The sequence below is a fragment of the Scardinius erythrophthalmus genome, assembly GCF_964197995.2.
Source record: "Scardinius erythrophthalmus genome assembly, chromosome: 8".
NCBI classification, from domain to species: Eukaryota; Metazoa; Chordata; class Actinopteri; order Cypriniformes; family Leuciscidae; genus Scardinius; species Scardinius erythrophthalmus.
The window spans coordinates 5350303-5861123 of record NC_138228.1 but is presented as its reverse complement, the minus strand read 5'-3'; the positions used below and the strand labels follow the sequence as shown (position 1 = coordinate 5861123).

Genomic DNA, 510821 nt, shown 5'->3' with positions numbered 1-510821 from the left:
ATAAATAAATAAAGGTTCTTTATTTGCATCCATGGTTCAGTGAAGAACCTTTAACCTCCATGGAACCTTTCCTTTAGACAGAAGGTTCTTTATAGACCCTAAAATGGTCTCTCTAGTCTATTGCATGATTGTGATAACCTTCTTTTTGGATGCTTTATTTTTAAGATTGTTTGGATCAACATAAAAATAAGTAAATAATGACAGAATTTTTATTTTGAGGTGAACTAATGTGATGTGTCGTACTATACACTATGCAATCTGATCCATATTCTCACTTTCCTTTTTTTTGTAATTTTAATACAAATGTGACCACAAAACCAGTCACATGGGTCAATTTTGTGAAACTGAGATTTATACATTATCTGAAAGCTGAATAAATAAGCTTTTTATTGATGCTATGGTTTGTTAGGATATGACAATATTTGGCTGAGGTACAACTATTTGAAAATCTGGAAACTGAGGGTGCAAAAATATTGAGTATAAATCGCCTTTAAAGTTGTACATTTATGTTGGCGATTGTGCTGTATTCACTCACAAAAATAAATATTTTATATATTTATGGTAGGAACTTTACAAAATATCTTCATGGAACATGATCTTTACTTAATATCCTAATTATTTTTGGCATAAAAGAAAATTCTATAATTTTGACCGATACGATATATTGGCTATTGCCACAAATACACCCGTGCGACTTATGACTGGCTTTGTGATCCAGGGTCACAAATGTCTTATTTAATCACAGCTGCAAATGATCAAATTAATCCACATAAACCTGTCATTCATGACCTTACTGGTTTTGGTTCCAGCCAATTAAATTAGTAGCATTATAAACATATTTGCGGCGATAAAGTATTTTCAGTGTCTGAAAATATCATTTTTCTCCTTATGCTAAGCAGATTTCATCTCTCTCTGTTTATTCACAGCACACTCGTTTGCTATCTAATGTATGCATATTGTATGCTCCCTCCTGGCAGTTTTGCTATCATTAGTTCACAATACACACTACCCACAGTAACAACATTTTTCAATCCAAAGTCTTTAGAGTAATATGATTACCCATCAGCCCATTGTTTTAGTCTGAGAAGCGTAGAAGAAAGTTATGGAATAAAAGAAAAAAGATGAGCCGAACATTAATGAAGAATAAAGAAGGATGTTTTTGCTGTATGATTAAATAACTTTCTGTCAGTTTAATCGCCTAAAACATTAACATTATATTTTTGCTATCATGTTAGCACTTATCTTTCTTTTATAAATGATGACAGAATTTTCATTTTTGGGTGAACTATCCCTTTAAGTCTCAATATTGCTTGAAACAATATTGCTTTATATTTTTGCCTCTGTTATGAACAGTTGTGATGTGGGCACTGTGGCCTTTCGCTTATCATTTTTGCTTTAATGGCTAACAATAGCAAAATGTCAATGGGGAAGCTTTGTTTTGTGTGCAGATGTAAAGTGATTACATGCTACTGATACAAACAATTGTGTGTAATCCATTTTCAATGCCACGACTGAGCTTTGTTTTGCATCTGAGACATCTCATTATTTCTCTATGTCTCTTATTTTGTTGCTGTATTCTGATATTAGAGGAGATGACTAATGATAATGATTGACAATGCTAATTCATTGCCACTTTAGGGTGATTTTGTGCATCCCTTTCAGTGTATTTCAGTTGCTAATGGGGAAAAAATGTGCAACGGTAGAAAGGAGCCTTACATCATGCTTATATTGTGTTTAGCTCTGACTCACACTAACTTACTTTTGGCAGCAATTGACCCCCATATATAATCACTCTGATGTGAGGGACCCCCATATATAATCACTCTGATGACACGGACCCCCATATATAATCACTCTGATGACACGGACCCCCAAATATAATCACTCTGATGTGAGGGACCCCCATATATAATCACTCTGATGACACGGACCCCCAAATATAATCACTCTGATGTGAGGGACCCCCATATATAATCACTCTGATGACACGGACCCCCATATATAATCACTCTGATGTGAGGGACCCCCATATATAATCACTCTGATGACACGGACCCCCATATATAATCACTCTGATGACACGGACCCCCATATATAATCACTCTGATGACACGGACCCCCATATATAATCACTCTGATGACACGGACCCCCATATATAATCACTCTGATGACACAGACCCCCATATATAATCACTCTGATGACACAGACCCCCATATATAATCACTCTGATGACACGGACCCCCATATATAATCACTCTGATGACACGGACCCCCATATATAATCACTCTGATGACACAGACCCCCATACTGTATATAATCACTCTGATGACACGGACCCCCATATATAATCACTCTGATGACACGGACCCCCATATATAATCACTCTGATGTGAGGGACCCCCATATATAATCACTCTGATGATGTGAGGGACCCCCATATATAATCACTCTGATGACACAGACCCCCATATATAATCACTCTGATGACACGGACCCCCATATATAATCACTCTGATGATGTGAGGGACCCCCATATATAATCACTCTGATGACACAGACCCCCATATATAATCACTCTGATGACACAGACCCCCATATATAATCACTCTGATGTGAGGGACCCATATAATCACTCTGATGTGAGGGACCCCCATATATAATCACTCTGATGACACAGACCCCCATATATAATCACTCTGATGTGAGGGACCCATATAATCACTCTGATGATGTGAGGGACCCCCATATATAATCACTCTGATGACACAGACCCCCATATATAATCACTCTGATGACACGGACCCCCATATATAATCACTCTGATGATGTGAGGGACCCCCATATATAATCACTCTGATGACACAGACCCCCATATATAATCACTCTGATGACACAGACCCCCATATATAATCACTCTGATGTGAGGGACCCATATAATCACTCTGATGTGAGGGACCCCCATATATAATCACTCTGATGACACGGACCCCCATATATAATCACTCTGATGACACGGACCCCCATATATAATCACTCTGATGACACAGACCCCCATATATAATCACTCTGATGACACAGACCCCCATATATAATCACTCTGATGACACAGACCCCCATATATAATCACTCTGATGTGAGGGACCCCCATATATAATCACTCTGATGTGAGGGACCCATATAATCACTCTGATGTGAGGGACCCCATATATAATCACTCTGATGTGAGGGACCCCCATATATAATCACTCTGATGTGAGGAACCCCCATATATAATCACTCTGATGTGAGGGACCCCCATATATAATCACTCTGATGTGAGGGACCCCATATATAATCACTCTGATGTGAGGGACCCCCATATATAATCACTCTGATGTGAGGGACCCCCATATATAATCACTCTGATGCCACGGACCCCCATATATAATCACTCTGATGTGAGGGACCCCCATATATAATCACTCTGATGCCACGGACCCCCATATATAATCACTCTGATGCCACGGACCCCCATATATAATCACTCTGATGCCACGGACCCCCATATATAATCACTCTGATGTGAGGAGGAGGAACCCCCGTCCTAATATTTAAAAGGCAGCTATACATTTTTATGTGTAAAAACCCAATTTATATTGAGAAAAATAAATATTATAAATGTGTAAAATATTATTTGGAAAATATTTATTTTTATTATTTGTTTTTATCCATTTTCATATATACCTCATTTTATAATTCATTTTAATCAATTTTTACATTTACATTTATGCATTTGGCAGACGCTTTTATCCAAAGCGACTTACATTGCATTTCAAGAGACACATTTACATTCTTATCAGTTCTTGCTTATTCCCTGGGAATCGAACCCATGACCTTGGCGTTGCAAGCGTCAGCGCTCTACTATTGAGCTATTTTTGTTATTCTAATATTTATTTATTTTATTCACTTTATTAAAATCAGATTTTTTAAATAACTTATTTATTTTTAATATTTCATATATTTTAATAAATAAAAAATTCCTGTGACCCCAGTTTGAAAACTCTAGTTTAGCATATGATGCCCTGTCAGCAACTGTATCATGCCTAGTGCTTTAAAATCTGTTCCGATTTTAAAAGTCACGTAGTGTATTCAAGCCTTGAGCTGATGTTCAGTTGTGTCTACATTATTTACGTCTCAAAAGAAGAACCCAGACAAAGGTTAAGGCTCTGCCATCAGAATCAAGTACAACAGCCTGCATGCAAAACAGCCACTTTCCCTGGGTGATTTAATCAAGCCTCTTAATAAAAGGAATTCAAAATTTATGCATTAGTGCTGGCACAGTCTAAATGAAAATGAGGGTTGACAAGGGGGCGGAGGAAGCTCGGCGCAGGGCTTGTGGAGAATATTCCTGGAGACTGATTAGAGAAGCTGTGATAGCTAATGGTATTCATTGGCACAAAAATGAAGCCCTTGGTGAGTCACGTCTCTTCTTGTCCCACATCTGACTCTCCAGACTCTTTACGAAACTGGCAAAAATATTTTGTTCAGAGCAGGCTGGTTCACATGGGGATCACTCCTTCTGATCGCCGTGTTGATGTACGTTCAGTGGTGCCAAGAATCGCGCATGCCCGCTGTAGGAGGGAACAGACAGGCAAGGCACTCTGGGATTTCATCTAGCAGCAGCTGTGCTGATGATGAACGTGTCACTACTGTCGAGGTCCCTCTGTGTTTCAGAGCTTACAGATGTGTCAGCTCTTAGAAGATGCTCATTACTGCAACAAACCACAATACTGATCACCAGAGTACACAAATAACAATCAAGTACGTGTTTTTAATAACTACCAGGTAAAAAAAAATCAAAAAGTTCATTAATTCGCAACATGAATGAGAACATTCGTGAGATCATATATGAACTAGTTATTTGAGGTCAGTAATGACTTCACTAATCAGTGAATGACCTCACCAGAATCCACTTTGATCAAATCATCAGTGACCTGTGATCTCATTGAATACCTCAACGGTGCCTCAGTGTTTAGTTAGTTACCTCATCAATGAACTCTCTGCTGATTCCAGTGATTAGATCAATATTGAACACATCAATCAATCACAACTAATTTCTGAAAAATATATATAATTTGTATAATATATTGCGTCTTTAGATGCGAGGCCGACTGTGGTGAGATTAGGTTTCCGTGTGGAGAGAAAGCAGCATGTTAATGATATCCTTGAACACGCTCAATTGGTTTATTCAAGGGCTGTAGTCAAAGAAGCGTTCGTCAGGAAGCAAAGTCTTGAGGATGAGAGGAGGAGACCAGGAAAAGACCCAAGGGCATAGTTTACACACAATGAGGTTGGAGGAGTGGAAACAATTATGTCAATATAACGCACAGTAAGCAACTCTGGACATAAGCCTCTAAGGACAGAGATAAACCCTCCTGTTAAGATTAAATTACCATTGAATGGTAAAACAATTCATTTTATTATTCAATTAAATTCCTTCATAGCGTATACTGATCCTCTCTTAAAGCTGAAGTGTGCAACTAGAGTCACCCAAATGAATTTCAAAAATAATGATCGTTTTCAAACGGGTTTCCCTAATCACTCCCCTCATCTGTTACTGGTTGGAAAAACTCACCATTAGTTGCATCAGTTTGGCTGTTGAGCTGGTTGGGATGCTCAAACAAACATTTTTTTTAGTGCTACAGTATTTACAACCTACAAATGGCTTATTAAACTGGAATTGGAAAAAGTGTCTATATATATATATTAAAAAAACACAACACACTTTAGCTGTTAATAAAGCAATACATAAGGTAAAGTGAATGCATTTTCAAGGATAGAGTGTGCATGAAAAATAAACCAAAGTGGGTCAACTGAATTCACTAAAGAGAGACGTGATGCAAGAAAATGAATAACAGCTCATTCCTATATTTGGATGTGCTTACCGGGGCCTGCGAGTCACAGGAATTCAGAGCTCGGATTTACTTTCCATTGACTTAATGTTAACAACAGCAGACTCGCGTGGCTCTTTAAATCTTTTACCCCATGCGCACACAGATGTCTCTTCAATCTCAGCGTCACCTCTCATGTGTCTTTGGCTAAAGTTGCAGTGCTAACCCGAGGATTTGTAGGACGGGTCTCAAATGTCAAATTTTCTCTCAATGGATCACTTTTGATACTGAAGCAGAAATGTAGATTTAAGTAGGTTTGCAGATTTCAAGTAAAAAGTTACTACATTTATAAACAATTAGAATTGATTAAGATTTAGGGAAAACTGTGAGGTTATAAATATAGCAAACAAATAATCAAATTCATGCACCATAATGATTGTTTTGCTTTCGTTTAAATGACTGAGGCCTGTTCACACCGGGACGAATTTCGCGCGTAATATTCGCCGACGTTTAACGCCTCGTGACTAAACAAAGGGCGCCAATGTGAGTGTGCACACCGACGCGAAAAACGCCACGCGTAAAAACGCCTTGGGTTCGTTTTTTTGGTTTGACGCGCCGCGTCAAAAACTATCCGACCAATGAGATTGGCGCTTTTGCTCACGTGTCTGGAGCTTCTGAAGTTACAGTAAAACACAACTTGGGGCCGCTCAAACACAAAACGGTCTTGCCTAACACACATATGTAACGGCGAATAAGATATACACCAAGTAACGTCTAAACACTGCCGGGAAGAAATAAGACGAGGAAGATGCAAGGCAAGATGATTGTAGAGCTGCTGGTCTCGTTGGTGTCGGAACATAAAGAACTATATGACAAACGCGACAGCGACTACAAAAATCTTGATAAAAGAGAACTGTTATGGAGTGGTATTAAGCGCCATCTAATGTCAGGGAATGAATTTGCATGTTCACTCGGCTCATCGTCAGCGAAAATCGCTTGGGTGTGAACACAAAACGCGTTGAAAAACGCTGGCGAATAACGCGCGCCGATATTCGTCCCGGTGTATACGGCCCAGTTAGTTACCCATGGCTCTATGCGATTACATTAAAAAGGCATAAAGACCACAACAGCCTTCAAATCACTTTCCTGATTGCTCTTAAATTCATGTTTGTCGCATGACTGAACTCATTACTGAACCTGTAAACTGAAGCCACCCAGGCATCAACCAGATGACTATAGACCAATTAAATCTCTCAGGGTGTTTTTACAAGCTGAGCTCAACTAAGACAGCAGAGAAGAGGGCTCATTACTTTATTGGACTGAGCTCTTCCATTACAACCATATTAAAAGTGCAGTTTCCCAAAAGCAGTTTATTTTAAAAAGATTCTCATGTCTTTTAGCACCTGGTGTCCATCTATGAGAGGATGTGAGGATAGAGCTTCTGCCAAACTCGCTTTATTAAGCAATTTTTCCATTGAAATTTAACTAGGAATACACTTTTGGAGAGAGTGCACGTAGCTGGACTGCATCTGACAGCATGATGCATGCATGAGCCACCAGTCGATGTGTCTCTCCCTATGGATGTGATTAAGGAAACATTCTGTGCTCTGCTATAAAAGCTTCGTGACACAGGTGGGCTTGGAGGAAGATAGATTGTGACGATTCCCTTTTAATTCTCAGCAGAAGCAGTTGGTCATTAATTGAAATGTCAGCTTTTTATTGCTGTTGTGTTTTCTTTTATGGCTGCAGCGGCCACTTAATGTTTCCATTGAGAAAACTCCTTCATCAGCTGTCTTTCTCTCTCCTCTGTTTTTCATGACTGTCCTGTAGAAATGAGGGGAAAAGTGACAGGGAGCAGACAACATGAACTCTCACAACTGTCCCTTTGCCTCATCATTGAGTAATGATGTCTAAAATAAACCAAACTGATTGTGGCACTCTAGCGTGAACAGACACTAGTGAGAAGGAAGGAACCACAGAAGGGAAATGAGGTGTCCCAACTGTCTGACAGCACCTGTCAAGCTAGGCCCTGTTTGAGGACATTGCAAGGAATAGAAATGTAATAAAGACATTACAGCAACTGCTCCCGGGCCTTTATCTGTCACTCATTTATAGACCACCCGTTTACATCATATCACCTCTATAAACCCCTCAGAATTACAGTAGAATGCAATAAATCTGCTATGGCAATTAGTCTTTTTAACAGGAAAGGGCCATCTTTTATTCTTTCACATTCTTGTCTGTAATATGAAGTGTATGGCGAACAGGTCAACAGCCCATTTACTGGCTCACTATCTCATTTTCTCTCTTATCTTTTTCTTTTTCATTAATATTTGTGTGGAAATGTGCATTTCAAGCAGACAGTTTTTCAGTGGCAAGTCAATATCTCCATGAATAATTCAGCCAGACCAGTGCACTTTCTTGCACTCTATTTATTTAAAAATAACCTTCAATATAATGTACAATACAGCATTCAATATTGTTTCTGCTTATTACAATAAATTATACAAAATTCTTTGTCCGCTGTTGCCATCATTGTTGTGTTCTTTAATGTCAAGTGTGTAGCTCAGCAGTGGTGTAGGGGATAGGGAGTCCGAATCAAATGATTGTGTCTCATCCTGTCTACTGAAATACCTTCATCTGATCGATTTTTGAAGGAAGCATAGATCATTGTGAAAACACTTGAATTTGTTTTCAACCCGATATCATCTTTCCTTTCATAGAACAACCAGCTGGAAGATTACCAATCAGATTTTCTCAACCGAGACTGCCTTGCTGCCTTGGTTATGGAAGCTCTGCAGATTGCGAAAGCTGATTCCAAATTCTCATTCTTACAGATATATCTGCAGCTTTCGACACTGTTAATCATCAGATCCTTCTGTCCACCCTCTCATCAATAGGCATCACTGGAACTCCACTTTGCTGATTTGAATCTTACTTCGCATGTTGGTCTTTCAAAGTGGCTCCAAACCACATCAACTGGTGACGGGAGTTCCTCAGGGATCAGTTCTCGGACCTTTCCTCTTCTCCATATACGTTATACATCACTGGTTCCCATTATACAGGCATACAGTCCTGTCATTTCTATGATGATGACACACAGCTCTACTTTTCATTTCAACCAGATGATCCAACGGTAGCTGCACGGATCTCAGACTGCCTGGCGGACATCTCCCACGGATGAAGGAACGTCACCTACAGCTCAACCTAGAGAAGACAAAGCTTCTCATCTTTTCCTCACAATTTCACCATCCAGCTAGGTTCATCAACAATAATCCCATCAAGTTTGGCAAGGAATCTTGAGGTCATTTTTGATGACCAGCTGACCTTCACAAAATCACTTTCCAGAATGCTTTCGTTCACTGTTACTTGCTGGTGGAATGGTCTTTCCATCCCTATCCGGAACAACGAATCTGCTTAAAACGTATCTTTTCCGTCAGCACTTAACTGCATCATGCTTACCCTATGCTACCATTATTCCTTAATCTCTCCCTGTTCTAGTTTGTACTTTTCTAAATGATGTCTGAAACTTTGTATCACAAGCACTTCTCGTGTTTATTGCCTCTTGAATCATTTCATTCCTCATTTGTAAATCAGTTTGGATTAAAGCGTCTGCTAAATCAACAGATGTAAATGTATCCTTCACTGTCTATGATTTCCCACAATCCTGTGTTCCATTTCATGACAATTGAGCTAAAAAATAAAATAAATATGGAATCTGAAAGTAGTGGTTGATGGTCACTTTGTGTGTAAATGTACATTCTTTTTGCAAACTTTTCCCACTTTTGATGTCATTTCTAGCGAGAAACTACTATTGTAGTAATTAAATATTTGCTTACTAAAGCTCTCTCTATTTTGTTGTAGATCATTCAACCATTATGCTGCCTCAGAGGTCGGTCCGAAATTAGTTTCTTGCGGTGCCTTGATGTGCAAACGCTGCCTGCAACAAGTCAGATGCCCAAGGTTTCGGACACAGCCTACATAAGATCAAAGCTGGTTTCTGCTTCAGTGTGAAAAATAAAAACGTCATGAGGGTTAGTATTAATGATGAAAGAATTTAAGGGTGAACTATTGCTTTAAGGAGGCTTGCACCCCAATAATAAGCCTTATGCATTTTCTAAATTTCCAGAATGATTCAGATCAACTAAATGTCAATCTGCAGAGCTTAACCTGACTCCAGAGGGACTTGACAGAAAATCAAACCGCTTTCATTTGCGTCAGAGTGACTGTAAATCAATCATGACATAATTTTACTAACTGTGATTTAAGAAGCATATGTAGATACGCACAGTTACACATACGATACACACTCTGTGCCGTGTAAAGCTCATACCAGCGGACTGTAGAAGCACGTAAGGAATGATGACAGGGTCCACACTTTAATGGGCCCCTGTCCTCAGCCTGTTTTTCTAACTCATCTGGATCCCATTAAAGAGAGGCTGTCTGTCCGCTGCTGTCAGAGAGAAAGAGGGAGGAAAAATGAATGGAAGAAAGGGAAAAGTGTAGTGATAGGCTGAAAGAGAAAGGAGAGAGGGTGATAACGGAAAACAACAGACAAGAAAAGATCACCGGAGAACATGATTACAGACAGATTATTTAGGGAAAGAGGTCTTCCAGAAAGAGTCAAAGCGACAGAAAATCTTCTTATAATGGCTTTACACTGAATGAAAGACTAAAAATAAAGCTGTTCATAATGCTTCTGATCAGAAGGATCACACTGATGAAAGTGGACAGTCCTCCGCAGAGAGCGTCTGCCAGGCATTGGTTCTTCTTGGCTCAGTAACTCAGAACTCATGCCATGGCACCAGGGTGAGTGGAAATTTCTCCCAGCTCATCCAAATCTGCACACTCCCAACAAATCATTTCAAGATGGATGTTTCAGAGATTATAGATGGAATGAAGAGAGCAGGACAGTGAAAGAGAGATAGAAACAGAGCAGCATTTCACTGAATGCTCAGGACGTTTCAGTAGGGTTTCTGCTCTTATTGCCAGTTCTGAGTTTAAGAAGAACCTAATTCCCAATTAATAATTCCAACTCATTCATCTGATCTGCTTTTATTGTATTTTACCTTTAAACAACAGTTAGATCACATTTTTAAATTGGTTTGCCTGAGCTGTGTTCCAAGAGTATTAATATTACTTTAGAAGCCCATTTCCTCCAAAAAAAACATGCTTTGATAAATCATGATTATGGCATTATCTAAATTATGAGATATAAGATATAATTACAAGATAAAAAAGTCAGTCAAAATTATGAGATAAAAAGTAGCAGTCATGACTTAAAAATATGAGATAAAAATTCAATTGAAATTGAAAATTTGAGTTGACATTTCATAATTTTGACTTTTTTTATCTCATTTTATCTCACGATTATAACAGTCTAAATTATGAGATAAAAAGTAATACTTATAAGATTAACCTAAATAATTGACAAAGTCAAAACTTTTACAATCATTTCTTTAAATCACACAATTTTATATCATTTTTAAAATTATGAGAAAAACATTTGTAATTATGACAAAAGTCGAAACTTATTATTTTTACTATAAATCTCATAATTATAAGTCTAAATTATGAGATAAAAAGTTGTAATCCTGAATTAAAATTGAGATAAAAATTCATAATTATGACGGACTAAGTTCTGACTCCTCATAATTTGGACTTTTTCCTATCATAATTATGTCAAAATTATGAGATAAAAAGTAGCAGTCATGACTTAAAAATATGAGATAAAAATTCAATTGAAATTGAAAATTTGAGTTGACATTTCATAATTTTGACTTTTTTATCTCATTTTATCTCACGATTATAACAGTCTAAATTATGAGATAAAAAGTAATACTTATAAGATTAACCTAAATAATTGACAAAGTCAAAACTTTTACAATCATTTCTTTAAATCACACAATTTTATTTCATTTTTAAAATTATGAGAAAAACATTTGTAATTATGACAAAAGTCGAAACTTATTATTTTTACTATAAATCTCATAATTATAAGTCTAAATTATGAGATAAAAAGTTGTAATCCTGAATTAAAATTGAGATAAAAATTCATAATTATGACGGACTAAGTTCTGACTCCTCATAATTTTGACTTTTTCCTCTCATAATGATGTCTAAATTATGAGATAAAAAGTAATTATCACATACACATTAATAATGACAGAAGTCAAAACTTTTATAATTATGTCTTTAAATCTCAATTTTATTTTTCGTAATAATTTTACGAAATAATTTACTAATATTTTTTTTCATAATTATGTCTTTTTATAAAAAAAATATGACACTCATAATTATGAGATAAGTAAAAATAAGATAAAAAAATTGGATAAAAGTCATAATCATCTTTTAGCAGTGCTGCATAGCAACCCAGGTACAGAAAAAGGTGCAAGCTTTATGTCTCAGACCACAGACTTATTCTCTCTTATATCGTATGAAACTGTGTCATTGATTGTAGTAAATATGACCTCAGGGGACTTCAGTAATAATCCTACTGTAATATTAATGCTTTGTTCATCTTGTTGCTGCTAGTTAAGAGATTATTAACAAATCTACTCAAACGAATATGAACTCGTATTTATTTTATTTTTTTGATGAATAGCCATGTAATATAAAAAAAATATATTATGCTCCGTTAGTAAAAATATTTGAAATTAAATGATTAAATCTGGTTCCATAAAATAATTTTGCACGTTCTGAAATTCATTCCAGTCATCAGTGATGTAAATGTGACTGCAAAGGCCCCCGGCTCTTTTATAGCTCTCAGAGTGTACATGTGTCACAGATGAGTGACAGCTAAACTCAAGCCAGTTCTGGTTATGCGGGCTTCTCATGCACTGTTGCCAAGCCAACAGCTTTTATGGGTCAGGCTTAATTGGTGACCTAGACGTGCAAGACTGGATGAGTTGAGTGATGTCTCTATGTGTGTGTGTGTGTGTGTGTGTGTGTGTGTGTGTGTGTGTGTGTGTGTGTGTGTGTGAAAAAGAGTTTTTAATCCTTGCCCTGATTCTTACTGAACTCCAAGCGCTATACGCATCTCTCAGAAAGTGTGTGTCTGTTTGCACGTGTGTGTCTTCACAGTCTTCACGAACACAGTCCGGATATTCAACTCTTGCTCTTGTGTGGAAATGGGTTCTGAATGACAAATACAATTGAACAGCTTTTCCATGACTCTATGTTCTGGAAGTGTCATGTTTAATAATAAATACATTTAAAGCCTATGCCTTTGTTAAGATCCCACATCTTTCTGAGGCCTCATCTTTAGTTTATTTTGTAATGTATGGAGGTGTTTCTTAAACTGTTTGGATACTGGGATTTTTGTCTGTTTCACATTTGGACTAGTTTATACAATTTATCTATGTGTTGAGAATTTTCTTTTTTTCTGAAAGGCATTTTCACCCCATCTTAAAGGGGTCCTATTATGCACTTTTACAAAGTCTTTTTTTTTGGGGGGGGGGGGGGGGTTCATGTTTGATTGTTCAAAAATACATTATTTTTCACATATTTTACATTATTGCAGCACCTCTCTTCCCAGTCAGTCTCAAACACATTTAGTTCCTGTTTCGATGAAGCCCCTCATTCCGAAATACAAAATGCGCTCTGATTGGTTAGCTGGCCCAGTGTGTTGTGATTGGCGATTGGTGTTCCGGAAATGTCACGCCCCTTACCATAACCCCAAGTTTCATCTGCTCAGGTGTAAATATTAACAATGCCATCAAATTACCAGCCCAATTCAGACCCTGACAATATTTACTGTAGGAATAAGAGGATTGTGCAGAACCTTTGCAAGCATGGATTTTACAGGATGTTTCAGAGTGGTAAGTTCCTAAGGATCGGTGAGCAGTCTTATAAAAGCAACAGCCCCATAGCTAAACACTACATCAACACTGTAATGAACTAAAATAATCGCAATAAACAGCGTCTCTTCGACATGGCAACATCAACACACTACAAGGTTTTCTTCTTCGTCTTCTCTAGCGCAGCTCAACCTCACCCTCGTTTTTCGTATTCTGTGGGCGGGGATTATTTAAATGAGTGACATCGTGACTTCACAAGATCCGGAAGAGGTGCATCATAGTTCTTGAAAAGTGTTTTTCTGTTAAAGAGAATATCTCCCTTTGGTGTGTAACCTTGCAAATCTTTTTTTATGATCAAACAGCAACATTACACACTAACTAAAATTGAAAAAGTGAAAAACGCATAATAGGACCCCTTTAAATATTGTATAGTGTTTATTAGCATTCTGTGGTAGAAATGATAGTAGTGGAAATTACATTTTAAACATTTTTGGGATAAAATGTAACAAATAACATTTTTACATATTATTTGTATATTTACTCTTTGTTAATTGGAAATGACCAAAAAATATTTTGTTCACAAGTGACATTTTCATTACCTTGATGTCACAACTGAGGGACAGTTTTCATCTTTGAAGAATCAATATTAATCATAATTTATATAAATTTTCATATTTTAAGTTTGAAAATCGGAGTATGTGACATGGGTATAGAAGGAATTTTATAAGTAGCAAAAATAATCAGGAAAGCATGGTAAAACATTTCCATGTTTACTTTGAACTTTTATATATATTTATTTTGAACTTTATATATATGGAATGTAATATAATATAGATTTAAATCTGTTTGTTTTCAATCTTGGGTCATAAAAATACCCCAAGGTTGAAGCAGCACCCATGAATGAAGTTGTTTTTCTGCATGTTTAACTAATACTCCTCACTAATCGTCTTATTTTATCACACTTTTCTTATAGGTTGACATCCCTTCCTATTTAATTAAATATGAATTAAGCTTTTTAAGCCTTCCAGAGTGTGAATGTGTGTAAAAACAGCAAGACTTCAGCCTTTTAAATCCTCTCATTATTGTGCTCTCTGTGCAGATTTCCTATTCACAGTCACTCCGTAAGAAGTGAAAAGAGACAGAAAACCTTTTAATTAGAGGAGAGTCATGTGCAGGAAAGAAAGAGTTGGTCTGGAAGTCTATAGTAGAAAATAAGCAAACGCATTTTGCATGATTAAAGATTGTGAGGGGAAAAAATGAAATATTCTTCTCTTTTTAATTGGTCTCCTCTGTTTTTTTCCTGCATTAAAGCGGTTATCTTCCTCCTGCAGGTCGGCTGTGTGGTGTCTGAGAAATAGATTTCTATCAGAGCGGCTTTCGTAATTGTCACTGTCTAGAGTAACTTCTCCTGAGCAGAGCTGTGCTACCAGTCATTAATAATACTCAACGCTTGTCCTTGGGCATCTTGTCTTCCCCCACTCTCTTTTTCCTTTGCTCTTTTCCTTTTTCCTTCTTGCTTTTACCTTCTCCCCTTGGGAAATGTCAAAAGCAAAGAGAAATCATGTTTCTGCTCAAAAATGTCAGTACTGGCAGCCATATCTCAGTATGCAATCGCTCTGTGTGTATATGTGTGTGTGTGTGAGTGTGTTTACATGTCTCCTTGTCAAAATCTTTTCATCTCTACATGTTTGACAAAAGTAAATATGCCACATATAGCTTTTACGCATCCATCAGCATCAACAGCCCAATATTATTCAATGTTTTTTTTAACCTTTCAGTAACATATATACAGCATATATCAGTATATAGTATACAGTGTGCATACATATATTTAATATTAGTAATGTAAAAGCACGTATGTACACAAAACTGCCATATATATGATGAGCCAAAATATGACCAGTCACAGGTGAAGTGAATATTGTTGATCATCTCCTAAGAAGGCCATATTAAGGTCTGGACAGATTAGATGGTAAGTTCTCATAATCAGTGTGTTGGATGCAGGAATAAAGATCTGAGCGACTATGACTAGGAATAAATTGTTATGACAAGGCAACTGGGTCAGAGCGAGGCTTGTGTGTTGCTCTCGGTCAGCAGTGTTGAGAATTTACCGACAGTGTCTGAGGAGGGACAAACCACAAACCACCATCAGGGTGTTGGGCGGCCAAAGCTCATCGATGCACGAGGGCAACAAAGGCTATCCCTTCTGGTCCGAGCCAACAGAAGGTCTGTGGCACAAGTCACACAAAACTTTAATGATGGTTATGGGAGGAATGCGTCACATCACACAGTTCAGTTCATCACACTCTGCTGCGTTTGGCTGCGTAGTTGCAGACCAATCCGAGTGTCTATGATGGCCGATGTCCACCGCTGAATGCAATGGGCACATGAGCATCGGACCTGGACCTTGGAGAAGTGGAAGAAGGTCGCCTGGTCCAATGAGTCCCATTTTTTATTTATTTTTACATCATGTGAACGGCTGTGTACGTGTCTGCCGTTTACCTGGGGAAGTGACGGCATCAGGATCACTGTGGGACGACGACAAGCCACTGGAGGGAGTGTGAAGCTCTGAGCAAAGTTCTGCTGGGAAACCCTGAGTCCAGCCATTCATGTGGACGTAAATCGACACGTCCCACATACCTAAACATTGATGCAGAGCAGGAACACCCCTTCATGACAATGGTGTTCCCTGGTGGAAGTGGACTCTTTCAGCAGGATAAAGCACCCTGCCAACGTGCACACATTGTTCAGGAAGGGTTTGAGGAACATGATGAAGAGTTCAAGGTGTTTCCCTGGCTTCCAAATCTCCAATTAAGCATCTATGGGATGTACTGGACCAACTGGTTCGATCCACAGTGGCTCCACTTCACAACCTACAGGACTTGAAGGATCTGCTGCTAACGCCAGATACCACAGGACACCTTCAGGGTCTTGTAGAGTCCATCCATCAGTGAGTCGGCGCTGTTTTGGCAGAATGCTGAGGACCAACAGTATATTAGGCAGGTGGTCATAATGTTTTGGCACTCAGACCCTTTCACACAGAGATTCCGGAAAATACATGGATGAAGTGATCCGGGATTTGACCCGGTTTCGTTTGATTTTGGTTCATTCACACTGCCAGTGATTTTCCGGAATCAGTGAGTGCGTTCACACACAACCCGTAAAAATCCCGTAAAGACACGTGACATCGATGTGACTTTAATGTCTCAGCAGTGTCTTAAGTTTGCTTATGAGCTGCGATTTCTCTCTCAGAAATCTTTCACAAACCACGCTTGTGCATTTTGTTCTCTGATTCGATCATAAACTTGCGCATTACGTACCGTTTCACTAGCTGGCGAACGATCCCGGCTTCAGCGTCATCACTACAACACGGCATTATTACAGCTTTTGTTCACACAGCGCGAGTTCCGGGACTGAACACAGCAATGTTAATAAGTCCCCAACCCGGCATCGATGCCGGCATCAATCCCGGGTCGTGTTTGCATTCACACAGAAGGCATTCTGGCAATTTGCCGGGATCATCGCGCTGTGTGAAAGGGGCTAACCTAACCCTAAAGGCCCATACACACCGGGACGAATATCGGCGCGCGTTATTCGCCAGCGTTTTTCAACACGTTTTTTGTGTTCACACCCAAGCGATTTTCGCTGACGATGAGCCGAGTGAACATGCAAATTCATTCCCTGACATTAGATGGCGCTTAATACCACTCCATAACAGTTCTCTTTTATCAAGATTTTTGTAGTCGCTGTCGCGTTTGTCATATAGTTCTTTATGTTCCGACACCAACGAGACCAGCAGCTCTACAATCATCTTGCCTTGCATCTTCCTCGTCTTATTTCTTCCCGGCAGTGTTTAGACGCTACTCGGCATATATCTTCTTCGCCGTTACGTATGTGTGCTCGGCAAGACCGTTTTGTGTTTGAGCGCCCCCAAGTTGTGTTTTACTGTAACTTCAGAAGCTCCAGACACGTGAGCAAAAGCGCCAATCTCATTGGTCGGATAGTTTTTGACGCCAAAAAAACGAACCCGAGGCGTTTTTTAAAAAATTACGCTTTTACGCGTGGCGTTTTTCGCGTCGGTGTGCACACTCACATTGGCGCCCTTTGTTTAGTCACGAGGCGTTAAACGTCGGCGAATATCACGCGCGAAATTCGTCCCGGTGTGAACAGGCCTTAACACAGGCTGACAGGTCTTTACATGCAATCTGCTAGAAATCAATCACAACGCTGGTGTTTAGGGTTTGCTTTAAGCTGGTCCTCTGAAATCCTCCACCTCCCCCAGCTCCACTTGTCTAAACTCAAAAATAATATACAATATAATATAACACACACACATTCTTGTACATCTATCTTTATGAGGACATTCATTGACACAATGCAATCTCTAGCCGCTTACCATAACCTTACCCATCACAACTAAGTGTCTAACCCGAACCCTTACCCTAAAGCCACCCTTGACCTAATTATAACCTTATCCCTAAAACCGAGTCTTGACCCTCAAACAGGCCTTTAAAGGGCTCTCAGAAAGTGAGGACCGGCCAAAATGTCCTCACTTTACTCTCTTTGTCCTTACTCCAATGGTCTAAAACTCAAACTGGTCCTCACAAAGATAGTTGTACAAGTACACACACACACACACACACACACACACACACACACACACACACACACACACATTATTTTATGGCATCATTGATAAGAGCTAATATTTAATTCTGAGATAAATGTTTGTAAATGTTTGTATTTCATCATAAATATGCATGTCTTGCATGTGTTTGGTGAGATACACATGTTGCTGGTATGGAATTTTTGCTTCCTTTGTTATGAGAACGCTCTGCGTCAGGAGCCATATAGCCCCGCTCTGACTGTGAACTCTCTGTTGTCATGGCGACAAGTATAGCCCTTAAACACAAGCTTACAGTACTGCTGTATCTTTATGAGTATGGAAACCGTGACTGTAAATATTAATATGTTTTTCGTAGCTGATATCGTTTTATTTTGACCTGCACTTCAAGTATTTCAGTGTGTATGGATGCATGAAAGATGAATCGTGTGTGCATATTTTAAAGAGCTGGTTAACCCCTTTTATAATTCTCCAGTCTTCCAGAAACACCCACTCTAGTGAAGCCTTTGTCACTTTCAATGCGCTGTTGATATTCTGCGCATTGATTCGCTAGTGCACAATCCAGAACACATGATTACACTGAAACCTCTTTAACCTTTTCTGTTTCTGGGTTCTTTCTTTATCTGCTCACCGCAGAGCAGTTAAGAAACGTCTTGATATTTCACTCCAACAATCCTGAACAGATATCTAATGTTTCCAGGCACATTTCTGTCTAAACACTTGTACATTTTAGTCTTATCCCTTTGTGTCTCTGTTTTTTTCACTTCATCTTCGCCTGTTCTGCCGCTTTCTCCTCCTTCATTTAGTCCTCCCTCAATACTTAAAAGTGTGTCACATTATTTAATAGGATTGTACAAAAAATAGGCTCTTCCTCATTTGTAGCCCTTTTAAATGGACTCGTGAAAATGAATTGGAGAAGAAATTAATTTTTTTGTGGAGTTAGGCAGCGTGTCTTCACATTTTTATTAATTGCTATTTTAAGTGGACTTGATCATCTATAAATGTCATGAATTAAAGTGGTTACATTGTCATGTGATCATAAGATTTTCACATCAGACAGTAGAATCTGTCATTACTCAGTCCAAAAGGAAATATGTGCACAAAATCCATCAAATGTCTTTCTCCACTAGCGTAAATATTTTTTAAGTTGCTAGCCACCACCAGCGTTTTTGACCATTTTCACAAAAGTTTCATCCTACATTAATGGCGGAAGCACTTGAGCTGCACTGAACTCAAACCTTTGGCTATCATATTCTCCAGCATGATTTGTAATGATCCAAAAAAGCATTTTGAGCTTCAATGGGCGAAGAACGCCTAACTGCCTGAGCAAAAAGAAAAACAAATGAATCAAAATAAAACACGCCAGTCAACCATCAATTGTGTGTTCTCATTATTTCTATACTTGCCCCCTGTTGTCATTTGTACGTCAGAGTTATAAAACAGAGAAGAATGTACCGTGATTTGTTCCTGTTTTCAGGAACGAGAATCAGCAAGAGAGCGGGAAGTGCCTCAGTTATTAAGCAGGGCCCTGTGGCAGTACTGTCCGTTAGTGAAAGCTGTAATTAACAGTGTGTTTTCGTCGGTGTACACCGCTTAATAAGAGGAAGGATGTCTCAGCGGGAGCGTCAGATTAGAGGTGTGAGGTACAGATGCTCTCTTATAAAGCATTTAAAATGAGCTCCTGTCTTTTATAGAGATCTGTGGACTGCAATTCTCATATTAAAGGGTTAGTTCACCCAAAAATGAAAATTCTGTCAGTAATTACTCACCCTCTTGTTGTTCCAACCCCGTAAGACTTTCGTTCATCTTCGGAACACAAATTAAGATATTTTTGATGAAATCTGAGTGCTGGATCACTCCTCCACAGGCTTATGGACTCCTTAACTTGCTGGCCCAGAAAATGTATTAAAGACATTGTTAATATAGCCTAGTCCAAGTGACTCCAGTGGCTCAATCTTAAGTTTATGAAGAAACGAGAATACTTTTTGTGCGCAAAAACAAACAAAAATAACGACTTTATTCCACTTTTCATTTCCTTCTCTCTGGACCTCGAGTCTTTTTACGTAGTGTTTAAGCGTAGCGCGTCTGTGTTGCACGTCACCACGTATCACACACATGACCAGCATCGCCCAATAGTGAGCCTACGTGGTGACGTGCAACACAGACGCGCTACGCTTAAAGGGTAAGTTCGGTATTTTACACTTAAAGCCCTGTTTACAGATCGTTTCTGATGAAATAGAACAGTTAAGATTAAAATTTGGACACATGCTGCTGTCCCGAGAATTTTATGTTTCTTTCGCTTTCCCCAAAACCTCTAGAATGGGTGTATAGGTGCACTCGAACACTCCTTCCTAAAACACATTAAACTTTCGTTTACAAAGACGTGAAACTCACCGAGTGGTCAGGGGTGTTCACTGATATGCTCACACAAAAATCGCTGCAAAAGATGCTTTCCAACAGGTGTTTTACCATTCGTTGTAAAACTGTGGACCTATTTTTCCAAACGTCTCACACCCGTAGATTCTTCCGTTGAGAGCTTGAATAATAGACACTCCAGCCCAGTTGGTGGCGATAATGCACCTTCGCCAATTGCAAGCAAACCGCTGGCATTTCATTGAATACACAGAAGCAGAAGAAGAAGCGGCGGAGTAATACCATACCTCACACAGCACATTCAATACAAGTCAATGGAGTTGGACAAAAACTACGATAAAACCTGTTGGAAAGCATCTTTTGCAGCGATTTTTGTGTGAGCATATCAGTGAACACCCCTGACCACTCGGTGAGTTTCACGTCTTTGTAAACGAAAGTTTAAAGCGTTTTATTGTTCCAGTGCACCTATACACCCATTCTAGAGGTTTTGGGGAAAGCGAAATAAACCTAAAATTCTCGGGACATCAGCATGTGTCCAAATTTTTATCTTAACCGTTCTATTTCATCAGAAACGATCTGTAAACAGGGCTTTAAGTGTAAAATACCGAACTTGTCCTTTAAACACTACGTAAAAAGACTCGAGGTCCAGAGAGAAGGAAATGAAAAGTGGAATAAAGTCATTATTTTTGTTTGTTTTTGCGCACAAAAAGTATTCTCGTCGCTTTATAAACTTAAGATTGAGCCACTGGAGTCACTTGGACTATATTAACAATGTCTTTAATACATTTTCTGGGCCAGCAAGTTATAGTGTCCATAAGCCTGTGGAGGAGTGAGACAGCACTCAGATTTAATCAAAAATATTTTAATTTGTGTTCCGAAGATGAACGAAAGTCTTACGGGGTTGGAACAACATGAGGGTGAGTAATTACTGACAGAATTTTCATTTTTGGGTGAACTAACCCTTTAACTCCATGTATTAGCTGCTACACTGCCTACTTACTACATATAGGGAGCTGGATTCTAAGACAGCATCATTACTTTATATATATATAGTAACAGTCGCTGTTTGGAACTTTGGATTTAAATTGGCAAATGCAAAAAAGAGTCTATGATTGGATCATTATTGCAGTGATTATTATGTTTCTAGCATGTTATATGTTTGGCAACAGTTCTTCTAAGTGATGGAGTAGCTTTTCATTTCTTAAACAACCATGTAGGAAGACACATCATGGCCATATTCCAGGATGACAATGTCAAGATTCATCAGGCTCAAACTGTGAAAGAATGGTTGAGGAACATGAAGAATCATTTTCACATATGAATCGTCCAGAGCTTAAATTCATTACCCGCGTTTCCATTACCCTTCAAACTGCGCAAATTGAAATTGCGAATTGAAAATACGCCCAATTGAAACACGTCAATTTCGTAAAAACTCCCATTTATCACAAAAAAGTTTTTATGCTCGCATGAGGTGGTTTTTCAGGCAATTCGAAAAAGCAATATTTCGCTAAACTGCAATGGAAACAGTTTTTGCGCATTTCCAGGTCACCTGACGTAGATGACGCGGTGTGTTTGGACAGAATACGAGACAGAGTTCTTAAGAATTCATATAAGACAAAATAATTACAGCAATAATGTATTCTAGACCTCAAATAAATGGCGCAACCAAGACCTCGAAGCAGATAACACCCAGAAACACCTCATATGTGCTGCTCTCAGTATAATAAGGGTCGTTCCTTACCATTAATGCTTGGAAAACACACATACATCTCCTTTGATTAATAATAATGGCTAGTGCAGTGGATGGGATTAGTAGGCTACATAAACCTACCAACGTCCGTTGCAATGGTTTTTGGAATGATTTTAGTTTTAGTCGCATAACATCGGTTAATGGAAACGGCGTCATTTCGCAATAGTTTTTTGTCGACATTTAGAAAAAATCGCAAAAGTTTTGCGCAAATCTGTAATGGAAACGCTGCTACTGAAAGTCTTTGGGATGTGCTGGAGGAGACTTTACAGAGTGCTGGGTTCTTGCATTGTCAATACAAGATCTTGAGCAAAATTGATGCACCTTTTGATGGAAATAGCCTACAAATGCTGTTCTTTTGAACATTTATCGAAGAATATTTGGAACATTTATCAAAGAATCTTGAAAAAAAAAGGGTATGGAAGCCATTAAGCAGCACAACTGTTGAATATAATAAGAAATGTTTCTTCAAAACAGCATATTAGAATGATTTCTGAAGGATCTTGTGACTGAAGACTGGAGTAGGCTAATGATGCTGAATTTTATAATGTATTTTTTCTGTTGTTGAATGGTAAGAAAGAAAGGCAGCTTGCAAGCACAGGAATGAAATTACCCATGCACCTACTCATTTCAAAAGTCAATATATCTGTTGTCTTGCAGAATTATTTGTTCGGCTCCAAATTATTGATCGTTGTCTTTGCAATTTACCGTAAGCCTGAGTCGTCTCTGTAGATAAGCAGGAGTCTAGAGAGCTGAAATGTCTGTCTCTGTCTCTCAATAACACACTCACACACACAGGAGCTGCCATAATGAATCATATTACAGAAATTTCGCAATTTTATTTTGGCTCGGTGCATGACAAATGTTGTTTGGGCATTCCCCTTAGAGGCTGTTATTATTATAATGACTCGTATTAGTTTCAGCCTGAAACCCTTCAGGGCTTGAGCTGAAACACAGTCCAACAATACTGGAGCGGCGTCTGAACAGGAAAGAAGAAACATGTCCAAGTGTTCGCTGTTTCCAAAAACAACAACATGTGTTTATGTACTTTTATGGATCGTTTTTATGTCACCATTGTCTTAGCCGATATTAACTGCTGTTGTCTTGTGTTTTCCAGGTTGCTTATTTCCACATCCACATGGCTGTTCCCAAACCTTCCCATTACACGGCCAAAAGTACAGTGTAAAAAAATATTTTTCAAAGTACAAGAAAATACTATATCAGTATTTCTACTTCAAAATTTCATGTTTAATTAAATCTTCGCAATTACCTGTGAAATTTAACAGCAATTTCTGAGTTAAACTAGTTTTGAAGTAAATCCTACACCAATCTTTTTTTGTGTGTGTGGATATGTTGTCAAACGCCATGAAATCAAAATTGACAATCCTTATTTTCTTTATTGAATATTGTAGTATTTATTATAAATGATTTGTCCGTGCACATCTTCTTTTTTTTTTTTCAAATTCACGTGTCCTTGTAATCTTTGATCACAATAACTTCCCCTTCCACATCTCTTCTCTGATGATGCGTTTACTGGCGCAAGGGCGGGGCAACCTGTCAATCACGCGAGATCCACCAATAGATAACCACAACCATCCAATCAATTCCCCACAGACAAAATCAATTCCCACCCTACACTTGTTCTTGTTCGAGAAGCTGTTTCACTCACATACGTTACAATAAACAAAAAAAGACTATCGCAACTTCCATTTCATGATGACTTTGATGTCAAAACCATGAGCATTAATACAGTTTGCTCTCTTTGCTCTCTCTGTTACAGTATACAGCTTTTACTAGTAGATGTTGGAACATGGCTGCATTGAATTTGATCCCCCTCAATGGGGTCAGCCCTATGTTCCAACTGCCCTATGTTCCCACATTTCTACGAATTTTTTTTTTTACGATTTGTCTAAACCCCAGTTACGGGTAGGTTTAGGGGTGGGGTTAGGGCTAGGCCATTTGTGGGAACATTGTCTAAACCCCAGTTACGGGTAGGTTTAGAGGTGGGTCAAGGGTAGGCCATTTGTGGGAACATAGGGCTGTGGGAACATACTGTAGACATGCTCTCTATTCAACCACAAAAGCATCAATGAGGTCAAGCACCAACGTTGACTTTCCAACTCTCAATCCCGAAGATTCGGGACTGGGTTCACATTAGACCCAAGCTGGCATCCTGTGACACACTAAGCACTTAAGTAAGCCTCATTTACTGAAAATGTTTGTCTAATGGGATTGCATGGCCTGATTGATTTTATTTAAGGGTGTAGCTGGAACAGGCAAACCCATCCATTAAAATGGGGTGTCCACATATATTTTGGCCATATGGCAGCATGTGTTTTCTTTATGCTTGATTGACTGAAAGCACAGCGGGGCAGTGCATATGAGCTCAGGAGTGTAGAGTTGTAATGAACAGTGAGACAGCTCTCCTCCACTGACACTGACAGCTGTATCCAGCTGTGCACACCTCTCCCAGATGTAGCCGTCGGCCATGTTGTTGCTAAGGAAATGCTAGTATCTAAGCATTAAATAGCAAGGTAACATCCTCAGCATATTTTGCTCCATTAATTAGTTGTGAGTAAAGACATAATCAGATATTCTCCTTATGCATTTACATTAAAAATGATTCGATTGAGCAATCTTCTCTATGGAGCTGTATTAGGATGTAAAGGTGCATCTGCTTTTTAAAAATCTTCAGCTTTAATTAAAATAAATTAATCAATTTATAGAAATATATCACCCAACTAGTAATACAATTAATAAATTAAAATTCTGTAATGAATAAATAATATAATACATTACTAAAATGAATTGATAATAAATAAATGAATAAATTAAAAATATTTGATCACCCTCGGATCATATATTACATTATACACTATGGGTCAAAAGACACTTTCTAACCCTCTGGTGCTGTTAGGTCATTTTTGACTTTTTTTTGTAGCATTTTTTACTTCATCGGAATGGTACGAAACTTGGTAAAGGCTTTGGCACTTACTGTATGAACAAAAATAAATAAAAATCATGGTCGCAGTCATAAAAAAATGACAGAATTGGAAATGAATGGGAGTCGAATTTCATGTCTTGGTAACTGCACCCAAATGAAATCTTACTGAAAGCTAATTTTTGGAGATATCAACTTTAAATTTAGAACACAACTTGTTAATAGTAAAACATGTTTTGGAAAATATATATTTCATATAAAAATTGAAAATGGTATTTTGGGATTTTTCATAACAATTGAAACTTTTTTTCAAGTTCACTTTAAAAAAATTTTTTTTTACGTTTTTCAATTATCTGCCAAATCTGCCAAGTTGGTCTTTAAAAAGAGACCAACCTTAAGTCTGTGATCCAAAGCATTCAGACCGTTTCAGAAGGACGTTCCATTTTCAGGTCCATGCTCAAAAAATGGATAAATGGATTATTACTGCATAAATATAATTTAATACCATAAATCCCCTAAAAATACAAAATATTAAATAAAAAATATTATCAAACTAAAATATAGTATCATTTAATTTAAAAAAAAAAATCTGTCATTTTTGACCGACACACGAGCGGCACCGGTGGGTTAAAATGTTTTTGAAAAAAGACTCTTGTGTTCACCAATGCTGCATTTATTTGATCAAAAATACAGCAAAAAGAGTAATATTATGAAATTATTACAATTTTCTATTTTAATATATTTTAATGTAATTTAATCCTGTGATGCAAAGCTGGATTTTCAGCATCATTACTCCAGTCTTCAGTGTCACATGATCCTTCAGTAATCTTTCTAATATGCTGATTTGATGCTCAATTAGAATTGGTTCACAGTTATTAGTAATGGTGCTTATTATTATCAAGGTGGAAAACAGTTTTTGCCGCTTAATATATTTGTGATAACCGTGATGCAGTTTTTTTTTTCAGGATTCTTTGATGAATAGCAGTTTCAAAAGAACAGCATTTATTTGAAACAGAAAACTTTTGTAACATAATAAATGTCCTCTGTTTCTTTCTATTGCTGAATAAAAATATTACTATATATTTTTTTTATCTTATCCAAAAATTTGAATGGTATTGGTTCAGTTTCTACAAAAATGTTTCTTGAGCACCAAATCAGCATCAGTTACAAAGTCTTCTGAAACTACACTCTGCGTGAACACACAAGACAATAATGAAAAGAAATACTTCTTATACTCGTTAAAATGTTAAAATAACGACATTGTCAAAGATTCTACATTCCAGATTAGAAAAATACAGAAAATAACTGGTCCTTTTTGGTCTCGCCTAAAACTAAATACAAACTGCAGGGTGTAAATCACAGTTAAAGTGGACGAATTGCTCATATTCTCATTACATCTGGCAACATTGAGCAGTAAACCACACATAAAAGTCTGGAAAGTTCATTTAATTGAACTTGAAATCTATGACGAATGGATTTAAAATAGAAATGCAATGCAAGCATATCGTCAAAGCAAACAAAATGAATTTGCTCTGACAGAAATAATTGATAGTTGCCTTGCAGTGAATCAGAAGACTTGCCCTTAAGAAGGGGACGAGCCATGCTATTCGTGCCCTACTTTCCTCCTATCACCATCAGGCAGCTCTTGTGAACTGAACGCTGGAGGTATATAGAGCCTTTCTGGCACGCTTGGCCTGTCACAGAGGGTGAAGCACAATGCAGACAATGCTGAAAAGGGAGGGGTGCTAACACTGTTAAATGAGATGCTTTTCTTATTCAGTTCCCCTTCACACTGTCCCTCACTGTCCCATCATGTCTCTGGAACTGTCATCATTGTCTTAATGATGTGCATGTCTATCACTTGTCAATCTGAAAGTGTCTTTGTCAGCACAGTGTGACAGTTCGGTTGGTGAGCTTAAGGCAAGCGCTGGAAGTGCTGAGATGAGCTATCTGCTCACAGAGGTGTGCTGTTGCACAAATTGTTATAGTGGAGGTTTAATTTTTAATTTTATTTTTCAAACGAAAAGTGACAGCTTTGAATCATGACTTTTCCTGTCGTCTACACTGTAATGTTTCTTAAAAATAATGATATGAGTGTTTTTTTGTCCATACAGTTGTTATTTTGGACCCCATTGACTTTCCATATACAGACAACAACACTTGTGGCAGTGTTTCGATTTTGAGGTGTCCGAAATACTGGTCACCCTATGATGTTTTTAGATTTTTAGATTTATGATTTATAGACTTTCGATTTAGAAAATGCCTGCAAAGTGTTGACACTCTGATGCGTTGTGAAATTTGCATACATATTATGGTTATGTTTGCGGGTCAGTTTGATGCATTTATCCAAAGAAACTTACATTACATTGAAAGCATTCATTTTAATCAGTTCATTCATGTTCACTTGTTGTTGTTGGTTTGTTTGTTTTCATGGTGTGAATTGGTGGACTGTATTTAATCCAATTATGGTTAGTTTGAAATCCCTCACAATCATAATCAGATTTTTAACCAAATACATGGTTTAAAATAATCTTCAAAATATCTTCCCTTGTGTTCCACAGACGAAAGGAAGTCGTAAAATAATTTTCAGTCTAACACTTTAAAAACCATAATTGATCACTCTTCTTCCCCTATTTACCACAAAAAGATCATATCAGATCTCTTATCTCTTTACTCTTCCCAACTCGTGATGAAAATGTGTTCATCATGGTACAAGCTGTTAACAGGCAGTATTTGTCATAAGTTCCAGTATGCTGAAGTCTTGTCCAGTGGGTATTCTGCTCTTTATTCCCTATGGGACTCTCAGATCCCAGTGCAGTCAATTATGATATGTCCGCAGGCTCCGGTCTGCATCCAACTGATATGCAGCCTGGCTCATTCAATCCCACTTTGTCTCAAACTGCCATTACTCACCCAAACTGTGGGCTGGTAGACAGTGAGAAGAGATCAAATTAATAGCATGAGACATGTTAGAAGCTTTATTGTCAAATCAATCTGTGCTAATAAGCTGATGAATCACAGCTTAAAAATGGAGGATGAAGCAACTTCAGGGTAAAGTTAGTCTAGGAGGTGTAGGTGGTGTTCCTCCTACGTACAGAGATTTGTTTCAATTATTATATGTTCCACAGAAGAAAGAAATCAGTCATATATGTTTTGAGATTGAGTAAATGATGAATTTTCATATTTGGGTGGACATCCCTTGTAGATAATATGGCTGGTTATAATTTTTCCCATCTCACTGCACTTAAAGCAATGTTTTATACAACTATACACACATCATGCCTGTGACCAAATAATAGGCTATAGTAAATAGAAGTACTCCAACCATAACCCAAATTTTTATTAACAATAACAAAAATATGATTCTTTCCAAAAACTCATTTCCCATGTTGTTCTGAACACGGTTGCTTAGAAACAGGTAAACATAAGTACTCATCTCCAAAAGAAGAGTAGTTATTTGTAGAGCTCTTCAGCAATCATCAACAGTGGCACATCCATCTCAATCAGATGGGCAAAGCTAGCTCTCCTAAACAAAACAGGATACAGATTTGAGAGCATGTGGTTATGCACAATTAGGTTGTCTCATAATAATTATCTTTCAAGTATTAGCTAATAAGAAAGTCTGTATATAATGTAGCCTGGTATACAATACATAGATGATGTCTATACCTGATTCTTGTATATTTGTAAATTGATTCTCATTCTTGCTGCCTTGACAGCTTACGATTTTATCATTCTTTGGACACCATAACATGGCTATGCAACACTTTAAAAAGCAATTCTGTAATAAACTGTTTTACAGTTTGCAACCCATTTGATCTTTCAAAATTTCTAAGTGAAACACATGCAATTATAGAATAAATGTAGAGTTGTGAAAAATGTATCAGTGATAAACAGCAATATTTAACTATGTTTACACTCTTAAAACAAAAGGTTATTTACTGCCATTTACTGTTATTTACTGTGTTAACGCAAATTAGGAACAATTTACATGTTCTTGCGGTGCAAAATTATTGTGGTAACCCTCTTTTGGAACCTTTATTTTTAACAGTGTAAGTTTTTCCTTAAAAAATTAGTGCACAAAAAATGCAATTAACCATCTCAAATGCTATGGAGGCATTCAGGAATAAAATTTCTTAAAGTCAACTGCAACCTTGCAACATTCTTCCTTTTTCAAAGTGCAAGAATTCAAAGGAAAGGGAATGCATGAGGAACTTGCTTGATCTTCCGCCCTTTCAGAGGAAGAGAGAGTTTTGACATTTTGATTAAAGAACAAATTTCTTTCATTTAGAGTAACATAACCGAATAGCTCACAGTAAGTCAAATAGCATGCATTAAGAAAATAAAAAGGTCAATTTTATTTTTTAAGTTGACTCTGCATACAAATGTTCTGTCTTTCATTGGTGGAAACACACTTTGGTATTGTGTAAAAGAAAAATCTCTTTTTGTAGTACATCAGTTGCTAGGCAGTTTGGGACAACAAAGCACGATGTATGGTGCTTGTCCTCGTACAGAGCCTGATGGCCCCTGACAGAATGAGGCTGTCTGGAGTGAGTAGAGTATGAGTATGGAGTATGGATTATGGAGTATGGATTATGGAGTGTGGGGTATGGATTATGGAGTATGGAGTATGGAGTATGGAGTATGAAGTATGCAGTATGGAGTATGCAGTATGGAGTGGGCTATAGGGAGGGGGTCTAGTTTCCTGTCAGTTTCTACATGTTGTGACCATGTTGAACAATGTTTTCTGCAATAGCGTGCAATTTTATGGGGTGGTGACAGATGGGATCTTTTAGCTGTGAATAATAATTTAGCATATAAACTGCAATAAACAGAGTACAAAAAAGGCTTCTGCTCTCAATTTGTTCAATTTTACTTTCTTTCTTCTAGGAAAACAAAAGGAGAAATGTTCAGAGCTTTCAAACACTTCAAATGATCAAGACCATGATTGTGAATGAATCATTCGGACTAGTTGGTGAACTGGATCAACTGATTCACTGAAAAGAACTAACTCAAAGATTCTATTCATTCTTCTCTCATGAACTCTCAAGTACGTTCTGAGAGCTGCTGCAAATATCAAGATTTCCAACAAATAATGATTGTTTCGTTTGTCTCACACAGTCACTATCATATGGCTCCAGAAGACTTATGGACCACTTGTTTAAGGTTTGTTTTGGAGCTTGAGAGCCCCAATCCTTATTCACTTTCTGAAATGAGTTACCTGGATATTCAAAAATGCACGAAGAAAGTCATTCAGGTTTGGAACCACATGAAGATTCTGTAATAATTTACTCATCTTCATTTTCAGGGATGGCTGCGTGGTGGAATATCTCATGTCTTTCCTTAAGAAAGCACAGACGTCTGAAGTACCCTTTACTGCCCACCCCCACCAGCCATAGACCTCCTACCTACTTGAGCAGTTCAAATCACCAGAGAGCTGACATTTCAATTACATGCAGACGACACATGCACACACACACACACACACACACGCTCAGAGATGTCTCAGAGATGGACTGTCACATGTCACAGGACCAATATAGTTAAATAACACAGACTTTAAGAGGCACCATCCATTTGAAGAAACTGTGAGTGTGTACCATGCACCTTACACACTATACAGTAATTGACAGATTACTATTTCCCAAACCAGGTTTTTTTTCCCAAGTCAGTTTCTTAAAAATAAAACGTCAAATTGGGGGTTTCTGCAGCGATGCCATAAAAGATTTTGGGTTCGCCAAAGAACATTCACTAAACAGTTCTTAAACAAAAATTCTAAAAAAGTCACACTGAATGGAATTTTATCACATCTATTAATGTGATAGGTCTAACTGTGAAAAATTCCTCCATCCAACAGTTTTTTCCCCTCTTAATGTAAATTTAATCAAAATTGAATCACTGGATCGTCCAGTGAAAAAGATCTGTTGCTACAGTGCTTCAGTTTCATCGCGACTTTAAAGAGTGAATTCACATGTTAATAATCTAAAGAACCTTTTTTTCAATATAAAGAACCTTTTGTGCGATGGAAACCTTTATTTTTAAGTACACATTCCTAAAAGTTGCATCTACAAAAAAAGCACTGAACATTTCCACCATTATTGGCCCGGGAGAAAAAATCCAGGTAAATGCTGACCTTTTGACCCAATAGTAGGGCAAGTTGGAACATGCCCTGAAAACATATACAGTATATATATGTTTTCAGGGCATGTTATATATATATGCCTTCCATCGTGGCATGTGCACTTTAGGGGCTTCTGTTATGACAGAAGTTGTGGTCTAGATGTGAATTGCGGTGGGATATCATGTATGCCACTGGGAATGTCAGTGTCACGACCTTTGAGGGCATGTAGACAAAGGGATCGTCATACTTTTCTTATCTGACTCGCCATCTGTGGTGGTGTCGAGGGGGGCCAGGGAAGTGAAAACAATTTGACCATTAAATCTCCGCCCACGAGTAGAAAGAGCAAAGCGCTAAATTGGTGTTCTGGGAGGAGTTAGAGAGAATCCTTGAATGTACCAACGCAATATATCATTTCTAATAGCATATCCATTGATTAACAGGAGCAGAACGCTAATAGAGTGAAATAAGTAAACTGGGCGTTGAAGTTGTAGCAGAGAGAGAGTGTGTGTGTCCCTCCCTCCAGGCTGAACTGTATACAGGCTCCGGCGCGCGAGAGGGACGCGAGATTAGGGCAGCAGCAGTTTGGGGGTCTCTGGAATTTATTAGCTGACGCTTGAAGCTCGTTGTTTTTTTTTCCTGGATTCTGAGCTGATCTACAGGTCCACCAGTTTTTCAGTCGGCATTCATTCACGCAGACTTACAACCATCATTTTTGACCTCGTTTCTTCTCTGGAGAGCTCAGGACAGCGAAGAAGGACGCGTGTTGTTCCGGATTTTGAGGTGAGATTCTCGGTAAACTGAACTCCGCTGGTGTTTACATGAATGCAAACTTATAATGGCTGGTCACTGAGATACGAAGCTCTCTTTAGAGATTCATTAAATTCAAATCAACTAGAAAACATTCATGTTTCATTCTGTGCCATATATGGTTATCTCTAAAGCAGGGCAGAAAAACACTCAATTGTGTTTTGACAGTTAGATGCGAGGGTTCACTCTTTGTGCGCGGTGTAAATTTTAATTTTAGTGTAGCCTAACTACTGTTTTGAGACGCTTGAAGGCAGAAAACACCCAGAATTTAAAAAGAAAATACTAGTTTATGTATTCCACATAGCGCTTCTCTTAACCAACAAACAAATAGTTTCCTCGCTCGTATTTCACCGATGACGGCGCGTGTCACTATCCGGCGGTTTCTATTAAATCTAATCAGTTGAGTAAATCTCGGGGAAAGTCTGGGTGGGATGAGGAGGGAAGAGGAGACATCAGGCTGGCGGTTTTCCCACGGGGTGTGACAGCAGGCAGCGTGTGTTGTCCAGGAGGTCCCGTCATAACTGTAGTGTATCCCCCAGATGGAGGTCAGCAGTCCTGCCGACGGGCATGAGTTCAGTGCCAGTCTAAATCAATCAAACCGAGAATCTTTTCTTATCTCATGTCTTTAGTTTGTGAGAGAGATAACATGTTCATGTCTTCAGTTTGTGAATGATTCTATCTATCTATCTATCTATCTATCTATCTATCTATCTATCTATCTATCTATCTATCTATCTATCTATCTATCTATCTATCTATCTATCTATCTATCTATCTATCTATCTATCTATCTATCTATCTATGTCAAATCAGTTCAGCAGCTCAGATATAATAATTTAAAGGGTTAGTTCACCCAAAAATGTGCTAGGTGTATTTCTTCTTTCAGCCAAACACAATCTGAGTTATATTCAAAAATATCCTGGCTCTTCCAAGCTTTATAATGGGAGTGAATGGTACCATAGATTTTGAAGCCCAAAACTGAACTGCCCCTTTAACATTCCTTTTAACAAAACTCCCCATGCTTTGAAACAATGCTTGTGTTAGACATGAATTATGGGCAGTTTCCTTTAAACTAAAAGATGTATGAGTGTTATCTTTGGCCATTTTCCAGAAGTAAAAAAAAAAAACATTGCCGGGTTAGGTTAATGTACAATAGCTGAATTATTTTAATCGTGAAATGCACTTTAGCCACCAATGTTCATTTTTGCTGTACCTTCAGAAGATTTTTTTTTTCAGCCCACATGCTCTTAAAAAAAATAAAAATACAGGACTTCACAGCCTGTCAAACTACATCAAATATGGTGATATGCCATGCAATCAAATCTCATCTAATCACGAGTCATTGAGAAGAACTTGAAAACCTTTTGAATACATTCTTGTTATTGAAACAGAAATTCATGATCTCTTTGAGATAGAGGATATTCTTTCAAACAAAGTCCTGCCTTATATTCTCAAGTGGCTATTGAAAGATTTGCAAGTACACAGGCCTTAAATCTTACATTCCAACTGTCTAACTTCATGTGCACTGTAACTTTATATCCATTAGAGGGTTTCTGCGAATTTGTCCACCTATTTCTGAACCCTATTTTTGTAGACTGACATAAATGTTTGCTGCACTTGTTCCCTTAAAGCAGACTGAGACCAGTTTTCAATTAGTCAAGCACTTGTGCGTGAAGATATTGGCTCTGAGGGATCCATTAATGCCGGCCTTAGTTGTGGCTTGTAGTTTAGCTAAATGCTGATGTCAGAACTCAGACTTCACTCACACACACACAGACAACTCAACACACGCTCAGGTAAGACTAGAGCCCTAAACCTTTACATTCCTCTGAGCCATTGCAAGGCATTTTAGAAAAATCCTTTAAAATGTGGACATTAGAGGCCTAGAAATGATAGATTCTCAGATCAATGTGACACCTAATTTGCCCACTATTTACATACTCTTTTTTACATATTCATGGTGTATTGATAAAGAAATTAATCACAATTATTAATTTTTGGATTGTGGTGTTTGGCAATAAATTATCCAATGAAAATGTATTTTACAGAAATGAAAATGAACCTTTTTTATTGATTATTTGAATGTGTATCAAACTAACCTACACTGAAAAGATCTATAGTATTTACTTTGAAAACCAGAAATTGCTTGTACATTTCATAAACAATTACATAGTAATGGTAAGTTGCACATTGAATTAAATGTGAAATTTTGAAGTAGAAAGACTGAAAAAGTATTTTCTTGTCAAACATACTCCAATAAAAAAAAAATGGTGTAGTGAGTGAACTAAAGTGGTTGACTGATGCAGATATGGAAGAGGGAGACTGTTTTGTTCTGCTTGAGCAGACACAGAATCGTTCAGTCACTAAACCATTAAGCTACTGGAAATGAATATTTGGTTCTTCGTGGTGGGAAGTCCCGGTTGAGAGCAAGAGGCTCGTCTCCAGGCTGTTATATTAATATCAGTTGACATGGCGGCAAATGAACTGGTCGTCAGGGCTGGTTTGATCTCAACCGCAGTTGCTAGATCTCTAATCGGTGCAGGTGATTCATTCCACCCTGAGCTCTTATCCAGCCTCCAGTGAAATGCCCTTATTGACAGCAGAGCTAAGGCCCTGGGAAAAAAGGAGGTCAAGTCATCACTTTCTTCCGAGTTTCAGGCATCAGAGCTACACGAGCTGGCAGTTTGTAGTCTGTAGAGGATCTGGAATGAGATAGAGTATCTATTGCCTTGAAAAGAAAATTGCTTTTCCCCACCATTTGCTGGAGGACTCTCATCTAATGCGTGTGACATGGGGCGATTCACCCAGTAATGGGTTTTGGGGCCTTGTTGCCTCTGAGACATATGAAATTTGCAAAGGAGCCATGTAGATTAATTACCATGAAGAATATGTGTTCTTTGCTCATAGATACTTCAAAAAATGAGAGGCTTGTCAAGTATGACCTGCAGAACTTTGAACATGAACAATTATGAATGCATCGATTTTTTCCTTATGATTTTTGTCCTGTAGACGGCTTTGAGAAACTTTAAAGGATGCAGCTGAGGGCTCCAAAGTTCATTCAAGACTGGGTTGTCCAGTGACCCTGGTGAATAACAGGACCTCTTTATCAGGAGGAAACAGACTGCTTGTTTGTGCTTGGCATAAGGAGAACTAATTCTTATCTATTATTCAGGAAATTTCCTTCAATATTGGTGTGTCAGGGATATAATGAGGTGAAAGTATGCATATTACAAGCTGGGTCCTACAGATAGCTGAGGGTCTCACAGTCATTATTTAATCTTTATCCACAATAAAATGCAGATTTGAGATGTATAATGATGAAATTGATTTCTCCACACTCTTATATAGAAGGAGCCCATGTTGCTGGTGTCTATTTAAAATGTTTAAATTTAGTTACAGATATAAAAAGGTACAATGATTAAGCAGGAAATTAGTAATAGGAATGGGAAAGTTTGGAATCGAAACCTCCTTAAGTTGCTTATTAAATGTAGAGATTAAGGTGGCATACTTTTATTTGAAGAGTCTGTATAATGTAGTGAAAGCATAGACGTTGGGCTTAATTATTGGTTCGAGTATTTGAGAGGATTGAGGAATGACTTTTTTTCAACTCGCACACAACTTGCATGCTGTTCAGAAATCCTGTTAAATTTACTGTAAAAACTGGCAGCCCATTGCCAAACACACTTTAAAAAAATTGGTGACAATGTATTGGCCATTATGGGATGCCTTGTGCCTTGGTCTATATATTGAACAGGCAATATTTACAGCGCTGCTGGATAGATTACTTGCAAATTCCAGTGAGTTACTGATTCCAAATTACGTGACAAAAATTGTTGTTAGTAATGTAATCCATTGCACATTTAAGGTAATGTAATCTGACTACTTTTTGATTACTTTTAGATTACTTTTGATCTAACTCGTTTATCACATTGATTTTAATAGGATAATCTTGTACTATATTTTGATATAAAAATACAAAGAGAAAGAAAATATATTCCATTCTTTATCAACAATATGAAGTGCATTATGTAAGGGTTTCCCGGTTTGTAAAGGAACTGCAGGGGGGGGTGGAAGTTTATCCATCCATCCATCCATCTTCTACCGCTTATCCGGGGCCGGGTCGCGGGGGCAGCAGTCTAAGCAGGGATGCCCAGACTTCCCTCTCCCTAGACACTTCCTCCAGCTCTTCCGGGGGGACACCGAGGCGTTCCCAGGCCAGCCGGGAGACATAGTCTCTCCAGCGTGTCCTAGGTCTTCCCCGGGGTCTCCTCCCGGTGGGACATGCCCGGAACACCTTCCCGGGAAGGCGTCCAGGAGGCATCCGGAAAAGATGCCCGAGCCACCTCAACTGACCCCTCTCGATGTGGAGGAGCAGCGGCTCTAATCTGAGCTCCTCCCGAGTGACCGAGCTTCTCACCCTATATTCTTTCTAAGGGATCGCCCAGCCACCCTGCGGAGAAAGCTCATTTCGGCCGCTTGTATCCGGGATCTTGTCCTTTCGGTCATGACCCACAGCTCATGACCATAGGTGAGAGTAGGAACGTAGATTGACTGGTAAATCGAGAGCTTCGCCTTGCGGCTCAGCTCCTTCTTTACCACGACAGACCGGTACAGGGACCGCATTACTGCAGAAGCTGCACCGATCCGCCTGTCAATCTCCCGTTCCATCCTTCCCTCACTCGTGAACAAGACCCCAAGATACTTGAACTCCTCCACATGAGGCAGGAGCTCTCCACCAACCTGAAGCGAGCAAGCCACCCTTTTCCGACTGAGAACCATGGCCTCGGACTTGGAGGTGCTGATTTTCATCCCAGCCGCTTCACACTCGGCTGCAAACCGTCCCAGTGCATGCTGGAGGTCCTGGTCTGATGAGGCCAACACGACAACATCATCCGCAAAGAGCAGAGATGAAATCGTGTGGTCCCCAAACCCGACCCCCTCCGGCCCCTGGCTGCGCCTAGAAATTCTGTCCATAAAAATTATGAACAGAACCGGCGACAAAGGGCAGCCCTGCCGGAGTCCAACACGCACCGGGAACAAGTCTGACTTACTGCTGGCAATACGAACCAAGCTCCTGCTCCGGTCGTACAGGGACCGGATAGCCCTTAGCAAAGGGCCCCGGACCCCATACTCCCGGAGCACCCTCCACAGGCCGCCGCGAGGGACACAGTCGAATGCCTTCTCCAAATCCACAAAGCACATGTAGATTGGTTGGGCAAACTCCCATGAGCCCTCCAGCACCCTGTAGAGGGTATAGAGCTGGTCCAGTGTTCCACGACCGGGACGAAAACCACACTGTTCCTCCTGAATCCGAGGTTCTACTATCGGCCGGATTCTCCTCTCCAGTACCCTGGCATAGACTTTCCCAGGGAGGCTGAGAAGTGTGATCCCCCTATAGTTTGAGCACACCCTCCGATCCCCCTTCTTGAAAAGAGGGACCACCACCCCGGTCTGCCAGTCCAAAGGTACTGTCCCCAACCGCCACGCGATGTTGCAGAGGCGTGTCAGCCAAGACAGCCCCACAACATCCAGAGACTTGAGGTACTCAGGGCGGATCTCATCCACCCCCGGTGCCTTGCCACCGAGGAGTTTCTTGACTACCTCGGTGACTTCAGCTTGGGTGATGGATGAGTCCGCCTCCGAGCCCTCAGCCTCTGCTTCCTCAGTGGAAGACGTGACGGCGGGATTGAGGAGATCCTCGAAGTATTCCTTCCACCGTCCGGTGATATCCCCAGTCGAGGTCAACAGCTGCCCACCTCCACTGTAAACAGCGTTGGTAGGGCACTGCTTCCCCCTCCTGAGGCGCCGGACGGTTTGCCAGAATCTCTTCGAGGCCGACCGATAGTCCTTCTCCATGGCCTCACCGAACTCCTCCCAGGCCCGAGTTTTTGCCTCCACAACCACCCGGGCTGCAGTCCGCTTGGCCCGTCGGTACCCATCAGCTGCCTCAGGAGTCCCACAAGCCAGCCAGGCCCGATAGGACTCCTTCTTCAGCTTGACGGCATCCCTTACTTCCGGTGTCCACCACCGGGTTCGGGGATTGCCGCCTCGACAGGCACCGGAGACCTTACGGCCACAGCTCCGAGTGGCCGCGTTGACAATGGAGGTGGAGAACATGGTCCACTCGGACTCAATATCTCCAGACTCCCTCGGGATCTGGTCGAAGCTCTGCCGGAGGTGGGAGTTGAAGATCTCTCTGACAGGAGATTCGGCCAAACGTTCCCAACAGACCCTCACAGTACGTTTGGGTCTGCCGAGTCTGTCCAGCTTCCTCCCCCGCCATCGGATCCAACTCACCACCAGGTGGTGATCAGTTGACAGCTCCGCCCCTCTCTTCGCCCGAGTGTCCAAGACATACGGCCGGAGGTCGGATGAAACGACCACAAAGTCGATCATCGACCTCCGGCCTAGGGTGTCCTGGTGCCATGTGCACTGATGGACACCCTTATGCTTGAACATGGTGTTCGTTATGGACAAGCTGTAACTAGCACAGAAGTCCAATAACAGAACACCACTCGGGTTCAGATCAGGGGGGCCGTTCCTCCCAATCACGCCCCTCCAGGTGTCACTGTCGCTGCCCACGTGGGCGTTGAAGTCCCCCAGTAAAACGATGGAGTCCCCAGTCGGAGCACTTTCCAGCACCCCTCCCAGAGACTCCAAGAAGGCCGGGTACTCTGCACTGCCGTTCGGCCCGTAAGCACAAACGACAGTGAGAGACCTATCCCCGACCCGAAGGCGTAGGGAAGCGACCCTCTCGTTCACCGGGGTGAACTCCAACACATGGCGGCTGAGCTGGGGAGCTATAAGCAAACCCACACCAGCCCGCCGCCTCTCACCATGGGCAACTCCAGAGTGGTGAAGAGTCCATCCTCTCTCGAGGAGTGTGGTTCCAGAGCCCAAGCCGTGCGTGGAGGTGATCCCAACTATCTCTAGTCGGAATCTCTGAACCTCACGCACAAGCTCAGGCTCCTTCCCCGCCAGAGAGGTGACATTCCATGTCCCTAGAGCTAGATTCCACGTCCAGGGATCGGGTTGTCTAGGCTCCCGCCTTCGACTGCCGCCCGATCCACTTAGCACCGGCCCCTTACGATCCCTCCTGCAGGTGGTGGGTCCACGGGAGGGTGGCCCCACGTCACTCCTTCGGGCTGAGCCCGGCCGGACCCCATGGGGGGAGGCCCGACCACCAGGCGCTCGCATACGAGCCCCAACCCCGGGCCTGGCTCCAGGGTGGGGCCCCGGCTGCGCCATACCGGGCGACGTCACGGTCCTCCTTTTTTTGGGCATCATAGGGGGTTTTGAACCGCTCTTAGTCTGACCCGTCGCCTAGGACCTGTTTGCCTTGGGAGACCCTACCAGGGGCATATAGCCCCAGACAACATAGCTCCTAGGTTCATTCGGGTACTCAAACCCCTCCACCACGGTAAGGTGGCAGTTCAAGGAGGGGAAGTTTAATGAAAAGCTATTAATTAAACCATGAAAATTAAATTAAAAATAAGTAATTTTAAAATAAAAACAGTTAAAATAAAACACAAAAAAAATATATACATATAAAAAAATGTTTACAGTATGGTACAATAAAATTATATATATGGTTCTGTTAGATGTAATACTATTTTTCACTCTATACGGTAATATAAGGGAGTTTACAGTTAACTGATTACCAGTTTTTACTGTAGCATTAAAAAAATTACATTAAAATTATGAACATTTTTACTGTGATAATAACACTGCATTTTGCTGATAATTAAGGTTTTGGTTCTATTTCTCAAAACCATGGCCTGTTTATAATAGCGGCACACACAGTTACCCTTGTGTATCCTGAACTATTGAGGAAAAGGGCTCTGTTGATTCGAGTTGCTCTTTTTATGGCATTTTTGTGGCTTAAACTTTCTCTCTGTATAGGCTCACATTGTCCGTGTAGCAAAGGCCTGATTTCCCTTTGACACAGTTAAACTCCTCACTACTCCTGACTCAGGCATATTTGGTGTGCTTCTGATCCTCTCTCTCTCTCTCTCTCTCTCTCTCTCTCTCTCTCTCTCTCTCTCTCTCTCTCTCTCTCTCTCTCTCTCTCATTCCAGTAGACGTTTATTCCCCAGATTTTTTCCCTATACTCCCCACCTCTGTTTTCCCCGTCCTCTGGGTTTTTGGTTTTGGTAACAGTTCTGCGGTCGCTCCTGTGTATTCAAGTGCACGTAGCAAACTCAGAAGCCATTACTCTACAGACAGACATTCCTTGGTGGAAAGCGCTTGGTAGGTTTTAGTTTTTCAGAGGTGTTTAGATGTTCACTACAGTTTTGTGCTCTTTTTAAATGATCAAGAAACACATTGTTTTGTCTTTGAAGACCACCCACACATACAAGGACATTAGCATGCGTTCACACAAACACACACTCACATGAGAGTGGAATGAGCACAGCTGGATCAAGTCCATTAGCTCAGTGTGTTTAAGGTCTTTGCTCTCTGTTACAATTTTATTTCAGGATCTTGAATTCTGGACATTGTACGAATGACCTGTAATTTATATACCTAAAGCTGAAAGAAGCTTACAGGTACAATGTTTCCATAAAGTGTGGCTGTATTTGGAGATAATGATTTAACATAAGTTTTTTGCGCTAAAATCGCACAAAACATTTTTTTCCCCCTCAATATGCTGAGATATGCTATCCTTACAATACAAACATGATGATGAGCGCTACAGTATGAACCATTTAGACATAAATGGGTTATATACTGTTTTCCCCTAGATTTTATCACCATTATGCACTTTTATGCATTATGCATTAGTGCATCATAATATTATGCCTCTGCATAACCAAAATGTTTCTGCATTAGAATTTATTCATGCTTGTATTCATGTTTTCCTGTAATTTCACAAAACATTAGGTTGATGCAAAAAACAGCTAACAATACAAGCCTAATAGAAAAAGGTTTAACAGACTGCTGAGTGCATTTTATATACATGTACACATCACCAATCAAATGTCTGGGCACTCAAACTCATTCTTTCTTACGTTTCGTTTCGTTTATTTATTTATATAGCATATTTAAAAAGAGCTGCGGTTGGATGAGGTCCGGTTCCGCTAAAATGAACTTCTCCATGTGCGCTCCTCACTTACTTCACTCCTATTGGTTGTCGCTCCCAAAAGTCGCTCCTAATTTGCATAAAGTTCAATCACGTCTCTGGACACGCCCACATCCTGTCACACGATCACTGTCACTGGAAATCGGCAGCTGAAAATGTGTCCAAACTTATGACTAGTAGTGTGTAAAAATACATTCCTGTGAACTAGACAAAGAACCACAATGCTTTCAGTTAAAACAATTGAATTGAGAAAAACATTTGTATGTCAGTGTTCATGTCATAATAACAAAATACATGCCCGATTGTAAAGAACATTTTCCTCATCTCCTCATAATGTATTTGACAACTTCCTCCTACAAGTCTGCCACATCAGATGCCACTTTAGGCCTGGTGTTTAACAGCAGATTAAGTTGACATGTTCTGTACTTTTACCGGTACTTTTTCTCATGATTTTTTTATGAGCTGCTATAAATTTTTCAGACAGGCTTCTTTACTCATTTGTGGCTTTCAACAGATTTGGTGGGTCACTAACGTTGAAGTCATCTTGTGGCTTTTAGGGGCGTGTTGTGAAGCCCCAGGCGTCATCCTGCAAGACAGCAGTGGTCAGTCAGCTTCAGTTCAATGCAGGACCATGAAGAAGACTGTCCTCTTTAATCATGAGATAACGTGATCACAGGATTGTCACATTGTGTGGTCAATAAGAGGAAACTGCACGTTTCTACATTCAAGCTGCTGAGGAAATATTTAGGGCAATGATATCATTCCCCACTGATTAGGCTGGAGAATGGATGAAATAGACCATGAAGTCTAATCTCTTCCTTTCCTAATCTCTGCTCGTATTTGAAAACTGCCGGAGGAAAAGACTGAGCACTCTTCAAAGGTAGTAAATGCTTTGTGTGAGCATCATTTGCATGTTACTGATTATTTTAACATAAATTGAATGTGCCAGCTTGCGTTTTTGAGGATGGAGAGAACAGGATTGTTCGAGACTGAGGGTTACAAGGTGCTTATTTTGAATTGGTGCTGAATTTTGGGCTATGATTGGCAACTTAAATCCTCATGCAGGTCAAAGACAGGGAGCTTCAGGAAATAATAAACCTGGGCTTGTGTCCCAATAATTAGTCACGTGTTCTTCTGCCAGCGAGTGGCCACATTGCACTGACTTAATTACAACCACCTGCTTGAGACGGACTGAAAACATCAGACCCTGCAGTTGAGGCAAGTCTCCAGCTGTTTGCGCTTTCGTGATAATCTTTTGATTGGCAAGTTGTGATGTTTTTCTTGGGTCCTGCGAGACCACGGCATCTGAGATGGTGTAAATCAACTGAAAAAGGATAGTTTAGTGCTGTGCGTCTATAGACTTGCCAGCCAACATCTCTTTGAGTCGAATATGAGATGTGCCCTCAGAAATACACAGGCCTCAAATAATCTCCATTAAAATAGAACAATAGAAATGGAACTCAGCGGCTTCATTGTTTGTCTAACATTTGGAAAAATGAAGAGGATATAAACAGAGTTGTAATTAATATTTGGGAAAGTGACCGATTTCTGTTTGTTGTTTGCTAAATGGTTGATTTCTTTGTGGGAAAAATGCATCCATCATTAGTCTTTAAGAATTGTCTGCTTGTTAAGCTGTGAAAACTTTTCTTTATTTAACTGAAAAGCATTTAATAAAAAAAAAGATTTCATTCGAATATTGTCTTTCTTTTTCAATGCATGTCAAGACATGAATTGGTGACCTAGAATATGGTTTCAAGCAGACCTAGAATATGGTTTTGGGCCTTTCATCACATCCAGCTGTCCCCTACAACATTTTTATCCTCATATTTTATTTATTTCTTTATACAGTGTTTTCTTCCATATTAAGACCTATTCTTGAAACACATTCATCAAAATTGTATTTAAATAATTTTAGTTTATTTATTCATTTAATAAACATTCTAATACTGAGCAGGACATGCATCCAACGGTTCACTCATATCTCATTATTCACTCATATCTTTGTCACACCGCACTGATCAAAGCTCAATTTTATAGTTTGAAGTTGATGGAATGATAAAGAGCCCTTTCAGTTCTGTTCCATAAGCCTTTAACTATTGTGCCCGAATAATTTACCTGGCCTTTGAAGATTGAACACATTCAGTGTCTTTTAAAATACCTTATGAAATGTGATTTGCAGCATTTAAAAGTGCAATGAAAATCCTGTCATCTTGCCTGCTCAACCTCACTGTGAAGAATATCCAGTAACACTTTCTTTTAATGATCCACTTTAGACATTCTACTAACTATAAGTAACTTTGCAACTACATGTCAACTAACTCTCATTAGAGTATTATTAGTCTGTCTGCGTAATATCTGTTAACACTTCATTTTAACGCTCCCAACAGACATTCTACTGACTATAAATAACTTTGCAACTGATTCTACTAACCCGAACCCTATTATAATACTCTAATGAGAGTTAGTTGACATGTAGTTTCAAAGTTACTTATAGTTAGTAGAATGTCTAAAATGGACCATCAAAATAAAGTGTAACCAAATATCCTGCTACAGGCCATATTTGGGAGCTTTGACAGAGGACAAGTTTTCCAGTGAATTCTGACTAACTGGAGTATTTAGAATATACTGTATTGCAGGAGTTGTATGGACTACGTTTATGATACATTTATGGTCCCTATAATTTTCCTTTAATGCCATTGTCTTTCTTTCACATTCCAAAGCTTAAAAAAAACATGTAGATGAGTAAATGATAACATATCTTTAATTTTTAGGGTAACTACTACCTTTTTAAGATTTTATGTTTGAGCATTAATCATAGTTTTTATACAACTATGCAAATTTGTTGAGTAGGAAACAAGAAAGATTTGTTCCTTTCTTTTTCCCACCATGCAGATCATTGAGCTCAATGAGAAGCGTCAGTCAGCAGGAGGACGCAGTCCAAAAAGATATTTGGACTGAGTCAAAATGAGTCAGATAATCTGTGTGGCCCTATTTAAGCTTTTGGAGGGCAGAAACTGAATTTCGAGAATTGGCTAGAGGCTTTCAGAGGCAATTGAAGACATATGGAACAAGCATCAGCCTACAAGATCAGTTGTAAACAGCATTTTCCTAATGAACAACTGCAGTAGCGTAACACCCAGAATTACACTACAGTAGAAAACCAGCTTTAAAGAAAATCCATGTGATCCTTTGCATATTAAATGCAGACAAAACTAATGAATTGACTATGTAATATGTCCTGTTGGTTTCAAGGTACAATTCTGGAATCCTGTTTCAACTTTTTTGACCTGTTTCATCTATATAAAGTTTGATTAATTAATTTGATACCCGTCCAAACACAGAAACTGATATTTTGGAATTACGGATGCCATTTCCTTAAAAGCAAAGAGTAATGTGTGTTGTGATACAGTACGGGTGTGAGTCTTGAGATGTGTTCTCTTAACTTTCTCAGCACGTTCATTTGTTGTCCCGCTGCTGATCCATCATCTCTTGTGGTGGAAACCAATTGACTTGTGTTCCTATTGAGACCTCTTATTGGATGCCCTCCAAATGATCTCATGTTCCATAGTTTCTCTGGCTCTTCCTTATGTGCCATAAATCATTGTGATGTAATCTTTCTCACTGCCGTTCCCACAGCTGGTGAGCTGAAGTGCTTTTTCTCTGAGAGAGTGTTGCGTAGTGACCAGTTAACCTCGGGTTTTACATCCCAGAGCAGAAATGACTGCGTTGACCTCTCATATTCCTCAGATGTGCACACACTGTCTTTATTTCTGAAATGTCCCTTTATTCCGCCTGGGGTCTTTCAAGTTATGGACTGTTTTTGCAGTGTTTATCCAGGCGAATAAGACTGAACACATTTTGAGAATTGTAAAATCTCTCAGAGTGTTTATGTCTGGGATTTGCATTTGGGCCTGAAGATCTGATTTTCTGAGAGTATTTGTGTTTGTGTTGAGTGTGATCCCTCCTGACGTCTCTGCGCTTGTGCTCCCATGGCCAGGGGGGAGAAATGTTTCTAAAAGCACTGAGAGATTTTTTTTACGAGACCTTACTGTGGAAAAATGTCTGGTCGTTTTGCCACCTACTCCTCCCGGATAGCCTCCTCCTGAGATCCTGTAAAAAGCAGGATATCTGTACCCTGGGATGTCATGTTCTTTGCATCCTGAGGGTAATGGGATTTTGGGAACTTGCAAAGCAGAAACATTTTATGAACATATTATAGGAAAAATACAAGTTTTATTGATGTTTAAGGAGCCCCAGTGAATCCCATTTAGCCCTTAGTTCATCATCTCGTATCAAAGGCTTTGCTTTGAACGGCAAAGTATGTCATTTTCTGTGAAATTAGAGAAGTTAAATAGGTGGAATTAATGTCTTGAATTTTGAAACACCAGATTTATTATAAAAAGTTTTTTTCAGCTTTTGGATGCAGCCATAGCTTTAGAAAACCACACAGAGGTGTAGGGGTTAAATAAAATGTGCCTGTTTACGAGGAGGTCCCGCTGTTGAGCTTCTGCCTGATGAGGCAAATGATCCTGTTCTAAGGGTTGATGTGCTTATATCCCAGCACGGCTTCTGCTCTCTTTGCTCCTCCGGTCGTGCCCGTGAAATCGGCGCAGTGCAGCATTACCATTCAAGCCTCCAGCTGTGTCAAATCTCAGTCTAGATCAATTATAACATCCAGCTTCTCTTCCAAATCTCTGTCTGACAGATTCTGCGGTTTTATTTGCATGTATCAAAATCTCATATTCATACACGTGAAATCCACTGATTAGGTGTCTTGAGAGGAGGATGTGGGCGGAGAGGGGATTTCGGTCTGGTGTTTTTGTCATTTTTGGTGTATGTTGAGGTGAAAAAATAGATACTGTACAGAAATACTCTACTATTCAAACTTTTCAGGTCTGTAAGGTTTTTTTTTTAAAGATAATCCGAAAAGATGCATTTAGTTGATCAAAGGTGACAGTACTGTGGATGCAAGTCTTTTACATTGTTACAAAATAAATGCTCTTCTTTTGAACTTTCTATTCATCAAAGAATCCTTAAAAAATGGTCATGGTTTCTTCAAAAATATTAAGCAGCACAACTGCTTTTAATATTGATAATAATAAGAAATGTTTCTTGAGCACCAAACAAGCATATCAGAATGATTTCTGAAAGATTGTGTGATACGTTTTGAATAATGTAATTGTTTCTAACCATTGTTGTAAGATAAAGACACACCAAGTAACACTATATGTAGTTCCACCTTATAAGTTGCCGTGTTAAATGTTTAACCATGTTTAATGTGATCTTTTGCAAATCTCAACATGAATGTCCATTTTTCATTCTGTAGATTAGACTGTTTGATGCCTAAATTCACTTGTAGCTATTAAATTGATTGATTTAACTAAAATGAGTCCCTTTTAAGTCAAGTTACAAAGGGAACCGTCAACCCATGATTTAAGTTGGTATCTTGTTGCCCCTTTTCGGTCATATCCCACTCTCATTCTGTTGTCGTGAACTGCCGTGCTGTTTTCCCATGGTGAATGGGATTACACTGACAGCAGAGAATGTTTGGTGTTGACACAGCATGCAGCTTGGACAGTGCTCCAAATCCCCCGCTGTTCCTGAGACCAAACAGCAAAATCTGCTCATTTTTCAGACCAATTGCTCTGGGAATATGAACTGGCTAGAGGAAAGTCCTGTATTTGTGTAAGGAACTAATAGTTTTTCCTCTGGTTTTAATTAAGAAAGACTCAGGGAACCAAGTGCTTCCCGTCCAACAGATTGTGCTTTGAATTTTTACGACAGGTTTTTTCAGCACAACAAAATAAACAATGTACACCTTGTTAGGATAAAACAAGAGAAGGGTTAACACTGGACTACATCTTCTCACCAAAGTCACATAATGCTGCTTTTGACTATTAACATGTATTATTTTCATTTATAATGAAAGAAGGTGGAATAAAGGGACAGTAGATGCAACATTCCCAATAATGTTTGGCACATCTTTAAACAAAGACCTGAAATTGACAACAGATGTATGCACATACTTAAGAAGCTTGTCCGATGCAGAGCTGAATAAATGTGGCGAATGTGATTAAAATATTTGTTTGCTTAAGAACAGGCAGCAGTTCAGGATTAAATGAATAGATTAATTATATCGCTAACCAAAGGTGAGGCAGGAGCTTATTTGATGATAAAAGGTCATAGGTAATCCTTAAGTAATTGATATTGGATTGTTTCTTGGTTGTGCTGTGTTGTTGATGACTAGTCTCGCATAATCAGAGTTTTCATTGGCCAAGGACCGACCAAGAGGCCGTCTGACCGACGTAAAGCAATCAATCATGTTTAGGGGTGTGAAAATGTAATATCGATGTCCCTACAGTAACAGACCGGTGAACAAATCATTCAAGAATGTCATGCACGTTTACTGTGAACTTCACAATCTTAACATAAACTCATCGTAAAAAATAGGGGTGTAATATCGCGATATGTTTGGCGATACTGTATCGATATTTATTTGTTTACATCCAAGATTTGTGCAGTGGTTTTGTTTTTCGATTTAAACCCTATATTTGATCATGTTTATCCAGAACTCCAGTTATGATATTCATTTTATTACAATTGATGCAGGAAATTGGTAGGGGTGTGAATCGTCACTGGTCTCACGATTCGGTTCGATATCATAATGCATCACGATGCGTTGCATCCTCACTTTTCAATATTACTGCACATGCCTACATTTTTGTCAATGAATACAAGCAGTCAGATATATGAACTCCCTTTTTGGTAGTACACTTCCTGAATGTACTGTTGCAAACATCAAATACAACTTAAGTCTGAACACAGCAGACGACAGTACCATTTAGAACAAACACTAGTAAAAGCGCATGAAACTGTCAAGTGTACTTAAGTTACAATAATGCTCACACACACTCGCACGCACACACTCGCACTTGACTCGCGCACACACACACTCGCATACACACGCATGCAGCCTCGCACACACACATACTCTCATGCACACGCTTGTACGCACACACACACTCTCACGCGCATGCACACACTCGAGCTAACATGCTGCAAATTTTTAAACGGTGGGTGCATTTTTTGCATTACTCGCTTTTGTGTTTCGCCTCCCTCCGCCATTTTACGCTTGCCGAAAAGTGCGTATGTGACGAATGACTAGCCTGACTTCGTCATACTCATATTCTAGTCAGAATGTGAGTCTGATACTGCTCCATAGAGATTTTATTATGGGGCGTGTCTCAACCGAACCAGGAAAAAAAAAACCTCTGCACTCAATTGGATAGACCTACAACCAATCAGAGCAACGGAGTAAATGACGCATGTTCTTCATTCATATTTTCAACCAACAAAATGTCGCGGCTCTCTGTTCCTCTTTTAAAATGAATGCGCTGTTGATATCTTCTATAACAGACGCGATGGCGGAATCTACACATGATGTTTCATAAACAAAGTTCGGGAGGAGCACATACAAATAATCAATCCAATATCAACTTGTCATCAAACAATACCATGTCTAACGTTACCCTATATCAGCATGAGGAAGCATATTCACTCTGTCAACTTTCCTAACACTCCTTGACAGTTTTTCAGCATCCCTCCACCACCCCGAATCCTCACTCTTGTCTTGTTCTCTCACAACCAGGAATACGGGGGGAGTATGGCTACCGAGCCCACAGCCCTCTCCTCGGACAGCACGTCATATACGCATTTATTCTATCTGACTTATTTGTGTGAACTCGTGAAATCTCATATACGCATTTATTCTATCTGACTTATTTGTAAGTGTGAACTCGTGAAGTCTCAATTCTCCAGCTGCAGTCGTCTTTGTTGTAAACTAATTCAAATCAAGCGCTCTTTGGTGACGTAGGTGATTACGTAACCGCAGATCATCTGTCCATCATCGATTAAAGCCCGCCCTGGCAATTTGATTGGCTCGGCCTTTTGGGAGCCGAGCATAATTACTCCTCAACGGATCGAGTCCAGACCGAACTTCCTAACCAAAAAATGTTGTGGGCGGGGTTCGGGTTGGCACCCAGGCTAACGAATGACGTCAGAGAAACGTAAATAGGCAATAATCAATTATTGCTATTATCGATTACTGCATCAATGCAGAATCGTCCACGTCCGCTTTGCGATGCATCGATGCAACAATTAATTTCAACACCCCTAGAAAGGGGTATACAGCTCAATTTGTAACAGTGCAGTGTCTTTATGGTTATTTTACACTGATTCAAGATCAAATTGACTTAAATGAAAAAAATGTCATCAATCACTAACTCTTTATTGACATGATCAGATCATTTATCCTGTCTGAATGCTGTTTGCATAACCCTTTCTGAGTGAAAACAGAGGTTCACAGACCTCTTAGCTTGCATGTTAACAACCTTTCTTGTGCCTAATTGGAGAACCCGACTCCCCCACACCTTTAAGCCCTTTTGGCCCGTTCCTACAGGTCTCCCCCCTTTTAGTCATTGGCTTCAAAGGCTTGTTTTGATGCCCTGAACCTCGTCTCTCCCCAGAGACTGAGGTCTGCTTGGCCTTGGGGCCTGGGAAGGGCGAGAGAAGTTTTAATGAAAGACAAGAACAGACTGCGTAGAGAAAACACTAAGAAAGTGTGTACAGAGCTGGTCATTATCACAGCACTGAGTGTTGTGCCAGGAGTTGTACCATATGACTCTCTCGACACTTTGACAGCCTCCCTTTTCTCAAGGGATCGCGATTGCCCCTGTCAGACACCTGTCGCCAGGTCAGAGGACACCTGGATGAGGGAAATACTGCAACATCTCAATCAAATGTACTGATCAGTTGTCTGAAGCAAAGAAGTGGGTTAAATCTGTTTTGAGTTGATACCTGATTGGTTTTTATTAGTACAATTCAGAGTGTTTGAAGCTCGGTCCAGACATCTGTGAATGCCCATCGTTTGATGAAATATTGGAATACACTTGATGAAATATTGAAACATTATATCTGTGGTGTGTCATTGTTTTTAAAGTAAATCTCTCAATGTTACTGGAGCTAAACCTAAAAAGACCCCACTAACCTTAGTCTCAGCCTCAGGCAATGCAAAAAATCAGGAATCGCATATGTATTTGTTAAACTATGTTTTTTTAACCTTTCGGCTTTCTAATATCCAATACGCACTTTACACTCAACAGTTTTGTCATTGACTCCCCAAGTGTTTTTAAGTTTGGTTATATGTGCAATGAGTGCTTCTAAGAAACATTAGTCAAGTTTATGGCAAATGTTTGACACTGTAACATTTAGATGGAGAGACACTGACCACAAAGTCAACAAACAGGTTTAATTTCTGTTTCAGATTTAGGATCAGAAAGTTTGGGATCAGATTTTTTTTTTTTTTAAAATTTATAAACTAATACTTTTATTCAGCAAGGATGCATTAAATTAATCAAAATTAACGGTAAAGACATTTATATGTTCATGTTTTCCAACAACAACAAAAAATTAAGCAGCACAACTGTTTTCAACATTGATAATAATAAGAAATGTTTCTTGAGCAGCAAATCAGCATATTAGAATGATTTCTGAAGGATCATGTCACACTTTTCATGCTGAAGATTCATTGAATATAATTACAGTTCAAACTGAACGTAATAGCCAATTAATAGACCAATAATAACAGACATAAGAACTCAGTGTTTGTAAATAATGGTTTTGTTGAGCTGGACACATCTCTATTAGTGTCACGATTCTGTTCTGTCTGAGTGTTTTTGTCACTGGTCACATGTCTTCCTTTGTTCTGTTTTCCCGCCACTCCTTGGTTTCCATGGTTACCCTCATTAGTTCATTTGTATCACCTGGTTCCTCGTTAGTCTTGTCAGCTGTGTCTTGTTTCCCTGATCTGTTCTCCCCTGTATTTAAGCCCTGAGTGTTTCAGTCTTCACTTGTCGGTCAATGTTTTATGTTAGGCGATCTTTGCCTGAGCACATGCTCCCTGTTCCTTGTTTTTGTGAGATTGTGAATTAAAACCTTGGATTACTTCATCTGCGAGTTTGCCTCCTACTTCATCCACCCAGAAGCCTGACAATTAGAGGATGAACTTGAGAAAAAGCGGCATATGCCTCCAAAGACTGGACAGTTGATGAGCCTGGACATCACATCCTTCCAGAGTTTTGAGTTGATACCTGATTGGTTTTTATTAGTACAATTCAGAGTGTTTGAAGCTCGGTCCAGACATCTGTGAATGCCCATCGTTTGATGAAATATTGGAATACACTTGATGAAATATTGAAACATTATATCTGTGGTGTGTCATTGTTTTTAAAGTAAATCTCTCAATGTTACTGGAGCTAAACCTAAAAAGACCCCACTAACCTTAGTCTCAGCCTCAGGCAATGCAAAAAATCAGGAATCGCATATGTATTTGTTAAACTATGTTTTTTTAACCTTTCGGCTTTCTAATATCCAATACGCACTTTACACTCAACAGTTTTGTCATTGACTCCCCAAGTGTTTTTAAGTTTGGTTATATGTGCAATGAGTGCTTCTAAGAAACATTAGTCAAGTTTATGGCAAATGTTTGACACTGTAACATTTAGATGGAGAGACACTGACCACAAAGTCAACAAACAGGTTTAATTTCTGCATGCCCGCCGCCCCTGAGACTGTGAGCGTTATGCCCGCTGCGCCTGTGACAGACAGCGTCATGCCCGCAGAGCTTTTGTTTTCTTTTGTTCCGTCGACCCTGAAGCTCCCTTCGCCGCTGGTTCCGTCCAGCTCAAAGCCTTCACCGCTGGTTCCGTCCAGCGCAGAGCCCTCTTCATCGCTGGTCCTGTCCAGCTCAGAGCCCTCTTCGCCGCTGGTTCCGCCCAGCTTAAGGCCCTCTTCGCTGCTGGTCCTGTCCAGCTTAAAGCCCTCTTCGCCGCTGGTTCCGCCCAGCTCAGAGCCCTCTTCGCCGCTGGTTCCGCCCAGCTCAGAGCCCTCTTCGCCGCTGGTACCGCCCAGCTCAGAGCCCTCTTCGCCGCTGGTTCCGCCCAGCTCAGAGCCCTCTTCGCCGCTGGTCCCGCCCAGCTCAGAGCCCTCTTCGCCGCTGGTCCCGCCCAGCTCAGAGCCCTCTTCGCCGCTGGTCCCGCCCAGCTCAGAGCCCTCTTCGCCGCTGGTCCCGCCCAGCTCAGAGCCCTCTTCGCCGCTGGTCCCGCCCAGCTCAGAGCCCTCTTCGCCGCTGGTCCCGCCCAGCTCAGAGCCTTCTTCGCCGCTGGTCCTGTCCAGCTCAGAGCTCTCTTCGTCGCTGGATCTGCCCAGCACAAAGCCCTCACCGCTGGATCTGCCCAGCACAAAGCCCTCACCGCTGGATCTGCCCAGCACAAAGCCCTCACCGCTGGATCTGCCCAGCACAAGGCCCTCACCGCTGGATCTGCCCAGCACAAAGCCCTCGTCGCTGGATCTGCCCAGCACCGAGCCCTCGTCACTGGATCTGCCCAGCACCGAGCCCTCGTCGCTGGATCTGCCCAGCACCGAGCCCTCGTCGCTGGATCTGCCCAGCACCGAGCCCTCGTCGCTGCCCTGCACCGAGCCCTCTCTGGTACCCGGGACTTTTCCCAAGTATTTTTTGGGGGGGGGCCATAGGGCTCCGTCCTGGCCACTCGAGGGGCCATGGCCACCTGAGGGGTCCTCACCACCATGGCCACCTGAAGGGTCTTCACCACCATGGCCACCTGAAGGGTCTTCACCGCCGTGGCCACCTGAAGGGTCTTCTCCGCCATGGCCACCCGAAGGGTCTTCTCCGCCATGGCCACCCGAAGGGTCTTCTCCACCATGGCCACCCGAAGGGTCTTCTCCGCCGTGGCCACCCGAAGGGTCTTCTCCGCCGTGGCCACCCGAAGGGTCTTCTCCGCCGTGGCCACCCGAAGGGTCTTCTCCGCCGTGGCCACCCGAAGGGTCTTCTCCACCATGGCCACCCGAAGGGTCTTCTCCGCCGTGGCCACCCGAAGGGTCTTCTCCGCCGTGGCCGCCCGAAGGGTCTTCTCCGCCGTGGCCGCCCGAAGGGTCTTCTCCGCCGTGGCCGCCCGAAGGGTCTTCTCCGCCGTGGCCGCCCGAAGGGTCTTCTCCGCCGTGGCCGCCCGAAGGGTCTTCTCCGCCGTGGCCGCCCGAAGGGTCTTCTCCGCCGTGGCCGCCCGAAGGGTCTTCTCCGCCGTGGCCGCCCGAAGGGTCTTCTCCGCCGTGGCCGCCCGAAGGGTCTTCTCCGCCGTGGCCGCCCGAAGGGTCTTCTCCGCCGTGGCCGCCCGAAGGGTCTTCTCCGCCGTGGCCGCCCGAAGGGTCTTCTCCGCCGTGGCCGCCCGAAGGGTCCTCACCGCCGTGGCCGCCCGAAGGGTCTGCTCCACCGTGGCCACACCTACAGTCTGCTCCGCCCTGGAGGCTTCCTGCCTTGTCTCCCTTGCCTTGTCTTCCCCGTCAGCCTCCAGGGCGCCCACCCTCCCACCCCTTTGGTCTTTCTACGGCGCGAGGACGCGCCTACCGGGAGGGGGGAGTTATGTCACGATTCTGTTCTGTCTGAGTGTTTTTGTCACTGGTCACATGTCTTCCTTTGTTCTGTTTTCCCGCCACTCCTTGGTTTCCATGGTTACCCTCATTAGTTCATTTGTATCACCTGGTTCCTCGTTAGTCTTGTCAGCTGTGTCTTGTTTCCCTGATCTGTTCTCCCCTGTATTTAAGCCCTGAGTGTTTCAGTCTTCACTTGTCGGTCAATGTTTTATGTTAGGCGATCTTTGCCTGAGCACATGCTCCCTGTTCCTTGTTTTTGTGAGATTGTGAATTAAAACCTTGGATTACTTCATCTGCGAGTTTGCCTCCTACTTCATCCACCCAGAAGCCTGACAATTAGAGGATGAACTTGAGAAAAAGCGGCATATGCCTCCAAAGACTGGACAGTTGATGAGCCTGGACATCACATCCTTCCAGAGGGATGGATGTCCTGTAGGATGTGTCACTCATCGTGTATGTGAATAATGTAGTATGATCATAAACTGAGAGGAGAAGAGGTAGGGAGTGTATAATGACAAATAACGAGCATATGCTTTATTGCCCATCCCTCTATGATCTTCTATTAGCATTGAACTTTACGTCATCCTGCATTGTTCAAATGTTCTTCAGACTGAACAGGGACCTTTAGCTTGGAGGTAGATAACCATAATGCAGATGCCCTTTGAGATCTATTGTTTAAACCCCTTGTTAATTCTAGATGGAGGAAACAATGTTTCCAAGTGTAGAGAACACAGTCAAAGAGCCAACGGTCCCCTCAGACTTTAAGGTCAGAAGAAACAAATCAATTTACCAGGCAATGACCAATCAATGTATTCTGGTCGATATTAAATGCCACTGATTTGGGAGTAAAAGAGGTTTGTATAAAGGAAGCCTCTAGAGTAGATGCATAGTTTTTGAGGTATTTTTTTAATTTATTTTTTCCATAGATTAAAAACAAGATATCTAGACCAAGGCAACCAGATTTTAGATTATTTCTCAGACTGTTTAAAAAAAAAAAGACAAAGGTGCAAGATATTTTAAAGAGGAAACACTAACTACTCGTCTCATGAAGCATTGAGAATGACGTAATCGAAGAAGCAACAACAAGAGAATATAGAAATATTAAGTATAATTCATTGCATAGAAGTATAAAAGATGATATATTAGAAGTTTATTGCAGAATATTCAAATGTATACCAATATAAAAGTTGATTGAGAGTGATGAGTTACTGATTCATTCAAGGGAGTGGGGTCGGTAAGATTTTTTTTTATGTATTTAAAAGTCTCTTATGCTCACAAAGGCTACATTTATTTGGTATAGTAAAACAGTAATATTGTGAATTATTGTTCAATTTCAATTTCAATTCAATTTCAATTGTTTCTTTTATTTTTAATTCACCCTAACTAATTTTTGTTTTATTTTTTAAATATCACTGACCCCAAAACTTTGAATGGTATTAAGTGCACTTTTTTTGCTGTGCAATCTTTGTAAGTGCAATCTCGTTTCAGGATTGTGAGTATTTTATAGTTAAATTCATTTATCTGGTGCACTATAAGAGTTCAAAATGAAGAGCTCCACCCCATGTTTAGTTTGCAAATTGATCAAAGAAAAAAGTTGGTGAATTGACTTGGACTTGAACTTTGAAAAAGGTTAAACCTCTGTTTAGTTGTTATAGGCTCAGTCTACATTACATTTACACTGGTGTTTTAAAAAGCTAAACAAATAGTAATAATAATAATACATTTTTATATTATTATTATTCATATGACAGTAACTACCGTTTCTCTGAAAACAGGTTTACAAACATCTCATGAAATGCTCTCACAAAAATGTTGATAAATTATGCAAATGTGTAAATAATGTGTAACTGGTGCCCGCTACGTTTTCCAAATGCATGCTAGTAATGGAGTTCACTGCATTCATTCACTGTAAACTGAGCCTTTCTGAAATGCAAACAGACTGAAAAGAAATCTTACGTCAATGTGTTTTCTACCTTTCACCATGAGGGTGTCCTCCTTTGAGCTGTGGCCACAGCCCTGGTAATTAATGTGAAACACTGTGGCTGTTGCATTGTTTTACGGCTTTACTTTCTCCTTCTGTGTGTCTATAGAAACTGAACAGTAATGGATGCCCTTACCGCAACAATGTTTGTATGAACTAACTTTTTTTTTTTTGAGGGAGGCTGTTAGTGGTGGTTGGAGAACAAGGGAATACTGGTCTACCAGGTCATAGTGGAAACCACACAGAATTTGTCTACAAAACACTTGCCTTCTTGAAATCAGATAAAACATGAACATCCTGGATTTTATGATGTCTCTTTTATGTCATCTTTCTCCCTACATTCATCTATCCTTATTTAGGAGAAATCTGCTAGACTTTTTGCAAAGCTTTCAGTGCTACTATGTATAATGCTTTTGTGGCTATGCCAGGAACATCACTATTATAATTGGCTAGTAGCTTATTGCAACTGGGAGACACTTGTGTGCAAAACAAAATGAATAGCAGGAAGTTAAAGCATTTAGGCCTGTTAGCTGCACACGGTTGGTGATCGTCTCCAACAGTGAGAATCAGCTACAGGTAATTACCAAGGAATGCTGTTTCTAATAAATTATTCATGACCTCAGACACTAATCAAGATTAGTAGCACCGAGCATAACAGGCAAAATGCAATCAGTTTGGCGTCGAACAATAAAGAGCAATTAACCAAGCAACTGATCTGATAAGTTACAACAGCCATTAATATTTCACCTGCTTCAGTAGTGGGTTTAGTTTGATTAAAGCTAGTGTAATGCTCATTCTGTCCCAGTTCATTTCTTTACTGAAGCTGCAAAGTGAAAAATTCACGCACATGCTGTTTCAGAGTAGTGCACCACAGGGAATGCCATCAATAATGAATCCTCAATCTCGTCGCACTCCAAGATTCGTACTTACAACTTGCCCTGTGCCAAGCGCTCCTCTGAGTCTTCAGTGTGGAGGAGTGCTGCTTTTTCTCTGTCTTGCATGTTTTGTTGGGCTTTTGTGGATATGGATTCTCTTAGCTGTTTGTTTGGTGCCTTTAAATATGTGCCATGACCTCTGGTTGTGTTTCTTTTCAACAGTAACAGACGGAAAGAAGAGCATAGACGCATTATCGTTTGACCTGAATCCTGAACTACATCAAAGAACTCATGGTAGGTGCTTTTGCTTATTAACATAGACAGTCTGTGTGTTCTTAAAGGGATAGTTCAACGAAATGAAAATCCTGTCATTATTTACTCCCCCTCATTCGGTTCTAAACTCATAAACCATGTTTACGTTGTGATTCCCATGCCATTATACACATTTGTGTCCTCATAAACCCTATGTACAAGCGCGCACACACACACACACACACACACACACACTCATAGTGTATCACACAAAGTACCATAAATGCCGTCCATAGAACTTGTGAATTAAATGACACGTCTTCTGAAATCATTCCATATCTCTGTGTAAAGAAAAGACTGAAATTTATCGTATAATTCACTGAAAATATTTCCAGTTTTCTACAACGCTTAGATTTCACTCTCTGTATATTCAAACACAAAGGTATTTGGTGTCAAAGAAAATTTTTACGTGAATAAGAACTTGTTCTTCACACACGTGACATACGACTTCAAAAGACTCTTACGATGTATATTTATGGTTCTTTTATGATGTTTTTTTATCATTTTTTGAGTTTGACAGATATTGCCAAATTGTATAGGAAAAATGCAAATAATGATTCTTGAGATTTTCTTGTTCCTTTTAACTATTACTTTTAACCGTGCCTCCAAATGCAAATTTAGTTTGTGTATTCTGCATTATGTACATGCTCTCTTTGTGCTTAGGAATGTGTTTTCTCTTCACCACTTTGATAATCATAATCGATACCTCTGGCATGTTACCAGTATAGATGAGATTTGGCCATACATATTAATTGCTTTGTAAATTCATCAGTCAATACAACATGAATCCAGTCCATGCACATGCAAGTCATTTTCCAGCCTTATCCACACAGTACACTTTTCTCGCAGCATATCCAGCAGATAGCTTCATTAAAAAAGAAATGCTTCGCAAAAATGAAGTGAGTGGAAATGCAGTGAAATCATCTTGTTGACAGCGTTGTTTGGCTGGCGGAGAGCTGTTGGTGCACAAAGCCATTGTGACACTGTCAGCAGCAGGGAGGTGATTGTCTTATACCGAAGCAGAATCTATTATTTCTCTCTGTCATGGCTGGGAGCCGGTCTTTGTGGGGAACTGATTTGCATAAAAATTCAGTGCATTAAGATTCCACACACATACCAGCAACACACATACGCGGTGCTCAAAGTTAAAGGTCCCGCTGACAGAGATGCATCAACTGCTCCGTTCACCCCACGAAAGCCCACCCTCAAATGCCAAATAAGCAAAATGTTGATGAAGATCTGTGGTTTGACTTTTATTTATGCCGTTTAAGTTGCTTTGGTAAAGAAAGCATCTCAAAGATGGAAATGAATATCGGCTATCTTGTGCTTACTGCAATTTGTAGATGCGACAAACACAGTTTTTCAAGTTAAACTGATGGTGCTTTATAACAGATGGTTTTTATAACTCTCCATAATAATCATCTGCACACCATCCATCTATAACAATGCTTTCTGGAGATTGGAGCTCTCAAGTGGCCACTTATTGCGCCTGTAATTTCTGAATTTGCGCATCAATGTTTTCACTTTAATCATGTGTTCACTGAAGGAGCTCAAAATACATTTAATTCTGTTCATTTATGATTCTCTGAAATATTTTGTCAGGGGAAAAGCAAGGGGAAGTTATGCTGTATATTATAGGCACTTTTCCACTGCGTGGGATGACTCGGCTCGACTCGACTCGCTTTACTTTGGCTCGGTTTGCTTTTCCACTGCAGTTTAGTACAGCTTCTTAGTACAGCTTATAGACTGATCATTACAGTTGCGCCTCGTCCACTGACCACGATACAGCCATTTCTTTTTTCAAATTGTGCGAACAAATCATGATGATACTGCGGTGGCTGTTGCTGACTATCTAAATTTAGCGGGTTTGGTGTCTCGTGTCGCAAATCCAATGGCGCTGGTTGTGACGATTCTCTCTGACCAATCAGTGATCTGCAGTGTTTATACGTCACATTTTAGTATCAGAACGGCTCGCTTGGAACGTCAACTGAAGTGGTACTAAATAAAAGTAGCAGGTACTAGGTACTGTACACAGTGGAAAACCCCCCAAAAGTGAGCCTTACCCAGCCGTACCATGCAGTGGAAAAGCGGCATATGGATATATGTGTATATATATGTTCAAGAGGAAAATTATATCCGTGGATTAAAAACATTTTTATCCTTTATATTGTGTACACTGGAGATTCCGGGAGCTTTTTCCTATTTAGAACATCTTTCATCATACAGTAAGTCTGTATAATGAAAAGTCTTTCTGTGAGCTCTTTGTCTCCTGAGAAGCACATGATTTGAGTTAATGTGTTTATTGTGGCACAAATGCTTCAAAAATGTAATGTTACTTAAAGGAATGCTTCCTCCTAATAGAGTAATTGTACATCACCATACCATAATGCATACCAAGACTAAATTCCCCTGTATTTTCTAATCACTGTCATCTTCTGTCTGCAATTATGTTTATGGCTGTCATCACCAAACATATGCACTAAGGGACTGATTCAACACGGAGCGTCAACAAACTCCATATTTCACGGCACACCATAGGTCCTCCTCCAGATGGCATGTTTGACAGGCCTGTGAGTGATCACTCATTAGACAAACGCTAGTCCAAGCTGTGCTCCATCTGCAGAAGGCTGCTGCTTTCCGTGTTTGCTCTGACAGGAACTGGTGTTAAGTGGGAACGCCAGACACCCGTCTAGAAACAAAGAGCTGTCCACCTATCCCAACCCCCACCATTTCAACTTAGATTGGGGAATCTATCATAAAAATATGCTGAAATCCTTCCATGTTTGAAGTCATATTTATTCATAATTATGTCCCAGCTAACAGGGAACGTTCTCAGGACTTTGGCTAACGTTCTGGCAAGGTTCTTTCAAAGTTAAGAACACACATTCTTCCAGTAACATTAAATTGAATGTTCATTCAAATATTTTTGGTCTTTAATGTTCTCAAAACATTAGCACAAAAACATTATTCATCTTTCAGGGAACTTTTTTTTTTTTCTAAAAGGTTTTAGTTGGATGTTCATCTAACATTTTTAAATGTTACTACTTGTTTTAGAATGTTTAGAAAATATTAAAAAGTAACGTTCCGCGAATGATTGTAAAATGATCAAATGGAATATTCCATTAACATTGAAAAAACATATATAAAAAATAATGATATTGACCATTCAGGGAATATTCACAAATAACGTTTTCTTAATTTAATGGGAATGTTAACGAAATGTTCTTAGAACATATGTTTTTGTTAGTTGTGGTATTTCTCTCTCTTTAGCTTTTTTCCTGCTTCCAGAATCAGCCAAGACATGAACTTCAGAGCTTAAGTGTGGGGGAGTGTACTGTTTGAACTGTACGTTCTTGAGTTTGTGAGACGTTTGGGAAGAGGTGAGAAGGAGGGGAGAAGATATTTGCCCTGTAGGAGATCTTGTGGACTTTTGATTATTTTGTGTTGACATGCCGAACACAGTGTTTGTGGTCAAACTGTCCATATGTGTTTCTCCCTTCACATAACAATTCAGCACTAATGCCAACCTTACTCTTTAGGTCAGGTCAGGTCAGCTCGACCGTCAATGTTTATAGGAAACAAACTGACCTACACTAAATCACGGGTAACTGTTCTCACTGACAGCGATTAAATAGCTGGAAGTCACCATGTCTGTACTGTTGGTTTCTGGAAGCCATTTATAATTGGCTGTGGTATAATGTGGCGAATAACTGTCTGCATTCCCACAAGTTGTTACTCCGTTAAACCGTTAAAAACTTTTTTTGCATCACCAACAATTGCTTTTGTGTCACCAAAGTTGTCAGTCGCAAACAGTCAGTGAAATGTTCTCTATTCCTGTGCTAGTAAACATGCTGTATCTTTAGCCAGTTAATGAAGACAGAGGTCCATTGTAATGGGATTTTAGTTGTGTAAAATGTTTTCTTCCATTTTATTTGAGGTTTTGAGGTTCAAAGTTCCTGGGAACATTCCCTAAATGGAAATTCATTCACTTTCTGACATTTATTGCTCGGCTTATATCAGATTCTTATGCACTGTGGGATGTTTTTGATTTACCAAGGAAATGATTGTGCAACTTCTCTTTCAAGACCAAAAATATGATGTTCGACTTAAAGGGTAAGAACACAAAATAAACGTTTTAAAAGCACGCAACTTGGCAGATTTATTAATAATAATAATAATAAATGGGAAGAAAGAATAAGAGTGTTAGCTAAAAAACCACTTACTCTGTACTAGTGACTTAATGTTTAATTTAATAAAAAGGGAAAGTCCAGTGCCATGGGAAATCCCTAACTAGTGTTGATATGATCACACTCACCGTGTGATGATGAATCCACACTGTTGAAAGACAGAAAGAGGCTCTGAAGACAAAGACGAAGGACTTCAACCGATCAATGTCTTATCGATCTTGCTGAGATAATGATCTTCTCCATCTGGGATTGATAACTTCACCAGAGGAGCAGATACAATATATGGATTGCAGAAGCATTTAAACAGTGTTATTTTATTTAACAACAAAGATTTTTTTCTCGCTTAGTATGTATGTGAAATTAAGTTTTGTATCGACCTCATTCTGCATTTGAGTAGTAAATTCATTATATTGAATTGCTTGGCATTCATAACTCATAGAAGAAGTTGCTGGTTGGCAATTTTCTATTGTTTTCCTCGTTAATTTTCTTTACTTGGCCGGCACTGACCATTTCCCAATTCCACTGGGTTTCTCTCCTCAGTGAATGCAGCATTCACTGACCTACTGACAAAGATGAAGTGGCTTTATTCATCTGAAACCTGCACCTGCATCTTAACAATGATCTCTGTAATGAACTCCATTCCTCACTGCAGAACATTTCAGAAAGCTTATTACACACAATCTCATATGAGATGCTCAGTAACCAGTATCATTGTAAATGTAGTTCACTTGAATAATAATTATTGTTATTCAACAGTCTGTAGGTGACAACTGACTGTCTTTTGAGTGAGTTAATCATTCAAGTTAATCATTCAACCAGTCTGTTCAAAAATGCTGATTAATTTAGGAATGAAATAAGTCTTATTTTCTTTCTTTTCTTTTCTTTTTTTCTGAAGAATCACACCATTTCATACAAAAGGAAAAATTACTTAATGGCAGCCTGTTTGAAATAACTTCCTTCTGTGAACTGATTTGGCTTCTTATCACAGAATGTGGCAGAAATTATTTTATTTTATAGTATTCTACACTGTGATAAAAGCTATGTTGATTGCCATTGCATTATTAATACATTAACCTTACAAAAATACCCGAGATGGCTTGAAGAACACAGTTAAACCATATACTGTCGCAATGGTGTAATTACCTTCATGTTTAATTAGTCAAAATATCTGTATCTGCATGTGATATTATCATATGTGAACTATTCATTTTAAATATTAGTTTACGCCAATACTGGTATATCGCAGCACCCCAATTCATTCTTTCAACACTTAGGCCTATAGTTAAAGAAAAGCAGAGTAGTTCAGGAACTAAACAGGTGACAGGCTGCATTCAAAATTCGCATACTATACAATATGTGAAAAGAGTATTCATAGTATTCATAAAACAGTAGGTATGCAGATGACCCACTACTTCTGGTGAGATTTTGAAGTGTGCATCGAATGGACAGTTTACTATCCCATGAGGCCATGGGAGCGGAGTTGTGAATGGCAGTGAAGCAACGCAAATGACGTTGATAGGTCACATGACAAGGACGAGGTACGTACTTATTCAAAAAAAGTACCTACTCAGAGAGTATGTGATTTTTAGATGCAGATATGCTCTTTATGAGTCATTGAATCATTCATTCAGCCAATTTGTTCATAAATGACAATTCATTCAGGAACTGTGGCTGAGTCCCAATTCTCCTACTTATACTACGACCTAAAAGTATGTACTTTTTTTGTGATGAAAAAGTAGATACTTTTGAGTGTGTAGCAAAAAAGTATGCACGTTCTGGGACATACTTCGATGACGTCATGCAACGTGAACTTGAACGTGGTTGCCTAGTTACGCACACCGCGACTGTTAACAAAACATTTTACATTTCATTCATTCTTATATATCCAATATAATTTTATTTACTATTCCCATCTTTTTTTCCACAATACATTTACAATGTGTTTACCAAATAGAGGAGTGAAGCAGGGCGTCGTCGTAGATCAACCAAACGCAGGTCGTTTGTGAGGCGGCTGGTTCTGATGTTCATGTGCAAATGTGTGTAACGAAAGCTAGCGCTACTTATTTTCTGAGTTAAAATATTTAAAGTTTATAGTGTAACTATTGTTTAACGTATTTTATACTTAATCTTATACTTATGTATAATACTTAAAAATACCCCGATGAAAATGAACCATGCTTTTACTATAGTAAAAGTGTAAGTTAGTCACCATGTTTCTTTGGTTGGACTGATAAAGTTAACATATGTACAGCCACAGTATTACTACAAATAAGTCAGACAGAAACATCAAAAGAAATACATAAAAAAAGACACTTGCATGACACTGTACTAGAGCCTTTTTATTTATTGTTTTGTAGCCTGCAATGAGGCGCTCGGTATCTTCATCGGACCCTACAAGATAAACACGGTACTTTTTTGGCACAACATAAACCCATTAATATTACGAGACAATAAAATATAACTTTAATTAGGGTTAAACATTTGAATTCTTACACTTAAAAACTGAGGGCGCATCTCCGTTGCTGCATCCGACTGCCAGGTTTACATCACCATCATCACCGCAAAGCTCCTCCCTCCCGCACGCAATGGGTTGTGGGCAATATTAGCCGTTAGAGTGTGCATTGATCTGCACTTCGAATTCTAACCGGAAATAGTAGACCATCCGGGTATCTTTGGAATACTCATTTCAACATGCTACGATTTGGGACGTACTAATTCTAGTTTCGCATACTATTTAGGACGGATAGTATGAGAATTGGGACTCAGCATTTGTGTTACTTGGTGGTACTTTGTTTGGATTTGCGTTGGCTGAGCAAAAACAAAGTAACTGGCGACATTGTGCTTAAAGTGGAAGTTACAAAATATGAACTGCTTCTTGTTTATTGAATTTTTGTATAAAAGTAACATTACACTGGCGATTGTGCTGTTTTCTGAATCTCATCAAGAAGTAATTTGTTTCACTGGAGGCTTTCTCTAAATCTAAATCAGGTCATTGTTTATGAGTCAGCTGGTCTGGTGAATGAGCTTTGGCACTGCAGGCCTTTTGTGCCCAATTCAACATTTAAATTCTCCTTCAAAGGACAAGAAATCCATTGGTTCTTATCACTTGTCTTATCCAAATGATCACTGATGAACCACTAAAAGCTTTAGGCTCATTATAGACTATAGTTTTCATTAATTATACAGCCAAATATGGCAATTAGTCATTACTATGTTCCCTTATATATGTGGGTTAACTGTCTTCATGAAAATATTGTTGCTACATTAGCTTTTGCAGACTCTAAAGCTGAGAAGCATGTGACTTATTCTGCCCAAATTGGAGGTTCATTAAGGTACTTTATATGCCTGCTGGTTTGACCATGCTGTCATGCCCCTTCCCCGGCACTGTATTCGGTCTCAGCTAGCATGTTATCCATTTCCACATGCATTATAAAAATGCTTACATGGACAATTAGATTTGCTAAATTCCCTTAAATGGTGCACTATTGATGTACGCACACTCACATAGACATAGTGTAGTTGTGACTAGCTATTCAAGCTGTGCATTGAATAGAACAATTAGGAGTCATCTTATTCATTGAGGGTGAAGAAGTTCAGTGTTTTTGTGAATCCTGTGTTTCATGCTTTATTGCTCTTTATGTATGCAAGCTCATGGCTGATGGGGGAAGGCTGACCAGCACACAGTGTCCTTGTCCTTGAGCTAATGATCTTGTCCCAGTTAGCAGGGTAAGAATGACTAAAGCGGACAGTGGATTAATCAAGTTAAAAGTGTCAGCCCCAAGGAGAGTCTCTTCAACCTGTTTGTTAAAGTATGGTTTTCAAAAAGAAACCTCAGAGAGAATAAGTGACTTCATTTTCTGATAGATATGAGAGTGGTCATTTCCTTTGAACGCTCAGCAATGATGCAAGGATGTTGTGGGTGTTGCTGTGCAGTTGCTAAGGTGTTCTCGGTGCTCTCTAGTTTCTAGACCATTGCTAGGGTGTTTTTATTTGTGTGTGGGTGAGTGGCTTTATATGAACGTATCTCTGAAAACAAATAACTGTATCCATGGCATTTTCTTTTCACCTTACTTCTGTGTAATGCATAATAATGTGGTGTTAATAAGCCAGTGATGCTTTGTGTAACCACAGTAACTGCTGTATTTTAGCTTTTCTGTAAGCGCCACCTACTGTCAGAGAGTGAATTTGCATTTTCAATCAGCTTGTCTGGCATTTTTGTTGAGACCTATTATAGGGCCAGTTCACACTGCACCAACGGACGGTGACAGACGCTTTATCAGGTTTTATCAGATCAGTGTGTTACCCCCGTCGGAATCTGATTGACCATGATGAATCTGCGTTTGTTGGTCTTGGAAGTTGGAAGTGCTTGTTCTGATCTTTGCTGTTCTGGTGACTTTCGCTGTTGGTCTGCGTCTATCGTTTCAGTGTGAATTGGTCTTTATATGAAAAAAAAAATTATTTATAATTTTAACATTTCCATTTTCTTTAAAACTGTTTTAAATGCTGAAACCTAAGGTTTACATTTACATTTTTGTCAAAACAGAATTATTTTAACTAAAGTTGTTCAAATCAGTCCACCAAAAAAGACTGTACTTGATTACGTAAGTAATAGCACACCTCTTCCGACTCAATACTAGAAAAGCATGTATATTAAATATATATTTAAATACGAAACCTTCAAAGTATTGTAATGTACCATTGTCTTATTTTTGAAAATATTCTTGGCAGAAATAGAACTGGTTTGCATAAGTATTCTCTGTATATCTGTGAATTGCAGAAATGCAAAGTTTGCAGAATAAAAACAAAAATGTTATTAATGCAACAAAAAAAACTGATTTGCATAAGCATTCAATCTCTGCACTGCAGGAATGAAAAGTTTACACGGATGAAAAACAATAGCACTAATGAGCGCCTTACAATTGACCTCTACTTGTGAATCGTTATAGTAAATACCAACATTTCCTGGATAGAAACCCTACAGTGAAGGGATCATTATTGAGGTTGTGAATCTAAAACATTCATGAAAATATTTCCCTTCCAAATGTAAGCTTCTTATCTACATTTTTGCTGTTAATTTGAGATGGTATGTGTGCGGTTTTTCCCAGTCTGAAAAAGTCAAACAGGAAATATTAGCAACTGGAATTATTTTCGCTCTAGATTGTAGGTCAGTAAAGCAAAAATAGAAGATTTTGTGTGTTAGCTATGAGTGTATCACATGAAAAGAGTTGTATGGGTTTAGTCTCATGTGATAGTGGGGGTAGGGAATGTTTGTTTCTTTCTGTGGATGCTGACTGTGTACGTGTCAACTAATGTATGAGAGCAACAAGCAACTGTCTCTTTTCATATCCACACATGCTATTGATCTGCCCTCGTGCACTTTTGCTTTGCTTTAGATATTTGATGGATGTGTTTCTGTTTTCGTTGTGTGTGAGACTACAAAGACGAGTCTTGGAACCTAAACAACCAAACTGTGCGTTTGGTCTCATTATCAGAGACCCCATGCTTTGGAATAATGAGCTGAACTCAAATCAGTCTTCATCATGTTGTTGGCTTTGTGTGTATCACCACTGAAGCTCTTTGGACTGCATAAATGTGCCACAACAAGCATGTACTGTAGCTTCACTGCAGACCTTTCTGTTATATGTAGCTATGTATGTTTGATTGATGATGACTGCAGTGCTGTGGGAGTCTTGGGAAAATTCCCTGTTTATTCTGCACTTTCTCCACAGCCAGCCCCGATCCGCAGGCAGTTTGATTTATACTGGCATCCAAGATGCTTTACACCAGTGCGCTCCAACTGGGAGTGTGTTGGTCTCTCGCACTCAGCAAGCAAGTTTTTACACATAACCAGAGAAACGGCTTCTCAGATGTGGATCCAAATTTTGCAGGCCCACATTTTTAAAGCTTTTACGCAGTTCTCTGCCCGCGCTCCCACGTCCAGCTGCTAATGGTTGTGCCGACCTGCAAAGAACAATCGAATTACGCAATAGGGGTCATCAGATGCTACTAATGAAAGCTTTAATCTATGCAAACCCTAATTAAAACCCCGTGGTTTGGCCTTTATTAAGAATGAGGGTAATTAAAACACTAATTGCCCTCAGCGTGCTATAAGCACTTTTCTGACACGTTTGAAACTAGGGCCCTCAGTTTAATTGAAAGGATTTATTAAACACTTTCTATATTTCTTTGGGAAGTGAAGGATTATTACTATTAAGTGTCATATTACAAAGACATTATTTATTTCCTATTATAAACTTTACTAAATGCCTTTTATATAAATATTTATTTGTATAAGTGTGTTTTCAGGTAGTGTCCAACATGCACAAATTAAAAATACTTTCTAAATAGTCTTTAATAAACAAACTAACATACCCTGGTCTCATAGCAGGAGAGATACAGGAACACAGTCACACTAAGCTAAGACAATAAGCGAAAGGGCAAACATATATATACAAACACAAGCAATTAAACAAGACACAGGTGTAAATCATAGGTAACCATAGTAACAAACAAGGATCTTATAAGTAACAAAGGAAACAGAACTAAACTGCAATGAAGCACAAAACACAGAAACATAGAAATGGAAAGACAACTAAACCAAACATAACCCTGACAAGTATAGTGTATGTATATACTGTACATTGGTATAAATGTCTCTATATATTCCTCTCAATTTTTTCTCTGTTCCCCTTCTAGTCACTAATTTGAAACCTGCTCTATATTACCTTTTTTGTGTGGTTACCAGACACAGAACTAACTCCTCAATAAAGATCTATAGAGCTCTAGGAAACCATATTGGGTGAGACCAGGTGAGCCAAAAAACAACACAGGGTGAGCCAAAAAAAAGTCTTTTGAGAAAGTTCTGCCAGAGCATAATAGGATTGCTTCTGACAAGATAGGAAAGTACAAAGAAAACAAGATGGAAGTAGGGAAAACAAAAAGAAAGGTCATGGTTAGTGTACTTGTCATCAAGCCACATTCTATTTCTAGCTCCAAGTCAACTCAAGTGATTTTTCCCAGCCTTTCTCCTCCACAGATTTCTCACTGCTATGATTACTATATCTGGTAATAACACTTGTGATCCATCATGTATTGTTGGTTGCAACAAGACTTGTGGTATTAGCACTGCACAGCGAGATACGGTTGCACTCAAACATATATTTAAGGATGACACCCTGATGTAATACACCCTCTTCGTGTTGTCTGAGTAATGGTAGGGTATTTCTGCTAGTGCTGGCTGTTAGCACTCTCCGAGAACTAATGAAAAAGGCCCCATTTCATTTAAGGAAAGTGGCACCGTAATAGGCCTTCATCCTAGAGAGTGCTTTTTCAGGTAAAGGGATGGTCTGCTGAAACACAAGATCATTAATTACACTAAAAGGGAGGCTGTGCCTTTAAAAAAGAAAAGTATGGCCATTTTAGTATGCACACGGGAACCCTGAATTTATTTAGTTTGAATGCACTTAAAATACAGGTTTTTGCTGAAAGGCTCTTTTTGATGCTTTATTCAGAGCTGTAACAACTGTGTGAACCTTTTAAGTTTGAAGAGAGCACTTTAGTGTGCCGAGTGTCAACATGTGTAGATGAAAGGCTGGATTGTGAATGTTTCAGATTAAGTTCAGAGATGACGCTATGTTTGTTTCTCTTCCAAGGGGCTCGGGGAGGCTTCAGCGAGGGGGACGAGCATGGAAGGAGACTGCCTCAGCTGCATCAAGTACCTCATGTTCGTCTTCAACTTCCTTATCTTTGTGAGTATTTATCTGTATGGCTTTGATATACACTTTTCATTTGATCTTCCAGAGAAGTATAAAGGGAACGAGACAGACTACTCTTAGAAAAATGAATGAGAGAAACTGCAACGGAATGGAAGTCTTGGCTTTCAGTTAAACAGCCCATCACCTTTTTGATATTGTTTGTTGTCTCTTGAATGCACATTAGCATAGCTGGGCCGGTAACAGCTTGTGAGTGTTACCAAGATGGCCGCCAAATTAATTCAGTTAGTTTAAGCTTGAAAAGTTTGACAGAATTTTGTTTTTTATGTTTGAGCTCTCGTATACTGTACATACAGGACCGTTCAAAAGTTTGATTTTTAAAGACATACTTTAATTCAGCAAGGATGCATTAAATAGATTTTGACGTCACAAAATATGTCTATTTCAAATAAATGCTGTTCTTTTGAACATTCTATCAGATTCCTGAAAACATTTATCACATTTTCCACACCAAAAAATCATAAGAATGATTTCTGAAGGATCATGTGACACTAAAGACTAGCGTTATAATGCTGAAAATTCAGCTTGTGGCTTGATATTATTCATAATTAGCACTCCTTTTAAAGTGTGTAATTTTAATTTTATATTCACACAGTATATTTCCCCCAACATTCATCCTGTAGACTGTTATGATTCACAGATTTATAGCAGAACAACTACTTGTTTAAGCATGTTAAAGCAACATGGGGGAAGAGACGGAGCGAGAGAAAGGGGAAGAGACAGAAAGTGCTTCTTTGATCATCTATCTAGGTTGACGACGTAAATGCCCACTGTGGGATTGGCATAGACAGGAAGATTTGGACTCATTTCGTTTTCGACTGAATTCATTATGACCGCCGCTAGCGTAGCTAGCGAAAGCGGTCATATAGGGATTGTCAAAGTTTTTTTTTTTTTTTTTCGTCACCTAACTGAATTTTTCGTCAACGATACCAGGGACACCGAAGCACCGGGGAACATGAAATTTGGTGGGCATGTAGCCCCACTAGACTTCTAAGGAAAAATTTCGTTTGGTCCCCGGGGGCCACTCCCCCCCCGCGCTGGGCCCCCCCAAACCCAAAAAAATGCAGTTTTTCCTAAATAACTACCTGAACCGTGGCACCGAGGATGAAGAAATTTTTATGGTATGTTGGTCTACTAGACTTTTACGGAAAAATTTCGTTTGGTCCCCGGGGGCCACTCCCCCCCCGCGCTGGGGCCCCCGTAAATTTTTCGTCAACGATACCAGGGACACCGAAGCACCGGGGAACATGAGATTTGGTGGGCATGTAGCCCCACTACACTTCTACGGAAAAATTTCGTTTGGTCCCCGGGGGCCACTCCCCCCCGCGCTGGGCCCCCCCAAACCCAAAAAAATGCAGTTTTTCCTAAATAACTACCTGAACCGTGGCACCGAGGATGAAGACATTTTTATGGTATGTTGGTCTACTAGACTTTTACGGAAAAATTTTGTTTGTTTCCTGGGGGCCACTTCCCCCCCTGCGCTGGGGCCCCCGTAAATTTTTATTTTTTGGTAATTTTTTATGGTATGTTGCTCTTAAGGGCCCACATCAACCTAGGCCATAATCACTCATTTGTGATTTGCGCCCCTCCCATAAAAAATGAAAATGCAATATTATTCTGCTTTAATCGCCCCTATCTTCAGTGGAGATGTTCAGAACTGCACCATATTTCATGTGTATGATTAACTTGACATCCTCTGGGGGTATCCTCTGCTAAGTTTCGTAGAATTTCATCCATGGGGGGGGTATAAAATAAATTCATTTATGTGCACATTTAGTGACTGTACACTCATCGGCCTGTAGATGGTGCTGTTGAGCGAAGGGTTGCTGGTTTAGGATGATACTGTCACACACATACATGCAGGAATACCAACAAACGCAAGCATGCACACACACTGACATCCACGCACAGACACACACCCATACACACACATACAAATCCACATGCACAGACACACACACACAAACACACACGCGCACACATGTACGCACACATACATACACGCACAGACACACACACACACACACACACACACACACACACACACACAGACACACACATACACAAACACACACACATACATACAGACACACACACACACACACACAGACAGACATGCACATACTACTACTTTTTTTAGGTATATACATAAACACGCAATACAGCCAAATTACTCCACGTCATTTATTTTTGTGGAAAGTCAGTGCAGGCCTGAGCGGCGGTCATATTTTGTACCGCGATGCGGTACATCTAGTTATTTCCCTAACAGCAAGAATGATGTGATGTACACTTGTAAGTGCAACGCTAACAATAAAATATCTTGTTTTAGTTCAAATAAATGCTAATATAATTCTCTGAAATCCATTTAATATGCTAAAAACAGTGTCTCATGTTTATTCAACCCTAAAAACTATTACAAAAGCAATTTAGTGATACTGTCAAGCTGTTTATTGGATCTGTTTATGACAAAAATAGCTGCTGTGACAGGACTCCGCTTGACAGACACATTGCTAATGCCATCCATGAAAAGAATTCCATGTTTGACTCACAGGAGAGAGAGACTGAGGAACATGGTTTTGTGTGAGGCTCTTATCTCAGAACCCACCGTACACACACACACACGCACACACACATCTTGAGATGCTTAATCACCAGTCTGGTGTCTGCTCAAACCTTCATCTGTGTGTGTTTGTGACCGACGGGATGGTGGAAGGGTATCACTTTGACAGGTAGAGGATTGTGGGAAGCTGCAAAAGAAACAGCCGTGTTTCCCAGCCCCCACTCGGCTGTCTTTGAGTCGCCTGTTAAAACTCCGTATGCTCCTCTATCCATTCACCTTCCCCCTCCTCCCGGGAAGCGTTCACTTTCAGTAGCCGTTTACTCAAAAATGATTTATTTTCAGCAGTAGAGCCCATTAGTTCTCTCTCTGCTCGCTGGCACGTTAACCTTTGTGTTCACTTTACCAAGTAATGTGCGAACATCTCAGCAATTTGCGGTGCACAATAATTTTTCATATTTATCACGATCATTAATCCCGCACTGCAAAAGAATCAGTTTTTCAGGGTTTTTTTTTATTAGAGGATATTAATTGGATATTATTGGACATTGGTTTCGGAGAATGTGTCTTGAATGTAAGAGTGTATTTTGTTTTGTGCCCTTGGTAGAATTCTTTTGCTGTTTTTAAGCATTTACTAAGAAACAAAATGCCAAAGACATGTTTTTCTGGATCCATACCATTGTAATAACATGCTTTTTGGGTATTTATGGTGAAAATACCATTCATTGTGTATCAAAGTATCATGTATAAGTATCATGTAAATACTAGTATGGGACATGAATATGATTATAACAAAACAGTAAAAGGAATTTTTATGAAACATTAAGGACATCTTGAACCGGAAGTTGCAGCCAACTTTACGTCAGTATAGTGATGTATTTTCCGAGTGAAACAGAATATTGAATGAGAAAAATAGAGGCCATGGTGGATTATTTTTTCCCGTTGGGAACAGACTGACAGTTGGATGGGATGTTCTATCCAAGCAGTCAAACTGATGGCATCAGAGAAGGAAGCCCATTCTAGAGTGGAAGTACATTTTCAGATTTTGATCAAAGATTACAAAGACAAAAAAAAAAAAAAAAAAAATTGTGAATCAGCTTGCACGGATGAATTGCTCACCACATCACATAAATAAGTAAATAGGGTCAATTTTGATTTTTGTGCCGACTTTAAAGGGTTAGTTCACCCAAAAATAAAAATAAAAATTCTGTCAGTAATTACTCACCCTCATGTTGTTCCAACCCCGTAACCAACTTTCGTTCATCTTCGGAACACAAATTAAAATATTTTTGATTAAATCTGAGTGCTGTCTCACTCCTCCACAGGCTTATGGACACGTTAACTTGCTGGCCCAGAAAATGTATTAAAGACATTGTTAATATAGTCCAAGTGACTCCAGTGGCTCAATCTTAAGTTTATAAAGCGACGAGAATACTTTTTGTGCGCAAAAACAAACAAATGTAACGACTTTATTCCACTTTTCATTTCCTTCTCTCTGGGCCTCGAGTCTTTTCACGTAGTGTAATAGCGTAGCGCGTCTGTGTTGCACGTCAACACGTATCACACACATGACCAGCGTCACCCAATAGTGAGCCTACGTGGTGACGTGCAACACAGACGCGCTACGCTATTACACTACGTGAAAAGACTGGATGTCCAGAGAGAAGGAAATGAAAAGTGGAATAAAGTCGTTATTTTTGTTTGTTTTTGCGCACAAAAAGTATTCTCGTTGCTTTATAAACTTAAGATTGAGCCACTGGAGTCACTTGGACTATATTAACAATGTCTTTGATACATTTTCTGGGCCAGCAAGTTATAGTGTCCATAAGCCTGTGGAGGAGTGAGACAGCACTCAGATTTAATCAAAAATATCTTAATTTGTGTTCCGAAGATGAACGAAAGTCTTACGGGGTTCGAACAACATGAGGGTGAGTAATTACTGACAGAATTTTCCTTTTTGGGTGAACTAACCCTTTAAGGCCAGTTATATTATTTTGTAGTCTTGCTTAAGATTTTTAGTTTTTTTACAAGGTTTTTCATTTACTGGCGATTAAAGGAGAACTCCGGTCAATTTTAACATTGAGCTCATTTTTTTGTAAATTTGGAGTGCTGTCAATACAGAGAACAACGACAAAAATCGGTGTTGCCTACACCATGTTATCCTCTTTTTAAAATTTGCACCCTGTTGACTTCAGTGGGGCAATATTTAAACCTGCTTTTAGCCTCTTAACATCCTTGATGTGTCATTACAAGTGCACAGGTCATGTGAGTGATTCCTTCAGAGTGAACGCGAGTCAATCTGACTGCAGTAGATGTGAAAGATGGGGATAAAAATTATGTTTATTCAGCCAGCGCAAATACCTGTATTTACATCCTGTTTTCGGTCGAAGTCCACAGTAGTCGATTGTCGAGTTCACGCGCGTGATCATAGGTACTAAACCAATGCGCGTGAACTCGACAATCGATTACTATGGACTTCGACCGAAAACAGGATGTAAATACAGGTATGTGCGCTGGCTGAATAAACATAATTTTTATCCCTATCTTTCACATCTACTGCAGTCAGATTCACTCGTGATCACTCTGAAGGAATCACTCACATTGGCTGTGCACTTGTAATGACACATCAAGGATGTTAAGAGGCTAAAAGCAGGTTTAGTACTTGCCCCATTGAAGTCAACAGGGTGCAAATTTTAAAAAGAGGATAACACGGTGTAGACAACACCGATTTTTGTCGTTGTTCTCTGTATTGACAGCACTCCAAATGTACAAAAAAATGAGCTCAATGTTAAAATTGACCAGAGTTCTCCTTTAAGTAAAAAGATATTTGAAATCATACTATTTTGGGTTTAAAAAAAAGTCCTGTTTTGAAAAAAGGCTTAACCCCCATGAAAAGACCGACTGTGGCCAAAAACAGTTGGCTGGCAAGTGGGGAACGTCTAAACTGTAATAAATAGTTTTCCGTAATTGGTCAGGAGTTGATTGCAGTGTGAAGGGTGTGTGAAGTGGCCCCATGTTAACTGCTCCAATCACAATGAAGATTCATTTGAGATTCATATGCCTGGACCAACAATAGTTATTGAACTTGTGTTTATCTATAGGTAAATGGATACTTCAATTCTGTCAACATTTACTCATTCCAAACCTGTATGACTTTCTTTCTTGTGTGGAACACAAAAGAAGGTACTTTTGAAGAATGTTGGTGACCAAACAGTTTTGTTTTCCATTGACTTCTTCCATAGCATTTTGAGACATTTTTCACTATATCTTTTAATGTTCCACAGAAGAAAAAGTCATACAGGTTTAGAACTACATGAGGGTGAGTAAATTATGGGTCAAACTATTTGCATATGGTGACAAATGTTGCCGTATTACTGTTGCCCTTTTTATCTATCGTAGGTAAACCTCACTTATTTTACTGTATATACTGTAAAGCGTTTAGGCTATTCAAAATGGAATATTGCTTATGCAAATGAGAAGTTTGTGTGTATGCGTGTATTGTATTGTATGTATGTATGTGTGTGTGTGTGAGTGGCAAATTGAAAAATGACGCAAACTTGACTGTCGTAATCTTAAGTGTCTTCTGTCTGTCTCCATCTCCTCAGCTGGGCGGCTCCTTCCTCCTTGGTGTCGGGGTGTGGGTGGTGGTGGACCCCACAGGTTTTCGGGAGATAGTGGCAGCCAACCCCCTTCTCTTCACAGGCGTCTACATCATCCTGGCCATGGGGGGCATGCTCTTCCTGCTGGGGTTCCTGGGCTGCTGCGGAGCCATACGAGAAAACAAGTGTCTGCTGCTTTTTGTAAGTCACAGTATATTTGAGAGGACAATATATTTCAATAACACTGCACCAATAAAGTTTGTGCCACTTACTGCAGGTTGAAATACAGTAGCAGAATCCGGTTGCCAGTCCTGTTTTATAGTGCTAAACACGGTTATCTTCGGTTTGGCTACCTTCACACTGTCAGTTTTTGGGATTGACAACCACATGTGCTTACAGTTTCGAAATGTCCCGTTCAAACAGCAAGTCGAATACCGTCTGTATGAACGTGCAACGGGAGTCGAGCCCGTATTCTCTTACCAGCAATCATAGCGACAGTGACCAAACTAGTATCAAAGATGGCGACGTCCATAAAACTGAAAAGTCATCACTTTTGATACGACAAGAGTCCAATCGAACAACGTATTCATCTGTCAAATCTTCATTAACCGACAGCTGTGTTTATATCTGGGTGAAGACCCAAACAATGACTGTGTGACACAATCTTCCTCTCTCTGCAGTTCTTCATGCTGATCCTCATTATATTCCTGGCAGAGCTGGCAGCAGCCATTCTCGCCTTCGTCTTCCGGGAACATGTGAGTGACCATGCCCGTCATGTTGAGACAGATTTATGTTTTCACTGTTGGTGCGCTGCTAATATCTCTGATATTAATTGTGCATGTTTACAGCTGACCAGAGAATACTTTACTAAGGAACTGAAGAGGCACTACCAAGGCTACAACAACACTGATGTCTTCACATCAACATGGAACGCCATTATGAACACAGTATGTCTTGTTTGTTCCTTAAACATCCACTGCTGTAGATCATCATTTATCAAACGTATTAATAATTTTCAGGAGCCCCTTCATTGACACCATGAGCATATTTTAACTGGAATTTGCCCATCTGTGCTTCCCTCTAGTTTGACTGCTGTGGAGTGAACAGTCCAGAAGACTTCGAGGACAGCATCTTTAGGTTTATTAACCCCGGTGAAGTGGTGCCCGAGTCCTGCTGCCGTAGGAATAGTCATCTTGGAGAAGTAGGCTTCAGTAACCGAGAGGAATGCCTGTCAGGCAGCATGCTGTACCGGAACAACAAGGTGAGCTCTCACACCACTGTATACGTCACATCCCTTCTCTCATAGCTCAGGTTTAACTAGAGCAGAAAAACAGGAAGAGGGGGAATAGTGTTACCTCTCTCGCTGCTGACTAGTGCTTTTCCATGTTCTCAGTGTCTGGGGAATGTGAGCGTGTGCGAGAGCTTCTGTGAAAGCGAGCAGGGACAGGAAAACTTAAGTATTAGTCATTTAGATCGGTATTAAAAAGTGGACTTTCAGCTGAAGGTTATTTTTTATGTTCTGATTCTTGTGTTGTGGACTCAAAAATGTATTTACTCACCGAGTTCCAAACCCACATGAGCAGTATGTATGAAATATATAATTCGATATTTTGAAGACTCTGCAGACAGTTCATAGTGACCACAACTATTTAGCTTCAAAAATGAAGAAAAAATCACTCTATAAATGGTCCATTTGACTTGTGTGCTATATTCCTCGAGTCATTATTATTGTGTGAAGAACAGGCTCAAATTTGAATCAATGTTCACTGATAATCTTCTCATTCAGTGAGCTGTTAATTCCAGAAAATCACAGCTGACCTGCTGCCAGTTGCAGAAACAGCCACACTAGAGAGTAGATAATGGCATAATTTGACAAAATTGTATAAACTATGATGGTTTTCTTATGTGTGTATGTTTGGATCGGCAGGGCTGCTATTCAGCGGTTGTAGACTACTTTGAGATGTACATCTATGTTGCTGGTGCCCTGGCTATTGTTGTTCTCACAATTGAGGTACAGTATTACATTATGTCCGTTTCATTGATATTATCTCAGAGAATTAGTGTAAAACTGTTGCAGATGGGACAGATCTTGAAGGAATGGCCACAGATACATGAGTTTCAGATTGAATGGCTGCTGCCCTCATGTGGTAATGTGCCGGAGGTAGACATCTTGAAATCATCATTCTGTGTACAATACAAATTTAAAAGAACTATATTAATTTAGCAGAAAAGCCAAATGTTTTTTAACGTGAGGAGCCCAAAGTAATTCACATGCTTTGAATCAAGCTGTCCCTTAAGATTGAATCTGTCAAGCAAAACTGTTTAAATGATTCATAATTCTTTGTTTACTTTCCTATGAATGTTCATAAGAGGTTTGTGTTTCTTTTCTCGACAGCTTTTTGCCATGGTGTTTGCCATGTGTCTGTTCAGGGGAATCCAATAGATCAAGTTCACCGAAAGACTTTTTCAAAAAGGAAAACACCTCAAAGGAAAACTGAACCACTTTTCAAAGAATGTTTTACTCCATTTTATGTCTCTAAAATTAAGGAACAAAAAAAAAAAAAATACTAAAAAAAAAATTCATTGACCTGTACTTCACAGCTGGACCTTTGAGGTACAAGGTAACAAAAATGAAACATTGACAAAAAAAGAACATTCTTTGAATACTGAGAAGATTTAATGGGCTTTTTGTCAGAAAGCCCATGCGTAATTTTGACCAGGTGTTAAATAGACCAGATAAAGCCTGAAAAACAGATGAAGAAGGTGCTGCACTGATTTTGGATGAAGAATATTTATACTGAGTAATGCTGGCTTGTTTGTATAGGCATTTGTGCTTTTAGTAAAAAATAAAATAAAATAAAAAACACTTTCCTCTCACCAACACATTACCACAGTCATTGAATGCAAGCTTTCACAAGCACATTATATTAGTGTTATATAGTTATGTGAATTTCCATTTTTATCTATTCCTGTTTGAGTGCTGAGATCTCTCTCTCTGTGCGCGTGTGTGCGCGTGTGTGTGTGTACCTCTTCCCTGCTTGAAGACCAGCATTTTTTTTTCCGTATTGTGATGTTTATTGCAATAGTAATTTTATGTGATTTTAGCTGAAATTGATGTGTATGCATTTGTATTGAATACTAACATTAAAGGAATCTCTGATGAACCTTCTGTTTAGATTCTTTTCTTAACTAAAACTAAAACTTGGACTCCCAAAGGTCCGATTTCTATAATGGTTTCCACAACCAAAAAAAGAAAAGAAAAAGAAATGTGTTATTACTGTAGCATGTACATACATCATGTGTTTCTCTCTACTTCACGTATTTAAATGCGGTAACATGGCACATAATGCAGTGGCTGAGGGTGAGACCAACAAAAGATCTCAAAAGCCATATAAAATAGCACACAGCAATGGATATATGGATATAAGTCACTTAAAATGTATGAATGTCATTACATTATATACAAAATATCAAACCAAGTAGCATTTGAAAACTAGGTGTTGGACTATACTTGTCTTAGCCAAGTTCTAAACTTTTGTGTCTACATTATGAACATGTTTAACGTTTGACAATCAGAATGTGTCCAAATACATTGTCTTCATTTGAAACATAAAAAAGTGTTTGTTTTGCTTGACAAGTGTGTTTGTGGTATATTATTTTTATGCCATCGGTGTTTATTACGTAAAGACATTCATAATCTTTTAAGTGTGGCTTAAGTATGCTATTTGGTTTACTGTAATAATGACAAGCATAAGAAGGCTAACCATTTGTCATGTCAGATCATATGGCATACATTTAATTCAGTTTAACAATACTTTATTTCCATTACTGTACTGTCAATACATCTCGACGGATGTGTCGAAGTGCTGGTTGGCAGTGAACCAGTAACAGTCGTTCAAAACAACTAGAACAATACGAACTGTTATAAATGGACATACACTGTGATTTTCCCCTCCCGGCCTCGCTCACCCGTCCCTAATGCATACAGTATGCATCTACATGTACAGTATTTGAGAGCATTCTGAAAGACTGCAATGTGTTGTCATCAACCTGTCAATTTATTATAAGCAACACAAGCCTTTAACAGCCAATGACTTCTACAGCTGGGGATTTTCTACTGTATAGTGCTAATCACCATCTAACTCAGCCAGTTAAGAGCTACATTTAGTCTTAGATGTTATATGAATATGGTCCCTGGAGCACAGGTTTTATCAGCTAGCAAGTTGCAACTATTATTAAGAGTAGAGTTAACCCATACCTGTTTCAGTGAAGCGACCAGGCCACATTAAGACAAATGTCTTTAGTAGGCCTATTTCAGTGTTGGCGTGATTGACAGTGTTTAGCCAAGAGAGCGGGAGGGAGTGTTTTCAGCCATTTTGAAATTTATTCAAAAACGACTACATGTGAGGAATAAGTTACAGCTTTTTTAATTGCTTACTATTTTCACAGGTAAGTGGTATATTTTAAAACTCTTAGTACAAAACTGATAGCACTTGTTGCAGATAATCAGTCACTCAAAACATGCCATTGTACTTGCGTTAGGGTTGTGCTGTGCATGTTTTTGAAATCTGACTGATTTTTCTGAGACAGAAAAAACAAAACAATAATAATATCTTCTGTGCTAGGTTGTGGCAAACGTGGCGCGTGGTTAACACTTCTATAGAATTGTAATAAAATTCTGTGTAGATACAGCACAGGTTTGCTCGTTTAGTAAACTTTGTTTTTAATATTACATTTGCTGAGTAGATGTCTGCTGCCCTCGTGTGGCTGTGAGATGAAACAATTATTTCACACCACCATTAAACAGGATCAGTAAATTAAATTGACGGTTAGCAAAGTCTTTAAAATAAAATAAATGATAAAGGATATAGAACCTGTAATATGATCATACTTGTTATAAATGGAATATAGGTCTTTTTTTTTGGATTTCTATTGATAGATCTTAGATCATGAAGAAAATTTGGCATCATTTTCCTTATAAGCAAAGGTTTCTAGTTGCCTGGGGATTCTTACAGCATGCTTTAAAATATACACACACACATACAAAAAAGCTTCATATATTTATAATCATCGTCTCATAAACATCAGACGTTCCTGGTGGGCGTATCATGGTGAGAAATCTTCAGCCAGTCATCTAAACAAAGAGAAACTTAAAGGGATAGTTCACCCAAAAATGAAAATAGATCTCATTACACCCTTAAGTCACCAAGTCGTGATCATTAACACTGACCACTGGAAATCATACAGGTTTGCAATGATGTGACGATAAGTAAATACAATTTTTACACCTTTTGCAACATCTTGAAAAGTTTTTGAAAGCAAGGAATTGGCAGCTTTTCACGGCCTAATAGGCTGTTTCTTTGACCATGAAACACTATGAACAGAGTGTGTATGTGCAAGGAAGATTTAAATGTGATCTGGTGGATTAAACAGCCAAGAAAGTGTGTTTTCCAGGTACAGAACCTGCCTGATATTTCACAGAGTTTTTTAATGCAGTGCTTTTCTCCTATTTTCTCCATTCTATCACCTCCACTTTTTCTAAGTCGTAAACCGCTTTATCTTTGTCTGCGTTTGGTTTTGTGTTTGTGCGTGTGAGATGGAGAGAGTTTAGCAAAGCCCAAGGGACTGAAATCCTGCCAGAAATGTAAGAAGAGCGAAGGGATCGGACCGTTCAGCGAGTGAGAAAGTAAAATGGGTTGTGCGAGAGCCAGACATCTTCCCTGATGGATTTATTTGGGAGAGATCCAGGCTCATCTGGAAGGCTGTTGGGTCCCAGTGGAGGTTTTATTGGGTGACAAGCTTTGTGTTGGCTGTCTCCTTACAGCTCTGGATGCAGACCAAAACTGTTGCTCAATGCAGAAGACAAAGTATGCTCCTTATTCCTGTGAAATATGCTGAACTCTGGCTCTCAGCCTGTGAAATGCTCATTTTATGTAGTGCATCCATTTTATCCAACAACTTTTAAGAATGGAATGAGGGACCACTGCCCTTTTCATGCTTTAAACACGACAAATAAGCAAACTTATTACAATCTATCACATTTCTGGCTGTCTATTCAATTTCAATAGGCAGCCTAGCCAATAGATGACTTACTTGACATGCAGGCACACACTTGAATTCCTCTGTATGGCTATAAATATAATGGATTAAAATAGGACTGGAACTGAAACGTTTATTGAAATCCATGCATTCCAATGATTAACTAGACTGTATTTTTAGGTTTTAGCCTATATTATACAGAAACAATTTGTCATAAGCTCACACTGCTCGAAAAGTGATGATTTGAAATGACAATATTACACTTTTTGAGTTTAAAATGCAAACTATCTTCTCAGAGAAGAATAAAATAGTAGGCGTGTTTGTAACAGCTTTAAATGTGTTTAGTTGGTTGCCATAATCATTTTAATTCAGATATAGACACTATTATACAGAAACACCATGGATAAAATGCTTTGTATTTTACAACAGCTTGTTATTGCCTGAATTTCATGAGACACATACAGTATAAACTTGTGCAGTATTCTCAGCATAGAATTAAAAAAAAAAAGAAAATTAGTTATGTTATCAAGAATTACAATCAAACCAGCAAAATCACTCATTAAATCCAAACACACATAGTAAGCAAATCACCATATTATTAAAAGTGCATGCTGTACAAACGCAAAGAACTGATGATAATATATTTTAACTGCATGTCTCAGTAGTATTTAAACTGAGGAAGTAAGAGGAGCAAGAAAAAAACAGTTCTGCCCTCTCTGAATATACAACACACACTGTCCTCCCTCCGTCACATTCTGTCTCCAACATTCAGAAGTGGAAAGACCCATTGAGTTTTGAACGACGCTCTGGCTAATCTCAATCAGGAAGTCTGTAAAGTGCCTTTTTACAGAATGAGATTTCTTCATAATCGATTTAACATACTCTGCTATCTTATGTCAACTGACGGTTTTCATTTAGATGTTTAAACATGGTCTCATAAAAGGGGACTAAAGGCCCTATAACTATACCATATCTGCTAATTCTAAGCGTGCTGCTGTTTTGTCGCCTGCCACTTTAAATGCTCGAGCTCTTTCAATGATTGGCTGTCAATGTTTTTATCGTTCATCAGCTGGGGGGAAAATTGTTCTGAAAGTGATTCTAACGTTATCGGGTCTCTGTGCCGTTATCGTAGTTGTGGTCGTTATAGTTGGGGTCTAAACTATGCAATGTTTAGTTTCAGAACAATATCTTTCGTTGTTGTTAAAGTTATCATCCTTTAAAGGGATAGTTCACCCCAAAAAAATGAGAATTCTGTCAATTACTCACTCTCATGTCGCTCCAGACCTGTAAGACTTACATTCATCTTCGGAACACAAATAATGATCTTTTGAGAGTTTTCTGTCCCTCCATTGACAGCTACGCAACTACCACTTTGACTCATTAAAAAGTTCATAAAGAGATCATAAAACTAATCTATATGAATTGAGCGGTTTAGTCCAAAATTTTTGAAGGGACACAATCGCTTTATAAGATGAACAGAATAATTTTAGGATTTAATTCACATTAGATTTGTGATCAACATGAGGGTGAGCAATTAATGACGGAATTTTAATTTTTGGGTGACCTATCCCTTTAAGAGATCAATTCAGTCATTGAATTTATCTCAAAAACAACAAAAAATAATTGAGTTTGAAGCTCATTACTGGCGAAGAACCCTAACGGCACCAAACCTAGAGTCTCTTCTTCATATTTCACGATAACCAGAGTTCCGTGTTGAAAAGAAGCAGAGGTTTTGGGCGATGACCCTCCCTGCAGCGGGAGAAACTAGATCTTTTGCTGGTGCAAAGGAACTGACGGAGCCAGGAAATTAATGAAGTTAGGCTTATGTTCCAACCGATAGAGCGGCGTCCCGTTAACCCAAAACAAACACAACATTCCACCATTTATCTGGAAACAATGTCCTATTACCTCTGGTTTAGAGAATGTGGCTGTGATAAAAAGGGAGTATTTCTGGAGCTTGAGCTGGACAGAATCGTCCTGTTTGGCGTAGCAAAGACGAAGAGGACCAAACCTGGTACTTCACTGGCTATATTGGCTTCACTGGATCTATTGGATGGGAAACACTTGTTCTGTATTCTGCTCAATCAATGGTTTAAGCCTTGTGCATACGGACTGATACTTTCTTCGCTCATTTAAATTTAATTTAATTCTGTTTAAAAATAGTGCATACTGATTTTTTTTCAATGGTGATGCATGGGGAGTCAGTTTTATTTTGTATATATTTTTCAGTATATGCAGTCTCTATTTTGAAACTGGCCCATCAGTTTCCACATAACTCCCACTGCACATCCACTTCCTCCAAAAATTCTAAATGAAATCTCCAAGTGTTTTAAAGCTTCGAGCCTCCATTTCTCATGTTCATATTGGCTCCAGATGGCATTACTTTCACCTCATTAGTGCTGACAGCTTAGGGCTGAGGTTGTCTGGTCTTCTGTGTCCCAGATGAAGGCATCATGTGGCCCATGTGATCGCGGCACTGTGCTCTTTCGCCTTCATGCGCAAGCTGGCGATGCTAGAGGATTTGCGATCTGGTTCGACGCTGAGATCAAACCCATTCATGGTTCCGCCCATTCCAGAGTTGCCAAAAAGACTGCCCATGTGTGTCTGTCCCATGTTCCCACCAGGGCTTGGCATCCCGAGGAAATCAGTCACGCCACTAGCGGAGTGAGGGTGAGGGCTCATGCAGGAAGATACCGAATCACAAGGAACCACACAGCCAGGCACTGGAGAGGCTGCACTGCTGCCACTCAGCCAAGATGGGTTCTGAATCTGAAGAAAAATACAAAAGAAAAACACATATGTAATCCCGGTCCTACATTACATTAAAGGGTTCATCGGGTGCAAAATTGGTGTTTGCACATAAATTTGTCTTTGCAGTGTGTGGACACAGTCACCATACAATGAAAAAAATCCATTCACTCCTTTCTTTTTTTTAATTCTTAAAAAGTCTAAACACTCTCAATAATCAAGCCGTTAGGATTTTCTGAGCACTATGATGTCATAATGCTCATGCTCCGCCCACAACCACTGACGGACTGTCTCGTATTAGCATATTTCTGCCCTCAGCCATTCGACACGCCCCATGGAAGAGAGGGGTGGGGTGAGCAGTTGCTCATTATCATTTAAAGAGACATGCACCGAAACAAGTCACTGTGAACAAAGCTGTTTTTGAGGAGGTAAAAGGGTGTTTTACACAATCATTGAGGAATTTTAACCAAAGTATGTTACAAACTTTATATGAACACCCAAAAGAGTCATACCAACTTGTGGAAAATGGGCATCCGATGATCCCTTTAAGTGTCTACTATGTACTAACATTTAAATACATCATTAGGCATAATAGGCATATAACATACTGTGTAGGCTACATGTTTTACACTGCACTAATATATATAAAAATTCCTCAACAGAAGTACCTCCTCAAAGAGAATGCATTTTCAGATGCAGCCACTGTAAACTCAGAGTCACTGAATTGTTCACTCAACCATTTCTTTCAAAAACGCTTATCATTCAAGAATGAAACAACTGTCTTTATGAGTGAATCACTGAATCATTCACTCCACCGATATTTTAAAAACATTGATTCATTGTGTTGGATAATGCTTTCCTTTGTTTGGATTTTCTTTGGCGCAAAAACAAAGTAACTGTAAATTGTGTCTATAATGTAAGAAGCAAATTTAAAATTCTTTTTCATTAAACTGCAATTTCAATCATGTTGTTGGTGTAAGATCAGCACAGCTGTGTTTTGGTTAAATACCATATGAATAAAAATCTGGTAGTAGATTTTCCTTTTACCTGTGCGTAATTTTCTGGTCGTGTAAGAAGAGGAAGCTCATAGGCCGTAGAGAAGTGCGTCCGAACCTGTTGCATCTGACCAAAGCGTTCTCTCTTTCTCCATTTGGCCCGGCGATTCTGAAACCACACCTGTAGGAAATAAGCCAAATATCTGATTATTTGAAATATCTATCTGCAAAATCCCAAGATTTGGAATGAATAGGTACAGATTTTCTTCTGTAAAATCTTCATGCTATTTCTGAATTTGTACTTGAAATACAAATTCTCAATGCCCTTTATACACGGACCATTATTACTAAAAATCTACAGAGAGCTGTATTTCTCTCTGTAGTGACTGAACTGAGCCCAAGCCAAAGCATAAATCGTGAGGCACATGAAAGCACTGCACGGTTCCTCAGTCTTTAATGTGCAGTCCTCACTGTATGGATTTGAACTCTCGCCTGCCAGCACAGGTTGGAGATCTGCACTTCTCAGTCTGTCTCCTCTCAGCCTCGCTCATGTCTGGAGCAGGTCCACCTCATCAATCACAATGAGGCCAGTTCTGATCTTCTGGTAGTGCACCACCACACAAACCAACAACCCCAAACCACAGCTGCGTGCTGGCAGACCTCAACATGTGCTTTGATATTTTATGATTTGTAAATACATGTAATTGGTTTAGAATGCAGTTTGTTGCTTGATTATTTTTTCAAATTTAACCGGATACAATATTTATTCTGTTGTTGCATTTACCTCATCTCATGCATTACTGACTTGTAATCTGTAAAGTCTGCAACAGACCAGGTAGTATTTATATTATAGATCTTTGTTTTTCCAATATGATCCTGTCAAGTTTCTCCCTCAGACCTTCCCATCACTTCACAGTATATGACAGAGAATGTATGTACTATGTACTACTGAATGTACTACACAAATGACAAAAAAAACACACAATTGTCAGTTAAAAAAAGGCTCTGAGATGTTCAGATTTGTTGTTGATCTGGTCTCCACAATCAACACTGGACCAAACAAATGGGCTACTCATGGATTTGTCTCTGGTGTGTAATTTAGGAAGGAAGATGACTCCCATGTTTAAACAGTTATTGATTATTTCTGTCAATCTGTCCCTGACGTAAACTTGCATTGTGAGGTGTATCCCTGTCCAATCACATTACAGTTTCCATAAGCCCCAAGAGCCCCAGACATATTATGGAAGGGTAACAGAATATGGAGCACTGAGTTCACATGAATGGGGAACCTTAAAAAGGTACGAAAGATACAATGCATTTCAACTTATGTTACAAAATATATTGCTTGAATTAGCTTAAGTTGTCCTATAGAGGCCAATCGCATACAAAGTAATTTGATCGTTCAGGCCGATGTCACGGCCTGCTCCTGACCTCCAAGTGCCTTTATGAACATGTCATCTGTTTTGAGAATCTTTGTAATATAGTCCTTGTCTCTTTAGACGTTTATATTGTTTTCCTTGGTCAACAAAATTAAGAGTAATCAGAGATAACGACCAATGATCAATGAACCGAGCAGCATCTGTATTCTTATAGTTTATGTTGTTCCTCTATGTATGTTTTGACGATAAATTGAAGTGCAATGTACACGGTAAATGCTATTTTACAATAACTTTTTCGCCGCCAGCGTTTTTTATCCTTTTTTTTTTTAAAGTTAATTTTAAAGTTCCACTTTGAGCATTTTCATAAAACTTTCATGGTTCCCAGAATGTTTTGTTGTATGAATATCTGAACATGCAATATATCAAAAGAAAGAACTCTTCTTTTAAACAAAAACAACAAAAAACAAAAATGTTTTATTCTAGCTTCATGTGTTCTTTTTTTGAAAAAACACTTGAAGTTTGAAAATCAATTTTTTTCCCCAAAGACTACCATATGCGAAAGCAAAGCTTTGTTTCTGCTTTTTTTGCATGCGTTTTGATCAGGACATTCAGTACTCTTTCATAATAACTCTTTGCGTAATATCGCCCCCTACCGTACAACAGTGAAAACACTGAAAGCCGGAACATTTTGTCAATGGCGAGGAAAGGGTTAAACATTTAGGGCACGTTTACACAACAACAATATACTAAAAAAGGATTTTTTTCTGCATTTTACGCATACAGACAACAACATTGTCAAAGCAATCTCCGTTCACACGGATCTGCAAAAAAGACTAAAAACGCTGCATCATTCATGCCAGGCCAGTAGTTGGCGATGTCACTTAGTAAACTAGACGCCAACAGACTGAACATGTACGCATGCGCATGACGTTACAGTTTTCACAAATCCACGTTTTTGTGGTTTACACAGAGATGATAACCGTATTGTTTTCAAAAACGTGCACTTTGAAACCCATTTTCAAAAGTTCGCTTTTTCAGCCCCCCAAAACGCTGTTGTCCTGTAATTTTTTTTTTTTTTTTGAAGACCCCTATACGTTTAATAACTGATCTAAACCAGCTGAGCAGACTGCAAGGCATTAAATTATAGACAAAAATAAGTATCCGTAACAATTTTACATTTTGGCGAATTGGTGGCTAATTCATATAAATTTAACGATCTTATTCATACATTTCGTACGTAATTGCGACATTTTATCTCACAATTCAGACTTTATTTTTCACAATTCCGAGTTTATATCTCAAATTTTTTACTTTTTTTCAGAATTGCCCATTTATTTCCCGCAAAAGTGGGTTTATATTTAGCACTTTTGATTTAACATCTCACAACTCTGACTTTTTTCTCAGAATTCTGAGTTTACGTCTTCTGCATCTTTCTGTTTTTTTTTTCATCACTCTCTGATGCAAACTTTCTCCTTTGCTCTTTCTTTTCTTCAAACTCAAATTCTGAAGGGAGGATGTTGAAGAAAGTGAAAGAGGAGAATGTTCAGGCTGGAGTTTGTTTACATTTCATGTTTAATTTCCTGACGCCTAAGCCCCCGGCTCTCCAGAGCTGCCCCCTCTGACCTCTCAGAGACCCACAGACGAGAGCAGGGGACCTTTGTGCAGATCCACAGAACCACACACACACACACACACACACACACACTAAGGACACTCATAGTGCAGAAGTGCGTCACTACACATATGCGCTCACATAAGGTTTTGAGCATGAAAAGATACCAAAATATATTCCAAAATGTATGTTGCAAGTATGTCCCGATATGATGTCATCCAAAACATCCTCTGTTACAGTGTGTTGAGGGAAAAAGTCCTGTTTGATAGAGAGAGCAGAGCAACAGCGCTGGGGAGGAAAGCGATCATCACAATTGCGTATGTCTGTAGGTATGTTTTTGAAAAACGGGTCGAACCCTGTAGTCACTCAACAGAGTCTGCACTGTGTTGTCAGCCTAGGGGTAATTAGACTCATGTGTGTGTGACTCAGAACGAATGCAGTTACTCCACTGTACCTTCAAAACATGGCCAGGTTCCTGACGACGCCTCATTCTCTGCGTGGAAATTGATTATGGCATCTCAAACTGTGTTTTCTTCAACTGCCAGAGAACGTGTGTGTTTTTTCTCCCTAACTCTTCTTAACATCTTTAAACACTGTGGTGTAGAGAGGTACATTAAACATGTATAGAAGTTTCGAACAAAACGTGTGGGTCCAACTTCTCTGTCATGATGTGAGAATTGAGATCTGTGTTATGCACAGCAGAGACTATTGTTCATTTTAGCAGAGCAGAATCTATTGACTTGGGCGGGAAACCTGGAATTCTGAGGAATAGATTTAAAAATGGGCAAATTTATTAAAGGGATAGTTCCCCAAAAATGAAAATTCTGTCATTAATTACTCACCCTCATGTCAAACACATAAGACTTTCGTTCATTTTCGGAACACAAATGAAGATCTTTTTGATGAAATCTGAGAGTTTTCTGTTCCTCCATTGACAGCTACACGACTACCACTTAGAAATTGTAAAAATAATCCATATGTCTAGTTCAAATGATCATATATATGTGTGAATAAAAGCCTAAATTCAATCTGTTTATCATATAAAGTGATCGTGTCTCTTCAGAAAATGTCTACGTGTCTCTACAAAGATGATCTTCATTTGTGTTTCGACAATAAACGAAAGTCTTATGTGTTTGGAACGACATGAGGGTGAGTAATTAATAACAGAATTTTTATTTTTGGGTGAACTAACTCTTTAAATGGAGCTACTAGTAAATACACACTATTGATTTAAAGAGAATATTACCAAATAATATTATTATTAATAATAAAAATTATCATTTTACTACAACCACCAATACTACAACTACTATTAAAAAATTATAAATATAAAACTATAAAGTATTATCCATCCAACCATTCTCCAAACGGTTTGTCCTCTGTAGGGTCATAGGGAGCCTATAAAATATTAATAAAAGTGTAAAATATAATTTCAATATATCATTATATGATTTTATATAATGTCATAGGCTATATTAATCATTGTGGTAATATTTGAAAATAATAATAATAATAACAATTCAAATATTATATTGTTAAACATATGAATACATTTTGAATATAATTTTGTTTAATTTTATATATTAATAAATATATGAATCATATATTAATGAAAGTGATCATGTTTTATTATTCATAGTAGTAGTTTTACAAACTGAAGAATGGTGTGCGTTTACACAACAACGATGTAGTAAAAACGGAAAAGTTTTATTTTTGCGTTTTTCACGTACAGGAAACACCGATCCCGTTCACATGGATCCGCAAAAATGACTAAACGCTGTATTCTGCTGTCAGGCCAGTAGTTGGCGATGTCACTTTGTACAGAAACATAATACACACGCACATGACACATTTTCACAAATTCACGTTTTTGTAGTTTACATTAAGACAATATCAGTATCTTTTTAAAACAAAAAAAAGTGCACTTTGAAACCCGCTTTCAAAAGTTATCATTGTGGTGTAAATGAATGGCCAAATTCATTGGCCATTGCCATGTTTATTTGAAACCGGTGTCATGTAAACAGCTCCTGAATCATTATTTTTGTAGTAACTCACAACCAGCTGCAAATGTTGTATATTGAAAATGAACATTCTAGGTTATTTAATTTCGAACTACCACAGCTCTTCTGAAGCGTGTATGAATCTCAAATATATTCGAATGTAATTCACAAAGCAAAGACGGGACGAGCAGGCTTACCTGCACCCGTGCCTCTGTGAGATCCGTCCTGAGGGCCAGCTGTTCGCGGGCGTACACATCTGGGTAGTGTGTCTTCTGGAAAACCTTCTCCAGCTCCTCCAGCTGATAGCTCGTGAAGGTGGTGCGGTTCCGTCTCTTCTTGCCTTTATTGCTCTCGGCCTCACACTTGTCTAGAGGACTGCCGAGCTCAGGGCGTTCTGCTTGACCTTTGACCCCGGCGTCTTTCAGATTGATGTAACTACCATCCATACCTGTAGGATCGGCAGATTGAGGCATCTCTGTGTCCGTCAGTCCAGTGCCATCTTTACCTGGAAACAGACATGTTTCAATGGATTAACTGTGGCTTTAGTGTTTGCGTAAAATATTGAGGAGAAAGAGGGTTTACTTTAACCTGTTTCTCAACCCATTACAGACAAGGAACGTATCTAAGTGTACATGAGAACACAACATAATAATCCTGTTAAAAAACGGTAAACTACTGGCAGCTGTGGTTGCCATCATCATACCGTAAAAATACGGTATGTTACTGTTTTTGAAATTAACAGCTAAATACCGTTTTGTCAGCTACAGTATAAAACTGTAATTTAACAGCATATAGATGTTTAAACATTAACAGTAACACACCGTATTTTTATGGTATAATGCTGTCAACCATAGCTGCCAGTATTTTACCGTTTTTTTACAGAATATTTTTTTCAGTGAAAATTTAGCAAGGATATTGATTTCAACAGTCTTTAGTTTACTAAACAACAACAACACACTGGAAATCTACAGTAGAACCGCTAAACAAACCAACTTTCACACAGACAAGGACTGATAAAACTGAACTGAAAAAAACACAGGCTTAAATAGACAGGTGAAATTAATTAACAGGACACAGGGGAATAACTAACAAAAAAAAAAACATGGCAACAAATGATGAGCGGGAAAATAGGGAACAAATGAACATATGAGTCCCAAAGAGAACATCACCGTTACACTCATCTACTGCTATACGAATATTCTTTATTTCATCATAAAGAGGGTTCTGTTGTCACTTTACATTTCTAAGGCCTCTAATGTTCAACAAGCCTTTCTTTATCTCAGATGAAAATATGTTTTCTGGTTGGATGCCTGAATCAGTATCTTCTCTTGGTGAAAGTACAAACATGCCCAGATTGTAAGTAAATAATCAAATCATGCCTGATCAATGCACACTGCACTGAGGTTCTCAGTCCACCAACTCTCCAGCTGTCAGAGTTATTCTGGTGATATAATCTCATTTTAGAAACTTTTTTCTGCTTAAGTTTGAGCCAATCAACCACACAAGCAGTGTGTTGTCCGTTCATTTTATCTCTTGATGTACTTTGCAGGATGCTTTCCTAAGTCAAATGTTTTAGGCCTAAGTATAAATTGACATTCTAATTTTTTTTTATAAAATGGCAGACTCTATTGCTCCAATTTCATAGATAGCAGTTTATGTATTTCAAATTAACCCAATTAGTTAGTTTTCACACTTTTTGCAGAATTTGATAAAATTACAGCTGGACTGGAAATTATGCACAATAAAACTATTAAAAATAAATGAAGTGTCTTTAACTACTGCATTAAAAATTTTACGTATTTGAATTGCATATAAAATTTACATTTATTTGGAGTACTGTCTTAAAATAACAACAACAAAAACTTTATGTGATGCATATTTGTTAGTCATAAAAAATTAAACAGGTAAGATTTCTGCACTAAAAAAATGGCAGAGTTTTTATTTATTTAAATAATAGTATTTTCAAAATGCATTTTTTTATTGCTTTTAATCAGCATAAATCTGGTCCCTGTGAAAATGATAAAAATGTATTCAGGTAAAAAGTATGAAGATGGTTAAGATTAGTTGTAAGACAAGCAATGTTCAGTTAGTTAAAGTGTATGAGATTGGAAATTGGATTTACTTATGATAAATATAAAAACCTGGTTATTGTGTATTTAAAACACAGTTTATTAGTACTATGAAAGAAATCGATCTGTTTCATTACGACTAACAAATTTGCATGTTACAGTCTAACTCTAAACTAAAACTTAGACAACACAACTAAGGGCTAGTCATCATTTGTATAACTATATATAAATAATTTTCACTCTGAAACTTTTCAAATGGTTTGTTTATTCCATGCTGTATTACATTAGAGTATTAAAATGTAATAATATTTTGCGATAACTGTTGCTCTGTCTCTGTGTTTGGCAGAGATATAATCATAATTGCTGTGGTGAGCACTTTGAGTCCCACCCTGCTGTCTTTCCTTGGCTTTGAACCCCATGCTATGCTGAATCTGCGTACCACCACATTTTTTAAACAGTGCCATTGCATGTTTAGCATTTTAAAGCCAAAGCTCCTTGGTTTTGGCTGCAATTTTCGCATTGACAGCAATAGTCTGGGTTGATCACTGTCCAAATGTTTGGGGATTTAAGCAATGCTCTGTGTTGTTTCTGCTTGCCATTTAGAACGCAGAATCTAACCAATGGCATGGAGATATACATTTTATCAAATACAGTTCTTAAAAAGAAAGCGCTGGTCATTTAAAAAAAAACAACTTGATATATAACAGCACTTTTTGATGCAATATTCCCCACCTCTTGACTTGGCTTCATTGCACATTACTCATTGTCATTTACCAGATGCCTTTAGCCACAGTCACTTACAGCACACAAGTCAGAGACTTTATATTTTGCTCAAGGGTTCACTAAAGCTCCTGATCACCTCCTGAAGATCTAACCGGGAAGGGCATCACGCCCAGATCCTCTTAACATTACATTACATTTATGCATTTAGCAGATGCTTTATCCAAAGCAACTTATATTGCATTTAAAGTGTAACGTCGCCGATTTTCAACCCGCTTTGTATTGTTACAATGTCAGTGGTATATGTAAATATACAAAGTTTACTTGTTTTCCCACTCCATTTGGCCTAAAACACAGCTCGTGGTCATCTAGTTTGAAATGTTAACTACAAACACAAAGGTTTTTCAGATTTATTTACTCCATGTTAATGATTCTGTGCAGCACTGCCTACAAAACACTGGATCCTTCACTGGAAACTGAACTCCCGCTAAACTTTTACTCTTTGAATTCTTGCACCCGGGAACAATACAAGTCAACAGCATTATGAAGTTTGCTTAGAAGTATTTCCTACTAAAGCAAGGCGGTATTTGACTCTGGTAGGCGTATCCATAGCAGATGGTGGCCTTGGACAGCAACATGCCCAATGCATTATGGGTGTTGAAGTTTTCCTATCTGGCAAAAGGAAAGAAGCAGCCTTCATATACTGACGCTTTTGACATTTCGTCTACATCGAACGCACATGGCACCCTTTAGCGTCAATATGAGACACACAGAGCTTTGTTCGGTTATGGGTAGGTTTAGGTCTGGTGTAGGGTTAGGGTTAGACCACTAGGAGGCGCCTTCTGGCCCATATCTGCGTCTCATATTGACACTAAAGGGTGCCATGTGCGTTCGATGAAATGTCAAAAGCGTCAATTGTCAAAATGTCAAAATGTCAAAAGCGTCAAGCGTTGACGAAATGTCAAAAGCGTCAATATATGACGCCCTAGGATGAGAACGGGCTGGTTTTCTCTAGTCAGCTAGCCTATACTGTACAGGCAGACAAGTTTTATTGAAAGCCCATTTTGCCAGCGGTGAAGTACAATTCAAGTTCATGCATTCCCTGGGAATCAAACCCATGATCTTGCATGGCTTTGTTGGCACCATGCTCTATATTTGAGCTACAGGAATAACTACTATCAAACCTTCATGCTCACATCCAAACTACACATTCAAAATCAAGGTTCCAAATGGGGTTTTCATAACAATGCAATATAAGAGCTTTCTAACAGTTTGGGTTCCTCAAAGAACTTTTCTTTCAACATGCAGTTCTTAAAATAACCACTTTTTCTTAGTGTAAAGAATTTCCATCAAGAACGTTGATGGTTAACAAAAAATGGTTATTCTTGAAGAGCCTTTTGTCCATGGTTGTTAAAGGTTCTTCACGGAACCATCAATGCCAGTAAGAATGGAAAGGTTCCAAGAATGTTAAAAGTTCTTCATGCAACCAAATATGCCAATAAAGACCATTTAATTTTTAAAGGACCTTATTTTGCTGAGGACATACTAGCAAATTGCCCCTCTGGAAACTAATCGTATAATGTAAAAATCGCATCTTTAACACAGCTATACTTCAGTACTGACATTGGCATTGCAAAAGCCTAGAAACTTATACCAGAATTCTCCTTTCTGTAATCTGGTGTTTATAGTAATACCTCTTTTGAAAATCAAAACACTCCCCTGAGAACACTGACTCCATCCTGAAGGATTTGAATTAGCAGAGGTCAGATTCTTACTAGGAATGGCAATTTAATCACAGCAAGAAACAAGTAGAAAAACATCAAGGTGTAACTGAACTAGCTGTAAAGCAGCAGGGCACCCATTGCTTTTACAGAATCTGATGGTTTGGCTCAGCTCCAGATAAATCACTCTGTAAATCATCCAGTGTCAATGTCATTTAATAATGAATAATGCCATTCAATTCAAGATTATCATGAGAAAATGAGCAAAAGAGCAAATTTGGTGTTATACTCTGATGCAAAACCAACAAGTTACACTTAAAAGTAAAGGTTCCAAAAGTGGGGGTTGCAGCGATGCCATGGAAGAACCGTTCTGGATCCCTTAATGAACCTTTCAGTGAACAATGCTTAAAATAACCTTTTTTTCTTAATGTGAAGAACATGTTAAGAATCTAAAGAACCTTTTCCACAATAAAAAATGTTTTGTGCAGTGGAAATGTTCCATGGATTTTAAAGGTTCTTCATGGAACCAGATAGATGCCAATAATGAACCTTTATTTTTAATAGTGAAATATTCTAAGTTCTAGCATTTGGGCTCCAATTGTAAAATGTTAAGCAATTCATCGAGCATTTAAACTTTTAATTCTGAGGAAAATGTACTCTATACTGTGCGTTGAAGATACAGGTATCTGTGCAGAAGCAAAACTTTCAAGATGTTCCTGTGAGAAGATCAATGCCTAAAAGCCGCACAGGAATGTGGATTCTGTGGGAAACCAGGACAGTGTTTCCGTTCAATCTGAGCTCCTGAAAAATGAACTCACACATGACTTCCATACTGAAGAACTGAGCCAGTTTTCTGTCTCCAGGCTTTCACTCCCATACGCTCACTATAATTTAAAATAGCTCATGGCGAGGATGCAAACATTCTCTTCATGGCATGCATTGAAGAGTAGGTATTTTATTTAATTTTTTACATCAACCTGTACATTTTAGGCCATGGTATTAACAAAAAAATATATATATATGGTTTTAATAGGTTTTTGTACATGTTGATATGTTCAGTGTTGATTCAGTTCTGTTCAATAACTGTAAAGTTCATGAATTATGAGTTCAATTCATCTATAAATCAGCTTTAGAGAATAAAGTGGTCATCATCCAGATCAGTTCAGTTCTCATCCGATATAGTGTCAGTGCAGTCATATCAATAATATTGCTAATTATTAAGTGTGGATAAAATGCATAAAAAGAGAAACCAGGCTCAGTCAGAGGACCAGTTTTCCTTTGGCCAAAAGAACCTAATTCCAGACTGCATCATAAGTCAGATTATTGATTGATATTTGATTTTTGATCAGATTGTTGAAGTATTATGGCAGCATTTGGTGGCAAGGGCAAGCAACAACACTTTATTCTCTCACATTAAATATTTTTCCCATGATGCAACACCTCTGAAATCTGTTATCCATACAATTAACTATCAAACCATTTGTAATCATATGTGTAAAACCTTCACGTCTCGCTAGATGCTTAATAGCCGACTTAATATCCCATCAATTGTTGAATGCTTGTTTATTTGCACATGTCATTTTGTAAGGAAAGGTTATGTAAACCAGTCAGGGTTTGTCATTTTAGGCCTCCCAGTGGCACTGACGGTGCTGAGCATGAATGATATCTCTGGGACTCCATATACCACACATCTGCCTCTGAATGACTGCTGCATGCAGATCAGGAATTACTCAGGTTTGTTGGTTTCATGCTTTGCTGTGGTATAATGTATCCAAATTAAAACTGATTTTAAATGCACTGTGAGATTACAGCATTTGTTAAGGATTAACCCTAAGTAGTATCAATGCAGTTAGACTGGTGAGTTAAATAACTATACTCAAGTCATGTGCAAGGTTTAATTAGAAATGTTGCGCTCTTATTGTTTTTAACAGTTCACACCCCTGACGAATCCACTTTGTTACTGACTCTGTAATTTTCCTGGGTTCTGATTGGCTGGAAAGAGCAAACCACCCTCTTATATTTTAGATCTAATCGCATAACAAGTTAAAAACCCACACTTGAAAAAGTGTTAACTTGAGGCAGAGCACATACTTCTCTCTGCGTTGAATAGTGGATGAAAAGCGATTTCGGCTTCCCGATGTTCTCGATGGTCAGTCAGGCTCGATCTTACCCTTGACCATGGTGTGGGAACCAGTGTTCATTCTCCTCAAACCACAGAAACGCTCTATAAGTAGCACTGTCTGTGTCTGTGCGTCATAATATGCCCATGAAAGGAATTATTGGTGATTATCTCATCCTGTGTCTTCTGCTGACTATTTGACAACCTATTTTTTTGTTGTTGAAAATATTAAAGTATTATGTCCAGTTGGACTGCAATGATCATTTAATTATCAACTGATTTAGAGCATTAATTAAAAACAAATGACGTTTTTTCATACAAAAATCTTTATTTTTATTTTTAATGAATCTATTTATTAAAACACCCAGTAGAAATGCTTGCAAAATACAGTGAGCTGTGTGCTTAAGAAAGATCTGATTATTGTTTTAGCCTGTCCTATGTATATTATTGTTTTATTATTACAGAAGACAATAAACATTTGATATATGCAAAAAGAGCTCTTGAATAATAATAAGAGTGAAAGCTTGGCTGTATAATATAGCCATTTTTTGTTTGTTTCTTTATTTATTTAAAGGGGATTATAATAATAATCTGGGTGCATGCTAATTTCCCAATGACTTTCAATATAATTAATCACAGTGCAATTCTTTTTAAAGCATTTGTAAATTGTAATTAAATATAAGCTATGTTTTAAAGGTCCTGGTAGACAACGGGTAAAGTTAGATACATCATTTTATTAGGCTAATTCTGTATTTATTTATTTATTAAATCACGTCAAAACAGCCCATTCATTTTTTTAAATCTTATTATTTTTTTGTGACACAACTTCGTTTTTGGTTGTCGTCATAAACAGACAGTTCATAAATTGTAATATTTATATATATAGCCTGAAGATACAGTCGGTGTCTGTTTTCACTGGCCTGCGATCAGGCATCGTAAATAGCCCTTGCCTGATTTACAACCACAAAGATGGATTTTCATGCCACTGTTATAAGTCAGAAGACGATGATTATATTTTTATTCGTTTTGTGCATATGGCAACATCTGCAGGTCTGTTCATGACTTCTGCTTTGATTGTTTATGAGTAAGAACATTTTCATTTTCGGCAACGTCCGTATGGTCAACGTTAAAGTATTAGATGTGACAAATAACAGGCGAGAATGAGTGTGGATTTAGGCTCCAGCCTTCAGAAAGTGCCTGAGCGACCAGCCGATAAATCACACTGATGATAGGCTAAGGCAAAGTCTATTGGTAATATACTCGAATGAGTAAATGAACCAGGCCTAATTATCTTTAACATTTATTAAGTGAATTTACGCTTCCTCGTTTGCCAAGCAGAAAAGTCATAATTCTATCATCCTAAAACACACAGAAATAATGAGTTTAATACGAATCTTTTATTAGATTTAATAAATGCAAAAAATGTAATGTTGATTATTATTTATAATTATTTATTATTAATATTTATAAAAATCTTCTTGGGCTAAAACACATTTTTGCGATTAAATTAGACGAATGCGAAATAGTATTTTTTTTGCGGATACTTTTAGTTTTGGCTATGATATTTGTTTATTTGACAGTGCATCTGGCTAATTAACTAACGTAGCCTAATTAAGTAAAATATTATAATTGTTCAAAGTTTCAACTTTCTTTATCAATAATTTAAAAACTGGTCGAAAAGTGCAAAAAGAACTTGTGACTTGGATTTTAGGCTCCTTAAAAATGTAAAGCATGTAAAACGTAATTTTGGTAACACTTTATTTTAAGGTGACAGTTACCCAAATAAGTATACGTAATATTAATTAACTAGCCATGTACGCTACTTGCGAGTTGCAGTTAGGGTTTAGTTTAGGGTTAGTTACCTGTAATTATGCATTATTTACTGTTAGGCTAAGTAAAACGTCACCTTAAAATAAAGTTTTTCGAGTAATTATCGCGGTGAGAAGTGCATATGAACTAGAGCAAATGTGAGAACAAATTGAAGCTTATAAAGCTTACTCATTAAAGGCCTCCATTCTACTCTCAACCTGGAGATGTTCTGATACAATGATCAAAATACACTGACATCCTAAACATAAGGTGGAAATTGACTCATGTTAATTGCATGTCACCTCTGGAGATGTGATAAACGAAATCTACATGATGCCACTCACCATAGCAAGAGATGAGCGCGCCGTCCTGTAGTTTGCTGTCTTCAGTGGGACTTTTGCATGTGGGTCTCTGCATGAACAGATGGTACTTGCTGTACGGGCTCTCGGCTGAGCTTTCCTCCAGTGAAGGACACTCCTGCTGGAAGGGACTCCTCGGCTTGTCCCCGTAAGCTTGACCTTTGGCGGGCAGAAAAGTGGGACTGTATTTGGAGTCGCTCGGCTGGAACGTCCTGTAAGGATTGGCCTGCTGCTGGACTCTCCCTTGCCCTGACGATGGGGGATAATATGAATCCATGGAGGTCATATCGCAGTATGAGACGCACGCATCTGCGTTCATACCGACAAAAAACACACGCAAAATATCCTAACTTTTTTTTTCTTTCTCGGGTAAATCTAAACGTCACCCTCGCTCGAGTCTCCTCTCATTCACATACGGCCATGCACTTTCTCTCACACACACACACCAGGGCGACAGCTGGAGTTGGTTAAAATGATTCAGATGTTTTCCAGAGACTAGGCAAAAGCAAATGCTAACGCGTCTTTAAGGTTAAGAGGAGAGAGAGAGAGAAATGCATGAACGGAGGATGATGTCCTGGTGTCCACTGGTCCCATCATGATAAGAGGTCAGATCGTGGGGCACAGGAGCTTTTCCCTCGAACTAACACGTGAGAAACACAACGCATGACATTAATGTAGCCTAATTTAAGACGCAACTGACAGAATAGCGCGAAAATAGAGCAAGCAAACAATAGGCCTTCATAATACACAAACGCATCATTTTAAACTAAAATATTTCATTATTCAGTCAAATGGTTCAATTTTCTGTTAAAGGATGTTGAACAATGTTTGTGTAAATTAGTGTTTAGTTAATAATAACCTTTGAAAGCATTGATTATTGTGCCTAAAAATAAATAAAAGTAAAAGTGTGATTTGTTCATGTTTTGTAGCTAATTGTTCAAATTTACTATTTATTCCTTTTTATTATGCATTTTCCAACATGGACTTTGTCAGTGATATAAATTGAATAAGCATTGAACTGACTCAAGCTAAATAATGACTGCTTGTAGCTAAATTGAACTCATTTCATAGTTGATGAACTTTACACAGTTATTGAACTGAACTGAATAAACATGAGCTGACCTGCGCTGAATAATAACACTTCTGTCTTCTGCTGCTTTACAGCCGAATTTAAATTTGTCTCTCATATTTGATGGTTTATTGGATGACTGCTTTGTGCTTTGAATCTGTTTCGTATAAAGCTCTATATAGGCGACTTGACTATTTCAATGAATTACTGTTCACTGGGCTAGTTGTTATTCAGTTAGAGAATAGTTGCATTCTGAGATGTAACACCATCTTAACCAATTACAAATGAGTTACAAGGGTGAAAACATTGTCATACATGACCACTAACCACCTGAGGTCACAGCTGTCTCGAGTCTTTGTTTGCATATTTTTATTAAAGTTTGTATTAATCAAATGTGCAAATTTCATCCAAATAACTAACATAATAGTGAATGCATGCAGCTCTGACAGATACAGCTGACCAAAACTGCAGTTTAATGATACAGAGCTGTGCTATTTCTGCAAAACAATCCAACAATTTCACATTTTCTCACACGAATAATACAATTTCCACTGGCGTATAGCCTACGGGCTTTTGGCTGAGCTTTCATGCAGTGACGGACACTGGAATGGACTTCATAATTTTTAAGTATAGATGAGGGATAGGCTATATGTGACATAATATACATGAGGTAGAATAAATTACATGTGGTCTCCAAATAGGCCTACATCTTTTTTAATAGAAACACATCAATTAAAAAAAAAAAAAATTATAAGTTGGGGTACTTATGCATGAATATGGCCACACACAGTAACGTTTCAGGTGTGACAACTGCATTTAAATACAGGAATCCTAACTATTGTTCCGTGTGTACGGAACACAACTCACTCCTGAAATTGTGATGAATGACAGCATGGTAACCATAGTAAAGTTCTGGCATCTGGTATCCACAATTTTTGACAAAAGTGACATTACAAAGACTCGTAATGTTCCGCAATTTTAACTAAACAACCATTTAAGAGGCGTCATGTTATGCTTGTAAAAAGGCTGCTTCACGGAGTGTGCTCTTAATGTGTTGCCATGTCCACTTATTATAAGTGTTTTTGGGATTGTTGTTTAGGTTTGGTGCATAAAGCGATCAAGTTTATGGGGATATTAAACTGGGTAGGTGTGGGGTGCGTTATTTTGGTCTTGTTTTTAATATAAAGCATTTGGATTCTCATCTCGGTTTATCATGAGCGTGGTCTTGTTCACTGTTCGCTAGCCAGATCTGGCAACAGGAATGAGTCAACCCAGACAGCAACAAAGTGTCGGCCCAGATCTGGCCCACATCTAGTACACGTGGATTCCACACAGCCCAGATGTGGGCCGGATCTGGGCCGACACTATGTTGCTGTCTGGGAAGGCTCGTACCTCTTGCAGAGATGGTCTTATTATTGAAAGATATGAAGGTCCGTGGCTCTACCGTTGGAGTAGTAAAATATTAGATATTTAAGTTAGGTTTACACAACAACAAAAAAGATTATCTTATCAAATCTTCCCCGTTGGAAACCGCCTAAGTTAGCCTAGTGGTCACAATTTGATGATCAAATATCCATCAACAAAAGTTTGTTTTGTGTATCTAATTACATCTTTGACCTTCTTGTCAAGTTCAAGAAATGACGGGGAATATAAAAAGACCAGATCACATCCCTCGAAGCCCGTCCAGCCTATATAGCCTAAACCAATCATTACAAATTTCTGAAAGCAACAGGGGGCAAAAAAAAAAAAAAAAAAAAAAAAACTCAATTTTGGGCTAATATCAAAGATGGCACCTCAACCAAATCTTTCAATATTTCCCTATCACATTTTTGGAAAGAGGGATATGAACAATCTCTTCTGTACTTCTTTCAGTTACACACACACACACACACACACACACACACACACACACACACAGACATTGCAAATTGATTTTGCAAAATGTTCTCAATTAATATTTTTTGCATATAAAAAAATAGCAAGTGATCCACATGAATTATAATGATGCTGGAATCAAATGGCCACATTACAAAATACATTCTTGTCATTCTAATGTTGTAGGAGTGTGGAGGTTCTTGAGAGGGAGTCTCATATAAATCTGTAATTGAATTCACATGAGATGGGTTGGGACTCTGTTGTCTAATGAGCTGATTGAATTAAGCACTAGAACCAGTAGTTCTACTGATCTCTAATTGAATAAGAGCACCAAAAGAGACAAAAATGGGTACTATTCTTCCATGTTCTAATGCTAACACTCTCCAAACATTCCACCACAAACCCTTGAAGGTATTACATTAAGCTAAAACCTTTCAAAGCAAAGAAACTATAGTACTACAGGAGTAATTATGAATCTGCTATAATGTATAACAGTGTTGAACACATCTATTTACTATAAAACACTAAAATAAAAACTATAATCTATAGTACTTTTCTTAAATTCATGTTAAACTGAATAAAATCTTTATGTATGGATTGATGGATGGATAGAAATTGTAATTTATCATTTAGACATTTGTGGTTAGGTAATTTCCTCACAGACCAAGAACCATGACACAACTGAACCAAAATAGCTGATCAAAAAAGTATTTGATGTAATTACATTGCATGTTGCATGGAGATCTCAATTACTACAACACAGACAAGACAAATGGATTCAAACATAGTGCTGACTGGGTCTGTCAGCAAGAATCGGTTAGTTAACTTTATCTTCAGACTGAAACAGGAGTGATGACATCATGATGTGTGTTTCAAGAGCCCCTGATTGCTCTCTTTAGGTTGATCTTAGTCCGTTTCAAGAGTTTCCTCAATAAAATATCTATTCACATGAGCTGTGTATTAGGTTTCAGCTGGGTTAAACATTTTGAAAATGAATAAGATGAGTTTGACAGAGGCTTGCCTGATATTCCTCCCCAGCAGCAAATAAGTGCCTCAACCTTAATGTTCTGCTTCCTAAAATAGATTTTGAATCCACCTTTATCAAAAACATGATCTCCAGCATCTCCTGCTGTGGCTCAGGAGAGCCATGATTTTTTTATGTTCACTGAGAACTTCTGCCGTCTTGCTGCCACCAGCCCCTTTGACGACGAGACCCTTAAGTCACTGTTCTGGTTTAGGGAATTACCATCACTGGCCCGTTGACCTCCCAGACACCTCTGAACTGAACTAGAGAGATGCTATCACACGGTGTCTGGAGAGTGTTTACCCCCGGTCCAAAACACAGCCGGATCCAGAGTCCATTCCACCACCATCAACCAGCCCCGCAGATGGAGAGCTACGCCACAACGCGTCAGCCAGTGCCCGAAGATGAGAGGTCAGCGCGGACTGGAAGAGGAGCCCCCCCACTGAGTCTGACGGGGGGTGTAAGCCTATGACAGCAGTGGCCAAGGGTATATTGGTGGAAATTGAGACTGAGGACTGGCTGATGGACTACAGCGCAGAGGTATCATCTCCCACCCCATTTCTGTTTTTTCATTTCTGGACAGCACAATGGACTCTTTATCCGTTTCATCTGAACCTTCATCGCTGTTTCTAGACAGCACAGACACCTGCATGAACAATGTATTGTTACTGTCGACCCTGTCAAATCTCCATCTGCCTCCGTCACCGCCCTGCTCAGCCAGTCCTCCAGCCCCACCTCTACTGGAGTTTTGCAGCCCTTCGCCATCTCCTGTAATGCCAAGCAGTCACGTCGAGCTTCAGGTCCTGCAACCACCATCAGCGCCTGAGCGAGTGGATGTTTTGGCCCCGCCTCCAGCCTCAGATCACCTTGCTCCATCTCTGCTCGTCGACCTGTTGGCTCCACATGGCTCCTCCCACCTTCGACTCCACCATACACCCTCGGCCTTATGCCTCCACCAGGTTCCCTCGTCCCACCGGCTCCCCCTCCACCACGGACTTGTGGATCTTCCGCTACGCTACGTTCCTCATCCCTACGGCTGCAGTGGGCTTCTCTTTCCCTTCGGGTACACCTCGGTCCTCCATCACACCGGCATTGCCTCAGTCCTCAGTCCTCGGAAAGTCTGGCTCCCTGTCCTCCTGATGTGCAAGCGATGTCGATTGGATCTCTGTGTATTTAGTTCCTCTGTGTTCAGTCTTCAGTTGTCGGTCGATGTTTGCGTGTTGTGTGTGTCTACCCCTGTTTCACACACGCGCTGTTAAACCTTCTGTCGGTTTCTGTATTTATTGTTTTATTAAAATCACTTCTGGATCCTTTATTGGATTCTGTGTACCTTTGTCTTCATCATCTTCATCTTCGTGACAACTTGTCACGAAGATGAAGATGATGAAGACAAAGGTACACAGGAACCCTAGCTTTAATTTAATGTAAAGATTTTAATTCTCAAACTCCTGAGAATTAATCTTTGCACTAAATTATCTATCCGGTCCATATCAAATAGCCAATAGGCATCAGTATTATAGAGTTCAACAGCGAACACTCACTTTACAAGGGGATTTCCTATTAATGTCCTTAATAAATATTTCACAAATTCTGCAATAAAGAAGTCTTAACTTTAAACACTGAACCAAACCAAATCAGTTCCAAAACTAATCAAATTGAAACATCATATTTGAAGCAAAATGTATTTAAAAATACAATGTGTACTTTTGAAGGGATAGATTAAAAAACATTTGCATAATGAGAAACAACATTATTATATTGACTATAGGTAAAAACTAAAATATATTATTATACTTTATATTTTATAATAAAAGATATTATATTTATTTTATGTATTAAATTTTATTAAAACACAGGGTTCCTTAAAATCTAAAATGCTCAGTTTTACGAGTACAACCAGTGCAGTTTTTCCGGGTTGTTCTTCTAGACGTGGTTTGACTCTAAGCATATATTTGATAGAGTGTATATTTTGAGCACAGTGTTTCTCACAGCACTTCTACAGGTGGTTCAGCAGCACTGACCGCTGGGTCTGAGGTCACACTGGAGCAGGAACAGAGGACCTTCTCAGACAGTAATTATCTGGAATGTCCTGACAGAGACAAGACTGAGGCTCTTTCATACTCTAATGAAAGTCATGCTCCCTGTCTTAGAATGTAAAGGACACTAGTGTCATGTCTCCATTCGACTATTCGAGGATGTAGAGAGTAAGATAGTGAGGTGACAACCCTCCAACCCATCTCTTGCTGTTAATAAGCACTTATGAAACATTCTCGCTTTATTAATATCCAAAAATGTCCAATTTATTTATACATTTAATGACTTATTTATTTATTAACTTTTTAATATATATATACATTTTTATCTGAATATCTTCACATTCATGCAGATTTTTATTGTTTTAGTGTGTGTGTGTGTGTATATACTGTATATATATATATATATATATATATATATATATATATATATATATATATATATATATATTAAACCATGAAAAAACTACGGGTGATTCAGGGTCAAATAGAGCCTGATTTAACGTTGCTATTTTTTAACTGTTAATGTGTTATTTTCGCATTAACTTCAACGGCACTAAAATCAACACAAGACATTTTCTTCACACACAGCTGAAGTCTAACTAATTTTTTTTACCCCCTGTTGATTTTTGTGAAAAATCAGCTGATGGCCTATAGTGAAAATAAATGCTTTTTTAAAATTTTGTATTATTAAAACGATAAAAAAATAAAAAATTTGGTCAATGACTCGTAAATCCACATAAGTCAGGTTTTTAGGTACTGGTTAAAGCTAAGTGTTGCAGACAAAAGACCCTCTCATTCACTTTTTAACTTTACGCCTTGACTCACGCGCCCTGCCCACTGATAGCTTATTGAATTACAGCTAATATTTCAATTGATATCACATGGATATCAGACGTTTTTTAGTCGCCCCTCTGGCTCTCAAATGCCTTCAGTTCAGTTTAGATGATAAGAATTAACTTTAGTCTTGATTCCCAGCTGTTCTGCTAAGTCTCAGGCCTTGACCGTGTATACAGGACAGTGACTGGCTTATTGTATATGGGAGAAGTTCAATAATGTAATTATCATATGTAGTTATATGAGCTGTAATTGAGCTATAGACTTTTACTGTAGAGTCTAAAGAAGGTTATGTCTGTTTTACCAAAGAAAAAAAGTTTAACGGTGGCACAACTAAACAGAGATAAGTATTATGGGATATTGCAGCAAAACTTGACCAAGACCAAGGATATATAGCAGTTCATTGGTCTAAAATATTATGTACAGCATCCCTTCCTTTGTATTTATAAAAGCTAACAAAGCTATGAGTTTGTGTTATGTGGAGGGAGGAATATGAACTCTTATTGTTCAAATCAGGCTTCAAAACCACAGTATTGTTTCAGGAACTTGTATTATGAATACTCACAGGTCTAAATTAATCTCTGCCTTTATTTGAAGGAATGATGGAAGATGGAATCTATCATGTTAGAATAGGATTTTCAGAGTCGAAGCATGATTACACACACACACACACACACACACACACACACACACACACACACACACACACACACACACACACACACACACACAGTTTAGAATTTTAGTCCTCTTAATCTAAAATGATTCATATTTTATATAATCTAAAAAGTTGTATAAATAAAATCAAAAGTTGTATCTGTTAACATTTGTTAATTCACTGTGAACTAAAATTAACATCTGTATCAACTACACTGTAAAAATGTATTTTCATTATTTATCACAATTTATTTTCTTTTGTCAAATCAACTTAGATAACTAATATGGTTCAGATAACATACTATTTTGAGTTTCTGTTGATTAAACCAATCTCCTTCATTGTATTACAGTTTTTGTTCAAATAGCTTAGACACTAAAAGTGGAACTTGAGGCTCAACCATTCACTCATGTACCGAATCTTCAGACCAATTCTGCAAAACTACAAGCACATTATACACTTTACACTCCATTTGCAATTGAAAAACCTTTTTTGCAAAACTCTAAAGAGTTTCAAGAAATGGAGCCATTTCATAAAAATGTGAGTAAGCAATTTGAAAAAACTGTAACTAATTAGCAACCAGATTACTTACTTTTTTAAGTTAAATCAACAATTATTTTTGACAGTTTAACATTAACAAAGGCTAATAAATACTGTAAAAAAGGGTTTAGGTTAGTTAAGCCATTAAGTAATGTCAACAAATGAGACCTTATTGGAAAGTGATACCGTAAAAAAAAAAAACGGTATATATACCGTAAATAAATAATATATATATAGATATATTTTTTTAATGGTAACACTTACAATAAGGTCTCATTTGTTATATATATATTATATATATATATATATACATACATACATACATACACAGACACACACACACACACACACACACACACACACACACACACATATATATATATATATAAAGATATATATATATATATATATATATATATATATAATGAAATATTTAACCTTTGAAGCATCAAATAAATATTTGAAATATAGTGCAAAATGGAGCACTTATATCTCACTCTTCCAGTGCAATGTGGAGCCACTACTGAAGATGACACATCCTTCTCAACGCTTGGTTTAGATTTATGTTATGGGCTAGTCTGTTAACTGTAAATCATCACAGTTTTACAGGGGTGTGTGTGTGTGTGGGGGGGAGCTGTAAAGTTTAGAGTCATGTTTCTGTAAACAATTACGTATTGTGCAAAAAGGCAGCTTATAGAAGACAACTCAGAAGAACACAATCCATGCAGATTCTGCTATCACACAGAAATGAACTATGGAGATAAAGTGGAGTCAGAAAGTTAGAGAGAAAGATGCAGATGGAATAAATAATAGATCGGAGAAAATTCACTAGATAATGAAAAACATTTCTTCCCTGTTTTGGACGGGCTTTGGTTTAGTTATGTTTTATCACCCTTCTGTTTATTTCATTTTTTTTCTTCTATTGTCCTGAGCCAGTTTTCTCACAGAACATTACCCTGTCATTACAGGCTTTGTCAAATTGTTTCAAAGTCACGTAAAATTATTTTGTTTCCTAATCCACAAGTAAAAAATGATACCCGAGAGGTTGCCAGCCAAAAATAATTGCTGCAAATAACAAATCTACGGAGTGCAATGTGCACATCAATATGGAGTTTCAAAAGACTATATGACAGCACCTTTGAACAAAGCATCAGATCATAATGAACTGCAGATGTACATGTGGATGTTCTATATTTCCAGATTTGTGGGTTTTTAAAGAGAGTACCAGAGCAACCTTATGCTATCTTATAGATCCTTTAGAGGTTTGATCTCAGTTTTGAAATTTCAAAAGAACATTCATGCTTTGTAATATGTCATATGTTATGTCTATGCACTGAAATCCACGTCACACTCACATGTATGAGATCAGATATGCTTTTAGGTTCCTCGTCAGATTGGAACTGTTTCAGTCTTTACTTGTATTGTTATTATTTTTTTGTAAACCTTTTAGATGATGCACCCAAGATTCAAATTCTTAGGTTAAGTCCAACAGGAATTCTGTGGCTCAGATGTTCCTGTGGGCCTTTAAAACCTCTAATCTTCCCCATCAGGCGCAGGGCCTTACAGAAGAAGCTCCAGTTGTTGGGTCAGTCCAGAAACACTTACAGATGTGAAGCATTTCGGGAAAACGTACAACTCCAGAAACACGTGTAAAAGCCACTGATGGAATGGAAGAAGATTTATGTTCCACAGTAAAGCTGCATCAGCATCTCAACTAATCATTTCTCATACAGTAGAGACTCTGTGGATGTGTGGATGAGGTTTAAAGTAATGAAGACTATTCTGTTGTGTTATTGTCAAAGAAAATAATATAAGTTTGACCATGGTTTACATCTTACAACAGTGAAGATAAAAGAGACCGGAGCTATAGTTTTCACAAGTTCCCTCAAGGGCTATATCAATGTCTGAAACTATTGGGGCACGTTGTCACAATATGGGTCTGCGTATTGAATATATAGATTTTTCTGGGCCATAATGTTGGAAATATATTGACTTTTTATACTTTTATATGGATAAAATGTATCCACCCTAATAAATATCGACTAAACTACAATGTGTGGCAGAAAGCACATATTAAAAATAATAATAAAAAAGAAATAGCCTACAATAAAATATTAACTGAAGAAAGTGTTTATATACATCTTTTAAATGTAAATATCTAGGGCTAGGCTATATCCGTATACTGTATATTTCTTTAAAATAGTGCAGGATACACAAAGATGTTGAAATCATTAATTAAAGTAGCCTATATTTTATGTAGGCTACATATATGGGTGAATGACGGATAAGGATTTAAAATGTGAAGAAAAATAAAATTGGTAAAAAATTAAAATTGTAGGACTTTCTATACTTATTGGAGTGTTGTGTATGTAATGCAATGATATTTACACATTTAAAAAAATTAATTAATAACTTTTTGGGTGAATCAGATCTTTTTCCCCATGAAAATGTCATTCCTGGGTAACGTAATGAATTTTTAAATTAACTATATTTATACCAGTGTTGGCATATACACATGTACTGATCTCCATATTTGGAGCTCAACAAACAATTAGTGCTCGGAAAACTACATTTTAATCACAATTAATATAATCAATTTGGGATTTCATATAGACATGGGCTCATTTTTGGCTGCTGAGAACTCAAAATTCAGAACCAAATAAAAAAAAACCTGCAAAATGTTTAAAAAAAATTTCCAATAAGGTAAATAAAACTTGTTTTATCATTAACTCAACAAAAAACTGAGTTATGCAATCTAACACACAAATAATGGGTTAAAATAATTGCCCGTGTCATTGTTAGCCAGAATGACAAACTGTTAGCCGGAAGGACATTCTGCAATATTATTACCATAAAAACCATCCTCAGTATCATTTTTCTTTCCAACACTCAAACTTGAAACAAAGTAAGAGACACTGACAAGTTTTTTATGATTTAAAAATCTGTAAAATTTTTAGTGAATCTGTAAAATTATAATGCTTAATAAACAATGGCCAAGGGTATAGTCCAACACATTATACAGCTAAAACATTTAGGACCCTATTTTAACAATCTGAAACGCAAGTATCAAACGCAAAACGCAAGAAACTTTGTGGGCGGGTCTCGGGCGCTGTTGCTATTATATTATTATATTATATATATATATTTATAATAAATTACGCAAATAATAATAACAAATATGTGACATGTTTTATTGCTGAAAACAGAATTAAAATATGACAATACAAGAAAAAAAGGGACAAAAGAAAATAGCACAACTACACAAAAATACAATGAAGATTAAATTAAAGGGGCTATATGTAACCTAAGAATTTTCTGTATGAATTGCTTTTTGTATTGCTACTGTGTGAACAGCTTGAAACGAAAATTAAAATACAAGACCCTCTCTGACTTCCTATGAAAGTCTGTAGAAGGCTACACTGTAAAAAGTTTAACTATTATTTACTCAATTTTATTGGTGAAACATTTTTACACTCAAAAAAATTGAGTAAATTTTAAAGCTGTGAAATCAATGAAATATACTGTATGAATTGAGTAAATGCAAGTAAAAAAATTAAGTAAATCTGAGTAACTGCATCTGGTACATTAACAAATAAAATTGAGTAGAAATAATTTAACATTTAAACATTAAAAAAACAATATTTATGAGTAATATTAACTGTTTTTATTAATGAGTAATATTAACTTTTTTATTTTCTCTAAACCTTTGTAAAATAGTACTCCAGACAACCACCATTATACATTACATTGACCTTTATTTTCAATGAGTACAGCAATACAGCACATTTTAGACTGTTTTTAACATGTATACAATATTGCCTGCATTTAAACTTATTTAACAAGTAAAAATGAAATATTTAAACATTCAGGTAGCCTAATTCAAGTGTAATCAACCACTCTGTTATCCAATATCCACCGAATCTGCGCTGGTCCTCGTGCCGGAGACAGACTCGTGCTCTGCGGGTGAACTTTGAACTTCATACCGCCGTCCTGCTTCACTCACAGTCGAGGCACAGCCGAAATATACTGCGAGCGACTGACATAACCTGCCAATAAACAAAAAGTGATAGTTCTGAGGACATTTTATCATCCAAATGATAATAATTATATTCATTATCATTATGAAAGTCAGTCATGTGTTTATGCAAAGCGTTTCAATCACGCAAAAAGACAAACGCGGCTCTCGTCTCGTTTAGGTGTCGAATTACGCCTCTGTAGGCTATGTTGTTTTGCATTAAATATGATTTAAAGCACAGTAATGATTTTATAGATAAAATAAAACATACACCAACCTGAATTTCACAGTGAAAATGCACCAAATCTGCGACGCTGAGAAGAGAGCTGTTGTTCTGGAGACTGGAGAGTTCAAACAGCCACGCTCACTCCAACCGTCGAGTTTTCGTCACGTCAGAGGGTGGGGGAGGGGGGGCATTGTTTTAATTGAGTAAACTTACTCAATTTTAAGAGCGTGTTAAATATATTAATAATATTGATTTGAATTAAGTATTTTTTTTTGTTTCTTGAAACAGATCAGTTTAATTAAACATTCTCAAATATTTTGATAGAAATTTCACATATATATTAAGTATATTATAAAGAAATAATTGGTTAGTCAAATACTAAATTATTTTATTGAAAAAAACTTAAATATATCTGTAAATTTTAGATAAAATTAACTGTTGGATTTTTACTCAATTATTTTGGTATGTTTAACTCAAACAATCAAGTAAACAATATACAGAGATTTTATTAAGTTAATAAAGTTAAAAATTTCTGTAATATTTACTAAGCCACAGAATAATTTTTTACAGTGTAGACTAATTTTTGTGTGAAGCATCGGCCGGTTTTGCAGGGAAAATCAAAATGTGACTATGTGCGCTCCCGCGAGCCTCTCTTCAATGACACGTGAAATTAATTGATTAGGCTATAGGCTACAATGTTCAGGATAATTACGAAAGAGCCATTCTGTACTGTAATGTCAATGCAAAGATAAGGGATTTAGTTTAATTCAAACTATTGTCCCACATATAGCCAGACAGGCTAGTCTCAAATAGGCCTATAGGCAACTGTTGCCTATAATCAAAATATTAAACAGTGTAATTTTAATTACGTTATCGGTCGAAATGCCAGTGAATTGTAGAGCTGGTGCAAACATATCCTCATCGCAATGATCAGCTGCTGTTTTCTCACCGCTGTCATTTTTGTTGTGTATTTGTGTTATTGGGGAAAACACGAAGCATAGGCTTACATATTCACCTAAACATTGCTCTCAGCAGCGTGGACGGCGTCCGGGTGTTCGTAAAAAAGAATATCGCTGCAAAGGTATTTCCAACTTTTTTAACTATTAGCCTAAGCAAAGAACGAAAAATAACTTTGCCATGAGGATAATGAATCGTTTCTTGTGCTTAGCAAGCACGAGTAAATGTTTTCAGAATATAGCGCCATTAAAGGGATAGTTCACCCAAAAATGAAAATTCTGTCATTAATTACTAGTCCAAATTTTCTGAAGAGACAGATTTAATTTAGGCTTTTATTCACATTTAGACATTTGAGCAGCGAACATAAACAGAAGCTCAACCGAACCTGCTTGACAAACAAGAACAAACCTCATTGGTTCTTGATTTACAGTAACAATGATTTACAGTAGATTTACAGTAACAATGTTGTGTTTGTACAAAAAAAAAACAAAAAAAAAACATTTACTGTCTTGAGGCACTAGCATTTAAGAATATTAAAAAAAAAAATCCCTTAAAACCAATATTCAGTAAAAATGTGTAGGCCTACATCTTCAGTCATTATACCAAAGGTTATGTCATTTCTAGTAAACTCAGATACAAAATTAATGGAAACTTAATGTTAATCATAGCCTACATGTCATTCACGTTATGTCAATAGGTTACACACTGTCTTTTTTGTGTTAATGCCCATTTGTTTGGATATTTGTCGCCCCCCTCTGTTTATAGCGAGAACGCCAGTGCCAAGGATTAAGAGCTTCACGAACAACACAACTTCCGGCAGCTGCAATACATATTGATTCTCTCACAACTTCCATCAGTGGCATGGTGGCCTGTTTAACTCTTATTTGTGAATGAGTGGAGGCACATAGCAGAAGAGGTACAATTAACAAAAAATGTCTGTATGTGGAGTGGGTGTGGTCCGTTCACCCCAGCCAGGTTCACTGATGCTCTGTTAAGACCTCTATGGTTAAGACTGGCTCAACCAGTAGCGTAGCCAGAAAAGAGACTCTGGGTGTGCATCTGAAAATCTGGGTGTGCCACATTTATTGTCAGATTACTGTGCAAAAGTATTAACCATAACCACATAACCATGCCCAACACAACCATAAAACTATATCAAATATAACTATACATCAGGATCGGCAATAACTCAGTCATAACATAGTGGCTGAAAAAAATCTCGGGGGGGGGGGGGGGGGGGGGGGGGGGTCGGTATTTTTTGTTGGTTTCAGCTTGTTACCTCTTGGGGGGTCCGGGGGCATGCCCCCCCGGAAGAAAATTTTGTACATTTTAAAGATAAATTCATTAATCTGGTGCACTTTGAGTCTCCCGAATCTGCTGTTAAAAATAAATAATCCACCCGCCAACCTCCCGAACCTATATGATATTCTCTGATTTAGATATCTGCATCTGATCATCACATTTCAATTATTCAAATTCTCAGGGTTAAGCATGATAATATGATAAAATATCACACTGAAGTAGGCTCATTTAAAAATACGATTTATTTAAAATAAGTTCTTCAGAATCTGATAAGAGTGTTTTCCAACAGTGATGTAATGAAACATTGACATTTAATTTTGATCAGAATAATTTTTTTTAGCTTTATAAAGGGCATTTCTTTCCCTAATTTTTACTCTCTATACTCTTTCCCTAGGCTACTCTCAGGGAACTGAGGTTACGTTAGTAACTGAGTAGGCTACATTATTTCTTATTTTATTTTTTTGATATTGAAAATTGTTTTAATCAGGGGTCCGGTTGGGCAAGTAGAATTCTCTTTCACTTGTCCTTTAAAAAAACACACACACGTCACGTGTCCCGGACACCAGCGTTATGGCACCATATTGGATTCTTATTTCTGTGCCCCTGAGTATGATCAGAGAATGTCTATGATTTAGAATGTTCAGTGACGTCACAGAACTGCCAGATTCAAACCTGATCCAAACTGCTTTCGCGCGTTGGCTGGCGCTGAGCCAGAGACGGACGCGCTCAGCGCTTGTCATGTATCACAACTAATACGCAGTGTTTTCAACCACATAATGTTTATTTTATGTTTCAGACATTTAAATAAACATAAGTAGGCTACTAGTAAAACAATACATTTGCAGTTTGTAAAATACACACTGATGTCTATGGAAGCGGCAAGCCACTTACTTTCATGTATTTCGGGAGAAACTGTGGAATTCAGGTGCTGTAAATCCGGCTGACAGGACTCTCTGAACTGCAGCGCTCATCTCGTTATAGATCAAGATAATTTATAAAGTTTTTTAAACGAAGAATCGGAATATCAGATAGTTGACATGGTAATAGCAAATACGTCTGTTAGTTATTGTGGCTGCGGTGTGTCACGTGACATCACGCCATGGAAACAAGGGAGTTAAAATATTTTTAACTTACGCGTGAAAGGGTTGATTTAAAAAAAAGTATATTCTAAATAAACAACAATAGCCCAAGTTTAGTAAAATATTTTTTTATTGAGACTATAAAAAATAATTCTGCATCCATTTTTAGGTGTGCCAGCTGCCACTGTGGGTGGCACCGGCACACCCTGGCACACCCGTGGCTACGCCACTGGGCTCAACACTGGCTTCTTGTAAAGCTCAGCGTCGGAACTCTTTTAAAGCTGAAAACACATCATTTAGAACCTCTGTTTGGAACCTTTGGCTTTCAGATGTGTTCCTTTGCCGGGAGAAGTCTGGTCGTTTTCCCCCTCATGCAGGTCTCCTGAACCCTGTGACCTCCAGAAAGGTATGAATAGAATAGGCAATATAGCATAGGCATACATAGATTATATGAGATTTCTCAGTTGCTTGTTTTTTGGTGGTGGATTAGTCACTGCTTCAAGTCTTTTGAACTGTTACATTAGCCTACTGTATGTAAACGAGAACCTTCTCTTTAGCATCAGACCTAAAGTTGGCTGATGTGATTAGATAGTATCTGACCAGTTGTTCTCATTTCTCACTTTGAACTGGTGGTGTTTACTTAAGTGAACTGCATAGTCTGAGCATTTTCCTAAACTGGATTGATATAAAAAAATATTATCTAACATGACTGAATTGGCCTGAGTAGCCTAGCCACATTAAATTACTCAAATGTTTTTTTCCAGGAGGACAGATTATGTATAAATAGCTTTTTAGGGTAATAATAACTGTCATGTTTGCACTACTTCTGAATTAGTCTGCCTGCTGACATGTATGAGTGAATGTTTTCATGAACTGTTTACAAAAAAGATTTATAAAAACGGATAGTTCCGGTCCTTGATTCTGATTGGTTGAGCCGCGTTCGAAGCCATTGTAAATTACCATAGACTGTCTAAATTACTCAACAAAAACACACACCTGTGACCGCATTACATTAGTATTACTGCGCAACGGCCATTTGTGATTCTTTGTTGCTGCATCTCTTTGGAACTACATTGCTTTGCGGAGGAATAAATGTGTTTTAACGTTATATTTTATATAACGTTTATTTTATGAATAAAATGAATATTTTTATGGAGTAACCGTTTTATTAAAGCAATAAGCTCCTTGAAGCCGTGTTTTACAGTGAATTTAGAACAGCGAAGGGGGTTTAGGCACTCCACGCCCCATAGCTGTTCTCGGGGCTTATTGAAATGAAAATGACCTATTAATTGTCATTTAAGTGAAATTACTGAACATAAATATACAAGCTTGATATAAATGATCATTCTAGAAGAAAATTTCAGATGGCACTTAGAGGCTTTTGCATCTGAACTCTTCATATATATAATTATCTTTTGGCTGTGCAAATACATCTACTAATGCTACTGGACACATCTTCAGTGATGTTCCTGGAATCAATGGGTGTTTCGGGTCATTCAGCATCCAGGCGACCCAGCTGTGGCTGATCAGACCCCAGCTTGTGTCCAGATGGCAAATCTAGCTACCCTGCCACCATGGATCTCCTCTCTTGAGCCACAGCCATCTTGAGGCTTTCTCTGCCGCTTCAGTGGCATTGCGGATGGCTCTTCTACTCCATCAATGCCTAACAGACTGAAGGCTCTGGACAGGGATCGGGCTACAAAGCCCCTGCATCCTACCTCTATCGGGAAACACCTTGCTCTCCATCCGGCTTGTCGACACTCGCTGACCAGTCCCTCGTACTTGGCGAGCTTCCCAAGGGACTGTAAGCTCCAACAGAACCACTTGTTTGGTGAACTCAAGAGAAGAGAACGACATCTGGTCTTAAGGTGGTGGCCACAACGTGGTTGGGGAACTTGAGTTGCCGCTCCAAGTCCACCAACAGCTGCCAGTCCCACGCAGTGGCCAGGATGCCTGCAGATGTTTTTGCAGCTGGTCTTGGCTGCTCTCCAGCTCTGACGATGGCTTGATTGGAGGGGCAGGAGCCCCCTCTTTAAAAGAGTTTTGGACCATGAAAATGGAGATTATCCAGAATAATTTTTTCCCCCATCGATTTACCACTTTATAGAATTAAGCAGGGATAAATGCATTTCATAAATGTATAATTCAAAGTCCAGAAATTTAGTAGCAAAAAAAAAAAAAAAAAAAAAAAACCTTTAATAAATGTCAAAAATAACTGGTTCAAAAGTTTGGGGTCTGCATGATTTATTTTGAAGGAAATCAATATTTTTATTTAGCAATGATGCATTAAATTGATCAAATGTGACAGTAAAAGATTTTACATTCAAATTCCATTTCAAATAAATACTTTTCTTTTGACCAAATCATCCCGAAACAAGTATCATAGTTTCTACAAAAATATTAACTGTTTTCAACATTGATAATAATAATAATAATGTTTCTCTAGCACCAAATCAGCATATTTGAATGATTATGGATAAAGGATCATGTGACACTGAAGACTGGAGTAATGATGCTAAAAATTCTGCTTTGCATCACAGGAATAAATTACAGTTTAAAATATATTCAAATAGAGAACCATTATATGAAATTGTAATATCGCACAATATTACTGTTTTTACTGTATTTTTGATTAAATAAATGCAGACTTGGTGAGCGTTAATTCTTTCAAAAACATAAAAAAAATGACCTACAGACACCAAACACTAGTGTACATGCAGCAATTCATTAAAATATTAATAATTTATTGCATGTAGTGTGTATTTTATAATTTTTTACTTCTTGTGGTCTTTTAATGTGTTGTTATTGGTAAGTGAGTCTCTCTCCGGTGTATACAGAGTCAGTCGTTCCGTTCTGCTTCACATCCGTTTGGTTGAAGGGAAAAAATCCAGAGTATGAGTAATTTTGTTTATTCAGGCTCTAAGAAAGATGTCTTCACATTTTATGGCAGTTGTGTTACAAATAACACTATAATTCACATCTTAACTTTCTGTGAAAGTAGCAAAGGGAATCAGCTTTTATTGCAATTAACATTAGAAACTATATTTATGCTGTTTTTAAAAAATACACTAATAGAAAAACAAGTTTATGTTGCTGGTGGTTATTTATCTCAAGTTTAAATAAAAAATACAGAGATGATATACGTGGCGGGTGGCTTCTGGAGCCAGAAAGATAAGTCACCCTCTTTTCCTTCTAGTTTTTAAGTAAAGGGTTTGTTGCAAATGTTGACAAGATGTTACATTTTGTTAATGATTTGAGCAGAACACTATACCATGCTGCCATTAAGTTTGGTCCACTCAAAAATGTCCTGCTCACACACAATGTCCGAATTGATGAGCAAGTAGCGATCTCCCACGCAGAAGTGTTTCTGACAGGCAGCGCATTTGAAGCATTCCAGGTGATAGACTTTGTCACGGACACGCATGGTCATTTCAAAGGCCCGGATCCTCTTTTCACAGGAAGCACAGAGCCCGTCCTGACCAAACAGTCTGCAGAGAAGAAAACATACTTTTTCACACACTTGAAAGGCAGTAGGTAGTCACGTACCAACTATTCATGTTAAAGTAATACTGTTCGTGTATAACAGGGCGAGGGATTGTTTTGCACACATTTTTCAACATCAGCATCACCATTTCCATTACCATGATTTTGCCAAGTAAGACATGTTTCTGGAACAACATCTTTTGTTCATCCTGAAACAACATTCCTGTCCAAAAGCACAGTCCTATCCCTACCCCTAAACCTAACCCTACCATAAGTTGGGAAATGATAGGTGAATATGAATGGTGTTGCAGCCCCTAACCCTTGTTGTAAGCCCAAACTTGACATTAAAGGGATAGTTCGCTCAAAAATAAAAAAATTCTGTCATTAATTACTCACCCTCATGTCGTTCCAAACCATGTCCGTTCATCTTCGGGACACAAATGAAGATCTTTTTGATGAAATTTGAGAGCTTTCTGTCCTTTGACGCTTCATGCATTCATAAAGACATCATAAAACTTATGTTTCCCTGCTATGGAAGTCAGTGGGGTCCATCAACTGTTTGGTTACCCATATTCGTCAAAATATCTTCTTTTGTGTTCAGCAGAAGAAAGAAACTCATGGGTTTGTAACATCTTGAGGGTGAGTAAATGACAGAATTTTCTTTTTTTTGGGTGAACTATCCCTTTAAGTACTAATGCTTCACAAGAACATTCATTTTATCACCAGGGAATACAGACATATGCGTGCAATTTATTTACTTGCTTATTACATGTAAATTATGATTTGCTGATAATGATGTCTTTCAATCGCCATGAAATTTAACTGGACAATGTTTTTTTTATGGATGCAGTATTTGTTATAAAGTGCACATCACTATTATTTTAAAATGAATGTGAGGAAAACTTCCCCTCCTTACAACAACATCTCTTCTCTGATGACGTGTTTGCTGGCGTGAGGGCGGGGCACACGCATGAAATCAACCAACAGCAAACCACAACCATGCAATCGATTGTTTATTGTTTGAGAAGCCTGATACATGTCACAATAGGAAAGAAAATATCGCAACTTCCGTTTCATGTTCCGTTTCAAATGCTCATTGCACGTCTTACCTGAGGTAGTCTCTCCTACACAGCTTCCTGCCGAGTTTGTAGTAAAGCCTGCGGCCCACCTCCCCTAAGCGGCAGCCGCAGAGGTCACAGCTCAGGCAGTCTTCGTGCCAGTACTGCTCGATGGCCTTGAGGAAGAACCGGTCCCCGATGCTTTGCTGACAGCCGCCACAGGTCAGCAGAGACGGCGGCATCTGAAGCACCTCATCCACGGGTTCCCTGTGGATCAAACATGCGATGCACCATTATGAACACCAGATGTCACTAGTGTGTAGACTACTTTTTTTAAAAACACTATAAAAACATACCGGTTAGTTATGCGTGTTCTATACTGATAAAAATGGCAAGCATATGCTCTACTTCTTTCTCTTTTTTTTTTTTCAATTTTATATGTACCTACATTTGTTTTATAAATAACCGTTTACCTAAGCTGTAACCACTGACACGTGATCCCAAGGGAGAAGAGTGTTTAGTGCAGCAGGAAAATGTGGTGCTTTGGGTCACTGCACATTTAAATTAGCACATATTACCACTGGTTAACATTTGTGACTAAATGTTTAAAATGAACTCCTAGTGTATTTTATACAGAATTATCATGCATAAGCAAAAGGGCAGAATTTTTACATAAAAATGTGCAAACATTTTTGCTAGTCACATGACCAGAGGCGTTTGATGATGACGTCTGAGTCAAAGCTTTATTAAAGGAAGCAAGTAAAACTTCATTATACAGATATGAGTGCCATATTTGGTAGCCTATGATATTTAAAGGATATAAATGTAGGCCTATTATTAAGATTTAAATCATTAAAATATGTAAACACACACGTGTTTTCATGTTTTATGGGGACTTTCCATAGACAATGATTTTTATACTGTACAAACTGCTGTATATCACAGAAAACTTTAAGCATTTTTACATTTTCAAAAAACTTCACTTAGTATGATTTATAAGCTGTTTTCCTAATGGGGACCAAAACATTTCCCCACAAGGACAAGGATTTTTGAATATTGCCATCTTTTTTGGGACATTCTGACACTCACACAAAAGTGTGCTGTCTATTTACAGTCCACATAATAATCAATAGGGTAAGTCGGGGTAAGATGAGCCACCCACCTTATTTTTTATTTTTTATTTTGACCATAGATGACACAAGATCTCATCTCAGCACTTTTGATGAATGACTACACACTATTTTAATTTTGTCATTTCATCTAAATATTTGTGAGATTTTAGTAGGCTTAATTTTGCATCTCTGGAAAATAGTGATCTATAACACTATTATGTTGAATATCAAAGTTTTTGTGTCTATTTGTTAATGAGGGATTTGTGGACACATGGATGTTTTTAGGTTTGTGGAGTAAAAGTTTTTTTTTTTTTATTGTTTTATTTTGAAGTAAAAAATATCAAATTTGACCCTTGGGGTAAGACGAGCCACCCAGATCCGTCTCTGAAGGCCTCAAGTGGCGTGTTGTTAGTGTCATTATTTTTAAATGTAATAATTATTGTAATTAATGGGGTTATTATTAAGCATTTCCATGATGAACTATGTACATTTCAGACATATGCTTTCATTTAAATCTATAGGTTAGTTGAGGGAAATCATTCAATTTGCATTAACAGTGTTGCTATTATGACATATCTCCAATTAAAATATGGGTAATTAAATATGTAAATATTCACATGCCTAAGTCAGATAATAATTTTACCTTTCAGATGAATATCTTATACTGAGATTCTGCTTTGACATTGGTTATTAACTAAATTGGCAAAAATAAATGGTTAGTTATGGTTTATTTATTTTATTTTAATTATAATAGTTAAATAGGCTATATCTGAAGTAATTTATACATTCTGTAAAGGTTTAGCCAGGGGAGCTTCTTCTCTTACCCCAGGGCCTCTCTGAATAATTTTACATTGTGTTTTATAACAACTATATTAGCAATTGTGTCTATTTATTTCCTATAATAACACATTGGCTGATGCATCATCATCCTGCACATGCTAAACTTATATCTAAATATGTTACAGGTTAAAAACATTGTTCTTAAGCGAGGCATCTTCCCCCATGTAACCCTAATGTAGTGCGCTTAATTTAGTCTAACTGTTGTTTATATAATCAAACTAATTAATGATATATGGAAACCTAAACAATAAGATTAATTTCGTAGCCTACTTACTCATTCGCATCCAGTGTTTTCCGTTCAATTGTAGATGCCATATTAAATATGGTTCAGGAATAATTCAGTTCATTTAATATATGCGCGCTTTCCACTCAAATATGTCCCATGCACACTCGCAGTCTGCGGTGCTGAATGAACGCTTCAGAGATGCACCTGCTTGCTGCCTTCTGAGTGCACTAAACATCGACAGCTATAGCACACATTATGTAGCCTACGTGAACCCAATCTAGCTTCTTCTGCTGTACATCAGATTCCTGTCTCCAGGCATTCAATCCTCATGCTGTATGTTGTTGAATAATCCGTGGTCACAAGCAGATGTCCCTCAAACGCGTTAATTCCTCCAGTGCAACTGCGTGATAAATGTCGCGTTTACGTCAAGCGTGTCTCCTCTGCGCGGCAAGTCCTCAGCACTGTCCCATAAGACTGCTGTCTGTCTGTGGTCCCGTTATTGTAGTGGAGCAGGTATTTTTAAATGGCCCTGCCCCCTCAGTTTCTGCTTTCTTTTCCGACTTCCTGCTCACGACGGCTCGACAATGAGAGGAAATAGCGCTCCAACATGCGCTAGTCAATTATAAACCCGCCGACTCGTGACTGGAGGGGTCACGAGCTCACACAGGCAGACTCCTCGGCAAACACAGGCTACCTGGGATCGAAACAATTAAGAGATTTGGGAACAGCTCAGCTGGAAACACATCTCTATATAATTAACATCAGAGCGATAATGTTGACCAAATGCCAAGGACGCAGCTGCAACATAATTAGCTATAATAAAGGGACTAGGGGCTAGTTGTCACAAGGTTGCATGTCAATAATTAAATGTAAACTATCTCGGTTGAAAAGATCAGAACTCAATTAAATTGAATTATTTTCTCCAAGCTATTATAATATTACCATAACTAGCACAAGCTTGAGACAAGTTATCATGACATTTATTTAACTCTACATTTACTCACTCTACCTCTACATTTGTGACCCTGGACCACAAAACCAGTCTTATGTGTATTTTTTTTAAAGCTGAATAAATAAATCTTTTCACTGATGTATGGTTTGTTAGGGTAGAACAATATTTGGCTGAGATACAACTATTTGAAAAACTGGAATCTGAGGGTACAGAAAAATCTAAATATTGAGAAAATCGCCTTTAAAGTTGTCCATTTCTATTGGCGATAGTGCTGCATCCATTCACAAAAATAAATGTTTTATATATTTAAGGTGGGAAATTTACAAAATATCTTCATGGAACATGATCTTTACTTAATTTCCTAATGATTTTTGGCATAAAAGAAAAATCTATAATTTTGACCCATACAATGTTTTGTTGGCTATTGCCACAAATATACCCGTGCAACATAAGACACGGGTCACATTTATTTATTTGTAAAAAATGTGTTTTTTACGTGTTTGCTGTTTAATTGTTTCATGATTGTTTTAATGTTTACAATTGTAATTGATTTATTTTATTTTATTTAGCTGAAAAGCATATTAAAAAATAATTAGTTTGCACTTTATTTTACAGTAATTACAGTGTTACCTAAGAAAGTACTGGGTAATATAATGTAACTGCATGGGTTAAAGTTAGGTTTAGCAGTATGTTCAGGGTTATATACCCACTTATTGTATTACTATAATAAGTAGGCTACATATGTACATGGGAAACAGGACTGTAAAATAAATTGCTACCAATAATTTAGCAAATCTTTAAAATATTTTTTTGCAGGCAAGATATACGAGCCAATACAATAATTGACTTTCATTAATACATTTACACAATGTTAACCTTGATAAAGTCATAATCGTATGAAAACACATTCATCTGTAATTGCCATGCTAACAGGCACAGCAAATGAAGCGTTTACTCCTGATGTATCTCAGGCTCAGGCTCATCTCTGCTGGATGTCGTTGGGGTAAACTCCTCTTATCTCCTGCCAGAGCTGCTCAGGCAGTGTCAGCGGTGGGACTGGGCCACGAGATAAAACACCCCGCACAACACTGTTGGGACGCTGAACGGGTCCCAGACAACATCAGTGATTAGTGGCAGCAGCTCAGCCAAAAGATGTGCCAGTTTAGCCCTGAAGAGAGGTCAGTGATCACCCTTTAGCTATGATTTAGTTCTGACTTATGGTTATGATAAAGTTGTCATTGAACTGATCATTGAAACTTTGGGGAACCTAAAATAGTTTTTCACTGTGAAGAAAAAAAAACCCAAAAACTTATTGGAACCTATATGTACAAAACATTTTTTTGCATCGAACTTAAATGTGTAATGAACAAAAACACATAACATATATGTAATGTAACAATATTGTAGGAGACAATACAAAATCTTTGTTCATTACACATTTAAGTTCGATGCAATTCTTTTTTTTTGTACATATAGGTTCCAATAAGTTTTTTTTTCTTCTTCACAGTGGAAAAGTATTTTAGGTTCCCCAAAGTTTCAATGATCAGTTCTTAAAAACTTTTTTTTTCTTATTCTGAACAACATTTAAAAGTCTAAGAAATCTTTTTCCACTATAAAGAAACTTATGTTCTGCACTGCATCCATATGCAAATAAATAACCTTATTTTAAGATTGTGTACACACACACACACACACATATATATATATATAGCCTATACTTTTTTTCTTACTTATATCATTATAATTATAGTTACTATACAATTTATAGGGAAACAGATTACCCAAGAATGCAGATGTTTCCATATTTGAAACATTTACTAAAATGACAGTTTTTATTTTTTATAACTGTTAAACATTGTGTGTTAGGCGTCCACAGTTTCCTGTGGATTGGACACAGCAAACCCAGAGGATGTAGAGGAAATGAGCACAGATGAAGCATGGCAGGGGTGTATGAGCCATGGCTCGTTTCACTTGATCACCCTGCTGGACTCTGATTGGTTGGCTAACTCCAGATGGCCCCCCTGATAGGGGAAGGGGTTTTGAGACAGCGCCTCGGAAACCACTGACTGTCAACTCATCTACTTGGCAGGAAAAGCTTTCTTAACTCAGGGTAGGTTTCCTTCAAAAATGGTTAGGGATGAAGTGAACATGTCAACATGGCTAATGGCATAGATATGTTATCAGTTGTGCAGTTTTGAAATAATGTTACGAATAGACTCAAGGCTGTAACCACATATCGACCATAGAAATGTCAAACTGATTATGATTAGCAATCTGAATATTAGGGGACATTAACCCCCTGGTCGCCTCCCATAGTGGTATTTTGAACCTGGATTTATTTAAAGTTTTATTAAAAGATGCCTTTTGGCATTCTGAGAAGAAAACAGTCGAAATAAAAACAAATTCATTTTTTTTTCAAATGAATATCAACCATTCGATTTGATTTATCCCTGTAACATTCTTTTTTGAAAAAGATATTTCATCATGGATTATTCCTTTTTCAAGGAAATATCTGCTTTTATTACAAATAATCACACTGAGGGTTACCAGAATTCACTTAAAATGTTGACACGAATTCCAAACCTCCTGTGACAGAGTTGAAATAAGCTATAGTGTTAGTATTGATAGATAACTATTGATGAGAATTTAGGAACCAGCAACAGAATCTTTATAATGATTAATTGAGAATATTAGAGATCAGCCTCATATCCTAGTGCTTTGTGCCTGCAAGTGTTGACTGATTTATTTAAGTCCAGCCCTAATAGGAAATGCCATTGGACTGACTGATTCTTGATGCCTTGTCTCAGTAACACAAACTCTTACTGTATGTGTTTGACATGCTCTGTTTTAATTAGGGTCCAGGCTGCCTTTGGAATTGTGGGAACATGATCCATCACAGGCTGAGTAATCACATGCGGCGTATTTCCTGTACGGAGAGAGCCTGGATGTGTTGACTCTCTGATAGCGTATATTCTGGAACAGCAATAGCCAGGCTATGCTTCCTGTCCAATCTCAGCTTTAACTATTGTTGGCTTGTTTTTGAGAAGCTTGTGTGTGAACACTCTTATTTGGACATTGCTATACAAGTTGGTGATTAGTTCTACTTCTTGTAAACTGATCGGTGATCAAAGGAGATGCCCATGTGTCATTGAAAGAGGTATTAAAGGACTTTAAATGTTTAAGTTGAGGACTGCCGCTGCTGTTACTAAACACAACAGAGAGCGGAAATGAGTCACTCGTTGAAAGGGAGCTTCATTCTCCCATGAGATCTTCCTCTAATCAGTATTATTCCTGAAAGAAAACACCCTTTCAATAGAACAGCGCTATCAAAGAGCAGAGCAACCATGTTAACTGCTTCCTGTATTTCCAAAACAAAACCTCATGCCACTGCATTCACATTAATTTAGTTTACAACAGAAAGCAGAAGTTTTACAGAAAGAAACTGAAGATTGCTTACAAATTATTAAATATATCACACTGGGAAAAGGCAGATGAAAACATACATAGTTCTGCAATATGGATTTCTTGTAAGGAATGTAACACTTGTAACCATTCTTGTAAGGAATAAAAATGTTAAAAAGATATTTTGCATGAATCAATAGCCTTATTATGCAATTTTAACCCAATACAAATAAATGAGAAAATGTGAATGATTAAATGTTAATGCCCTGATTCATCTTTCTTAAATCGTTTATTGCATTTACCTCCTGATTCTATCTTTTGCATGTTTGGTCTTTCTGTTTAGATGGTGGCTGAAAAGAAATTACGAGTTTGAGTGACTGCATTTACCTGAATATATCTGGTGCCATCTGCTGACCGATTGTTTGATTTACAATAAATAAACGTGTTCTAATGATTTAACAGAATTTGTTTTGGTCGTTTAAAGAGATAGTTAATAAAAAAAAAAAAAAAAAAAAAAATCTGTCATGATTTAGCTACTCACCCTCAGGTTGTTCCAAACCTGTATGATTGCATTTCTTCTGCTAAACACAAAAGAAGATATTTAAAAAATGTAGGTAACCAAACAGTTATTGGTCCCCATTGACTTCCATAGTATTTCTTCCCCATTCTATGGAAGTCAATGGGGTCCATCAACCGTCTGGTTACCAATATTTTTCAAAATATCTTCTTTTGGGTTCTGCAGAGAAAGAAATTCATACAGGTTTGGGGTCCAGGGTGAGTTATGAATACAGAATTTTCATTTTTGAACTATCCCTTTAAATGTGCTCTTCTAATGATGTAACGTAGAGTTTGTTTTGGTTATTTTAAGAGATTAAACCCAGTAACCGAGTAAAGAGTTGCGGAAGCCAAGGGGTGATGATTTAGCATGATGTTAGAATTACTTGTTATTTATCAGCGAAATAAAACAAAACACAGCCCCACAATAAAATACAACTATTTCACAATTTGTTTTATTCTCCTTTTATTTTTATTTTTTTATAAAGTCAGCCAGTTCGTTTTCACACGCGTTCAGTGACAAATCCATTTGAGGAGGTCAGCGCGTGCCTGCTTTTAAACTGAACAAATTATTAGTATTTTCTATCATTTCGCGACTCTTGCTTATACGTGCCATAAATCGTCTCTATTTTTTTGTTGCTGTATATTGATTACTCGCTGTAATCGTTATGTTAAGCTGCATATAAACGTAAGTTGGCTACAGGCAAAATTGCGGTCGCCTCTAAACGGGGCCCTTCCTCATTATAAACCTTTTCCTCGCCTTTCAGTCGCTCTCAGTTGTCGGTGAGGCCGGCGGGGCGGATCCCATAGTAAATTAGAAGAGAAAATAAAAGCAACACAAGCAACGCTTCGGCTTATTTGACTCCATACTATTGTTTTATTCCCTTGTGGACATATTGCGCATAAAGGTGAGAACATATATGGACTTAAATCACTGACGTGAACGACGTTATATACAGTCTGGGATGATCCGTTGGACAGTTTCTGTGTGAAATGCGGACAATGGGTTGCTATGACAATGTGTTGGAATTTAACAGTCTAACGGTTACTTCTATGTTTACATTTAACAAGCTTGATTTGTTATATAAAAAGCAAACATATAAGGTATTTAGATAGGATTTTATTAATCCTACTGCCCTGTCATGACCAGCTGAAAAATCTCGTCTGTATATTTTCGTTATCTAATGGAATTATGAGGATGAATTAAATATATTATTACCTAAATGTATATGATTTTGTTACTGACTAACGTTAACACAATTTGGTCAGTCTGATCAAAAGAGCGATATGTGATATGATCGAAAATTAAACGATCGTCAATCACACATGTTCTGCTTTGAATTATGATCCTCTCATTGCCATTCAAAACGGCTGTTTTCAGCATTTTAGTTTATTTTCCTCGTTGTTACTGGTTTGTTCAGAGTTTTAAACCTGTCCTTTATCCATGATTAGATGCCCTCGGCAACAAATGGCACCAGGACTGTGAAGTCTGCCAGCCCAGACTTGGGATCCGCTCCCGGAATAATGAACCAAATCACAGCCAGCAACCAGCTGACTGGAACCCAGTCCGAGGCCATGAAGCAGGTGCTGGTGGTTCTCGAAAAGAAAGTGCGCAATATGGAGAAGAAAAAGGTACCAGTTTCCCTTACAAGCCTGTGACATGTCAACCCAAGCATATACCCATAGGCTATATAAATTATTGGATGCTTAATAAAACGCATAGCACCATTGGATGCATCAATTACTAACTTAAATGACAATAAATGGGTTTCGGTTTTCATATGTTGTATTTAAATGTCAATAATGTATTATGAACCGTTTAAACCATAGAGAACCTTCTGTAACGCGGTTAACCAGGCCCATTTAACGTTTATGAAACCATTACGCTAACTTACTTGTATGTGTTTAAAACAATTCGTGTGAACCAATATCTTAAATGTAAAGGTACGTTTATAAAATGTTGCCCCTTTCACTGTTCTCTGTATCGTCGAGCACAGATGCTAACCGGCTAGTGTTCGTAGTTTTAGCACATGCTAGCTACTCAAACGTTTTTTCAGTTCTCTCGACAGACGTTATGTACATGATTACTTGTTTACATTGGCTGTACAATCCGTGATACAACGCAAAGTTATTTCCTGCAGGTTTAGTCAGTTGTTCTGATCACTGCGTTTCGCACGCACATGGAGATAAAGCTAACATGGCGTCCTAAAACAGGTTCGGCGTGCAACAAAAAAAAAAAAAAGGGGGAAATCGTCGGCGCATGTGAAGTTGTTGATGTTTTGGATGGTCTCAGGCTTGTGTTGGCGTGGGTTTGTGAAGATTAGTGGGTCACAGACAGGTGTGTCCTCAGGACATGCGGTAAGCGCCTTTGAATCCTGCGGGTTTCTGAGCTTTAACGGTGAGACAGTGCAGCATTTTGTTTTACTTGTTAGCTTATTGCTTATATAGAAAGTGATGTTTAGTTAATGAGGGAAAATGTAATTTACTTAACCTCATGTTGTTTCAAACCTGTTCAGTGGAACACAAAAGATGTTAAAGTCCCCATGATTTTTTTTTTTAAATGTGAAAGTCTTTTAATGTGAATATATATATAAGCTCATGTGCTCTAAAACCATGACAAAATTCGCATTTAGAAGATATAAGCATTCAAAACTTACCCCAATATTAATAGCCTAAATGGTTTTGATGACATCACTCTGCACTTCAGCTTCTCATCAGATTTTCTGTCCAATCAAATGCTCTCTAGAACCCAAAGCGTCCCGCCCCCTACATTATGAATGGATGCTGAAGCTGCGGACAAAATCGGTCATTTGTTCGCACAATTACTATTTTCTACATGGTGAATGGTACATAGTGCACTATAAAGGGGATAGGGGATACTTTTTTTTTTCATTGGAGTGAATGAAGTCTGGTTTTATGTTAGTGTCACGCAAACAGCCACAGCGCCACACAATCTGCTCCGGTCCAGAGACACGACAGCACGAGTCTGCTCAGACCACAAAACGTACCAAACCCATTTGAATTCTGCACAGAATGCTAGTATTTAAAGCGATATGGAGGAGAACAGTTCGAGATTAGAAGGAAACCGCAGCTTTACTGAACTCAACAGCTCTGGCCGAGTTGTAATGTAAACAAAATGCTATTTGCTATTTAAAAAAGGGGAGGAGCTGCTTGAAATGTCCTGCACTGTCCTCCGGTTTCAGCGGAAATGACGTCAGCACATTGAATAATGCTGCGCGTTTCAATGCACTTCAGTGGGCCTTTATGGAAAACAAAAATCATGACTCATCGTGAATTGTGACTGTCATTGCTTTTTAGTAATTTTATTAATTGACCTGCAGTTATGGGCACCTTTCATTAAATTCCAAAAATTGTGCTGTCGTGATTTGTCCGTTCTGATTCCGACATGCGCATTTGTGGAAAGTGAACTTGCCCTCTCCCATGGACCCGGTGAAATGGGATAATCTCCTCGTAAATCGACCACATGCTGCAGCTTTGTGGAGTAAAGTCCCCTGTCTTGATCCATGTTAAATGGAAAATTTCATAATTGCAATTGCAAAAATAGTATGTGCACAACTGTTCAAAAGTTTGGGGCTCCTAATTTATTATTATTTTTTTTATAAAATAATACTTTTATTCTGCAAGGATGCATTAAATTGATCAAAAACAGTAAAGGTTTTTTTTTTTAAATGTTACAAAAAAAATATTTTTATTCATCAAAGAAAAAAAAAAACTCCTGCACACTCCTGGCTTAATCTAAGCCCTGTCTGTGAAACCAGGCCGAAATATCTTTCAGACCTCTGAATGACCTGATCAGATGGTTTATCTCAGTCGTGTTCTTGTGATGACCAATTCAGCATGAGCAATGCACTGTCATTTTTTTTCAGAACTTGTTTATTTTTCGAGTGTCATTATATTTTCTTTTCACTTGTCGTCTTGCAGAGCAAACTTGATGATTATCAGGCCAGGAACAGCAAAGGGGAACGTCTCAACCAGGACCAGCTGGTAAGTAAACAAGGCCAGCATGTTTTGTTTTCCCATCAGTTGTTTTTCAGATTTCCTAAAATCTGTTCTTTTTCTTAATCAATTTAGGAAGCCCTGTCTAAGTACCAGGAGGTAATCCATAACCTTGAGTTTGCACGGGAGCTGCAGAAGAGCTTTTTGGCATTGGGTCAAGAAGTGAGTACATGAAAATTTAATTTGCTCTCTTCATATTCTGAGGTACCACAGTTTATTCACTGGAATGAGGGATGCACTGATACCGCTTTTTTCAGGACAAGTCAGTTACTGATATTTTTTTTTTTTTTTAGTACTTGCTCATACCATGTGCTGATACCTGTATTTTCATTGCATTTTTAAAAATATTGGCCAGAGAAATTGAAAAAAATATGAATTAGCAAATAGAAATTTCCTTTAGTTGTTTTCATTCCTAATTATGCCTGTTAAAATGTATTGTAGGAGATGCTGTCAATATTATTGCTCAGTCTTATTTTATCTTTAATTTAATAGCACAGTGAATATTTAGAGCTGCTCCAGCAGAGCTCAACAAATAGGATTTTTTTTTTTCTGATGTTTGCACACAGAAAACTTATTGAAATATTGACGTGATTACTGTACTGCCTTCCTGTAATAATGTAAGGAGCCACTCATTATACGTAAATCATCTAACAGTTCATGTTGTTACATACATATGATTTAGTATCTCTCTCTCTCTCTCTCTCTCTCTCTCTCTCTCTCTCTCTCTCTCTCTCTTTCTTTCTTTCTTTCTTTCTTTCTTTCTTTCTTTCTTTCTTTCTTTCTTTCTTTCTTTCTTTCTTTCTTTCTTTCTTTCTTTCTCTTTCTCTCTCTTTCTCTCTCTTTCTCTCTCTTTCTCTCTCTCTCTCTCTCTCTCTCTCTCTCTCTCTCTGTTAGCATTAGTAATATGCTCTTCGTTTTACTTTCTTTGCTATTGCCATATGCGACCGAACTACAAACTTTCCAGCAATGTCTGTGAAAAACTCACAAAAAAAACTTTCGCTTATCAGCTCGTGCACTGCAGCTATAGCATGAATATTTAATTTGTTTAATATTGTTAATTAGATATATATTTCATAGACATCCTTCTCTGATATCCATTGTGCTCTGCTGTCAGTGTTTCTTTGTCTGGACACAAGCACTGTACTGTACACGCTTCGTTGTATCGGTTGTTGATATCGGAGCATTTTAATGAGTACGAGTACATATCAGGCCCAATACTGCTATTGGTATCAGTGCATCCTTAACTGGAATGTTTATATCAGGTGTATCCAAACTTAGTCCTGGAGGGCCACTGTCCTGCAAAGTTTAGCTCTGACTTGCCTCAACACACCTGACTGGAAGCTTCTAGTAAGACCTTGATTAGCTGGATCAGGTGTGTTTAATTTAGGGTCGGAGCTAAACTCTGCAGGATGATGGCCCTCCAGGAGCAGGATTGAACACCCCTGGTTTATATGAATCGGTGAGAATGTCTCTCACGCTCCATTGCTTTGGATAGATCCAGAAGACTGTTAAGAAAGCGGCACGTCGCGAGCAGCTCCAGCGTGAAGATGTGGAACATAGAAGGCTGAAACGGGTTCTGGAGCTGCAGTTCCTCCTCGATCGACTCGGGGATGAAAGCGTGCGACAAGAGCTTCTGCAAGGAGCCGGAGGACCTTCACTGCTAACTGAGAGTGACCTTACTTCCCTGGATGAGTTTTACAAGCTTGTGGGGCCCGAGCGTGACCAAAACATCAGGTGACTGTCATAGACTGTCAATTCAATCTAGAATCCACAAATGAAAACTATGCTGCAAACAAAGTCTTGGTGTTTCCTTGAATTGAGTGTTTTAGATGCATCGTGAAACACATTTTGTCAGCCGCTGTAGTGTTTAATAGGAGGAAATCTTAAAACATTCTTGTGGGGTTGGGTCCCGAGGACTGGATTTGAGAAACACTGGCTTAAAGGGACAGATTGTCATCAATCCCTCATCCTCATGTCGTTGCAAACCCAAAAGACTTTCGTTTGTCTTTGAAACATGAAAGATTTCTATCCCTATGTTGAAAGTCCAGATTTCATCATAACTTTGAAGTTTGAAATGGTTCATAAAGCCATTTATAAAAGAAATCCATATGAATCGAGCAGTTTAATCCTAGTCTTGTGAAGAGATGTGATTACTTAATGTGAACTGATTTTGTTTAGGTGTTTATTAACGTATAGATATAGATCAGCACACATACATGGAGTGTCAGACTCAATGCGGTTTGTTCTGGCACATCATGCAAGAACTGATGAAGTTTGTTTGTGTCAAGCAAGCTTGATTCATATGGATTACTTGACTTGAACTTTGAAAGTCCCCACACCACCAGCTTTAACACTTCAATGGAGGGACAGAATTCTGTCGGGTTTTATTAAAAATGGACAAAAGTCTTATGTGTTTGGAAAACACAACATGAGGGTGAGTAAATGATGATGGAATGATCATTTTTGGGTGAATAATTGCTTTATTGGTTTGTTCACCCAAAAGTGAACATTGTCATTATTCTCAGAAAATATTGGCTTTTTTCCTTGGAGTTTCTTTTTTGATCATCTCTTGGATAAAGTATATTCATAACGGAATGCTTTTCTCACCCAGGTTGTCTGACCAGTATCAAGAAGCATCGCAGCACTTATGGGAACTTTTGGAGGGGAAGGACAAGCCTGTAGCTGGCACAACATGTATGTCTGAGCCCAGTTTTATTTGTTCCTAGCTATTTTACCTGAACAAAAACTGTTATACTCTGTTATACTGCTTGCATACCTGTATTTACATCCTGTTTTCGGTCGAAGTCCACAGTAGTCGATTGTCGAGTTCACGCGCGTGATCTTAGGTAACTAAACCTATGCGTGTGAACTCGACAATCGATTACTATGGACTTCGACCGAAAACAGGATGTAAATACATGTATGTGCGCTGGCTGAAATAACATCATTTTTATACATATCTTTCACATCTACTGCAGTCAGATTCACCCGTGATCACTCTGAAGGAATCACTCACATTGGCTGTGCACTTGTAATGACACATCAAGGATGTTAAGAGGCTAAAAGCAGGTTTAAAACTTGCCCCATTGAAGTCAACAGGGTGCAAATTTTAAAAAGAGGATAACATGGTGTAGGCAACACCGATTTTTGTCGTTGTTCTCTGTATTGACAGCACTCCAAATTTACAAAAAAATGAGATCAATGTTAAAATTGACCGGAGTTCTCCTTTAAGCATATTCAAATTTTTGTTCAACCTTTTGCACTGGTTTTGGGCAACAATAGTTTTACCATTTACCGCACTACAGTTATTCTTCTGGTTATTTACCTGTCTTGGCTAATGAATCTGAAGTCTTGCACATTAGCAGAAAATAGCTTACTTTCGCATTGCACAATATGGTGAATAGCTTAATGCTTGTGACATGTTAATGGCTTGTTAAAAGCACATCACAATATTTCTATATTCACAGGGATGCTTAATTTTAGCCAGTGTAAATGTATCACAAATATTCTTTCACCTACAGAAGCCCTGCCTTAGAAAGCTTCCCGCTTCTAGCACTTTCCGTCTGTGGTATTCAGTGTGGCAGATCATGTGGCTCATGGCATATAAATACATCCATTTGCTGTGCACCAGCTGGGCTGCTTCTATGCAGCATGATAGTCCTCTACATTAATTTAGGCGATTTAGTAACTCTGCTTTCAAATGTACTCCCTTTTTCAGGCATAAGAAAATGAATATCTTTATTCAGCAAGGATGCATTAAATTGATCAAAAATGACTGTAATGCTTTCTATTCATCAAAGAATCCTAAAAAAAAGTTGTATTACTGTTTCCACAGAAATTAAGCTGCATAAGAAAAGATTCTTGAGCAGCAAATCAGAATATTAGAATGGTTTCTGAAGAATCATGTGACACTGAAGACTGGAGTAATGGCTGCTGTAAATTTTAGCTTAACCATTATCGGAATTAATTACTTTTTTAAAATTAGAAAAGTTATTTTAAAATCGTAATATTTCCCTATTAGTGTTTTTACTGTATTTTTAATCAAGTTTGGGGAGTCTTGGTGAGCATTGGACTTTGAAAACATTTAAATCTTAAATGCCAATACCTGTCTTTTCATTGCGTTAAATCTACCCCAAACTTTGAACAGTAGAGTAAATGTTTTTTTTGTTGTCTTCTCTCAGATAAAGCACTGAATGAGACGTTGGAGCGGGTTTTGCAGAGCGGCTACTTTGACAGAGCGCAGTCTCATCAGAACGGAGTTTGCGCGGAGGAAGAGGAGCAGACTGCTGCGGTGGAAGCGTCTGAAGCGGAGGAGCACCCTCCCGATGCGGGTAAATCTCATTTCATGTTGCTCAGTCGAGTGACTCATTCTGAAACTGCTGCAATCCAGAGTGATCTCTGAGAGATTGACCTTTATGTCTCCTAACAGAGGGTGAAATGACGGAAGAGTATACAGAACCCATTCCAATCGAGGCGACAGAGGTGAGAACTTGCTTAAACGCAGGCCTTGCGAAAGCTTTGAGGGGTCACATTTGAGAAATCATTTTACTGAATCTTCTGACATAGATGCTTATTGTATTATGAAAATGTTAATGTAATTGAACTCAGATGTTCCTTCCTAGTCCAAAAAGCACATTTATTGAAACTGAAGCCCTTTTCACGTCATCACAAATGTTCAGAAATGCACTTTTCAGACCGATGTGAAAAACAGGCTGAATGAAAATGCTAATTTTCTCTGACAGTAGGTTGTGTTGGTAGAAATACCACAATTACCCCATACACAAAACCGCACTGCCCAACTTTCCTTTTTTGACCTCTGCTTGTCACGTAGAAGAAAAGAAGTCCAAGAGCCAAAAACATCTGTTCAGATTTTTGTATATATGTATATTGCTTATCAGACGACACCAAATACAAAAGTACAGAGAGTTTTGGATTCTTCCTCTGATATTCACTGTAACTTAGCATGAGTCTCATGACTTCTGTGTGCTACCAAGCCATTATTTTATGTAATGTCATCTGGGCATGTGTCCAAAAGCTCAAATCTTATTGGTTGGCTGTTTTCTTTGCAGTTAAGCGAAAAAGAGTTTACAGGGCCTCTACTTAAATGAGTGACACTGTAACACTCGTTTATTCAAATAAAAATGTTTATTGCACTATTTTTACTCCGAACATTCGTCTTGGTGTAAACAGTCCTCAAGCCTTACACTTGGGAAGGTAATATGCATTGCCACAAAGCTGCTATGATGAAGTCATATTTTGTACTAGTGTGATTTATAGTACACTAAAACATTTTCATTACTTGAAATGAAATAAACATTTAACTAAAATAAAATTTTATAATATTTAATACATTGTTTCAGATAGTTGGCAAGGCAACATTTCTGATTTTAATTTAGTTAACTTTATATAGGAAAAACTGAAAAAGAAATGAATAACTTTATAAACATGAATCAAACTAATAAAAATGAGAAAAAATGCAACTTAGAATAAAAATGGAAAATATATTTAAAAAAAATGTAATATTAAACTAACTGTTTTGCAAATTCATCTACATGCTCTCATGGAGTCTGCTAGAATAAACCAGAGTTTAGACAAACGGGTTGTGAAAAACTAAATTACAGTCTTTCTCTGAGGGGTACAGTTAAAAAGTTTGTTCAGTTTCTTCCTGATTACCAATCATTTTCTTGACCCTTTGTTTTCTCTCTCTAGTTTGTAAATAGGCAGTTTGTTTCGGAGAGCACATACAGTACTGGCGACAAGGAGCAAAGGGAGGAATGGAGTGCGGAAACCGAGGTAAGCTGCTCTAGCAAGGCAAGTTTATTTATATAGCACATTTCATACACAATGGCAATTCAAAGTGCTTTACATAGAAGAAATTAAAATAACAAAAAGAAATAAGAATAATTAAAAGAGTTTAGAAAAATAAAATAAAATATAGTACAGTACAAACAGTCGGACGAACAGCGGCACAGTGCTCATTCAGTAAATGCATAGCTAAACAGATGTGTTTTGAAAGGACATTGTATGGACTTGTCCCTTGTTTAATATATTAGGCATGGACTTGTGTATAATTGGTTCTCAACCTTCTTGAGTCCAAAGCTCCACACTGTCCACAACAATATTTAAAGCCTCCCCTACACCTGTTTTTATGTACAATTTTTTTCCATAGATTAGTAACTAAAATAATAATTCTAATTAAAATAACTAATTGGTCCAGAAAATTGGGAATTTTAAGAAACGTGTATATAACATTGGTGACAAACATCTGCAGTATATTAGGCTGCTGTCACTTTAAGACGAATGCACGGTCCCAATATAATCATGATGTTGTCTTGTTTGTGACTATCGCGGATGCGCACATCGATGCTAAAATGACACAGCGTGCAGCCCTACACTGGATTAGTGCGTAATTGCGTTAATTTCTTGGGTCTGTCACAGGTGAATAACTCCATGCCGCAGCCGGTTCAAACCACCCCTTCCCCTGTCGTCCCAGAACCCCACCCACTGACCACAGTAACTCCAACTCCCCCTTCAGACCCTGTGATTAGACAGCAGGTGGTTCAGGATCTCATGGCGCAGATGCAGGGTCCATACAACTTCATGCAGGTGGGTTCTTTTGCAGGTTGGTTCTTTTGCCATATGTTCGTATGCATACTAAACAGCCCTTTGTTTCCCAGGACTCCATGCTTGATTTTGACGGACAGTCTCTTGACCCGGCTATTGTATTGGCCCAACCTATGAAGCCAGGCTCAAATATGGAGATGCCTCCGATGGTGTGTCAACCAGGTACGTTAATACTTGCACCACATGGTTGTACAGTTTGCATTAACGTCCAGATATACTTAAAGCAAAATCAAACTGAGCTGTTTTGTCGTCTTTTTGAACAAAATCTGAAAAGGTATTTCTAGAACATCTTTTCCCCCCCCAAGCAAACTTTGACAGGAGTATATCAGGGCCTGTGTGGGTTAAGCGTTTCTAATCACCCTAACACACTGGGCTTTTGGTTTCCTACAGCTCCCCCAGATTCTCATCTCGCACAGCCTCCAGCTGTTGGCATTCAGCCTGAACCCACACAAGTGAGTACAGCCAAGTTTTTCTGGATGAAAAGGAGTTTGCTGAACTCTCTGGAAATCCAAGATGAGATCAATGACTTTATATTTGTGTAAAGACAAGCTTGACAGTTTACTTTCTCTGCAGATCTCCATGGTTTCTCCACCAGAAACCTTTTCCACACCTCCCCCAATGTATCAGTCCTCTCACACATCGGATCCACGACCACAGACCGACTCCATGGATCCCAGTCAGGCAAGTTGTCAAACCTCCAATCGCTTCTGAATTGAAGTGGCACTATGTGGCTACAATATGACCTTTCTAATGTACCTACGGTTCACTGCACAAAGTGTGCATTAAGTTATTTTTGGCATCTAAACATGACTTGTCCTCTGTAGGCCTCCATGCCCCTGACAGAGCCGCTCCCTCCTGCCTCCCAGACCCAGGTGATCCAGCCTGGATCCAAACCCTTACACAGCAGCGGCATCAATGTCAACGCAGCCCCGTTCCAGTCCATGCAAACGGTAACATGCCTGAATGAAAGTGACTAGATGTAAAGAACACTGTAAACTGGTCATAACAGTAAGACTTAAACTCTGTGGCTTGGATACTCTTTGACCTGGTTTCACAGACAGGGCTTAGGTTAAGCCAGGACTAGGCCTTAGTTCAAATACGACATTTAAGTAGCTTTTATAAACATGCCTTAAAAAAAAAAAAAAACACTTTACTGGTGTGCAGCTTGAGACAAAACAATGGCAGTGACATTTTAAGATATGTCAGTGCAAGTTGCTTTCAGTTAAAACAGCGCAAACATGCATTTAGGCTTATTCACACTTGTCTGTGAAACCAGGTAATAATCTAACATTACATGTTCACTAATACTCAATTGGTTCTTCCTGACAGGTGTTCAACCTCAATGCGCCTGTCCCACCAGTTAATGATACGGACTCAATGAAGCTGGCCAGCCAATACCAGAATAGCTACAACCAGGGCTTTAATGGCCAGACGCAGCACCCTGTGGAGCAGACCGACATGCCGCCAGAGCCGCTCCAGTCTGGTGAGGAAAATCTTCAGAATCCCTCAGATCAGTATAATCCTGTACATCGGCACTGCTCAACATGTGGCCCATGAAAGCAAGCGGCCCTGGAGCCAGTAATATGAACTTTTACTATTTCCTGAGGCCTGCATAATGTCATTGTGGCAACACTAAATGTAATAGTAGAGGTAATGAACAAAAAAAAAATTACAATATATAACATGTTTGATTCAGCTCTTTTATCCCTGTAAATAATAAATTAATAAAAGTAATTATTTTTATTAATACCCACCCCTACCCCCATATTCATGATGTTGTTAAAACAACAATCGAGCGTTTTTTTGTTTTGTTTTTTTGCTTATACTGTATGTATGTGCACACGTGAATATTTGGGGAGTTTAACTCTTAATGGGCCTGAAAATTCTAACTTTTGAAAACGGTACTACTTACTTATTTTTTTAAGTCTCTGTTTCCCACCAATGTACATGTACACACATAAACATGTTTAAGCTGTTTTATTTGTCTATAATACTAGTAATAATAATAGCAGTTATTATATTTAATAACCCACCAATATACATGTACCCTCATAAATGGTTTAATTTAGCTGTTTTGTTGTTTTAACAAAAAATAATTACTAATTGTTTACCTTAATATTCATGTTCACATGTTAATGTTTGATTAAGCTTTTTATCCATGTCTTATGATTGTATGTTATACATGTAAACACATACATAAACATGTATGATTCATCTGTTTTATCGTGTCTTAACAGTGGTCGGTGCCTTCCATTCTCAAGACCAGTCTCTTCCAAACCCCTCGGGCCACCAGCCCATGTCCCAGCAGCCCGGTGTCCAGGGCAACGGCTTCAGCCGCCAGTCTCAGTCCTTCTACAACAGCAGAGGGATGTCTCGCGGCGGTCCTCGTAACGCGCGTGGCATGATGAACGGCTACAGAGGGCCATCCAATGGTTTCAGAGGTACAGAACATCGTCGTGACTGCAGTTTCATTGGAAGATCAGTAAAATCATCATGGATGAGTAATTAGAGGTTTCCTATTAATTTCAGGGGGATATGATGGTTATCGCCCACCCTTCTCAAATGCTGCAAACGCTGGATATGGACAAACCCAGTTCAGTTCGCCGCGCGACTATTCCAACGGCAGCTATCAGCGGGTAAGATGATGTATATTTGATGTTTTTGTACAGTGAGCTTTATTCTCAACTCATCCTCAGAATGAACCCTTTTCGCAGACTGTAACACGTTTCTACAGTATAAATATAGTAAATGTGTTTTTTAAAAATATATATATATATATATATATCGTCTTTTTGATGGTTGTTGAAACATGATTGTGGATTTTTTGCTATTGGAGCAAACGCCAAAATTATATTTGTTATGGTTTCCCTTCACCATTTATAAGTTTACCCAGTTATGATGACTTTCACTTCTGAGATCCCTAGAAATGTGAAAACGGTCCATACTGTTGATGTATGAGATTTCTTGTCAAAGTCTTGTGGTGTTAATCCTTATGTCTGTTTGTCCACAGGATGGTTACCAACAGAACTATAAACGTGGCGCTGGCCAAGGGACTCGAGGGGTCGCTCGAGGAAACACTCAAGCCATGCGGTCTTAAGTCTTGTAAACTGACCTTATATTTGGACCACAGTGAACATTCAGATACTGAAGTGCATATGTCCTGCCCCTTGTTCCCCCCTCTCTGTCTCCTCCTTGGAATTGATCACACAATGCCAACTCTGACATGTTAAAATGGAGAAAATTATTCAGTAATTCAGAACGGAAGCTGAAAAGCTGCTGTCAAGATTTTAAAGCTACCCCATGTTTCTAACAGATACCTGTGAACTTGAAAGACTTAATTTATTTTCTTTTTTTTTTATGAAATAAAACTCAAATCCCTGCCACAGCTGGTCCAAGATTGGGAGTTCTCTTTCTGTCCCACTGTTTTGTTCACACTAATTCATTTTGGTTCTAAAAATTGTTCTTTTGGTACTTTTTTTAAAGATGCTCCCACACTCTCAGTTTGTAAAGTGATATTGCTTCAAGAGTTTCAATAAAGATGTTGCTTTACCTGTTCTATATTTGGGTGTTTTTTCACAAATAGTTAAGTTACACATTTGGCTAGTGTCAGTATATTAGGCATTCTAATGAATTGTGTTTCATACTAATGCAGTTATTGGACAGCTGTCCAACCTGAGAGACCTGAAGAACTACCATTTGGTTACAGCCTTCAAAAGACACAAATCTGAACAATTAACTTTTGAAGCACATGCTGTATTGGAGATGCATTTACATACAAGAAATCATTTTTTATTTTTATTTATTTTATTATTAAGGAAACTTATCGTACACTACCATTTTGAATGCCTCTTATTTTCTTTTTAGCATTGAACTCCAATAACAAAATGTACATTTTTCATTCTGTAGCTGATTAATGGTCATAAACTCTGCAGAGAGGAAAATCCTGAGTGTTTTCAAGAAGTTTAGGACATTCTTGTTTATGACACATACATTCAGTACATTAAAAAATATGAATGCAACAGAAAGTGTACACGCTATGTGGACAACATGGCACAAATCTATATAAAAAGAAAAATCTTAAGTTATTAAGAAATTAATTCTGAAAACAAAATTTTCAGAAACTTTCTGTAGAAATTACTACAGAAAGACTACAACTCCCACAATGATACAAAATCACTTGCTTGACAATTCTGACAGCGTAGCAACCTACTTTTTTTTAAGTACGTTACATTCACGTTTTAAGCATAGACTATTTAAACAATCTCTTTAGGTAATGTCAACAACAAGCGTTAATTTGGTAAATACAAATCGCGCTTTTCTATCATTCTGAACAGGCGCTTTCACGGACGGCTACATGTCTGTTTTGGGGTCCATCACTTCAGGGTCCTTCCGCCGAGGCTTTCCCACGTGAATACACGAGCATGATAGTCTACTGTAAATGAGGCGTAGTTTTATTTCCAGAAAGTTGTATTTAGGATCCAAACAGTTTGTTTTGCTTTATCGATACAACATTTAAGGTATGCCCTGTGATATGAATAAACATATCGAGCATAGTTTTGTCCGTGCGCGTTGTAAAATGTGTTTAATGTCTCTGCTCGAACTAACAGTTACAGTGTTTACTTCGTTTCATCATGTAAAACTGACTTTATTGTGTTCGTGGTGACAGGGTGCAGTTTCGAAACAATGGCGACTTTTCGAAAGAAGGTGGACAATCGCATTCGTGTCCAGATAGAAAACGGCGTCGCACAACACCATCGGTCGATGTTCGTTATAGTCGGCGATCGTGGAAAGGATCAGGTGAGGCATGACTGTGTTTAATGATACTGTTACTGTACTAATGTGAGACATTTGCAGAGCCTCGCTCATGTGTGCACTTTGCATCCAGGTTGTCATTCTCCACCACATGCTGTCTAAAGCCACAGTCAGAGCCCGGCCGTCAGTGTTATGGTGCTACAAGAAGGAGCTTGTCTTTAGCAGGTATGATGATGATTACCCAAAAAACAAAACAACTCATTCATTGTTGTGTTCAGAGGCCGAAACTGAGGAAAAATATCCTATTTATATACAGTACCAGTCAAAAGTTTGGAAACATTACTATTTTTAATGTATTTGAAAGAAGTCTCTTATGCTCATCAAGCCTGCAGTAAAAAAAAACCAGTAATATTATGAAATATTATTACAATTTAAAATAATGGTTCTCTTTTTTTAATATATTTTAAAATGTAATTTATTTTTGTGATGCAAAGCTGAATTTTCATCAGCAAGTACTCCAGTCTTTGTTGTCTTATGATCCTTCAGAAATCATTCTAATATGATGATTTGATACTCAGTTATTATCAATGATGGAAACAGTTGTGCTGTTTAATATATTTTTTTGGAATACTTTTTTCAGGATTCATTGATGAGTAAAACGTTAACAGCATTTATTTATAAAAACAGCATTTATTCAAAATAAAAACATTTCTAACAATATAAATCGTTACTAGGGCTGGGCGATATGGCTGAAAACTGTATCACGATATAAGTGTTTCATATCGGTCGATATCGATAATTATTGATTTTTTTTTATAACATATTTAAAATAAGGACCAGTCCAGGAGACAAATATATTACATTTAAAGATTTTTTATTTTAAACTTAACCTACCTCTGATTATAATCCCATCAGTTATAAAGGCAGAAATGTCAACACGACCATGGAAAACTCAAAAGTCTAAAATCACAATGAACACTTAACAATTATCTCTTAACATTAAGGTGCAAAATGAAAGAATACGTAAGAAATGCTTTATAAAGGGGTGGGCGATATGGCAAAAATATAATATTACGATTTCTTTCTATAAATTTTATAAATCTATTTCTTTCTATTTTCTATAAATTATACATTGATACTTATTAAAGCTATTAATAAAATTATTAGTCAAGAGCAGTGTGTGATTTTCTCTTTACATTTTGTTGTTTTATTAACATTAAAGGGTTAGTTCTCCTAAAAATTCTAATTTTCATAATTTACTCTCTCACGTTGTTTTAAACTCGAATAAGTTTCTTTCTTCTGTTGAAAATAAAAGTTATTTGGAAGAATGTGGGTAACCAAACAGTTGATGTACCCCAGTGACTTCCATAGTATATTTTTCTCCTATGGAAGTCAATTGGGAACCAGCTACTGTTTGGATACCACATTCTTCAAAATATTAATATTAGAAAATATTAGAAGGCAATTAATACAGGTTTGGAACAACATTAGAGTGCGTAAATAATTAGATAATTTTTATTTTTGGGTGAACTATCCCTTTAAGGACAAGCGGCAGCGCGTTTACTATTACTACTGTCTCTTTAAGAGCTGCGCGCGACGCGCCTATTATACACGCATTTGACAAGCAGATTTTCTTTCAATTTTCTCAAGTTTGCTTTCACTTTAGACATATCCGACTAGTTTATGTAAACCTTGTGTGTATATAACAGTATTAGCAAAATAAGACTCGAAAGATAACTTAGTATTCAGGCGCTGGTAGACAGGCTTTTAGTGCATGTGAGCTTCACATGTATGCGCTGAGAAACGCACACGCTAGAACGCATCAGCACGCGAATAACAGAGAAACTGACGACGGTCTTGCATAATCTGCAGACGACATTGGTCTGACTATGGTCAGACTTTAAGTCAGGCGAGCTGACTTATCCTGTTTTATCTAGTTACTAGAGAGTGAGTGCCTTTGTTCATGCAGTCAAACTTGCTTTGCTGGTTTCTTCCAACGAAAAAAAAAAAAAATTATCGAACGTTTTATCGAACGCATTTTTTATTGATATTGATTACGTGTCTATCGCGATACATATCGTTATCGTTTTATCGCCCAGCCCTAATCGTTACCATCACCTTTTATTAATTTAACGCATCCTTGTTGAATTAAAGTACTGATTTCTTTAAAAAAAAATAGTTATTGTTCCCAAACTTTTGAACGGTGGTGTATATTGTTACAAAAGATTTCAATTCTAAATAAATACAGTTCTTTTTAACTTTTTATTCATCAAATAATCTTGAAAAAAGTATCTCAGGTTATAAAAAAAATATTAAGCAGCACAACTGTTTCCAACATTGATCATAAATCAGCATATTAGAATGATTTCTGAAGGATCATAAGACACCAAAGACTGGAGTACTTGCTGATGAAAATTCAGCTTTGCATCACAAAAATAAATTACATTTTAAAGTATATTAAAAAAGAGAACCATTATTTTAAATTGTAATAATATTTCATAATATTACTGTTTTTTTTTTTTTTAACTGCAGGCTTGATGAGCATAAGAGACTTCTTTCAAAAACATTAAAAATAGTAACGCTTCCAAACTTTTGGCTGGTACTGTATATATTCTGATAGCTTGCAATGTAAATCAATGAGATCTTTATAACAGTGTAGCAGACTACTGGCATAAAATGCATATTCATATCAGCTGTCACTCTATAACTTCCAATAATACATTTTAAATGCTTAGTTTTATGATCAAAGCTTTTATTCTGTACAGTACCGGTCAAAAGTTTGGAAACATTATGTTAAATGTGTTTGAAAGAAGTCTCTTGTGCTCATCAAGCCTGCATTTGTTTGATCACAAATACAGAAATTTAAATAATAGTTTTGAATTTTAATATACTTTAAAATGTTATTTATTTCTGTGAAGCAAAGCTGAATTTTCATTATTCTCCAGTGTCACATGATCCTTAAAAATCATTCTAATATGCTGATTTATTATCAATGTTGGAAACAGTTGTGCTGCTTAATATTTTTTATAACTCCCTGTAATACTTTTTTCAGGATACAACATTTTATTTAAAATATAAATCTTTTGTAACAACATACATTACCGTTTTAAAGTTTAGGGTCAGTACTTTTTTTTCCTTCGTTTTTTAAAAGCAATCAATACTTTTATTCAGGAAGGATGTGTTAAATTGATAAAAAGTGATAGTAAAGATTTATATTGTTATATACAATTTCTTTTTTGAATTTTATTCATCAATGTATAATGAAAAAAGTTTCACAGGTTCCTAAAAAATATATATAGTAAGTAGGGCTGTCAAACGATTAATCGCGATTAATCGAATCCGAAATAAAAGTTTGTGTTTACATAATATATGTGTGTATGGAGTATAATTATTTTCTATATATAAAAACACACATATGCATATATATTTAAGAAAAATGTGTTATTTATATATAAAATGTTTATTTATAATATAAATATATATACACAGTATATACATGCAAATATTTCAATAAAAATATGCATGCATGTGTGTGTATTTATATATAGAAAATAATTATACACCATACACACATATATTATGTAAAAACAAACTTTTATTTTGGATGCCATCCCTAATAGTAAGCAGAACAACTGTTTCAAATCATCATATTAGACTGATTTCTGAAGGATCATGTGACACTGAAGACTGGAGTAAAGATGCTGAAAATTCAGCTTTGATCACAGGAATAAATTACATTTTAAAGTACATTATAAAAGAAAACCATTATTTTAATAGTAATAATATTTTACAATATTACTGTTGTTAAATAAATACAGGTTTGATGAGCATAAGACACTTCGTTCAAAAACATTAAAAATAGTATGTTTCTAAAATTACTGTATCTGTACATTTGAGCTCCCCAAACAATATTAACCTTTATTTCCAGACCCTTTTTCATCTGACTAGACTTTCTACTGGTTTAAAATTGAGTGCTATCAGGAACACTGATAGAAATGCACCTGTTGCTTTACAGCAATCGAAAGAAGAGGATGCGACAGCTGCAGAAGAAGATCAAGACAGGCACGCTGAATCTAAAAGAGGACGATCCATTTGAGCTCTTCGTCGCTGCAACCAACATCCGCTACTGCTACTACAACGAGACTCACAAGATTCTGGGAAACACTTACGGCATGTGCGTTCTACAGGTAATGTCAGTGGCAAACATCTCAGACAGGACCTGCATATTACTGTGGAACCCAGTAAAGCCTTATGAAATAAGAGTCTTAATTATTTTTTGAAATGGAAGAGTTTATTGAACGCTTAGAAGTTTGTGTATATGTTTTTGTTTAGTATCATATTTGATACACCAGGCTTTTAAGGCTCATATAGTATGATGTAGGAGAATATGGAGAGATCATACTCAGTGTACTGTAAATATGCTGATATTTATATGGCGAACATTTAAAAAAAATGTACAATTCTAAGCATAATAACATAAAGCATATAAATATTATTAGTCACTCTATGGTTGTTCACACTTGACATGTTTGGTTTGATTAAAACAATCCCTGGTGTGATTGCTCTGTTAATGCGGTTCATTTGAATAAGTGTGAACGCTTGCAAACAAACTCGAGTGAGATATGAATGCAACACGGACCAAAGACATGTAAACCAACCAAAAACGGGACACAATGTCACCGAATGCTCAAGCATATCTGTTTTTTCTCGTGATGGTTGCAATGGTGCCCGTCACAAAACCGCGTCTCCTCGCAGCAGATCTGTGTGTGTATGTGTGTGTGACGGAGGGATTGCTGACGCTGTTTTGACTCCTTTACACATTTTATAAGCTCTTCACGAGTTCTCAGCTGGTCATAATACCATCATATGTGGGCTACGCACATACAACCAGCGCATTTAGCCCAGAGTACGGCATTGTTTTGTATGTTCGGTAAGTTCCGTCGCGAAATAAACGTAATTAAAACCGACCCATCATTTTGAGAACACATTTCTCTATTAAAAATGCTAAGTGGACCAGGACTAAATGTTTTTTTTTTTTTTTTTTTTGGTCCAGACCAAATGATCCAATCGAACAGAACTACAAGTGTGAACACACCCCATATTTTCCAATAATGTCTAATATATATATAATATTTGATACTCACATTTTAGCAGGATTTAAAAAAAAAAGATAATCAAGTAAAAGTTACTTTAGTTCAGTAAGTGTTAATTTTGAAATATTACTTACAATATAAAAGTTATTCTTACCTTTACTTAAAAACAAAAAAAATCAGATTACACAGCAAAAATACCTTAAGGAGGATGTTTTTTTGCTAAAAAAGGCATGTAGTACATTGTGTACAAGAGTTTTTTCAGCAAAGTTTTAATCATGTTGATAATCTAGAGGTCTTAGAAATATATGCATTAAATATGATTAAGTTCCTCTGACTTCCTGTTCCAGGACTTTGAAGCGCTCACTCCCAACCTCTTGGCTCGGACTGTTGAGACTGTAGAAGGAGGAGGCATTGTGGTCATTCTTCTGAGGACTATGAAGTCGCTGAAGCAGCTGTACACAATGACGATGGTAGATGTCCTCTGAAGTGCTTGTATGCCAATATGAAGCTGGTAATCTGCGTGGGAATATATTTTTTTTAAATGTGTGTTTTCTTTCAGGATGTTCATTCTCGATACAGGACAGAGGCTCACCAGGATGTTGTTGGAAGGTTTAATGAAAGGTCGGTCCTGCAATTCATGACATTTAATTACAAAACACTCATAGAATATTAACGTATTAGATATTAGTAGTATTTTAATCATTAGAATATTAATATTAATGTCTTAATGATTTTCAAACATTCAGCCATCAAGTATTTATTTTGTTGGACAACAGGAGGGATCCCTTAGAGGGATAGTTCACCTAAAAATTTTAATTATCCCATAATTTACTCACCCTGAAGTCATCCTAGGTGTATATGACTTTCTTCTTTCAGCCAAACACAATCTGAGTTATGTTCAAAAATATCCTGGCTCTTCCAAGCTTTATAATGGGAGTGAATGGTACCATAGATTTTGAAGCCCAAAAAAGCGCATCCATCCATCATAAATCCATCCATATGGCTCTGGGGAAAGGCCTTCTGAAGCGAAGCGATGCATTTTTGTAAGGAAAATATGATCCATATTTATAACTTTATAAACTATAATCACTGGCTTCCAGTAACGGCCGTACACAAGTCTATTTCCTCGACCCGATGCATTTAAATATTATCTTTTGAAAAAAATTACAAATGCAAAAAAAAAAACGGGTATCGATACTCTGTATGTACCAAAAATGAAATAATCGGTGTTAGACTCTGGAAAAAGTGGTATTGGTGTATCCATAGTACAAAACCTATTCTTGTACTATCCTGTGAGAAAGAAAGAACTGCAGAAATGATGCTTGTCATATTTTCCCCCAGATTCATCCTGTCTCTCTCCTCCTGCAAGACATGTGTCGTGATTGATGACCAACTCAACATTCTGCCAGTCTCCACTCACATTAACAACATCAAACCTGTCCCTCCAAAAACACAGGTAAGCCTGGTTCATAACCAGATAGTGTTCTGTTTGCTAATTAGTTTATATGAATTTCTTAATCTTTCCTGTAGCTCAAACAGTAGAGCGTTGGCGCTTGCAACGGCAAGGGTCATGGGTTTGATTCCCAGGGAAAGCAAGAACTGATTAGAATGTAAATGTGTACCTTGAAATGCAATGTAAGTTGCTTTGGATAAAAGCGTCTTACAAATGCATAAATGTAATTGTTTTGATTTTGCCAACAGGATGAGGGACTTTCTCCTCTGGAACAAGAGCTGAAGGACCTGAAGGAGTCTTTACAGGACACACAGCCAGTTGGCGTTCTAGTGGACGGCTGTAAAACTATGGACCAGGTAAAATCAAAAGAACTCCTAGAAATCTTGATGCTGATATGTTCAATGTGGCCTGATTTTACCTGTGTTTATGTCTTCAGGCCAAAGCAGTGCTGAAGTTCATTGAGGCTATTTCAGAGAAGACCTTGCGCAGCACCGTGGCTCTCACTGCTGCCCGCGGTCGAGGTAAATCTGCTGCGCTGGGATTGGCTATGGCCGCAGCTGTTGCATTTGGGTATGTAGAACAGTGTTATGATTATGAATAAGCTCGTTTTGTTGTTATGTTTGCCTCCTGACTGGATTTTATGCATTTGAATAACTAATTGACTTCGTGTTCTCTTCTCAGCTATTCAAATATCTTTGTCACATCGCCCAGCCCAGACAATCTGCACACGCTGTTCGAGTTCGTATTTAAAGGTTTTGATGCCCTCCAGTATCAGGTAATCATCAATCAACATCATTAGATATGATCTAGTCACAGCCTGACACAGACTGTATTAAAATAGTGTATTATTGTAAGTAAGACAGAATTTACTAATTCTGATGCAAGACATGGGTATTTTCATTGCCGTGCCTTGCAGCACTACTGTAGTTTTTTAATAAACAGAGTAACAAGTTGAACAAGGTGAAATACAAATTGTATTTTAGGGTCGGTAATATACTATTTTAGTTTTTATTAAAGCTGCAGTCCTTAACTTTTGGTGCTTTAGCAGTCACGCAGGTACTGGGCTACTCCGCAGCAGTACGACCCGAACCAGTCTAAAATAGTCCCAATATAAACACTTATTATAGGTGGACCGTAGTGATTCAGGATAAGACAAAAACACGGATTGGAAAATGGATTCAAGATGTACTCACTCATTTTATAATTTTTGTCCCCGAGTTCAATAAGCGCAACCCCCTTTTTCCTGAGCATGTTATTGAACAAGACTTTCCGTCCCTGGAAAGAGCTTCTCATCTATTACAATCCTCTATAATAAACAGTAGATGGCATCATAAAGTCTGTTTTTTTCACAGATGATTGCTTTTAAAATATATTATTTGGGGTTTATGCTTTTTGCCCGAATAGAAGAAAAAAATAACTGGTACAGTATATTTAATGTAGCCCCTAACATTCCTCCTGAATGGGAGTCTGTGGCAGCCCTATGAACCCTAAGTAGGAAAATGACCAACTTTGGGGTTTCTGGGACAACTCTATAGCGCCATCACCAGTTCAAAAATTCTCATTTGAAACATTTTGAACTTTTGAACCCTTTGATCTAGAAATACACCTGATTCCTCTCATCATGCTGATCACATTCAATATCTTACATTGGTTCAGAGGCTTTATCTTGGCAAAACTTTGATCAATAAAGAAACTATTATAGAATCGAATCGAAACTTGGTGGGCTTCATCGGAACCATGATCAGAGGGTTGATGCCAAATTTAAGAACAGTGCCACGCTGCCACCTACAGGTCATGAGATCTGAAAAATAACTTGAATTTTTGTCAGAATCGTGATCTTGATGTCTATGGATTCCTTATGTCATGTCGATTCTGTGGATATATTCATTTAAATTTAGATAGTTTTAGCTATTTTTTTTTTTTTGGTAATTTGTATAACTTTTTAATGTCTATATAGTTTTTATTCATTTTTATTTCAGTTTTAGTTGTTTAAGTAAAATAAATGTAAATGGTTGCCTTGGTTTTTACATTTTATTTTTATATTATATATTTTATTAAAAAAAAAATTAAATAGTTTGTTAACTATAATAACCCTGGTCAGTCTAACAATTTAAACCCTGATCATTTCTTTAGTATTTGCTAAAATGTGTAATTATTCAAATAAATTCTTATAAGTAACATGTTAGGAGAATATAAATCAGACATTTATGCATACATCTGAGGGAACTACGTCAAACCAGATTTTTTGTTTGTTTTAATTTTAGGAACATATGGACTATGAAATAATCCAATCTTTGAACCCAGAGTTTAACAAAGCTGTGGTTCGTGTGAACATCTTCAGGGAACATCGACAGACCATTCAGGTTTACCGACTTCCATCTCTGCATTTCCTTTCCATAATTTTCATTTTTTTTCTTGCAAATATTTGTTAAATAGTGGAGTCTCAGGTATTGACTTTGTTTAGAATTAATTTATTCCCCTTTAGTATGTTTTTAGAATATTTGGAAGTTAAGAAACAAGAAGTTCACATGGTGTATTTTGCATCATTCACAACTATAATAATCATTGATGTTTTGTTGTGCAGTACATTCACCCTGCTGATGCGGTGAAGTTAGGCCAGGCCGAGCTGCTAGTCATCGACGAGGCTGCTGCTATCCCACTGCCTTTAGTGAAGAAGCTACTTGGGCCGTACCTTGTGTTTATGGCATCTACCATCAATGGGTCAGTATTTGAAGAGCTGCTACATTTTCATCTTTTTACAATGCCAAATTATCAGTGCAGTAATCGTCATGTCCACATGCAGCTATGAGGGCACGGGTCGCTCTCTGTCTCTGAAGCTCATTCAGCAGTTGAGACAGCAGAGTGCAGACAGCCAGCAGAACCTCTCGGCTGAGAACAGAAACACCAGCACAGCCAGACTGGCAGCAGGTATCCGCTAACGTCCTTTTGCTTTTGAAATGTAATGGAGTGAAACAGTGCCTGCCCGCTTTTTCAGCGGTGTTGTGTTCTGGAAGCATCCTTTTCCATTCATTTCTCCTATAGGGATTTTAAAAAGCCATGAACCAACGAGTAAACCACATACGAGGTGATTCATAACGTTACAAAATTTAATTCAAAGCAAAAAAGTATTTGAAAATCAGACAAAAATACAAAGGTACAAAATATTTTCTGAGGCTTTATTGAGGGAAATAACTAGTCTGACTATCACCAGACCAAGCTCAATCTTTTAAGATTGTACATTACTTTGGGGAGTCTGCTCTGTATTTTCTACCGCACAAGAGGTGTGATCAACGGGCATAGTTCAAATGACTCTGTACGCCATTGGATAGTCCTTCAACCAATCAGACCAACGATCCGGGTGACGTACTTTGCAGAGCTACGCGAAAAGTCCAGGCAGGAAATGTGTAACCAAACGTGTTGATCAGCGGTTTGCAGAAGCAGCAATGGAATCAAGCGATTTTTGCAGGTTATGCAAAAAATTAAAAACATGAAAGTTAGTGGTATTTACACCCAATCGAGCGAGTTGTTTGCTAAAAAGAAGCCGTTGAGCATCGTCAAGAGGTTAAAAGGAATTGGACAGAGCCGTAACGGCTCTGGAATTGGATTGGATTAAACCCGCCAATAGCGTGCCAGGTGGATAAGCCAGTTTGTGATTGGTTCCCGCAAATTTGTAAAGGAAGCGGCAGAGATAAATGTACATGTTTCCAACCTGAGCTGCAGGGCGAAATCAAATCGGCGGTAGATCAGGCTGGGTTTACCCAGTCTAGGAAATAACCACAATCCCATGAAGCATTGCGAACGATAGTTAAATATAAAATACTACATTTAAAATTTTTGATTATATATACACGCAAATATTTAAGTATTTTGAGAACGTAGGAGACCGACTTTATTACGGCATTCACAGTGCTTGATGGGAGCTAAAAAGAGCTAAAGTGGGCGGAGCTTTAACCTGACCGTTTCCTGTTGGTGGAATGACCAAGGGTGTAATCCATCAGCCGTAAACTGAAGCTTCCCCGGGGGCCGCCATTGATTAGCAGACCATCACCTGCTGTTAGCATTCCATTGACTCCCATTCATTTTGGCGTCACTTTGACAGTGAATAACTTTACATCTGAGGCGTTTAAAGACTCCATTTGTCCATTCTTTATTTCTAAAGAAACACGAAAATGTATAAAAGGCTCCATTACCTTGTATCTTACGTTATGGCCCCGTAGAAGCAGTTTTTGTAAAAATAGGCTAACGATTGCGTCATCATCACGCGACTCTCTGTCGCACAGTAGAGAGATTACCGTAAGGACAGGAGGAGAAGCTCGCGGGCAATCGGGGGGACGTGGAGGCAAAATGACAAAGTAATTAATCAGAATACCTAGCAAAAGTTTCTCCTGCTCCTAGCTCATGGACACCTCCTACTCACACTCTCCGTCTCTGCAAGATTCGTAAGGGAATGATTCAGATTTCTCATGGCACAGCTACTAGAAGACAGACGGGTTGCTCACGTCACATCTACGTCGTCAAGCTCAGTTTGAGTCTGCGCAGTACGCTCGACCATCAGGAAGTGAGAGCTTCTAAGTGACTTCACTTTTCTCCGTTGAATCCAATGGGGTCGCTGTGTCCATTTCTTTTACTGTCTATGGGAATGACCTGCATAATTAACTCAACTCAAGCTTTTCAGTTTTTAAGAAACGTTTTTCTTGTCGTGACTCTGATTGGTGGAATTTTCTCTACAGCATCATGGGTAATTTTAGTTTTTCGCTATGAATTCCAATGTTTAACATGATTATTTGAAATAATGCAGGCTGATGGCTTCAACAGAAGCAAATATCGTCGATTAACAACCTCAGAGCTCACAGTATATTTGTCTTTTAAGGATTATAAGTTACCATTAAAAAGCAATTTCGCTATGGAGAAAATGAATGGAGTTTTACTTCTGGAACCCACTGTTGCACTCTATATCTCTTCACTTGACACAAGAATTCAAGACATGAAAAAAAGAATAACTTTTTTTTCCCCCTGACTGATGATGTGTTTAATGTGTAAATGCGCTCTGCAGCACGAAGCCTTCATGAGGTCACCCTCCACGAGTCTATCCGCTATGGCCAGGGGGACCATGTGGAGAAATGGTTGAATGAACTGCTGTGCTTGGACTGTCTGAGTGTGCCGCGCATCATTTCCGGCTGCCCTTTACCCCAGACGTGCGACCTGTATCCTCTGAAAGTCAAACGAGACTTCTACATTCAGCACTGGATTTTTATGTTCATGCTAACATTATACTAGTATGGTAACCCAATACTGCCACACAAGAAACAAAAACATGCTTTGGTAAAAATAATAAGTCAAAATTTATGAAAAGTCTAAATTTGTTGTCATAATTATGACTTTTTATCTTGTTGGTTTGACTGTCATAACTTTTTATTATCTTTTTGACGTTTTATCAGAATTTTAATCGTTCTCTAATGTGGGCCGCCTGCCTGTCTTTCACATGATTTTTTTTACCATCATCATCATCATCACCAGATTTGTAAAAACATGCCTGATTTCTCAAAATAACATCTCTCATGTACCTTAGATTTACTCCTCTCTCTATACATTTGATTTCTTTAACCCCATATTTCAGTTATTATGTGAATCGAGACACGTTGTTTTGTTATCACAAAGCTTCTGAGACTTTCCTTCAGCGCCTCATGGCACTTTACGTAGCATCACATTACAAGGTAAATTAATATCTTGGTTATTAGAACAGTGGTTCTCAATCTTTTTGCCTCAAATGCCTCTCATTGTCCCTACACAATTTTTAAAGGCTCCCTGATATTCTTTTTGTAGTTTTGTTTTATTATTTAGTATTTGATTGTATTATATCATTATATAAGAATTACATTTCAGTTTACAATTTGATTCTTTTTTTTATTTAAGCGTTTGACAATAAATGAAATACTATTTGGATATAAACAATTTATTATTAATATTAATAAATGCATAAATAACAATTTATTAAAGGGGTCATGACATGGATCCTTTATAATTTGATTATGTTCCTTGATGTTAACTTATACTGGTAATAAAGTATTTAAAACAAAAACAAACAAACATGTATAAGAGGAAAAATTCGTTTCAACTTTCACTCTGTCTGAAATAATCTGTTTTTAAGGCGCTGCTCCTTTAAGGCTTGTCAGTAAATGTCCGCTGTTATGATTGGCTGAGGTCTTTGCATAGGAAATGAGCAGGATATTTTAAGCTATGAAACTTGTAGGATGTTTTAATGGTACAAACACATGTCAAAATATGAAGGCAAATTTTTATGTCATGATCCCTTTAATATTTTTTTCGTCATCTTGGTTGGGAACCACTGAATTAGAGCATTACATAATGTCACAAACTCTAAACAGCAAAACAATTTTAAGTCGATCTCCTCTCCCTCCTCAGAATTCACCCAATGACCTTCAGTTGCTCTCGGATGCTCCTGCTCACCATCTCTTCTGCCTGCTGCCCCCTGTTCCTCCCACACAGAGTTCACTCCCAGAGGTCTTAGCAGTTGTGCAGGTACGGCCAAAGATACTCAATTCCAGGACTGCTAAATCTGAGTTGAATTATGTTGTTAATGAAAGAACTGTAATTTCAGGTGTGTCTGGAAGGAGAGATCTCACGCCAATCCATCCTCACCAGTTTGTCCAGAGGGAAGAAAGCTTCAGGTGATCTCATTCCCTGGACTGTTTCGGAACAGGTAACAAATCCCAATTTAAAATGAAGCTACACTACAGTTCACCAGTTTGGGACAATTAAGGTATTTTTTTTTAAATACTTTAATTCTTAATTTAGTATAATTAATACTTTTATTCAGCAAAAACACATTGAATTGATCAAAAATGACAGTAAAGACATTTATTATGTTATAAAAGATCTCTGTTTCAAATAAATGCAAAAAAAGGATCATGGTTTCCACAAAAAATATTAAGCAGCACATCTTTTTTCAACATTGATAATGATTGAAAATGTTTCTTGAGCAGCGAATAATAGGGTGACCAGACGTCCCGAAATCTAAGCTGTTGTCCCGAATCCCGAATCCGGCCCTAATTGTCCCGAAAATTATACTAAAGCAAATTCTTGAGTAGTTATTGTCTGATAAAACATTAAAAACTGTCCGTGGAGGTTAAGTCGTCCTGCAGCCAGCCCCCGCCGGCTGCTCATTGGCTGCAGCATCTTTTTTTTTTTTCTACAAAGTTCTACAAAGATACCGTAGGCGCGAATTAAAATGCATTGATAAGCGAGCGCGAGTTGTCGCAGCCGCGAGTACAGTGAATGTGCAGCAGGCAGCCAGTCGTAAAGGAGTGATTGATTGGTCGCGGCACTATGTGCAAAAAAAAACTTCGGCCTAATGTCTGATGTTGAGTTACACAAAGCAAATCATCTACACAATTATTTATTTATTTTATTTAATGACCGACAATTTCTTCATAATAATAATTTTGGCATAAGGCTTATTAGCGTTAGACTATAGCCTGAAATGTCTGATTTACACACTGTTACAACAGTCTTTTTTTTTTTTTTTGGATTTTGTACATTTGTTCATGATTTTAATGTTGTTTTTTTGTGGCAGACTAATTATTAATGACAGACTGTTGATCTTTGAATAAAAATATGTTTGTTTCAGGTTTGAAAATTCATTTTATTATAGGCTATGTAGTCTAATATCATAGTAGGACTACCCCAAAACCTCCCCAAACAACACCCCCCCCCCCACCACCACCCCCCCCATCCCGAATTTTAGCCAATCTCATCTGGTCACCCTAGCGAATAATCATATTAGAATGATTTCTGAAGGATCATGTGACACTGAAGACTGGAGTAATGATGCTGAAAATTCACAAGAATAAGTTACATTATTCAAATTGTAAAAATAGTTCAGAATTTTACTGTTTTTACTGTATTTTGATCAAATAAATGCAGCCTTGGTGAGCATAAGAGACTTCTTTTTAAAACATATAACATAAAAAATTCCTACTGACCACAAACTTATGAAAAATAGTGTATATAGATTTATTTATGCCATACTGTCAAATAAATGTTTCAGAGAATTATTCTGATGCTCTTGTGCTTTTAGTTTCAAGACCCTGATTTCGGAGGCCTCTCTGGAGGCAGGATTGTCCGTATCGCAGTGAACCCTGATTATCAGGGGGTAAATGACTTTATTTTCCCCTCAGTCTCTGTTATATAGCTTGCATATAGAAGTTGCTTGATTATTGCCTTGTTTGAGCAGTTATGTGATTGTGCCGTCTGTAGATGGGTTACGGCAGCCGTGCTCTCCAGCTTCTGGAACAGTATTATGAGGGCCAGTTTCCTCTGTTGGAGGAGCAAGAACAGACACCGGCCAGCGCTATCACATCTTTGAGCAGTGAGGTAATGCTCTGTTTGCATCATCACTCAAAAATCTTCATGAAGTCTGTGTGGCACATTGCTGCATTGTTATATATTGGTCCATGTAGGGTCCAGTAAATGTCACTTCACTGATAAAGTAGCATATTATCTGAACCCAAAGCTGTGATAGATAAGAATAATGTAAGGTTACACTTTATTTTAAGGTGAGGTAGTTACATTGTACTTACTCAGATAAGTACTGAGTAATATTAATGAACTACATGTACTTATTATAGAGTTATATATTATAGAGGCTTGGTTTAGGGTTAGTTACTTGTAAGTATGCATAATTTACTGTTATTACTATAGTAAGTACATGTAGCAACTTCACCTTAAAATAATGCATCACCTAATGTAAGTATTAGGGGTGGTGAAAAAAATCGATTATTGATTAATCGCGAGTATGTTATGGACGAGTATGAATCGATTATCAAATTTTCAAAAATCGATTTTTTATAAAAAAAAAAATAAAAAAAAAAATCCACTCTGCGTGCATTTAGAGCATGTTATGTTATGAGAGGCGAATCACAACTACTTCAGAAAACCCAGCACAGTATAGGAACTACCAGGCAGTGACGTATGTGTACGCTGAAATAAAAAGTATTTCACCTCAGAAAAACGGACGTTCCTGTCCTGTCAGCCGTTATACTGTACTCGTAGCGCACACTCTTCAATTGCACGCGCAAATGCGGAGGGGCGCGCCGTGTATCGCTTCACTGTATAGTGCAAAGTGCAAAGGAAACTACGAGCATGCAACGTTGTTCGTTGTAAATTAGTAAGTCATGAAATAAAAGTAAAATACCAATAAATCACGTTACTGGTACGTCGTGTGTTAGCTGAGAAGGATTTGCATGCAGGCATGATTTTCATTCTATTCACCAGGGGCCGGTTGCACCAGCTGTGCGTAAGTTATAACTTAGCCTAGTTTTGACGTAAATGGACACTAAGTTACGACTTACGCACTTCTAAATATTTTTGCGTTGCACCATTAAACTTAGTTGAAGCGTAACTCTACGTTTAAACTAAATATTTACGGCAGCCTCCGATCAGGAGTAACGGCTGGAATAAAATATCAAACACACTGAACTGCATCAATAAGCTATTCTTTTACCTGACAGACTTCAATTCTTAATACATATATAATGCAGACATTTACACTCGCTTACATTTTAAGAGAGAGAACATTATGTGAAAAGATTACTTTGTTAGAGGCTATCTTTAACACAAACCCATCCTAAACAGCATGTCGCTGTGTGCATCGGTCCATGGTGTGCATGTCAAATAGCCTATCAGTCATAGTCAATAAACGTAATTTCTTATGCTTTTTGTATCAATATTTATTTATTGATCCTTATTCATTTCATTTCAAATAAAGTTTCTGAATGTTACATATAAAAACACTTATGCTATTCATGATCAAGTATCGTATTTAATGGAAACTTATTTTTACCGTTAGTAACGTGAGGCAAAAGAATGAAGGATAAACTGAAATTCACAGCATTTCAACACAACATCTGCTCACGTGTTTGAAGGCTGCTATTGGATAACCGAGGCTAAACGTCATATTATGCGACTACGAATTACTTTACGGAGAGCTTACGACCTACTAGCTACGTTCTGCCTTACGAACAAATGGTGCAACGGAATAAAGTACAGAGTTAGTTACAAACTAGCTAGTAGTTACTAAGCCTCTAGTGTGGACTTTACGTTCCAATTTAAGAAAGAACTTACGAACGGCTGGTGCAACCCTACCCAGGAGCAGTTTCCATGTTTCATTAACAGTTCTTGTTAGTATTGTGTTTCATTAACAGTTCTTGTTAGTATTGTGTATTCACCATGGTAACTGTCGTTTCAATATTAACGCCAAAATGCCACTTTATTTTCACTTTGTGTTATTTTTTATATTTGTAATATACTGTGGTGGCTCATACCAACATTGTATTAAAAGCTAGTTTGGTTCAACTTGATGAGTCACAACACAATGTGATGTATTCATTTCTGTGTTCTACAGAACATAAGCTACATACAAATAATTCTGAAGTTATAACTACACGACACAGAAAGTGCTTTGAGTTGTTACTCAATAAAAGAGTTAAGTAATTCAGCAGCTGACTTTTTTTAATACTGCAATCACTTAGTGTATTTTTGTTTACTGTTGTGAACTGGAAAATCAATAATCGCTAATCGAAAATCGTTAATAATCGAAAATCGACTGTAATCGAATCGGGACTTCAATAATCGTAATCGAATCGAATCGGGAAATCAGACAGATTAACCACCCCTAGTAAGTATGTGTATATTTTTCCTTCATGTCCATGTTCAGGCTGTCAGTCTTCTGGAAGAAGTGGTGTCTCCCAGGAAAGACCTGCCGCCGCTGCTGTTGAAGCTGAACGAGAGGAGAGCCGAGAGCCTGGACTACCTGGGAGTCTCTTACGGCCTCACTCCTCAACTACTCAAGTGAGACGCTTTATACAAGCAGATTTTACAGTGATATTTGCACTGGTATACTATTACAAAACATGTTCTTAACTCCTTAATCTCTCTGCTTGCTTTCTCATCCAGATTTTGGAAGAAGGGTGGATTTGTTCCTGTTTATTTAAGACAGACTCCGGTAAGCATGCCGCATTTTGTTTCGTTTTTGTATTGTCAGGGCTGTTTTTCTTTTTGTAACTTGCATTCTGCTTATACTGTGGCCTGTAGAACGACCTGACGGGAGAGCACTCCTGCATTATGCTGAAGGAGCTCAACGCTGAGGAGTCAACAGAGCAGAACCAGTGGCTCTCTGCTTTCTGGAAAGGTGAGAATGCACAATCTCTCAGAATAATGCTGCATTTGACCAATCAGAGTCAATTATTCCATAAAGCTGTGTAATAATATATATAATTCTCACTATTCTTTCTTGTGTTGGACAGATTTCCGGCGGAGGTTCCTCTCCCTGCTGTCCTTCCAGTTCAGCACGTTTAACCCGACCCTGGCCCTCAACATCCTGCAGAACAAGAGCGCTAAGGATGACAGCCCACCAGGTACAGGCCCGCATCTGCCGCCTCATCAGACTAAATGCTGTATGTGTGTGTTGGGTAAAGATAACCTTTCATGCGTCTGTGTCTCTTCAGCTCTCAGCAGTGCTGAGCTCGCTGCCACATTCACTCCATACGACCTGAAGCGTTTGGAGATGTATTCAAGAAACATGGTGGACTATCACCTCATCATGGACATGATCCCTGTTATTGCACGCATGTATTTCCTCAAACAGTTGGGAAACATCGGGCTTTCTGTTGCCCAGTCTGTAAGTCAGCTATGTGTGCTTTTAAGGTTTAAGTCCAAGTATAAGAATTTCCTTTAAGTCAAAATGTATTTTTAAGAATAGCCTATGTGATTTTACTAGGTATTAAAGATACAAATATATTTTTATTTATGCTTTTTTTTTATATTAATAATAATAGTAGTAGAATAATATTTTATATTTTATATATATAATATATTTATATAGGCATATTGCGTAGTTGTGCTTGGAGTCAGCTATTTTATTTGTGATAACGCACTGAAATATGTCAAATTATGCAGACAATTTTTGGCCCGGCTGTCCAACAAAATATTAATAACTGATTATGTTATAGTCAATGTGTACTACTTTCTGTTTCTATGCATTTTCTTTCTTTTTTGCATATAAAAAAAAACCTGTAGCTTTAGTTTTCCAAATAATATATATATATATATATATATATATATATATATATATATATATATATATATATATATATATATATATATATATATATATATATTGATGGTTTAATCAAACTTGTAGGGTCATTAAAAACAAATGTTCCTTCCAGACATCACTTTTGTACAGAGCCCCTAAAGGGACATGAAGGGAAAAAAAGTTGATGGAAGGAAAAATGATGTCAAGAAACTTTGCTTTCGCTCACCAAGAACAAAAAAGTTTTGCAAGCGAACGCAAAGTTTCTCTGGGAAAGCACTGAAATATATTTTTTCCTCCAATTTCATGTTTTTTAAATCACCATGTCCTTTTAGTGGCTTCATACTTTTGGCCACTACTGTATATGTAAATTATGTAAATAACATAATTGTAAATGATATTTGTGTACTTTCTTCAGGCTCTACTGTTGGGAATTGGGCTTCAGCACAAGAGTGTAGATGAGCTGGAGAAGGCGATTGATCTGCCCGCTTCTCAGCTTATGGGCCTGTTCAACCGGGTCATCCGTAAAATAGTGCAGGTGAGACGTGAGACCAAACAAGCCCTCTCTCCTCGTCTCTCGTACACAGGGGTGCAAACAGCGCGCTTTTCGGCGCCTCCCGCTTTTTTTCACGTCAGTTTGGGTGACTTGTGTGAATCGTGCAGATCCGAAGAGTTTTTTTTTAAGGAGGAGGAGGGGGAGGGGGAGGGGGGGTTGAGAGGGTCTGATTATAATTTAACCAACAGTAAATCTGGATTGCGTCCACCAACAAGTAAATAAGCGAATCAGAACACCTCGCGCCAAACCAGCAGTATGTGCGCAAGCGTGAACCGCTAGTGTTTCTGTCTCACTCTGGATCTGCCACTGCATCACATTTCTCTCTGCGTGGCGTGTCCGTTTTTATGTCGGCTCTCATGTTAACTGGTTAGAGCTTGTGTTAGAGCACAATGCCTGCGTGACACAAACACTTCTCGAGTGCCGAAACCGCGTGCTAGAAATAGAACCGCAACCGACGCCTATTTTTCACGCGACACGCAAGAGTGTTGGAAGTTTTCAGACAAAATAGAAGGCGCAAATACATATTAATAAATAACATTTTGATGCTTGAAAGTCTCTCGTTTTTTTTTGACAAATGCATATATAATTGTAATTTAAAAAATAGGCATAATTATCGATTTTCAAATATTGCCCGTCAATAGGCATACAGAACGAAATATTCTGTAGCCTATTTTGCCGTCAATACTGCCGACGTTGTCTTTGCTGTATCAGGCTATATATAGGCTATTATGTTTAACATCCAAATGTAGACGGTCTGTCGGCGCACAGAGCCACGCAGTTGCAGACAGCACGTGAAGTTCGTGAACACCAAATTACCTTTTCTTTCTTATCTATTTGTGTTTGAACAGACATGTGCACGAAAAAATAAGCCAGTGTCCGTCTCAACGAGTTTCCCCGTAAACGCAGTCAAAATAAAACGGATGCGTGTCATACCGGTATTAGATACGTGCATTCGTCTTAAAGGGACAGCACCCAATATACCTGCAGCTGTTTGTGTCACCAAAGTTAATCAAACAACAAAAGAGAGAGAGAAAAATCACGTTTTGTCAAAAGATAAACTGTATTAATACTTAATACAGTTAATTTACCTGAAAAACATAAAGCACTGCTTTATTTCTCGTGTATTTGTGTTTTATTGTATTTATATTTGTATTTTGTTTATTAGTTTCTATGCAGATGCACTAGGCCTACCCTACACAATTACCCCAATCATCCTAGAATTATTAATTCTTTACAAAAAGAGCTATTCAAATCATCAGGTGAAATTGTTTTCAGGAAGTAGCAGTAAAGCAAGAAGAAGTGCAAGATAGTTTTTCTAAATGTCATTTGACTCTATGTGCCTATAGGGGTGGGTTGGGGATGGTGGCAATGTAGTGTCTGGATATTTGCCGCGGGACGAGGGCTTTGATTACCTCTCTCTTTTTTGACCATACATGTGTTTGCACCCCTGCGTACACATGTAAGCCCGACTAAAGGGCGTGTTACTGTCTTTCCTTTTCCGCAACACAACAAGATTAAATGAAATACATTTTCTCATATGTATTACCTTATTTCATCTGACTCCATAAATGAGAAAAGGTTTTAATGATATCTGAGCATCATTAAAAGTGATGCTTTTACTTAGATTAGTCACTAATCTGACGCAAAACTTGCAGGAACATACAAACCCATTTAATCTACTTGGGAAAACAATTGCAGAGTCCGTCAGAATAAAATCAGATGTAACAATTTATTATGTCAGGTAAATGTATCATGCCAATTTCACAATCAGTTCAAAGATAATAAATACACAACATCAAATGCTCTGGAATAAAGAGAGAAGATGCGAACCTGACATTAGAAAATACACAACGCAAAGAGTCTCGGCCACTCTCAGCATCACAGGCTAATTTGAGCTACAAATCGGGAATTAGCATTAATCACCGTCCCAGACGTACTGGGGACAGAAGTTGATTTACATGGAAACATTTGCTAACAATGGGAATTTGCATTGAGTTTACACCTTTGAGAGCAGAATGCCGTTTGCCTGGAAGACACACCCTCCTCTGTGTGCGAGTTATCTCTAAACTCTTAAATACCTTATTGCCTTTTGGTTTACTTCTTTGGGAATGAGACCTTTGTACCAGTCGCACTGAGACATTTCAAATGATACCAAACATGTATAAAACTATATGATAATAATTCACATTTAAACCATATAGATTTTTGGGTGAATTTCAGGTGATCTCAGCATGAGAGAGAGAGGGAGTGGGGGAAGAGGGAAAGAGATGTATTCTGAGGTGAGACTTGCGTCTCAAATGGTGATGCTAACTTCACAAGAGAGAGTTCAAATGTTAATTTCCCAAAAGGTCCTTTGTCTTCTCTGGGAGTGGTCGTTCCTCAACCAGACTGCCCGGCATTTTCTAATTTCTCAAGTCTTACACACACACTGACTAAAACAGCGTAGAAGAATTAGAACCGAACCTTCTTTTCAGAGAGAGAATTAAACTGCATGGATGTACTCTTCTGTAATGTTTCAGTGTGTAGTTAATGTTTGATTCTATATTTTCTGCAGTTCTTCAACACTCTTCAGGAGAAAGCAGTTGAAGCAGAGATGGTGGCCACCAAAGACATAAGCATGGAACCAACTGCGCAGACGCTAAATGAAGATCTGGTATGAGACTCTAGATTATTATTTAATGATCTAAAAAATAAGAATCAGGTGAAAATTAGCATTTATGCTATAACCTGGCTCATTTACAGTCTGTACAGAAATGTTAGATTGTTCATTAATGTGCACTGTCCCGAATGAATAAATAAATAAATAAATAAATAAAATAAGAATCGTAAGATTATTTAAAATGTATTTGAAAGAGGTCTCGTATGCTTGCAAATGCTTATTTTTTGCTGGGTAAAACAAAATATTTGACCATTTAAAATACCTTTTCTATTTTAATATATTTTAAAATGTATACATGTGACGCAAAGCTGAATTTTCAGCATCATTACTCCAGTCTTCAGTCACATGATCCTTCAGAAATCATTTTAATATGATGATTTGATGCTCAAGAAACATTTATTATTTTCTGTTGAAAACCGTACTCAGGATTCTTTGAGGAATAGCGAGTTCAAAAGAACAGTTTTTATTAGAAAAAAATACTTTTTTGTAACAAGTGAAGTTATCATATTAAAATATTATTTTGTCCCTTAGAATGATGCAGTCAAAGAATTCCAGGAGAAACACAAAACTGACATGGAGAAGATCAAAGACATGAATCTTTCAGAGTGAGTACTTCTAATGCAGTCCAAACTATATTTATTTAAACTGGTCTTTTTATTTAGGGTTCTTACACAGTGTGGAAAAGTATGGAATTTGATTTGTCATTTTCAGGTCTGGATAAATATGGAAAAAAGAATTAGAGAGAGAAAAAAGTGTTTCCAGACTTTTGCGCCTATTTAATTTTCTAAACTATAAGAATTTCTAAAAATAAATGTATCATACAAGCAGTGTTTTCATGTGATGCTTTAGTGATTGTCAAACACATTTTCATTACACAAAACTGTTTGTCTTTACCATAAGCAAGTCTCTTTTGAACTTTTGAACATCAAACCACATTTACAGTAACAGAGTCGTGTGTCAGAGGTGAATATATGCAGGTTATAAAGCGTTTTTGGTTCTTTTGCATGTTTTTTTTTTTTAAGAAAACCAACGAAAAAAAACAATAAAAATATTAACAGATGGCTGTACTATATACCAAATATAATGTTGTATGAACCACTTATGTTGAAACTATTTAAAAAATCGACCAAGGTTTTGGAAAGTTGAGTCTGGAATGGTATTGAATTTGGAAATGGAAAAAAAAAAATTCCGCTCATATGGCTGTGTTGACCCCTCTTGTCTTATCTGATTTTTTTTATGAAGGTACATGATCCGAGGAGATGACGAGGAATGGGACCAAGTGTTGAAAAAAGCCGAACATACAGCTATTGTGAGCATAAAAAGGTAAGAAAAGATATATGGAGCTCGGGTTAAGGAGATTTTGTCTGGGATCATGAACTGCTATGAACTTTATCTTTCTGTTTTTTCCCCCTCAGTGATAAAAAAAGAAAACAGGAAAGCAGCTTGAACCAGAAAGAACAATGGCAAGGCAAGAAGATGAAGAAAAATAAGGACAAAAAGGGCAAATTTGGAAAGAAAACATGAAAGAAATGGACTTTAAAATGAAACCTTGAAATGTGTTTGTGCTTGTCGTCCTTCAAGTTTCTCTGGTCAATAGATTTATTCGAGTCGTGAGTCCAAATGAGAAAATATGTTTGGATAAAGGATTTTACAATCAAGACCAATTTGTTTTATCTTTTTTTTTTTTTTTTTTCATAAAATAAAGTGGTGTTTTTTCTTGTTACTATTTTTCATATATTTGTATTTCCATGGTTTAGACCCCATATTTTCCTTAAAAGTTGGTTTTCAGCCTGACACTATAAATTTGAATTTGCCACTGACACTATAAATTTGAAAATTATTATTGTGCATAGCTTGCATTCAAAATCATTAAGATTCCATTGTTTGCTAAATTTAGTGAGTAAAAATATAAGATTTGAGGCAGAACATCAACAGGAATTTTTTTTTAAGCATTCTTTTTCAATAGTGCAAAATGCCATACATAGGGTATGTAACCAATATGATTAATATTGCATAAATTATTTTAGATCACACATCTTTCTGAAATCATTCTTGAATCTTTTTCCCATTGGATAAGCTATTTAACGTGCATTGTACTGCATACTACAGTAGATTTGGTATTTAGTTACCAAAAAACATTTGGTAACTAAATAGAATTTTATGAAGTTTAGTGACAACATGTTACAATGTTTACATTGTACAATGACTGGTAGTAGGCTATACAGTTTTTATTGCTTGACAAAAATTTCAAGATTTCAATTCCATTCTTGTGATTTGATTCCGATTTTGATTCAATATTGACTCATTTGGATACATGTTTATTTTAAATTTTATTTAAAAAAATAATCTCACCTAATGCTGTAAACATAGAAGGCCTAATCTGCTGGTATTATTAAAGGTTAAAAATAACAAATTAAATATAATGCAGTTTTTGTTATAATAACAATTATTTAATGGCATAAGTAAAAATATAATAAATATGTAATATAGTGCTCAGCAAAATCTCCACTCTAGCTATTTTTTCTATTCAATTAACATGGCCATTAAATGGCTTTCCTGAGGTAAATGTAACGTTATGTGACAATTGTTCTCCTGCTGTTATATATTGACCTCTTTCAGTGGTTGAAAAATCCACGAGTGGTCGATATTATGTATACTTTCGGTAAGTTGTACTGTATCTTTAAATAAAAAACTAACAGATGATCGGTTCACGTGCACTTGAACTGAGGCGCTCAGCGATCTGTCACGTCACATTTACAAACGCCAAATGTATTTTTGTCTGAATTTCGTAATAAAATTGACGGAATCTAAGAGCTGAGAATTAGTTTAATATTAAAAGTACCCCTTTGCTCCGCATTTTTTCTGTGCGTGAGAAAATGGATGTGTGGCGTGAGAGCGTGTGAAAAGTGTAACGCTCAATGCGTGAGAGTTGGCAGCCCTGCTCAACAACTGTTCAATAACGGACTGCGCTGCATTGATCATAGAAGCGAAGATCCCTGCCACATTTCTGACGGATTTTGGAAAGAATTTTAATAGAAGTTTTGTTGTCTCAAGGGGAAAGAATGGAGTTACCTGTGTTGGATTTCAGTGTCTACGAACTGGGAAAGGCCAATGTATCGGTTGCTAACTTGGAAAAGTTAAGTAAAGAATTGAGAAAGGCCTTTACCGAGGTGGGGTTTGTTTATCTGAAAAACACGGGCATAAATCAGGACGAGGTTTGTGTGTGTGTGTTTGTTTTTTTTTTTGTACTTTGTTACTTGAGGGCTATTGTTAGTGGGCTGTCTATTATTTCTCTGTTCACTTTATTTAGGTGGAAAAAGTCATGCATGTTTCAAAGAAGTTCTTCTGTTTACCAGAAGACATGAAGAAGCCTTTCAGCAGGGGAAGTTTCTCATGTAATGAGAACCATGGCTGGGTTTCGGTAGAAAATGAAAGGCAGGACATTATCTAACGTTACATGAAGCATTACTGTAAAACTCAAGAATGATGGACAAACATTTTAATGGTTCTAAATCCTGTCATTTCACAGTCTGAATCATCGCCGTCCCGGTGATCTGAAGGAGGCGTATAATATAACAACTTTGAGTGCGGATAACGTAAATACCAATTTCTTCTCATCTCTTCTTCTTTCTGTCTCCCAAAGATTTAACATTAGCATGACGCTGACAATAGTACTAGTACTCATCTATGGGTTATAATTATACATTTTTCGAGTCAAAAGTTCAACAAAAGCTGTGTTTTTTTAAGAAGTGGGCGGTGTCCGAAACGTTAGCCCATACTTAAAGGGATAGTTCACACAAAAATGAAAATTCATTCATTATACTGGAAAGTATTTTTTCCATACTATGGAAGTCAATGGGTCCATCTAGGCTACTGGTTACTCATGTTCTTCGAAATATCTTCTTTTGTGTTCAGCAGAGGAAATAAATTCATGCACATGCAGGTAAGGTTTGGAACAACTTAAGGGTGAGTAAATTATGGAAGAATTTTAATTTTTGGGCGAACTATCTCTTTAAGTTGAGTCCCAAATGATGCACTACTACACACTATGTACTCAGCCGTGAAAATACATTTTATAAGGTTGTTTTGTCAATTTCTGCCGGAGTCTGATAGTCCCTCTCCCCTGTGAAATTAAAGCTGGGACAGTTGAGTGCATGAAGTGTCCAACATATTCCCCTCCATATTTTATCTAGTCTGGGTGGCATAAATTTCTTCCTTGTTTCCAATTTTGATATTAACAAAATACCTGTGAAAATTTCTGCATTTCATCGTCAAGCTTTTCTAGCATGGAGCTTAATTTACAAACACAACTTTTCACCACACCAATACTTTATCAGGAATAGCCTAATAAGGACATTATTTTTAAACAAAAAATATTTTCTTTGAAAGTTGGTTTCGAAATAATATTGTTTTGGTAGATCAATTATTTAACTCAGATGGCCTTCTTTTTACTTATTATAATATTATATAATATTCCTATACCACCAAGGGAATTTGCAACGGTCTTTTGAGTAATTTCTTCTAAAATATGTGTTATTTAAACAGCAAAAAAATTAAGTGCATCATTGGGTGTGAACACACTACTCACACTATAGTTATACTACAAAACGGCATTGAATAGTGCATAAGTACACGGATTGGGATGTACTTTTTTTTTTGTTTTTTTTTTGCAACCTCTAGAAATGTATGATCTGTATAGTTTGAATGTGTGTTGTATAAATGTAATCTGAAGGTACTACATTGGCCATCTTGTGATTGTCATGTGACCTACCAGTCACTTTACTACCATTCACTAATCCTCTCCAATGGCCTCATGAGATAGTAAAGGGTCCATATGTGGTCCAGGTAGCTTTTTTTTACTCTTTTATGAGTACTGTGAATTTGGACATACTACTCTTGTCACCATATTGTAGGGGAGTATACAATTTCGGATGCAGCCTTGGTTTTGTGGGTTTGTTTCATATTAATCCCCTAAGGGACAACATGATGGTAATAAAAAAAAAAATAAAAAAAATGGAAGGGACAAATATATTTAGCGTTAACATTAAGAAAATATATCCCTAATGTTCGTGATTGTAAACTTTATAATCATCTACTCTCCATGTGCTCAGGATTGGCCTTCAGAAGGAGGAGTAGATGATTTTCGAGATGTCCATGTATCATTTTTCCTGCGCTGTAAGGATCTCTCTCTCCGGGTGCTCCGACTGATGGCTCTTGGGTTGGATCTGGAACCAGAAGTCTTCCACAACGCACATAAGCATATTGGAAGTAAGTATAAGTATGCACTACTTCTTCCTCCCAGTGAGCCAATGGCTCATAAACACCTTTATGCTGTGGTTTGTTCTAAGGTGCTGTGAATGCAACCACACTCCGGTCTCTGTACTACCCTCCGGTGAACAGCACATGTGTGAAGGAGAATCAGCTGCGCTGTGGTGAACACTCGGATTATGGGAGCATCACTCTGCTCTTCCAAAGCACAGAGAGTGGACTGCAGGTGAACACCAATATAGGTTTTTTTTTAATTTTTTTTTTTACCATGTTTAATGTTGTCCTCCATCATTACGGATGCATGTGACAGCATGTTTGGCTCTGCATGTCTGTGTTTTCTCCAGGTGCTGAACAGGGCTGGTGAATACGTTTCGGCCCCCCCAAGCATTCCTGGAACAGTTCTGGTTAACATAGCAGACCTGATGCAAAGGTGGACCAGCGATGTGTACGTGTCTGCGGTAAGTTTCTTTACTTTATAAGGCATTTCATTTAATAGAGTGCAACAGTTGGGTTCCGGAAGTAAAAAACTCACTCATTAAAAAAAAAATCATTTTCTCCATAGGGAAATTGATTTTTGACTGTAACCTATGAATTAGTGATGTTACATATGACACTGAAGCTTCAAAGCATGTATCGAATTCACAGCACAATTTCTCATGAAGCTCCATGGCGGACCGCGTATTGTTTTCAGAAAAACACTTGATCAGTGAAAAAAACTAAGCCCCGCTTTCTTTCCAGTCACGTGAATACTTCATTTTGCGTGGTCGTAATGTTTGAACCCAGACTACTCTAAAAGGGTTTATGGAAGTCCATTTCTATATATATATATATATATACAGTACCAGTCAAAAGTTTGGAAACATTACTATTTTTAATGTTTTTGAAAGAAGTCTCTTATTCTCATCAAGCCTGCAGTTAAAAAAAACAAAAAACAAAAAAAAAAACGGTAATAATTATGAAATATTATTACAATTTAAAATAATGTTTCTCTTTTTTAATATATTTTAAAATGTAATTTATTTTTGTGATGCAAAGCTGAATTTTCATCAGCAAGTACTCCAGTCTTTGGTGTCTTATGATCCTTCAGAAATCATTCTAATATGATGATTTGATACTCAGTTATTATCAATGATGGAAGAGCCATTCCACCGAATGGGTGACATTTATGTCCCCAGAACATCATATGTAAAAAATTGCATGAAAATTAACTCTAAAACACATTTTATTATTAAGCAAAATGTCCTGCATATTAAGCTAACTACAAATTATAAAATTTATAATTAAAAACATTAATAAAAACTACATAGAACACAAAAAAATAGCATTTTCTGCATGTCCCCACTCTCTGTCTCTAAACTTTGCCATGAAATATAATGATTAAAATCCTTCAGAAATCTTAAGTTTTGGGGATTGTTGTGTGACTTTATATCCAATGTATTTAAAATGTTTGTTTGTTTTTATGAGAAAAAAATATTTTATCTAATATTTTAGATAAAATACACATTTTAGTCATGTCCCCGGGTTTTCACTCAGTCCTGTTACCCTAACACATCCCCCCCTCTGAAAAACTTGGAATATTCCACAAGACACATTTTCAACAGGAAGTTGCATCATCTTGATCTTCTAAAGGCAATGGGAAGATCATAAGTTAGTCCTCTTATTTTAATTTCTGTATATTTGATGAAATTGTAACTATGACTGAGAAGGTCAATCTCAACATACTATCCTGTTACCTAAATAATTTCTTAGAATGTATTTGTTTATTTTAAAGATATTAACATTTGTTAAGTTACTAGAATTTGCTCAGTGTCCTCATGCTATTAGCATGTATGCTATGTGGCCATATGTCATGTATTTGAGAACTTTTTGCTTAAAAACTCAATCCTGTTACTTTCAGTCCTGTTACTTATATGAAAAAATAACAGGAGTGAGTTAACGTAACAGGAGTGAGTAGAGTCCTCTGTTTTGATGATTTAATACTGTAAATATTATTTCTCTTTCCACCTCATTTGCTGTGAAGTACTACTAGCATATAGTACATCACTTCAACATAGAAATCTAATGCACACACAGTCATGTACACTCTCTCTCGTGCACACACATATGGACACTCATTCCTGTTACCTGTTCCTCATTCCTGTTATGAAATAGTTCATTCCTGTTACCAAGTGTTCATTCCTGTTACTATTATTTATTTATTTTCTAAAAAAATTAAGTTAAACCACTTTTTTTATCAGTTTTGTTTGGTCCATCATTTATACAATTGTTTAATAAATTAAATTATAAAAAAAAATTATAAACTTGAGGCTTCGGTCTTCTTTAAAATGAAAAAATGGCTTTGTGTTTTTTATTAAAATACACCTTGCCTTAATATAGTGATTTTTTGTCACAAATATCAGTTATTTGAATATATAACCAACAATATCTTTAAAATAAACACTTTCTTGTGGGGAAAACAAAGGAATAATTGACATGCTTTTAAACATGCTTTTTAAATGTCACATGAGTTTCGGTAACAGGACTGTGAAAACATGCATCCATCTTCTGCTTAGAAACCTTGTAAAAAATTAAATAAAGTAGCCTGAGATTGACCAATACACATTTTGAATAGGTAAATATTTGAGTATTAGATTCAGTGTTGAAAAAAATAAAAAAATTAAGTTTAATTTTTAAGAGTTACAACAAGCAAATGTCACCCATTCGGTGGAATGGCCCGGAAACAGTTGTGCTGTTTAATATATTTTTTTGGAATACTTTTTTCAGGATTCATTGATGAGTAAAACGTTAACAGCATTTATTCATAAAAACAGCATTTATTCAAAATAAAAACATTTCTAACAATATAAATCGTTACCATCACCTTTTATTAATTTAACGCATCCTTGTTGAATTAAAGTAATTTCTTAAAAAAAAATAGTTATTGTTCCCAAACTTTTGAACGGTAGTGTATATTGTTACAAAAGATTTCTATTCTAAATAAATACAGTTCTTTTTAACTTTTTATTCATCAAATAATCCTGAAAAAAGTATCTCAGGTTCTAAAAAAAATATTAAGCAGCACAACTGTTTCCAACATTGATCATAAATCAGCATATTAGAATGATTTCTGAAGGATCATAAGACACCAAAGACTGGAGTACTTGCTGATGAAAATTCAGCTTTGCATCACAAAAATAAATGACATTTTAAAGTATATTAAAAAAGAGAACCATTATTTTAAATTGTAATAATATTTCATAATATTACTGTTTTTTTTAACTGCAGGCTTGATGAGCATAAGAGACTTCTTTTAAAAACATTAAAAATAGTACGTTTCCAAACTTTTGACTGGTACTGTATATATGTGTGTATATATATATATATATATATATATATATATATATATATATATATTGTATATTTATATATATATATATATATATATATATATATATATATATATATATATATATATCATCAGCATAAAAGATTAGCAGAAGATTAGCATTTAACAGATTTTGACCCATATTGTTTATATAAATAGTGAATAAATGTGGACCTTATACAGAGCCCTGTGGTACAGGTACAGGTTTTAAACTGTATAATAAAAAGTGTTAATAAAAAAGTGCCTAGCCTACCTTTAAAGACAGACCTGTTGTGAGTTAATTAATGGTTTATGCTTTTGTTGAAGTCATCTTTAGCGTATTCACTTTATTACTTATTTTTAAAACAATTGTGTTTAACAGTGGAATTCTTGGTGGAAAACTACATTACCCATGATGCTGTGCAGAAAATGACACAAATAGAGCTCTGCAGAAGAAAATGTTCACTCCCATGAAACACCATGAATAAAGGAATCGAGTCGGTCTCCCTCAATATATATTTAATTCATAATTACAACGGCAGGCCTTGTCTGGCCCAACTAATGTTATTTTCTTTATCAGGTTAATCTCAAATTGTAATATTTATTTGAAATAAAATCATAAAATATTGCAAACCATAGTGTACCCAACATAATTGATGGCCAATTTAATATACCCCTTGGCAATAGGTCACAAGATTAAGTACAGAAAAAAATTAAGAGGATATTTACCATAATGTGTTATTGTCTGCCGCAGAAGAAGGTTGGTTTGGTTCAAGACTTTCCCTATGGGAAAAATATTCATGCACTAATGCAGTCTATTGCACTGGCAAATGCTTGTTTAACTCTTCTCTATTATTGACCCCTCAGGCTCACAGGGTGTTGCTGCCCCCTGCAGGAGACTCCAGCACACGCCAGTCTTTGGCTTTCTTTGTCCACCCTGATGATGAAGCCATGATCTCATGCTGCGATGGATCCGATAAATATCCTCCTATTAATTCAATGGATTACCTTTTATCAAGGTTCAATGATACCTATGTCAAAAAACCATCTGTGGTTTAAGTGGAAGTTTACAATCATATATAAAAACACAAAGTGGTAATAATAATCAAAGCACATAATTGGTGGAGCTGAGAAAATTTAATTATATTTTAAAGAAATGTACATCACACTCACTTTTTACACTCACAAAGGAAACTCAAACAAGCCAAAGTCGCCTCATGTATGTACTATTTTATGATTAATAGGATTTTTGTACTAATTAATCAATTCTAAGAAATTTTGTACATCTAGGGTTGACTTTCAACTGGAAGTAAAAAGCAAAAAGATAAATGACAAAATGTGAATCTGGCCTGTTTTAAATTATATGATAGTATGTATTCTTATAGTTATCCTGTGTTGGATATTAATGTGTTTTTCATTCTCTGCACCTTTATTTTACACCTATATGTTTAGTATTGGAAGTGCGGTACAGTAGGAATGCTGAATTGTAGGGCTTTTAATATGACTAAATATGAAGACAGATTTATCCTATGAGGTTTGTGCAAATCAGACATTAAATTAAAATAGTTAACATCTCAAAATACACGTTTCAAGTACAATCCCTGTCCTCACAAACTGTAGACAAAAGTGTGATTGTCTGATTACATACTTTGGGATACAGTAACTAAACTTTGGTGAATATTGTTTTGTGTTTGATAAGGAATGCCAATGTATTTACTAAGAGACAGTAAATGTTTCTTTTGAACGTGAGAATGGAAATATTTTACATTACATACAACAGACATACACAATACAGACACAGAGTAGAGCTTGAGCTGCTAGAAATGTGCAGGAAGGTCTTGCTGGTGACCTTGTGACAGTGCAAATGGCAAGGCTGAATTTAGCAGCAGCCATTAATACTTTGCTTTATAAAAGTATTTTTTTTTTATAAACTGTCCCTAAACCTTTGAATGATACTGGAAACAATTATAAATATATTATACACTAAAGTAAATATTTTTTAAAACATTTTCTTCCCCCATTCAGATAATGACGTTTCTTTAAATGGGTGGAGGTGCTTAATTAAAAATAAATAAGCTCAGTCTACTTTAAGTAAAATAAAATTTTGTATTTGTCTTTTTACTTTGGGGTAAAATATGATCCAGACATGTTCTTGACAGGATTTGTGAAATGTACTCGTGTCAGATAGCAAACAACATCTCTAAGGGTAGGCCTTACGTTTACAAAACAATGATGTAGGCTACTTAGACGGAAAAGTTTTGCATATGGGCCACAACTTTGTCAAAGGCCTCGTTTACACTGCAGGTCTTGATGCCCAATTCTGATTCGTTGCCTATATCCGATTTTTTTTATTTATTTTTACAGTCCGTTCTTTCAATTATAACCCATATCTGATTCATGTTTACACTTGCCATACTATCTGAACACTGTAAAAAATTTCTAACCCTCCCAAATCAAAAATTTCAAGTGACCGATAACATCAAAATTTTTCAATTGGCCCAAGTGAAATTCTGTAAATTATAAAATTAAATTTACAGAATTTCACTTGGGACAATTGAAAAATTTAGATGTTATCGGTCACTTGAAATTTTTGATTTGGGAGGGTAAGAATTTTTTTACAGTGAAACATGTTTATATGTTAATCATGTTAATCATGTTTAAAGGGTTAAATTCTCTTGCACAGATGGACAAATGCTAAATATGATTGAGCTCTGCAATATGCGAAGTTCGCCAAACATCACCATGATTATGGGGCGGAGGAGGACGAAAAGTGCTTTCTTTAAATGCAAATGTTTTTTGAGTATTTCATTTGTGAAGGTAAACCATGTACTCACTAAACTGCTCTTAAACTGGGTGTGTGACAGGCTGTGGAATGGGGTTTAGTCGAGGAAAATTTTTCAGTCAAAAGATTTTTTTTTTGCTTTAACTCCTATCGGCTGATAACGATCAGTGCCAGATCAATCGCACCCTTACTTTCAGCATTCTTGCCCTTTTGGCCTGCCTTTCTTTTTCAGCTGTCATAAGCGCAAAATTAATTTCTTATGATTGTGTTGCTGTGCTTATCTAAATTATGACCTCCTTTGTTCGCATAGGCTATATTAATAGATTATTTGCACACACATTCTTAAGCATAAAATAGGCCTATTATCTTTTTGCATTTAATCAAAATAATGAAATAACAAATAAATAATTTCAAAATAAAATGTTTTATTTATTAATTAATTTATTATTATTATTATTATTTTGCATTAAATACTAAATCGAGTCTATCAAATAAAATAAAAAATCAATAAAATAAGGTTATGCGAAGTGTCCTGTTTATTTAATCAGCAGTAATCATTGCAAATCTCAGGACTGATGGGACTCTGTGGCGGGCTTTAACGAGGAGCAGTGGGTCCGAAATTTTCGCATTGGCACATATCCAAATTATTACCACATATGAATGGCCTACACTGTCAGTGAAATGTGACCCAGTTACGATGTTTTGCTCATATGTGATACAGATCGGGTGTGTTCTATGACAGTGTAGGCCTAAACAGGAAAAAAACGCACGCATTCGGATATTTCGAGATCGGTTTCAGGCCTCATTCATATGTGGAAATAAATCGGATATAAATCGGATATGCCAATGCGACTGTAATAAACAGGCAGACCGCAACACTATCTCACGACCAATTCGTATGAATTCGTACGAATGATAAAAAGTTGGCTAATTTGTACGAATTTGTACGTTTTCCCGTGAGATCGTGTGGCATTAGGCAGCGTCTCCGCGGTTTAATGACGAGAAACCCCGGCGCGCTTCTGCAAAATGACGTTTTATTAACAAGGTTCGGGAGGAGCACGTTCAGATAATTAACACAAGTGGAGAGCACTCAGCAATCAATGGTAAGAGGTATATATACTCAGCAGTCTCACCTCATTTCATTGACAGTTTTTGCAGCATCCCTCCACCACCCCTTCTCCACGCCTCTAGTCCTAAAACACTTACATACGGGGGGAGTACTCTGGGTTCGGGCCGAGCTCGGAGCCCTCCCTCCGGACAGCACGCCAAACACGCATTAAACTTTACCCCTTCAAAATTATATGTAGCCTAAGTGTGAACTCGTGAAAGGACGGATGGCTCGACGAAACTTAGTGTCGTCGTAGGAGAGGAATGTGGACAAACGTTGACTCAACATATCAAAGGTTGGCTTGCTCATCCTAAAATTTCGGACCCACTGTCTGCCCCTCGTTAAAGCCCGCCACAATACGCTCCCGAGTCCCACCAGTCCTGAGATTTGCACAGGCGGCAATGATTAGGCTAGCCTACTGCTGATTAAATTAACAGGACACTTCACCTAACCTTATTTTATTGAATTTTTATTTGATAGACTCGATTTAGTCTTTAATGCAAAATAATAATAATAAATAAATAAATAAATAAAACATTTTATTTTGAAATTTGTTATTTCATTTTTTTTTATTAGGGTTACACATACTGACCCTGTTAAGCTAAATAGTTGAACTAAATGACATTTGAATAGCACTATAACATCATAAATAAATGCAAAAAGATAACAGGCCTATTTTATGCCTAAGATTGTGTGTGCAAATAGACTCATTTATTAATAGGCTATATGCAAACAAAGGAGGTCATAATTTAGCAAATTGTTTAGAATAGCACATAGACATTCGTTTTAGCTGCTCATGACAGCTGAAAAAGAAAGGCAGGCCAAAAGGGCAAGAATGCTGAAAGTAAGGGTGCGATTGATCTGGCACTGATCGTTATCAGCCGATAGGAGTTAAAGCAACAAAAATCTTTTGACTGAAAATTTTTCCTCGACCAAACCCCATTCCACAGCCTGTCACACACACAGTTTAAGAGCATTTTTTTTCTTCTTCTTGTAATTAGGAGTAGCCTATAGTGAGCAGCCTACATGCTTTACCTTCACAAATGAAATACTCAAAAAACATTTGCATTTAAAGAAAGCACGTTTCGTCCTCCTCCGCCTCATAATCATGGTGATGTTTGGCGAACTTCGCATAGATTGCAGAGCTCAATCATATTTAGCATTTGTCTCTGTGCAAGAGAATTTAACCCTTTAAACATGCGTGATGTTTCAGATAGTATGGCAAGTGTAAACACATGAATCAGATATGGGTTACAATTGAAAGAACGTGTAAACGGACGGTCAAAAAAAAAAAATCGGATATAGGCAACCAATCAGAATTGGGCATCAAGACCTGCAGTGTAAACGAGGCCAGAGGCCTGAAACCGATCTCGAAATATCTGAATGCATGCGTTTTTTTCCAGATTACACTGTCATACACATCCGGTCTGTATCACTTGTGAGAAAAAAATCGGAATTGGGTCACATTTCACTGACAGTGCCTAAACAAGACCAAAATGATCCCAATGCGCACGGATCCGCTAAAACGACTGAAAGCGCTGTATTCTGCTGTCAGGCCAGTAGTTGGCGACGTCACTTTGTAAAGAAACACTGGTCTGAACACGTATATGCATTTTCACAAATCCACATTTTTGTAGTTTACATGGAGACGAAAGCAGTAGGCCTATTGTTTTTAAAAACGTGTACTTTGAAACCAGTTTTCAAAAGTTTGCGTTTTCTGGCAGTTATTTTCGTGTAGGCCTAAACAGCCAAAATGCATAAAAAGTTTTCCATTTTTATTTTAAAACAGTGTCTGACGGATTAATTTCCCATGACGTTTCCAGTCATTTTTGATGACCGGAAAAGGATTTTAACAGAAAATGTATTCACATAATCAAGATTGAAAATAACTTGAAAAATATAGGCCTACTCAGCACTGAACAAAGAAATATCCATGACTTTTCCGTGAATTTTTAAGTAGAATTTCTATGCGCTTTCACATTGGGGCACATTTTCATAGTTCCTATTACCGTAGCGGAAGAATGACCTGTTCGCACCACAGGAACTGGGAATCCTACATTTATTTAGGAATGTACATTTATGCATTTGCTGACGCTTTTATCCAAAGCAACTTACATTGCATTTCAAGGTACACATTTTTACATTCTTATCAGTTCTTGCTTTCCTTGGGAATTGAACACCATGACCTTCCTGTTGCAATCGCCAATTCTCTACTGTCTGAGCTACAGGAAAGCTTTAGGAACAATTCTAGGAACAGTTTTGGCTCTAGGAACGCCTTTGGGGGGACTAAATTAGCTTCTAGGTCTAACCCAGCACAATAGAAACTACCAGTGATGTAAGTGTACACTGATTGGACGAACGCATGCCATACGAAACACCGACATCCGCCATTTTTAAATAACTAGTTCTTATAACTAGAAAGCGCTGTATTCTGCTGTCAGGCCAGTAGTTGGCGATGTCACCTTAAAGATAAAGAAACACTAGTGTCCAGACATGACCATTCATTGGTGGATCTTTACTTCCCTGCATTGCTCAACAGCTGTTCAATAACGGACTGCGCTGCATTGATCATAGAAGCGAAGATCCTTGCCACATTTCTTCCGGATTTTCGAAAGAATTTTAGCAGAAGTTTTCTTGTCTCAAGGGAAAGAATGGAGTTACCTGTCTTGGATTTCAGTATCTACGAACTGGGAAAGGCCAATGTATCGGTTGCTAACTTGGAAAAGTTAAGTAAAGAATTGAGAAAGGCCTTTACTGAGGTGGGATTTGTTTATCTGAAAAACACGGGCATAAATCAGGACGAGGTTTGTGAATTTTATTTTTGTAATTTGTAATTTTTATTTATTTATTAACATTCTTGTTACTTAAGAGAAGTTCTATAGGGCTGTTTGTGGGCTGTCTATTATTTCTCTGTTCACTTTATAGGTGGAACAAGTCATGCATGTTTCAAAGAAGTTCTTCTGTTTGCCAGAAGACATGAAGAAGCCTTTCAGCAGGGGAAGTTTCTCATGTAATGAGTTTCATGGCTGGATTGCGGTAGAAAATGAAATGCACGTCATTCTCTACATTCAGAAGCATTAAGCAAAACTCACGAATGATGGACAAACATTTTAATGGTTGTAAATCCTGTCATTTCACAGTCTGAATCATCGCCGTCCCGGTGATCTGAAAGAGGCGTATAATATGACATCTTTGAGCGCGGATAACGTAAATACCAATTTCTTCTCATCCTTTTTTTTTTTTTTTTGCAACCTCTATAAATATGATCTGTAGTTTGAATGTGTGTTATATTAATGTTGGCTAATCTGAACGTATAGGCTATCGCCACTCTCCCATGGCCTCGTGAGATTGTAAAGGGTCCTTATATGTCATCCAGGTTCCTTTTGCTTACTCTTTTATGAGTAGGCTACTGGGAATTTGGACATAGCCTACTACTTTTATCACTATAGTAGCCTAGCCTAGGCAGAGATGGGAATAACGGCGTTATAAATAAACGGCGTTACCTTTTTCAGTAACGAGTAATCAAACTAATTACTGTTTCCTCCATTACAACGCCGTTACCGTTACTGACAATAAAATGCAAATTTTTTTCTCTGGTTTGTGTGTGTTTATTATGAGGCGCCGGACTGGACCAAGGCAAGGCGAAAGCCGTGAGCGCGCTCGACAGTGCGCGCGAGAGAAACCCTCTTTGTTTGACTGGTTTGTGAACACGACACGTGCGGCAAACAGGCTAGAATTGGCCTTAAATAACCTCTGATGATGACGTTCTGTAGGTTATAAAAATAAAACACAAAAATATTATTAGGGCCCAAGCCCTGAAAGGGCGAAGGCCCTATTGTTTCCGTAAGGATTATTATTAGGGCCCAAGCCCTGAAAGGGCGAAGGCCCTATTGTTTCCGTAAGGATTATTATTTTTTTTTTTCTTCATTATTTTTTTTTTTGCCTTTTTGCCACTTTTGGGGCCCTTAACATGCTCAAAAACTCTTGAAATTTTGCACACACGTCAGAACCTGCGGCCATCAGGGCCGGGCTGAAGCTGGTACTGGGGCGTGGCAGGGGGGCTCGACAGCGCCCCCTGGAATGGGGTCCGAAAACTTGGTCCATAAATCAAACACGCTTGCATGTAATAATATGAAACTCAGTACACATATAGATCTCATCGGGCCGAACAACTTTCGTGCTCTAAGTTTTACAAAAGCCCAACAGGAAGTCGGTTATTATACGTTGTTTGGAAAACGCATACAATGGAATGTGAAATACTCCTCCTAGGGATTTCATCCGATCGCCACCAAACTCGGTGAGAATAAAGTCAAGACATTGAGGATGAATTCTTGCGAACGGATTTTTGATATCTCGAACGGTTTGGCCGTGGCGAGGAAACAAATTTATGGCGAATAATGGGACACAGGAAGTGTGTTATAACTTCTGCATACATTAACTGATCTTGATGAAACTTCAGCAGTGTGTTCGTTGTAAGAGGCCGATCACATGGATGTGACTATTGTGAGTCAAAGTTATAGCGCCACCAACTGGCAGCAGGAAGTTTGTCACTTTCAAAATGCTTTGAAGTCACCCTCTTAATTTTACCCGATTTGCTTCAAACTTTATGTGTATAATGTAAACACAGGGCAGATGTAGACCTGTGAAAGGATTATTGATATCTTAGATACTGTTGCCGTGGCAACGCATCAAGTTTTAATATTCTTTTCGGATGCGTTTGAGACTCTTAACATGCTTGAAATTGGATGAAACTCGACAGACACATAACACTTATTAGCCAGTAGACATGTGAAAAGTTTCAGAAACGGGCGTGGCAGGGGGGCTCAACAGCGCCCTCTTGAACAGGGTCTGAAAACTTGGTCCATATATCAAACACGCTTGCATGAATTAATATGAAACTCGGTACACATATAGATCTCGTCGGGCCGAACAACTTTCCCTTTGTCAAGTTTCACGCCAGCCCAACAGGAAGTCAGCTATTATGGGTTGTTTGGAAAACGCTTGCTGTGGAATGTGATGTACTCCTCCTAGAGAATTCATTCAATCACCTCCAAACTCAGTCAGCATGAAGTAAAGACATTGAGGATGCTAAATTGCGGACGGATTTTTGATATCTTGAACGGTTTGGCCGTGGTGAGGAAACGAATTTATGGCGAGAAAAGAGAGACACGAAGTGTTATAACTTCTGCATACATCAACTGATCTTGATGAAACTTCAGCAGTGTGTTCGTGGTAAGAGGCAGATCAGATGGATGTGACTATTGTGAGTCAAAGTTATAGCGCCACCAACTGGCAGCAGGAAGTGTGTCATTTTCAACATGCTTTTGACAAAAGTGGGGGGGTTAGTTTTAAATACAGTAAAAAAAAAATGTTTTTATATTGTTCTCATCAAGCCGGACAACTTTCTAATTTACATTCATTAGCTCAGAGCAAAAGGAAGTCAGATATTTTGGTCTGAATGTGGATTTTTTTGCAAAATCAGCCTATGAATTTTTAGCCACTCCTCTTAAACTATTTCTTTTATTCCCAACAAACTTTTTCAACATGATGAAAATACATTAAATCTCAAACGGTTTTGCTATGGCGAGGGATTAAATTAATGTCCAAAAAGGAAAAACTAAAAGCCTCAAATTTTCTAAAAATGTAATTATATACCATTTATTTCTATATAAAAGTATACAAACATCACAACTAAACATTTTATTCTTTTTTTTTCAATTTAAGAATGAATTTTAAGTTTAAAAACTGCCAGAATGGTTGTTTAGTCTAAACAATACATAAATAAGGTCAAACATAGTGCTATACTGCCCTCTTGTGTTCAAAATCAGGTAGGCCTATTATATCTATATAAAAATATACTAGGTATGTGACGGTGAGAATATTTTACCACCGGTTAACTGACGTGTGACACCGCTGGGGGCTTTTTAATCGCTAACTTAAAAACGAAAGTAAAATATGTTCGTCCGCACTGACATTTATATTTGTTGAGCGAGCGTTTCAAATGAATTCCCATGGAAGTAGGAATTAACTGAAAAACGTTCACTCTGTTCTGCTCGTTCCTCGCCGTGGACGCGCACCGTTATGAATGCCGTGCAGCCATGAGCATTTTAGTTTCATTTTAAAATTAGCGCCTTTCGGGGGGTGGATTGCTTGAAATTATTTTACAAAAGCACAATTTTGTGTTTTATTGCAACTGTACACAAATATAAGTTAACACTTTGCAGTTTGAATGTCGTCCTGTATAATGACGGAGTATGTTTTTATGTGTCTACTGTTCAATCGCGCCCACGCCACACACACACACACACACACACACACACACACACACACACACACACACACACACACACACACACACACACGGTTTACTATCTTTGTGGGTACTCTCCATGGACTTAATGGTTTTTATACTGTACAAACTGTATATTCTATCTCCTCACACTAACCCTACCCCTAAACCTACCTATCCCATAAAACTTTCTGCATTTTTTACATTTCCAAAAAAACTCATTCTGTATGATTTATAATCTTGTTTACCCATGGGGACCTCTATTTAGGTCCCCACTGTGACACGAGTCCCCATGAGTCTGTGTGCATTCAGGTTAAAGTCCCCACCGGGATAGAAAAACATGAACACACACACACACACACACACACACACACACACACACACACACACACACACACACACACACACACACACACACACACACACACACACACACACACACACACACACACACACACACACACACACACACTCCAGCATTACAATCTTGACATCGCAGCCTGTTCATTATAGCCTTAATAAAATATAATAAAAAAATAGTCAACCTAACATATAAAAATAACACTACTCTAAATAGTCAGTAGTACAATTCGTACATTCACAGTAAGCACCGCTCGCTCCACTGTGATGTTTCCAAGCAAATTTTTGCGCATGTGAAGAGGATGATTTTTTCCATCAATATTGGAACACGAGTGAAGAACAAAGCCTATAATAAAGAATAGTTTAGCATCCAAATACATCGCAAATGTTGAAACATTTTGATTCTGATGAGAGGGTTACGTGAGCCCAACACTGCTTACTTTCATTTTTACTTTTACATTAAATTTAAAGGATTTGTTGTGGAATATTTTGAGTGTATCATAAAATCTGAATAAAAAATAAATAAATAAATAAATAAATAATAATAAAAAAAAAATGAATGAATGAATGAATAAATAAATAAATATATATATGTATGTATATATATATATATATATATATATATATATATATATATATATATAGCTGCGAGCAGCGATGAAGGGCCAAAGCCGGCGGCACCGCCACCCTAAAGGCACCGGGGTTGCGGTGCCACCGGCTTGGGCCCGTAATCGCTGCTCGCAGCTATATTTTTATTTTTTTTTTCATTATTTTTTTTTTTGCCTTTTTGCCACTTTTGGGGCCCTTAACATGCTCAAAAACTCTTGAAATTTTGCACACACGTCAGAACCTGCGGCCATCAGGGCCGGGCTGAAGCTGGTACTGGGGCGTGGCAGGGGGGCTCGACAGCGCCCCCTGGAATGGGGTCCGAAAACTTGGTCCATAAATCAAACACGCTTGCATGTAATAATATGAAACTCAGTACACATATAGATCTCATCGGGCCGAACAACTTTCGTGCTCTAAGTTTTACAAAAGCCCAACAGGAAGTCGGTTATTATACGTTGTTTGGAAAACGCATACAATGGAATGTGAAATACTCCTCCTAGGGATTTCATCCGATCGCCACCAAACTCGGTGAGAATAAAGTCAAGACATTGAGGATGAATTCTTGCGAACGGATTTTTGATATCTCGAACGGTTTGGCCGTGGCGAGGAAACGGATTTATGGCGAATAATGGGACACAGGAAGTGTGTTATAACTTCTGCATACATTAACTGATCTTGATGAAACTTCAGCAGTGTGTTCGTTGTAAGAGGCCGATCACATGGATGTGACTATTGTGAGTCAAAGTTATAGCGCCACCAACTGGCAGCAGGAAGTGTGTCACTTTCAAAATGCTTTGAAGTCACCCTCTTAATTTTACCCGATTTGCTTTAAACTTTATGTGTATAATGTAAACACAGGGCAGATGTAGACCTGTGAAAGGATTATTGATATCTTAGATACTGTTGCCGTGGCAACGCATCAAGTTTTAATATTCTTTTCGGATGCGTTTGAGACTCTTAACATGCTTGAAATTGGATGAAACTCGACAGACACATAACACTTATTAGCCAGTAGACATGTGAAAAGTTTCAGAAACGGGCGTGGCAGGGGGGCTCAACAGCGCCCTCTTGAACAGGGTCTGAAAACTTGGTCCATATAGCAAACACGCTTGCATGAAATAATATGAAACTCGGTACACATATAGATTTCGTCGGGGCGAACAACTTTCCCTCTGACAAGTTTCACGCCAGCCCAACAGGAAGTCAGCTATTATGGGTTGTTTGGAAAACGCTTGCTGTGGAATGTGATGTACTCCTCCTAGAGAATTCATTCAATCACCTCCAAACTCAGTCAGCATGAAGTAAAGACATTGAGGATGCTAAATTGCGGACGGATTTTTGATATCTTGAACGGTTTGGCCGTGGTGAGGAAACGAATTTATGGCGAGAAAAGAGAGACACGAAGTGTTATAACTTCTGCATACATCAACTGATCTTGATGAAACTTCAGCAGTGTGTTCGTGGTAAGAGGCCGATCAGATGGATGTGACTATTGTGAGTCAAAGTTATAGCGCCACCAACTGGCAGCAGGAAGTGTGTCACTTTCAACATGCTTTTGACAAAAGTGGGGGGGGTAGTTTTAAATACAGTAAAAAAAAAAATGTTTTTATATTGTTCTCATCAAGCCGGACAACTTTCTAATTTACATTCATTAGCTCAGAGCAAAAGGAAGTCAGATATTTTGGTCTGAATGTGGATTTTTTTGCAAAATCAGCCTATGAATTTTTAGCCACTCCTCTTAAACTATTTATTTTATTCCCACCAAACTTTTTCAACATGATGAAAATACATTAAATATGCTAAATTGTGAACGGATAATAAATATCTCAAACGGTTTTGCTATGGCGAGGGATTAAAGTAATGTCCAAAAAGGAAAAACTAAAAGCCTCAAATTTTCTAAAAATGTAATTATATACCATTTATTTCTATATAAAAGTATACAAACATCACAACTAAACATTTTATTCTTTTTTTTCAATTTAAGAATGAATTTTAAGTTTAAAAACTGCCAGAATGGTTGTTTAGTCTAAACAATACATAAATAAGGTCAAACATAGTGCTATACTGCCCTCTTGTGTTCAAAATCAGGTAGGCCTATTATATCTATATAAAAATATACTAGGTATGTGACGGTGAGAATATTTTACCACCGGCTAACTGACGTGTGACACCGCTGGGGGCTTTTTAATCGCTAACTTAAAAACGAAAGTAAAATATGTTCGTCCGCACTGACATTTATATTGGTTGAGCGAGCGTTTCAAATGAATTCCTATGGAAGTAGGAATTAACTGAAAAACGTTCACTCTGTTCTGCTCGTTCCTCGCCGTGGACGCGCACCGTTATGAATGCCCGTGCAGCCATGAGCATTTTAGTTTCATTTTAAAATTAGCGCCTTTCGGGGGGTGGATTGCTTGAAATTATTTTACAAAAGCACAATTTTGTGTTTTATTGCAACTGTACACTAATATAAGTTAACACTTTGCAGTTTGAATGTCGTCCTGTATAATGACGGAGTATGTTTTTATGTGTCTACTATTCAATCGCGCCCACGCCACACACACACACACACACACACACACACACACACACACACACACACACACACACACACACACACACACACACACACACACACACACACACACACACACGGTTTACTATCTTTGTGGGTACTCTCCATGGACTTAATGGTTTTTATACTGTACAAACTGTATATTCTATCTCCTCACACTAACCCTAAAAAAAAAAAAAAAAGAATGAATGAATGAATGAATGAATGAATAAATAAATAAATAAATATATATATATATATGTATGTATATATATATATATATATATATATATATATATAGCTGCGAGCAGCGATGAAGGGCCAAAGCCGGCGGCACCGCCACCCTAAAGGCACCGGGGTTGCGGTGCCACCGGCTTGGGCCCGTAATCGCTGCTCGCAGCTATATTCTTTTTTTTATTATTATTTATGTTGGTACATTGTTCAGTATTATATTGATAGGACTTTTTGTTAAACTGTTTTCTGAGGAAGAAAATACTTCAAGTAAGCTATGTCTACCAGTTGTAAAGGTGTGTGTGTTTTATTATTTTAATTTGCACTACAAAGAGTGTATGTGTATATATATTTTTTATTACTATTTAGTTATTTTTGGTACATTTGTTAAGAAGCATAATTTATTTTTTTGTTGGCCAGTTGTGGTCTGTACAATAAATGATCTCATAAATTTCATATTAATCCCCTAAGGTACAACATGATGGTAAACACACACACACACACACACACACAAAACTATGAAATGGGAGGGACAAATATATTTAGCATTAACATTAAGAAAATATATCCCTAATGTTCGTGATTGTAAACTTTATAATCCTCCATTCTCCATGTACTCAGAAATGGCCTTCAGAAGGAGTAGATGATTTTCGAGATGTCCATGTATCATTTTTCCTGCGCTGTAAGGATCTCTCTCTCCGAGTGCTCCGACTGATGGCTCTTGGGTTGGATCTGGAACCAGAAGTCTTCCTCAACGCACATAAGCATATTGGAAGTAAGTATAATGCACTACTTCTTCCTCCCAGTGAGTCAATGGCTCATAAACACCTTTATGCTGTGGTTTGTTCTAAGGTGCTGTGAATGCAACCACACTCCGGTCTCTGTACTACCCTCCGGTGAACAGCACATGTGTGAAGGAGAATCAGCTGCGCTGTGGTGAACACTCGGATTATGGGAGCATCACTCTGCTCTTCCAAAGCACAGAGAGTGGACTGCAGGTGAACATCAATATAGGTTTTTTTTTTACCATGTTTAATGTTATCCTCCATCATTACGGATGCATGTGACAGCATGTTTGGCTCTGCATGTCTGTGTTTTCTCCAGGTTCTGAACAGGGCTGGTGAATACGTTTCGGCCCCAAGCATTCCTGGAACAGTTCTGATTAACATAGCAGACCTGATGCAAAGGTGGACCAGCGATGTGTACGTGTCTGCGGTAAGTTTCTTTACTGTAGCTTTGAAAGCCAGAGATTCCGGATCAAACAGCGCTGAGGCAGAAACCAGGAGAAACGTTGTGCCATGAATGAATGAACTAGTTATAGGCTTTAAGTCCACAGATCAGCAACGTTCACCATGGATTTAATGTAGTAACACTAACTGTAACCATGGAAGTTTGGCAGGAATAGTAAAATGCTTTCAAGTACATCGCACATCTTTTTCCAGCACCTCAAAACACACATATCATCATATTTAAATGTTATTTTTAATGTGATGACCAAAATATAATTGGTTCATCCTTCAAAGATGAACCAATTATATATAAATGAGGGTAGTTTTTACCCTCATTTGTAAAACTAAAAGTTTCAAGATGTGGGAAAACTCACACTTTTTCTTTTCATTTAAATATACTTTTTTATCTTAATATAAGACATAAAGAATATATTTTTGTTTACTTTTAATTTTTGACTGCTAAAACTAATATAATTAGTTGTTTGCCTTAATAATGTGGATAAATAAAAACAGTGGTTTAAATTCAAACTTTGTCTTTAAAAAAAAAGTTATAAAAAAATGTCAATAATTATCGATACCGAACAATATGAAACATTTTATCATGATACCTTTTTCAGCCCTAGTCTTGAGACTTCCACAGAAGATATGTACATGTTTAAATAAAAATGGTTGCTCTCAGGATGTGAAGAGTTTTAACCAGTATAACAAAATGTTTATAAAAAAAACTATTGCCTACCTTTAAGACAGACCTGTCATGAGCAATGAGATGATTAATGGTATTTGCTTTTGTTGAAGCAATCTTTACCTTATTCACTTAATTTCTTATTTCTAAAATAATTGCTTAACAGTGGAATTCTGGGTGGAAAACTACATTACCCATGATGCTGTGCAGAAATTGACAAATAGAGCTCTAGAGAAGATAATGTTCACTCCCATGAAACACAATGAATAAAGGAATCGAGTCGGTCTCCCTCAATATATATTTAATTCATAATTTCAACGGCAGGCCTAGTCTGGCCCAACTAATTATAAATAATAATTTAATAATATAATAATTCCGGAACCAACTCTGCTGAGAAGTAAGCAGGCACTATTGCACTGTTGAACTCTTCTCTATTATTGACCCCTCAGGCTCACAGGGTGTTGCTGCCCCCTGCAGGAGACTCCAGCACACGCCAGTCTTTGGCTTTCTTTGTCCAGCCTGATGATGAAGCCATGATCTCATGCTGCGATGGATCCGATAAATATCCTCCTATTAATTCAATGGATTACCTTTTATCAAGGTTCAATGATAACCATGTCAAAAAACAGGCTCTGGTTTAAGTGGAAGTTTACAATCGTATATAAAAGAAAACAAAGTGGTAATAATCAAAGCACATAGATAATTTAATTATATTTTAAAGAAATGTACAGCACAGTCACTTTTTACACTCACAAAGGAAACTCAAACAAAGCCAAAATTGCCTCATGAATGCACAATTTTATGATTAATTGGATTTCTGTAAAAAAAAAAATTGTCACTTGTGATTTTCTTGTTTTAAATCACCAGTGTTGCAGTAGTAATTCATCAATTTTAAGAAAATTTGTACATCTAGGATTGACTTTCAACTGAAGCTAAAGCAAAAACATGTATTACAAAACAATGCCAATCTGGCCTGTATTTAATTAAATGATAGTTTGTATGTGATGATGATGTTATAGTTATCCTGTGTTGGATATTAATGTGTTTTTTTATTCTCTGCACCTTTATTTTACACCTACAAGTATTGGAAGTGCGGTACAGTAGGAATGCTGAATTGTAGGGCTTTTAATATGACCAAATATGTAGAGGTTTGTGCAAATCAGACATGAATTTACTAGGAAAATTAAAATAGTTAACATCTCTAAACACACGTTTCAAGTACAATCCCTGTCCTCACAAACTGTAGACAAAAGTGTGATTGTCTGATTAAGTTAGGTGAATATTGTTTTGTGTTTGATAAGGAATGCCAGTGTATTTGCTAAGAGACAGTAAATGGTTCTTTTGAATGTGAGAATGGAAATATTTTACATTACATACACAATACAGACACAGAGAAGAGCTTGAGCTGCTAAAAATGTGCAGGAAGGTCTTGCTGGTGACCTTGTGACATAGGCCGAGTGTCGCCAGGCAGCATCTCCACAGCAGAAGGAACTGCATTTGCCAAAAAACAAAGAAAAATTATGATAGAAAATCAATATTTTGTTCCTTGTGACAGGGCATAGGACTTTGACCCCAAAAATGTAAAAGAACTGCACTGACCTTTGGCCTGCACTGGAGTCTCTGTTTTCTGTATTTTCAACCGCTCCATGTGCTGAACCGCCTAAAGGAAACAAATAGGTTGAATAGGTGAATAATCAATAGAATATGTAATCAATAGAATAGATTAATATGTTAGAAAGTTTATGTGGTGAGGCAGTACCTCACTTTAATGTTTAAAAAGGCAATAGTTTAGTGACAAGAATATCAGAATAAGGTAAATGCAGCGCTACAAAACGTTTTGTCACTTATTCAAAAGTTTGGGGTCAGTAAGATTAAATGTACGCTTTTAAAAGAAGATTCTTATGCTCATCAAGTGTCATCAAATTGTAATGAAAATGTAATTTATTCTTGTAATGTCAAAGCTGAATTAGCAGCAGCCATTAATACTTTGCTTAATAAATTGCTTAATAAAAGTATTAATTTCTTTATAAACTGTCCTTCTGTCCCTAAACTTTTGAATGATATTAGAAATAACTATAAATAGATTTTTTAAAAACTTTTCTTCCCCCATTAAGGTAATGAGGTTTCTTTAAATGGGTGGAGGTGCTTAATTGATTTGAAAAAATTGGCAAACATCATAATGGCCCTAAAATTAAGCTCAATCATCTGTAAGCAAAATACAATCTCTTGTATGTATTGTATTAAAAAAAAAAAAAAAAAAAATGGTGGGGGCAAAATATGATCCAGACATGTTCTTGACAGGTTTTGTGAAATGTAATCATGTCAGATAGCAACAACATCTCTAAAGGTACGTTTACACAACAATGATGTACTTACAAACGGAAAAGTTTTGCATATGCGCAACAACATTGTCAAAATGATCCCCGCGCGCACGGATCTGCTAAAACAAATGAAAGCGCTGTATTCTGCTGTCAGGCCAGTAGTTGGCGACATCACTTTGTAAAGAAACACTCGCCTATAGTCTGAACACGTAATAGGCATGCACATGACATCACCGGTTTCACAAATTCACGTTTTTGTAGTTTACATGGAGACGAAAGCAGTATAGTTTTCAAAAACGTGTACTTTGAAACCAGTTTTCAAAAGTTTATGTTTTCAGGCAATTATTTTCATGTAAATAAACAGCTAAAATGCATAAAAGGTTTTCTGTTTTTATTTTAAAACCGTGTCTGACGGATTAATTTCATGACTGACGGATTAATTTCATGGGATTTTTGATGACCTGAAAAGGATTTTAATAGAGCTTGTATTCAAATTATCAGGACTGAAAATAACTTGAAAAATATACTCATCATTGAAAAAAGAAATATTCATGACTTTTCCGTGAATTTTTTATATAATTTCACACGGGGGGAACATTTTCATAGTCCCTATAACTGTTGGCGGAAGTACCCGCTTTATGGCGTGTTCGCACCACAGGAACAGAACGGTTTTAGTTCTAGGAACGCCTTTTGGCGGAAAAATTAGCTTCTATGTCTAACCCAGCACAATAGAAATGACCAGTGACGTAAATGTACACTGACTGGACGAACGTATGCCATATGAAACACCGACATCCGCCATTTTTAAATAAGTGTAGTTCTTATAACTACCCAGTGCAAAAGCCCCTCATGATTGGTCCAGGCCTGGAAATCACACTTTTGAAATTCCCTCATATTTCGAGATTTGAGGACTGTGTGTATCTCTCACTCAGTGTCTGGATGCAAGTTAGTGTCGCTCTTCTACCTGCTGTAGCTCCATTTTATTGGCGTTAAGCTGGTCCTGTTGTCTCTCCAGCTCCTCCCGCTGTTTCAGCAGGTCATTGGTCTTCAGGTTAAGGTCGTACTCCTCTCGAGCGAGATGCTCCTCGAACTCTCTCAACTCTTCTTCCGTGTAGACTGGATTCTGCTCCAGAGTCTCAAGAGGAAGCAGACAAAGGACATTTATGTCAAGACAATTTTACTCCACCTCTCAAAAGTTTAGGGTCGGTAAGATTTTTTTTTACGTTCTATGTTCAACCGAGGCTGCATTTATTTGGTCAAAAGTCAAATCTACAGTAAAATGGTAATATTGTGATATATTATTATAATTTAAAATAACTTTTCTATTGTAGTGTATTTTAAAATGTAATTTATTCCTATTTCTTCAGTCACAATCCTTCAGAAATCATTCTAATTTGCTAATATGAAAAATTCTAATTATCAATATTGAAAACGGCTGTGCTGCTTAAAATTGTGGAAACAATAATAAAAGAATCTCAGCATTCTTTAATGAATAGAAAGTTCAAAAGAACATTTATTTCATCTGTAACATTATAAATGTCTTTAATAAATGTGTGACCTTGTTGAATAAAAGTATTAATTTCTTTAAACAAACAAAAAAACAAACTGACCCCAAACTTTCAAACAGTAGATATCATGAAACAGTTCACAAATAGGGTCGATATGAATTTCATGTTGAATTTAAAATGGTAAATTACCTCCCATCCACCTGGCTCTTGAAATTCTTTCCTATCTGTGGCAGTAATAAATTCATCTAGTGAAACAAGCCTGTCTCTGTTAGTGTCAATCTATGGACAGACAATACATAATACATAATTATAAGTGAAACATCTTTGAAATAATATCATTAGCACATTCAATCCCCTGCGATGATGCTCCCACCTCATTCATCACATGCTCTCTCATACGAAGTCTGTCCTCCTCCATTTCCTGCATGTCATCCTCTTCACGTGCGGGATCATAGATCTTCTCTAGCTGAACACGGCGGAGACAAACATCAGATTTAGCATCCCATAAAGCCACGTCATTCTCACAGATTCTCTATTGTGTTAGCCCTGAACGGAAAGGTTATTAAGTGGAACCTCTTTGGTAAACAGCGCCTCGAGCTCTTGCTCATCGAAGTAGCCATCTCCATTAGTGTCTGTGAGAGCAGGCAGATGTCAGAGTCGTGCAGTGATATCATCTACTGTGTTCAGAAAGGAGAAGCTCAATGATCTCACCGTGCAGATTGAAGAATGTCTTTGGTTCAAACTCACTGGGATCCAAGCCATCGGATTCCTGCCAGACCTCTTTCAACTGATCTTGACTGCCCTATTTATACAGAACAAATCCTCAACAATGACATATTTTATATGTTAGATTTTATGATTCAAAGGTAATTTACTCAATTTACTTTATTTATCCAACATTTAAAAATTTAAATAGTGACAGATCTTTACCATTGCTATTCTGACGAAGTGAAACGGATTATCGAAAAGAAAAAAGTAGGGCAGGTCTTGATTCTATGAATCGGTTTTCGATTGGACGGAGGATCTGAACGCGGACTTGCAGTCGTTTGTAAGAAAGGAGGGGTTTATGTGGATGAAATGATTGGAGAAGTCTTGCATACATCACATTTTGATTAAAAATTGTTCCCAATAGAGTGGTACAGGGATGAAGCATTTTTGTAGGCCAACCCTGATTCCCTTGACCAAAACCCAATAGGATTTTTTTCCTTTGACTTTTAGATTATTGCAAAAAATATGGTCTGTGACAAACTTCTGTCTGGTCTGTGATAGGCTAATCTTCACAAATGAACAACTTATGAATTTTGAAGCATAAATGCAATCGGCAGAAGTCAAAAGCTAATCATGGGCTATAAACAAACATGACTACACATGACTTCAACGTCATCATCACCGAAGCCGCCTTTCCACTGCACACGACAAACGACAGCCGTTGGACTGGAAGTCATTCATTTCCAATGAAAGCTTCAGATGCGTTGAAATATCTGAACTTCTGCGGCTAGGCCGTATGTGAGGTATAATAATCAAAACTATGAGCGTGAAGCTAGAATTACCTATATTTTAACACTTTAACATTATTCTGTAAACGCTATTTCTGTAAAATGGTGGTTATTAATACTTATGGCAGAAATAATTATTTTATAATTATGAAAACAATATTTATGTGGATTAGCTCTATAAATATACTATGTTTTTATTTTAAATGTATTGAGGGTCATTTGTTTTGTGTGGATATATTCGTGCATGCATTACATTCATTAAAATCATTCATTTTACCATTGTGAATAGCCGAGGGTAACGACCAATTTCAAAGTTCTGTGCGACTGCCACTAGGGGGCGAAATGCGACAATCGTTTGCGAATGTCGTGTGCCGTTGAAAGGCGGCTGAAGTTTCTGACAGCTCTTTCAGTCTTTAAAACATTTTCTCTGAAAGTTCGAGTTCTGATAGTTTGCAAGGGCGCGATTGTACAGTAAACGCAATGAGGCTGTGTAAGCGACTGAGTAGATGAGTTTACCTGTTCGGCTGATGACATTTAATGTCCTAGAAAACCTCTGTAGTCCCATTTAGTCACGTTACACCACAAGTAAAAGTGGATATTACTGATGTATTTTATATTGTAGAACAAAACGTGAAAATATCTTGAGCTTGTGTTCACCACAGACTTTATTTCAAGCATTTAACCATAAACCCATTCAAAAAAACCATTGACTTCAGGAAGATGGAACCGGAAGTGCTAAAATTCGAACTTATTTCCAGGTTTCGGCCTACAGAAATATATCATTGCTGCACCACTCTATAAAATCAATAACGTGAATTTAGAAAGTAGATTGGGTGAATTTCCATATTAAGCGACTTTAAACATAAACATAGAAAGGGTTCTGACCACTCGTGAAAATGCTTCTATTTATAATAGAATAAAAAAAATGATAATAGAATTAAGCAATATCACAAACTGGCTTATTTGATTATAACAGTAGTTCAAGAAGAGTGTCTTCTGCTTACAGGGTGATTGATTTTGGGATGGTCTGCATGTTTCTTCTTCATCTCTTCGTAGTGTTCCTCCTCTTTTTTGCGCGCTTCCTCATCCAGCGTCTTAAGATGTTCCCTCCGCTCGAGTTCCTTCATCATCTCGTACTTCTTGAACTCTTCGTGTCGCTCCTTGTCAAAGTTTTCCAGGTCATTAGTGGCCTTAACAAAAAAAAAAAAAACAGGAAACAAGTAGAAAGGAAAATGTGAACGTGTGATGCGGAGACCAACAACTCACTGTGTGTGTAGATCAAAACCCAAAATTGCCACGTAATCTTAAATTACACTTTGCAAATAAAACTCGCTACTTGACTAGTAACTTTATTATCACCTGTAAGAGTCTTGTTAGAAGTCTTTTTCCTCTTTTTATCTATTATCAGAAATTAATCTTGGACACATTAAGCCACCCAAAATTTACATTACATTTTCATATCTAAAGCAACTTGTATTGCATTCATGCAGGGCTTGACATTAACTCTTTTGCTCACCAGACACTGTGGCTAGTGGTTTCCCAAAGTTACTAGCCACTCAGCATTATCACTGGCCACAATTTTGACATCGATACAATAAGGAAAAACTGCCATAAAGATATTTTTAATATCTCATAATTTGGCAGCAGGTATATTAGCCTTCTGTCACTTTAAGACCTGACACATGGATCCATTATACTGTTACACATGCATTTCTTTCTCAACTGTTTACGTTCACTTAAAACATAACTGACTTTGTTTACTTGAAAACTCGCCAAGACCAGTATTTTAACATTATTTTGTCTGTTTACGCGAAATAAGCAGCGAAAAATAACTCAATTTAGTACTGAGATGCGGCTTGATGCGAGCGCACTTTGTGTGCGAGAACAAAATCTGCAGAAATGAGTAAAATTATGCGCAATAAGCACAATCTCTGCGAAATTTAAACCCTGTAACACCAACAATATTCATCCAGAGCAAGTGTAACAAGTGATTGAGGGGAGGTGGGTTTGTGTGTCAATATTAGGGTTGCCAACTTCAGAAAAGGAAAATGCGGGACAATCGTGGTTCTTTATAGGAAAATGAGGGACACTCAAAATATTTGTACTGTATCACACCGTGTACGTCATTTCAGTGTCTGCAGTTAAGTTTGTGTTTAAAAGGTTATCAGACATAAACACATTTGTATTGCTTAACCTATTTATGTACAATTTAATTCTAAAATTTTAATGTCATACATAAAAAAGTGTCACATTACAAACAAACCATCGTTCAAAATAACAGCATTTATCTCAAATAGAAAGCTTTTTTAACATTATACACTAGGCCTACAGTTCAAAAGTTTGGGGTTAGTAAGATTTTTTATTTTTTTTGAAAGAAATTAAAGAAAGTAATTGCCTACTTTTATTCAGCTAGAATGCATTTCATTAATCAAAAGTGACAGTAAAGACATTTATAATGTTACAAAAGCTTTCTATTTCAGATAAATCTCTTATGAACTTTATATTCATCAAAGAAACCTGGGAAAAAAAATGTTTTAAACATTAATAATAATCAGACGTTGCGACCATCTTGCGTGGCTGGATGTTGGACTCATGAACAATAATCACGTTGTTTGCATTGCCAAAATTGATTTGCCGAAATCAAAATGTGTACAGTGAAAGGGAATTATCGTTAGCGCGAGACGAGTCCGGCTGGAAGCGGAAGCGACTATGGATTATGGATCACAAATCAAACAATGATTTGTCTCAAAAGAATGATTAAAAAAAAGCTGTGATTGATCATTGATCATTCTCAAGTGTCGTGATCAGCACTGCTGCTGTTGCTGTTGTATCAGTCAGTGGTTAGATCAGTATAGTAGGCTAGTCAAAAAACGGGACAAGGGAGGTCACGCACGGGACAAATAAATTAGGCCCAAAATACGGGACGTCCCGGCTAATACGGAACAGTTGGCAACCCTAGTCAATATGCACAGTTCATGCATTCCATGGGATTCAAGCCCATAACCTTGGTGTTGCTAGCATCATGTGGTACTGTTTGAGCTTTAGGAACAATATTAAACGTTTTTTGTGACAGGTGCAGTTTCACTGAGAGATAGAGATTGGCTTCTCTCATATGATGCTGCTTGTGATAAATTACCTGTGATTTTTTTTGGTCAAAAATACAGAAGGAGAAACAGCGAAATCAATAAAATCTTTGTCATAGGAGGAAAAAAAACACATTTAAATATATTATCTAGTAATAAATATTTATGGGCAGACATTTTTCACCAGCCAAAAATGTAATTTTATGCCCTGAGCACGAATGTGTTAGCCTGGGAAAACCCAGACAACTTCCGGCAAATTCAGATTTGCTCTGCAAGTAGTCTGGCAAAGAGCTCATTCAAGCCCATTTCCATGGCCTAGAAATCGCGGCACCAATCAGAAACGTTGAGGCGGGCTTTACACGATGACGATCGCTCTGATTGGTTTTAGGTCTATCCAATTGCACCCAGAGGCATTTGAGCGACGTCCGTTCAACTTTTAAATGCATTATTATATTCAAATTGCAAACACATGAGGACAGTCTCCATGAAAGACCCACCTGCAGATGAACGTGCTACTACATTTCTCTCCGAAACGGTAGGAAATTAAATTAGATTTAATAGAGGATTTTAACTGTGACACGATGATTGACAGGGCAGTTTACGTGACAGGATGCACAAGACAGATCCGTCCGATAAAGATGACGAAGTAGTATGTCCCAAAGTTGCCTACTTTTTTGCTACACATTCAATAGTAAATACCTTTTCTTCACAAAAAGAGTACATACTTTTATGGCGTAGTGTAACTTAGGCGAATTGGGACGCAGCATATGGCTTTACATGATGACGATCGCTCTGATTGGTTTTAGGTCTATCCAATTGCGCCCAGAGGCATTTGAGCGACGTCAGTTGGTGACGCCCCTTTGGAAATGATTTGTCTATGGAGCTTTGCCAGACCATAACTCAGTTACTACTGAGAATGGTCTGGTTTTAACCAGGCTACGAATGTGTGACATTTATTAGTGAATGTAGAATGAAACCAACAGGAAGTCTGATTTAGACCCTACCGATTGAATGAGGCGATCCAAGTCTTCCACCTCGAATGTGTGTGGATTCATGTGATTCAGATGCTCAAACTGCTTCAGAAGGGCTTGGTGGTCCACTGACGTACCTTGAGGGAAATGAAAAGCATCTCATTTTTCATATGTTTCTTGTCTTTGCAGCAGGCTAGAGTTACTGGTCTATAAAGTAAACCGTGATATGGAGAGTTTGATGAATGACACTCTGAGATAACACATTCTGTATCTTCCCATATCTGTGCTCTCCGAGCCTGCCGACCGTAAATAAAGAAACGAGATGGCGGAGGACATTTCACGATATGCGACAAGGCAATAACAAAAACAGTTGTGCTTGTAAAGAGATTCCTGTGCTACCTTTTTCTCCATTCATGTCTTGTTTGACTTTGATTAGGGTGCGCAGTCTGTTCACTTCTTGCCTCTTTAACTCATCAAGTTTAGTTCTCACGTGATGGCCGACGAAGTCCAACTCTTTAGCCAGCTTTCCTTGCTGTTTTCGCCAAATAGGGAGTGAGAGGTAAGCAAAGCGGTGTTTAGACAATCTGATTTAACCTCTGCAAAGTAAAATTGGAAAATAAAGTGCTGCAATACCTTGATGTCTTCCATGTCTGTGTTATGAAGTTTCTCTCTGAAATGTGGGTCCTTTTCCAGGAAGTCAATAACCTCTCTGAGATATCGATCATAGTGCAATCCAGTGTCCTAAGTGAATTTAAATTAGATGTACACATTGAAGTAAAAAGGCGACCAGGAAAACTAAATCTTTTTAAACCCACAGGATAATAAACGCTTGCATCCTTTAGCAATAAAGCCAGTCTGTAGGTCAAACACCCCTTTCTCCTCATTGTAAGCATCACATTATACTGTATATAACACATGCTTACAAAAAGTTTTCAAACTGTATGTCAGCAAAAAGCGTCACATCCATTCAAACAATAGACCAGCACGTCTCACATTAGTATAAACACTTGTATACTAGTATAAAGGTAAAAACTATTTTTAAATGAAATCATATTACTTACTTCACTTTTCGGTGGCTCCAGTTCCTCTACTGGAGGGCTCACTTTGGTTTTATCCACAGCAACTGGCAGTGCATCCAAACAAGCCCACAGACACAGTATTAAGCAGCAGTGCGACGGTCCCCACATCTGGGAAAGCACATGAACATCACAGGTCATTTTTGATGTTGATAACTTTGTAGTCTGAATAAGTGCATAATATATATATATATATATATATATATATATATATATATATATATATATATATATATATATATATATAGTGCTGTAGTGTGTCAGTAGGAAATATCAGTTTACATTACATCATCAGTTTACATTTCCAAACATTCTTTTTACCATTAATTGTAATAATCCAGTGAGATTTGTGTATGCACAAGGAGTCTGACAACAGCCGGTATGATCTGATCTCACCATCATCGAGTCCGTCTGTGATTACATGAAGAAATAGAAAAAACTGAGACAGACTAAATCCAGAAGAACTGCGGGAACGTCTCCGAGATGCTTGAAGAAACCTTCCTGCAAAGCTACAGTTCTGTGAAAAGTACTGGCACTTGTGTTAAAATGCTGTAAAGTGAGAATGCTTTCAAAAATAAAATCACAAATTGAATTTATTTATGATTTAACTTCTACTAACTAATTCAAATCAATATATGGTGTAACGACCCTTTGCTTTTAAAACGGCTTTTGTCCAGGTACACTTGCGCATAGTTTTTCAGGAAGGTTTCTTCAAGCATCTCGGAGACGTTCCAGCAGTTCTTCTGGATTTAGTCTGTCTCAGTTTTTTCTGTTTCTTCATGTAATCACAGACGGACTCGATGATGGTGAGATCAGATCATGCCGGCTGTTGTCAGACTCCTTGTGCATACGCAAATCTCACTGGATTATAACAATTACTGGCAAAAAGAGTGTTTGGAAATGTAAACTGATATTTCCTACTGACACACTACAGCAAAAGATATAAATAACTGACTTAAAACCTTTTTTTGCGGGGGATATTAACATGCCTAAGACTTTTGCACAGTACTGTATATATATATATGTATATATATATATATATATATATATGTCTCACCCACTTTAAAGGTTTCTCCTGAACACACACACGATATTTTAAAAACTAAATTCTGGTAACCAAACAGTAGACCCCATTGACTTCCATAATATTTTTTTCCCCATCAACTGTCTGGTTACTCATATTCTTCAAAATATCTTCTTTTGTGTTCAGCAGAAGAAAGAAACTCATGCAGGTTTGGAACAACTTGAGGCTGAGTAAATGATGACAGAATTTTCATTTTTAGGTGAACTATCCCTAGCAGCAGGTGTCATCATCATTAGTAAAGTGATGCAAACTAATACAAACATGTTATTAATACAAACTAAAACAAAACATTTACGTCATTATCTTTTTTGTTTTTAAAGGGAGCTTAACTACAACCAACGCGTGACGTCACTGGCACGTGTTAGATAAACCTTGTCATTCTCTGTAACAGGCAAGACATCGTTTTCAATAATTACGAGAAAATAAACCTAAATTATGAGTTCAGACTGAAAATTTCTTAACTTATTTTTCTTTGAACACAAAACTATATTATTACCCCACCATATGTTTCTAAGCATCAGCTGTAATTGAATACAGCAGCTGTTATTGTAAGACGCAACAGGTGAGCACCTACCCTAAATGATCCCCTGAGAGTAGTATTTACACACTCTCTCGATGTAGCTGTCTTCGTCACGATCAAGCCTTACAGATAATCGCTCTGACAGATCATTTGCAACTTGTTTTACCTGATACGCGCTAAACACAGTTCCTTATATAGCCACGCCCCTCGCTCTGGTGATTGGAGGAACCGTGGCGCTTCCTCATTTGATTTTTAAGCGCTGGTCTGTCATTGGGCATGTTATCTGTCTGTCAAGGGTTACCATGGTAACTTGGCAAGTTCGCTTGTTATAAAAGGTACGTGGCGTTCACTTGTCTACTCCACACAGCTCCGAATTGAAACAGCTGAGTGTCATTCACGCTTCTTTTGGCAAGACGACACAACCATCACTCAACTGTTATCTTGGTTGTGTTTGTAAGGTGGGTTCTGACGTTAAATTCCAGATGTTAAAAAAACTGGAACATATATAGTCACTGTTTGGTTAGCGTAAACAATGGACTTGTGATGACGGTTTTAACATCATTAAACAGCATCATAATCCTGAAAATTAGCATCATAAATCAGCATCATAAATCCTGAAAAAAAAAAAAACATTTAATTTTTTTTAAATGTATGTACACTTATAATACTATACTTACTATTATATTGCCTTTGCATAAAAAAATAAATCAAAATAAACAACAACAACTAGTATCCTGTGAGAGTGACAGTACAATTAGCATCTTTCTTTCTTCTGACTGCCATTATCAATCTCTCTATTTTTATTTCTCTTTTTGAAAGTTGTGAGAACACTGTTGTTGTGTTTGCCATTTGAGCAAATGAGAACACAAAAAAATATATTTAATGTAGGCTAGTCTCTCATTCACCACTATAGAAGTTTACCCAACTATGACGACTTCTGCTTCTGAGAAATGCACTAGGGTCAATCAAATGGGTAAGAACATAATGTTCCTCAGAAATTAATTGGCCTCATAGGGCTGAAATAGAACAATTTAGTATATATTTTTTAAACTTTGGTTTTCATTTTACAGTCTGTATCTCTATATCAAGTGAGATAGATATTACTTTTAGATAAAGATGGTGAATTGATGCCATTTAAAAAAAAATCACTCATTAATTTTTCCTCTCAGTCTGTTAAATGTTAAGGGTTAAACAAGCCTATACTACATATGTCTTGAAATTTAGGCATTTAAAGTAGGGTATGAAACCATATTTTTGTATATGTAACATTCATGATTACATTTTGATAAAAAATAAATAAAATAAATTAGATTAGATATAGATTGCTGTTGTATCCTTAGTGGATATAACTGTATATGTATATACACATTTTTGGCTTTTAAACATTTCAGCAGAAATATCTTCTCTATCTCTTTGCAATGTCTATATCTAGCCATTAGATGGCACTTAAAGTCTACCAATAGGAAATACAGGCCTTTCCTAAACATTGCTTTTGAGTGTTCATGTAACAGTGCTGAACATAAAGACATATACCCTATTTTAATACATGAACGAATGGATTGATGTCTTTCTATGTGTGATCATACCACTGCTAAATTGTGTTGGATGTTTTATTGTACGACAACTTTCCACTATAGTAGATTGCTGTAGCTGTCAGGCTGTTGATGTGTGCTTTTGCTTTGCTGTAGTCTAATGTTGTTTCGCATTGGTTGCTGTTTGCTGTGTTTTTTTGTTTTTTTAACTTATGTTCTGTTTGGGCATGCTGATTTTTTGGCATTTGTTCTTAAACCTTGTATTATGACCAGTCAGCTGGTCAGTTTAAATGCTACTTTCTAACAGTTACAGTATAAATAAGACCAGGTAGGTTAGTTGGGAAGATGCTTATATATATTTTTTTTTATATATATTTTGGGGGTCATGTGTTTGATGCCATCTGCGGATAGATTTTGCTTATATTTTCCTTGTTAATTAATGATTTAATCTTTATATGATGTATTTTCTAGGTAATGTTGTCAGGAAAATTACCTTTATTAAGCGCCTAATTATATTATATCTGGATTTAGAAAAGTCAGAAAGATGATTTAAGGTACTGCTTCTGTGAAAACGGCATCATCTAGGTAAGCGTCACCATCCTTATTTGTTCCTACCTTCGTGAGCATATGTTGTTCTCATAACCTTTAGAAAACAGCTGCTGTTTAAAGAAACTTATCTAAAGATGTAGTCATAGAGCCATCTGGTGGTTTTTGTAGATTTAATCTACGAAACAACAAAGACATTTGAGCAACATAATTAAACTGGCTGTTCCTGTGCCTGGAAATATATGAATAAAATAAATTCTGCAATATAGACCTGAGACCACTAGTAAAAAAAAATCATCTGTTTTACATATTTCTAATTTAATATATTTTATATTTTTTTGCAATTGTATTGTCCTGTTATAAATATAATATAAATGTATAATAGGGCTGAGTTAAAAATATTCTAGATTTTTATCGATTGTTGAATTTCAGCGTGGGATTGCGTGTATTGCACATCATTTTACTCATTCCCTCATATTTTATGCTCATGCAGTGCACACATAAAGCCACCTCTCAGTGCTAAATTGAGTTATTTTTTTGCACTTAAACAGTCAAATACGCACAAAATAACATCAAAATGCCCGTCTTGGCGAGTATTCACGTAAAACACAAGTGAACAGTTGAGAAAGAATATACTGCAACAGTATAATGGATAAGACTGTGCGTCAGGTCTTAAAGTGACAGCAGCCTAATATATCTGCTGCCAAATTATGAGATAATATTTAAAATATCTATATTCCAGTTTTTTCTCCATGGTATCAATGTAAAAGTTGTGGCCAGTGAAAATCTTGAGAGGCTTGTAACTTTGAAAGACCACTACAACCTGTGATTATTATAGTAACGTACCAACCGGTGTTCCCGTAATTAACAGAATTAGGAGACATTTATTTTCTTTGAATATTTACCATGTACTGTACCTGATACTTAGCGCAATTAATCGTTATGGAATGGAATTTAATCGAAATCGGAATTGAATTGAATCGCATGCTCGAGAATCTAAACCAAATTGTGATATATATACACTGTAAAAAGTGAATAGTTGGATCAACTTTAACCCTTTGATGCACAACATGGGTCTAAAAAGACCCGACTGAGTTTTCATTTTCTATATCTTTGCAAGAAATTTATTTAATCATTCAGTATTCCAGGTATTCCTCAATTAACTTGTTTTAGATCATTACAAATCAATATTTAAATTTTTCCTTTCTTACTTTTCGAATAAAAATGGTTTTTGTGTCACTACCCCTCTAATGCGCAACATGGGTCTAAAAAGACCCGTATTCATGTTTCTTTGCTGAATCTTTGAAATAAATGTATTTTATAATTTATTAATCCAGGTGTTCATTAAATATCTTGTTTTTGATTTTCAAAAATCATTATGTTTATTTTTCCTTTCTTACTTTATAAACAAACACGATTTTTGTATTTCTACATCCATTTTACACACATGGGTCAAAAATGACCCGTATAGGAACCTTTGATATGTATAAATATATTTACTGCAGAAAACTATTCATCTGCCACACATTTCACAATTCAACACGGCTGCTTTTGTATTTTTCATGAATGTAAGTTTTATTTAAAACACTTTTTGTTACAGAAAAATATAGATATAGCCTTGTAGGCTAAGGTTGCCTTGACCTTGAAAACCATTACTAGTGTGAAAGAGAAACATGTCCAATACCATTAGCTAGCTTGCGTCGACATTCTATTTGATCTAATGTTAGCTAGGTCAATAAAATAAAATTTGCAATAGAAAGTTATATATAAAAGTATATATTGTCGCTGTTGGGCAGAAACCTTGTACCGTTATTCATTTTTATTTGTGGTCATAAATCAATGCTATCGGTCACATAAGCCGGTGTGTGGTGGCGTTCTGGTGCACTATGGCTGCTGTCGCATCATCCAGGTGGATACTGCACATTGGTGGTGGTTGAGGAGATCCCCCTACAGTTGCACTACACTACAGTTCAATTTCAGTGTTATCGGTTAGGCATATATGCGTGTTATGTGTGACAAAGTGGCCAATAAACATATTTCAAGTGTTACAGTAAATGTGTTGATCTAAACAACTGTGACATTGGTTATTTTAACAAAAAGTTTTCTTTATTCTTTTGTTTTATCACGCTTGCATAGATGGGTCATTTTAGACCCATATGTGTAAACTTGATGTTTTAACACAAAACTTATAAAAAAATATTAAAATATGAATTTGTGATCATAAAATAAAATAAAAATTATATTCATAAATCATGAAATTAATAGATCATGAAATAGTAAATGCTCAAATAAAGTGATTTCAAAAGGTGAAACAAAAAAAAATGCCAAGCCATGCATGAAATAACATAGGAAATGAATACGGGTCTTTTTAGACCCATGTTGTGCATTAGAAGGGGTATCCATAGTGTGCGCATCAAAGGGTTAAAAAAAAAATTTTCTCAACTAAAATTATCACGTTTTTCATGATAAAACGTGATAATATATATATATGTCACACTCACATATCACAACTAAGCAGTGTTTTCAACCTCATAATGTTTATTTTAGGTTTCAGATTTTTAAATACACATAAGCACGAGTAAAACAATACATTTGGAGTTTGTAAAATACACACTGATATCCGTGGAAGCAGCAATAACAATCTATTCAAATATAATTTGCCGACATGTTATTCATATCAGACAAACATAGTGTAAGTAACTATAAAGTTTACTCTATTCTTCTCAGTTCACCGGTCACTTTCTTGCAGTTATTTTGGGAGAAACTGATGAATTCACGTGCTGTAAATCCGACTGACACAGGACAACATTGCGGCGCCCATCTCATGGTATAGATCAAGATTATTTATAAAGGTAAACGACCAAACACACTCACTTACACGTATTTGAGAATCGGAATATCAGACAGGCATGTTGATGACATGGTAAGCAAGTTTGTGAATATTTTGAATAAAAAAGAAAAAGCGAAATAAAACCGACACATCTGTCGTACAGTATTATTGTGTCTGCGGTGTATCGCGTGACGCGTCGCCATGGAAACATTAAAGGGAACGTTCGCCTTGAAAAAACTCACTCTGGGGGTGGGGGGTGGGGGTGTCAGCTAGAATATTTTAAACTTACGCGTGAAAGGGTTAAAGAAAAGATCAAAAATAAATATTTGTGTGTGCTGTAAAGTGGTTAGAAAAAAAATAAATCGGAATCGGCAGGTCAAACTCAATGAAAAATCGGAATCGGCCTAGAAAATTGTAATCGGTGCATCTCTATCTCTTATGTCTACAAAATTATTTTAGATTTATTTTAGCTTGCAAATACTGAGGATACCTACAAGAGTCACCACTTCCTCTGGTGATACACTGCTCACCAGCGTGCAAAGTATTACTTTGTATTATGGAGTCTGGAGATCTGGAGTCTGGAGATCCTTATTTCTTGTTGAAGGGGAACTTTGTTCTTGGGACACGTTCCTTTCTACTGTTTCAACTGAATTTTATTAATATTGATAGTGTTTGGATGCTTTCAATGGTTTGTTCGAATTCTGCATTAGCAAAACACACACACAAAAAAATGATAAAATTATAAATCTTTACCCGGACAAGTGACTTTTGTGCATGGACAAGTAAAACATAAATTTACTTGTCCGAAGGACAAGTGCCTCAAAAAGTTAATGTCAAGCCCTGCATATATATATATATATATATATATATATATATATATATATATATATATATATATATATATATATATATATATATATATATATATATATATATATATATATATATATATATATATATATATATATATATATATATATATATTTTTTTTTTTTTATTGTTGAAAATGACTGACTGAATGAATACTTTACCATAAGCAAGTCTCTTTTGAACCTCACTAAATGAATGTGCTTGTGCCACTCAAATCAGCAACAGATAAATGAGCAAAGATCATCTAAATCAGACTGTATTTTGCTGTTTGGTGATCGTGCAACATCAAAACACATTTAAAGTATTAAAGTCATGTGTCATGGGTGAATATATGCAGGTTATAAAGCTTTTAAGGTTTCTTCTCATCATGCAAGCGCATTTTATTACTTTTAGAAAACAATGAAAATAATATTTTACAGATGACTGTACTATTTACTGAAAATAATGCTGTGTTAAATAAATTTGTTAAATGGGGTCTAAAAATATTTTGGAGGGAGGTCTGGAAATTTGAGTCTGGAAAAGTATAGAATTTTGAAATGGAAAAAGAGTAACACTGATTGGTCCAAAGCAGACTTCTTATGTGATTACACCGGTGATTTTCATTCCGCGTTCACAGCACATTATCCGTAAATTACCGGTAATGTTACAACTTCCCTTACTGGTAAATTGCCAAAACCAATTTACTGCTATTTTTTAAAAGGTCCTGTTCACACATGATCTCTTACCGGTAATTTACCAGTAAAGACTGTAGGCCTATGTGTGAAAGAGGCTGTTAGCAAGAACAGGGGTCAGGGAGTCTACTAGAATAGGTTTTCATGCTTGAATGTTCAAAAATCACATTATTTTTCAGATATTTTGCATTGTTGCAGCACTTCTCTTCCCAGTCTGTAACGCTTGGTTTAGTTCTTGTCTCTGTGAAGCCCCTCCTTCTGAAAAGTGCAATGTGCTCGAACTGGTTGGCTGGATCTGTGTGTTGTGATTGGTCAACCACTTTGAGCATGTTTCGTAAATGTCATGCCTCTTACCAGGGCCGGTTCTAGACATTAGGAGGCCCTAGGCAAAATTCATGTTGGAGGCCCCCCACCCCCAATAAAAAAACACTTGAAACAAATATGATTCCTAACCTTTTTATACAACATTTAATTTTAAAAGCAGTATATTTTTACTTACACAGTACTACATAAGTTTGGACACATTACTATTTTTAATGTTTTTGAAAGAAGTCTCTTATGCTCATCACGCCTGGATTTATTTGATCAAAAATACAGAAAAAATAATATAGTGAAATATTATTAAAATTTAAAATAATGGTTTTCTATTTTACTATACGTTATATTTCTGTGATGCAAAGCTGAATTTAGTGTCACGTGATCCTTCAGAAAACTTTATAATATTCTGATTTATTATCAAATGTTAGAAATGGTGCTTAATATTTATTTTATAACCTGTGATACTTTTTTTCAGGATTTTTGATTATTAAAAAGTTGTTTTAAAAAAGTCTTCACTATCACTTTTTATATATTTAACACATCCTTGCTGAATATTCCTGTTTCTTTTTTTTCTGTATTTTTGATCAAATAAATGCAGGCTTGTAGAGCATAATAATCAAAAACATTAAAAATAGTAATGGGTCCAGACTTTTACCGGTACTGTATGTACATATTAATCAAACTTTATCTAAGGTAATCTCTTTTTTGTTTAATGAAGATGTTATTGTTGTTGTTGTTGTTGTTATTTTGCTGTTTTGTTCAATTTATTCACAGTTCCAGAATCACACTTCAGTAGATGAGCATATGTGCTTTATATTGCATTGCTACCTTAAATATGTTATACACAAATCAAGTGGAAGAGAAAAACACGATCGCTACTGAGCAGAAAAAAAATATATAAACTGATATTATTGGCGTAATGTCAGGAATCTAATCAGCAGCAGAATTTAGAAGATAGACCCATAGATATGAGATCCTTTATTTGAAACATTTAAAAATATTGTAGTGTGTTGGCTTTTTAACTTAGAATACAGACGTCTTGTCTTTTAATTTTGTAGCTTTTTTACTAGTCAGCTATGTTATTCATTGTACGCGCAAATTCAAAGCGTCGCGTCTGGGCACGTTAATGACGCTCGCGCTCTTTTAAACTCGTAATAAAGCGGTGAATGATTTTTCCAGAAATGACGCTGATCTACAGTACAAGTTTATATTTAGAATACATTGCAATCACTCCAAAATAGATGACGACAACTCACACACCTGCATTTTGAGCAGTGCTTCTTTGTGTGCTTATTAGGCTTTTGCCTCGCTGCACCTGATGGATGCGTTCGTTACACATACCTGTACTTTCAGAAGCCGGCACCCGCTTTGTAACGGACACATTCATTGGTTTAACTGCAGTAATGTAACAGTCTATGGTTAAGATAAACATCGTCACTATTTTTAGTTAACTAATAAATATTGAAATAAATTGTAGATAGGACTTTTTTTTTTTTTGTCCCTCTGTCTGGGCCCCATCCCGCCAATCGGGCCCTAGGCACGTGCCTAGTTTGCCTTTGCGTTAATCCGGCTCTGCCTCTTACCATAACTGCAAGTTTCAGCACACTACTAACTCAACTCAACTTTTGTGTATGCCTTGGGCAGGAATTTAGTTGAGGAATATTGTGTATGGAGGTGTTTCAGGGAGTTCAGAAACAGTGCGCACTGATATAGAGAATAACTCTGGAGTGACTTTGTGCTTTGGAATTTTGGAACTTTGAACTCTAATGAAAGTTTCAAATTTATAAAATCATGACCACTTTAAAAAGAGTTGATAGAAAGAGCAAAGGTTGCTCCCTAAATGTGACACTCCTGTATTCTTAATCTGTTTGGGATATGGAGCAAGTTTGCACACTTTAAAAATAAATACAAGTAATAACAAGAGTAGAGAATACAATTTATATATTGGAAATTAGAACTTTCAGCATGACAGTGATCTAAAACACACACACCTCCTAAACCAACAAAAGAATGGCGTCAAAGAAAGATTCATGTTTTGGACCTGAATCCTATGAAAATCTGTGGGGTTCACTTTGGTTTTCAGTGTCATTGCATAGGTTGTTAAAGTCCTTATGATATTTGTTTAATTTTTCTACATCACAAAAAACTGTTTTAACAGGTTGATTAGGCTTTTTAGGTCTGCTGCTGTATTGTATACATTTGTCAGTAAAAACTTGAGTGAAGATTTGAATGCGGAATCTGAAATCTTTTAAATATTAAATGTCATAAAATGCTTTAATAATGTTCAAAACCCTAAAACTTTTATTTTAAACAGATTTTTAATGTAATCTCTTGTTGTATTTATTGTTGACTATTGTGACATATAACCATCATGCACCTCAGAAGTTCAGAAATGTTCTGTATTCTATAGAATAAAGGCAAACTTTTCTTAAACATTTTTAACCAAAGAGCAAAAATGGTGGGAGTCTAGTGGGAGGTCTAAGTCTCTGTACTGACATACTTTCTAATACACCGAAGATCAAAAAGTGTGGCGTATCCCTGCAGTAACACTCAGTGCTTTTAGGTGCTACTTCCCATAACTAGGCGGCTTCTGTGATGTTGCATGGCTGTAGCAATTTACAACTAAACACCACACTCAGATGCTAAAGGTGCCGTCTGTGCAGGCGTATAAATAAGGCATAAGCCTTTGTGATCGGAATGAATATATGTGGGTCTGAGGAATCGCAGTGAAGTGCTGACAAGGCTGTGGGGCCAAACGGCCAGCAAGAACTTCACAATGCAGATAGATGGAGGAGGAGTACTGCTTCAGCTCGGCTTTGATTTATAGGTCCTGAGAGGAGAGGAGAGTGCGTCTTTGTCCATGTGTGTGTGAGTGTGCGCACTTGTGTGTATCCTGTGTTGTTATGAGTGAGATTTATGGATTCTGATTTGATTTCCATGGTTGATGTGACAAATACTGTTTTTCCCTCCAAGCTTCTCTTTTTTTATTATATATATATATATATATATATATATATATATATATATATATATATATACTGTCACACATGATCCTCAATTGTCAATTGACTGCTTATCATTGCAATTAGGTGATAAAAGTCAGAATTTTAGTCTTCTGTGCTCTCTAAAATGTGCAAATCTAGTATCCCCATTAGGACATGCACAACTAAATTATTTACCCGGATTCCCTAAGGTTAAGTGTTTATATTTATAAGTATTTTAGACATATTGGGAATGGTTTTCAAGGGAAAGTGTGTACACACTTCACTTGACAGTGCGTGTTTTGTCATATCTGTAAATTATCCATAAGTTGCTCAGGCTCCTTTGACACGTGTCTGATGTGGGAGGTCAGAGGTTAGTTGAGTGTGTGTGTGTGTGTTGACATAGAGCAGCTAAATCACCAACCTCAGGAGAATCACCCGTTTTAATCAAATGCCGAATAGAGGAGAGTCTGCTGGCAAAAATAAAATGCGACAGACATCGTAATAAAACAAGAACCAACATTGGCTTGGCTTTTCAGAGATGGCGAGAACTGAGGGATTTGAAATGTTGTTAAAGTGACACTGAGATGGTGTTTTATTATCGGGTCAGCAAGGTATTTTATTGAACAGATAAATTGCCATATGTAGCTCTCTAACAGAATTCATTGTAAAGCATGATCCATTGTGAAGGGTCATTTCATTATGGTTGTTGTAAAGCTGTGCTTGAATTTATTGTAGGAAGTACCATGTCTATTAATGGGTAAAGCTACAGTAACGTCTTCAGCTGCAGTTCTGTCTTCAAGGATTACCATATTCATCCGTACAGTCACGCAGAGCCGAAGCACAACCAAAACAATGTTCTAACGCAAAATGCATGCAGTTTTTTTTTAACCGTTTTAAAAAGTTATATACTGTACCTTTTTAAGTATTTTCCAGTTAAAAAATAAATTTATACAGAAAAAATAACACACACACACACACAAAACCTATAAAAAAAGTTAAAATATCAAATATTTAATGAAAACTGTGTGCAGATAAGATGGCTTAGATGTAAGTGTCAAATTAAAGCTGCATCTTCAAAATACTAATTATTTTTCTATATTTCCAATATTGTTTGATTTGTGAATGCTGGTGTGTGTAAAGTGTTATTTTTGTGTTATATTCGTACAGACGTCAGAAGGTGTATTAATGTTTGATGTGTGTTCACAAAAGGAAGATTGCTCATTTTCAGCGTCGAGATTTTCTGCACTGCAGATCTCTTCTTGTGAAATGGCGTCTGTCTTTAATAGACTTCTTTTGTGTGCGAACAGGTCTGTTTTCCCATCATGCATTTGCTGTTCTGTTTGGTGTTCCTTTAAAGTACACTGCTTCTGCTTTCCCAAGCAATACCTCAAACAAGTCAAACTCAATATACAAAGAGTCTCAGTGGATGCTGCTGCTTCAGTTTGTGCCAACCCATGATTGACTATTTAAGGTAATTGATTTTAGGCTACTGTGTGGCCTCTTATCTGGACTGCTTAATCAGCATGCATGCAGTTAAAATAATCTGGCAATAAACAGTAAACACCATGAAAACCAGTAACCTGAAATGCTTTACCAGCAGGTTAACATCTTATATGAGATTATATTATCAGATATATATACACATGACATAAACGTAATATTACAGCTAGCATCTGTGCAAAAAGAGACAAAACACAGGTAAATGTAATATGCTAGTCAGAATGTGCAAGTCATGTCATGATTGTGCCTCTTGCATAACAACACACTAAAACGTCATTGCATTAATGTGTGCATTTGATCATTCCCTGGGAACTGAACCTGTGATTTTTGCATTTGATTCCCAGAGATAAGAGGTTGTATCATGTTGGAGGAACTGGATGAACTTAAACAAAAAAAGTATAAACCTGCAAAAGTACATTTAACATGTGCTTGATTTCTTTATTTAACCTTTCAAATTAAGCTTTTACCCTTCATGACTTGAGATGATTGGATGAAAGGAATAAACTTGCATATCTGTGTCTCCAAGTTACCTTAGAATTCGTCATCTGGAGCCGAGAGAGGTGTCTATACAGCTTCAATGAGAATATCAAAGGCTCTCCCAAAAGATCTGGTGTCTTACAATAAAACGGAGAAGCTTTTGAAGTGTCACTGTTCAAATATGGCACTTGGCTTTCAAATAATATTCAAGTGACTTGGAATGCTGCTCTCCAGGAAAGGACCGCAGTACATTTCAAATACACGCCTTGACACTGCTGAAGAGTGATTTCACTTGGAAATTGGAAGGAAAATAGTCTGACCCTTTTGCCAAATAACAGTTTTCTTTGTCAAACAAGAGACAAATGTAATTTTGCTTTTCTGCCCATGTGCTATTGTGTTTGTGTGGGTATTTTTAAATTAAAGAAAAAAAAAAGAAAAAAAAAAGTTAAATGAAGATAAAACTGAAGTAGTATGGTTTGGAGCACCAGGAGAAAGCTATTTTCTGATCCGGGCAGCTTAGGCCCCTTTTACAAGCCAGTAGCATGAAATCTGGGGGTGTTCTTTGACAGCTATCTTAAATTTGAGAAGCAGATTTATTCTGTGTTAAATCAATTTTTTTAAACTATTTTTGTCCACACGTGATTTAGAAAAAGCCATCCATGCTTTTGTTTTTACAAGGTTAGACTACTGTAACTCACTATATTTGGGTATTAACAAATCATTACTAAACTGCTTACAATTGGTACAAAATGCTCCTGCGAGGCTCTTAACTGGTACTCATAAGAGAGACCATATTACTTTAGCCTTGGCTTCCTTACATTGGCTGCTGATTTGTTATAGAATCGATTTTTAAAGTCCCCATGAAATCAAAATTGAATTTGTTTTGGCTTGAGTATGAATATGTTAGCCTTACTGTTATCTATAAGCTATAGTGTGCTCCAAAACAATGACAAAATCTGCATTTAGAAAATATAGACATTCTAACTCTCACTTCCGCTAACATGAATCAATGCTTTTGATGGCATCACCCTTCAGCTTCTCATCAGATTTTCTGTCCAAATACTCTCTAGAATCTAAAGCATCCCGCCCCCTACATTATACACTGAACAAATGAAACACTTTTGTTTTTGCCCCCATTTTTCATGAGCTGAACTCAAAGATCTAAGACTTTTTCTATATACACAAAAGGCCTATTTCTCTCAAATATTGTTCACAAATCTGTCTAAATCTGTGTTAGTGAGCACTTCTCCTTTGCCGAGATAATCCATCCACCTCACAGGTGTGGCATATCAAGATGCTGATTAGACCGCATGATTATTGCACAGGTGTGCCTTAGGCTGGCCACAATAAAAGGCAACTCTAAAATGTGCAGTTTTATCACACAACACAATGCCACAGATGTTGCAAGTTTTGAAGGAAAGTGCAATTGGCATGCAGACTGCAGGAATGTCCACCAGAGCTGTTGCCCGTGAATTGAATGGTCATTTCTCTACCATAAGCCTTCTCCAAAGGCGTTTCAGAGAATTTGGCAGTACATCCAACCTGCCTCACAACCGCAGACCACGTGTAACCACACCAGCCCAGGACCTCCACATCCAGCATCTTCACCTCCAAGATCATCTGAGACCAGCCACCTGGACAGCTGCTGCAACAATCAGTTTGCATAACCAAAGAATTTCTGCACAAGGTGTCAGAAACCATCTCAGGGAAGCTCATCTGCATGTTTGGGATGCTCTGGATCAGCGTATACGACAGCATGTTCCAGGTCCTGTCAATATCCAGGAACTTCGCACAGCCATTGAAGAGGAGTGGACCGACATTCCACAGGCCACAATCAACAACCTGATCAACTCTATGCGAAGGAAATGTGTTGCACTGCATGAGGCAAATGGTGGTCACACCAGATACTGACTGGTTTTGGGACCCCCCCCCCCCCCAATACAGTAAAATTTTTAACTGCACATTTTAGAGTTGCCTTTTATTGTGGCCAGCCTAAGGCACACCTGTGCAATAATCATGCTGTCTAATCAGCATCTTGATATGCCACACCTGTGAGGTGGATGGATTATCTCGGCAAAGGAGAAGTGCTCACTAACACAAATTTAGACAGATTTGTAAATATTAATTGAGAGAAATAAGCCTTTTGTGTACATAGAAAAAGTCTTAGATCTTTGAGTTCAGCTCATGAAAAATGGGGGCAAAAACGAAAGTGTTGCGTTTATAATTTTGTTCAGTGTAAACATGCTGAAGCTGTGGCTGAAATTGGTCATTTGTTTACACGATTACTATTTTCTGCATGGTGAATCGGGGATAGGGAATGATTCAGACAGTGTATGCTTTCCATTGAGGCGAATGAAGTCTGGTTTCACATTAGTGTTATACGAACCAATGCAGTGCCACACAGTCTGCTCCGATCCACAGACACGATAGCATAGAGCGGATCATATGATCGACTCGAGGCAAAACGTATCTGACCCATTTGAATTCTGCACAGAATGCTGTATTTTAAAGCGATATGGAGGAGAAATGTTTAGAGATTAGGAGGAAACTGTGGCTTTACCGAGCTCAACGCCTCTGGCTGAGCTGTGATATAAACGAAATGCTATTGGCTATTTAAAAAAAGGGGGAGGTGCTGATCGACATGTCCTGCCCTGTCTTCCTGATTCAGTGAAAATTACGTCAACACATTGAATAATGCTGCAATTTTCAAGGCACTTCAGTGGGCCTTTAAACTTTAGTTCCCTTTCGAGGGAACTCGAACTGCGTCGGTGACGACACTAGGGGAACGCCCTTCAGCGTAGCACGTCTGAATTCATGAATGAAAACTAATCCAATCCTATTGGCGTTGCGTGATGACGTAGCGTGTGACGGCATAAGCGGATGTATACAAAAGCACGCCGGCACACAGAAATGTCAGCTTTTTGCTATTCAGCAAGCGCTCTGTGTGTGTGAAACAATTCTGTCCTATTTGGTGTTGTATGTCCTGTTAACTCTGCATTTCAATACAGAATCTAGTAACTCGGATCTCGCGTTTGCCGAGGCAGCGCGTTGATTACGAGTGTACTTTGCAATAAGATTCTGTGGCTGGGATCTCGCGTTTGTCGAGGCAGCGCGCAGATTTAAGGTCTGCTTTGCAATACAGAATCTAGTAGCTCGGATCTCGCGTTTGCCGAGGCAGCGCGTTGATTACGAGTGTACTTTGCAATAAGATTCTGTGGCTGGGATCTCGCGTTTGTCGAAGCAGCGCGCAGATTTAAGGTCTGCTTTGCAATACAGAATCTAGTAGCTCGGATCTCGCGTTTGCTGAGGCAGCGCGTTGATTACGAGTCTACTTTGCAGTTTGCGATACGATTCTATGACTGACATCTCGCGTTTGCCGAGGCAGCGCGTAGATTGAATGTCTGCATTGCAATACAGAATCTAGTAGCTCATCTCGCGTTTGCCGAGGCGCGCGTTGATTACGAGTCTATTTGCAGTTTGCAATAAAGATTCTGTGTGGGTGCTATAGGCATGCAGTTAGTCCCTGAAGGGTGCTGGCTGTGTTCATTGAGAAATAACTCGCCGCACACAGTGCGTTTCGGGTGTCTCAGCCGCGCCTGTTGACTTTCTTCTCGAGAGATGAAAGCCAAATTTATTGTGAACGACTCGAATCTCGCGTTTGTTGAGACAGCGCGTTAAGGGTCTGCAATAAAAGGGACACACGCGATCTGAGAAATAATACTGTTTGGGTGCGAGGCATTCACAGTCAGCTCCTGAGGGTGCTGGCAGGCTGTTCATTGTGAAATAACTCGCCGCACACAGTCGTGCGTTTCGGGTGTTTCAGCCTCGCACCTGTTGACTTTCTTCTCGAGGGATGAAAGCCAATTTGTAACGGCTCGCGTTTGCCCAGGCAGCGTGTAGTAGATCGTATAAATAAGTATTTAAACAGTATTCTGGTGCACTATCCAGTGTTTATGGCTGCATTTAATTCTGAGGAATTAAAATAATTAAAATATTATCTGACTTTAGAACTTGGTTAGATATTTTAATTCAGCCTAATATCTGAAGGAGAGTGTCGCTTCTAGAAGTCCCCCTCAAAAAAAAAAAAAAAGCAAAAGCTGAGCTTGGGACTCTAGGCGGCGCTCTCGCCCAAGCCTCCTGAGAAGACGGATCTGAGGACTGTCCTTCAGGCCAGGAAGGTGTCGGGAGAGAGGTCCTAACTTATGTGAGACCTTGGAGGGCTGCCCCCCCCCCAAAAAAGAGAGCGATCGAGATCCTCCCTCTCACCGGGCCCTCAGGAAACTGGTGTCAGCATCCCGCCGCTAATTGCGCTTCGGGACACGTCAGTTTCCAGCGAACGCACGCTGCTCTGTCTGCCCCAAGAGCTTGCGGCCAGGCAGCGCTGGCGTCCGCACACCGAGAGTCGTTTTCGATTATTCCCTGTCGGTCCTCCGCTTCAGGGCATCGTCAAGGGCTCTCACAAGACACTTGACACCAACCCTTAGGGGCTGGTTCCCTTGCTGAATTTTGTCGAGGCATGGCAACGTCTCCCCAATATTTCTCCATGGGTCCTGCGCACTGTAGAAATAGGGTACAGGCTGCAGGTCCAGGCTGCCCACCAAAAAAGAGGTAAGTATCAACGGGGTGGTTTGGACTGCAGTAGACCCAGAGCAGGGTCTGGTGTTAGAACAGGAAGTTTACTCGCTGCTGGCAAAAGGGGCCATAGAGCATGTTCCCCCACCAGTCAGGGAGTCCGGATTCTACAGCCGGTACTTCATAGTTCCGATGAAGGATGGAGGGTTGCGTCCACTTTTAGATCTGAGGCACTTGAATCGGTCTCTGAGGAGGTTCAGGTTCAAGATGCTCACTAATCCCATCATCGTGAGTCAAATTCAATCCGAGGATTGGTTTGTCACGATAGATCTAAAGGACGCCTACTTCCACATCTCCATCCTTCCATCTCACAGGAAGTTCCTGAGGTTTGCTTTCGGGGGCGAAGCTTACCAATATCGGGTTCTTCCGTTCGGCCTAGCACTTTCCCCTCGCACATTTACCAAGTGTATGGATGCAGCTCTAGCACCCCTGAGGCTCGAGGGCATCAGGGTGCTCAATTATATCGACGACTGGTTAATAATGGCCCAGTCGCGAGAGCTGGTGATTCGGCATCGAGATGTCGTCCTCGCCCGCATCCAGAGCCTGGGGTTAAGACTCAACACGAAGAAGAGCGTGTTGACACCAGCCCAGAGAACCACGTTCCTGGGAGTGGTGTGGGACTCAGTCACGATGCGGGCTCAGTTGTCTCCTGCTCGGATCGAGTATATCCTGACCACAGTGTCCAGGTTAAAGCTAGGCCAGGCCGTCACTGTCAAACACTTTCAGAGAGTGTTGGGTCTCATGGCAGCAGCGTCCAGCATGATACCTTCTGGCCTGCTACACATGAGAGCTTTACAGTGGTGGTTAAGAACCAAGGGGTTTTCCCGAGGGGAAACCCATTCCGCTTGATAAGGGTTACGCGCAGATGCCTTCGTTCCCTGTCAATTTGGAAGAAGCTTTGGTTCTTGTCCCAGGGTCCCAATTTGGGAGCGTTATGTCGCCGAGTATCTATTTCGACAGACGCCTCCCTCACGGGCTGGGGCGCGGTCATGGACGGCCGTTTTACGAGAGGCCTCTGGCAGGACCATCATTCCTCTTGGCACATAGATTGCCTAGAAATGTTGGCGGTGTTCCGGGCTCTGAGGAGCTTCCTGCCAGACCTCCATGGTCGCCATGTCCTTGTGAGAACCGACAACTTGTCGGTGGTGTCTTATTTGAACCGCCAGGGGGGTCTGAGGTCGCGCCCTCTGTGCAGACTGGCGCATCAGATCCTCCTGTGGTCCCAGCGGAGACTATCGTCTCTCAGGGCGATGTATGTCCCGGGGGACCAGAATCAGGGAGCAGACGTCCTGTCGAGGCAGGGGCTGAGGCCCGGGGAGTGGCGACTCCACCCAGAGGTGGTGGAAGCCATGTGCGTGAGATTTGGCCCAGTGGAAGTGGATCCTTTCGCATCTCAAGAGACATCCCACTGTCCACTGTGGTACTCTCTCAGGCATCCAGCTCCGCTGGGGCTGGACGCCATGATGCAGACATGGCCGAGGCTGCGTCTGTACGCATTTCCCCCGATCGCTCTGCTCCCAGCACTTCTGGAAAGGGTCCGCCGAGACGGAGTCAGTCTACTTTTAGTAGCCCCGTTTTGGCCGGCCCGAGTATGGTTTTCGGACATCATTTCACTCCTGGCAGGCCCGCCATGGCAGATCCTTCTGAGGAGGGACTTGCTGTCCCAGGCGGAGGGCTCAGTTCTCCACCCTCGACCCGAGCTGTGGAAACTGTGGGTCTGGCCCCAGAGGGGGCACAGTACCTAGAAGCCGGCCTGTCAGCTGGAGTGGTCGAAACCATATTAACTTCCAGAGCTCCCTCCACGAGGAAGTTATACGGCCTTAAGTGGAATGTATTTTCCGTTTGGTGCAGAGAGCGTGACTTGGACCCAGTTAACTGCCCAGTGGCTTCAGTACTGGAGTTTCTCCAAGACCGCTTTTCTGCCGGGCTTACCCCGTCCACACTCAAGGTTTATGTGGCTGCCATTGCGGCTTTCCACGCTCCCCTGAGTGATGGCCCGCTGGGGAGGCATCACTTGGTCGTACGCTTCCTACGTGGAGCCTGGAGGATGAGACCTGCGACTCGCACCAGAGTTCCCTCTTGGGACCTGGCAGTGGTTCTCGAAGGGCTGGCCGAGGCTCCCTTCGAACCACTGGAGTCGGCTGAGGCCAAGAACCTTTCGTTTAAGGTGGTCTTTTTGTTGGCCATTACTTCTCTGAGGAGGGTAGGAGATCTCCAGGCGCTCTCTATTTCCAATGGGTGCTTGGAGTTTGCTCCAGGCAACATTAAGGCCATCTTACATCCCAGGCCCGGCTATTTGCCCAAGGTGCCATCTAATATGGCACGGCCTATGGTTCTGCAGGCATTTCATCCTCCACCTCACGTGACGGCGGATGAGGAGAGACTTCTTCTGCTCTGCCCTGTCAGAGCACTGCAGTGTTATATTCAGAGGTCCTCCTCATGGCGGAAGTCAGACCAGTTGCTGGTGTGTTTTGGGTCGCCCAAGAAGGGGCTTCCCGCCTCTAAACAGACCATCAGCAACTGGATCGTTCAGACTATTTCCCTGGCCTATCAGGTGCGCAAATTGCCTTCACCTATGGCCGTGAGAGCTCACTCCACCAGAGGCATGGCGTCCTCTAGAGCCCTCCTTTCAGGGGTTTCTATCCATGACATATGTGAGGCGGCTGGCTGGGCCACTCCGCACACATTCATGAGGTTTTACAGTCTGGACCTTCCCTCTACACCCGGTGCACGAGTGCTTTCGTCCTAAGTTGTGCCTGAAGACAGCTTCACACTAGGATGAGCGGGGTTTGTTGTGGTATAGTGGGTATCTCGTTCCCCTAGTGTCGTCACCGACGCAGTTCGAGTTCCCTCGAAAGGGAACGTCTCGGGTTACGTATGTAACCCTTGTTCCCTGAGAAAGGGAACGAGACACTGCGTCGGTTCGCCACACCTCACCCCGCCTGGAGCACTTGCTTCATAGCAAAAGCTGACATTTCTGTGTGCCGGCGTGCTTTTGTATACATCCGCTTATGCCGTCACACGCTACGTCATCACGCAACGCCAATAGGATTGGATTAGTTTTCATTCATGAATTCAGACGTGCTACGCTGAAGGGCGTTCCCCTAGTGTCGTCACCGACGCAGTGTCTCGTTCCCTTTCTCAGGGAACAAGGGTTACATACGTAACCCGAGACGTTTTTTGTCTATACATCACTACATAACTTAGCTTCCCTGGATTTGGTGGAATTAAGAAATATGAGCCGAAACAGTCTTTTAAGGTCAACTGACCTTTACGATTCCTGGGACCAGACGAAAAATGAGTGGAGATCGTGCATTTGCAGTGGCGGCTCCTAAACTGTGAAATGATTTACTTCTTTACCTCAGATTGGCACCCACACTAACTAAGTTAAAAGAATATCTCCTCGAATTAGCATTTGATGTGGCAGGGTAATCAAAACTGGTTGTATATTCCATCTGTTGGGTTTATTTATTTGATGTTATCTCTGGTTTTATTGTTATGTTTTTGTGGTTGATTGTCCTTGTATGTGGTTTTTAAAATGTACAGTACTTTGGTCAATGGGCTGTTGTTTAAGTATTGCATCAATAAATACACACAAATACAAATTTCAGCACCATTTAACACCAAAAAAGCAGTCGCTTGTGTTTCTGATGAGAAATCTCTGTAGCATTGTCGTTGTGTATACGTTGTCTGGTCCTTTCGACAAACATTTTCTGCTTTCTATCACCCCTCATCTTGATGTGTGGCTCTGTGTTAACTTAAATGGGCTGGAGCTCTCCTGCCCTAGAGCACTGACTGTAACGTTTGACTCATGGTACATTAGACCTGCAGTGTTAGCAGTGGGTGGAGGAAGAGCGAGACGGTGGAAGCATGTGCATTGTTAAGTCCTCTCGAAATGGGTCAGGCCTCTTAAACAGTCTAGCTGTGCTTTTATTCCGTGTTAGTTATTTGTTAGCCTCTAGAAATAGATTTCAGACCTGCAGCGCATCACGGCGTGAATCCTGATTATTCCGGACAATAAAACAATTGCAAACCATTTGCCAAGGTAAAGGGCAGCGGACATGGCCACGTACACACGAACACACACCTGTGTTCTATTCATTATTGTTCCTCCCAAATGCTGGGAACACATGCAGGATCAGCAGTAGCGGTCACAGCTCCTCTCATTATTATTCCATACAAAAACAACACCGACCTCACATCGTTCCCTTCATACACAGCCAGTCAGCTTACAAAATAGGGTGAGGCTTTATAAATGGAAGGCCATGTTCTAGTCTCTCCTGCACTGCCAATATTGCCCAGTGCAATTCGCCTGTGCACTTTTCTGGCTGTCCAACTGACCGTTTACACAGGCTTTGAGTTGCAACATCTATAAAACACCAGAGTGATTCTAGCACAAGGGGAATATAGCTTGGCAGGCACTGTAATTAATTAAGTTTCCTTTTTAATCTACATGTAGTTTTATGATGCTCTATCAGAGAACTTTGCTGAGAAAAATCTGGTTGGCAGAACTTTAGAGGAGCATATAAAAAGAGTGATTGTAGAAAGGAATTTGTAACAGACCCTGTGGCCTACATTGCATAATACGTTTTTTAAAAATGATATTCACGGCTCATATTCGTGGCTCTTGATCTTCATTCCACCTTAGTCGGTTATTCACTTAATCATATAGTAAATTAATGTCATTTTTCACCCCGGGTAGGTTCCGTTCTCAATTAAGATAAATTACTTCCGCGATGAGTCAGTTCACATGACTGTATCAATATCTGTCTCTCACCATCTGTTTTGAAATGCACAGGGAATGGGTGTGCTCTGGATGGGTGTGCAATCTTGCTCTGAATGGAAGATTGCAATGACAGTGGAGCAACAGTTTATTGTTGAGCAGGTTTGCTTGGGTAGCCTAATGATGTGTAAAAAATTATATTGTGGCTTTGTCAAACTCTCAAGGGATGTAGTCTATCATAGTCAGGGTGCAGATGAGTCGCAATTTTGATTTAGGACACTCGACATCATCAACTCCAAGTATCAGCTCATTCAAATTAGTTCTGTTCATAAATGAGTAATTAATCTGTGAGAGAAAGTTTGCAGATAATCAACTGACCCACCCTTGGGAAGAAGTAGCTCATATTAGCATACTTTTAAAAAGAGTATTCATGGAAATAATATAAAGAATATGCTTAAGGTGAATGTGATGTTTTCAGACACAATAACATTGCATGTTATTTGCAATTAAAGAGCCTTAAAAGTTCATTATTTTGTTCATTGGGAGTGGAAATTATCTACTGACGACACGCAAATTAAAGAACACAGACGCAGTCAGTTCATTTCCATAATGACAAACGCAATCTACCAGGTAGCCTCTGGTTGAAGACGTGCTTTTTTGGGGGGCGATAAATAATAGTGTAAACACCAATACATTATAATAATATAATACTCTCCTCCCATAAATTTGGCACCTGAAAGGGAAACTCCTACAAATGCATATGCAATAAGGTCAGCCGCAAATACAACTATGTCCTCGCCTTTTCAGCGCAGATTTTTCACTGCGTGTCTTTAGTAAATCCTGACAGTAGTTTTTTAATGGCAAAAGAGTTTGTGCTGGTGCACACTGTTAGTAAATCTAGCAATTTAAACAATACATTTTTTATTTGTGACCTGATGTTTAGCTGTTTTATTTATTGCACAAACCAATCATATCCAAGCATAGCACAATGGAGGCATTGCCTCCTCTCATGTGACTTTCCTTCATGCATTCTCAATTACCCCCATTAAACCCACCGCATGCTTTAGGGGGTCAGATAAAACACAATGGGCTCAGCAGAGGCAAGAGAGACACGGTGTCCCGCTGTAACTTTACGTGCTTTTAGAAAAACGAGTGGTTTATACACCTTTTAATGTCTCATTTTGTAATATTAGTGCGTTTTTTTTTTTGTAATACGATTTATTTTCTCATCCAGTTTTTTGAGGAGGCACTGCCTCCCTTGCCTCCTCAGAGGAAACACCCCTGATTTCTAATTTATTTAGTTGTTCATGGCCGGCGTTGTACCAAGCCAGGTTCAGGAGGCTGTCCTCCGTAAAATGGTAACTTTTGGGCTGTACTCAGGAACGCATTATTATAATTATAAATAATATAAAAGTACATTATAAATAATTATTAACATCTGATTACCAAATTAATCGCTTTTCGGAAGGCCAAACAAACGGGTTTTACTTTCGCAAAACTTCCTTTTTTCAATCCCTTTTCAGAGAATCATAAACTACTGGAAAAGACATGAGGGCCTTTGAATATGCTTGTGAACAATGAGCCTAGGTTTGCCAATGGTTTAAATCTTTGTTCTATCATGATGCTTCTAATTTAGTGCTAGATAATGGAAAAAGCCAACTTAATCTTAAAAGTCTGAATTAATTAAATATCAAATATCATTAAATAAAAAAAAAAGCTAATATATTGGCTTATAACTGATATGGCGCTGATATATTGTGCATCCCTAGGGAGTACTACACTCATATTGATTGTTGAAAGCATAATAAAATTGGCTAAAAATATGTCATCATGACATATTCATCAACAAGAAGTGGATGTGTATGCGGAGAATGTGTATTTTTTTTTTTTTTTATGCTTAGATTTCACAGTCTCTGTGTGGGCCTAATCAGATACATTTTTCATCATCTCCAACAGGCTCTCATTAAAACACCAAAAAAGTCTACATTTTGCACCACTTTTCTGTTTCATGTTAAAAAAAATCCCACCCCCCACTCCTCCATACAAGGCACCACCTTATGGCACTTCAGGCTCTTTGACAAATTTGTCAAATGTGATGAATCAGTTCCTTTGTGCTAATTAGAGAATGAAAAATTAATTGACAGCGATGCGGTTAATTAAAATACTATAATGTGAACTGAAGTATGCAGCTCCAGCCAAGGTTTGCCGCTATATATTGGCTGATGAGGTGCAGTTGAAAGCTAGTAACCTTTCTAAAGAACAGAGACACAGACTTGCGCTTTGATACAGTTTCATATGAAGGTATCAAACCCTCTCTGCCTCTCGGACTGTTTGATTAGCACTTCTTTTAGATCCTCTGACTTCACAAAAACAAAAGATTTTAACTACCGTGGGGGATCATACTACAGATGAATAAAGCGAGGGTGCTGCAAGGACATGGTAAGCAGGGCCATTCAAATCTAGATATTAACCTAACACGATTTTCCAATTAACCCAAGCCGAATGAATGCTGCAAGTCCCATGCAGCGCTACAGAAGTGACTCAGATGTCTTTGAAACATGTCTCCCTTTAGCAGTCAAACTGGTGCTCTGTGACATCAGTTTCTCTGAGACGGTTGATTGCAGCATGTTGCTTGAGAATTTTGATGGCATAAATGTTTGCACTGACATTTGGGATAAAATATCAAATCTAATGTTTGCATCCCGCTGTGATTTTGAACAAAACTTTCCCGTGCTAGTCCAGGATGTTAGTCATCCTCGGAGCTCTCGCGCAATTGTTTTCTCAGAACTCAGAATAAAAATTGGCAATGAATCTATCCTATCTTGACTCTTGCTCAAAAGTATATGACGAATTGGCCAAATAAGCCTGTGTTTTTGCTGCTTTGTGCTGAGTTGAATGCTAATGATCTTTTACCTCAAGTATAACAGGAAGAGTGGAACGCAGGAACTGACCTCACTGTATTTGAGATACTGTGAGTGTTCCTCGGGGATATAATTAAACTTCCTCTTCGAAGCTGACATGGCACAAACCATCCTGCATCGAGCTGAGCGGTTTCTAATCAACCCTATAGCGTGCTCCATGTTATTTGACTGGACAGTCAAATTTAAGCACCTTCTTGACCTCCAGTACAGTAACCAGATCTTAACCCCCAAAAAATGATTAGTCAATGTTATTCAAGTAAACTGGCAGACAATTTCATGCAATGCATTATTGCGACTAATAAGGGTCACATATTTTATGAATGAAGTGGGAAATGTGAAATATAATTGAATAATTTATCAAACTTAATGATTCATAAAGCAATCATTTTAAATTATCTTTGTATGATGCCCAGTCAGCGTGCTCGCAAATGTGTTTGAAAATATGGCGTTCTGCCGGCTTGCAATTTTTATGCAGTTTTTCTGGAAAATTCGGACATGCTTTGAATTTATTTTCATTCTATTCATGGGAAGTCAGCGGTGTCCCATTTCTCCTGGGGCAAACAAATCTCAATCTGACATTGATTTATTGACTGAAACTGATGGACTCAAACAAAATGGGGAACTTTCAAGGTCTCAGTGCGGAGCCCGATATGAAGAAGGATTTTCCTGAATCACAGTGACCAATAATTGTGTTAAAGGCAAGTTTGGGCCAAGGTCTGGTCACTGTACCAGAGGTCCTAGTATCTTTACAGTACTTATTAGTTAGATATAGTTTTTGAGACATATCAGATATATTTGATTACAATTTAGGCATAATGTATTATTGAAAAAAACAACATTTTTTTTGTTGTTGTAGAAATTACTACAAAAATGTCATATTTGACCCTTTATTTTGCCAAAGACAAAATTAATATAGAAAATAAAATGAATAATATTTAGTTATATTATATATATTTGGCCTCTTGAGGTTGGTATTTTTGAAAAGCACTGTTGAAAAAGAAAATATTTTAATGCATTTTTGAGTTTCAGGCCCTACTTTGTACTCTTTCGTAGAATGTGCTCTCTGTATCCTATGCAAATACTGTTTTACAACCAAGTAAATGTGTTGCTACTGGTTACCATCTACACTGGATAATGGGATTTCTGGGCACTTGTTTGGAGAGAGCTCTTCTTGTGATCTGCTTTATCCCTGTCTATATCTTCCTCTGGGTTTTCAGTTGCCCTGACTGTTATGGCCTTCCATCCTATGTATCTCTGACTCCAATACAATTTATATTTCATGCATTTCAGAGTCTTTAAAGCAATAAAAGATAGCATAGCTGAGGTTTACATTGGGCCACTGAATCCCCAGATGTTTGGTGATTTTCATGCTCCCTTAGGTACTTCAACATGTTTAGTGTGAAGGATGATCATTCCCTACACGGGTGAAGGTAGCTTTTAAATTCCACAAATGGTTACACTATCAGAACCTTTTTTACTTTAAGAAAATGTGTTTCCCTTTGAGAAGACAAGATGTTAAATCAAGAAGATCACCAGCCCATGAACAGATATAAATAACATTTTATGCATACATTTTTTATTACAACAGGTCATTTTAAATAACACTTAATGCGAAATATTACAGAGCTGAAAAGGAAACATCTATAATCCAACTGAGGAGGACAGAAAGCATTCATTTAAAAAAAAATTTTTTTTACAACTTCAATGGAAAAATGGCTCATTATTTTGGGGGACATACCCTTATTTGGCCAACTCTATGGGCCCTATTTTAATGATCTGAAACGCAAGTATCAAACGCGAAACGCAAGTAACTTTGTGGGCGGGTCCCGACGCAAATCTAAAATGGGTTGGTCTGAAGTAGCTTCATTACTCATTGGTGTGGTTTGGGCGTAACGTGAAATAAACCAATCAGAGCATCATCTCACATTCCCTTTAAGAGCAGGCACGCTTGTTCCATGGCGGATTGCTATTATAACGGCGGATTTGCCAGGAGCGGTTCACAGCCGAGGAGACCGACGTTCTCGTCAGGGCCGTAAAACACAGAGAAGTGACATTGTATGGGGACGGGAGAAACCCAACCAAATTAGCTTCGGTTAAACAGGCGTTTAAAAATTTGGGTAAACGTGTAAGCTAGATTTATGTCTTCTTCTTTTTTTCACATCTTCATGGACACCACAATGATTTCCCTCCTGTGGAATATTTTCCTTGTAATTATGTATGGTTTGCGAAAATGTGAACTGCTGCGTCTGTGTAGAATAGAGAAGCAAAGTGTATGTGCGTTGTGCACACGCTACATTATGGCCAAGCATGCGCCCTTAAAATAGCATCTGAATAATGTGCCACTGACTTTAGACTAGGTTTTTCCTGGTCTGTGGCGGAATTGTTTTCTGAAACTGCAAAATAGCACCAGGGAACGTTTGCGCCGGAACACGCTCCTCTCTTCGCTGAACCGCCCCCGGGACCACAAGTTCATTCCCTAATTTACAGACGTGCATCTATGGAGGGAAAAGTCAGCTGTGCGTCGGGTGCAAAATAGGAATGAAACATGCGTCGTGTACAAAGTCAATTGCGCTGGGTGCGAGATAGGGCCCTAGATGTCCTAGATATATCAGCACAGATAACACCATCCGTTGATTTCGGACACAAATCTTGCCCTTAAGGCAATTACAGCCAAACAGATTTTATTTATAGCTGTGATCAGTAAATATATACTGAATGCTTGAGGGAAGAATGATTCTGACTTCCTCCTCACAAACTGTTTCACAACAAATGAGTGAGTAATAGTAATTTATTCCATCAAAATTCTCACCCACTATTGCAATCAATGCATTAAACATAATGGCACATTATTCTTCTTTATTTCAGTCAATGTAACAGTCATGCAAAAGTATTAATATTTATTCAAAATGGCAAAAAAATCAACACTGCCAAATGACTTGACAAATGCAGCTGGGATTGTCTAGATCATTACCCTTCCGTTTCTAGCAGTCGTGTTTTTGAAAGCCACTCAAAATAATTGTTATTTTCAGGAAATTAATTATTTAGGGTGTCATGTTCTTTTACTACAATCAGCCATGTTTGTTGAGTTTGAGAGACGGGGAAAGGCCTCTGACCGAAAAGGCGTTTAATTCGTGGCTTTACTGTAGTGGAGGACTCTCATGTAATGCTGATTGCATTTCCTGCACCTGTCAGAGAAGAGCTGTGCAGCGATGGCTTTAGATTAAAGCGGCTCTCTAGAGGAGCTGAGGAGAGGACTTCATTAAATCATTGACGCGTCTCCTCTCTCCACTGCATGGCATTAGATTCAGACATGCCAACCTTCCTCTCCAACTCTCCAAAGCACTAACCATCTGTTTCTTCTGCCCACTCTGCCTGCCTTTTTTACTGCCACCATTAGAACTTCATCTCCCCTCCTACATAAACGGCTGCATATTTATAACCCAATCTGGTCAAGTTAGGGTAATTAGTTACAAGATGAAACATGATATAACTGTAAATCGTTCATGTTTCATTGTCAGAAAATACACTGAGGACAAAGTTGGCCGTGTCTTGCCCTGCTAGGAATTTTTTTTTAGAATTGCGAGTTATTGCTTTTTGATTTCTGCTTATAGTTGGCATGAAACGGAAGTTGCGATTAGTCTTTTCTTCACTATTGTTATGTATATCCAATGGATTCTTGAACAAGAAAAAAATGCATTACTGGACTTGATTGGATCGTTAGATGGTTGTGGTTTGCTATTGATTGATTGATCTCATGTGAGCGACAGATTGTCCTGCCGAAAAACACACCATGGCTGCAAGAGGGAGGGGAAGTTATTTTGATTTGAAGATTTCAAGGGCTTTTTATGAGGAAATTTTCCATTTTGATTTCATTCTGACTTTAAAGTGTTATGAGATGATTTGTACTTTCGTTTGTGGAGCACTAAATAAGTTTTTGAAGAACAATATGTCTTTCCCTGACTGTGCATGTGCGCAAAATTATGTGTGAAATCTGTGTGCAGACATTTTCACGAACAAATCATGATTCGCCAATACATTTTTACATTTTGAAAAAGTAGGAACAACTGAAACCACATGTAAACCAAAGGTACTTACCCTGGGAGGCCTTAAAAGAATTAAGATGAAATTTTATACATAAAAATGTAATCTTGAAACAAATTGACTTTCTGGACCCTATTAACTCTTATTTTATGGACATAAAACAAATACAATTATCAAAATATCTTCAGTTCCACAGAAGAAAAGTAAAATCACACTGATTTGTAATGACATGAGGGTGAGTAAATGATGACAATTTTTTTTTCTGGTGTACTGTCCCTTTAAGAGTAAAGTACACTGTTATCCAATTACCAGTGCAGCAGGCCTACAATTCACCTAAAAAAACGAACAAACGACAACGTACTGTAGCTATCCGGGCATAACACCACTCAACAGAAGTACAGCACTACACCAACCTATTTACACAGATTGCTGAGGGATCCAGGGTTAATAGCAGTGTCAAGTGTAATTTTAATGAAATGCTACATAGCCAGTGATCAATATGTGATTACCCTCAACTTAACAAGGCATAACTTAGACCCCCAAGCTGTCATGAGTCCCTGAACGAAAAATAGTTTAGTGTTTTTAAATTACTCATACATACCAAGTGTTTAAAATCAATAATGGATCTGGACGTAACAATGTACACAGGAAAACAAAGTATATACCTAAAAATATGTTAAAGTCAACCAGAAAAGTTTGCTTTTTGAAATTCTACACTATCACTCAGAAATAATAATAAATAAATAAAAAAACCTGCATGAAAAAAACCCTCATTCTTCTGCAGAACACAAAAGAGATTTTTTTTGAAGAATATTTCAGGTGTTTTCAAAGGACCACAGTGACTTTCATTGTGAGGAGATATCATCTTTTGTGTTCCTCAGAAGAGAAAGAAACCGGTTTAGAATGACATAAAGCTGGGTAAATGATGACGTGGAATCTATTTAATGATTCAGGAAAGCATTTGACTTCTTTTATTAATTTCTTTATCATTTCAAGTTGGGAATTTTTGGGGTATTTTTTTTTTAGAAAGAATAACATGCATAAATGTTGTGCAGGTTTTTTTTTGCACCTTAAAAAAGCCAAGAATCCCAAAAAGCATTTTTCTGCCAACCAAATGAATAAAAAAAGCTTAAAGAAGACAGCTGATAATAAAGCCATTCAGCGACAAGGTGATGGGGACACCTGTAGAATCACTCATCTAAATGTGTCTGCTTCGGATCTGGTTTTGCATATTTAATTAAATGGTCAACTATAGAACAGTAGGAAATGCTGCAGATGACACTACTGTCAGTATTATATTAGTATAAAAATATATCATGTTGACTACAAAACAAGAGGATAACGCGCATAGTGCTTAAAGTGGGTGAAGTGCACTGCTCTGTTATAATTCCGTGGAAAAAAGTGATTTTGTGACATTTACTTTCTCATATATTATTTACTTTCACTTTGAAACTGTCAGATGCCATTTGCTAAAAAATAAGTTATGTAATCATAAAAATGTCAAATTAAAATAAATAATTCTAAAATGAAAATATTCAAAATAAAACGCCTACTAAAAAAATTATAATTTGTTTACCTGCATGTCATTTGACCAATAACAAACTTTGGAGAACAGTAAACATGCAACCTATTGGAATATTAACTTAAACTTAAAGTCAATAATATTATCCCTTAAAACTCATCTTTGATCACCAAAATTACATATTTGATTTTTTCCCCTTGGTTACTTTACACCCTTGCCTCATTTAGTATACGGGTACCCGTGAATATGCAAATGATCCACTCGTTGACGATCACACGTTGATCTGATTGGTTACAAGGTAGTTTGTGACGTCAGAAACACCAGCGATTTCAAACTGTGTTTTCGAGACGGTCTTTGGTTCACTGCAGTTTTAAGTAGAAAATACTCAGCAATGGTGTTGACTTATGAATTTACACATGGTTTGTCTTAAAGCATATTAAAAACACCACATAGACATATAAACAACATTAAAAGCTTGACTTTAAAATCAAGGGGTACTTCAAGTAAATATGTTAGGCCAAAGAGGCTTGGTTTACATAAGTTTGGAAATCCCTGATATAGAACAATGGACATTGGTTGGGGGTTGAGGGCATCCTTTGGTTTTCTTCTAAACAAAAACTCTTTTACGCTTTTAGAAGAAACAATTGACTATATCCGCTCTTCTTTTAAAAGTGACCCATATCCAATATCTGCATTTACACCATGCACTTGGCGAAACAACCCAAGGTAGACGTACTGACCCGACAAGCTCAGGCTGAAAAGGAAGTAAAGACGGCAATGGACGCAGATGAAATGATAACATGGCTGACGCAAATGCACATATCCGATTCATATCAGATTGATTTCCATTATGAATATGAGGCCTAAAACTGATCTGAGAATATCGGAATCCTTGTGCTTTTTCCTCTAAAAAGGAAAAAAAAATTATATATTTTTTGAATCTAATCTAATCTAATCTAATCTAATCTAATCTAATCTAATCTAATCTAATCTAATCTAATATAATATAATATAATATAATATAATATAATACATGGGTAAAATGTTAGGGGATCCCATCATGGGATATTTTGGGGTATTTAATTTTAATAAAATGTTATGAATTAAACCTTTCACACACAATTTATGCTGGAACATTTTTAAATAACTTTGTATGCAATCATTTCAGACATTTCTCCTTATATAGAAGCTTTAAAAATTGAGTCAAGAACCCTAGTGTTCTGTATTGAACCCCACTGAACCTTTATCCTGAGCATAGATGCAGTAAATAGGGTTACCCATGACATCATTACTTTGCTCATGAGGGTTCATGTTGTGAGCTTCTCACTGCAAGTTATGGCTCTTTGTTCGTTGTCATGGATACAAGTGATTTCTGAATGGCAGCCCTGCCATAAATGTCAGTTTTGTGAAGCTCAGTGTACAGGTTTTGTGTTGATTGGGTCACAGAGGAGCTTATTTATTCCTGTGGTCATTTTTGAGGCTGTTCTTTTGTGGCACTAAGCAACCAGCGTGTGAAGCGGCTGTCTGTCTGTATTGATGAGCTTTGGATGGCCACCACTGCTGCCTTTCACCGCTGCCGGTCCTCCATGTTCGGCTCTCTCACTGGAGGCATTAAGGGATGATTTTCTGTAAAGCTGCTTTGAAACAATATGCATTACGAAAGGCTCTATACAAATAAAATGGATTTGGCTGGTCATTATTTATGAAACAGACATAACCGCATTTCGGGCACAGATTGTTTGTCCTCTTAAGTTGTTTGATAGTTGCCTCATGAGGCTTTGAAAACTTGCATATCAAAGTGTTAATTGTCACACTTTTTTAATAGCTGACATACTTATTTGCTAATGAACCTAAAGTAATTAATGTGACTCATCTCTGTAGCTGCATTTCTAATTGTGATATAATTATTTAAAAGTGAAGTGTTTTTATTATCTTGTGCACATTCTTAATATATACTATATGTGACCCTGGACCACAAAACCAGTCATATGTTGCACGGGTATATTTGTGGCAATAGCCAACAAAACATTGTATGGGTCAAAATTATTGATTTTTCTTTTATGCCAAAAATCATTAGGATATTAAGTAAATATCATGATCCATGAAGATATTTAGTAAATTTCCTACCTTAAATATATTAAAAATTTATTTTTGTGAGTGGATGCAGCAAAATCGGCAACATAAATGGACAACTTTAAAGGCGATTTTCTCAATATTTAGATGTTTTTGCACCCTCAGATTCCAGATTTTCAAATAGTCGTATCTCAGCCTAATATTGTCCTATCTTAACAAACCATGCATCAATTGAAAGCATATTTTTCCAGCTTTCAGAAGATGTATAAATCTTAATTTTAAAAAAATTACCCATAAGACTGGTCACATATATGATACACAATGTTTTCTTGTTGCCCACTGAACATTAAGTTATCTTTTTAAGTATTACAGTAACTAGGATGTAGGCTTATTTTTTAATATTTATGTATTGTTTGCTTGTTTTCACAAAAAAAAAATAAATAAATACAAATACCATTGTATACCATTGTACTTTGAAAAAGGTCTTACTGACGCCAAAAATGATTACAAAATAAAATTTGATTTTATTAATTTGAAACAATTTTAAAATTGTTTTAAAACCTGCCTGGAACTACTTACCTGTGCATTTCCTTCGTTCGTCAGCCAGTCAGAATCAAGCATTCAACAGCCTTGAAGTATAAAATGGAATTAAATGGAATTTCAATGTTCACACTTGCACGTTATTTCAGTCCATTTAGCATTTGGTTAAACTGGATTGCAGGTGGTTAGAAAATAAGAGGTAACACTTTACAAGAAGGTTTATTAGTTTAGTATTAGTATTAACTAACATGAACTAACCATGAGCAATACATTTGTTACTGTTTTTGTTAATCTTTGTTCAAATAGGTTTGTTACTGTTTTTGTTAATCTTCTTTTATGTCCTAAACACTCGTTTTTTGGGGTCGAGAGCTAATAAAAACGTATTTCTGGGTTTTTTAGCTTGTTTGCTGTACACCTTGTCACACGTCAGCTTTTAGGCATTTTTCTGTTTTTTGTTAGAAGCAAGAAATGACAAGGAGGAAGCCTCTCGCAATGCAAAGTCAATGGAGACGTTTTGATTGTTCTCCCCCCGGGTGTGGGCGTGGCCTAAATACGCTCTGTCTCTATTGTGCTATTGTTTAGTATATTGTTTAGTATATAGATGTTTATCCGAACTTGAATAGGAAATTTAGAAGGAATTTTTTTCCCTTATTTGATAGTACACAATTCATGCAGAACCACAACTGCATTTTACTGTTGTGTCTTCATAACAAAACCTTGTAATGCTCCACTCTTCATTTTGCAACACCAGCTGTTTGGTCTCTCTCAGGGACGTTCTTCTGCGTGCCCTCACGCAACCCTTCCCATTCTGCTGTCCCTGCATCACTGACTCTCTCCTGCGGTTCAGAAGAAAGATTTCTGCAAGGTTATAAATTTGCCTAACGACTCATTAGTCATCATTGTGGTCATTACAGTATTTGGAACATCAGTTGCTTGCTGATAAAGACACACTGGAATCGTGCTCTTTACTTCAGTCTCACTTGCTTTCTTTATGGACCTCTCTGCTTAACACAACCTCTGCTAATCAGCTAGAACTGTCATGTTGAAAAAATGTTTTTTGTATGAAGAATGCCTCTCAGTTCGTGGCGCTCAAAGGTTGGAAACCTGACTGCAAACTAGTATTGTGTTTCAGGAAATCTAGGCCTCACAGTTAGAGATTAAGAGACTTTTGTGGAGCTCAGAGTCCTTTATGGTTTATTCACACCAAGCACAAATATTCATTGCAAACAGGATTTTGAATAGATCTAGGAATTGGATTCTCGTTCAGGGGGGCAGTTATGACCTTGGATGGGTTAGAGAGTTGGACTTGTAACTCGAATCGCTGCCACCAATCGGCTTCCCACTGCTCCAGCTGTGTGTTTACGGTGTGTGTGTGTGTTCAATACTCACTGTTGTTTGTGTGTGCACTTGGATGGGTTAAATGCAAAGCACAAATTCCGAGTATGGGACACCATACTTGGCCAAACGTCACTTTAGCTTTAGGGTGTGGTTTGACCATCTAGCTTCACCCATATTGCATCCAGTGAGGGGGAGCTGGACGTCAAGCTCCACCCATTGGCTCTGCAGTGAGCGGATGAATCTGTGAGTGGATCTGTCATTGTACATCGACATGACAGCAGAAAAAAGAAAAACACATCTCTGTGTCAGTCTTCAATCCCTTCAGATTTCTGAGTTGTCTCCATGTTGATATTTACTCTTGTTTTAGCACGGACTCTGTCGCTTTTTCTTTTTGACAGCAGCCTCTCTGCAGTTTGAGGTTTCAAGTGATTCTCCAGATGCCAACGATTAGACCGTTTGGAAATTTCTAGATTAAAAGCAGCCATTTAGATGACAAGTTTAAATTCTAAGCGACTGCATTCTCGGCACATGCCAAATAGTAGCCGGGTCGTCTGTTTACGGATGTGACAAAACCATGCAAAGACGGATGACCGCAAACTGACATTTCTAGCGAAATCGGACATGAGCTTAGCTCATGCAAAGCTTAGCATTGCGAATCAGGGTAAAGTAGGGAGACTGATATCTTATAACTGTTTTTTGTTATTTTATTAACAAAAAAAAAATACATACTGCAGCTTTAAGTTACTGGTTAAGTTACCTAACCATATATGGTGAAAGATATTTTAAAATGGTTTAACAATTTTACATGTTGTTTGGAAGTAAAAAGTATAAATTACCAAATAATTTACAGTTTAAATCTACATAATATTCAACAAAAAATACATGCATTTTAATGTATTGTTACTTTTTTTTCTTGTAAAAATTAGCTACATTTATAATTCACAGCAAAACAGTAAAATGATGTTCCCTGTGTGATGCATCATATATGCATCTTTTTCTCTTTTTTTTTGTTATCAGTTATGTCACAAGACATTAGTCTTGGTCTTGCTTACTTGTCTTGTGCTTTATAGTTCTTTGAAATGGTTTAACTGTCATCTTCAAGGAAGCGGGCTATATCATCATCTTGAGAGCCGGATGGCAGACCAGCTGAAAGGTGTTGTTGTACCGTCGCGCATTTGCTTTTCGTTTAGCCCAACAGATATTTGTTTCTCTTTTGGTGTGAATAGACCAATCGTCAGCGATTTGTTTCACTTTTTCATTTTGCATTGGATGTGAAAGGGTCTTAATGCTTAAACTGGGTATTTTTGCTTGCATACAGTTTAATTTGTTTATGCAGACATCTGCCTGCCTGTCATGGCTGATTATAGTCCTCAGCAGTTCGCTTTATTTAGATTCCTATATACATTTCTCATTCCGCTGTCACTGGACATTTAATGACATTTCGGTTTTCAAAGGGAAAACATATCTCTGGTAAATTGGACTGTTTTTAAAGCACCATTTACTTTTTTCATCCTCTTTTCAGCTCTATATCCTAGGACTCTACATTTCCAGTCATAAATATTCAGTTCTCTGTGTTGTTAATAGAGTGATACAGCCTTCCTCTCTGCATAAAAGGTGTTGGCGATACGGTAAGCGGTGCACGCGGGCTCTTCGCGATCATCCGCCAGCCCTCTCAAAGGCTTTTATGCACTGGGTTCGGAACACAAAATTACAGCCCCCCCCTCTCACCCTTCCTGATTTTTCAACTTGCAATTAGCTGTAATTTGTCCCTTCTTTTTCCCCGCGGCTGTATCATGGCTGACTAACGGCTACATTCTGATGCTTGTCTATTGTCTTGCGCGGAAGGCCTGCAGCATGATGAAACAAACATTTCACACTTTGTTCTGACACGGATGACATCTCCTTTGTCTTCTGCGGTAGATTTTGATGGAATGGATTATTTTCATTTGTACGGCTGCCTGGTTGTGTTGATGTTTCTGTTAGAGGGGAATCTGTCGCGTACTTCAGTATCAGGCTGCGGCAGATGGCTTCAGAAATCGAAGGCGTACAAGGCAGCACTGTTTAGAACACAAATAGTAGTGTTCATCGTTCTCAGACGGCGCAGAACTGACTTAAATAATCCTCCTTTGTCTCAATAAATGGTCTTTACTGGAATCTCCCCATGTGCACTACTTGTAGTTTTTAACAAACTGCACTTGCAGAGACCCGATAGCACAGAGTGGATCATATGCGCGAGTCGGCGCAGAGCAGAAAACATATCGGACCCATTTGAATTCTGCACAGAATGCTATATTATAATATTTTATGATTAGGAGGAGAAATGGTTCGAGATTAGGAGGAAACTGTGGCGTTGCCGAGCTCAACGGCTCTGGGCGGGCTGTGATATAAACTAAATGCTATTGGCATTATTTTAAAAAAGGGGAGGAGCTGTTCGATATGTCCCGCGCTGTCTTCCGGTTTTAGTGGAATTTACGTCAACACATTGAATAATGGTGTGCATTTCAAGGCACTTCAGTGGGTTTTTAAATGATCTTTTAGCTTAACATAAATGCTACAGTACATTCAGCAGTATAGTTTAAAGGGATCATGTCATGGATTTTCTACAAAAATATTTTAATGTTCCTTAAGGTTCACTTATAATGTTAATGTTTTTTGCACATCTTTTTGTACTGAAGAGAACAATCCAACTTAGAGGTTAAGTTTGCAGTGTTTTTTACGGTAAAAAAAGAGACCTCTTAGAGGTCTAAGTTCAAGAAAAAAAATCTCATGTCATGATCCCTTTAATCATATTTTAAAGACAATAGAGGTAATTATGAATTTACATATAAAGATGTACTTAAAGCTGCAGTCGGCAAGTCTGGCAGATTGGGTCGACTTAGCCAAAATCTTGAATGATTACAACTCTCATGCCCCTCCCCCACTACAAGCGAGCACCCTCCCATCGAGGTCGTGCTCGTCAGTGCGTGTGTACCTGTGAACATAGATATCATATAAAGGCTAGATGTCTTAAGGCGGAGTCACTTCCGGCATCACCGGCGGCCATCTTACTACAGGGCTCTGTGAATTAAGGTGAGTGATCAGCATGCACACAAATTCTCTTATCTCGGTGAAATCTTGACGGATTTACAAACGGTTTGGTTTCTTACAAACGTCATTACCGTGGCTATAATTCTTTCATATGTATGCAGTTTCATAGCTACATCTCTGACGTTTATAACAAACCAAACCGTTTGAAAATCGGTAGAAAATTGAGCAAGTTATGGTTATTTAAAAGTGCATGCACCATGTTACGAGTGAGCGAGCACCCTGTCGTAAGATGGCCGCCGTGTGCGGACGTCGACCTCCATTGGCCAACAGCACGTACGAGGTATCTAGTGTTTATAGATATATCTATGCCTGTGAACGCGTCCGTCTCTTCAGCATCGATCAACACCATGGACTCGGAGGTAGGCTGCCCTGGCTAATCTTATAGATAGATAAATCTATAGATAGCAATAACCGAGGAATTGGAAGCTTGTTAGTAGATTTTCGTGCAATCTTCAGGCGTGTCGTGTGCATGTGATATTGTAACGTGTGCGTCACAGGGGGGATCTGTGGCGTGTGCACGACCTGTGATTGACAGTCAGATCTCACACCCCCCTGCGCTGATTGGACACGATGCAAAACATTTGCAAAAGAAATAACACGCTCCAGGTGGAGTTAGAAGCTCGGGTTTTTTCCTAAAACCACCTTATTTATGTTGTTCTGTCGGATTATAATGTCGATTTCACTGAATATGATCAAAATTTTTTTGCCGACGGCAGCTTTAAGTCCTACTGAAGTGGGTAAAAAAAAAACACTCTAAAGGTTAAGTAAACGCATGACGCAGAATATGTAATAATAACTTCTTTAATCAACTAGAATGCACACAAGGAGAATACACAGAGAATAAAATCATTAACCACACAAACCAAAGACGAGTACCGACAATGAAATGTACAGAACAGATGATAGACAGCTGAACGCAGTCAGTAACCAAGGAGACTAACACATAATCAAGACTAAACTGAACAGAAGCACAAGAAACAAAACGCATAGGAACGAAAGGACATCTAAACAAAACATAATCCTGACTTAACTGCATTTAATAAAAATTTAGCTATTAAAATACATTCATTCAATTGTAAATAGCATGCAAATAGTCTCTGAAAACATTAGTGCATTCAGTTCACTCAATTGTTCTTTCTCACAAGGTGTTTACATGCCTCAAAAATAATCAGAGCCTTTTGCTTGTAAAATAATAAATTGTCCTGGGGAACGTGAGATGGATTGAAACTGCTCAGGCGCGCATTTTGTATGAAGTGAGAGAGTATGAACTATGGAGTCACAGAGGGACCACCTCCTCAGGGCACAGATGGCTGTGGCAGTCAGGGACGGAGTTTTATGCCACAAGCCTCGTGAGTCAAGGTCACATATCTCAGGGGCAAATAAACAGGTTAATGTAACGCTCTGTGGGGCTTTCTCCATTGTGAGTTTGGGAAGTAGAACTGGAAGGTCGAAAGGTTTTAGTGTGAAAAGCGGATTATTGAGCTGTTTTGCTTGCTGCATCCCAAGATGCTCTTTTCACTGACATTAAATCCATAATAAATTTGCATGATTTTTCTTTTTTTTACATGCTATTCATTGTGCACCCTAAAATCTCAGTTGTTTTAATTGCACAGGAGTCCAGAGACTCCATCTCACAAGGAACATTTGCTCTTTTTTCCCCTGTCTGCTCTTGTCATGTAGTTGCAGAAAGTTGCACTCAAGTGAAAAGGGCAAAGGAATAAACTACAAGCAAGATTTTTAATTTAAATTCCAGTTCATTCCAGCATTAGAAAGAGGCCTATTCCTTTTTTCTAGAACCCCTACTGAGCGACAGAGCCACTTAGATTTGACTGAGATCCTGGGATACCCAGCTAACTTGACATCTTCTTCAGAAGTTTTGTTTGTTTTATTTTGAGAACATTCTTTCATTCGTCAGTCGTGTGATGACATGTTACCCTTTTCATTTTCAGAGCGGTTTAATTCTCTCGCAAGGATTAGAGTTCTTTTCATCTGATGTCATTTTGTTGCACGGATCTCCCTAAATGCCAGATAACCTCTTTGATTGGGCTGTGTCTGATAATGCCAGATTTAACACAATCAACCCATCATCTTCTATTGCTGACATAATCACTGCATTTCATGCCCATCTTAAACCTCTTACACCCCAGAGGAGTGGGTGAGCAGAGCTGAGCATGGCGCGGCACTTGTTTTCTGCAGGTAGAATGGATGACTGCTGTCTTCCACCGTCTCTGAGGGTTGTAAAGGAAATATGAGTAATTGTGGTAGGAGAGGCCAGCTCGTTTTGGGCACACTTCCTGAAAGAATGAGGTGCTACTGGCTCTGCTTGCAACCCTGCGGCTTAGTACAGATGCTTGCAATCTATAGATAGTTAGACCGCAAGTGGATGCATACTTGCCATTGATATTAGGGTCATTGGCATGATGGGTCATTTTTCATCTATTATTTTATTCATTATATTTTTATATATAGGGCCCTATTTTAACGATCTGAAATGCAAAACGTGAAACGCAAGGATCTCGGGCGCTGTTGCTATTATACCGGCGGGATAAATGACTCTGGCGCCCGACGCAAATCTAAAATGGGTTGGTCTGAAGTAGCTTCATTATTCATAGGTGTGGTTTGGGCGTAACGTGAAGTCATCCAATCAGAGTGTCATCTCACATTCCCTTTAAGAGCAGGCGCGCTTGTTCCATGGCGGATTGCTATTATAACGGTGGATTTGCCAGGAACGGTTCACAGCCGAGGAGACCGACGTTCTCGTCAGGGCCGTAAAACACAGAGAAGTGACATTGTATGGGGACAGGAGAAACCCACCCAAATTAGCTTCGGTTAAACAGGCGTATAATAATTTGGGTAAATGTGTAAGCTAGATTTATGTCTATTATTTTTCACATCTTCATGGACACCACAATGATTTCCCTCGTGTGGAATATTTTTCCTTGTAATTATGTATGGTTTGCAGAAATGAGAACTGCTGCGTCTGTGTAGATGAGAGAAGCAAATTGTATGCGCGTTGTGCACACGCTACATTATGACCAAGCATGCGCCCTTAAAAAACATCTGAATAATGTGCCACTGACTTTAGACTAGGTTTTTCCTGGACAGAAACGGAATTGTTTTCTGAAACTGCAAAATAGCACCAGGGAACGTTTGCAACGGAACACGCTCCTCTCTTTGCACTGAACCGCCCCCCGGGAGCGCAAGTTCATTTCCTAACTTACCGACGTGCGTCTGTGGAGGGAAAAGTCCCTGTGCGTCAGGTGCAAAATAGGAATGATACATGCGTTGGTGTACAAAGTCAATTGCGCTGGGTGCAAGATAGGGCCCATAGTGTATATATTAAAGTTAATTAAAAACAATGTTTTTTTTATGAATTTCCAAATTCATTTTGATATTTTTGAGGCACAGAGTAAAAAAATGTGTGTGTGTGTGTGTGTATCAGTGTATATGTATATCTCCCGTGGCCTCATGGGATAGTAGTGCCTATCGTTTGCACACTTCAGAATCTCACTGGTAGAAGTAGGTCATCCAAGTACTTTTTGCTCACAAAAAGGGGATTTTTTTTTGTTTTGTTTTTCCTTTGTTCCCTTGGTTGTCATGGTTACTCATTGGTACTCAAGATTGCAAAGCCATTACCTGATAGGGAAGCGAGGAAACAAGTTTCAGTTCTTTGTCTATTCTCATTAGTCATTAAGTGATTTGGTTTTGACCTGGCCTGATTCTACTGCTTGTTTGTATTTTGGTTTATTGTTATAATAACTATAAATATAATAACTAAAAGTTACTACTGTGCTTAAATCCTGTCTCATCTTCATTCCTGCAACCATTGCCGACATTCTAATAGATATTTTTCAACGTGATATGATCTCATAGAGAGGATCCCTGTGTCAAGGGCAATAAATTTTTTAAAATATCTAATAATTTGACCCAAAACATAATAATTTCATGATTCATTTGTTATACATGTAAAAAAATATATATTTACCTTGAAAAATATATTTAATTTAAATAATGATTAACAGGTGTACTTACACGTGTGCTCAAGGTGAAAGGCTTTTCTTGAAAACGGTATAATTTTTTTTCAAAACAATGAAACCAACATGTATACGAAAAGTCCTTGTATAAGAACTTTTTTTCTTCTTCTTTTCTTTATCGCTGACACGATTACTCGTCATTGACCCAATATTTTGCCTGTTTTCAATACTCGCACTTAAGTGATCATCTTTATTGTGGAAGGGATTTGTGGGAAGTGTTCAGGCAGTATAACTCTACAAAGGTTGCAGTAACACTATTGCCAGCAGCTGTGGCGGTAGTCATATTCTTTAATGGTCATTTGAATTCCCTCTGCAAGGATCATTGACTCTTTCTTTCCAATGAATTATTAATTCTCCCATGGACAAGGATGGATGTAATTGTACTGCCTAATAGCGAGCAATAAAAATATAATTTGGAATTGAGCAGCCAGAGGAGTAATTGGCCTGTGATTGGTGCTTTTTCTTGGTAATTAATATGAAGGGGATCTGGAACAGTTAAACAACATATGTTTATTTATTTCCTGCATATCTTTTTGGATTGTTTCTACATATTGGCATTTTTCCCTTCTTGGATTTGTTTTGACAGCCTTCACAGTTCCTCTGTTACAAGCTTTTGTGGCCGAGCAGCTTTCAGCTGTCCTCTTACTCATGTCTTAGTCATGCTGCTTTCCTCTCCCTCAGGGCATGACCAGGTTTTTATTTTTTATTTTTTGGATGTGCCATGTGCCATGTGCCAGTTTTTTGGGGAGGTCTGATTGAGGTGACCCATGTCTAATGATCTGTGACACCTGCAGGTCTGAACATGGGCCTGAAACAGTGTGAAGTCACATTTTTTTTGTGCCTGCAGAAAGTGCAGTGAAGGAGCCACTTAAGACACCTTCAGAGTTTATAGTTGCTGACACGTGGAGAGAGGAAACCAGATGAGAAGAGAATAAGCAGAGGCGTGTAGATGATTTGATCTTTCAGCGCTGACTATGGAGGACACCTCTTTGTGGGAATAATTTTTGAAATCCACCATATTTGTGCTACATTTGTGCATTTTTTTTTTTAGACCAGTGGTTCTCAGCCCGGGGTCCTCAGAAAACTTCCAAGGGGTCCTTAAGATGATTTACACAAATATAAGACAAAACAAGCATTCAAATAAGCAAAATATTTCTTATTTTAATTCAACTCCTTAACAAATGTTAAGATTAACATATATGTATGTATGTATGTATGTATGTATGTATGTATGTATGTATGTATGTATGTATGTATGTATGTATGTATGTATGTATATATATATATATATATATATATATATATATATATATATATATATATATATATATATATATATATATATATATATATATATATATATATATATATATATATATATATATATATATATATATATATATATGAAGAGTTCAGATGCAAAAATGTATGTGTGTGTGTATGTATGTGTATATATGTATGTATGTATGTATGTATACACACACAATTATATGTGTATATAATATATGTGTATGTGTGTGTGTATATAGTCATATTTTGTATATATACAAAAATTATTCAGACACCAGATATTATTATTTTTTTTTATAGTTCATTTATGTAAGTGAGGAGAGCCAAATAAAGTAAACTGTGACAGATTATACCCAAAATGTATTCATACAGTGGACTACCAGTAAAATGTATAAATATTTGGGACCAAAAATTATTCAGACACTTTGACCTGACCATGTTTTGCTTAAGTGTTTTTCTTTAATTGCTAATGTGACCTTTTTACACCACAGACTGAACAAAATGAAGCTTGGTAATTGGTTGAGCTAAACTGGTATTATCTAATTGTGTACTTAAATTTAACAGCTGACAGCTATTTAACCTAATTCATTTGTGAGACAGTCTAACAGAAGGATGGACAAAACCATTGAAATATCAACTGATTTGATAACTCAGAGTTCTTGTCATATTTTATTACCATTTTATTACCAATATAGTTATTGTTATAGTTACCTTTAGTTATCGTTCTTGGTGTGATCGGATCTTAAGTCTAAGCCTTCAAGACCTGGAAAAGTAATGTAAATGAATAAAATCTTATAACTCCATTGGGCATTTATATACAGTACTGTGCAAAAGTCTTAGGCATGTTAATATCCCCCCCCCCCCCCCAAAAAAAAAAATATATTTTGCTGTAGTGTGTCAGTAGGAAATATCAGTTTACATTTCCAAACATTCTTTTTGCCAGTAATTGTAATAATCCAGTGAGATTTGTGTATGCACAAGGAGTCTGACAACAGCCGGCATGATCTGATCTCACCATCATCGAGTCCGTCTGTGATTACATGAAGAAACAGAAAAAACTGAGACAAACTAAATCCAGAAGATCTACGGGAACGTCTCCGAGATGCTTGAAGAAACCTTCCTGAAAAACTATGCGCAAGTGTACCTGGACAAAAGCCGCTTTAAAAGCAAAGGGTCGTTACACTGATTTGAATTAGTTAGTAGAAGTTAAATCATAAATAAATTCAATTTGTGATTTTATTTTTGAAAGCATTCTCACTTTACAGCATTTTAACACAAGTGCCAGTACTTTTCACAGTACTGTAGCTTTGCAGGAAGGTTTCTTCATTAACATGCCTAAGACTTTCGCACAGTAGGCTACTGTATATATAAAAAATCTAGTTATGTCAAGCTTTAAAATATTTAATCAGGTAGAAATTCTTTGAAAAGTCTTTGTCCTTATCCAATATATCATGAACGACTAAAGTCATGGAGCCAGTGGAGAGCCCATGGAGTCAAAAAGATGCATGTACAGCCTTGTGTGTCTTTGTGTTATGAAATATTTTTTAATTCAGGATTTGTCAATTTGGAAGAGCAGCAAATCCCTCAATCACAGAAACTCTTATTTCTATATTTTTAAATTCAGGATTTGTCCATTTGGAAGAGCAGCAAATCCCTCAATTACAGAAACTCTTATTTCTATATAGTCATTTGCTTCATAAGGCTTAAGGAAATGTAGACAGATTAAAAACGTAATGACTTATTCCACATTTCCTTTTATAGATTCACTGACATATCATTCACGTCGTCTTGGCATATTTTGGCTTCAAGAGCACACAAAGATAAAGCGCATGTCAATAAGAAAACAATTTTGGAGCTATTCCACACAGTTCATCCAAAATGTTCAATGATAAAACAGACCAAATATTTATGAATTGCTACAGAAGACACAGAGAGAAAACTCAGTATAGTGTGTAAAATGGATTTAGTCATTAGTCTATTTGTTTTCCTCCATTTTTCAACACTAACACAGCAGGCAGCTCAAGAGAACAACTTCTGTTGTCGAACAGCATGAGATTGTGTGAATCACTGTCCCCTTTGATTTGACCCATATACACAATACTTTGTGCTTTACTTTGTACAGTTGCTTTCTTTCATTTTCTTGTAATCATATTCAACATAATCACTTTCAATGCCCTAATAATATGCACTAAAATAAAATCATTTTCTTAATGAGTATTTTTATCTTGTTTTTGTTCAAAATATTAAAACAAGATATATTTACTTAATAATTGCATAAGTTAAATCTTGAATTAAGTTAACCACGTTGTCAGTTTTCCCCTTGATTTAAGCATAACGGATGTGGAGGGTTATAATAAGATTTATGCTTAATACAAGAAACCAATTCAATATTTATTTGACATCCAGTCAAGTTATCTTATTATTATGAGGTGGTTTAGAAGACCAGACCATCCTTCTTTTGCCTTCTCATTGTTCATCTAAGAGCACTCTTCATTTCTCTTAAATCTGACAGGAGACATGTTTTCCTTCACCTTGTCTGTGACACAGACTGCTGGAGGTGTGACTAAGACAAATAAGAGCAGATTACTAAGGATACGTATAGCAGTCCCGAGGGCCAGGACCCCACTCATCTGTGACTACTCCCGGAGTGCCTATGCAACCCATGACGCTCTAATTAGACGCAAATCAAATAGGTGCGGAATTAGGAGCAGGGAGTAGAACTAAGGGACAATAGACTCCAAACTCCATTAGTGGTCTAATGGAAACCATTCATCATTCTTTTATAACACGACCTCTACCGCAGACACATCTTTCTTCCATTTCCACAGTTCTGATCATAGAACTTGAATCAGTCAGCCTTCCATGGCTAAAAGCAATGGCTATCCCTAAATCTTTTATTCCCTTTGAAGACAAAAATAGTGTGAGAGAGACAGGTAAAAAGAGGGATGGGAACACCTCCATCTTTCAGAGTCCTAATGAGTTTTGATTCTCTAGCCCTTATATTAAAGCATTTTAAATTTAAAGTTTTAGAAGTGTTTCACAACATTTCAGAATGAACAAAGTATTTGTATTAAAAGGCCTAAAAAAGACAATGTTTTCTGCAGAACACAAAATTAGTTTTGAAGGGTTCCTTTTCTTTTTCAATGAAATTACAATAAACGAGTGCTTATGCAAATTATGCAAAGGCAAAAAAAAAAAAAGAAGAAGAAGATGTGTGTGCTATATGCTTTGTGTATTAAATTAACCAAACTGCATTCACTGAAAATATTGACATTGATGGAAATAACATCACAACATTTATTTCCATCAAGAGGTACATCAATTTTGCTCAAGATCTTGTATTGACAATGCAAGAGTCCAGCACTCTGTAAAGTCTCCTCCAGCACATCCCAAAGACTTTCAGTGAATTTAAGCACTGGACTCAGAGGAGCCGATTCATGTGTGAAAATGATTCTTCATGTTCCTCACAACCATTCTTTCACAGTTTGAGCCTGATGAATCTTGACGTTGTCATCCTGGAATATAGCCATGATGTGTCTTCCTACATGGTTGTTTAAGAAATGAAAAGCTACACACTCCATCAGTTAGGGGTTAGAAGAACTGCTGCCAAACATATAACATGCTAGAAACATAATAATCACTGCAATAATGATCCAATCATAGACTCTTAAGCATTTGCCTATTTAAATCCAAGCAGCTTTTTTTTTTTTTTTGCCCTGCAGTGTAGTTACCAAATGCAATTACACAAATAATTGTTTTCAAAGAGGTTTTCTGAACAATACTCCATCTGCAATTTATAGTTTTCAGTCATGTGACTGGCACAAAGAACTGGAGGCCAAAACATCCATTGAATTGCAGCACGCTTGTCAGTTTTCCAACTCAGAAGAGGAAAAACTAAAATTTGTGAATAAAATGCAAGTTTTGGGAACTTGTTCCATATACAGCACCTGCCAGCCAGCGGCCCCAGCTTTTTTGATCATTTTCACAAAACTTTCAAGGCCCCCAGAATATTTTGTTGTATGAATATCTGAACATTCAATAAATGAAAAGAAAGAATAGAGCCTCTGCTCTTTATTCTATCTTCATGCATTCTTTTTTGATCAACACTTGAATGTGGGTACGTTTCATAAAAAAAAAAAAAAAAATTGTCAAAGATTATGTGTGGAATGGATTCAGAACGATGAGCAAAATATAGCGTAGCCCAAAGCTTGCACAGTCCTGTACCTATTCATGATTTCGACATTTCATCCTGTAACGTTAGGCAGTTTTGATTAATATGCTGTTTAATGTTTGATGATTGTGTGCGTAAGCAATACTTCTATCACTTGTTTCTGCTTTTTCAGATTCTGTATTCTTTCAGGAGATGTGTAATAGCGCCCCCTACCACATAACAGTAAAACATTGAACTGCCGGAAAATTCTGCCAATGGTGAGGAAAGAGTTAAAGTGCCTTAATGTACTAAAACTAAATGCATAAAAGTGATATTAAAAGATCAAATTCAGTATACACATTATTGATGATGCATAGTATATACAGTCATGCAGAATATGAATGCAACGCATTATAATGGTTAAGCTTTTTCTTTATAATGATTTTCAATAGAAAAACGCTTGAGAAACTGTTGCATTTATATTCTGGATTCATCTGCTTGCCTGTGCATAGTATGCATCATCAATAAGGTTGTGTATTGAATTTGGTCTTTTAATATCACTGCCATTGCTGAATTCGGAACCGCACACTATTATACTACTCGCACTACTTTTACCACATCTTTCAATAGCAGAAACTGTACGGTAGAATGCGATTCCGAATTCAGCCCTTGGTTTGTCCTCCAGTAGGGCGTGTACCTATAAGGGTGTGACGTCACGTGAAAACTATGAATTGGTTGGATTTGAACTGATTGTCCCACCCAAAACATGCTGTTTTGTTGTTATCACAGTATTACCGTGTCGGGCTGGTCAGGGTGCTCAAACAAACCACAGTGTTTTTATGGTAAAATCAACTGTAATTTTTAGAGAAAGTATTTGTGACAGATCTTTTTTTTATGAATTGTGATGTACATCCAAGTGAAATGGATTACAGAAAAAAAAAAATGCAGGTTGGGAATTGGTTCTATCCATCGTTTGTTGATTGGATGGAGGCATGCGAGCTGAATGCGAGCTTGCAGTCAATTGTGAGAAAAATAAAAAAGGGTGGGCAGATAAAATGATTGGAGGAGTCTGGTATACCTCATGTCAATTTAAATAAATTGTTTGTTTTTTTAAATATGCATGGATGAATTGTTCACAATAAGATGACATGCATTTAGAAAATAGATCGGGTGAATTTCATCTCATGGCGACTGATTGATATTTCATTTTTCGGTGGTTCTGTATGAACCAAAAAATGAAAGATGTCTTTTTTCCGGTTTTCTGCTCGAACACGAAATTAAAATAAACGGAAAACCCAAAGCGAAATAATAGGGCTAATTTACTGTTTTCTCTCTATTTCCAGGTCTCGCGTTTGATGTGAACACGCCATTACCGCTGTGCGTATGCGCAATGAATGTTTGGCCACTAGCCATAACCACATGTGTTTCAGGTACGTTCAACATAACGAGGCAACATAATTGCGACGAAATGGATGTAGGCCTATCATTTGTGCTTTTCACCTCAGCTAAAAGAGTAACGTTAAGAGAAGAGGACATGATGGTCAACAATATTTCTAAAGTTTTTCAGTTAATATGGTCTGCAAACTACACACAATACTCTTTCCCAAAGCCTATTAATGGAGGTTTGCTGGCATTCGATTTTTGAATGTGTGTCATTGAGTGGATACCCATGTTTTTACTACAAAAAAACTTGATTATTGTACTTAAACCACAAATTAACCATGGTTTTGCTAGACAAACAATGTTTAACCATGGTGTTCCTAGTAAAACTGGTTGTACAAATTGTAATCGATACGCCAAAAACTATGGTAACTATACTTTTATTATTAAAAAAAGGTAAATTTTCATTAGATGGTAGATCGTGATTCCATGAATGCACAAATCTATTTATTCCAATCCAGCACATCTGGCCAGTCAGATTGGATGTGCAGAACCTCGTCAGGCTGTCCTCCATATCTAATGCGTCCTGGTCTTGTAGCTGCACCAGGGCCTCTTTTAGTGGGTAATTTACCCGGTTGTTGATTTCTGGCCACATCCTTTCCACTGTGTGATTCTGTTAAAATAATAAAAGGTTGGAAGAGGGCTGTACACATTTGGAAACTAGAGAAACAAGCAATCAAATAAAGAGTAATGGTGTGTTTGATGGGAAAAAAATACTCAGACAAATTCAGTAAAAGCACCAACATCATGATGTTGAAATGCATAAATCATAAAATCGTACAGTAAGTATTTTCAGCTAAATGTACTGGAAGTTCCAAAATGTAACTCTTGAAAATTGGCCAACATGGCATTCTTATATTAGCTAGTCATCACTCACATTAAAGTAGCAGAACATCAAGTACAGGAACTTTTAAAGCAATAATTGGCCTAAGACTGATGTATAGGTTGATGGCTTGCAGACTAAGAGCATTACCCTTGTTGACTGAGTTTGGAGATATGGCGCTCTTTGCTGGTTGTGTCTATATTCTGACAGTCTCTCTTGCATGTACAGACCGAGGTAAAACTGCAGGTCTACAGTACATAAACCAGTATGACAATTTTTATTTCTGTTATGACAATTATTTTATTTCAAACTTAACATTCAATACTGACCTGTACACAGAATCATATATGGCTAGATTGTTTTTTTGTTGGCATAGTTGCATTTTCTACAATTTTCTTGCTGTATCCATCCACAGCAATTACATGAGTCACTCCAAACATGACCGGTTTTTCATTTTGGTCCATGTGTAGCTTATGTCCCATGTATTCTGCATTAAATAGGGTTGGGTTAAAGTTACGGGTACCCTATAGGCTACAAGCGAGAAAATATATGAATAACTTTGGTCAGCATAGACATTAGGCCTACATGTGCGTGGCATACAAATCGTTACTCTTACAAACTCTTGTAAAAACATGAAACCTATAACTACATTATAACATTACGCCGTTCTTCATGGTATGGGGCATGGGCTGCTCTCAGATCAAGTACGATTCGGCATTCCCCTGCACTGTCATCATTTTACAACCATAAGTTGATCCAGTCTGTTAACACACACACACACACACACACACACACACACACACACACACACACACACACACACACACACACACACACACACACACACACACACACACACACACACACACACACACATATTTTCATGATTTATGGGGACTCTCCATAGACTCTCCATAGCAAATATGTATGTGTATATATATATATATACACTGTAAAACATTATTTTCATTATTTGTAATCACAACTTATTATCTTTTGTTAATTAATGTGGTTCAGATAACATAATATTTTGAGTTTCTATTGATTAAACCAATCTCCTTCATTGTATTAACTCAAAATTTTGAGTTCATTGAAATTAAACAATTAAGGCAACCAGGTAACTTACTTTTTTAAGTTAAACCAACAATATTTTTTTACAGTGTATATAGGCCTATATATACACACACACATACCTAATGTATTGCTCGAGAGACTGCAATTTCAAGGTCTGAATCAGAAGAGTGTCCTTTTCTCCGCAGATTATATTTGGTAAGTTGTCTCCGGATACAGATCTCAGAGTTTCCCCACTGGACACCTATTTCTCGCAGCCTTTCAGAAATCTCCCTATATGTCACTCCATTCATAAACATATCATGAATTACTGGCATGTATGACTTGAGTGAGGCCATTGTGGGTCTTTCGGTACCATACAAGAAACAATCACAGGCTTATTGCGCGGATCTACATTGCGCATGCGCAAAGCGGTAAAACAACCGCGAGAACTGGAAAAACGTAACAACCGCGAAAACTGAAAAACGTAAATTAGCCGTAATATTTCGACTGGGTTTTTCGATTGTTTTTTATTATTATCATTATTTATTGGATATTCGGTTTCGAGTAGAAAATGGGAAAAAAAAAATTTGGAACGTACAGAACCACCGAAAAACGAAATATCGGCCGTTTTTCGTTAGCCAGATTAATTGAATGGTCAGATGATACACGGCAAGTGACTGTGTGACTATTAAATTTATCATCATCGGTTTACCCTCTTAATCTCACAATATGAGACGGTGAGCAGGGAAATGTCTCATCAATTACTTTGACGGACAACAGAGAACAAAATGTCAAACTAATGAACCCTGCCATCAAAGTGTAATCTCCACGAAAATTGATTAATTTGGTCTTTGCGGAGCAACCCTGCTCTCCTCTAGCCCAGATAATCGCCCTGCCCCGTCCCAAGACAGATGGATATCAGGTGGGACAAACCAGCAGGTATTCATCTCGCACTGGAACGCAGTGGAGAAAGAAAGACAGGGAGCCACTGGCTGTCTTGATGCTGACATCACCTCACCACCTCAAATCATTCTCCAGTCTTCCTCTCCGGATCCCCCCCGCCCCGGCACCCTAGTTTCTGTCCATTAATAAATCCGTCCGTCTCCCTGTCCCTGCTATTTGAAGCCGTAGAGCCCCACACTTTCACATACACACACCGCTTGCAGCGTTGCATCTGTCTGCCGTGCCGCGTGTGCCTGCGTTAACGCGTGTGTGCACCACAGAGAGACAGAGAGAGAGAGAGAGAGAGAACGCGTGAGCGAGCCAGCGAGGAGAGGGAGAGAGAAAGGGAGAAGGGAAAAGCGAGTGATCGAGAGAAAAAGGGGCAAAGAGACACCGAGTGCATGAGAGCAAGACAAAGCAATGAAATTCATCGGAGCCGTTTACCTCCTGTTCCTCCTTCCTGCGTTAAGCTTCAACAGCAGGTAAGAGCAGATTTACATCTCCGGCGTTATCCTTCACACACATCGGTCTGTCTGTCGCGGACACACAATAGCTGATTATGTTCATCTTTGACAGCCACAGTGATGTGTGCTACTGTTAAAGCCTCTGTCTGTGCTTAAAAACCTGCGAAGAGAGAAGCACAGTGATTGAGACAGCACAGAGAGCGAGGTGAAAGATGCTTAACAGCTCAACTTTTTCCTGCCTCTGCTCTGGGCTTGGCTTGTGCTGCAGACAAAACAGAGACGTTGGCTTTCTGGCACACGGACTGAGGGAAATGTGGCTAATGGGAAGGAGCAAGTTTTGTGGCAGTCAGAGCTTTGGGATGTCTGTGCAATTGCAGAACGTGTGTGTGTGTGTGTGTTATGCAGTGAGGGGAAGAATCTGAGATGAGGAATAAAGAGAGAAGAAAGGCAAAGCCAGGAGGAGTCTTGCAGAGTCAGGGAGTTTTCAAGGATTGATCATTAATTTAACTACTGATAAAGCTGTGCCTCTTCCTTTCTGAACCCAGAGCACGGGAAAGGTCAGTGAGCATTCAGCCAAGATTTGAACATTGACTTTGTCATCTGTGGGGTGATCATCTTTATGCTCTTTTTCGGTGAATTAAACCGCGTATTAAAACCTTATTTGTTCTGCAAATACTTGAGCCCTTTAGACTTGTCCAGGGAGTGGCCCTCGAGTACACATGCTTGCAATACAAACATTGATATAGTTATTGTTTTTGTACACACATTCTTTACCACTAGTATGTAACAGTTATTTCAAAATCATCATTGTACAAAAATCCTTTAATTAAACAAAAACTGGCAGATGTGCTTGCCAGATATCCAGCATTTTGTTGGAATGTTATGGCCTTTTGGTGGCTGGATATTTTACAGTTCATAACCATATATTTTGATAACTGATATAATATACCAAGCTACTTGAACAACTAACATCTGCTTTGTACTTTATATATAGATAGATAGATAGATAGATAGATCAAATTATAACCATCTATTACTAGACAAAGCCTAGTATTACTGAAAGAACACAAGTATTTTACAAAATATCTTTTTTCTTTTTAATGTTTTGCATTGTCATATTTTCTGATTTTAATATTATAATATAATTTCTCATCATATGTTGTAAGCCAACGTTTTTATTGTAACATTTTTACAGTTTTCTTTTCCCCTGTTAAAATTAGTTCCATTTCTTGTTTGTTTTAAATGAGATCCATTGTATGTACTTCTCTGATCAAAGTTTAGTATTCAGACTTTAACATTATACACTTAAATCAGAGGCACAGCCTGAATAAAGTATGTTAATGTGGTCATTTTATAACGTGAAGAGAAATGAATCTCACTTGCTTTTTCTTAATGCAAGACATTTATCAAGGCCAGTGTCTGTGAGTCACATCTCCAGATTCTCATTTAGGACAATGTCAAACACACATTTGAAATACCTTTTCAAATCCGGACATGAATCTTTCTATACAAACCCAGATGCGACTGCATTGAAAGTCACACTGGATGATGATGTCTGTGATGTGTACTGTACAGAATCTTTTTGTACCCAAACATTTTTAATACATATTCCTTTTACATTTCCAGACTCTATTACTTGCGGTAACATTACATTTATTCATATAGAAGACACTTTTATCTGAAGCCATAAGACCAGACATTTGGCACAAGGTCACACTCTCAACCACTGAGATACAGTGCAGTGGAGCAGAAAACAGCAACCTAATGACTCAAGTGGTGTAAAAAAAAAAATAACACTTGCCCTAATTTCCCTTGATTTCCCTCAGACTGAGCATCATTAAGACTCCTGTGTGTTTCAGTCATCCGTTGTCTTTGGTGATCCTTGACTGCTATTCTTTTGGGGATTTTTGTGTTTATATAACATCATATTCAGTTTTGTTGCTATATGAGCTAATCTCGCACACCATTTATAGTTTGTGGGTATAAGATGAAGATGAGTCTGTCACTTTTGGCCAGTTTTACCTTTTCAAAGATCATGGCTTCGGAGAGAAATAGCACATAAAATCGCATATATCAAGAATTAAAAGAGTTTTGTAGTGCATAAAACATGTAGAACTCATAGTATCTATCATTCATTCTCACTTATTATAAGTATAGAAATTTTAGTTTTTAAATTTTAAGAGTGTAGAGCTACATTTTTTTGATGTTTCCTTCAATTTTTAAACGACTTCCTTCAGATACTTTGGTGTAAAACGTGGTCATAAAATATGTTTGCGTGGCTCTCATTTAGATATCCAGAATCCCTGCTCAGCAGTAAACCGCTCTCACGCCAACAGCAAAAACGCTTTCTCACAATTTACACCAACATTTCATCAATTCTGCTTACTGGTCTGCAAAGCTCAACAGACAAGTGTATTGAACTACACATGTATAAATCAGCAAAGCTGTACTATTCAGCATTTTATACAGAGAGATGATTACATTATGCTGCATAAGCATTTGATGTTTGGGGAAACCTACTCCAAACAGAACTGTACTGAGCGATTTCATCAGAGCTTCTTAAGTAGCGCAAAAATGGCTATAGATGAAATGAGGTGTCGCTTATTTGAAGTAATTGAATTCTTCCACCGCTACATGTGCATGGCATGCCTGTGCACTTGGATGATGAATAGGTCAGGCTATGGCTGATGAATGAATTGGGAACTTCATTTGAAAGGGTAACCATGACCTTGCCACACACTCATAAAACATAGTAAATCTCGAACAGTAAAAGAAAATGACTATTCCTGCATGTATACATTTTCACCCCCGTAGGTTTGCATAAGAATTGCTGTGTGTGCGTGTTACGCTCCATACATCATTGCTTTGGTAATACATCACTGCATGTTTCAGAATTGTTTATGCATTCATACAAGGCCACACTTCTCACAGAATTCTTGTACCTTGTGAATATCGCGTCAAGTCTGAGTCTTTTTTAAAAAGGTTTTACATAGCTACACACTACGCACACACACTCAACTTTTACAACACTGATAAGAATATTAAGAAATGTTTCTTGCGCAGCAAATCATCATATTAGAATGATTTCTGAAGGATTATGTGACACTGAAGACTGGAGTTATGATGCTAAAAAGTCAACTTTGCATCACAAGAAATAAATCAAAATATATTGAAATATGAAAATATATTTTGGTTACACTTTGTTTTAAGGTGATGTTGTTACATTGTACTTGCTCAATAAGTACTAAGTAATATTAATTATGTGGGTTAGGGTTAGTTACTTGTAATTCTGCGTAATTTACCGTTAATACCCTAGCAGTAAGTATGTAGTAACGTGTAACCTTTTTTATATTGTAATAATATTTCACAATATTACTGCTTTTAGTGTATTTTTAATCAAATAAATGTAAGAAACTTCTTTGAAAAACATTTAAAAACCTCACAGTCCGGTTTATGTTCACCTAAAAAAAAACTGAAAATTCAATTATTTATTCATCCATTTTCAATCCTGTATGCATTTGTTGTATAGAAGACAAAATGTTTTGAGGAATGTTTTTGTACTTTTAATGAAAGTCAGTGGGGTTCAAAACAGCTCTGGACCTCAATGACTTTATATATGAAAACTGAATCATTGAGACATTTTAAAATGTCTTCTTTTGTGTTACACAAAATGAAAGGAATGAGGATAAGTAGCCTAAGTGATGACATAATTTACATTTTTAAATGACCTACCCCTTTAACACTTTCTTTTATGCCTTTGTTTTGAATGATCAATTCCAGAATATGACCGTAAAAAGTTTTCCCATATGCTCGGATAAGTTGTTAAACGTCTCTTTATCACATCCTCTATATTGTGGCTCTGGGTTTTGGTTTCCCGACTCAAGTGGCTTAGTTCACTGTTACAACTGTCAGTGCTTTTCAGTTCCGCTCGCATGCCTGCAGCGTCTCCCTCAGGATCGCAGTCTCTCTCTCTGATGACTCCAACTTTGATGTAGGGAACCGTGGCAGCCTCTTCTGCCAAAACTTTGCCTCCAGTGAAGTGACTGAAATGTCAAAAAGAGCGTTTGCCAAGGTATAAATGTAAGATGAAAGGTTGGGAACTCCCATTTTAAACCTAGATCAAGATTGGCGGATGGGTCATGTGATTGCTCATGTGTGCTTTTCTCTCCCCTGCAGAAGCCTGCATCTTTTGTTTTTATCAGGCAAAGCCTCAGAGGCGGCGGTGTCATGTCGGAAAATGACTGGGAAGACAAACTCATTGTGCGTGTGGATCGATGTCATGGTGGCTGGTGGGAGGGGGTCATATGTCTCGTAGCCGTGCTCGATCATTACCCATAAATCATGGTTTTAATGGCTTGAACATTCCCGCTGATATCCTTGCGCTCTGGCTACTGGGATGCGATAAAATATTCCATTCTTGCTTTGTGTGAATAATGACCTTGAATGATGCTTTATGGTTGCCATGGCAACCGCGATTGCTCCCTTGATAGGAGTCGCTCTCGTCTGCGAGTGTACTAGCAGGATTTGCAGTGAACACGCTGATGAGTGACGTTCATGCGCTTTTCTCGCTTTTGTGCGAATTGTTTAGTAGTGAGAATGACATGTCGCTTTGTGTGTCATTCCTTTGGTAAACTAAGACAATGTAGTTTCTAATTCAGGTTAACCCAGTTGCATGCGATTGAAACTTTTTTAGTGGTTTGAGAAGAAATGTTTCTTTTGCTCCCATTTCCCCCCCCCCCCCTTATCTTCCTCGGCAGCATCATGGGGGGGTTAAACCTCTGAAATCTGAAAATGTTCTCAAAATATCCATCCTGACGCAATCGCTTTAATCTGACAGCCTCTCCCTGTATGTCACTGATAGATTCTAAAGAATAAGAAACTGCCGTGGCTATATCTTGCGTTCAGAGTGTTGAAGAGCATGTGCCAGGCTGGAGAATAGAACAGATTTGTTGGCAGATCCAGAGGTGCCCATGCGTGACCGCGCCCAGAGTGCTTGGCATCGTGAGTAGTAAATGGAAGAGGTCCAACATTATTCTGTGCTCACCTGCGTGATGCATGGCAGCCACCTTACAGACCTCTTTCTCTCCCCAAGTCACATCTGTTATGTGCACTGGGAGATCTCTATTAGAAATTCTGATTACATTTTAGCGTTATGATTTGAGATTACTTTAATTCATGTTTTACCCAGCTGAAGGAGCGTGATTTATGTATATTAAAGGAATATTCTGGGTTCAGTGCAAGTTAAGCTCAGTCAACAATTTTGCAATGATGTTAATTACCATAAAAATGAATTTGGACTTGTCCTTTCTTCATTATTTACTTATTTATTTAAAAATCTGGGTTACAGTGAGACACTTACTATGGAAGGGAATGGGGCCAATTTGTAAACATTAGAATGTTCACTTTTATAATAATTGTATAACCGCAAGACTTAGGCCCCGTCCACACTACTGCGTTTTCGTTTAAAAACGGAGACCTTTTGCTACGTTTGCACCTCCCGTCCACACTAAAACGGCTAAAACGGAGACCCAAAACGGAGAAGTTTAGAAACGCTGCCGACCCGTTTTTCGTTTTGAATCTCCGGAGGGCGTTTTAGAGTGGATGGGTCAAAACGAAGGACTTTAAAAACGATGACGTAGTAGAGGCTCACGCTCGGCTCTATGATTGGGTGTCATCAGTCATGGCGTATATCTTTGCTAGCAGCTGTTGTCCAAGTAAATTCTGCATTTTACAATGCTATAACTGCCTACATGCGCCAGAGGCAAGCTATTATTCGAGCGATCTGTGACAATTCCCGTGTGCAGCGGCGGTATCGACCGTACATGGAGCGGCGGTTTTGGGTTAACCCGGGAAGAACCAGCGCATGGTGGGATAATTTTATCAATGAAGTTGTGTTTACACCGGCACGCGCATGCCCAGTGTTGGTGAATGGTCACGTGATCCGCGTTTTCAGTCGTTTTAATGTGGACGGAGATCAATTCTAATACGCAGCTAAAACGCTGGTGTGGACGGAGATCGTATTCGTTTTAATTCTCCGTTTCTAAACGAAAACGCAGTAGTGTGGACGGGGCCTTACACAATATTCTCCAGATTCACAGACAAGGCTTAAGCCAGTCTAGACTAAAATATACATTTGAGTTGTTCTAACTGATAGGAACTTGCACTAACATAACATAAAAATATGTCAGTGCCATTGTTTTGTCTCAAGATGCAATCAGTAATATTTTTTACTTAAAGGTATAGCGGAGGATTTTCCCGAATTTTAGAAAAGAACTGCCCTCTCCACTTTTTGAAAAAATGCACATGCGCAACACTCTACCTGCTCCCGAGAGGGAACGCCTATTAAACATGTGCACGAGAGAGCATGCACGAGCTAATCATAGCTTACTAGAAATCATAGCTTACGTAGAAACTTCACGACTGAAGCATCAGTGGGAAGCCCAACCTGTGTTTTGAGCGCACGCCATCGTGTGAATCGTGTGCACGAGCACGTACGACGGCCTTACGTAAACATATCACCAGAATGATTGACACTTAGGAGGACCAAGAGTCTTGATGATCCACCCAGAAAAAGAAAATCCTCCGCTATACCTTTAAATGCCCTAATTGAACTAAGGCCTAATCTAAGCCCTGTCTGTGAAACCGGGCCTATGTGTGTTAACTTCATTTTAGTGTGAAATATGCTTGCTAAATAACCTTCTGTTTAAAGTTATATCCTATTTCAAACTTGGTCATCATGACAACGTAATGCTTTCAGCACTAAAGCAACTGTAAAAACAGAATAGAAGAATTAAAGGAATCATTCACCCAAAAATGAAAATTTGTTGTTAATTTATTCACAATCAGGCCATCCAAGATGTAGGTGGCTTTATTTCTTCAGCTGAACAGTAAAGAAGATTTTTAGCTGAAACCGTGGTCCTTGGTGATTCGTAAAATGCAAGTCAATGTTTGTCATCACTTTGGAGTCCAAAAACATATACAGCCAAAACAAAATTAATACCGTGGCTTCTGATGACTCGTTGAGGTCTTATGAAGCAAAATGATCAGTCTGTTCAAGAAACTGGGGCAAGGTTCATGAATATCTTCTCAAGAAAGAAGTTAAGAAAATTCTTAAGATAAATTCTAAGAAGTTTATAAGAATGTTCCTAAGTAATTCTTAAGTTGTTTTAAAAAAAATTCTGAAGAACATATTTTCTTTCGAGGCTTTGGTGTTATTTAATTGAAAGGCGGGTATTGCTGAAGACTCGCCGAGTGAAAAACTTTGCACAGATTGCAGATTACCGTAGATATCATAATATTTTTGTTCGACTGGCTTGACTGAATGTGCTTCGCTTCATAAGACCCCAATGTATCGTCAGAAGCCACGGGTATTCATTTTGTTTTGACTGTATATACAAAGTTCTGTAATGAAACTCAATGGTGCAGGCAATCACATCGTTATCTATAGGGCACATCTGATTGGTTCCTGCTGTATCAGTAGCCAATGAGCTTGCATGCCTTAGCAGTGCAGCACGCTTTTAGAAACCTTCCCCAGCTCCACCTGTATAGATCTGCTACAGGTAATTCATGTACGCTATATTGTACAGCAGCAGCATGTCTTACTTGCTCACAGCAGCGTGTCGTGTGTGTATTAGCAGTAGAGAGCAGTACTTGCTTAGCATTGTAGCAGATCTTATCCGCCAAGACCAAATATATCAACATTGTCATATCCTGTCACGGGACTGGAGGATGAACCCAATAGCAGACAGTATGCGATCACACAAGGTTTATTTATAACAGAAAACAGGGAAAACAAAGCCCAGGAGGGGGTAAAACAGAGGTAAGGAAGACTGACTAACAAGCAAGACAATAACTAAACTAAGAACTGGGATATACTACAACTACATATAACTCTTACTTGAAAAGGAACTCTTAGCAATGATACAAACACAGGCAGGTCACACATAGAATGACAATGAACCGACACAGGACAGAAAACATGAGGGGATTAAATAGAAAGCCAATGAAGAGGGTAACAGGTGATAACGGTGAAACAATAATGACTTAACAAGGGGGCGGGGTTAAGTAACGAGACACCACAAGCACATGGCCCAAACAAATGCCCATGTGCTTGTACACAAAACATTGGTCTGTCATAATCCTGCCTCAAGACTAAAGACAAAAACTAGATGGCAGGATCATGACATATCCATTACCATGCCAAACACTCAGAGAGTTGTCATGACAGGAATGTTTGTTTGTTTTTTACTCCCAAAGTGACGGTAAACATTGATTTGCATTATACGAATCACCAAGGACCATGGTTTCAGATAAAAATCGTCTTTACTGTTCGTCTGGAGAAAAACTCACCTACTGTACATCTTGGATGGGCGAATAAGTTATCAGCAAATTTTCATTTTTGGTTGAATTATCCCTTTGATGTTAGTGCTTTTATAAAATAATAAGCTTCACATTTATGCTTTAAAATCCTCCAAAAATTACCATAACCTTGTTTTTAACCATTATGCCAAATCATGTTGACTTGAATCTGTAATATTGCTTTAATGTGTGAAGTCAAAAATGGCATTAATATTTAGCTTGGCCTACCTAGTATGCATGCCTAGTATAAGGAATATAATTTTTTTTAGCACTTACTGTTTTCTGCGGTAGGATCAACCATATTCTTTATGCAAGTGTGATGCTTGAAGTGGGACAGTGGCTTTGATGAGATAAGCCAATCAGAAAGAGAGGTTCTCCTGAGATGTTCTGAATGCACAGACAATGTCATAAGTGCGAGGATATGCATGCGGATGGGGGTAGATTGGAGGTTAGTGGAGAGAGGTGTTGTCCTGAGCTCTTGTCTTGACAGAGAGTGAAAATTGAAATTCGAGAGGCATACCGTAATCAGAATGCCATGGCAACCGAGCAGGATGTCAAACAGTCACAAAGTAAATTAGCAATAAACAGAACCTTGCTCTGCCACGACAAATATAAAACTAATTAAAGCACCTGGATTTCATTAAAAAAGTAGGCTATGTAAAACATCCAAACATATTATAGTATTGGTTGAATGTTGATTGTCCAAAGCATAATGTAAACGTGTTCCATGAGCATTTAACCCAGAAATCATGTAAACATCGCTACGGTGGAACAAATTTGCATTGGAACAAAGACAAAAAAGACATATAAACATTGTTTTATACAGTGAACAGTCACACATAATGTTATTGTAGGATGTTAAATTCATGTTCTGTTCTAACTGGCTTCTGTTTTATAGCATTTGTGCCAACTTGCCATCGAGGAAAAAATACCAGACAGACAGTATGTATGTTTAAACAGAAGTTTATTCTCTTTTAACACATAAATAGTTTGTGATCTCGAGATGGGGTTTTATTATGGCATTTGGTAATTTCCAAGTCAAATCGGAATGCCGACAGTTTATTTATTTAATATTATGATTAGAAACTAAATGCAAAGAATGTATATAATATCATATCTTATACAATATCTTTAATAGCATATTTAATGGAGTTGTGGTTTACATCGTTTCTTTCTGATGAACTCAAATGCTCCAGTGAGCTAGTGACATTTTTTTCTTTTGATAACATCAGCTTTATATCTTGCACTTTAAAGGTTTGCTGGATTTGAAGTAAGTAAGATTTTGCTGTGAGTGCAAAGGTTCCTGGGTTCAAATTTTGTGTGACATATAAACACATTTTTATCAGTATAGTTACAGTACTGTATGTCGGTAGATGTGTATCCACATAAGGAGCAGTGCTGGTCTGAGAGAACATATAGCAGCCTCAGCGAACACACGGCAACACATAAAAACTCACTGGAGGAGGCTATTGCTATTGTTTTTCTGTGGTCAAAGGAAAGGATTTCATAAAGTAGTGCGGACAAAATCAAATATTCTCATTTTTGAAGTCCAACATTGGTTAGTAAGCTATGCAAACAGACATGCAGATGAGGTCAGATTGATCAGCAAACATAAACAGAAGCTCAACCGAACCTGCTTGACACACGAGAATGAACCTCATTGGTTCTTGGAGAAGCTCAAACGTGCTGCGTAACATAATAATGCACCTCATTGGTTCTCACTAGGCTTGCTGCAATAGTCGTGGCACTGCCCCTCACCGTCATTTTGATTTATTTTTACAGTAATAAAAAGAATTTAGTTTAGTTAGAGTACAGACAGTTCATTTTAAAAACTGAATGCGTCTGCTCAATTCAGGGTGAGCTAATCGAGAGTCGCAGCACAGATCAGCAGCAGGAATCAGATTTCATTAATCACATGGCGAGGGTGAGGTGAGCTGACTGACAAGACGATGGCGGAAGATTTGGTTTTAAAGCGAAATGTAAAAGCGCCTATTTGGCAAAAGTTTATACTGTTCTGTTGTTGTGTTTTTCATTAAGGATAATAATGAACCCAGCATTCAAGCAATTGCTGCCCCCGAATTGCTGCTAATTCGATTTAAAAGCGAGGTGGAAGACAGGAAAACCGGTATTACCGGTGTTGTCACACGTCAATTAACCAATGGGAAGATTTCCTCGCCTTCGCATCCCTAGTTCTCGCACGATAAGCGAAAATGCTTGAGTTTCCGTTTAGCACAACTGATGTGTGACTTGATGAATGTGTATATGTGAATAAAACCCTAAATTCAATCTGTTCATATCTGATTTGGACTAAACCAATTCATATGGATTACTTTTACGATCTTTTTATGAACTTTTTGAAGCGTCAAAGTGGTAGTTGCGTAGCTGCCAATGGAGGGACAGAAAGCTCTCAGATTAAATCAAAAGATCTTTTGTTAATGACGAAATTTTCATTTTTGTGCATCATAACCTTTTGTATTTCTTGGTCAACTTCTTAATATGATAATTCTTTGTGTGCCACTTTGAAAGGACATGAATGAATATGCAAAACCTCTTAGCGGAATTATAGCAGGAATCATAAAGCCGTGTCTTATAAACACTCTAATAGGATTGTAAGGGACATATAAATAAGCAAGCAGCGGGAACTGTTTCTGAGGAGGAGGAGGGAGAGCATGGCCACAGGAGATTTGCCAAACAAAGAGAGTGGATGAATATGCCTTTCCCAGTGGTAGAAGTTTGAAACCCTACATCAGCTGGGCTTCATATGATAGAGTGGGTGAGAGAGGCTGACGGTTGAGCTGTTTAAATAGAGGGACAGGGAGTGCCACACTGTGCTTTTGCTTCAAATTAATGCCCACAGGAAGTGAGTGGTGTGAAGTATTGCATTGGGTGTTCTGCGTTTGTTACGCAGACATTCAAGCATGTCTGGTTCTTGTCGCCATAGGAGTAAATTGAACTGTCAAAAACATGCAGTTTAAGACAGCTCACAAACCTCATGAACCCTCCAGCCTTCCCCGAAAAGAACCCAGAACCTGTTATTCAGAAGCGGTTCCATTTTGTAAAAAATACCGCCGTTCGTTTGGATCACATACTTGCAGGGTTCTGCCAATGTGGAGGGAATACTCAATCAATCACAATTGAATCTACAGCGCGAATAAGACCAGTGTAGCCCAATTACAGAATGAATGACTCTTATGAAACCGCATAACCAATTTAGTCCGATTCCCAAACAAATTATGGGCAGCTTTTTAGTGAATCAAAAACAGTGTTGCTGCATTCAAAATTGAAAACTCTCTTGAGTAGGTGCTTATTTTGAATAAGTTATTACTTTGTGACCGCTAAAAAAGTATGTTCTATATAGTATTATTGTGTTTATGAATGTAATCCGGACATACATTCGCCATGTTGGCATTATCATGTGACCTACCAGCGTCAGTTTCGACTTCAGAATCTCACCGGAAGTAGGAGGTCATCCGGGGACTTTTTGCCAGCACTGTGTGTGCTGTGAATTCTGACATACTTCTTTTGTCACATACTGTTTTTTATTGAGTATTGATCAATCAATGGAAGTACTGTTTTCGGATGCAGCCTGAAGCAGTGACTCCCAAACAAATGGGAGTCAAAACTCATTTTTTTGGGGTGAATCAAAGACATACATCGTGACCAGTTGGCTTGTTTTAGTTTCATTGGAGTCAACATACACAACTAATAAGTGTTTTTACACATTTTAATTAGTGTTTTTAATAGTAAATTAGTGAAATATGTGAGTATGTTGTTTATTTAGTATTGTCGAAGCCAGTTGTTGGATAGCATTTATGCAGCCTCTAAAATGACTGAAAAGTTACTAAAAAGTCTATGTAAGCACACCTAAATGGTTTAAATTAAAATATGTATTACTGATATTTTTCATCATTTGGAAATGAAATTGCATTTCATTTCCAGATATGTATTCATTAAAACGAACTGGATTCAGAACCAGAACTGTTATATACTTTGATTCCCATCCCTGGTGAGAAATATTTTCTAGTACCAAACTCATCCATTCCTAATTAAAGCCGAGTGGAAGGCTGTTTATTTGTAAACGGGAAGCCTTTTCACTTGTTTAAATGAATATAGATAACCCTACCAAAATTGTTTCCCTGCTGACATTTCTAATTGAGATAAAAATGAAAGCACCAAGGAATTGATGGTTACTGGGAAGTTAAGGCAGAGATTTTGCAAGCCAGATGTTTTGGTGAACAGCATGATTGTCAATTTCCATAAACCGAACATTCATCTGATCTCATAAAAGGCGCACAGCAAAGCTTGGCCTTGGTTCAGGCTGCTGCTTTTTCTTTTAATAAGAGAGTTCTTAGCGATAGAAGCATTGATGAGGCAATTCATTCTTCCTGTCTTCTTTTCTCATCCTCTCAGGGTCAACTTCTCAAGACTCTCCTTGTCGTTTTTGTTCTCTCTTTATTTTTTTCTCTTTAGTAATTTCTGGGTACTGAGATGATTTACATTTCAAATGAACTCAAAGTTCATGGACAGATGAAAACAGAATAACCCTGGGACAGAATGCACTTTGTTTGTCCTGTTTTCCCTGGACTAGGTGTGCTACATTTATACCTGTTTCTCAGAAATGTGTCAGTTTTAAAGGATTTGAAGGAAAGGTATTGCCAGAGTCAACATATTAAGGTCACAATATATGAATGAATCAGTCTGCCTTTAAAGCTTTAAACTCATGTTTTTTTCCCCATTAAATATTTATGGTCCTTAAATAATTGACTTAATTGCTAATGTATTGCATGGTTGCTGTGTAATTTAGCATATATCATGAGACATAATTGCTTAGATCATCTATATATTCCGAAGAACATTATTTTACAATAATTGAAACAATACACCATTAAAACATTATATAGATTTTCTAAAATCCATTTACATTTTTCATCATTATCTCAAAAGGTCTTAAATTGAATCTTGCACACATTACATTATGTTAAACACATGCAACAAGAACAGTCCTCTTGTTTAAAATTCTCTCTATAACATAAATGATCATGACTGTAAGGATCAATAAGGGTTATAATAGACCGTATTTGAGACAAATGGACACACAATTGTGTGTGTAGGGTAGATAAATGCATGTTTACTTTTCTTTTTCTGTTTTAAAATTATGTAGTTATTATACATATTATACATATGTAATATTCACAGACATATGTATATATATATATATATATATATATGGCTCTGTAGCCATATATAAATGGCTCTGTAGAGTTGCATAATTAAAAGAAAATTGTGAAAATTTAAAGTAGCTTCTATATTTGGCAACAACAAAAACTGCCTTTTGAATTTAATAGACATATGGTGTGCAAAATATGGGAATTTTCTATGGTGACAATTCAATAGATGGAGCTAAACATCCGTTTGAAACCGTCCTGTGGTCTAAATTAAACCCATCTTTGAAGGGAATTGGTCAATATGTATTGATGTATCTAGCAGTGTTGACCCATAAAGAGTTATAGGCAGGGGAAAACTCGTTTTGTGAGACAAGAGAAACAGCAAGAGATTGCACCTAAACACAGGTGAATGCCTCAGAGCATTCTGATCCTTTTCACACAAACCTTTATTTTTTTTCCAGTGTGGTTGCCGTTTTGTCCCAGAACTCGAGAATCAGTGCTGTGAATCTAAAGTGACATTTGTTAGAAAATTTAGCATGAAGGTTTAGCATGCAGTATTCCCTGCCCTGTTCTGTCTGATCCCGAGCTTTGATTAGAAAGTCCTGATTGTAAAGTCATATCTCTCGGCAGGACCCTGCGGATCTGTCTGTCTTTTTTTATTTTGAACTTTGTGCATGCTGTAGAGGAAAAGGAAAGTAACCTTGACACCCCCTCCAAAGAAAAATGGCTGCCTGTCAGTCAAACTTGAATCTACCAGCAGCTTTGCGACCTGAGGTGTGTCAGGACAAGGCCGGAGGGGGAAATTGTGTGTGTGTGTGTGTGTTTATGTATGTGCATGTATTGTCGTTTGGGGATCTAGGGTGGATGAGAGTCCAAAAATGTCCGGTCGTTTGTGAGTTTTATTCAGCCATCAATCTTGTCACCAAGGTTGATCAGAGTCCAGGGAGCGGAATCAGCGGATGAGGCTTTTTCACTCTCCACGGTATCGAGGGTAACAACACTGCAATGCAATGACATGAGCGGTTTGCAAGGATGCCACACGGTTTTACTTTAAAAGGACAAAGGGGACATTCAGAATGATCGACTAACTGACGCTTAAAGAACCCTCTGAATTATTTAAGCCGGAAACTCTTTAGCCCCCTTTCAAGCGACGTTCTCTAGCATCTGCAAAGTTGCGTGCATTAAGCTAAGATGTTCGAAAGCATTAGCTGATTGAGAAGACAAACTGAAGTCAAAGATATATGGACTTACGTTTATTAGATGTTTCCAATGTTTTTCACAGTCTCTCGGGATAAATTACTCTGAAACAAATGATGTCTGTAAAATAATAAAACATTGTGCTTTTAGTTTCTATCTTTCAGTGGAACTAATGCACGTTAATTCTCCGCTTGCATTAGTTCCAGCATTAGGGTGATCCAAACGGAGAGTGAAATAATAAGAGCTTTCCGATTCTTCACACCCTGAGCTGTTTTTTTTTTTTAAGAAGACAGCAGAAATTTGTTTTCCAGCTCTCGAGTCCTCTCTCAGGATCGGTCTGGTTGGGTGTGGTGTAATGGCTTGGCTCTGATGCCTCTATTTATGTTACCAATTTTTAGTGGAGCAGCATGAATAATTTAAGAGGGAAAAGATGGTAGAAGCAACAACAAACTATATCCGGGTGTTTGTCAAGCAGCCGTCGCACCATGAAAGCTTCTTATAAATCACGATTGTATCTCTGTCCCCGCCTCGTCCTGGCTTTGTCTTGTCTCTCTCCCTTAATAGCCTGTAATTGGTCCCCCATGGAACCGAAAAGAAAGAGCAGAGATGCGTAACTCACTAGTGATTACTCAGATTAAAGTGTGCAAGGAAAGACTTGGTCAGACATGTACAAAAGATAACTTGATAAATAATACATGCTACAAATCTATGGCTCTGATCATGAAAGGAGGATGGCCCAGGGCCGGAGGGAGCCTGCATCTGTGTTGAATGATCGAGGGGCCCGTAACCGGAATCTCATGGGTTTTGGGAAGAAACTTCAAAGCGTAGCGGTTAGGGCTGTTATTTTAAAGTGCTCATTTAATAAAAAAATAAATAAAGTGAATTCAATTAAAGGAGAACTCCGGTCAATTTTAACATTGAGCTCATTTTTTTGTACATTTGAAATGCTGTCAGTACAGAGAACAACAACAAAAATCGGTGTTGTCTACACCGAGTTATTCTATTTTAAAAATTTGCACCCTGTTGACTTCAATAGGGCAAGTACTAAACCTGCTTTTAGCCTCTTAACATCCTTGATGTGTCATTACAAGTGCACAGAAAATGTGAGTGATTCCTTCAGAGTGAACACGAGTGAATCTGACTGCAGTAGATGTGAAAGAAATGTATAAAAATGATGTTATTTAAGCCAGCGCAAATACCTTTGTTTACATCCTGTTTTCGGGTGAAGTCCAAAGTAGTCGATTGCCGAGTTCACGCGCGCTATGCGCTATACTACTTGTTTTACTGTACGTGTTTGATTCATTTAAAAGAACGACTCATTAGTGTAATTCTTTCAGGAATCGGACTTCACTTGTTTTACTGTACGTGTTTGATTCATTTAAAAGAACGACTCATTAGTGTAGTTCTTTCAGGAATCGGACTTCATTTGTTTTACTGTATGTTTTTGATTCGCTCAAAAGAACGACTCATTAGTGTAGTTCTTTCAGCGATCGGACTTCACTTGTTTTACTGTACGTGTTTGATTCACTCAAAAGAACGACTCATTAGTGTAGTTCTTTCAGGAATCGGACTTCACTTGTTTTACTGTACGTGTTTGATTCATTTAAAAGAACGACTCATTAGTGTAATTCTTTCAGGAATCGGACTTCACTTGTTTTACTGTACGTGTTTGATTCATTTAAAAGAACGACTCATTAGTGGAATTCTTTCAGGAATCGGACTTCACTTGTTTTACTGTATGTGTTTGATTCGCTCAAAAGAACGACTCATTAGTGTAATTCTTTCAGGAATCGGACTTCACTTGTTTTACTGTATGTGTTTGATTCGCTCAAAAGAACGACTCATTAGTGGAATTCTTTCAGGAATCGGACTTCACTTGTTTTACTGTATGTGTTTGATTCGCTCAAAAGAACGACTCATTAGTGGAATTCTTTCAGGAATCGGACTTCACTTGTTTTACTGTACGTGTTTGATTCATTTAAAAGAATGACTCATTAGTGTAATTCTTTCAGGAATCGGACTTCACTTGTTTTACTGTACGTGTTTGATTCATTTAAAAGAACGACTCATTAGTGGAATTCTTTCAGGAATCGGACTTCACTTGTTTTACTGTATGTGTTTGATTCGCTCAAAAGAACGACTCATTAGTGTAATTCTTTCAGGAATCGGACTTCACTTGTTTTACTGTATGTGTTTGATTCGCTCAAAAGAACGACTCATTAGTGGAATTCTTTCAGGAATCGGACTTCACATGTTTTACTGTATGTGTTTGATTCGCTCAAAAGAACGACTCATTAGTGGAATTCTTTCAGGAATCGGACTTCACTTGTTTTACTGTATGTGTTTGATTTGCTCAAAAGAACCAGCTCATTAGGGAATCGGATTTCACATGTTTGCAGTATTTTTTTGATTCACTCAAAAGACTCATTAGAATCATTCCTTCAGGTATTGGACTTCACATGTTTTGCTGTATATGCTTGATTCACTTAAGAGAACCAGCTCGTTAGGGTAATTTCTTCAGGACTTCACTTATTTTACTGTGTTGGTGATTCAGTTAAAAGGACCCGACTCATTGGTGTAATTCGTTCAGGAATTAGGTTTCGCTCGTTTTGCTGTATGATTCACTAAAAAGAACCAGCTCAATAGGGTAATTCCTTCAGGAATAGGACTTTTCCTTCAGGAATAGGAAACATACATACTGCGAAACAAGAAGTCCAATCATTCTGGAATTGCACTACACTGTTTGCGCTGTAAATTTAGTGGTGTTGCGGTGCCAATAAATATTGCAGGAAACTCTTGTCAGTGTATTTTTGTACAGTTCCGACCACATCAGAAGAAGACAATACAGTATGTTGACTTCAAAATCCACTTTCTGTCTATTCTGCCACAATTAATTTGAATTATCCCCAGCAAATATTGATATATGCGGTTTATTTGATTAATCATGTCAATAAATCTAACTTTTGACAGCCTAAGTAACAGTGCAGGTGTTAAGATCATATAGATCCACGAAGCTGTTGAGGAGAATCTGGCACAGAGGCCTTTCCCTTTTCATGATGGCTGGAAAGAAATGCGACAGAAAATTGATTTTGATGTCATACATTGTATAACAGCCAGGGTATCACCCTTATGTGGCTATCTTTTGTTCTCAGGCTTACGTTAACCCCCACTGCTTCAACCTTTAAATCTGTCTATTTTCTCCGCCTTATTTCATTTCCAAAATGTCATATTTGCTCCTTTGGCTCGCTCCCTACATAAATCTGAATCCCTTATCAGGATACCCGCTACACCCCGGACGACACGGGGATGGATCCCGTTATTTTATCTAATCTCCCTCACCAAGCATATTCTGTGTCTGCCTCCATCTCCTCTGACAGGAAAGCTGCTTGCATTAGCGCTGTATCTATCCAGTGCGGTGCAATGTTTTGCCCTGACACCTCTCTCTGATAAGCACCCTCCTCCCCAACCCCCCGCGTGTGCGTCAGTGAAGAGCGAGTATTTTGCCACCGATGTCTCTCAAGCAAAAACTGATAAAATACCCAGCCAATAATGCTGCAGGGGAACATTATCTGTTGGGCCGATATTTCATTTCTCTGGGTTTGTTTTTCCTTTTTTTAGGGTGGACTCGCAAGGTCTATTTCCGCCACACCAGGCTCTGTGCTGCAGAGCGAATTTCTTTGTTTATTCTCTGCAAATAAAATGCTGGATCGAGCGACAAAATGGCACTGAGCAGAGCAGCAAATCTAAGCAGTTGTTTATGGGATTGTAAGCACAAGCTCAGCGTGAGAGCTGCGCTCGGCTGGTGTTAAGTGTTGAGATATGAGCTGGAATGTTAAATCAAATGCCTCATTTGGTTCCAAACTTTTCTGAGAAATGATGTTTTTGCAGTTCTGCTCAACAGGAGTTTTGCTGTGAAGAGTGGCTCTTTGAAGGCGTGTTATTGGCAGTGCCCTGATATGCCACCAACTAATTTCTGTTCTGTGTGTTGAATTTAAACTGTGAAATATAACAGGGCTTGGTAATGGAAAAGCTCTCAGGTGTGTCTGGCTTTAGCAATGTCTTTATCATTGGATTTGTCAATAGCACAGTGTGTGTTTGTGTACTTGGATCTGTCTAGCCTTGTTTGTGCCACATGTTTTTCCACTGTGGTACATACAGTTGTGCCAAAAAAGTATTTGGACACTTCGGCTACTGTTCGACAGATATATTATATTATATTATATTATATTATATTATATTATATTATATTATATTATATTATATTATATTATATTATATTATATTATATTATATTAATTATATTATATTATATTATATATCCTACATATAATCCTAAGAAATAATTAAAAAACAATTATGCCAAACTGCTTAAAATAAGCTTTTCTTATCAAAAGGTTTCTTTTATTGATATCAGTTCTCACCCTGACATTTTTTACTCAACCCCCCCCCCCAAAAAAAATCAGAATTAATTTGAATTATTCATGCCATTCTATGTATAAATTCCATGTATTTTGTGAATAAATTAAAAGATAATAGATAGCTTGGTCAAGTTGGAACGTCACATCTTTGACCCAAGTTTGTTTATGCTATTTTTTATTTATTTTTATTTTTATAAATGCCTTTTGGTTTTATTTTATTAAATAAAGCAAAGACATTCATTAACTGTGACGGAAGTGTCCAAACGCTTTCTGGGGCCACTTTTATGTGCCCGTTATGGCTGTTTGTATGGGCTTTTGTGCCATTGTTTGACAGTGTGAGCCCTAGGGGTGGTGGGAACTGTTGGTTTCTGTGGTGAGGGTTGACATAGTGCTGGATGCTGGTCAGCAGGGCCTTTGGTGAAAGGCCGTTGTTATGTTGCTGAAGTCCACAGCTTCCATTTGCCCGTTTGTCTGTCTGGGATCTCTCCCGGCTGGGCTCGCGGCTGTGACGATGCTGACAGGATGACAGCAGGGACGCACAGGGGTGAATGTCAATGTGGGCGAGACCAGTTTCTGCATGATCTGCTGCACATACAAACGCACTCACAAACACACACACACACACACACACACACACACACACACAGAGGCATATTTAGGTGTCTCAAAGGAGTGCGGCAACATCTGGTGATACAGAGTTAGAAGTTTGCATTTGAGCAGAGAATTCAATTGGAAATTTTTAATGAGAATTCAAAAGGCCTTCTCGCAAGTCAATAAGATATTATGTAGTATTGAGTTGTTAGAGTTTGAGAAAAATACATCCAGCATTTTAATAGATCTAGAAACACAATGCATAACAAAATATAAACAACCTTTTATACACCTGGGGCCCGTTCTTCGTACGTCGCTAACTCAGTTAGCTGGATTTGATTGTTGGCGATTTGGCATGATCTTGGATTGTTTGGTTCTTCGACGCTCATCCTGGACTTGCTGTCATAGCAACAGGTGCGCAATCTTAAACCTGCTCGGGAGCAGGCTTATTTCATGTTATCAGGATTAGACTGCGGCTTCATAAGCGGAGCTGATACGGGAAGTCCAGCGCAGCGCGATAGTGCACATTCTGAGATATATATTTTTCTCGTGACTCGTGAGATTGTCGTTTACATTATTAATTTGTTGGAAACGCACATTTATTTTAGACTTGTCGGAGTCGGTCTTTAACTACAGCACAAACTGTTTGCATTGCCCTAAGATTATTTGCGAGTAGCTCTTTCCTTTACACTACTGGAGATGCGGAGAACCTGATGGAAAGTGCTGTCTGTCGTGTCATTCGGAGTTTACCTGGCGCTTTTAGGTTTAAAAAACAGTTTTAGTTTTTTTTTTTTTTGGTGGCATTTCCAAGCCACTTTAGACCCAATGTTGTAAAGCAGTTTTTTTAAAGCAGTTTTTTTTTAGGCTATCATAATTTTTTATGAAGATGATTCAATCATGACCATGCCATACAGGGGCGCAACTACCCAGTGTCAGACGGGTATGCAGCAACAATTTTGGCGCCCCCCCCCCCCAAACAAACAAACAAACAAACAAAGAAATAAATAACTGTGCCATGTAATGAGTGAGGAACGAGTGATAGTTAACAGATGAAATAAGTACAAAATTGTCATTTATTAATAAAATGTAACTATGCTTCACAGTGATGAATCCACTGCTGAGTGGACCTCTGTCCCTCTAGGGCTAGGGGGGTTCGGGGGCATGCCCCCCCGTAAGAAAATTTTGTGCTTTTTAATGTTGAATTCATCAATCTGGTACACTTTGAGAGTTCAAAATTAAAAGCTCCAACCCATATTCAGTGTGCAAAAAAAAAAAAAAAAAAAAATCAAACCTTTTTAAGTAACAGTGTCTGTCTACATTACAATAATACATAATAATAATAGTTATAATATTAATCCCATGATAGTAATAGCCATATATTGTAAAACAAATGCACTGAAAAATAAAGGAAACTTTCATAATTAGTTTCGTACTAATTTCTATACTTAACATTAAAGATGTGATTGGGCCAGCCCAGTGTCAATCAAGAAAAGAACCAATGCAACCTTTCAGCTGATCTGAAAAATGTCAAAAAAACTAACGCGGACTTTTTTTTTTTTACCAATGTATTACAACGGCACTAACCCAGCGCCGCCAGTTAAGCAAAACAAAACAAAACGAATGGGTCGCCGATGTACGAGTTTTATGGGCCGTTAAGACAAAGACAAAAAATAGCCTAGTATTAGATGTATCGGCCCAAAAGCACGTCGGCCCACCGGGAATCTCCTAGCCTACATGCGTGGACGTCACACTTTAAATTCTACCTGTTGCCTTTGACCATCCACTTGTTTAGCTGCTGGCACATCAATTGACTTTACCCTCTTTCTTTTTCTATTTCTATTTTTATTTTTAGTCCCGACAGCTTTTTTGCTTTATCCATCCTCTTTTTCGACCTGCTCGCTCAGCGCTCACGGCGCCCCCGCCTGCTCGCGATATTATCCCCCCCTCTCTATGTCAAAATTCTATGATGGAATCTTATGAATATCCTATTCTAGCCTGTTAGTCCTCTAAAAAGTTATATAAGATTGAGGAAATGCAGAAATTATTTAGAAACGCAGAACAGCAGCTGGGTGATTCTCCAACTACAGGCACTTTTGTTGTCCCTGGCCTTTTTTTGTAAATAAATAAACAAACAAGTGCACAAATAAACTGTCATTATGAAGTTCATGCTCCAACATCCTAGTAACCACCAAATCTTGCCCCTTTTTTCTTTTAAAAATGCTTTTGCATGGCTGTTTATTAGCAGATTTTGCAGTTTTATGCTTGTCCCCAACCCAGACTGGCCCTCTTTGAATGTTAGAAAATTATATTAAAGGATCGATTTAAAAATATTTTTTAACATGTTTGTCTTAAGGACAAATAAAATAATGTCATACCATCGAAATTCCATATGTATGTCATAATTTTAAACTATTTTTGGAATGAAATACGTCTGTCCCCAAGTTTTCCGTCATTTCCACCTCCCTCAACAAAATCCACTTTAATAGACCCACCTTAAATATTTTATTTACTTGGTAATCATGGAAATAACTGTGAAAAGGATGTATTAGTTGAAGATGAAACTTCAGGCACATGTGCTCTTCAGCACAAGAAAATAAATCAAGGTAAGTCAAGCTTTTATACTGAATATTTTTATTCAGCGTCATTTCCACCTTGTCTGTAGTTCGGGTGAATTATGTACAACAAATATGAAAATAATGTATTTATGTTTATTACGAGTAAACAACATAATAAGTCCAAAAGTGGCTAAGCCTGACATGAGGGTGTGCTAATATTGCAGAAAAACTGCTAAAATGTCATTTCCACCTCCGTCATTTCCACCTCTGAGAAATTTGAGGCGTAGATTTGGACATGATATATGCTGTTTTTGTGCGTTATTGACATGTTCTCATGACATATTTGTGCTTTTGGACTGAAAACTTTATATATCACCATTCCAGTACACTCTAAATGTATTTTTATTTATCTATATTTATATGAATGTTTATATAATTTGCATATCATTTGTAATCATTATTTTTAAAACTATTAGGTATACTGTTCAACTCATATATGTTAAATAATAAAATATATGGTTAAAAATATTTTACACTGGCAATTTAAGTAAAAATAAACAGAAACAATCTTTCCACTATAAACCGTCATTTCCACCACTTTCCACCACTACAGTTTTTAAGAAAAAAAATAAGAATAACCAATGATGAGGATCTAAATGTATTTTAAAATAAGTAGTAATAGTTCATTACTCACAATATATGTGTGAGTGACTTATAATAAACATAGACCTGAGCAAAAATGAGATGCTGTAGGCAAAAATCCCAACTCGTGGCAACTCGTGGCATTTTAGCAACTTTAAATGAAAATGCATTAAGTTCATGAAGTATTAAGATTTATTTTGTTACATGATTAGGTAGCCCACTGATGTTGTTGACAGATGCATAATCTTATATAACAGTTTTACAATATTAAATTGTAATAAAATACATAAATTGAAAAGTGGTGGAAATGACATGGCTCTTCAGAAAAACTGTTAAAAATAATAATAATCCATGGAATTCTAAAACTGCCCACTGTTATATTGTGTTAGAAGACAAATGAATGAAGCAAGGAAGATTGTTTTAAGAGTGTTTTAAGAGAGTGAATTTTACATAAACTCACAGTGCCAAAAGTGCTTCTAGTTGGAGAATCACCCAGCTACGTATAGATTAAAAAAAAATAAAAATAAAAATTACCATCGCTTTGGCGCCCCCCCTGGTGCTGCGCCCCTATGCGCCGCATATAGCGCATACCCACTTTTTGCGCCACTGATGCCATATACTGTAATAGTATATGTCACTCAGGCTTCACTAACGTGATTGGTACCATAGGCTAGCTAGACCATAGACTGCCATCAAGGCCTCAATGAAGGGGATTATGTGAACAGAAAGGGGGTTCACAATGTAAATGTGCAGCCCAGTTACTATTGTGATTCTTAATATTCCAGATTAGTAATATTATATCAAATAAAATAAAAAAGGCACTTGACTAAAATCTTCCATATCACAAATGTGAAAGCAAAATGGCCAGGATCTGTGCATGACTTAAGCATTTTCAGAGATTCACATTTATGCACATTATTTGAAAGAGGTAAGGAAAGTTCCACAATTAAATATCAAGCTCACTGTATTACATACACTTATGCTGATCCTAAAAGAACTGCATTTTTTCATAGGTGATTATGACATGTTCTTGTCTGCAGACAGGTGTTTTATGACCCCATTCCCTGACCCAAACCAGTTACAATGCAGCTCTAGCCAGGACAAGGGCAATGAAATGAACTTTGGCTAACTAAAGGGAAGATTTCAGTGTCTGAAAAGTCTGAGGGTTGCACACCTGACAGGGCCTGTGACATTGTTGCATGTGCCATATTACACAACATAAAAAAAAAAAATAAAAAAAAAAAATAACCTTTTCATTAAATGTTTAATAAAAGACAAAGCTTAGTTCCTTGAGTTTTATTTTATTTGTTCTTTGTAAAGAAAAGCCAGTGGTCAAGTGATATTAGACACATGCCTCATGCAACAAATAAAAAGGAAAAGTTGGCTATTCACTGCCCACCTGTAGGCCTATGTCTCCTCTGTCTGTGCAGACTCTTCTGTAGGCCTTTCTGTAGATGTGGAATCCTGAACTTATATTGCAGCCATAAAGCATACAAGTATAAATGAAGTAAAGTTATTTATGCGCTTGCAGGTAGGCTAGTTCCTCCATATGACAGTTATCTGAGAGGGTTTATTCACTGTCCAGTGCAATGGAAACAAATGGACATTACAAAGTCTTATACTTTCTTTCCTTTGGAAAGTTAGAAAATGTCCACTTACTGCACATATTTCAGCCACCACTTTCTTGGGAACAGATACAAGTGTTGGTGTATTGTGTAAAATTGCACAAAAGAGGAAAACACAATGTCATTACAATGAACTACACTGGGGAAAAATGTGATCAATAACTCATGGCAAAATATTTTTACATTAACATAAGTTTATCAGTTTTCACTTTCACAAGTCAAAGCAATTCATCATTACTCAAGATTTAACAGTTGAAATGACTATACAGCCTTAATTTAATGCAGCAAAAATTATTTTACAGTGTAGGAGAGTAAGATCTTTTCTTCTTTTTTTTTCTCAGCTTTTTTCTTGGTTGCTTTTATAATCAGACAACCATTTATTTAACAGTGCCTTTTATAAAAGAGACTATAATATAACAAAAAAATTACCATTATGTAGAATATTTTTGTACTTCACTTTTATTTGTTCCCATGTTCTAGTATGGTGACTGACATTACAATGCACAAAGTAATTATGCAATTATTAAAATACAAAAATATAGGCTAATAAGTGATAAAAACATCTAACATGGCCACTTCTAACGGATTTAAATTGTCTGCTACTTTTTGCCAGCCCTCTCTCCTGGCTTTTGCAGACTTTGAGGTGTTCCCTGGCGTTTTGATTAAACATTAAAATTCCGAATAAACTTCGACTATTAGTTCTTGCTCTGCTGAGGGGAAAAACTGAGAGCGCTCTTTGGCCACGCTGAGCAGCCAATAGCAGCGTTGCTGATCAATGTTTCTACTATCGATACATATCCCCTTTTAACCAGCGCATGAACGCGCAATTATCTCAGATAACTCAATCCAGCGATACTAATCATATCCGGCAAGTGTGTTCGAAGAACCGAGTTAGCCAGATCATGATTCGCACGATGATATCATCTTGGATGTGTCATTTGATCTCGGATGTAATAAGCAACGTACGAAGAACGGGCCCCTGAACGGCTGCAGGCAGGTATTACGTTGGACGCAATATTACAAAGACGCAAGAATAATCCTAAACATAGCTGTAAAATCTTCAGTATTGATTAAAACAGCCATCCACGTGTGGATTTGGCAACCTTCTACTGCTCCGAGGTCCAGTTCGAGACTCGTGTGTCCATTGTATGCGCTTTCAACGGTGAACAGGGGTCATCATAGGCAGCAGAGTTCGATGAACTGAGTTTTGTGACACATTCCTCACATAACCATCAGTAGATGAAATTTTTCGGCTTTCCATGTTTTCACTGTTATATGGGAGGGGGAAAGAGTACAGAATCTCTGGATCAAAACACAAGCACAAACTAACGATAGCGTATGTAATCAGATGCATATGTAAAATATTGCGATCATCAACATTAAACAGCGTATAAATCAAAACTGCCTAATGTTACTGAATGAAATGTTGACCCAGGATGAGCTACAGGACTGTGAAGCTTTGGGGGTGTTGATGGACTCGATCCACCCCATCTATGTTTTGATCATCGTTCTGAATCCAATCCGGGTGTAGTCAGCGATTTTTCTCAGCTTTTTTCAACATTGCTCAAAATGTTGCTTTTTTTTATTTTATGAAGCTTATTATAAAAAATCTATAATATATATAAAATATAAAAAAGTGTTGATAAAAAAGAATGCATTAAGCTAGAATAAAACCGCTTTTTTTGTTTAAAAGCAGAGGCTTTTATGTCTTTTGACATATTGCATGTTCAGATATTCCTACAACAAAATATTCTGGGGGCCATGAAAGTTTTGTGAAAATGATCAAAAATGTTGGCCTGTCTGGCAAAAAAAAAAAAAAAAAAAAAAAACTCTGGTGGGGAAAGAGTTAAAATTTTGTGTGACTTGTACCACAGACCTTCTGTTGGCTCGGACCAGACGGGATAGCCTTTGTTGCCCTCGTGCATCGATGAGCTGTGGCCGCCCAACACCTTGTTGTCGGTTTGTAGTTTGTCCATCCTCAGACACTGTTGGGAAATCATCACCTCTGCTGACCGAGAGCAACACACAGGCCTCGCCGCTTCAGAGATCCTCTGACTCATTCGCCTTTAACAATTTGGCCTAGTCATAGTCACTCAGATCTTTATTCCTGCATCCAACACACTGATTATAAGAACTTACCATCTAATCTGTCCAGACCTTAATATGGCCGCCTTAGGAGATCATCAACAATATTCACTTCACCTGTGACTGGTCATAATGTTTTTGGCTCATCAGTGTATTGTTTATATATCAAATAAATAGCTTTATATTTATCCATCATTTTATTTCAGTCATTTGGAGTGCTTCATTTGATTGTAGTTATTTCCCTATTAAAGCCGTCAAGGACACAGTCTTTGATTTGATTTTCAAATACTTTTTTGCTTGGTCACGTGTCTGAAACCTGCATGCTTTTATTCAAATGAATTTAAATTGGTTTCCAGACATAAAAGTACATTTATTGGGAGTTGAACCCATGACATTGGTGTTGCAAGCACCACGCTTTTCAGTTTGAACTATTGCGGTTTCAATAAAATACTGAGTTTTTGTAAGCTACAGCAGTGCATGCGTTGGAAGTTGTCTCATGGATGCAATGTGTGTGTCATTGACTTGCATACAAATACGTAACCTGAAAACAATTTCGGCAAGGGCTCATACGATACAGTAATGTGTGAAGATTTGTTTTGAGCCCTGCCAAGCCGAGCGGCACTTATTATTATGAAATGACAAGAGGTTGTGGGGTACGGCTCAATCTGTTGCTGTGGCCTAGTTAGGCTGTCAAAAGATTGCCTGTAGAAATGAGGAGAGATGCCATGAATCAGGTGTGCGCTTCAGACTGGGCCCAAGGCACAAATCCAGGGTGTGCTGGAAACAGACGGCAGCTGCCCAGTGTCAGACAGGTGCTGCTGTATGATGACTGATTTCAGACCGGCTTCCAGGCAAAAAACCATCACATCTAAAGATCTAGAACAAATTCAAATGAGATTTTGAATATTTAATGATTCCAGTTTTTATTTCTTGGTAGAGATTGAATGATTGATGACACTGATGACTTTTTTATTCGTTCAGTCAAGGCCCCGATATGGTTCAAAAGCGAATTCGAAGAACAAACTGGTGTGACGTCAATTTAGATCAAATTTTAACATTTGTTTGGATTTTCTGGAGTTTGAAACTGCTTGCCAAAGTTAACTTTTCCAGTTGGTAAACACCTTCGAACTACTATTGGTCAGTGGCGATTACGTAGGTGTGGCTCTGAGGCTCCGCCTCCTTTGACGTGAAATTCTTCTCCAGTTCATTTCTTCTATTTAACACACCTGAACCAGATCTTCAGCTCATTAGGAGAGACTCCATGAACTGAACTGAGTGTGTCAGATAAGAGAGACATACAAAATGTGCAGTGCAGTGGGTCACGAGGACTGGAATTGAGAACCACTGCTTTAAAGCAATCTATTGTATAAAGTGCTAAATAAATAATTGTGACGACTGGAGTGCCGCTGCAAAGGTATTTCAAACTTTTTTTACCCCTAAGTAGAGCTACACTATTAATCGTTGAAAGATTGCGATTTCGATTCAAACACCCACGCGGTTTTATTCGAAATTGACAGCGAATCGGCTAAGTCTATTAAACTTTCGACGATCACAGCGGAACATTCAAGGACACCCAGATAGAACAGTCATGAATATGTATGAAACCGCTTCACAAACAGTCTTTTCAACCACACAGTATCATTATTTCTGTGTTACAATAATTCAGATTAACACAGAAGTACTGGGATAAAAGTTTACAGTTTGGATATATACACTGATGTTTGCAGAAGCGATCAAAATAGAGCAAATCACCTTTTGAAAGTAACTTCATGCTTCACTTAACAATTTTATTGTTTACATGGTTACACCAGTAGGTGGCGACAAGAGACTTGTATTGTATATTGTAATGTATTGGTCATTGAATGATTCATTCAAGAAATTCGTTCAAAAACATTGACTCATCCAGTAATGAAGCAAGTGAAGTCTTTATGAGTGAGTCATTGAATCATTGAATTAAACATTTAAATAATTCAAATTGAAACACACCTGGAACACACCAAGCCGACACCGATGAACTAGCACTGATGAAAGCCGAGCGTGTTGTCGCCTCGTGACGCCTGTGTCGGGAAAAAAAGCTGCACCTGAACACACCGAGTGAACTATAGCCGATTGTCAGCTAGCATGCGCGTTCTGCGCCTGCATGTAAATGAGACAACTGTCTATTTCTGCAGATATATTCATCTATATTCATCATTCAAAAAGGGAAACCGACGCTGCAGGCGGCAGATACACAAACCGTAAACAAAGCAGTGCGTGCTTACCGTTTTGAATATCAATCCTGCTAAACACTTTCTTTATTCCACTCCACTCGTGTTAATATTGAAATATTTGCCAAGGAACTCTCAGGTAAGATGATGTAACATTAGAACAGCCTTCTATTCGTGCCGTTTTGACTTCTTTGCTCGCTGTTTTGCTATTATTCTCGTGCACTGACTCTCCACTAAGCTGAACAGCCAATCAGAGTTCCCTCTTTCACTGACGGCCCGACGCTGATTCAACATGTCGAATCGAAAAAGCTGACGAGGACCAATTTCAGCCGACGGTGCGGAACACACAAAAACTGCCCGACCGCCGACCGTCGCTTGGTGTGTTCCAGGCTTAAGATACCTAAAGCCTTTTTTTATTTAAAAATATGGTATCCATCACACTCATAACTCAAAGAGAGTATGTTCAGTAGACAATAATTACACAATTTTGATTATGTAGCCTAAACCAACAATATTAGGTCTCCAATTTAACTTTCTGCAATAGAATCATAATGGAATCATGACAGACATTCATAGCTAAAAAAAACCCTCATAACACTGTACATGTTAAAAATGAATAAATGAATCTGAAAGAAAATACACCGGGACCCAACTGTTGCTATAGTAACGAACACATGCACATACAAATAAATTGGATAAACCACACGCTCTTATTTTAGTACTGTTTTTAATTGTGTGGATATTTCAGCAAACGGTTTGTTTTATACTCTTGAGTTCTTCTTACTCTGTCCATGCAATAAATGCATGACCTTGAAAAAGTGCAGATTTCTATTGCATTTACTTCACAGGTAATGGAATGACCCATTTCAGATGCAATTCAGTAGTTGATGGATATTGGTAGGGAGTAGGACGTGTCCCTAGCGTCCTTACTAAATTTTCCGCCCTTGTGCACAGGATTGTGGGATATCATAGACAGCGAAGGATCAAAGAAGTCGACCAGATGGAGGCATCTCAGCTGACAGGATGTAATGCGAACATTAGATTCAAACTTGTCTTGATGCCTTCTTGTCTCCATAGACGGTCTGATGAGGCAGTATTTTGAAGGTTTTGGACACAGTCCCAGAGCGCATACTGCTTATCTGTACGCATCAGTGAGCATAGCCAGCACACACACACACACACACACACGTACTGTACTTTCCTTCCATCTTTTTTCTCTCATTTACAACACCTTCTCTCATTCACTTACTGCTGTCTGTTGCCACAGGGGTGAACTGATGAAACACACACACACACACACACACACACACACACACACACACACACACACACACACACACACACACACACACACACACACAGAGAGAGAGACAGACCGGCAGGCTAAACACAAACCCATAATCACACTTTCCTTGACATAGATGTTCACATTGCATTATCATTTGTGCCAGTCATGATTCAGGGCATCTCTGTTTCCCCCCTTCTACATGGTAAAAATTATTCTTAGATCTATTAAGTAATGCAAATACTACACACACACACACACACACACACACACACACACACACACACACACACACACACACACACACACACAATTTATGTGCGTGTGTATATATATATGTATATGTATACACTAGGAATATTAAGTAAACACACACATACATATATACATATATGTATATATGCACATATATGTATATATGTGTGTGTGTGTGTGTTTACTTAATATTCCTAGTTTAAAGTATCAAGTATCTTAATGCTTCTCTTCTATTACAATATACTATTTTTTAGTTGAACCAAGAGCATGTCTTGCCTTTAAAAAAAAAAAAAAAGGTTTAGTTATTCAGTACTAATCAGGTTGTCTCATGATTGTCATGCTTATTATTTAAATAATCATAAATAAATAAAAATAAATAAAATATAATGAAAAAATACTTTTATATTTATATATACTTTTATATTTTATACTTTTATTATTTTATATATTAATTTATATAATATTGTGTATGCTTGTCAGAGATCTGTTGGGTACTGAACTTTGCATGTTGTTAGCCTGTCTGTAATATAAATACATTTTAGCGTTTGATTTTAAAGGGTCATGAAACATGACATTTTTATTTACTCTACTATATAATCAAAGGGTTTTGTGGTCAGTTAAAATCAGTTTTTCTGAAGTAGAGATCCACTGGTTCAAAGTCTATAGCTGTCGTGTCTGTAGTGCAAATGTTGATTCTACTAGCTGCTCGCATACTGGTTTTTCTGAAGCTGGGCTCCCCAGCATGCACTGGGGCATGAATTATTAATATGATTGCACTCTTTGACTGTTTGCCAGTTTTATTTACACCACTGGTGTTGAATTTGATGTCACGTTTCATAACTTGCTGTCTTGTATAGTCAGGATGTGTTTGTTTCTCTAGTAACACTAGTTGTTACCCTTGTCATGCCTCATGTGCCAAGTCTTGAGCTCTGTGTGTAACGAGGAACACTACCTCAAGTGTTTATTTGTATTGTGAGTGCGATTTTAAGACAAGCTCTTTTTGTGTCTTCTTTCTCTTTCTTTTTCTTTTAGAAAACACTAACCCACTCTTTCAAGAGATGATCTAAATAGGCGAGTGTTACAAGAATGGCTCATGTTAAGTCATGGCCACTTCATGTTAAGTAAAAACGTTTAAATAATTAAGTAGATGAATTCAGCTGAAAAAAAAAAGCCATTTAAATCAGTTTTAGCCCTCATTTACCCATTTAGATGCTGAGTGAGACATTTAAAAACCGCCATCGCAACATTCTGCATACTAATACTACAACATGAACGTGCATAATCTGGCTTTGCATCTTGGCTCATGATTTGTTGTGGTCTGGCTCATCCTAAAAAGCAGACCCTCTGAAATTTGACTCGGTCGCTCAAAAAAATCACAGTAATGTGAGCGGAATGAAGAATACTGCGCTTTTCTTCTCAATATGATCTTGTTGGATGCTGGGAGTAGAGTGTTAACATCTTGATTAACCATAATGGAAATGCAATTTACATGCACAACAGAAGAAGGCCAGCTGTTCTTGTGCCTGTCTTGAGATTCCGAACGGTTCTGAGCTTTTGGGAAAACCTCTTCTGAATTTGAATGTGATAATACAAGGTCAGATGGCTTATTTTTGTTTGTGGCCTGAAAACACTGAATTTGAAATATGTAACCGTACAGTCTGGCATTGTTTATTGGTTGCCATTAAAAAGGTGGTCTTTAAAGAAACCAATATGCTTTTTGTAAGCCAAATGAAATTACATTTTTCTCTTCAGAAAATTCTAAATATCTGTTCTACACCACAATGGGACTGCAGTGGTAATTTGTGCAGCTACTGGCATCAATTGCTATTACAATTAATTATTTACAAGTGTTTATAGATGGGGGTGAATTCAGGTTGATTTGGACACTTTGTATTTCTGCATAGAAACACAATTATAATTTAGAAAGCAATTTTCCACAGACTTTAAGAGCAGTATTAAAGGAAAAACAATAATGATTGTGTTTTGTTTTGGTTTTGTTTTCACAGTGTTGTGTTCCTGTTTGCCTGTGTTCCCTTTGCTAATTTGTCTCCATGGTTTTTTATTGAATTTGCATGTGTTCCTGGTTACTTTAAATATCCCTGTCTGTATTTAAGCCCTGATTTTCATTATAGTTAATTTGTCCGGTAGTGTTGTACTTGGTTCTTGATTCGAGCTTCTGAGTTTTCCCTAGTATTCCTGTTGGATTTATTAAAAGACAGTTTTTTTTTTGTACGCATTCGTCTCCATGCGCTCATTACAGCCTCTATCGTGACAGATTAATATATAATATATATATATATATATATATATATATATATATACAGTACCATAGAGGGTTAATCATTTTTTGTTTTTCAGTAGTATTGATTCATATTAATCATATTAATTAAAATGAGCATTTTCACCATCATAAAATAACTCTTATATTAAATGGCTCTCAAAAGGATGTTTAACAACATTAACACAATGTTCAAACAATTAATTGGGATGTTCTAATAATAGCCTTACAATTAACCCTCTTTTTTTGAGAACTAATACCAGCCTGTCTATTATGTTATAACAGAACACGTTACTCTCTAAGGGCTTTGTTAAATTCTAATTAAAACTTGAAACCTGCAAAACTGGATAAACAAGAAGCAATGCTCTGTCCAACAGAGACATTCTCATCAGATTACAGAGTATGTCCATGTGTGGAAAAAAAACTATAAAGAAAATTAAGTATAATAATGAAAAACTTAAAACATAGTTCTCCACGTTATCACATCCGTCAAAAAGGTATAGTCTGGCTGTCGGTAATAATACATGAACTAAAAATATTCTCGCTTCACTGAATAGTTGCAAACTAAGAAATAAATTATGAATACCTTACGACCCATCTGTTTTCAAATCCACTTCATTTTAATATCACAACATTGATGTGTGTCAAAAAATAATAGGGAGAATGCATTTCCTGGAAAACACACACTACCGGATGTTTTGACTATACGTCATCGCTTTCCGAGAAGAGGGAGAAAAATATTTGAATATTTTCAATAATTTTCTGTTCTCAACTGATCTGAATTTTGACAAGGTGAGTCAAGTCAAGTCACCTTAATCTATATTGTAAAAAGCGTTCTATAAATATTTTTAAAGCAGCTTTACAGTAATAACAGGAAAATAATGCAACAAAGTAAGTTTCGGCTGTACAGCAGATCTAGAAGAAAATAGTGTCATAGTCCAGCTCAAGTAAGTTCAGTGATGGTTAATTTCTGGTGTAAAAAAGTTATTAATTTAGTTCATTTATCTATACAGCCGCTCTGGAGAAAACAGTGATGTCATCATCCAGCTCAGTCCAGCTCTCATATAATAGTGTCAATGCAGGCAGATCAATATTATTATGAATATTAAGTGTTCCCAACTAAGCAAGGCAAATGCCAAAGGCGACTAAGGCGACTGGCAAGGAACCAAAACTTCATCCGGTGACAGAATAGATGAACTGTTAAATGAGTGATCTTGAGATGAGTCCCAGTAGTCGTCTAATTTGACTCGCATGCTGATGTAATTTACATAATAAACTTGACAGGTAATTTTTTTTTATAAAATGTAGTTTTATCACTATTTTCTCATGTTGTTTAAAATATGAATGCAATTATCAAAGTTTGATAAAATGTGGTTTCATTTTCCCAAAAAAAATGATAAATTTTTACATGATTTGTTACATTTAATTTTTTCCTAATACTCTGTTTAAACCTGGTATTAAGATGCGTTTTGGTTGATCGGATCACAAGTGGATGACCCTAAATACGGGTGTAAATGGGGTCTAAAACGTTTTGAGCCTGTCTACTTCTTCTAAAGGTCGTCAAACGCATCCGACTGGATCGCTTTCGTAGTGTAAACCCTCATGTAGTCGTATTTGTTCAAACAGCCACAAAAGACGCCTACTCTCAGCCTACTGGCCTAACTCGTAAACATTATGGGAAGAGCTCTAGCCAGATGGGATTTAAACTTTGGCTGGAGACCGTGGCAGTCGGAGTAGAAACTAAAGCTGCCGTGTTTTCCCGTCATCTCCGGTCGCATTCATATGTAAACTGCGCAAGCTTTTTTTCGTCCATTAGATCGAAAGATCTCAAAAAGTCCGCCCATAGACCCTACCCTCAAAGAACTCAAGACAGAAGTGGTTGAAAGTGGACAAAAGAGACGGATTAAAACATAAGATAAATGGGAATGTGCCACAATAATATTAGACTGTGCTGAGAAATTAAATTCATTTAATTGAATGAATTAAAATAAATTAAGTTTAATGAACCTAGTTTGGTTAAGTAATTCAGACTGATTAGTCCAAGTCTTAGTTGCAGGCGAGCGATTAGTGGTTGATCCAAAGGAGCCCAGGTTGCTTTGGCCTTGGCAATCTTATCTTAACCTTGGACAATCAGACAAGCGCTCCACCATTTAAACTGTCATTGAGAACAAGGACATTGTCACAGGGGGCTGTGTAGAATCTAGATTCAACAACTCGCAGGCCTTGTGGGGTTTGGACAAAGGTCTTGCATATAAATAGGGTAAAAGACAAGTCATGTGCCTTGGAATAAGACTCCTCTGATCTCATATCCAATGCAAATGCTGGCATTTCATAAGTTCAGTTCTTCAACAATGCCTTGAACTTACTCGTGTACTGTAGAGGGTGTTGGCAACTGAAGATAAAGAGAAGGAAAGAGAAAGTTTGTGGGAGTTGAGTTGTAGTTAAAAAAAATCTATTAATATTCAACGTGTAGGAATAAAGCACATGAAACGGGCTCAGCACGGATGCTTAAGTGCCGCCTGTCAATCCACCAGCTCAGCCCCTCGTGTATGGCTTTTCTCTCTGTATGTGTAGATGACAAAAACCACCCACGTTACCGACCGCATCCTCTTGAACATTTGAATGACAAGTGATGAAAAAGCTCAGAAGATCAACATTTAAGACTGAGAGTCAACAGGAAGGGAATATTTTAATGTTTGTAGAGAAAGTTGTCTCCCTCAGTCTGAACTAAAACTTTTACTTCTTCTCCACTTCGACTGCACTCGTGTTGATGTTTAACAGCATTTCCGTGAAGTGCTTCTTGGATTGGCTTTATTAAATTTCCTCACCGGGAAGGGCAGACAGGCATGAATAATCAGCTGTGTCACAGGAAGGTCTCACAGTTTCGGCTTTGCAAATATTGTTTTTATCAAGTGAATGTCATTTAAAAGGTCTATTTTTTGTTGTTGGCTTCTGGCAAAAAGTTTGGTTTCATGCCATCTTTTTAATATCTCATTATTGCACTTTTGTGGAAACAAGGGATGGCAAAGAAACAGCAATTAAAATTAGGGCAAAGTAGAGAAAATTGGTGCTTTGAATTTGAAAATGAAATGAGGCTCTTGGAAATGAAAAAAAATCTTTTTTAATGATGTGCAAAGAATAACTATTCTACAGCCAGCGTTATCCTGATACTTTCTCCAGTATTGATAAAAAGAGAATGAGTGTCAGTTTCTACTCACTGACCCCATAAAATGAGTTTCTTTTGAATACGATTTTCCTGATTAAAATTGAAAGAGACTTCTGTCAAACAAAATATAACAAAATTACATTTGGACATTTATTGTAATTTGATCACTGAAGAGACCTTCTGCTGATAAACTGTGTGACATTGAACGAATCTTTAGCTAGAACTAATAAGTCATGGAAAATGAACCCAATCTCAATGTTTAATGCTCTTAATTTATTCAATCCTGATAAGGTTTCACACCTGGAGGTTTTAAATGAAGTAATCTAGATGTTTTCATTAGGTTTAATGAAAGTAATAAAGTTTCTGAGATTTGCAGAAGGTGTTTGTATTGAGAGGCTTTGATTTCACGAGTACTCCTGGGCTTGTGTAATGCAAATTCGATCCATAATGTTCCTTATAGGCCGCCGTTTAAAGCAGACAGCGCAGAGACTGCTAACGTAACAGTGTAAATCCTATTAACCTAATGGATAGGACCAATAATGCAGCATAACCTCCAATGCAACCTGATTAGCACAGATGTTGTATTTGCAGGGATTTGCCAAACTGACTGTCTATGGTTGGCCCCTGTTAGGTAAAGCCTATAAGCTTCTTTATTTTCAGCCCAGAATTGTGTAGTTTAGCATTGCGGGAGCTTTAAAGGTGAATGGAAATGATGTGCTTCTAAGTAGCAATTTAAAGTTACATCGCAACCCTGCAGGACACAGACCATGATCAAAACAAAGGGTCTTTCTGGGTCCAAAGTAGATTTATGGAGAACTATGTGTGTCTTTATTGCTGCACTGTGGATTCTCTGTGTTCTAATTGGTATATAACTTATAATGTTAATGTAAGAACACATAGAAAGCAATGACCCTGCCGCATCAATACATCAAGAGAATAATCCTGAGCCACAGACCAAAAAAAAATGGAAGTGCCGCAAGCTACGGTCCCTGGAGTCGCAAAATGCCAAGCATCCTGTCCTGCTTAGCCATCTATCTGCATTCCCCAGATGCTCTTAGTACACTGAGCTAACACTTGCTTATGTGATTGAACCCGTGTTGTCACTACTGCACTGAATTTATTATATAAAGAAACAGAATGAAAAGTTTTATGTGATGGACCTGGGTCTATTGTAATGTCTGTTTATCTCTGTTTAGCAACAGGCACTTTCCACAAGTACTGTAGGGTAAAGTGGCCTAAAACTCTTAAGAACTCTTTAAAAAAGTTGTTGTATTTTAAACGAGATAGAAAGAGGCTGCTTGCCCAACTCAGGAGGTCGAATCATATCGTATATGAGCCAATGAATAGAAATTAACTTTTGCAACCATGTTACCAAAATATGGGTGTTTTGTTTTGTTCACAAACTAGCTAAATGTATTTACAGTAATTATGCAAACAAAATCTTTAATGGTTGACCTTGAGTATAAATCAACACTACAATTGAAGTAAAAAATTTAATATTTATGGGACGTGCCAACTGGTTGTGAAAGCTGAATTAATTACCAGCATTAAAGACCTTATTGTGTTTCTAGGTATGATTTCATCTTACAACAGCACTGAATACTGGGTATATTTGCTGTCAGTCCCTAAAGGGCAAAATTGCACATGTATGCCATATTAGAATTTCCGATTGTTCATTTCCAGGGAAGTTCTATTGATTCAGTTATAAGAACACAGTTCAATATATATCTTGAGGACAGTATAACAATATGTCCTGCTTCATTCAACCATGACCTATCCTTCTTGACCAGACTCTGCAGTATCTCTATGACCGAATGTTTGCTTCTGTCCTTGAATCAGTTCTTTTCTTTCTGTGGGCTGCATTGGAGACCTGTAAGAAAAAAAGAGAAAGAGATACAACTAAAACTCCATGTTGATATCTATCCCTTAGCCCCAAGGTCTGGCTAGTGAGCAAACAGGCAGACATATGTGTTCCTTGGCAGGGGTTCGGAAAGGTTGGCGCACGCCGGTTTCCGCTCCAGTAGGGGACTCTACTCAGGTGTTCCCTACAGAAAGAAGGACACCACAGGAGAAGTCATGCCACTGTCAGCCTATGGGAGGGTAATCAGGAAGTTCTGTGAGCTGCAATCAGCACTGATGTGTGTGAGTTTCCACAGGAGTGCCTGCTTTCCCTGCCACTTGCAGCTTGCACATATGCTTGCACATAGACGTCTTCAAAAAACTATTTAAAAAAAAAATCAAACAGACCCCAAACTTTTGAATCTGTATAGTGTACAGTAGATGTCATTCCAAACCGTCTTTTGAAAGGAGAAAGCATATTTTTCTTCCATACAGCAACAGTTTATAGTGTCTTTCAAGCTAAAAAATGTCTACTTTGGCTGCTTATTCCAATTCTTCTGAAGATGCTGAAATTTATCCATCACTCTTAAAAATAAAGGTTCCAAAAGGGTTTTTTTGCAGCAATGTCATGAAAAATAAAATGTTTTAGTTCCCAAAAGAACCTTTCAGTTGTTAAAAGTACCATTTTTTTCTTGGTGTGAAGAACATTTTAATAATCTAAAGATTTTTTTTCCACTATAAAGAACCTTTAGTGAATGGAAAGGTTGGATGTTAAAGGATCTTCATGGAACCATCTATGCCAATAAAGAATCTTTATTTTTGATTTACGAAAAATCTTTGCCAGGTTGGACATCATGAAAGTGATGTGTAGCCAAGTATGGTGTCCCATACTCAGAATTTGTGCCCTGCATTGCACCCATCCAAGTGCACACACAGCAGTGAGTATTGAACACACACTGTGATCACACGCCCGAATGTGCAGCCATTTTTGCTGCGTTGCCCAGGGAGTGATTGGGGGTTATGTGCCTCGCTCAAGTTGTGAAAGAGTGGAAGACTGGGTACTGGGACTCAAACCCGTGGCCACAACTGAACTCTCTAACCATTAGGCCACAACTGCCACAAAGCCACTAGGCCGGGAATCGAACTCAGGCCAAACTCTGTAGCAGGCAAGAATTCTACCACTGAACCATCAATGCAATTTACAGCTCCTGGTATTCCCAGGTGGTCTCCCATCCAAGTACTAACAAGGCCCAACCCTGCTTAGCTTCAGAGATTGGATGAGATCGGGCGTGCTCAGGGTGGTATGGACGTAAGCTGTTTCATCATAAGATATACAATAACTAATGATGCTCGATCATATTGACATGCACCATAAACACCATATCTGAGTGCTTTTCTCGAGCTCTGGCTTCAGAAGACCTGGAATATAGTGCACTAGTCAAATGGACTGTTTTATGGTGCTTTTCGAAAATATCCTTTAGAAAACTTTCCTTTTATGTTTGTTGAAAATATAACAGCATATGGGTTTAGACCTAATGGCCATGAAACTAAATGAGAATGAGAATGACAGATTTATTTATTTATTGAGGTGAACTATTTCTCTACTGGTCAAGATATTTTCCATTTTACAATTTTTTTTAATCTCTCTTGGTGCTGTTCTAATGAGACTGATGTATTTGTTGTCCTACAGTGATTGACAAGGATCTCTGAATTAGTGGGTAACCGCCTGTCAATGCTTTCCCCTTCAGGGAAGTCTGAACTCCTGCTGAGCAAATCGGAGCCACCCATTTTGCGTGAGCATTCTGGCCTCAAATTTAATGTGACAAGGAGCTCCCACAGGCTTATTGATTAGATCGACCCTTAAGGTACTCTGAGTACATATTTATATTTCAGGGAGCTGCTGTCTCCATGAATTTGTCAAGAAAGACTGGCAGATGCAGAAGCCCATTCCTTTGGGTGATCATTTGACAGTCTTATCTCACCTTTTTTTAGATACCAGTGAAAAATCACGATTCTCTCTTTCAATTTCGATACCACAGCTAAAACTACTTGCCTAACTAATATACATTTTTCAGGTAGAGACATTGAATAAAGTAATAAAATGACACTGGATCATCTTCTCTGTATAAATAAACAGTTTAATCCTTCTTGAAGGTACAAAAGTTATTTAGTCAAGAGCAGTATGATTCTTTGTCTTTTGTTGTTTGATTAACATTAAAAACAGACAGTAGCAGGATTATTAGGCTGCTGTCACTTTAAGACGAATGCACAAATCCACTATACTGATACACATGCGTTGTCTTTCTCGATTGTTTATGTTCACTAAAGCCATAACTGACTACGTTTACTAGGATACTCGCCAAGACGGACAATTTTGTGTGAATTTGTCTGTTCAAGCGCAATAAGAGGTGAAAGAGATAATTCATAAAATTCCTAACATTTTTATATTACAATTTATAAATAATGTATGCAATTTCAGTTTCAAAACTACACACATTTTCTACCTACATTATGAACTAAAGGTCCAACACACTTTCATGGCAATTCCTAACAGTTTTACTTTTTTGGCGAACTGGTAGAGAATTCATATAACTTTGTACATTTTCATTTGTACAATCTGCTTACGCCCATCTGAGGATTAGGTTTAGGGGTGGACCTTCATGCTTGCTCTTTTTTTTTTTTTTAAATCTTAAACAATTTAATACACTCAAATCATACGAATCCATACAAATTTGCCTCCAATTCGCCCAAACTTTCAAAAAAATTACATTTTCTCCTAAGATCGAGTTGTAAAAATCAGATTATTTGTTGTTTCAGTACCTGTGCTGGAACCGTGACAAAACCAGCATCTCAGGACTGTCTTAATCAGCTTAACCTCCAATGGCACCAGCTCAAATCTCCCAGCGTGTTATGCATGCTTCCTCAAACCTGCTGATCTTTGTTACCTCACTGGTAGCTGTCAACCTGCCAATGGAACCTTGGCATAAAGTGTCTCTGCTGATGGTTTGCGAGTTTTTTGTCTGTTTGTGATTTGGTTTCATGGGTGTGGAATGAGATGATTTATATAGATGTATTTGTGCATCTGTCAGGAGGCTCTCTAATCCCAAAATGATTGTCTTTGTTTTTTGTACAATCCATTAGCTTCCCCCAGTTTGAAAATTGGATTTAACATGCCATAGCCTTCAGCAAGGTCTTGGTGTTATCTCCTTATAAGAAAACCAATCTTGGCTGGTCCGTTCCAAACATTACCAGACATTTGTTGCATTACGAAAAACCATACAGGTGCTACAAACCCTAAGTTGTCTCAAACTAAATGAATGATTCCCTGTTGTTTCCACTCTAATGTGATTTTAAAAGACATTATACTTGCAGAAGCCGTGATATTCTTTGAGTTTAAGTAAGAGAGGCGAATCAAATGACTAAAAGGATTCTTTGCCTTACAGGTATCAGATTTAATTTCAGCCACTTTCCCTCAGTAATATCTTTCACAGTTGTACCGCACTGAATTTAGTCGCCTCTTTCTAATGATGGGGTTGCGCAAGACCGTACGCTTCAGATCTAACTAATGTGTTGGTTGTTACATTTGGGTCAGACTTGGAGGTCATGATTCAACTTGGATATTTAGCCAGAGTAAGAAAAGACCCGCCTACACTATCCAAGGCACTGCGGGATGCTTTTCTCATCTTGCTCATGGCAGAACTACAGCACTGATAACTGCACACTGACCCAGAAACGTGCAGGTCACAAACACAACTGCAGCTGTGTGTCACAATCTCTGAGGGCCACGGGTCCAACGCGATGACAATTATTCCAGCCGCTGTAGCGTCCACAAATACGACCTTTGAATTTAGAATAATTATATCACCTATAAGTCTGTGGTGATAACATCCAGCACCTCATCAGTAACACACACTTTGTCCTCAAAATCGACGGTTGAGAGCCAGAGTTCAACGCTAGTGGCGGAGAGAAAGGTTTACGTAGGTCGATGACTAAATTTACACGGCCCCATTGCCATGGGAACTCATCCGCTCTTTCACTGACCTAGATAGACGTATGTGGTCAAATACTAACCCACGGACCTAGGCAGAAGCATGACATGATCTATAAAAATGCACAAATATGTAAATGTTTAGGAATATTTTAGTCATTCTGGTAGTGGATTTACTTTTGAGCTCATCGATGTCAATATGCATTGCTTACTGGCTTCTGTACAGCAAGCAATACCACACGAATCATCACTGACTGTACTGTAGCATTGCTGTAGGATTATCGCAACAGAAGGTATAGATCTTTGCATTTCTCGCTTCCACATCCACAGCTTTGCAACATTAGTCACAGTTAGCTGCAGGAACAGCTGTTGCCTTGGAGCCTTCAGGTCCCTTCGACAGAACTAAATAAAACCCACTCACACAGAGTCCATCTTTAAGACTCGTCTTAGTCGTGATGGTCCTCGAGGCTCCATCTCAAACCCATAAATGTCAGTCTGAAGAGGTGCGTGTGAGCCTGGAGGCAGGGACCGACACAGTTCTGTCGTCTGATTGGCTGCGGCGGAGCACAGCGAACAAGGCCCGTAAATGACCTATTACTGACAGCGTTCAGAGACCCGATCCGAGGCTGAACCTGAGAGCTGCCATAATTATGATTCTGGAGAGGCTCTGGTGAAGTGAGAGAAATGATGATATCAATAGACAAAGGCTTGACTAAATGAAGAGGATGAGGATGCACTGCAGGTGAATTTGAGACAAGCTGGGTCGATGTTTGAGAGGACGTTTTCTCAATTGCATTAGTCTACAGCACTCTGGGTGGTGTATGTTTAATTCATTGTTTTTCTTGTGGTCCTATTAGAGCTGTGAAACCTGTATTGTTTTAGAAATGTTGTTTTAGTTTCAAAGCTAACCTTAGAGGAAACACTTAATGTACATGCATAACAATACAAATAAAGAATTTACTGCTACTAAAAAATGCCAATTTCTGCCAAATAAGAAAAAGAAAAAAAATGCTTTGGTAAGTCATGATTATGACATAATTTAGTAATTAAGTCAAAATGATGAGATACTAACTCATAACTATGAGATGTCAAATTTGTCATAATTATGACTGTATGATACTGTATTGTATGATATAAAAAGTCAGAATTATGATGTAAAAAGTCAAAATGGGGTTCCATACTTCTAATGTAAAACAAAGGATACATGTTACATGATACATGAAATGTCTTTTATAGTTAATATTGATTAATATGAGAATCTTACAATTAGGGATGTTAACCGATGACCGTTTGACCGATGGTTGACCGTATCAACGTTAACCGATCAAAGTTGTCGGTAGTCGGTAAAAAAAAAAAAGTGATCTCTAAATTAGGCTATTATAGACAGTGGACTAAACGCTACTACAGTTAGCCATCTCATTCCAAGATCTTTTTGTGTGAAGTGAACAAATCCCTCACACTCAATTTTTCATAACTCGCCTGTTTGTACTTAATAAATCAATAAAAACATTTGGCGCGAGGTCACAGTGTTTGGGTTCGCGTAAAGGCTACAGGCTAAAACACTCGAGGTTAAAGTGGCGTCTCTTCAGAGCTGTCATTTTCTTAAATGAGCTGCGGCAATGTTTCAAATGAGCTTCTAACGCTAGACAAACATCTTTATTTTCAACGCGATCACCTTGTACCCAAACCATTTTGAAACTAAGGAGCCATTTGTCCTCCGATTACACATACAAGCACCTCAGCGCCGCGTTTGCGGGACTCATGTTTCGCGCTGTAGGGGATTTAAAAAAGTGACGTGAGTGTGTGTGTGAGCTGGAGGCAGAGCGGCAGAGAGATGCGACGCGACAGAGTTGCGAAATTGCAGGAGCGGCTCGAAATGGCTGTTATTTCAAATAGCGTAGCATATTTTAAACTAATCGGTTAACCGGTTTCAACCGGCTAATGAGGCTCGGTGGTCGGTCAAGAAAATTTTTAGTTTTCGCCATCCCTACTTACAATTTAACTTAACATTTTTTAACTGCCAGTTACATTACTACTCTATTTTTCCTTAGCCAATGAAAATGCCATGTTCCAAACAGAGTCAAAGTAACACATGACTCAATGACGCACTCATAAAGTTGGTAACGTGTAACCACCTACTGGCGTAATGATGTAACTTGCAGAAATGATCACTGAAAAAACCCTACCACTATAAATTGAACACACGAAACATTTCAATGAATTGGGGTCATTTGGATTAATTGGTTGGGTCAATTTTCAGTGTTTTCAGGTTGTTCAACATGGGCTCTCTAGAGAGAAACAACTTTTCCAATAGTCCAGCAATGGTATGAATCAATTTGTTTTATATTTCACACAGCACAGAAAAAAAATAGAAAAAGAACAAAAAGCAATCAGCAGGAAATCAGCAGGGATGCTGTCCAAAAAAAAAAAAAAAAAAAAATTCCACTGATGACTTATGGTGGCTGTGTGAGCGTCTGCCTCAGTCAGTGCATTGATGAGAGGTGATCTAAATCACAATGGGCTGATGAGAATAAGAACTGAAAACAACAGCATGATTTGTCGAGGACCTACAATACCATTATTTCTAATTAACATTGAATCGGAGTGAAAATACCTAGTTGGAAGTTCTATTTTTCCTTTCTGCGCCCTCCATTTTGGCCTGTGATATTTTCCACATTCCAAGTTGGCTCTTTTGCGGCTGGTCATTGCTTGACTGCTGTTTAGATATTGACTTCCTGTCTGCCATGGACTTACCAATCTCATGTTCTGCTGCGAACTGCCCAGCTTATATCACATTACACGCTGACAACAGAGATGTTAAGGGCCAAACTCTGGTTGCATGCAGGTGTGAGCCAGATAATATAAGGTAAAAAGAGGTCTGTCACCTCAATCCTTCAAAACCCTGTAAAGAGCTGTCAAAACAAGCCTGAATCCTGCAAATAGTATCAGGTTAATTCAAACTCATTGGTATTGAGGTTGTAGTCTCCTTCGTAACCTACTATCATTTGATTGGATTCCAGTGTAGTCGTGTTCATTAACTAATTTTTATAAGAATTAGTTTTAATAAAGATGCATTTGAGGGCATCTGACGAATAGATTGACCAATATATTGTTAGCTGTCAGGTAAGCCATATTCTTTGCATTTTAAAGAGACTTTTATATGCTATTTGTATTTTGAGAGTATTGGTTTAGTACTTATTTGGAGGGCAATGCTGCAGGAACATACAACAACTTAAACTAAATTGGTAAATGATTTCATTCCTATTTCAAAAACAATGGCATTTTGAACTAATAGGCAAGCTATTATTAATCATTAACATTCATTTAAGCACTGGAATCACATACAGTACAGCATATTTAAGCGTTAATGAATCTACAATTAACCATCTTTCCTTTATGCTCATGTGATAATAAATTGAATCCTGTTCCATGCAGTTTTCCTAACCCATTAAACATCTCACAAGGATGAGATTTAGTGTTAATTGGATTTTTCAGTAACCTTTATACAGTAAAAAGAGAAAGTATCTTACTAAATCAAGATAGACAATTCACCCTCTTAAAACAGGCCATCCCAGAGGCCTACCATAATAAATAACTCACAAGCAGATATTTTTGCCAATAGAATTCATGATTAGCTACTACATAATTGATTTAGTCTTCCCTCTCACTGTGACACTAATTAGGTGTCTAAATCAGGCTAAATCTCCTTTTATTTGTTATTTTGGTCTCGCTGCATTTTTTTATTAAAATAAAATAAAATTGATTGACTCCTAAAGATCAATGTACAGAATTGCTCAGAAGGGAAATATACTTACTGGGTATTTTGGAATAGAATACTAACAAACCACTCTTTCTATTGCTGCAGTATGCGTAGATGACCTACAACATTTGCCAAAATGAGCAGTATACAAGCACATTTACTGCATGCCCAGTGCTATTTCCCACAATGCAGTGTGATTGACTTGACCTTCAGTTTTCAGTGTGACAAAAGTTTTTTGACTCATTATTTGGTCGAATTGCCAAAATTATTATTAAAAATGCAAATTAACTTGTTTTTATTTCCAAGATAATAACGTAAAATGAAATGAAACCTGTAGGACTGGTTTCACAGACAGGGCTTAGATTAAGCTAGGATTAGGCCTCAGTTTAAGTAGGACATTTAAGTAGCTTTTATAAACATTCTTTAGAAAAAAGAAAAAAAAACATTACTGGTTGCATCTTGAGACAAAACAATGGCACTGACATATTTTTAGATATGCCAGTTGTGTTCATTTAAAACAGCTCAGACATGCATTGTAATCCAGGACTAGGCTTAAGCCTTGTCTGTGAAACCGGAGGCATGTGTGACAGTTAATTGTGTAATAATGCTGTTTTACTTACACTGTTTTTAGTAGGATAGGCAGAATATAATACGGTACAAAGTGTATAAGCTTGTATTGTAACCACAGAGCTCTTTGAAAGCGAAACCGAGGGCAGAAATAAATGAAATGGTCATTACTGTACAGCTTTTATCCCATCAGCCTCTCTTCATTTGCTTTAGATTTGGGTCCCTTTTGCCCTCTATTCTTTACTGTGTCTTTTATCTGATTCCTTTCTCATTCTAATGTATTTATCTGGGCCTTTCGGGCTGCTCCTGTTGAGTACACTCTACCATATTTGGTTCACGTCTTTCAATGCTCTCCCAGGATTGTGTCTGTTTAATTGGGACGCCAAGTTAATTATTCTCTTGCCCACTGTTGGCAGGGAAACTGCAGCTTGTCTGGATATGGTACAGCACCTGGCACTTAGTCTTGAGAACTCATCAAAGGGGATAATCAAGAAAGGGTGTTAACTTCTCAGGCCATTCATAAGAAAGAAATAAGCAATTATAGATCATGTATAGAGCAGCATCAATAACCTAATCTTTTTAATGATTATTTATCATTAATTATGCATGCCTCTTCTTCTAAGTGACTTCAGTCATTAAGTTGAAAGTGAATGTTAACTTGACCAAATTGATGAAAATTAAGCATAGCATGATTTTGACCCCCCCCCCCCAAAAAAAAAACACTGCTAGACATTTTCAGCAAATTAATTAAATGCTATAACATTAAGCTACTGTAAACATTACGAGTCACTTAACCTTAGAAATAAAAATTGCCTAGTAAAACTATGGAAAGTCGTATAACCGGTGGCCCTTTTTAGTTGTTAATTTAGAGCACAGAGTTTCACAGCAGCTGTACTGGGACAGAGTAGACCACAGAGGCTTTCTGTGTCTGATTTCCACACTATGACCAAATACTGAACAAATGTGCTTGTTCAGAGCCAAATCGTAGAGCAAACTCCTCGTAATCACGATGGGTTTGAGTGTATGTGTGCATCCATCAATGCTGAGCTCCTCTGAAGTTCTTTGACTGTAGTCTGCGTGAGGATGATGAGTTATAGCTATCATGTAAGCGCCACAGAGTAATGCTTTATTCTGTTTATAACTATGCAATGTTGTTGTCATGCTGTTTTAGTTCAATGCAAATGTGTGCTCCTGTTTGGGCAATTTAGGATGTCTTGCTTTTTAACCTTTGTAATTCTAGCAATTCACTGAATGTGCTTATATGTAAGCAATATCAAGAGCAAGACTGTTGTAATCGCATTTAGAAAAATAGCACAATTGCGAGTGTGATATTGCTTTTATACAACAGTTTAATAAATAAGACATTAAAGCTGAGTAACCTGGACTTAATATTGGCAATTACTTTGCCTGTTTTTCTTGAAAATAGTTTCCAAATGACACTAAATTAGATTTAACTGGGGTTCTTCCAGAAAGCAGGGTTAACTGAGCATCAGATAACCTCGATCTCTCAGTTGATTAACCAAAACCTTTTCAGTTTTCGGTTCCAAAAACAAGGACGGGCGTAAGTTCAGTCAACCCAGAGAATGTTCACGGTGAAAATCCTAGCATCACCATGAAAACAGACTCAAAGAAGCGTTTGACAGAATTTTCCTTCATTATGACAACGCTCCCACCATTGATGGAATCTTCCGTCAATCCATGTTTTCACTGTTATACACATCTTCTGAAAGAGTACAAAATCTCCAGATCAAAACAGTTGAAGAAGAGGCAGAAACAAGTGATAGAAGCATTGCACATGTAAAACAATGTGATCATCGAACATTGAACAACATATAAATCAAAACGGCCCAGTTACCCAATGACATGTCAAACCCATGAAGAGGTACAGGACTGTGAAGCTTTAGGGGTGTGGATATACTCGACCTACTCAATCTATGCTTTGATTATCATCCTGAATCCAATCCGGACATTGAGTAGTCCTTGACAAAAAGGTGATTTTGTCAGGATTTTATTCAAAAATTAAACAAGTGAACAATTGTTGCTTAAAAAAGAATGTGTGAAGCTAGAATAAAATGTTTTGTTGTTGTTGTTTAAAAGCAGAGGCACTGATATATTGTATGTTCAGTTATTCATACAACAAAATATTCTGGGGGCCATGAAAGTTTTATGAAAATGATTAAAATGCTGGCGCTGGCTGGCAACTTGGAAAAAAAATATGATTTTTGAGAGAGAAAGAGAGAAAGAAATGAACTCTGAAAGAGTTCATGGTGATTTACACTCTTAGTGCATATGGCTACCTACTTATGGTTGGATAATATTTTTTTAATCTTATCTTTTAATCTTTAATTATATTTTTAGCACTGTGAAAACAAATTATTGTTTGTTCAATGATAAAAGGAAAAGAACATATAATTAAAAACAGTCTGTGCCTGCAAAGGTAACACGACTGTTTGAGTTTGTTTGTTTAGACATTTTGCCTCCACATTTGTTCTAAGGTAAGATGTCACATATGTGTTTTTTATTATTATATAAATACATTATAAAGAAAACATCCTGTTCGGAAAAAAGTTGAATGCAGATCCATGATGTGTGAGATGACAACAAAATAATGTAAAAATAAACATTGCAGTTTAGTTTAATATTGCAGTTATAATTAAAACCAATTCTACCAGAAAGACTCGGGAGATAAAGTGATGTAACAAAGCATATATTTATTGAAAGCCCGGCAAGCATTGTAAAGTTCTTTGGCGTAGGCCCCGTCCATAGCTCGTAATCCGAGGGTAGCGGATCTGCATCTCCTGCCTGAAGACGAAGGCAGGGGCGCAGCCGACCCCCTTAGAAGTTATGGACAGGACCATCCTGGTGGTGGTGGGGAGGGTGGAGGTTGTTGTCGCGTCGGCATCTGCAAACTCAAACATGTGTAAGTACCTATCTTTTATATTGAAAGTATAAAGACGTGATTGGATAGAGATGAAGGTAATAAGTGACGTAGTGATTGAGTCTTCCTGGCAGAACTTAGCTAAAGCTTCCATTTATTTGAGTTATTTTAGTTATTTTCCAATTATTTGTGGAATTTATCAGCAGTTTCTGATTGAAAATTGTTTCTAAGTAAATCCTACACTTTTTTTCAGTGTGCTTTGTTATGATAGTGCTTTATAATTTAATATACAGTATATAACTATATAATATGATATTGAGTGAAATCTATCATGCCTGCTGGAGCCTCATCAGAAGGGAACAAATGTGCTGAATGCCTCAGAAGTAACCTTGAGCAATGCATAGCAAGTGGTGTTTTCTTACTGAATTATGGTTTCAAATGAACCGGTTGAGTAAACTAACAATTAAAAAGTGACTGGTTTGAATGAAAGATTCCATTAGTCACTCTTTAAGGACAGTCATTTGTTTTGTTTCCTAATGAATCAGCGTTTTAAAGTAATCGAATGAATGAAAGATTCAATGACACTCATGTTCTATATAAAAGAAATATGTTTGGTATGAATGTAACCTGCGTGTACTACATTCATCATGTTGTCATTATCATGTGACCATGTGTCAGTTACGTTGCTTCACTTCCAGATACAAATCCTGGCCTCATGGGATAGAAAAGGATTCATACGTACGTTCACTGGAAACAGTAGGTTGTCCGGTTACTTTTATGATTTCAGACATACTACTCAGTTCACACACTGCTTAGCACCTGCTTTATAGGGAAGTATGCGATTTCAGAATCAGCCATTTGTTTCATTCTTGTACTGTATGAGTCAACGGCTTGGTTGAATGAATGATTCCTTGACTCGCTCATTAAGACGGAACATTGTAAACTGGTGTTCAGATGGTTTTGCTGGTCAGATAACTCTAAAAATAGCAAACCCGATCAGGCTTGGACACTCTCTTGGCTGGTGTTAACTGTTTTATCCAGCATGGCTTAGTTGAATCTGAGCACAAAGAGACTTATGATGAATTTCTGTAGAAAATGTTTGATTGAGCACAGGTGTTAATAATTACCACTCACAGCTCAAGCTAATATCCATCCTTCGGGGGGCATGTAATCACAGTCTATTGTGAATGGGGAAAAAAATGGTCTCAGCAGAAAGAAAAATGCAGTAATGTATAATATGTCATATGTTTTTGAGTGACAGTGGATATGATTATCATGCAGTCTGATCATTACCTGTGCTGCTGGAGGATGACAAATGCAAACTCTTTGAAACAAAGAGGATGTCGATCAAACAAAGCATAGCTTTGGCAAGATGAATTCTGTGCCGAACAAGTATCTCTCTCCAGGAAATCATTAATATAAAGGATGACACTAGAATCCTGAGGGACTCCTCATGGTCCTTATCTTTAATAACTTGTCAAGGACCAACTCATATGAATGTTTAAATACATCGGTGCATTACCTGTGAAGGGAATCTCACGCATGATTCTTATAGTTATCAGATCGTTTTTCCACATGTAGGCTATATCACTTTTCCCTTTATTATAAAAATACTTAATCTGTTTTAAATTGCAAAAAAACTTTTAATGTAAATTACGTTATCCACTTTCAAGTGGGACCGGGTACATTTAGACAGCCAATTTGGCTTGACACTATGGTGAGAATTCTGGTAATGACTTTGCGTAGCCCGTACAAGAAATGAGTCACTCTGATAATGGGAGCCAATTTAAACATGCTCCAAATTCTCAGTTGGAATGAGATCATTTGAAGTTTAATGTGCGTTGCTCTTTAGAGAGCCAGGGCTCTCTGTATGCTGTGAGTGTCTGCTGGAGTTTAGGAATATACACAAGAGGCCTGCATGCTTACAGTGGTTGCTTGTAGCTTATATAAGAAAAAAACTATTTAAAATGGTTCCCAACCTTTTCAACTCCAAAGCTCGGACCAATATTTTCAAAACAATATCTGAAGGCCCCCTGATGTTGTAGTGTCTAGTGGAACTAAGAGTTGGATCATGTCACTTGGGTGGATAAACTTCTGCTCACTGACTAAATCAATCTGTAACATCAAAAGAAAGGCCCCGAACAGCACCTGCTAAAGGTCCCGAAAAGTCTCTAAAGGAATGGTCCGCAATTTCAGTGTTTTACTTTTCCCTGCTGATGTTGGCCAGGAGAGTGATGGCAAAGCTGCTTGTTTTGAAACTTTTATTCACAGAAACTATAAGGAGTGGCAATATTAAAGGGGATTTCTAATGCTATTTCATGCATTCTGACTAGTTTACACTGTTAAAGAGCTGGATTCTCACGCTAAATAGCCAAAGTTTCAAACATTTAGTTAGACGTATGACAGAGTATTTCTGTGCCAAATACACTCCCTCAAGGTTCGTATAAGTTTCGGAAAGTTTCCCCCCCGAGTTTGTCCCTATATGACGTCTTAAAGGGCGGAATTCCTTGTATGGGCACTTCTCCCGGAAGAGCCTTGCAACCATTTAATTTGTGGTAACAGGTCCCCTGAATTACTTTTTAGAAAGTATATTTTCTGTATATATCTATAAGTATATATCTTAATGATATTTTTGTGTTGTATTTTTATTTTTAAAGGGGTGGTTGATTATGATTTCACTTTTTTAAATTTAGTTAGTGTGTAATGTTGCTGTTTGAGCATAAACAACATCTGCAAAGTTACAAAGTTCAAAGCAAAGGGAGATATTTGCTTTTAAAGAAATCGCTTTTTAAGAACTACAACAAATGGCTGGTAGGGACTACACTACTTTCCTCCCAGGTTAGTGACATCACCAACCAAAAAATTTACATGAACCCCGCCCCCTGAACACGATTTATAGATTATCAAGACAGAATATGCTAATCAATGACTAGAAGATAACTACACATAAGCAATATTCATCAACTAACCATTCAGAAACGTCCTGTTGCCTCTACAGGTTGTCACAAGGCTAAAAGTTTTGGAAATTTTCAGTGCATGTCTGTGTGAGGTAGAAGGACACAAGCTCTTGAAGCTCCGCCCTCTGCGCTGGGAGCAGCAGCTCATTTGCATTTAAAGGAACAGACACAAAATGGTTTGTTTTTGCTCACCCTCAAAAATTGACACTTTTAACATGCTATATAAAAATATCTGTGGAGTATTTTGAGCTAAAACTTCATATACACACTCTGGGAACATCAAAGACTTATTTTACATCTTGTGAAAAGGGCATTATACCACCCCTTTAAAAAAAATGTATGACCTCATAAATCCCGCCCCTTTCTTACTATCTACTCTGAGCTTGCATTCAGTTCTGCCTTTATTCAATCATATGATGGATAGAACCAAGGTCCCGCCCTACACTACAGATATATGTCACAACACGGAAGAAATGATCACTGCTGTCTGTGACATTGCGTCTTTAAATGAAAAAGAAAATTGTTGAGGAAAAAAATTCAAATATGAAATATGTCAGTTTATGTATTGATTTTTAGATGTTTTAGTTTATTTTAAACCTGGTTTTCTCTTATGTAATTTCAAGCCATCTTTCAAGTGTTCTGAGCCTCTCAAGTGGGTCCCGGCTCCCACTGGTTAAACGGTGGACATTTCTTTAACTATGCCAGAGTTTCTGGACCATTTTTCCTGAGGCCACCTCATGAGCACATCAGACAAGAGGGCTGAAACTGTGTTGAAACTGCATTCAGAAAGAATAGGACATCAGCGTGAAGAAAATATCCCCAGATCGATAGTGACATGACTCCCCCCGAGGCTATTCACGCTCAGTACAACAGAGCAACATACGTACGAAGAGCCTGACATTTACATCAGACACACAGTAAACAGGACCGGCTCCCAGAGGACTAAGGTGGGCTGATGCTCAGAAAATACACCCAAAAACAACGGGTGCATTACTGAACGCTCCCATTATTGATGCGACAGTCAGAAATTTCATAATGAACCCGAAGATGACTAAATAAACTTTTAAATAAAGAGGAAAGGAGAATCTTTATTGCCAAAGTGAGTTAATATTTAGTGTTATCTTTCTAAAAGCATCCAATTATTTGGTTTGAAGCTTTCCAAATGCCTTACTAAGAAATTTACAGGCTTTGCGAGTTTAATTGGACTTGCGTGTATAAAAGGATTGAAAACAAAGCGAGAGGTATGCGTGCCAGTAAAAAGTAAAGCTGAAAAAATAACCACCCAATTTTTTTTTAAATGTTATTAGATGAAATATTGCGGTTTTATCAAAAACATTTCGCTCTATCTAGTTTGCTCGGCAGGTGATAGAAGAGACATTCTGCTCCTTCATGACCTACATGACAGCTAAGGACTCACTGATGGATTTTAATATCCTAAGCAGGTTGCATTGCGAGGGAAGCTCAAACGACATGCTGTTCATGGAACATTAGTTACATGGTTCATACAGCCATATATTCCATAGAGGCCTAACTTTAAAGCAGAGTGCAAATTAAAGTTAAATTCATTTAGACGATATAACGTGTCGAGTTTTGGACACTGGTGAAAACACATCAGTGCAGTCAACCGAACAGCCACATTTAAGTCCTAGATAATATCTTTAATAGTCAGACCTTCAACAAATTCTGTGATTTATATAGAGTAATCAAGTTGTTTGTGAGAAAGCTGAAAACCTGGACTCGATATCTGTCTTCCTAGCACACAATTTTAGACTTTAGGCAGCATATACTTGTGTACTTGCTGCAAAGCAATTTCTTGGACAAAACAACAAGAGTAAATTGTGAAAAGAACTGATAACTGCAATTTTTTTTTGTCTGTGTGCTGTCACATGAAAAGCGGGGGGAAAAAGATATTGCAACTTTTTAAATAAATGAGATTATTTAAGGTAATCAAATATAGAGAAAAAAATATGTCAAAAATATATACATCATGTCTTTTTAGAAGTCCTGCTGTGCAAAATTAATGTTGAGTAAAATACTGAGTGAAATATTGATGTGGCCGAGTAATAATCCAACTTACCCACCTAACAGTCCTGAATTTTTGCTTCGGTGATACATTTCCGTTCTGTATGAGTTTGATATGAAACCATCAACTTTTGAATGGAGTAATTTCTATTTCAGCTGCTATTCAATATATCAAAGGAATAACTATGCAGTACTTTTGGTGCTCTGAAAAAAATTGAAAATAATCGTTAAACATGATTCTTCTTGAGAACATAATGTATTATTGATGGTAGGGAGGACTGCGAGACGGCTTCTGTAATGGTTTCGGTTAAATTATTTTTTAACAGTTATATCACCAGTTAGTTTGACGCTCTGGATCAGCTAATGAACTCATGAAAATGACAGCTTTATGGCTACAAAGTGTGGATTGGTTAACTCTTAATAGTAGAAATGCAAAAACATATAGATTGATTTTTATTTATTTTTTGTTGGTCTTTCAATACATTTTTAATGCTGTAAGTAAACCCAACAGAACACAGTTCAGTCGTTTCCTGTTTGCTCGCATTCATGTAATTGACTTATATAATAGTGATTCGAGGAAAATTAGCTGCCTACCTCTTGGGGAAAGTGGGATTGACATTCCTATTCTGCAGGGTTTAATCGGTGGCTTTCAGAGAAGTGTACCCTGTCAAGTAATTCAAGCGTTTTAGAGCCTGTGGATCTTGCAAATGTTCCCCCAACTGTTAAAGATTACAACAGGGATTCCACTCATTATTTTCCTATCAAACTCCAAACCGGAAAAAATTGCTGGGCTACAGCCACTGGCCACAGAAGTCCATCACAACGGCAAGGTTAATGGCAAATCACTTTGAGGAATTGATCGTGGGGTGGATGATGGGCCATCTGAGATGGAAGAGCACTGAGGGGGACAGCCATTACTGATAGGGGCAAACACATCTCAAGAGTGGGGTGATAGAAGTTCAACTGGGCCCTCATGCAAAACCTATTGAGTAGACTGACTCTGATGGTTGGTTTGGCCAATATTTCCAAGATATTGCGCTTTTATTTTACTTCCTTTAAACGAGAGTCGCTCATTAATAGTGCTGCTTTTTTATATTGGCATAAAAAGGTCGCTTAGACGTATGTTAAACACTCCATACTAATTTATCTCAGGTCATTCTGTCACAGTGGAAACATTCACAGATGGCAAATTATTAATCATTATTAAATCACAGTGTCAGACTTTACTTCTGAAAACAGGTCAGGAGAAATCATTTCTGACTGAATATGAACCCAGGAATATTCATTGGAATTCATTACTGTCTGTGGGAGAAATTTAGGCTGGAATTTAAATAGGCATTCCCTTTATTTATTTATTTTATTAGTTTGTTGATGCAAGAGCATGAAGCGAGAAAATCCTCCATATTCATGCATGAACAAATCATCACATTTTAAAACATCTTAGAAAAGCTGCTAACACTACAGTTTTAAAATATCGCCTCAATTACTTTCAAATGCGCCTAGCAAGTCTTCTGAATCATAATGAAATAGACGTGCAACGCCGGGATGATAAGTTCCCTCGAAGCCAATTAAAAGTCTGTCTAGTCTGTTTCTAATCGTTTAGGCAATTACTTAACTAATTAGATTAATTGCACAATTTCCATTAATATATTTAAGGATGGTTTAGTCATCTGCACAACCAAAATGTAGCCGTGTTGTTCTGAATTTAAAGGTGTGTATACTGTATGTGATTCCCTTCCTGTAACTTAGGTAAAATATAGATGCACCACGTGTGCCACAGGATCTAAGGTCCATTATTAGCTTAGAAATATTGTATAAGGTATTATTTATTAAAACCCCAAGACTTCAAGAGCAATTTTTGCAATACTTCTCATCTCCTGAAAGAAATAGTCCAGCAAAAGTAGGCTGCCTTTGTGGAGGGATACAAACAAAGCACCAGAAAGGGGTGATTCAATGTCACTGGAGATTTCTGTGCCTGACGTCTGTCCTCTGAAAGGCTGCAGACAGAGTCAGCTTAAAATAGACGTTTCAAAACATGAAGTGCATCGTCAATGTGGGTTTAGTCACCAGGATGTGGCCCTCACGCCATGCTGTGTTTTACATAATGAGCTTAGCTCAGGGTCGGTGACGTGGGGGACCTGAATGAAGAGCCGTCCTGATGCCAAGATAAGGTCTGAACCCCTGTCATTCAGCATCCTCTGTCTTTGAGAGATGTTGATTCATTCTGCAGAGGAGAGAACCACGACAGGTGTGACCTTACATGTATTTCATGTGTGGATCTTAACGGGAACTGATGCAGTTTTTTCTCCCTAGGGAGAAAATGCTAGACCAGTTTAAAATACATTTCTCTCTATGGTTTGCTGGTTCTTTTGTAAGAATAACCAACCGTATGCTCTTTCATGTCCCGTTTTGGCATGTTCAGTTCTTATACGTAATATTGTACAATTATTGTTGACAAGACAGATTCAAACGTATATTTTTTTTGCGTGAAAACAACGGCTCGACACATCAGTTATACTATTTCACTCCCTTTCCACCGGAATAAATAAAAAACATTTCAATATTTATCATGTGAAAAGTATTAGATTTTGACCGTAATAAAGTGTACTTGGTTACCAATGAGACAAAAGTGTCAGTGCTGAGTTAGCTTGAGATAAAAGAAAAATGAAGGTTAAATACCACTAGTGAATAGAATTCAAGTCAAGCTGTAATTGTCAAATAATGCAGGTATGGAAATGTCAAATTTTGTTTTTAGGTTATAAAATGCTTGCCATGAAATTACCCCTTTAAAGTTTAATCTAAAAATGTCATTTCCCTCACACAATGCTCTTAAACACAATACATTATTTGAGATTTCAGGTGTTTCAAAAGTGGCATTTACCGGTATACGTCCAATATTGGACATTGTTAATAGACTAATTAATCCAGTGGAAAGTGGTTTTAAGTGCTTCAATATACAAGAAAAAAAAGATCTCATCCTAGATAGACTGACTGGGTATGTGTGTGCAATGCATGTGCATACAGTGTGTGTTTGTGCACATTAAGTGAGATATAGTGGAATGAATGGAGATGGTGGTTGACCTTCACTGTCAGTGTGTGTCAGCATGCTCCAAACCCAAGAACCAGCGAATGTAATGCAGAGAGACAAATGCATCTCTATAGCACCTGAACTAGCATGACTTTAAACCAGTCCCTGTCCAATGTAATAAGAGGAGCTAGCTTTACCTCACCACTGAAGCAGCCGCCCTGTGTTTGCAGCTGTTTGAAGCTAGCGGCCTCTAGCTGAAGGGTTAGGCTTTGTCTTTAAGCGAAGCCCTTAACTTCTTATGATGAGTTTGGTGGATTTTTGATAGTCTGTATATTTGTATTTGTGCAAAGTTCCCTTATAGGGGCTCCGTTCAATTCTCCCACAAACAGAATAACATGTAACTTACTGGAGGTTCTGACAAATGTTAGTTGCTTCAGTCTACTTAAAATGATTAAAGGACAAGTTCGGTATTTTACACTTAAAGCCCTGTTTACAGATCGTTTCTGATGAAATAGAACGGGTAAGATTAAATTTTGGACAAATGCTGCTGTCCCGAGAATTTTAGGTTTCTTTCGCTTTCCCTGCCCACAGTAGACTGGTTGCATAGGTGCACTGGGACAATCCTTCCTAAAACGCATTAAACTTTCGTTTACAAAGACGTGAAACTCACCGAGTGGTCAGGGGTGTTCACTGATATGCTCACACAAAAATCGCTGCAAAAGATGCTTTCCAACAGGTGTTTTACCATTCGTTGTAAAACTGTGGACCTATTTTTCCAAACGTCTCACACCCGTAGATTCTTCCGTTGAGAGCTTGAATAATAGACACTCCAGCCCAGTTGGTGGCGATAATGCACCTTTGCAAGCAAACCACTGGCATTTGTTTGCGATCCGCCGTAAAAAAAAAAAAAAAATACAAGTCAATGGTCAATGACAAGTCAAAAGTTGGATAAAAACTACGATAAAACCTGTTGGAAAGCATCTTTTGCAGCGATTTTTGTGTGAGCATATCAGTGAACAACCCTGACCACTTGGTGAGTTTCACGTCTTTGTAAACGAAAGTTTAATGCGTTTTAGGAAGGATTGTCCCAGTGCACCTATACACCCATTCTAGAGGTTTTGGGGAAAGCGAAAGAAACCTAAAATTCTTTAAACTTGTCTTTTAATGAATCTGAATGAATTATAAAAAATTTTTTTAAAAAATTCAATGAAGGATTCAATGACGGAATTCTTCACTTGTAACTTGATGAATCAGCATTTTTTTTTGTACGAATCTCTTAAATGAATGATCCAATGACAAATACATCTTTTAAATGACATTATTGCATATGCATTTGTAAGAGTTTCCCTTTCAGACACAAAATTAATGGGAGGAGAGAATTTAAATGAATCACGCAAGGTGATTTACTAAGGTTTGCGCTCGTCAATTTACTAGTTGCGCCATTATTTACCACCCAAAGAAGCATGCGCTCTCATGCTAATTTGCCCTTTTTTAGTAAATCTGGCCCTTAATCTGAAGTATTAGAACTTTCTTTCTTTCTTTCTTTCTTTCTCTTTCTTTCTTTCTTTCTTTTTCTTTCTTTCTTTCTTTCTTTCTTTCTTTCTTTCTTTCTTTCTTTCTTTCTTTCTTTCTTTCTTTCTTTCTTTCTTTCTTTCTTTCTTTCTTTCTTTCTTTCTTTCTTTCTTTCTTTCTTTCTTTCTTTCTTTCTTTCTTTCTTTGCTTGCAGAAATGCTCTGAGGGATGCACTCCTGGTCTTGGGGGAGTTGTGAAATATCTAATTATTGTCTTTGAACACAACATCTCAATTCATGGTAAACAAATTCTTCGAAAGTAAGTGCCCTTGAGGAAAAATAACAAAAGCTCTCCGCTCTGAAAATAATTACGCTTTTATCTCTTACACTTTTGAAATGCAGGATTAAAACAGGCCACAGGCTCGGCTTAAAAGAGCATATCTGATTACATCAAAACACATGGGCGTTTCTTTTCTTTTTTCATTTAATGTAAGCAGTCCTTGTGAATATGCTGAGCATGTGTTTTTTTTTTTTTTGAAAGCTCAAAGTGTATTGATTACTGCTTGTTAATGTGAAGCGTCACTGTGTTCACACACTGGAGTCCAGCACTGTGAATGGGATCTCCTGTCAGGTTTTGATTGGTTTCAGGCAGACAATTGAACAGGTTATAGCCTACCCTTAACACACACACACACACACATCTGGTGCGCATGACAGCCTGAGTGTGAATGAACCCAAAAGGTTGGTACACTGTTAAACCCTAATGAACAGCTGTCAGATGACAGTGAATGCTTATCGGTGACACCCAGGGATCGCCCGTTTAACACAGAGACCATTTTTGAATCCAATGGCCTCATAATTGAGGGTACATTCAGACAGACTCATTGACTGTAGTGAGTAGAGCGTCAATTAAAACGCCTCTCAGAAAGTTTCAGAGTTAAGAAGTGATCAAATTGACTTTTGAGTTTGATCAGTTTCTGAACAAATCATGCATCGAAAGCGATTTTGCTTTGAATTCCTTTTCCAAACAGTCTCTTAATAGGACTCACCCCATCAGCATCAGGGCAGTGCACTCACATACACCAAATGACAAAAGTAATTCTGCCTACAGAAGAGTATTGCCTATCTGCCACACATCTAAATGTCAAGCCTCTACCTGTGGTTGACACCCAATTTGACCACACAGCTTTTTTTCTTTCTTTCTTGGACACCAGTGGATAACCTGAAGAGATATTCTCATTTCTACATGTGAAAGAACCTTGACACCTGCTTTGTGTGGCTCTAAGTGGTCACTGATTGTTCCCTTGACATCTTGTCCCTACAACTTTAATGGGATGTCTAGCACGTACAAGATTAGTGAAACCATTACCCCTTCCTCCAACATTCCCCCGGTCTTGACACTAGCTTTAGTGGTGATGCCTCCACAAATATCAGCCTTTAAAAGTCTGGAGATCACTTAGAGTCACTCCTGCCAATGGCAGGACTGTCGGGTATTTCAGCTGGAACGGTGGACATGATTGTAGAGGAAGAAAGAAAGAAAGAAAGAAAGAAAGAAAACAAAAAAAAAACATCAGGTCACAATCGTTCTCCAGATCAGTTGTTCTTGTTTCGACTGATCCTTAAAGATTATCACGGATCTCATTCCCATATCTGGTTTAGAAAGTGGAAGTGAACAATAAGAGGGTAAACGGCACCACTCATGGTAAACAGTTTAATGTCACAATTTAGCATATGCCATTTTTCACACTACATTAAATAAGGCAGTTCGTTCAGTAAACTAGCAAGCTACATAACAACGAAAATAATGATGCACCCTTGGGATTGTAGATATAACCCTTTTTTGCAACGTTTGCAATGGGAATGTTGCTAAAAACAAGTATGCTATTTTTTTATATTAGTTCCAGGATAATATAACCGCATAGTGATATTAATACACACTACCATACTGTATACACACTGGTTGGGGTTGTATGATTTTTAATGTTTTTAATCTTATGCTCATCAAAGCTGCGGATATATGATCGAAAATACCGTAAAACAATAATATTATTACAATTTAAAGCAACTGTTAAAAAGTTATGTATTCCTGTGATGACATTTTCAGAAATTTATAGCATCATTACTCATGATCCTTCATTACATGATCCATCAGAAATCATTCTAATATGCTGATTTGCTGGTCAATAATTTTTTTACATTTTTTTTCATCGTCTTAAAGGCACAATATGTAACTTTTTTGCTTTAAAAATAGCAAAAATCACTATATCTATGTTATATATATTTTTTTTAGTTGTGTACTTACATTATCCCGACTGTTTCCAACAACTTTCAAACCAGGAGAAATTTGTAATTTAATTCGAGAAACGTCCCGTTTCTTCATTTCCGTTTTGTCGCCGCCAATGGCGTCATATCCGCGTTGTCCCTGGTTTCCGCTCATGCTGCCATAGTAACCAGAGCTATGAACCAGAGCCCTCTGATAGTAACCAAAGCTGAACCTGACGCGGACAACTTTGTAGTTCGCAATGTCTATTTGCACGCTGTTGTTGTTTCGTTCAAACATTATGGAGCATAGCAAGCAGACTTTGGATAAAAAAAGGAGAACTAAAACGAGAATCAATATCAGCGCGGTGTTTTTGAGATGCCGAGAGCTCCCATAGACAGTAACGTTATATAAACGAGAGCTCCACGTCCGAGACTTCGATCGCTCCTACATGTACTTTATTAAACAGGTGAGCACATTTACATAAAACTAATCAATGTTTTATAACGTTCAACAATGATAAAATGTCAGAATATGATCTGTATGTTATTCTAATGTTGATCTAGCTTACTGCTAGTCTCATACAGAAAACTAACACATCAATTTCAACACATTCAAATGCAGTTTAGTGTGATAGTGTAATGTTAGACCAAGTGAAACAGCGCTGCGTTACCTACCTTTGTCTAATAAACTGACCTGTGAGTAGTAATTCTGCGTGTAGTTCGGTAGAATGAAATGTCCATATTCCTTTTATATCCGCGGGACTCGCGTCGCGTTTGGAGCTGATTGCTGTCTCTTAGCAATCCCAAACTGCTTCATATCACAGTCATGATAAAAGCATCGATGTATTCAGTCATCCATAAACATTATTAGATCGGCCGGCTTGACGTTGACGACAAGATCCATAATTCTTAGCAAATGTTGCGTCATCAAGCGACCCCTAGTGGTGAAAAATGCCATAGTGTACGTTTAAACAGTTGTGCTGAATATATTTGTGGTTTGTCAATGTAAGACCCATCTGTTAGCAATGGGGGGCAGAGACTGAGAGGGCCACATGGAGCTACATGGACAAATATGCACCAAACAAGCCACTTTGAAATGTTGCTGTTTTCATGAATACAAAAGTTGGGTGACCCTCCCCTCAACAAAGAATGATCCTCCCCTCAACAAAGAATAAAAAGACATGACTCTCCCCTATTTTCCTCCGGTGGTCCATTCCATAAATATCGAACAGCCCCTAAACAATGATTACCAAATTTCTCTCTCATATTGCTCCTCATAACCACTGAAAACGGTAAATAAAAATCGAACCAAAAGTCAAATTATTATGGATGTTATCTGACATTAAGCGTTTCTGCTTCACATTTTCAGCAGGGCAGCGGAGCGGCTGTGGGTTGACTCCCCACGTTTCTCATGGGCTTTATATATAAGTCCTAACGTGAAAAGCTTTACGTGGTTTAATGTACCAAAACAACGATCACCAAATTTCTCTCTCATATTGCTCCTCATAACCACTGAAAACTTTCAAAAAATCTAACCCAAAGTTCAATTATTATGGACGTTAAGTTAAAAGTGGTGGGTACAAAATGACTCATGACGAAATCTGGTAGGTACGCGTAATCGCGAAATCGACGCCTATGTAATTAGTCAAGTTAAGTTCGGAGAAGTTACTATTTTTATTATTATTCCTCATTAATGATAAACTATTGCAGACCGGTGGCTTTTTAGCCTTTGAGTAAGGAAAGGAAAATAAGAATCTGCTATAGAAATGCATCTCTCTCTCTCTCTCTCTCTCTCTCTCTCTCTCTCTCTCTCTCTCTCTCTCTCTCTCTCTCTCTCTCTCTCTCTCTCTCTCTCTCTCTCTCTCTCTCTCTCTCTCTCTCTCTCTCTCTCCCTCCTTTTACATAAATGTGTAGACACACGGATGCAGATGGATCAGTAGAGGTTGACTGAGGTCTGTTAAACAGCGACATCATTGGTTGGGATCAACACTTGGAATGATTCCATTTAGCAAACATTGGCAAATGCAGAGGTTGGCAGCTTATAGCGTAGAAGAGTCCAGCCCAGAGCGCCACTAAGACGGATGAGGGGTCAGAACTGCAGAGAGACCTTTAGCAATCTGTACAGCGTAAGAGACGACTGCCATTTGACTGAAACAGGACTTGTGAGGTTTCTCGCTCCTCTTGGCATGCATGCATTGCGAAGATGGCATGACAATTCATAATGCAGGCGACGAGGGTTAATAATTTCTCCTCACTAAGGAACCAGGTGCAAGCCCGCGGCAAAAAGCGAACACATTGAGCCGGCTACACTGAGAATAAATAGCCAGTACTGCCACTTCCATAAGCACATATGTGCTAAGCAGGGATGTTTGATTCCCTATTTACACTCTGAATTAAAGCCTTGTGAGAAAACATTGCACCTGAGTCCGATTCCCCATGGGAAGCTGAAGATTGGCATGCTAATTTAGTTCGGCTTCCTCTACCTGTACGTGACAATAAACAAAGTCATTCGAAACCTCATTCCCACACACACAAATAATTGCTCTTATTATCTGATATGTAATCAAAACATATTATTCCTGACCAGAAAGGCCTTAAGTTTTCATCTGTCTAAACAGCTGCTGAAAAGGTTTGATTAAGGAAATGACACGTTTCGTTCTCGGATTTGACCCCAGCGTTTCACATAACACTTACTTTGGGCAGTGGCTCGGTAATGAGGCGCCACACGACACGAGGGGACACAAAACACTTCATTATGGGCTGCGGTGAATCATTTTTACTGCTCGTGTTCATGTGGGCTTGCAGTCTGAGAACACCTTATCACTTTCATTTAATCCAAATTGATGTAAAAGGATTGAATGCTACTTGATACTGTGCATCTTTGAAATGCAATTATGGCCCCGGTGGACCAATAATAGTCTATTCGGGGTAACATCGGCACTTATAATTATGAACTGATTTTAATACTCTTTCTGTTCCCTAGTGTGAAAGAAGAGAGCAAGAAAAAAAACACCATTTGGGCTTGTTTTGTAACTGATTAAAACTTGAGTTTCCAAATGTTTTTGAAAGAAGTCTTGGTCACACTTTAGTTAAGAGTCCAATTCTCCCTATTTACTAACTATTAACTTTTGCCTCAATAAACTCCTAATTACTGCTTATTAATAGTTAATAGTAAGGTATTTGTTAAAGTTTAGGTACTGGGTAGGATTAAAGGATGTAGCATATGGTCATGGAGAATAAGGCATTCATATGTGCTTTATAAGTACTAATAAACAGCCAATATTGATTTTGGAACTTGAGAATTGGAACTAAACTAAAGTGTTACCTAAGTATCTTATGCTCACCCAGGATGTATATATTCGATCGAAAATATAGTAAAAAAAAAACGGTAATATTGTGAATCATTACAATTTAAAACTTTTTTTATTATATATATATATATATATATATATATATATATATATATATATATATATATATATATATATATATATATATATATATATATATATATATTATAATATTATTTATTCCTGATGACAAAGCTGAATTTTCAGCATCATTACTCTAGTCTTCAGTGTCACATGATCATTCAGAAATCATTCTAATATGCTGATTAAGTGCTCAAGAAATTTCTTATTTCAGAAGAGCATTTATACCAAAATCTTTGTGACATTATACATTTATTTACCGCCACTTTTGATAAATGTCATGCATCCTTGCTGAATAAGTAATTAAAGTAAACTTATGAACTGTAGTGTATGTCTCTCAAACCTTCTAAAACATGTAGGCGTCAGCATCTTCTTATTACTAAAAAAAATAAATAAATAAAAACCTTGACATTTCAGGAGCGGATTCGGTTATGTAGAGGTTCATTTGTCGCCTGATCGTTTTTTCGTCTTCTTTAATAACACAAAACGGCAAAAAAGAAAATCAAATTAAATTTCCAAGAAGGCTCATTGAACCAGGGCAGCGCTCCTAAACGCTCCACTGGAGAAAGTGTGTACACGCGTGTCCCGAGCTTTTGAAAATTGCCTTTGGAGCACAGAGGCCCTGAACCATCCCACAGCGACACTTTACCCTTCCTCACACTAAACCCAAAAGGTCATTCTTTTGTCTTTGCAGGCTCTGTCAGATCGCTGTCTTTTCTCATATGTGAGAACGCTGAGACACTGTGAGCCGGTCAATACAGGTATCTGAGGGTAATGGAAAGAAAGAGATTGATTTTTAATGTTTCACTGCCCTTTGGAATGAAACAAAGACTCTTCTCAACATATTGGTAATCTATGCGACATAATTAAAATGCGTACCTAGTGAATTAACCAGGGATAGATACTCTAGCCTAACAAGATTACGATTTTAGTCAGTTTAATATTGTAGCTACGTCTCAGGTGTTAGAAAATATGAGATGAGGGCAATCATACTTGAAATTTATTTAGATTAAATCCAAATGAAGATTTTCTAGGAAGTCAAACATCACAAGTTGTGATTTGTGTACCTCCTGTGACATTTCCCTCCATAATGTTAGTGGAGCAATTTGTCAAGTCTGGTCAGTATGGCATATTGAGTTGTGATTTGTAGGATGAAATTGCAGCATTGCATGCTGAACTGCTTTTGGCTCAGTATGGGGCTGGACGATTTCCAAGCATCGCTCATTCTTTTTTGCTTTTTGCTGATTGATCACTGCTACAAACACCTTTGAATTGTGAACCTATAGCATTCCAGAGCCTTTTTTCTTTAAATGAAATAGCCTTTTTCAGAGCATCAGGTTATGTAAAGCCTGCATTTACTGCCATGACAGATTTAAAGCTAATTGTGATTGTGATAAGGAGATTATTTGGAATCTGTTAATGCACGTAAAAGCACAAAAAGTCTGCATCGGTGAACATCCATAAGACATAAAACATTGCTACTAAGCAAGATTACTGATAGTATAAAAGCTGCTCTGACTAAAGCTAATATTTTACATTATTAATGTGCATTTTGTATTTCAAAACAAGTCTTTGCATTAAGCCCGTTCACACCAAGAACAGTAACTATACCATTTTAATGATTCTAATTCTATGAATGGGAAAGTACACAACACTAGCCTGGCAAGCCAGACCTACATCAAGATGTTGGGTCTGGCAACTCACCATAGTCTTGGCTCAATCCGAGGGGCGAGATAAACGGCTGTCTTTCAAATTCCCTCTGCACGCAATTGGACAGCGCTTCAACCAACCAGAGCGTTTTCCCAACAGCGGCGCTAGATGATAGATTCAACTTTTGCCATATCTGGCCGGCAAAACTACGAACACATCTTCCTTTTTTTAAGAATGACTTTTTTAGGAATGACCGTTCTTTGCTCTTTTCTCAAAGAAAGACCTAACTCCAAGTCCTCCAGAGTCGCGGCCAAAGCCGATTCGAAAGATGTTCACCAGCAGCAGCTCTTCTTTGTTTTCAAGTGGCAGGTAACTGTCGCAACTCTGTCGTCATTATGTTAAGCCCGCCTTGCCTACTCTATACACGACGTGATTGGCCTGACCCAATTTAGGTTTTTGCAGCTCGAAAGTCAATGGAGAGTTGCTAGACTGCCCTGGCTGCAAAATACATTTTGCTGCCGCTAGGGTGCGTCTAGATTTCTAGGCTAATTTCATTCAATTTCATTGGACTCATTTCTAGAATGATTTTTCCCAGCTGATGAACGATAAAAACATTGACAGTCAATCAGAATCCACCCTGCTTTGAAGAGCTCGAGCATTTAAACTGCAGTGCGCGCTTATAATAAACAGAGCGCTATTGTGTGTTGGTGTGGACGCTAATATGGTTATCGTTAGTTATCGTTCTTGGTGTGAATGGGCCTTTGGTGGTGGAATTATTCAATGACTCTTTCTACATATTACAGTAAGTCAATATAGGGGTCAATATAGCGATATTCTTGAGTCTTTTACTTAAATGACCTGGATGATACCCAGGATCAAATTCTGTTTAGTTTAGTCAACTGATTCATTCATCATTAAAGGTCCCGTATTATGCCCCTTTTCACAAGATGTAAAATAAGTCTCTGATGTCCCCAGACTGTGTATGTGAAGTTTTAGCTCAAAATACCCAACAGATAATTTTTTACAGCATGTTTAAATTGTCATTTTTTGGGACTTAGAAAAACGCGCTGTTATAGTGTGTGCCCTTTAAATGCAAATGAGGTGCTGCTGGACGACACAGGGGGTGGAGCCTCACGAGCTCGCGCTCAGTCTCTCAGGACAATTTCATCTCACGGAATGATGATAATATCAGAAACTCTCAGTAACGGTGTTCATTTCGAGTCGGACAATAATTCCTACAGAGTCAGAGTGCTGTATAGAGATGGAACAGGTATAGTTTAGTAGTTTAATTACGGTTATTATAACGTATTTGTCATCTGCTTGTATGTATCCATTATGTATTAATAGCCAAGTCTGCTGTTTCGGACCAGGTCCGAATGATGATCAAACATATACTGAGTTTAATAAAGTTTATTGTACATCACACAAAAGATGAAGCGTCAGTTTTACTTCAGAAAATCACCGTAAGAGCTGAGTTAACACAGTGATTAGAAGTGCGCAAGTACATAAACGAATTTTGGTAGAGTTGAGGGAGCGTTCCTGTGGGCGGAGGTTAGTCAAAAAACGGTTCTAGTGACGTCATTAAAGAAGGAAGTAGAGGGACGTAGTCCAAACGGGCTGTTGTATGTAGTCAACTTCTGTTAAATAAAATATCTAGCTTGGCATTGAACTTTGAGCTTTATAATTTTACAGAAATTATTTATACTCTAACAACAACATTACACACTAACTAAAGTTTGAAACATGGGATCATGAAGAACGGGACCTTTAAGGAACAAAACAAGGGACTAGATCCATCTGAAATTACATACGTAAAGTGTCCATTAGATGTGCATGAGAATCTCCGTGGAAGTAACAGGTTATCCAAATGACATTTCACCTTCTGTTTTATTAATACTATGAATTTGGACATACTACTTTTTTCACATCCTGTTGTTCACCTGTTATATACAGTAGCAAGGAAGCATGCGTATTTGGACATGAGTGAGTCATTGAATGGTTCACTCAATGATTTATTCAAGAGTTAAATGCACCAACTATATGTGGCTCGGAGACGCACAGCATTTAATTCTACATTTACTTCCTTTGGAACAGTTGTTATAGACAAAGTAACAGGCAATGTTGTGTAACTTATTTAATTTTAACTTCTTGTTTGTTATACTGGTGTATATATTCAATTGCTGATTATTCAGAGCCTCCTGCTCATGTGATATGCCCATTTGTTCACAAACTGACAATTCAAATGACTGCTGTGTACCACAATAATAGGCTTTATTTCATCTTTGATTCTAGCTTTAGGTTTAATGACATATTTGTGTTTTAAGTGCAGCCTTTTTCAAACTCATTGAAGCGCACTGTGTTATCAGGCTCTTTATTATATACATGTATATGTCCACCCTAATCCTACGAGGCAAACAAAAATAACAGTGTTTGGCCATGTAAAATAGATTCACTGAGTGCTTGTCAAGGGCATAATATATTGCATTAGGATACACCAGCTAACTGACTCACTGCATGTATGCTGCCATATATTTAGCAGTGTGCAGAGAGGTACAAAATGTATTCCAGGTATTAAATTGGCCTAATAAAAAAAAAATCCTCCAGATACTGTGACAACAATACCAGTCTGTCTGTAATACTGGGGGCTTTAGACACTTCCAGCTGGGCATTATTAAACCGCTTAACATCGTACCAGACAAGAGAGCAGCTAGAGAGAATCATATCACATGTCTGGAGTTGGATTGGGAGTCAAACATATATGGCAAACAACCCCTGTACCTCCCAGAGAGACCTCAATTAATTTGTTATTTTAATAGAACATGCAGGCTATGGCTGGTACATATCTAGTCACGTCTGCATGCCTAAATGAAATGCTCAATAATGCATTATGGATCATATTTCAATTTCAAGATTACGCCTGGGACAAATTATTAATGAGATATCCGGCAATTATGAGTCAACTCTAAAGCTCAAACTCAAGTCATTTCCAGGAAAGCAGAACGACGGTGATCTGAATACCAAAACAGAGACAGAAAAGAGTGCACTGGCCGCAGGTTGTCTCCAGATGTTATTGTGTAGTAGAATTGTAGACGAGCATTTCATTACAACTGCAAATGGGAAACAACATAAAACATGAATCGGAAATTTCACGCCCCCTCAGTCTCATAGAAACAGATTATATGTCCACAGAATGACAAGTGCCCTAATTTTAGCTTCAACCGCACTAATGATTTTGTGCAACCATGATTTTCAAAGCATTCTGGCATGTTGCTTTGCTTTAAGTGCAGTGTAATCTTATCAAACTCATTTCATGTGTTTCTACTCAAATAAATTCACATGTGAATTGGTTTTTGTTGCGTTTGGCATGGCACGCTGTTATCCTGGTTATTCAGTGGACTATTATAAACTGTATTGTGTTTGTAAAAAGCATGTAAACGGGGCTGAGGAGCCTTTTTCTGTTTATTTCCTCCCTGTGGCATTGAATTCTTTGTGCGTGCGTTTGTAAGAGCTGTTGCATATTTATTTGCATTCTGCGACTGTGGAAGGGTTTTATGCAGATTGAATAGGCTAGAAAGTGAGGAATTTAGATGGGCAGTTGCGTTGCCAATATTATTGACATTATTTCTGTACCTTTACCAGTATTTGTCAATGGCCACAGTGATTCCTGCCAATTGCTTGCTGCCACATTTATCTGGCTCAAAGAAAGACAGTGCATAAGGACATGCATACAAAAGACACTGACATCCCGGCACACGGCGCTAACAGTTCGTTTAAGAGGAGTGATGCTGCGTTCCCCAGCAATATTTCATTTAGTGCTTGCCTTTTTATCTCTCTTTTCTCCTCCTTTTTGTTCTCATTCATATTTAATGCAAAATTGACATAGCCACGAATTTCAAAGCATGCAGAAAATATATAGAGGACTTTAAATCCCAGGATGTTTAGTGGCAGATGTTTGGTCATATTGCTCAGCAGCTGCAGGATCCATTCATCTCTATTTGAGCACAGCAATTAAAGTATTTAAAAATGCAGTACAGAAGTTATTTATTCTCTATTGTATTTGTAAGTAAAAACTATAAATAAACTGCATAAACTTGTGCACTTTTAGGTAAGGTACTATATGTGCATTTATTGTTTTTGAAATCGACTTCAAAAAATAGTTATGAGCGTGACAGCTAATCTTCAGCTACAAAATGCAGTAACACTTTATTTTACAGTGTCCTTGTTACATATGTTACATGTACTTTCCATAGTAATAACACTAAATTACATGCAACTAACCCTCAACCAAACCCTTATCCTACCCTAACCCTATAGTAAATACATGTAGTTGCTTAATATTACTCAGTGCTTAAATATATAATTACACTGTAACAATGACACCTTAAAGTAAAGTGTAACCCAAAATGCTAGGTGTGTTTTAATTGGTTGGTCATATAAAACACACAGTAGTGGCCAAAATTCGTTGTTATTGACCCTACAAGTTCGATTAAACCAAATATGAGGAAAATATTTTAGATTTTTTTTAAATATGAGGCAAGAAAAAACACTAAACTTAGTTAAGGTATTTATCTGACTAAGTTATTTGGCAAAAAGATGGGTAAACTACAGCTACAGGTTTTATTTTACCTTGCAAACGAAAAACAAAAAGCTCACAAACGCATTCATTGACAACAACATAATCAGTGATTAATAGTTCCCTTTTGTTTTTGCATGTTCATAATTTCTTTGTATGACAACCTGGCTAAAAATTCTATCTGCACAATTTGGCATTATTCATTAAGTTGCATCACAAATAAAACAATTGACTTGCATATATTATAAGCATATATGCAATACGCTTACAAAATCGTTTAACATATTTTTAATGATTTGAATAAAGGGTAATGTCGTCAAAATTCCTAGGCCTTACATCATATATTCTCTCTCTCTCTCTCTCTCTCTCTCTCTCTCGCTCTCTATTACCTTATGTAAATAGAATTCATAGAGTCCCTCTAATATTCAGGGTGCTACGAGTTCTTTATGGGATTATATCATTCTGAAAGCACATAAAATGGCAGGAAACGTTCAGTCCAACAGTGGCTAATGGAAGATGAGGAGTGATGGGTCCTGCCTTGTTGGCTAAACCCCAATCACACTCCATCTGATCTTTACCTCCGCGAAGGCCTATATAGATCCATACTGAGCCGTAGCAGCAGCCTGTGTGAAACTCAGCACTTTCCACTTTAATGACCAGGCCTCAGCACTTCTTCATTACGGAGGAAGATCAGTTTCATATAATTCAAAGTCGAGCGCAGAAACTCACTGGGTGGGTAGGGAGGTTCAGTCTAATGAGGCCGTGTGCGCGTATGGTTGTTTCTCTGCCTGTCGTGTGCTGTTATTCAAAGCTCCCTTCATCCTGAACAATCACTTTTTCAGAGAGCATCACCATTCATGTGTGCAGATTGTTTCTGGCAGATCCTTACAGCTAAGCAACTTTTCTTCAAGGAGGATTGCGGTTTATCGTCAGCCTTCACATGGTGTGGCTTTAATCAGAATTATGCGATCGCTGGCAATGAGGAGCTGTGGAGTACAGCGTGCGATTATAAGCCTGTTTGTCTGACAGGCTCATTCTCATTAGAACTCTTTCTGTGGTCTCTCTCGTATGAGAGCCTGCCAAAACGGCTGTGTCAAAAGAGGTCACAGCATAATTGTCAACCTGTGATAGTAATGACCAATTTATTCCTCATATTCCCGACTCTGTGGTTATCTGTACCGTTGTGACGATGAAGCTGTTCGGGAGGTCGATAATATCGGGAGAAAGTTATCCGGCAGCATTCCCGGTCATCTAATGTCAGCTGCTTGGCATTTGTCGTAATAAGTGACGATTTTGTTCTCTTGAACAAGTGGGATGGAAATGCTGATTCACAAATGTTTAATGTAATAATCCAGTTTTGCACATCAGTTAAATTTAAGGTTAAGTGCAGCTTTGGATGGAAACATAGCTCATGTGGCTCATTTATCACTGCTTTGGCACAAATGCATTCAATGTCATTCAAATCACATAAATTCTTCTCTCACTTAGACGCATTCACTGCCAAAACTCGATGTACCTACAGGCCAATCATACTCTTTTCTAAAATATTAAACTTAAGTTCAAAACTTAACACAATACAAAACTGAATAAGACATTTCTACAGTAACGCCATGTTCAAAAACAGCTAGTCTTTAAATTTTATTACCATCTATACAAAAGTGGAAACTTAAGAATACTTTCGTACTGTAATGTAAACGTGTTTTTTTTTTTTTTTTTTTACGTTATGAGTGCCGAAGTGTGCTTTGTTGGGTCACATCCTTTGCTAGTCTTATGTAAGAATGAATTGATTTGAGACGTGTATGAAGTGTTTTGGTAGCTTTAGTGCAGTGCAGTGTGCATGCTAAATGAACTGCTGTGCCAAGCTGAAAGTTGGTTGGAAGAAGAGTTCTGTGTGAAGAGTTTTGAGAAAAGTGACATATGTATTGAGGAAGTATTGTCCTAGAACTGTAAGTACACTTTTGAACTGTATATATGTCAAATGTCAAATTAAAGGAACACGCAGACTTTTTGGGCTTTTTGGCTAGATAAGTCCATACATACCCTTCTCATCTCCGTGCGTGCCGTAACTCTGTCTGACCGAACTCTCTGCTCCTCACCACGGGGCTTCTCAGGTGCTGAGAGCAAATCACTCCGCCCAAGTAGCAGTGCTTCGCCTTCTGAGAATATAGTTCCCAGTATGTATACGGTTAGAAGATGGCTGTGTCTCATGTGACCTTGTTATTTGTACACGCTGTGACTATACAAATCACAACATGTAAATAGGAATTTAGAAATAGGATTTTGTCACTTATTGGGAGCAGTATGCTAGCTGGAGCCGTTTACCTCCAGTCTTTGTGCTAAGCTAGGCTAGCGGTGGGTGCGTCAGGCAGAGTTACGGCACACATTGAGATGAGAAGGGTATGTATGGACTTATCTAACTCTGGGGATACGGTGAATAAGCTAAAGTCCCAAAAAGTCGGCGTGTTCCTTTAAAAGTTTTAAAGTAAATTTGAAATGTTTGTCATGCTTTAAATAAGTACACTTTTAATATGTTGACTAAAGCACACATGCTTGATTATAATTTTAACTGTGGTGTGGTATTTGATATTACATTTAAAGTGAATAAATGTTTTATTATTCATTTTATATGTAATAAATTGCAGCTTTATTATAAATATGTAATTACAAATATATTGAAATACATTGGGGATTCATGTGCATTATTTTAACGTTGTTTAGTTTTTATTTGCGCTAATTCAGCATTAGTAACTTAATTTTTGCGGCATCAGTCGCGCACTCACTCAACCTCCGAGGATCTCCCGTTCTTTGCTCATTTTGATTTGTGAATTCAGTGAATTGCTCACTGGAGACTTGCTCCGACCAGATCATCGGAATCAGTGAGTTGTTGACTCGAGAACAGATGCAGTCAAATCAGTCCAATTCACAAATGAATCTTTCAGTGTTATTTGCGAACCAATTTAACAGGTTAATTGAAAATAATCAGCTTGTTCACGAATCGGACATTGCTATCGTGTGTAGGACTGTTTCTTCAGTTCAAAATAACAAGGAACAACATGTTTTTTATGAAATGTAGTGGAGTAATAAGTGATATTATGCTTTGGAATGTAATGAAGTCATAGTAAAAGTTTCTGTCCACCATGTAACGGAAGTGAAACGGCTTCTTGAACAAGATGAAATGTAGGGTGGGACTTGATTTTGTCTGTGGGGAATTGATTGGATCGTTGGATGGTTGTGGTTTGCTATTGGTTGATCTAATGTGAGTGACAGGTTGTCCCGCCCTCATGCCAGTAAATACGTCATCGGAGAAGAAAACAGATGCTACAAGAGGGAGGGGAAGTTATTTTGATCAAAGATTGCGAGGGCACATCCATTTTATAAATTAATAGTGATGTGCACAGATAAAAAACACAACACATAGACATCTTTGGTTGAATGGCCGTCAATGAATAGAAAGATGCCTCTTGCTGCCAGATATTATATAGCTGTGCCATTTAGCAGCAGGGGCTAACTGGGTCAAACTAACCAGCCAAACCTTGTCCCCTTGTTTGAGCCAGACTCTATTATTGACCTCTCATTGGTCTGCCCTAGATGAGTCCAACTCCATTGACATCTAGTAGAGAGAGCGTGATGTTTTTTCTATCTCTATCTGTCTCTTCCAGCACACACCCTTGATCAGTTTCACAGACATCACACTGTGGGAGTTTTATAGGCATGATGCCTTCCAGCATGATTTATTTATTTCACAGGTGTTGCTTTCCTATCATGGAGATTAGTATGACTGTGCTTTGGTTTCCCTGACATATAAAGGTTCAGCTACAGCAGCTCAGGATGCTTTGGCAAAGAACCCATTTGTTGAAAGCATTTGACTGTACTCTACATAACTTATTTATGATTTGTATTTGGGACAGTGACAAAAGAAAATCACGGCACATTATATTTATTTCTTTTTTGTGCTGTGCACAGCTGTGTCTGTCTTTTTGGGTTGGCAAAGTGTTGAAATTCTGACAGAGAAGTACGGTATAAATATGTATATGTGTGCATTTATGTGGGTGAGGCTGGTTGTTTTGTAGCTTAGCATTCCAGGGGATTGAGTTTTGACTGGTTAGCAATGGCCCCTGCTGGTAAATATTGACATATTTCATGTAATTCAATTGCATTTTATATACACTATCGTTTCAAGTACGATTTTTTAAAAGAAGAAATTCATACCTTTATTCAGCAAGGATGCATTAAATTGATAAAAAAAAGACATTTATACTGACAGAAAAAGTTATTTTGAACTTTGTTTCCTGAAAAGAAGTATCATGATGTATCTAACAATGAACAATACTTCTATAGCATTTATAATTGTTAGTTTCACCATTTGTTAATACATTATTAAAATCAAAAGTTTTATCTGTTAACATTAGTAAATGCACCGTGAACTAACATGAACATGAATATTTGTATTAACTTACATTATCAAAGGTTAAAGGTGCTGTAGGTAATCTTTTACTGTGCTAAAGCATACAAATACCATACTATGTTTGCAGAGATTTAGGAAACATGCTATGTTCACATACTTGTTTCTTTGAAAAACAGTGCAACAGCCAGAATCAGAATGTGTTTTTGTTTTGGTCTGTATGATCCCGCCCACTGCCAATTTACCCAATAGTATCTCGACACCCCGGGTTGCCAGTTGGCGTAAAACACAGCGTATTGCAGTCATGGAAGCCAGCAAATGAATTGGGTCAGAGAATCTACTCAACCTAAAAAGCCTCGACATCCATCTAAAAGTCTTTATGAACGGGAGCATATTAAAACGTGGATAAATCAACTTCCATTGCCAATTGCGCTCGTTCCTGTTTCGTGTCCTCAATGTGGCAACCCGCGTGAGCGTGAGGTGGAGCGGGGAAACAACCCTCTCCAATATTTCGAATTTAAACTGCAGTACCCATTTCAACCACTAGCTATCAATATTACATTCTGGACCTTTAATAATTGCTGTAAAAAGATATTGCTCATTATTAGTTAATGCATTAACTAACGTTAACAAAGTAGACCTTACTGTAATGTGTTACTGAAAGGCTTTTAAAACATAAAATATTTGTAGATTTTTCTACCTTAGACGTCAAGAAATCCTGAAACAGACCCTGACGTGACTTTGAGGCGAGGTCACAAGTTCTTTTTCAGGATTTTCGTCATGAACTATTGGATGTTTTCTTGAGTTCATCACCCACTCACAATGGCTTGAAATCCCCCAGGCCGCTGTAACCTGCCGTGCAGAATGAATTTGCCAGGCCTGCCGTAGATTTAAAGAAGTCATCTTTCTATTTCTTTTCTCTTCCTGTAGCTATGAGGGGCTGGAGAAGAAGCTGAAGGAGGTTTTCACAGAGAGGACAGGAATTTTACGACAACTCTCCAAAACATCAAAGGAGCTGGACAGCATCAAGGGGAACCTGCAGGTAAAACTCTCTCCTGCCTCCACTGTGTGCTGATGGGAAACTTAAAGGGATTTGTGTTTCTTTCAAAAAATGTAAATAATCCATATGAGTGCATCTTTGTTACATGATTTAATGCTTGCAGAAGGAGGAAGATTTTTCTTCAAGTGAGCGAGGCGTCTCATTTCATATTCTAACTCTTTGTGACTCAAGGTTTTGCACTAGCTGTAATGCGACTTATGGCGTTTCTGCTACTCAGATCTTAGTCTGCTCTTATCATGTGTTGCTTTTGATGCCTCCATTCTGAGGTGTAAACATTTTCTATACCTTAAAGAAGTATTGAAATATTATTTAGGGCAGAAGTTTTGTCTCTTTTTGTTTCTCTTTTTTGCCATTTTTTATACACATTTTTGTGTTCTTGTGAATATTTCTGACTTTGCAAAGGCTTAAAACAAAAAGCACATTGTTAAAAAAGATTGTTCTCAGCCTCAATTTTAAAAGGGTAGTTCACCCAAAAAATTGTCATTTGCTCACCCTCACCTCGTTTCAAACCTCTATGACTTTCTTTCTCCTGCGGATCACAAAAGAGGATTTGTTTTTTTTGTCTGCGAGATTTTACCCATGCAGTGGAAGTTTGGTAACTGTTTGGTTTGGTCAAAATATATTTTGTATCCCACAGAAGAAAGAAAGTCAGACATGACGTGAGCAAATGAGGACAGAATTTTCATTTGTTGGTGTACTGTCCCACAAATTCACAACCTACAAATAAGGCTTGTTTCTTGTTCATTGCGACGTTAGCTAGCCAAAGTAGATGGGTAAACTTGCTGGCTGAACTAATAATTGCAAATGAAAGCACCCCATTACACGCGATTACGTGAGCGATCTCTCAGAAAATCATTGAGAGCAGAATTATCTGTTGGATTTTGTACTGTGAACAGGACACAATTAACCACTAAACCAATACGCAAAAAGTCAGCCACTAAGCAACTACGGTATAAAAAACTGAGCTGCATTAGTAAGCCTGGCAAGCAGACATGTAAAGCAGTGCTGGCGCATATGGAGACAGATTAGGCACAAAGAGAATGCATTATTCCAGGCATCTGAGCCAGTCAATCAAATACTTGATTGCCTTGTCCAATGGCAGTCAACCAGGCACTGGTGCCTGAGAAGAAAAAAACATGCACTCCAAATGCATTCAATCTAATTCATAGAGTGATTTATTGTTCTGCTGAAGTGCTTGGAGCGTTAATGGATAAGGACAATAACGGCGTAAATAAAACTGACAGAAATAGTTTGAAAGAGCTTTTTTTAATATAGATATATTGAAAAATATATCCATCACTGAAATGGATCATGATGATTTTGATGCAGTTATGTTTCTGTATGATCTGTTGAGATTCAGTGTGTCACTTTCTGCATGTGAATGCATAGCGATGTGCGAGTATAAGTGTAATGGTTCTGCTAGGATGTTATGTGGTGTTGGGTGTGCAAGAGTAGCAGAACCTCAAGGGCCCGACTGCTGAATCCCTGGCCCTGCGCCGAACTGCCAGATCCCTTGAGTTTAAGGCCGGGATTTCCAGTGGATTTGTAAAACCATGATCAACCATGACCTTTTTAGTGTGATCAATTATGTATATGTGACCAGTTAACCTTTTTGTTGAGCAGATTTACTGTCCATACTGTTTATTTTTATAATGAGATCTCCCCAGAGTGCTGCTCATCATCATTAAACTTCTCCTGATGGAGCCTGTAGTCTTGGCAGGGGTTTGTGTGTTTGTGCCGGCACATTCCTGCCAGCTTGGCCTGAAAAGACAGCGCGATGCCAATCTCAATACAACTCAACAGCTGCACAGATGGTCTTCCCCTGACAAAGCTTTCCTGCTGTTAGCTTCTGGAAACACAGAAGAGTCCGAGCGGGGCGACAGAGCAATAGTGATGACCAATATGTTTCATGCCAAAGAATGTCAAGTAGAACGATGTTGTTTAAGTGCTCTTTTCTTGTTTCTTGTTCATCTTTTTTGTGGGACATTCTTTTGTTTAAACTACTATTTATTTGCTCTCAGAGAATAGAATAATATTGTACTGTTTTGCCGAAAATATAAACAGGAGTAAAGAGGACACACCCTTAAAACCAGGTCTTTTTAAATGGACCCCAATGCTGAAATGATTTTTACAAAATATAGATTTTTAGGGCTGTCAAAGTTAATGTGATAACTTTGGATTTTAAGTATGATAAACACAATTTCTGGTAACACTTTTTTCCATCTATCCATCTGTCTGTCTGTAAGTACTGTATCTCTATCTCTCTATCTACAGTATATATTCTATCTATCTCTCTATGTCTGTCTGTCTACTATTTTATAAGGAATGGTGATGTGGATGCAGAGGTGTATGACACATTCAACACTTTTTTTTTTTTTTTACAGAATTTTTTATCATTAGTTTCATTCTGTTTTCTATGGAAGCTTGTTTCCGCCACTGAATAATAAATAAATAATAATAATTGCGACTTTTTATCTCACAATTCTGACTTTTTTTCTCACAATTGCGATATACAGTATCAAGTCAGAATTGTGAGAAATAAAGTCGCAATTGCGAGATATAAAGTTGCAATTCTGAGAAATAAAGTCGCAATTGCGAGATATAAAGTCGCAATTCTGAGAAATAAAGTCGCAATTGCGAGATATAAAGTCGCAATTCTGAGGAATAAAGTCGCAATTGCGAGATATAAAGTCGCAATTCTGAGAAATAAAGTCGCAATTGCGAGATATAAAGTCGCAATTCTGAGGAATAAAGTCGCAATTGCGAGATATAAAGTCGCAATTCTGAGAAATAAAGTCGCAATCCTGAGAAATAAAGTCGCAATTGCGAGATATAAAGTCGCAATTCTGAGAAACAAAGTAGCAATTGGGAGATATAAAGTCAGAATTGCGTGAAATAAAGTCGCAATTTCGTGTTATAAAGTCAGAATTGCGAGATGTAAACTCGCAATTGTGAGATAAAAAGTCGCAATTATCTTTTAAAATGTTTTATTTTGTGGCGGAAACAAGCTTCCATAGTTTTCTAATGTATATTTCATAATTTCATCATTTTATGTTTATATAGACCTATTCAATGTATATTGTATTATGACAAACCGTTTCACAATTTGTATCACTCCGCTTTTTTCTGCCGTATCTATACTGACAGCATTTCTCACGGCGAGCATCAATGGCGGAGGAGCAAACACACTATAATTTTACAAATACTGTTATTATTTCACAGAAGGTACTTTTAGGATTTTTTTTAAGGCAAGAATGTAGTTTTTTAGATATCAAATATGCAATTTATATATAAACATTGCTCCCATTTCAAAATTTGTTTAGACGTTTTTGGAGATGTGACTGTGAGCTCCAGGCCGTCTCCTAATCGTGTGCTATTGCTCATATAGATGGCCTTGCTTTTTTAACAGTAAATCTGCCTATAGTACAGTGAGAAAATGTATACTAAAAATAATATGAATTGTTCATCTCTGTTTCCTTGTGACATTTATACATTTAATGGTAACACTTTACAATAAGGTCTCATTTGTTTACATTAGTTAATGTAATTATAATGTATTAACATGAACTAACAATGAGCAATACATTTGTTACAGTATTTATTAAATACTTTCTGTTCATTGTTCGTGTTAGTTCACAGTGCATTAACTAATGTTATAATAAATGTTGAAATTAACATTAACTAAGATTAATAAATGCTCTAAGTATTGTTCATTCTTAGCCCATGTTAACTAAAGTTGTTAACTAATGAAAACTTATTGTAAAGTGTTACCCATTTAATAATATTGATTATGATAACTGATTTATGTAATCCAGAGTACATGTAATATTTTACTACCCTTCACAACCCATGACTTCTCTTTGACAGTGGATAAACAATGACAACAACAATAATAAAAAATGATCTGAATGAGAAAGATTTCATATATTTCTCTTTCAAGGTTTTGCACTCCATTATTCATGGTGTATGCTGATTGAAGAAAATGGAAATGAGGCTATAATGAGAATTAGTCAGATTTCCTCCCTCTGATCTCACTGATGTTTCTCTGAGGAGGGAAACAGATGCTTTGGAACTGCCCCACCAAAGCTTAATTTCTCAAATTGGTAAAGCTCTATTTACTGGGTTTTCCAGGCTTACTGGAAAAATCAGCATATAGGAGGATGTTGTATCTTAACAGATGAACAAATCTGACAGTGTCAGCATTATCTGCCAAGTCAAATCCCAAAATAAACAGCTCAAACACTCACATACAGATATACAATATCGTAAAGCATACATCACAGCTTTACTGTTCTTTCTCCACAGTCTTTTAAGAATGAAGACGCCGTGCCTAAGAAGGATGTGCAGAGGATCCTGGAGCTCAGTCACAAGCAAAGGTAAATGTTTTTATTATTTTTCTGCGGTTCGTCCCATGATCACTGTATACATGAATGACTTTTTGAATCTGCAACTAGAAGGCCCGTTCACACCAAGAATATAGATAACTATAATAGTTTGCACATCTAATATGCTGATTTGCTGCTCAAGAAACATTTAATATTATTATCAATGTTGGAAACGGTCGTGCTCCTTAATTTTTGTGTGAAAATTGACATTTTTTCCAGCATTTTTTGATAAAATAACGGTATTTACTTGAAATTGAATTCTTTTGAAACATCATAAATGTATTTACTGTCACTTTAATGTGTCCTTGCTGAATAAAAGTATTCATTTCTTTTTAAGAAAAGAAAAATCTTTTCAAAAAGTTTAAAGACAAGGATCTCAGCCCATGCGGTGTTTCAGTCAACTTTAGATGAAATGAACTGTGAAGGAAACAGTGCTGTGAGAGACTCTTTAATGAATTACTCACTCTCACACACCAGCATCAGTAATTAGAGACTGTTAGCAACTGTTTACATGCACACGGCTATAGACAGATGCTCCGCCATTTGTCGTTTACATCTCTAAGGCTCTCTCAGCCACTGTTATTTCCCAGTTTCAAGAGCAACGCAGGGTTCTTTAACGCAGCTTTTACGACCTTCTCGGTTTGAACCAGATTGAATTGTCGTGGGTTTTCAGTGATAGAAAACTGTGCAACACTCCAGAACACTCTTGGTGGCATCATGGCAACAGACTGGATCCATCAACGTTCAATCCATGTTGGCTGTGGAGAGTTAGTGACAGAATTCAATTTCCCCCTGTGTCAGGTGTGCGTAATGGCTTCTATTTTTAACCCCAATCAACAGCAGACAGATATTGAAATTCAGGGCAGATGTGCTGAAGTTTCTGACCTTCACTCTCTTGATTAAAATGACAATATAAGCACCTGGTAGAAAAAGAAATGTCCCATGGACATTTGTGATTACGCAAGTCAGGAGAATGACAATGGATGCTGTATTTCGCCTGCAAGTTGGCACACAGTGATGTTTCTCAGAGGATTTAATGCCGCAAAGATGCAGTGGGGTCCACATAGAAAATCTGATATTCAAAACATAACCTCAACAGAAAGCTTTATGATTTTGAAATGAAAAATAATGTTTCTTTTGCAAAAATGTGCCTTTATCTACATTTTACAATGTAGCTAAATGCAATTCACTGCGGTTTCCAGCTAAAATGAACAATCGAGGCAGTGAAATGCCAATGACTTTTATTACTTTTTCACACAAAGTATGAATAAAGTGGCAGGTTATGAATGAATAAAGACTTATTTTCTGGTAGTTCCTTGCACAGTACTATATTTTGAAATCACAATAACCAGCTGTATGCCTTTTCTGAACAAGTAAATTTGCTCAGTAACTCACTTGGACAAACAGAGCACTCAGTTAAAATCTGTGAAAAGCCGTGATTCACAAGCTACGCCACTCGATTAAAAGAGCTCAAAGTCTCATAGTAGGAAGCTAAAATGGCATGGTTGCTTCAGCAATGAGTTTTTATCTCTTACTTTCCTACACTTTTGGTTGGGTTTAGGGTAGTCTTGCGTAGCCAGATCTTCAGACTGACAGCAGAAGGTCTGGAATCATTAGCAGCTTTCATTGGCCAAGGACAGACCAAGAGGCCTTCTGACCGACATATAAAGCATCCAATCACAGTTTGTTTTGTTTATCGTTATGTTTAGGGGCGTGAAAATGTGATATCGATGTCCCTACTATAACAGACTGGCAAGTAAAGCTCTTGGACGTATTTTAAAGAGTCTATGCCACGAACTTCACATGCTTCACATACTTTTGGAAATTCAGCTTTTAGTTGATCCCGATAAGAGCTCATTGTCACAGTTGTAAACACGACGGCTTTCTTCTTCCATAAGGGGGTTTGGCGTCACTACAGCTTTGCTTCCAGGCAGGCCGTTAAAGAACGTTACGCGTGTCTCCCGGTCATCCTGTAGAATTCAACCAATCAGATTACAGCTTTGAATCTCCGGAGGTTTCCCATTTTGTGCGCTATACGCTTCAAGCGTTCAGCCAACAGTCCGTAGGTGTGAGGCTGAGGCTGAGACTAGATTCAGGGTAGGGTTTAGAGTAGATGGTACATTGTTTTCAAAAGTGATAGAGCATTAGCACCACTCAACATTTCATTCAACATCACAAGCATAACAAAATGTTGCCAGATTCACATTTATCTGTTTTGGATCAAACAGAACGTGCTTATACTGCCTCTCACTGGACATTTCACTTTTGAGATGTGTTGTGAAACGTGCAAGAAATAGCATAATTTTTTGCAGAAATTTTATTTTTACAATGAGCCTGGGTTAAATGTTTCAGATTTCTATTGGAAGGGATTAATAAAGAAAAAATCTGGAATTCTGTAATTTTTTCAAATTATTAATTTTTTTCATTACAACTGTTGTAATGATAATATAATTTAAAATAAAAAACATTAGATAAACTCATTTTCACTGGTGGTCCCAATATTTTGCATCCCACTTTAGATTATTTCTTTTAGAATTTACATGCTGATATAAATGAGCCTCTGGATAAACATTTAATATGACTTTTAGGTTTCATTAAACTAAAAGTAAACTATAAAAAGAATCCAGTCGATACAAGAAGACATCTGTAACAATGGTAAAGGCTCAGAGAAGGAGGTGGGAACTGACGGACATTAATCACGAAATAAACATAAACAACAAAATGAAAGAAAACTGCCACATAAACTAGAACAAAACAACAACACAATGTCCAGGTCTGGTCCTCTCTTGTCCTTCACTGTCGTCAATCCTCTTTTTATCCTTCTGGAGTTCCTCCGTGGGACTGGAGACCAGTGCTGCGTGCAGGCCTCGCTCCATTCACACGGCTCTTGTCCCCGCGCTGCTTGCCAGAACATCATAAAGTAGGTGAAAGAGAAATTGACATGATCCAAACTGTTCAGGCTTGCGGTCATGTGACCTTCACATGCCTATGTCTGTTGAGGCAACACAACTTCAGGGTGTCCTTTTTGTCATTTCATGATTCAGAAGGTCCTCTTGAGTCTACCCCTTTTTGGCTGCTTTGTACCCACAGTGCCCTTTTGCGAAGATGAAGTTCCATTGACGATCCTACTCAATATCTAAATTGGGCCATCGAAATAAAGTTTTACCCTTTAAAATCTTTAGCCATTGTTTTTGCCTGAAATGTCAGATACTGAAAAACATCTTAATGGTGGAACTTGGTGGAACTTAGTGGTCCTCGAGGCAAATTTGTGTGACTCATGTGAAATATAAGCTCAAACAGTGTAGTGGTGCGTATGTTATGAATATCGCAAAGTTATCCACCAGTTGCTAGGCAACCATACATCCCATCCATCCTTAAATTACAGAGAATGCAATTAGCCACAGACCTCGCATGCATGCAAAGTTTGGTGAGTTTTCACCGAAGGGAAGAAAAGTTACATTTTCCATCCCCATGAAATAAAACATTGATGCATATCAATTTGCAGCTGATTTTATTTTAGTCTTTTTTGTGTGTTTAGTAAAGGGTATAGCATATCAATTCACATTATTTATCATTCGGCATCAAGCGTACAGTGTGAGCAATCCCTGCTTTATGGTAGGGTGTATTGATTTACATATTTGTCATGGACCTTTATTTATCTATATTGCTCAGACATGGGTGAATTTTGGTTGTGCTCATGTGCTGATATGGCATGACTGTATGTGTGTTTTAGAGTATATCACACATTTAAGATGGCCACTGTGATCGCTATTCCCGTGCACTGTTTTTCATTTGTTTTTCTCTGTGCCTCTATCTCTCTCATTCACAGGGATGAGATGAAGTCGCTCCAGGCGGCTCTGCAGAAACAACTGGATGATGCAGCTGAACGTGCAGAGAAACAACAGGCCACCGTGAGACCCTTTACACTGATGCGTTAAACTATATAAATACAACCTGCTGAAATGCTAAAAACATGAACTTGGCTTTTGGGGACTCTCAAAATACTAATGATAATAGCCTAATGGCCTATAGCGTTTACCGCTTGCATGATTACTCATGACATTACTGTCCAGTCTTCAGTTAAGAGCACTTTTGACTTCTTGAAATCTTAAAAGAAAAGCAAGCTTCTCTAGTCTGTTAAAATATTCAATACATATCCTGGAATAAAGATCTGATCATGGCCTTGATCAACTTTCAACTGTATTGTGGCAGAATGTGTGATGGTAATGACATTTTTTCACTTTTTGGAAAGAAAGAAAAAGCCTTGGGGTTGCTGACACAACAGGTTAGATAACAGTCAATAAACTTAAATAATAACAATTTATATTTTTTTAAATACGAACATGTAAAAAATATGCTTTCAGATCATGATGGAAAAGCTTCAGATTTAATCACATTTCTGATTTCCAAAGCATCATTCTGTCATCATAACAGAAACAACAACAACAACAACAACAACTTCCTTTATTGAAAAATTACAAATTGTACATAAAAATGACTGAAAATACAGTAAAAGTACTAAAAGAACAAGTACAAAGCATAAAGTTATTATAAAGTCTGTGTACTTTACAATACAAATAGAATGCTGGCAAATTAATATTTCAACACCCTTAAAATATATATATATAAAGGAATTACATTTCTGTTACACTTACGTTTTTCTGTTTTTGATGGTCCAATTTAGACATTCAACCAACTATAAGTAACTTTGCAACTACATGTCAACTAAATGTCATTAGAGTATTAGTAGTCTGTTAGTTAGTAGACTGTAGGTGTTAGGGTTCGGGTTAGTAGAATAAGTTGTACTTGCAAAGTTACTTATAGTCAGTAGAATGTCTGTTGGGAGCTTCAAAATATTTTTAGCAGATATTCAACAGACAGACTACTAATACTCTAATGATATTTAGTTGACATATAGTTGCAAAGTTACTTAAATAAGTAAAATGTCTAAAAGTGGACCATTAAAATAAAGTGTTTTACCCTTTAAAACTAGAATGATTAAAAAAAACACATAGTACTGTACAAATAGATCTCTCTAATTGAATAATAGATCTTATGCGCCAGACAAACAAGTGCGCCGCCATCTTTAGAATATTGTCTTTGAACTTCTGGTTTTGCGATCGCTCTGTATATCTCTATGGCATCGCTGTCGAGGAGTGATAAGCTGGTGAAGTGGATTTACTTAATGTAAAGTTAACAAAAGTTATCATGAGGACTGTAATTTTAAAAAACAAACGTCAGTAGACCGGAAAGATTTTAAAACGAGCCGTTCATTCATAAATACGTTAGATCGCTGTGAGAATACAAACCGGAAGACAAAAGACAACAAGCGCAGCGCTGAAAAGGGGCGGGGCTACAAAAGCTCTATAGATCAGTGCAGAAATAAGCACTAAATATCATGACTTCTCCATTTTGAATGTTTGCTGTGTTTCCACTGCACCCTCCAAACGAATTTCCAGGAAAACACTAGAATCCTCATTGAAGTCAGTGAGATGGCATGGAGGGGCCATAGAGAGCCTTTTTCTATTTTAGGCATTTACCTTTAGGTATGGAAGTGTTATGTTCCAGTAATTATGGAAAACTGTAGGAAGCACCTTGCTGTCTCTGGAAGAGATACACAATTATCTGGATGCAACTTTTCTTGTTTCATCTCTGTGTGTGTCTGCGCCGTACTGCGGGGATAGAGGCACTGGGGCTCGTGTTCGGAATGAGAATGAATCTCTCAGAATTAGCATTTCACCAGCTCTGGCCATTCTTTCCATTCTGTGAATAGTTCACCACCAATTGACACCAATTACAGAGAGCAAAGCTGATTCACAACCCCAGATATATTCACAAGCATCAACAATGTGCCCGTTCAGTTCGGGGAATGTTAACATTTTGCACTGCTGTTGAAACGGCCCAACGAGCTGTGACCTTTTGTTTGCCTGTAAGTGTCTTTTTATGCCAACCTTTATATTAGCTGGCTATTATGTTGAGCCGTTAGCATTGTCCTGAGTTTTGGCAAAATAAATAGGTCCATATCAGCTTATTTTAACTGCATATTCAAAACTTGTGCACTGAGAGACTGTTTTAGCATCATTTATTTACCCTCATGTCATTGACTTTCTTTGATATTTTGATATATGTGACCCTGGACCACAAAAACATTCATAAGTTGCACGGGTATATTTGTGGCAATAGCCAACAATACAGTGTATGGGTCAAAATTATCGATTTTTCTTTTATGCCAAAAATCATTAGGATATTAAGTAAAGATCATGTTCCATGAAGATATTTTGTAAATTTCCTACTGTAAATATACTGTATAAAACATTTATTTTTGTGAGTGAATACAGCACATTCGCAAACATAAATGGACAACTTTAAAGGCGATTTTCTCATTGTTTCGATTTTTTTGCATCTTCTGATTCCAGGTTTTCAAATAGTTGTATCTCGACCAAATATTGTCATACTAACAAACCATACATCAATGAAAAGCTTATTTATTCAGCTTTCATGATGTATAAATATCAATTTTAAAAAAACTGACCCATGTGACTGGTTTTGTGGTCCAGGGTCACATATGTCTTAGTGTTGTTTATTTTGTTTGTTTTTGGTCCATACGATGAAAGCCAATGGGGTCCAGTGTTATTTTGGACCCCATTGACTTTCATTATATGGACACAAATAAGGGAGAATTCTCAAGGGAGAATGCACCAAAAAAGCAAACATAAATATAAATAAAGATATTCTGAGAGAAGGAAGGAAGGAAGGAAGGAAGGAAGGAAGGAAGGAAGGAAGGAAGGAAGGAAGGAAGGAAGGAAGGAAGGAAGGAAGGAAGGAAGGAAGGAAGGAAGGAAGGAAGGAAGGAAGGAAGGAAGGAAGGAAGGAAGGAAGGAAGGAAGGAAGGAAGGAAGGAAGGAAGGAAGGAAGGAAGGAAGGATTTGGAAAAGACATGAGTGTATAAATTATGACTTTCTTTTTTGCACAAATGTTTAAGTAAACTATCATTTTATGATTCTTTTAAGAGCTCAAATTAAATTATTCATGAATCTTAATCTGATATAAACCCTTTGAAGTATTCAACGAATCAAAACGTTTAGTGAAGACAGAAAAGACTCAGGATGCATGCAGTTCACAAACAAAGCCGCTTGAAACCAGGAAATAAGAAACAAGATACCGTTCTATTGTTATCCAAAAAAAAAACAAGATTGAAAAAAATATCTGTGCATTGACTGCAACATATCAATATATATTCTTGGACTGAATTCAATTAAATTGCTAATCAGAATGAATCCACCTGCAGCTACGCTGGCGTATTGTCTGGAAATGTGCACAGCTGCTCGGCTTCAGTATTTAGATGTGCTGTTATTTTTCCACAGTGTCTGCCGTGGCTGGAGGGAGGAGAGAGAGAGTTTGCGAGTTGAGGTACTTTGACATTCAGGGCTGAGCTGGGTGAATAAGGAATAAGGAGCAATAGTGGAACGTTCTGTTTGATTGGTTGCGGTTCACCCTCAGGGCTGTAAACACTTCTGATTCTTTTTTGGCTGTTTGTACCACGCTCCGGATTGTTTTGGGAACTCTCACTTCCACATTTGTATTCTACAAAGAGACGTGTTGAAATTTTCATTTTCGTTTGTATTCATGAGGGGTAAATATGATTGAGGTTTTCATGAATTTACATTGCGGTTATGCAGGAAATGTACAGTAAGATCTGATCTACCTTTGTTATTCAATTTCCTTCTTCCTTTATTTTAATCTGTAAAGCCCCAAACCAAGCCAATAAACCAATAAAATAAATACAAAATATATATGGCTCAGAACAGTGCTGGATAGATTGCTTATTAATAGTAGATGGCTACGGATTCCAAATTACAGGACAAAAATTTTAGTTAGTATCGTAATCCATTACACGACACATTTAAGGTAATGTAATCTGACTACTTTTTGATTACTTTTAGATTACTTTTGACCTTACTCATTTATCACATTGATTTGAAAAGGATAATCTTGTACTACAGTATATTGATGTAAAAATAAAAAAATTGTTATTAACAACATGAAATACATTAAATGTTACGTTACGTTTCCCAGACTGAGGTTTGTGAAGGAACTGCAGGGTTTAAGTGAGTTTAATGGAAAACTTTTAAGTAATTAAATCATATTTTTTTTACATTTAAAGAAATAATTTACATTTTTTTAAATAAAACACTTACAAAAAAATCTGGATTACATCTTGCATGTCATAAATTACTACCCAGGACTGGCTCAAAATAATCTCATAAATTAAATTATGAAATAGATGTTTCTTGATTTTCGTTTGCATAATAATAATAATAATCAATGTTTTTTGAGCATCAAATCATCATATGATTTCTGAAGTATCATGTGACACTAAAGACTGGAGTAATGATGCTAAAAATTCAGCTTTGCATCATAGAAATAAATTACCTTTTAAAATATATTAAACATAAAAACAGACATAAGTAAAAAATGGTAACATTTTACATTGTAATTTTGATAGATAAATAAATGCTGCATGTGAACAAAAAAGACTTTAAAAGCATTTTAAAAAATCGTACTGTCCCCAAACTTTAGAATGGTAGTGTATATTTAACAGCATACTTTATTATTTGTTAAAACAGTTTAAAAATATTTTTTTCTTGTATAAAATGTTACTCTGGTCTTAACATGCAAGATTCTTTCCCTTCCATACAGATAAAGTTTTTAAAGATGGAGATGGAAAAGAAGACCAAAATCATCAAAGACCTTCAGCAAGAGGTACTGAGCACCACAATTTCTTTCTTTATAATTTTTAAAGAGCAGGAAGTATTATTAATGTATTAATTCTGAATATATGCAATAATGCCTCAGAACATCAAAGAAAAAAGAAAACATTAATCTTTAATAGTCGTAGCATTTACAGGATATGTGAGATTAAATGCAATTAAATGAAACAATGTTGAATGTTTTCATTCATCAAGGAAGAGAACGATGCAGCCACAGCGGTTGTTTTTGCCAACAGCTGTTCATAAATGAATGGAGAAATTATGCTATGACTACTGCAATATGCTGTGTTATTCAAGGTAAAGTCTGCGGTGGAATGGTCTTTAATTGAACATAACATTTAAATTGTCACCTTATTTCAACTGAAGTCAAGGGAATGTGTTAAAGTACTGGTGCTTATCACTCAAGTGAGCTTTATAGAAAAAATATGTAATCATTTACTCACCCTCATGTCAATCTAAACCTTTATGACAAGTCTGGAACTGCTTTCATTGTAAGGACAAAAAAACAATTTTTTTTTTTTTTATAAAATCCCTTCTTTTATGTCCCACAGAATAAAGAGTCATACAGGTTTGGGCCTGAATAAAGTCTGACAGAAGTCTCGTTTTTAGGTGACCTGTCCCTTTAAGGCTGTGGGTTTTCATGGTTGTTGTCTGAAGTGACTTGACTCTGATCTGCTTGGGTGGATCCCTGTGTCATCGCAGTCTGTAGCAGGGCAGCTTCGTGTCACTTTTAATGACAGCTGCCATTTTTCTTGCAGACTTGGGCACTCGTTCTTCTTCAGAGAGGGGTTGAGATGCAAGTGTGTGGATTTGATACTCAGCCAATTCCACCTCATTGAATCGTATTGCAATGCTATTCTGCTTCATTACCTCAAACACCCTTCCACTTGCTCTCAGAACGTCCCTTCCTTTCTTTTCTTTCTCCTTTCTCATTCTTTCTCTTTCACGCACAGTCACTTTAATGTAACACCTCTGTGACCCAGCAGCTATTATATACTCCCCAGTCAATCTGTTGGTGTGGGCCACTGTGACTCGTTACACAGCAGGTGTTGTAATTACAGTAAAAGTAGAAAAGAGCCTGTTGAACTCCCAGCGTTAATTTAATGACGGAAGCACCGGACATATGGTGTGAAAAGCAAGTGTTCTGCTGTGATAATGGCTGTGCCATTTTTAGTTGCATTGAAATTTTCTGTCAAACGTCACTTGGTGGAAATGAGCGAAACACTGACCATTTCTACACCCAAAATGAAAGAATTTCACAATTTGGCGCAATACAATGAAAACTGCACTTAGTTAGACTGATGCAATCAAATGATTCAAATTCAGGCCCCGTTTTATTTGTGCTAGCATGCAACTTGGTCTCATTTTCACAGTTTTTCTGCCAAAAAAAACACAAACTTGAAAGGGAATCAACACTCTGAAGGAAGTCTTGCAGGCGTCTACAAAAAGACTTCACTGCCACTTCATTTTTAAATCATTTAAATCACACTTTATATTATGTGTCTTTAAATACTATGTACTAACATTTAAATGAATCATTTGATACAATGCACTTTTACTTGTTGTTAAAAAATACCTGCATGTAATTACAGCAGTAAATGATTTCTGTAATGACATATAATTACACTTTTGACCCTTCCCTTATCCCTTAACCCACCCTTAAACCTATCCTCACGCAGCCAGACCTTCAGACTGACGTCAGAAGGTCTGGACTCCAACGCAGCTTTCATTGGCCAAGGGCCGACCAGTTTGTTTTATTCAGTGTCATATTTAGGCGTTTAGTTGATCCTGATAAGAGCTCATTGTCACAGTTGTAAACACAACGGCTTTCTTCTTCCATAAAGGGGTTTGGCATCACAACGGCTTTGCTTCCAGGTGGAGCGTTAAAGAACGTGACACACGTCACCTGGAAATCCTGTAGACATCAAGTGTTCAGCTAAGTCATTAAGTGGTCACTAGGTTTTTAGAGATTTTATTTTTACACTTAACATTTTGAATGTGCTTAGAAACAATAGCTGGACTATCAAAATCGTGATTTTTTTTTTATTATTTAAATGTAGCAAACGAAAATTTGGCAACTTTTTTTAATGATTCTAGAGCAAATGCAAAAATATTGAGATATAGGGCCAACAGTATATCGATTATCGTCCAAATTTGGGAGACATTGAGATTTTAGGTATATCACCCAGCCCTAAACAGGGACACTGTAAAATAAAGTGAGATTCAAGTTTTTATTGTTGTTTATATGTCTATGTGGTGTTTTTAATGTGCTTTAAATTAAGACAAACCATGTGCAAATTCATCAGCCAGTTAAATGCTGAGTATTTTCTCCTTAAAATTGCAGTAAACCAAAGAAATCACTCATTTCCTACCGTTACAAACATGTAATCAATCCCATCAACGTCCCATTTTCTCTATGATGTTCTGATGCTGATTTTTAGAAGGCAGCTGTCTGACTCTGAGGTGAACAGTATGGTTTGTGTAACATTAGCAACACATTATTCGCTGTTTGATAACGTAGTTAAGCCATATCAATTACCGTTATGTGTCTGATGTTGTAGAGAATGATACATAAAACGCATTATCAATCTGATGCATTGACTTGTAGATACCCTGTATAATTCACTCTTCCTCTTCTGAATCAGTTTCTGGTTCAAATATATATGGCTGGACTAAACCAATATTTCCACTAGCCATTGTGTAGCGTTTACTATGCAGTCGAGCGAGTGGATCAAGGAAGTCCGAGCTGGTGTGAGTGAGTGGAGGCGGGGCTAATTTGCATATTCATGCTTCCATGTATACTAAATGAAGCAAAGGTGTAGAGTTGCATTTAATCTATTTTAAGACATGAAGAAATTATTCTCACAGGAAAAAAAAAACATTTAAATATCTAATTTTGATAATCAAAGATGATTATTTAATCATTGACTGCAGGGGGACTTTAATGACCCTAACGAAATGGTAATGTTTACCAAAAAAAAACATTAAATTAATTATACCTGTTGTGTCTACAGAAAATAATTTCCAGAAGTTTTTGTGTTAATGACTCAAGGTTTTGTTAGCATGATCTCTCTGTTTACGCTGAATACAGAATACACAATACAGAAATATAAAAGCTAGTGCATTGTTGTCTTAATATTTCAATGTGTACTGTTATTATGCTCTAAAACAATTAAAGGTAATTGTACTTCAACTGTCACTAACTCTAATTGCATGGTTGCTGATGTGTTTTCTCTGCAAAACAACACCAAAAATACCACAGCAACATCACAATTTAGGAGAAAAGCCTCTAGAAAGTAGGTCTGAATCTGGGAGACATTGCCAGTAAAAGCATGTACATTTGCATCAGAGAGAGAGAGAGAGAGAGAGAGAGAGAGAGACAGAGAGAGAGAGAGAGAGAGAGAGAGAGAGAGAGAGAGAGAGAGAGAGAGAGATGAGAATAAAAGCAAAGGGACATGAACAGAGAGAAAAACAGAGGAGGAGGTGGAGAAAAGCACTAGATTAAACTCAGCACCACCATCATCTCTGTATTGATTCTTAATCTACCATCATCTATTTCCATAAAGACATCCACTGCAGGTTATTACAGAAATGAGGCATATACTCCTGGGTCACCTTGAGCTTCAATAAGCTTGTGAGGGAACTGTCAGAATGAGCTCCGTGGAAACAGTTGAAGCATGGCTTTTGTCTGCAGGGACAGGGTACCATTAAACTGAGTGTATTTACCTAGATAAAACAAGACGTCGGGGCTTGTTTCATGCTTGATGTTACAAAGCCGACTGTACAGTATATCTCTGTTTATTGCCTTTTCCTGCCTTGCAGAATAAAAGCTTGAAGAACAAACTTCTGTCGGGGACCAAGCTCTGTGACATACACGCAGAGGAGGTATGTTGCGTCGGACCGTTGCACACACAAACACAGTAGGAAATATGGCAGCAATTACACTTTATCCATCAAGCTTCAGGCCAATAAGTAATATTGCTAGTACAAGGCCTATTTACACCCATTCACAAGACACGCTCAGATTTTTTAGCTTGATTTTGAATGCAAGTTCCAAAAATATAGAAACATATTATTTTAGAATTTATATTTATAGTACCTTTCATGATTATGATTATGAACAAAACGTTTTTCTTTTAAATGCAGTGTCCAAAATCTTGCATTCCCATCATTGGCTTAAAATTGAAACACATACACACATACATGTACAGTAAACACATACAGTACATACATAATGTCAATAAGATTTTTGAAAGAATTTTCTTATGCCCACCAAGGCTGCATTTATTTGATCGGAAATACAGCAATTTTGTGAAATATACAATTGAACTAGTAACTAATATTTCAGAAATAACTGTTCTCTATTTAAATATATACAGTACCAGTCAAAAGTTTGGAAACGTTACTATTTTTAATGTTTTTGAAAGAAGTCTCTTATGCTCATCAAGCCTGCAGTTAAAAAAAAAAACACAAAAAAACAGTAATATTATGAAATATTATTACAATTTAAAATAATGGTTCTCTTTTTTAATATACTTTAAAATGTAAATTATTTTTGTGATGCAAAGCTGAATTTTCATCAGCAAGTACTCCAGTCTTTGGTGTCTTATGATCCTTCAGAAATCATTCTAATATGCTGATTTATGATCAATGTTGGAAACAGTTGTGCTGCTTAATATTTTTTTATAACCTGAGATACTTTTTTCAGGATTATTTGATGAATAAAAAGTTAAAAAGAACTGTATTTATTTAGAATAGAAATCTTTTGTAACAATATACACTACCGTTCAAAAGTTTGGGAACAATAACTATTTTTTTTTAAAGAAATTAGTACTTTAATTCAACAAGGATGCGTTAAATTGATAAAAGGTGATGGTAACGATTTATATTGTTAGAAATGTTTTTATTTTGAATAAATGCTGTTTTTATGAATAAATGCTGTTAACGTTTTACTCATCAATGAATCCTGAAAAAAGTATTCCAAAAAAATATATTAAACAGCACAACTGTTTCCATCATTGATAATAACTGAGTATCAAATCATCATATTAGAATGATTTCTGAAGGATCATAAGACACCAAAGACTGGAGTACTTGCTGATGAAAATTCAGCTTTGCATCACAAAAATAAATTACATTTTAAAATATATTAAAAAAGAGAACCATTATTTTAAATTGTAATAATATTTCATAATATTACTGTTTTTTTTGTTTGTTTTTTTTACTGCAGGCTTGATGAGCATAAGAGACTTCTTTCAAAAACATTAAAAATAGTAACGTTTCCAAACTTTTGACTGGTACTGTATATAAAAAAGCAATTTATTTCTGTAATGTCAAAGCTGAACTTTCAACACACACACATTCTAGTTTGGTGCTAGATTCAAGTGCAACCAACTTGATATTATAAATTCAACCTTCCAGATTTTCCAAGCAAAGGAAATTGCCAAGGTAGACACACTAAACGCAAGTGTTATTTTGGTTCTCTAAGGGGAAGAGAGTAATGAAATGTCATTAGTTTTGTGGAGGTGTTGTACACTTCAGTTACTAAGAGATTAGTGAAGACTAAAGAGAAAGAGAAGTGTATGTGTGTGTGCGTGTGTTCCTGTGAATGTTTACATCTGTGGCAGCAATCCACAGGCAGCAAGCCAAGACAATGCCGTAGCATGGAGTGAGTGTTATTGTGCGAGTGTGTGTTGATGTGTTAATGTGTTCGCGTCGCCGCGTGGTCCCTGCAGTCCACTGAAGGGAAGAGTTTTATATTTTCTTGCTCAGTGACGGTCTCTCCTTTGAATTGGAGCTTTGCCCAGCAAGGGACACAAATGAACACTTCGGCACGGCCACAAAAAGCCCGCTACACAATCTAAAACCAATTTTACTATTTGAATAAGCTAACGCACGTTCTCTCTTATCTTCTTTTTGCAGTCCAAAAAAATCCAAGCCCAACTGAAAGAGCTGAGGTACGGCAAAAAGGATTTAATTTTTAAGGTAAGAACCAAACAAAGAGGATGTGTCTTTACTTGTACCCTTGCATGATTTTACCTGAGCAGTTTAACCACAGGTCTGAAGCTTAACGCTATTGTGTGTTGTCTTTTTACTGTAACCATTCATAAGATATTTATGATTTAGTTTACAATGTCAGGCCACATCACCAGATGTACCACATGTAATCCCTTGATGAGCAGTTTTCTGAGTGTCGACGTGTTTACTGTACTATCGAAACAGGAATTTTCAGCTTGTCCTGATGAAATACACTACCGTTCAAGTTCAAGTTTGGGGTCAGGAAGATTTTTTTATGATTTTGAAAGTCGTCTTTTATGCTCAATAAGGCTGCATTCCTTTGATCCAATATACAATAAAAACAGTAATGCACATTAAAATATATTTTATTCCTTTATTATCTTCAGTGTCACATGATTTATTTTTATTTTATTGTGGAAACCGTGACATTTTTTTCTTCAGGATTTTTAGATGAATACAGAGGTCAAAAGAACATTTATTTAAAATAGAAATCCTTTGGAAAACTATATAGGCCTATATGCCCTTATTGTGACTTCTTGCTGAATGAAAGTGCTAATTTAAAAATTAAAAATAAAAAAAGAGAGAGAGAGAGAGAGAGGAAATCGTACTGACCCCAAACTTTTGAACAGTAGTGTATACATTTTAACCAAAGGAAACCGAGAAATAAAGTCAAATACAATTGCCAAGTTCATCTTTTATGAGTACAAAGGCATTTAGAGCTTCCACAAATGATCCGAAAGCCAAACTCCTCTCCAAATGGGGTCTTTAACCTCTTTTAACCATTCTGACTTCTGAGATGCTTTTGAAAGTGCAAACAAAGCAATGTGAATGTCACGGTCAAAAAAAATCATACGCAATAATCTGCATTTTTGGCCAAAATAAAACCGATTAGGGGTAATATGCGCACTCTAGTTGAATGGTTTGACCTTTTTATGTGAGATGAGAGTGAAGATTCATGGAAAAAACAGCGACCTTTCCTGTCATGTAGGTTGACCTTTCCTCTCTTATTTGCAGTGTAAGATGGGAAAATGTCAGCTGATATTTCCAGCACATTGCCCTTTGGTACCATCATACAAGCACTGGGTTTTCACACAAAGTGCATCACTTTGAAACCATTGCTTCTTAATCGGGAAGACAGCCTAACACGAGTTGTCAAATATGTCTCGTCTATTTTGTAGAAAGAATATTACTAATTTTGTTGGCCGAGGCGCCTGCAAAACATATTCAAAAAGCAATATCCAATCTGGGCTTACTTTCCTCTAATGTGTTTTTATCTGCGCTGTACATCAATTCCTGCCTCCCCGGTTTGAAATCAATGAAGGAAGATTATTCTTCCTCCTTTTATATTCAAGACTAAAGAAGTTCTTTTCAGAGTTTATATCTGGAGTTGCTATTTAAATACGAGTCGGTTTGAAGTGGCATTGTTCGGTAATGGGAAGCAAAGGTAGAATATTCAGAGTCTCAGGATAGCTCAGCAAAGCTCGAGAAGGACAATGAGCAAGATTGCTTTGTCAGAGTATTTTTCCCAGATCTAGCCAGCATTAAATGGATTTTTTTTCTTATACAAAGCACTGCCATTTATCACAATCATTTTTAGTTGTGAATTACCCGAATGATGCACATGTCCTGTATGTGTCAAATGATTCATAGAAACAGACTGTTACATATTGTGTGACATTGCTGTTTATTCAAACATATTAGCATTTGCTTGGTACTGTAGTTGTCCTTTATCACCTGTTTTACCGTCATTCCTCTTCAGTTCCTGTAGCAAAACGCCATTCTTATTTAAGATTTGGCAATTTCTTTGGTGGCTCTTCTCTGGCATGCTCTGTGAAAATAATTATACATAGATTAAAGATTAAATAGATTCAATTTTGATGGCAGTGACAATAGCTTGTTATAACACAAAATCAGAATGATTGCAATTTGTTCTTTGTTTTAATTATATTTTGAATAGTTTTCTTTTTTAATAAATTGGCAGCTACTTACAGTAAGCAATTAAGGATATTCCTGTGTGATTATGGTAATATTACATTGATTGAAATAAATCCCATTACAGAATATCCTACATTTGTCAGTCAGTATATATAACAGTGGACATTTATTTAGAGCCGTGGTGAGTCAACTGGTGAGTCTCATGACCTTTTTAAGTGGTTCTCGGAGTGTATAGTCAAAGAAACCACAACGAAAACAATGTAATTTTAAATGCTTTTCTGATGCGAGACTTTTATTTTGAAAGACGTGCTTGAAAGCTGTTGACTCTTCTGTCTGACGTATTTTAAGTAAAGAGTGCCTGAGAAAAATGTGTTTTCTTGATTCAGTATCTGCTGTCAGATGAAATGTTGTCAGGCAACACGTCAGTGTCAGCATTATTCTCTCACCTCGGAAAAACAAACTTTCCTGTCCTGTCAGACGTTATACTGTGCTCTTCAATTGCACGTATTGTATTCACTAAAGAGCAAATTAAATTATGAGCATGCAACAACTTCTGTTGTTAATTAGTGTGTCATGAAATTATCAAAGTACTAATAAATTACGTAACTGGCATGCGTGTGTTAGCTGGGAAGGATCTGCATGCTGGTATGTTATCCTGTTCATTAGGATCAGTGTCCATGTATTTTATTAACAGGTCATGTTAATATTGTGCATTTACCATGCTTACTGTAGTTTCCATAAAACCCTAATCCAAAATCTATACTCTATATTTTCACTTTGTGATATTTTCTATATTTTTGATGACTTTGGTGGCTCAATACCAACTTACTAACGAACAAATAGTTTGGGACTGCTATTTAATAGCCTTCCCTTATACTGTTTATTCATCAGTGTTATATTTTTACAATGTATGTGTATGTGATGTGTATGTTGAGAAATAAGTTTGTTTGATTTAAATTCCTAAAAAATTGGGTCGCATCTTAATGACCATGTGGCTTTCATGGCCAAACCAGTTGAGAACCACTGATATAGAGTCACAAGAGCATTTATAATGTGATATGAAATGAAATATTAAAGATTTGTTTGGTTTATCTAGCCAGCTGCATTAATCTTATTTTCACTTTAATTAAATAGTTTTTGTGTGTGTGTGTGTGTGTGTGTGTGTGTGTGTGTGTGTGTGTGTGTGTGTGTGTGTGTGTGTGTGTGTGTGTGTGTGTGCTTAACCACTGAGTCACTGAGGAAAAAAACACCATCTTTTTTTCTATTTTTCTTTAGACTGATGTGTCTTCCATTGATTTTGTTTCATGCTCAAAACCAAAGGCTTTAGTAGTTTCTAAAGGTTTAACCTCATTCCTGTAAAGCTATTCAAAAACGAATTTTGCTTTTTAGAACAAACAAAATGACTTCATCTTTTTTCAGGATATCAGGAACCTTGAAACTTGTGAAAGTGCAAAATCATAGCTTGTTCATTTGAGATTTTAATGACTTACTCATATTTACTAAACTATGTATATAGTTCAGTCCATTCTGTAAAGAATGAATGCCTAAATTATCTCTTATATCCAAGCTTGTTAGTTTTCATTGCCCAGATAAGTGCTAATCATCCCAGATGGGCAATCTCTGTTACCTATTTAGATCTCAATGAGTCTCCTGTTGACTGCACACACGGCGTCACAGTCACATAGCAATATTTATGAAACTAAACTAATGACATACTGAAGGCAGGTCATTATGTAGTTCTGCCTGAATTAAGAGCGTCATGCTCAATGATATAAGGATTCACAATAGAGTTCACAGAACCAAAAGTATAATATATCTAGATGAATATAGAAAGTGTGCAAAATGAGCTAATTTTATTTTAGCAAGATTTATCTTTAAATCTGCTTGAAATATTAATTTATATCTAGCTAAAAAATGGTTCTTTGGTTAGTTTGCTCATTTTGCACACTTTCTATGCACAAAGTCTCTGAACACAATACTTTACCCTCTGGTGCTCTTGGGTCATTTTTGACCAAAAATGTTTTTTATGGTTAGTTTTTTTTTACTTCGTCGGAATGGTACAAAACTTGTTTGTAAACAGTTTTGGCACTTGCTATGTGATATGGGGTAACAGTTTAGGACCCAAGGACCAGATGTTTGAAAGAAGACCCAGAGTCAGAATTATAATAAATTGAAGAAAAGTTTTACTGAAGATAGTTTGCAGTTTCATCAGCAGAAGTCAGCTTCAAGACTCACACAGGAGTCCGTAGGCCGCGTAGATCACAGCAGTTATACCCTACTACACCAAGGTCTAAGCTACGTCCTTGCTTCAGGTTGAATGATTCTCATTGGCTAAGAAATAGATAAACAGTAATTTTCCAGTCATAGACTGAAGCATATCTAAATTGATTATGCGGCTGACACTCGGACCCTGAAGTTAGGCACGTCGTGACCTAGTTCTCAGATTTGGGTTGCCAGGCGCCAGCATGTCCAGAACAACAACTCAGTCAATCTCCAATTAGTGGTTTCTTAACCTGCAACCAAGAAGACTAACACACACACCGACACACAGCTTTTCCAAGGCTGGATTTGACCAGGCTCTAACTATAAACTGGAGAGTCGTCTCAAAACATCAAGATAATGCATTCTTTCTCTCAAGGAGAGCTACACTTTAGTCTAACTGGAAAGTAAGGCTTTAACAAAGAAATGATCCCTGGCTTAAACTATTGGCTTCAATGACCCCTGTAGGTTTTAACACGTTAAAGACCTTTCTCAAACACAAAACAAGTCCATGTTTCATTTCTGGAAGCCGGGCTAAATAAGCAAGCACTGTTACTGCATGCAGATATCAAATACAGACATTAGAGAATACATGAAAAGAACATTTCAGTAATCACACTGGTAACTTCTATAACAAAGTAAAATCTCCAGAGAAGTCATTCAACTCATTTGATATTTAGAAGGAAACATATCGATTAATATCTTGATTATAATCACTCATTACATATACATTGAAGCAGCAGTGCATTCCAGAATCAACCCCCTTCAGAACACACACACAAAAAATATAAATGAGTGCATTGGAAATTATTAGGAAAGAATTTCATCTAGTGGACATGTTTGATACTGCACTCAAACAAAATCTTACTGAAAGCTAAATTTTTGAGATATCAACCTCAAACTTGGAAGACAGCTTTTTTAGATTTATGGGTTTTCTCACAGTTACAGTATATATATATATATATATATATATATATATATATATATATATATATATATATATATATATATATATATATATATACATACAGTATAATAGTATTTTTGTGCAGTTTTCATAACAATAATCCAAAGAGTCTATAACTTTAAGACTTATGTGAGTTTGGTAAGATGATACGAGGATCTTCTGTGCAGGGACAGCAACTGATGGACTTGGAGAATAAACTCAAAGTAGCCAAAGATGAACTGGAGAAGGCAGCGCTGGATAAGGTGAGGCATGAGCCGATCCGCTTCCTCATTCCAGTTCAGCTTTACTGTTTTTCTCTTCTGCTATCTTCTAAAATGTAAACTTTGAGAATGAATTGTATTATCTCTTTAGGCCAGGGATTTTGCAATTTCAGCAGAGAGCGAGGAACAGATAAATGGTTTGAGGACAAAAGGATAAGATGACAGCCTGATAAACATTTGCCCATTAATCTCATGTGTGTTGTCTCACTTAATCTGTCGCAGGAGTCACAGCTGAAAGCCCTGAAGGACACCGTACATATCTGCTTCTCGTCTGTCCTACACAGCCAGACAGGAAGTTTACACAGATTCCCAGCAACACCCTCCAACCTGTTGAGGTACTCACCCCTGCTCAACAACTCAAGAGTCACCTTTCAGCAGCCGCACGCAAAGGTACGAACACCAAAACCATTCTCTGATGAGATGAAAACGCAAGATTTTAAATGACCATCAGATGTAGTATGACCAAGACAGACTTTTTTATGTTGGTTTATTCATGTCATAGATATGCAATCAAATATTAAAGGGATGGTTTAAAATAATTCGGCAACAATGTACTAAAAATGGAAAAGTTTTTCCTTTGACAACTAAAAGCGCTGTATTCTGGTCCGTTTCTGGTCATGTCACTTTGTAAAGAAACACCACAGGCCTGTAGACTGAACACGTAATGCACGTGCGCACGACGTCACCGTTTTCACAAATTTGCGTTTTTAACGTTTACATGGAGACGGTTTCGTTTTCAAAAACGTTAACTTTGAAACCTGCTTTAAACGCTGTTGTTGTGTTAATGAACGGCCAAAACGCTTAAAAAGTTTTCTGTTTTTAGTTGAAAACAGCAGGGCTGTGCACAGACATTTTGAGGGGGAGTGGAATAAAGGGTAACCCTTTTATAATTATTAATTAAAAAAAAAGGTTACATATTGTTGATCATCTTTTAATTAATGACACTATTTAACACTATACACAATAGGGTTGTTTTACCAATTAAATGAAATCGGTATCAACAAAATCCATCTTACCATTCATCAAAATCCATTTACACTGCAATTACAATTGCCCAAATAATGTAATGAGATTAATGTTCTAAATATAACATTTTGAGTAAAGAAATATGAAATGATACTATTATATATGAAACCAAATTGACTTGATTCGTTTAGCAAAAACAGTCAACATCAACAACGTTGTGTCGAAATTCTCAATTCATATAATCAAATTATTGTTTCTTGAACTGTTGTATAAAATGAATATCACATTTTGTATTATGTATTATCTATATGTATGTATATGCAGCGCGCTTTCAGAAACCCTCCACCTTCCCCAGCTCCACCTGTATAGATTTGCTACGGGGGTTAATTTGTGTATGTTGCATGAGCAATAGCATGTCATAAATGCTCTATGAATGTATTGGCAGTAGCAAATCTTGGTACTTTCTCTACAGAAGCATAGCAGATCAATTCCACCAAGACCAAATACATTAACATTGCCATATCCATTACCATGCCAATCTCTATTACCATGCCAATTTCCCGAAAGTTGTCATGACAGAACTGTATTATGCTATAAACACAAAATACAAGAACTTGTACAAGGGCAATTCATATCTTGAATGAATAGATGGACACTGAAGCTATCAAATGACATAAACGACAGTAACGTACCATAAAAGTATGCATACAGTTTGCTAGATTCAAAACTTCTGAATCCAAATGAAAGCTTTGTGTAAGAAAAAGACTGATGCGAAAAATTTTATTCACTAAAAATATGAACATTTTAAAGTAAAAACGTAGTGCACTTGCGTGTTCTATCCAACTTATTTTGCAAGACATTTGACATATATAAATATACATCAGCACATTCTTTGTATTGTTATCTCATAAGCATAGTGTGATTTGTAAATTGACGATGAGAGGTTTGTTACTCTGAGGCAACATTTTAGCATTAAATGTCATAATCCACATGTCATCCAAACTGTTAAGTAACAGCTCTTTCAGTGCATACAGTACTACTGAGAAAACAAACATTAACAGTGCTTGATTTATTTAGCAGACAGTGTGGGAGAATCTGCGTCTATTTTTTACCCTAGATGACGCAAAAGCACTCAGCCTCAGTGAGAAGAAGTGTTGCTCAGAATCTCAATGCTTATATGTATTAAACCCAGAGGACAGAGCAGTGCTTTTTGATTACGCTCCAATACTCTTGTCCATAAGCGAGAGGTCTCCACAGAACCATATTAGAGAACATCAAAAGACCTCATAAAACAAGGCTTTAGCCTTCAGCTTTTTTTCTCGAAAAAGCTTATTTTTTATGAAGGAATATTTTAGGTACTGAACATGGTATTCAAAATGCATTATTATTAAGCACTCATGAAAGGAAAAAAAGATGCAGTATCTGCATCAAATAAATGTCATATTTGATTAATTTCCTTAGAATCTTTATATGAAGTGTTTCACTTTGAGCTTTTCAGCGAGACTCTCATTGGAAACCGGACACAAATCTCAACCCTGAAAATTCTAAATGTTCTCTTAAGATTAAATATGTCATTGTGAAATATCTGTCCATGGTTTTCTCTCAAGTAAAAATCACTTTCTTCCACTCAAATTAAGTGGATGAGCAGAAGACATTTAGTCCTTCTTACAGTGTCCCATTCAGCATTTCATTACAGTCCCTATTCATCAACTGTTGGGAACGTAATGAGCCTTAATCCATTCCAAACAGCCGTGCAAAACCTATACTGTCAGCCAGCGCACACTAGTCCCTGATGCTGAAAGATTCATCAGCGTGAGGTTTTTACAAACAGCCAGTTTTAAATGATAGTCGCTTCATGTTTAACAGCCGTTGAAAGATGTCATGTGCTGCAGGTTTAGTCGCATGCAACATTTATGTGTTTGTGCTGTTTGCCTGTTAGCAAATACTGTGTATGTGAAGTAGATTGTTTAGAATAGATCAAAAGATATCAAAAGATCATTATGCAAGTATTAATGCAAATGAATTTGAGAAGTTTAGCATTTATATAGATCCACAAACTGCATAAAAACATAAGCTTAGGTGTTTAAAAAATGTGTATGTTTTGATTTGCATTACAAGCCTATTTTAATAAAGCATTTAAAATATATATACTGTATATATATATATTTAATTAAAATTTGATTCATCACAAATACACAGGTCACTAAATGCATGCAATTATAAAAAGCAATAATACAATTTTAATAATAAATGTAAATTATATAATATAAATCATATAAATATAACTTTCATATAGGCAATTTATTGCATCAGAAATATATCACTTTGCTCCCAGCTGATTGGTCCAGTATCCGGTATCTGTTTAGTACTTTACAATAAAGTACCATTAGTTAACTTTAGTTAACTTTAGTTGATGCATTAACTTACACTAATTATCAGCCATGCATTTGTTACAGTATTTATTCATTGTTCTTCACATTAATAAAAATACAACTATTAGTTCATGCAAGCTCTGATTCATTAAATATTAATAAAGACTTTTTATTGTATTGATGTATTAGTAAATCTTAAAATCAACATTAAAGGCCCACTAATGATGGGGGAGGAGAGAGAGTGAGCCAATCAGCAGTAAGGGGTGTGTCCACTCATGATAGCAGAGAAGAAAGAGTGAGCCAATCAGCGGTAGGGGGCGTGTCCACTAATGATGGGGGAGGAGAGAGAGTGAGCCAATCAGCAGTAGGGGGCATGTCCACTAATGATGGGGGAGGAGAGAGAGTGAGCCAATCAGCAGTAGGGGGCGTGTCCACTAATGATGGGGGAGGAGAGAGAGTGAGTGAGCAGGAGGGAGGTTTGAAGAAAGACTGTAGAAAGAGAGATGGTTGAGAGACATTACAAAAAAGAAAAGCTCATAAGAATATCTCTGAAAATAAGGATTATGATCAGGCAAGAGCTTTAGGACCAGCGTTATATTAGAAAAGCTTTCCAGCGCTGGACAGACCGAAGTGAGAAGGCTGTGTTGTTTCTATTCCATACATGAGTAACATTAGTTTTGTGCTTTTGTTGTAATGTCTATAACAGGACAGTTTTGAGTGTCATTGTTTGTCTGGAGCTGCTGGCGACTAACAACAAGCTCCTGCTTTTATACTCGTGTACTGTATGTTAACTTTTAGTTTTTCCTCGTTCATCATCTTTTCACTTTTTTGGGGAGGAAACATTTTGCTTTGCTTCAGCTATGATAAAGAGACATCCAGTCCATGCATTTTGGGGGCGGAGCAATGAAGGGAGGGGTGTGTTTGTTTAGGCTGATTTCAATTATCAACAGTGTTTCTCAGAAATTGTTTACTGCACCTTTTAAAGAAATGCTTTACAAGTAATTTTAATTATTAGATAATGCTAACAGCGTAGTCATCTAATATTAAATGGAATTTTATTATAAAGTGTTACCACAATCTTCTTTCCTGAACAAAACTTGCCCCGGATCAGGTTAGTCATGACTCGTGCAGCATTTTTTCTTTTCTTTTTTTACCACGGTAATGAAAATTGTTTAAAAAAAGATCTACCTTCAAAGCCAGAGTTCGCTCAAACTAATCTGAAACGTAATTGAGAAACCACTTAGCCTGCCTCTCGAGACAGACCTCAGATTGCTGCTGATGGTTGTTGCTGCTGCTGTATTTATGTCTATGTATGGCATACTAAATATGTTCTCTGGAAATTACTTAAAGGTAAATCGTCTGGCAAACCTGTTTTAAAGCTGTTTTAGCAATTCCGGTCTGTGTCTGTTGTGGTGCAGTAATTACATCACCTTTAAAGACTGTATATAAGTCATATTTCATGTAAACCCCAAATAAAAGCTAGTTTGTAAATGCATTAAATTGACAATAGCTAAGAGGTCAAAAGTTTTGATCTCTCTATCTCAAGCCAACAGCAGCTGACAACAACAGAACTGAATGTGATGATGCTGGAAATCATGGAAATTGATCATATTAACTCTGTTGATTCATTATGTACAGTTAAACACAGTTAATTAACTGACAATCTGAACAAACTGAGAACCAAAATATTTTTACCTCTGCTTTCCCTGCAGGTATTTCTACCCAACATCCGCTAATTAGCTCATCTTAAACCAAGGAGGGCAAGCCGATTAATTAAAGCAGGTGTTTTGAACAAGTAACTCAAACACGAAAGCCTCATTTTAATAACTCTTTACAGCAGTCGCCCGACGGCATCTTGTCTTGACGCTGTTGGTCTTCTCATGAGAGTTGTTTTGAATTGAAACACAGCACAACATTTCTCATGTAAAAACAAGAATTCTGAGGGCTTGATACAAGATTCATGGATATGTCCTGAAGTGAAATGTGCAAACTCAAATCCTTCATAACCATGTGTGGCATCGTGAGAGGTAGGGTATCACCAAAGTGTTGGTTGCTTCACAAATCGAGTCCAGACAGAGATCATGTCACTGGTTTCTTTTTAGTAATCAACTCAAAACTCCAAAACTTGTTTAACCAAAACACTCTTCCAGCTTCTCTTTATGCTCTCTAACAAAAAAACAGCAAGGGCACCCGGCGCAATGCAGCGCCAAGTGCGGCTCAAGTGTTTTTTGCTAGTTTCAGTCCGACGCAGTTATCATTTTCAAGTCCTGCACCACATTGTTTAAATAGCAAATGCATTTGCGCCCATTTGTGCACCCCTGGGCATGCTGGTCTGAAAACGAGGTGTGTTCTGGCGCATTGTTGGCGCGTTGCTATTTTGAGGCAACAGAAATAGACTGCCCCATTTTTTTTTTATGTGGCGGGTCCACAACGCGCGTACACTTTGCTTATTAAACACACAGGGACGCACAGCAGCACACAAACATGCCAAATATTTAAAATAAAAGGATTACAATGTAAAAGATTATTATTGTATACATAAAGATATGGTGGAATGAATCCGGCTTGTCCCGTTGATGGTCTGCTTGCGCACTTTTACTTCGCACACAAGAAGATCCGTTTGCGCTCTGGAGACGCGTTCGGTCTTTCCACTATCAAATTCCGTCATGTAAATAGCGAATCTGCCATGGCGAGAGCGCAACTGGCTTTTAAAGGGAATGGGAGATGAGACTCTGATTGGTTTAACGCACGTAAATCCCAAAACACACCCATTACTCATTATGAGAATAGGGACAACCCTTTTAGACCACGCGCCTGGCGTGCTGACCATTTTTCCCGTCGTTAAACTAGCAAAAGTGGATTCGGACACGCCCTAAGTGAACTTGCGCCGTGCACTTTAGACCATGCACTTAGATCATTAAAATAGGGCCCCCAGTCTCTCTGTTCTCAGCTCATTAACAGCTTTTCTCCCTCACTCGCAACAGCTGTGTCCCCACCGCTGAGGAACCAGGTAACTGTAGTCCTGGACCAGATGGCCATCTTGGTTTGTAGTCCCCATGCTGCAACCACCTAGATGGCACATACCTTGCCTTTATGACATACCCTCTCACGATGCCACATATGATTCTAACCAGTCTACTGTGTACCTGTGCAAAAGATAGTAATTTGATTGTATAAGCACATTTTCCTTTAAAATCTGGACATTTTAGTATATGAGAACTCGATACCAGATGACCATGTTCAAAACTGACTTACCAAAAAAAAAAAAACTGTGCCTCTATGGATATCATGCTGATTTGCAATGGGGAAGCAATGAGTGTGTCATATTCCATTTCATTCACTCTGAGGAGCAGAGAGTCTCTAAGCTGATTATTGTTATATCATTACTTCTCCAGAGAGACACTTCAGAGACTGTATGAAGTTTGTTACTGTAGTAACATTCATCTCATCTGTCTTTGCTCAGTAAATGAGTGATAGGATGTGTGAAAAGCTTTTCTAGAATCTTCTCTTCAGTCAGAGCTTTTTTTCTTTCCTTTACGCTAATTGCACACATTGATTTAACTAAAGACGCACATATACGGTAATCAGAGACAAATTTACCTGCTGGTTCTGAGTGTCTGAGGATCAATGATGCAAAAAAAGACATTATTTGATCATTTTTCTACAGGTTTATTGCTATTATTGCAGACAAAACATACACAATGTCATTCCTCCAAAATAGAATAAACTAATAAAAATAAAAAAATTATCTAAAGATACACTACCATTCATAAGTCTGGGGTCGAAAGAAGTCTCTTCTGCTCACCAAGGCTGGATTTATTTGATGAAAAATGCAGTAAAATGCTAATATTGTTTTTATATTTGAATACATTTTGAAATATAATTTATTCCTGTGATGCAAAGCTGAATTTTCAGCATCATTACTCCAGTTTTCAGAATGTTGCATGATCCTTCAGTAATCATTCTAATATGCTGATTTGCTGCTCAAGAAAAATTCTTATTATTATCAATGTTGAAAACATTGAAACAAATGACTTGCCTTAAAGGGACTTTGATAGTGTTTTCATAGTTGATAGTGTTTGATATATATATATATATATATATATATATATATATATATATATATATATATATATATATATATATATATATATATATATATATATATATATATATATATAAGGTATACAGGTATACATTTATATTTATATTTTATATATAATATACTGTTATTGATATTATAAACATATTATTATCATTATTAGAATCTCTATCAGCACAGAACCAGCAAAATACTTAGCATTTATATTTATGTTGTTAGGCTAATGGAACAGATGTCATTTACTGTAAGTCTCTTTGGATAAAAGCATGAATGCTGAATGGAAAACAATAACAGAACAGTCGAGTAGTAGATCACAATAGAGAGAGAGAGAGCTGACAACTGACTTCAGATTAACCTAAGTGGAAAATTGTCTGTGCTTTATAATAAACCGTCTGGAGAATTTAACCCCAGCACTCTCCTATTTTTCCTCTTTTTCTTTCTCTCTCTATTCCTTTGTGTCTTTCATAACATAACATTCTGTTTCTTTATGCTCTCTTCCTTAAGGACATCCCGAAAGTTCCCCGGATCACAACAACAAGTAAATTGCCTTTGAGCAGTGCGGTAATGAGGAGAGAGAGCACAGGACCGAAAGACTGCCAGATGGTGAAGGTAAATCTTTAGTGCCCCTTATACTCTAATGGCCACTTCCTTACCCTTTGGACTAAATGGGACGACTTATGTTCATTGCATCTCAGTGTATCCCTTAGCCATTTAGGATCATTTACAACTTTGCATTCAATTTCGTTCGAGAATAAGCTTTGAGGCCTCGCTCAGCAGTTTTCTCCTGATCAATGGTATATTGAACCGCTGCTGTTGGACCCATGAGAAAATATCACTGCTCCATTCCGTTAATGGTGAAGTGTGTAATTTCTGTCCCTTTACGGCACCAAATGGAACTAATAATAATGATTGTTTTCAAACAGGTTGTTTAAACACTCCCCTGTCTTCCATTGGTCAGCTAAACAGATAGACCCGCCTCAAAATCACACCATTGGTGAGCCAATACCGTTTTGGGCCAGTCAAAGGGGCTTCGCACCGGAGGAACGATTTTTTAGTTCTTATTGGTGGAAGCACCCGCTTTACGGACTGGGACCCCGCCTTTTGGGGGGACTAAATTAGCTCCTACTTCAGAGTAGGGTCTAATGCTGCGTTCACACCAAACGTGAATAGAGCGTGTGGCGCGAGTAATTTCAATGTTAAGTCAATGTAAAGACCGTTTACGCGCGTCTGGAGGTCCTGCAGTGCGAATTAGGCGTTTAGCGCGGCGCGGTGGACACGAATTGAGCGTCTGGCGCGATACGCGCTTTATACGCAAATGATTTTATTTGGTGCTTTTTGTGCATTCACGCGTTTGACGCGAATTCGCGTCTGCCGCCCGAGTTGAAAAGTCTGAACTTTGGCGTATCTGTTCGCGCCGCGTTAACCAATCAGGAGCCTGCTTGCTACTGTCACGTGGTGAAGTGACGGGATAAATTCCCGCTCGGAGTCACTCATTCAAAATGGAGTATAGCAATATAGCATATAGCAGAATATAATATTCAATATAGCAGTTAACTGAGTATCACTATAAAGTGAGTATATACTAGTGAGTATCACTAGAAAGAGCACCAACAGTGGTATCCGTAGTTTGAAAAACATTGATAGTTTTTCAATATTTAATATACTGTATTTAAAATTTCATATACATTTTCTAACCGAAGACAGGCGGACAGGCTCAGCTGGGATAGAGCGCCTGTAGTTGGTGTCCGGAACTCTCATGCGGTAACTCTCGATGAATGCTCGATCAACATCAGCCATCTTGCAAACAGACAAGCGGATTTCGCCTCAGACGCGCGTCAATTTCGCTTCAAACTTTTGCTCTTTACGCGCGTCAATTTTGCTCTGGACGCGTGAATGGATTCAAAATGTTCAAACGTCCAACTAGACACGGTAGACGCGAATTTGACGCGCTATTCGCGTTTGGTGTGAACGAACGCACAGTAACACATCACAATATAAACTACCAGTGATGTAAGTGTACGCTTATTGGCTAAATGCGCGCCAGATGAAACACCAGCACCCGCTATTTAAAAAAAAAGCAACATTGTAAACACAGTTTACTTAGTTTGAAACTCACGCTGTTTTCTGTGCGCACACACTGAACTGCACGAGAACAACAAAATTCCCTTCTCCTCGGCATCTATTTGTGGGACACATACATGCAAAATGATATCAAAACGCCTGTCTCGGTGAGTATCCTCGTGAAAAGTCGCTTATGGCTCACGTGAACGTAGACAATTGAGAAAGAAAGCAGATGCGTATCATTATATTGGATCCGTGCATTCGGTCTTGTAGTGACAGCAGCCTAATTTTACTGCTGGTGACTGTGTCATGAATGTTAATCAAAGGACAAAATACAAAGACAAAATCTAAATCTTTTGTATATTTAATTTATACAGTTACTTTACATTCGATTATTCAATTTCCGTACCTGAATACTGTTAGACTTACCTGAAAAACATAAAGCACTCTTTATTTCATGTGTATCTTTGTTCTGTTTTATTTATCTATGTTTGTAATTTGTTTATTGTTTTCTCTGCAGATTCACTCCCCTATAAAATCACCCCAGTCATTCTAGAATTATTGATTATTTCCTAATAGAGCCTATTCAAGTCATCTGGTGAAATTGTTTTCATATGGCAATGTATATCACAGAAAAACTAAATATCACAATGCCATTTTTTTCCCCAATATCATGCAACTATACTTAGTATCTCTTAATCACTCACACAAATGCTTGTCGACGCAGCTGTCTAATGTAGTTGAGCTTTTTTTAGTTTTTTTTTTGTATCATCCTTCTTTTTTTGATTGTCAAAAAAAAAAAAAAAAGCCTGGGTCAGTGTTGCCAGTTTTTGGACCAACCAATCAACACAAAAGAAATTCAAGGTGCATGTGCACCAAGGTGCATGTGCAAAAATATGGCTGATGATGAAATTCACATCACAAGCACTGTACACATACAGTAGTCATAAAAAATGTATAAAAAAGAACTATGCCTTGGGATTTACCCTGATTTTTCAATAATAAATTGCCTACAAAAAAGCTAAAAATGACCTCAAAATGATTATAATCTATCTTTGTAATTTTTTTCTGAGTGCATGTCATACTGTAGATCTTTGGAGGTATTAAAAAAAAAAGAAAAAATGTGCAGATTAAACAGATTACAATCCCATTTTGAGAAACGCACTCATTCGTATGGTAAGCATTAGGGGTGTGCCGTTAAGGCAATATCTGTATCTGTAACAATTTTTTTAATTATTCATATCAGTATTCGGACAAAACGGAAGTGGGGGTGGGGGCTACTTAAGACTGTTATGTCTGTACTGTTTTCTTTGCAGTTATCACTGAACAAATATGCCTCGTGTAACTGATAAAATAATATATTTTTTATCATACTAAACATCTTCTAACTGTCAGAGCCGATTACCTCATATAGGCAGTGCTTTGAGGTGTAATGCGGTTTTGCTTCAGGCGACCCGAGATATATATATATTCCAGAGGAACTCTGTGTACTGAGTAATGTCAGGACAACCCCAACTTCACATAAGAGGAGTCGGACTCTATAAATAGCTGATTAGAGAACATAGAAGTTGAGGAGGAAGAAAAGAAAAGTAACTAAACACTTTTACTATGCATAACAAATGCAAATCTGAACAAATTATAGCCTATCATATCATGCAAAGTTTAAAACATTTAAATAGACATATCAAGTAGTAGAAAATGTATATGTATCCTAGTTAATTATTAGGCTCCTTGACAGTCAGCTGGTTTGGTTTCTGAAAGACGCTCAGAGATCTTGCTGTGTTATTCCATTCATTACTGTATCATATCGTACAAGGTTTAATCTTTAAACCATGTAATTACACATATCAAATAGTAGAATGTGTATGATATAGTATTTTAGTTGATTTACTCTTGCCAAGCTCTGATTTCTGAGGCAGAGAGGCAACAGCAACGCTGCTATTCAATTTCATTCATAGTGTAGTATACTGTACACTCATTCACTTCACACACTCATTATTGTGTTGTGATTTTAGAGATTTATGTATAATATCGTGCTTTCTTTTGGCTCACCTGTTATCCAGCAAACACGAGGAGTGACTGTGTGAGCCTCAGCCGAATATTATTCGGCAAAATTATTCGTTATTCTTTTTCAAGCCATTATCTGTACTTGATCTCTGGTCGTCATCAGTTGACACATGATGTGGATCCTGTATTCTGCAAGGTTTGAGACGGCGCTTCACGGATATCAGCATGGCAGAGAACAGTACTGTAAGCCAGACGACATACATCTCACTGACTGCTGACATGCGCTTATCAAATATAATGACAGGATTGTGTGTGTGTGTGTGTGTGTGTGTGATTGTGTGATTGTGAGTAAGTGGCTAGAGAGGGGAAGATATAGCCACGTGAAGAAGAGACACAGTAGAAACACAGGATCCAAGGAGACGTGTCGTCCTCTGTAGATGACATGCCATGAAGATTGTCTAATGAAAATGTTCCCGAAGCAGATCTCAGTCTGCTGATGGTCCTGATGACAGCAGTGTGACGGAGATTAAACACATTACTCTGACTTTCTCACCAGGGGCATCTTATCATTTATGAATGCTGCTGAATGTTCTTTCTTACATAAGTCATTTACCAAATCATTTATCATAGAGTAGTGTGTGTTTGAAGACCAGTCCACAAATCAGTTTTTAGCGCAATTTTCCACCGGACAAATTGCAATTGTTAACTCCTGATTTCTGTTCTGTGCGTCTGTGCGCACCAATCTTGCACTTCTATCTACTCCTCAACCAGACCACCTAGAGACTTCGGGTTTTGGGCATTATGTTAAGGACGGTCTAATCTCGGGAACGCACAAAAAAAAATCCAGGAAAAGATTTACTATCTCTTAGTGTTGTGATCCCATGAGGTGAGAAAATTGCGCTAAAACACTCACCGAGTTTTTATTACTTGTTTTTTCATTATTGTATTTTTTATTATTATTATTATTATTATTATGTTTTAGTATGTGTTTTGTTTTTCTTCTGCCTTATGATCAGGCTCTCCAGCATGATTTGAAATGATCAAAGAGCATCTTGAGCTTCAATGGACTGTCTGTACAAAGAGTCACATGACCTTTAACTTTATTTATTAACCTTTAAATAATGCAGAATCTATAGATTTATCAGTAAGCTTTACATTTAAAAAAGTCCCAATTTTAAATGTTTGTCTCAAATTTTGGACTCCATACACTACAGTTCAAAAGGGTAATCTTTTGAAAGAAATTATTACTTTTATTAATTAAATTGATCAAATGTTACAGTAAAGACATGTATAATGTTACAAAAGATTTCTGTTTCAAATAAATGTTTATTTTACTTAAAACATCATGAAAATGTATCTCTGTTAAAAAAAATATTACTAAGCTGTACAACTGTTTTCTATGGAAGCTTGTTTCCGCCACAAAATAAAACATTTTATCTCACAATTGCGAGTTTACATCTCGCAATTCTGACTTTATTTCTCAGAATTGCGTGTTATAAAGTCAGAATTGCGAGATATAAAGTCAGAATTGCGTGAAATAAAGTCGCAATTGCGTCTTATAAAGTCAGAATTCGGACTTTTTTTTCTCGCAATTGCGACTTTATATCTCGCAATTCTGACATCTTTTCTCAGAATTGTGAGATATAAACTCACAATTGTGAGATATAAAGTCAAATTCTAAGGAAAAAAAAGACAGATTTTTTTTGTTTGGCTTTTTTACCTCAAAATAGTTTACATCTCACAATTCTGACTTTATAACACGCAATTGCGACTTTATATCATGCAATTCTGACTTTATATCTCGCAATTGCGACTTTATTTCTCAGAATTGCGACTTTATTTCTCACAATTCTGATTTCATATCTCGCAATTCTGAGAAAAAAAGTCACAATTCTGACTTGATATATCGCAATTGTGAGAAAAAAAGTCAGAATTGTGAGATAAAAAGTCGCAATTATTATTATTTATTTATTACTCAGTGGCGGAAACAAGCTTCCATAGTTTTCCATATTGATAATAATAAGTAATATAAGAATAAGTAATATCATGTGACACACCAAAGACTGATAATTCAGCTTTGCAATCTCAGGAATAAATTACATTTTAAAATATATTATATATTATATATAATAGAAAACATTTATTTTAAATTAGAAAAATATTTCACAATATCGCTGTTTTTAATGTGGTTTTGATCAAATAAATGCAGCCTTGATAAGAATAAAAGACTTGCAAACAATTGTAAAGGGCTGACATTAGGCAGAATGCAAATGTGACGTAATGATGTCATGAAGGTGCTAATTAGCATATGACATTATCTAGCGACTTTCCATTGAAAACAGTTGGCATCAGTGGTCCAAAGGCACGTGTAAACGCTGATATTTGCGACTCGTTTTGTTTATCTCTGCTGGCTTCAGTACTATATTCCTTAAAAAATTCCTCAACCTCAATAATTTTGAGCAAACAGCACTTGAAGCAGACCTAGGCAGTGAAGGAAAATGAACAAGAGTTTTAGATGGTTAATCTTTACTACCTATATAAAGTTGTTCTTTTGGCTGACACCATTCTACAGCACTTCCATTAACTTAGCCTCCCTGTTGTTTGTCCTGTCAGAATAAAAAAAAAGAGGGGGTATTTTCCAGGTAAACACTGTCTCTTGTAGTCTTGTTCTCTTCTATTTAATGTGTTGATCCAGAAACATCTTTCTAGCTTGTTTCAGAGCTCCTATAGACAAGCATATAAAACACCTCCTGAAAATACTCCATCCCTTGAGCAACATGATTAATCTTTTTTTCTATTGTATAATCTCATACTGTAGCTCAGGGCTTTTGTGGAAAATGTAAACAGCAAACATTTATAGCCTATACAGTGTCTCTGCTCCATTGTTTGCTTTTTAAATGAACATGTTCTTTTCTGTCTCTCTCTCTTTGTTCCTTCAGATGGGAGCAGAATGTTCCAATCAGACCGAGAGTTCATCTGAGATGAAAAAGACATTTGGACACAGTCGAGTGAGTGTTCTGATGAAAGAATTAAAGAGAGAGAAAAATTTAAATTCTGTCATCAGTTGCTCACTTTCCTTCATCAAAAGAAGATGAATTTGAAGATTTTTTTTCAACAGTTTTTGCCCATATGAAAGCAAAACATCATTGGAATTCAAAATATAATAATTCTTTTGTGTTCCGCACAAAACCAAGTAAATTATTTTCATTTTTGAGGGGGTTAATGAAAACAAACGAAACGAAAACAAAATGGAGTCTAAAAGTCTGAAACTTGTGAAAGTGAAAATGCTTGTTCATTTCATTTTAATTAGCACTGACATTTCTTCATTACAAATTACAGTATCGTTCAAAACTTTTTTTGAAATAAATGAATACTGAATGAATTAATGTAGTATTCATTTAAAATATTGATGAATAAGTTTATTCAGCCAGGACACATGAAATTGATCAAAAGAGAGAATAAAAACATTCGTAATGATTTCGGTTTTAAATAAATGCTGTTCTTTTGACTTTCTAGCCATCAAAGAATCCTGAAAAAAATTGATTATGCTTTTCACAAAAAATGAACGAGCACAAATGTTTTCAACATTGATAATATAAGAAATATGCAAAATATGAGTCGAGCATATTAGAATGATTTCTGAAGGATCATGTGATACTGAAGACTGGAGTAATGATGTTGAAAATTCAAAGGAATAAATAGCATTTTAAAATATATTAGAACAGAAAATGTGCAGAATCTGAAAAATTTCGTATTCACTTTACTGTACATTGTCACGTGTCTTGTTTAAAATTAAACTTATTATATTATACTATTTTCGGATTGAATTTTTTTTTTTTTTATTCCAGATTGTCTCAGACTTTTCGACTCCAATGCAAATTTGCCAAAATTCGCATAACATAGAAGTGAGCTGTCAAGACGCAGTAAGCATAGATATACACACACTTTCACAGATAACTATTTGCTCCAGTGCTAAGAAGTGTTAGCCCTGGGCACTCCAGCAAGCGGTGACAGTTTTTGTCAATGATAGGTCAGTCTGACGCGACAGGGGAAACGGAGAGGAAAGTGTAAATGTCTAATCACCTGCTCTGTTTGTGCCAGACTTCACTACCATATGCATGTATTCTCTTCTCTTGTCACTTCTGTTCTCTAGTCCAAGACCCCAGAGCAGATCGGACAAGGTCAAGAAAGGACAGCAGAGGAAAGCGGGAAAACAGACGGAGAGCTAAAAAAGACACAAATGGACAAACACAACTGAAAGGACAGTGGAAGACTTGGCAGATTTTCTGCATGGTAAAAATGATGTCATATCGGTTTAAGCCCCTCTTCATCACTGAGCTTATAAGCACACACACACTGTAGGCAAACACAAACAACGACAGACACACAAAAAATAATAATCAGTCTAACACTGCTAATGTAGAAAATGATATTCCCAACATTCGATTTTGAACTTTCTTAAAAAAAAAAAAAAATATGTAAAAAAACAACAACAACCACATAGTATGGCATGCATTATAGAGTTTTAGATATTGATTTTACAAGGTTATGATGGTACTGGTGGTTTTTAATAACTGTTATTCATTTTTCTTTTTTTTTTCACTATCTACTTTGATTTGATTTTTTTTTTCTCTTCTGAAGTGAGGACACAATGTTCTTTGATTTGTGTTGTTTGTAATTAAAGACTATTTCTGGCACCGCAGACCAGAATTTCAGTGTTAAAAGTCACGCTGGGGGTCATTTGAGTTCTGTAAATTTACACATGAGGTCAAATTCAAGCTTTTGTCAAAGCAGCTTCTGAAAATATTGAACTATTGAATACTGTATGTCCTGAATGCAAAATAGGGCTGCACGATTTGGGGGGGGGGGGGGGGAACTGAATTGTGATTTTTCTGATAAACTGTGACTTAAAATGTGATTTTTATTTTACAGTACAACTGTAAAATTAAACTTATAATATTTTAGTCTTAATTTTTTCATTTTCAAATGTTAAACCAGCTTTTATTTAGTCAAGAAACTACAGAGAGCCCTTAAAGCATTTTTTTTTTTGACAACAGCCGGTTTATAAGCACTTCTCACTTCTCAGACAGTTTCCCAACAATTCTCAAGTTTGGTGCGTTGCATTTTTTTAAATGCACGTAATTAGCGACCCAAACTCAGAGCACATGCTGAGATATGAGTTTGTGTGGAGCAGCATTTACTGTTAATCGAGCTGAAGACACCAGATCATAAGCTGCTCACACAGTGCTGCGCTTCACTCTGAAACACGCAGTGCATGTACTTATTTAATTCGATCGCAGCCTTTGCGATTCGATAGTCACACTAAGCCATATCGCGTTTTCGTTTTTATTCCGATTAATTGTGCAGCCCTAACAGAAACCGAATCAATCCCAGTTCAGCTGAAATTAGGAAAAGAACTGTTTAACGTGAAGGTACGGTTTGTCTCGTGTTGTAGCAAAGATTAATTTACTCCTCCTACTCCATATTACGAGGCTCAAGTTGGCTGGCCAACTATCACCATTGAATATTTCGGAGCTTTTGGTGCCAGAATTAAAGAGAAAAACTCGACTCACAGTGAGTCGTCTCCCTAAGAATGATGTGCCATGCACCGAGTACTTAATCTACTGCTACATCTCTCTGTTTCTCTACCTTCTTGTGTCCTTTACAATAAACCGTGATTTTCGCTAAATGTGTGAAGAATAAATGGTTATTTGTGGAGTAAAACAAACCGTGCATTTCCTGCGTCCTGACTCTTCCTCTCCGTTTAATTAACACCTCTGGTGCTTCAAGAAAGGCCCTGATATACCGTTAGAGTGCAAGGTCAATAACCTAGATCCCACGGGATCAAGGGAAAGTCCTCATTGGTGTATCCTGTACGTGAGCAGCACATCGTAATAACGTAAAAGCTTTGGTTCTTAGCTTTTTCAAAGACCTTTGGACATTTGATCTCCGTCCATCCTCTCGCTGCCCACCACTTTTCCCTGCTAAAGTTTCTATTCTTTTTTATGTAAACACTTGACTGAAAGATATAAAGAGACTAGGTGACTAGAAGTTGTGGTGAGTTGAGTCTTGATGGCAGCTCGTTCTTTTTTTGGCCTTGACATGACAGCTTTGTCTTGGAAATTAAAGCTGTTCTTTAAAGATTATTTCAGTTAATCGAGGCTTTTGTGCTCCCATGATGTAGTTGTTGCTTTTTGTCACATTTATGTCTGTGTAAAAATACAGGCACAATTTTAATGAGGCAACAGCATCTTTTCCTCGAGTCGGAGGTGGTAAAACACTCTGCCAGTAGAAACGTCCACCTGCAAATTATGATTTCAGGCCATTTGCTACCTTGCCAATTATCATCAAAACTTCTAAGGGAAAGCATGCCAAGTGTATCCCAGAAAGAAAGAGAGGTTCCTCATGAATGTTTGAGCTGGACAACTCCCTGACGGACTACATGCTCTCTCTCAGATCGCTTCACAGGAAAATGAGGCCGATAGTGACAAATCCGTGCGAAGAGCCAATTTACCTGTAGCTACACTGTGGCTTCCAAAAATATGATGTTGTCTTCCCTTGAAAAACTTGCCTCTACAAGATCTTATAAATAAAAATGAGCCGTGATCAAAACCTGATTTATATCAGCCTCTCTTGCGGAGAGGCAGAATATGCCTGATTACATTTGCTTCGAATCGAGGCTGACTTGTTACAAACTTTTCAAAGTCAAGTGCTTCATTCAGCACCGGGAATGAGACATTCATTTTGGATTTACATATTACCTCCAATCTTTGGATCCAAAAACAACCTTCCGTTCTGCCATAACTGCGAAAATACTGTAAAAGCAAAACAATGCAAAAAAGAGTGCCGTGTGCCATTCTACTCTGATCTTGGAAACGCCAACCATTTTCTTGCCTTCAGCCTCCATTAACGCTTATATGGGGTTTGGATGAATTCGAGAAAGGCATTCTGATAGGCTAATTACAGCTCAGAAAGCCAATTTTCCCCTCTTCATAGCATCTAACCCACTCGAGTCAGGGAAAAGGTGTAGGAAATAGAGCCCATCAGCAACTTCAAAGTGAATTTAAATAGCTCCATCAATACTTCTATTCAAACTCACAGTGGAAGTACATCTCTATTGGTTTGGCTCTTTACGCGTTGAGTTATGAGGAGGTAAAACAGTATTTTCAGGAACAACAACAGTCGTCGTCAGAGGAGAAAAGGAAGCTGAAGAATCCGGGCCAGCTGTGAGACACGCAGTGCCAGTGGATTCATGCCGATTTCTGGTTGCCAAAAGCAGGATTACACGGTCAAACACACACATGCAAAAAAAAAAAAATGCATTTGGATACTATGCAGACGGTGTATCTTAAGATAGAAACAACAGCCAACAGAAACAGCCTGGTTTTTAAACCTTATCTGACATTTGGAGATAAGAACAGCGATGCAGTATTATGCATTCTGTGTGCGGTGACGCAAAAGTACAGCTTCACCCTGCAGATATGTTGACAACATTTCCAAACATGACACCAATGAGTAGCATCTTTTCTTCTGTACCTGGACAGTGATAGATGATTCATTAGGTTCATTTGGAGGCGAGTTACTCCTCAAGGATGGAGGAAGGTTTCATGGCAGCCGTATCTTTCCCACCTGGTTAAAAACAAACTTTAACTTTGTGCGAATCTGTGCACACAGATATAAAAGTGTGGCGGCGCGCCAGCCGTAAAGTCATTGCGAGGACAGATTTTACAGTGAACAGCTGTGGGGCTTTGCAGTAAAGTTTCTCACTGCCTCCCACACAGTGCATAAAAACACAATTATTCACCTATTATCTTTCACCTCATCACATTTGTACTCTAGAAATAGTTATTTTTCATTTAGTTGCTTGGACATTCCCTCTGGACTGGACGTGTAAATAAATACAGTATTTGAACTATAGATTACGATATAAACTGTAGTTGGAGATGTTAGTTACACTTTGTTTTAGCAGATTTTTAACCACAGACTGATGATATCGCTGCACATAACTCTTACTAATAACCACTTTAATATAGCTGAACTATGTTGGATTATTTAAAAAAAAGTATGATAGAGTGCCATGAAATGTTGTAGAAATTGATTTAGCTCCTTATATTGAGTGAGTGTCATTACTGGCAGTAGGCCACAATCTGAAATATGCACTCCGATATAGTATGCTGTACTCGAATTGAAACTACTTTGACGAAACATCTCCTGCAGCTAATTGATCTATAACATGCACACAGCCTGACGATGTCAAACTGTTTCAAGGTGTTTAATCTTAAAGAGCAAACCCGCATTAATATTCATAAGGTAGCCTGCCGGCATATGCTGGTCCTAGCTAAATCATTCATCTTCTATTAGGCTCCACTGTTTTTGAGATGTTGTGTCTTAAGTCAAATTAAGCTGTAAAGGTCAACAATGCAAAGCATTTAATAGAACTCAGAGTAACCTAAGCCTACAACCTAATTAAATACTCACTCTAATTACCCATCATGCCCTTCTCTTCCTCCTGTAGAGTGGGCTGCTCATTAAAACAAACAGTTCTGATGGATGAGATGTTTTGACATTTCTACCATCTCTCTCTCTCTCTCTCTCTCTCTCTCTCTCTCTCTCTCTCTCTCTCGATCTCTCTCTCGAGCTGGTAAGTCCCGCCCATCCGTAAAACCCCAAGTGGACCTCTAAGTTGAAAAATCATCAATGCAAGTGAATGGGAGAAAATAATTATTTTCTGGTCCCGTTTGAATTGTGCCTTGAATGTGAACATATGTTGTCTGTGAATTTTTTATATCATTTTTCATGTTACGAGTTTGACAGTATATGGTATGATTCTTCGGCCAGCAGTTGTGGATAAGACATAACGAGAAAGACTACATGTCGCCTATGTGACGTCACCCCATAAAGTTGACTTACCCGTGGTTTTCGCCAACCTCAACGATTTTGTCCTCTCCCTGAAAGAAGGCAGTGAAGTGCACCAAAGACAGCCATGTTTAGCAGGATCCGTGAGCTAGTGTCCATGTGCGAGTGGTGGTGACGTTTCAAACGCGTCGAAAGCAGCGAAGAGTTAAAGTGCTCTCACACAAAGTCTAACCGTATCAAACTTCTACCCTCTAAATTGTAGCATTCTTTACACGAAAAGTTATATAAAAAATTCACAGACAACATATGTTCACATTCATGGCACAATTCAAACGGGACCAGAAAATAATTATTTTCTCCCCTTCACTTGCATTGACGATTTTTCAACCTAGAGGTCCAGTGGGGTTAGCGGAAGGGGCGGGACTTACCAGCTATATATATATATATATATATATATATATATATATATATATGTGTGTGTGTGCGCGCGCGTGTGTGTGTGTGTGTGTGTGTGTGTGTGTGTGTGTGTGTGTGTGTGTGTGTGTGTGTGTGTGTGTATACATACATACACGAAAATCATTGATGTGCTTACAATGTACCCAGTACTTCAGTCTTCAGTATCACACGATCCTTTAGAAATTATTCTAACATAATAATTTGCCAAACTACAGAAAAGAAACGTCTAATTTGAAACTTTTTGTAATTGAGTTCAAACTAATTTATCACTTGTATCACAGTTGATGTGCTATTCCCAGTTTAGATGCAATAAAGCCTTGAAAAACATGATTTCTGTTTCAGTAAGTTATTCAGCTGTTTGAAAACTTCTACAGCCTACATCAAGTGTAGGGTTTAATATGACAACTTTATCATGGCTGGTCTCAGAATAGTAAATTTTAATGACTAACTTTTCAAATAAAAAAAAATTCTAATAAAAAAAATTGAAGAGGAACGTTGAATTGAATAAAATTCGATCAAATTATTGACCTGACATAACATTATTTTTCTGCTTACTCACTTTTTAATTAGTGATACCTTAGCAAATTGTGGACATTCGCATAAGTGCACCACATGCCGTTTTTTTTTTTTTTTTAGATGTTTACCCCTCTGTTAGCAGCCTGAGGGCCCTCAAGAGCTCTGACACAATCTGAATACTGATTAATATTACCTCGAAATGTTAAACTGTGTTAAAAAAAATGAATAATGTGCCGTGAATTTATTTATAATAAATTTATTAGACATTAGTGGTTGGAATTTTCATGTACTATCGTGGTTCTACTTTCTCTACATTTTCTAATAAGAGGACAGAAGAAGCTGAATCTTCCGTTCCTATATAAACAGAAACTCGTGCACTGAATCATTTTCTGGGGTGTAGGCATAAACTAGGCAGCAGACCGCGATTTCATACCTCATAATAATTCCCATTGCTGCATTTCTGAAGTCATCATCAGTTCAGCCGCTTGCATTGTCTTCCTGGAATACACACCACCAAATTAATATGATCAGTTAGCAATGAATTGGAAAACTTCTTTATGTGATAATGAAAATGATATAGGAAATAAGAGTCTTCCAGGAGAACACTGCTGAAACTGTTATCTCCAGCTGAGTTGATTTAATAAACACAGAGGATGGTGTGATGTTTAATCTGTCTAATAGCGCCTACTCTTCCAGAAAAATACATCTCTCTCTTCCTATCTTCGAGATCGTGTTCTTCTAAAGCCATCTGGGGAGAGTGGGAAAACAGTAGGTATCATTATTTGGTTTAAAAGTGGTTTCTGGTGGGTTTTACTTTACAAATAGCAATGACTTGTGGAGGGTTGACAAGAGCCACTCATGACCAGATGTGAAAGTCCCAAAGGCTTGAGACATGAGAGTGGAAAAGAAATTAGAGCTGTGCTATTGTAAAGCACTAGAGCTATAAGCTCTAATGCGCTCCTTTTCGTCTCTTCACAACAACAAAAAATAATCTCTCCAGAATAAGCAATGCTATCTCACGACCAATTCGTACGAGTGAGTAAAGGGTGGCTAATTCATACGAATTCGTACGACCTCACTCGTATGAATTCGAACATTTTGTCTAAACCCACGTGATGGATAACCATATTCTCTATTAACAATGTGTTAACCGCTATACATGGTGTACCTTTAAAGGAAAGCTACAGTAATAATAATGCATGATTTATTATCATGACTAATGTGAGAAATCAGGGAGATATCACGGGTGTATGGAGGCATGATTCTCAGCAAAACCAGTTCGATCAATAGGTCTATTGATTTACATATAACCCTCTCTGAAAAAAAAAAACTCATTAGTCAGGGGCATTTACTTTTTTTTTTACTTTTTGCTCGCTCTGCTCATGCTCAGTTCAAGTGAGGCGCAGGAATGACAAGAGTGACAGCTGACAGTTTTTAACCCCAGTATAAAAAAAAAAGTGCATCCGCTGATATTCGCGAGAGGCTTTTCCCCACGCAGTCGGGGAGTGTGTCTCAGATATGATATTGCAGGGTATTGCCATGATAAGGCAAGAGCTGAAAAATCCTTACAATGGCACTTGGTTAGTTAGTAGAGTCAGTCACATCTCCTAGCTCAAGCGAATAGAGTGAGGCTGCAGGTGTCAGATCTCAAAAGAACAGATGCTTGTCAGGTAATAGCAGTAAAGGAATCACATTCAGAATTGCAATGACTTTATGTAATCTGCAAACAGTAGCAACATTTGACTGGTTAGTTTAAAGAGCATGTTGTGTCGAGCATGTTATTGAGTATGTAATGCACATGTGTTTGTGGTCACTATAGAATTGATTTTAAAGCGATTTTACTTATAGATTACAGAATGCCAATAGACCTCTTAGATAATTAGAAAAGTCAGCTGGAAATAACTTAGGTTCATTCCAAACATGAGAAAGCGTTTAGCTTTTATGCCAACGACTGCACCGTCCAGAAGAGCTCAGATGTGCCCCGACTGGAGCCTTATTCAAATCTAAAACTAAAAAGATTTTTTTTTTCTGAGAATTCTTTAATTAAAGCACTGTACTACACTTTTATATTGATTCACTACATTTCAGTTGATGTAATTTTATGTATAATATTCTTTTCTCTTTTTATAAATTTTAAATCAACTTATTTCATGTTCCGTATTCATTTTGCACTACAGAGGGACCTTCTGAACCCCTATGGCATTGCTTGATATCCATAGTAAGGAGTGCTGATGGATGAAATATAGGCCCTCGTACAAATCAGAGATTTCAGAATACGATATGCATTATGTGGCTCTAATTTTATACCCCGGACAAGCACAAGATAATGGTTCAAACTCTGATAATCTATAAAAGGTCTCTATTTTCTGTTTATATTTTCAAGGGACATGGTTTAATAGCATCCTTTTTTTCAGGAAAATACATCCACACAGCATTTGTGTAAAGGTAATTGGTTGTTATTAAGCGCCACAGTGAGACTGTAATATTGATGAGCAATTGGCGTTCTTAGATTTCAAGCTTTCCATTTCTGCAGGTATACAGGGAGCAGTAATGCAATTAGTATAAACATGAATTTTAACATTCTGTAATACTTCCACTGTTTTCCAGGAAGCCGGGTTGTGCTAATCATGTACTGAAAGACTGTTTGGGGATGGACTAATTAAAAGGGAGATGAAATAATCTGAGGTCAAATAGCTATTGTAGCATCAGTGATTTTTCCCAAACTGTTTGCTTGATTATGTGAAGATTAGTGATGGCTGACAGAATTTAGTCAGCCATTTCTTTATTTTTTTCAAGAATTTTTCAGAGAATTTTTTTCTCGTTCCAATTCAAATTGCAGAAACTTCCCTACAGGGGATAAGACTAAAGTAAAAGGATCATTAAACTCCAAATAGCTAAATAATAAGTCTATATTCTATTATAAGACAAATAAGCATGCTGTTAAGGCACCAGCTGAGAATGCCTGGGATATCTGTAGTATAAGCATTGCAACTTTTTCCAATTTACATTTTGCAGCCAATTTATATTGGTTCGGTTGTGTGAAGGCCAGACACTGGAATTGTCTTTACATTCACAGACCTAGCGTTATCTGTTCACTTAAGGTTATCGATATAAATCAGTAGTTGAATACATCGAGCTAGTTAGCGCTGCTTGAAGAGATTTGTTTAAATCGTTTCGAGCAGATTGCAGATTCAACTGGACTCCACTGGGTCCACGTTTGACAAAGTCCTCTGTAATGCAGCGCAGTCTAGACAGGATTAGGATCTGTGTTCAGACTAGTGGTGTTAAGATCTTAACGTCCATGCAGCCAAGAGCAGAAGCATAGAAATATGCTTTAGAGCATTTTACAATGGTGTCTCATACACTCATTTTTGTAAAACTCCAATAATGTACATATACATACAATTCACCACAGTTTCCAGCTGCATTGAACATTAGTGGCAGTACAACACCAACAACTTTTAGTCATTTTCACACATATTATGTTTACAGGGGCAGATAATCCGTTAATTTCCCGCAGTTTCTTGCACAATGTCCACATAAAACAAAAAAGGGCACAAGGACAGGAAGAACTATGGAATATCCGAGAACTGTAAGGTAAAAATTAGTGAAATTTGGCACGAGATAGGAGAGAGAGGTATCATCTCACAAGTTTTGGGATCGGACTTTTAAAAACCTTGTAGTGCAAACAGAGGTCCGAACATTTTCTGTAATCGATGGAATATTTTAGAAGTGATGGAAAAATTTGAAAGCCATCCGCCATTTTGACACACTGTGGGTGATGTATTGTAACTTGTAACTGTAATTCCCACCCTGTCCACTTGGTGGCGAGTGCGCTCTTGCTGACTATCAAGTTAATGGCCAACGAATGGCTTTTCTGAGTTACGTGACTTTGTTTACAAAATGTTTTAATGCCATCTTTCTGCACTGATTGAGCGATTACATGAGAGACATGATACGGATTTCAGTAAGTTGTACTGTATTTTTCAACATATTTTCTGAAGTTCATTCATGCGTATTTCGTTCTGTAACGTAGTAAAAAGGACTGATCGCGTTCACTCTCGCTCTGCTTCACTTGAACTGATCGATGTGATCTCGCGCCACATTAAAGAGCGCCAAAACGGTATTTATTGTTTGATTTTTGTGATAAAATGGACAGAATTTGAGAGCCGAGACTTTGTTTCATATTACAAGTAACAAAGCACAAAGCTAAATTGCGATTTATTAGACAAACATTCATGATGAAACCTGAAAAGTGGCGCGCGGTCTCTGTTCAACTTTCTCTTCATAAATAAGTAAATGCATAGCTTATCATTAAAATATGAAAAGTAAAATGACTGGTAATAATAGATAATGACAGAATTTTTATGACCCTGGCCTGTCCTGATAATGCATAAGTCTAACTTGACCTCAAAATGAAAACAAAGTTGTAGCCTACATGTATTTCTGCCAATAACTCTGTACAGGTCTATACATTTGTGATTTCTTGCACCTGTTAAGTTTAACACAGCAGCCACTGAGTAGATGGATCAGATGGTCCTCACCCCTCAGACCATGAAAGTTCAATTTTGTTTCTGTTTGTGTGTGTGTGTGTTTTGTTTTGCTTTGTTTTATTTAATCAATAGTTTATGGTAATTTATACCAACATGTTGTGAAGCAGTAATTTTCCATTGCTTTTTTTCTTTGGTATGACACTTGTTAGATTTGTGCTGGTCAAACAAAGTCAGAGCATTGAACATTATGCAACTAAGATTATATATAAAAAATAATAATAATTAAAAAAACGGCTTTCACGGCTTCCTCTGTCAACCTCTCAGTCTGATAGAAGATATTTAGTTTATACAGTTTTGGGTACCAGACAAAACAGAACAAAACATGAGCCTGATAGACATGTTCTCAAGCCTATTTGGTTATTTCTGAAGTGTGGGCAGGATGATTGTCCTGTTGAAAAATAACATCTGATCATTTCTCTTTAGATAGCAACTTTTCATTTGTGGGAAGCAAGTCATGTAATATTCTCCTGTATTCCAAAGCATTACATGATAGTGAAGCAGCTCGATAATACCAGCAGCTGAAAAGGCTCCTCTTCCTCCATGCTTCACTGTGGTAAAGATTCTTTTATTATTATATTTCTCAGCAGATTTTTGAAGACGCCGCTCTGGAGCATCACCTTGCAACTCGTGTTTCATTGTGATTCATCACTCCACACACACCTTCACATATTCTGGCAAAAACTTCATTCTGTCTTTGGTGCTTTTCTGAGACACCAATGGCTTTTTAAGTACTGTAGTGCATTTGCTTAAATTTAGCTAATTTCCTGACCAATAATTTGTGGTTTAGACAATTAAAAGCTTAATGTTTAGCCACTTTTTTTGCCCTGGAGTGTAGATCACATATTTCTGCCATTTATATTCAATCTAACAGTGCTCATAAACTTTTTACAGCTGATCAAAAAGCATAATTCTTCCATCCACTGATTCTTTGAAGATTGGTTGAATTGTAATATACTGTATGATCTGTGTTATACTGTGTCTTTTTTCCATAATTGCTGCTTGCAGCTATATTTTCCACAGTTATTATGCCTCCTGAAAGCAGACCCATTTTCCATATCCCTAGTTTCTAGGTTCACACCATCTATTGCTGTGGTGTGTCCTGGATTTGGAAGTCTATCAGCTCGCTCAAACACTGTGAGTCTGGCTAGAAAATGTACGAGGTCAAAGGTAAAGACAAAAAGCGTACCTCTGTGTAAAATAGCATATTGAGGATGTCAGGCTTAACCGAGAAAAAACACTTTATTAGTTGCATAAAAATAAATTAATGTTCCAGCCAGGCGATTCACTTGCAGAAGTACTTGCCAGAAAGCTGGAAACACTCATTTTAAATTCTCTTTGGAAAAATGACCAATTCTGCTAAAAAGAAAATGTATTTATTAACCTTAAAGAGATTTCAACAGCTTTCATTATAATTGGTGTCACAACAAGAGCAGGCCATAACGCATGCATCTCTATACTTTCGCCTTTTATTAGCAGAAATATGCATAAACATCACCATCCAGCACTCATTATTTCATACCTCAGCTACATATGAAGTTCCCTTCTCTCATAAACTCGGTCTCAGTGTAACCCTAAACAGAACAGAGAACAATCAAACATTATAATGACTAGAGCATTGCAACAATGCAAAGCAACCACTGTATGCACTGCTCAGTCCACAACTGCAGAAGAGCGCTCCGTTTTTCTAAAATGTTTTAAAGGATCTCAGAAGCTCAGACGCTGAAAATGGTATCTCCGAATTATTATTTTTTTTTTAAACAGCTACTGTAAATATGAACGAATATGCTGAAAGCCGCTGCCGTTGGACTGTGTGCCGTGCATGGGGCGATGGATGATTTACAGTAAGCAGAACATCCTCAGGACTCCCAAGAGTGTGTATTCTCCTCTCAGATGTGTTTTCTGTGGATTCAATTTTACTGCTTTAGAGACATGGGAATCGCCATTCATAACAGGCCTAGGACTTGAGCGAAAAAGCTCACATTTGCCTCTCTTTCAAAGCATGTAAGAGTTGAAGTTAAGGTCGTGCCAGTGGGTTTACATGGAGAAGAACTGGTGTGTGGTGGGAAATCTGGAGCAAACATGGCTTTGATGGCTGCCTTTCACCCGCTGCAGATTCAGAGATGTGAATAAAACAGCAGCACATGTTGCTTACTTCCTTACAAGACATGTGTGCTTGTTATGTGTTTTCAGACCCAGAGATGTATTGCTTCTGTTAAATAATTCAAATCATTTGTAATTGCATTGTGTCTAACAGAATTGTAGTTCACTCATGTGAAGTCTTCAGCATTTTTGAATAACGAGTGAGATTTGAATGCATTATTAAAGTCAACATGAAATGGAGTTGCAATCGTCTTTTCTTCCCTGTTCTGACGTATATCCGAGTAAAATGGCTTCTTGGACAGGAAAAAATATAGGACGGGACTTGATTTTGTCCATGGGGAATTGATTGGATGGTTGTGGTTTGCTATTTGTCCATCTCCTGTAGGTTTGCAAAATTCCTTTTTTGGAATTTTTGGAAACTTTCCAGGATTTTTTGGGAAATTTCTAAAACTTTTGGAAAGTTTCTGGAAATTTACCGGAAATGTTAAGCCCCTTTGCAACACTATTCTCAAATGAGTGACAGGTTACCATGAACACGTCATCAGAGAAGAGAAGAGGAGTGTGTGTGTGTGTATCAAACATTCAGAAAAAGAACATGTGCAAAAAGAACATTGTGCTTTTGTAAGATAAAGAAAACATTCAGGATGCCGCTTTCTGTCACCCCGGTTTCCTTTCCGTGAAGCTTGTGGAGCCTGTCACAAAAATGAATCGAAACTCAGCGTGTGGGCTACTAGCAAGCTCGCCTCTTGTGTGCCATCTCAACTTGTTTTGGGTTAGTGCATAGATCGTCTCTTCTTCTTAAGCTCTTTTTCCTGTTGTGGCGGTTAGCAAACAGTGTTGCATTACCGCATGCGCCCCCTTCTGGAATGGAGTGTAGATCGCCTGTGAATGACTGTATTTGTCTGACTGTATGCACTGAACCGTGACGTCCTTACCTCGACGGTTCTGGATGAATACATGTACCGTTACATTTACACATATATATATGCCAGCAGCCATATCACCCTGTAGCCCAAGACTGGTTGCCCACTGAAGCTAAGCAGGGCTGAGCCTGGTAAGTACCTGGATGGGAGACCTCCTGAGAAAAACCAGGTTGCTGCTGGAAGAGGTGTTAGTGAGGCCAGCAGGGGGTGCTCACCCTGTGGTCTGTGTGGGTCCTAACGCCCCAGTGTAGTGACGGGGACACTATACTGTCAAAGAGCACCGTCCTTCGGATGAGACGTAAAACCGAGGTCCTGACTCTCTGTGGTCATTAAAAATCCCATGGCATTTCTCGTAAAGAGTAGGGGTGTAACCCCGGTGTCCTGGCCACATTCCACACATTGGCCCTTACCAATCATGGCCTCCTAATAATCCCCTTACATTGAATTGGCTCTATCACTCTCTCCTCTCTCCACCTATAGCTGGTGTGTGGTGAGCGCACTGGCGCCGTTGTTCTGTGGCTGCCGTCGCATCATCCAAGTGGATGCTGCACACTGGTGGTGGTTGAGGAGAGACCCCTGATATGATTGTAAAGCGCTTTGGGTGTACAGTAGTACATATGAAAGCGCTATATAAATGCCTCATATATATATATATCAGCCCGTTCTCATCCTAGGGCGTCATATATTGACGCTTTTGACATTTCGTCGACATCAAACGCACATAGCACCCTTTAGCGTCAATATGAGACGCAGATAGAAATGGGCCAGAAGGCGCCTCCTAGCGGTCTAACCCTAACCCTACACACCAGACCTAAACCTACCCATAACCGAACAAAGTTCTGTGTGTGTCATATTGTGCGTTCGATGTCAAGGAAATGTCAAAATCGTCAGTATATGACGCCCAAGGATGAGAATGTGTTGATATATATATATATATATATATATATATATAAAACACTTCTTAATAAACTCTATTTTTTGTGTTTACTTCACTAATTGAAGTTTGTGTTATTATTTTTATCCTGTATTGATCCATTTCTCCTGTTTGCACTGTTCGAGGCCACTACTGAGACGTTGTTTGCGAGGAGGAAACGTTGCAGAAGATTACATCATCATCGTCCTGCTGTGTTTAAGGTATTCGGACGGCCAGCAGTGTTGGTTAACCAAAAGAATGGTGTGTGTTTGAGCTTGCCAGCGGAGCCGAGAAGCATGTTTCTGAGTTAGCTAGTAGAGCGGTGTGTGTTTAAGCTAGTCGTCAGTGTGCTCTGGGTTTGAGTATTGATTCATGTGTTCTCTCTGTCAGCCCTGTTGCTCCTCTGCATGGCCGTGTAAATCTGTGGCACGCTGACAGAAATAGGAGGGGGAGGGGAGGGGGAGGTGGAATTCGAGGATACCAGTTGTGTAAATTTGTGTCAGGTTACAGTTAAGATGGTAGCAGGTGACTTATTTTAAGTGAGACCATTATCAAACTCCTTTTTGAGTCTGAAACTGTTATTTGAGGCAGATTAATCTAAATCTTTAGCTATTACATAGAAATTAATTTTGCATATAAAATATGAAGAATTTGACTTTCTTTCCACTGCTTTTTCGTGTTCAGTGTCCTTCAGAAGTTAACATTACAATATCAAACATTATAGAGGAAATTATAAGGTCTCACAGCAGTAATCTTCAATTACCTGTGAGTCTGACTTTTTCCATGGCATTTGACATCTTGAACTAACTTTTAAAGTCAAACAGCTTTGTCAAACTCCTCTCATCTCCATGGAAACAAGCTTGTACAGCGCTTTAAGCCTTCACTTGAGAAACCCTGTCCTCCCTGCCACAACCACAGGACTGTAATGTTGTTTACACGTATCATCATCTTTGTTATAATGTATACATTCGGTGTGATTTCATGCTATCAGCAGGTAATTACAGTATAAAGCATCATTTTGAAGTCTACAGTTTGCAAGAAATGACAAATGTAGAAGTGACTAATGCTGTGGAAAGGCTGAGGATTTAATGAGAACAGACCTTGATGTCTTGCATGTTTCTGTCACATAATAACCCTGGGGGAAAATGACCCTCAGATGTGTCTTTCTCACAGGGTTAATCATCAGAGACCAGTAATAATTTGAGTGATTTGATAATGAAACTTAAGTCCCTGAATTGGCTTAACAAATTGATTAGATATCCATGCGGTAAGATATTGTGCACATGTTAATGAACTGCTCGGCTAATTTGGAGAACATTTACACAGAACAGGGTAAAAACGGTGTAATTATAATGAATGTATGGTTCTGTGCATGATAGACTCTGTCTCTGTTCTGAGTGGTCTCACTGCCTGGTCACTACACTACCTACACGCTCACTGAACCTTGTTTGGGTGACGAATTTGGTCTACATACATTTTTACATAATTTGATGTTAGCATGTTGCTAAACAAATGATGCAATGCTCTAAAAGGCATGATGATTAGTACAGTATGCACAAAATAAATCTGAACTAAGCTTATATATGCACATTAACGTTCTTAGGTGCAGATATATATTTATATTCTTGAAAGAAGACTTTCATGCTCAACTAGGCTGCATTTATTTGATTAAAAATATGGTAAAACAGTAATACAGTGGAAAAATGATTGCTATTTAATGCTATTTAATTCAAATTAATATATTTTAAATTGTAAATGTGATCAGAGCTGAATTTTCAGCATCATTACTCCAGTCTTTAGTCACATGATCCTTCAGAAATCATTCTAATAGGCTGATTTTCTGCTCAAGAAACATTTCTTATTGTTATTATCAATGTTGAAAACAGTCGTGCTGCTTAATGATTTTTGTGGAAACTGCGGGGGGGAAAATCAGGATTCTATGAATAAAAAGTTTTTTTAAAAAAACTTTCTTCGAAATCTTTTGTAACATAAATGTCTTTACTGTCAAATTTGATTGATTTAATGCACACTTGCTGAATAAAAGTGTTAATTTCTATATATATATTCAAAATTAATATTAATTTTAGCTTTTACTGTACTGCCTAAATTCATTTATATCATTTAAAACGATTGTAGTTTTTATTGTGTTGTTGTTGTTGTTTTTAGTATTTAAGACAAAAAATTTGATAGAATTTTAATATGGGCCATTTATCAGTGATCGGCGATTTCATGAAAATAATTATCTGCTAATTTTAAAGGTGCTGTATGTAGCTTTTCTACCAAAACGAATCCTTTTTTTATTGCCTGTGTGTGAAGGGGTTGTAATCTCACATTAAAATTATCCACTTTGCGGGTTTTGCTATTACCTCTGAAAGCAAGTATTCTTATTTTTATGTGAAGGTCCCGGGTCGGATTTACCGCCAGTGACGTCACCTGCATGCGCGCTCCCGAGCCTCTCGCCTCGTCTAGCCTACTGACTTTGCACTCAACAGCGACGACACTGCAACTTATGACATGTCTGATAACACTAAGAAACGACCAGCGCCCAGCAAAACACAGACTCCAACACAAACTCCACATATTGATAAAAAACAAAACAAAAAAGTTTTTCTGCTGAAGCTCGCAAGGCCAGACGTGAATCGGATGAACTTCGGGTAAAAAACACGGATCCACATCAGCAGGGCATTTGAGTAATGGAGAAACCTTATCTACAAACCTAGAATGTACATTTCCTGAAGAAAATGTGAAGTGGTGCTTGCAGTGACAGAATTCGGCACGGTTGCTGGGTTCCATACTTATGATGGTACGAGCATGGAGCATTAGTTCAACGTCAAGCTGATAAAAGCAGCCTATTATTGTAACGTTGCAGTGGGAGTTTACCTGAGTTTCCAGCATGTTGTGGGATGCTTTGTGTTTTACGTCCGGTTGCGTCTCAGTCTGGCCGGTACCCACAGTGCTCACTCATAAATTTGAGCACGCGTAAGAGCACGCGCTTGTAAACTTATTGGTTGCAATCTGAAACATCACCGCTAGAGGCCACTAAAAACTACATACAGCACCTTTAATATCAGTGAATGCCTAACAATAGAACATGCAAATAACACATTCTTCGTTACTGTGAATTATTTAAATGGATATGCTTCAGAAATGTTTATTTATATTTTCATGAAGGATACATACTGTATGAAGGACGCTGCCTTCGAATTTGCCCCGCGGCATCTGTAGCTCGACCTTCTAAAACGGGTCAAGAAAGCACCTACAGTGCTTTAAAGTGCTTTAAAGTGTTTTGAAACAGTGCATTGAAGATCTTGTCAAAGAGAAAAGAAAGTGCTGTTGTGGTGCTTGGCTCTCTCCACATGCTTGGTGGCCGGTGCACTTTATAAATGGCTCTCGATTGAAGCCAAACCCTTTGTTACCTTGACTGACCTCCAGAGAGACTGCCTGTCCACGACCCTCGGGTCATTCGATGTCCTCAGCAGAGCATGAAAGCAGCGCTACATCTCCTCCATCTAATTAGATCTGGTGCTGGCAAGCCTCACCTTGTCTTTCACTTTACTCCATGTGGTACTCTTCTTGCTTTATAGGAACTAATAACAGATTCCTTTTTATATGCCCTTTTTTTATTATTCAAAGCAGCCTTCAAAGCTGCTGTCGCCATCTCGTAGGCTAACCGTAAAAGCGAGGATAGCAGAGATGCTGTAAGGCATGACAGACAGATTGCCCATAACAATCACACATCTTTCTGAGCATGTGTCAGTGCTGTTGCATCATTTCCTCCATTTATGTTTGGCCAGGAGGAAGAGAAGTGGATTACCTCTCGTTTTCCTCACAAAACACAAAGAATGCTGTCAGATAAACTGAAAAATTGATCCAACCCCAATTACAGTATGATGCCTTTATGGGCTTCATGTGTTTTCTTTTTTGTCTGAAGGCAGATTCTCTGGAAGTTACAAAATATCGGACAATCTGACTACAACAGACTCAAGCCAATATCTTTAGGTTTTTTTTGTTTTGATGCTTTGTTTTGATGCAATATGAAACATCTGGAACATTTTAATGTCGGCCATCACAGCACTCTCTTCTAATCAAATTATTTGCTGATGAAAAAGTATTCAAAAAGCCAAAGGAATCGACAGAGGTGCCCGACACAATGCACAACTTGACAGATATTTGTCAGTGAAGGAATCCAGATCTACTGTGATAATGCCATGATGAACGGCTCCACGGAAACCTCATCTCTGGCACTGATCTTTACATTCTCTCCTGGAAAAGAAACTCAAATAAATGTCTTCTTATTCAATTGAGTTTGGTATGAAATTCCAGCGTCTTTATAGGACTGTGATTGGATTAAATCTTTAAATTTAATCCATTATCTTTTAAATATCTTTATCTTGAATCGCTAAAGATATAAGAGATTGATAAAAGACTTGCCTACAAGCCACGGTTGTCGTTTCGTATAAAGGTGGCTGTAGAAATCTAACATCCAGATCACATCCACACATTCGGAGTGTGACTTGAATCTCATTTTCATGAAAAACACTTCAGAAACAAGAGCTACCGCAAAGTAAATGCTACAGGGGAGAACATAGTCTACCATAGATACCAGGGAATTAATTAGGCAAAACTTGCACGAGCCAGACATTTTGATTAAACTCTTGTGAAAATGAAGAAATGCCTACACATAAATGAGAACAATTCTGGAGTAAAATTCGACAGGTTGCATAAGTTACATTTATATTGGTTTTTACACATAAATCTGCTCGTAATATAAATGTCAGTGCTGGAGTTGAGATTTTAAAGTGAAGGACAGACTGAGCTCAGACCTCATTCAGGTTAAGGACGAGCCTGAAAGATTCTCATCTTAGACAAAAGACAGATTACCAATGTTTACAAGTAACATGGGAGAAGAATTACTTTTTATTTTGCAAGAAATGAAAAAGTTATTTCTTTTTTTCTTTTATAGCTGCAATTGGATCTTGAGAATAACAGACTAATAATAAAACTGTCTCATTGCATTTTAATGGCGGTTTGGAGGGATTACCTTTCTTCACTTGCACGATAGGAGAACCTTCAGAAAAGCACCGAAGTCTCCTCTCGTTCAACATTGTTAGTGTGAAAGTGGCTTGTAGAAAGCAATTTCAGCACACTAGACTTTGATCTTGTTAGTATGGGTATTACGGGCGCAGTCTTATGACGGAGCACTGAGCCTCTCTGTACTAAGAAGGATGAATTATGCATTTTTCCCTCCTGCTGTAAGTGTTTTCTTTGGAGACATCACATCTGTTGAACGCATGACAGAGAAGAGACTGAATCTGACCTTTTTATTCTGCTTGCACAGTTATTGAAATCTAACTTTGCTCTCAATATTAATGCCAGTATCAGACTGCTGTTCTCAGAGACCATATCACTCAGAGACACTTCTGATCTGACAAACTGAACCAAACTCAATTCTGAATGATAAATCTTGCCTGCAATTCAAAGTGCAGATTTAGATGTCACAGACGTCAGCCAAACAATCATATCACAACAAATGAAAAAGCATAGCTCATGGTATGTAGCTCTTTGTCAATATTAAAGGTAGGGTAGGTACTGTAGGATTTTTATAAAAAACTTTTTTTTCAAATTTGTTTAAACTGTCTTTATATACCAATATATAATTAAAATGTAAGTGCTCTGAAAAAGAGAGTATAAAAATCGAGTGACTGTAGACCTTTTAATCTGCAATAAACACAGCTCATTATTTCCATTCGGGACGAAACAATTGATTGGTTTGGGCGACTGTCACTCACTCTCGCAACCATGGCTACCACCCCTGTTGCTAGATCTGCCCATATGCGCGCGCACCCGTTTGATTTGAGGAGTGCAAGAGAGGCGCGGAACCTACGAAGAGTAAAATTATGGCAGAGAAAGAGCATTCAAAATTCAAAGCACCTGCATATTCAGTCAGCGAAGGCAAACCAGGCAAAAACTACTTCCTCGGACCCTGGTTGCCCGCACTCTTGAACGACCTCCTCTGCTTCGCCCTCGACCCCGGACCTGTCCTCGAACCGACGATGCGTTACTTGTCTCCGGAGTGTAGTCCTCAGAGTCAACAATGTTTTCATCACGGAAACTCTTACATCCAAAACACCGTATATGTTATGAATCTTGCACGAAATTCACGTTCATCACAGTGTAACTGATGGTAATGGAAAAACGTGCATCAATGCAACCTGTTTTTAGCTTTGCCTTATAAATATAGCTCGTTACCGAATCAAACAATGTAGGCTATATTTTAAACTTTACCAGTATCGATATGCTAGCTTGATAGTGAGTACTAAAATAAATCTTGTTTATATTGATAGTGATTAAGTTAGGTATTTTATTACATGTGATTCTGACATGATGTCACTGCATGCACTGCGTTCATGTGTTTTGGGGGCGTGGCTTTGGAAGGAGCCCAGAAGGGAGGGGGTGGAGTGAATGGAAATAATGAGCTGTGTTTACAACAGTCGTGAGAGGTCTACAGACACTCGATTTTTATACTCTCTTTTTCAGAGTACTTACATTTTAATTATGTATTGATATATAAAGACAGTTTAAACAAATTTGGAATGTTTTTTTTTTAGAAAAATCCTACCTACCCTGCCTTTAATGTATTTAAAGCAGTGGTTCTCAACCCTTTTGATTCCAAGGCCGCACTGTCCACAACAATATTCAGTATACCCCACTGTCCCTTTTAATTTTAATCTATGGACACTTGTAAAAATAAAGGTTCTTTATTGGCATTGATGGTTCCAGGAAGAACCTTTAACATCCATGGAACGTTTCCATTCCGCTAAAGGATCTTAATAGTGGAAAAAGGTTCTTTAAATTGTTAAAATGTTCTTTACACTAAAAAACTGTTCACTGAAAGGTTCTATGGGGAACCTAAATGGTCCTTCTATGGCATACCTTTTATTTTCAAGAGTGTAATAGTTTGTCAATTAAATTTCAGAATGCATTCGGTAAACTTGTGTAATGTACATTTTTCACAATTGATTGCACTAGTATAATTTTAGTTTGTTAATCTTCTTTTGGCACCAAAAGTCAATACTGTATCTGTGTCAGGTTCAGCTCGGCAGTCTCCGAAGGAGGTGAAGAAGCAGAGGAGCAGGGCTAGATTTCGGTATACACGTCTTCTTTTCAACGAATCCCGAGAAGTTTTCCCACGGAGACACGGAAGCCTTATCACTGATGCTCTTTCAGTATGCGATCGTCTGTAAGATTTCATTAAACATGCTCTTTGTCCGCTGCCTAACTCGCTCTCGCACAGCCTCTCGCTCGATGCATGTGTCACTCTGTTTCCCTCTACCCCATACTGTTTTTCTTCTGGTGTGTGATGTTCTTTATCTGGCAGCTCTGTCATTGTCTTCTGCCCTTCGACTTTAATGGGATCCCGCATCTGCATCAAAGAGAGTCATTGATGTGCCCCTTGGTACTCTGACAGTATCAGACTGTCCAGAAGAGGAAGAACGAATAGGAGGACAGCGACTTTACGTGACCCGACGACCATTGTCCATGAACAGACGGATGAGAGGATGTCCTTCACGTCGTCATTCAGAAGGGATTTACAGTATCTATCTTTTACTATCCCTCATTTCAAGCAAACCTCACCAAAAGGTGAAGGGTGACGTCGCGGTGGTTAGTCACAGATCTCCTCTCTGAGCGTCTAGGCTGCGCATGTCCACTCATTTTTTAAGCCTTTAGTGATGGCCTGATCATTTTTCATGGTCACGTCCGATGTCAGTCCTGACTTGGCTTTGTGTAAAATCCTTTCGGCTGTTTGTCTTTGACGGCCCATCAGCAGGGACCTCGATTAAAATCCCGATAATACCTCTTAATGCTGCCTCTCCTTCCCTTGAGCAAGCTGTTCTCACTTCTCAAAGATTAGGATGGACAGATTGTGAGTCCAATTCACAAAAGATATTCACCACTTCAGAGCTTTATTTAATCAATGTCACAAACCATGATTAAAAAGTGGATAAAAGAAAGTGCCCTTGCAGATTTCGTTCTCCTGCTGCACACTACGCATGGAGATGCACACCTGTATTTATGCTGAAACCATGGTATTTGTGCTTGTGTGGGGGTGGATTTATCACAGAGGGACTTGAAAACGTTGACTGGTGCGAAACGACAAAAGAATATGCTAATGTGGTGTAATTACACACAATAAACATTATAGAAATGAAAGACTGCACTGTTTAATTCATCAGTTTGAATCCCAACACAGAGAGATCCATTCAGACAGAACGTGGTGTTCTCCCAATGCCATTTAAAGCAATTATTGTGTCCATTTCCTTTTTCATCAATGTCTTACCTGTGAGCATCTGTTGCATGCATGAATGTTACGCTGAATGACTAATTAGTCCAGTAATTCACGGCCAGTAACATGTGTGGGAGCTTAACCAGCTCCAGAGGGTCGTTGGGAATTCAAAACAGTATAATTAATAATTTCCAATCTTGTTTCCAAGTTGTTTCTTGTAATTAGTGCTTGCATTCAGTACAGGAAGAAAACAAAATCATGTACATTTGTGAGCTGCCGATTATTTGTCATCCAATTTGTGTAGAACACTGCCGTTCAAAAGTTTTTAATGGTTTTAAAAGAATTATTTATTATTATTTTTAATATTATCAATTTTTTGGGATTCTTTGATAAATAGAAAGTTCAAAGGAACAGCATTTATCTGAAATAGAAAGCTTTTGTAACATACGCTACAGTTCAAAAGTTTGGGGAAATAAAATCAATCAATACTTTTGTTCAGCAAAGGATGCATTAGAGACTTCTTTTAAAAACTTGAAAAATCGTACCGATCCCAAACTTTTGAACATCAGTGTATGTGTATGTGTATGTGTGTGTTCTTCACTGAAAGCAGCGCATTAATATAAAATGGTGATTAAACTGACTTGGAACTACCAGAGCATTAAACAGCTTTATTGCACACCTTCCAGCTAATCCGAATCCGGCATTCAGGCAGACCATGGGATGGTATAAATGAATCAACCTGACTACATTACACCAACAAAAGTAACTTTTCAGATAGAGATAAAGGACTTCTATACAGTTTCACTTCTTACAATATCATAAGTGTCTGTTTGTTTCATGATTTATTTCTTTTTGGACATGAAACCAACATTGATCAATTGAAAAGCTCCTTGCAAATTCCCAAACAATCATGAGTCACTTCTGTGTGAGTGGAAGTGTTTTCTCCTGTTCTTCTTTACAGATTATAAGAGGATATCTGTGTTTACATACAAGGACTGGTGTAGGGCGGATTAGTGTTCTATTTCATTTAAACATCTTGAGCTTAACATTTACAAAGCAATTATGCCTCTAAATGTTCCCAGCCCCTCGGGGAGTCTAACATAATGCTGAAAGATTGAGAGGCGTGTGGTATAGAGCTAAACTGTGGGCTCGGGTCTTTAAATTAAACCTGAATGTTGTTAGATCTTTCACTGCAGTCTAATAATGAACTATTAATTACTGGTAAGCCTAAACCTATTAAGATTGATGTTCAACACTTGATGATTTGATGAGCCGTTGGGGCCTAATTTGCGATTTTACAGGTAAAACATTCATTATTCACTCGTTATGTAAACGCTGCTGTGTCAATATATTGACAAGACGGTGCGGATCCAGCGACAGGTGGTCCGGGCTGCTGATGTTTTCTGAGTGAGTGGAGACCCACCTTGAGAAGATAATTAGCTGTCTCCTTGGTGAGAAAGAGGAGGATGTTGTTCAATCAAAGCATGACGCTGACAGCTATTAAGAGTCTTCGAAGACATTAAATGAACGTGGATGTGCACGTTAATATCACATCAGCTCTCGACTGTCCGGTCCTTGTTTATTCATTTGTAATAATTAATGATGGCACCCTTTACGCACAGATTCAGGTGGACCCTGTAAAACTGCCAGGACTGTCCCGTTCTTGAGGCCCGCAGACAGAGGGTCGATGGGATAATACATCTCTAGAGGAATGCTCTGTCAACACTGCCTGAGGTAACGCTCGCTCCTCACCTCCACGGGGGAGATCCGCTGCTTTGACCCTCACGCTGCTCCCCAGAAAGCCAGATTGATAATAGCAGTTTAGCCCCTCGGTGTGCAAGTCACATTAGACCTTCAGCTCGTCGCACACATCCTTCCTCTCGGTCTCTCTCCCAGACAGAGTGCTGGAGGGAAAACAACCCCATCAGTTTAATTACAGTTCTCGAAGGGCTGATGATCTGATGAGTTAGTTACACTCGCTCATGAATTAATGATATCCCTCCCTTCTCACGTTATTTAGGCTGTGGAGTCAAGGGGAAAGCCATTCAAAGACTCAATTTGGGACTTCTATGGTGAGCCACAGCTGAGATCCAGTCTCCACATGAATGATGTGAATTGAGCAGTGTTGTCAAAAATATCAATACTTTGAGATGTATCGATTAATGAAATATCTGAAATGGTTGCAATAGTCCTTTTCTGCAGTATCAGAAATATAGCCGCCTCTAAAACAGCTCCCGAGTGCCAAATTGACTTCTTTTTTGTGACAAATTATGTCAAAATGCCGGTCTTGGCGAGTATTTAGGTAAATACAGTCAGTTTTTTTATCAAAAACGTATGTTGTGTAACAGTAAATTGGATCCTTGCATGAAACCTGCCACACACTACAAGATATTCGCCCTAAGATGTCAGTTACATTTACACTAAAGTTTGGAGTTTTATTTATCATTAGTTTTAGTTAGCAAGGATGCATGAAATTGATTAAACGTGACAGTAAATACATTTATAATGTTGCAAAAGAATTCTATTTCAAACAATGTTCTATTTCTACACTGTTAGAAAAATCTGTAGAAATTACAGTATTACTGGCAGCTACTTGCCAGTAACTTACTGTAGATTTAAATTTATGTTATTTACTGGCAATAATTTGTTTAAAATTAAATGAACATTAAACATTAACAAGTCTTTATCTTTACAGAATAAAACTAAAATAACATCCTCATGCAAAGCATTCTGGGAACCAAAATCTGAAGGAAAAAAACAGAAAAAGGTTGATGAAGATTTCTGGTTCCCAGAATGCTTTGCATTAGATTGTTATTTTATAATTTTATTCTTTAAAGACAAAGACTTGTTAATGTATAATGTTCATTTAACTTTGAACAAACTGTTGCCAGTAAATAACATAAATTTAAATCTACAGTAAGTTACTGGCAAACAGCTGCAAAATTACAGCAAATTTTTTACAGTGTATTGCTGTTCTTTTGAACTTTATAATCACCAAAGAATCCTGAAACAAAATGTATCATGTTTTTAACATTAATTAATAAGAGTTGTTTCTTGAGCAACAAATCAGCATGGATGATTTCTGAAGGATCACAAAACACTGAAAATTGGAGTAATGATGCAGAAAATTCATCATTGCATCACAGGAATTTTTGCAAGAAATTTAAATAGAAAACAGTCATTTGAAATTTTGTAATGTTTATACTGTATTTTTGCTCATATAAATGCTGTTAATGAGCATGAGACTTTATATAACACACTCACACACACATATATATATATATATATATATATATATATATATATATATATATATATATATATATTATTATTATGGACACTAAACTTTTATATAGCATTTTATTTTAATGTCAAAAACTTTTTATTTTTATTTTAACTTCCAAGTTCACCTTACTAAATCTTATATAATAATAATTAAACATGCAGTTTTTAAGACCTCATTAACTAAGTGACTCCAGGAATATACTTCAATTATTTTATCATATTACAGGACCATTTAAAATAAACTAGTCAAGGCAAAAAAAAAAAAAAGTTTAAAAGATTACAACCATGAAAAACTTTTAGAGGACTGGTGAGCAGTAACAGGATCTAGAATACACACTTTATCTTACTCATTCATAAAAAATGTATCCTATTTTAAAATCTTAATGCCGTTAAAGCTTGTGGTCATGTTACGCACCGTATGTCTACCCTTAAATGATACATCACGAGTCATATCTGTTATTGTCTCTCAAATGCCCCCCAGTTAAGCTGTAAAGATTTATGAGGGCTTAACCCAATACAGATTTGTAATCATTCATCACCTGATCCCTTTTACATGAATAATTCAAATTCGCATGCCGTATAAGAGGTTCTGATTGCGACAACCGTGCCCTCAGATTCCTCATTTATAATAAGAGTCCAGTAGGACTACTGAATATCGCATTGCAATTCCTTCCTACCCACCTCGTGTGTGATGGCTGCTCGCCACTGTGAGAATGAGAAGTGCAGGATCGGCACAATTACCTTGTCACTTACGCATCTGCCACTAACATTCTCTCTCCCTTTTATTTTGTTTGTTTTACTGACTATCCGCTTAGATTGGATTGTTTAAGCATGAGATGCAGAGCTGAAGATTGAAATTCACTCTTCTCTCTGTGTCTTCTCAAATAATGCTTGGGCTCCAACAGCTTTTACCATTTATCTGGGTCTTTATAGAGATCAAAGCAAGAAATAATCTCTCCTTTTTCATCTGATTTCACAAAACACGTTGACGTACAGCACACACAACATGATTTTGTCAGATTTGTAACCAGCACTGTAACAGTCAATTTTATGCTGTTTTGCGTGGTACGCCTAGAATGTATTTATTTTAAAAATATGTTTTCACACATTTGGAAAGTGGCACCTCAAGCATGTCTTTTGGAGGAGCTTGAGCTACTCGCATTAAATTAAAAAGCAGAGACTGTGCAGTGACACAAATGTGTGTGTTGATGCGGCCTTGATGGGCAATTATGTCACCTACTTCAATATTAAGCTGTTGAAAAGAGATAAGTTGGACTTTTTCACCTTCTCCAAAGCTGCTAAAAGAGGGTAGTCACAAGAGGACTGAACTGATAACCAGTTTTATTTATCCCTATACCTAAAATGTGACAAAATATAATTGAATTTATACTTTTTTCATATCACTTTTTATCAGTGTTTGCCACATTTAATGAAGTAAAACAAACATTAATTTGACAATATTGACTAAAATTGACTTTATCAGTCATGCGAAAGTTGACTTTTGACTCAATGGTATCAGGTCTTGTCCACATTGCAGGTTATTCTGCATGAAGAACAAGAAGAGTGTCTTTAAAGCAAGTCAGCTCACTCTGCATCCATACAGGCAACCGAAACTTTAATGGGAAAGGAGCAAAATCTCTAAAACTTTTGGTCAAATGTCATGTTTCAAATGAGAAGTAAAATCTGACAACAATGGTGTCATAAATTATGCTTCTTTGTGCTAAATCAGGCAAAATAATATTTTAAAGGCTAATCCAGCTAATGCAAATTTGCATTATAGAGTAAACGAAACAAATGTTTGTCATTACAATTTCTTGCATTTATACACTACCATTCAAAAGTTTAGGTTGGGTAAGATATTTAAATGTTTTTGACACCAATGTTTTTGATATTGTGAATCATTATTAAGAATAAACACAACTGTTTTCTGTTTAAAAATGTAATTTATTCCTGTGATGGCAAAAAAAATAAAAACTAGCATCATTACTCCAGTCTTCAGTGTCACATCATTCAGAAATCCTTTGAATATGCTGATTTAATGCTCAAATAGTATTATTATCAATGTTGAAAAGAGTTGTGCTGCTTAATATTTTTGTGAAAGCTTTTTTCATGATTCTTTGATGACTAGAAAGTTAAAAAATCCACCATTAGGAAAACATTTTCATCTCCCAGAGAAGTTCAAAAAGCCTCTGTGGAGAAGAAGCCATTTTAACAGGGACGACTGGCATCATCCATATTAGGTGTGGCTTGCTTTGCACTTGTAACGACGTAATTAGAAATGTCACATTTAACATCCCCACGGTTTTTCTCTCGCATGTTCATCAGAGTACATTCCCTCGAATGGCTGCACAGTTTAGTCACCTACAGACTAAGAGAGTGTAAGCATTATTCTCCATCTCTTTCACAGCACATCTCTTTCGCTGTATTAAGACCGCCTCAGGGCGTAATAGTGAAAATGGCAGGCAAGTAAAGCTCTCTTGCTGCTCAGATCACAAACGTGAGTCTGAGAAAGTGTGTGTTTGACATGGTGTGAAATGGGATGACTTTCTCTCACTCGATCATGTGCCGGTCCAGATTTTGGGGCTTCAGGGCAGATTTTTTTCCAGTGCTTGTTGACTACTTTTGACTCACACAGAAAAATTATTTCTCTCCACAGTTATACTTTTTTCAATACCTGAGAGTAAATACAGACTGTTTTGAGCACTGTATTGATCGGTCAGCATCTCTCCAACAGCGCCATAAAGATTTGGATTTGGTGATCTCTCACACTGTGCTTAGTGTGTGTTTAGTGTAACTTGTGTCTTGTACATTTATGATTTAATATTTTTGTGGGCCTATGTGTCTATGCGCACTTGTTTATTACGGTATTGTTTGTGTTCAGTTGTCTTATCTTCAGTGCCTACCGTTTAAGTCTGTAATTTTTGTGCGTAATTGACAAAGTAATGGTCAAACACATCTGTCCTTCCCCAAACTCTCAGCATTGGTTAAGCCAGTGTTTCCATGTGATGTCTTTAAAAACAAAAATTGCACAGTTCTGCGTTAAAGTCCCCCGTTGGTGAAAATCAAGCTTTTAATGTGTTTTTAATACGCTTTAAAAGCAAACCATGTGTAAATTCATCAGTCAACAAAAACGCAGTTTGAAATCGTTGGTGTTTCGAAGTCTATCAGATCAACGTGTGATCGTCAACGAGTGTATCTCTGAGCTGGTGCGAGTGAGTGGAGGCGGGGCTCATTTGCATATTCATAGAACCGCGTAAACTAAATTAGGCATGGGTGTAATTACATTCAAGCTATTTTAAAGCGTAAAGATTTTTTTTCCAAGGAAAAAACTTTTAAATGTCATTTTGGTGATCAAAGATGAGTTTTAAGGGATACAATGATTGACTAAAGGGGGACTTTAAGAACAGTGTTTTAAAAGTCACAATAAATTATTGAGAATATACTCAGCACCAAGTGTAGTTATAGACATTGCGGTTAAAATTGTATTGTCTCAGTACTTCCTATATCATCATGTGCTATAATATTCCTATAGGCCTATAAAGAAAGACCTTTTAGAATAACCACTAGGACATTTTATTTAAACTGTAAAAATGTAACGTGAGCTTATAAATATAATGTGGACTTTATTGCACGTGACCACCTGTATGCCTGTGGTATTCAGAGCTCATATCAAAGGCCAGAACCCGTGTATTTGGATCAGTTTTACATTCACTGATCTTGTATGTCCATTTTAATACCTTGATTATTTGATTTGTCACCAAAGAAACTAAGTATTAGCTGTCTAACACAGATGAGGTTTTATCAAAATGGCTTTTGATAGTCTTTTTGAAGAAGAATGTGTTAAATCTAAAAACCTATCAGTAATGTTTTGCGCCATGTGGATCTGTTACATAATAGGTGTATCATTTCTGGCTTGTTGAACATTATATGGCCTCACTTTTATACTGAAAAGAAAAATGGTATAAAAATGTTCACTTTCATAAACAATTACAAAGAAATGACAAGAAACACATTAAATTAAAAATGAAATTTTGAAGTAGCAAAACTGAAATAGTATTTTCTTGTAAAACGTACTCCAATAATCTTTGCTCTATATTTACAACTTTGATTTTTTATTTTTTATTTTTTTTTACATTGTGCATTACAGCATGATTTGTAAACGAATACATTTTGATGTTTGCATCACGGCACATTGCGGAGCACTCAGGTTCGAGTGCCATGAAAAACGTTTTAGGATAAAAGAGCTCAAGATAAAATGGCACAGATGCTTCAGCAAATGTATTCATATTTCATGTTTGCTTTTTCTAACATTATTTCTTTAGGTTTAGGATAGGGTTAGTGTAGTTGGTATGTTATTTTCAAATGCTGCATAATATATTTTGCAGAAATGTCGCCACAGGCATGTTTTCCAATGAGTCTGTGTTGAAGAAATCCTTTTTGTTGAGCCCTACAGCATCCATCTATTCTGTCATATTGAAAAATAGATGTTAGATTAAATGTTCAATATACATTCACCAGCCACTTTATTACATACACATTTCTATTGGTGGGACCTCTTTTTGCCATCAGAACTGCCGTAATACTTTGTGGTATAGATGTAGCAAGGTGCTGGAAACATTAGAGATTTTGGTCCAAATTATTGACATGATCGCTGCATATTTGTTGGCTGCACATCCATGATGCGAATCTTTAGTTCCAGCACATCCCAAAGATGCTGTACTGGACTGAGATCTGGTGACTGTGGAGGCCATTTGAGTTCAGTGAACTCACTGTCATGTTCAAGAAACCAGTTTGAGATGATTTGAGCTGTGTGAGTAGCCATCAGAAGATGGGTTATAATGGGATGGACATGGTCAGCAACAATACTCTGGTCGGCTGTGGCGTTTAAATGAAGCTCGGTTTAGTATTAAGGGGCCCAAAATGTGCCAAGAAAACCTCCATTACACCATTACACCAGCAGGAGCCTGAACCGCTGATACGAGGCAGGGTGGATCCATGATTTCATGTTGTTTATGCCAAATTCTGACCCGACTGCCTGAATGTCGCAACAGAAATTGAGACACATCAGACCAGGCAATGTTTTCCCAATCTTCTATTGTCCAGTTTTGGTGAGCCCGTGTGAACTGTAGCCTCAGTTTGCTGTTCTCCGCTGACAGGAGTGTCACCGGTGTGTCTTCTGCTGCTCTAGCTCTTCTGCTTCCAGGTTTGATGTGTTGTGTGTTCAGAGATGTTCTTCTGCAGACTTTGGTTGTAACAAGTGCTTATTTTGAGTTACTGTTGCCTTTCTATCAGCTGAACCAGTCTGACCATTGTCCTCTGACCTCTGGCATCAACAAGATATTTTCTCCCACAGAATTGATGCTCACTGGATATGTTCTCTTTTCTGACCATTCTCTGTAAACCCTAGAGAAGGTTGTGCACGAAAATCCCAGTAGATCAGCAGTTTCTGAAATACTCAACAAACGTGACACATTCAAAGTCACTTAAATCTGCATGCCTAAATGATTGTCTGATTAGATATTTGCATGAACGAGCAGTTGAACAGGTGTAAATAATGATGTTATACAAACTATGTCTGTAATATAGGGGAAAAAATGTGTTCAATCAGAGTTTAAAAGACTCACATATCACTGCTCACTGTTGCAAATCTATAATAGGTATGCTTTTTTTTACAGTAGACAGAAATGTCATGCACTCTTCTTAGCAATGACTAATTAAACCATATTCTTGGTGTTGAGGTGTATTACACCTCTCTGTGTGTCAAAGCAGTGCGCCGGTGAGACGTTTCATTAGGAGAGCCTTACATACAGTACAGTATTTATATAGTATGCTGTATAGTAACTAACAGAAAGATAACTGCATTCATTTTACTGCTGAATACCTAATTGATTTCTTTTCTTTTAATTTTTTCTTTATGTGGTGAAGGCCTAACTGATGAAAATGAAGTCCTGAACATCATTTTTTTAAAGTTGTTGGGTTATTGAACACTGACCGGTCTGTATAGGTATCAAAATGTTTTAGTATGCAAACACAGCTGTGATATTTATCGCTATAGTGAATAACGATGTAGCGTCAGCATGTTTAAATGCTGAGAATTCATCCGAGAATTAATGACGATGACAAAACCATGACAGAATTTCGATAGGGTCTGCGTTAAATCAATTTACAGACTATATTTCAACCCTTCCTTGGTTATCAAAAATACAGACAAATCATCAGTGACACATTGGAGTGGAGTCCACATAGATACGCACACTGTGTGAGTTAACCTGAGTGTACGCTATAGTTGCAGTGAAAGTAGAGCATAACATTTACATGATTTCCATTTCAGATATCTCTCAAACATGGAAGTCTATTGGGAAACAGCAAGCATAATGCATCTGCACTGAGACAGTTAGACAGAGGAAAGAAGCCAGCCCTCTCTGTCATCATAACGCAGGCCTGAATTCGACAATATTTTATTGTTGTGGGTGACAAGGATGTCATACGAGACATCTGACGTAATCAGTCACAAAGCGTGCTCCAGCATGAAGCTTTCTGACAGCAGTCTGCCTCCTGTTGGTAATGCAGTCTGACAACAACCAAACCGGAGACTGATTACAGAAGCCATTTTACACATTTTTGATGTTTTTGTTTTATTGCTATACACTGAAATTATAAAACTATTTGTATGGTAGAGGTTTTTGCAAGGCATTGTGTGCTGCAAGCATCAATATATTTCCATCTGATAAAATCATTTAAGTGTCCCTGATTCTTCCCTTTCAAAAATGATTCAAATCCCATTTTATAATCATTACAAGAATATGCAGGATGCATGTTTGTTAATGCAGTTACACATAAAACATGCTTCTTTTCACTGGCACTATGAAAGTTTAGTCAAGGTTATTCAACCTGGCTGGGCACTCGCTTCCATTATATTTGTGTTTTGCATTCATTATACACTAGTGTTAAAACTGGCCTTGAATCTAATTCTTAGTCCAAATGACCAGTGGTGCATACATCTAATTTAAAATTCAGACGGCCACTTTGCACACAGCGCAGTGATCCATTTATTTCACCAAATTGAAAAGCCAGATAGATTGCACATTAGCTCACTTAGGTTTAGTTCGCCAGCACAAAAATGCTTCCAATAAATATTTAACACTGTTTGTAATGTCATCTTTGAGGTGAATTGGCATCACACACACCATTGTCTTTCTAGCTCTTTAAAACAAACTAAGCCTGACGAAGTCCTGTATTAAGAAACGGAGTGTATACTGAAGATTACATTTAAAGATCCTTCAGTGTGTTTATTTAAAGTCCCCCAGTAGTCAATCATTTTATCCCTTAAAATTCATCTTTGATCAACAAAATGACCAATTTAAACGTAAAAAAATTCTTCATTGTCTTAAAATGTTGAACGTAACTCTACACCATTGCTTCATTTAGTATATGCGGATCTATGAATATGCAAATTAGCCCTGCCTCCACTCACTCGCACCAGCTCAGAGATCCACTCGCTGATGATCACGTTGTTGCCACCTTAAATTTTTTAAGTATAATCAACTTGAATATTCAAGTCCTTTCAACTTAAATTACATTCAACTGACTAAAAAAAAACTTATTTTGAAGAGCAATTTAAAAACATATGTTGTCATAACTTATTGATCTTTTCAGTGTAGTTTTGTTGTATTATGCCCAGACTGTTAACATTAACTGAGATTGCATGTGCACCTATTTATATAGTTTAGAAGTGTTTGCATACAGTATATAAGTATTAAACTGCAATGCAAATAATTATTTTTATAAGTTTGGAAAACCGCATAGATTGGAACTTTTAGGATATTTTGAAGAACATTGGTAACCAAACAACATTAGAGTCCATTGACTTCCATTGTATGGATACAAAATTAAAATATTTCTCAAAATCTTCAAAATAATAATAATATAATTGTTGTATATTCCACAGAAGAGGGAAAGTCATACAGGTTTGGAATGACATGAGGGTGTGTAAATAATGAAAACAGTTTCATTTGTGTGTCTTTAAAGTGAAAACTGATGCTGACATTTCTCTGATCTTGCAGCATTACATGCTCTCTGAGTCTGATTTGTAATAGATATATGAATCAATAAAACAAAGTCAGGTCTATGTGAACAAGGTCCAAAGAACAAAAGAAAGAACAGTGAACAAAAAAACAGTAAAAAAAAAGAAAGAAAAAAAAATACATATTGCTGCACATAAACTTTACTGATTATTCACACTAAACTATTGTGTGATGCAATACTATATGTAATAAAATCAATAGGTTCATGAATGTGGTAAATGGCATCACATTCCATTACATAGGATATATTTGGACTGAATAAACTGCAGAAAACAATGTTGGCCAAACAGTACACTCATTCATAACTGAGGATCTGCTGCATTGAGAGATGCCCTTCATGCTTGAAACCAGTGACGGAGGAACTTTAAATGTCAGTGTGATACAGAGGGGAGTAATTCCCTGTCCTGAATCTACTTGTACAGATTAGTCTGCTGGAATTTCACATTTTGGCCGTCGAAAAGAGGAACTGTCTGACCTTGCACTACTGGACCATGATTCTAAAGAGATAGTTCAACCAAAAATAAAAATAAAATACTGTTATCAGTTAGTCACCTTCATGTCTTTCTAAACCTGTATGACTTTCTTTCTTTTTTTTCTCTGGAACACAAAAGAATATATTTTGGAGAATGTTTTGACTGCTTTAGTCCATAAAACAAAAGTCAGTGGGGTCCAAAACAACATTGGGGCCCCATTGACTTTCATTATATGGAGCAAAAGAAGCCAAGTCATTCAATTTTAGGAAAAGGACTTAATATTTAGCACTGATCAGTTTTGGGTAAGTTACTCTAAAACGTAATTAAGTACTAGCTACTAATTAAGTTTTCAACAGTGTAATTACATTACGGTATTAATTACTAAATGTATTGCATTACTTGTTACTAATTACTTTCTAAATCCCATATCAACCTCGACCAGTTGAACAACACAAGGATTGACATGAAACTGCTCTTTTAATTCTTTCAAATACATATAAAATGGCATAAAATATTCTTGAACTGACCAAAGTATTTAAAGGGAGAATGTTACATTAAAAACATACATTTTAACATGAGATGTTAAATTTTGAACAGTTTAAAATCAACTGTTTTAGATAGAATTGTTCTTTACAGTATTTAATGCAATTACATCAGAAGTAACTGTAATTTAATTAAGTAAGAGTAACCCAGATTCAATCCCAATTTAAAAGAAAATGTAATTAAATTACAGTAATTAATTACTTAGTAATGTATTACACCCAACACTGGGACTGACATTAGTTTCTCCTTGCATATGGTAAATGAAAATATTCACACATAATAATAAAAAAAAAAAAATGTATTGTGATCTACAACAAAGACCTAAAGCTCAGTACGTGAGAAAAAAAGTTGATATATGAGAATATGAGAAAATCTCACACAGAAATGCATTGCTATGCTAAATCTTCTCAGAAGTAAATGTCACCAACAAATTACATATTATCATTGAGGATTCGGTTTGGACAGGAAATTGCCACTCGTCAGCACTCTCCACTTAGCCTCTATTACAGTGTTCAGCAAAATAAGCAAAATACTGCTAAAGTCTATTGGTTGCATCTTAAAAGGCTAGTCATATGTCCTCAAGAAATGCTATAAGCCTTAATGAAAAATGAAGGATGCTGTTCATTAGTCAAACTTCCTGAAACTACTTTTGAGGATGTGAAGTGAAAATGACTGGGAGAGATGAAAAAAAAGAGTTTGATAGGGTTTCTTTAGGATTAAACAATGACAAGTAATATTCTTAATTCTCACTAAATATAGTCCCATACATTTCTTTACACCAGGGGTGAAATTGTACCAATCCAGTGTCTTTTTTTTTTTTTTTTTTTTTTTTACTTTTGTATTTTCACAATTTCGAATTTTAATATGATTCAACACACTGGTGTCCCAAATTTCAACACGTTTATAGGCATATGCAAATACGCTTCCTCCACCATGCATGATATCACTGGGATCCTCTTGAGTTTTCAAATGTTTCCGTTTTCTTTCAATTTCACCACTCATTTGCTTTCCACACTTGACGACTAAACAATGCTCTTGCTTGAGGCATAAAATAAGAGGCTACCATGCTGTGCCACAGATAAGGTTATACTCCAACTGTCCTTTACATATTTAGTACCTCTCTTTCACACCGCTGAATAGTCGTTTTGTGCATGTTTATCTTTTGCTGTTTCTATTACATGCATTTGGTCTCAATATTTTGTGGTGTCCCTGTTACAGAGGTTAAGTGCAGAATGAATATTTTACATACTGAACTTATGTTCTTTAAAGAGCCTTTGTTCATACTGAGCATTTGATTAATGACATTTTTCTACACAGAATTTGAAAAAAAGAAATACAACAAATGTTGTAAGTAATAGTGTATAGTCATTTATCATGTGCAACATTAAAGCTACACTATGTAGGATTTTCTCCCATCTAGCGGTGAAATTGTTTATGACTACCAACTGAATATTACTTTCTAGCCCCTCCCATTCCGAGGGCGTTTTAACTCCTACGGTGGCCGTATTATTTCAAATCTGCCGGCAGTCGTGAGTAATCTCCCCCTCGCATTCGTCACGGTGCCACTGAGTGTAAAAACGCAAAAGGCGAAGCTTGAATTTCCAGGTATGTCCCTTTTTGGCTAATGTATTTTCAAGATGGAGGCGCATCATGGCTGCCGCCATTCTAGCGACTCGCTCGTATGTATTATAAATGGCAGATTCTACGCTTACGAGAATACTTGATTAGTTGGTAGAAGTAATTACACTTTAATGAGCACATATAATTTTGAAAGAACAAAGTGTTTTTTGCTAAGAATCAACTTAAAAAATTACACAGTGTAGCTTTAAGCTTAGGCTATACAAGCAATCAATAAGTGGCTCGCTCAAGGACACAATAGTGAAAGCATGGATCTTTAATTTACTCTATCCCAGATCTTTAACCGTTAGGCCACCCACCCCAATATATATATATATATATATATTTATCTAAATAATATATAATACATTCTTCTGAAGCCATGTGATAGTTTGTGTGAAGAACAGACCGCACTTTAAGATGATAAACATTTTTGATTTGCTCCTTTGGAATTTCTGATCCTGAAATCTGATGTGTTTGGTCTTACTGTATTAGATTTAGAAAGCCTTCAGGATTACTGACACACAGACAGCTCGCCGTGCAGAGTGTGCATAAGGCTCAGTTTGCAATACATGGAACAATTGATTTAAAGTCTTAACATCTCTGATTTGATTATACAGTAACTCCATGTGTGGTTATTCTCGTAGTGTTACTGCTTGCCTGCCAGTTATGTTGTTTTTGCTGAGAGATTTATCTTGCTTCTCAAAATAAACATGATTTTCTATGCGTTGTGCTTCCTGCTTAAATCCAATGAATTATAACTATGCCAGATAGCATAACAAACAGACGAAGAATCCCCCTTACAGTACGCACAAGATCACAGAACGATGTTCAGAGAGCCAGAAAATGAAACACAGTAACTAAAAATTCAGCTGCATGTCAAGTATACGTCAAATATCTAGAACTATAAAAATATTTACATTTACATTGTATTTTGTACATTGACAGACATTTTTTCCCAATCGACTTCATGTATTAAATCATGAATCCATGAATATATACATACACACACACACACACTCTCTCGAAAATTTAAATGGAATCATAGCAGACGTGGGCCTGTCTTGGCCTATAATGTGGTGACTACACTGAAACATGACAGGTCTCCATATTTTTAACAGTTTTTATGTAACTAGCTATGTTTGCCAACAGACTGTAAGAGCTTAGCTAGCATGTCAGATTTGCTTACAGTCCTGCAAAAACGTTGCGCTGTAAGCTTCATGTGAGCCCATTTGGCTATATACATTTTCACACCTCTTTATCAACACAGCTCCTTGCTAAGTTGTTTTATTGCTTCTTCTCTGGGAATTTGTGTTTATGTGGGTGAAATGGTTCTGTGCTCGCAGAAATTGACAACGCTAGCCAAGTGTAAACAAAGCGACTCATGTTGTACACAGGAACAAGGAGATGCATCATCTTTTATTCAATCATGGAAGACAACAGATTGCCATTTGACTGGGCTGGTGGAAATTCTTGTACAGTATGTATAGCTTTAAGACAAAGAGGTGTTTAAGTGATTCATTAACATTGATCTTAGTGGCACTTGCTCATTGAGCATTGATAGGACCCCTCAGTTTTCACACTCCATTACAGAACCACAGTATATCCACAAAATACTGATTTTGGGGTTACTCTATAGAATATGTCCTTCAATAACCACCATAAATTCTAAAATAGTTATCAGGAATGGGCCATTGAGAACTATAACAAATTGAAAAGTACCATCCTAAGTTTGCAGGTTTTAAGATAAAAAGTTTCCGGATTCCCACAGAGCACTTCATCACATGAAATTATTCCACCCTCCATAGTTTAATAGCAGCGGTTTGACAAAGAGGTGAAATATTAGCTCTGGCTGGTTTGCTATAGCTGCCAGGGGCAGCTCATTTAGGAGGAGAGCATGCATCTAAATGATGGCAGGGATATTCGGTTGTTGCTTTGGGACAGTAGAGCGAATTCTTCCTCCCTGCAAAAGGAGATTTTAATAAACTACCATGACAGCACTGAGGCCGAAGTTGACCTCACCAGACTGAGGGAGGTTTAAATGAGCACCATATGTTGTTGTTAATAGTTAGTGTAACACTTTTTGGTTACACTTTATTTGGTAACACTTTTTTTTTTTTTACAGTGTCCTTGTTACATGCACTTACCATAGTAATACCAATAAAGTATGCATAATTATATGCAACCCTCAACCAAATCTTAAACCTATCCATATAGTACATGTAGTTGCTTAATATTACTCAGTACTTAAATATATAATTACACTGTAACAATGACACCTTAAAATAAAGTGTAACCAAATGGACCTTGCTTTCAGAAAACTGCATTATTGTTTGGGTTATTAGATAATAGAATGGAGCAAATGAGAGAAAACTACAAATGAAGCAAAAGCACTTAAGCAGCAAGCTTAGGGAGAGAAAAGTGTGTACTGTCAAGAAGAAATGCAACAACATGGACAAAATGCTAGACATGATCGAATGGACTCAAATTTGTTTTGTTGTCACAAGCTTTTATATGCTATCACTTTCACAGTCTTGCTAAACTCCAAGAACAAAAATCAATTTTATCTAGAAATGTCTCAGTGTCTGAACTAGAGTTTTATACTGTACATGGTGTGGCCAAAGCTACTTCAGGGTCCATAGAACATGAAAGAAAATGAGTGTGTAACCCTAACCGGGCATCAAAAAAAGCATGAATGATTCCAATGATTGCTGATTAGAGGTAGAAGTGATAATTCTCGTATCACTTCTGAATTATCCACGAGTTCTTCAGTGTGGCCCAACATGAGCTAAACATTCTACAGCGACATTGTGACTGCACTGTGTGTATTAATATCACAGATGTAAACATGATTATTCGCAACTCTCTTATCTCTCGTCTGTTAAGGGAGCAAAAGGTCTAACTTTAATTTACACTGACCACCGACCAGTGTTGGGGAAAGCTACTTTCAAATGTAATGATTTCAATATTGCATAAAAAAAAAAAAAACTTTTTAAATAACTTTGAATTGCGTTACTTTTTATGGAAAGTAATGCGTTACGTTACTTTTCAATAATTTTTTCTCACCTGAGCTGGGCTTGCTTGCTTGTTTGTTTTGGCAAATGTAAAGGCCCTTTCTACTGAGCCCTGTACATGACATACAGGAAAATATGTATATCATTAGCCTGGGTTTCCCCATGCTGCCTTGCGCACAGTGCGATTTTATTCACGCTGCTAGGCAGCCTGGACACCATGGACCAGATTTTCCCCTCAAAAAGGGAACCAATCACAGAACGGGGAGGGAGCAGCAAGACGATGACGACGTCTATGCGACACACCGAAGCAGTTTGTTTATATCTATGAACCCAACATGGCATCAGACGCGAAGTTACCTTTCAATGCTGCCTTAGATAGTGTTCCAAGTAGTTTAGAACGCAAGTTTATTTCGTCGTCTTCCTCGTCGAATTTCTGTCGCTCTACATACGTCATCTGGTATAATTGAAACGATTGGCTATGAGCTACGTACAGGCGCATTTGATAGACATTCGTAACGCCCAATAAACAGCTCTGGGCACTCGTAAACCACGTCTCAAATACGAGAAAATAAACATGTGGTTCCCAGACCACGTCTCAATGAGAAAGAGGTCTGACGTTAGCCAGGCTAACATATAATATGGCTATGAATTAACAATTCGTTCTCTCGTTTTAGTAATTCATGGCCATGATTTATGAATTAGTTTCCTCGTTTTAAGTCAATTGTGCGCACAATATAACAATGTGTACCCTTGTTTTACTAAATCATGGCCACCTTGTAACAATTTGGTCCCGTTTTAAGTTAAATCAAAATGAGGGAACAAATTAATACAACGTGGTCCAGATTTACAAAAATCGATTTAGTAAAACAAGGGAATTAATTATTACATCATGCACACGATTTACTAAAATAAGAACGAATTCATAATTCGTGGCCACGATATGTCATGTCATGTGCAGGGCTACAATATGTTCACACACAACGCCTCTGCACTCACTCCTGAATTCTCTCAACATGAGGACAGGAGAGCTGTCAGTAAATACATGAGAAAAAGTACTTGCGTTACTTGTTTGAAAAAGTAACTCAGATATTTTGTTGTAAATTTAAAAGTAATGTGTTAACCATTACTTGAAAAAAAGTAATCTGATTACGTAACTTGTTACATCTAATGCATTACCCCAAACACTGACAGGGACTCAACTTTTGTAAAAAGTTGTTCAGGAAACCTAAACCTGATGGGTAACGGAAAAATGACTGTAAATAGTCTATAATGCACACCGGACACGACACATTCTCAGGTTTAAGGCGATAGTCCTAAACAGTGAATCTAATCACGGCACAGGTAAAAAGTTCACTTTCAGAGTTAAAAATGTGGCGTCGATGAGTGCAAATGGAGAGAGAAATGGCAATCTATATTATTATACCTCTCTATATGAAGCACTTTATTCAATCCACCGAAAGACAAATATATTATTGGGTGAAGTCATTATGTGCATTAACAACGATTTGGGACAAATATAATGTAATTTAATGGAAAACTACGTGAATTGCTCTCTGTGGTGTGGCAGGATTTTGAACACCGCGTCTCGTACAGTGTTCGACCTCCTTTATTCTTATTCCTCTGTATCTTGCGACTAATATACTCTTAATATTCAACGTTATTATACATTAACAATGTGCCGCGCCACCGCACATAAAAAGAAAATGCTTCTTTCAACAAGATTGGAAATGAAATGTCAATGCCAGTATACCGACTGGCCGTCCCGGACACCCCTCCGGCTCCGCCACTGAACGGCACGGTAACTTAAGCAGATTGCCTGTGTCTGTGTTTTAGATGATGCCTGTGTTTTAGATGATGTTGTTTCTACTATTACAAAACACTCGTGAATTATGTGTCTTGTTAATTTCTCATTATGATTCTTCTTGAGATAGGAGCATGTGTTTTTGGGTTGTGAGCGTGCTGGAGCACACTGTATCCTTGTGGTTCATCTTGGAGGGATCTCGAGGGAAATCACCACTAGTGTACTCCTTTTCCACATCTGTGTTTAGGATCGCCAAGAGAAATAACAGTCATTTGCATGATAATGTCCAACTAATTGGTTTAGGGAGAACTGTTTGTAATCCGTCTTAAACAGACAAGGTCAGAGTTGGCCAAATCACCCCCTCGGGTTTGGAACAGAATACCGGTAGTGTAATTACATCTTATCCATGCAGAGTCAGACCGAGTTGCATTTAGTTAAAGCTAAAAGCACAAGCTATTACATTTACTTTGCAGGGGCCATCCAACAAAATGTGAAGATGTGGTGTCGTCATCATGGAAAGTGAACGGTACGTGCCGTGGACGTACCTTGAGCTCAAGGACTTATAGCCTACATGAACAGATGAGAAGAAAAGGCATAGAGCTGGATTTATGGCACAATAAGCATCAGGTGTGCATCCTTCTGCACTGTCAGCAGGGCTCCTTTATCATTCCCCTCCTTTATCATCCTTCTTTTAAGCCCCCTGCTCCGGTTATGAGCAGGAACAGTGCATGGCCCGTGGAGACAAATGATTTGCAGTAGAGCTGCAACTACATTGAAAATCAATTAATCTGTCAGTTATTTCTGCAATTACTCCATCAAACAATTAATGTGCAAACTGACATCTATATAAAAGAATGCTATACATTGTGTGCAAAAAAATAGATTAAAATATAAAAGTTACAAATTAAAATGAATGTTTTACATTAATGTTACAGTGTATATAAAACTATAAATATTTGCATTGCATACAGAAATTTCATTTTTAATTACGGTTTATTTGAAACCTTAAACCTGATGTTAAAAAAACTTAAACAGCACACAGATCAGACATCGCTCATCCTATGAAGTATTTAATGACCTATTAAATTTAATGCCTTTTAACAGCAACTAAATTACTTCTTAATATTGAATAGTAGTATAGTATATAGTAGGCTATATAGTGCTACAGTATATAATAGAATATTTTAATGCAAGTAGATCAAGTGTCACAATGTCATAAACATATGAAATACTTCAGAAAAACTGAAGCGAACTGAAGCAAACCAACATGGTTTTGTCCTCCCAGCAAAAGTTAATCATATGAAATGGAACAATGTAGGAGAAGAAGTGGCGAACACTTTATTTTAATGTGTCCTTGTTACACGTTACTTGTATTTACTATAGTAATAACTATAAATTATGCACAATTACATTCAACTAACCCTAAACCAAACCCTACCTTAACATTAAGTGTGGCGTCAGTTCTGGCAGGTCAAGCTCGCATCAGCTTACTTTCAGCTGATCCACGTCTATCTAATACGACATCACTATACATAATATAAGCTCTTCAGTATTATCAGCAGCTATCGCGTTTCTCAGGAGCGAATTACCCTCCTCCCTCCCCAGCTCCTCCTGTCGTCAGTCAGTATGGCATTCTGATTCCTCTTGAATCAGAATAAGTTCTTGAATTATGTTGTACTTTAAAATCTTGAATTAATGATATCTGCAATACATTCATGTTGGTTCTGTTCTGTTAACGTAAGCGGGGTTATTGCTGCTCTTATCAATGCTAGACTGCATGAAGCGCAGGGAGTTCTTGCCCAGAACAGAACCATACCACCAATCCTAACCGTATGCTAATTGTCAATCGTATTTGACGATAGTGGTCCTGACAGAACCTATAGTAAGTACATGTAGATAATTATTATTACTCAGTACTTAAATGTATAATTACACTGTAACGGGCACATTAAAGTGTTACCAAACTTAATATAATCGAATAACTGTGATATCACGTCCTTTACACCAAACCCTTTTTCTTTTACTTAAAATATTGAACTCTAGTTAAATATTCAAGAAAAGGTTTTTTTTTTTTTTTTTTTTTACCTTTTAAGTATTTTTACTGTGTAGTTTTCATTCAACATATTTACTGTACATTATATTCAGGAATTTTTTATAACATGTTTCAATTATGTGATCATTCACATCCAAACCTAATGTATTGTTTTTTTGTTTGTTTTTTGAAATGGGCTATAAGTAGACTGCATAAGTACGTTTTATAATATTTCTTTGCAATACTGTACAATAAGGTTAAATTTGTTACCATTACTTAATGCTTTAGATTTCTTTAACTAACAATGAACAAAGTTTTTACAGAATGTATTAATCTTTAGAATGTTAATTTCTACATATATTAATATATTTTTAACATTTCTAGTTGTTAAATTAACATTAACGTATTATGGAAAAACATGACTTAATGAACAGTATGTGTTTATAAATTAGCATTAACTATTAAGACATTTACTATAAATGCTATAAACATGGTTCATTGTTAGTTCATCATACCTACTGCATTAACCATGTTAACAGATTGAACCCTGAATGTAAAGTGCACCTATTCCTTTTCCTCCCACTGTAATTTATGTAGATTAGCAGTATTTTGCACAAATCAAAATGTTTAGAGGTTGCCCTGAAACAGTGTAGAGTATAATGAGTGTTCAGTGCATTTGTGTGTTTGATAGTTTGTGAGCCAAAAGCAAAGTTTCAATTACATGAAGATGACTTTCAGTTTTTGTCTGAAAAGTTTGAGGTTTGCACAACTGAGTTATACTTTTGATTTTGTGATTATAGTTTAGAGAAATGTGACTTAGTAATTGTCTTTCTCAATCTCCATTAATTCAGAGCCCTTCATAGTCACAAAAACATTCAGTGTACCTCAACTTTTGACTGCTCTAAAAGCAGAAACACTCCATATGACCCTATTGATGCTGGATTGGTGTTGATGCCCACAGCCGAAATCGGCTCTGCTCATTAAAACTCCCTGCTGTGTGCCCATGGTGCCCTTGTGCATTGTGAAATTATCATAGAGAAACAACCATAGAAACACACTTCCCTTTAATCAACAACCCAGAGGAACTGTCTATCCCTCACATTATTCAAAACAACTCACACAGCCTTCGATGCACATGTAGTTGTTCACACCGCGTTCCTATTTTTAGTCAGCCTTTACCACTGAATATTGAGTTTTGGTTGGTGAAAGAATGATGCTTATCTCACGGTATAATTTTGATGCTTACATTGTCAAATAATGTCTGGCACTGAGCAAACAGAGTTCAGGAGATTTGCAATGCTCCTACAACCTCTATAATGTATATGACAACCATACAATGATGTGTCCCTCCTGGATGCAGTGTGGATATATCTTCGAATGATTGTCAGAGATGGATCAGGCATACAAAGAGATTCTTTCCCAGGTGCATTTGCCAGAGAGAACATATGGTGTGATGTACATGTGAAATTGTGGTCAAATGAAAGAGTTGGCTCACATTTCTGTTGTTATATTTGTACATTTAGAGATGGATGTGTTATATGCATATATACATTTAGGCTGTTGTTTTTATTATTTTTTTGGAATCAGAGTTACAAAGTTGCAATTGTTTTTTGTTGGATTTAAGTAAATCATATTGAAGCATATAACAAAATTTGTGATTTACTCTTGATTCAATGAAGATCTTAAGAGCAGAAATACATGGAGTAATTCATGTAACACATGCAGTAGCTCACAAAACTACATGTGCACTTGGTTTCAAGTCACTAATGAAAGGCTGGATGTAGAAAAATATAGTTTGTTTCTTTCTATTTGCAATTAGCTTTTTCTTTAATTGTTATAAAGTACATTTTTTGTTCAAGTGAGTACATGTTGCCCCAGTTGAATTTGCTCTTTAAGACAAACAAAGGTCATTATTGGACATTTAAACAATCAAAGTGCAGTTGTAGTCTTACACATGGCAACCTACACATGCACACATCATTTATTACTGAATATAAAGGTTGTTAAATATCACTAATTCTCAATTGCCCAAAGCCAGAACTCATTATGAGGCATTTCCATCTCTCCCTGCATTTAGTTTTGCTATCTTTGCATCTATGGTTAATTAATGTACAAAGTTATTTTGCCTGTGGATGCATATGAGCAGCCTCGAACTGCATAATTAGGTCAGGCAACATTTGAACCACCCAAGGAGTCTGGACCTCTGTCCCTTAGAGACAAGTACCAATTCTGAATCATCATTTTTCTCATTATTTGGTGATCAGATTAGCATGGCATTTAGTATTAAATCTGAAAGTCTTATTTTAGTTTACTTTCAGCTTTATTAACAATTTCACAAAATTTTGAGACCTTAATGACTAATAACTTGACAAGGGTGTGAAATAACCCATTACAGTTTTTCTGCAGGCTTCAGATCCAAAGCAGAACGTGAATAGTAGAAGCAAGTCAAAATGTGGAATCATTTTCAATGGGAGGCTTAAACCAGAGCCTCCTCACACCTTAACCCCTGCCTTTAACCCTGATTTTATTACAAAAATTTGGGTGGTATTATTCTAACGGCCACCGAGGCTGGTCCCTTGCCAGACATGGCTCTCAAGCCAGTGCTCCCAGGTCCTCTAGTCTCAGTGCTCCCATGCATGGTGGTCGCAGCACTCCATGTCCGGTGGGCCCAAATCCAGTGGTCCCGAAGGCTGTCTATGGTGCTTCTGGTAATGGCCACCGTAGCAGCGTCCGTGATAACTTCCGTCGGGACGTCTGCCTGCTCTATCATGGCCATGGAGGCAGTCTATGAACTCACTGTGCCCCATGCCACGGCCACAGATGCCATCCAAGAACTTTCTGTGCTCAATGTCACAGCCACGGAGGCCGTCCACATTCTCTTCTGCTCCGCCGTGGCCTCCTAATCCACAGTGGTCTTTTGCTCTGCTGAGGTGGTTATCTCTGCCGGCTGTGCCATGGTGCTCTCCATGTCCACTTGGTCCACCTGATACTCCATGGTCTCATTCACTGCTCCATGGTCCTTGGTCTCGTCCAGCGCTCCATGGTCCATGTCCACCCGATACTCCATGGTCTCGTCCAGTGCTCCACGGTCCAGGTCCAACTGATCCTCCATGGTCTCATCCAGTGCTCCACGGTCCAGGTCCACCTGATACTCCATGGTCTCGTCCAGTGCTCCACGGCCCAGGTCCACCTGATACTCCATGGTCTCGTCCAGTGTTCCACGGTCCAGGTCCACCTGATACTCCATGGTCTTGCCCAGTGCTCCACGGTCCAGGTCCAACTGATCCTCCATGGTCTCGTCCAGTGCTCCACGGTCCAGGTCCACCTGACACTCCATGATCTCGTCCAGTGCTCCACGGTCCAGGTCCAACTGATACTCCATGGTCTCGTCCAGTGCTCCACGGTCCAGGTCCACCTGATACTCCATGGTCTCGTCCAGTGCTCCACGGTCCAGGTCCACCTGACACTCCATGGTCTCGTCCAGTGCTCCACGGTCCAGGTCCACCTGATACTCCATGGTCTCGTCCAGTGCTCCACGGTCCAGGTCCACCTGATACTCCATGGTCTCGTCCAGTGCTCCAGGGTCCAGGTCCAACTGATCCTCCAATGGCTCGTCCAGTGCTCCACGGTCCAGGTCCACCTGATACTCCATGGTCTCGTCCAGTGCTCCAGGGTCCAGGTCCAACTGATCCTCCAATGGCTCGTCCAGTGCTCCAGGGTCCAGGTCCAACTGATCCTCCATGGTCTCGTCCAGTGTTCCACGGTCCAGGTCCACCTGATACTCCATGGTCTCGCCCAGTGCTCCACGGTCGAGGTCCAACTGATCCTCCATGGTCTCGTCCAGTGCTCCACGGTCCAGGTCCACCTGATACTCCATGGTCTCGTCCAGTGCTCCACGGTCCAGGTCCACCTGATACTCCATGGTCTCGTCCAGTGCTCCACGGTCCAGGTCCACCTGATACTCCATGGTCTCGTCCAGTGCTCCACAGTCCAGGTCCACCTGATACTCCATGGTCTCGTCCAGTGCTCCAGGGTCCAGGTCCAACTGATCCTCCAATGGCTCGTCCAGTGCTCCACGGTCCAGGTCCACCTCATACTCCATGGTCTCATTCACTGCTTCATGGTCCTTGGTCTTGTCCAGTGCTCCATGGTCTCGTCCAGTGCTCCATGGTCCAGGTGGTCCACCTGATACTCCATGGTCTCGTCCAGTGCTCCACGGTCCAGGTCCACCTGATACTCCATGGTCTCATTCACTGCTCAATGGTCCTTGGTCTCTCCATTAATCCACAGTCCAGGTCCACCTGATCCTCCATGGTCTCGTCCACTGCTCCACGCTCCAGGCCTGCCTCTGATCCACGGTTTATGCTCGCCTCTGCTCTACAATCCATTGTCTCATTCTCTGCTTCACAGTCCATCATTATGCATCACTTTCTGCCAGGACTTTTACACACTGTAAAAAGTTTAACTATTATTTACTCAATTTTATTGGTGAAACATTTTTACACTCAAAAAAATTGAGTAAATTTTAAAGCTGTGAAATCAATGAAATATACTGTATGAATTGAGTAAATGCAAGTAAAAAAATTAAGTAAATCTGAGTAACTGCATCTGGTACATTAACAAATAAAATTGAGTAGAAATAATTTAACATTTAAACATTAAAAAAACAATATTTATGAGTAATATTAACTGTTTTTATTAATAAGTAATATTAACTTTTTTATTTTCTCTAAACCTTTGTAAAAATAGTACTCCAGACAACCACCATTATACATTACATTGGCCTTTATTTTCAATGAGTACAGCAATACAGCACATTTTAGACTGTTTTTTCATGTATACAATATTGCCTGCATTTAAACTTATTTAACAAGTAAAAATGAAATATTTAAACATTCAGGTAGCCAAATTCAAGTGTAATCAACCACTCTGTTATCCAATATCCACCGAATCTGCGCTGGTCCTCGTGCCGGAGACAGACTCGCGCTCTGCGGGTGAACTTTGAACTTCATACCGCCGTCTTGCATTTCACTCACAGTCACTGTCTGAGGCACAGCCGAAATATACTGCGAGCGACTGACATAACCTGCCAATAAACAAAAAGTGATAGTTCTGAGGACATTTTATCATCCAAATGATAATAATTATATTCATTATCATTATGAAAGTCAGTCATGTGTTTATGCAAAGCGTTTCAATCACGCAAAAAGACAAACGCGGCTCTCGTCTCGTTTAGGTGTCGAATTACGCCTCTGTAGGCTATGTTGTTTTGCATTAAATATGATTTAAAGCACAGTAATGATTTTATAGATAAAATAAAACATACACCAACCTGAATTTCACAGTGAAAATGCACCAAATCTGCGACGCTGAGAAGAGAGCTGTTGTTCTTGACTGGAGAGTTCAAACAGCCACGCTCACTCCAACCGTCGAGTTTTCGTCACGTCAGAGGGTGGGGGAGGGGGGGGGCATTGTTTTAATTGAGTAAACTTACTCAATTTTAAGAGCGTGTTAAATATATTAATAATATTGATTTGAATTAAGTAATTTTTTTGTTTCTTGAAACAGATCAGTTTAATTAAACATTCTCAAATATTTTGATAGAAATTTCACATATATATTAAGTATATTATAAAGAAATAATTGGTTAGTCAAATACTAAATTATTTTATTGAAAAAAACTTAAATATATCTGTAAATTTTAGATAAAATTAACTGTTGGATTTTTACTCAATTATTTTGGTATGTTTAACTCAAACAATCAAGTAAACGATATACAGAGATTTTATTAAGTTAATAAAGTTAAAAATTTCTGTAATATTTACTAAGCCACAGAATAATTTTTTACAGTGCATGCTTTTCTCAACTCAGTGAAGTGACGTTGACGTCCGGGTTAGCAGTAGCATGAGCCGCCAGACAAGTGTTATTTAAATAAACTCCTGATGTACTTACAAACTTTCCAATGCCTCGTTTTATGAGAACAGAACCTATTTGTACTCCTGTAGAAGTTTGGTACCATTCTGGGCATTATTAGTGTTGTAATTTACGAGATTTACTACACTAAGCCATTCGGCTGATATCTCTAAATAAGCTCTAACTTTAATAATGTTCGACCAAGGTAAAAAAGACTTCTTTTGCACCATGACCTCGAGCCAAACACCCCCCCCCTTTGGCTCGAAGTCATGGTGCAAAGGACCCTAGGTTGATTTTACTCTGAACCATCCCTTTAACATTTGACTATAATTGTAATATAAAAACGTTCTCTGTCTGCAGTGCATATCTCCCCCTTTTATTATTTATTTTTCTTTCAAGCTCTCCATCAAGTGAAATACACATGAGAACTTGTTAGAATATTGCTTGTGTCTCTGAATTAGCACACGCTCCTTGCTGTGCAGGTGAGAGATTAGCGCATGCAGTGTCAGGTGTGTAAAGAATTCCCAAGTGACCTGTGTTACATACCTGCTCATGAATAATTGAATGTGGATCATTTCCCTGTGGTGCACAGTTGCATCCACAAGCATACCTAGACTATGATTTAGAGAACAGCAAAAAAGTGTGTTGCAGAAATGTCTGTATGTCATATTAGTTGCCATCGCCTTAACCTGTGGTTCATGGTTTTTTTTTAGTCCTCACAGCACCAGTAGAAACCCTAATGGGACAGCTGTCAAAAACAGTAAACATCATTCAGTATGCCACCTTATTAACATCTAAATACTCTGTGCATGCAGGCATAATATGAATTTAGCTACTGACAGTTTCAAGATTAAAAATACAGTGACCTTTTTCCAGCATACTTTAACCAGATTAAGTCAGTGTTGTCCAGTTTAAGACCTAGTTGCGGAGTATAACAATCTCCAAACACTGCTGCTTTAACGTTCACAGGCAAGCCATCGGTAGACCAGTGGTGCGAATAGGCAATCAAATGTCAGGCAGGTTAATTCCCTTGTGTCTCTAAGATCTGCTCCGTCGATCTCTGTCTGTACGCTTCCACCAAACATAATGTCATTCTGCAAGACCAACCAATTCAGCCATGAATGTCACCAGGAGAAAGACTTTATTTTGGCTTATACAAGATCTCCACAAGCACTGATTTTATTTTAAAGCACTGCTGTATGCACTGGTAATCACACATTTGACTTAATCCAGACACACGTGTCACTAAAAGGTTTTAAAGGTTCTGTATTTGTGTTGTTTTTTCTTTCTCTTTCTATGGACTACCATCCATAAAATGTCTCCTCTACCTGACAGATATCAGTGGAATAGGTGTCCTGAGAAATCACACCTGTCTCTGCATGTGTCAGCCCTACTCTCTGAAAAAATAGTCGGGGGAGCGGCCCATTCTTTCTTTCTTTTAGCCTACCGTGAACAGCCTCTGCCTGTGAATCATTGTGTGAGAGCAGGATTGCTGGGAGTCGTTGAGGTGTTTTGGAAAGGGTGTGCAGATGAAGGATCATTACATCAATATCATTAGAATTGAAGTGAATTTGAATTTGAATGACAGGAAGGGAAAATGTTCTATCATCTATCTATCTATCTATCTATCTATCTATCTATCTATCTATCTATCTATCTATCTATCTATCTATCTATCTATCTATCTATCTATCTATCTATCTATCTATCTATCTATCGTTCTTTCTGTCTTTCTGTCTGTCATTCTGTATGTACAGTAGATATATCTGTCCATCCATCCATCCATCCATCTTTTTATCTATCATTCTTTCCTTCTGTCTCTGTTATTCTGTCTGTCTGTCTATCCGTCCACCTCAATTCAAATTCAGGAACTAAATTGTAATTTAAGAGACATTCAGATTAATAAATGTGGCACAGCTTGAAGAGATGGGGGTGGGGGGTGTTCTGGATCAGCGACAGGAGTTAGCTACAGCTTTGTTTGCGTACTGCACCTTTAAAGGGTACACATTTGCACCTGCCAGACACAATACTGTCAATAGTTAATATAATTAGTATTAACTAATGCTAACATTATGGATTAACAACAGAATCTTTATCTGATTTTACAACAACAACAAAAAAAGCCCCACAAGCCTTTAATTTGGGGAAAAGATTTTTTCCTACTATTTTACTACTTATATTATATTATCAAATGGAAATGGAATCTCAAAAGGCTTTTACAATGGTGCATTTAATAACTGTAGGTGTAAAATGTTAATAATGTGCAGGTTTAAATTTAATATGACCACCCTGAAATTAGTAATCGAGGTGAGTTGTTTGTGTCAGTTTAATTGTGTTCTCAGAGCATGTGGGAGCAAAGCTGGATGGGAGCAAAACTCTCATGTCTTGTACTTTCTATTCATTTCATGGACACAAAATATCATGCCTTGGCTATTACAAGGATTCTTTATTTAGCACCACCAATTTGAGAGCAGTGCTGCCAGATGGATAACAAAAAAAAAATCTTCTAAATTACATTTTTCAGTTGATTTGATGAAAACATGCTTGAATGAAAAAATTCCCACTTAAATTTTTCTCTTTTTAATTCCACTGTGTCAACCCTTTGCATGCCAAATGACAATCTGAAACGACCTGTATCGGTCATACATATAAAGATAACTTTTGAAATCCAGCATCTGTACTTTTAATGCGTATTAAATCAAATTGCCTACAATGAGCAATGCCAGTAAGAAGAGTCACGTTATAATCCTTTGTTGATGCCAGCAGCAGGAATATGACTTAAACTCTCAGAACTTGTTGCTCTGACTTCTTTATCGCGTTTCAAGTTATTTCTTGTCTCGTTGGTGTGAGGGACCTTGTGTTTCTCACCTAAGGCTCGACACGGATTTTACTTCATCGAGACAGCTGATTAAATTGTTTATTAAATGACTCCTGGCAGACTTTGATGGAGAAAGGCCAGCAGCCTATATTTAAGACATTTATGTTGTAGAGACAGACAGAGAAAAGAATTTTGATTTGAAGAATTACGCTGCACAAGGCAAAAAGGGTCAGCTTTAAAAATTCACCCATACAAATTGAACATTATCGTTTCGCTATTATCCATTGAGAGAGAGCCTATAAAGTCCACTTTACCACATGGTGTCAGTCAAGAAATAACCATAATAAAATCTCAGTGACCCATTAGATGTAAGTGGTGGCACCATCATTCACTAATCATTAAGTTATTTTCCTGTCATGTGTCTGCACAGTGACAGAAGAATAATTATTTTATATGCATGTATAAAAATGTGTATTTAGAAATAAAATGCCATGAATCACTTTTTTATCTCAATGCCATCGCTTCTTATTTTAAATGTCTTTCCCTCAGTATGCACTTACCACCTGTAAAGAATTCTTCATAACTAGATTATGCTGAAAAAATAACTAAAGTTAGTTTTTTTTTTTTTTTTTTTTTTTTTATATATGAATTACACTCGAATTTCTAAGGATTACACAGTATTTCTAAGTCAAACCTGCCAGTAGAACAGTTGATTCGGACTAATGCATTATTATTTTTTTTAGTTCAAATAGTCCTACACTAAAATAAAGTAATTTTGTGGTTCAGTACCATCTGCCCTTTTCCCAGTGTACACTGGGGCGTGTATAATGAATATGGTTTCATTGTTTTAGGGTTTGACATTTAACATTGTTGTCATGTTTAACTTGTTGTCTTGTGATGTCAGGATGAGTTTGTTCCTATAACTCAGTTTGTTGATTGTTTCCCTTGTCTTGTTTCATGTACTAAATGTTGAGGTCTATGAAAAGGTTCAAGGTTTTTTTTGTCTGTGTGTGTGTGTGTGTGTGTGTGTGTGTGTGTGTGTGTGTGTGTGTGTGTGTGTGTGTGTGTGTGTGTGTGTGTGTGTGTGCGCGCATGTGTGTGTGTGTGTGTGTGTCCTGGGTGTTCATGTGATGTTGCTGACAGTTTACGACAACAAGTCGTTATCATTAAAAATCATTATCATTGAATAATTTAAACCTACATAAATAAAAGGAACACTAGAGCTAGTGTTATCGGCCAAAATTTTTACAATGATGGCAGATTATAAGACATGGCAACCTGACATTTAAACATGTACTCAAACATTTACTGAGGTAAATAAATTCAACTTGGAAAAGCCTTCATTGTAGCTTTGATTTTAATTAAAGAATGTTTTGGCAAGTATCCAACGTTCGACAGGTCTGCCAAAAGTGGACCGTTTTTCGTCACAGCTCAGTTTTTTCACACTCTTACACGACCGGGACGCTGTCCTCTTTAATATGGGCCCCTCAGTGATGAGTGGGACACACAAGTGAACATTAACTCTAAGGAGTACTTGTGACATTTTGATTCTACTTTCAAGCTGGAAAACCACTGTGGATACTCATAATTGCTATCATTACTGTTAAATAATGCTTAAATAGCAGGTGAAAATGCAGAAATAAAAAGCAGGATTTGTTATCCTCCCAAGTAATCCTGCGTGCCCAAAAATGCAGATATCTTTCTTGCTGAAAGGTTATTTAGTAACAGTTAAATACGATACACTGTGATTACAGAACAAAGGCATTTGCTTGTACACAATGCACAGTGGACAAACAAAAACATAAGGTGCATGGCAAATACATAAATTATTTCAAATTATTTTGCTTTGTCCTTTTTATCTTTTGGCATCCATATTTCTGAGTGAGCCATATGGGCGTCCCATTTCAGCTGTTTTCTGCCCCTTAATGCTGTGGGAGTGTATGCAGCAGGATAAACAGCAGCACTAATGAGGAGAGCTCTAAGCCATGCAGCAAAGACTCAGATGGGTCCTTTCTCACCTGTTGGCCTATGTTGCTATGGTAACTGATATGACAGGAGAGAATAGTGAATACATGAGCTAATGGGTTAGAGTTGTGGGTTTTATCATGTCTGGTTAATGAAACCAAACAGGCTGATAAATTATAATTTCATGGTTTGTTGGTTAGATGGATGGATGGATGGATGGATGGATGGACAGATGGATGGATGGATGGATGGATGGATGGATGGATGGACAGAGGGATAGATGGATGGATGGATGGATGGATGGATGGATGGATGGATGGATGGATGGATGGATGGATGGATGGATGGATGGATGGATGGACGGAGGGATGGATGGATGGATGGATGGACAGGGATGGATGGATGGATGGATGGACTGAGGGATGGATGGACGGACGGACGGACGGACGGATGGATGGATGGATGGAATGGTTGGATGGATGGATGGATTGATGGAATGGTTGGTTGGATGGATGGATGGAATGTTGGATGGATGGATGGATGGATGGATGGATGGATGGATGGATGGGCAGAGGAATGGATGGATGGATGGATGGATTGATGGATGGATGGATGGATGGATGGATGGACAGAGGGACGGACGGATGGACGGATGAATGGATGGATGGATGGATGGATGGATGGATGGATGGATGGAATGGTTGGATGGACGGATGGACGGATGGATGGACGGATGAATGGATGGATGGACGGACGGATGGATGGACGGACGGATGGATGGATGGATGGATGGATGGATGGATGGATGGATGGATGGATGGATGGATGGATGGATGGATGGAAAATTTGTGGCTCTCATCCTGGAATTGCTGCTGAGTGAAGATGGGCGAATATTAAATTGACACTTGAGGCTTGTTTATGTTATACACTCCATTGCTTTCTGGTCTGATCACCATTAGAATATTGGATATACTGGGAAAGATTTTTGAAATTACATTTCATCCCACTTTGAAGGGCAGAGATAATTTAAGGTTGCGATGTAATGGAAGTAGCGACAAATCTTTTCTTCAGTATTGTGACGTACATCCACGTGGAACAGATTATCGAAAAATAAACAAGTAATAAAACTCGGTGAGTGTTTTAGCGCAATTTTCTCACCTCATGGGATCACAACACTAAGAGATATTAAATCTTTTCCTGGATTTTTTTTGTGCGTTCCCGAGATTAGACCTTCCTTAACATAATGCCGAAAACCCGAAGTCTCTAGGTGGTCTGGTTGAGGAGTAGATAGAAGTGCAAGATTGGTGCGCACAGACGCACAGAACAGAAATCATGAGTTAACAAGCGCAATTTCCGGGGGAAAATGTAAGACAGGCATTTGGTTCTATCCATCCGTTGTTGATTGGATGGAGGCAGATTCAAATGCCAGCTTGCAGTCAGATGTAAGAAAGGGCCGGAATTATGAGAACAATATGATTTGAGAAGTATGGCATATACCACCGGAGAGAAGTCTGTCATTGTGGAAGACCAAGTTAGTTGTGATGATCTCATCTAGCTGATTTCTATTCGATTGCAAAGACAAATTTAATCATGTTACTCCTCTGCACCAAAGTGAGAAACTTTGTAGTAACCGCCTTATCGTGTTCAGCCAAACTCCCAGCCCATAAACCTGTAATCAAGTAATAATAAGCATATTAAAATGCCCCTCTATCACACTGCTTCATGGTTTTATTTTGTCCACAAGGAAGATGCTACTTGTAAAATTTAATTTTGTTTTACCTTAACAGTTTCCCTATAAACATAGAATGTGTTGCAACATTTGTATTTATTGCCCAATTTCCTCTCATTAGTTCAAGAAAAGGAGTAAAGCTTAAACTAAGCACTTTAGAGATTAAGTTATTCCACATCAGAGATCTTGTTACAGGTGCAGAAACACAGAGATTGTTTAAGGGAATGCGAAATCTACTTCTACACGCTCATAAAGATGACTGGCATATTGCATGGCTCCTAGGTGTGGAGATAAAGTGCCTCTTGCTCCTTTACTTCAGAAGCCCCGGAAAATCATTAAATCAGAGAGGTGATTCAGCAGCATGTGTAAGTATAGCACCGCATCTCTATTTCACCGGGCAATCATTCGACTCCGTTGGAGACCAAGAAGTAAAACATTTTGTGCTTGCAATAAGAATGAAGGCAAAATCTGCTATTGCAAGAAAAGGAACAGATGGTTAATAATGCATGTTAAACTCTTCCCTGTTCCTTCTCTCTTGTTTCTCAATAAAATAAGTAAGTCTTATTATGAGAGCTGGTTGATTGAGTATTAGAATGTATGTTCAATATCTATGGTTCCATCCAAGTTGCAAATTTAATTTATGTAATTTGTTTCAGAGTAATTGTAAGATAAACTACATGTAGTTATAGGGTTAGAATTGGGGTTGCATTTTATTTTACAGTACATACACTTACGTGTACTTACAGTGTACTTACCTAAGAAAATACTGGTTAATATAAGGTAACTACATGGTAAAGGTTAGGTTTAGGGGTACTGTATGTTCAGGGTTAGTACCTAGTTATTACCCAGTTATTGCAATTAATGGGTTAGGGTTAGGGTTGTAATTATGCATAATTTACTGTTATTACTATAATAGTACATGTAAAGTGTAACAAGGACGCTGTAAAATAAGTTACACAAATAGAAATGGAAGTTGAAGCCACTGTGGCTCTTTTAGTTTATGTGCATATCTTCTTAACGAATAAAAAAATTATAAACTCTAAGCAAGTGTATATGTTTTTTTCATTGCAGAGTTTTAAAATGTTAGCTATTTTATTCTAAAATGATGATTTGGTGCGTTTTTTTTAAAGGTACACTATGTACGAATTTTGCACTAAAATATCCAAAAAAACACTGTTATATATTTTACTTGTACTTGTGTACTTACATTATCCCAAATGTGTCTATCAATGTGTAAACCAAGAGCAATCCACAATTTTAACCAGTGACACGGCCCATCTGTAGAAACTATGGAATCACAGGACACTTCCGGGAAAAATCTCTGGTAGCTTCTAGCAAACCACAGTTGTCTGTTTTGCACATTCGTGCTGGACCTCAATTATTTATTATTGTTTGCTGCCGGTTTTGTTGCCAAAGATAACCCTATAAAAAGAAAACGTCTGTGGAGGTGAACACGATTACACACTCTGACACTGCTTCATCAAGCTACGTCTTTGTTATTATTTTGAATAAGCGTCCTCTAGCGGCGAAACTTGCATACTGTACATTTAATGCATCTTTGCTGAATGCAAGTATTTCTTTAGGGGTCCCCATTGCTTCTGCAGGGCCAGCGTCCTGCAAAATAGCTCTAGCTTGCTTCAAAACACTCTCCTGGAAGTTTTGGTGCGTTCAAATCATGTTGGAAAGATTGTATTTACGAGTTGAACGCACTTGAACACCACCGCAAAGTTGCAAATACCAGTGGGAAGCTCAGGATTTTCTTTAAGCCCCGGGTTTATGAGTTGAGTCAGTGAGAATACTTATAGGTATTGTATAGGCATTGTCAGGTTTTTTATTTACAACAAAATAAATTCAAAAATATGATAGCATTGTATATAACAATATAATATGTAACAAAGTGTATAACTTTATTAAATAAATACATTAAAACATAAAGAAACAGAACACACCTGGCTGATGCACATTCTTAGTACATTTTCTAGAAATAGAGTTTAAAAACCTTGCTGTGTTTTTGTGTGGATAATTAAGAGTAGGTACACCGTCATCTTGCTTCGACGACGTAAAAAACACGACTTCCTCCCTGCTCGTAAAGACGAACTTCCCAGAAGGCCTTGAACGCACCATTTCTAGTAATCCTAAAACTGGTTCAGGTGCATTAACCCTTTCACGCATATCACTACAGTGGACAGCTATTAAAAAAGCATTTTCTTGAATTTGCACGGGTTTTTATGGCAAAGTTGCACATCAATCTCTTCATTGGACCCTGGTGCATCATCCTATAAATTGCAACCAAGTGGCAAGCCTTTGTGTTTCGATTTTTTCCCCCTCCAAACCAAGATGGCCAAGGGTCAGTCAGACATGCCAAGTTGCTCGGAATATCCACCCATTCCTTCTATCCTAGGAGACTCTTGTTGGTAAAAAAAAAATTGCAGCATCAAGCAATATCTAATGAGTCATATCACAGTAAAATTTTCCAAGTTTTGATTTTAGATTGAGAGAAAACTCTGATTAATCACATGTCCACTGTAGTGGACGTCATGCATCAACTGCTATATTTCAGCTACAATTCATAATTATAATGTGAATATTGTTTTTGAAACTTAAAACTTAACTTAATCTGCAGTGACTTTTTTACTGTAAATAAATGTATTTGTGTTATTAGAATGTAATTTTCATTGACATCGAAAAAAAAGTCATGTGATTACATAATGTATGACACTTGTAATGCATTACTTTACTTGTTAGATCAAAAAGTAATCTAATTTTATAATGCACGTTATTGTAATGCATTTTTTTACTCATAACATTAAAAAAATCTGATTACGTAATGCATGTTACTTGTAATGCGTTTCTTTACTCATAACATCAAAAAGTAATCTGATTACATAATGCATGTTACTTGTAATGCGTTTCCTTCCTCATAACATCAAAAAGTAATCTGATTATGTAATGTGCGTTATTGTAATGTGTTTCTTTACTCATAACATCAAAAATTTATCTGATTACGTAATGCGTGTTACTTGTAATGCGTTTCTTTACTCGTTACATCAAAAAGTAATCTGATTAGGTAATGCACATTACTTGTAGTTAATTACTTGTTAGATCAAAAAGTAATCTGATTAGGTAATGCATGTTACTTGTAACACATTACTTTACTTGTAACATCAAAAAAGTAATCTGAATGCGTTATTATGCATGTTACTTGTAATGCGTTTCTTTACTCGTTACATCAAAAAGTAATCTGATTACGTAATGCATGTTACTTGTAATGCGTTTCTTTACTCGTTACATCAAAAAGTAATCTGATTAGGTAATGCACATTACTTGTAGTTAATTACTTGTTAGATCAAAAAGTAATCTGATTAGGTAATGCATGTTACTTGTAACACATTACTTTACTTGTAACATCAAAAAAAGTAATCTGAATGCGTTATGCATATTACTTGTAATGCATTACCCCCAACACTAATCATTTCAGATGAGATTGAAAAAACGTATCACTAGGTTTTCTCAGAGGAGGGCTATGATAGAAATGTGCATGTCCATCTTGAACATAATCAGAATTATCAGCTAATAAGGGTAAATCTCCATACTCTGGTGCACTGGAGGGAGCATCTGAGTGGTTTCCACAGTTGTACCTTGACAGGCTGTAGAAAATTCTGATGGAATCACGTCCTCATGTTCTGATAACAAAGATACGCGAAGTGCAACTTGTATGAAGTTGTATGAATCCTTTGCAATATTTTGCATTTATATTTTTTTATATATTTTATAGTTTTCACATGATTTGATATAATTGTATTGATTAGTTTGTTAAATTCACATACTTTATCTGTTTGATTATTGTCTTATATTTGATACAGTATATCTTTAGTTTAAACCATAACCGCATGCTATCCACTCAAGTGGACATCTGAAGATCTCTTTGCAAAATTTGTAAAAAAAATAAAATAAAAATCAATTCTTGTTTTTCATGCTCTAAGAGCAATAAAAACACATAGGAAAAAAAATCCTGACTGAGGTTATCATAATTCATGCATGAAAGGGTTAAATTAGGGTTGGTGTTAAACTCTGCAGGACATTGGCCCTCCAGGAGCAAGACTGGGAACCCCTGGCTGGCTGGTATATCGCAAGCCTCAGACCAGAGGTTTAAAAAAAAAAAAAAACTGGCAACAAACAGTTCTTATGGATTTTACAAAAATTCCGTCAGGAGCGGTACATTCTAATAATGTATATATCTCTAATACCGCATCAGCATACAATCCATAAAGGGCCACTGCTGATTCTTCCTAAAGCACCGGAAGGGATTTAAAATAGCATGTCGTGGCAGCTCATAAGAATCCTTGTCAATATCTACTTCAAACTCTATGTGAAGAAGTGAGGATTGCAGTGTTAAACTTTCTATCTCAACTTGCAGAATTGATAGCTGTTGTCTTTGATGTTGATATTGATTTTTCAAGCCAGCAGTCTTTAACGAGTGTCAATTTCAAGGGATGTTGTTGTTTAGCTATGCAAAGAGAGCACTTAATCCCACTGTAGATTAAGGAGGGTTTCTCATTGCATTCCAATACAGCAAAACACAGCAGCCTGCATGACTGGAATATAGAGCAGCAAATGATATTGAATGAAAATGCAAAGCTGCTCTCTGAGCTCACTGTGAACGTGTCGACTCTCCTCGAAGGGGAGATCGATCTTGTAAAACAACTCACCCATAAGTAAGCGATGATCAGGTTTCCAGGGTTTAAGAGGAAAACCATTTTTCCAAACCAAAAAAGCAATTCAATCTACCTCAGCAAATGCAGGAAGTCCAAAGGATTTTCCATCTTCACAAGCTGTTTCAGTGTCGCAGGGAAAGGCTCATATTAGCTAATTCCTGTAAATAACGAATAGGATGATGATACTCGACATGTCGCCACAACAAGAGCTCTTAGAAAGCGTCTAGCTGACAGACATGCTTGAGGTCATTATCCTGCCATTAGCTGGTCAATATTCAGGTGAAGGAGCCATGACACTATATCAGGAAATCAATTAAGATGGGCATCCTGCCGCTAGTTAGACCACCAACCTATTTACTGTAGATTATCTACTGTAGATATCTAGTAAAGGGACATTTGAATTGTCGTGGGAATAATGAAGTACATCAATCACCTCATATTCCTGCTGTATCATATTTGACACTTTTTCAATATGATTTTTCTGTAAATGTGATGGACTGAAAATATTACAGTGAAAGATTGAGTAATAATAGGTACCCCGAAATTATTTTTTTCTCTCTTTCTTCAGTTCAAGTATGTAAAAAGGTGTTCTAATGTTACATGGATTTAAGTGTCTTCTAAAAGAGGCCTGTAGGTGGCGCATTACACTACAGTGATGAGGAATTGACGTTCTGGTCAAAGGGCAAAGTCATTAAAGAAAGCGCCAGAACGCTGCTGACACTAATCTATGTTATCTCATCATTTCCTACAGGTATGTAAAATGTTTTTTATGGACCAATATCCATCAGTAGTGATACTTGAGAGATTCCTAAATATTTTCAGATTATATTTGTTCAGTTTAACAGTGATTGTCGAGTGTTCAAATGGTTATTTTATTTGTGATTCAGTCGATGCAATTTCCATGAGTAAACAGTTCAAAATCCACGATACTTGTAAAAATGTGATGTGCAAGTAAGAGATTTTAAACAATCAACTGTATTTCCTGTGTAATTTTGATAGATTTTCCAGGTTGAGTTGTATAATGTGTTATATTGTGTTTACTCATACCATTTTGTTTATGTGGAAAAGTGAAATGTAAAATGGTGTTTGTATCTACAAAAATAGGCTACATTCGTAAGGGTTAAGACAGCATATCTACATCAATTGAGACTGTTAATCATTATTAATAATTCCATCGAAGTTATTCTGATGTTGCATTGGAGTTATTCTAATTTATCTTTGAATAGAACTTCACTATATCTAAAATAGATAAAGTGAAACGTGTTGAGTGAACACATAGAGTGATGGTAAAAGACAAGACACATGTATAGTTGTATCCAGATGTTTATTGAAATTGCTTAAAAGTGTAATATAGAAGAGAAATTGTAAAATGTATTACATTAGCTGACTTAATGGACTTACATTTAAATGCTGTGAATTGAATTGTACAGAGAGCATGACCTGTAAAAGAATGTGTTATACGTATACATAACCTGTTTTGAATGTGTTATACTTACCTGTTACCTGAAAAGGTTAAAAAGGGCAAAGTCATTAAGGAAAGCGCTAGAATGCTGCAGACACTAATCTGTGTTATCTTATCATTTCCTACAGTTACTATCTCTCATCCTTCCCTGTTTGAGACCGGTAACATAATACATTCAATATTAAGCAATAAGCATTAAGGCATGACATTTTGGAAATTATTTTAAAAGTAATTCTACGTCTTAAATAGCATATGTCACCGTGGGGAGAAGACATGCTGTAGATGACATACAGATGATTATTATTATTATTATTATTAGAAGTGTTGATAGTAGAGGCCTTAGAATCCCATATATCAAATATTTCTAAGGTTATCTTTGAGGCCAACATGCGATTGCGTTTCTTTTAGCAGATTTAAAATGTAGGTCTTTCCTGGGAAAATTGACCAAAATGGCCTTGTTCTCGTTAAACCATTTAATTGTGTGCTTAAGATGGATGCATTGGTTAAAACTACATTGAAACATCAACTACTATGCTGTAATTTAACTGGGTACATGTGACAGTTGGGAAAAAGGCGTCCAGCTGGGGCGGCATACAAACTCAAACAGCAATTTACAAAGAATAGTGCCATGTACAACAAAAAGAACCGCTTAAATACCAACAGATACTCTTCACACTCCAAAGAAAAGCTGAGAAAACGAGCAGTTGCAGTCAATCAGGAGCCTACACGCTTTGTCAAAACATTTAGCGAGATTTTGGAGCATGTCTCATTTGAATACAACAAAACAGCCAAGCGTTAAAAGCAAAAACAGGTTCATTACCAGAACCTAAGCTTTGGCTTTATAAACTGAGTGATATACTGCAGGCAGTTGCTCCACTGCACAATTTGAACATCTCAGCTGTCTCTCGATTAGGAGAGGAAGATTTGCTGTCACCAAGGGAGATATGAGTAGGAATCTATAAACTAAAAGGATAAACAAGGTAAAGGCTTGAGCCCATCTTCTAGGGAGTGATGAACTTGATTGCTTTTTCCTCCTGAGTGGCCAAGGGCACAGAGTCTGTCCTCACAGACAGTGTGTAATCCTCCATTTTTTTTATACTTACACACATCTCTTCAGTGCCGCTGTTTTGAGCCAAAACTTCTGGATGGAACGCTTGTCTGAGTGAATCAAGTTGCAAATGAGATTGTTCAAAGTAGGCAGTCAGTCAGAGTGGGTACTACGAGCTAAGCTGCGTTCATGCAGAAGTATACTCAAGTGTGTTGCTGTCAGGACTGATGACTGAGAATGGCAAGATGATGGAGGGGAATAAGATAAACCATAACGAGAGGAATGAAGCATTAGTGTTATGGCAGCAGCGGGACATCTCACGGTACAACTGGGACAGTAGAGGTGACAGAAACCATTCGCCCTGCTGTTACTTTAAGGCAAAATTTGGTGTTGACTTCAGTGAAAAACTGTGCTTTCAAGACACATACATGGTACTGTGACTAGGGGTGTCATCCATTTTTTTGTTTTTGAGCAGGCACCAGTGACACTAACTGCAATAACACTGTCAGAAATAGGGGTACAGTAGGAGTCCATTTCTATCCCCCAAGGTACAATCTACACGAACGTACCCCATAGGGCTTATTATTGGACCTCATGGTACATATATGTACCTTTTTGAGGGTCAAAAAGCATTAAAAGGTACATATACAGTACAGTATACTATGTACTGTTTCTTTTAAGGTTAAGGTACAATATTGTACCCTTGAGGGTACAGCCCCAGTGACAAGCCATTGTACCCCTAAAGGTACAATTATGTACTTTATTTTCTGAGAGTGAATAATAATAAGAAATTATATAATTAATAAGCATGAAATGTCTCTTTTAGATGCCAATATGCCTCAGCGTCTATTCAAACTGTGCTAATGTGTGCTAGAACCTGACTTTCCACACAATTGCCTATGAATACTACCTACAGTTACACTGCCTTGCATACTTGCAGCTTGCAGACAATGTTTCAAATGATTACATAAGCGATTTTAGTGATTAAACCATGTTATTTAGTTATAATCTCAGAAAAAAAAATATATTGTAACAAATGGCAAGAAGATTTCACCAATTTTTTTAGCCATTTAGAGTTACACAGACCAAAACTGCCCGGCCTACTAAGTTGCTGTCATTAGCAGTGAAGCCGCATGGGATAAAGTGATTTCATGGAGAGTGAAGCACAGTCTCGGAGAGATCTCAGTGCTCCCCTGCGGGAGAAGCACAGATACTTCTTGCAGTTATTTTGCTGCCCTGCTGACTCACTTGTGTTGATCAATAGCTAATTCGCTTACATAATTAAGAGGCACAGCAATCAGAACCTTCTAGAGAATGTGATAATTAATCAATGTGGTTCAGCGTTTCCCGTATGGAGCTCTGTCGTTTTCTCTCGTCCATCCTGCATACAGAGCAGTGCCGAGCAGCACACCAGCATCAGAAATTCAGACTCCCTTTGTTCTCTTATCACTGTGACTGTCATCGCCACACTTCTGAAATGCACATGAATATAGTAGTAATCTGGATAATCAGTTTGATCATCCATTCATTTTATAAGAAAAAAATAATATTTTTTGCAGATAGCTGGATGGATGGTGGTAAGAAGGAGGGTAGATAGATGGATGGATGGGCTAGGACTGACATATAGATAGCGGTATGCGCATGGATGGATGGATGGACAGCCGAACAGATAGGCGGATGGATGGACGGACTGAAGGGTGGACTGATGGACGGATGGATAGATGGATGGATGGATGGATGAACAGACTGATGGATGGACAGGCGGACTGATGGAGGGATGGATGGATGGATGGATGGACTGACTGATGGACGGACGGACGGACTGATGGATGGATGGACGGACTGATGGATGGATGGACGAACAGACAGGCAGATAGACAGGTAGACAGTTGAACATGAATCTGGAAACGTTTTATTATGTGGGTTGTTGGTTGCTGGTTATGTGATGCAAACATGAAAATTTATTCGTTTACAAATTATGCACTATGGTAAAAAGTGTTTTAAGGTCATAACATGGTATTGTGCAAGGATAGATAGATAGATAGATAGATAGATAGATAGATAGATAGATAGATAGATAGATAGATAGATAGATAGATAGATAGATAGATAGATAGATAGATAGATAGATAGATAGATAGATAGATAGAAAGATATTGACTTAAATTCTTTTCTAACCTACAAAATTGCCTATGGCCTGGCCCCTCGCTTCCTTCAAACCTTCATCAAAGAGTACATCCCCATCGCTGAAATCTGCTGCTTCAGATGGTCTCACATCCCAACTCCCCCAGCTCTCCATGTCTGCTGGAACAAACTGCCAGAAGACATTATCAGAAGAGCTAGCTCAACACTTATGCTCAAAAACAAGGCCTTGGGACAGACTTCTCATTGTACGCACACTCATCTCATCTGAGAAGACTCATCACCCATTTTCTACTTGGCATCCTTCCCCCACTATCCAGCACAACAATCCAATTAGCACTGAGCTGACAAAAGGCACCCGATGGCTCAACGACTCTTACTTTAAGTAAACAGTGACATTACCTAGCACTTTGACAGTATTGACAGTATTCACATGAGTTGTAGCACTCTTGTATCATGTTCTTGATGTTAATCCTAGCTCTTGAAGCTAAATATATAAGTTCCTTTGCTTAGAAAGCACCTTCTGAGAGAATAAATGTAGATCTAAGAATGTAAAAGAGGCAGTGGTGAGAAACCAAGACCAGATACAGAACTACAGTGTGCATATCTGTCTGTCAGCTAGAAATCCCAAAGAGATTTTTGGCTGCCCAAAGTGCAGTATGTTACAGTCTGAGTTACAAACCCTGTTCTGCGAGGGGGCGGGGCCGATGCGTATGATTAAAGAGGATGCGCAGGATATTTTTGCTTCAGCTAGCATTACAAGAAGGGTCTGTCTGCATCCCGCAGTATAAGCCCCACCCCTATAGTTACGCCTACTACTACAAATTACGCGAAAGAAACAAGCGTGGATGTCATTGACTGAAGTACATCTATTTTATGTTTGTATTTATGTATGAAATGTTTAAGGTAAACTTATAGTGAAGAATTGCAGTATTGTACTGCAGGATGCAGTCAGACACACTTTACAATCAGCCTTCAAGTTTTGAATAGTAAAAAGATTGTAAATGATAACGTTTAATTAACAGGAAACCATTTCAGACATATCTATCTACAGTAAACCTACCTTAATCAGACAACGATTTGTCGGGAAAATGTGTACTCGTGCCCCCATAAAAAAAGAGCCAGTAACAGTTTATTTTTAAGGTCCCTTTTAAACATTCTGTTGACTATAAGTAACATTGCACCTACATGTCAACTAACTCTAGAGTATTAGTAGACTGTCTGCTTAATATCTGTTAACTCTTTGTTGTGATGGTCATCTAACAAACATTCAACGACTATAAGTAACTTTGCAAGTATTGTCAACTTATCTAACCCTAACCCTACCAGTCTACTAATACACAACTAATAGAGTTAGTTGGCATGTGGTGCAACATTACTTATAGTCAACAGAATGTGTCAAAGGGACCATCAAAAATAAAGTGAAACCAAAGAGTCTAGCGACACCCCTGCTCAGAAATCAAGAAGCCATAGGAGCTGATGTGGAAATGCATGGCTGATGAGTGGAAGCCAGAGTGGGAAAGAGGCAGCAGATGGTCCAATCTTTCTCATTTCAGGTGGTGGAATTTATTTCCCAGGTAATTGGGGGTAAAATGAGGCAATGATAGCTAGCAGGTCCACATTTGTCATTCAGGTTTACACACAACTAATTTTTGTACTGATTGGTCAGCATATTAATTATTAGTTGAGCCATATAGCCCAGTGTCGTTATACTATAGAAAAAAAAGCATTTAAAAAAGACCACGCGCATATATGTAGATATATATGTGTGTGTGTATATATATACAGAGTGACTGATTGATTGATTGATTGATTGATTGATTGATTGATTGATTGATTGATTGATTGAATTTATACACAAATAAAAACATAACATATGAATTTATATTTACAGAAAATGTTGCATAAATACTGGTAATGTGAATGGTTTGTAGACAGACTTATGTATTATGTCAAATATTATATTTGCTTGTTTTTATTTACTATATACTTCTATTTTAGGGTGTAATCATCGTCTATTGTCTTTGGAGAAATAACACGGTGGGAACAGCAATAAAGCTACTGTGGCTGAGTTATTCCAACAGTGATATATAACATGTCATGCATTCTAGTGTGGCCGACAGACAGTAGGCAGTAAGTGTGATGACATGACAAAGTCTAATTATCGTCTAGGCTTCTGCAGAATGATAAATGAGAGCTTGCATATGGTGTGATCAGCTAAATGCTGGTGAACATGATATGGTTTAATTTTATGCAGATTGCACGTCCACATACAGATTTCTTTGGTCTTTCAGCAAGGTTGCTATAGTCTTTATATAGTTATAATATATTTTCACATTGTACCTAATATTTTCTGATGTTTAATAAAATCACATCATAACATTACAATAAGGAGTGCAGGTATCATGGGAGGAATTATAATTAAATTTTAGTAGAAATAATCAGTGCCTGGAGGACATGGAGTGCTCTTGATCACAATTTCGGTTCAAAATCAAAACTTCACACTCAATATATTCATGGTATGAACCTGGCAGCTCTTCTGCACTGATGAACAGCAATAGAAAATCTAATTACTTTGAATCTGTCAGTTTCCAGTAGTTTCCATTTGTCATAATCTCATCACTAGCTATAAGTGACTCATCGTTTAATATCAGGACACTGGAGTCTAGAAGGATGAGCTTTCAATGATGGCCAGGTCAGATTTGAGCTTATGACAGGGATAAGTCACATAGCAACAAAAAAAAAAAAATGAAAAAGTGGTAACATTTTATAACAATTTTCTAACATTTGTTAATACGTTAGGTATCGTGAACCAACAATAAACAACTTGTGCAGCATTTATGTATATACTATTTTCTATTGTGATTGTTTTATTTTATAAAATATAAATATATAAATTTAAAAATGTTAATAATATATTATATACACTACTGTCCACATGAACCAGAATGAAATATGCTGATTTGCTGCTCAAGTAACGTTTATTAGATTATTATCAATGTTGAAAACAACTGTGCTGCTTTATGTTTTTTTTCTGGAAACAGTTCAATGCACCCTTGCTTAATAAAAATATACATTTAATTAATTCATTAATTAATTAATACAAATATATTTAAACAACCATTCCTTTGTCTTGACATGGATTTAAAAAAAAAAAAAAAAAAAAAAAAATATATATATATATATATATATATATATATATATATATATATATATATATATATATATATATATAAACAATAATGTTCGTTGAGGTTTACATAACGTTAAGTATTTTTGCACAAAAAGAACAAATATATATGAGGAAAAACCGTCATTTACAGACATAGCATGAAATCGTTTACTTGCGGTTTGTGATGCAGCTGCTGTCATACATCTGTCAACAGAAGTTTCTTTGTGAACTCTCCATTACACTGTGCCTCGTTTACAGCACAATCTGTGGTCAAATTCTCCAAAGAAACTTAAAATCCTCCAATGCGATCCATTAAAACTAAACCACGTCTTGCGTTCCTGATGCTGTTATCCTCCTGAAGTCTCTATACAAATGAGCAAATGAGCTGTTTAAATTGCATGCGTCAAAGCTAACGTTCTTTTACGCTTCCATTTACTCTTCTGTTTGTCCTGTAGCTAGCAAACTCAAGTGTGTGGAATACAGTAGAAAGTGAACAGCCAGCTGTATACTGTATCAGTGTAGACAGCGTCAGTGATTATAATGGGCTCTATTTGCTTTTGACGTGACGCTCACATCCAGTGTAGGCAAATGTCAGCTGTAAAGCAACTGAACGCCAGTGGGCATTGCGTAACATGTGATATGTAAAACTATTAGTCAATATCTTGCTCTAGAGGCGGTCATATGCAAATGTATTTGCCCCTGTAACATCACAGATCCCATAATATCTAAACGAGCCGTTTTTCGAGCTTGATTAAATAAATGCTTTGTTTTAAGCATGTTAACACAGGAGGATGTGTTAAGCTCTGAAACTTGCAGGATGTTTTAATGGTACAAAGACCTCTTAAATGTCAAAAGCTAAAGACAAATTAGATTTTTCATGTCATGACCCCTTTAATGCATAAAAATTAAGCCCTAAACCTGCATCAGGGCCAGATCCGGCCCACATCTGGTATGCGTTGAATCCACATGTACCAGATGTGGCCCGGATCTGGGCCGACACTATGTTGCTGTCTGGGAACCAGATCTCATGAGAAACCTCAGCCATTTCACAAGTTTCAGATTTCATATAAATTAGTATGATTTAATTAGTATAAAAACCTAACTTTTAGAAGAAAAATGTCCATCAGTGGGGTGGTATAGATCATATGAAAATGTGCAAATAAAATTAATTTGAACAAACTCAAACAAATTCACCAAAGAATGAGAATAAATGGGGAATCCTTACATCTTTGTCATCCAAAGCATCAGATTATTGATACTTTGCAGTCACGTGACTACCACGGATACCTGGCGGGCAACAAACGGGTATTTTCAACATAGAGTCCTGTAGTTCCAGGACTTTCTAGTAGCTATCAAGTCTGTTAGCGAGCTAGCTGCATAACTATGGACTAGGATTAACTCCAAGGTAGCTAAATTGTGTAAAGCAGACAATTTTTTTTTTACGATAATCGAGCAGTAATAATTCCTCCGTAAATAATTTAGCTCTACTGTTGGGTCATCTCTGGTTCTCATTGAAAATCATAGATATCGCAAACCTCAAAACAACCTATCACACACTTCTGTTATTGTTAGCAAAAGACGACAGCTGTTACTGTGCATTCACACCGCCACCGGCGAGAGCGTCAAAGTGCTTGGAAGTCATTCATTTTCAATGAATTTTGCCGCTCTCGCCGGCGGCGGTGTGAACGTACAGTTAGCCTAGCTTAGACTCATAACACAAACAGCTGACTCGCCGAACCAGCTGGTGAATACTGGTTGTGTTGATTGACAAAACTACAGTAACTTAAAGACACGATTAATTACATGATCATATACCCATTGTATTCAAACAAATGTTGAAATTACCTTTGATGGTAATATGCACAGACGTGTGCATACTGTGAAGGTTGCTTATCTCATCTGTGGTTAGTGCATCCAATTGCACAACTATCTGGCATGTCGTTTACACCTCAAAACACCAACTTTTGTAGTAAAACTGGCGACCCTTGATTAGTTTACTGGGTTTCGTTACTGGAGAACGACGTTCTTGCCCGCCAGCCAGTACTTGTGACGTCACTTGCAAAGTATCAATAGGAAGACAGAATTAACTTTGCTAAGCATTGCTACCTGTTCTCACCAGATGTGTCACAGGCACTAGTTTTGATAGGAGTGACTCAATGTCAGTGGAGATTTTTGCATCCCGTCCTCAGAGGACAAACCCAGACACAGCTTAAAATAGATTTTGCAGGCAGTTTATCAGTGTGAGTTTAAGCAGCGGGATGTGTGTCTGCACACTGTGCTGTGTTTTACATAATGAGCTTAGCTCAGAGGCCTGAATGCAGAGTGATCCTGGACCAAACCTCTGTCACTCAGCGCCACCAGACACCAAAGCTCATTACCGGAAAGGGATTATGAAGCGATTTTTGCATATTAGCACAATGATTTTGAATTCGAAACAAGAATTCAGTGAGCCAGAAAAAAAAAACATCTTTAGGGACAGTGAGTCAGCAAGCTCTCTTAATGTTCAAGTTTTGACGGATGAGTCATAGTTTTTGATTTAGTTAGCCATACATTTTATGGAATTATTGCGGAAAAGCGGTGAGACATAAAACTTGATGTCATGTCCCATGTTTGCGGCAGGCAGCAGATGGGTGTATTAAATGAAATTCTTTGTTGTTTGGGGATTTTTACGCATCCCCCAAAAACATTGTGGATAAGTCTTTGTAGTCCTGCTAAACCGTTTCCTTGAAAGCATAAGGAAAATGGGACTGTATTTGGTGAGCACTTCACTAGCCTTAAGGCTCAATATGCAGAAACTCTGCTTTCAATAAAAACCTAAAAAGAAAACTAAAAAAAAAACATCTATTTCAGTAGGCCTATTTAAAATTCTGTATCTCACCACACTCAGTTAGAACTGAATGGAAGCTTTTATCTAAAAAAAAAAGAAAAAGATCTCCTCTCAGTCAATATCTTTCCATTTATCTTAAATCTATCAAGGTACGTTTACATTAAGCCAAATAATCTGTTAGTATTTGGATTGATGGCTCAATCAGACTGAAAAGATTTCATGTAAACACTCCAGTTGAGCTCTATCCGAATGAAATTGGTGGTGGAAACATGAAATAATCAGATCAACAACAAAAAATAAGCATGTAAAACCTTAAGCATGTAATATTATCCTCCTATTTTCTCAATCACAGTGCTGTGATATGCATGTTTACATATTTTTTTATGTCTAATGACATTTATGTCTTAAATCTGGTCAGTGGAGGACACTGAATATTTACAAAGCATATTTAAATGCATAATTATATAAAAGCTCAGGTGAAGATCAAGGCAAAATTACAATTATACTCATGATAGCTCCGGTGACATTGTGCAATTTTATTCTACAATAATATTTTTAACATCATACACGTTCTTAAAAATAACTCAAGTTGTTTTTAAATGTGCTACACAAATAAACTAACTAACTAACTTCTGGAGCCAAGTAGTTTTTCTGGGGTTGCGAGCTGCTAATTGAACCAACATAAAATTAGAGAAATTATCTAAAAATCTCAAACAATTTCTTTATTTGTGTGATGGTTCGTTGACTTATAATGGTAAACATATTTAATACATACATAAATAATATTAAAAAGATACATATTTATATATATTTGTTTTATTGAGTTTAATATATTTTTAATATGAGGGAAGGTCATAGAATTATTGCACATGCACTGCTGTCATAAACCTATGTGCAGTGGTGTGGTAACATGTTTGGGTTCAACTCTTTTTATTAAAATGTCCAGCAGTCCTCTGATCACCATTTCTAAACTGCATTTTGTATTTTAAACAGTAAAGAAGAAGACAGAAAGGTAGAGTATTTGACCATGAAATCAGCAGCTGGGGTTATTTTACTATCCTGACATGTCCATATGTGAGTGAGGGACACTTAAGTCCTGTATCCCCACAATGTCGCCGTTAGATTATCTCTGGAGTAAAATATAATATGTACTTGTGAAAGATTTCTGACAGCATTGAGTAGCTTTAAATCCTCTTTTATTCCTCTTTTGGCATCTGACTCTCTTGTAGAGATCGAAACCACCATATATAAGATCTGAGAAAGCAGTGGATCTTGAGATATTCATGTAAAGAAAATATTATAAAACTTGGACTTATGCTCTGTATATTTTCCATGTTATACATACTTTATGGTGTCCTTGTTACTGTGTAATTGTGCATTTAAGGACTGAGTAAAATTAGGGATAGGATTAGTTTTTGGTTTAGGGTTAGTTGCATGTAATTATGCATAATTTATAGTTATGGTAGCTACAAAATAAAGTGTTACCATTTTTCATTCATTGATACTACAGCAATTGTTGTATTCCAACATGGAGCTGTTCTTCATATATGAATGTGAAGTGCATACAGGCAACACAGAATCTGTCATTATATTAAATTCAACATATTGTCACAGTCGGTTGCAGTAACGATGATGAGAATGGATCTAAATGCAGCAGTGTAAAGATTTATTTAACTAAAAACTCAGGAATCAAGACACTGACAGAAGAACTGCACTAAAATGTGATGAAAATGGACAATGAACTGAACAAAACACAGGGCTTAAATACTCAGAACCAAACCAATTAACAACATGAATCGGAGATAATCAAACAATGAATAACCATAGAAACTAAACTAAAACCTGGACAAAACCAAAGCAAACACAGATAAACCCTGACTGAACAACATTTTAAACGCAACATTTTTGTTTTTGCCCCCATTTTTCATGAGCTGAACTCAAAGATCTAAGACTTTTTCTATGTACACAAAAGGCCTATTTCTCTCAAAAATTGTTCACAAATCTGTCTAAATCTGTGTTAGTGAGCACTTCTCCTTTGCCGAGATAATCCATCCACCTCATAGGTGTGGCATATCAAGATGCTGATTAGACAGCATGATTATTGCACAGGTGTGCCTTAGGCTGGCTACAATAAAAGGCCACTCTAAAATGTGCAGTTTTACTGTATTGGGGGGTCCGGGGGGGTCTGAAAACCAGTCAGTATCTGGTGTGACCACCATTTGCCTCACGCAGTGCAACACATCTCCTTCCCATAGAGTTGATCAGGTTGTTGATTGTGGCCTGTGGAATGTTGGTCCACTCCTCTTCAATGGCTGTGCGAAGTTGCTGGATATTGGCAGGACCTGGAACACACTGTCGTATACGCCGATCCAGAGCATCCCAAACATGCTCAATGGGTGACATATCTGGTGAGTATGCTGGCCATGCAAGAACTGGGATGTTTTCAGCTTCCAGGAATTGTGTACATATCCTTGCAACATGGGGCCATGCATTATCATACTGCAACATGAGGTGATGGTCGTGAATGAATGGCACAACAATGGGCCTCAGGATCTCGTCACGGTATCTCTGTGCATTCAAAATGCCATCAATAAAATGCACCTGTGTTCGTTGTACATAACATACGCCTGCCCATACCATAACCCCACCGCCACCATGGGCCACTCGATCCACAACGTTGACATCAGCAATCCGCTCACCCACATGACGTCATACACTCTGTCTGCCATCTGCCCTGTACAGTGAAAACCGGGATTCATCCATGAAGAGAACACCTCTCCAAAGTGCCAGACGCCATCGAATGTGAGCATTTGCCCACTCAAGTCAGTTACGATGACGAACTGCAGTCAGATCGAGACCCCGATGAGGACGACGAGCATACAGATGAGCTTCCCTGAGACGGTTTCTGACAGTTTGTGCAGAAATTCTTTGGTTATGCAAACTGATTGTTGCAGCAGCTGTCCAGGTGGCTGGTCTCAGATGATCTTGGAGGTGAAGATGCTGGATGTGGAGGTCCTGGGCTGGTGTGGTTACACGTGGTCTGCGGTTGTGAGGCCAGTTGGATGTACTGCCAAATTCTCTAAAACGCCTTTGGAGAGGCTTATGGTAGAAAAATTGACATTCAATTAACGGGCAACAGTTCTGGTGCACATTCCTGCAGTCTGCATTCCAATTGCACATTCCCTCAAAACTTGCAACATCTGTGGCATTGTGTTGTGTGATAAAACTGCACATTTTAGAGTTGCCTTTTATTGTGGCCAGCCTAAGGCACACCTGTGCAATAATCATGCTGTCTAATCAGCATCTTAATATGCCACACCTGTGAGGTGGATGGATTATCTCTGCAAAGGAGAAGTGCTCACTAACACAGATTTAGACAGATTTGTTAACAATATTTGAGAGAAATAGGCCTTTTGTGTACATAGAAAAAGTCTTAGATCTTTGAGTTCAGCTCATGAAATATGGAGGCAAAAACAAAAGTGTTGCGTTTATAATTTTGTTCAGTGTATAGAAGTCCATTCCACAGAATTCTGCAGAAATTCCCTCAAAATCAGCACAAAAATTGCAGTCTGCAGTTTTCGTCCAGGCCTTGGCATTACTCAAAACTAAAAGTGACACATTCATCTTTTAAAAGCAACCAGCAAACAAAATTAAATAAGCTTTCATATAAAAAGTGAATCTCCTCTGCTCTTTTGAATTACTGTCTGCTGCTTCCTCATATGGTCAATTAATAATTATGTCTCAAGGTAAGTATTTTTATTTTATTTCATTAATATTCATTGATCTTTTTTCAGGACAATCTAAAATGACGGATGAACCCATTTTAAACCTACAAGAATCGTAACGAACAGCAAGACCTAAAGTAACAACAAGACAAATGGTCATGTTTAAAGTAAACTCAAAGTCTGAATTATAATCCCAATATAACTGCTTCTGCATTTTACTCATGAAAACAATCATACATCATATACTGTACGTGTTCATGAAGGAACATTTCCAGGCTCATTGTCCGTTAATCACGTTGGACATTTATTGTATCCAGAACACCTCATATGTGACAATAGGAACAGTTGACCTGGAGCAAGCAGAGTGCATTACTCTTCACAATCTATTTTTATTTCTCAGGAACTGAGAGTTTAAGACTGAGGCGTGAATCGGCATGAACACCTCAGGCACAGAAGCTTTTAAGACCACCTATAAAGAAGAAACGCTACTGAATGATACATCTCAGACTTGTATTTCCCCATGTTTACAAAGGAACTCTTCCTCTTTCCAAACCACAGATAATGCATAATTCATAAGCACATGAATTATGAAGTGCTGTTGATAAGAAGACTCAGCTCTCTCTCCTGCCGTCCGTCTTCACAGGATTCCTTGCTGATATCAGCAATTACAGTCTTTCTGGCAGAAGAAGATTTTTTTATGTAGATTTTTGCATGTTTTTGTTGTCAATTTTTTATTTGCATTTATCTGCCTTTATCTGTACGTCATCATATGTACTTGAAAAATGCAAAGGAAAACTTTTCAGTTTTTAGTACATTGTTGTCGTGTAACACGTACCCTTAAACTCAGTGAGCATTACAGCTCCTTTTGAGTCAAATGGGGCAGAAATTGGCCATAACTGTGAAAAAGCTCTAAACAATTACCTTGATCATATGGCTGCCCTTTATCCCTGAACTATCTCTTATTATTATACATAAGTGCTCCATTCTCAATAAATACAGTCATCTTAGGAAGGAAGGGTGAGCGACAGGAATAATATGGTCTTTTTTGCTTTTTTCAAAAACATCAGTGGATAAATGTTGTTATTGTGATAGAGCCAGATGAACATTTATTTTTAAAACCCTAAAAGAACAAATATGCAATACGCATTTAGGTTCTGACTGTGTATCTAGAAGAGAAATGTAGAAATGTGTAAAAGTGGCCTTTCAATAACCTCTTACTATCGTTCCATGCAGCCCCCCCTGCTTAATGGACAGGACTATCGACGTGTGTTCATGAGGAGTGGAGGAAGTCCCTGGGGTGTGTATAACAGGAGGACACTGCAGGACGTCTCACAGCGGGACGAAATGCAATCTGACTGCATCACACAGTAAAGTGTTTCCCTGTTGCTCTCATGCTGGAAACAAATCAGCACTGTCGCTGTTTTATCATGACTGTGCCACTGGAGAAAGAACGCTGGAGGCTGCAATACTGCACTATTGTGCATCTAAAATAAGCAGGGAAATCAAAAAAAAAAAAAAAAAAAGAAGAATTACTTTTAAGCCACCAAATACTACTCCAAACCCTTTGGATGCTTGTTTTTCTGGAAACTTGTTTTTGCCGCTGATTAAAAAATAAAAAAGGTAATTGCTACTTTTTATCTCACAATTTTGGCTGTTTTTTTTTCTTGCAATTGCAAGGTTATATCTCATAATTCTTTATAACTTGCAATTGGGAGAAAAAAAAAATCTGAATTGTGACATAAAATGTCTTTACTTCTTGTAATGCAAAATGCGAAAACAAGCATCCATAAATCCATTTTCACCTTATTTATAAGTTTAAGCTATGATCATGTACAATTTATTGTGTAATGTGTAGTATATAAAAAAATATATAATATTTAATTTATAAACATAATATGAAAACATAATAATTAATAATTAAAAAATGAGAAATATTGTCTGGCAACTGACTAAAATCAAATAAGTTGTGTATTGAACCGAATTAAATAATTTAAGCTAAATTTATCTATTTATTTATTATAAAAATGACAAAATGAAGTATGACGTGTGGAACGAACTGTTGTTGTCTTGTCATCCTAAAATTCTTTGGTCTTTAAAATAAAGAAAAGAAGCAATATATGAGAATGGTTAGTATGCGCAAAAGTCGTGCAACCCGGTCACTTTATTTAGCATAAACACTACGTTCGGATTCATCAATTGGAATGAATTCATTCCGACTGAAACAAAAGGTGTCCATGTTACTGTAGCTGCTGATATACAGGATGGTTATAAAAACAAATAAGGTTCCTCGTATCTGCTATTGCTAGAGAGAGAAGAGGAAAGGCCAAACCACAGGTGTGTTCTCTTAGCAGAAGGCCAAAGCATTGAGACCCAATTAAACTGGGGGTTCATGTGAAATCACCTTTTCATGGCGTGCCAAACACCTGCTTATCCCTGCTCGGTAACACTCTTAAAGCATTGCTATTGTTTGGTGCTTACCTTTAAAATTAGATTTTTTTTTTTTTTTTTTCTCTTACCATGCTTCACCTCTCGCAGTTATTCCTGGGCGTTTGGACTGCAAGGGGAAGATAAGGAAATGTGTGTTGGCTTACTCTAACAGTGAAATTGGTTTTAGATCACATAGCAGGGCTTTTTCAGCCATGCTGAAGGACCCTTTTGTGATGCTTACCAGGCAAAACTGCCCCTGAATGAATCAGAGGGAATGTGAAAAGCATTTCTTCAGTCTGACACACAGAATGATGCAAATGGAGAGTCAGTCAAGGTTCTTACTGTAAGTCGAATGCGATGTCCAGATTCATCCTGTGCAAATGTAAATTCACTTTATCTGTGTTACTTCAGTGGCTATAAATAACTAGATTAAATATATATTATCAGTGCTCGGTAGAAACTGATTAAATGTGTATCGGATTCCAAAAATGCAATACAATTACTATTCAATTTTTATTTTTTTAATTCACAAAATGGCAGGCAATTATTCAATCTATTATCAACCAATTTAACTTTCTGAACTTTCTTTAAATTAGTTTCATGTCATATTATCATATTACTTTAGTTTTCACTTGCACACCACAGTATTCTCCTGTACTGCAGTTAAAGTGTCACTCACTTCACTTTAGTGTTTGACTTCTCTATGTCTTAGGGTCTATGTTACACTGGCGTCAGACTATGTGAGCAGATGCATAATTTCACCTGGAGTTTGTTTATTTTATTTTGGGGATAGTTCACCCAAAAATGAAAATTCTTCAATCATTTACTTACCTTCAAGTTGTTCCAAACCTGTATGAGTTTCTTTCTTTTGCTGAACACAAAAGATATTTTGAAGAATGTTGGTAACCAGACATTTGATGGACCCCATTGATTTCCATGGTAAACAATTTTCCTATTATGGAAGTCAATGTCTGCCGTCTACGGAAGAGGATTAGGGCCAGGCAATAATAAAAAAATAAAACCATCTCGAGATTAAAGTCATTATAATGCGAGATTAAACTCGTTACATTTCGAGAAAAAAAGTCGAAATACAATCTTGAGAATAAACTCATTAAATATCGAGAATAAAGTCGTTGTGTTGCGAGAAAATAACTCGTTAAATTTCGAGAAAAAAAGTCAAAATACAATCTTGAGAATAAACTCATTAAATTTCGAGAATAAAGTCGTTGTGTTTCGAGAAAAAAAGTCGAAATGAAATGTAGAGAATAATGCATTCGATCAGTGTTCATTGCATAGCCTACTGATATCAACCTCATTGAGGTTTCGTGGTTTCCCAGGATACCATAAGACACATTATTAATCGTTGTTGGTTGTGTACGCCTCCATCCACAGAATGTAACGACTGTAACCATCTATACAGCCATTAATGGCAATGCTGTACGGTTTTAGTTTATCATAGCTGTCCATATGCCAGAGTGTATTTGGGCCAGCGCAAGTGGCGTCTTCTCAAGCGTCTCCTTCGTCGAAATTCCATACCTTGAGGATCAACAAGTTTAATAATGCGTCTTATGGTATCCTGGGAAACCACGAAACCTCCATGAATTTCATGTTGGACAAAAGCGAGTACATCGCGCAAATTGGACTGATTTTTTCTTCTAAAAACACCTAGCCGACCTAGACCTAATGTTCTATTCTTTGTTACTGAAAGAAAGTCAAAAATATAGATTGTCTAAGTGATCTAACTCTGCCATGTCCTCTATCAGGTTATGCAATGAACACTGATCAAATGCGTTATTCTCTAACGTTACATTTCATTTCAACTTTTTTTCTCGAAACACAACGACTTTATTCTCGACATTTAACGAGTTTATTCTCACAATTACTTCGACTTTTTTCTCGAAATTTAACAAGTTTTTTCTCGAAACACAACGACTTTATTCTCGAAATTTAATGAGTTTATTCTCAAGATTGTATTTCGACTTTTTTCTCGAAATTTAACGAGTTTTTTCTCGAAACACAACGACTTTATTCTCAATATTTAATGAGTTTATTCTCAAGATTGTATTTCGACTTTTTTTCTCGAAATTTAACGAGTTTTTTCTCGAAACACAACGACTTTATTCTCAATATTTAATGAGTTTATTCTCAAGATTGTATTTCAACTTTTTTCTCTCGAAATTTAACGAGTTTAATCTCGCATTATAATGACTTTAATCTCGAGATGGTTTTAATTTTTTATTATTGCCTGGCCCTAATCCTCTTCCGTAGCCGTCAACTGGTTACCAACATTCTTCAAAATATCTTCTTTTGTGTTCAACAGAAAAAAGAAACTCATACAGGTTTGGAACAACTTGAGGGTGAGTAAATGATGACAGAATTTTCATTTTTAGGTGAACTATCACTTTAAGCTAACCCTTATGCCCAGATGCTTGTGATGTACATTTTTGCACATTGTTTTCTGACAGTGAATTTGTCACAAACACTGTAGATAAACTCAGATCAAAATGCAAAATCGTTTTCTTCGTATCCATGCCTTAATACACTGCAAATGCATAAATGATGACAGTATTCTGAGAAAATCATAACAGTAATAAATCTGATAAATTCATAGGAGCAAAATCCATTATCTAGCCAAATGCTGTAAATAAAGCATCTCTTTACTGATGATCTTGCTATTAAAAGTGAGCTATGAGTCGGAAAATCACTTTGTTTCATCTCCTGGCACTGTTTCAATCATTTGTTATCTTACAAAATATACTTCGGTTTCCCAGAAGTGAAGTCAAAACAACCATAATCGTCATCTTCCCCGCTGTAGTGACTTTGACTGGTGTTTGGTTATTAATTTTACTCCGGCAAGAGGAAATGACTAGTGTGATTCCTTTGTCATTCTACACATGTCCCCCAAAGATTCCCTTCACAACAGCACTGAGTGTTGTCAGGAGAAAGTGAAGAGAAGAGGATCAAACATGCAGATGTCTCCCCGTCAAACTCTTTCTATAGTTCAAAGAGAACAAAGTAAAATTGGCACAAATGTAACTTTAATTAGTTTCCTTATTTTTGATCCTCGTAATGAGTTTGGCAGGTGCAGTAAATGAGACGGCTGAACTTTGCCACCAGATATTCTCTCAGGTACCGAGACATGTACTTGAAAGAGAAGAAGACGCTTAAGATCTTGAAATTTCTGATTCATCAGAAACTTTGATGCCTTTTGGCTTCCTGCAGTTTGTCTGAATCAAAAATCTTGTGAGGTAACCTAGCTCACTCTGTAAAAGAAGGTCAAAGAACAAGTTCACTGAAGACATCTCCTTTTCCTCATATCCAGCAGAACTGCATCTGTAGGATCTCAAGTACAGGTCTTGACCCACTAGTTAAAAATTCAGTGCATGCTGTGTTTGCTGTAACTTTTTTTCTGCATTATAGTACAATTCGGTATCCTACTTTAAGTTGCTGAGCCCACAGCACTGCTTCAGGCCTTCCTCCAGAAGAACAGGCAAATAGAGGAAAAGCCCAACTGCAGGCTACAGTACACTGCAAAGCAAACAAGAGGGAATTTAAAATCATCTGCAGCCTATAGGGCAAGGTCTCTCACTTTCCCTCTGTTTCCTTTTGACCAGTGCACATCCATCTCGTCTTCATGTGTCATTGCATTGCAGAGCCTCTGTTCCAATGCTATTAATGGTTTCCACATATGCTCGGATCTCTTTATACATTTTACAGACTGCTGTGCCAGTCGTCAGTGGATTATGAAATGCTGTAATCACTGGTTCCACTTGCCTGATTTCAGGATGATTTAGGGTTAGTTCCTGCCGCTGCTGGAGGATTAGAGATCCAGAGTGGAAAATAGTGAAGACTAAATTGAATGGCAAAGGAAAATCCAATTTATTTCAAAACATATTAGGATATTTACATAAAATGAATGATTTTTATAAAAGAATTCTTCTTCTTCTATGTTGTGTAAATCCTCCAGTTGGTAATTTAAGACCACAGCACAATACAAGACCTACGTACCTCCCGGTCTTTAATTGCGTTACCCATACGGGACCAACACCATAACAGCTCTTACTGAACATCCCATAGAAATGAGCTTGAGATTTCAGCGTGATTTTCAGGAACATGTGAGAATGCGTAGCATTTTTATTCAAATCATAGTTTTATTTCACAATACATATTGTTTCAAAGCAGGAATTATTCATTAAGGAAGTATTCTGTTATCAGCCAAAGATGAATTTGTAGTACACGTTATGTGATCAGTTTTCAGTTAAGCTAACACAATGAACTTATTAGGGGCCGTTCACACACAACACGTTTTTTTTCCATTCAACTGCACTACGTTTCCATTATTTTTCCATGTCTCGCGCATGACACGGCATTCTAAAAACGCGCTCTAGTTAAAGGGAGGGTAGGTAATTTTGGAGAGGCTAGCAATAGTAAGTTAGCTTTGAAAGCATGAAATCCCACCCTCCCTTCAGAGCGTCTCCAAAGCCATGCCTTCTTCAAAGCACATGAGAGAAGAGTTTGCAAAGCATCACGAGACGAGAGACGGCGTTAAACTACCTCATGTTTCAAAGCACATAATATTACAATAATAATAATGATAACATGAACATCTTTAAAGAGCTCTGACCTGTACCACCTGACTGCTGCAGATTCATTTCGCTGTTGATAGTGTTGCCATTGAAACGCAAACCGCTCAGAGTATAACGTCACAGGATTCCATCTCTTCGAAATTACAGTATTTATGGCGTGAACGCAGCATAAGCTCAGTGTTTTGGTGTAAAAGGCAGCTGCTGTTTCGGTTGCGGTGCTCGATGACTGACGTCTGTCTAACTCTGCACAGCATGAAACACGCTGATGACGTGTGATGTGTGCATGAGCAGGGTGTGTGGAGACGGTATGGAAACACATACGTTTACAGGCAGGTAGGACATCGAATCATTGCATTCAGACCGCATGCAATGATTGGACGAAGATGTTTTTGTCCTACGTCTTCCACAGATCATATATGTACATATAAATATATTTAGACCACTTAAATTAGTGATTGCTATCAGGATGTGAAGAGACTTTCAACCAGCATAACAAAAAACAATTCTGGAACGAATTGCCTGTCCTGCCTTTAAAAGAAGTTCCTCGCATTTTTTGTTGTTCCACTGACCCGCATCTCGCGTTTTTAACTGCAAAAATGTGTTCTGTGTGAACCGGCCCTTAGGCAGCAATAATACAAGTATAATATATTCGGATAATATTGGAAAATTTTCACACTTTTCACATCAGCTTTAATGGTCTTGCTATCCTGTAGCTATTTACAAGGATCTTGTAGTTTTGGTTTGAATGTGTGTTGTTTGTTTTATTGGATATAGTCTGTGAGATGACTAGCTCTGGCTGGAGGAGATTGTGGCCTACAGGCATTATTAGAAGTGAAGCACTCACTTCTGCGATTCCTTTGTTGGATAGACCTTCTGAGTGAACCTGAGATTGCAAAGGGCACCAACATGAATCAGGTTGAAGTGCCACAACTCACACAGGTCTCATATTGCCAGCATGGGAAAAAAGTTACTAAGCAACGTCCAAAAAGGAATGAGAATTGCCAGGCCTCTTAATGTTGTTTCAGCACAGATGCTAGGTTATTTCTTCGTTACTGTCTCTGAAGTGCACTGTAATGTCCCACTGCTTCAAACTGGCACATTGTGTGTTGAGTCCAATAGATGCTTCTGGTGTCAAGCGCATTAGAAAATGTTCATTGGGGCGATTCTAAGACGATACTTATGGGGACTGTTTTCAGAAAACATGGAGATAAATCACTGTTTGAGAAAACTCAATTGCGCAATCGATCAACAGATCTTGCAATAAAACCATGAACCATAAAGCAGTGAAATGATGAGGTGACACACAGTTTTTATGACTTCTATCAGTAATGATAGAATGACACACAATAAGCAAGAGCAACAAAAGCACAGGATAATCTGTGAGCTATGAAGTCCACAATTCTGTCTTAAAGAGGATAATGTTGGTACCTTGGGTAAGCTTTATCTGTGATGTTAGCAGTACAAAAAAAAAAGGTTTTCAGTTCAGAAGAGGATTAGGGCTCAGAGATTCTGCCAGGGATGGTTTGTATTTTCTCGTAATTGTCAGGAGAAATAAAAAGCACTACCAGCCTGTCATCTGGGAAAATCTCACCGCAATTCCATCAACCAGTTTTACCCTACGGGAATTAGACTGTTGCTAAGTTTAGAGTATGCTATTGTGAGTGTAACTCTGGTTGTGTTAAAATGACAATGAAGTTGTAATGGAATTATATGTTTATTTTAAATATTTATTTTATTTTTTACTCAAAGGTCACAATCCAGCTGACTCTCAGTGGAGAAAAACACAGATAATGCTGTTACACTCATTAAGCCCTCATCTTATTCTAATTGCTGCAAACAAATGGCATGAGCACAAAACAAGCAAGTCAGAACAAGTGGATTTGACAAGTTCAAAGTAAAAAAAAGAAATAATTGTAAATAGCATTATTTTAGCCTATTGTGCCATTATTATGCTTGGTCCTAAAAAAAAAAAAAAAAAAAAGTATGTATATTTTTACTCAAAATTGTATGACCTGGAATTTTTAAAACAACAAAATATAAAGGTGACTTTCAAATAAGACTGACAGACCGCAGTTTATGGTGTTCCCCTGATTTATATTAGAAATAATTATACCATTTAGAGTATGCAAATAAAATATGCAAATAAACAGCTTTTACAAGCTTCAGGCAGTGAGTCGGCCAAGACATAAATGCATTCCTCTAGCAGAGCTGAACCAACAGATGCAGTAAAATCTTTATACCGTCAGAAATTATTGGACACTATTACATGATGCAAGTCAATATACCATTTGACATCTGTCTGCAGATCCTAGCAATGCTGTTACCATAAAAGTGCTGGACATTTTTATTGGTTAAATGGTTCCCTTTGTACGTTGTATGAGTGAAAAGTTACACCCAGCCATCTACTAAAGTTAGCAATGAGGGTGACTGTGATATCTACATTATTTTGATCGCAATGGTTCTCACAGTATCTGTGTCATGAACTCCTCCCATCTTGTATCTTTAAATGCTTGCAAAAGACCCTGTTGCCCACAGTGGCTTACAATGGAGAGACTACAGAAATGGAAACAAATTCCTCGCAAACATGCAATAAAAATCAAGCTTTATTTCCGATATCATTTGTCCGAATGAAACTCCCCCCTTCCCTCAGCCAATTACTGGGAAATGATAAGCCTGGCATTTCTTCAGAGGTCACCGGGCAAATGAAGAGAGCTCATAAGACAAGCAGTATGTGCTGGTGTATGAACCATCATTGTGTATTAGGCTCACAATCACATGGCTTGTCCTCGAGGCAGACGTTTGACCCTGAATGACTTCCGAAGGAACTTGAAAGTTGGATTGAAGTGCCTGACACACAGAGATAATGACATTTCGTGTTCACAATGAGACATCTACAAAATTAAGAAACCATACTTGGTTTCAAGAGGCCAGGCTTTCATTGAGCTTTGCATGTTATTTTCGGCAAAACATACCGCAATTCTGAGGGTGTAAATTGAGGTTTTTGGACGAGGCAAGCTTGATTGCCTTGCGGATTAATTCTGTTTTGCAGCTCATTTGCGCGTTTAACACTAGATGACCTCACTTGGCTTCTCTAAATAATCCTTCGGCATCACTCTAAAGGAGATTTTTGTTTCATCAGCCACTGACTGTGCGGCTGCTCGCCAACCATTTGAACTGATGACAGGTCTAATCTTCGAAAAAGATTAAAGGAATTGTCTTGAATTTGCCTGGATCACCTTGTCAGAGCAGAACTAATTAGAGTTACTTGCTAAAGCTTAGATTTCCGCGTCTGCTGCACCTTTATAATGCCACAAACTTCGTCGGTTTTATCAAACCTTCTTGAAGGACAGTGCAGCAAGTTCAAGCTGGAAAAATAAATACAATTTGGAGATACAATTCAAAATATTACGTCAAGACCTTTTTCTCTACAGAAAGAATCATTCAATTTTGTGGTGTCACTGTAATTGGTGTATTATTAACAGGAAGGAGCTGTATACTTTTTTAACATAAGGACCTGATACGAAAAGCATGATATTCTTAGTTATTTTTATAAGTGAAATAAGAACTGTAATTCACTAGATATATTTTGCATTCTGAAGTCATGTCAATTTCCTAGCAAAAATTCTTGTTGTATTCTCATTTCACTCTCATTATTCTAGTCTAGACATACACCACGGATAGATAATCAGCAGACTGTCCGAAAGTTATCAAGGCAGCTTATTGTTTTAATTACCTCTTTTTTCATGGCTACGGTTTCCCAGAAAGCAAAGCAAAAGCTCTGTGAGCTTGAGACTGATTCTTTGTGTGGCTCATTTTCCCCCTGATTTACTCTTTGTTATGGATATTATGTTGTAATTTTCATTCAAGGTGGAAATTTGATTTAAAACAATTCTCCCAGCTGAGGCTCTGCTTCTGTCTTGGTGATTCATATTATTTAATAACACTCAGAAAACTGTCTAGATATGCCTGCATTCAATTTCACTGTCTGTCTTTGGATGACATATGGAGGATATTGAATGTTTGGCAGTATTACAAACACTAACATCTTTGTTCCCTCTGCATTTTCTTTTCATCAGCTTGTTTGTCATATCTATGCATATGAATCTTTATATTGATATGTACATCCTATATGTTCATATATTTCACCAGCATGCTTTTCCATGCAGTTCCTCCATAAAATCTTAAGACCTTTCCGAAGATGTTATAAAGACATTTTAACGTTCTGCTAATGATAATTATATTAATTTTACTAACTATGACAATATTTTGGTTTCTCTCCAATTCTTAAAAAGAGTAGTCTCACTTTCCAATATATTTCCCAAGTCTTTCAAGTCCACTCGACTCATACGGGAGATCTTAAGTTAAAATGTCACAGTTTTCAAAGGTCAGTCATCCACTTACCCAGAAAAGACTGTAGTTTCGCCTGGTTAATTGGTTTACATTTCTGGGACTCCCTGCTTGTGCTAGAGCTCTGCAATGATATTACTGGAAGTCTCTGTCTCTCAAACATTTTTTAAAAGACAGAACGATCTAAATAAAAAGGTAAGTGCAATTGGTAGCATGCATTACATAAACCAGCATGAGTCTCATGTTGGTCCAGGCTGGTTTGTGCTGGTTAGAGCTGGTATAGTGCTGGTCTAGCTGGTGGAGCTGGTGTGACTGGTTCACCTATACTGGAGACCAGCATCCCAGCAAAACATACCTTTAGATGGTAACCAGCAATTCTGGATTTTAAATACATTTTCTGCTAAAATATTTGTAAGATTGTCTTTGTTTACTTGTTTGTTACTTGTTTACTTTAATGAGTTTCAGTTGATAATTAATAGTCATTTCTAATAGAGAATCTGCTCAGTTTTTAACTGGACAAGCCCAAAAAAATCTCTTAATGCATGCAGTACTCATTATTATACACTTTCTCTCTCAGATGATACGTCTTAGATACAGACACACTTCACAAATGCTATTCACTCAAAGACTTAATTAATTGCTCTCTATCAGGAGTCCCTCTAAAGACTTAAAGAATAAATTAGGTTAAAAAAATGTAATTATGGTATAATAAAATAAATTAATATTTATAATATTTTACGATCTAAAAATAAAAACACTGTTAGTGTCACACACAGCCTTAGCTGTAGGAAATACCGATATGACAATTCTACAATTTGTTCAATCTGTGCTTGTTAACTCAAGTCAAAGTATTATGCAAATAGGATCATTCACTTATAGAGGTAAAATGTGGAAAAAATTTAATTAAATACTTCGAACTTCCATCTGGTAAGTATTTCAGTTAAATCAAATATTCTAAGAAACATCTAGACCTAATTGACAGAAAATAATATAAATGATATGTGCAATGCATTTCATTGAACTCAACTTGTAAATTTCATTATTTATGTATTTCCACTCATGAGGAAGAAGAGTGAGAACATTTAACATAAACACACAAAAAAAGCATTTTCTCTGCAATCCACACTTAATTACCTGCATGATTTACATTCATTCCCCTAGAAAGTTCCTTTGATGGCAGCGTGATTGCATTTTTATGAGACCAAACATACAGTTTAATATTCATTAAACACTCTATTGAGAGTCTTCAATGCCCTCGGAGGAGGTTGATGCAAGACACCGATTCCTCCTAATGAGCTCAACATATCAATTTTACATCACTGTATCAATATACATGGAGCCATAAAGCAAGGTGCATAAAACACTCAGTTAAAGGGCAACGCATTCGTGGACTTCAAAGTAAAATCGGGCTGTGTCTCTTTTGCTGATGAGGGGAAGAAATGAGATCGAGCATGTCAGCAATCTTTATGCCATGATAGCAGGTCATTAAGAAGGAGTCAGCACATGACTGACATATAGATTAAAGGAAAATGTCAGCGCTAATATCCTAACCGCGTATTTATGGTCGTTCAATTGCCTGTTTGTCAGAATTCATTCTCTGCAAATTGCTCCACTTCAGTTTAGACATCTAAAGAGAGTACTGTATTGAATGAAGGAGCAGAGGGGATTCTCCCATCTCTTTCACAGCACATTTCACAGCATCAGGACTGCCTCCAGGCATGATATTGAAAATGGCAGATGAGAAAAGCTCTTATGGAGCTAAGAGAGCAAACCTGAGTCGAGATGGCACGTGAATGGCATGCCGAACAGGAATGACTTTCCCGTGACTCGCCGAAAGTATCCGGGCTGCCGGGCGGGTCCTCTGAGTGTTGCGCTTCCATTGACTGACTGTCCTGTGTATCTCTCAGGAATACCCTGTTTTACACAACGCTGGGAGACAACGAAGAGCGCGGGACTGGAGACAATGCCGCAGTCATTTGCATGGACCTCAAATAGCTTTTTCGCTCTCGGCCAGTGTCATAATAGGCACAGTCTTATTTGAGATGTAAGAACACATTACAGATTGATCGCAGGAATGTCTCGGACCTTCATTTGTGGAACTAATGGACTGAGGTTCAAGCCACAGCAGTCGATAACGCCGCTCCTCGCATTCACTCCCTCCAAAATCAATGTGCATCTTCACTTGGGTCTCAACCTACATCAAACCCCGAGGATCCTTCAGAAGAGTTTTGATCTGCTGTGAATCACGTATAAACTAATTATTGACTGATCGGACCAGGGTTCATCTAGCGAGTGATGGCTGACGGTGTATACAATTCCTTTCAGATTCACTGAAAACGAGCGAACAATACCGCAGCAATTGACGATAACAAGTGACAGACAGCTCTCCATGTTCTAATAACCTCAGGTCACCCGCTCATCCTTGTAAATTGTTCATGTATAATGAAACCCATTGTTTATTCCGGCTGCAAAACAACGTAATTATGCAATTCGTTTTTGTAGGGGCTTCAAAAGCTCTTTCTTAGCTTGGCAATTTGAAAAAATAATGCAAAATCAATGTGGAAGAGTTCAGCTGGAAAATGAGAATATCTGTGTGCTGTAAAGGTGAGCTCACTGTGCATCATCTCTCCCTTCATCATCACTTTAAGTAGTCCCAATGCACATCCCGTCTCTAATTAGCACCACTGGAGCTAGGAATCATTTGTAGCACACTGCGAAGCAGGCTCTGTTCAGAATGACTGGGAAATCATTTACAGCCCATAAAGCCACGGCGAAAAGTTTCATGCATGAATTGATGGAAGTTGTTGCATGATGTTTTTGACTTTTTTTTTCTTCTATTTCATCAATTTCAAAACTCTTAAGTAGCAAAGTTAACTAAAAGTTGGTTGATTTCTAATAATGAGTCCTCTGCCAGTGAGAAGACGTTCACCTTAATTTTCCATCCGAGTTCACCCTAATGGATTTTTTTTTATGCATAAAAGCGGCTCAACATGAGGAAGTTCATTTGAATGCATCATGAAACCTTTTCGAAATTCTATTTAATCTCTAGATTTTCATAACTCTGTCTTGTCTCCACAGATGGAGCTAATGCTAATAATGTCTCACATTGCTGTCATCCTGAGTTTTAGTACAAAAGTCACTTATTATACACCTATATGTTCTGTAGTATACCAATGCTGTGATAGCAAACAACCCTAAGATAGATAGAAGATAGCAGATAGGCTACAAATAATAATAATAAAAATCCTTTTGGAGACCGACAGGTTAACAGCCTAGTTTGGCCACATTTTGATGTATTGTGCTGGCGGGAGGGAAATCAGGAGTGTAACTCAGATTGGAAACTCCCACCTGCACTGGATCTATGTGGGATTTCAAGGCGCAGTCAGGCCTGAGAGACCTCAGAGCACAGACAAACATTAGTCACATCAACTGAACCAACGCTAATCGAACATGTGCTGTCACAGAACTACATACACAGCAGAATACAGGGTAGAAAAATGCCCCAGAACGATATCTGATTTTCTAAACAAGACATGACATCATACTACATGTGTCCATGGGGTCATGAACTCCTGTACACGTGTGACTTTAGAGCTCTAGGTAGTCAGGATGGGGTCATTGTCTTATGCAAAGATTTCATAGCATATATGAATTCTGTGGTGGAAATTATTAGAGAGAGAGAGACATTGACATTCTGTATTTACTGTATCTTTGATCAAATGTATACATTCAGGTTATCATGGTTTTAAATATAATAAAATAATTTAAAATTATATTTTCATAGTTTACATTGAAAATAAGGATCTGAGACAAGAAAATAATAAGGTCATAAAATGCATATGATGAAATACACTGAAAAAAAGAAGTAAAATTGATTTAATTTTTCTTTTGCAAGTTTTTGCACACAGATTTTTAAAGCAAATTTCACATATATGGAATTAAACGTACAGTATGGATTTTTTCGCCGCTAGGGGTCGCTAACCTCTTTACAATAACAAAGGCGTAGTTTGATGACGCAACATTTGCTAAGAATTATGGATCTTGTCGTCAACGTCAAGCCAACCGATCTAATAATGTTTATGGATGAGTAAATACATTGATGTTTTTATCATGACTTTAGCTATCAGCTCCACACGCGACGCGAGTCCCGCGGATATAAAAGGAATAAGGACATTTCATTCTACCGAACTACACGCAAGTGCAGAATTACAACTCACAGGTCAGTTTATTAGACAAATTAAACTTGTGAGGTAACGCAGCGCTGTTTCACTTGGTCTAATATTACACTATTACACTAAACTGCTTTTGAATGTGTTGAAATTGATGTGTTAGTCTGTCTGTATGAGACTAGCAGTAAGCTAGATCAACATTAGAATAACATACAGATCATACTCTAACATTTTATCATTGTTGAACTATATAACATTGATTAGTTTTATGTAAATGTGCCCACCTGTTTAATAAAGTACATGTAGGAGCGGTCAAAGTCTCGGACGTGGTGCTTGCCATGGTCCATAATGTTTGAACGAAACAACAACAGCGTGCAAATAGACATTGCGAACTACTCAGTTGTCCACCTCTGTCGCCTTGGTTACTATCAGAGGGCTCTGGTTCATAGCTCTGGTTACTATGGCAGTACGAGCGGAAACCAGGGACAACGCGGATATGATGCCATTGACGGCGACAAAACGGAAATAAAGAAACGGGACGTGTCTTCGAATTAAATTACAAATTTCTCCTGGTTTGAAAGTTGTTGGAAACAGTCGGGATAATGTAAGTACACAACTAAAAAAAAATATATAACATAGATATAGTGATTTTTAAAGCAAAAAAAGTTACATATTGTGCCTTTAGGTAAAATCGACTTAACAAAGTTAAGTTAACAAAGAAAGTACCTGTAACTTGGCCAGTTCAAGTTTGTTGAGTAATTTCTACTCTGTTACAAGTACATTTACTCAAATAATATAACACTGAATTAAACCGTGCTTTTAAAGTCTATTCTTTACTTAGAACATCTAAGCAAATAATACAGTTGATATTGTGTATAGCCAACATAATATAAGTAATGTGATAACCACCTGAACACAGAGATCTTATTGTCAACATGTAGGATATGTTATTCCGAGGTGTGGCACACACAGACCCTCATCCATTGCTTTTCATTTCATTCAGTGCAGTGGTATACAGATTCTCCCTATTCTGCAACAGCAAATATTCAGTGAATGAATTATAACTCAGAGACTTTCATTTCACATATCTCAATTGAATTAATGTGCTTCTGCCTGGAGGATCATTAGCATCATCCTGGAGGCCTTCCTCGGTACAGTGGACTAACCCTCATTTACACTCTCATTGTGACTGAAATGCAGGTAAAATTGCACCATTTATCCAGCTCTGTTCCTTGTGACCCTGAGTAATTTCATCTTTGTAAGACTAATTCCAGGGGCCTTGGGGTACTATGAGGCTTTCACCTCAGAAATCGTTCCTTGTGATGAATTGTGCTGTTTTGCAAGTTAGGAAGAACAATGCAATGAACTGTAAAATAATGAATTCTGTCATGCTACTTTTTGTGTCAGAAGTGCGACTTGTGACAAGATTTCTGCATGCTCCACTTTTGGCTGCAAGCATCTGACATTTTGGATGGGAATTTGATAACTGCCCTTTCTTTAGGCAGTGTAGAGATTAGTGTATAGGGATTATTGCTTTAAAATCCCAAATGTGTGATACATTATACAGTTGCAATTTTTTCAGCCTTTAATGCGATCAGATAATGAGAAGAGGGCGATTTACATTTAAAGTCATTTAACAGACACTTTTATCCAAAGTGACTTAAAAATAAGCATTGCATTAATTTCCGCTGCACACAATGCTAACTTTCATGTCGAAGCCAGAACTAGCCAAACCAAGGTTTATTAGGTAAATGAGTAAATGACATTCATATTAACAGCTTCATGCTTACATTGAATGTCACTGAGAAGCCCACTCATTTCTCCACCCACAGTTTCCACTCATCCAATGAAAAGCTCTTAAAGAAGTGTCAATTCAAAGCTCAGTTCCTGAGCATCAATATATCTGTCATGAGCAGGGCTCTCATCCAGCCCAGAATGATCACACTCCAGTCTGAAGCATCTCTCAGGATGACAGCGGGGAATCTTTAACCTCCAGCCTCAACTCCCTCATGCAGTCTGTCAGCCGCTTCAGGTGTTGAAGTGTGATCTCCTCGAGCTGCTGATAAACAAACATTCAGTTTAAATAAAGGCTACTCACAACTAGATTACCTATTACTGACAGTTCGAATTATATCGGGTAGCATACTGACATATTACTTAATAATGAGTTAATAGTCTTGTGCCACAACAAGCAAAGTCATAGCATGATATCTTTGCAAATCATTAGCTAAGGATTAATAAAAGCAGACAACTGGAAGTTTAAATACATGGCTTTGGCCCATTGTGAGAATTCATTTACACTAATACTATAAGGAATTAATACATGATGACACATTTCATTAACAGCAAACAGTAATCATTAATGAATGGTTTAGTTCTTCATGAGTCATACATTAACTCATGATTAGTTGTGCATTAGTTAAGTATGAATTAATTGCACATTAGTGCACCTGTATTGTGAAATGTTGCCAATGTTTGTACTGAAAAGGTTTTGTTTGCTTATGCATATTTAAATTTTTCTTGGTAAGTTTCAACTCAAATACTTCCAAGGGGTCCGTCAGGCATCTGCCGTACTATATAATGCGTATTTACGCTCCATTCAGCACTTCTGTACTCATCATCGTCTGACATATGGAAAATGTCTCCCCAAGAGTCATAATTAGAGAATTCATGCAACGTCTGCATTTGAATCGGCTTCACTTCCCAGTCAAGTCATATGGCAAAATCAATAATAGTGCTGATGCTGTAAAATTTATTCTTTAAGCATTAATATTTCTGAAATTATTATTTTTTATTAGCCTGACTTTTGCACGACCTGGTTGGTTATGCGCTACATTTGGAGCAGACAGAATTTTATGTGAGCAAATCCAAACAACATCTCATACAAAATATCTCATATAAACACCGGAGAAAGCACTGACAGCAACTCGCCATAATGCACGGCTAATTTAGAACGGCTGTCAATGGAGAAAGATGATTTTGGCAGCCAGAGTGTGCAGTTAACCAGCTAAACCTTGACCCTTTGAATGTTTTGAAATTCATCCATCTTTAATCATTATAGATCCATTCAGATTGTAAATACATCTAACAGGACCTTCGCATTATTGCTGGAATCAAGACCTGCTCTCTGGTATCAATGTTGCCAAATTATTAAGAGAATAGTTTTGTTTTAACTTAACTGCCTTTAGCAAAATCCATTTTAACTGAGGTGAAAGTCTCCTGGCTTCCATTACATCATGTGCGTGTGCATGAGTGTTGCCGCAAAGCTATCAGATATGCAACCCCACGGCTTTCGATGCTGAGATGAAAGCCGCTTGAGTGGCATGTAGTGGTGTGATTGGAGACTAGGGGTTTGATCCTGAAAGGAGGTACCAGTAATGCATTCAGTAGATGTGAAGCCTCCAGAGAGACCGCTCAAAGCAGCAGGGATTATATTTCCACTGAAAAAGCCCTATTGTAAAATGACCCAGCCCACTCAGTATGGGACGGTTTAGTGTAATGGTGCATATCTAGAAAAGGTCACATTGTTAGAACCATGAATTATACACAGCTGTTCTCTCTCATTGTGTGCATACATATTCCACCCTGTCTACCCTGTCGGAGTCAGTCAGATTTTCCTGTCCCTCTGGTGTACGGGTGGCGAGATGAGCTTGCTATCCGTGGCAAGTGTCACCATTCGTCACCTTAATGGTTTCATGAGCAAACCTCTCGCCTAGAGTAGTCCAGTCACACTCCAGGTTAAAGTGTGGACAGCAGACTTTGTAAACTTATGTTCAACAAAAGCCTCTAATGTAGTAAAGGCTCCCTTTACACAGCTTGATTGCAACTGTGAAAATAAATGTATGAAGGAAAAATGTGCTTCCTGTGTGTGAGTGGGTATGTGTTGTTGCTGTCTTTTCTGAGGCTTGGTATTCCATACTCCATTACCCTTTTTCATCTGCTTTCTGAGCTCTAATGACCAACATGTCAAGGTTTGGCTGGCTGGCATGGTGCACTTAGCCTCTTTTGGTGGATGCCATAACTACACCATTATGGGAGCAAAAAGCATACTTGTCCATGGACAGCTCTTCAAAAGTAGCTTCTTTTTGTAAACTATTAAATTATTTGCTAATATATTAAACAATTGTTAGTTCTAGTCCTCGAATGTGAATGGTTCCAGACAAATAGTCTGTCTATGTCTCATTTTAGCCAGTAGGTGACGACAAGTGACTGTCTAAACGAGTGAGTCATTGAATCATTTATTCAACCGATTCATTCAAAAACACTGATTTATTCAAGATCGAAACCTGACTTTACGAGTGAGCCATTGAACTGATCTGTACAAAACACTGCTTCAGAATGAAACAGGTGACCACCATAATTCACTCAACTGATTCTATAAAACCATTGTGTACATCCTTCCTAGTCTAGTCATTCTGAGGCTTTAGCATTGAGTGCTAGAAAGAGACGGTCTTGTACAGAGGTGCAAAACTCAGTTCCTGGAGGGAGTTTAGTCCCAATCCGGCTCCAACACACATACCTGTAGCTTTCCAATAATCCTGAAGGACTTGATTAGCTTGATCAGGTGCATTTTCTATTTACTGTGGCCCTCCAGGAACTGAGTATTGCACCGCTGGTCTAGTAAGTCCACTGGTTACGTCATGAAGGTTTTTTGGCTGTGCCTAATGATGTTGCAGCCAAAATATGCAGTCTTAGGACACAGCCTTCCAATTGAGAAACACTCTTTGACTCATGCACATCTTTGAATCATTCACTTAACTAATTTGGTCAAACACTAACACTTATTCAGGACTGTGTGTGTTGTAATCACTACTGTGTGTGTTGCCTGGAAATGTGCAAAGATATAATCTTCTCTGGCTTCATTTGGAACTATTTTTGTAAGTGGAGCAAAAACAAAGAAAATGGCAACATTGTGTCTAAAGTGTAAGTTACTCAACTTGTTATGGAATAACACTGGCAGGACTATGTCAGTATTAAATTGTTTTTGGAACTATTGTAATAGCAATATCACACTCGCAATCATGCTGTTGGCCTTATGGAATATATAAATAGTAAACTGTACATCAGCAGCAGACTTCAGTATCTTGGCGGAAGCAGTAGGTCATCCAGGAATTTTTGCCCACTGTTTTATAATTATAAGGACATATAAATCATCTGTCGTGCTGCATTCTGCACTCTTTATATTATGATATTGGGCGAATTTTGATGCGGAGATGAGTGCCCATAAGCAAAGATATGAAAATGTGAGTTAATATCATTGTAAAGCTCTCTCCATATTACAGACCTCCTTTTTAATGACCATCACCTGCAGAACCAACAAATATACACAAGTCAAACCCTGTTATTGTCAACTACACCAGAACTTCACCTGCTGTCCAAGACAAATTAATAGGAGATATCCCTGAGGAAGCCCCGTTATAGTGCACACACATTAAACTTTTATGACGTTATACATAACTCAACAGCTTTGTGACAATCAAAGAGTAGATTGATTTCCCTTTCAGATTTAAACCATGGAGGGTGACAACCTTGTTGGGTATATGAAATGTTCATGCAGAAGCCAGTCTCTCATTTATTATCCATGCACTCTTCACTACAGATCACATTGTTCCTAGAAGCATGCAAGGACTCTGGAGGCCAGAGGCAAACCACAGAGATCTCTCCATGTAACCCCTACTTGAAATTCCTGTCTATTACTTCACGCTCTAACATATAAGCAGGACAGACTGATATATGCATGTGAATATTTTTTCTATCTGTGCAGAGGTCGTCAAATTACTATAATTGCTCTAGCATGATTCATAAAATGGCTTTTTAAAGATGCAAAAAGTGATAATGGACACTTAAAAGCACAAAGTGCCATTTTAAATATTCAGAATCTAGCAAAGTGTAAAATCATGTCTCAAATGTTATTAGGGTAACAAGGTCCCCAAGTGTTAGTTTAGCTTTAAAATGGCTTCAGACTCAATGAACTCAATGAATAAATTGGCATGTACTTGCAAAGTTACTTACAATGTCTGTTGGGGAGCATCAAAATAAAGTGTTTGCAGATATTAAGTCAGGTCACATTTATTTACGTATACAGCACTTTTTACAATACAGATTGTTTCAAAGCAGCTTTACAGGGATAACAGGAAAATAATGCAAAAAAGTTTGTTTCCAGAAGAAAATAGCATCACAGTCCAGCTTAAGTAAGTTCAGTGATGTTTCATTTTTGTTTAAAAAAAGTTATTAATTTAGTTCATTTTTATATATATATATATATATATATATATATATATATATATATATACAGTATATATATATATATATGTATATATATATAAAAATGAACTAAATTAATAACTTTAAAAAAAAAAAAAAAAATATATATATATATATATATATATATATATATATATATATATATATATATATATATATACAGTATATATATATATGTATGTATATATATATATATATAGGCGCTCTGGAGTAAACCGTGATGTTATCGTTCAGCTCAATTCAGGCAGATCAATATTATCGTTGAATATTAAATTAAATGTTAAATTTAATGTCCCCAACTAAGCCAGCTAAGCCAATGGCAACAAAGGTAGAAAAAAGGCAACAGGAACCAAAAAAAGAAAGAAAAGAAAAAACCTTGGGAGAACCCAGGCTCAGTCGCTCAGTTCTCCTCTGGCCAGTGAACGAACAGTGTATGATTACGATTCAGGCAGCATTATTGGTCAGAAGTCAGATTGGTTTGGAACAATCAGAATATTATCCATTTCCATCTGGTTGAAGATCGGAGTCATGCCGGCATGGGACGAATTTGTTGAGGATCAGTGCTGATGGCTCTCGTGTCAATGAGGCCTTCACAGGGGAGAGTCTAGTTGACACAATCTCTGTTGACACTTCAGGAATGCATTGTGACCGTGTCTAGGCGCGGGTCCTCCATCTGGTCTGGATACAGCCCGGATCCGGCTGATTACACCATGCAATGTGGTCGTGTCTAGGAGCAGGTCCACCATCTAATCTGGATACGGCCTGGATCCAGCTGATAACAGTGAACCACGGAATAAGCAGAAAGACTAACATTATGTTATGAAGATGCCCTTCTTCTTATGATGTAACGGGTACAACGAGTGTTATAGGAAGTGTTCCCGGTTCCGGTTAACCTAATTTATGCAGCCTAATAATCATTTAACTAATTCGAATAATAGGAATGTATAATTTTCTATGTGTATGCTAGGTTAAAGAGATGTGTTTTTAGTCTAGATTTAAACTGACAGAGTGTGTCTGCTTCCTGGACAATGTTAGAAAGATTGTTCCAGAGTTTTGGTGTTAAATAGGAAAAGGATATACCGCCAGCAGTCGATTTTGATATTCTAGGTATTATTAACTGGCCAGAGTTTTGAGATTGCAATAGACGTGGAGGACTATAATGCGTTAAGAGCTCGCTGAAGTACTGGAGAGCTAAACCATTTAATTATTTCTAAGTAATCAGCAATATTTTAAAATGTATACAATGTTTAATAGGGAGCCAATGCAGTGTTGCCAGAACCGGGCTAATATGGTCATACTTCCTGGTTCTGGTAAGAACTCGAGCTGCTGCGTTTTGGACCGACTGGAGTTTGTTTATTATGCGTGCAGGGCAACCACCCATTAGAGCATTACAATAATCTAGCCTTGAGGTCATGAACGCATGAACTAACTGTTCCGCATTTTTCATTGAAAGCATATGTCATAATTTAGATATATTTTTAAGATGGAAGAATGCGTTTTTACAGATGCTGGAAACGTGGCTTTCAAATAACAGATTGGTATCAAAGAGCATACCCAGGTTCCTAACCGACGATGAAGACTTGACAGAGCAGCCATCAATTGCTAGACAGTATTATAGGTTAGTACGTGCTGAGGTTTTTGGTCCAATCATGAGAAACTCTGTTTTTTCAGAATTAAGTAATAGGAAATTACTAGTCATCCAAATTTTTATATCAGCTATGCATTCCGTTAATTTCTTGAATTGGCAAGTTTTGTCAGGCGCGAAGAGATATAGAGCCGAGTGTCATCGGCATAACAGTGAAAACTAATCCCTTGCTTCCTAATGATATCTCCCAAGGGTAGCATGTATAGAGTGAACAGCAATGGTCATAGTACTGAGCCTTGTGGTACGCCATACTGAACTTGTGATCGATAAGGCATTTCTTCATTTACTGCTACAAACTGATAATGGTCAGATAAGTGTGATTTAAACCATGCTAATGCAATTCCACTAATGCCAACATAATTTTCGAGTCTACTTAAAAGAATGTTGTGGTCAATGGTATCAAATGCAGCACTAAGATCAAGTAACACTAAAAGAGAGATACAACCACGATCGGATGATAAAAGCAAATCATTTGTGACTCTAATGAGAGCTGTCTCGGTACTATGGTACGGTCTAAATCCTGACTGGAAATCCTCGCAGATACCATATGTTTCTAAAAACATAGTTGTGAGGATACTGCTTTTTTCTAGTATCTTTGACTAAAAGGGTAGATTTGAGATCGGCCTGTAATTGACTAATTCTCTTGGATCAAGTTGCGTTTTTAATAAGAGGTTTAATAATAGCCAGCTTAAAAGTTTTCGGTACATATCTGTGGCGAGCAGGACGAGGCCGAGGGCCGTGAGAGGGCGGCACGAGGCCGGTGGCGTGATTGCTGATGAGCGACACCTGCGCGACGCACCGGTCTCGAATCTCTCACGGAGGAGCGGAAGCATAAAGGAGGAGCGACGACAGTGAAGAGAGAGAGAGGACAGGCCTGTGTTTTAGTTGATGTGTTGTTTTTGGTTTGTGTTGCCAGCAGTCGTCCGTGAGGGGCTGCTGGCTTTTACTTTCATTTTGTATTTGTTTTATTTTGATTAAATATGTTTGAATGTCCGCCGGTTCCCGCCTCCTTCTTCCCATAACATCTAAACCTCGTTACAATATCCTAGTGGCAAAGATGAATTAATGATATTAAGAAGAGGATCTATGACCTCTGGAAGCATTTCTTTCAGTAGCTTAGTCGGTATAGGGTCTAACATACATGTTATTTTATTTTTATGTCAGTTTAGATGATTTAACCAGTTTAGACAATTCTTCCTCTCCTATTGCAACGAATAAATGGAATTTTTCCTCAGGGACACTACAATGCACTGCTTGATGCGATACTGTAGTAGATGGTTGCATACTGTAGTTATAATTTTCTCTCTAATATTATCAATCTTGTAAGTAAAGAAGTTCATAAAGTCATTACTGCTATACTCTTTGGAAACTTCAGAAGTAGAAGCTTTATTTCTTGTTAATTTAGCCACTGTGTAAAATAAATACCTTGGGTTGTGTTTGTTTTCTTCTAAGGGAGTCGAAAAATAAGCAGATCTAGCAGTTTTTAAGGCTTTTCTGTACGCAATCATGCCCTCTCTCCACGAAATTCGAAAAATGTCTAGTTTTGTTTTCTTCCAGTTGCACTCCATTTTTCTGGCTGCTCTCTTAAGTGCCTGAGAGTGCTTGTTGTACCACGGCGTTGGACTATTTTCTTTAATCTTCTTTTAGTGCAAAGGAGCAACTGTGTCTATAAAGTGCTGGAAAAGAGAGTCAGAAGTTTCTGTCGCAATATCGAGTTCTTCTAGCTATCTGGGATGCTGAGGAGATGAAACTGATCAGGAATATTATTAATAAAGCAAGTGGCAGAAGTGATAGTTCTTACATATTTGTAACACAGAGTCGGCTTTGCAACCTTGGCTAAATGGAGTTTACACGAGAATAGATAATGATCTAAGATGTCTTCGCTCTGCTGCAGATTTTCAACGGCATTAACATTGATTCCATGTGACAGTATTAGATCTAAACTATGATTATGACAATGAGTGGGTCTTGACACATGTTGTCTATCTCCAATAGAGTTCACAATGTCTCTAAATGCCAATCCCAATACATCTTTTTCGTTATCTATATGTATATTCAAATCACCAACAATTAGGACTTTATCTGCAGCAGTACTAACTCTGATAAAAAATCTGCAAATTCTTTGATAAAGTCTGTATGGTGCCCTGGTGGCCTAGCTAGCACAAATGTCTAGCTCAATTTATCATTTACACTAGATACAGTTACATTAAGCACCAACACTTTAAAATGATTATATTTGAAACTAGACCTCTAATTCTGAAGATATTACTATAGATTACAGCAACACCACCCCCTTTTCCTTTCAGACGTTTTTATTTGTTGACCATCTATAAAATTTTTACCCTTAGATGGGTTTGGAAGTTTTTTGTATTTCCTAATTCGGGGAACAGACACAGTCTCTAGATGATGATATCTAGGTGAAAGAGTATCTATGTGATGGGATTTATCTGACCTCAGTGACGTGAGACAGCTAGTAGACGGTCGGTTTAGCCAGTCTGTCTGCTTCCTGACCGCAGACAGTCTACTAATACTCTAATGACTACTAGTTGACATGTAGGTGCAACTTTAGCCTACTTATAGTAAAGAGACTGTCTAAAGGGGACCATCAAAATAAAGTGTTACCATATTTAGCATTAATAAACTGATAACATGAAATCATACTTTGGCCACATTTTTACAACATACTCAGTGAAACATGCTGAAAACCAACTTTTGAGAACATTTGAAGTGAGTCACAGTGTTTGAAAGGCTTGTAAATCTCTTGGTAATATACATTTTGAATTGTGAGGTCAAATATTTATTTATAGGAACAATTGCAAGTATGAATTTAAATTAAAGGTGAAGTGCAAGTTCAAATTACAGCTTTTGACTGATTGCATGTTTAAATCTTGCAGTCTGTGAGGTGTCATTATGTCATTAAGTCTGCTAGTACCTACACAATAAAATAAAATCTCCTCTTTCTATAATTACACCTAACTCAGAAAACCAGCCAAGATTTATCATTGGCTCTAATGAATCTTGAGAATATGTGTTTATTTGTTTTTTTGTTTTAGTTTTTTTTTTTTTTTTTTGTTAAACGCCTACTATCTCCGTCAGTCCTTTCTGTGTCTCAATTTAAATTCAGAGTGCTTGTTATTGGCATGATTAAAACTTTTGTATTTTAGCTGGTTACAATGTGAAACTGTGCAAATGAAACAATAATAAAATAAAATGTAACAAACAAATATATCAATTTAAATAGTAGTGCACAGCAATGTAGAATTTGAATGAAAAAAATATTTAATAAATCATTGCAAATTCTGTTATTTACTCAAGTTTGTGTTGTTCCAAACATATATGAAATTCTATCTTCGTTAAATAGTCTTCTTCACTAGCTGTGTTTCCATTCAATGTAGCGAATTGAACTTATGCACGAAATTGTAATATCGCATTAAAGTCCCCCGTGAACCGGAAGTTGCAAACGACTTTTCTCCAGTGTTGTGACGTATTTCCCAGTGAAAAGGAATATTGAACAGAGGGCAGGGTTTTACTCTAGCGCTCCTCCTCTCCATCTCTCGCTCATAGCAGACTAACAGTTTGAGGGGAGTGGTTAAGCGTTTCCCAACCCAAGCCGTCAAACCTACATCATCAGAGAAGGAACGCCATTCCAGACCGGAAGTAACTTTTCAGACTTTGATTAAAGATTACGACGGCAAACAATTTTTTTCTGTGTATTAACTTGCACGGATTAATTTTTCACCACAAGACTAGTAATATGCGCTAACAAAGTAAATAGGGTCAATTTTGATTTCAGGTGGACTTTAAGAGTTTTCAACCCAAGCCGTCATCAGAAAAGGAACGCCATTCCAGACCGGAAGTAACTTTTCAGATTTTGATTAAAGATTACCACAGCAAAAAAAAAATTCTGTGTATTAACTTGCACGGATTAATTGTTCACCACAAGACTAGTAATATGCGCTTACAAAGTAAATAGGGTCAATTTGGATTTCATCTCGACTTTGAACATTTGTGACTAAAGCAGCATTTCCATCCCATGTGTTTAAGAAAACTAAATCATCACTTCCTGGGAAATTGCCGCAAAATATCTGTAATAAAAATGGAAGTTGCTGCAATCGGGGAAGCCACTGTGGCTCTTTTCATCCTGCATCATAAATGACTTGCATCTCAGAGCATCAGGGTCAACTCAATAAACACTGTCATGATCTTTTGCGTTCGGATGCTGGTGTTTATGAACGAAATCGTTTGAGATGCTTCGAGGGAATTAAATCAAATCATTCTGATGACAGACTTTGGCTCAGGCATTTCAGAATGATCAAACCTACATTTGAGATGCTGATCCACTGGTTAGTCCAGTTATCCAATCACATCCACTGTTGAGGCAAAGTCACATGAGTTTTGTTGCGCATCGAGGGATTTATTCGGTAAATGTGTTTCCATCATAATTTACTGTATTTATGCGCATGTCATCAGATAAAATAAATGATCTGCCTCGATTAAACGCGTAGTTTTTTTATGCGCATATTAAGAATTTATGCGCATCTTGGCATTTCCATCCAGCGTTTTTTTTTTTTTTTTTTTTTTTATGAGATTGCATTTTTGCTGATACCATTGCATTTTGTTTCCATTGCCCAGTAGGTGAAGTACTTCTGTTTCAGCTGTTGTAATATGGTTTAATCTAATTAGTCTAATTAATTCTTATAGTATGGTCTGTTTCACTCTATCATAATTCTTTAACTTTATGTCTATACTGTATCAACATGTCTATTGATGTACGGTCGTGGCTCTGCCTTACAGGTCTGAATGAATATAGTGTCACTATACCGTGTAGTGGGGTGGCCACATGTCACTTTCACTGAGAGCTGCCATTACTTTGAGCTGGCCCATGAAATGGTAGAATACACATCTGAGGATTTACAGCCAACCGCACCACATTGATTCATCCTGCATAATGTTCTGCTACACTGGCAGGACTGGATGTGTATGCAAGAGTGTGTATGCGTATCATGAGGCTAGTCCTCTGAGCATGTTTTGCTATCATCCTGGCCAACCAACAAAACAGAAGCACATGGTTATCAAGAGGGGTGGAGCAATCATGCACAGCTAAGTCCCATTGGCTGTCATCGCAGAAGAGGACAAAAGAAACACCCGGCCTATGCTTATCAGTGTTGTTTTAGAGGGAGGATAAAATGGACTGCTGAAATTCCCTTAACATTTGGATAACCTTTCAGAAAAACCCTTGTTGTCTCCTCACAAAATGGGTGAACATTCACCAAAACGTTGTTGATTTCCAATGTCAATTTCCAGTTTCATTTATTCCTTTGAATTCATCAGAAGTCAGTCCATAACTGTGACAGCAAAAAAACTAAACATGAATTAAATCTAAATGCCCATTTAGCAAATATAAATTTGCATTAAATATTGAATTAATATTAATTTCCATTCATTCTCCAAACTGCTTATCCTCTTTGACTGACAATTTAGTGTCTCTAATTCATCAACATTTATATGTAACCTTTTTTTGTTGTTGTTCAAAATGAATCAATACACCATCAATCCTTCTTCCAAAACATGTTTTTGTCTTACCCTGATACACTATGGTAAGCCTATTATAAGTGTTTATCTTAGGGCTGTCAATAAATAAACAATTTTAATCACGATTAATCACATCCTTATCGTGACATTTAGCATACACCATTTATCTTGTTTAACATGTTAATTTTATTCTCATTTGCTATATCCAGCCTAGTAAACCATCAGATTGAAGGGTGATTCGCACAAAACTCATTTTTTCAAGGTAAATGTAGGTGTCTCCCAAAACAAGGACACTTGGAGAATCCAAAAGGACACCAAATAACCAAATGATAATTCATAAATGTATGCACACCAAAAAAAAAAAAAAAAAAAAAACATTACAGGAAAACCATATTCAGACACACAGTCACAATCAAAACAATGTTCTTCTACAAAATTGATGCATTTTTTTTAACCACTACATAGTGTACCTTTGATAAAATGTATTAATAACATTCGTAGGGTAACTGTTGATCAACCCTACCCTTTGTTTAGACTTCCATTTTATTAGTCTCAATGCTGGATGAAACATTTAACAGAATTTCACTTGAGTAAAATATTTGCCGTTCACTTTCAGAAGTCAGAGAAATGCTCTCTGTATCCCTGAAAAACCGGAGAAATGCATTATAGATGTGTCATTATTTTATGGCTTTAATTCTGCTTGAAAATAATTGAAATTGATTTGACACATTCATCCCATTACATTTTGCTGTAACATTAATAAGTCAATCGCATATTGCATTTCATTGCTAAGTTCATTAAAAGTTATTTGATACCTACTGAAACTGGACTCCTGTAATAAGTCTGCATGTTTGTTGTCATTTTGCTACATGCAAATATTGTTTATTAGTTTTATTAAAATTATGAATAGCGATATCAAAGAAGTTTATTTCGGTTTACATTGATCTTTGCAATTTCGTTCCCACAGCCGCACAAATGTGTATTTGCTTGTACGTCCACGCTTCTGTTTGAGTACGTGTAATTGAGATTTTTTTCCCCAACAAAAAGGTGTACAAAGGTTTAGTGCATTATCATGCTGCACACACTCAAGTCTCTGAGCATCTGCTCTGGTTAGAGTGCATTGTGTTTCTTGTATGCAGCAGTGTGGAGTCTAGGTGAAAAGCTTGGAAACGAACGCCTGTATAATCAACGAAAAACAAACAGTACAAGGCTCCGCGTGTGGGGGTTCCTGTGTGCTTGTATACGTGTGTGTGTGTAACCTAGACCTTATGAAAGCGGATGGAGGTGTGTGTGTGTGAGTATAATTGTGTTAGTCGCTGAATAGGGCCTGCAGCTCACTGAATGGATGGGTTTTGTATCCTTGCTCAGTCAAGACATCTTCATCGAGTTGGAGCCGTGCCTGGCGAGCACTCACTAAGGAGTTCTTTTCGCCACAGCTCAAAAACCACAGCAATGTGATCAAAACCAATTTCCCCATTTGAATAAGCTTGAGCGTGTTTCCTTATCTCAGCTTTGCAGTCCAAGAAATCCAGGCTCAGATGATAGGTCTGTGAAATGGTGAAGAAAAAGAATTAATTTTGAGGGTAAGCCCCGAGGAAAAGCATGCTTTATGATTGTACCCTTGCAGGTATAAACAGGAGCTCCAGCCCACCTTGAAAAAGGTGATTTCACCTGAGCTCTTGGTTTAATTGAGTCTTAGAGCCCGGGACTGTTGCTTTGATTTAAGACCTATTCACACGGAATGTCAATTTTTGCAGGAAAAGTTTAAACAATGCATTCACATGCAACTATTTGGCCTGCAACAGAGCCATTGTTTTGTGTACTTTTTTTAAAATAATCTATTAAAATCATTTTTGAGTGGGTGGTTGTAGCTGTCCTGGCCCTAGAAAACAAAGATAGTAATCACTTCATATACATGCAAAATAGTTTCAGACTTTCAGCATCGAGCAAAATTGCTCCTGAACATGACAACCAGTGATCAGCGTGCATTTTCATTAAAATGGGAAAGAAAGACGCTTTCGCTTTCACATTTTCATAATAACTCTATATGTTTTATAACCCTAATGCATTAAAAAACTGTATAGACCTGTTGTATACTGGTCTGTTTAGATGCTGTGGAACGTAATTTTAGCTGAGTTAAATGAGGACTTCTTTTTCAAACCCTCAATTTTTATTTTATTTTTTGACGATTTACAAACAAACATTAAATTAATTTGTCACTTTATTTTAGAACTATTGTGGCTGTTTAAGGCTGTTTTTGTTATCTACACCTTTTGCCATGCGCTCTCTACAACCAAGCGTGACACAAACGGGCTTTGTTAGGAATTTTTGTAGGCTTTTTTAAAGGTCCCGTTCTTCGTGATCCCATGTTTCAAACTTTAGTTAGTGTGTAATGTTGCTGTTAGAGCATTAATAATATCTGTAAAATTATAAAGCTCAAAGTTCAATGCCAAGCGAGATATTTTATTTAACAGAAGTCGCCTACATCGAACGGCCCGTTTGGACTACATCCTTCTACTTCCTTCTTTAATGACGTCACTAGAACAGTTTTTTGACTAACCTCCACCCACAGGAATACACAAAAAAGGGTGCGTGGTCTTGTTGCGTTCCCACGGAGAAGAGGAAGAGTTGCGTTTGTAGAGTGTGTTTGTCGCCATGTCGTCGAGATGCTGTTATTTTCATCCCGGAGTCAAATCACCTTTGTTTGGCCTTCCCTGAGCGCATGCATCTCCACGTTATGGTAAGAGGTGTGACTTTCTGGGCAACGTGCGCTAAGCTGCTGTCGAATCACAACACAGGAACCGCTGGCAAAATTTAGAACTCGTTACGTATTTCTCGAATGCTCCCTCAATTCTACCGAAATTAGTTTATGTACTTGCGCACTTCTTATAACTTACTGTGTTTATTCAGCTCTTACGGTGATTTTCTGAAGTAAAACTGACGCTTCATCTTTTGTGTGATGTACAATAAACTTTATTAAACTCAGTATATGTTTGATCATCATTCGGACCTGGTCCGAAACAGCAGACTTGTAGGCTATTAATAAATAATGGATACATACAAGCAGATGACAAATACGTTATAATAACCGTAATTAAACTACTAAACCATACCTGTTCCATCTCTATACAGCACTCTGACTCTGTAGGCATTATTGTCCGACTCGAAATGAACACTGTTACTGAGAGTTTCTGATATTATCATCCTTCCGTGAGATGGAAATTGTCCTGAGAGACTGAGCGGGAGCTCATGAAGCTCCGCCCCCTGTGCCGTGCAGCAGCAGCTTATTTGCATTTAAAGGGCACACACACTAAAACAGCGCGTTTTTCTCAAGCGGCAACATTCTGATCTGAAAAATGAAGCCTACCCGGAAGTGCGAAAAACTGCAATACATCGAAAATCCGCTAGAGGGAGGTCCCAAAAGGGAGCAAATGTCCATAGCCCCCATGTTAAAATGTCCGTTTTCACAGCATAAATTCATGTTTTTACAGGTTGGTCCCATGGACTTTTATTGTATTTTTCGATAGGTTCCGAGTGCCTGACAACCATGAGGGCTGTGAATTTTTTTCTAACTCGTTAGTTTAGATCGTATTTAGATATAAAATGTATGACAATAAGGGCGTGGTTAACTTTGATTGACAGCTTGATTGACAGCTGACAAAGCAGCGCCACAGAGAATGACAACATAAGAAGCGCCATTATTTAATACAGTTGACATATAATACTACTGTTTCTGTATCATGAAATGTAGTTTTAAGAGTTTTTCAGGCGAGAATGTAGTTGTTTAAAGCTCAAATCTGTGGTTTATTTATAAAGATTTATGAAAATTGTATCCAGTTGAGTTGTGAGATCCAGCGATGACCGGGCGCTCGGCGCTCATGTACCCCGCCTGGAACAGCCTTTCCTCGGCTAGACGTTCTGAGGTTTGCCGCTGACTCTGGCGTCTCTGTAGTGGTTAAACATGAGATATAATTGTGTTGTCTTGTGTATATCTAACGGGCGATTTTTGGTCTCGTAGCGTAAATCTATAATTTGTTCCATGGGCAATCGTTTTGGCTGAGGGGAAGCTTCATAACTTTATAAGCTATTTAACTACCGTTGTATGGTTAGACTAGATCGAGCGCAGATTTTTTATGTTTGACTGAATTGTTTGCTTTATTTGTATAGCTTCTTGTAACTTTACCTTTTACTTATACTTTTATAATAGCTAATATTGATAAAACTGAAATTTAACAAAAAGAGACTGGGTTGAGTTTTGTCATTTTAAATTTTAATACAACGAATATGATCTGTAATGTTGTTTACTGCAACAGCTGTTGTTTAGTACAAATGCACATATTGCCTGGACCATATTAAAATGTTTAATATTTTTATATTATATTTAAAACGAAAAGAGGCAGGTTTGTATTTTATATTTCGTTTTGTTATAAATAGGCAAACGTTATGTGCAGTGAATATAATCAATACGCGTTGCCTGAACCACATTTGTGTGGCTGTAATGTTTAAGATTTCTTTAAATGAAAACGAAAAGAGTTAGTATGGTGTTTTATAACATATTTCGCCTAAAATATACACAGAGATAACCGGAGTAGCAGAGCGAGCTGAGTGACGCGCACTGCGTCAGAAGGTGGGCGGGGTTAGGATTTTCCAAGATGGCGCCGCCCATACCCCCCATAAACGGCTTCAAACCCGTTCTTCAGAAAGTCTATGGGTGACGTCACAGACGCTTTGTCCATATTTTTTACAGTCTATGGTTTTTCTGAGCCCCAAAAAATGACAATTTAAACATGCTGTAAAAAATGATCTGTTGGGTATTTTGAGCTGAAACTTCACATACACACTCTGGGGACATCAGAGACTTATTTTACATCTTGTGAAAAGGGGCATAATACGGGACCTTTAACAAGCATTAGGCTTGAGCTAGGACTGCTTTTTTATCACTCAGTTTCTTGCGGATCACACGCATGACCTATAGCGTAACTCTAAACTCGGCTTCATTGTTATGTTGTGTCTGTATGTATAACATATAAAGTGACATCTAACTCAGTGATAGCGGTCAGGTACGGACATTTTATTCATATTATGCAAAAAGATGAGAGACAATGAAAAATATGTAAATAATTTGCATTAGGAACTGTCTGCAATAATTCTTCATCCTCTTTTTCCCTGTTAACTGTTTGGTAATTAAGACAAATGAAGTCAATGAAATTAAATTTTATCTTGGAATTGATGTGGTCTGGCTTAACTGGACTGGTTCTTCTGTCGACGATAAGAAAGACAGATTAGAGAGAGATTAAAGAGCTCTGAATCGAAGATCTGCAAAACCTAATTACTCACTTAAATTAAATTACACATACAACTGGCAAACAAGATCACTAACAGAGTTAAACACATGCTGATCGTATCATGGATGAATCTGAGAATCCACAGTTTGTGCGGTACATTGCAGCACAGGTTGTTTTATGTGTCTCAGTGTAACACAGACTTTGTAAAAAGACAATCTGTGCTTCAAGCAAGTATGGCTTCTACAACAGTCACCATATGAATTGTGTATTTTTCTTGCTTTTTTTATTATGTTTGTGAAGTATCTAAGTACTTTTGGGAAGAGAAATTCTCATTCTACATGCATTTCCACCATTTCCACTTTCCGCATGATACTATGCAGTTATTTAAATGAGTATCCTCCATTGTGATCTATTATTGTGGTCAGTGTTGGGGAAAGTTACTTTTAAAAAAGTAATGCATTGTCTTGTCTTGTCATTTTCATTGTATTCCGTTACTTTTGCTTTACTTTTTCTCACCTGGGCTTTGCTTGCTTGCTTGTTTGTTTTTAATAACAAAAAAAAAGTTTTAAAAAAATTGGCAAATGCTTTTTTACACCAAAGGTGAAATGAATATGTTACAATATTAATAATGACATATTAATACAACTGAAAATGTGCCGGTCGGACTGTCTGTCAGCTATATTTTATAAGGTCAAACAAAATTAGAATCGAGTGTACATCTGGAAAGTGAGCTTTACTTATAGAATTGGGCAGAACATAAAATATTTAGCTTTCTCAGAGGTCATTTTTCAGGCCTGATGGTGCTAAGTAGAGCAACCACTGAACTAGAACTGCATGTTTTATTTCAGTGATTGTAACAGAAACAGGAAGAAGCCGAACAACCTTACAGAATTTTGAGCAGGTAAACTTGGATAGCAACACAGCAGGCCAAACTACTACAGCAATTCATGTTTTATATGTTGTTGCCTGAAGAAACACTTGAGGAGAAGGAATTGTTACTTCAGACAGAAAGGAAAAATAAAGGTTCCAAAAGGGACTTTTCAAACCATTTTTTTTTTTTTGTGAAGAACATTTTTTAAATCTATAGAAACTTTTTCCACTATATATAAAGAATCTTTGTGGATGAAGGCTCATAGATGGTAATAAATAGAGAGGTGCAGGGATGAGTTTTTGGTTAAATGCCTGAAATAACGTCTGTGGTGAACACAAATGCATCAGTAAAACCCTCTTGTGATTTTTTCCATATTTTTTCCAAAATATTTTGAACAAACAAGTCAAGTCATCCTCATTTATATAGCGCTTTTAACACTAAAACAGTTGTCTGAAGCTTAGTGATGGTGACGTTGATGTAGTTCGTTTATACCCTACATTTAGCTTTTAACAAGGTTTGACAAGATTTTGTAACTACAGGGTGGGCCATTTATATGGATACACCGTAATAACATGGGAATGGTTGGTGATATTAAAGTCCTGTTTGTGGCACATTAGTATATGTGAGGGGGCAAACTCCTCAAGATGGGTGGTGACCATGGTGGCCATTTAGAAGTCGGCCATCTTGGATACAACTTTTGTTTTTTTAATAGGAAGAGGGCCATGTGACACATCAAACTTATTGGTAATGTCACAAGAAAAACAATGGAAAAACACACTGATAGCAACACCGCAGGAGAAATGCCAGCACAGGCATCCAGTATCCGTAGTTTCAGGTGCTGCACATCTCGTATCTTCACACCATAGACAATTGCCTTCAGATGACCCCAAAGATAAAAGTCTAAGGGGGTCAGATCGGGAGACCTTGGGGGCCATTCAGTGTGTGAAGAGTGGGAGAACAGGGTTGCATTGACAATCCAACACAATGGGCAACACATTGAACACATTTTATAAGTGGTCAGAAACTTGTAAATAACTCATGAACGAATAAAGTTACGTTGAAACCAAGCACACCATTGTTTTTCTTGTAACATTACCAATAGGTTTGATGTGTCACATGGCCCTCTTCCTATTGAAAAAACAAAAGTTGTATCCAAGATGGCCGACTTCTAAATGGCCACCATGGTCACCACCCATCTTGAGGAGTTTGCCCCCTCACATATACTAATGTGCCACAAACAGGACTTTAATATCACCAACCATTCCCATGTTATTACGGTGTATCCATATAAATGGCCCACCCTGTACATCATCTGGCTAAATTACAATAATTTTAATATCATAACATACATTATAACATTAGTATTACAATTTTAATTATTTGATTGATTTGAACTAATTCAATTATTGAAATAATATTTACATAATTATCTTAATTTGTTTTTTAAAGGATGCATTAAATTGATCAAAATTGTAAAGATTTTAAATAATGTCACAAAATATTTATATTTCAAATAAATGCTGTTCTTTTTAAACTTCTATTCATCAAAGAATACTGAAAAAAATTATATATTTCACAAGATTGCTGATTTTACTATATTTTTGATCAAATAAATGCAGCCAACTTCTATCAAATACATTAAAAAAGATATATTACTATTTTTATTACTATATATATATATATATATATATATATATATATATATATATAATAGTGTATATATTGTAGAAAAATAAGTGTGTACTGCCATGATCATGCTGTAAATTCATACAAATGTTTTTACTATCAAAATTAAACATAATGATTATTATGTTAGATAAGTGCCTGAACTGTACATCACAGCATCCCATGCTCTGAAATGTCCCTTTGATTCACCATTCATCTGTGTGATAGTGACTCTGTTGGCGTCTGTTTACATCAGTAACATGAATTATAGAACGTCTCTTTCAGGATTCATGGAATTCAACAGGCTTGAGGAAAAACAATCTCTGTCTTGTACCTCTTTCTGTTTGTCAGGGTGGATAACTGAACGGGAAGCAGTGGGCTGTGGTATGGAGAATGGAAAGTGTATGGGCTCCTAAAGTGAATATGACAGATCTATGAGAGAAAAATCTCATTTTTCACATCTAGGGAATATTGGCTCATTTAGGCCTTCAGCAGTCTGATCAACAGAACGGCAGTGTCTATTTTCTTATCTTTTCTGTTATAGCTGTTCCCACTAGTAGAGGCTCAATCTGTTGTGAGCTATTGTGATTAACACATCTTCTGCTAATACTAAGGTTCAAATGACAGGAGGCAACATCAGGTGTTGCTTTCCCATGAGACTGCCGTAATTATTCTCTCATGTTGATGGGTGTACAGTTGCGTAGCACAAAAACAAAGTCATAATAAAAAAAAAAACATGCTGTACATACAATTCAATTTGGAAGTATATGGAACAAGTAATTATTTTAACTGGAGTAGGGTATCGCCATTATTTCAACTAAATGCACTGAATGTTTTTATTCAGATGAAACATGCTCTTGAATATTTATTTGGTGAAATCAGCATGGCTTGAAAAGTTGCCTGTCTTTTTATTTTATATTTCTGCAGCCCATAACTTCGACTCACGAAAGGCCTGTTTTTAACAAGCTGAAGAATTGAGATTCATACGCCGTCACCGCGGCACAGAGCAATGAAAGAGATTTCTCATTCTCTGTGCAAATGAAGTCGCAATAAATGATCTGTGCTTCCCGACAGGAACCTTCTTCAAACTTCGCAGAGATTCTCTGACACGCTCTCCAAACACACTCCATTCCTCTCAGCCCACTCCCTCCTTGAAATTCAAACCTTTCTCAAACTCAATCGTGTGTATTATTTACCTCAGATGACAGGACTGTGGGCTTCAAGCTCGGCTCAGTCGGCTGATGACTGCTTGACTCGGTCCATTTCTAAACTGTGTTTATTGTCATTATTGCTCTCACATTTCATTCTTCCATGTAACTGTCATTTGGGCCTCATATTTAACAGTTAACGAACAATTGCTGAATAATTTCTGGGTATTCTCAGAATTATATTAAATAAAATATTTTGGTGTCATCTCTGAGTGGGATAAACGGTGGTGCAGTTTAGAAGTTCAAGCGTGAGTCAAAAACGGGTTAAAAAAGAAAGGCTTTCCGGAATCCGATCTGAAGTTGCAGCCAATGTTGTCAGATTGAGCGGATTCCTACGGTGACCAGTAGGGGACATGTTCGGTTCACTTAGTTTTGTCGTGGCCACAACATATAAACTTGTGGGAACGTGATATTAAGTCGTGAACAATATCATATGTTGAGGGAATGACATCAGTTTCTCGTGGCTACCAGTTTTATAACATGTGGGAACCGAATCTTCATACGCGATACGGGCTCCTCCTTTTACCCCGGTCATAATTTACTTTATTTGTTCATTTAAGTTTCTCATAATTTGTTTTTGTTTATTGCCTTAAACGGGACTTTATTCATGACCCGAGTAGGCCTATTTCATTCCAATTCAAATTTCCGACGGAAAAGCCCAATCAACTTAAGAATGCGCATCAGGGGCCTCATTTATAAAACTTTGCGTAGGATTTGCGTCAGAAGTGGCGTACGGATGAAACATAGGACGTGCGTACGCACAGAAATATTCGGATTTATAAAACCGTGCGCACGCACATCCTACGCAGTTTTCCCCTAATAAATCACAATCAATTCTAAATGTAGCGCAGCTTTTGCGGCTTCATGCCACGCCCATAGTTGCCCATAAATAGACCGTGAAACGCCCACAAGTTAATATTCATCAATTGCGAAATCATGGCAAACACAGAGGAAAACCAAGAAACGTAACTTCACTCACGCGCAAGCGTGAAGCGCATGATCAGCCATTGTGCGTCATTACGTATTGTGATGGCATCGTGGCTTTTTATTACCATCCATTTGATTGTATCTGACAAGCTACAGATGTGTTATGAGGATGAATTGCATAATGCTAATATTATTGCAGAACATATTTATATCTTTTTGCAAATATGTGTTAAATTGCATTTCTGTTGTAATCTTCGTTTGATTTTGTTTGTTTTACACTGCAGATCGATCAAACGGGTGTTTGTGTAGACTGTTAATTGTAAGACTTGCTTTGTGAAATCTTCATGTTATTTATGAGAGGCAGTATTGCCATTTCTTTTACACAACGATCTACAGTTTCACACACTTTCACGTGTTTCTTCCATCGGCCGACGGTGTCGCCATTTCTCATTTCACCCGTTTTTGTGCGTACGCCTGGGTCAGAGCTTGCGTGAAGGACCGCACATTTTCCCGTCAAGTTTGCTTTTTATAAATACCAATTATTGCGTAGAGAGCGGCGTACGCCTTCTTTTGTGCGTACGCAACGTTTATAAATGAGGCCCCAGGTGTCTTTCACTTACGTATGTCTTAATGCCAGAGACCGCACTATATCTTTAAATGACATTCCTAATTCAAAGTAAAATGTTATCATCAGTCATCTCCATCTCCGACTGCTGTATATGGTTACAGTATTGACTGGTGTGGTTCCCTCAACATAACTCGTGGCCATGAGAAATAGATGTCGTTCTCTCAAAATATGAAGTCGTGGCCACGAGAAAAATATATTGTTCCCTCAACATATGATCTCGAGGCCACGACTTTACATCACGTGGCCACGACATAATGATGTCGTTACCTCAACAAAATGATCTCGCGGCCACGGTTTATTATCACGTTCCCACAAATTAATATCTCGTGGCAACGACATATTATCACGTTCCCACAAGTTTATATGTTGTGGCCACGACAAAACTAAGTGAACCGAACATGTCCCCTCCCGGCGGTCACCGTAGATTCCTGCCCAATTGGATGGTTTTTATTTGGGCAGGCGAACAAAATTTGGGCTGGTTTGGGGTCAGTTCGGCAGTTTTCAAACATCAAAATTGTATACTCTAATTGGTTAATAAACAAAACTCAAGTGTGCATATACTCCATAAAAGCAGTCATCATGACACACACAGGCGTTGGTGTTGTTGACGTCGCCGACGAGCACACACTTTTAGCCAATCAGCGGACATCTGCGACTTTTAAACCGTCTAGACCAGGGATGGCAAACGTCGGTCCTGGAGAGCCTCAGTCGTGCAGATTTGATCTCCAACCCTGATAAAAACTCACCAGCCTGTATCTGTCTAGCAACCCTTCAGACGTTGATTAGCTTGTTCAGGTGTGTTTGATCAGGGTTGGAGCTGAACTCTGCGTTAGCCACACCGGTCTAGACTGCACTCTACTCGTCCCCAACAGAAGCTGAAAGAGGTTTGAATCAATGATTAATCAGTTTTTACTGTGCTAAGTGGCATATGTTCTACAATATGTGCTTCAGGAAAGATCTAATGTAGTTCTGTCTGAAGTTAAAGCGCAACACAAAGGTAAGCACATTGTTGTTGTTGTAATTTTTTTGTTGTCAGATTATCATACAGGATGTATCAATGAATGACATGTTTTGGCTGTGGTGTGTGCATTAACATGTGTGAAATGCCTACAGCCTGCCAATTACGTTGCTTATTCTGATCCTTTATGTTGGCCACTTTTTGCACTTTTTTGGCTTATTCTTACTGTGTTGACATTAAAAATGATGGATGTGTTTTTCCGAGGGTTAAAGTTATCGGGTAATTTCTTGACTGGCATTTTGACAGCTTCCACCTGGACATTTTAGTCATATTTGCTTATTCTCTTAAATGCATTTGCCCTGTTTTGATCGTTTTTTCGATAATTTAATATTATTTTGTGCTTATCAACCTTGTTTGGTATGCCAATAAAATTAAATTCTATCACATTATTTTGGCAGTTTTGGCCGGGTTTTTCTTGGAGTGGGCGTGTTTTAGTGAGCGTTTTTAGGCTATACATCGTCAACCCAATCTGGCAACACTGGTGGTCCAATCTTATGGCTCTTAAATGGTTTAAAAGCACTTGAATGAATGATTGTCTGATCATAGGATAGGCCTATGTGGACCATCCTCTGAACTATTTAATAAGTCATTTTAAATGCAGAACAGAAGTCTATTAAATTTTTATTCAGGCAGAATTAATGGCTACTTTTGAATGGCTGGCAATGAAAAAAAAAACATGATTTTTGTCTGAATTGTGTAGTGACAGTAGCAGGTTCCTCTGGTCTGAGAGTTCCTCTGGTCTGTTTGACTGCTTGTTTGGGTTACACTTTATTTTGAAGCTCCCAAACGACATTCTACTGACTATAAATAACTTTGCAACTACATGTAAACCCATTCTGCTAACCCTAACACAGAACCTAACCTAACAGTCTACTAATACTCTAATGAGAGTTAGATATCTACAATAAATAAGTATAACTTGTTCATTGTTTGAGTGCAGACAAGAAGATAACATCACCATAGCAGTGTTTAATACTTTAAGTACGCTCTTAAGATATTAAACAAATTATTCTAAAATTTTAATTATAAATGTATCAAATTAAAAGCATCATTAAAATGATTTCAAACCAGTTTCCCTAAAAAAAGGACAAACAAGGGTTGGTTGGACAAACAATGGTCACACTTTATTGCGATGGTCCACTTTAGAAATTCTATTAACTATAAGTAACTTTGCAATTACATGTCAACTAACTTTCATATAGGGTGACGGTCGATTCACCGTTCAAAGAATTTAAGACAGGCCATTACTGTAATAATGATGATGAAAAGCACAACAATACCGTATTCTCTAGTCTCCATTGTTCATGAAAGTTGTATGATGTGCTTGATGGGGCATGAAATTATGCAAGAGAGTCAAGAGAAATCAATGTCTTCCTCTCAACTTTCTCATGCGAGCCATGGAGAACTTGTGCATTTTTAATTGACGACAGGTTTGGTCTGCCATCTAGACAGCATCTTCCAGTCCTCAGATGAGAAATATTGGGCAATAAAAAGTGAAATGTTAAAAATCTCCATTAATCTTGTGACAGCTCTGTAATTTCTTGTCAAGAATGAAATATGTGTGTTTAATGAAAAAACACGTGGCATGAACAATTTTCAGTGTGTTTTTGTGTTCAAAAACTGTCAGACTTTTTCCAGCACTCTTTCTGGATCTGTCAATGCAGGAGACATGAGATATTGTGTGGCTGTGTTGAATCTTTGCACGACTTTGACAGTTAGCCTATTTTTTTTAAGTGAAGAGCTGAATTTTTTCCTCAGCAGATTCCAATGGCCATATAATATAAGCAACTGTTATTTTTGCCTTTTCCACTTTAGCACCACTAATGATTGTTATTCTTCTCAGAAGACCCTTAAAGGCATTTTCAAAGTAAACTTACTCTATATCATTTACTGCTTTTACCTCTGGACTTCTCACCACAGGGAAACATCTTTCCTCTTGAACATTAATTCAACCAAAGAGGAAAAGTGTTTGTTAAGGTTTATATTTTTATATAAGACTTGAAAATTAAATTGAATCAGACATCCCAGTGATTTATATGAGAGAGAAAGGACATTTGATATTTTAGGAGAGCTTATTAGCTCAGCTCACTTAGCTGTAAAACTGTTTCTGCAATACTGTGTAACAAAACTAGCTATGTAGCAATCGTGTGGAGAAAGAAAAAAGTAGCTCATTACTGGAAAAGCTACACCATTTTAAAAACTGTGAAGCCACTGTCATGGTACTTTAAAATATAGTCAAGTTAGTAGCACCCCTACTTTTAGTTAGTTACTTCCTCACACTGAGTTGTTGTTATATCTGAATATCTATATCTTTTGGGTCTTTTCTGTTCTTATAATGTTTCTTTTTAATACAGTAACTAGCTAAATGTACTGTATAAGAGAGTGATTTAAACATATATTTGCTAATATACAGTATCTCTGAGGTTTTAGGGAAGGAAATGTCTCTCCATAGAGCAGATGGCAGGTGAACCTAATGTCCCACATGCACCTGCTGAAGCTGAAGATTTTCAGCATGGGGTCACAGATCATGTTCAAGTTTGCCATGCAGGGATAGTTGTGAAATTGTGTAAGCAGATGGGCGTTTTCACAGCAGAAATCTGTGTTATATACATTTATGGCATGCAGTCAGACATTTAATGTGATAAATGTCAAACATTTAAACTCATCATGGTAAAGGGACTAAATAAAAACGACAAAAAGGACCCAATCAATCACTTATAACAGCACCTGCAATCTAGTTTAACCAGGTGCTAAATGTGCTGAAATAGTCATTCTGCATCGTGAGAATCACTGTAATTGTCATTCTTTGCAGCATCAAGCAATTAGGTTCATCATGTGTTTTAATCGCAAAAGTCGAGAGAGAGAGAGCAAGAGAGATATGTGTGTTCATTTTTATAGATTACGGCAACAATTAAATAATGTTACATCCATCAAATAATGCCAAAGAGATATAACCAATATCCCCAAACAAATCCGTCATTGGCAAGAAAAGAGTTAAAGAACCGATTCAGATGGAGCATTTATGTACTGTCATAAAGTATGACAGATCACAGTAGTCTCCAGCATATCTCATATCCAAGATCTCTGCAATATTTGCGAATCTGGCTCTAAAGCTGGGACCGAAATGGGTCTTGTGCATGTTGCCCACTTGGATCCCATCTAGCAGCAAGTGCAATCCTGCATGAAATTCATCTGGGCAATTAACATGGGGACATTTTGGAACCCGCAGACAATCCTATATGAGGCCCAATTTTCAGCCCATTTCATACCCATATGGGCCGCACATACAAATGTTGGCTGGGAAATAACATGCAAAAGAACAGCACAATCAGCTCCCCTGTCAGTATACTGGTATTTACCCAGCAATCCCGTCAGTCAGTCAGTCACAAATAATCAGACACTGTTGCACTCCAGGTCTGAATGACCTTGATCGCATTACTGATGTCCTGTACTTCAGTTACACACCTGGGCTGATTCTTGCTAGCTTTCACACAAAAATAAACATTGGGACAGGCTCTTACACCGTGTCCTAACTACACGCGACGCGACGCCGCGACACGCGATAAAAGGTATCTTTTCCATGAGTTTTTTCAGAGTTTTTGTCCTAACCAGGCGCGACGGCGACACGCAACGTTTCTAATTTAGAAACGGTTTCTATTTTTCTGCGACGTCGCGCTGGAACATCAAACACAAAGTGTGGCAATGATAATCTCAGGTACTGTTTATGAGCTTTATTTAATGTTAAAAGCGTGTAATGTGACTTTGAACATCATTTTGTGCTCCAGCTTTGTAGCTGTAAAAGCAACAATGGATAGGCTATATTTCACCTCAGATCTTGAAATTAAACAAATGGAAACATGAACGTTAAAACTGTGAACAAACAAGTGTATTATTTGACAAAGATTGTTTTAGTAACTCAGTAGCCGATGTATTTTTTAAATGATGTAACATTTGTGAATTTGATTATGTAGCTACTTATCCATTTTCTTGCGAGTGCCGTCAAGATTACTCTCTAGTGCTGTGCACTTGCCGCGAGACTCCCCCCACACGCTGTTCTGATTGGCTGTGATTTTTGATTGACGTTGTGGCGTCTCACAGTCGCATCGCGTCTAGTGTGGACAGACACACTGCCTGTCGCTGGAATTTTATTGCGTCGCGTGTAGTTAGGACACGGTGTGACACCATGTCCTAACTACACGCGATGCGCGATTAAAGGTATCTTTTCCATGTTAATCTGAGTTTTTGTCCTAACCAGCCGCGACGACGACACGCGACAATTCTATGGTTTCTATTTTTCTGCGACGTCACGGCTTGAACAACAAACACTCAGGGCCCTATTTTAACGATCTGAAACACAAGTGTCAAAGCGCAAAGCGCAAGTAACTTTGTGGGCGGGTCTTGGCGCTATTTTCCCAGTGGGATAAATGACTCTTGCGCCTGACGCAAATCTAAAAGGGGTTGGTCTGAAGTAGCTTCATTATTCATAGGTGTGGTTTGGGCGTAACGTGAAGTAAACCAATCAGAGCATCATCTCACATTCCCTTTAAAGGTCCCATGACATGAAATTTTCACTTTCTGAGGTTTTTTAACATTAATATGAGTTCCCCTAGCCTGTATATGGTCCCCAAGTTTCTAGAAATTTCAATCGGTGTAAATAGAGCTTTTGCTATCTTTCTCTGCCTTTGAGAAAATGGAAGCTCAATCGCGCTGATCTTGAATCTCCTCCTTGTGACGTTATAAGGAGGAATGTTACCTCCCCTGTCTCTGCTTTGCCCGCCCAGAGAATATTTCTCGCCCATGAGAAAATGAGCTAGGAAGTAGGAACGCGCGCGCGCGATTTTAGTTTGTCCACGAGAGATATCATGGCTTTTGAGCGAGCGAAGCATAACAATTGCTAAATAATTGGATGTACAAATAAACACCGAAGGGTTAATACAGAGCTGGGCTTGCTGAACGTCTGAAACTAAAGTCTGGATCACTCTCTTTGGCTCAGCTACACACCTCGGACAAGTAAGTCAACTAATGATATATAAGTGTGTTGCTTTACTGTTTATGGTTGCCTAGACTGTTACACGTAGAATGTGGCTGTAACATTAGCTATGCAGCTATGCAGTTTATGTGTGTGAATACACACACTGTAACGCGAGTGTTGTACACTTCTTTGTTATTTGGATAACCGTTTTCCTGTTGGTTATACGGCGCGCGCGATATCCGCATTGCAAGATCGCAGAGCTTGATGATGTAATTGTAATAAGATAAATTACAGATGTTACAGATCTCTCATGAAAAGGCAACAGTAGGTTAGCGTTAGCTACATGATAATAACTGTAAACCATCCGAGTAAAGTACCGTATCCAGACATAATATTTTAAACTAACCATTCGGAAACGTCCTGCTGGAGCCGCTGAGTTGCAACTTCTTCATCCGTTGCTTCTCCATCTGGATCAGATTCTGGGTCAAACTGAAATGCTTGAACGACTGCGTGTCTCCGTGCCATTGCAATATATCCAATGTAAACATGCATGGTCTACCGTTGCCGCAGATGGTCAAGGCCACACCCACCCTCCACCTTGCGCCGCCTTTCTCCTCCTCATTAACATTTAAAGCTACAGACACCGAAACGGCCTGTCTGAAGGAAGCTCATTCTGGGACTGGCTTGTAGTGGCTATAATTCTGCACTGAGACTGAATTTTTGAAAAGAGATTTCAGATACAGTACTAGGGACCACTAAGGCCTATATTAAAGCCTACAAAAAATAGCATGTCATGGGACCTTTAAGTGCAGACGAGCTTTTTCCATGGCGGATTGCTATTATAACAGCGGATTTGCCAGGCGCGCGCCAGGAGCGGTTCACAGCCAAGGAGAGCAACGCTCTCATCAGGGACGTTGGGGATGGAGAAACCCACCCAAATTAACTTAGGTTAAAAAGGCGTATGATAATTTGGGTAAATGTGTAAGCTAGATGTATGCTTTTATAATAAATTGTCTATCTATCTATCTATCTATCTGTCTGTCTGTCTGTCTGTCTGTCTGTCTGTCTGTCTGTCTGTCTGTCTGTCTGTCTGTCTATCTATCTATCGTAATAATGTATGATTTGCAAAAATGAAAACTGCTGCTTCTGTGTGTAGATGAGAGAATCAAAGTGTATGCGCGTTGTGCACGCGCTACATTGATTATGGCCAAGCATGCGCCCTTAAAATAGCATATGAATAACATGCGCAACGCGCCACTGACTTTAAACAATTTTTTCCTGGTTAGTGGCGCAATTGTTTTCTAAACCTGCAAAATAGCATGAAGGAACGTTTGCGCCGGAACACGCCTCCTTTTTTGCGCTGGGTGCAAGATAGGGCCCAAAGTGTGGCAATGATAATCTCAGGTACTGTTTATGTGCTTTATTTAATGTTAAAAGCATGCATTGTGACTTTGAATATCAGCTCCCAGCTTTGTAGCTTTAAAAGAAACAATGGATAATTCACCTCAGATCTTGAAATTAAACAAATGGAAACAAGAATGTTCAAACTGTGAACAAACAAGTGTATTCTTTGACAAAGATTGTTTTAGTTACTCAGTATAGCCTATGTTTTTTAATAATGTTTAAATGGTGTAATATTTGTGAATTTGATTATTTGTAGCCTACTTGTCCTTGCGAGTGCGAATCTCTGGTGCTGTGACTCCGCCCACGCGCTGTTCTGATTGGCTGTGGGTTTTGATTGATTTTGACGCATCTCGCAGTCGCACCGCGTCTAGTGTGGACAGACAAATTATTTGTCGCTGGAATCTTATCGCATCGCGTCTGGTTAGGACACGGTGTTAGAGTGATTCTGAAAGTAATTTAGTTTTTTTTAGGTTTTTTTTTTTTCACTATGAACTTTTAGATAACAATGATATTGAATTTTAGGTAAGGAGAAGAGAGGAGAAAAGAAACAGAGGGAGACATCAAGGTTTAGAATCGCATTTCTGTCTCCAACCTCAACACATCAACCCTTATCTAAAGCAACAGAATTATCAGCAATTCAAAAACAGCTTCATTGTGTTTCCGAGAAAGCTGTCAGTGTGGATCATTCACTCACTCTATTAAGGGTGAAAAGAGATGTGAACCACAGACAGACACTTAAAATCAGAAGATACCACAATTGTTCTCTTCTTTGGAACACAAAGAAAGATATTGTGAAGAATGTGTCCACTGTTTTACTCCATATAATGAAAGTCAGTAGGGCCCAACAAAAAAAACATTGGACCCCATCGACTTCTAATGTGTGGACAGACAAAAATAGAAATTTTTCAAAATATCTCCATTGGTGTATCACAGAAGTTATACAGGTTTGGAACAACATGAGGGTGAGTAGCCTAAATGATTATAGAATGTCCATTTAACTATTATATTATCATATTACAAAACTCCAAAGACCGAAAAACAATATAAAAGTGGTCCATATTACATTACAAATCTTCTGAAGTAGAGCGGCACGATCTTGAAGAAAAATGCAATATGTGATAACTCATGAAATAATGTTATTTTCGACATACGATACGATAATGCTTTAACTGTGTAAATTAGATTTAAAGTTTGAAAATTATATAATCATGATTATTTTTTATTATTGTGTATCTTTGTTATTAAAAATAAAAACAATATATATATATTGTTGCGTAAAAGCTGCGTAAAATAACTGAATTCGGGATTGCATGCTGTCCGAGAGGTGTCTCTCTGTGCGCGCGAGTACTGCATTGAATTCTTTTCCACGGCTTATTGCGCTTAATAACATTAAGGTTATGAAACGTATTCATGGGCCAGTCTATTCTCTGCTATCTGCATCAACCTAAAACATTGACTTTTCATAACTTTTTGAAGTATTAAAATCATTCAAGTTATAACAAGCCATTGCAAGATATATATATATATATATATATATATATATATATATATATATATATATATATATATATATATATATATATATATATCGCAATATGTACATTTGAAATATTTCAAAGGCTAATTTTAATATATCCTGCAGCCCTGTACTGAAGTCATACAAGATAGCTCTGTGTGACAAACAGACCAAAATTTGAATCTTTGTTCCAGATTGTGTATCCGTGACTGAATATCCATTGCAAGGGGGAATTGAATGTAATGTCAAGTCAGAAAATTGTAAAGCGTCAGCCACAGCAGGAGCACACAGGTCAAACGGTCAGTCGGCCACATTGAACTAATGCACTGTGTGTGCTTTTTAAACATCAGCATGCGGTTTGAACCGGCCTTAAGCATCTTTTCTCTGAATACCACTTCTAAGCAAGTGGAAAGGAAAATATTTATGAAGCCAGCTTGCAGAATTCAGCATAGTCCATGGAGGTCTATAATTAAAGAGATGAGGCTGTTTCTCTCTGACTTTGTACTACTGTTTGTGGGTTAGGCAGGCCGTGACATGTGTGTGCTTATGTTTTAAGAGGTTAAGGCTTGCAGTGCCATTGGAGCCACAGGTAAAACATTATTATCAAGTGGATTTAGAGAAGAACATGCTGTGGGTCAAAACACTGTGTCGGCCTCCAGAGATGTGAAAGTTTACCTCAGACAGGGCTGAAAGATCTTTATATCAGTCTCTGTTGGACCATACTGTTCCCCTACCCTAGGGGGATGGAAAATATGTGCTTTCTTATCACATAATGCAGAAATGTAATAACTAATGAGCTGGATTGGAAGCAGATTCAATTAATTATACAAAACACATGAACGTATTAACATACAAATTAGAGCTAGAAGGCAGAATTCTTAATTCTAACATGGAGGCCCAATCGTTTTCATAAGAAAAATCATTCTTATGTTTGAAGTGGTGAACACATGCATTGGAACAGCACTTCATTTTGTTATTTAGAGTTCAAGTTTAGAACAGTTCTTGGTTCCTGTCATGAAGTACATGGTCCTTAATATGTTATTCCTAAACTGTGATTATGAGAAATGTAACTAAACCTAGACCAAAACCGGTAGCACTTTATTTTACAGTCCTATTCCCCATGTATATGTTCCTATTATGGTAATTACCATAACTAGGTAATAAGGTTGAACCTACACCTAAACCTAACTTTAACCCATAGTTACCTTATGTTAACCAGTACTTTCTTAGGTAGGAACACTGTAAGAATAAAAAAAAGATGATCAAGTAATTTGCATCATATAAATATTGCACACCTTTTTATTCTGTCTGTTAATTGAGTGCAGTTAATTGTTTTAAAATTGCCTATAATTTAATAAAATATTTGCATTATAATTATAAAAAATGATCTATATAAAAAAATCAATCATGTCAATGAGTCATTTGTCAGCGATCAACTATGCTGATCATATCGTATGTAGTTGATTCACTACAAAGAAGTGGTTCATGTGAGTCATTTGTTGTGAATCAGACTATACACTAGTTGTGTTGTATTTCTGTTTTTGAGTTAAACTCCACAAAAAGATGGTTTGATCATTTAACATTACTAATTTATTCTAAATAAGGCATTATGGTAAACAATGCAGTAGTAAAGTTAAAGTAAAAGTGACTTTCTTCACAAAGTGATCAGCATTTACTTGGGCGTTTAACTATATTTACTGTTAAACCAAGTTAAAGGGTAACTCTGGTTCATCAATCAATAGCTCAGTTCCAGTCAGATCAGTGGGACTACTGGAAAGAGCAGTAATGAAAACATAAAGTCTGAAAAGACATTACACAGTTTGTGGTTTCCATGGTGACCATGAATGTACTTTGAGAGAGGTGAAATGGTCAGGTTTATTCAGTCTCCTGATTAGAACATTTGTTTCAAAACGCAACAGGGGAAATTGTATGTTTTGACGTAGTTGTTATGCCTTGCAGTGTTTTTCCTGCCAATGCTCTTTGGCTCTCACTTTCAGAGCATTCTGGGCCTGATTGATTGCACTCTCTAAACTATCTACGAGGAACAATTCATTTAATCAATGGATCTTAGAGATTGACAGTAGAATTTTAATAAGAATACACCAAAGCTGTTTCTCTCATTCTTTTAAATTGGTATTCAGTGTTCAGTTTCTGCTTTGTAAGCCTTAGGCCGTGTGTCCACCAAAGCATTTTTAGCCATCTGAAAACGCTAGGCACTCTGCTGAAAACGCCTAGCTGTGGGCGCTTGAGAGCGTTTTGGCAGCGTTGTGTTTTTTTTTCAGTTGAGACTCTTTGCTTGTTATAATACGGAATATCCGCGAAAGGGTTACTAGTATCTCATTTCACACATATTTTGTTGTGTTTTAAAATGTCGATACAATGTAACGTATTTTCTCTGGCTCTTGTTTTAAATGATTTTGCTCCGTTATTATGCTTGTTGTTGTCGTCAACTGTTGACGTTGTACAAGCAGAATGTGGCGGTTGGTCGGTGTGGTTTTAGTCCCGCCCCTCCTCCACTTTGATTGGATGGTTGGGTAAAAAGTGACAGTGATGAGCGCTGCGTTTAACATTTTTCAACTCTCGGCGACCTGTAAAAAACGGCAATCGCTTCAGCGTGAAAAAAAAACGCTCCCATTGAAAACAATTGAAAAAATACGGCAGCCGCGTGAAAAAAAAAAACGCTTTGGTGGACACACGGCCTTAAAGTAAGCTTTATAATTATTTACTCATTATCATGGCATCCTCTGTCATGGCATACAATAGGATTTTGAAGAATTGAAACCTCTCGTACTTGCAATTTAAGATTCAAAAATGATGCAATACCAAGCATCGTTAACTCTTCGCTCGCCAGCGTTTTTATTAAAAGTTGCCAGCCAACACCAGCATTTTTGATCATTTTCACAAAACTATCATGGCCATATCTAACAGCAAAAAGGAGGACACTTTGCAGGATTCAGTGAATGCAGGATAAAAACTGAAAAATAATCCCAAACCTATAAAAAGTATCAGAAATGTACTTTTACTTTTTATAAGAGGTGATATTTGCCCCCTTAAATTGATTTACAATGTGTGGTGTCTGTAAGAAGTTATCAGGCAAAGAAACACACAAGATAAGAGTAGAGAACTTCATCCATCTTGTTTACTCTTTCACTTGCGTTCTCACACACATTACATCATTACAAAATGCGTCAAAATAGTAGTCACAAAATAATTCACGCATCAACACAGTGCAATGGAATTTTTTTTTTTTTTTTACTGACAAAATCCATCTTTGCACTGCAGAATGGCACAGAAACTAAGTGGCATTTTGATGCATCGCATTGTTTATTGCAACTCAGAGGTCACCCTCTATGGACTATTTTTATGATTCTTTTATGGTGTTTTCAAATTTAGAGAGCCCCATTCAATGTAGTTTTGTGGAAAAGTACAACAGTTCTTTCTTGTTTTCTTTTTTTTTGGGGGGGGGGGCTCTTGGGAGAGACAATGGCATGAGTGTTTGGAATGGCATGATGAAAATAAATGAAATTTTTCGGTTTTGGGTGAACTGTCCCTTTTTTTCACTTCCCAAACTGTAAAACAAGATATAACACCACTCAGCTTGTTATTGGAATAACAATTTTCCAACAAACAGCGTGAGCCAAACACGCTTTACTGATGCCCATCCACCCCCTTCCACATAGAACAGAAACTTTTCACAACGCTGTCAAGGGATTGCTTAGGGAGGCTGCCACAATTCTTTGAAGCCGCAGCAGGATTCCATTAAAGATGTGCAGTACGAGACAATGACAGGCTTTCAAAACCGCACTTCACATTGTGGTATAGTGTTGGCGAGAAACAAAGAGACAGAAGGAAAGAAGAGCGACAGAGTGAGGACTGTTAAAAAAGGGCATGTTTAATGAAGTCCCAAAACAAAAAGAGGTATACACTCTCCAAAAGAGCATGTGTGATACGTGCAGGCCTTTGTTTTTGCAATTATTCAGGGAAATGTGTTGCACGATCTGCACATACACATGTTAATGACAATAGTTTACCGCTTTTTTCACACTCAAAGAGTTATTGTGTTTAGCATCTTTTTGAATCTTTTAGGCACTCTAGCAATTTTACGGCAATTTCCCGGGATCAACGTGCTGTGTGAAAGCGGCTTACCTGGATGATGCAACGGCAGACAAAGAGCACAATAATGCCCTCCACACACCAGCTAACAGTGAGAGGAGATGAAGACCGATGTAGGCAAACTTTTTAGCATTTTTAGTAAAGTTAGTTTTAGTCTGATTCCAAGTTCTGATCTGATAGTTACGGTCTTTTTAACATATAGTGCCTGCATCACTATACTGGGGATTTAGGACCCATATTGTACAAAAAGATCAAATTTTGTTGCAAAGTAAATACAGCAGAAAAGATTTAGTACTTAGTTTAACTATAAAAATGTTGACATATTCTACAGTACATTATTAAATAAGTATGTAAGTTTGTTGTATTTAGAAGTTTTCGTTTATTTGATTCCAAAGTAGAAAAAAGCTTTTGTATTATTAATACACAGATTTGAGAAAAAAATTAAAAGGTTTAAAATGAAATAGAATCGACTTGACTTTATGGCACTGGTGTTCCCTGCATGCATAGAGGCATGAATAATTAATAAGGTTGCATTTTGCCAGCTTTATTTACACTGTTGTTGTTTAGTGAGATGTTTTGCGTTGCCTGGAGTTCATTTTCTAATGTGGATAATTTATTTGGGTTCAAAAAGTTTTAATATTTTGTGTGTTGAGTGTGTGCGGCTGAATCTCTTGTTTATTAAATTTATAAAGTCATAATATCTCACAGATCAGAAGTTTTCTTACACATCTTTATAGCCAAGTATGCTTACACATACAAGGAATTTGTCTTGGTGACAGAAGCATCCACAGAATAACAGTGACAAGACAGATGATAAAAATAAGTAATAAAAAATAAATATCTAAAAAAAATTATTAAGTCTCAATATTTTATATTATACATAGTTCAGAAAAATGTGCTACCAAATTTTATACCAAAGTTATAATTTTTTTAAATGCATGCAAGACACTTTGGCATATTGAAGATTCGCTGAGGAACAATATTACACTCTGATGAATATTGTCATTGAATGGTCAAAGTTACTGTCGAATCCGTCAAAGTCCATTAAAATTGTAGCAAAATAGCCTAAGATTGTTGAAGTACCAAGTCAAGCAAAAACTCTTGAGTATTAGCATGGACTACGTTGAAAATGCATCTTGCAAGAATGGATTGCTGATATATGTCGACTTCTGTTGCTATTTGTGGCAGACAGACATGCCTGCTCTGTCATTCAGTGTCAGTCCGCAGCATACTGAGATGAAAGTCTGTTGAGGCGTACAGTGGTTTAATCAGAGATTTGGAGTTTGATGTTGAAAGCAGAGGCCACTAATGGATTCAATAGATGTAGAGTCTCCAGAGAGAGGACTTTGAGCTGCAGGGATTACATGAAAAACCACCATCTAAGTTCAGTATAGCCATATAAACCCACTTGTGATTGGGGCAATGCATGCATGGCAAGAAGTCAAAATCCATTTTAGACCATTTTACAACATCAAAGAAGAGAAATATCTTTATGTTGATTGATATGTCTTTTTTTTAGTCTTCAAAGTATGTTTCTGATCAATAGCAAATACCCTTGTTCTCCATAATAATCAGCCACTATTCATGCTTTTTTTAGATGCATTTACCCCAAACTTTAATTCAAACCCTTTAAATTCCCTCCACACTATCACAAAAATACACAAAAGGGTAGCAAAACATTATGCAAAACAATGGTAATTGCATTAATGTTCATCAATGCTTATAACATGGACATGTTTTGATATTGAATATTTGTTGTTATGAAGTATCTGTAGATATCAGTCTGTTTACTTATTGATTTCATGTAGCCTATGCTTTTTTATGTGTGTCCATATTTAATAACTTATACTTCAGACACAGTATTGGCTGTCTGTTTTTGCTTTGCCAACAAAAATACTTCCAAACAAAGCCACTGAACAACAAACCGTTGTGCATTACTAAGCTACACACTGTTGGCACTGGCTACACACATGTAGTGGTGTGTATCGTTCCCAAATGAACCAGCGTTTTTAAGTGAATTAGTTGAGTGAATGATTCAGTGACTCACTCATAAAGACTGTTGTGTTTCGTTCCTGAATGAAGTTTAACCCGCATTCTAGTATACTACAATTATTTTATTTTTTTGACAAGTTTATTCAGTTTTAACGTGATCAATATACAACATGCCTTCCCGAGGGAAATAGAAATACCTTAACAGAAAATCTTCAAAATACTGTGACACGGGTTTGGTTTCAAATAAACTACAAAAACGACTCTAAAGCAAAAAGGATAGTGCATAAATGATAACATGCATACATAAACATATTCAAAATAAATAATGAATAAATAGATAAAGGGACTACAGTAGCAATAATAAAAATCAGAATAATACCAATAATAAATAATAATATTGGTGTCTAGGTCAGTCACAAAGTTTAACAATCAAACCTACAGAAAAGCACATGAAAATATTTCCCATAACTCTTTCATCACCATTAACATAAGCCTAAAGCGGAGACTGATACATGTCATTTGGAAAACTAAAGAACATCAGAACACAAAAGAACCCAGACCATTCTTTGTAAGTTGCAAAGTTGCAATGCCCACCTCCAGAAGGAGGAACCCCACATCCCAGAGAGCCCTAATTGGCACACATGGCTATTTTTCTCACATCCGAAGGCAAGTGATCTATAAACGGAGACCAAAGGTTCTGAAAGCTCTGTGCATTACCCCTAAGCACAGCAGCCAGTCTCTTACAGAACTCCACAGATCTCTCTATACCATTGAGTCACAGAGGAGGGAGTGTCATTAATCCATCTAATAAGGATGCATTTCATTGCCACAAGTAGTAGTTTATCTAACAGTTTGTAACCTGTTGCATCCAGTGTAAGTGTCAGTGCCTGCCTCTTGGATGGGAGCCCCAAAAGAAAAAGACCAGACCAAAGATCTTTTTTCAATTTTATCTGAAGAATGGTGCTAATTTAGTAAAGTTAATTTTGTACCGAGATTAAACCAAACTCATCAAATAAAGACAGGATTGCTGGTATAGATAATTCGGGTGATGATAAAAACAACAGAATATCATCTGCATACAATGCTATTTTGTGCTCTGCACCCATCATTGAAATACCCCTAATACCTCTATGCTGTCTGATAGCCTCCGCTAGGTTCCAGAGCCAGCGCGGACAAGAGTGGGCTCAGCGGGTGTAAGCTCAATCGGTCTGAAGCAGGCATCCAACCAGCGGGGAAGGTCTCTGCGTGTTACTGTCTTTCCGCGTGGCAAAGTAATTTTGATTAAATGCAATACATTTTCTCATATGTATTCTCTCACTATTTCATCTGACTCCATAAATGAAAAGGTTTTAATGATATCTGTGCATCATTAAATGTGAGCGAATGTTTGACTATTCCTTTTAACTCTTTAATGAAAACAATGTTAGAGTCCGTTAGAATAAAATCAAATGTTTACAATTTATTATGTCAAGTATATCATGCCAATTTCATAATCAGTTCAAAGATAATCAATACAATAACAATGAATGCTCTAGAATAAGGAGAAAAGATGCTAACCTAACATTAGGAAATACATGATGCTGAGAGTCTCGGCCGCTCTCAGCATCACGGGCCGATCTGAAGTACAGAATCGCGCCAATCTTCTAGTTGCATTTCATTATATAGACCGAACTTCTTGCACATGGAAACATCTGATAACAATGGGAATTTACATTCAGAGTTGACACCTTTTGGGGTAGAAGACCATGGGCCCTATTTTAACAATCTGAAATGCAAGTGTCAAGCGGAAAGCGCAAGTAACTTTGTGGGCAGGTCTTGGGCGCTGTTGCTATTTTCCCGGCGGGATAAATGACTCTTGCGCCCGGCGCAAATCTAAAAGGGGTTGGTCTGAAGTAGCTTCATTATTCATAGGTGTGGTTTGGGCGTAACGTGAAATAAACCAATCAGAGCGTCATCTCACATTCCCTTTAAGAGCAGACGCGCTTTTTCTATGGCGGATTGCTATTATAACGGCGGATTTGCCAGGCGCACGCCAGGAGCGTTCACAGCCAAGGAGAGCAACACTCTCGTCTCGGCCGTAAAAGAGAGAGAAGTTACATTGAAATGGAGAAACCCACCCAAATTAACTTCGGTTAAACAGGCGTATGATAATTTGGGTAAATGTGTAAGCTAGATGTATGCTTTTATAATAAATTGTCTATCTATCTATCTATCTATCTATCTATCTATCTATCTATCTATCTATCGTAATAATGTATGATTTGCAAAAATGAAAACTGCTGCTTCTGTGTAGATGAGAGAATCAAAGTGTATGCGCGTTGTGCACACGCTACATTGATTATGCCCAAGCATGCGCCCTTAAAATAGCATATTAATAACATGCGCAACGCGCCACTGACTTTAAACAATTTTTTCCTGGTTAGTGGCGCAATTGTTTTCTAAACCTGCAAAATAGCATGAAGGAACGTTTGCGCCGGAACACGCCTCCTCTTTGCGCTGAACCGCCCTGGGGAGCGCAAGTGTATTTCCTAACTTACCGACGTGCTTCTTTGGAGGGAAAAGTCCGCTTTGCGCGGGTGCAAAATAGGAATGATACATGCGTAGGGGTGTGACGGTTAGTATATAACCGTGAGACCGACGGTTATAGTTGAACGCCGTCATTAGAACTCTATAACCGCCAAAACCGTGTTATTAAAATATTTTTTACAAACATTTTTTTATCATAGAGAATGTTTAAATACTAATTAAAAACAATTGTTAACAGTCTGTGTTATTAGTGATCTACGTCGTTTCCAACTGTATTTGATTCTTTGCCAAGTACCCCCTACCGCCAATCATTTGAGATAGAAATAAAAGCTACGACTATGATATAGTGATGTGCCATCATTATGAGATTTATTAAACAAAGGAAAAACATTTGCAATAATAAACATTAGCAATAAACATTTGCAATAATAACAAATGTATCATTACCGTGATCGTGCAGTTTAGCCTGACTGGCCCCAAACATGTTTGATAAACGAAACATATAGCCTACAGTGTGTGTATATATGATGTGTATTACATTTTAGCTCAAAAAACAATTGTAATAAAAGATTGGATCATAAGACGCGCAATATTTCGGGAGACATGGTTTTTACCACTTAATGAAGTTTTGTAGGCTAAATCATCAGACATGATTTTTACCACTTCATTAAGTTTTGCTTTGTAGAAAGCCTTTCTTTAAAACGAATTTCGTTTTGTACAAATTGTATCTTAATTTTAATAAATGTTTCATCAACCAATTTCATGTAGCCTATTTAATAAATAAAAAGAAAACATAGCAGACAATATAATAACCGCGACATGCAGGCGCGGGCGCGCCGCGTTCACTTGCATTGCATTTCATTGTGAACTAGAGCGCATCTCATCGTAAATGAATGAAACTCAGCGTAGGCCTATGCCTCATACATTAGCATTTAATATCTTTGCTGCATCCTTTCTAGAACAGACAAGGGCTTTCTTGCGGCTCGCATCAACAGAGCATTGCATCGTCCATAGACCGCAAAACAATCAGCGGATGGCGGGCGGTGCGGCTTTGAAAAAAAAAAAAAACATTGGTGCGGATGTTGAGATATTAATTTTATTTGTTTAATAGGCGACCAAGTAGCTAATCAGTGTCTGCTCGTTTATTCAAACTAAGTTGTCCTATAACAGACGACCTTCGCAACGCCCCAACCCCCCTCCCGGCCGACGGTTATGTTATGAACCGTCACATTTGACTCACGTCATAACCGTCATCACCAATTCTGAAACCGGCACACCCCTATACATGCGTCGGTGTACAAAGTCAATTGCGCTGGGTGCAAGATAGGGCCCCATATGTCTAGAGACCACCTTCCTTTGTGTGCCAGTTAGTAACTCTTAAAAACCTTATTAATTTTTGTTTTACTTATTTGGGAATGAGACACTTGTACCAGTCGCAATGAGACATTTCAGATAATACTAAACATGTATAATACTCGATGATAATTATTCACATTAAAACATAGATTCTTGTGTGAGTTTTGGTGATCTCAGCATGAGGGAGAAGGAGTGGGGGATGAGGAGAAGAAATGTAGATTAGGATGATTCTGATGTGAGACTTCTATCTCGAAAGTGCACAAGGGTGAGTTCAAATGTTAATTTCCTTTGTTCTCTCAGAGAGTAGCTCTCTCTTCAAGTTCTTCCAGTTTTTCCAGTCTTACATGGGCAACCCTGTCTAGTGCCCCAGCACGTGGGAAGGGTTCTGACCATAAGCTGTTAGTAATAACACAGGATGTAGGGGAATGGTAGATGAATCCATTTCAGAAAGTCATCATCTATACCAAATCACTGCAAAGCCTCAAACAGATACCCCCTCTCCATCCAGAGAAACAGAGATAGCCTCACAATTCTGTTGATTTGTATATTGTATTAGATTCAGGAGCCTCCTTATATTTGTAATAGAAAAACGCTTCTGAATAACGCCAGTCTGATCAGAGTTTTTAAGGTTGGGGAGAACCATCTCGAGTCTTCTGGCCAGCAATTTAGAGAGTATCTTAGAATGAACTCCAATTAAACATTAAACTAATAGGTCTATAAGAGCTACATACATCGGGTGGTTTATCCTTTTTAAGAATTAGTGAAATATTTGCAGAATTTAAAGTGGGTGGAAGCTGACCATTTTTCAATGAATCTGCAAACATTTCAGTAAGTGATCCTACTATTTATTTTCCCTTTTTTAATAGAATTCTGGGCAAAAGCCTTCTGGCTCAGGAGCCTTCCCTCCCCTCAGACAGTTTATAGTGTTAAGAACTTCCTCTTCTGTAACTGGCTTACATAGGTCCACTTCTCCTCCAGTGTGAGAGAGGGGAGCTCAATGTTATTAAGAAAATGGCTCATCCTTTGCCCTACGGAGTGGCATTCTGATGAATAAAGATTTTGATCAAATTCTTTCATAATTTTATGAATGTATTTGTTTTCAAATATATTAGCCCCAGAGTTATCCTTTAAGGATAAAAAAGAGGGATAGGATAAGGATAAAAAAGAGGAAATTACATTGGTCTCTGCCCTCCCCCTTGCCAACCGCGCAAGAAGACGGCCTGGTTTATTCCCTGATTCATAAAGTCTTTGTTTGGAAAAAAAAAATAGATGATTCTACCTTCTTAGGTAATAACAAATCTAAAGCAGAACGGGATGCATTAAGCTGCTGGGATAAGCCTGTGGAGGGTGACACTTTGAAATCTGAATTTTCTTCTTTCTTCTTTGTTATATTTCTCATAGCCTCTTTTTATTTTAGCTTTTCCTGACTCCCATAAGATGGATAAACTAACTTCAGGAGATTTATTGATGTCAATAATGTATTCCCACTGCTGTTTAAGATATTGCATACATTTAGAACAAGCTCAGTAATGAAGGATTCAGTCGCCACCGTCTAATGTACAGATCTCTATACGGGGGATGAACTATTATTGTAATGAGAGAGTGGTCAGATAAAGTCCTAATTCAAGTGGAGCAATCCATCAATCTTTCCAATATCCCTTGTGATGACAAGAATGGATCTATACGTGAAAACGTTTGGTGAGGCTGGGAGAAAAAAGTGTAATCCTTCCCCCTCATATGAACTGACAAACATCAAACAGTTCCAGATTCTTGCAAAATCTAAAAGTCTAAGACTTTTCCTTGGTTTGAGGAGACTGGTCTATGGATGGGTCTAGTACGCAGTTAAAATCCCCTCCCAAGAGTATGAGAGAGCATGAGAGTGAAGAGATAAAAAAAAAATTGTGGGGGCATAAATACAGCAGAACAGCACATGTTCCCCATATAAAAAAACCAAAAGAAGTACATGGCGACCTTCATTTTCTGTAATCGATTTTTCTAATTTAAAGGAGAGATTTTTATGAAGAAGAATTGCAACTCCCCTGCTATTGGACTTATAAGAGGAGAAAAAACCCTGGCCAACCCAGTTTCTACACAGCTTCATGTGCTCTGTATGACAGATGGGTTTCTTGAAGCAACGCAATCTGACATTTCTCCTTCTGAAAAAAAAGAGAGACGTTTTTGCCTTTTGACAATATGGTTAATACCTCTCACATTGAGGCTTTTGAGGCATTGAGGCACATTGAGGCAATTGCAACTCCCCTGCTATTGGACTCATAAGAGGAGAAAAAAACCTGGCCAACCCAGTTTCTACGCAGCTTCATGTGCTCTATGTCAGAGAGATGGGTTTCTTGAAGCAACGCAATCTGACATTTCTCCTTCTGAAAAAAAGAGAGAAGTTTTTGCCTTTTGACAACATGGTTAATGCCTCTTGAGGCTAATTAATTTAAGATCACTCATAGACAAATTTTACCATAACATTGAAACAGACTTGATAAAACCAAAATCCACGAAAGAGCTCTGGGGTGTTAAAACAGCACGAAGAATGGTCATAATAATCAAAAAAGATTACAAACCTTGCATGATAAACACATCCCTCCCCCCCCAACCAAGCTTGAAAACAAAAGTATGGAGGATGTGAAAAAAAGCAGCCACATTACACTGAAAGACGGAGTTTCACTCTATCTATCCCCCTGTTCAGGTACACCTGTGCATCTTGTGCAGAATGGAAGGAGTGGTCAGACCCATTAAGGTTGAAACAGAGGTTAGCAGGGTAGCGCGTCACAAAACGGACACCTCTTTGAATGAGCTGACCGCAGACGTCATTGTATGCCCGTCTAGCCTCTCTGACTCTGACAGGTCCTGCGTGATAAGAATGACATTGCCCTCATATGCGAGACGATCCTTCTTCTTTGCAACAGCCAGGATGGGTTTAAGCCGGCCAAGTGTTCTATGCGCCCGGTCAATTTTAGTAACGCCATGTTTTGTTTCAATCTCCAGCCGCTTGGGCAGCCAGTTTGAAAAAACTTAACAGTTTGGCGACCCTCCGTGCCCACCTTCAGACCAATGATACGAATATTGTCCAGCCGGCTGAAGACACGCGCTGTGTGCGCTCATGTCACGCACAAATAGAATATGCAGGAGGTAATACCACTAACTTGATAAACCACGTTAGCCGTTTTCACCTCGAGCTGTTAACGCCTGGCAGAGTCTGACTGCTTTAGAGATGCGCGGATGAGCTCCAACGTCACCCGAATCCGCAGCCAAAAACAAATCATCCACCCCCCCCCCACCCCCCACCCCCAATAATTTTCTCTGATTTAAGTATCCGCACCCGACGGTCAAATTACAATTATTCTGTGTTGTTGCGCTTGATTATAAATGGATGATCGTCACCTTCAACAGCGGCTTCAGCGACGGTTGATGCACGCATCTTTAATGGTAACATAATACACTGATTAATGAGCGCTGCTTTTAAATGAACATTTCTTTCAAACAAAATTTATTTGACAGATTTTCCTTTTCTTAATGGCATAAACAAGCTTTACTCCCTTGAAACTTAAACTGGAATGTCACTGTTTCTGTCACTGCGACTTCCCGAACAGGTGAACACACGCGTGCACACCACTTTTGAAGTAAAATTTAAAACTGAGGATGCGTCGATGCATCGTGATATCGAATTGAACTGAATCGATGACATGATAATCATAATCGAACCGAACCGTGAGACCTGTGTCGGTTCACACCCCTAGGAACCACCATCTTTGTTACCCTGATTAGCAGGCGGTTGGCTTTTTGCTGTCATGCCGCCCCTTCTAGTTTCTTTTTGAGAAGTCGCGGGACCCACCTGACCCTCGGGTTGGATGATGAAAGTTAAATGAAAACGGCCACACAGTTTAATTTAAAAGTGAGAAAATAGCGCGATGGTGAAAATGTGCCACTTAGAATGAGAGCATCACGTGACACCCAAGTATACTACTCTTAATATTTTTTGCATATATTTCTGACGCAGAAATAGTAAGAGTAGCATGCTAGTGTGCGGCTTCAAACTCAGCAACTCTTTTCGAATGAATCAGTTGACTGAATCTTTCTCTCTTTTCTCTGCACCCAGCGTGATTGGTTTAATGGTGAGTGCCAATATAAGGAGTGATGACATCAAGCTGACACCTGCTCTGATAAATTCGTGATTGTAGAGGGCATTTTCTCTTTCATGTCATACAGTATTGCAGGGAGATCTCCTTCCTACGCCGGGTACGTACAGAATGATGACACCAAATTTGAAAAGCTCTTTGAATAAGGAACATTATGAAAAGGAATAAGAGATGAAGACTTGGAGGTTTCTGCAGGACCCTTGCTTAGTAATTGGATCAAGGTAGATGCGGTTGTGCATCCCAGCTCCATTGGAGCAATGTGACCCCCGCAATCAGTTATGAAAGTGATATGATGTGCACTGTTGAATGTTAACGTGACTTTGTTCGGAGGAGAATAAATAGGAGCATGGCAAATGGAGCCCAGACACAGGTCAAAGGATAATGGATTTTGCAGATAACGACAAATGGCGGGGGGGCTGATTTCAGATTAGCCTCTAGGTTTTAAAATCAACATATTGAATGAAAACACTGAATATAGCCGATGGAACAACAAAAACATTTGGCCTTGATTTATTATATGAGCAGTCAGTAATTATAGAGATTTTTAAGTCTTACAAACCTCATTTTATATTGTAGTCCATAGATGCTTAAGTGCACATAACACAGTATTTTTGATTGATCAGTTGAACATAACAGTAAAAAATTGTGTTGATTAAGTGAATGATTCATCAGAATTGATTTTTGACTGATTTAACAAAGAGTTGACTTATAAGAGACAGTTTGCAAAAGGAATTATAATGGCAAGATTAGAGTGTGATTTGCCATATGGTAGAATGTTCTCAAACTTGGCAAAATATAAGAGAAATATAAATATATATATATAAATATAAATATAAAATATAATCAGATCAAAAATACAGTAAAACAGTAATATTGTGAAAATTATTATTAAATCTATTATTGTCATTATTATTATTATTATTATACACAACACATACATTAGTAATGTAGATAGACAGATCGATCGATCGATAGATATAGATATTTTATTTTATTTCCATTTAGCTTTAATTTACATTTATTTCCGTTTTAGTAATTTTTAGAACTTAACTTAACTTAACTTGTATTTCATTTAGTTGCCAAGACATAATTTCAAATATGTCATTTTTTTAACTTTGTTCTTCGTCAAATATATATATATATATACCAGCTTTATTTTAATTCATAAAAACAATTATTTATATTTTAAAATATTTATTTTACCATCCTATTCCCCATGTACATACTATATACTTATTTAGTGAACCAGAACCTACCCCTAAACCTAAACCTAACCTTAACCTTAACCCATGCAGTTACCTTATATTACCCAGTACTTTCTTAGGTAAGTACACTGTAAGTACACATACTGTAAAATAAAGTGCAACCCATTTTTTTTACAGTTTTAGTAAACAGAATGTCTAGAAATAAACACCCATGGAGTCAGTATTTCATCTCTTGAAATCAAGCCTTGAACCCTCCATTGCCACCCATGTAAAGAAAAAAAATCACAATATATTTTTCCAAATATTCCATAGTTCCAGCTGTTATTGCTGCAGACTAAAAAAAAACATTATTGGCAGAAAATACTTTGAAATGATCAAAGCTATCCTGTAAAGTGATGTAAAGCAATTGACTTTTTTTTAAAAAATGAACTAGACTTGTTTTGCATCTTCAGATGTCAAAAAAACTGTGTGTTCTAGCTTGAGATTCTACTGTTTTAATATTCGAGTCAACAGCCCTAATGGTGAATGCATTCATGATTATTTGCTCTTAGGAAGAACGGCATAAATATTGTTTCTGTCCCGATTAAAATTTCATCTAGGCATGTGGCTGATTAACAACTGTTGTTTCACCAATTGTTCCCCCTTTTACAAGAGCTAAGTATTAATTTACCACTTCAGCAGAGGATATTTTATTCATTCAAGAGAGAAACTGAACTGAGCCTAATGTGATAGACAAAGATCCTTAAGGTAAAGATGGTGATAATTAGTATTGGAAGTTACATACCCAGCATTTCAAACAACAAAGTGTTGTCCTGGTAGGGTTCACTGCACAGCAGTTGCACACAATAGTGAACTTGTCAGCTCCTGTTGCCTTGGAAACAAAACAAACACTGCAAGGACTAAATATGGCTTGAGGAGGTTAACTCAGGATATAGGAAGCGGAAAAAACATGAGCACAACAGATGATATTTTACGGTACACATTTTTACAAATATTACCTGTTTACTGTGTTCCCCCGCTATTAGTCACTGTCCACGCGGCTCTTTTATAAATGGTCAGGGATTGCTATAATCAGTGAAGTGGTCTAGTCTTTCCCAGAGTTATAATTTGTTTTCAGTCATACGTAGTTAAACTCATGCACATGCTCGTTCTCACCCAGATATGGGCCATTAGTCACCGATACACGTGTCTCCCCTCATTGGGCGCAATAAGGTAACTTCGCCCTCTCTGGTTTTGCCTCTTATGTCCGAGTGTTACAGTCAGAAGACGCTGAAAAAAGCAGCAAGGCTGAACACGAGCACAGACGAGAATCGGCACGGACAGCTTCACACCACTCAGCCTCAAACACACCTCAGACACAGCGTGCTGATTACACAGGACGAGAAATATCACAGATATCATTCTATCTTCCACTTCTGCAACACACACGGGAACAGCTAACACTAGCACAAGGGTCGGAAACCTTAAAAAACGGGTGCCACAGTATTCAATGCTGTTCAAAAGTTTGGGGTCAGAAGTTATTCTTAGTTTTCTGAAAGAAGACTCTTATATATTCACCAAGGCTGCATTTATTCAAAACCATAATATTGTGAAAACTCATTACAATTTAATTTTAATATTAATAGGATAACAAGTTAAAACTAGATGAGTAAAGTTTGTGAACAAACTTTGATGTTGGCTTGACAAAGCCTTGTCTGAAAAGTTTAAATAACTTAAAAGCATAAATTGTCAAAAAGCTAAAGGCAAAAATTGCTAGCATAAATTAGCACATTGCTAGCCTGTTTCTAGCATGATTTAACATGTTGTGGGCATATTTTAACCTGTTGCTTGCATGAATAACACATTGCTAACATTAATTAACATGTTTGAAATCTTGTTTGCATGATTAGCACGTTGCTAGCATGATTTACAACAAAGCTACCATGAAATCACGCACAGAAAAACAACCTTTGGACAAACTGTTATCAGAGGAAGTCACTTTTGGAACCGCCTCCTAACAAACATTAGAGAATGTCCCACTTATTGCACATTTAAAACGCACCTTAAACAGTTTCTTAAAAGTTATGTCTCAGTTATGTCCTCATTTTGTCAAATTTTATTGATGTAGGCTAATGTAATTTGTCTGAATGCGTGTTAATGTGATTCTTGCCTGATACTGTATACTGTCATATCCTTTTGTGTTGTATATTGTCATATTATCTTTTTGTGTTGTTGTCTTCCTGCCTCGGGACTACAGGTGAAAGTTAGCATTTATGCTATAATCTGTCTCATTTACAGTCTGTACAGAAGTGTAAGATTGTTCATTAATGTGCACTGTCCCGAATAAATAAATAAATAAATTAATTAAATTAAATTAGCACGTTGCTGACATGAGTTAAAAAGCATGATTTAACACATTCTAGCTTAATTGGCACAAATTTGATAGCTTGTTTTAGCATGTTGCTAGCATGAATTAGCACATTGCTAGCATGTTTCTAACATGATTTAGCATATTGCTAGCAAATGTGAAGAAAAGCCTAAATTCAATCTGTTCATCATATAAAGTAATCGAGTCTCTTCAGAAAATTTGGACTAAACCATTCAATTCATATGGATTCGTTTTATGATCTCTTTATGAACTTTTTGAAGCGACAAAGTGGTAGTTGCGTAGCTGTCAATGGAGGGACAGAAAACTCTCAGATTTCATCAAAAAGATGAACGAAAGTCTTATGTTTGACATGAGGGTGAGTAATTAATGACAGAATTTTCATTTTTGGGTGAACTATCCCTTTAACTGGCAGGAGGGAGTATAAACTAGAGGTAGAGAGGTGTTCAACTGACGGGTCTGTAGGAATTACAAGGAGCTCAGTCTTTGCATAAAACATTTACATGGTTAAAATTATTTTTTAGAATGATAATCTGATATAAATCACATGAGTTATTCAAATTCAAACGCATCTGAGGCATTTTTCTGCATGTGGCAACAAATGTGTGGAATATTCCTCACTTCAAGCCACCAAACCATAAATCTGGCAAAAACTGACCTGTGCTGCAATGGCTCGTGCAAGTTAATGGATCCGGTGACCTGTGGGTCATGCTGTGCGGTTCAGCTGGGTAGCGCTAAAGCACTTTGGTCTCTTTTTAGTAGCTTTTTGCTCTCCAAACAACACTGTGTATAAATGATGGAATGCCACTTCATGTCAAAAAGGTTGCTGGCACCTGCACTGCTACAAAGAGAGCGTCTTTTCTTCTGGAATTAGCTATGATACAGTTTGTGTTGGGGAATATGAGTGTAAATAATCCAATTGCACAACAACACTGAGCTCAGTGCTGCAGTGAAAACAACAGCAACAGAAAATGCCACTGAAAGGACGAATGACCTGCAGAGATAAACATGGTGGCAATTAGCTCTGTAAACCGATGTCATTCATTGTATGTAATACAAATTAAGGGTCTTTGTTAATGATCATGTTTTATAATGTTACTTTGGCAGTATTTTTTCCATAAGATCCATCAAGTCCCATCGAAACAGAAGAAAGGAAATGTTTAAAAGGACAAATATTTCATATTTAACTCTCTCAGGATTGATTCAGTCTGAATAACCCATACAGCAGATTCCATTGCAATTAGTCTGCTGGGAGAACGTCTGCCTAGTGAACAGTAAAAGCTCCATGCAATATTTCTACAAAAAGGCCAGTTTTCAGAGAGAAATGTGATTTATGCTCATACTCATACGCTCAACCTCGTTCAAGAAGCCGTTCTATTTTTAGTGTTAACCATAGTAACTCATCAGTATAAACACTGCAATCTGGCATCTTTTAAAGGCCCGTTGAAATCAAAATTTTGTTTTAGATTTTTAGCTTTTAGTATGAATATGTTAGGCTTCAGGTTACGAATAAGCTGGTGTGTTCCAAACCAATGACAAAATTCACATTTAGGAGATATAAGCATTCAAAACTTACAGTCCCTCACTTCCACTAAAAGGATCACGGATGTTTATGACATCACCGCGGACTTCAGCTTCTCATCACATCTTTTGTCCAATCAAATGCTCTCTGGAATCTAAAGTGTCCCGCCCCCTATGCTAGAAATACCACCTGGCCAAAGCAAAGTCATGTCACGGAGCAATATGTGTTTTTGAGTCAAGTCAAGTCAAGTTTATTTATATTGCGCTTTTCACAATACAGATAGACAAACACTGACAAACATATTCGGTTTTGATGAGGGGAAAAAAACAATACGAGTGCGGATTAGAACCTGATGGATTTTGGAATAAACTGCTGCTTCAATGTATATGTAATATACGTGTAAGTTGTTTTGTTAAGAAAGGTCTTCAACATGTGTCAATACATACATCTTGTTTTTCAAGGGTACCCTGACAACTATAAGTCACAAGGGTCATTGAAGTCTATAGTTTAAGGGAACCTTTCTCAGTTAAAACCTTACTTGCCAGTTAGACTAAAGTGTAGCTCTCCTTGAGAGAAAGAATGCATTATTTTGATGTTTTGAGACGACTCTCCTGTTTGTAGTTAGAGCCTGGTCAAATCCAACCTTGTTAAAGCTGTGTGTCAGTGTGTGTGTTAGTCTTCTTGGTTGCAGGTTAAGGAACCACTGGCATTATTCGAAACTGACTGACTTGTTGTTGTTCTGGACATGCTGGCGCCCGGCAACCCAAATCTGAGAACTGGAAGGTCACGACGTGCCTAACTTCAGGGTCCGAGTGTCAGCCGCATAATCAATTTAGATATGCTTCAGTCTATGTCTGGAAAATTACTGTTTATCTATTTCTTAGCCAATGAGAATCATTCAACCTGAAGCAAGGACGTAGCTTAGACCTTGGTGTAGTAGGGTATAACTGCTGTGATCTACGCGGCCTACGGACTCCTGTGTGAGTCTTGAAGCTGACTTCTGCTGATGAAACTGCAAACTATCTTCAGTAAAAAATTTCTTCAATTTATTATAATTCTGACTCCGGGTCTTCTTTCAAACATCTGGTCCTTGGGTCCTAAACTGTTACCCCCTAACAAACCTCTGACACGGTTGGCAAAAGTTCTACCACTAGACCATGAAAATACACAAGCTACATTTGCGGATCTATGCATTCATTCACGTGAAAATTCTCGGTACTAACGATATATATTAGCAGATCTCATTAAATGGCAAATTAAACCCAATGTACTACTATTGAAATTGATTTCTGGACATCGTAATGTTATTTTTTCCAAAAAGTGTTACACTTTTCCAAATAAATGCACACATATATTGTGTACATATATCTTAGCATTGTATAGCAACCCCCCCCCCCCCCCGGTTACCCCTCACATTCGGCAACCCCCCCCACACACACACACACACACATTCGGTGACTCGAGTTTTATTCTGTTTTCCAACTGTACGTTGGTTAAGAATGAAATGGCTAGAATTTATTCACACCTCTACTATTGAATCCAACGTATCGTCAGCGCTCGAATTCGCTTCCATGGTGCTGTCAAGTTCGACTTGCAGTCTGTTAGGTAAACTAAATGCTATTGGCTATTTGAAAAGGGGGAGGAGCCATTGAATATGTCCCGCCTTAGCTTCCTGTTTCAGTGGAAATTACGTCAATGCATCATACAAAGCTGTGCGTTCCAAGGCACTTCAGTGGGCCTTTAAAAACAATGTATCTACCCTCT

At 37.7% G+C, this 510821-nt stretch overlaps 9 protein-coding genes and 2 long non-coding RNA genes across 14 annotated transcripts; 7 read left to right on the top strand and 4 right to left on the bottom strand.

The window, feature by feature from the left end:
• The first annotated feature begins 31847 nt into the window (after positions 1–31847).
• Positions 31848–78316, top strand: tspan18b (tetraspanin 18b). The gene is made up of 9 exons (XM_081373120.1): positions 31848–32258; positions 56950–57021; positions 68879–68974; positions 75161–75355; positions 75835–75909; positions 76003–76101; positions 76239–76415; positions 77082–77165; positions 77550–78316. The coding sequence occupies exons 2-9, from the start codon at positions 57019–57021 to the stop codon at positions 77595–77597; spliced, it is 777 nt and encodes a 258-aa protein (XP_081229246.1). The 5' UTR covers positions 31848–32258; positions 56950–57018; the 3' UTR covers positions 77598–78316.
• Positions 78317–81529: 3213 nt separating this feature from the next.
• Positions 81530–99221, bottom strand: alx4b (ALX homeobox 4b). The gene is made up of 4 exons (XM_081373119.1): positions 98710–99221; positions 90125–90432; positions 84989–85117; positions 81530–83962 (listed from the first exon to the last, which is right to left on the bottom strand). Exons 1-4 carry the CDS (start codon positions 99041–99043, stop codon positions 83645–83647), a joined length of 1089 nt encoding a protein of 362 aa, XP_081229245.1. The 5' UTR covers positions 99044–99221; the 3' UTR covers positions 81530–83644.
• A 17336-nt stretch (positions 99222–116557) lies between these two features.
• On the bottom strand, positions 116558–121926 carry lmo2 (LIM domain only 2 (rhombotin-like 1)). Its single transcript, XM_081373118.1, has 3 exons — positions 121104–121926; positions 118929–119144; positions 116558–117824 (listed from the first exon to the last, which is right to left on the bottom strand). Exons 1-3 carry the CDS (start codon positions 121142–121144, stop codon positions 117602–117604), a joined length of 480 nt encoding a protein of 159 aa, XP_081229244.1. The 5' UTR covers positions 121145–121926; the 3' UTR covers positions 116558–117601.
• On the top strand, positions 121626–125901 carry LOC308695135. Its single transcript, XR_014030667.1, has 3 exons — positions 121626–123185; positions 123874–124117; positions 124863–125901. It is a non-coding gene; the product is annotated as an uncharacterized lncRNA (long non-coding RNA).
• An 828-nt stretch (positions 125902–126729) lies between these two features.
• Positions 126730–140163, top strand: caprin1b (cell cycle associated protein 1b). Its single transcript, XM_081373117.1, has 18 exons — positions 126730–126872; positions 127417–127596; positions 129907–129969; positions 130057–130143; positions 131477–131715; positions 132593–132675; positions 134163–134312; positions 134411–134463; positions 135691–135774; positions 136420–136587; positions 136659–136767; positions 136996–137057; positions 137179–137286; positions 137430–137555; positions 137935–138088; positions 138843–139046; positions 139135–139241; positions 139616–140163. The coding sequence occupies exons 2-18, from the start codon at positions 127417–127419 to the stop codon at positions 139700–139702; spliced, it is 2064 nt and encodes a 687-aa protein (XP_081229243.1). The 5' UTR covers positions 126730–126872; the 3' UTR covers positions 139703–140163.
• A 774-nt stretch (positions 140164–140937) lies between these two features.
• nat10 (N-acetyltransferase 10) lies at positions 140938–166064 on the top strand. Its single transcript, XM_081372227.1, has 29 exons — positions 140938–141122; positions 141272–141402; positions 141491–141582; positions 145373–145544; positions 146798–146920; positions 147010–147071; positions 147792–147906; positions 148152–148259; positions 148340–148473; positions 148585–148678; positions 150168–150266; positions 150488–150624; positions 150707–150831; positions 152957–153107; positions 153521–153617; positions 154327–154443; positions 154523–154624; positions 156002–156076; positions 156181–156297; positions 158639–158772; positions 158878–158926; positions 159016–159112; positions 159228–159338; positions 159429–159601; positions 160434–160553; positions 163126–163224; positions 163762–163835; positions 164473–164553; positions 164646–166064. The coding sequence occupies exons 2-29, from the start codon at positions 141289–141291 to the stop codon at positions 164752–164754; spliced, it is 3081 nt and encodes a 1026-aa protein (XP_081228353.1). The 5' UTR covers positions 140938–141122; positions 141272–141288; the 3' UTR covers positions 164755–166064.
• Positions 165941–173933, top strand: LOC308694616 (uncharacterized protein). Of its 2 annotated transcripts, none has more exons than XM_081372229.1 (7): positions 165941–166445; positions 166541–166665; positions 166760–166826; positions 168342–168498; positions 168579–168724; positions 168843–168956; positions 172709–173933. In XM_081372229.1, the coding sequence occupies exons 1-7, from the start codon at positions 166293–166295 to the stop codon at positions 172898–172900; spliced, it is 954 nt and encodes a 317-aa protein (XP_081228355.1). In that variant the 5' UTR covers positions 165941–166292; the 3' UTR covers positions 172901–173933. The 2 variants fall into 2 exon arrangements, with proteins under 2 accessions (XP_081228355.1, XP_081228356.1); XM_081372230.1 differs by having other exon boundaries at positions 166139–166371.
• Positions 173934–178785: 4852 nt separating this feature from the next.
• LOC308694618 (uncharacterized protein) lies at positions 178786–188376 on the top strand. Its single transcript, XM_081372232.1, has 5 exons — positions 178786–178938; positions 186393–186546; positions 186624–186769; positions 186876–186986; positions 188132–188376. The coding sequence occupies exons 1-5, from the start codon at positions 178915–178917 to the stop codon at positions 188321–188323; spliced, it is 627 nt and encodes a 208-aa protein (XP_081228358.1). The 5' UTR covers positions 178786–178914; the 3' UTR covers positions 188324–188376.
• Positions 188364–199968, bottom strand: nucb2b (nucleobindin 2b). Its single transcript, XM_081372228.1, has 13 exons — positions 199796–199968; positions 198123–198248; positions 197695–197802; positions 197461–197593; positions 197095–197198; positions 194012–194197; positions 192223–192313; positions 192085–192143; positions 191885–191977; positions 191701–191790; positions 190968–191138; positions 189282–189342; positions 188364–189173 (listed from the first exon to the last, which is right to left on the bottom strand). The coding sequence occupies exons 2-13, from the start codon at positions 198246–198248 to the stop codon at positions 189091–189093; spliced, it is 1305 nt and encodes a 434-aa protein (XP_081228354.1). The 5' UTR covers positions 199796–199968; the 3' UTR covers positions 188364–189090.
• An 88-nt stretch (positions 199969–200056) lies between these two features.
• Positions 200057–368120, top strand: luzp2 (leucine zipper protein 2). Of its 3 annotated transcripts, XM_081371840.1 has the most exons (14): positions 200057–200199; positions 246014–246098; positions 247164–247250; positions 326168–326279; positions 330603–330673; positions 334512–334593; positions 339383–339445; positions 343276–343338; positions 345376–345438; positions 350800–350874; positions 351115–351282; positions 358837–358941; positions 365340–365408; positions 366554–368120. In XM_081371840.1, the coding sequence occupies exons 3-14, from the start codon at positions 247204–247206 to the stop codon at positions 366656–366658; spliced, it is 1023 nt and encodes a 340-aa protein (XP_081227966.1). In that variant the 5' UTR covers positions 200057–200199; positions 246014–246098; positions 247164–247203; the 3' UTR covers positions 366659–368120. The 3 variants fall into 3 exon arrangements, with proteins under 3 accessions (XP_081227966.1, XP_081227967.1, XP_081227965.1); XM_081371841.1 differs by lacking the exon at positions 246014–246098 and having other exon boundaries at positions 200103–200199; positions 366554–366860; XM_081371839.1 differs by lacking the exons at positions 200057–200199; positions 246014–246098; positions 247164–247250 and adding an exon at positions 250371–250560 and having other exon boundaries at positions 366554–366860.
• A 46497-nt stretch (positions 368121–414617) lies between these two features.
• Positions 414618–415301, bottom strand: LOC308694492. The gene is made up of 2 exons (XR_014030603.1): positions 415183–415301; positions 414618–414936 (listed from the first exon to the last, which is right to left on the bottom strand). It is a non-coding gene; the product is annotated as an uncharacterized lncRNA (long non-coding RNA).
• Positions 415302–510821: the final 95520 nt, after the last annotated feature.

Coding starts and splice junctions, on each gene's coding strand:
- tspan18b (XM_081373120.1), top strand. Junction 75,356..75,834: donor ACAAGTGTCTGCTGCTTTTT/GTAAGTCACAGT, acceptor CTCTCTCTGCAG/TTCTTCATGCTGATCCTCAT. Junction 75,910..76,002: donor CCTTCGTCTTCCGGGAACAT/GTGAGTGACCAT, acceptor GCATGTTTACAG/CTGACCAGAGAATACTTTAC.
- alx4b (XM_081373119.1), bottom strand. CDS start 99,043: ATGAACGCAGATGCGTGCGTCTCATACTGCGATATGACCTCCATGGAT. Junction 85,118..90,124: donor TCACAGAGGCACGGGTGCAG/GTAAGCCTGCTC, acceptor TATTTCCTACAG/GTGTGGTTTCAGAATCGCCG. Junction 83,963..84,988: donor GACCAGAAAATTACGCACAG/GTAAAAGGAAAA, acceptor ATTTTTCTTCAG/ATTCAGAACCCATCTTGGCT.
- lmo2 (XM_081373118.1), bottom strand. CDS start 121,144: ATGGCATCTACAATTGAACGGAAAACACTGGATGCGAATGA. Junction 119,145..121,103: donor AAAACACTGGATGCGAATGA/GTAAGTAGGCTA, acceptor TTTGATCCACAG/GGAACCCGTGGATGAGGTGC. Junction 117,825..118,928: donor TGTAGGAGAGACTACCTCAG/GTAAGACGTGCA, acceptor TCTTCTCTGCAG/ACTGTTTGGTCAGGACGGGC.
- caprin1b (XM_081373117.1), top strand. CDS start 127,417: ATGCCCTCGGCAACAAATGGCACCAGGACTGTGAAGTCTGCCAGCCCA. Junction 131,716..132,592: donor GAGCGTGACCAAAACATCAG/GTGACTGTCATA, acceptor TTTCTCACCCAG/GTTGTCTGACCAGTATCAAG. Junction 134,313..134,410: donor GGAGCACCCTCCCGATGCGG/GTAAATCTCATT, acceptor GTCTCCTAACAG/AGGGTGAAATGACGGAAGAG.
- nat10 (XM_081372227.1), top strand. CDS start 141,289: ATGGCGACTTTTCGAAAGAAGGTGGACAATCGCATTCGTGTCCAGATA. Junction 154,625..156,001: donor CCTGGACTGTTTCGGAACAG/GTAACAAATCCC, acceptor TTGTGCTTTTAG/TTTCAAGACCCTGATTTCGG. Junction 163,836..164,472: donor AAAGACATGAATCTTTCAGA/GTGAGTACTTCT, acceptor TTTTTTATGAAG/GTACATGATCCGAGGAGATG.
- LOC308694616 (XM_081372229.1), top strand. CDS start 166,293: ATGGAGTTACCTGTGTTGGATTTCAGTGTCTACGAACTGGGAAAGGCC. Junction 166,666..166,759: donor GTTTCGGTAGAAAATGAAAG/GCAGGACATTAT, acceptor GTCATTTCACAG/TCTGAATCATCGCCGTCCCG. Junction 166,827..168,341: donor CAACTTTGAGTGCGGATAAC/GTAAATACCAAT, acceptor CCATGTGCTCAG/GATTGGCCTTCAGAAGGAGG.
- LOC308694618 (XM_081372232.1), top strand. CDS start 178,915: ATGACATCTTTGAGCGCGGATAAC. Junction 186,547..186,623: donor CGCACATAAGCATATTGGAA/GTAAGTATAATG, acceptor GTTTGTTCTAAG/GTGCTGTGAATGCAACCACA. Junction 186,987..188,131: donor GCGATGTGTACGTGTCTGCG/GTAAGTTTCTTT, acceptor TTGACCCCTCAG/GCTCACAGGGTGTTGCTGCC.
- nucb2b (XM_081372228.1), bottom strand. CDS start 198,248: ATGTGGGGACCGTCGCACTGCTGCTTAATACTGTGTCTGTGGGCTTGT. Junction 194,198..197,094: donor TGGATCGCCTCATTCAATCG/GTAGGGTCTAAA, acceptor TTTTTTGTTAAG/GCCACTAATGACCTGGAAAA. Junction 191,978..192,084: donor AGGCGCTGTTTACCAAAGAG/GTTCCACTTAAT, acceptor CGCCGTGTTCAG/CTAGAGAAGATCTATGATCC.
- luzp2 (XM_081371839.1), top strand. CDS start 250,499: ATGAAATTCATCGGAGCCGTTTACCTCCTGTTCCTCCTTCCTGCGTTA. Junction 250,561..326,167: donor GCGTTAAGCTTCAACAGCAG/GTAAGAGCAGAT, acceptor CTCTTCCTGTAG/CTATGAGGGGCTGGAGAAGA. Junction 343,339..345,375: donor GTGACATACACGCAGAGGAG/GTATGTTGCGTC, acceptor TTCTTTTTGCAG/TCCAAAAAAATCCAAGCCCA.